A 471,055-nucleotide genomic window follows, 5' to 3' on the forward strand; every position below is an offset into this window, starting at 1 on the left:
TCGAAGTAGGCCGTGCAAATAAAATTACGCACGTTCAGTTTTACAACACAGTAATAAATCATAACTATGTCTCGTCTGCTAATGTTTGCCGTAGGCTTGTAGCTCGGATAGTAAAACAATCAATCCAGTATTATATAACAAGCAATAAAATATTTGAAAGGTTAAAATCAATTAATAAAAGATAATTACTAACACCAGTTGTAGTGTGAACAATTGAGTTTTGTGAATAAATAAACGTACTGTGGACTGCCTAGTTACGGTCAATGTATAGATGGCGCTAACCTACAGTATAAGAAACGTCTCCAAAACGGTTAATGAAATGACAAACCACAGTTTCACTATGTCGGTCGGTCGGTCTGTCGGTCCGGTATCACTATGCGTTTTAGCACGCGACTTATGGCTGTTGGCCTTCTTTGAATTCGAAGTTCGACAGTGGTTCTTGGCGCCCGCTATTCTTATTTCCCAGGTCTAGCCAAACAGATTTATTTACGAAGATTTTTTCCCGTATCATTTATATACAACAAGGATTTGTTAAATAAATTAGGACAAATGAATAACAAAATCATCAATAAATAGGTTAATGTCCCCATGTATATTGTGGGCACAAGATATATGTTTACCAGCAAAATTTCCCCAGGTTCAGATTTACAGAGGCAGACAGTAGGTTAAAGGTCAATTTACACAGAAGCGGTAACGGTAAACGGTAACTGGAAAACAGAAATGTAGAAACATGATATTACTTTACACATTTACACAAAACGCGGAGCGGACGGGTGAGCTCAGGATATATATTCTACGTGGGACACTGCACGCGGTTTTCCGCTTAAGCGTGGTTCCCACTAGCGCCGCAACGCAAGGACGTAACGCAACGCAAGTGAATTGACCAATCACAAGCGATGGCTTATTCGCTTGTGATTGCTAACTGTCTATAACTTCGGTTGTCATTGGTTAAAACGCTTGCAAATAACGCTTGTTTACGTCCTTGCGTTACGTTCTAGTGGGAACCACGCTTTACCGTTACCGCACGTACGTCTGTGTAAATTGGCCTTTGGGCTCCGGTAACACTTTTGCTTTTTTATGAAATATAAATCTGTGCAAGAACATAGTGAAATAACTAGTAAAAAAAGTGGCGATACAGTATTTTTTCCTAATGTTAAAATATAGGAAATTCATGAAAATTTATAAATTGATGTCAATTTAGGACATTTTTAAAAAGTAAATTTTAGTTACCAACGCACTATTTTATACTCCAAATAGTTATCTGGTTATCAATTGCAAGTCATTGGATATCAGTAAAATTCACCTAACTTAATATAAAACATTTTCAAAGGGGAACTTATTTCACGACGCTCGTTCTGCTTCACCGCTGTATAATTGTGGTTATTATCAATGTCCCGGAGCTATCCTTTAACAATAGAGCCCATCCCCAATTTTATACAGCAGACCTAGATAAAAAGATAAGACTGATTCAGCCAACAATTGAGCGACAAAGCCGGGTTAAACTTTCAACCTGTACACACACTTACTATACCATTTTGTCTGCGTTGACAATAACACATTTTGTTATTATTCCACATAACAATAAAAGTGTAATGACATGGATTACAGCCTCATGGGAAATTTAAGTTCAATAACAAGTTTCGATAGAAATTTAGCGTTTCAATGAAATGCTTGTGTGGGAGAGAGAGTGCTGACGTGTTTGCAAAACCGCCATAATAATCTTTGTTGTTGTTGATTAGTATTACCTTTATCTATATGCTTGTCTATTTAAAAATACTAACATGTTATTATCCATTCAACACTAGAACAGATATAACAATAATCATATTATTCATAACTGGAAGAACGGAAGGGATCACAATCCATGATTAGTTTTATAATATATTAAGATCTGCTAACACAGCCTACGCAAATATTGAGGATTTTAATTGTAGTGGGCCTACGAAAGTTGATAAAACTATCTGCGCGCCCCTGGATTTATACTCCCATCATTTAAAAAAATTATATTTCGGCATGTAAACAATTAGAGTTGAATTACAACAACAAATTTAATAATGTTGAACATAACTATACTGTTATAGCTGTGCTGCAATCTGTGTTTCAAACATGTTTAATGTTATACAACAAGTTCATCATTACAACTGCTGCTGAGCTACGACGACCGAAAAGTCCATTAACCGAAATGTGAAATAAAGTAAACAAAGATCTAACAAAAAATAATGTTCTCTAAATATGTATACAAAAATATGACACACGCAAAAGTACGTGCAACGCGACTCTACAGCTCACCATGTCGGTCGGTTGGTCGGTTGGTAAACACTAACTCAAATTTGAGCACGCGACTGTAGCCATGTATATGGCCTTGTTAGAAAATAGAATCATTCAACCATGTAGGTTGTGAATAGAAAAAAAAATAATTCTCGAAAAATTCAGTTGCAGTTTTAATGATCAAGATGAAAGTCCATATATTGTGTCGTTTACTGCTTGCCGTAGTTGGAGTTATGGGTTTATATGACGAATACCCACAAGTTACAACTACGAATGGTGATATTTTTGGTGAAAGAATATATTATTCTGAAGATAAATATTTAAACTACAGCGGCTATTTCAACCACTTTAAAGGTATTCCTTATGCTAAGCCTCCAGTTGGTGACCTTCGTTTTCGTCCTCCTGAACCAGCAGAACCATGGTCAGAATCAACCTACAATGCAACTTACTACAGAAATGCATGTACTCAACGAATAGGGGTGGGTAATGAAGAATCACTAGCTGAAGATTGTTTGTACCTCAATGTACTGGTACCAGAGAATGTAAGTTTATCAATTGTTCTGAGAATCCAATATAATTTAACTGTAAATTACACTGTTAAGTTAATACTTAGTCTTAGTAAATCATGTATTTCTCTATGGTAAATATAGTACGGTATGCACGCTTTCCCCTTATCTCAAGAAAAATAGAAATAAAAAGAGAACAAGGCCATATAAATGGCTGCAGTCGCGTGCTCAAGTTAGTGTTTACCGACCGACCGACCAACCGACCGACATAGTGAGTTGTAGAGTCGCGTTGCACGTACGCGACCAAAAAAGAGAATGTTTGATAGTGCTAATGCTTGGTTCCCACTTCTTGAACGCAACGTAATTACGTAAGCGCGCATAATCACGACGCAATGAATCATTCGAACTGTCGCTTGTGATTTGTAAAGTCACTTGCGTTATAACCTACGTAGTTGTTGCGTCTAAGAGAACCAAAGCTTAAGAATCTTCGGAAATCTCAATGGTCGTAGAAAAAAAATGATTATACTGCTAGGCCTATTCTGTATATAATTGAGATGTTCAAAAAGGGTAGACCAAAGACATACAAACAATGTCTGATTCATGTTTTGTGTGTGTTTAAAGCTAACTGATGCCGCAACAGTCTTGGTTTGGATTCATGGTGGGCAATATAGGTTTGGAACCGGCTCTGATCTTAGGTACTATGGCGTTCCATTAGTAGCAGCGGCTGGAGGTGACGTCGTCTACGTCACAATGAACTACAGATTAGGTGTTATGGGATTCCAAACTACGGGTATGTATACCATCATAATATGATTCATATCAGGTAAATTACTCAGACACAACCCAAATCCACTTGTCTATTAGACAAGACCTATATCAATGAGTCGTTGCGAATAGTAATTGTTGATCCTGTTTAAATTATTAACATTTTCCAAATAAATAATGTGGAGCTTTAGAGTGTAGGATTTATATTCAAATATACTTCATATTTCTATGCTATAAAGGGGATGATGTGTCTCCAGGTAACTACGGCCTAATGGACCAACGCATGGCACTGGAATGGATTCAAGAAAATATCAAAGGTATAATATTTATTCGGCAAGTTTAAAATGTACATAACAATTTTTTCCAACAAAATCGCATTGTAACGGTAAATATTATTATGATTTTAACAACTTTGGAAAAATAAATCCCTGATTTGAAGGCAGCTTAATAGACAATGTATACCATAAACAACAACGTCAAAATTATATCGCAATACTTGAGAGTATATTGTTGTGAACACAATGATACAAAAAGTAAAACGCGAAAGAGCGTAACAAGGTCAAGGACGTCTATGCAAAACTTTAGAAAACCATTATACAGTATGAATTGTCGCATTGAGTAAGATAGAATGGGATGACATTAGTAGACATAATACATAATCCGTATTTATTTTCTAAATTCAACACCCACGAGACAACTGTCTTGTTATGAAATACATGCAAACAATCGCCTGGATCTAGAATCCACGAAAAAGGGGTGCCAAGGAATAAGTGAAGTGAGAATGCACCATGTCCCCGCATGTACAAAATGAATTAAAATGACATAGGCTGTAGGTCCTAGGTTGAGGTAGAGCATCCTAATATTTTATCTTACAGCTTTTGGTGGTGACCCTGAGAAAGTAACAATCTTTGGTCTAAGCTCAGGATCAAGCAGTATAACCGCGCAGATATTGAACTCTCCAGAATCAGATCTCTTTCAAAGAGTAATACTACAGGTAGGCACATGTGGATGATTTTCGTATAAAGTAACTCGCGTAGTAGAATTGTAAAAAACAGTTGACCATACTGTAATACATATGCCACACTACCCGAATCGTACTCACATTTAGAGTTTAAAAGATCCATATATCTAGTTGTGCTTCAAACATAAAAAAACATTCTCCCTGATGACACCTGACATCACATAACATGCACAGCTTTTTTTTGTAAAATCGAAAATGTACATTAGTAGGCATAATGAAGGATTTAAATAACACACACGAAATGTTTTGAACGTTTGATCAACATTTTTCATAGAGTGGTTCAGTTTTTGACTCGTCCACACTGATAGAACTCAACATATCACGTGCTATTGACGTTAATAAACAAGTAGCTTCCATATTAGGATGTGAGACCGAGTCGTCAACATTGATGGTTGCTTGTATGCGCAGTGCCAGTGTAAACGATATACTAGAAGCAGAATATGAGGTGAGCTTTTAGTACAAGGGTAACTACTAGAATATTTCACTGGTGACGTAATTAGATTATGTAAAAACGCACTGACAGTGACATCTAGACGCACTTCAACTACATGGTAAAACCCGTTTTCGTATATTCTGCTCTCTTCTGATAGAATCATCTTTTAATTGAGATTTGAAGGGAGTTTTAAGCTCTATCTACACTATTAAACTAGAACAAAAATTGTGATGTGCCCAAATATGGTAGTGATAATATGTCATAAATGGGCATATCAATTGTTTTCTGTCACATAAATGTTGATAGTGTAGAGCATTATACAGTATGTAATATTTTATTTATTTTTAAAGGTTGAGGAACGTTATGCATCCCCTCGGTCAAGCACTATTCTATTTTATCCAGTAATTGACGGGAAGTTTATTCCTGACACACCGGATAATCTCATAAAAAGAGGAGATTTTAAGAAAGTTGACGTGATTCTTGGCGTCAATGAGGATGAAGCTGGTACATGGTTGTCTCGAGTCTTTGAAGCAGAAACACTATCTATGGAAGAACCGCCACTTTTGAATAAAACTTATTTCACTGATCTATTGAAATATGTCTATGGAAATGGAAACATGCTTTATATAGATTCAATTAAACAGGAATACACAGATTGGGAGTATGCGGATGACCCATACTATAATTACATTGACTCTTGGGTAAGAGTCAATTCCGATGCGTTGTATCATTGTCCAATTGATGTTACAGCTCGGGTGTTTGCTGAAGCTGGACAAAGTGTCTTCCGATATGTAAATACCCATATCCCGTCAATATATGTAGGACACAGAATGCCTGCTCCAGAATGGCACGGTGTAACACATTTCCAAGAGGCAGCTTTTGTTTTTGGATTTCATTTTAATTCACTAATTGATTTCAACAATACAGAGGAAGAAAGAATAATGTCGGTGAAGGTAATGCGCTACTGGACAAACTTTGCAAAAACAGGGTAATAATTTAATTTCATCAGTTTAACCGAAACATCCATAATATTTAGGAGAAAATAAATTAAACATTAATTGATTTATTTTTGTAGTAATCCAAATACGGCAGAACCAAACGTGACAAACGTAGCAGAACCATGGCCTCTGTTTACCGTTCCAGGCTTGGAATACAAAGAGTTGTCACCAGAAATGGAGAACAATCGAGCCTATGATGCAAGGGAATGCTCCTTCTGGGCCAATTACGTGCCAAAGCTGTTATTTTATACAGGTAATTAATCAAAAGGCACATAGGGCCTACTTGTTTCGCCATTTTCCGCCATGTAGCAAACGATAGCTATAGGTACAAACACATCTGCCAACTCGGTATGTACACTTAAAGTTCGCAGAATTACATCTAACATCTTGATCTAATAATGATTTTATCATTTCACATATCCATATAAAGCAATTACGTGAGTGATAAGGCCTCATATTTTATTTGCAGAGGATCTTTCAGAATTGGAAGAGGACTGGCGAAACAGTTATTATGACTGGAAGGACGAGTTGGACGAATGGCAGACAGTCTTTGATGAATACAAAGCCGCGACCGAACCATGTAATTAGGTGTTAATACGAAAGAGCGAAACTCTAAAAAATTTTTTATCGTGGCATTCTATAATGGTAATGGTTAGAGAGTATCTAAAAAATAAATAATATATAACAATTTATTTAGCAACTTCGAATGACGTAAAAATGTAGTGGTACGGTCTGACATCATACCGTAATTAATCTAGTCGTGTTTAACTATTCTAAACACAAACATGTTGTCTTATTAACGGCCGTATATAAAGGGTAAAACAACCTAAACTAAACAACTAATTTAAAATAACACAATTAATTTGAGACTGGTGGTAGAAATGACGAGATTTTAAAATAAAAACTATTAAAAAGTCAACTTTTGTGAAATTTCCTTTTTTTCCATTTGTTTGTCACATCTGCAGAATAAATGAGCTGTACATTTTTTTTCTAGCATTGATGTTACATGCGTATTCATTCTTAATTAAATTAAAAAGTTCTATTCTGTATAGGTTCCATATCGTTTTTTGTACATTTTCGTTTTTCAACGTTATTTTATATACATGATTTATATATTGAAAAACAAAAAAACAGAAATTAATTCATAGATGAGTTTGCTATTTTTTCTGGCTGAATTGTATTAAATGTATAAAGCATATGATTTTCGTTTTCTACTTCTATTATACATTTTTGGCAATTATCACTATCAGCTAATTTCCATAGTTTTAATTTTTCCTACATGCTATAATTCTGTGTAACAATTTAAAGTTGAATTGGGCAACTTTTACAACATGTTTGGTGTTTATAACTTTGTATTAAACATGATTTTTTGGTATTTGTTTAGTGAGCATTTCTACTTGTTTCAAGTTCAAACATAGAAACAATTGTTGTAACAATTGAAAGTTTTTACGTGCTTATTAGTAAATTTCAGAATGAAGAGATTAATACATGTTTGTGGAAAACATTTAAAATACGAACACTCACTATAATTGCAAATTTTTTCGTAATATTTTCGAAGAAACCATTCCCGTCAGTCAGCCAACACCCGCTGAAGACGGAGAATGGTTTCTCCGAAAATATTACCTTTATTTTAAATAGTAAATTCCACTTTCGTTCTGTTGTTGAAATAATAAATTTCATTTCTGCCCACTTGAATAAAAAAAGTCTGGGGGTCACTTCATCAAGCCTAGATATCAACGTGATAAATGGTATAAAGGAACATTCAAGTGTGAACAAATTTTATCCTACAAACAAAAACTTATTACTTACTCACTATGGACTGTTTTGATCATAATTCAATGATTATCTGACGGCGAATTACAGTATTAAAACATCGGCCGAGATTGACAGTCAAATGGAAGTCATTGTAAATACCAGCCTATATTGCCAAAATAAAGTTTTGATTATTTGACAGTGATTTATTATAATACCGACCGAGGTTGACAGTAAGAACAACATCATTATTCATTAAACAAGATTTTACAGATTACCGTCTATACATGCATCTCAATAATACTGTATTTATCAGGCAATGTTTTCGACTCTCTTCTCCCAGACGTGCTTTGGGGTTTGTAATTTACAAAATACCAAAAATGTCAGCCTCTAGAACTATCTGGGGATATAGCTGGCTAAAAATATAGATTTACTATTCTAGGTATTCAAGTATAACCACGCCACCTAGCTTTTATGGGATTGGTGGTTGTTAAATTTCTTTATTTTAAGCCTATAACAACGCATAACACTGTAATTGACCTCAAATCCCGTAAGAAAAAATCTATAGAATTTCTATAAAAAAATTCTATAGAAATTATATACAAATTCTATATATTTTACTATTAGATTTTGTATAGAAACAACTTTAGAAATAACTTTAGAAATAGCTTAAGAAATAGCTTTAGAAATTCTTTAGAATATCTTTAGAGTTTCTTTAGAATTTCTTTAGAGTTTCTTTAGAGTTTTGTATAGAATTTCTAAAGGTTTATCTATACAGTACAGTTATCTTCTATTCTATTCTAAATGATTCCGATAGTATATAGAGGTTTATATCAATTTTATAGATATATCTTTATATCTTTAGAATTTTTAAAGAGCTTACAGACTTTTTATATAATTTCTTATATAGAGTTTCTAAAAGTCTATAAAAACTCTTTAGAGATTCTATAAAAATCTATAAAACCCTTATCGATATTTTTTATAAGATATCTCTATACAATCACACATAATTTCGAAATATTACGTAATTTTACAAAATAGACTCTTTTATACAACTTTTATTTAACAAGTATACTTATAATATAACTAACACATTGTAGGCCTAAAAATCCCTCCGATAGAATCTTCAGTTAACCATGTCCTTTCTAATTATTATTTTCGTTAACATTTATTTTCCCACCGAACCACGGGCAGGTTTGGTATTGCAAGTGTACTATCCAACGAACGACGTATGTCAGCACTGCATAATGTTGCATGTTATTCGGAAACTTTCTATGCCTATACCTGAGACAACAATACAAAGGTTCTGAAAAGAAAGAAAAACACACATAGCCTAGTACTAGTAGTTAGTAGGCCTAAAGGCTGGTTTGATGTATAAGTAACAATTCATAATCATATTCATATTGAGTTAAAATATTACTGTTGTGTAGACTACCCTAGTACTGCCCAGTAGTAGCCTATCCCTAAACTACTAGCTAGCCTATATAAATAGGCCTAGGCTAAGCTAGGCCTAGCCCTACCTAGCTAGGCTAGGTAGGCCTAGGTCCTAGGCGATTATTATTCAAAGTGATGTTTTATTGAGGAGGCGTTTATTCAAATAAATACCATCATAATACATTATTTAAATTAAACATCTCTTGAAACTAACTTCCGCGACAGTGTAGGCCGTTTAGGCCCAAGAAGGAAGATGTTTTAGACGGCTTGCAATATGGGCCCTAATGGGACACAGATAGCCTACAGTTATTCCTGCCAGCTTACTCAATAAAACTCGGCTATCGGGATTTTATTTTTTAACTACTGTACCTTCACACGCGCGGTCCGATCCGAAAATAAACAAAAAACGAAAATAGCTATAGCCACTAACGACCAACTTAACTGAAACCAGGTAGTTGCAAGGTGAACCTGTGAACTCATCGTGAATTACTTTGACCGCGTACAATTGAAATTAAGTTGAAGATCTACCGATGAATCAGAAATTTTGTTTTAAAACTCTTTATAATATATTCCTAGGATAGAAATATGGAACAATATCGTAATAGTGAAAACTGTTTTACATTTTGCGGTACACCTGAGATATTTCAGGTAGGTATCCAAGGCAGAAATTTGTTCCAAAGTTTTTCCATTGTGCTCGCCTATGTCAGAATTAACCATAATTTATATATAGTTCTAAATTACAGATCTCATTTCTTTTTATCAAACTGAAACTTGACAGGAGACAGGACCACAATATAAAACAAGTGCATTTATACCTTATTGTGAAATCCTGTATAAATATGGTAAATAATAAATGCGTTATTGCTATGTAATTCAATGTCTGAACCTTCAGGGCCATAGTCACCAGTATGGTTGGTAAGTTTTCAACCTGTCAACTTTTGACAGAAGCTTGAAGGAAATACAGATACAGCTCTGCCACGCCTATAAATAACCTTGTAAATGAATGAACCTCTACTTCTCATCTTCTACAATCTCAACCAGTTTCATTAGATATGTACCCCCTACAGACAGACCAGCAGCATTATACACTGGTTTGATGAGTGCACATGGTTGTGGTATAAAAACTCATGTACTAGGAAAAGACAAGAATGCCTGGTGATGACTCTTGCCCGAGATGAGTGGAGGTGGACAGAGATGACATCGAAAAGCAATTATTATGTCGGCCCGGTGAACTATATGGCTTTTGGACATGTAGCACTGTGAAAATAGTTTTGAGGCAAGTGCTTTTGTTGAAACTGAACTTGTATTACCTATACAACCAGTGACACAAATATCTTAAATGGAAAACATCTCTAAAGGACAAAAGCACACTAATTCTGCTTTCTCTCTACAACTTGCTTCTACAAAGGCAGACAGAGAAAGAGATTCTAAGTTAAGTATCATTTTGTTTGAAAGAGGCTGATCATAAATATATTAACTTGAATACAGAGAGTCGACGAAATCTAAATGATGTGGTTAAACTATATCCCTATATATGTATATGAGAGGACATGTATGTGTGGGACTTGCTGGATTTACATCAATTGATCAGGATCATTGAGCGTGGTATCATTGGAATAACACAAATGAATGATTTCATCAGAGCTGGCAAATCTAGTTAACATTTAAAGAGAGATGATATCCCGATTAATGAAGAATGCTGCAATTCGCACAAAGGTGTTTGTTGGCCATAGCATGATGAAATTGGACAGAAAATGTTTGAGGCATTGGTAAAAGTCTTGTAGGAGGAAAACTGTCTATATGGGATCCTAAGAAAAAGACGAATATTGGCAAAACATATATATGACGGTGAATACAGGTGACAAACTTATCAAAGTAAAAGAAGAGAGATTATTTGCCGGTGAAATGAGGTATTTCAGTTATTTTGCCAATTTGTTTCTGAACAAGGTTGTTGGGAACGCATATCAGTCTGTGGAAGTTCGATGGATACAGTAGTAGAGAACGAAGGAAGGTCAACTTACTGTATCGCATTCAAGATTAGAAATATTTCATTGAAGGACTTTTGGCAGAGTTAGTTGTCTTTTAACTGAAGAAGTTTATGAGATGTTTTAATATGAAGAAGTGTACTGTCAGTACTGTAGACCTCCTGATGGTCAACATTTTGTGTTAATCACCATGTTGTTGTCATAAGCATATCATTTTGTATATTTTAATCTAATTCTATTTAACTTATACAAGTTTTAATAAGAAATTTAACCCATTTTTTAAAAATGGCGGCCATTTTAAAATTCAAAATGGCGGCCATTTTGTGTTAATCACCAATGTTGTTGTCATAGGCCTATCATTTTATGTGATTTCAATCAACGTCATAACTTGCACATGTTTTAATAAGATATTTAATCCATTTTTTTAAAATGGCGGCCATTTTGAAATTCAAAATGTCAGAATACTAATGAATATAGGTTTATAATAATTCTTATATAGCAGAGAACCCATATGAACTTAAAATATTATTCATAATGGGTGTTACTTTGTCCAATATGGTACATTTATTGGATATTTTACGTATTGGCGGCCATCTTGGATTTGACATCTTTAAGATTTTTTTTAAAAATGGCAACATATTTTTTTCATTACTTTACATCCTAAAGACACTAAATCAGCTGGAATTTTGCTTTTAACAAAAAAATGACACGAAATTACAAAGTGGCCTACACTATAGGGTCTGACCACCTCGGTCGGTATGACTACCTGTAGGCTAGGCCTAGTAAAAAAAATATATATCACAAGAATGAGTATTCCGCGATTTTTGCATGAGAAATTTGTAACAGAGAGCTCCAGTGAGTGATGCCCGCCCTCATAAGGGCGGATGCATACATACTAAATAAGACTTGATTTAATAGATATTATACATGTCACATCTATATATAAATTATGGTTATTTCTGACATAGGCGAGCACAATGCAAAAACTTCGGTACAAATCTCCGCCTTGGATACCTACCTTATCTATCCGAGATGTACCGCGAAACGTAGATTTGATAACATTAGTGTTCACGCCGACGCTATTGTTCCATATTTATATTTTAGGAAGATATTATAAAGAGTTTTTTAACAACATTTATGATTTCAACATTAGATTTTCCTCTCAATTTCAATTCTTCCCGGTCAAAGTAATTTCCGGGTTTAAGATAAGTTCACCTTGCAACAACTTTAGTTTCAAATATTTTCTCTCTTTTAAACACAAGGGAGCAGTTAAAATAATAGATTTGACCCTAAAGGTGACTGGAAACAGGCACTTTCCATCAATCAATACAGTGTCCCTTTGGAAGACGAAAAAAAAAATCAGATAGTAGGAGTGGTTGGCCATTAGTCATAGCCATTTCAGTTTTTTGTTTATTTTAAAACATACCACGCGTGTGTGAAGGTACAGTAGTTAAATTATACTGCAAATTAATAAAGATAAATTAAATATACGTCATAAAGAATCAGAATATATTGTGGGGAATAGTATTATAAAATTACATAGGGAGATTTGATGATAAGACATTTTTCGAGTGAAATCCCGATAGCTGAGTTTTATTGAGTAAGCTTGCAGGAATTACTGTAGGCTATCTTCCTGTGTCCCGTTAGGACCGAGATGTCTGCCCATGTTGCAAGCCATAATGTCTTCTTTCTTGGGCCCACTCTGTTACGGCAGTTTCAAAAGATGATTAAATTAAATAATGTATTAATAATTATTAGGATGGTATTCATTTGAATAAACGCCTCTCCAATAAAACATCACTTTGAATAATAACCCCCCCCCCCCCCCCAACCCAACTATCTAATAAACGTCCATCCATATTATTTATAATAACAAAATTATACTATTTGTAGTAGAATTCACCGCACTGTTATCTACAATTTACCAAGCATTTGTTATTCTTTTTTAGCACTTTTCATATCTATTAGAGGATTTCATTTGATTATAAATGTTACCATATTATTAAAACTAAAAAATTTAACATATATCCCTCGAATAAGCACCTCCCTCAAATGACCTCCGCCTCCCCAAAGGGCCCTACCAAACAATAAAAACTATACTTTAAAATGTTATTAATCATCTAAAACACTGTGAAACAAAGTAGTTTAGTTTTACGAATGTCAAGCATTTTCAATAATGGTAACCGACAGAAAACGTATAAGGAGAACGTTATCATTCCGAGAACCATCGTCTACACATCCTAGAGGGGGAGCGAGCGAAGCGAGCTCACCGTACCCTCTAGTTATATAGAATTATGATAATAGTTTTTGCAATTGTAAACTATTTTATAATACATATGTATTAACAAACTAGTGTACATTCACTTTTACAGACAATTATTTACTAACATGCTAAGTTAGTTCACAAAAAAGGCCTAACACAGCAACACCAAAAATCAATGAATCGTTACTCAGCACGGCCTATTCTTTACCATTGCCGTGTACTACTAGTCTACGCCCGGTAAATTAAGTATTGCTTTTATGATATAAATTAGTATAAAATACATGTTATTAATAGGACAAAATGTTAAATGTCATTAACATTTATTTGTTTTCAAGAAACAAGTTAAATATAGGAATATTATTAATGATCCTTCGTGAAAACGCGTAAACACTAACACGCCCGGTCGTGATTTTTTTTTTCGTACATAAGTTGGGGACCCCCTCATGAAACGTCACAAAATAAACATGAATAATTCATCAGTTAAATTTTCTTGTTCCGTGTGCACCCAAGCGTATAGCAACAAGAAGTGATTGCAGTAGTTTACACAAGTGCGGTACGATTCTAGGCCTATCTCCGCTGTGGTTGCCGCGTGCGATTTCATAATAGAATAGCGGCGTTTTGTGTGGATTGTCGAAATAATCAGCCTTTAGTTTATGGTGTGTTTAATATAATTTATTACTAAAGAATTACGTGTTAAAATTATAGTTTCTATTGATACTATTAGGCCTAATTACTATTCTCTAAACCCATGTCTATTCTAGTAGTAGCTGTGTTGGTGTGTGTGACGTGTGTGTTAGAGTCAGCAAAATTAAACAATAAACATTACACAAAAATACATTTTTTATTCTCGTGGGTCTAACCTTCCCATCTCATGTGTTCATATACGCGCAGTTCCTTTGATTACATGCATATTGTTTGATAATAAAATAGCAGAATTAAAAAAATACAGTACACAAATTATACACATTCTTTATTCTTGTGGGTCTAAGCTTTCTTTGGGCTATGTCCAATGAATTACTACTTTGTAATGTCTTGCCTAGCTGTCGATTAGCCTCGACTCGACACATTTTGCATAGTGGTGTGTGTGTGTGTGAAGAAGAGTGCGCGAAGGCAATCACGTGAATTGACTTAGAATCCTAGGCCTACTGTAAAAGTATCGTATCGCAGTTGTGTAATCACTTCTTGTTGCCACGGAACAAGAAAATTTAACTGATGAATTATTCATGTTTATTTTGTGACGTTTCATGAGGGGGTCCCCAACTTATGTACGAAAAAAAAAAATCGCCGCCCGGTCACGCTATCGTAGCGCCCGGTTGATAAAGCAAACTGTTTATACGGCAGTTTTTACTAAATAAATTGCATAAAACAAACAATTAAATATCCAAATAGTATTTAACATGATGTTGGCATGTAGTTGATAACATTTTTTATCATGAAAATACTACCGGTGGTCTAGCCTTTGATTATTGGAACCGTCACAAAAAGTTGTATACATCCCAGATACATCCACACTTATGGCGGCGCCCTACCACATGGACAATATTACTGTTACAGGGAAAATCGCGGATTACTCATTCTTGTGATATATATTCTTTGGCCTACTAGCCTAGGCCTCCTAAGAGCTAGCTACACACTATTTACAATGAAAATGGCGTGCCAATACTCGAACGTCACGAGAAGGGTGCGCGTGTGTGTGTTACAAAAAGCGCGCGGCCCCTTGATTGGCTAAAAAAGTTGTCTGCAAACACATATCATACATATTCATTAACTCGTTTAATAGATTTATATTCTATAGAATATAAATTAATTGTGTTTTAAGTTGTGTTTTTGATTTTTTTAAAGATTAAAACTTTAACCGTGTAATCATTTTCCCACGTGGCCATGCATTTAAAAAACTGGCCACTTTCTAATACAGTTTCTATAGAAGTCTATATACAATGAGTACTTTTTAAGGCTCTATCAGTATCAATTTAATCTATAGAAATATAGAAAATCATTTAGAACTGTATATAAAATAAAGAAAATATATATAAAATCTCTATACAAAATCTACAACAACTCTATCAAAAAGTCTATCAGATGTCATAGAATAAATATAGAATCTGTAATGGCTATCATTATAATTTAATTATGTAATTTTAAAATTTAATTTATAGATAGTTCTATAGACTAAATTTATATAATTTATATTGCCGTCAGAATTTCTTAGATTAAACATTTTATAGAAATTCTAGAAATTCTTATAGAGAATTTCTAGATTAAAAAGTTTATAGAAATTTTATATATTATTCTTTATATAGAATGTATATAGGTTAAAAAGTTTATAAAATTCTATATATTCTCTATATAAAATTTCTATAGATTAAAAAGTTTATAGAAATTCTATACATTCTCTATATAGATTCATTTCTTTAGAATTTATTTATATATAAATATCTATATAAAAACATGGTTCTATAAACATTTCTATGAACTCTATAAACACTCTATAGAATTTCTATAGAATTCTATCAAGTATTTTCCTACGGGATGGTTTTATATTACAATTTATTCAAGCAGAGACACAATGTTATTCACACATATAGACACAATTATTGTAATCTGATTTGCATTGGCCTTACATAACAATAAACTCGACAACACCGTAGCCATTGCTGCAGCACACAGGAGAAGTATTTACACCAAGCACATTCTGCAAAATGTTTTGTTGGAGAACAAGTAGCTGTATTTTATTTCTTCTTCTGTCAATTATCGTATGTTCCTGTTATGGAGAAGCTCCTATAGTTTCTACTACATATGGCGACGTGTTGGGTGAAAGAATCTATTTTTCTGAAAATCAATATTTAAACTACAGCGGTAACTTTAGCCATTTCAAAGGGATTCCTTATGCTAAGCCTCCAGTAGGTGACCTTCGTTTTCGTCCTCCCGAAGCAGTAGAACCATGGTCAGATGTCTACAATGCAACTTATTACAGGAGTTACTGTCCGCAGAGTGCTGGAGGTTCTGAAGATTGCCTTTATATAAACGTGCTAGTTCCAGACAATAACGTAAGTTGAGATTTAGGTTTGCAATACTGTATATGCTATTATAGTAATTTATTGCTGGTATAGGCCCCGATTATAGGGTCGGAGGTTAAGCAAGCAGTAGGATTCATACAAGGCTCCGATCTACAAAGCCTACAACTAAACTCTATTTTCGTAAGCCGGATACCAAATGTCATTCTCAACACCAATCCCTATTCGAGGGGGAGCTATAGTAGGCCAACTGCCAAATTCTAATGTATATATGTTATTTTCTGACTTAACACGTTCGGTAAATCAATCGCATTGCATGTTACGTAATATTATTATTATTATTTACTTTTATATATCATTACATATTTACTTATATATCATATATTTAAATTATATTATTAAATATTTACTTATATATATTTTATTGTTCCAGCTGTACACGTATGAAAAAACTTTACTATTAAGTGAATGTAAGCATTTATAACAATATTTATCGAGATCGATCACCATTGGTAGGATGAATCTTTGTCTAAGAATAATAAAAAAAACATTAGAAATGCCTTGCTTATAATTTTTTCAATAATTAAAACATTTTCTACCCCTACAGTTAACCGATGTCGCAGTTTTAGTTTATTTCTATGGCGGACAGTATATCGCAGGTTCTGGAGCTGAAGCTTATTACTGGGGCGTACCACTGCTAGCAGCTTCTGGCGGTGACGTCATTTACGTCACATTCAACTACAGATTGGGAGTTCTTGGATTTCTATCAACAGGTTGGTAATTGCAAGAAATTAGGGAAAACGATCCTTTAAAAGTTTGGTTAGTTTTTACAGCCACGTGTAATAAACTTTTTTGCACAGTCATCGGGATAAAATTCTTTTACTAATAAAGATATTTTCTTTTTTTGTATTTAGGTGATGACATAGCTCCTGGTAATTATGGGTTGCTAGACCAAAGCATGGCGATACAATGGGTATATAACAATATCAAAGGTAAAACCATTGTAAAACATAGAAAAATAGAACAAAAATGATGGATGGTTTAAAATAGGAAACCATTTGAAAACATTTCTGGTTATAAATAATTAATTAAAAACAGATTTGGTTTTAGCGCCGTTTTTACCTTCATTTCATGTGCTGCGGTGGGATATAAGTAAGGCAGGGCTTAAATAAAATATTGTTTGATAGCCCTGGGCTAGGTCAGTTTCGTTTTCTATATGACAGACAAATTCTTCTCACAACCTTTTCTATGCTGAATGCATTTTGTGCTTAATTTTAAAGCTTTTGGCGGAGATCCATATAAAATAACAATAGGCGGTATAAGTGCTGGCTCTGGTAGCGTCAGTGCTCAACTGTTGGCGCATTCTGAAGACAATCTTTTCCAGAGAGCAATTATGCAGGTACTGTATAGTAAAAAAAATATATATACAAGCAAAATAAAAATAAATTTTGTAACAAACACATAAACGGAAATTCCACAGAAAGTCTCAAATGATAAATCATAATAATCATCCTAATCAAAATGATATAATTGTCGAAACATTCAAATATATAACTGTTAACAATGATCTCAGTATATCGTCATTTTATAATTGTGTTGGTGAACCTTCGGAAACTGAGGTTTCTATTCCTATAATGTTAAAGATCATAAAACGTGATTGAACAAAAGACTTCCATCTCATTCACTTTGATCCTAATAAAAATGCATTCTCTATCATAGTTTTCAAACACTCTTATAAACCCATCTTTTTTCTTTTTTTCTCTCAGCGCTTTGGGACAATTTTTTGACTGATAAATCGAACAACATTACATTGAACTATAATATCTCAATACTTTGATACATGTTGGATTTAATATGTATAACAATTGTATTGCTATTATTACAGAGTGGTTCAATGTTTGAACGTTCTGCCATGATTGAACTCAACATATCACGTGCAGTTGACGCCAATAGGCAAGTGGCTTCTATATTAGGGTGTGAGACGACGTCATCATCATACATGATCACGTGCATGCGCAACGCTAGTGTAAATGATATTCTAGCAGCCACGGGTGAGGTAAGTTTGACTAATGACAAACGACTTGTGTTCTACGTAATAAAGTGGTGGTGTAGAAATTTGATATGATTTCATTTCATGCGCGCTTTTTTCGTCTTGCTGACAAAAATTAACATAGGTATCGATTCTAATGTACAAAACAGAAAACACAATATTAAAACAAATCGTTTAATTTCAAAGAAAAGTCTATAAAAAATTCATTTTGCTGTAGTAGGAATTAACAGTTAGATTAAGATTAACTTATTACATTTTTTATCAACATGATTGGGTTTAAAATAGTTAGGCCTACATTTGATAGTGTAGAAAGAACAATTCATTTTACCAATATACTATTTAACGTAGCCTAAATAAATAATAAATGTAAATTACTAATTTAGAAACATTTAGGTCACTAGCATAGGCCTACTGTTTGTTTTTAGATGATTAACCAATGTTGTTCTCATGAAGGTGACACAGAGATATAATCTTCCGAGAAGGTCTCCTGTGTTTTATCCAGTTGTAGATGGAAAGTTTATTCCAGATCATCCGCAAAATCTCATTAAACGAGGAGAATTTAGCAAAGTTGATGTTATTCTCGGCACAAATCTAGATGAAGGAACATACTGGTTAAACCGAATTTACGATTCAAACCAACTTCTAAATGACGAACCTCCATTCATGAATCGTACCTACTTTCAAGATAATCTTCAGAAAGTTTACCAAAATGAAAACATCCTGTTTGTTGAGTCCATTATGCAAGAATATACTGATTGGGAGTTTGCAGATGACTTGGAGTACAACCATATTTACCCCTGGGTTCTAATATCTACAGACGACATATTTCAGTGTCCAACTGACGCTACGGCTAGGACTTACGCAGACGCCGGTAGAGCTGTCTACCGATATGTAAATACGCACATACCGTCCCGACGCACTTTATCGGACGCATATAGACCCGAATGGATTGGAACATCCCATATTGATGAATTACCGTATGTTTTTGGGTGGTACTTTAATTCAGAATTCGAAACCAAGTTTAACCAAACCGAAGAAGAAATTATGATGTCGATTAAAGTTATGCGTTACTGGACAAACTTTGTGAAAACCGGGTAAAAACCTTAACTTCAATTCCAATACTCCTTAAGGCCTGTCTACACTATCAAACTAGTTTGATAATGTACACCTTTAACTATCATTAATATTAATGTTATACTGTATACATATTTCCTTTCTATGCAATCTGGCATTTGCACACGTAGGCCTACTACCACCAATATATATTTTACACGTTTATCACCGTACCTATTTGCCACTCTATTATCGTCACTTACATTTTTATGAGAATAGGTCTAATCCAACTTTCCAGGTTTTTGTTCTTCAATTTCACGTTCTGTGTAGGCACTGTATACCTTGGAATGTGATTAGGTTCTTCTTTATTACAGCGATCCGAATATGGCTGACACAGCTGATACGATTGTGGCCGAGAAATGGCCTTTATTCACAATTCCCGGATTAGAATATAAGAAATTATCACCTGAAATGGAAAATTCCCGAGCAGTCAACGCGAGAGAGTGTTCTTTCTGGGCGAACTATATTCCAAAAGTTTCTCTTTATACAGGTAATAATAAATAAATAAAACATATAGCCTATATTCGATCATCCAACACTGAAGACTTGCCCTCGCTCATTGCGCGATATTTGGCCAAATCCAAATTGACCTGACCTTGACGGATTTCACTAAAAGTGTGTCAATGCTGTCTCATTTAGGCTAATTCCACTACAATCATGTGTATGCGTGTTTGGTGTAAAGGTTATGTAACCAGCCTATTAACTAACAATAGCTTCAGTCGACAACAATAGAACAGCAACGCAAAAAACACGGGTGAATTTGAAAAAAAAACTTGTATATTAAATCTAATTAAGTTTTAAAATTAAAAATCACAAATTATAACTCTTGTACAAAAATGAAGTTGTTTGGAGTAGTAGTTTTCGAGAAAATGCAATTTAAATTTACTTGTTTACTTTAAGACTGCTCACCGGCTTGTAAAAATTCTGTCTTATCTTTTAACACTAGCAGGTCTGAAAATAATTCTAAAAAGTGGTCCAGAATTGGGACCTTGGTCCGGATTTTCACCAAAATTGGGCAGTGTCGTCCTTGCAACAGGCGACATGTATGGTAGTAATTTGGAGTCATTCGAATCAAAGCGATAGAGTGATGACATTCAAACACACAAACCGAACAGATCAACATACTTGGCCAATTTTCAATTTGGCCAAGTAAAAATTAATAAAAAAATAAAATAGTTCAGACTAAAATGAATTTTCTTGAGGTATATTATCTATACGAAATTCCATTTTTTTTTTTTTTTTGCAGATGACCTTTCAGAACTGGAAATAGACTGGCGAAACAGTTATTACGACTGGAAATATTTTGCATTAAACGATTGGCAAAAGGCATTTGATGAATATAAAAACCAGAAGAAAGAATGCCCTAATCCATAGATATCCATTTTTTTAAAAAGTTGTTGGAATATGATTAATCAATACACAGATGTTTTGTTAATAACTCGATTATTTATTAAGTTATTTAAGAGGTTTAGGTTTAGACATTTTACATCTGGATCTGGGCAGGAACGCACTGTGTAGTGCATTTATTGTGTAATTGTAATAATGCCCTTACGTAAATTTATATATAGATATCCGTAATTTCAAATAGTAGGCCTACATTGTTGTTGTTATGAGCAGTTAAAGTGTGAAAAAGAATTTTAAAAGCACCAACATAAAAAGTAAGTTATATTTTGTATTTTGGTTTTATGTTTTCAATTTCGTATTTATTGTGTTGTGTTTTGTGTTTTGAACTAATAAATAAATAATTTTAAAGATTTTCATGTTTCTGGGGGACAATACATCTTTATACATTCAGAAAAAAATAAACTAGCTAACAGTTGACATACTTTTGAGTGATGGTGGTGGTGAATAAACCATTTAAAATGATTTTCTTGTTAAAGCGCAGGTGGCGCCTCATAGTGGACACAGTTATAGGACACTGATGGGGATGACTGGCATCTGGCATTTATGCTAGGCATAATTTTAGGAAATCTGGCATAATCTGGCATAATTTGAAAAACGCAAACATACAACATATTCACCACGATTTAGCATATTATCTGGCATAATTGCGAAAAAATCTGGCATAATTTGTACACAATCTAGCATAATTTGGCTGAAAACCCGAAGAGCTTTTTTTTTTTTTTTTTTTTTTTTTTTTTTGGCTTCCCACCTTTGTGGTACATAAAACATACACATAAACCGCCCTCTTATTCACTGAATGCGCTCATTCATTTGTTTGCAGAGGGAGGGAATACTTCCCTGGTTTGCAATGCCACGATATCATTGAATTCTGTTACGACGACGAAGAATCCTACGATTTAGATTATAAGTTGGTTTTTTATAATCAAATCATTATAATAGACAATTTTACGTAAGTGGTAATATTATTTAAGTATTATAGTATATAGTATATATATTTAAGTTATTGAAGTATAGGCACAATAAGGGCGCGTTTATACAACACGCTATTACACGCATATTCAACACGCCTACGAGAAGTGTGTTGTATAAGAAGAGATTCCGTGTAATGAGATTTTAATTGCAAAAAAGCCTACTTGGCTGAATCCTTAGGATTATGAACTACGGTATAACACGGTATTACGATTTCATGTATAACTGCAAGGTTTTTGTGGGGTTGACCTCGGCCCGTGCAACACGCTAAAAATTAAAGACGTGTTTATTTATTTTAGGGTGTTAATAATAAGCCTAGTAGGCCTATTAGTAGAGGCCACAACTTACTTGGCCTAATATAATAATTATTAACATGTAGTTAGTAGTTATAAAACCGACGTTTCAGCTTGTTTCCAAGAGTGTGTACAGAGGAATATTACTAAGTCTACACCCTAGAATATAATTATTATGTAATCTCTGCCTACTTATACCAACTATATTTGCCTTGAGCATGAATAAAATATATAGGACAGGCATCACTGTCTATGAAAACCTAATCCTGCCACATGAATATAAATAAACCTATGTCGAAATTTCGACCTAAATGAATAGTGGCACTGTAATTTTGTTTTTTTTTTCAAAAAGACGGAAAACTTAGGAAACTGTTTCAGGAGAAAGATATTTTAGTACTACGGCTTCGGGAATGGGAAGTTGTAAAATGGGACTGGTAATGCTCATGAGTAGGCCTATGTAGGCCTACTAGTTGTTGTTGTGCACTGATTTAGTACGTCTGAGGGAACAGAGAGAAATTGAAATGTTCCATTCATCGCTAAGCAATACATTTGTAGAAGCGTATATTAAATCTATTAAAATAGTACTTTTGATAAAGTTGCTGGTTTGTCTTCAACATTATGATGTTGTACTCGAGATGTTTAACCGGTTTACAACAATTAAAAATAATTTATGTAGATTACTCACTTTTTATTTAAATAATTTTAGAATACTTTTTACAGTTCTTTTATTTTTATTTAAACTTAATTGAACCGAGATAAATAATTCAGTTTTGATTTTGGTTTGATTGATAACAAATAATTTATTTGACTTTAGTTATCACTTACTATAAAATGAGATAAACCAAGTTACAGTAGTAATGAGCTAGCAGTAGGCATATAACTCAATTGCCTGCGTTGCTTCATCGACACAAACAGTAAGTACTTTGTACTACATTCTATATAGTCACTAGAATATTAAAATTAATAATACTGTACTATTATTTGTCTATAGAAAGAATGGCTGATCAAGTTCGTGTAATCCTTTGGTGTATACCTCGTACAGTTTCTACTGCCTTTTCAAAATGTATGAGCTACCTTGACAACGCGCAAGTCATAAATGAGCCGTATTTGTCCGCGTACTCCGTTGGACCTGAACGATTTCCTCCATCAAAAGGTTTGGAAAAAGATGCAGACATGTTCATAAACAAATCAAATGCCGTAGCTTCAGAATACGGTGGTGGTTTTGAAGCAGACGTGGCAACATACAAGTATGTTAAAGAGAATATTTTGGAGGCTGAATATCCAGGCAAGAATGTGGTATTTGTCAAAGATATGTCGCATAGCATCACATGGAAACTCCATATGCTACCTAAAGGCTATCGACATGCATTCTTGATTCGAAATCCTGTCAAAGTGTTTCCTTCTTGGAAGAAAATGCTAAACAATTTTCAGAAGGCACTTTCTTCAGAGTTCCGCTTGGAGAACAACAATAATAATGTTCCAAAAAGGTATGGCTTTGGAGAAAGTCTCGAATTGTATGAGCATCTTATAAAGACCGGAATCGAACCAGACCCGATAATCATAGATTCTGATGATCTCTTGGAAAATCCAGAAATGATTTTAAGGGAGTTTTGCAAGCGCACAGGAATTCAGTATGACGACAAATTATTGAATTGGGATACAGGAGAAGGTGTTCTACAGAAATGGAAGGCTAATAATGTATATTTAAAAGGTCATAAAGTATTTGGTTATTATGACAAAGTGCTTGCAAGTGAACGTTTTCACAAACCTGAACCGTCCGCTGATCGTGCGGAACTATCAGAAGATGTGAATACATGTATTGACGCCGCATTGCCATACTATGAAAAATTGTATGCTCTACGTCTGTGTGGAGAAACTTGAATACTTTTTAGAAAAATAGATAGTGTCGTCCAATAAAGTATAAATAAAGTGTAATGATTTTTAAAAAGTGAACATCAACAACCTCTCAAATACGATTGACTTGACTTCCGAACCTTGATCCTTCATAATATTCTCTATTCTAATATAAATAAGCCCAATAATATATAAGGAAAAGTTAACAAATAATTAAATATTTTATCTAGATAAAGGCTATTTAATATTAATATGCAATTTCGTTTATTGTTTATAAACAAAACTGAGGTTGAACTACAGTATATTGTATTCAGATTTTAGTTTTAGATTATTAAATAAACATAATAGACTCTTGGTAATGGTGTTCATTTTTCATATTCCGCAAAAGCGCACGCGTACAAAAGCGCACGCGTACAAAATTAAGAGCGATATGAGATTTAACCACCTTACGATGTTTTTATAACCTCAATCATGGAAAAATAATTTTCCTGTTAATACTGGAAAGATTTAGATACAACTAAAACGATTGGTTTTATTATACAATTTTAAATAATCATTTGTGCTCAGATTCACTTCATAGCAGCATCAATCGAATTTAATTCATCATTTTTACAAATTATTTGTGTTTAATTGTGTTTATCTGTAGTTGTTTATGCTTAGTATTTTAATTTTTCACGCATGTACAAAACAAATCGTGTTGCAATAACTAATTAGGCCTAATACCCGTTTCAATGGATCTATAGTTTCGGACTTTGTTACTTAGCAAACAGTATTATCCCCTAATATGACACTAAATACAGTTACAGTCACCAGGTGCTCCAATAAATCTACTTTACACTACTGCAGGTAAACATTTTATTTGTTAAATTTCAGCAGATAATATAAGTTTTAAGTAAGATTACGGCCTTACAGCATGTAGAATTACAGTTAATTGTTTGTAACTACTGTAGAGTAGCTTTACGTCAAGGTGTTGAAGAAATTTGTCAGATGTTTGCCCTACTCTGACGTAATTTATACTAAGTACATTGAGGATATAGTACTTGCAAAAAAAATTCGCAAGTAATTCTAGGATGGGACTCGAACCCACGGCCTCCATCGAGCTTGCGCTGATGGCTAGCGGTTAGATTCGAGCTCAGGTAAGCAGCGGGTACTGCACCAATCGCAAATTTGTTCTCAAGTATTCTCAATAAACTTAGTAGGCCTATAATGTACAAATTACGTAAGAGTTTAGAGAAAATAGTTGACCAATTAATTTTACCTTCATAGTTATTATTACAGATTTGTTAGAAACAATGACTGAACAAGTTCGTGTAATTCTTTGGTGTATTCCGCGGACAGTTTCTACTGCCTTTGAGAAATGTATGAGCCAGCTTGACGACGTGCAGATCATAAATGAGCCGTACGAGTCTGCATTCACCATTGGACCAGAAAAGTTTCCTCCAGAAGAAGGTTTTGAAAGAGAAGCAGATATATTTATAGAGAAATCAAATGCCATAGAGTCTGGGTATGATGGCGGCTGGGAGCCAGATGTGGCAACATACAAGTTTATTAAAGAGAATATTTTGGAGGCGGAATATCCAGACAAGAATGTAGTGTTTGTCAAAGACATGTCATATGCCATTACATGGAAACTCCATATGCTGCCTAAAGGCTACCGACATGCATTCTTGATTCGTAATCCCGTCAAAGTTTTTTCTTCTTGGAAGAAAATGGTGACCAAATTTGAGAAAGGGCGTTCTACAAAACTACCTTTAATAAACAATAACTATGTTGTTCCAAAAAAATATGGTTTTGGAGAAAGTCTCCAACTATACGAGCATCTTGTAAAGACCGGAATCGAACCAGATCCGGTAATTGTAGATTCTGATGACCTTTTGGAAAATCCGGAATTAATTTTACGAAAATTGTGTAAGCGCACAGGAATTCAATATAATGACGACTTATTGAACTGGGATGCAGGAGAAAGTGTTACACACAAATGGAAGGCTTCTAATGTATATATGAAAGGCCACAAAGTATTTGGTTATTATGACAAAGCATTTGCAAGTGAGGGTTTCCAAAAACCCGAAGAACCACCCATTGACCGCACGAAATTATCAGAAGATGTGAATGTCTGTATTGACGCCGCATTGCCATACTATGAACAATTATATGCTCTACGTATATGTGCATAAACTTGCTTAAGAAAATAAACAGAATGATTTAAGTTTTAAGCTGAGAACAGTAGGTAAAAGTGTCTTCCTAAGTCTGTGTGTCATACAATTTTTAGGAAAATAAACAGAATGATTTAAGTTTGAGTGTGCCAAAAAGTTGATTCAAATTGTTTTCCATCACAAAATAATTCTAATTTTAATTTGATTCATCTGATTTAATTAAAAGGTACTCGTACCAAGCAAGATCGGTGCGAGACTAGGTAACAGAAATACAGATTTTATGCTTAAATGTTTTTATGGAATTATTCCAACTTCAACTTTTCAAACAACCATGTTCACGCTCTTTATGGGATTGCTAAATGTCAAGAATAGAAAAATATTAATTTTCTGCCTTAACACGTTCGGTAAACTTCAATCGATGTTACTTTAAAATAAATAGTATTATATATTTACTTATATATTGTATTGATGTTCAGGCTGCACACGTGTGTTAAATATATTACTGAAAATTATAAACTCACCATATTAAGTGAATGTAATTGATTACTTTATTGGTCAAGAACATTGTAATTATGAATCTCTGGGCCTAATAATAAACAAAACGCCAAAAAAAAAAAATTTTTTTTTTTTTGCATTTTCACCCCTACAGTAAACTGCAGTTTATTAGCGGACTGGATCTGAAGCTTTTTACTGCGGCCACATTATTTTTTCTTATAAGGTCAAGGCAGAAAACATGAATAATTCATGAGCTTGATTAGGCTCGTACATTTTACATGATTTCTGCCTTAATCTCATAGGAGAAAACAAAATTGTATTGTTTTATTACTTGATGTCTCAAACCATGTATAATGAACGATTAATTGCTAAAACACGTTTAATATCACCGTTACTTACATTGTTATGAGAATAATCCAGGCTTTCCATGTTCTGTGTAGCATGCACATGTATACCGTGGAATGTGATTAGGTCCTTCTTTATTACAGTGATCCGAATATTTACGAAATATAAAAATATATTTTTTGTAAAGTGTTTTATTCCATGCACCTTCCTTTGTATATTTACCAAATTTAAGTTCATTCTGACTTAAAATAGAGCTATACGAGCACGTTAAATATGGCAAAATACGTAATTTAATTGGTAAAATGGTAAAAATGGTTTAAAAAATAAGGCATTTTCAAAATCAAAATAACTCTTTAGAAGTTTTGTCGACCCCCAATTTTTTTTTCACGCTGCTGCTCTAGCCAGCTACGTCCCATGAGGACTACTCATTCATAAGCTAAAGCAAGCAGCAGTTATAGTAGGCTAGTATCTAAGGCCGACAGTTTTGTGACTTTGTAAACTCGACTATAATTTATAGATCCCAGCTGCTGGACCCAAAAAAACGTCTGGGAAAAGAGAGAGAGGGCCCACGGTTGAACGATTTTGGATTCTCGATTGGTTGACGCGAATCAACAGACTGGAAAGAATTTTCGTGAAGTCACGTTGTCTCTAGAGGGTATTCAGTTGCATGCCAACAGGTTGAGGTCACACACACACACACACATTAAAGTTAAATCATAATTAAAGAACTATCTTTGATTTGTATGTATTTTTCCAATTAAAGGACATCTTTTTAATAATTAATCATAAATATATCTGAAGAAAGAACAATGATTAATTTTAAAATGTCAAGCAGCGTTTTTTGTAAGAAATATAAATTTTCTTGTTTTATTTTCAAGTAGAGTATAAAGTATAGCTATGATTTCATACATCATTAAGAGCTACAAACCATTGTGACTTCATGATATTGTTATTTATAAATAAAAAACACGATTTTCATATATATTTTAAAATCCCATTATACGATTTCAATCATAAATACACAACCCATATCAACTAAACTCACTCCCATCAATCTCATATCATGGGCTAACATTATAACATATTTATGTTCGCGTGCGCGCCATCGTGTTAGCGTTCGAGCACGTACATTTTACACAGAGAGCTAGAAATGCGATTATAGTAACTCTATGGTGACACTACTTGTCTCACACACGGATGGAGAATGAAAGCTGATCACGCCCTCATCGCGATAACAGTTATTGAATTGCATGCTGCTCAGATCTTACCTTAGATCTCTTCTCAGTCAGCAATTCGTATTTTATTGTCATCCCGAACAAACAAGATTTGTTTATTTTATTGTATACGTTCTGTTTGTCATTTAGTATTTGGACAACGACAAGTTCAGTAATGAGTAAGTCATTTTGTGGTAAATTTGTGGAATAGATTATTTATATAATATTATATTATTTTCATTGAATGTGCCGACGAGTCACTAGCCAGGAGTGCCACTTTCGGCGACCTTTTAATGTGGCGCAATGGCATTCAGCAGCGACTTTGTCATTGAGCGGCAGCTACACCATCCGGTGACTTGTGCATACGGCGATTGTATAATTTGGCGACTTTATATTTTTTGAAAACCGGTCAAACGTTCCAAAGTCTAGCAATTTGTCATGTTCTTTGAAGTGTTTATGGGTAATTTTCAGTAAACGTCTAAAATCGTGTCCCCATACATTAGTTTATAAACTGAAAATTCATCATTGAACAAATACAAATTCTTTATTTGTATCATAATCAACATTATTGTTAAAATAATTACATATTAAACTAAAGATAATAACATTGATATTGTTTAATTAGCATAAACATTTTTTAGGCAACCTTCTAAATCCTCATGTCCCGATCGTACATTTTCAATTTTATATAATCGCACGTCATGTGTATTGATAACTGGACTTTAGTTGAAATGAAAATATTTTTAAGAGTTATGGCTATTTATGTATTTTTTAAATTCAAAATATATGGACGTGCACAGTGCATGTTCACCTTGTATACCCTGTCTCTGCGTCAGTGCATCGATAATATTTTTGGAGCATTTAATGACATAAATCATACAATTAATGGGAAAACAAACATATTTTGGTTAGGCCTAGAATTAATAATGAAAATAATTTTATAATTCCGAACTATTTGTTATATCTTTGTTTAGGCCTATTCCCTAACTGTGACGGATATGACAGAAACATTGAACCATGTATTTATAATTAAATACGAATAAGATACGAAATGTAATACAGATTGCGCCTACTCTTGCCATGCAATGCATATTCATTTATCTGAAACAGGTTTTAAAATCGATTTTTATCAACCTGAAGAGACTCATAGCGTACATTTAAATGTATTACGTCACAAACATTAACCGTGTTAATACTTTTTGGTGTTCTTTAATAATTTGTTATTGTACGTTAAATAGTTTACTATATTAACAGATCAGATTTAATTCAACAAAACAATACAGTACTTAAAATACATTACAAATATTCACCTAATTCGTCAAAGTGACGAATTAAATTCTATTTTCATATAGTTATTTAAATAACTTGCTATGAATTGTCAATTTGTTCTAGTATAGGCAGAATGACTGAACAAGTTCGTGTAATTCTTTGGTGTATTCCTCGTACAGTTTCTACTGCCTTTGAGAAATGTATGAGTAACCTTGACGATGTACAGATCATTAATGAGCCGTACGTGTCCGCGTTCACCATTGGGCCAGAAAAGTTTCCTCCACCAGAAGGTTTGGAAAAAGAAATAGATATATTTATAGAGAAATCAAATGCCATAGTTTCGGGGTATGATGGTGGCTGGGAGCCAGACGTGGCAACCTACAAGTTTATTAAAGAGAATATTTTGGAGGCTGAATATCCAGGCAAGAATGTGGTGTTTGCCAAAGATACGTCATATGCCATCACATGGAAACTCCATATGCTACCTAAAGGCTACCGACATGCATTCTTGATTCGCAATCCTGTCAAAGTGTTTCCCTCTTGGAAGAAAATGTTAAACAATTTTCAGAAGACACTTTCTTCAGAGTGTTTGGAAAACAACAATAATTTTGTGCCAAAAAAATATGGTTTTGGAGAAAGTGTTCAATTGTATGAGCATCTTGTAAAGACCGGGATTGAACCAGACCCGGTAATCATAGATGCTGATGATCTTTTGGAAAATCCAGAAATGATTTTAAGAGAGTTTTGTAAACGCACAGGAATTCTGTATAGTCACGAATTATTGAATTGGGATGCAGGAGAAAGTGTTACACACAAATGGAAGGCTTCTAATGTATACATGAAAGGCAACAAAGTATTTGGTTATTATGACAAAGCATTTACAAGTGAACGTTTTCACAAACCTGAACCGCCCGCTGATCGTGCAGAACTACCAGAAGATGTGAACGTCTGTATTGACGCCGCATTGCCATACTATGAACAATTGTATGCTCTACGTCTGTGTACATAAACTTCCTTAAGAAAATAAACAGAATGATTTAAGTTTTAAGTTGAGAACAGTAGATAAAAGTGTCTTCCTATGTGTCATGTCAAATGGTTGATTCAAATTGTTTTCCATCACAAAATTAATTATAACTTTAATTTGATTCATCTGAATTAATTATAGGGTACTCGTACCAAGCAAGATCGGTGCGAGACTATAGGTAACAAAAATACAGATTTTATGCCAACATTTTTCTAACTTCAACTTTACAAACAAACATGTTCACGCCTGTTGCTAAATGTTAAGCATAGACAATTCTCTGTCTTAACACGTTCGGTAAACTTCAATCGATGTAACTTTTAAAAAATAGTATTATATATTTACTTATATATTTTATTGATGTTCAGGCTGCGTTAAATATATTACTGAACCAAGTGAATGTAATGGATTACTTTATTGGTCAAGAACATTGTAATTATGAATCTCTAAGCCTAAGAATAAACAAAACACAATAAAAAATGTCTTGTTTGGTTTTTTTTAAATAAAAACTAGTATAGTGTATTTTCCACCCCTACAGTAAACTGATGCCGCAGTTTATTGGCGGACTGGATCTGAAGGTTATTACTGCGGCCGCATTAATTTTTCTTATAAGGTCAAGGCAGAAAACATGAATAATTCATGAGCTTAATTAGGATCGTACATTTTACATGATTCCTGCCCTAACCTCATAGGAGAAAACAATTATAATATTGTTGTTTTATTACTTGATGTCTCGTATGTCTTGAAATCATGTATAATGAACGATTAACTATTGTCTATGTTAAAGATAGCCGATCTACTCCCTCCTATATATAACCTAACCCTCAACTATAAAAAAAAATCGAAGATAGACTATTGCGCCATACATTACAAGCTCAAAAACTTATACAAATTATCATTATAACTATGACCATGCTTAGGCTTACACTACAAACAACTTCGAACAAAGGTCGAACAATTATTTTAAAATAATAATGTATAAGTTCTAACTAAACAATGCTAAAAACACGTTTAATATCACCGTTACTTTTTTTATGAGAATAATCCAGGCTTTCCATGTTCTGTGTAGCACTGTATACCTTGGAATGTGATTAAGTCTTTCGTTGTGATCCGAATATGGCTAACACAGCTGGTACGATCGTGGCCGAGAAATGGCCTTTATTCACAATTCCCGGATTAGAATATAAGAAATTATCACATGAAATGGAGAATTTCCGAGCAGTTAATGGGAGACAGTGTTCTTTCTGGGCGAACTATATACCGAAAGTTTCACAGGTAATAATTAAAATAAATAAATTGTGTATATATTCATCCAACACTGAAGATATTCCAGACTAAAATGAATTTTCTTAACTTTAACATTATATCGATATAAAATTTCGTTTTTTGTTTGACAGATGACCTTTCAGAACTGGATGGAGATTGGCGAACAGTTATTACGACTGGAAATATTTTGCATTGTCGGTCATTGTTTTAAGGGTCTTTCACACACTTGTTCCAGTGCCGGACCGGAACCGTGCCACAACAGGTGTGAAAGACACTTTAGCATGGACCTTATAGATCCATGTTTGAGTAGGGTACCAAATTGATACGTCCCCAGAAGTGGACATGGTGAGAGTTCTTGCTTTAACCACCAACAGATACCATGATTCGTTCGTGATTGTTTTCTTAAATGAAGATCATAAAAGGTAAAGGTGGTCTTATCTTTTATTTTGTATGTTTATATTTTACCTTGTTGTTTTGCAAGCTACTGTAATTTCTGTTTATGGAGATAATAAAGTATGTCGTATGTATGGTTATATTAATCATTATTTTGAGAAACTCATTTAATGGTTCATTTATTTATTTTATTTTATTTTATTCAATCGAAACCAACAGCGATAATTACCGCCACTAACAGGTTTGATACAAACAAAGCCAGGACTGTTTAAAGTACCTTGATTGGTCCTGACATTGATCAAGGGCTTCTCTCGTCCAGTGCCCACTACTATTTGTTGTCTCTTGTTTTTAATTTATTTATTTTTTAATAACTATCTTTAACATTCATTATTAGAAGTGATTGTGCTTGCAATGAGGACCAATTAACAAGTAATACCTAATAGGTTCATGGACTAAGTACTGTTTGGACTTTGTTACTTATATTAACAAACAAAATGTGATTTATATTTGACTGATAAAACACATTTAATGTCCTCTTGCTGCGTCGAAAAAGCTCGTGTTAAACCTACACAACAGAAGTAAATATTTCTTATTTGTTATTTCAATATATTGAAAGTAAGTTTCAAGTTTCATTATATAAAGGCTAAATAATGTACTGTATTTTAATTTCATATAGTTATTTAAATAACTTGTATGAATTGTCAATTTTTTATAGGCAGAATGACTGAACAAGTTCGTGTAATTCTTTGGTGTATTCCGCGGACAGTTTCTACTGCCTTTGAGAAATGTATGAGCCAGCTTGACGATGTACAGATCATTAATGAGCCATACCAGTCTGCATTCACCATTGGACCAGAAAGATTCCCTCCACCAGACGGTTTTGAAAAAGAAACGGATATATTTATAGAAAAATCAAATGCCATAGTGTCGGGGTATGATGGTGGCTGGGAGCCAGACGTGGCAACCTACAAGTTTATTAAAGAGAATATTTTGGAGGCTGAATATCCAGACAAGAATGTAGTGTTTGTCAAAGATATGTCATATGCCATCACATGGAAACTCCATATGCTGCCTAAAGGCTACCGACATGCATTCTTGATTCGTAATACTATCAAAGCTTTTTCATCTTGGAAGAAAGTAACAATCAAAATAGAAAAGAGTCTTTCTACAAAACTACTTTTGACAAACGACAACTTTATTGTTCCCAAAAAGTATGGTTTTGGAGAAAGTCTCGAATTATACGAGCATCTTGTAAAGACCGGAATCGAACCAGACCCGGTAATGATAGATTCTGATGATCTTTTGGAAAATCCGGAATTGATTTTAAGGGAGTTTTGTAAGCGGACAGGAATTCTGTATAACGACAAATTATTAAACTGGGATGCAGGAGAAGGTGTTACACACAAATGGAAGGCTGCCAATACATTTATCAAAGGCAACGAATTAATGGGGTATTATGATGACGCATTTGCAAGTGAACGTTTTCAGAAACCTGAACCGCCCGCTGATCGTGCAGAACTCCCAGAAGATGTGAATACTTGTATTGACGCTACATTGCCATACTATGAACAATTATATGCTTTACGTCTGTGTCCAAAATAACCAATAATTTGCATGGGGGTTTTAGTTGTTTTTTTAGAACAGTACAATATTAACTCGTTAAAGAAGGTTATCTAACTGATAAACTAACAAAGAGACTTACCACAACTATATCCAGCGTGGAATCGTGTTAGGCTGTTTTAACTCAAACTAATAACATTTGAATAAAGCGGATTTCCAAATAATTATTTCATACCTGACAAAGAAAAGCAATCATAAATTAATTTTGAAATAAATGTTAAATGATATTTAAAATGTTTACATTTTTTAACAATTAAGTTTTTTAAGATAGAGGACAATTAATATCAATTTCAGAATTTGCTTGTGAAAATGGTATGAAAAAAATTAATAAATATACTAGTAAAATATGTAGGCCTCTTTAAATATCATTCCATCTGAATATCTTACATTACAAAGAACCACCGTCAGCCAAAAAAAATCCGCAGCATACTACTGTATACCGTAGTTTTTCGAATAGACGTTCAAGAGACGAGGGGTGGTTATTCAAGAAAGATGTTCGAGGAGGAGGAAAAGCGTTAATTTTTGTTTTTTATCAAAGGCTATATCAAATAAACGCCCCTTTGATATAAACAAATAATACAACACAATTAATCAAAAAGTGATCAAAATGCTTTGTACAATATTCAATAAATTGTACCTTTACTACAATAAGGACATGTTTGATAATACAACAGGGCCTATTGTGGGGAGTTTATTCAAATCGTTTATTCGCATAAATACGGTGAACATTGTTGTTGTTGCGGCACATCATTGTATCAACTTCATTCAATAAACTGCACATATAACGTATTCTCCATTTGTTGTGATTTTATTTTCTCAATTAATTCTGAAACTTGTTTGTTTACTTGAACATTATTGATTTAAATACAATTTATTTATTAGTTAATTAATAATAATAATAATATTAATTATTTTTTATATTTCAGTTTTCAATTGACAAATACATTTTTTTTAATTATAAGAGATTTAAAAAAAAAACCTTATTGAAAAGTTCATATAAATTCTAAAAAGTCTACAGCTTCTTGATTCTATCACCAACAAGTAGTGACTTCATAATCCTGTAATATTTCACATGAATAAAAAAATTAAAATATAATAATATCAAAGAATACTGTTACTATGTTAAGACTTTTTCAAAAACCAGTCATTAAATTTGAATAAAGTATTATTACACCCTCTCATAATAAATTATTAATATAGATACTAAGCTGCTGATATACATTTAATGTGTAAAAATTACACTCTAACTTTTATAATAAACGATCCTATTTTGTTTTTTATTCCAACCGGATACAAACTTTAATTGTCTTTATTTTGTGGTTATACTGTCTGTAGTTTTAAAGATATATTGTCAAATAATAGTACTTCATTTTGACCAAAAATTGGATCGAAAAAAAAAAAAAAATACCTGAAAAACTTGACTGGAAGTCAATAAGTTTTTGGTTGAATTTACCCATTTATTTTATCTTGTGTAAAAACGTTATTTTCTTTTAGATATTTTTCTACGGAAGTGATTAACTTTGTCAATGGTGTAAATTTTTTTTAATTAATTCTTCATTTTTCATGTTTGTTGGGGACAATACATCTTTAGGAATTTCACTAACAACGTTGCTATTCTACACATTAGACGGTATCAGGAATGAATACTGAATTTGTTTTTTAAACACACACAAAGAAGGTCACATTAGATTAAGTAATAATTTTCATTTTAAAGATGGCATAACATTTAATACTAACAAAAAATGATATTTACATCTTTTTATCAAAGTAGTATATTGTAAGAATTCGCATTTTTTGTTTACTTTTCTAGTATTTAGTTTTTTAGGTAAAAGACATTTTATAGATGGAAGGATATTCCTAGATTAAAGGAGGTTATTGTTGCCAAAGATATTTTGTGGATCGATGTATTCCTTCATCGACTTCAGAAGTCCAATGCCAGTATCAGACACTGTTTGCCGCAACCATTTCTTCCTTATTTTCCCAACTGAAAAGTATAAATAGATTTTATCAAAGATACGCAATAAGAGTTTAGTATGGTAATTTTTATTTTATATGAAGTTGAACATATATACTTACTACCATGGTGATGAGAGAGACTGCCTCCATTAGCCATCACTTCATCACGAGCTGCACTCTGTGTTAACAGAAAGTAGTACTAATATTATACATTTACAAAAATTTAGAAATTATTATTATACAAGGTCTAGTATTGTTGTTTGCGGTACACCCTGTATATTTAGTTCAGTGGCTCACTCCTGATTTACAAAAATTAGGAAATTATTATTATACAAGGTCTAATATTGTTGTTTGCGGTACACCCTGTATATTTAGTTCAGTGGCTCATTCGCCTTATGCCGTTATTTGTACCATGACACTCATAAACATTAATTATTTATATAATAGGTGTGTTTTCACTTTACATAGTAAGATTTAAGTACAGCAAATTAAAATATTAAATTGTCATATTTATTATACCTCTATCTCTTCATAAACTTTGACTGGATTGCTCAGGCCACGATAGCTGAAAGCAAAATAAAAGTAGACGCAAGCACCAGCATCGTAGGCTTGTGTGACACGACATGTAGCTAGCGGGGCATACTGTACCCCTCGCTCTTGACATTCTCTGGCAAGTCGTTCTTTCACATTTCTACACATATCAATCACCCTATAAAATACACAAGTGGTTAATGTTAGAGGCTATAACGTTTTTTATTTTTCATTTATTTACTGTTGACAAATAAAAGAGAAAATATGCCGTACTCGAGTCCTATTGAAGTAGCATCGTCTCTCTTACCCTTAATATAAGAGAACCAGATGTATAGGCAGAAATTACACGATTGTAAATCTAATTCATATGTAAAAAGCATTATTAACTAATCATTATAAATAATTGATATTTTTAGTTGAATGGTGAGAAAGATTGACTGTTCTGTTTAACGATCTAAGTTATATTAACTTTACTATATCAACCAATCAAATAGCAAATATAGTCTCATTTGAAAGCTTTTCCTTACCTATCCCATGGAATTGATGTTTCGAAGGATTCAGCAATGACAAAATAATCAAGGCCAATATCCTGTAAATGTAATGTATGTATAAATTTCATTAAACACAGCAATCCATTTTCTCTTAAATGACATCTATAATACACAGGCTACTAGCAATGGCTAATGTCTACCATAAACATTAGATAAAGTAAGTCATCAAGTACTTAATGTAGGTTCACTTACTCGGATATAAGCAACCGCATATAAAGTAATTAAGTACATACGGTTTACTTACTCGGATATAAGCAACCGCATATAAAGTCATCAAGTACATACGGTTCACTTACTCAGATATAAGCAACCGCATATAAAGTCCTCAAGTACATACGGTTTACTTACTCGGATATAAGCAACCGCATATAAAGTCATCAAGTACATACGGTTTACTTACTCAGATATAAGCAACCGCATATAAAGTCATTAAGTGCATACGGTTTACTTACTCGAATATAAGCAACCGCATATAAAGTCATCAGGTACATACAGTTTACTTACTCGGATATAAGCAATCGTATAAGTCATCAAGTTATATAAGGTTTACTTACTCGGATATAAGCAATTGCATAAGTCATCAAGTACCCACGTTGACCATTGTCTTCCCCTGATGCTAGCCCACTGAAATTATAAAAGATACATTAATGAAATGTCTCATTTTTGTAGCCATAATTTTAACTACTAGATGGTACGCTCGCTTCGCTCGCGTACCATCTAGGTCGTGCCCACAGATGGTTCTCGAATACTAATAATGTCAGCGTTAAAAAACTGGCGATTTCAAATGTACGTATCGCAGGACAATAATACATGTCGTTTACAGGAACGAATAAAATAGACACTGTGATTTATGTACTCAACTAAAATTAGCACCCTGGGAATTACTTCCGAAAAAGAAACTTGTCACAAAATGAGACCAATTGTTTAAGTCAAATTTAAACAAACTTAATTTGTGTTTTATATGTAACATTAGGGTTGAGGGATGGGGAAGAGGATGGTGCAAAGAGGAACAGTTTTTAAATATATTCTTTATCTATTTATTCTTTATTTATTTAGTAACGAAATATTAATTGTTTTCATGTTTTACAAATAATATACCACTAAACACAGTAAAACATTGCGATGTAATACTTTTTTGAAACTATCAAACCGTCCTAGTCGATTGAAAAGTACAGTACATGTAACGATACATCACTACGACGTGCATATGTTTATATAATGTATAACACTTTGTGAAAACCACCTCTATTCAGGACAAATCATAAATTCGATTTAATCTTCAATAAATATTAAATTATCTAACTCAACTTAATTAGTAGGCCTAATGGTTTTCAATTGTTTCTTAGAGCTAATTCATACTTAAGTTGGTTCCTACCCTACCCACCAAAGTTGTTCTGCGTTTAGGGCATGTGATGCACTGTAGGAACGACGCCTGAGGGAATAGAAACTTGTGGAACGACACAGAGATTGGAATGTTCCATTCTTCGCAAATCAATACATTTGTATAAACGTATATTAAATCTATCAAAATAGTATTTTTTAAAGAAAATCGGCCTGTCTTCAACATTATGATACTGTACTCGAGCTGTTCAACCGGTTTTCAGCTATTAAAAACAATTATCGTAGGAGGAGATAGGAAAATGCGAAGCCTCCTCGCATTTTTGTGGTGGGTATTTTTTAAGATGGACATCTATTAAACACCCCTATTTGGGGCAAATCGTTGAACCTAAATTCGTTTTAATCGTCAATAACTAATTATCTAACTTAATTTAATTAGTAAACAGGGTTACATCAGGTGGTTAAAATCAGTACCGAAAGTACGAACCAACTTTATATACCATCGAGTAAAAATTCTAAAAGTAAGGCGCGATTTACCGAATTTTGCCCTTACGTAAATTTATATATAGACTCGTCCGTTTCCGATATAAAAGTAAAATGAAAACACATACCCAAATTGAGATGCAATGGCATAAACACGCTTTTCTTGAGCTGCAACTTCCTTTAAAATACAAACAAAAATTATCATTTCAAAGTTCTTTTAAATTCAATTTATTCTGTATTTTATTTAAAGAACAGATAATACCTCTTTTGTACCCTCAAATAGAAGTGTAGCAAATGCAAGCTTATCTTGGTCAAAACCTTTCATCTGCAAATAGAACCAATTTAATTTTTTAAATAACTCAATACAAACAATGATATTTATTATCAACTAAAATAATGTAGAGAAGATTATTGTATAAATCATGCTAAAAGTATTGTACACAGGCACAAACTTTCACAAACAAAGTCATCAATGACAGTTGATATCTGGGCAATGGGTATGATACAAAACAAAATATATATGCATGTAATAAATATCCGTCAAAACTTTTTTTATCAAATAAAAAAAAAATCTCTGTATAAATAAAAAAAAAACTCCTTTAAAATGGACCTGAAATGGATTTTCGATTTTTTTCATTTTAGAATGATGTTTTGGGGGCTATTAGGTGTTGCTAGAATGTACAGTATATTGTTACAAAATATAAATTGGCCCTTTTGGGGAAAGCCCCATTTGAAAATCAAAAAAATTCGCGGGTGACGTCACTTTGCGAATATATTCCTATCCCTCCAATGGACAATTTGCAGTTTTTTGGCTATAACTCTTGAAATCTATGGAGTATTTTCTAAAAAATGCTTGTGCATTTGCAGAAACGTATTTAGAATTTTTTTAGATAAAATTATTACCGTATAAACGGTTTTTCATCGAGTAAATGACGATTTAAAATCTTAAAATCAACGGTTTTTTTCTGGCAATACCGAAGTTGGCCTGGCAACGTTGTCCGGGATACAGCTCCGTGCGCAATGATGCGTATCCATATTTTCCGTTCGTGTATTTTGTATCGTTCGTAATTTATACTGCTAAAATGTGTTAGTTTCTTTAGTTTTTAGTTTAGCAGAATTAAATTAGTAATATTAGATGATAATTTATTTGTCACAAATCAGGCAGTTCGAAAACGAATTTTATTCATATTTTACTTTGGCTTGACAATGAGCGCAGCAAGTTGTTGATATCGCTTTGGTCCTTGGATGCACATGAAACGGAGCCTCACCGCATGATGTGGGTGGTGGATCGACTCCGCGCACTGGATTGGGGCCTAGGCCTAGTAAAGGTTTAGGAGGTAGGCCTTCTAAATTCGGGTTTTAGAACAAACGAAGTACATTTTAGGGACCTATATTTCAACAACATTAGATATTGAATAAATTAGTATTAGTGTCAACGCTTCGCGTATCTTTCCAGGCCGTCGATCATTCACTGACTATCGGGCGGCATACACGCTCTCGATATCATCGTGTGTATATGTGACGTCGTGAATATAGAGGCTTCCGACGGCCGTTGAAATAGAATATTGCAATGGCGTGAGTAATTTTCGCTAATTTACCATGGTATCTTAAAATTTCGTTTTTACTCAAAATACTATACATTTTGTTTTTATTTGTATGGATTTGTGTTAATTTGATACATTTAAATAACATGTGTGAATTTCTTGAAAATCGAAATTCCATTTCAGGTCCATTTTAAACAGCAATACATACCCTTGTAACATAGAACTTCTTAATACTGTCCATCAATGAAGACCAAATGGATGAACTAGGTGCCTTCAGTGCATGACCTACAGACAGAAATAAAAAGGTTATATGTTTTAATGTTAAATCTACTATCTACAGTTACTGACTGTAGAATAACAAATAATTTATTCCAAATTTGTACTAGTAATATCAAAATGCATTCAGAAAACTGTCTAAAATATCTAGCTTTAGAATTGTACTATATAAAGTCAAGGTTTGCTATTATTTCAATTCATCATACATAATCATAAATATACATAAATAATCATAGTACAAAGACAAAAAAATGGAAAGGGAGAATCTGTGAAGCATAGCTTATGCAAGTAGAAACCCCTGTTACAAAACAATATATATATATAAATAGAAATATGAAAAAAGGCTCAAGGGCATAGGCAAATAATTTAACTTTTAAGAAAATGCAAACAATCTTTGTTTTTAGCTTAACAAAAAAAGAAAATTTTTACAGAGAGTAAAATTTTTTTGAATTTCCTTCGTTACAAAACACTAAAATGACAAAATTATACAAGCAGCAATACATACCAAATTTAAACTGTTCATTATCCATTAGACGTATAGATGCTGGAGCACACCTCTGAAACAGCACAAATTTATCAGAAAATCATTGACTTTATTAGTGAAAACATGATTATGAAACTTTACTTTATAATAGTAGTGATATCCTACCTGTTTAGCTACTTCTCTGACAAAGTGGACGCCTGGTTCAAAACTTGGGAATACAACTGAGCCATATTTCTGACATGGTGGGAGGGGACGAACTTTTAACGTTACTTCTGTAATTACTCCTAGAGTTCCTACAAAAAAAGTTGTAATAGCTAAGTTGTCTGTGATGGAAAATAAACTGTTTAATTTCTGTATATATTTTACCTACTGTACTCCTTTTAGAACTATTTAAAACTGCAATTACTACAGTTTTATGCGTTACCTTCAGACCCCATAATAATATGATGAATATCAGGACCAGTAGACATCCTCGGCACTTGGCAGTCCTTCTCCATAACACCCTTTGGTGTTACAAATCGCACATGAACCAACTGTAATAAAAATGTTTGAAATACATATTATATTCCAAGTTTTACTGTATTCTCCCTCCCCATTTCATTATTACCACTACGCAGTTCTATTTGAATACTTTTATATATGTAAATTATGGAATTCAATTCATGTAGATATTAAAAATGCATCTACAACTATTAATTTCAAGATATGATGAACGTTATATAAGTTCAGTTAAGATTGGATAATAATGGTTTAAATAGAAATTGTAGCTTTGTTTTCTTTTATTTTTTATTAGTTTATGTATTTTTTTTCCCTTTTTTCTATATAATGTTATATCTTGGGGTGGGTCAAACTTAAAGTATTTATGACTCTCCCCCCACATAATCACTTCATTGCATTTATGTATGTATTTTATTATATCATGGAAATTTTTAAAATATATAATACAGTTTTATAGTCCATTCAAGTTTGAATGTCTTCCCACTATTATGGCCCTAATGGCCGCACATACTTCCCACTCCTTCCCATTTCATTGTTCCCACTTCACAGTTTAAATAGAATTGCATAACTTGCCAAATCTTCAATGTTGCCATACAAGTTCTTCTTCATTCCTGATGCTCTTGTTGCTACCCATCCTCCTAAAGAACTGAACTCATTTGAATCTGGTTCATGGCCAGTGCACACTCCAAAAGCTGCTAACTATATACACAGAAAATAAACAAAATTACTTTATAATTACAAATACAGATTGAACATTATTACAATAAAGAGGGCCCTATATCATTTTTTTTAATCGATTTTTTACAACTTGACTACCAGCCATAAAGCTTGGTTCACACTAGGACGCAATTGCACATTTAAGTAATTTTATCAATCATGACATGTTGGAGTTAAAAGGTAGATCTGAAAGTCAGGTTAAACAAGGCATATTCTACTAGACCATCTGCAGCATAGTGATGAATGCAGTCAAATTTATTTAAACTAAAGCCATGTCTACAATATCAGACTAGTTTCACAAAAAAGTGTATGTATATGGTAGTGTTATGATGTCATCATGTCCATATATGAAAACATCACATTTTTGTTTGATAGTGTGGACAGAGATCTAGAGAATTTTACAACTTACCTCTTCGTCAAGATCAACACCAGTTATGCCAGCTTCTATATGGGCAGTCAAATTCTTTTCATCAACCCATAAAATACGACGCTAAAATAAATTCAACAACAACAATTATTACATAGTGCAACTGATTCTCGTTGCTGTATTAAAATTTTTCCAGTGTCATAGCAAAGTCTGTGATACAGCATATCACATGTTTCACATGTTATGGGTCTCCTTCAGGAAAAGAACATTGAATTTTGTATACATATATTCTTACAGTCTTACCATTTGTGACATATCTAGAGACACAATCATTCTGGTCTCATCAGCAGGACATTCAAGAGCACCAGTCACAGTAGTACCACCTACAATACAAGATTTTTTAAAAAAAAACAGATTTCTTTATAAATCAACACACTACCCGAAATTAAAATCACTAAGTTTTCCTTTTTTTAAAAATGCCTAAACATAATGGGATTGTCTGTTATTCAGAAAGTTTTGATTTTTAATGTCCTGGACTACCTATAGTCTGAAATAATTTAGACATTTTAGTAGTACAGGTAATGCAATAATTTGTAGGCGATGTTTCATAGAAAATGAAATATACACAACACCACACAATTTTGAGCTTGTCCATATTTAGTTCACACCTTAATATTATGCAAAACATTACTTAATTGGACATATGTTTTCCCTACTCTTAAATAATTGTGTTAAAACATATTTATGTAACAGGTATGCTTATACCCAAATACAGATTTATCTGCTGAAATTTGAGAAACCATAAGGTAAAACAGGTGACAATGCTATAAATAGATGAATCACAGCAGGGGAAAATGGTCATGAATATTTAGTGTATAATGTTTCAGTATGGGTTAGTTCATAAATGGACAAGGGATTTTGTCAATTGATTTGCATTTTTAATCATTTCTATTTTGTATATAACCTAACTTTAAATTGATAATTATATGTGTATGACTCGAGTTACAGTAATCGCTCTGTAAACTATGAAATAATGTTATGGTAAATGTATATACCATCGGTTAAAAATTGTCATAGTACCCAACTGGGAATGGATGACACTTACTAGTGCCTAGCCCAAAGTGAAGTCTCCTTCCGACTGGTTACTAGGTAAGCATCTATATTTTTATCTCTCTTAATTTTAGAATTGTTTTACTATAGTTAATATAATTGATTATTTATTTGATTGTTATACTAGACACAATGCAATAGTAGCCTATACTATCGTTAATAATACGATCGATCGATCGATTACTGATTTGTTATTTTAAATAGTAACACTGTTTTTGTTATATCTCCTTCCGACTGGTTACTAGCTTCAATAAAAGAGGTTTAACTTTTCCAAATCAAGAACTGTCTTTGTGGATGATTTTATTGTGTTTGTGCTAGTGCTGCCGCTCCGGAAATACTACGCGATACAGCTACGACGCTAGTATTACAAACCTGTTACATTTATACTGGATAAAAACATATCAGATATCAGGTATAGATATTGCACCTGTTTTACATATGGTCCTGTTTTTTTGTCAATAGATTAAAAACATTCATAAAATGCATGAAAAAAAAAACTTACAATGAAACTTCACAATACAAAGACAGACAATATTTACAATGTTAACTTTAAATGTTGACTTTGGCTCGATGGCCAAGTGGCAAGGCGTCTGTCTCGTAAACAGAAGATCGGGGGTTCAAATCCCTCTCGGGCCTTTCGTTGTCAATTTTTTTATGGAGTAAGTGCAGAATCTGTTTGGGCTTTAGCCTATTCTCATTCCTGGTTATTTTTACATTGATGACCGAATAAATATTATTATTATTAAAAGGGAGTGAAAATAAAAGGGAAATATAACGTGAACTGAGAGTATTCTAGACTTGACCCAATTATCTCAGTCTTTTTATGTTCTTAGTCCACCAATCAGAGTTATTTTAATCTTTGTCTGATTCCAGCTAAAGTATTATACCTATGTAACGCTATGTGTGCCAAAATGTACATTTGAGATTAATACTTGTATATTTTCAAATATTCTGATTTATTTGATTCGTGTGGAAACTCATGACAAGCACAATCATCAATACTAAATACACACAAAGACACAAAAGAGAATAAGTATATTTGGTTTTAAATATTTTATCACAATTCAAATATCTTTGTTGATTAAGAATAAGATGGGTTTTGGGCACACGTGATCAATCAAGATCAAACGTCACTGTTATGATAACACAGGACTTTATTCAAACACAGCAGAAGCAAACACAGATTTCACATTGCCCAATCTAACTCTAAGTTTACACACACATACCATAGGAAAATGCTGGTGGTGGTTTAAACTCCAGAGTTCTCTTGGGCAATGTGAAAGGTGTATTATCTAACCTTCACAACTGGCCTAAATATCAGTTATTACACAGAAACTAAACCAGTCACCCTCAATAAAAATGGTAATAAAATATATATCCTCAAATGTATAAACAACAGGCTGGTCTGAGGGATATGATCTTTTTAACCAATTGGTCATTGTACAGTTTTCCCTTAAAATCAAATTGAGGCGGTTACTGTTGCAAACTAGTTGTTTAAAGAAATCTTCTATACACAACTAGAGGTAAGGGCCTTGTATTAGTTATTTTAACACATAGTGAAATTTACAGTTTCTTTGTAATCTTATAAGCTTATACATTTACTACTTTAATAGAACTATTTTTTTTTTTTATAGGAAAAATGACAGATCAAGTTCGTGTAATTCTTTGGTGTATTCCTCGTACAGTTTCTACTGCCTTTGAAAAATGTATGAGCAACCTTGATGACGTGCAGGTCATTAATGAGCCGTATATGTCCGCGTTCAGGTTTGGACCCGAAAGGTTTCCGCCGGAAGAAGGTTTAGAAAAAGTTGCAGATACATTTTTAGATAAATCAAATACAGTAACTTTAGAGTATGATGGTTGTTGGGATGCAAAGATGGCAACCTACAATTTTATTAAAGAGAATATTTTGGAGGCTGAATATCCAGGCAAGAATGTGGTGTTTGCCAAAGATATGTCATATGGCATTACATGGAAACTCCATATGCTACCTAAAGGCTATCGCCATGCATTCTTGATTCGAAATCCTGTCAAAGTGTTTTCTTCTTGGAAGAAAATGGTGACCAAATTTGAAAAAGGACTATCTAAAAATTTTCCTTTGGTAAACAACAACACTGTTATTCCAAAAAAGTATGGTTTTGGGGAAAGTCTCCAACTATACGAGCATCTTGTAAAGACCGGAATCGAACCAAACCCGGTAATTATAGATTCTGATGACCTTTTGGAAAATCCGGAATTGATTTTAAGGGAGTTTTGTAAGCATACAGAAATTCAGTATGACGACAAATTATTGAACTGGGATGCAGGCGAAAGTGTTACGCACAAATGGAAGGCTGCCAGTGCCTTGCTCAAAGGAAACAACTTATTTAGTTATTATGAAAAATCACTTGCGAGTGAACGTTTTCACAAACCTGAACCGCCCGCTGATCGTGCGGAACTATCAGAAGATGTGAATATCTGTATTGACGCCGCATTGCCATACTATGAACAATTGTATGCTCTATGTCTATGTCCAGAAAGCTAATCCTGATATTTAGAACTTATAATTATTTTGAGAAGTGATCTTTAAGAATGAAAAAAACAACAATAGATATTGATTTCTGTCTCCTACTGTACAGCAAGCTGTGTAGATAGATTTTTATATTATAGTACTCCTTTATTGGTATATCATAGACCTGTAGACCAGTAGTATTGTAGTAGCAAAGATACCTGACCAAGGGCAAGTTTCAAATGTAGTTTAAACCTTCCCAGAACAATTTTGGTCTTTTACCCGAACTAGGCAGTAACAATTTCCAGCACCCCAAATCCACACGTATAATGTTTAATATATTAATAATAAATTCAGTTGACAAATAAATTGAGTAAGTCAAAAATATATTGTAGCAATACAGTATTATGTAAAGATGCGAGAATAAAATAATGTTCAAATAAGGTTTGTCTCTCATTTAGTTTGTATTAAACAACACAAAAAATAAACTTACCACCAAATGGAATAATGCATACATTATGACGAACAGCCATATCAACTAACTTCACAACATGATCATGACAAGCTGTAAGGAAACATTTACAAAATTTAAAGTTTATTCATTATTATTATTAGTGAATAATAATAATACTCAGATGGGGTAGTGTAATTACTTTGTATAACTAAATTTATCATAGTAGTAAGAGCAGTATTTTCTACCAATGGCATGCAATTTTTACTATTATGTATCAACACTAATGACTGTGCATTTACTTACTTGGCCATATAACAATATCTGGAATTCTTTCAAATTTTCCTTCTCTCAAAACAAATACCTCATGTAAAGTATGACCTGAAACAAATCACTATTGATGCATTGTATATAATATACAAACAATAAAAGTTTATTACAATTAGTTGAATGGGAGAATATTTTCATGAGTTGAAATGATACTCCACTATTCAACACACACAAACATTCATAATGAATTATTTTAGAATAACACACCTACTGGTCTAGAGAAACTGTTATCTAAATAATCAGCATTTCTATCTTGAGTTGATTGCTTGATTGATTTTATTCGATATTCATACATAAAAGTTAAAATATACAATGTATAAAAGAGAATACCTGGATAACCCATTAAGTCGACAAAAAAGTAAACTTATTTCCAATGGGGTCCAATCCGTAATGACTGAAAAGTGAGTGGTTGGGCCTAGTACAATTATCATTAAGTATGACTCAGTAAAAATGAAAAAACAAGAAAATACATACAAGACAAAATAACATCAAAAAAACAATATTAAAAATAACTTTGAATGTCAAAAGGCTAAGCTATGCACAAAATTTGGCGTTTGGATTTTGGCCATTTCCATTCGCATAATATTTAGGCAATTTAATATATTTTATGCAAAGCTGAACGTGCAATAGTACCTTCAATCATTCAAATGGGGAAAAAAAATGCCCAGCATGTGATACGAAATTGACCAATCAAATGACAAGATTAGGTGTCTTTAATACTAATAGTTAACTTTACTGTAAAGTAGTATTTCAGGAACTTGAAGTATCAACTAAAATTAATATTTAATGTTTGAAAGTGTATTCTTGTGTAATACTGTATATCTGTATATATATATTTTATTCAATTCAATTTAAATAAATTTTCACTATTTACTTATTTGGACAGTTTGGTTTAAAATAGGAGCGGTCAATGTAAAATTTAACTTCAATTTTACTAACCATGAGCTCTGAAGAGCCTGTCTTGACCATCAAGTGAGAAAGAGATGCCAATCTTATGAAGCTCTGACATAAAGTTCTCATTCCGAATAATTCTTGGTAGATCTTCATTCCGAATATTTGGCTAGATTAAATAAAAACGAGTGCTTGTATCGATGGGTTAGGTATTTTTCAGTTTTTTCGGTACTACTGTAAGTATATATGGTGTATCGCAAATTTTATACAGTATTAACATGTATTGATAAGTTCAAGAGCCTGCGGCCATGATAAATTGCTGAAATGAGGCCTAACAAGGTCTAGGACTAGCTAGGTTGCCACATACTGTACTTATAACCTCTAGTCTCAACCTAAAATCATCCATCACATTTGACAATGATAACAATCTGACTACGGAAGTTTACTGAATTCCAACACCAACATTTTGCCAATGAGAATCCATGTGTTTTCCCTGGCCTAATCATAAATTGACTACATACTGTAGATGCAGCTGTGTTGGGTGGCAATGGGGGTAGATCATGCACCTATTTGTCACTGATAATTATATTGATGATTTATATACAAACCTGAGGTTGAAGATTGTGGTCTAAGCTGACACCTGGAACAGTTAACATCCAAGATTTAAAATGTGGAAGGTTCCCACATATTTTGTACCTTGTAAAAAAAACGAAAATAAAATAATGAGCCTGTGCACTGCCTCAGAGAAGAACCACATGTTGATCTAGGCCTCCATATTTAAATAAAGTTGAATTGAAAAGGAAATCTGTGATCGCCAAAATTCAAACTACTGCAATAATGCAGTACATTTAATTGCATAAATATCTTAATATATATTTAGAACTTAACATTTGATTAGAGTTAATTTTGTTATCTTTAAATTTCTTTTTGAAAGTTTATAATATAAGGAGCTTTAAATATGTTCTGTTGTCTGCGCCTACAATAGCAAATCAATCAACCAACTGGGACAACTTACCTGCTACCAACAAAACGAACTTGTTCATTTTCGTCCAATTCAAACTTTGAATCATTATAGCCCCAACCATTCCACTTTAATAATTCTTGCCTGAAAATCAATGATAGTACATTTGTATAAAATCTAAAAAAATATTCAGATTCATCAATTTTGCTGTAACTTCTTTTCACAGCTGTACCATACAGTCACCCCTGGACAAGCACAATTTATTTAAATATTAATAGAAAAACAAATCAAGCTAGGCATAGCAGGCCTTTTATGGCAGTACAAAAAAATTTACTATGGCCTATATACAGTATCTACGATTTGAGTACTCCATACAATAAAGCTAGGGTAAGTTGCATACAGTATACAAGCCTAAAACAGTGGGCTCTGTCTTCCTATGTACATACATTATATGTATTAATTCATTTATTCTTGTCAACCTATATCCTCTAAAATATTATAAAACTCAAATATATTACATGGCACCCATTATTATTTTTAATAAAGATTTAATTCATACATGATGACATGGTGCACATTTGCCTCAATATGGGCCATGGCCTACTGTAGCCTACAGTACATGTAATAAAAGGGGTTATCAGACGATCGGGACCACGGACGATCGGGCCCACTTATTCAAGACGATCGGGCCCAAATCGTGAGACTATCGGGCCCATCAAGGGTGAAAGACGATCAGGCCCAGACGATCGGGCCCAACAAACAAGACGATCGGGCCCAAAACATTCTCGGGAAAATAAAAAATAAAATATGCGATACAAACAACACAATAATAACAATCAAAATCAATCACATTTATTCATAAATTGAGAGTATTGGTAAAAAATTCTTAAAACCAGTTGTGGGAAAATAGGGAAAAATTATGATAAAATCAGAAAAAATATAATTTATAACTTTTAAATTAAAATCTTAAGTATGCAAGAAAAGCACGTTGACACTGAGCACTAGGAATGAAAAATGATGATTTTATATAACACAAAAGACTATCGGGCCCAACACTAAGACGATCGGGACCAACTGGTAAGACGATCGGACCCAACGTGGTTCTGAAAACACTGGACGATCGGGCCCAACTGGTATGACGATCGGGCCCAACGCTGAAGACGATCGGGACCACGTTTTCTGGGCCCGATCGTCTTGGGCCCGATCGTCCGTGGTCCCGATCGTCTGTTCCCCATAAAAGGCAAGCAGCTAGGTTTCTAGGCCTAGAGAGGGTAGGCGACATATGGGTAACTCTTGGCTAAAAATAGGGGCGCTAATGCAGTTTCGTACCCACCCCTTAAAATTACTCAAAATCTTCATCCAACCTACTCACGAGTTGTCTACAACATTCTGCAATCATAAAATTGTAAAAAATCGATATTTTTTTATTTAAAACTATTTTTAATCAATTAATACTGAGCACCCTTCGGAAATACATCGCCAGCTTATCAGGCCACACACAACACACAGTCAGTTTATAAATTACAGTGCAAAAAAAACCTCTTCTGTTGTTTACTAACTAGCCTAGGCCTACCTTCCTAGGCCTTATAAGCCTAAATACCATCGAACTAGGCCTAGCTAGTCTGTGTACCACCCACTACTAACAAAACACAATTCTCAGATTTGGTACACTAACAGTAGGTCTACTAAATCATACCAAGCAAGGACCTGGGAATCCAGGACCTGTTTGGCCCCGACAGTATTCTAGAGGCCTAGCTCGGCATCTGCTATCGCTGGGCCTAGCCTAACCTCAATCAAATCCATACTTACTTTCTTTTTGGTATCCTGGATTTATCTACTGAGCCACTGCATGTGTTCATTTCAATATCATGGCCATTTTCGATACACGTAGCATCTTTTTCAGCCTTTATATGTCGTAAAATTGTGTCTACCCTTCTCTTGGAAGAAGCCATGCTGAATGCTGATCTACTTATAATTTTGACAAGTGCGCCCTCTAGGTTTTAGTACACACTTTTCATCGTAGCATCGTTTCGTTTAGTAAGTCCGTCTATTTTTGTATGTTTACGTATGTAAAACATAATAATTATAGAGAATCATATTTTCATAATTCGTTGAACAGTATCATACAAATATTTTACTCTAAATATTGCCCAAAAAATAGAGATAAGATAACACCAAAATATATTGGCAGCGGTGGGATTCGAACCCACGCCATCGAAATGACTGGTGCCTTAAACCAGCGCCTTAGACCGCTCGGCCACGCTACCACACATAAGCACATGAACTCATTGGCTAATACGTAATCAAAAACCTTCTGATAGCAATATTTGATGATGATACTAATCAACAGTATTCTTCTCCCATATCAATAATATATATATATATAAAGGTCGCGTTTGCATTGTGTGTTTTTAAATTTGTATAGGCCTATCTCTATGATTAACCCAATAAATGTTAAATGAGGACAATATTAATTATAGCAGGCCCTACTTACATTCCACTTTTTAAGGAAAGAATATATGTAAATAAGTTGACTACATAATTCACAATAACAACATTTAGGAACCCAGAACATGATTGTTGTCATTTTATTGTAATATCCAGTAGCAATACCATACGTTTGTATGTTTATGTTCAAAATTAATGTGGCGTGAGTGTGAAAACATTCAAAACCAGAGAGTTGTTATTGATTGTTAATTAATCTAATTAACAACTCCTATTTCAAAACCATTAATATCAACAAATATGAATGATGTTTACAAAAACTATGTGATGGCATGAAAATTGTCATTGATATCATGATAGGTTTTTGTACATATCATTTAATTATCAATAGATGCACTGATTATATTTAAATATCATAGTATAAAAATGACTCAAATAACGGTTAAATTAAAGCAATAGGGCCTAATTTATTCAAACATAATTGAAAGCTCCAATAATTGGTGTTACTTGTGTGCAGTGCCGCTTTTTGTTTTGATTTTCCTACACCATGTTTTTTGGCCGGATCAGAATTGTTTTATCTCATTCACATACTTATTAGACTGTAGTTATAATTGTGTGCCTTTGGAATTATTGTTCGTTCCTGATGATGATCAAATAAAGATCGCAACGTTGAATCATGGCTTGCCTCTTGTTATTTTGCCTCTCGTCGAGTCAGTTTTATACTATGTCATTTAATTATCAAATTATAAAATAAAATTACAGACTAATTCATTAAAATCAAACATAATAAACAAGCATTCTTAAGATACTCTGGTACAGGTCACTTTGGGTAAAAAATTCTTTTCAATTCTGAAAACTCGTATTGCATACAACTATTGTTCGTCTGGTGTAATTCTGCATTCACCAAGATAACCCTAAAGATCAAATCAAAGTGCATCATTAATTTATATATGCAATATAATAATATAACGCGGTTAATATATGGAAATTATATTCTAAGCAGGCATGGTTAACCGAGTAGGCATATGACCCAAATAAGGGGAAAAGTGAAAATATAAGGAAAAGGTGAAGATATAAGAACGAAAGTTCGTATACAAGTGATTTTATCCACATTATTATATAAAAAAAATCATATAAAAACATAACTTACCTTAAGTCCCACACATTTGCAATTAGAGGGGCGGACACATCGTTTTGAGTGAAAGCGTGTGAGTACCTTGCCTTTTGGACATGTACATCCGGGTCGACACAACGCTTTGCAGACGATGTCGGGGTTTTTACACGTCGGTGGACAAGCACTAGCACAATCGGAAAACACTAGGTCCCCATGACAGTCTGAGATATAAAACAATTTTAGTAGAATCATTTCTCGTTCTCACAGTATGACGTAGTTATGATGAATAGCTTTCACATTTTTAATTGATACTCAGAACATTCATAAACAATACATACAATACTACTACTATTAAGTTTCTTTACGTACTTGTTTCCAGACATTCTTCGTCAATGTTTAAATTTCGATCATAAAAATCAACGAAACATCCGCCACAGTAATTTGGTCTGTTAAAACAAAAGAAAGTTCGACAAAGATTCAACAATGGAAACATTCTGTTAATTTCAGTTAGAACACGTAGGCCTACATCTGAAATTATGACTGGTTGCTTAATTATCTAAATTATGATTCTTCACGCATTATATATGCTATAAAACAATTCATATTATACATATTTTAATTCATTAAAAGACAACATCTTGCGCATGAGTTTTTGGGGTGCGGATATGTTTTATGTGAACAAAAAGTTACTTACACGCATGACGTCATTGGGTTAACAGAGCACGTGGTGCCATCACAAGGATTTCTTTTACATGCAAATGGGGGTCTCCCATTAGGACATGGTGCTAAAAAAATATTAAATAGTTTAGGTATTTCATTGCAAAACGAAAACCGATCAGTAGTTAATGAGACAGAGACAACAATATATTTCTTTCGTTTTGATGCTAATTAATATTTAAATTAAAATGTGGTTTTCTCTATCTATAATCTGTCTACACTCTGTCAACTAGTTTGACAAAAAATGTCAATGTCAATGCTCCCGTATATGGTAGTGATATGAAGTCATCGTCTCCATATATTTGTCACATAAAGTTTGATAGTTTAGACAGAGATTTATGTAAACAACTTCTATTACTAAACTAACATTCTCGTTGAGTATGTGTATTATGCCTATATTATTTATGTTTGGACCGATTACGTTATGTCGAAACAGTAAGTTTTTCGTAGAATTCACTGAATTACCTGGGTTTGGGAGACATGTACAAGTTGGGCAACCTTCTGAAGTCACTTCAGTTCCAAATGGACAAGGATTTGCACATCTTATTTGTGGACAATCTAAAATGAAATGATTATTTAGGTAGATGACTTAATATATAAATATATATTATTAAGTAATAGAATGACATTGGTCTTTAGTTCAGCATTGTAGAAAAATCGGTTTTCATTCGTCGACTCGAGACGTGTTTAAGTTTCTTCGTTGAAGATGAAGATTTTTTTAATTTATTTCGTCCAGAAAAGAAATATAGGCCTATAACAAAAAACAAGAGTTCGAAATCCAATTAAAAGACTGGTTAACCAAAAATGAAATAAATCACTGTCAAGTGGCTCACCAAAATGAAAATTGAAAAGAGTTATACAATTATAATTATTCTTCATAAAAAAATTTAAATCAATAAAGAAGTTAAAATCTATATTATATGTCTTAAGCTATAATATAAATAAATAAATCATTAAAAATCTAGGAATAAAAAGGCAAATTTATATTTGCACTTGCATAAGATAAGATACTGATTATCAGATAATGGTGATGATACTGCATAGTATGACCAAGGAGGAGAAGTAATTTTATTTTACATTTCCCTGGTATGACGATGATAACACAGCAATATAATTGCTACCTAAGCATGGCAACAGCGTTATGATAATGGTGATGACGACTCGATGTTGTGATAAAGATTATAATAAGACAATGATGTGATTATGACGAGGATTAAAGATTTTGTGAATTTGATTACAAACAGAACGATGTCATATAATAATTTAGGTATTTGTAGCGCCAGAATCAACTAAACCGAAGTAAAAATCAAAGGCGCTTATATTGGATGTTAAAAAGATGCGTTTTAAGTTCTTTTTTAAAAATAGCAATAGAAGTTGATTTAGTAAAATGACGAGGGAGAGAATTCCAAAGAGAAGCAGCAGAGAACATAAAAGACTTTTGTCCAGATTTGGTGTTAATTCTAGGAACAAGTAGTAGGATTTGATCAACCGAACGAAGACAAGCAAGAGGGGTGTAGGTGGGAAGAAGATCAAGGAGATAAGTAGGTTGTTTAAGAAGTAGCGCTTTAAATGTTAGTAAAAGGATCTTATATTTTATACGGGAGTCAATAGGTAGCCAATGGAGGTTATATAAAATAGGAGATATGTGTGAGGATCTTCTAGTAAGAGTAAGAGTTATGTTTGTGATATGTATTACAATGTAAAAATGAGTAGGCCTACTTACTTGCTTGTAAACATTCTTGGTCAATGTTTAGGTTGTGATCATAGAAATCGGCAGAACATCCTCCACAGTAGTTTGGTCTTTTGATTAATATAAAAAAATACCATACTCTTCATTAACTTAATTACAGTATAATAAAATCTTGGAGTTTAGTCATTTTTATTCGCGTCCAACCCGACTCTACAGCTTACTATGTCGGTCAGTTGGTCGATTGGTTGGTCGGTACACACTAACTTGAGCACATGAATGCAGCCAGGTATATGGCCTTGTTCGATTAGTACTTTCCTCAAGCATTTGTTGGAAAATGTATTCATTATCTGGTACGTATTATTTCTTATTTATTTTATTTCAAATAACATATTAAATTATGAGGGAACTCTGAAATAAAGACGATAACTTATAGTCTTCCTTTCTTGAGTCAAAAACATTATTTATCAACCTCAGACGACTGCATTCCTATTTTTAATGCAGTCCCTTTCCTCATCTATAAAGGCCCATTTAAAACTAGGGCGATAACGATCGACGATATATAGATAAATCATGCATGCTGTATTTGATAAAAATAATATTTTAAAAATCCAATCAATTGCCATCATGATCTATAAAAACAATAAAATCGTTGTATTGCAACGATATTATTGCTCTTACTAATCATGGCGTCATTAAATTAGACGTGTGGAAATATTATTTTCATCAAAGGCAGCATAGATGATAATCCTATAGTTCTAGGATGAAAACTTATCGTCGATCGGTATCGCCCTAGTGTAAATGGGCCTTAAAGGAGTTAAATTCTCTCAGAGGCATGGATGATTCAATACTTACACACATGCCGTCATTGGATTAACTTCACAAGTTGTCCCATCACACGGATTTTTCTTACATTTACTTGGTTTCTTGCCCTTTGGACATGGGGCTAAATTATAAATAAATACATGCAGTTCTATTAATATCACTGCTACTACTAGTCTTAATAGGTACGACAAAATAACTATATGCTATCGTATTCATATCATATTTACTGTTCATGTTTATACATCTTATTAAAATACAATAACTAAAACACAGTAGTAAGGTATACTTTCAACGATACTTATAAAAGTGATTGCTAAATGTTTTTTTTTCATCAAATGTTTCCGTAAGCGTGGTTCCCATTAGAACGTAACGCAAGGACGTAAACGCAACGCAAGCGTTTTAACCAATGACAAGCAAAGTTATAGACAGTTAGCAATCACAAGCGAATAAGCCATCACTTGTGATTGGTCAATTCACTTGCGTTGCGTTTACGTCCTTGCGTTACGTTCTAGTGGGAACCAAGCTTAATGCAGATTAACGTGACAATGATAATTGTTTTTTCTTTTGTTTACTTTTCAATTTTAATTACCTGGATTTGGAAGACACCTGCAGGTTGGACAGCCATTTGCATCAGTTTCGCTTCCAAAAGGACAAGGGTTTGCACAACCGATCTTTTTACAAACTGAAGAGGAAAAGTTGTGGAAGTGTGTATTTATGTCGTTATGGTTTACAGTGATACACAACACCACGAACATCATTTTTACTTTTTTCTTTATCACTTATTATTTTTATTGTACACTATTTTAACACCATTGTCTACCACTACAATATACACATCATTGCTTTTCTTTGATGTCTATAAATACAAATTTCAGAACTGATCACCTCTGCCGCTTTAAAAAAAAATATAAAATACATACCTACAGCACAGTTAACTTCGACTCCACTTGTATCATAGAAAACAGCATTGCAGCCGCCACAATAATTAGCTCTGAAAATATGAGGGTTTTACATTTGTCATAAAGACTGGCTTAAGGTGATTCATATTCGTGTACACTGTCAAACTATAATAACCGTCATATTTTGTAACTAATTTGGTTTTTGGGAGGTTGTGAATGAACCTACACTTTGTGTGTAAGAATATTAAACACTCTTCGTAACTATTTTTGATTTAAGTGAATAAAGTTCATATACTATATATACTATATAGGCCTATTCTATATACATTATACTATTGTTTAGAAAATTGAAAATAATCTTCTTTGGTATTTCAACTTTATACTTACATGCAAATAGCATCTGAATTTGCTGGACACACGGCAGTGTCGCATGGGTTAACAAAACAATTGTACACTTGAACATCTTGTGGACATGGCTCTGAAATATTCATATATAAATCATAATATTACACAACAATACAATTAATATGAATTATTATATAAATCAATAGTAATCGTTTTCGGATTTCTTCTCAGGAATTAATTTCGTCAGGTTATATCAACTGTGGTACGGCCAATTTACATCAAAATCTACTAAACTCTCACTTAATATGGCTCGTATAACCATATTATAGCTCGTGACATTAGCAGCTAATTGTAAACAAACCAGAGATATGTTAAAACAAATTTGGAATTGTTTTCTAGATGGTTTAATTCGTATATTTGTAGTTAAGAATGGAAAAAGTAGAAACTGTTCTTGTAGGTTAAGTTAATTAAAATTATTGTAAGTTAATAGAATATTACAATTAAGAATAATAAAATTGTAACGACCTAAGCTAAATGACATTCCTGTTAATAATTATATAATAGCCTACTTACTTGGACCAGGAAGACAATTACACGTCTGACAGCCATTTGTATCAACTATAAACCCGTGTGCACACTTTGCTGTGAGGCAAGGCGTTGAAGTTGGGCATTCAACTATTAAAAGACAGATGTCTAAATATTAACGAATAATTCTGATACTAATGTTTATATTTTTTTATTAATTTAATATTTAAAAAAAAATCAATGTTAAAGGATGAGGAAAATATTATGTTTACAGTAAATAGTTAGTAAGTTAATAAGAGAGAATATGCATTGTTAAATAAAAATATTTTTGCAGAGATAAATCCAAAGAAAAATAAATGTTAAATTAGATAGATTTATTAACATAAAATGTATTATAATTGTATGAAATAAATATGCATGTAGATAAAAAAAAAATTCCTATGTAAGAAAAATAAGCTTGTTCATGAAAATGTGTTATAGATAATATGTATAAAAAGAGGAAACTATGAAGAGAAAAGATATAAATCAATGTGATTATGTAAACAAATGAACAAAACGCTTTAAAAACAAGGCCAACAGCCATCAAGTCGCGTGCTACAATGCATAGTGATACCGGACCGACAGACAAACAGACCGACAGACAGACAGACCGACAGACAGACGGAGCGACCGGCATAGTGAACTATACTGACCGAAATTACTGAACATGTTTAAAAATGTTGAAATGTTTAAAAACATTTATATTTTTTTAATTTACACGTGCGTAGCCTGTCACTTTTGACGTGCTCGTATAACGTAATTTCGAGTTGAAAAGTAAGTCAAGAAAACAGAAATCGGGCAAAAAGAGTGCGTAATAACATTTAACGCGCAGTGCGCGCGCAAAAATCTGCGCACTCATGGCAATTTTGTAAACGCTTAAAATTGCCTGAAACGTACTCTTATTTCATCGAAAATAAATTTTGAAAATTTTAGGCGCGCGTACGCATGCGTTACATGCGCTACGCACGTAATTGTATTGCCATATGATGATTTATGCCCTGAAATTTATGAGTACCAAATTTTATTTAATTGTGATTCATGGTTGTTAAGATATGATTACAAACGTGATTTCGTTAAATCGTGCGTAGACCGCGTAATTTTTTATTGCGCACCGTGAAAACATAACCACATCGATTCCTGGCCATAAGGAATATTCTGAGAAAAATTGATTTAGCTAGATTAAACTGATATCAAGATAAGGTCATAAAGCGATAAAACGCATAGTGATACCGGACCGACAGACAGACAGACAGACCGACAGACAGACCGACAGACCGACAGACAGACAGACAGACAGACCGACCGACCGACATAGTGAACTATAGAGTCACTTCCACGCGACTAAAAATGTGTAAGTAAACAGATGATGAAAACAAACATTGTTATTATAATAATATATATATAAGTGTATTGGAATGAAAATGTTTAGAGAAAAATATATGTAAAGAGAACATAAGTATGGAAATAAAATTGGGATGAACCCACATCAGATAAAAAAAAAAAAATAATTCTGATATTATTATACCGCCTACATCATCTTCGTATATTTAACAAAACATAAATCGTAAAAGAACCAACGTAAATTACCATATTGACACAAGTCACCAGTGAATCCTGGTGGACATCTACACCGTAATGTGCAATCGGGAAAATCACAGGTGCCTCCATTGTAACACGGGTTATCGTTACGTAAGCACGGGTTAGCAACTGGCTTAGCTGCAGAACACAATTGAAAAGAACAATGTATAGTTCGCATTTGAAAATATATAAGCATATATCTGTGTAGAAAAACAACAGGAAGGAAACAACAATATGTTTAATAAGGCTATATATGTAGACTTTCACAAGCATGCTCTAATCAGTAGGCCTACTTCTGAAATACATCATTTAAAATCTTTTTAAATGATGCTTTTAAACATCTAATAAATTAATATTTTTGAATTAGGTACAACATTTTTAAAGTATAAAAACCACTACAAACCAAATTGACAGAATTCTCCTCCAAAACAGTTTGTACATTCACAAGAGTAACCGAGGCCAACTGTATCCGGAATGCAGGTTGCACCATTCTGACATTGGTGTTCTCCAGAATTGCAGGGATGCACTGGTGTAACATTATAAAAATACATGTGTTTTTTTTTTAATTTGTCATTTTTTACGATAGTACTGATACAACCACATAGTCAATTAGTTTAGTTATTAATTAAAAATTCATCGTTTAAACGCTGTTTAATTGGTTGATAATGGCCGCTCTATTTATAAATTGATATTACGTCCATTGCCACTATTAATGTTATCGATACAAACATGAATAAATTAAACAATCGATAGACAAATATATAGCACTTCACATGATCGTATATAAATCTGTAAGTAATAACAACTACTAAATATTAACATAATGATAATAACGAATGGTGCTAGAATGGTCCAAAATCTGTAGTTATTTTTATGTTATTCCACCATCGGCATTTTGATTTTTTGTCTGGAAACCCTTCCCCCCCCCCCCCCCCACTACGTATGAAACGCCATGTATGCCAAAATATTTATCTTTTACCAATATTAGGTAAAAATACAGTGTAGAACATAGATTATATCCGGAACCATATAGATACGGTACTTTGATTTACGACTTATTATTTGAATATTAATATTTATTTACCACAATCTACTTCTACTCCATTGGAATCGTAGAAAACTGCATTGCAACCGCCGCAATAATTGGCCCTATGAAAGAAAATGTATGTTACCTTTGTTTTAATGCGATGAGAAGATTTTAGAATGACAACGTATATTACATTATTCCTCTTAAGAAACATTTATTTGTTTCAATATTGTGTAAATATACGAAAAAGCTGCATAACAAGTTATATTAATAGTCTCATTTATTTCATTTCTTTATTCTGACATAAAATCATAGGATAAAAACACAATAAAGTACCGATACGGCAAACTTATTTCCATTGTGGTGCTAAATCCATGCAATGTAATAAGAACAAGCGAATGGAATCGAGGGGAACACTGCTGTGCTGTCTCAAAAAAATAGGAAATACGCCTTACAAACAAAAGTATTTGTCGTAGGACACCGCATTAATTTGCACTACTTGATTAAAAACGTACATTAATTGTGTTGTTGTAATGTCAATGGAGAAACAATGGAAAGGTATAAAATGTTTAATAGCAAAAAAGAATTTGTTTCAAAAAGTGGAAAAGGTAAATATGAAAGTCGATTTTAAAATTCTAAGTCACATCTTTAACTTACCGACATTGTGCGTTCTGATTAGCAGGACACGTAGCAAACACACATGGATTAATTAGGCATGATACCACCTCAACACCCTTTGGACATTGTGCTAATAAATAGTAAAACTATAGTTATTACATATAAAAGTCAATTTGCATAGCATGTTATTATCCAGGGGCCAGAGAAGATGTATGTCATTGATCCAGGCAATGCCTATTTTTTCATAAATTTCAGTGTTACAAGGTATAGCATGTTCACACGTGGATATATTTCTAGAATTATGTTGACATAAATTCTTCCTACATATAGCAAAATAAACAAAAATCTTGAAAGAACCAACGTAACTTACGATATTGACACAATTCACCAATGAAGTTTGGCGGACATCTACATGAGAATGTGCAGCCAGAAAAATCACAGACACCTCCATTGTAACAAGGACTGTTGTCACTTGAGCACGGATTAGCAACTGGCTTAGCTGAAGAACACAATTAATACCAAAATGTAAATACTTATTTGTAAGAATTAGGGAATATTTGTTGTAATTTCTCAGTACTCTACTTCTGAAATACTAATTTATGCGTACAGTGTTTCTTGAAGAGTAATATCTAATCGGATGATTGAAAAGTGCGTTAAAACACAATAATCTTTAAAACAATGCATAAGTTTTAATGTAAAAAAAGTATTAAAACGACCACGAACCAGATTTACACTGACAAAAGTAGCCAGGGCCAAGTTTATCTGGAACACACGTAGCACCTTTTGGACAGTTGTGTTCTCCAGACGTACATGCATCCACTGGTGGTTCTGAAAAAAAAATAATTGAATAAATATTCATTTTTTTTAATATCTTGATATTTTTTTTTTAATTCCTCCGCGTGTTCGTAAATCTGATCGGAAAGTAATATGTTTGTATCACTTCAATGCATCTTTTGACCATTACATCTATGTTATCTAAACAAGTTTTAGAAGAAGTTTTTAAATTATTACACATCTTATCTCTCTTATGTAGTAGACCTAACTCACCATTTTCGCATACAATTCCAGAATAACCTGGTTTACAGATACACCTGAATGTACAGTCTGTGAAATCACAGACACCGCCAAACAAACAAGGACTGTTATTAATATCAGCACATGGATTATAAACTTCTTCAGCTACAAAAAACAAACAAAAAAATATTTTCAATTATAATATTTACATTTCATGTACCGTAAACTAACTTTTTCTAAAGTGTTTTATTATCCAATATTGTTTTCGATCTTCTGCTAAGATGATAAATAATGAATATCGACGAATTCAAGTTTAGGTAACAAACATTTCTATAAAATATGGTCAAAAACATTCTTTATCAATGGCTTTTTATCAATTTATTATGTAAAGAACACAATAAAGGCTACGAACCAGATGATTCGCAGAATTTTCCTTCATAACAATTTGTACACTGACAAAAGTAGCCGAGGCCAACTTTATCCGGAATACACGTTGCACCATTCTGACATTGGTGTTCTCCAGAAACACAGGGATTCACTGGTGGTTCTAAACATAGTATTATAAATAAATATGATTTGTTTATAATATTTTGAAAGAATATTACATAAGCAAATAGTTAATTCGAGTTAATAGTTAATTCGATCTGTTCAATAAATCGTTAGAAAAATTTTCATTTCTTTGTACTTTGTAAATTACCATTTTGACACTTGTCTCCTGTGAATCCTGATGGACAAACACATGATAATGTACAGTCAGTGAAGTCACAGTAACCTCCATTTAAACAATGGTTGCCGTCAATCCAGCACAGGTTAGAAACTAGCTTAGCTGTTGAACATAATTGAAAAAAAAGACTTTACAGTACAAACAATATCACATGCGCCACTATGCATGCATCGACAGTAATGAATTAACACATGGATTAAAAACTTTAGCTGAAAAACAATTTTTTTACAATGAAATTAATTTCTATGAGAGTAAACTATGGTTCTATTATTGCATTTGTTTGTTTGCAATTGTTTGTCTTCTCTTAAAATTGAATATTGCAGTTTTAAGTTGTATTCTTTCCGCATTATTTTCGATTACTTTTATCAGTTTAAATAGCAATAATGTATACAGTAAATATAAATAAAAGAATGTATTAAAAAAAATGTCGGAAATAGAGCTTTATGAACATCTTGTTACAAATAAATACTACAAACCTTTGTCGCAAAATTCTCCTCCATAACAGTTTGTACACTCACAAAAATATCCCTTCGGATCGCTATTGTCAGGAATGCAAGTAGATCTTGCCATACACAAATTATACAAACATGGATGTTGTGGAGGCCGCACTGAATAAAAGATCAGAGAGGGATAAGGATGAATACGATATTACCGTTGTCTAACATGGAATTCATATTCAGTGTAGTAGTTACATCATGTTGGAAAGGAACTTTAAATTCTTCAAACTTCGAAAATGTCCAATACAGCATTTCAAACAAACAAACATTTTCAAGCATAAATATATGTGTAATAAATAAAACAGTAACAACAAATTAAGCATCTTAGAAAAGTTATAATCTAGGCCTAAACTTACCGGCTTCCAGTACGGCACCAACAGTACCAACAGTCAGGAGAGAGAAGACAATCTTAAGGTACATGATCGAGAACTTGTACAATACGAAATATGGCATCAGGCTCAACCAATTGTTTATAACAGTTGATATAGGATGTAGGATCGGTCGTTTTAATCCTCGGGATTATCTTAAGTACTATTATTGATAATAATCAGTTGCATATGTAAGTATCTGATCCGGATATTTAATATTATTTTGAACTTGACTTGATGTATTAATAATCTTTACTTTGGATCACACGACCAAAGTCTGTCTTATGCTTATAGAGAAATGTGGTTTTTTTTTCTTTCCACATTATGATTTTTTTTCTTTTAAATATCGGAAGCTGAGTTGATGAGAAACATTTGCTTTATAATAACTACAGTGAACTCTAGTTATTTATTGATAAGAGAAAGGGTGTAATTCACGAAAACTTTCAAAATAAAATTTGTGATCAGACGGTTAGATAAGATAGGAAGTAGGATCGTCTGTTGGATTGTCTTCGGAATATCTCTCTAGTAGTTCTGGTTTAATATTGATCATGAAGATAACACGAATAAAAAAAGTGATGACCAAAAAATAAATAAATATATACAAATAAAACTTGACAAAACTATAGCCTTGTAAATTAAATACTCACACACGATCAAATTGTATTAGAATTATTTTCACTTTAATTTTAATTTGCACAAATAATGATTATAATATGAGTAAATAAACGTGGTTCGATACATAAAAGAAATATATGTCTCACATTTTTTGAAAGTTTGTAAAGTAAAGTGTTAAAGTATTGTCATATTAAACGTCTTACCCCTCTGGTTAATTAAGATGAATTAAGTGTGATTTCCAACGCAGCAACGTATTGACGGAAAGCACTGTATTGCAAAAACACAAGTGGGAACCGAAAGACGCAACAGTGCTGCAAACATCGCAGTGTTGACTAACATAACATAAATGTATTAATATCCTTGTAAAAAATATAAATGTATTAGTATTTAATTAGAAGTAAAATTAATATGTACTTATTAAAGATTCCTTTAATTGTATTTACTTTTAAAATCGTAATTGATCGCCTCTTCCACAATAGAAGTAATTACCGTCCATATGCAAATTCTCAATTAAACTAGAGCCCACACACTCCATAAAGTTATAATGTGCTTTGTGCTGGTTTGTAAGAGCAGTCGATTATCAACAATTTGAAGTAGGCCCTAATGCTGTGTTGTAGCATGCAGATAATTATTGCTTTTAAGTTATAATGTTTAATTGTTATCAAAATTTAAAAATAATAACACTTATTCAAACTAGACATGAAACTCGTCACTTGGGACGAGTTTGGTTATCCGCCCGCAACAAAACGTATCTTGCGCATTCAAGTACTTTTCAGTTATGACTTTTCCAAAAAGTAGCCTATTCGAAATTAAAACTGCCCTTTCAGTGTAATAATGTTTAATTTTTATCTAAATTAAAAAATAATAACACTTATTCAAATAAAGACAAATTATTGTAGACATTCTTAAGCTATAATTGATCTGATCCACAAAATACTAAAGGCATTTGAAAACAAAGAGTTCGTAATTGCCACATTTATGGATTTGTCAAAGGCATTTGATATTATTGACCACAGTATATTACTGAACAAGCTATTCCACTATGGTATAAGAGGTGTTACACTAAAATGGTTCAGTAACTACTTAAAGTCACGAAAGCAATATGTTTTTATAAATGGTACTTCGTCTAATATTAAGGAGACTAGTATTGGTGTTCCACAAGGGTCCGTTTTGGGACCTTTGTTGTTTCTTGTATATGTAAACGATATATGTAACTCAAGTACACAAATTGAATTAATTAGCTTTGCCGATGATACAACAGGATTCATGTGTGGAAATAACCTGAACGCATTGGCAAACACTATGAATGTGGAACTAGATAGAATTAATATGTGGTTCAAAGCTAATAAACTTTTATTAAACACCAGCAAAACAAATTACGTAATCTTTAAAACTGCCCAAAGGCGTATTATTACAACCAACATTGAATTAAAAATGAATAACATTACTTTAGAACAACAAAAAAATGTAACATTTCTTGGGGTTGTAATAAATGAGAACCTTTGCTGGAAAAATCATATAAGGCTTATTAGCAAAAAAACCGCTAGGTCTATTGGAATATTGATAAAAACTAGACATTTTTTTCCTAATTATATTTTAACAAATTTGTATAATACATTAATTCTACCGCACCTTCAGTATGGAAACATTATTTGGAGCAGTACATATGATAGTACACTAGAATCCCTTCTTAAACTCCAGAAAAAGACTGCTAGAATAATTTTATTTAAAAAGCCATGGCAACATTCTGAGCCACTGTTTAAGCAATTAAATATACTTAACATACAAGATATCAACAGAGTTACCGTCCTAGGTTTCATGGCCCAGATTAAAAGCAATGTTTTACCCAGACGAATCCAAATGATATTCAAAAGAAACGAAAATACTACCCATAATCTTCGAAATATTTGTAGCGTAAAACAACCATACTCTAGGTTAACGTCTGGTCAACATTTTATCAGTATTCACGGACCGAAACTATGGAACGAGCTCTGTAGAAATCACTTAGATATTGTTAACAACAATTATAAAATACTAAAAAAATATGTAAAAAGAGACATTTTATCGAATTACAGAACTTAAAATGCTTCACTCATAAAATATAGATGCATATATTATGCATTTGTGTTGGTGTGTGCGAGTATACACACATAGCCTGTTTTATATTATATGTATTCATACTTTTGCTATAATATATATAGAAAGAATCCACATGTACTGGAAGTAATAAACTGAATATCTTCTTTTTTAAGACAAAATGTATAAATAATCATGTTAGAAAAACAGTATCACTTTTTGATGATGAACAACTCTAAAATGTATATAGGAAATGTTTTTTTTTTTTTTTTTGTATCTATTATGTTGTGTTTATTGTTTTATGTTTTTTATGTAAAAGGGTCCTGCGAAAACAGAAGTGTAAACTTCTCTATGCAGGATCATTTATGCTATGAAACTGTATTTATAAACGATGAGTAAATAAATGTGAATTGAATTGAATTGAAAGCTTCTCTTGTATCTCATTGTTTAGGTAAACATTTATTTTCTGAGAACTCGTATCGATGGTAAAAACTATTGTTCGTCTGCAGTTTCAAGTCTGCATTCACTAAGAGAACCCTAAAATGAAATCAAAGCATCAAATTATTACTGTAAAATAATCGAAAGTGATTAGTGTATTTACAATACTGTATAACAAACTTAAGTGAATAAGTAACAGTTGTAACGTAAGTAAAAAAATAGTAATTACTGACGCTACTGTATAATAATCGGTAACTTAAGTAAAAATAGTTCTTATTGGCAAAATGAACAGTGGTAACTTAAAAAAACACATTCTCATAGACTTAACTTACCTTAAGTCCAAGACATTTGCATCTGGAGGGGCGGACACATTGTTTTGAGTGGAGACGTGTGAGTATCGTACCTTTTGGGCATGTACATCCGGGTCGACACAACGCTTTGCAGACGATGTCTGGGTTTTTACACGTCGGTGGACAAGCACTAGCACACTCGGAAAATACTAGGTCCCCATGACAGTCTGAAGTGTAAAACAATTATTAATAGTATGTTTAATCATTTAGTATTAAAAACTGCTCATTTTAAGAGCGTTTCGTTGATAGTTCTTTACTTACTTGTTTCCAAACATTCCTCGTCAATGTTTGAATTGCGATCATAAAAATCAACGAAACATCCACCACAGTAATTTGGTCTGTTAAAACAAATAAGAAAAGCATTTTGTTCTGTATAGTCTGTTACAATGCATATATTGATATCTGAAAAAATGGCCTTTAGTTCACAGTTACAATAATGCCTTCATAGAGCAATATAATATTTGCATTACATACTTTTAAGAAAGGAAGAACGCAATGTGTAATTTGTAGAGTGAGGGTGGAAAAAGTTTACTTACACGCATGAGGTCAGTGGATTAGCAGAGCATGTGGTGCCATCACAAGGATTTCTTTTACATGCAAATGGTGGTCTGCCATCAAGACATGGAGCTACAATATATTACATATTATTATTTAGCAGGTTATTATAGCACAATGAAAACAGAATTAGGATATAGTTAAAATAGGCGTGGTGGAAGGGCATTTTTTTCCTTTCAGTACGGCTTGTTTTTCGGCAGCCTGGAGTAAAGTTATTTTTTTGTGTTTTTTTTATTCAATATTTTACACAGAGGCGCCTCACAGGGTGGAACCACCTTAGCGAGTAAAGTTAATACAAATAATTAAAAGTTTTCACCAGTTCCACTAATCAACACCCTCGTTAAGTAGGGATACATGCTTCATTGTCGTTATCTTTTCTCCACGCTTTCGGCGCTTAATCTATGGATGTAGCACTTAACGGTGCCTATAATTCGCTGTTCATACCTGGGTTTGGGAGACATGTACAAGTTGGGCAACCTTCTGAAGTCACTTCGGTTCCAAATGGACAAGGAGCTGCACATCTTATTTGTGGACATACTAAAAACGAAACAGACTACATAAATATAAGTAGTATGTAATTGAATAGAATTGCGAAAATCTTTAGCCCTAAAAATAGTTAATAGCAGGTTGTAACGGCCTCCTCGGCCCGATTATTAAAATCATACTCAAAGAATAAAAATTTGTAGGCGGATTTACTAGAGGCCAAAATGTTAATAATAACTACAAATATGTATAGTAGACTGCGGTAGACCTTCTTCAATTTTACGATTAATATTTATTTTTATATTAATATTTACTTACCAGCACAATTTACTTCTACTCCATTGGAATCGTAGAAAACTGCATTACAACCACCGCAATAATTGGACCTAAGTAAAGAAAAGGTGTTTTTACTTTCGAAGGAAGAACCAGAATTTCAACATATGTTTCATCTAAGAAGTACAATGGTTGCAAATTCAATTTGTTTCAAAAAGCGTAAAATCGAAATACTAAAGCAGTTTCAACGTGCACTGTCAAAATTAAGAATTAACAAATTAATTAAGGCAAATTTCGAATCTTCATCATATGAATACAATGCTTGTATAATATTGTAAGACGAACGAAATAGTCAAACAATTCAAATGCTTTTAGGCCTACAAGTGTATAGGCCTACAAAACTTGAATCATAATTACAAAACTGGAATCAGATATGGAGTAATATAAATATTTGCTCAATGTTTATCCACAGAACTATAATATCTCTATGGTTTATCGTACATAGTACCTGACTTTAAGAAGTTATTTTTCAGTTTAAATTTTAATTACCGACATTGTGCATTCGCCGAATCTGCAGGACACGTGGCAAACATACATGGGTCAATTAGGCAGGCTACCACATCAACACCCTTTGGACATAGTGCTATAAAAAAGAGTAATTTATTAACAGTCGAAGCAAATATTAAAATGAATTGATATCAATATTAGAGAGAAAATACATCATTAAAATCTACTTACATTTTGCGGCACCAACTGTACCAGTGGCCAGGAGAATGAAGACAATCCTAAGATACATAATCATGTTAGGTGGTTGGTTAAACTTGAAGTATAATTGTTGCATCGGACAAAAACAAATGTTTATAAAAGCTGATATAGGATGTAGGATCGCCTGCTTTAATCCCTTAGATTAAATCTTACAGTTGATAATGATCATTTGCATATTAAGTAGCTAATCCGGGTATTCCATCTACTTTGAACTTGTAGTATAATTTCATCTGGCACCCACAAAATCTGGCCAGACGAGTGATTCAGGTAGGGGCGCCGCACCATGATAGCCAAACAGTCGCCACGGGTTTAAGTAGCTCTTCGATCATACCATGGTTCTAGTGGTAAAACAAGTTCTCTTGGATAAGACACGTGGAAAGAAGCTAGTGAATCTTTCGAAAGAGTAGGGTTATGAATAAATGTTGTCCACACCTGTGCCCAATTAAGCCCATTTAGGCTGCGAATACTTCCCACACAGTGTTTTTACATTTTTACACTGCGATGCTGTTTATTCTTTTACTTTTACCGTTTTCCACAATATGTTGGTATTTAAACAATTATTACAGGAATCAAAGTTAATTTTAAATATTTGGCTTAAGAAATATATTGATCACACAGTTAGATAAGATAGGAAGTAGGATCGCCTGGTTAATACTTGGATTATCTGATTAATATTGTATCATGTGACAGATATCATGAAGATACTTTAAAACGACTACTAAAATAAAACGATGGCCTTGTAGATTAAATCAAGTTCAACGTAATAATCTATTTTTATTAAAACAGTGAATGTTGGTGTCATCAATCTTATATTATATATCTCTTTGAACATCACCTGCCTTTCAGTTGACTAACATAATCAATAGACAAAAGGATACTGTAGCATGAGTGGAAGTGGAAGTATAAGTAATATGTGGTTAGGTTTAACTGTTCTTAAGCTTTGTCTACACTATCAAACTTTATGTGTCAAAAAAATGTGATGTGCCCATATATGGACATGATGATGTTATATCACTACCATATTTAAGCATAGCACTACCATATATAGGCACATCAAACTTTTTTGACACATAAAGTTTGATACAATGATAGTGTAGACAAGGCTTTAGATCAAACAACATGAAGTATTTATTGAAAAAACTCAACAACAATGGGCAGATCGGCTATTACTTGCCACGGAACTTACACAATTAAATAAAACTATTACTTCACCAGTACTCTTTTTGCCACGAAACTTCCACAATAGAACTATTTATTATCCATCGCGTCGTGATTGGTTAAATTACTTCTTGTGTTGTGATCCTTGTGTGGGAATTAAACGCTTGGTTTCTACAAGTCGCTGTGATTGGTCAACACGATGTGCCTATACGACGTGCGTGTTTTGTCCAAAGATGATAAAACCTTAGAGCCTCCATCTTTGTGTAAATTCTTAATTGAACAGCCCAAAGCCCTATCTACACTATCAAAGTGTGATGAGCCCAAATATAGTAGTGATATCCCCAAATATGGTGGTGTTATGACATTATCATTTTCATATATCAGTATATGGGCACATCACATTTTTTGTCCCATAAAGTTTGATAGTATAGACAAGGCTTTTAAAGATATCTTTTTTTGTAAAAAAAAAAAGTTCATAACGAGTATATATTTTGAAGAAAAAAAAAACGGTTTCAGCCAAAACAATATGATTTCAACAGAAAGGGTTTTCTTAAAATAAATAAAATGTTCTATTGAAAATAGCGGCGCAATACAATCTTTGCTTAAATGCGCGCCGTTGGGCGTAGGAAGTTTAATCGCGCCCGTATCAACGGATTCCCGTTGTCAAACAGAACACTACGCGCACAGTACATGCGCTCGCGGTTGTTAATCGCGGTTTTGTTTTGGCAACGGCACCACATAAGAGAAGCGCTGTCACAACAACAGATACAAAATAATGAGCACCTTCTTCGACCTTTTTATTAACTATTTTCTAGTTTGTATCCATCAAAGTGAAGAAAGCAATAGAATATTATTGGTAAGTTTTGAATAACTGACTCGGGCAGGGCATTCCAATGTTTTAATTATTCTGATTGAAAAAAGGTTTTTTCTGCACAAGATATTTGCTTTGAGTTGAGGCTTAATTAAAAACTTCTGACTCGTTACCTCCTAAGCTAACATATTAACACGTACTCTGTGATGTGTCACGTATTAAGAATGTTTGTCTTGAGCTTTAAGTTTCAGAGGCCTGCATTTTGTACATTTTATATAACAAAAACATCTTTAAAGAGTATTAAAGTTAATGCAATATGTATTTAGAATAAAATCCTACTTTATTGAAACTAATATGATCGGATTTATACATCCTGGAAACAGTTTTATAGTTGACTTTAAGTCTATAAATTTAATATTGTCTCATAAAATAAGACGCGCTATAGAATGACGCAGTTCGTAAATATTTTGCTCTTGCTTGCTGGCATTATTACCAACATTTCGGGTCGTGAGTATTATTTATTTTCAACTATACATTGTATTTGTAGTTGTTATGCGCTGATGTAGTTAATATCTTGTTTTCTTCAATGTACTAGGATGATGTCCGTTTTTCTAAGGTCTATAGATAATGAAATAGAAATCGAAATGTTTAACCATTATGGTATAAAGCTCTGTCTACACTACCAAACTTTATGTGACAAAAACATGTGATATATATGGACACAATGACGTTATATCACTACCATATTTGGGCACATCAACCTAGTTTTGTCAAACTAGTTTGATAGGGTAGACAGTTTTTATATGCGAATTTTTAGGTTACCCCTTTTCCGGTAAAATCTGCAGTATTTCACAACTAGCTTTCCAATTTAATGGAAGCAGGATAGAAATTCCTTACAGAACTTAGCGTAAATTAAAATCATTTTTTACAACACAGACCCTCAACCACCAAATCCTTGCGCAGGTAACCAGTGTACTTCTGGCGCTACGTGTGTTCCCGATAATAACGATCAGCGTGGCTACAGATGTCAGTGTACAGGATGTTTTGGAGGAGATTTCTGTGGGATAGGTACCGTACAGTTTCCGCTTAATTATTGATTATTATTTTCAACATCATTAAAAACGCTATATAATTATCTATAAACAATTTATATTGTAAACCAATTTTTAAATTATTTGTAAGTAATCTGGGATTTCTATATTTGTATTGTATATGCATGTTTGTATTGTAAATTATTGTACACCATAACAGCCGTCGAAGTGCTTTATTTAATGATTTTTAAATTAGGTATTTTATTTACACTGCCTTTCTTTCTTAAAATGTCATAACGGTTGAAATTGCGTCTTATTTCTTATAGTTAAACCAGTTGCCAATCCTTGCTCATTACTTGGCGGTATTCCTTGTCAGCACGGTGGAACGTGTGCTTTTACCGACTGTATACTGTCGTGTTTATGCGTTCCGGGATACACTGGTAAATTTTGCGAAGGTAGGTATCTTTAAAAATCTTATATTACGGAGCAAAGATAGTACTACTCATCACCGAAGAAAGCAAACAAGATAGGATTTGGGTTTGGAAAGTACAGTTATTGACAACTGGCATTTTATAATACACATTGATATATCACACCTGTTTCTTTCAGTGCGACCATCATGTACACCAGGATTCCATGTCTGTAATAATAGAAACTGCGTTGCACCGCAAGACGTCTGCAACGGCATTGATGACTGTGGTGACAATAGTGATGAAGCCAATTGCGGTAAGACCAAGTTAAATTAGAAATCTCCAAAAAAAAAATGGTCATTTAAAATCTGGTATTTAAGTTCATGTTTGACCAATCCTTCCTTGTGAACTAAGAGTATGGAACGATTTCCAGAATGTTGGTAACATCTTCATGTTAACGTTGACCTCTGTATTCTCTCAAATAGGGTTGAATCCTTGCCAATCTGGAGAGAACTTATGCCAAAATGGAGCAACCTGCATTCCTACAAAGACCGTTCTTGGCTACGTCTGTCAATGCACCACATGCTACGAAGGGATCTACTGTCAAAATAGTATGTAGTTTTGTATTATAATAAAACTCGTGCTCGTACATAATATAGATTGAAAGTTCTACCATATTGTGAAAGTGTTTTATATTGGTAATTTTTTATAGGGTGTTTTTCCAAATTATTGTGTATTAATTTCACTGTAATTATTTTGAGTACTTCTTGTTTTATAATTTTATGTAATTGTATATGGCTTTCGTCTCTTCTCTTTTATTTTTTTCTTCTGTTTGTTTGAACTCTCATTTTAAGCATCTATTTTATTTAAAATACCAAACATACGCACATAAACCAAACGTTTTGTTTAAAGCTGATTCCAATAATTATTATATTTAATTTACTGTATTTTTTTCAGAAAGAGTAGTTTTGAATCCTTGCTTAATAATCGGAGACATTATTTGTAGAAATGGTGGTACATGTGATTTTACAAATTGCTTGTTCAATTGTATATGCACATCGCAATACACAGGACGGTTTTGTGAAGGTAACTTATTGATTCAGCAGATTTAAACCAAGCAGTTTTAAAATGAAATTGGCCTAAATAATATATATACTTTTGTTTTATTGTTCATTTAAATTAATCAAATGAAGACAAAAGAAAGAATAATAAATGTCTTTTGCGAGATATAAAAAAAAAATCATAACAGCTTGCCTCACTTTTGTGTAATAAAAACGCCTTTAAATTTTGTTCTTTTTTAATTCCTTTTCGTTCTTCAATGATTTTTAAAAATTATAAATAAATTTTTAGTTATAAAATAAGGTTGGTGGTTAATGAATTAATAACATTGGTGGTTTAAGCCACAAAAGAGAAAGAAAAGGTTGATAAAGTACCGATACACAATCTTATATATATCACATACATTTAAAGAAAACAGTTTTAATTTATTCTAGATTATGTATGTATGGAACTGCCTTGTCCTGTGCCTTGTCCGTTTGGGTATACGAAAGACAGTTTCAGCTGTGACACTTGTGACTGTCTTCCTAGTAACGGTAGGTACTTATTAACAGATACAGAGTCAATATAACCACACGTTAATGTAGGTCTACAGTATATCATCCATCATTAGTCGAATATTCAACGTGACGTATTTTGTTTCGCAGATCCCTGTCCAAATGAAGCTCCCGTAGTAAACTGTTTGGTAGATCCATGTTCAGTTGCCCAGTGCCCAACTAACCCGGATGCTCGTGCGTGTGTGTAAGTGATTCTTATATTTCTGATTCGATATAGATAGAGCAAAACTTAATGCGAGGTTGTAATTCTTTCAATTTTTTTTCAAATCTTAGACCAAACTACTGTGGCAGTTGCAATGCTGTGTTCTATGACATAAACGGAAATATAGTGAATTGTTTTGGTACGTATCTTTAGAAAACTAAGATTTTAACAAAAAGAAAATTAATTATACTACTTATAATAAAATGCACACTCCTCCAAAAATAGTCTCTTAACTTTAATGTACTCTATTTCCTTGATGAAACACGTGCAAGTCTTATGAAAATTGCAAGCAACCGAAAGAAAAGGACGATGTCCATTTCAAGCTAGAATGTACGATCACAAATATAATATTCAAAATTAACTTACACAAGTGTAGGCCTATAGTTCCATTTGCCTTTTTCATTTTGCCTAATATGTTTTATAAATAAATTGGAAATTTACAATCTGTTTTAACTTTACCCGTTTCAGCCCCCTGTCCTGATGGAGTTCCGGTTGTTAGTTGTTTGGTTGATCCGTGTCAATTCGCTGAGTGCCCGGCTTATCCAAATGCAGTGTGTATGTAAGTAAGGTGCTTAGTGTGCATAGTTTATCTATAAATGCATATCTGTTACTGCTGTTCTTCGAAACGATTGGTCTTAAAGTTAGTCTCATAAAAATATTCTAACTTTCTAAGTTAAAAATGAAAAGCTAGACAACACAACAAAACAATATTATAATTGCTACAAAGGTAATTATTTAATTTATTTGATTAAAATAACATCATATCAGTAAATTGAATGAATTTTGCCTCACCCTAGATCCAACTACTGTGGTGGCTGCAATGCTGTATTTTATGACGATAGTGGAAATCAAGTGAATTGCAGTATGTCAGTTTTCTTTTCTTTTTTTTTTTCAAATTTTAATATGTTCTTGCTCAGGCAATTAGCTTCCAAATTACTTATCTTCATGTTTCATTTGATGACGTCATCACCTACGTCCCGTAAATTTACCTATGCTGCTCTGTATAAAGTATAACAACTGTAAAATGACAAAATAGACTACGCTCGTACAGTATACATGCATGTTGCGTTTGCGCGTATTACCTAATTATAAATTTTACATCTTTTTCCTAAATCTTAGATTTTCTACAAAAAATTGAATGTCAGCCCAAAACTGCATGATTTTGTTTCCAAAATATAAGTTTGCTGGTGCGCTGTAATTAAAAAGAAAACATTTTTGTTTTTTGGCAACAAAAATAAAAAAGATCTTAAGATCTAAGAATATGAAATAACATTATTTCAGATATTTGTGATAAAGAAGTTGCGATTGTCCAGTGTCTTGTTGATCCATGTCAAGTCGCTGAATGTCCAGCTTATCCAACTGCTGAATGCGTGTAAGTATCTTAGTATATTTAGTTTCAAGCGTTAACAAAATGTCTTTAGTTTAGTCTTTATAAATCTTGTTTTAACTATTAATTCATAAGGCCGAGAAAGTTACGATATATTCTAGATTAAAATGTTATTGTTTCTTGTAGGTCTAACTTTTGCGATGGATGCAACGCTGTCTTCTACGATACTTACGGGAACAAAATAAATTGTGAAGGTAATAATGTTAACAATAATATAAACAATATAGTACATAGAATATGAAAATATTAAAAGAATGTAAACAAATATGCCTGTTCGTATGATAAAATATACTGACGGTTGTAAAGTTTTTTATCCTTGTCTAATAGCGACCTTTTCATGTCACAATCAATAGCGCCCTTTCCTTTTTAAGACGCGCCACTCGACTATGTTTAAATTCATTCTGCGCACCCCCATACATTTCTGAGCGTGCGCAGGTCTCCTATTCGCGTGACGCGTCGTGAAAAGGAATGCCCGCTATTATATTGGGTTCAATTCAGTCAAGCTGGATAAGAACAACCAAAAATCTTTAGAACACCAGACAGTAACAACTTAATGAATGCTACTCATTTTTCAGGTCCTTGTCCAGAAGAAATTCCGGATTTTAATTGTTTTGTTGATCCCTGTCAATTTGCCGAATGTACCTCCCATCCAAATGCTGTTTGTTTGTAAGTATCTTAAGTTACGTGATTATAAATGAATAACTATTTCTTTAAAGATAAATAATTCACGAAATAAAAGAAATTTTTATTGTTGTAATATATGTAACTTTCGCGTAGCCTACAGTATAATAAAGTGTTTGTAGCCTACCTGCTTATATAAAAAAACGGTTTCTCGTTTATTCATGGACCTATTATAGGTCCATGGTTTATTCGATTATTCAATCATTTATTCAATCATTTATTTCAATGCTATTTTAGATCAAACTACTGTGGAGGCTGCAATGCCGTTTTCTTTGATAACGGAAACAGGGTGAATTGCGGTAAGTATAATTCAGTTTAACGGACGACGATAGTAAATCCCGCAAACAGCAGAAACAGTCATTGTGAAATTACTTAACATTAAATCCAAGATTTTTGCACATATCTGTTCATTTGCACTCAAAGAATGGAATTTCTAAATTGAATAACTTCCTTAAAAAATGGTACAGTGTGTCTTATTCAGATCGTTGTCCTCCTAGATTTCCAATTGATTCGCTGATCCTTGTCCCCGCCGATATCACAGCGGACTCAATTATTTTTTTTGTCAACGAAGACTTTATTGCGCATGTTATGTAACAATCTCACAATTCAATTAAAGATATTAATTATTTTTGAATACAAAATAACATTTCAGATATTTGTGATAAAGACGTTCCGGTTGTTCAGTGTCTTATTGATCCATGTGAAGTCGCTGAGTGTCCAGCTTATCCAAGTCTCAAATGCGTGTAAGTATTATTTTCCAAGTGCGAGTATTCTATTCCAAGTGCGAGTATTCTATTCCAAGTGCGAGTATTCTATTCCAAGTGCTAAAAATTCTTATTGTTTGTGAATAAAGGATGAGGTACATCATAGTAGTAATCACTGCTTGTTTCCAGTTCCTACTCATCGACGTAGACACTTTATTGGCAATTTAAACATTAATACAATTATTGGTTCTGATTTTTCTTATCAGATCTAATTTTTGTGGCGGTTGCAATGCCGTGTTCTATGACACATATGGAAACGAAATAAATTGTGAAGGTAATTAGCTCTGTCTACACTATCAAAGTTTATTTGACAAAACAATGTAATGTGCCCATTATTATATGGACACGATGAACTCATATCACTACCGTAATTGGGCACATCACACCTTTTTTGTCAAACTAGTTTGATATAGTAGACAGAGCTTAAGACAGTTTTACAATCTAGCTTAACTGTAGGCCTATTATTAGAAAATATTTCATGTTAACATTTGAAAAAGGCTGTACGACTTTTTTCAGGTTCCTGTCCTGACGGAATTCCTGTTGTGAATTGTTTAGTTGATCCCTGCCAATTTGCCGAATGTCCCGCTTCACCAAGTGCTTTATGTGTGTAAGTAGGCCTACATTGTTAGCGGGGAGGGGACCGGTATTCAGCGGAGATAAATGAAATTAATAATAGTCGAGGAATAATGTTCAGGTGAATACCTGTATGAAACACCTTAGCTTCTGGTTCCGGGATGCTGTCGAGTTTTGACGGGTGCGCAGATCTCTGGAATCTTCAGAGTCCATTCTATGATGTTCTAACCTACCAATGTCCGGTTACTGAAATGGAATAATGTAACTTTAATTAAAACACAATTAAATTACTTAAATAAATTAAATGTATTTGCTGTTTTTTCAAATCACAGATCCAACTTCTGTGGAAATTGCAATGCTGTATTCTATGACAACAATGGAAATCAAGTGAATTGTGATGGTTTGTATTTTAGAAAAATCACATAGGCCTACAACAGGTCTCAGATATTCAATGTTTAAACAACAAGAATAAAGTGAGATAACGTAATCGTTTTATTTCCAGACTGTAGAAAACAAGAGTGTGCATTTGTTTGTCCCTTTGGTAACGTCCTAGATGAAAATGGCTGCCAGACATGTGCTTGCTTGCAAGGTAAGACTGAATAAGCAGAAGAATCACGTGATTTATGGTATTAAACTTACACACAAGTAATTAATATTTTAACAAATTCAAATTAGAACTGAGTGAACAATGTGTGAAGCTGCTCTCATTACTTACAGTATTTAATTTACGGAAATTGTTATTATGTATATATTCCTTCTAATTGTAACAATCAGGTGTTTATTCTTTTTTCCTATTATAACAATAGATTATAATAATTATAAATTGTAGCTCCGTGTAACTTAGATGAAGAACCTGCCAACTGCTTGACCGATCCATGCAAAGTTAACTTTTGTTTCATTCAACCCTCGCTGTGTATGTAAGTTAATTATAACCTTCCAGGTTTTTCTAATCAATGCTTAGCTTTCTATATTCTCAAAACACAAATACAAAACAAAACTAGTACAGTAATTTTAAAAGTACTAAAAGTGGCCAAATGATATTAACAGAAAATGTGTTTGGCTCCCTCTCTGTGTCTGTAATTCGATTTAGATTTATTTGCACAGACATTTCAATATTCATGCATTAAATAAACTATATTCCCCACGACTAACATTTCAGAAGAGTTTGGGGGTGAATAAAGTTTCATTGAGTAAAAAGAAAAACAATATAGACCGACCCAAACATTTTAATAAAAATTAAAAAAAAAGTTTACTTTTGTTTTAAAGAAAATCTATGTTGGTCGAAGTAACTAATTTATATGAATTGATATAAATTAACCAGAGTACAAGCCATGTCGATCCGGCGTATATCGTTTCTATTTTACTTATAGCTTCATGTCCAATTCATTTTAGTCTAGTCTAAAAATGGTCAAGTTTAATTAGAATAAATAAAAATAAATAGTATTTTGCGCCAATATACAATTTATTTTATATCTTTAGTTTAGGCAGCTTGACATATTGAAATATTTTATTTACGATTTACCCAGGCCTATTTTATGTGCTTGTGAATCTTACCTCTGAAACTATTTCCAAACCAATTTCCAAATATTATATACTTTTAGTTTAAGCATTTAATGAATAATTTATTCTACATTATTTCATTTCGTGCTTGATAATGTTAAACGTTATATTTGCTAGACCCAACTTTTGCAATGGATGTGATGCGTTTTTCTACGACACAAATGGGAATGCCATCGAAGTATGTCGTTTTTCAGGTACTGATTTTTTTTTTTTTGGTGGGGTTGGGGGCGCGGGGTGTTGTGTCTCTCATCCAGTATCTATATTATAAGTGAGGTCTATATTATAAGTGAGAGAGTTTGTCTGTCTGTCTGTTTGTCTGTCTGTTTGTTTGTTTGTTCGTTATACAAATTTTTGTTACTGCACATAATCTTACATATGGGGTATGAAAATGACCGCTATTGTACCGGGAATGTTCTAAGCTATATTTCAACATCATCCGCCACCTAGGATCCAAGTTAGGGACCAAAATGTGGTCAAAACCCCCACTTTCGATGTTTGTTCGTTATACAAATTTCTGTTTCTGCACGTAACCATACGTATGGGGTATCAAAATGATGGCAATTGTACCCGGAAGGTTTTAAACTACATTAAAAAAAATTCCCCCGACTCCTGGGGTTTTTGTGGGAGGGGTGGGGGCGGTGGTGGTGTGGTGGTTTGTGATGTCATTTTTTGCTAGGGCTCGGGGTTGTAGGCTATCGAATTGTAAAATTATACTACAAAAGTTTGACAGTATTTGAATTATCCTCAGCAAGGCGTTTGGGGAAATATAGATATAGATATACATATTTTATTCATTAACCAATATGACACCTATTCAATTATACATTTAGCAAAGTACTTTAACCATATCCAGCTATGTATCGGTCTCTTGGATTGTCTCATTACAGACATCCATACACTGTGTGAACATACACATGATGTTTACTGTTACTGTGTTCAACTACATCACCAATCCTCCAAGACAAAAACGTCAATTGTGGGAGAGTGGGGTTGGGAGATAGGGTTTGGGTTCAGGGGATTTTGCTTACACCAGAGTTGTGGTTGGAAAATGTTAAAGTATTTAATCATCCCTGGGAAGCAGATGGGAGTTTGGGGTGGGGATGTAGGCCTATCACCATGACCGAAACTGTATTTGGAATGTTTTAAACTACATTTCAAAACTGCCACTGAGAGATTATGGGTTGGGAGTGATAATAACATAATTTGTACTGGGGTGTAGTGTAGTAGGGGGAGGAGGAGCGAAAATACTAGCGTAATGAAGTAGCCTATATGATTGGATTGTACTAGGAAAAGTTACTCAATTTCCCTATTGTACCGGGAATGTTCTAAGCTATATTTCAACATCATCCGCCACCTAGGATCCAAGTTAGGGACCAAAATGTGGTCAAAACCCCCACTTTCGATGTTTGTTCGTTATACAAATTTCTGTTTCTGCACGTAACCATACGTATGGGGTATCAAAATGATGGCAATTGTACCCGGAAGGTTTTAAACTACATTAAAAAAAATTCCCCCGACTCCTGGGGTTTTTGTGGGAGGGGTGGGGGCGGGGGTGGTGTGGTGGTTTGTGACGTCATTTTTTGCTAGGGCTCGGGGTTGTAGGCTATCGAATTGTAAAATTATACTACAAAAGTTTGACAGTATTTGAATTATCCTCAGCAAGGCGTTTGGGAAAATATAGATATAGATATACATATTTTATTCATTAACCAATATGACACCTATTCAATTACACATTTAGCAAAGTACTTTAACCATATCCAGCTATGTATCGGTCTCTTGGATTGTCTCATTACAGACATCCATACACTGTGTGAACATACACATGATGTTTACTGTTACTGTGTTCAACTACATCACCAATCCTCCAAGAAAAAAACGTCAATTGTGGGAGAGTGGGGTTAGGAGATAGGGTTTGGGTTCAGGGGATTTGGCTTACACCAGAATTGTGGTTGTTAATCATCCCTGGGAAGCAGATGGGAGTTTGGGGTGGGGATGTAGGCCTATCACCATGACCGAAACTGTATTTGGAATGTTTTAAACTACATTTGAAAACTGCCACTGAGGGATTATGGGTTGGGAGTGATAATAACATAATTTGTACTGGGGTGTAGTGTAGTAGGGGGAGGAGGAGCGAAAATACTAGCGTAATGAAGTAGCCTATATGATTGGATTGTACTAGGAAAAGTTAACGCAGTATCTAAATAACATATTTTAATTATCAGCCAATATGACACCTATTCATTTACACAATTTACAACGTACCATTTAACCATTATTAGACCCATCGTAGCTATGCATACTCCTCTCAATTCGAAGCTTAAGTTGAATTGAATTTGTCCATCACTGGGAAGAATTTGTTTTTAAGAAAGAGTATGGGGTGTTATTGAAGAGGGGTGGAGGTTGGCGAGTATAGACAGATACTGGCGTCGGGTGTTATGTACTGAGAAGGCTGTAAACTAATTTTGAAACCCGCCCTGGGGCGGGTATAATTGCTAGTCAGCTATATACGTAGATTACAAACGAAACATCCGGGTAATTACTGGATATAAAGTAGGCCATGCTAAAACGTCACGAATGATCCGCAAATTACGCATTGAATCGGACCGATGCTCACACTCGTCAAAAATGATATGATTTATTGTTTACAGAGAAATACAACGCTCAAAGACACTTTATAGCCTCTCTAAAATTTATGAATATTTTATAAATGAGAAGACGTATTCAAAATAATAAATTATTCTTGTCTTTTAGATTCAGAATACATCATGCAGTTACAATGTCAACACTCATTCAGTTTCGGTTTTTTTCTCTGCATTCCATAAAAATTAGGAATAATATGTTTTACTTCGTCAAACATAACACAAAAGAATTTTAAAAAAAAAAGATTTTAAAAAACTCGTTGACGGTCATAATTGTAATTTCTTACAAAAACAAAAAAATAAATTTAATTACAGACTGTCGGGGTGACCTGGTTTTCAATGAATGTGCAAGTGCCTGCCCAACCACATGCGACAACTTAGATGAAATCCAAATATGCATCTTACTGTGCGTACCAAAATGTGCCTGTCCATCAGGAACGATACTAAAAGACCTCAACTCAACAACATGCGTCCCTCCTGAACAATGCCACTGTCCACAAATAAAATGTGCCAATCCGTGTCCATTTGGAACAGAAGTGACCGCTGGTGGCTGTCCAACTTGTACATGTCTTTCTAATCCAGGTATGCGTGTTGGTGACTCTAAATGAATTTGAAAAACCCCACTTCTTGACAAAACTGTTAATGTTCAAATTCTGCTGCTTTCGAACATCTCCCGCAGCGCAAACCAGGCTTCAGCTCCTCAGCTCTCTGTACGTGTCCTCTCTGTGTCTTGATGTTTTAAAAGGCCTAAGAAAATTATATTATGTCATAGGTCATCTGAACCTTCCAGCGGAGCGTCCCATAGACAAATTCTAAAATAGTATATTAATTTTGATTAAAGCTACGTGTCTTGATGGAAGTTTACCAGTCAGTTGTGTAGTAAACCCATGTGAAGGAACAATTTGTGAGGTCAACCCTATGACATCGTGTGTGTATGTACACTTTCTTTTCCATTTGTGTGCCGTAAACATTCTTACATCCATTCACAATGTATAAAAAGTAAAATCGCAATAGTTATTTCCAGTTTAAGAGAAGTGTATACTTACTATATTTTATTTCATATAATAGACCAAATTACTGCGGTGGTTGTTTTGCCGATTTTTACGATCGTAATTTAAATCTCGACTTTGAATGTTTAGAAGCAAGTATGTATACTTTTGAATATACATCGTATATAGTTACATAATGTAGTTTCCAATTACACGTATCATAATTATATAGCATAGAAACAGTAATTGTAGGTTTTTGTATCTTTTAACATAAATTGTCACGTGTATACATTATATTGCAACAGGCTGTCGTGGTGATCTTGTTTTGAATACATGCGGCAGTGCGTGTCCAGTGACATGCGAAAATCTGAACAACATCCCAGCCTGTATTGAACTGTGTGTACCAAAATGTGACTGTCCGCATGGAATGGTGCCCAGAGAGCTTGACTCGATCGAGTGTGTTCTCCCTGAACAGTGCAATGCAGACTGTGTAGGTGACTTGGTTTTCAACCCGTGTGGCAGTGCGTGTCCAGTGACATGCGACAATCTAAGCAACATCCCAGCCTGTATTGAACTGTGTGTACCAAAATGTGACTGTCCGCATGGAATGGTGCCCAGAGAGCTTGACTCGATCGAGTGTGTTCTCCCTGAACAGTGCAATGCACACTGTGCAAGTGACTTGGTATTCAACCCGTGTGGCAGTGCGTGTCCAGTGACATGCGACAATCTAAGCAACATCCCAGCCTGTATTGAACTGTGTGTACCAAAATGTGACTGTCCGCCTGGAATGGTGCCCAGAGAGCTTGACTCTATCGAGTGTGTTCTCCCTGAACAGTGCAATGCAGACTGTGCAGGTGACTTGGTATTCAACCCGTGTGGCAGTGCGTGTCCAGTTACCTGTGGCAATATTGATGAAACACTCATCTGTAGTACAGTCTGTGTGCCAAAATGTACTTGTCCAACAGGAATGGTACTTAAACATGTTCACTCAACAACGTGCGTTCTTCCAGGACAATGCAACTGTACTTTTCTGCAGGTGAGGAGGTTACACTTTGTAAATTGGTAATTAGTCAGCATTCATTATAATCGATCACGTGTACTAGAATTTTTAACAAGGCCATATACATGGCTGCAGTCGCGTGCTCGTGTTTACCGACTAACCGACCGACCGACATAGTGAGCTGTACAGAAAAGTTGCATGCCATCATCATAAACAAGATCAGCCACAGAGTCGTTTGTTTTTGTCTTATAATAAAGTACTTTGTATCTATTTTTACAGAAATGGTTTGGACTATGTTAATTACAGAAGTGGCTTGTGGACTACTGTATGCTAATTATCTTCTCTGGAGACATCTATTCAACGTCTATGCGTCATTGTGTTCGAGGGGCTTTTAAAAACCACCGCGCAAACATAAGTAACACTTTGCAAACGCACGATACTATAAGTAGGCCGCACGCACAAAGGGATATATATATATTAGTACTTACTGTACTTTACATTGTATACAAAATAATGTTTATGAGTGAAATAATTTCAAGAGTAGAAAGATGAATTCACGAGGCGACTATATAGGCCTAATATTAAGATTTATATACTGATTTTTTAAGATAAATTAGTATAGATCGATAGGCCTATTGCATATAAAAGACGAGAAAAACAGTAAAAAAGTTTCCCGATCGAGACTTAAATTGATAATCTGTATACAGATATAACTTTATATAAAACAATTCGTTATTTATTGATTGATGTAGTGTCTTAGTACATACTGAAATATATAATATAAATATAATTATTATTAACACAATGCGTTTAAAATATACGGGTAATTGTGAATGTTACAAAACACAAAAATGTATTCGTTCTTTCACTCATTCATATGTTAAAAGGCCAGGTGCGGGCAAAAAATTTCTATTGATCATAGATGCTAATAATTATCGATCTATAGTTTCCCCTATGTTTCATATTTTTAGGGATTTTATTTGTGTTACACGAGCTTGTTGAAAATAAGCACTTTCTTATCAGTGGGGGGATAGTTCAAATTACACAGTAATTCTCTATTCTTTTGTACACGAATTTTGTAAATAGAGAGGCATTTTAAAAAGCTATAAAAAATAAACGGTGTGGTAAAAAATGTTATCAGATGACTAAATATAGGTAATATAACTTTTACATTTCTGGTATTTTTATTCAACTTCAGATTTTTATTTTCATGCTATAGAAAAAATTATCCACCGTGTATCCACCATCTTTTTTCACCTTCTAGGGAGTCACCAGACATGTTATTACATTAGGTTAAACTACCTAACTACTGAAAAAAAGTCTTCCTGGTTTTTATGGCAGAATTTTGCCAAATTTTGTATTTGACCATATTAAAAGAAATTCATATTTTTTCGTCTTGATTTGTGTTTCAAATATTTAATTTATGTACAATTAACCAGATATTATATTTAAAATTCATGCCTGTACCTGAGCTTTAAGGCCGTATCTAACACTGAAGGATCATATAACCTGTGTATTAAACTATGGTATTAAACTTCACCAGTAATAAAGTAGTTCATTAAACTAAAAGATTTTTTCAACAAAAGAAGCTACCTAGTTTGTATAGTTTTTCATCACGATTTCATATTGAGCAATATAAAAGAGTTTAGGAGAAAAAGTTTTGTTAATATCAAACTATTGAGGGCGTTATTCGATTTTGACGAGCGAGGCGGCGCAATGTGATCATCTAGCTGGAAAAAGCATGTTTTTTGGTAAAAAGTCTCATTTATTTACAAGCGCTTACGGAAGATACAAACACAACTTTTAGTTCACAGCAAATGCAATTTTCTCAGCCAAGTTTATTTTTGATAGATGTAATGGAAACTCAACAAGAAGGTAACCTTTAATTGAATAAACCACGCATACATTTTGCAACCTACAGTAGTGCTGATCGTAGGCTTACGCCGGTAGACGATGTCCTTAGTTTGTATGGGATGGAATCGATAGTCTCCCGTCTCTTAAACAGTAAACTTTAAGTAAGGAAGTGATCAGGCCTACGTCTGGGCTATGTTTACGCGTCTAATTTTGCATGTTTCTGATGGAAAATTCTAATGAAGATGGAATGTTTTTGTTGTTTCAGATAACCAAACTGTTCCAGAAAGTGTGGATATATTTCAGCCTATCGAAGGTATTTTAATGTTTGATTTAGGCCCTATACTATATATTATTAATATTATTCTAAATATATTATTTGTAATATTTTAAAATATTATAAGCCTACTAGGAATATTTACCATTCAGAATTGTGTGTGAATTTGACCAAACCAGTACAGTATTGTAAATATAAATCTGAATCAGGCCACAAAAGTATTATGTAAATTAATTGATTCAAATAGTTAAAGGAGGGAAAACTAATTTTTTTTCCCAGAGAGTCAAATTTTATTGCCTGAGCAAGCACAATGTTTGGCTGTGCAAGCCTTACTCCGAATGTGTGACGTACAGTTCACAATACAACAGAAAAAAAATGCAGAACAGATGTTCCCTTCAGGTACTCCTTTTGTTTTTCATATTAATATCATCTAGTATTTAAATCGCCTCAAAGATTTTGTTAAGATGTTTTTTTTAATGAATTGTGCTTTTTTAATTAAAAAAAAAGATTGAAGTTATTGCACGTTTTTTTATATTTTTATTTGTAACTTTAACTATATTGAGAACTTTTAAAATGGGTTTATTTAAATGTACACTATCTTGTTTATTTTCGTTCAGGTGAACTTCCCTTTATAAAAACAGACAAAGCGATTGTATCCGAGTTTGAACCGATTGTTGACTTCTTAGCATCAAGAGTAAGTCATACATTTTGTTAAAATGTTTAATTTGAAGAAAAAATATGCATAATTACTGGTTTATATCAATCTTTATAAATTGTGATTACTGTGTGGAATTTTCTCATTCAAAGTTTGAGAATTTGTTTTTTTAAGAACAAAATGTTTCATAAAAAAGAACTATATTTGTATGTTATTTTTTAGGGTAAATCTCTCTCAGCAGATCTCAGCTCAGCACAAAAAGCAGAATTACAGGCATACATGACCCTGACAACCAACAGGCTATACATGGCCAAGGTAATCTCAAACATACTAGTACAGTACTACATAGTAGAACCTGTATTAAAGGGGACATTAACAAATTGTTCCCTTAGTAGAGGTTTCCCAAAATATATTATAAATTAACTCATGCTAGTGATCGAATATATTAAACATTAACAGTTAGGTTTCCCGGATTAATACTTATTAACAGAAACATTGCCCTTAAAAAAAAGCTTAACTTTAAAACAACTAATTGTGCACCTGGCATACATAAGGTAAAACAACTATTGAAAAATGTCCTATTCTGAATTACTTTAACAATTAATAGTTACCCTTCCCAAAACTGTTTCTTTTGGCAGCTATATATCAGCTGGGTTGTAAAGGACAATGCAAGTGCAATATCCAGACCCAGGTATGGGTCGCCTCACAAGTGGCCATTGAACCACATTCTGGCCTGGTCAAAACAAGCTAAGATTTACAAAAAGCTGAGAGTATCTGGCTGGACTAGCAAGACAAAGGAACAGGTAAAGTAAAATCGGTTATTAACAGTGGCATGTACACAAGTGAAATAATGCAGTCATTCCCCCCGTTACTAGTAGTAGTAATTTATGGTTATTTTTTATGCCATAACATATTTACAATAAACTTTACAAATATTGAGGTCTTAATTAATTAACTGAACCTAATTTATTACAGGTTTATGATGACATACACAATTGCTGTCGTTCTCTGTCAGATCGTATTGGAGACCAGTATTACTTTTTCTTGGATCAGTAAGTTTAATACTTTATCAATTTCGTAATTTGGAATGTCAACTTCGGAGACCTAGCTGCTAAATTTGCCTTTAAATGTTAACTTTTTGCCCTAATTTGGCCATGCTACCACATACAGAATTTTCGGAAAGTTCATTGCCATCTGCAAGCCATCAATTTAAAAATCATACATTTGTTTAAAAAAAACTGTTTTCACTATTTTTACTTTTTAATTACTAAATTGAGATATATGCATGGATACTACTAGAATACTCAATAATTTGGCTCCTTTATGAAAATTAATTATTAAGTTGTCAAATGAATTTTACTCTTAAATTATTAATGTTTTGAATTCAGTAATTAAATTGTGTCAGCGTCATTTTACACAAGATTGATTTAAAGTTTATTTTTAGTCTGTATATTATCTTTTAAAAACATTTAAAGATATTTACAGAAATGGTTTAGATAGAAAAGCAGAAAACCCCTCCCAAACCCCTCCCTCAGTCACCCCACTCTATTGTCCATTTAACGAACATGGGGAAAGACTCTGTTCAGGGGATACTTGCTGGCTCCCAAAGGTTAATAGATCTAGGTTACTGTAGTACAGAGTACATGTAAGTTGTAATTGCAAGTACTGTTTACAACTCTTAATTTCCAAATTTATATTGTAATTATTTATATGACTTTCCAAGTATTTCAAATCATGTTGGCATGTTAGATTTTTTAAATAGAAATTTAAAGAAAAAATATCACATTAATTCAAGTTAAATTAATGTGATGCTATTTGGAGCAGCTAAACTAATATTGATTATAACGTACTAGCATAAATATTCTAAATTTTGACAAACTGAAATTGCAAAATTTCATTTTGGTATTTTAGTGTATTCAACAATCTGCAAATCCTATCAACTTCATCAAACCAATCAAGCGAGTTATTACAAATTATTGTAAAAAGCGAACTAAGAAAAAATTACCTTTGACATAATTTTTTTGATTTGCCTTCCTGTACGAATTGAAAGCGATATACAGTACAGTAGTTTTAGATTTCCAGAAAATTAATAGTATTAATTTATTCAATGTTTTTCTAGGGTAACAGAACTGGACGCATTGGTTTACGGTCACCTGAAATCCATGCTTACCACGGAAGTTGACGGAGGAGAATTAGCAACCGTTGTCAAGGGCTACCCGAGACTTACACGCTTCTGCAAAAGAATCGAAGATCGATATTTCTCTTAAATGCAATATTATAAATATATTAACTTTTAAAATAATATAAGGGAATAACCAACACCATAATGAAACAAATTGTTTTACCAACAAAATTGTTAAATTTTTTGTTTGTCAATTTGATTGAAAGAGTGTGGAACCTTTTCTTAAAAGACATGGTGCTATTTAAAAAATGTCAAATAATGTCACAAATTACATTAACATTTCTTAGCGTCATCCATATTAAAGGAGAGGTCTAGGTGGCGCGGTTTTTTAATCACTTTAACATGCATTTTGTAGTATATTACTTACTGTAGTTCTGTATTTATATGCAAAAGTATTCAATTGGAAACATTATAACCATGTAATCTGTTTAAATAGAAATGATGATTGTACTGTAGGTTATAATTGTTGTTGTAAAGGGTCGGCAGAATTATACGATACTCGGTATGAATATGTTCAAATAAACTGTATAAACATAAACTTTTGCTTTCTGTTTTCCACTCTAATAATGTGATATTGTTGCACGATATAAAGCATTATTGCTGTTACGACTTTTGACCTAAGAATTAAGCCTGTTTTTCATCCTTTAAATTTCCCGCAAAATGCCATGCGACTCACCTGATTCTTCTCCTTCCTGGCTTGCCTGGGTGTTTCACTTTCAGGGCAGGGGAGCGTGTGGGCTCAGCTATATCTAACCAGAGTTTATAACCTCATATTGTAGGCATAATTCCGAGTTTATATAGAAATCAATATTCAGTGGCAATTAATTTGAATAATCCTCACGTAATATCTGTTAATTGGTGTGAAACAACTGCCTAAGTAGGCCTACATTTCTGGACAACTTTTTCAGATCAATAATAAAGACGTTGTTACATGGTTATTGCGCCCTCTCTATACTATCAACTTTAAGCATAAAAACATGGATTTTTTAATCCATGGTAGGCCTATAAACTTTCTTTATTTATACGCCACCTGTAAAACCTTTGTGTACAGTTGTGTACATGGTTAAAAGCCCAAATAACTACCTTTTTCCAATTTCTAAAAAACCTTAACTGTTCATGTATTCATGTTCAATTATTCATACATAATGTCGATTCTTAAGGGACGATTTGTTCAACAATATATGCAGGCATTTGTATAATATATAATATGAAAATGTAAAGTAAAAATGGATTTGAATTTGTAAAATACTAGTAATGTATACCATCGAAATGTAATGCTTATCCACAAAAGCTGCGCTATCGTTATTATAACATTTCATACAAATATGCCATTAAAATATCGTTACATTAGGAGTCTGTTTGGAAGCGTCGATTTGTTCCGTTTATTACCTAATTTATCTAACCGTCAAAATTATTTGAATACGGCTTGTGAATTTGTATTTTAATAAATCATTATATATCTAATGTGAAATGAATACGTATACATAATGCGTGACAATTTTACTATTAATGAAGTAATATTATGTGCGCCGAGTGAGATACTGTCTAATCACAACTCTCTGGTCTAATTACGACAAGTTTCAAGTTCATTGCATGTGAACATTAAAATTGTCATGCTCTGAGGCGCTAAGTGAGAGGCCTTACAGATAGGAGATATTGCTTTTGGATAATTTGGATTGAATCTGTCCTAGTTTTAGGCCTACAGAGAGAAAAAGTTTTGTTTTTTAGATCTCACATTGTCAAACCCTCAGCAATGACATGTTGAAGATATAGCCTAGAATAGATAGATTTTAACGTCAAATAAATTCTTGGAATTTGATCAATTAAAATATTGATTATCTACTCTATCTTGTCTATCAATCTTATAATAACTACGAGCTAAAACCTGTTTGTGGAATTGCGACTTAACGCCGCGCATTGAGTATCAATCTAGGCTTGAGATCTACCAAAATGTTGTAGTTATAATATAGAATAAACTTTTGATATCATATAATGAACTGATAAGGTACCGTATTTCTTTAAAATTTCTTAAACCATTTAGAATAATAAATAATAATAATATATTTAAAATGCTTATCTGTATACGGAAACAAATTATGAACGTCTCAACTCGGGTGGATCGTCAGCGACTGTGTCAAAATGTGGATATATATATTGGTTGTCAAAACAAAACATTTAACGGGTTGCATCTCTATGGGAATCGCGTATTTTCTTAGTAACGCAATATGCGCGTGCGTATTTTACTGTTACAAACTCTGTCACGCGTTTCCGATACGCACTTCCGGTACGTTGTTCTGCTGCTCATGTTCATAAATTATAAAGATGGCTGTATTTTTTTATATGCATAATTTATATTTTTTTAATAAATGCGGGTAAATAGAATGATTTGCTTATCTGCGGAAACGTACGGTAAAAATTAGGAAATTCAACATAAACCAGTGACACCGTGTTTGAGGGCGCTATTAAACTTCCTTCCCATCATGCATCTATTAGAAAACATGTCTGCGCCCATCAAAACGATAAATAAATAAAACAATATTGTTGATGTTTTTGTAAAATAGCATGGATGAGAAATTTGAAAGTGGGCTAGTGTCGGCATTAAAGGTTGTTGTTGAACAAACAAATTGGCAGTTAGTAGGAAGTGTTGACGTTTTAAAACAAAAGAAATGTAACCGGTAAGGAATAAAATGATGATGAATAATATTAATAAGCCTAGAAAAGTAGCCTAGTCTAGAGTGTAGCTGAACGGGGGAGGACCACCACAATGCACTGCTGACTGAGTGTACAAAAGTACCTAGATAGGCCTAATCCATAGCCTAGCCTAGAAAGAGGAAATCTGTCATCAATGTTTATTGATGATTATATGGATGATGGTATGCTTGGCAATAAATATCACTTTGTCATTTCTTCCAATACAGTTTTAAAACCGTGGCAATTCTAATTTTTATTTTTTTTTTAATATAAAAAATCATTATTGTGTGCAAAATTTACTGAATTTTGTAAATGTTTGTTTTTTTGTCTTGATAGATTTTCGACAGAAGATGATGAAGATATTATGGTTGTGTATTATAAACAAGAAAATAGGTTTTATGCAATGGATGCTACATGTCCCCATGAAGGTACTATACTGTACTAATAATGTAGGCCTAATAATACTACTTGAGTCTTATTTAAATACAGTTTTGTACACATCAAGTCTCTGTACAAAAACAATGTTTGATTCAACTATGCTTTAGCTACTTTTCTTTAATAATCATATTTATATAAAATAAATAAATTAAAAATTAAATTAACTTGAATAGAACAGAAGGATAATGTTTACTCATTTCACTGTCTGTGTCCAATAATAATATGTTACTTCATTTCTCAGTAATGATTAAAATTTTTAATTTTATTTAATTATATAATCATTTTTGTTTAAGGTGGGCCTCTTGACCTTGGCGATATTGAAGACATTGATGAGCATCCTAGCATTGTATGTCCATGGCATGATTTTGATTTTAGACTAGACAATGGAAAATCTACTTCAGGTTTAGAGGTAAAACGATATATCACATCATTAAATTTTTGTTTTTTATTTGTTATAATGTTTATTGTAATTATACTAGGCAAGTTACTACACTTATCATTTTCAGTTGTATGAGAGGTAAATAAAGTTTTCACACATGATTTACTTGTACTATGTTTAATTTTCCAAATATTTTGTTTTAATTATATATTGTTTTTTAGGACCAATTAAAAATAATTACTATGTAAAGACTTTAAAAACATAAAACCTTTAATTGAAAATAATTAGAGTGATAATAAAGAACAAGTTTTCACAGTTCCAACAGGTCTCATAAATTAAAACAATAGACTGACTTCACAAACTGGAAACTTTCTTTTTAAAAACAAATTCAAACTACAACATTTTCTTTTAAGTCAGCCCAAGGGTGTCAGTATTATAGGGAAAGATAATTTATATAACCTAGGACCTCAGTAAAGAGTAGTAGTTTGGAGACACCTCTGCCTATAATTTTAACCAGAAACTCTCATGCCAAAGACTACTTACATATATTACACTCTTCTTCTTGCATTTACCGGTTATAAAATCCAAAGTATATCCAATACAAATGACATTCAGAAATAACAAAAAAGTAGTGTAGTGGGAAATAATATGGCTCCCATGATACATGCCTTGCTTTAACAACATTTTATTACAAATGACCATAGAATTGAAATCAGAGTGTGCACACTGTGCCTAAACACCTATATGCAAATGAGTATGCAAATAAGTATAGACAATGAGAATAAATTTCCTTTAGAATGTAAAAAAAAAATCTATAAATAAATATTATCTAATACCAACAATAGGTGTCAAAATGAAGTACAGTATTATATTTTACTTCTGGGTTTTGATATAGTTTTTACAATGGTTATGGCTAAATAAAAATAAAATAAAGAGGAAGGGATATTATTGAGTGAAATGTACTGTATTTGTTGTTTATTTCCATAGCAACCAACATATGATTTACAAGTTATTGATGGCAATGTCTATGTTTATTTATCATCAACAATTATTGGGTTAAAACATCAAGATGAAACAATAGGTATTTATAATTGCTTATTTAATAATTATGTATAATGTATACAATATAATTATTTATATTCATAATCTAAACAAATATTTCATTATGTTGTATTAGAACTTAGTACATCCAAGTTTTTAGACAGTACTGACAATGCAACATATGAAGATTGTTTATGTTATTGGGCAAATCAGATATTAAGAACAGCTGATCCAGAGGAAAAGGTAACATTTTATACTCAACTCTCTTCAATAATAGCTCTGATTTCAGAATGCAACTTTGAATCCATCAGTCCTTTTTTTGGCAAAGTATACTCGATCTCTATCATAAAAATCATAAGTGAAGACTCCCTTTAATCAGCCCACTTTTTTGTGGTAATTGTAAGTAATTCTATTAATTTAAAGTTCTCTGTTGAGATTGTTGTTATATACATTAGTTGTTGTTGTACTATAATGTTTAAATACGAAGATGACACATAGCAATAATAAATCATTTTTTATACTATTGTTTTCAGGTAAGGCTCACGCATGAAGTTGAAAGGAGATGGAATGAGGGCGTAATTGGTAGCGTTGGATCATGCACGCCCCCTGATCAACCTCATAGAGTTGCTGATTTGGACGTTGTTGCTCCTGGAAAAATCAAGAGGGGAAAAGCAGGAACATTGGTTAGTTGTTACCATAGTTACACAAACTAGCTAGGTTCCTACCATATGACTGGCTATACCATAGACATATTATAGTCCACCCTTGAGTCCACTATAATATGTATGGTTATATTATATACAAGCTGTTGTATGTTATTATAAAGTATGGGTTCCAGGCAGAGTTTTGGCTTAATATTAGAAAAAGATAAATATTTTGGCACATATAGCGTTTCATACATATACTACTTGAGCTCTGTATTTTCAGAGAAAAAATAATTAATAAATACAGACTTGGAGCTAGTTTAAAATAATTTGAGAATGAGTGTAGTCTATTACATTAAAATAAACTTATTTGACAGTTAACATGATGTAAATAGATTGACTTAAGTTAGGATGAAATTGATTCACCATTTATTATGTTTTTCTGTCAGTAGGCCTCTAGAATACAGATCCTACACTCATTAGCAAACATAGAACAGTGGGCGATTGACCTCTCCTGGGATATCATTGCCAGATTTTCATCGTTTACTGCTGAACATGGTGTCAAGCTACCGCGGGACTTCTTCACAGACTTTGTACGTGTTGCTGGTGAAGAAGCAAAGGTAAAAAATCTTCTTGCTATTATTTACATTGGTACAAGCCTGGTAGTACTAGAAATTTGTGTACAACAAGCTGTGAGGTTTTCTGAATTCCCCTGAATAAAAATACACTTATATCAGTACATTAATAATAGACACAATTGTACATGAAAAGTATTGGTTGATAGAACGGCATGTACTCTATGTAATCTCATCCAATTATGATAATTATTTACAACTTTTACAGTATATTAGTAATGATAATGCGGTGTTACTATGTCTTATCATTACAGCATTACAAAATGTTAGCTACACGAATTAAGGAGTTGGGTAGTCATTTTGGTGCATTGCAAGTGCACAATGGTAAATATAACCCTTTAACTTTCTGGAAAATATCTTGTTGTTACTATTAATTAAATATTGAACCCTAACAAATAGAGTAGTGTGTATTTCATTGTTTCTATACACTTTCATGATTACGGTTATAAAATCCTTATGCATTGTTGACATGAATGTTTTTAGGTTTGTGGCAATCAGCCAGTGAGACTAAGGATAGCCTGTTGGCAAGGCTTGCTGTTGTACACATGGTCCATGAAGCAAGGTGAAATAGCTATTATTTATTCAATGATTCATGAATGCTAAAATATTATCTCTAATTGAATTTGTTTTAAATGAGTGGGTAAATGGCACTATACAAAGGAATTTCAAAAGAGAGTGAGGTAATATTAATTTAAAAATTAAATTATATAAACATTCTAAAAATTATATAGACCTAATATGTATTAAAGTATTACACTTAAAAACATTATCAATATGGTAGTTAATTTTAACTTATATTTTATATATACCGGTGTTATGTTTTATATTTCAGGGGTTTGGATGTACATCCCAAGACGCAGGAGAGGTTTGATCGTCAAGGGGACAAAGAAAGCGTTAAATTACTAGATGTTATCTATAAAGATGAAATCACGCATGTAGCAGCTGGTATGAAGTGGTTCACGTACATCTGCAATAACAGTCAACCAGTGTTGGATTGTATACCAACGTTCCATGATATTGTGCGCAAACATTTTAGGTATCAATTTTTCCATAAAAGATCTATCTCATCTAATAAGAAACATGAAACATTATCTTTACAAAAGGTATCCAAAAACTAAGATTATTTTTTTTAATACTGTATATGCTGTGTTTTTAAGATATTGTACACACTATACTAAATCAAGACACTTTTCTTCATTCAAACAGAGGTTACCTGAAACCACCATTTAACACAGAGGGTAGACAAATAGCAGGCATGACAAAAGAAGTGAGTAGTAGAGAATTTTACATTCCGATTTTGCTTTATAGCTATGGCTTCATTGATGTCAAATCAAAGAGTTCATTTCAAACCTACCAAATTAATGTACATTTTGATTTATTTTCCCAGTGGTATATTCCTCTGATGAAACCAGACTCAGAAGCACCAAAGAATTCTAAAACCAAAACCTCAGATGACCAAAAATCAGATTGTACAAAATAAGGCATAGGCATCATTGTGGACTTTTAAAATTGTTATTTAAATATAATTTACAAATGAAGAGAATTAAACACTACTAAACGTGCCCATTAAATAAATTAATGAATTCAATACTTCAATCTTGTAGATCTTGCAGACAACATTTTGTTGTTTGAATACCATTTTCTGTTTCTGATTTGTACTATTTTTAATAGAATGCGCAAGATTGTAGACTTGCCACAAATTGTTCTTATGTAGCCCCAAAAACAAGCCAGTGTATTGATTATTTCCTTATCAAGCTATATTTATTATACAGTATCATAAAACAAATGAAAGTATTTTTTTAAATAAAAATAATAATACAGTACCTAGCTATATTTTATTTTGTAAATCTCTGTGAGAAATTACATGAGACCCCGCTTGGAGCATGCGCAGGCAATTCGTTGACAGTTGGCTCAGATCACTGTCTTCGACCCGACGACCATCAAATTAGGTGAAAATATATATATTTTAACAGAACATGGTAGTATATTCAAGTATATATATCATTTATCTTCAAACTGGTGTTTACGTTTCTTCTTTTTCTTCCTTTTTTTTGGAACAGCATCAATGTCTTCCGACACTAATGTCTCATCTTCATTCTTTGATGTTGATTCAGATTCTTTTGATTTCATTTTCCTTGATTTCTTTTCTACATGTTCAACATTATCCAATTCCTCATCTATAAATTCCTCAATCTTCTTGTTTTTCTTTCTTTTTCGATCCTTTTTCTCAACATTCTCATCAGCAATACTTTCCTCTTCATTTAATGAAATGTTTTTTTCTTCCATTTGTTCAGTACCAATTTTAGTCCTTTTCTTTTTCTTTCTCTCATTATTCTCAACATCTATTATATCATTTGTTACTTCAAAATTCTTTGATTTTTTCTTTTTCTTCTTTTTTCTTTCATTAGCATTATTGTCTTTTATCTTATATAATTCTTCCTTTTTCTCTTCTTCAATCTTTAATAATCTCTCTTGTTCTTCGAGTCTTTGTAGCTTTCCGTTTGCTTTCAATCCGTGACGTGCACCTCTGATAAATATTCAACAAAAAATGATTGTATAATATAAAATAAGTCAGTTAAATAGATTCTTTTATTTATATAAATAAAAAATCCACAGGCAAATTACAGAAAAAAAACTAGAGGACACTTCAAAGTGCATATCTCCACCAACTGTAAAATTATCCTACATCAAATTCCCCCCCCCCCCCCACAATTTTTTTTTTTAAACTTTTAATGCTGTGTGTGATTACAATACTTTCACTACAGCCTTGTGAATGCGAGTTTGGTGTAATGGTTATATATATGTATGTGTGTAAATCAATTGTGTTGTGTAGCACTGTGTAAATTATATATAAATAATACTATATAGTTCTTTTTAATTTAATGTTCACTTACTTATGAGCAGTCCTTCCACCGCATGCTTTAAACAGTTCATCATCGGCCAAACCAGATGTGAAATCAATTTTCTCTTCTACCTCATCTTCTGATGAGGATGATGCCTCAACTGGTTTTTCACCCTCAGTTGTTAACGTTGCACTCTTTGTGATGGAAGAAAGAATGTATTAGATTTCTATCTACAAACAAACAAATAGTGTGATGTGCCCACAAAAATGGTAGTGATATACCCTAAAATGGTAGTGATATACCCTAAAATGGTAGTGATATACCCTAAAATGGTAGTGATATACCCAAAAATGGTAGTGATATGACATCATTATGTCCATATAAGGGCAAATCACATTTTTTGTTAAACACAGTGTAGATTGAGCTTTAGTAAAATGCTTGCATTAATTCAATAGCCTCATTTGACTGAAATCTACACAATAAACCTACTAATACATAAGTTTATCAGCAACTAATTTATCATTCTCAATTCAATTTTTTCAATTCAATTTTATTATTATCCGCATAAACAGACAATACAATATAAATACAATCATTTACAATTGAGTGCAATTTTAATATAATCCAGGACAGAAAAGGGGTTAATATTGACCTTATAGGCGAGAGACCAAACGTTATATAAAGAATAATTATTAAACAAATTCAATATCACACACTTTATATTTTCCCCTTGTATTATAATAGTACTGTTGCTTTAATAAGGTCATTCATTTCGTACTTTATTTTAAATAAAACGACCAATAATATTATTACATTCTAATATAATATAATAACTAATAGTTATTTCCATAAAGCAATAAGTTACCTTCACAAACATACTATAAAGAGCATCTTTCTTGCCTTTAGCCTTCACAGGTTTTTCATTGCTTATGATGCCACTTTCTTTGTCCTTTTTAAGCACCTCCACACCATTCTTTAAGGAAAATTAAAATCAGTTTTTGAAGTAAAGTAAATACATGAACTTGTTAATTAAATCCATTTTTGTAATTTTCTTTCAATAAAATTAAACTCCTGTATGATTATTAGGGAGCTTTAATCTATTTCCGATCACCAACGATCACCAAACTGTTAATCATGTTAATTGTTTGCATGCAGGGATTGAGACATATTTCTTTATTTCCCACTGAGACACAGGTTTTATGATTCCTAGGTCCGGATGATGACTGACAACACCTGACCTGACCTAAGTTAGGTCGTCAGTCGTCACAAATCCGAAGTTTCTTATTAATAACTATACTCATCACATCCCGGTATGCCATTTAAGAGACAAAGGGAAAACACTTTAGAATTACCTCATTGTGTTTAACTGTGATGTTACTTGCTGCTTTGTTGAATACGTGATCCCACCAGTGAAAAGTAAACTGCTCAGCAGCATCATGACCAACCTGGTTAGAAATGATTAATTTACTATGTTAAGATTAAAAAAGTACAATAATACACATTACCGTTATATATTTTTTTGCGTTTAGAAGATTAAAAAAAAAACAGATGATAAAATGTCTGTATTCCCTACCCCAGCATTGCCTCGTTTAATCTTGACTTTAATAGCCTCTGAAATACCATCCTCATTTCTTCCTAGGCCGTTACCTGAGAAATAAATCATTCTAAATAAACATACAAATGCTGTTGTCAGTGAACGAAAGTTTAATTCAAAAATGTAACAAAGTTTCATTCTGACTTGAATAAAAGGCCTCTGCAGACAAATATAGGTCAACAAGATCAGAGCCATATATATAAAGAGTTACGACATTGAAAATTAGAAGCCATTTTTGTGTCAAAGAATTCGCACGCTGAGGGCGCGCGAGTCTCTTTTGTATAGCGTTTTCCTATAGTTCATGCATTATTTTTAGATTCCGTTTTTATTTAGTAATTAATTTTTTTAATGGTATTAATTTGGAAACATATATATATTTTTTTTATAACAACAAAAAAATAAATGCTAGGGCCTACATGGAAGTTACAAAGCATGAACCAATACAAAAAAACACACAAATTCACACCTCTTTTTATACAGTATATGGCTCTCTATGTGTTTTTGACACAAATAGCGCCGCCAACGTTATTACAATTCAGAGACTCGTTCATCATTTTATTTGTAATAATTTGCCTTTATTATTTTAAATATTGTTCATACCCTTTTCAGTATATTAACAAATATATCCACGACACTTTATTATTTTATTTAGTCATCAAAGCATGCATTATGAATTGAAAATGTTCCAAAATCAATCAATCAAACATTATAATGTACTAGCGCACACGCGCGCAATATTTTTTGCCGCAAGTACTTCTGTACGCTGTGCACGTCGATATTTCACCATAAAATGTGCAATTATATTTTTTTAAATATAAGAGAAAGTTAAAAGTATTTTGTTGCTCCTATATTTTACATGCATTAACGGAGACAAGTTTGACACAATTTGATCTGCATATCACGTGACTTTAATCCAATGTCGTAACTCTTTATATATATGGCTCTGAACAAGATGTTTTAATAGCGCCCTCTATAATTTGATATATTTTTCAAAATGTTATTGCACCCTCTATAGTTTGGCTATGCTTTCATGAATAAAACCTTCCTATATAAATTATTTCATTCATTATTAACTCACTTCATACCTTACTTTAGGCCTAGGATAGAACTAATTAATAAGAAATTAGGCCTAGCTAGGCTCTAGTTTAGTAGGCGTAGGCTTAGGCTACACTGTAACACTACTCATTTAGTGTTTGTAGGCCTACCTACCTGCCTGGTCCTGTACTAGGCCTAGCTATGCCTACTACTAGATTAGCCTAACTAAAAACTAGCTAGAGAGAGTAGGCTATCTAGGCCTAGCTTACTAGCGTCTAGTAGAGTCCTAGCTTAGTAGCCTAACCTTATCGAAATATGATAAATAAATATCCATTTTTTTAATCGACAATTTAAATTTACTCAATACAATTTTATGTACTTGGAAATTAGTATTTTACCCGACTTCCAGCCATGTCGCTTCATGTGATTTTTAGCGAAGTCTCCCATGTGCGCCGCCATGTTTGTGGATTCACGTGGCCCACTAGATCACAATAGAGGGCAGCAGATTCATTATTTTTGTTGTCAGGAGGAGTACTCATGGTACCACTGTTTCAGTATTCTTTCGCATTTTCAAATAAAATAAGAATGTTGAGTTTACGGTTAGTAATTAATTATTTAGAAAACACACCAATAAAATGCATCATATCCCTCCCCGCTTCCCTTTATCTCATTTCTCTATTTCCTTTTTTAAATTAAGAAACAGAGACCCATCTGGGTTAACAGAAAATCATACAAAAGTAATTAAAAACATAAACATTTATTATACCACTCATCTCAAAATTAGATACTAACACGAATGACATTGTACTTTTGCATATGCTATTAATTTAAATATTCCAATCTCTATTCAAGCAGACTAATTTGGTTGATTATTGACGTCGTACTTGAGATATGTGTTAGCATAGAAATATTATCTCTATGGTGTTAGTAAATGCCAGCAACTTATTACGACAAACTGATTATAAGTTTAACACAGGAAGGCATTAGTTTTTTACACAAATTCCAATATACAAAGGTATATTAGTATTAATATTATCAATAGCCTATCAATACAAGTTATTACTGGCAGGGTACCACCATAAAGAGACAACTGCACAACACAAACAAAATAATGCATCACCCAGTGTACAGGGCCACCATAGCAAGAGGTTAAAAATGTTCAGTTGAGGCGCGCAATCGTCTTATCATCCTCATGCTAGCTACGGCCCTGGTGTATGTGCAGTACTGAGTATGTGATTCTAAATTCCACAAATTAGTTATAAATAATCAATAAAGCTAATAAATTCTATTAAAATGTGGGTAAGTTTGTCAAAATACTGTGATATAATTTCTTCATGGTGGTGATAAACTGTTTACGTTATAACTATTATATAATAATTTCAATTTTAAAATAAATCTTTATAATTTAATTTGCACTCATTTACTTACACAATAAAACCACAACACAGAACATTAATGATTAATAATACATACACATAGTAATGATGACATCACAACTATTATTATATGTTAATGGGCTGATAAATGCATATTATGATACTGTGTAAATCATAAGAATTCAACCAGAAACAGACACTCCCTTAAAAATTCATGTTATCCATTAAATTATGTTATGGATATATTAAATCATAAATAAACATTGCATTATCAAAAAATTATCAAAATTTGAAAAAAATTAATTGCACAAATACTGTAAAGTGTAAAAACTGGTGATTTTCTTATCATTTCGTTACTTCTTCGAAAATCCTGGATCCATCATGACATGAGTCTTATTATTTTATCTTATTATAAGTGAGGAGGAAGAAAGACCAATGGGCAGTCCTGTCGTTTCTTAAAACTATGATTACATATTTTATGATGGGCTTTTTTCATTTACACTCTTTTCCGATTAAAAAATATATAAATTGAATTGCATTAATTGGCCTACAACCTCATTATTGAATGATGTACTATTGAATGATGTACTATTGAATGATGTACTATTGAATGATGTACAGTAGCATTGTACTATAGTACATATGGTACAGTCGCATATTAACCCTGTGTTAATTAGAATTAGGCAATCTATATTTGCCATTATATAAGAGGCAGTGAAAGAAGAACTGTTAAAATAAAACTCTGCTTGTTTTACCAAAGAATACCTACAGTGATGCTGAGAATATACATTTTAAAAACAAATAAAATACCTTGTACACTTTGAAATTAATTCTGATATCTAAAACCCCTTTTTTTTTTACAATATAAACTACAGTCAAGTTCACATTCACAGTGCGGCTTAAGGCAGCTCTAAACTATTTGTACTTTACTCAAGATGTTACGACTGTATACATACCCTAACGTCATATGTTGTCAGCTTTCCTTTTCAAACCTACAAGGTGGATTTTATACTAAAATTACAGTTTAAAACAAATAAAATCGCTGCTTTTTCCAAATCATGGACTAAATATTTGGTATTCTAGTAACAACAGTCTATTGCTGTTTGTATTCTTTTTTGCTCACTTACAGTATATTTAGCTTCTTAATGTAAATCAGAATAATGTTTCAACATATTGTCTAATAATATAATCATGTATAAACTAAACAATAAACAACAACATTCTAATTATCTAATCAACACGACTGATACTGTATTGTATTCAGACATCTACTAATTATTGCTATGGGCTTATATTTACACGAGCACCATCTATTCAATGTACCACAAATCTATCTTTGTAAATGTAATAAGTAGGCATGACAATATTACATCTAAGTAGTTACACTATATTATGTTGCTTATCATTACTGTATGAACATTTAAAAACATTTGCTTTTTATCTCAAAATTACTCAATTAGTATGTTGACTGATCTCGGAAATCTGCGACTGTTAAGGTCAATTTACACAGACGAGCGGTAACGGTAAGCAGAAACCCGTGTAGCTTGTTGTGTGTAAATGATCATAAGGACTAACATAGATTCTATATTTTTATTACCGTTATCACTCGTCTGTGTAAATTGGCCTTTAGTTCTCCGGCAGAATTGTACCATAAAACTAAGTAAGACTGAAAAATGTAATCATATGAATTTTACATACATTTACGTAAAAACGTAAACATTTGCAGGAACATCAACTTACTGTTTCAATTGTTCATTGTCATGTGTTGACACTTTAAACACAAACAAATGAGTGACCATTAGTGTACATTGATCTATGTCGTACTAATCTACTGTGTAAATACAACATTAACATCAAATTTTATTTCATAAAAATGGTATTTTAGTAACAAACAAAAATCTAAAAACACAAATGTCTAATATAATCACTAATTAACTACAAATTGTCTTCATATTATAGTTTGACAATAATGTTAAAATCAGACATTTCCAATTTGAAAGAGCCAATATGTCCTTATACTCTTTATTACATTTATATTAATTTCATATATTAATAATAATTGCACAATTTAAATGGTGGATTTAAAAAAATGGGATTTCAGAAGCGGTGGATTGATAAATAGTTATTTAATCATTCAAAGGTGGACTTTCTTGTTTTAAATTAAAGAAAGAATTTTATTTGTAGAGGACTGTACTATGGACTGTGGCACTTAATATGGTCATAGTAAGATAACAGACATTCTAGCACTTTGAGCATTTTAGCAAGGTATGTTAAAATGTAAACTTTGTGTTTCTTAAAATATAGAAAGCCATAAACAGTCATGCTCAGTCACTTTGATAAAAATAACATACTAATGTACTGCTGTAACAATTCAAAGGTGTGTATAATCAATCTATTTAAAATTATATAAAAAACTCAAATATGTTTTGTTTTTGTTTGTTTACTTCTATTACAATGTATTTCTTTAAATTTAAATTCGCCCTCCCCCCCCCCCTCCCTATGTTTACAAGTATTTTTATTTGCTTGATCTCACGACACCATATTCACATTTACCTAATTTGAGTTATTATGTCATACCAGACTTGTGTTATTTGCATCATAAGCTGGATTAGATTCTTCTGCATGAACTTTGACCCCAGAAAGCTGGTAGCTATCATTTAGTCCTGGCACTGCTGAGATTTTTGCAGAGACTTGAGGTGACGTGCGACTGATTGATATCGTAACATCAGGAAGATCTCGTATTTGTCCAACACTGAAAAATATTAATTTTATTTGATATTAAATTATCTTTATGAAAGAGATCAGTAAAAACTTTATTACTTCGATTAACTGATAGGATATTTAAAATCACACAGCTGCTGTAAATGTAAAGTCAAGTTTCAACAACACAAACAATTTTCATTTGAATATTTGATATGCTTATGTACAATACTGCCTACCAGCTTACTAACAATAATTTCATAATTAGATTAATATAGGGAAAAGGGTATGATAATAGAAAATAAACCATAAATCTAACTGTAATCTCCTACATGGGAGGTCCCAAAATCAGATTTATGGTAGTACTGTATAGAACTTTTATTTTCAATGTTTTTATAAATTTTCAAGATGGCAAAAAAGACGCAGTACTACTGTAACTTCTAAGAAATGCAAGGGAAATTTTCAATAAAAAAAAACATAATTGATTCCAAAAACTGAGATCCACTTTAAATTGGGGGACATTTTTTTCTTTGAATTCTATTCTATGAACATTAAACTTAAAAATGTTAATCTTCATTTAAATATTTGATTACAGTAAGTAAGCCTGATATTTCTTAACCCATTTTCCTCCCTACCTGGATGTTTCTTCAATTTTCTTGAAACTGCTAGTATGTTGTTTTAACTGCTGATCAATTCGGTTTAAAAAATCCATTGGGTTTTCTTTGACAACATCCTCTTTTGTGGTGGTTGCATCTACCGCTTCTGGTTCATTCTCCTCACCGCTTCCATCACATGATTGGCTGCTGGAATGCGTACCATTTGTGTCTGCTGTGGCAGTTTGTAAAACATGAGCTGGGAGTGGTACATCACCCACAGGTACATTTAATGTTGGTCTAAGGAAAATGCTATCATTGGTATATAATTTATTGACTCTTTTAATATGCTGAACCTGAGAGGAAAAATAAAAATAAACAATTTGATCTGTTTTGTTACCAATACCAGCAACGTTATGTTTAAGAGAAAAATTGTGAATCACTGAGTGTTAATAATATGAAAACAGAAAACATGTTGAAACATAGGCCAACCAATCAGGTTTTGAGCAGGAAATGTTTTTAGTAAGTACAATAATTGCGATTTTTATTGTAAAAAAATTGTAACTTATATTTCATCATACATTAAACAGTCCATAGTAGTTCATTTAAATATATCATAAGTTACAAAAGGCAGCTACTATAATACAGCTCATTCCATTAGAAAGATTAGTTCAGATTCTGAATCTCTATTGAAGTTCTTAAATCTCAGTCTCATCAAGGTCCCTTGATGATAGAAAACAATACAATCATACATGAATGACCGCGCCAATAACCCAATTCTATCTTATTGATTTAAAAAAGTAAATATTTATAGCTACTATATTATTTATTCTATGACAGTTTGTTATTCAACCAGTTGATAATTGGATAATGTTATACTGTAAAGGTTATTGAACCGGCCAAAGGTTGTTGGACATTATTTGAATAACGTAACGGTTTCTATATAAAAATTATAGTCTACTACTAACTCTAGCCAGGGAGCAGGGAGTTGTAAAATAATTATTTTACAACTCCCTGCTCTAGCTATCTAGGCCTAGGCCTAGCCTATTCTAATTTTATTTGTCAGGGGAAAATTTAATTAAAAAATGTGGTTTAGCAATATTGCTAATCAAACTGATTTTTAAGTCGAGAAACATAGTTTTGTATTGTATTTTTTGCTACACAATTTTAGAAATGTATAGCAATAAATAAGATTGTTTTGTATAGCCTATATAGCTTTTTGCTATGCTACACTGGCGAAAATGCAGTTCCCTGTTTGTATGTATTCACAATTTTTAATAAAAAAGGGTCTTTCTTTAAAAAACAAAAATAGGAACATTTTTTAATTAATGCACTATGGGCCTAGGCCTAGTGTAGTTTTAGCCTAGCTAGGCTTAGATTCATAGCTAGCAAGGATCAGTAATCAATACCGGCTAGAAGAGCCTTGGTTGCCTGGTCACTCGATATAGAGAGAATGAGATCGAGAATGATATTCAGGCTTACCGTAGTCCCGTATTTCAATGCTATTCCTTGCAATGTATCATTAGGCGATACGGTATGCTTAATGTACGTTTCTTGTGTAGCAATAGAAGTTCTTGTACTTCCATATGACCGTCCATAAGATTTGTTAGTATTTGAACCAAAAATCGAGGTTTTCCCAGCACTACCACCAGACTTTACCTTCTTACTGGGACTTGACGCCATTTTGTGTGCGCTGATTCTGAATGAACTGTTGCCAGGTAGTAATACAATTTGCTCAAAATGTTAAATTTATTTTTAAGAATTGGCTCATGCATATGTTGGTATATGCAAAAATGGGATCCGTGAACAATTTCGTAGTTTGAATACGTAAAAAAAATATTTTATTTATTTCCGTATTGCGGTTTGGGGAAATTCCAACTAGCTACACACCACACGCGCGACGCGGCGACACACTCACTTTTAAAATAGCGACCTCAATCGTCGATCGATGACTAAAAAGAATTCAGCCGTCGCCTTTTTGCTTTGTGTTTTTCTCCTGGACATTTTATACATCAAAGTTTGACGATTCCTATTCAAATAAAAGGTTTAAAATGAATTACCAACTTTATAGGACGACCACACTTGGTAACTGTCTTAATGAGAGCTTAGATGAATTAATACAGGTTAGTAAAATATTAAGCCTAGGCCTACCTAGGTCCTAGCCTAGGCCTAGGCGTTAATTAAGTACTACCTCACTCTTAGAGTGAAGTAGTTAGAAGTAGTGATAGACAATTGTTGCAGGACACTTTAAATCAACTTGATGATTGGTGTTTGATAAATAGAGTCCTCCCCAAGCCATCCAAGTGCAATGTGATGCGTATTTCCTTCCTAAAGTCCGACTGTCCTCCTCCCAGTTTCAATCTAAATGGCCATGATCTTAAATGTGTAAATCACATTAAACTGCTTGGTGTCACCTTGCAGGATAACCTTAAATGGGAGATGCATATTCATGATATCGTTGCTAAAGCATGTCGACGTTTGTACACTTTGATTATACTTAAGAAAGCCAAGGCGCCTTGTAAAGATTTACTACAAGTATATACTTGCTATATACGTCCTTTAGTTGAATATGCATGCCCTGTGTGGCACAGTTCAATTACGAAAGACCAAACTAAGTCAATAGAAAGAGTTCAAAAAAGAGCTCTACGAATCATTTATGGCATGAACTATGTATCCTACGAGTCTGCTCTTAAATTGTCAGACCTTCCATCGCTAGTTAACAGAAGAGTCCAACTCTTACTGAAATTTGGTAAAGGAATAATAAAGTCCGATACATTTAGAAGCATTCTTCCACCTGTTCGTGACATTAGCAGAACCCTGAGGTCTGCGAGTAAGCCTCTACTCAAAATCCCGTTTGGTCGTACAGAAAGATTTAGATCTTCACCAGTCCCTTTTTTAGTCCGACTCATTAATGATGAATATTGAATAGGCTGGCACTATTTTAACTTACAGGTGGACCAATTTTAATGTTACCAAATTATTATTATTACTAGTTTTACCTTTTATACATAATGTATTTATATATTTTTATCAAATTTTGTAAAATACTACTTTTCAGCCTTTTGGCTGCCGTTGTATTTTGATGTCTTTTTATGAATAAATATACCTAAATGAGTACTGTGTAGTAGTATAGTATAGTGGGCTAGACATACAGCTAATTAATAGTAAATACGACTATTCGGTCGCGCTTCATTGTGATCCAACCCGTATCTTCGGTGGCGAAGAATGTTTTATAGAGATGTGGCCTCGAGGCTCACAAATATAAAAGACATTAATATCAACAAAATTGCTAGCTTAATTATATTATATATTTTTCATCTTTATTTCAGTCGCAGCATATTACACCACAGCTTGCTTTAACGGTACTTCAAAAATTTGATCGAGCAATTAACATTTCACTTGGCAATAAAACAAAGAGTAAAGTCAGTTTTAAGGTAAGTCTCAATATATATAAAACTGCTAAAAAATTCATATTTAATATTGGTAAAAATCTTTCTTTTTTCATTAACTTTTGTTTTCGTATTGTAGGGGCATTTGAATACATACCGCTTCTGTGATAATGTTTGGACATTCGTTCTTGATGACGTTGAGTTCAGAGAAGGCTCTGACTCTGTAAAAGTTGACAAAGTAAAAATAGTTGCTGTTGATGGGAAGAATGCACAAACAGAATAATGACTCACTGTAACTCAAAAACTGAACAGGCATTAACAATGTTTTAAAGTAAAACTCGGTAGCACAATTAGAAACAGAACCTTTGTGCAATGGTTTGAGTTTTATACAGTCTGTTAACTCGCAACTGAACCCTGAGAAAGAATTCTCAGTCCTGTGGTGGATGGAACAGTTACAAACAGGTTTTGTATAAGTGGTGCTGTACATTCTTTATCACAGAAAATGGAGATTGGTTTCAATTCACACCGACTGTTTATTAGAATTTAACTAATTAATGTACTGTACTAGGTTTATGCAATTCTGTAAAGTGATTTATATTCTTTTGGCCATTTAAAAACAACTGGAAACCGATATAAATCGACCAACTTAATGGGACTAATTTGGCTGGCAGCCTATTGTCGCACTAATTCCTCTTTGCTGTAAATGCTACAGTATCATGTATTCGATAAATAGTATACTAAATGAATTAGCAAGACATCTCATCATGAAAAAATTGTGGTTTATTGATAAATAAATACTATTTTACTATTATTACTGCACTGTATAATTCAAAAGTTGTTATTCCTAAATAAAAAGTGGCGTGGGAAGCCATCTGTATTGTAATATTTGATTGATATCTAAGGTCATCAACTCTGACCCATGCTCTTCCAAAGTTCCATGAGGTTTTGAGAGCTTTCATCTTCTTCATCTTCCTCATCCTCCTCTTCTGAGAAGGCATCATCTTGCATCAATGATGATCCCAACTGAGACAATGGTAATCTATTTACAGCTAACTCCTTCTCAGCCAGTCGCTCACTTGAAGTCTAAAATAATACCTTGAATGTCAATATGTATATGAAAAATATTCATTTATCTAGCCCTCTGTAAAGTTTTGTATATGAAAAATATTCATTTATCTAGCCTTCTGTAAAGTTTTGTATACATAAGTGGATAGGATAAAGGAGAAAGATACAATTTTCTTTAATATTTCAAAATGTGTTTCAGATGGTCAGTGATAACTACAATATTGTAACTATTGTATTGTACAGTCTGCCCAAAACCTTTGTTTGTAAATGAGTTACTTTACTTACTAAATCTGTCCGCTGTGGTAACTTGGTGTCATGGTAGTTTATGGAGGTGAAGCTTTCCTTCATAAACGAAAAAGAAAATAATTAAATCGCAACTAGTAGTTATATAAGTATTTTGTTTTTCTACTCTCTACTACTGTAATTTTGTGCAGTATTACTCATAATTACCTGGGCTGTATTATCCTCTTCTGCAATTTCTAAACTTAAGGATTGTGAATCAGCGTTTTCTTCACGAATCAACCTTTTTAAGTACACCTCTTCTTCCTGCACCACATACATAGGTAAAAAAAAGAGATTGGTATAATGCTGTACAAACCTGAATTGCACAAATTGAGTTACAAAAATAAAGTAGTATTTTTTTAAAGCATAGTACAGTATCTACAGGGGGTTGGAAGGGGTATAGGCCTAGCTCTTGTACTTCCAAAATTGCAAATGATTTACTCCCTTCCTGGCTGGGTACGGTGGGCCCTAACTAATAATAGTAATAACTAATATACATTATTATGTGTAAATACAGTCAAATTAATTAATTGCCCACATAGAAACTGAATTAATTAACTCCTTCCTTTCCTAGCTGCGCACCACCTGGTGTGTAGCTTGCCGCCATCCATATAGGCGCGCGTGCGCCATGGCCTACCTACTGACTGAGTGTAGGCCTAGCCTAGTTACTACTCTAGCTAGCTAGGCCCTACCTAACCTAGCCTAGCCTCTACAAGCTAGGCCTAGGCTCTAATTAATCTTACCCGAAGCCGGATTAATTGGACGTTTAGTTTTTTTTCAATTGCTTCCATCATTTTTTCTTCTTCCTTCAATTCAGGTAGTTCTGTGAGCATTTTTACGTTTAAATTTAGAAACAGATTTCTATCAATACAATCTACACACACACTATATACGCTCTAGCAGCAGTAGTCAATCATGCATGCAATTCAAAGCAACAATGTCACACACGCCCTCAATTAATGAAGAAGTTGAGTGACACCAGCCTGTCATTATTTACCTCCGCCGGGTATATGTAATAATCGATCGCGTGTGTTTGTCTGTTTGTTTGTTAGCAGGATTACTAAAAAAGTAATTACAAGGTCTTTACCAAAATGAATGTACAGATAGATATGTGGTCAAGGACCATTGATGTAAATTTTGGGACCATTTTGGATCACGTTCCCAATTCTGGACCACTTTTTATTATACTTTTCAGACCTGCTAGTGTTAAAAAGATAGGACAGAATTTTTCAAAAGCCGGCGAGCAGTCTTAAAGTAACAAGTAAACTCAAATTGAATTTTCTCGAGAACTACTTGTCCAAAAAACTTCATTTTGTACAAGAGGCAAGAGTTATAATTTGTGATTTGTAATTTTAAAACATAATTTGATTTAATGTGCACGTTTTTTGATGCGAGTAGTTTACAAAACCTATTTCTTTTCAAATTCACTCGTTTGATTTTTGCGTTGCTGTTCTATTGTTAGTCAACTGAAGCTATTGTTAATTGAAAAGCTTGTTACATAACCATTACACCAAACTCGCATAAACATGCTTGTAGTGAATTAAAACAATGAAGTAACCAAGTTTTCTGCTGTTATTTTATTTATATATATATATATATATATATATATTACACAAATATATATATTTTTTTTTTACCGGAGAAATCTTATGTAGGAGAATTTTACAGTAGGCGGAGGTATGCACTCTCGGAGTGGCTTTCTAGTTACATCTATTACCAAAAAAGAGAAAGTTTTGTCAAAATAAAGGTTTGTTTGTTTCAATTCATTTTATTGTTTGATATACATTAAAAAAGCATTTTACAAGAAGGAATTCAATATCTTATTTGACAGATAAGTGTGTGCGGGTAATAAGATAAATAAAATATTGTCTGATAGGGACATGAATAACATACATGATAGACAAGATGCAGGATTGACAATATTTGTATAAATTTGAATGAAGCGTTATTGATGAATGAGGGTTAACACATGTCTATACTACCGTATACTACAAGTTGTAATCAAAATTAACTCTAAAATATGCGTTCTCAAATTGAAAGATGAATTAAACATTTTCAGATAATCGCAGTAACAACTTCCGAAAGTGTGTCTTTAGGTCAGGTAGCTTCATTATCTATAGCTACGCAGTATTTACAGTAGTACTCTTCTCGAGACAGGCTTTAACTTTATACCAGTATCCTAAAGTATTTGGGTTTTTATAACCGTTAGGCCCTCCGTTGTGGATACGTGCAAAATCCTCGCATGTGGGATCGTGCTGAATACGGCTTTTTATTGCATACCGAGCCATGTACCCCTGAACACATCTTTCACTACAAGGAAACGTCTTTGTACAGTTTTTCCAATCTGAAAAAAAAACATCGATACCGGTTCAAATGGGGGATGGGGTTGCGAAGGACCAAACAAGTGTAAGCCCTGTCTACACTAACAAACTAGTTTAACAAAAAAAGTTCCAAAAGTGCCCAAATATGGTAGTAATAATGTTTAAATATGGTGAGTGATATATCATCATGTCCATATATGAACACATTACATTTTTTTGCCACATCAAGTTTGATAGTGTAGACCGTAGCTTTACGATGGGCCCTTTACGGTCTTTTTTTTTTTGTGGTACGTTTTCGCACTGCTGTTGCTATTTTCCTTGCATGTTTTTGTCTTCGAGATTTGGGTCCTACGATTTGGACCCACTCTTTGTCAATTGTTCACCTTTTACGGACAAAATTGGTTACCTTTATGCAAAACTTTACAGTAGAATAATCAAATAGTCCAAACAACAATCACACGTAGAAAAAAAGTTTTTAAAATCTCCTTGATGAAAATAATTAGGCCTATTTTATATATATTAAAATACGTTTTTACGCATAACGGATTACTTTTTATATCCTACCTCAAACAACATTTAGTACCGTTAAAATTACACTGAAATATTGGAGACAACTTATAATAATTACCATAGGTTAAAACAATCCGGGATCCAGGTCTAAACTTGAAACAATTTCATTTGGATCCTAATTATTGTTGATCCAATTAAGCCTGATCCAATTAGGTGGCTATACCATATGTCGTACTCCGAACGGCCTAGGCCTATTGAATCAAAGAAAAAACCTCTTCCGCATACTGTTATGAAAATGCAGACTTACCTCCGTCTAGGTCCTTTCCCTTCAGTTTAGCATCGGTATAATAAGGTTCCTTAATTTGGTAAGGGCCACAAGACAACGAACCGACATCCATACTGCAAACTGGATTGGGCATTTGACAGTTTGATTCCACTAGGCAAATACACTTCATACAGTTATTCGGAACGGTTCCTACATACAAGATATAATTATAATGATATTAAATAATTTAACAATAGGCTATACCTAAACACTTTTGCTGCTACAAATTTAGAAGATGTTACAACAGAACTTGCGTAATTCTTTTAAGAACTTACTTAAAAGTAAGTTCATCTATAGCTCAGTTCTGTGTGCGTTGATAATCGATGGATTTGAACAATTGGAATTAGACGTTTCGTCGGCCGTACAGTATAGGCTTTCCAGAACGCCCATATCAAAGTACCCTGAGGCCTTGCATATCATACGATGTGGCAAGAGCAATATTCATCATACACTTATAAGTAATAAAACGTTCTTTCAGAATGGAAAACGGTCCATCGGATAGCACATTTCATATAAGTATGTAGCCGTACAGTGACACGTCTGAACCATTTCTTACTTAGCCGATCTTACAAAAGTAATTTCAATTAATTAAGTAAGTCACTTTCCAATAAGATCAAAACAATTAACGTTCGAAAATAATATCTATATATATATATATATATATATATATATATATATATATATATATATATATATACATATATATATATATATGTCATATATAAATAGCTCTATTTCTATTAATTGTTCAATAATACAGCAGCTAGGTATGCTTGAATAGTAAAATCCAATCTTTGCTCGGGTCGCACCCTATAAGCAATAAAGAATAATCCTACAATTGAAATAAGGAAATCAATCAAAAGACACCGTTGATAAAAGATCTTACCGATTTTGTCTGGTTTGCTAGCAATTGTGTCTAACAGAACTATGGTACATATGGTAAGGTAAACAGGCTTCCACAGTCCAATCATCTTAACGCTGTGCAAATAAATTGTTGACGACGAACATACAATAATAATACGGTATTCTAGCAGAACAGAAAATACGCTACTCCGCCTGTGCGCACTGTAAAGCAACTAAAGCAAAATTAAGACGAGTACCGTATAATATCCCTCGGTTTAATCTGGGAAATTTTGGGGTTTCCCGTTTCTATTATGATGCACTGAGTAATATCTATTGTAAGTTCCGCATAACATTGTTTGATCAATAGCTTCATTTGAAATCAAAATTAACCATTTAACCTTTATTCGGCCTAATAATGAAATTATGTATGTCAGGTTCAACAAAAACAAATATGCTATTGTAAGAACAATAGGATTCATAAGCTAGCTAACAAAGAACGGGTTTAAGGTGTTTATTTTTAGACGGGATATCAAGAGAACCACTAGGCTACAAGTAATATGAGCATTCCTTTCATTTCCTTAATTGTTTCTGGTTAATTGGCCTATGCTTCGCAATACCGAAAGCTGACTTGAATAAAGCCATATTAACCAATCAAGGAACTTAGATACTGTATTTCGTAATACCGAAAGCTGACTTTCGGGACTATTTCACTTAAGTCAACGGCGTTATGAAAAGAGCATGGAGCTATAACATTTTATAGCTCCACGAAAAGAGGTAACGGTGGTTTGTGTTCCCACTCTACTGAGTAGAGGGTGAAGTTCACTGTATCGTTCCAGGACGACACCATTATCCGATAGGTGTGCAGGGGCCGGGTGTATTCTTTTCGTAAATGTGTTCCTCTCTTCGGAGAGAAAGCCTATTATCGTTTATCCAGATAACCAGGCACGAAATAGACTTAAGAATTTCTTTAAGTTGTTTTGTTCATTTAGATATGAAGAATGCTTAGAAGAGTGTTTTTCCTGAAGCTTGGTTCCCATTAGGACGCAACGCAAGGACTAAGCGCAATGTAAGAAATCTGACCAATCACGACGCAATGTATCCAAACTGTTGTTTGTGATTGATCAACTCACCAAGCTTTAGGCCATGTATGAATAGGGAATACGAATAGCAGGGCTCCTTGCTTGCTTAAAATATAGTACTGTACAGATAAGTTATGTCAGAAGACATTTTATTTCTACTTCTCATTCTCTTTATACAACTACACTATCAGTTATTTGTAAAAAAATTAAAACATCATTTTTTTTTTTAATATAGAAATGCTGATGCTTCTAATAAAAACGCAAAATCATGTTAAAAGAAATTAAGATTTTTGTAACTTAAAGTGAAAATAAAATGAACATTACATTATAATATTTTGTATAAGATAAAAATGTAAAAAACCTCTTGTATAGTTGCAGTAATTTCATACATTTACATATACATTTTAGATGTAATAACGCAAGCTGATCCATTATTAATACTTTTGTTTGTAATTTTGTTTTTTATGATTAACTAGGTTAAAATTACAGTATAATCAAATTCTTTCTATTGGAATATTAACATGTTTTCTTTAGGAACTGCACATTGTCTGCCTCCAATCTGAATATCAAATAATTGTGATATTCTTAAGTTCTGTCTACACTATCAAACACAAACAATATATATTGACATGATGATGTCATCACTACCAAATTTAAGCATATCACTACCATATTTGGGTATATCCTTACCATATTTGGGCACATCACACTTTTTTGTCAAACTAGTTTGATAGTGTAGTCAGAGTTTAGATATCTTGGAATCATAATGTGGAGCTGTAATCCAGCATTGGCACAAATCTCAACCATAATCCAGCGTCTAAAATAAACAAATCTCTGCTGTTACAATGATGCCATCATTACCTTACATTGTGTAATGGCATAGTTTCTCATATCTAAACAAAAATGTTTTTTTACACATAAGCCTTTTAGCTCAAACATGGAACTTAATATTTACAAAGGTGTTAGTTTAAAAGTTCAAAGGTCATCCTTCTTGTTGTACAAATGGATTTGCTATAGGTTCCATTCCCTCTGCAGGGCATATGAGAACAACAGACGTGCCACGACACACCACCAGGCCAAGTATTCTAGTGTCTTCTGTTAATTTGTATGGATCATCAGGGTCTGTGGATTAAACAATTGGATTTTTATACATAAAACAGTAAATAAATGACAATCTATTGAACCTATGAACCATTTAAAATGTGTGTACAAAATCTATGTGAATAATTTGTAGGGTTCCAGATTCTGGTGGAGCTATGATTACATAGATGATTTTAATTAAAATTTAATTAAATGTATCCTACCTCTCAAAAATTCAGTAGCATCATCAAGTACCAAGTTTAAAAGTGGGTCATAACCTTTTAACAAACCACTTACTATAAGAAAAATAGAACGAAATTGACAATTTTAACTATGAACGGTATGAAGTAATACATTAAAATTATCAATAAATAATACAGTTGCTTGCATTTAAAATTTCCGAAAAAGAAAAAAAGTATTTGAATGACATTTTGACAGAAAATGGTGGCGCCTCATGTGTAATACATATGCATGGTTCTCAAATACATTAAAGCAAGTACCAAAGTATACTGAACCCTTCCAGTTTGTTTTAAATCAATGTTTTGTATGTAAATCATTTGAATTGTAATAACATTCAAAAGGTGATTTTTTTTTTAATTTATTTATTTATTCATTTAGCATCCATTCAACAATACATTTAAAATGCATAACAAAGAAAAAATACAAACAATTGGAGTATTAAAATTGAATGAAACCAAAGTGAATGGATGCAAGGACGACCCATAAAATCAACAAGTCAATTTATTTCCAATGGGGCCCATTGCAAAAGAAATCGGAGATGTGAAAATGAATCATAAGAAGGACATATGGAAATGTGAAAGACATAATAAAAAATTACATATAAAAAATGTTAAAAAGGTAAAAAGTACAATTAAAAAGAATAAAAAGTGAAGAACAAAAATATCAAAAAACTGGAATCATATATCAAATGTGATCTTCAAACAAACTATTCATTATGACAATGTCATGGATGCAGTTAGTTTATTGTATCTATTTTAACTTAGTTAGAGTGTAAACAAGTAGATTTTCAAGAACTAATAAACATGAACAAGAAAAAACAATGAAGATACCTTCTCTTCCTCCTTGAAACTTGACACGAATTGTTTTATCAATGAATTTGGATAGTTCTAAAATACTTTCCTTTTTTCTTCTTTCTTGTTGCTACACAGAACATAATTAAATGGTTAAAAATGCGATAAATTCTTTTGGAATTTATATTATAGAACAACAAAATAGTACTAGTAGTCTAACTTTCTTTTTTTTTTCTATAAATAAATTAATTATTTAAACTCATCAATCAATATACTAGTATTATTACTATTATTATCAATGATGTGGTCAAAAACTGTACATGTATATAGGCCTAGTTATTTCAATTTTGTATAATAGTGCTGCCTGGTAAAAATACGTTTTTATCAAATTCTGGGCAATTTGAATAGTAGCAGTCCCTTTGTCTAGACTCAGCTAGGCCGCCTCCGTGCGTAGTTCGTACAACAACGAACACCGGGCAAGGTGCGTATAGCTAGGCCAAACTGAACGGGCACATGTGTTGGATGGATATGCATGGCCTAACATTAAAATGAGCAAAGTATAACATTTAGTTGCTTTAGCATTAAAGAAGGAGAACTAATACAATATTCTATTATTTAAAATGTTAACTTAATTAATGTTGTACAGTAAAACGGTCTATGGATAAGTATTTCAGTTTAAAATACAATTTTTAAATTTTTGTATACTCACCGCCATCATGAAATATTGACCACTTAAGTTACTCATTTAAATTAAACAGATGTTGAGCTCTAAAACAAAACTAACGGTATATGAAACTTCATACTAAAATATTATTTTTAATTAATTAATAATTTATTTATTCAATTTTATAGAAATAAAAACAGATTAAATAAAATATAAATTAAATAAATAATATTTATGCCCTCTAAGCTACAGTTAAAAGTCAAGCAGACCAAAAGAGGGCGACATTTATTTACTCTAAAAACTAAATTAACAAAAAATAAACAAAATGCGCAAACTTTATGTATTACTTTTTATTATTTGGACACTTAAACGGGTTAGTTTGAGTGATAGTAACTAATATTACATCTACTTGATTCCACATCTCATAAATTGAATAATTAGCTAGGCCTAGGTTATAAGTTATCATTAGATAGGCTAATTTAGGGTAGGGCCTATAGCTAGTAGGCTAGGCTCTCTAGCTTACTTAGCTAGTACTAGTAGCTATCCTCTCAGATAGGCAGTGGCATGATGCAGGTCTGGTCAGCTCAGGTCTGACTGTAGGCCTACTCAACTGTCATGTAGGCCTAGGTCTGACTGGGATGTCCCAAGATTTTAATTAACTAGGCCTAGCTTGGCTTTTTTATATTTTTGTTGAGGTATATTATTAAAGATCAGCTTTTTAAAGTAAACAATTTCCTCATTTCAGGTATCGTTGGCAAAGGAACATGGAATTTTTACAGTTAAAGAGCATACTGTTTTAGATGAAAATAAAGGAAAAGGTGAAAACTTCTGCATTGCATATAATCCTGACAACACAACATTACCTACAGAAGTCTCTGTAAGTCAATTCAATTTATTTACTGTATGTAATACCATTTATGAATATAATTAAAGTTCTGTATCCCGCATGATTGAACTCTATTTGACTGTCATTTTTTATATTATAACCAGAAAAGAACCTCCAAACAGCTGTGGAGAAACAGCACATCTTTAAAATCCATTTTTAGTTTAAAGACTGACATAATTTTAATAATATGTTTTTACATTATTTTGAATAGTTAAAGCCATTGTTGGACCTAAGTTCTTCGATTCTGTGTGTAGATCCTGTCCATCCAGAGAGCTTCCATGGAAAGGTGGTCATTGTACAAGGTGGTAACTGCAGCTTACTTGAGAATGCTTTAATTGCTCAGAAACATGGAGCACAATCAATTGTCATCTCTGTCACTAAACCACATTCCATGAAGGTTAGCAAACCCAATGTGTTGATTTTTAAAAGATCCATACCAATGCATTAAAGATATACAATACAAAATCCAATTTAACTATGCTATAACATTTTGGCCATTCTTTGTGTAGTATAATACATTGTTATTGTATTTTCAGTTCAATGGATCAGAAGAACTAACTATTCAAGTTGCAATTATTTTCAGGGATGACATCAAGTTAATCAAGGTAAACACAATTGGATTTTAATCATTTAATTATCAAACTATTTTTTTTATATTAAAGTTCAATATTTGATTGAAAAAAAAATTTAAAAGATGCTGAAAAGTGTAGTCAGGGTTTTAAAAATGACAACCTTTTCAGAGAGTTTTACAATTAGTTTCATTTTCTGCTTCATGTATTCCATAATTATATTTTTATATAGAATATTGGTAATAATTTGGTAGCTGGGTTGTCAGTACCTGATCAACCTAACATTGATTACAACATGGCTGTCATATGGATAATGGCAACAGGAACGGCAGTTGTTGGTGCATTGTGGGGTGGTTCATCAGCTCATAAAGCGTAAGTGGGCTTCAGAACAAAAGTTAGATAATTTCTTAAGCTCTGTCTACACTATAAAAGGTGGTTCAACAGCTCCTAAAGCGTAAGTGGGCTTCAGAAAAGAGTTAGATAATTACTTAAGCCCTGTCTACACTATCAAACTAGTTTGACAAAAACGTGTGATGTGCTCAAATATGGAAGTGACATCATCATTTCCATATATGGGCACATCACATTTTTTTGTCACATAAAGTTTGATATTGAAGATAGAGCAGCCAATATGCTCATCAGCAAACATCTATCTTAAAACAATGCACTAGTCTGCTTCTTAATTTCAGTCATTGACATACATTTTTTTTCTTGTAATTGTCTATCTTATAAGTAAACAAGTTAATAATCGTGATTTTATGGTCTTTAACTTTGATCTTGTAATTATGAAAAAAAAGTATGAAAATTATTTCTCAAAATCTCAGTATCATGAATGTACAGTATCACAGTAAATAATTCTATAGAAAGTCTCTAAAAATTGGTCGCTGTTGAAGAAAGTTCAAAATTTTTGTTTCCAATTATTGTGTTTTTGATATTTAAATACAACTGTGTAGTAGGTATATATGTACTCTTAGGTTTTGATTACAGTTCTGATGATGATGTCAAGTAATTTTAAGAAGGGCTGCATTTTCATTAAATGCCTTATGATATTGATTCTCACTCGTTATTGTGTTTTTGATATTTAACAGTGCAACAAGGAAGAAAAAGAAGGAGATTAGACGAGGCACTGCAGACAATGAAGAAACAGACAAGGATGAGGAGGAAGAAGATTCTAATGATAGTGTACCAATCACACCTGTGGTCGTGGTAGTCTGGGTGTGCATGATAGTAATTGTACTGTTACTTATGTTCTTCTTGTATGACTATTTTGGTAAGTGCATATTGCTAACTTTCAATCAGCCTTTACAAAACTGGGTATTTCTTCCAACCAGGTAGCTATATTTTCACTAAGCACCCACCTTGATAAGCCTCTATTTGGTGGCATAATGCAGGGTGCAAAGGCCCTGGTTTATTTCTCATAATTGGCCTTCCGATGATGCATTGGGGCTGCTGATGCTCTGCGGCCCCAAGTTTACCCAGTGAATATACATACGATTACCCTTCCGATCTTACCATCCATTCTTCTATGCTCTCCTTAAGTTATTTATAGTTACTGTATAAAGGTAGTGTAGAGATTTTATTATTTTTAAGATACTGTATTATATTTTTGTCTTTCTTTTCAGTGTACATTATTATTGGTCTGTATAGTTTAGGAGCAGTACATGGGATGTATATCTGTCTGTCACCACTTGTTTTAGTCATCTTTCCATTTAAAGCAAGGTATCTTATCACAATATAACCGAAAGCACTAAAGCTCTTTGACAAAAAAAAAGTGTGTGCCCAAATATGGTAGTGATATGCCCAAATATGACATCATCATTTCCATATATGGGCACATCACATTTTGTTGTCACATAAAGTTTGGTATTGTAGACAGAGCTTCAGATAATTGGCTCTTATGCAGTAGAAACCCTATTCAAGGGACACCTTTAAGACTGTCCCTTTAATAGCGGTGTCCCCTGAATGGGGGGATGGCTGTAGTGTATTGCTCCTCATTTTTTTTTCACAGGAAAGGGTCCTCTTTATAGTGGTGTCCCAGCAGAGGGAGTTCCACTATGATGCTAGTTATTTTTTTTTTTTTTCAGAATAAAAATATTACCGTGTAAAAAAGATACAAAGAACCGACCACTTGTAGTGAGCGTAGTTTTGGTAATTTTCTGTATTGTGTTTGTAGCAGTGTGGTTTTATTATCGTCATGCAGATTTTGCTTGGATACTCTTAGACATAATGGGAATAGCATTCTGTATAAGTATCTTGAAGACAATACGCATAAATAGTTTTAAGGTAAGATACAGTATAAGAGTGGGAGTATGTCTTTAAATATATAAAAAATTATATTCGATATTCATACTGCTGGTGGACACTGTAGACGGCTATGTCCTTTTGAAATTAAAGATTAAATTAATAATAATTTTAATAAGTTTAATATTACATTTTTTTTATAGACTTGTTTTCTTCTGTTGTCCTTGCTGTTCTTCTATGACATTTTTATGGTTTTCATCACTCCATATCTTACAAAGGTATGGGTTTTTATTGATAAGAATTAATAATAATGTGGTGTCATAAACCAGTACCAAACTGAGCAATCTATAATGATATACTGTAGTTAGCGGATGAGTGTTCTGTTTTGATGTTCAGTAAATGATAAAGAAATTTGCTGTACTGTACATTAACAACAGGTAAAGATTACAAACTTTAGAATAAAGTGCATTTACATTGATTTCAAAGCAGCATTTTGATGTATGCTTTTATAATTGGTATTTAGACGGGCGAAAGTATAATGGTTGAAGTGGCAACAGGTTCTGGTGGAACTAAGGAACAGGTAATTTCAAAGCTCTGTCTGCACTATCAAAATGTGATATGAACATTACATGATGATGTCATATCACTACCATATTTAAGCATATCACTATCATATTTGGGCACTTTTTTTGTCAAACTATATTGATAGTGTAGGCATAATGCAATCAATTCTTAAATTAATGATTTACTGATTTAGATCATATTTTATAAATTTTTATTCAAGAATATTGCAAATTTAAAGGGACAACTTTGGAACCCAACAAAGTGCCCATTAATTCTAGTGTCCGCTGAATAGCCATGCAGTAACCGTTAACACATATTTCCCCTTACTTCCACAGTAAATTGTCATAAAGAGGGGTGTCCCAAACTAGATGTGGAAATTTGTTTATTAATAACAAAATTATTTTAAAATGTTTTGAGGTTTTTTTCATTAATATGTGTTTTGTAGATTCCAGTGCTATTACAAGTGCCTCGCCTTAGTACATCTGTTTACTCAGTGTGCTATGCTACTGCCTATTCAATGCTTGGCTTTGGAGACATACTTATCCCTGGTGAGTTGATAGAGGAATTATAGATCATGGGATGACGGTAAATCCTTCGTAATGATGAAGGAACATGTTTTTTATCTGTATTTGTATCTTTTGTATATTTCCTTGTATTTTAATTGTTTCTTAATTTCAACAAATTTTATTGTGTTTTCATTTACTTAATATGTTAAAACATTATTTTATGTTTGATTTTCAGGTTTGCTTATAAGTCATTGTTATGCATTTGATCTTAAAGTTAACAGCAAAAGAATTTACTTAATAACTACTAGTATTGGTAAGTTAATTACAGTGTATGTTTTAGTTTAGTACTATTCAATAGATCCAGTGGCCATATTCACCATTCACTCATTGGCTAAGGGAAATACTTAAATTTAAAAAAATTTAGCTACCAAAGTGAATACAATTTAAGGGAAATAAATGATATACTTAATATTTAAGGGAAATATCTCACTTAAGTGTGATTGGTGAATACGACCAGAGGATCATAAAGATACATTGAGATCACTGCAGATATGAGAGCATATTCTGTGGGGTTTAAGTAAGGTGGGAGGAATTTTTCTCTATTACTATAAATAATACAAAGTGTGTTTTGGCATTTTTGACAATTGAATTTTCTTTGGTTATTCTTCTATGTAGCTTATGGAATTGGGTTGCTGTTGACATTCCTAGCATTAGCCATCATGCAGATTGGTCAACCAGCTTTGTTGTATCTTGTACCAACAACGGTTGGAACAGCTTTGCTGGTGGCAAAATATAGAGGAGAGGTTCGACATTTATGGAATGGTTGTCTGGTAAGTTATGTGAATAAAGTAATCGCAGTAACCAGAATATCATACAATACTTGTCTTTTACTAACACTATACAGCCCAACAAATACAGCAGAAAGTGCAGAATCATGGCTGACAAACCATTACAATGAACTCTTAAATGTTCGAGGCTCACTCACTCCATGGTTCTGGTGGTAGAACGAGTCTTCTCGGATAAGGACTATAAACCGTAGGTCCAGTGTACACATCTAGCTTGTGTGCACTTTAAAGAACCTAGTACATCTTTCGAGACGAGTAGGGGGTTACCCCGGTGTATTAGTACATCACAGCCACTGATCACCAACTGGGCCCTCTGGGAGACCAGTCTTTGACTGAAGAGGTTACCCAGTATAAATATAAATTTCAATCAATCAAAAAAAAAAATTGAAATCTATATCTATTGTTGTTTAGTTTATTTTATTTATAAATGACTCACTATTTACCATAATGAAGGGTTTTGTCAAAATGACTGTAAATATAATTTCTACTAATTCTTAGCATCACTTATCATGGAAATTTTGCATTTTGTGTCACACAAAAATGTCCCACAATTCTACTGTTAGAAGTTACTGCAGTAATTGTTTTTTTACAGGATAAGAAAGATGAAGATGATGGTGATTCCAATGCAGTGTCCAGTTGTCCATCATCTCGAATGGCCGAAGAAGGCCAAAATACATGTCATAAACGAGCAAGCTCTAATAGTGACAGTGATATCTTGGAGCCACTGATTGAGTCAGAGATTCTAAATGTACATATAAATTAAATATTGTAATTAAAGTACTTATAAATGTACAGAAATATTGTTTATTATAAAGGTTATTTTTAGGGCCTGTTCAAACCTACAGAGTTATGCTTTCGTATCGTACGCAGTGTACAGTACAACTCCATAGGTCTGAAATAGGAAAAGACCTCTTACAACACTGATCTTTCGTTCGTTACGATAGCTCAAGGTAAAGATTAGTGAACAATATGAAAGTCATGCATCAACGATTTTGACTTAACCAATCAAATTACTCCTGCATACCAGATGTTCGCCCAAATTGGTGACACTTAAGTTTCAAACAAAGGCGTTAATTAAGCAAATCTGAACACTTTGCTGTTATAATGCTAATTATAATATGACATTGCTTGCGATATGAATGCATAACTCCATGGATTTGAACATATGTACCCTTAGGCTTTCTGTAAGGCCAGGGAAATACATTTAGCACATCTTAATATTTTGGTGCTACATTTTTGTAAACTTTCATCTTCCATCACTGCATTTTTATTGTGCTTGCAAATATTCAGCGCATTGCATCAAATCAATGTTGGCATAGTTCGTATTGTGCTTGCTAGCCAAACTAAAACCCATTACAGAAAGTAAGCAAAGACTTAACTAGAATAGTATAAATAGATAACTTTATTGTTGATTTAAAATCTTTTAATTCTATTTTCTACAGTCTTTCAGTGTTGGTTTTTTTTGTTTTCAACATTTTATCTATGAATAGTTTTAGTTCATATTATTCTGCCACAATAAATAAATATATAAAATATTTGTATATATTTTTTCAGTTAATCTGCCATTTTAAACTTTCTTAAAGAATCATAATGTCATAAATACAATTTATTGTACTGTAATTGCTAATATTAAGAAATTAGAATTAAAATGTCAGTAATTAAATTTATCCATGGAATCATGATTTATCTACCTGATTAACTTACATTAATTATGGATGAATTTGTTGTGACGTGTATGTTCAGAAATAATATAAAATTTATAAATAATGGAAATTTATGAGTTGAATAGGGAGAGTAAAAGATTAAATAAGTAATTGAATAGAACTCACTGTCAGGCTTTCAACAAATGGAACATTGTTCTTCTCAAATGCTTACTGAGCGTGCAATAGTAGACCTACCATCAATTGTAGGTATGGGAGAACATAATGCACGGCAATAAGTCAACCAATCAAATTGCAAGAAAACATTTAATATTTAGTTAGTTGTTCTATGGTGGTTTAAGAATTTTAGATGTATTCTGTATATATTTTGTCTATTCATAATTTTGTGTTCACAATACTGTGCAGATTCAAAAGAATTAGAAACTCATAAATATATGCCCATATATTGACACATCACACTTTTTTTGTCAAACTAGTTTCATAGTGTAGACAGAGCTTAAAGCTCTATCTACACTATCAACATTTGTGACAAACAAATGCAATGTGCCCATATATGTACACGATGATGTCATATCACTACCATATTTGGGCAAATCACACTTTTTTTTTGTCAAACTAGTTTGATAGTGTATAATAGGTAGGTTTAAGTGTGCATGGTTTAAGTGTGATTTCTGTAAACCTTTGTGAGAAACCTATGTGCATGAGAACTGTAGTTAAAATTCTATATGCGAGATATTTATGTGAGATTTAAACATGAGGAAGTATTATGTTTATTAACCATATGTTAAAATATGTCTGTACACCTTTCCTGTTTAATTACAGCCACGGTAACTAATGGGCCTTGATTAATTATTATCAAGGAACGAAATTCTTATCGTTTCTGTCATGACTTCCTGCGTTCATGCTGATGATGTGTTCAAATTTTAAACAAGTTTAAGTGTTATACATTTTCAAATTTCTTTTCATTTACAACTGCAGGGCGGGAAATATTAAAGATGTATTGTCCCCCTGAAAAACAATTCTGAAACATTTTTTGTTGAAAATAAATGTATTTACCTCAAAAAACTGTAATTTAAAGCAAAAAAAATAGTCAAATGATTCTTTTAGACTTCAACCGCATATAAGATTAGGTGAGCAGAAGGGAAGCACTAATATTTTGCACGTCTTTAATAATAAAAAAAAACATAAGAAGCTTCCATTAACTAGCATAGTACTTTATTCACATATAACAAAAATCTGTAAATAAATTTAGTATCCTATTTTCAACTTAAAAAAAGAAATCTTCCAAGCTAAATGTTGATAAAAACTGGCACAGCCTTGTAAAGAATTGATCATGTTTTATTGGCCTACTAACAGCACAACTTGAATATTATTATTATTTTACAATGTGCAGAAAATATACCATCCTGAATAACTATTAATAAATAAATTACATGAGAAAGACATTGGTATAACCACACTATCAGACTCAATTCTAGATGCTTTACTACCAGATTATTCTATGGCTGCGGCTTTATTCAATTTAACAATAAAATATATTCTTTGTTAAACCAAAAAAAAATTGTGTGTGATAAAACATTTCATTAAAATTCAACAATGAATATTCCATTTAAAATGTTTTTATCAAAGATTGATTATACATGATTTTAAACTGTAAATGCTTACTCATTTAAAAGACTTTACATTTAAAATCTATTTAGTTTGACGAATCAGAAAATAATATTTGTAAGTACTGTGCTACATACAGTACATGTAATAATTAAGGCACAGTAGTAGAATGACACAAATACAAAAAGCTATTTTCATCAAATTGATCATTCTGATCGGCCAAAATTCACTTTAGACATGTGATAACTGTTTAGTTGGTTGGCCAGGGCTAAGATACCCCTCCCGTTCACACTGACCAACCACTTAGTTTGAGTTGATCTACAGAAGGAACTTACAAAAGTACAGTGTATGAGAATTTGTTTACAATTTTGCAATAAAAGTATCCACTACTTTGTAAGCTTTCAGCCATGTTCATCAAAACACTCATACCAGTAATATAACTTGTTCATTATAATACCAATTTGAAAATAAAAACAATTATATAACAATGAAAAAATTACAGACCATTTCTGCTACATAGAAATGAAAATAACTCTAGATATATTCAGACACAAATTTTTTACATTCTTAAAACAAAATAAAAACATGCATTGTATTCAGGCTCGTTTTCCACTGGGAAAATTGTTTTGTACGAGTAAAAAATATTGGTTTATGGACATTAATATCTACTTTTTTGTGATGCGAAAATATGCACAACCAATCAGAGCTCAAGAATGTTATACTCGCACAAATAAATTTGCATAGTGAAAAACAGGCTTTAGGGAGTGGTCATAAGATTCTTAATATATTTATCTTCATTTATTATTTCTTATGTAATGTTTTATTTTTAAAAATGAAATAAACGAAACAGGACTACTTTTCCATCTTTCAACATTTTACACTCGCATTCATACCTGTCACGCCTTTTTCTAATATCTAGATAACACTCTTACAGGCATAGATAAAAACAACCACGCAATTTAAGTCAACTATAATACCTGAACAATGACACGATGTGAAACTTGAACAGCTCAGTAGTCACTTCCTGAATGAACTATCAGGCATGAATAATGAGGCTTTGTTAATACAAAAACAGTTTCTGACTTTTAGAGAATTTGCAATAAATAAAATGATAAATTGAGAGCATAATGTAAAAAATCTCATTTGAGAACTTAAAAAATATGTTCAAAAGTCATGTTTTATGCTTTATACTGGTGGGAAAAAGTCTATTAGAAAAAGGAAATTACATAAAAACCACTAATGGTAATTTAAACAACCATGATGAATAATATCACATGTTTAGAAAAACCACAATATAAATGATTTCTTTTTTTATGGGCTATTGCATGCAAATGTCTTTCAGATATGATTTGATATTTGAGTTTCCGAGAGAAAACTTAATTCATAGTATCTGAACTCTGACCTGGCGGAAAAATGTTTTATGCTGGATATCCGAGGCAGAAATGAATAATTTACGAGATTAAATATGGATTAAATTAGGGTGCTATATGGACAGTAGATCAAATAGGTTGTATCAATGGAAGCTGTTTAGCTAAATGGTATAGACATCAGTTTGTAAAGCTGAAGTCCTGTGTTTCGAATCCCATCAAAATCTTTTATGATATTTTTAATGAGAGATTGTGTTTTAGGTTCAGTTTATATTTAGGTCGGCTATCTTGTTATTATGTAACATAGAAAATAAAGCATTATTCATGATTTCTGCCTTAAAAAATTTGACCCAGGAATTTGTGTTTATAGTTTAAATAAATATATTCATAATATAGCCTTATGATTTGCTTCGATGTCACATGACTTCACACCATCCTTTACTCACGTTTCTGAACTTGACAAACTCACCTCTGGTTAATTCTAAAGATATTGCAATTTCAAAAGCATTAAGCAATAATAAAATATATATATATATATATAACTATTATAAAGTCATTTAGAGCATAGGATATTTTTTTTAGATAAAAGAGCACAAAATAGGTGTATAATATACATAACAAAAATAATTTTTTAACATAGCATTTAACATAGAAACAACTACAATGTAGAAACAACAGTGTGTTAATACACATCTCAGGCATTTGGACGGGTTCACATAAATTTGAGATTTTTTTAAAGTGATTTGCATCTTATGTGACATTCAAATGTTTTATAAGAAAAAAAAACATTTAAAATAGATTTAATTAAGAACAATAGTTAAAAGTATATCATTTAGGATGGTCTTCTCCGGCGGTGCAAAGTGTTGTGTTTTTGTAGCAGTAAGCAAGCATGCTTGTACTGTACTGGCTAAAATCTGTGTGCTGTTAGCCCAATTAACTATAACATCATCTTATTCTCAAAACGTCTTGAATTCTTACTGATTGTCATTAATTCCAATTTAAAATCAACTTCAGAAAACTGCTAGTAAATAATCCGTTCATAATCGTTCAAGCAAGAAATCCAATGATGCATTGATATCGCCATTTTTGTCCAAAACTTTGGTCACAATGCAGACAAGCAGTTTTCATTGCAAACTCTTTGATTTTCTGCCAAACTTTTTTTTAACTTGGAAGACATTTTGTTTTCTCTAAAATTATCATAAAAGTCTTCTTTTATTTACAATGAATTGTCTGTACAATGTCTTTAATACTACAATTCTCACTGCAAGAAATAAAAAGTAGATAGTATTATTTATATTGTAGAAATTAACAACAAATATTAAAATGTAGTGAAATCTCTTTTGAGACATCTCTAAAGCTCTGTCTACACTACCACACTTTATATGACAAAAAAACGTGATGTGCCCATATATGGAGATGATGATGTCATATCACTACCATATTTGGGCACGTCACACTTTTTTTGTCAAACTAGTTTGATAGTGTAGGCAGAGCTTAAAGCTCTATCTACACTATCAAACTAGTTTGATGTGATGTGCCCAAATATGGAAGTGATATGTTTAACTATGGTAGTCATATGACATCACCATGTCAATATATGGGCACACCACAGTTTTTTGTCACATAAATTTTGATAGTTATAGATGGAAGTAACTTTACCACTACAACCTTTATTAATTAAGGGGACACCTCTCTTAAGGGGGCACATTGATTGGTCAGAAGGTGTCCCCTTAATAGAGGTTCTGCTGTATTACATCCTAGTCTTTAGTTTAATTGTGGTTTATATTATTACAGCTTAATTGGGTCAAAATTGACCTGAAATGCGTTGGTTTATTTAATTCTTTTGCCAATATTACCACTGGATGCAATGAATTTGGAATATAGTACTGTATTTGATGCCATGGCTCTATGGCAGTCAATGTCAAAGGTTAATTCTATTCTTTGATTTGACTTCAAATAAATCACAACTATGTTGCTGTCACCAAAACAATGCTATCATTATGTTGTCAGGGATGGTTGTGAATGCTAAGCTTTTAAATTTTAGCAAATATTACCTAGTTCTGGTCTCCTCCGCCTACTGCAATTTCAACACCTCGAATCTCTACAGCAACTGGCATATTATATTCATAACCACCTTTTGAACTCATCTGAGTTTGTAATGCATTTAACTGAAAGACAATAAATAATATTTCATGGATCAAACATTAATTTTAATTCCTTTTATTTGGCAATACAATTTAACAGTCAGAAGAGATTAGTATACTAAAGATACAGGAACTTCTAAAATTGGGTTTTTGTGGAAGCCAAGCCTGTAGCCTCCATTTGAAGTACCCTTTTCAGACAAGAGACTTTGCCTGAATACAACAAACATACAGTGAATCTGTTTGTTTTACCTTTAAGACACGTTATCGATAAAATTCTCATATGAATATTTCTTTAAATATTTATATTATTATTAACTGTAGGTGTTCTAACTTTTATTAAGAAAAGTTAAAAGAATCATGAAAATGATGTTAAATATAGCTGATATTGCAACTTTTGAATTAGTTGAATTATACAATAAATATATTATTATACTTAAATGAAAATATCATATCAAATCCATAAAAAATATAGAATTAAACAAAATGGAAAACTTAAGTCAGGGGAAAATACGGCTATGCGAGGATACTTGCCTACCACTTATGAAGAAGACCAAAGTTTACAAGCTAATCTGAACAAGTGTACCTTGCCTATTTAGGTTAAATAACTAGTAGGAGTGTTAAAATGTATTTACTTCTTGGTCATGTACTCCCAGGATGTTATTAAGTCAAGTACCTGACGATGTTAAAACCTTTGCAAGGCCCCACCCAATTTTATGTCAGTACCATTAATCCAGTTGAATCATTCATATGTTGAGTATATTACAGTACAGTAGTATTGTTCTAAATAATATCTATATTGTTTGTGCATGGTCACTGGCATAAAAAAAAATAAAATATGATTACTGAATCTAATATCATAACTTACACACAGGGAGTTTCCCCCCAACCAACAAGCAAAATTGTTTACGATTTTAAAAATAATGTTTAATGACTAGTAACTTATACTTAGGAAGTTAATTAACATAGATAATTGGTTCTAATACAAATAATGAATGATTTTATACTTAATTAATTTATTTTCATGTATGATTTTAAATTATGAAATTCACAGACTCGAATGCTGATAGGAAGTGAGTCAAGTCACATGGTCTTGTTTTGCAAGTATTAAGATTGATATCATACCTGCATTAAAACATAAAGCTGTGTCATGATATACAGGTCACTAGTATTAATAGCAGTTACGAAATTTACTATACCCCTATTTCACTTAATTATTTTCAATTCTGCTAATATATTTTATACGTATAAGTTTTGTTTGAATGTTGTTAACTGTTTTTGCCTACATTTTTACATATATGCATGTATTTTAACTTTTGCATTGTAAAATGTTACGGTTTCAGCATTCTGGCTATTTGTGTCGTAAGGTGATTTCCCGATTAATCGTACGAACAAACGGTACTGGGTATGATCAACTAGCGTTCGTGTTCCCACCTAATCATCCATTCATAGAAGTACTGATGAAGATATCAATCTGTGGCGACAATAGAATGGACCCGAGACCTGGCTATCTTCGACTTTTAAATAATAGAAAGTTTAGAAAACATTTTTTGTTAAACTAGAAATGTACGTTGTATGTATATAGAAAAATGGTTGTAGTTTTCAAAATTACGTTGTATAAGTTGCGATGTGAAAAACTGAATTAGTATTATATCAAATTTGTTTATTAATTTTTTTTAACAAAAAAACATTTTTTTATTTTGTATTAGATGGTAATATAATACTCGTCAGAAAGCATTAACTTTATATTTTTCTTTCTTTTATTAGGGTATGATGTGAAATTTATCCTTCTTCTCAAAAAGAAAGTACATAAACCCTATAATACATTCCTTTAAGCTTTATCTACACTAACAAACTTTATGTGGCAAATAAAATGTGATGTGCCCATATATGGACATGATGATGTCATATCACTACATATTTGAGCACATCATACTTTTTTTGTCAAACTAGTTTGATAGTGTAGACAGAGCTTAAGACTTACTCCTTGATTACCAGAGGTGGACATTTCTCCTGATCCTATATGACCTGTGTGCCTAAAATCTGTTGGAAGTCCTATCATACTTCTGTCGATGTGTCGCCTCCTCTTCTGTAAAGAAAATGCAAAATTAAACAGGCTGTTAATTACTATTATTGTGAATCCGACAGTGACAATGGTATCAACATGGAAACTACGATTTGGCACTAATTAATATCTCTGGATGACACTCTAAGACGCTTAAAATAAAATAATGTCTGGATGACACTTTAAGATGCTCAAATAAAATAATGTCTGGATGACACTCTAAGATGCTTAAAATAAAATAATGTCTGGATGACACTTTAAGACGCTAAAAATAAAGTTGAAACTAAGAGATAGTAGTACACTACTGTAATACTGTATGTTTATTTGGAAAATTGGAAATTCTAGTTTTGGGCAAATATCAAATACCATTGGAGACTAATTTTGGAAAAGTTGATTGTAGTACTACAATAGGCTATCAACCAATAAAAAGGCATTGTTCAGGTGAAATCCAGATACTTGGATACATACAGTACTAAACAATTTATAAATTGAAAGGAGAAAAAGAGTTAAATAGTTTTCACATGCCTTTGTAAAGTATGACTCCAGACACATTGTGACCTTATACTACACCTAACATTAACAATGATATTAATAACAACACATAAATTATGAGGCCTGTATTTGGCTGTACTGTACCTGCGTCAAGTCAATCCCCTTGAGAGATTTAGGCAGACAACTGCGGCATATTACAGTACTGTTATAATGTGCATGTAGATCATGCGACTACATTGGCACAGAACTGAGTCACACTGTAGTGCCAGTAATGTTTAAAATAAGAGGCAAAGATTTGATAACTGATTTAGATTTATTAGTCTAATTAATTTCAGACAAATTTTATTGTAGCATTGATAATCTCAAAATAATACTGATACTATATGTTTCTCCAATCTTGAAATCTGAACCTAAAATAACATTATTTTCTAACTTTAACTATACTTTTAAGTTTTAGTATCTAAATGGAGACGTTTTTAACTGAAAACAAATAATACTGTACTATATAATATGTTTCTCCGATCTTGAAATCTGAGCCTAAAATAACATTATTTTCTAACTTTAACTATACTTTTAGTCTGCAAATGGAGAAGTTGTATTAACTACATCTGCCAGGTGCGTTGACTTGGATTGTTGTTTTAACCAGAGCTTGTACTTTAGGTTTGAAACAACTACAGGCTAAATGTAGCAAATACTGCTGGTACTTAGTGACTGGTGGTAATGCATTATAGGAAAGACAAGAGCAGTTAATACAGCCATTCATTTTTCCTTTTGTCTAGTCAAGGTAAAAGACAAGGTCTGAGAAATTGTCATATTTGATATTCCATATAAGTTGATAATATTAGTTACACCCTGCTTGTTCACGGAATACGGGAAATATCTACGTTCTGGTTCCATATTCCATGAGGCCGAATGGAATATGGAACCAGAACGTAAATATTTCCCGTATTTCGTAAGAACAAGCAGGGTGCAACGATTTTATCTCATAGATAAATATTCGATGGTTGAAATCATTTTTTGTATTTTTTTATTGGTCTAAGGTACATGCATGTAAAAGTTACCCACAATCTGGCCTTTGGCCACTAGTGGTAACTTGTGGCATGGTGGTTTTTATTGTTTATATGAAATAAAGAATAAATAAAATAAATAAATAATAAATAAATCACAACTACGCATGCGCTCAACGATAAAAATACAATACATAAACAACGCGCGTAGAAACATCAAACCGGTAATACGGGATATATTACCCTTCTGATCCGCTTGACTGAGTAAATGGGCGTAATACGGAATTATATCTCATACACATTGACCAATCGTATTACAGAATTCACGTACAACAAGAGATAACATGTAATATCTCTAATTCAAATGTTTCCAAAATTTATATTTCACAAGAAATATTATTTCCAATCAAATGATGCCATAATCAACAAGAACAATACAATCATATAAATTGTTTGTTCTTATTGATCATGAGATAATTTGACTTTACTTGTGATTTTTAAATAGTTTCATCAAAAACAGTATATACAGTAAATGTTTTTTGTTGCACTGTATATTCAGGGCAAAGTTATATTTCACATACAAAACTAAAAATGAAACTAAAATGATACTATTATAATCAATATTACAATGTACAGTAGACTAGAAACTAGAAACGTCATTTAAAGATAATAATTATAATAAAGGCTAATATTAATAAAACAATTTTACCTTACTAACCTGAGGCCTAGGGGTGTGATGCCTGGACCACAGTCTACTTAACCAGTCCATTATCACAAAATAAATCCAAGTAAAAAATATCCGTAACAGTAATATTTAATTGTGCTTATTTACACTGTACTGTTTTAGTAGTCCTAATGAAAACCTCAAAACAATCACTGTCTTCTGTCTTTAGTTCTGTCAGCAAACTGATTACGCAGTCTTTATCGTGACTACCTTCGTTTGAAATGAATCATAGGCCAGAAGGAAACATATGTAAATCAGTTCAACTGGAAACCACTATTTTTTAAACAGGGATATCAGCGATTCCAAGGTCTATTGTGAATTGAGATAGCAATTTTGAATTGATATTTCTATAAAAGGTGATATAGAAAAAGTATTAAAGGCTTATATAATTTAAAACAGATAATCGGAAATGCACACTAAAAGAATTTCTTTTCAAACAGCGAATTAGCTTTTCTACCAAGTTGAAAAATGTTATGGTACACGAAACATGACGTATGTAGAGAGTTTCTGCAGAAATATTGCAAATTACAATACTGTCTAGATTGTAAAAAGTTTATGATCTTTATGAATTCGTTTGTTACTACATTCTGTACAAACTTTGTTTAATATGGTAATTACTGTACAAGGAGGTAATTTGACCATCACTCTCTTAAAAATAAATACAATAAAAAACCAAAATAAATAATATTAAGTATAATTTCCAAATTCTGCCAAGCGTTGTGTACTAAAATTCTATTTAAAAAGTTGTTTATGATCATGTAAAATGTTTTTAAAAGAAGGCAACAATGGCAGACATCCACAGGTTTAACATAAATAATCTTTAAATTTCATAACATTTTCAGTTTTTATGCAATTTCCTGATAAATTGTATAATAAAAGTTTGCAATGTGAACTCTTGAACTATACAGACAGCTATGTTGAAAACTGTATTGTGGCTGTCAGAGTGTCATTATGTGGAATTTGTTAATAAAAACATCATTGTATAAAGCTAAATATTTGTCAACTTCATCCTTAATACTACTAATCTGTCAACCAGAGAAGCACTTTACAGATAAAAATCTCTTTACAATCATCAGTAAATCAACCAAATATTTTCTCTGCATACTTACCACAACAATAGTATACAAATAATAAATGATGAATAGAGAAGAGAATATTTATATGAATTGAGTAAATTATTTAACAAGGATGGAGGTGGAGTCAGGTTTATGACAGTCAGTCAAGCTCTCAACACATGGAAATACACTTCAATGAATACAAACATTATTTATGTTGTTCTAACTAGTGTAAGTAAACTTTTACTAAACAAATTGGCTGCTTCCATCTTGAATCAATGTCAAAGGAAGTCTAGGTCATACAAAAAGGCAGTGCTTCGAAATTGGCCGCAGAGTAGAACATTATGTTGAAAGTGCACATTACAGGTTGGCTTTCAAACACGCACAGCCACCAGCCTAAGAAAATCTTTAAATGATTACAAAAGGTGAAAGTGCAATAGTAGCATTATATATAAATTTTAATGTGCAATAGACCTATACTGTTACTAACCATTAAATTGAACCATTACACTATTGAGAGTCATGTGATATGAAATCAACCAATCAAATGAAGATGTGCGTTAGTAATTGTCTAGTAGTTACTGTACTGTACAGAATGTACAGTACAGTATAAACACCTCAGACATACACTCATTCAAAATACAGTAATGAACAAATTGAGATTGTAATCATTTTAATAACATGAATGAGATGTATGTGACTAAACTTCAGTTCCACTTTAGTTTGGATTAAGGATAGAAGCTGACACTAGTAGTCAATCCATCCTCAAAAAGTACACTTTAAGTTTATCACCAAATTACTGTGAAGTACTACAAAAACAATTCAATATTTTCACTTTATTCAAGTTCAAATATCATAGATGTATAAACAAAGATATTTCAAATGTCATATTTTCCAGGGGAGGATTTTAAGCTGGATGAATAAAATATTTCTGAAGGAAGCAAGATTTTATTTGTTGAATCATTTATTTTATTTTTGCAACATGTGGATTTACACAAGTACTTTAATGACTTCCTTTAGATTGACTCACATGTGTCTCATGTCCGAGAAAACATGTCCAAGTAATAACAACAAATCCCGTTTTTGGTATGGTTTTAATCATTTTTACAGTATGATGTCGACAAAATGAAAATAATAATAAACAAAGTTTTTTTATGATACATACAGCACTATACAAGAATAGAGAGAGAGAAGGAAAAATGTCTTATGAGTCATAAACCATAATGTAATATTAATTACAATATCCACAAAACAGTTAACACCCATCTTCTTTATTCTCTGCTCATTTAAAATAATATCGAAACTACACTGTTCTCTATAAAAAAAATTTAATTGCTAATAAATAAACAAAAAATACATTGTGTACATTTATTATTGTTCAACAATCTTTTCTAATGGCGAAGGATTTTAAATCATTTTAAATACTAACATAAGTATTACCGTATGCTTGTATGTTTGTGACAAGATCATAATATGGCAAAATATTTGCAATAATGTGTACTGTATTACTTTGTAAAATTAAAAATCAAAGGCCACATTTATTTTCAAAAGGAAAATATCACTTGAAAGTTATTAACCTTCTACAGTATTTGATTTTCACTTTCACTCCATGGATGATTCTTAAACACATGTTGATATTTTTACAATGACTTTTCACTATTTGTAAGTTTACAGTACATAATATACTGTAACTCGTGCAATGTTCTCTCGAAAGCTGGTTTTGCCAGATATAAATTGGCTCCCAATCGGTTATAAAAATGGTGTCAACTAATATTTCCTAAAATAAATACTTGTCTAGTAGTTGTAGGCTACAGAGGGTATTACTTTTTTAATTGGATTTATAAGATAAGTACAATATATTATTATTACAGTACAGTACTGGTCTCACTTCATTCTGTAGGGCAAATCAGGTCTTTTCCTTTGGGGTAAGTGAGTGGGATCACATTCCTAAACTGCCCTTGAGGAGTGCGATTTATAACACACTTAAATTTGGTAAACTTCTACACACCAAAATACAAATGGCACATCTACATACAGCACCCCTGAATGTATTGAGGAGTGCAATTTGTAGCACACCTAAAATTTTAAAAAGAAAAGGCCTGGCAAATGCTCTGTCTGATGTTTCACCTGCAATCCCAGTATAGGTTGAGATAAGACACAAAAGAATCAACACACCAAGTACTGTACTGGGTGCAGGTCAAGTCGGCCCCAAACCGTCTCGGCCAAAGTCAAGTCGGCCCCACGTCAAGTCGGCCGCAAGTCAACTCGGCCTCAAGTCAACTCGGCCTCAAGTCAACTCGGCCTCACGTCAACTCGGCCAAAAACTAATCGGTCAACTCGGCCCCAATAAAGTATGGAACGCAAAAAGTGCTTAATATTATTACGATTCTTACTATCCACGTTTTAAAAAAAATGAAGAAATAAAAAATATAATATATAAAAAAATGAACTCATTGCCGATATGAATAGAAGTACCCGCGTGTTACAAAAAACACGTGTAGGTACCGTTTAGGAAATCGAAGACGGAGGCCTACCGTACTTTCCACCATTTGGCCATAGAAAAAGTGATCGTACATCGTTTTTGTGCATGATTTGCGTTTTTAAAAAAGGGGAATCCCCCGGTCAGCGAAAATACGTAGCAGTTGTAGATATCGAAAAAGCTGGCAAACGCGCAGGGAGGCTCAGCTACGAAATTTTATTAAACGTAAATAAAGGAAAGTTGGTGAAATAATTCCTATTTTTTTTTGCTAAATATATTAGGCCTATTGTCTAAATAATAATATTCATTAAAAGTCAGAATTATTCATAGTTAAAAAATTGTGAAGAAATATTATTTTATCAATCCCTTCATTTGCACTTTTTGCGTTCCATACTTTAACGGGGTTGAGTTGACCGATTATTTTTTGGCCGAGTTGACGTGAGGCCGAGTTGACTTGAGGCCGAGTTGACTTGAGGCCGAGTTGACTTGAGGCCGACTTGACTTGGGGCCGACTTGACTTTGGCCGAGACGGTTTAGGGCCGACTTGGATCGAAACCATTGGTAATGTATGGTATATTGGACCATATACAAACATTTCTTTGTACTGTTGCAGATGTATAAATCGAAAACTAAAGTATTGAATATCAAACACAATACCACATAGATTAATTAAATAACAAATAAAAATTGAATTACTTACGGATGAAGGTGGTTGCTGGGCAACGCAGCATCCAAAACATATCCATAAATCACCCATGACGTATACTACTAGTAAAAGTTCAAGTTAAAATTAATAATATTGCTTATCCCTTCCTTATACTGTTTGTACTCCCCTTGTTTGTAGTATTGTCGTTCACATTCAAAACATTTTGGTCAAGATAATTTTTCTTTTCAATCTAGTCTATCAGCAACGTTCCTGCAAAGAACAAAAAAATGGATTTTATTTAATACCAACATTTGTATTGTTTTTCAAAGTTCAATTGGTGCATTTATTAAAATTGAATTTCCTGGGTTATCCTCGAATAATGATTATTGCCGTCTATCTGAATTTGTAGGTTACTTAGACCCCATTTACACTTACGTTTGGGTCCAGGGCCGGTTGCAAATATTTACCTTTTAGGCCGGCCCCAGAGCGTTTACACTAGCGACACAGATTACTGGTCGTAAATAATTTTATCGGAAGTACCATTGCATGCTGGGATACGAAGTACAGTTTGTTTACATTTTTCTCTCTCAATCGTCAATTCAACTCTCTCCGCGCGAACCAACCGTTTTATATTTATACTGTATTGTTGTTTTTTTGTCCCATTAAAAACAAAATGAACTCCACTGTTTTATATATAATATGGCTGTATTTTATGTATATGCGAAACAAGCGGAGGAATACTTTATTGAAAGAAGATGTCTGAAAATAAATTTAACTATATAAATGATGAAGAAAACAATTGTCGCCCGAAAAGGAGGAAGGCATGTACTGAAAATGTCGGATCGTCATAACAACAACCTCATAAAAAGGTCAAACGTTGTTCACAGTTCACTGCGTAAGCCGGCCCAAACGTAAAAGCCGCTCCTGAACCTACCTGGAGAGGTGGCCCAGATCTGCGTCCGGCCCAGGGCCAGCCTAACTTTTTGGAGTATTTACACTTATCTATTGCCGACCCAGGGCCGGCCTAAATCGTAAGTGTAAATGGGGTCTTACAGTATACACAGCAGTCCTTTGGGACTCTGTAGTGGATGCCTGATTCTGGGATGGTTCCCATTAGAGTACACAGGTTGCAGAAAACTGTACTGTTTCATTCTATTTGTAAATGTATTCCTTTTTTCGGGAATAGGCTATTGGTGGTTTATCTAGGTAAGCTAGGCATGAAATAGACCACATGATTTTGAGAATTTATGTAAAATTTTTATTTATCCAGTGGTTTTTGTGAATAGCTTAATAGATTTGTACTCTGCTGCTAATAACAGCCGAATAGTGTTAAAAAATGTTGCAAAAAACACAGGATGGATCCGGGGTGAATAGTATTTGCAAGCTCCAGGGTTGTAATATATCTAAGGTATTTTCCTCTTCAAGGAAATATCAACCATTAAAAAGTGGACCCTTAAAAAGACAATTTCTGAAATTGTTCAATCAATGGTTTTATCATTTAAGCTCACGATTTTTCTGGTAAAGAGAGGAAAACATCAAAGGAGTGAGACTTGGTAGAGAAGTACAGTACAGAGAGGCAGCATACTATCCTTTAATGCTTGCATTTTTTTACGACATATATTAACTCATTGACCAGTTGGTATTTAAAAGAATTTCTATTTTAGAGTTTAGCCTACCCTGGGACTTCTGTTCAATTAATTAAACTCCAATGCTAAATCAATATTACATCAGTTTGACAATATTCTACATTCCCTTGAGGAATATGATTGGTATGCAATATAATATTATAAATAAACAAGCTGGCACTGAAATAATTTTGTGCGTAAGCAATATACTTTATCATGGTGGTCTATTTTGATACTGGATATTACTACAGTATAATGTAAAGCTCTGTCTACACTATCAAACTGGTTTGACAAAAAAAACAGAAGGGGAGCAATTTAGTGCTCTTCTGCCTTTTCCTTACGTGATGGACTGGAGACTACTATGAATTAAAAATTACTGTAGGTTAGCATTTCTCAAATGTCATTTAATACCACATGATGTAAATATTTCAAGTATTGGTACTCGATGTTATTCAATCAATTACCATTGCCTATTAAGATTCCAAAAGTTTATTGACCTTTATTATTATTATTATCACATATAGGAAAAATTGAAAGTTGTTTTCTCTTTTTAAATAGCTGACCAATTACATACATGTGAATTTCAAACTGTTGATAAAGGTTGTGTGGTCCCATGTGGTATAGAACAATTCCATGTCTAATTAATAATGGGCTACTGTACATGGAGATGAATCACTACAAACAATGAAATAGGATAATCAAATAATGTAATATTTTTGTTTATATACGCCCCCTTCTTTTGGTACTATTGAACATTGTTCTAATAAATTAGCAAGAGTGACCTAATTTACTATAAAGTTATGTTTGACATGATACACATATGAATTAAATATATTCAAAATGTAAAAATCTATGTCTGTATGAGCGCCGGGCAATACGTCGGGCAATACCACTGTCTTGGAAGGAGTTCAAGAAAATATTTTACTTTTCGGGTTATGTTCTCTCCTTGAAGGGCATAAGGCATTGTCGGTTTATCCAGGTAGGCTAAGACATATAATAGACACTGTATTATTGATTTTTAATTCAAAAATTATTATTAATTATAAATCAGATTTAATATGTCCAATGGCACAGTAATTTGGATAGTAACACTCGTACTGTCAGCATTTAAAACAGCACTAATACACTTTTTATTACACATTTTTATATTTAAATGGGCTGTACAGGCTGAAACCATTTGTAGTAAATGTTGAAATAACAAAAACGGTTTTGAGTTTGAAAAATTAAAGATAAACAGAGGGAGACAGAAATGACCAACTTCCTTGTATAGGCCTCTCATTTCTAATTAATACCGTGGGCATAGCAAATAATTGCAGTACCGCCATGTATCATCAACTACAGAATGCTGTACTGTTTATAGTTAATCCCTGATGACTTGTTGTAAAACTAAAAGCAATCATTAAAGGTTAGGAGAAAAAATAAGTTGTGGTTTACAATCATACAAAACAAATAGGAGTCTATTTGTTACTGTTTGCTGAAGTAACTACCTACAGTAGGCCTGTACAGTAGAATGTTAAAAATACTCTACAAGCCATCAAAGTGAACACATTTCTGAGAAAGATAGGTGAGGGATGTTGGGGGGTAAACAAGTAATAAATGTTGCATTGGTTGTGGGAATATCAACATTTACTGTACACTACAGAGTCTTAGCAAACAGTACAGTTATTAGTATTACTGTCGTAGCAATACTACTAGTTAATATAAGTTAACATTATGAAATTCTTGGTAAGATAAAAATAGGGATTTCCTATAAATCACAAGTTAACTGCTTTGTCATTTCATAAAGTACATTATTACAGGACAAACATCTGTCTGCTGATCAGTAAAGAAAAACAAACATTGATATCATTCAGAAACCTGATATAGCTATAGGCATTGTAACCTGGAACCATACTACCCATGTACAGTACTGTGTAAGGGTGTTGCAACACAAATAAAAGTCAGCAAAGATACGGTTTTTAAAAGCATTCTGCAGCCGTGACTACACGCCCCTGACTAGACAACTTGCGTAAACACTAAAAACGTACTTTATACTTACTAAAAATTACAATTCAATAAAAATAACATGTGATTTCAAAAGCAACACAACAAGTTAATGAGGCCAGACAGGTATAATAAACTTCCTTTATTCTACTAACTATTGTTTGACCACCAAAGCAGGACTAACCTTGCACAGGTACCAAGGCTAACAAACAATGGATTTTAAATGTTTACAAGATTTCCTACTATACAACAATATAAATGTACATAGTAACATGTGTATTTAGAACATGCAAACATATTGGAAAAGGATAAACAAAGTGTTAAGTTTGAATTGCATGACAATATGTTTGTTTTGATATCCTTTTATAAAGCACCATGCTTGCTGTACTGTGGAAACAATGTGTTGGTAGTGTACAATTCAAGTGCTATAAGCTATAAAGTTTATTGCTAGAAAAAAGATCACTAAAAACTAAGTACAGTACATTGTACTTGGGAAACTAAGGGATTAAATAAGTTTCTAAATACCTATCATACTCTACTATAAACCTAAAAAATGGTAGGGATAAATATCATTATTTATAGTATTATTAAATATCAAATATGGAATAATATTTACATGTATTTAGTTATCATAAAAACCTTGTATTTAGAATATGATAAATAATGATGGTACTACAGTATTACTAAACTTAAAATATAATCATTAAACAAAAATTACGACAAGATTTCTTACCTTTAAATAAAAATAATAAATTTAACAACAATTTAAATAACCGCAGATCAATTATGATACAACAGCCACAAACTATAAACAAATTATCCTGTGTGTTGAAAGTAGCAATTCTGGGCATCAGTTTGAAGACTTACCGCAGCAGATAAGCAAGTACTGAAAGCACTATAAAATATCTACCAAACTCTGTCAAGGTGATTCATAAAGGGCGAACAACTTCCCTTTTGTTTCCTGCCTCAATTTAATTTGCAGGAAAACAAAATTGCATTGTTTTACAGACTCATTTACAACAATTATCTTTATTGTATTAATGACCTCTCCCCAATAAAAGAATGAAATCAACTTTAAACTTTGGTAGAGTTTCGATATGATTTACAGATTCTATTATCTGACCTTTGTAGATGGTTGGTGACCTTTGGAGATAGCAGACAGTATTAAAAGTAGAACAAATTATTGGATAATGTAATGTGTCAGTTCTCAATCTTCAGTGCAGTTAAAATTTATAGTTGGGCTGCATATACAAAAAAAGCGTCTCATCTTTAAAAAATAATCAGGCAGAGGGGGGCGAAAATTCAGTAGGGGGAGTGACGCTAAACAAGTTTCTTTTATATATTCAGTACAGTTTCAAATCACACATTACACATACAGTAAATTAAAAAGGCCACCTTCATATTTAGTGAAGTATTTTCCCATAAAAAGTGCTTAAGACTCATAATCAAAGAATAATAAAAACTCTTCAAACTTTTTCATTTCATTTCACAGACATCTACTGTAGGAAGATCCAGGAAGTATATAATACAGTACAATCTATCTACAGTCTATCATGTGGTTTCCTGAACTCATCAATAAAAAAAAATGAAATTTAAGAACTTTCCTCATCAAAATTTATTTAACACCAAAAAATGATATAAGAATAAGACATCCTTAATAAAGTACTAACAACACAATGCAGACTTTACACTTCGTACAGATAAATATCAGTTTAGTCTACAGACAAGATAATATTACCAGGATACACACTATTCAACATTATCAGGCAGACAGACACTTCTTATGTTTGTCTTCACTAATTACCTATCAAGAGTAAGGTCAATGGCATGCCATGAAAGACACAAATTACAAATTTATTACTTTTTAAAAGTTCAATAAGGACATGTGAATGTGATATGGTATAATAAATTACATGGTATTACATGTAAATTACATGGTATTACATGTAAATTACATGGTATTACATGTAAATTACATGGTATTACATGTAAATTACATGGTATTACATGTAAATTACATGGTATTACATGTAAATTACATGGTATTACATGTAAATTACATGGTATTACATGTAAATTACATGGTATTACATGTAAATTACATGGTATTACATGTAAATTACATGGTATTACATGTAAATTACATGGTATTACATGTAAATTACATGGTATTACATGTAAATTACATGGTATTACATGTAAATTAAGATTAGATGTGGTTAGCCAATAATGTTCTTTGCTAGGCCTACCATCTGATGTCAAATGAGCACATGATAACTGTATTGTTGTATGTTGGTTAATTGATCATCTGCTCTGTACAGGGTAAGAAGAAAGTAAATAAAACTATTTAAAATACACTAGTACCTAGGCTCGCGCTAACCGCTCGCCAATTCGCCAATGGCGACTGGAGTCTCCATTTGGCGAAAATAATTATTGCCTCGTTCGCCAAATTGGCGAAAATACATTTCCAAGCCTAGGCCTAGCCTGGTCGGCGTGACTTCTTAATGGGAGCGAGAATTCGCCACACTTCGGTACTTTCTGACTCGGGTACACTTTTTACCACAACAGCATTTTATGTGACGACGTCACGATCGCCGTGTTCATTTTTTTAGTTCTGTTTAAACATGCGCAGAGCGTGCCTCGATGACGTTTTAATGACACGCAGTTAATGTGATTGGTTCGTGGCCGGTCGTCGTCGACGTGATGATGAGCGAATAAAAGGGGAAGTCCCTATTCTTCGACGTAGAAAATGAACTTCGAGAAGAAAATGTAAACAGAAACATGTGGACGAATACTTCCGTAAACGAGGCTGTTCTGTTATTTAAAAAGGGGAATTTTAAATTTAACAAAGTAATTACCTCAATAGTATAATGTTAACATGTTTAATTTTATTTCCCTTTCGATTATTCTAACCGAAAGTTGCGCTTTAAATTGAATAGCTAAGAAACAACGTATACTACAACGGCAACCCTGGCCAAAGCGCGTTTCGGCCGCCTACATAGAATGGGTTACGGCCGCTGCATAGCAAATTCAAAGCTTCTTAAATTTCTGTGGTACATTTCTTCCTAACGTACTTGTTTTATATAATAGATTGATAAATATTCCACTTATTAAATAATTTAATAAATCGGTAAAATTGACGTTTCCAAGCAAGTATTCCATGATGAGAGGCGACATTTTTCGACATGCCTCGTGTGCGGCGAATACTAGTTCAGAAAATGGAACAGTCCATTGTGCGGGGGTTATCCAATCATTAATTAACGCGCTAATACCTAGGCGACGGTAATTTAGTAATAAGCGGAGAACTGAATCCCCCGTAAGGAAAATGGTAAACACTGATATTTATGGTAGGGATTATTTTTTTCAGTGGTTGGTCTTGTTGGCTTCTTCGCACCAGGTCCACGCAAAGTCAAATAAAACGATGTGGTTTATCAAACAGAAATATAAATTACCGTAGCTTTAATTCATTACTAAATTAGCCAGATTTTGATAATGAGAAAGGCTAAAAAATTGTTATCGTTAAAATTGACATATGAGGCGGATGTACATAATAATAATAACCGATTTACATATCAAAATAAAGAGTATTTAAAGCCTGATAACATGCAACAAAAATTACTCCACCACCTATTATGGACCTCGTGCGATCGGGTGCGAAAATGGGTAGGTGTTTTCCAAAGTTATTTTTAGCGCGCAGATTTCGGCTCGCCGGCTTTTGTACCTCATTTTTAACTCGTGTTTTCTATTAAAATATTTAATAAACATAGATTAAAAATATATAAAAATAATCCCTTAAACAAGATCTTTCCAGGCATATAATTTTTATTCTCATGGGTACATAAGAAATAGTATATTTTTAACTTCAAAGACACGTCACTTTTTGAAATTTCACGAACGTGTTAAAATCGCGGTAACGAAAATCAGCTTCATTGGGATAAATAATAATAATATAAATGTAAAAGAAGTAAAATAACAAACAAATACATGCATTATTTATTTAATAAACATTTTTGCGAATTTTTATGGTTTTTTAAATTTGGCTAAAGGATTTTCAATTTGGCTAATGTTTTTCAAAACCTTTCGCCATTTTGGCGAACGAAAATTTGACCTTAGCGCGAGCGTAGAGTACCAATATTAACGATCAATTATTCATTGCACAATTACCTTTAATCCATATTTTAATTATGTAACTTATAAATTTTGTGTTAATTTCTATGAAAAATTCACTAAAAATATACAAGGTGTACGAGAATCAATTTATACCAGTTAAGATATTATATTTGCATCAACAACATTGGAATCCTTCAAAGATAAATTTGTGAGTGCCCTTCCTCAACTTCAAGGACTGTACTAGACTACTACAAGTCATCCATTCCATACAACTCTATCTATTAATATTATATTAATTATTATAAATATAAAGTATAATAGAATAAATATTAAGTAAAAAAATAGAATGGTCACATAAGTGTGCAAAAGTATATGTCGTATCATAAAAATGTACACAACAAATACAATCTACTAAAGGAAAGTTACTGATTGAATTGTTTTACTTTTAAGTATTGTTCGTTCAATGCATGGCTGGTTACCTTTGTAAATGGTACACCCATGACTGACTGGCCATTCATGCATTGACCGAAGATAGAGCACAGTACAGAGGAACTTCACTAGGCAACAATAGACGGCCTAGCTAGCTAGGGTGGTAGGAGGCTAGCTCAAGTCATCCATTCAAAATGGACGTGACTAAAAATGAATAACCGAACACAACAAAAAATATCATAGGTTACAACCGTGCATGACTAGTAAAATAAAGCCTCAATATCCTAAGAAATTAATTGCTAGTACTGCAGGAAACTGTCATTACCTACCGAACATTTAAAATCATGAAGGACATTACTTGCCAATCCGAATGTGTCAATGGATAATTCGTGTTTCATCATCAAAACTTTAATTGAATTTGCCGTGTCACTCGTGTACCACCATGGTGTTGTGAGAGAGTTGCACTTCCGCATTGGGGGGAAAAAGAAGAAGCTCCTCCTCTCCGATATGCATCATTGCACACCACAACTTAAACCATGGGCGTGGCAAAATGTTATTTAAATTTAATATTTATTTATTTTATTCAGTTTTCAGGTACAAACAACAGCATAAAATACAAGACAACGGTGCAGCACCCTGAGGATTGCCGTGAGTGATAAAGCACTTGAATCGGCAAAAGTAAAACAATAAAAATACATAAGATATAAATTAAAAAATTGTGTTGTGTCAAAATATTAATATTGCTTTATTTAATAATAATTTAAATTGTATACAATATATCTATTCGCATAGCAACCCCAAACAATGGTGATTGTGGTTTTTTTTTTTTTTGTGAGATACGTTCAAAATAATATAAATAATAGTTTTTAAATGCAAATGGAGAGTCAACTTAGAAATTGTCATTGCTATTGCTAATTATTTAATACCGTTAATATTTACATTAAAAAATTGTAGTGGTTTATTAATATTCATTTACTTATTTAAATATATAGTATACTAGTGTATATAACGTAACTACTTCATTGAATCATTGAGAATAAAATTAAGTTTTATTCAATTAAATCTTTCAAGAGAGTAAATACAATAATTATTATGTTAACATTTCGTAATTGTATGCCCCTTTATCCCTACACGATTTTGAATACCACAGTCACCTAAAAAAATTCTCCGTAAAGTTAAATTTGAAAGTGTTTTAAGTTGTTGAATTTTTGTTAGTATAAAGTATAGAGGGCGATGTGCATTATTTTTGTAAACGCAACTAAATTAAAGAAACTTACTGTTGTTGTTGTTTTGTGCTGGTCCCAAGATACTTTAATAATGTTATATCATAACATTTTACTTTTTATATGTACATTGCATCAATTCTTTTTCAATTTGCATCGATTTCCATTCCCAGTTACACGGGGAGTAAAAAACATCACTTATAACAACACTCAAAGGAGAATATTGTTTTATTTATCCATGTCATGATGATGGGAATTAAATAAATACAGTACTTTAAAATTACAGAGTATAGGGCGATTAGAATTTTCCAATACTGAATAACAATAAAACTCAACTTTTATCTCTTCTTTGTTCTCAGCACAAAGAACAAATAATAACAGATCTGTATCCAATAGATTCAAATTAAAAGGTATAAAATTTCTAACAAAAATACCAATTTTATAGTATAAATCTACATTCCGATGTGGTTCGTTGAACATTTATTTCTCATGATGTCATTATTTTCTTTTTGGGACAAGGTCATCGATCAAATTTGCGTCTCGACGACACGAGTAAAATCCGAAACCATTGGAAGGTTTTAATTGACTCAAATAACACTGTATTGTACGAAATTTGAAGCCTGAATGCCCATGGGTTTTTTAGTTGATTCGTATAGGAACACCACCAAAAGCCAGTTTGGCAGGCGATGGATTATGTTGATGCAGCTTCTTCTCTAGCTGTTGCTTCTAGAGGATACGAATATCTGTTTAAACTCTTATTTATTGGTGATTCTGGAGTCGGTAAGACGTCGATGATATATCGTTTCTCAGACGATAAGTTTAGTTCGGCATTTATTCATACGATAGGTAAGTTTGTGGTTACAAGTTTTTATAAGGTCATCCAAACTCATACAGATCGATGTTTTCCAGATGCGTTGGATGAAGAAAGGAGAAAGGTTAATCGTACGTTAGGCCTACTACTGTTGCTCAAGAAATGGAAACAAAATCATTTATGACAATTGTTGTTATTAAAGTACACAACAAATTAAATGATTGATGTCAGCTTTCTTTGTGATTGCTCACTCACTTCACTCACATTGTCAAACTTTGCATTGTTCGCTCCCTACATAAAATATATTGATAAATATATAATATTTCTGTCCTGTTTTAATCAGTACTGAACATAAATTAAATTTAATTAGTCTTCGCCAACACTATTTCTTTTGATTTTCCCTGGTCCATGTTGTTTTTTTTTTTACATAACGTCTTAGATATTAATTTAATTTATTTTTTTTGTCATTAATTATATTATATTTATATTATATTTAATTTCTGTTAAAGGAAAGTCTTTAAACAGTGTTTGGTTTCGCTTTTGACAATCCTGGGGAATGTATTTGTATGTATTCTATGAGCCGATATTGAATAAATCAAATCAAAATAATGGTTTTGTCAAACAGTTATGGTCGGAAAATGGCAAAATCAACACTGTGATCATGTTACAAAGTAATTGTCTAAACAATATAGACTCGACTCCTAACTTAAAAGTAGGAAACCTTTCGCCATTCTTCCCCTAACTTGCAAAGTGAACATTAGGCCTATATGACATTAAAATGGCTTATGCAACAAGAAATTATTTCCAGGGGAAAATAAGCCTATTTAAGAATAATATAACTTGTAAACGCAAAATTGAGATCAGAAAAGAAAAAGAAAGGGTCAGTCATGTTGACGGTTTAGAAGAAATAAAGGCTGAAAACAGACAGAGAAGTTTCGCAGAAGAGGACTTTCCCGGGAACTTTCCCTCTCAAACTTCATTCACCGATAATGAAATAATGCGTAGGAAGAATAAGCCAACATATATTGTGAAACCAGCAAAGTAGATATTGACCCAATAAAAATAAATAAAGATAACCTGAACTTTATTTCGTTTAAAATAACGAAAAAAATACAGTTATACTATCCCGTCACAATTGTGCGAACTTTTATAGGCCTAAACTAAAATTACTTCAGTCCTGGTTGGAACAAGTAAATTAGTTATAGGTAAATAATTAATTTTTTTCCCTTTATGAAATTGTTTTTTGTTATCCTTAAAAAAAATATAGAATTTGTCAACATTCTGTTATGCGCCGGACATTTTTCAAGTTGATAAGTGGTCTTTATATCTGATTTTTTTAAACGGTCGGTTGGTCGATAATTTTGTGATATACACAAAACGTAGTTTTTAAAAACATTGAAAATGAACTATCCCTGACACTTTTAAGCGAGCGTGAGAACAAATCGAAATGAAAAAGAGGAGAAATTATAATTAATATGTACAGGCCTTAATCAGTGACAGTACGATAGAAATTTGAATTTTTATATTCGGTTCCTGATTTTGATTACCTTTCTTTTGAGTGGCTGGCTACTCACTGAAACTTCGGAAACAATCCTAATTTTAGCCATACAAATATTATCACTGCTGTTGTGAAAAATTGAATTATTTTATTATATTGAATTTGAAAAGTTTTTTTTTTATCGAATTCCCAAAATCAATGCGGAAATGCATCAGACCTCACACACATGCTCAGAGTATACGTCATAGCCAACTAACACTATGCAAATGAGTTCGTGGCCGACAATGGTTGCAGTGGAATCGTCATGGCCAAAACCTACGATTTTCTGTTTAAATTGCTACTTATAGGTGATTCTGGTGTCGGGAAGACTTGTGTATTATTCAGATTTTCAGAAGATGCATTTAATTCAACTTTTATATCAACAATAGGTGAGAAATCGACCCCAATAACTTGCAAATTACTGTTCATTAATGGTTATTTCTAGGCCTCGCTTGGAGGCTCTGTTCCAATGTGTTATCCACTACTTCCGCCCTTTTTGCGACTGACTTCGAACATTCCCTTTGAACTGGTGGTATACCTTGCTTACAATTACATGTACTTAATTTTAAATGGGCGCTAGAAAGATAATTGAATAATGAATATAATAATGATATATTGCCGATTCATTGTTATTTGGCTCTCTATTCTTATCATGTAAAAACTACACACACGGCATACAAAACAGATAGATAAATAATAATATTAATAATATTATTAATAAATTATAAACATCAAGAAAAATTAAGTAGGCCTATGCTGCAGCAGCTAGGTAGACCTACTAATACTAGCTGGGCTTGGTAATAATTATTATGAACTTTTTGATTGACTAGAATAAGCTTAGTTAAGTGGGGGTGGGGGGGGGGGTGAGAGTGCCTAACAGGTAATACAGTCTGATTTAGTAGTACAATCTTTCTGTTGAAGCATCTATCCATGCCATGGATGGAATTATTCGTTGGTTTTTAATTTTACTAAAATGATATGTACGCTGTAAGAGAATTATATAATAATAGTAATACAGAGATGAAAAATTGAACATTTGTTGACAGTACTACAGTAATTAAAACTCATGTCATTTTGTCTAGTCTGAACTACAGTACTGTACTAACATAACAAAGCTGCACACATAAAATACTATTTGTACAGTACTTGCTGCTGTCGGAATTTAGGAAAGACAAAATTCATGAATTTCAATCAGCAATAATACACAAACTTTAAAAGCCCATTAAGAATATTAATTGTCACTTTATATTCTGTGAAATGACTTACACATAGCAACAGTTTAATTTCAGCTGCCTATTAATAGCTCAGGTAAGTTGAGTAGTTGATATTCTTGTGCGACTTTTTATCAACTAGTACAAAACAAAACAGTACCTGTTTTATAACACCCCCATCCCCCCCCCCCCCCAACTCCTACTGCTGAAAAATAATACCACCCACTACTAATATAACCCTTTTGAATATTGCCTCCAAGATTTACCCACCATCCACCATATAAATCTTAAGTTGCAAAACCTTACTCAACTTAAGGTAAATCTGTATAATAAAACCAAAATTTTCTCATAATTTATTCAGTAATTTAGTTTCCATTAGTTTGTATAGCAATTAGTAGATTGAAATGACACTTGCTGGCCTGCCCTGTTTCTCTTTTAACATCAATCGTTTTTGTGATAATAATATGATGTACTGTACTCCTATACACTTTGTCTGTGTTTCACTTTATTATTATTCATTATGATAACATATTAGTTAATTTGAATCTCCAGTGGGATTGCCTTTGGGCATTAATACGTTCCCATGAGCATTTAAAATTACAGTAACTTTAGACCTAATTCTGTACTATATCTGTAATATAGTGGAAATTTGAATTACATTTTAAATGTTAGTAATTCTTGTACAAACCTTGAGTGTACCAGCCTACAAACCAACAAATGAATTAGCAATGACTAGCTGGACAAAATTACAGGCAGCCTTGACACTTATAATAAAATAAAAAAATACTGAGACTTTGTATAAAATAAATGAACCTGTATTTAAAATATGTTTTATTGTCCGTTTTGTCGTAAAGAAAGTGTTTGAGTGATGGAATTACAATTTACTACAGTATTATGTATTTAATGATTGTAAGATATAATAATATATTATATTGTACAACAATTATTTTTAACTTAAATATGTAAATAAATAATATATTATTTAAACAATTGTAGTGACAATGGCAATTTAACTTAATATGCTGATTCTCTTTTACAGTAATAATCTGTAGTATTCAATATTTATACAGTTTGGTGTATATAACCTACACTTACTGATATTATCAAGGTCACCTGATAGAATAAATAACTTTATTATCCAATTTTTGTTGGCTCTTTGTAACTACAGACACTAGTTGTGTGGGTAGGTAAACTATATAGTTGCTATTGCAGTGAGTCAGTTGAAGTACTTCCCACTCAAATTAGTACAATTCACAATCATATTCAGAAGTTTAAACAAAACTTTATAAATGTAATATTCTTATCTGATTTGTATGTTTATTTGCAGGAATTGATTTCAAGATTAGAACAATAGAATTAGATGGAAAGAAAATCAAATTACAAATATGGTAGGTTATTTTTTTTAAACCAAAAATGTTTTTTTATGAAAAACAATGCCGTATTTTATCTTGACGATATGACCCTGGTAAAAATATTAGTTTGATACAGTAAATATGTGAGCAAGATGAAATTTTAAAGTACTGTATAAAGTTCTTTCTACACTATCAACCTTTATGTGACCAAAAAAATGTGATATGGACATGATGTCAGATCACTACCATATTTGGGCATATCTCTTATCATATTTGGGCACTAGTTTGATAGTGTGGACAGAGTTTAAGATTAATTTAATTTATTTAAATTAATATATAGAGCTATCCTTGAATTCCTTAAAACATAGAGGAAAAAATAAATGTTTTGAATTGTTTTTCCTCCATGCTTGTAACTGGAAGCTACTATATCGATAATATTTTTTAATTCAATTATAAAATTCAGAAATCATAAATAATATTGTACATGTTAGTAGATTAATATAAATGTGGTTATTAAACTGCATGCATTACACTATATTTTAGAGAATTAATAATATTGTTATTGAACTGTACCTGTATGAATTACACTGTATGTTGTTGTTTATTAGGGATACAGCAGGCCAGGAACGATTCAGGACTATCACCACAGCTTACTACAGAGGTGCAATGGTACGTAATAATTGCATACTAACTTATGATTGACAGAGGCAGATTCCAGGAGAAATAGAAAGCATTGCCATAACTTATCCATGACAAAATAAACCACTTTTACGAAAACCATAAACTAGATAAATATAGGACAGGGGTGCCGCAAACCAAAGTCATAATATTGGCACAGGCTAAGGCCCTTCTCGACCATAATTCTGGTGGTAGAAGAATTCTTCTCGGATAACAACTCAAAATGGTGGTCCTGGTTACACATATGTCTTGTATGTGATGGATTACCCCTTTTGGTTCAAAATTAAGCCCCTGTTGATGTTACAGCAGTTGTTTATTCAGCTGCTAATTTAGGTTCACCTTCACCCAATCCCCATATAACTTTCTTTGAGCTGCAATAGAGATTTTCACACCACAAACCAAGAATGATTAAATTTCTTTTGTTTCACAGGGTATCATGCTTGTTTACGACATCACAAACATCAAATCCTTTGACAACATCAGAAATTGGATTAGGAACATTGAGGATGTAAGATCAGTTTTTTTTTTATTACAACATAGACCTGAACATTGTTATGAGCTCTGTTGAAGTGAGATCACTTCCAAAAATAATAAATTATAATATGATTGTTATTTATATTAATTGTTAAAAATGTGTATACCGTGCTACATCATCTTTAATTCATCATTAATATTTGGAGGTGTAAAGTCCAGCTTAAATGTTAGCAGTCATTGTATTGAAAATTTCGTGTTTGTCTACGGATTGAGAATTTCTTTCTTTGTCGGCAGATATTTTAATTATGTAGTATTTCATACACCAATTTTATTTTAACCAGTGGGTTGTGGAAAAGTAAATAGAGTGCATTTTATTAATTATACACACAGTAGATGCAGTGAATGATAACTCAATTGTATTTTGTTGTTTCTTACAGCATGCATCAGCAGATGTGGAAAAGATGATCTTAGGTAACAAATGTGACATGGATGATAGGAGACAAGTATCAAAAGATAGAGGCGAACAGGTAAATGGCTTTTCTATAGGAATCATTTACAGACAAATTCCCAATAAAGCTCTGTCTACACTATCAAACTTTATGAGACAAAAAAATGTGATGTGCCCATTTATGGACATAATGATGTCATATCACTACCATATTTGGGCACATCACACTTTTTTTGTCAAACTAGTTTGATAGTGTAGACAGCTTTAGTAAAAGCTCTCCTTTGAGAAAAGGTGGATTCCAGCTAAATGTTGATGAAAAAGATAGGACATTAAGTTCAGCATTTCCCACCCACCCCAAATGATATTCGTATTGCTAGCCACATCATATATGTAACAATTAATACAATTTGTTTTTCAAAAGTAAATTCATTTCGTTCGGTTTGATTTATTATTGTAGATAATGATGATATAAAACAATCTCCGAACAAAAGGTGAAGAAGGCTATTTGTGATTCCACATTTTTGATTAAAGATTTCTTGAATATAGACAAATAAAGTTTGAAAATATTGAATCACAATTGCTTCCCTCAATTTTTTTCCGGAGTTTGTTTTATACTATCATAGTTATATCAAACCTTTTAGTGAACTCTCTTACCTTAGTGATAGTAATATAAGGAGGCTTTAGCATATTTTTTTTTTTACTTTTGGAGACTCTAGTTTATTGTAGATAAGAATGTGTTACTCTTTTATTTCAGTTGGCCATAGAGTATGGAATTAAATTCATGGAAACAAGTGCAAAAGCCAGTATCAATGTAGAAGATGTAAGTACTGAAAGATTCACACACTACATTAGCCATGAAAAGCATGATTGGTGTAGATTTCAAGATCATATTGTATTATTATAACAAAGTTGGTAGCAAAATCCAATCAGATGCCTCCCATTTAGTCTCTTGTTTGGAGCTCCATACTGTCTTTTGGATTAAGGCCGATATTTATTGTTACTTAATTATCATATTCATTTTGTGTGGAAAATCAATAAAAACAAACTGACAGGCGGTAACGGTAACGAAAAACTGCATAGCTTGTCCCATGTAGAATCTGTATCTATCCGCCCGACCGCCCCGCACTTCGTGACTAACGGTCATAAGGACTAACATAGATTTCATATTTTTATTACCGTTACCGCTCTTCTGTGTAAATCGTCGTCCTTCGTGTGTCAATTCATTTTTAGACAAAATAATGAATTTAGTTTATTTTCTTAACAGGCTTTCTTCACACTAGCAAGGGATATTAAGGCTAAGATGGACAGGAAGTTGGTAAGTTGCCACCTTACATCCTCTCTTAACACACGGTGTCATATTTACACTTGTTTCAGTTTCTGTTTTCGAAGAACATACTTATTTCTTGTGTTGGATTACTAGATTGAAATAAAATATTATAAGAATAATGAATGATTATAAGTTGAATGGTGAGAGTATGTTGTTGATAGATTGACTGCTCTATTTATTCACCAGAAAAAAAAATAAAGTCAAACAGAAGCCCATTGTCTCTCTGACAAATCAGGGTTTTAAATTGAACTGTTTTTGTCTTTTTATAAGTGAAATATTATTAATATTTTATTGGTTTTTATTTTTTTTTTCTGTGGAAGTGAATAATTTTATTGAAACTACAAAATGGTCCATTAAAAGTTTGATTTGATTCAAGTTTTTCATGTTTCCTGGAACAGTATGTCTTTAAAGATTGTAAGCTTTCTTGATGTGGCGTCCCTTTTCCACTTATTATATATTTTCTTGCATTATATTAATTATGTTCATTATCGGTTGTATATTTATTATGTTACTCTGTATTTTGCTATATTATTTGTGCATTAGGTGTACATCCCCATTAGAACTTTTTGGTCAAAATCCTTATCAGATAAATCAACTAAGCAGGTGATTAATTACCTGAATCCTATTATACCCCTGTGATTTTATTAGCTCTCGTGTAATTGATTGATTAGGAAAAGGTACATTCTTCAGTATGCAAGGACAATGGTCAGGCAAAAACTAGCAGAAGTCGGCAATGATCAAATAGTTTAACGACCTGCCTATCAAAGTTGGACTTAAATAAACACATGTCACAGTAGGAGGTTAAGTGACATTTACCTGAAGTTTTTCAAAACTTCGGGTAAAAATGAACACATTCTCTAATGGGGCTGTACACGTAATGTGGAAATAAATGTTATTATTTTTAATTTGTTATAGGATGCAACACAGCCACAAAAGAGCTTTCCCGATCGACCTAGCGAATCAGGACACAAAACTGGTTGGAGGTGTAGTATTCTGTGATCACCTACAGCCACAGACACGCCTTTCCGCCCAACTCAGCTTGCAAAGAATCCTCTGTCTTCTATCATCCATGCGGCCAATAGTATTCACGGCAAGGTGTCCGAGGGCTTCAGCCTAGGAGTATGTTCAGCAGTATTATTTTGTGCTTTGTGGCTTGAGATACTATTATCTTGATGCGTACAAAACATGTATAACTGAATGTTCATACATTTTATTGGTTGGTTATATAACTATTATATATATTGTATTTTGAATTATTATTTTAACAAGAGTTAATCACACAAGCTCTAACCATAGAAGTATACCTCCATGTTCCACAATCATTAGTTACACATAAATGTATGACCCAAGTGCTTTGGAGAAAAATAGTGTCTGAAATGAGTATAGTTCAAAGATAATAAGATATCAAATTATTTTATGTAATTCAAAGTATTTTAAGGACACTATTTTGTTCCAAAATCACAGTTATAATTATGTCACCAGAATTATGGAAGGGATCGGGTCAAATCGGGTTGGCTACTATGGTACAATATCAACAAATTAGCCAGATATTTGAAATGATGGGTAAAAATAAGTTCAATGCAATTATTGTTCAAAGATAATATAAGATATAAAATTATTTTATATAATTCAAAAATCAGTTATAATTTTTTCACAAGAATTAGGGAAGGGGTCGGGTCAAACCGGGTTGGTTACTATGGTACCATATCAACAACTTAACCAGATATTTAAAATGATAGGTAAAAATAATTTCAATGCAATTATTGTTTGTGTACTATATGTACTTTAGTATGTTAGAATAACATCAGTAACTGTCAATGAGGAGAACCAATTTCTTTAATTGCCAAAATATGTTTACAAATTGAATATATTTGGTAGGTATTCATATCAGTTATATTTAATCATGTTGGTTTAATTTTGATGTTCTTCCAATTGTAAATGTAAAATCAAATCATGGATAATACAAATACAAATACAAAGTATTGTACAACAAAAAAGATGTTCAGTTGTTATAATTATCCCTACAACCTCATGACATTTATTCCCTCCATTTAATTTTATTTTATCACTACATATTTCTCAAAAATCTGAAACAATATACTTGGATGACTCATTTCAAAGAATAAGCATAATTTATCAATGTTATTAATGAACAACAGAATGGAAACTTCAGTTTTGGTTGATGTATTTTGGTTTTTCCTACTAACTGTTTCAGGTACGTCACATTTTAATGTATGATATTGCATCTTTTGACCATACAATCCTTCATGTTGGTTTTATCAATATACAGTAACCAAACTTTCTTACCAAATCATTTCCATTTGATAAAATAAGTTTATTATATAGATTATTTAGAAAGAAACTTTGTATATTCAGATTTGAGCTGGGTTGTGAATCAGTGGCATAACGGCTATGAGCGCTCACTGGCTAAAGCCATGGACCCCAGAGCTCAAGGGGCCCCAGAGCATGACGAGTCCAATGCAACTACCCAGCTTAGGAGGACCCCTTAGAAGTGCTAAACCAGGACCTTTGCCCTGTGCGTTACTCCACTGTTGTGAATGCTATTAGAGATAATTTAAAAGATTTGCATGTTTACAGAATAATTACATTATTGTAACGAATTAATTTTTTTAAATGGTGTATAATTTTTGTGCAGACTTTATAGTTATTAGCATATGATAAAATTATCAACCGACAATGTGATATATTTGGGGTTTAAATGATGAAATGAACATTTTTTTATGTAAAATATTTATTTTATTTCCCCCATTAAAAGTTTTGAATCGTGCAAACTTACCGTACCACCAACCACAAAATATTTTTTTAGTATAAAAATTACATTTTATGTCATACTGCGTAATTACGATACCATCTTTATTTTCAAATCATAAATAAATATTAGTATTGTATCTAATATTGTCTATCTGCAAGAAAAAAAAGGTGCAAAATATTTTTAATTGTTATCAAACAAAATACTATATTATTTATGTATTATAAACATAAATTTGAATAAATTAAAGTTGGTGTACTAAGATTGTTTGTTTGGACTAAAATGGTTGGATCCTTTTGCACAAAATCATGCCAAAATGTGCAGTACATGTTTTAAGATTCTATGCATATAAACTATGAACTCAAATTGTCTTGTACATCCGGCTTAAACATATTTGTTTGTTTGCCATCAAAAATAATTTTTTCACCTAAAAAAAATTGTAATAGTTCCTACTAAAGGAAATGACTACATTAGCTTTTATTGAGCGTTTTTCCCATGTGCCGCATTCAAAACCATATTTTATTTTGTTAAAACCTTTTCTGCTAAATTGATGGCAAACAAATGTTGCATTTTAGGCCTATACAAAATATATATATAATTGTTCTATCAACCTAGCTAACAAATATTCTGTGATGATGCTAATTATGTATTCAAATTGATGCATCTAATCTAAATATTGTTTTTTCAAAATGTGTATTTCATGTTCTTAGTCATACAAGGTGATAGGAAATTGCCTACATTCTTTGGTTGCTATGACAACCAATGTGGTTGGGTGACTGATTGCCTGGTGATAAAGAAATTGTGAATACCGTACATCCTATGGTATAATCACACCTTTGGTCTAATCCCACCCCCTACTTTATGTATGATTTCTCAAACAGGCATATCCCCGGGCATGGAGGTATAAAAACAGATACCTCCATGTCCCCGGGTATAGTCTCAGTATTGACTTTTGGTCTGGATGTAGCTCTTAGCCAGTTCAGTTCAGTTCAGCCAGTTTTTACAAGATATGCATACATTTTTTTGGGTTTCCCCGGGTATAGTCCCATCCTCTAGTCGGTCGGCCGGCCCAATTTCGTGTTCTAGGGGGGGTGGGATTATACCATAGGATATACGGTAGTTTGTAATGTTTATACTAAAAGGGCTTGTATAGCATGTACTGTACATGATTGAGTGTGACTTTTTAAAACCATGAGGAAAGAAAGACATTACAGATTGAATTCTTGGGAAATCAGTCCATCGCATATTCCCTCATATTAGTTTACTCTTTGGAGAGACGCATTTTAACACGCACGTTCAAAAGCTGATGATAATTGTTACGGCGTTTGTATGTGCGCGTTTAAATGCGATTAATAATTCGTCCACTTTTCATCTCATAATGTCACTGATGCTCTAGTTGTAAGTGCGATTAATTTTATTCAATTTATTATGTATAAGTGAGAGTCTATAATAGGTTCACCTCTGCCTTTCTGACTACACCAATAAAATTTAGAGTAACCAAGTATAAAATACTGCCAATGTGTCTCATTTGTTTTTATAGTACATTTTATGTATTCTGCGATTATCAATATTATGAATATCTATAGTAGTTCAGTGGAATGCCCAGGTAAATAATTTCGCTAAATGGATAATGGAGACTGGAGAGAAAAAGAAACAAATTAAAAAATCTTGATGGTGGACGTGTGGCTCAAATTCAACTGTGGATTTATTTAAAAATTGAGGGTGACTTACAGATGTGGTAAGGGGAAATTGGTTTCATAATCGGAGTTTAAGGACGGAAAACTGCCACCAGTCCACTGCCTGGTTTTCATAAGTAACCTAATATTAAGACGAGTTTTTCAATTACCTGTATAAATAGTGTACAGTATAAAGTATCCATGAATTTTTATTTTATTCTAATGTAACCTAGTGAATTTCATTCATTTGTATATTTGTAATTATGTTGTAATTATGGTTATAAGCTCTTGCTCATAAAATAAATATTTCTACAATGGTGATCAAAATAAAAAAATATTAAGTAATTTGATTGGTTGTGTGGTTATGCATATAATTAATAAATACTGCGTAGACATGACTCGCATTCTTTCTCGGCGGGATCATCCGTATCCGGATATTCACCCCCTGGACATTTACCCCCCGGACAACTACCCCCCGGACAACCACCACCTGGACCACTACCCCCTTAGGACAACTACCCCTTTAGGACAACTACCCCCCGGACAAATACCCCCCGGACAACTACCCCCTTAGGACAACAACCCCCTTAGGACAACTACCCCCTGGACAACTACCCCCCGGACAATTACCCCCTAGGAACAATTACCCCCCGGACAATTACCACCCGGACAATTACCCCCCGGACAATTACCACCCAGAAAACTATCCCTTTAGAACACCCTAACCACCCAGACCATTCAACAACCTGACTCTGCAACAGTGTATAATAGGAATTAATAACTATATTTTAATTCGTTACTTTGACGAATTACTATTCATTATTGTAAACAAAAGTAAAAGATTGAACATAAATATAGCCTGGTATAAACTGAAGATTGTCACACATGATCATAGGATAGTCGAACGTATTATAGTACTCCCTGTATTTACTGTAAATACTGGGTTCGCTAATAATAATAATAATAATTTTTGCGTCAGGACAATGCTTCGATAACCACTGGTCTTAAAAGAATTAATTTTTGTCTCAAATTTGTCATATATGTATTTTTGTACACTTGAAGAATAATATCACTTTTGATATTTGACCTCAATTTTCACTCACCGAATAAACGTCGATCTTTAAATAAATTCCCCTCAAATAAACGGTGACCATGTCACTCCCATGAAACATCATATGAAATAATCGGCGTCTATTTCCATTAGATTCTCCCATTGAATAAACAACTTTCTTCCAATAAATGTCCACCTAAAAACCACCTAAACAATAAACAGCCCAGGCCGTTTTTTCAATAAATACGGTACTTTAAATCTAGCACATCTAGGGTCTAGCGTGCTGTTAAACAGAATAATCGGTTAAAAACGGGTGTTTCGAAACTAGAGACCCGAGACCAGAGACCAGAGACCCGAGACCCAATACGAAAAGGGAGACCTAAATATACGAAAAGGGAGACCCACGTACGAAAAGGGAGACCCCACTATACGAAAAGGGAGACCCCACTATACGAAAAGGGAGACCCTAATATACGAAAAGGGAGACCTAAATATACGAAAAGGGAGACCCAAATATACAAAATGGGAGACCCAAATATACGAAAAGGGAGACCCACTATAAGAAAAGGGAGACCCACTATAAGAAAAGGGAGACCCCACTATACGAAAAGAGAGACCACACTATACGAAAAGGGAGACCCTAATATACGAAAAGGGAGACCCAATAGGTCTCCCTTTTCGTATTGGGTCTCGTTTCAGGTCTCTGGTCTCGGGTCTCTAGTTTCGAAACACCCGTTAAAAACAGATGATTTCATTTTTACAGAAACCGGTCCTATATATTTGTCTACTTTTGGATGGGGGGGGGGGGTAGTTGACCGGGGGGGTAGTTGACCGGGGGGTAGTTACCCGGGGGGTAGTTATCCTAAGGGGGTAGTTGTCCTAAGGGGGTGGTTGTCCGGGGGGTAGTTGTCCGGGGGGTTGTTATCCTAAGGGGGTAGTTGTCCTAAGGGGGTAGTTGTCCGGGGGGTAGTTGTCCGGGGGGTAGTTGTCCTAAGGGGGTAGTTGTCCGGGTGGTAAACATCCGGGGGGTAACTGTCTAGGGGGTAGGTGTCCTAGAACCGGATCATCACCTAAAAATAGTCATGACTTTATCTGCGCATGTGCATTAAAAAGCCAACAATAACAACAGCACATGGTGTGTGTGGCGTTTAGTTTCTTTCCACAAACATTAAAATGGCCAAGAATCCCGTCCCAAAATCTTATGATTTTCTTTTTAAATGTGTGGTTATTGGAGACTATGGTGTTGGGAAGACTTCAATAGTAATGAGGTTTACAGATGATACTTTTGATACGTTTCCAGCTACTATAGGTAAGAGAGTAGACTAGCCTCTAGTAGGGCCTAGCTAGTTTTAGGCCTAGAACTAGGTTTAAAAAGTAGTTTAGGCCTAATAAATGAAGAAAACACACCCACCACCCTTTTCCACAGAAGTCTACTCTGGATAGAGTGGGCCTATCCTCTCGTTTAGAGGTGTAGGGCCAGGTTGAGAAGACCAGAAGGAACCTCAAACTTTCAAATATGACTATACTACTAGCATGAGGCCTCTCAACACCCCACATAATAATTAATACTTACTGTTCTGTGTTAGTGTTAAATAACGTTGCGCATTAACATTTTTACTTTATGCAGGAGTTGATTTCAAGCTTAGGACAATAGAACTAGATGGAAAGAAAATCAAATTACAAATTTGGTAAGTTAGTAGGCTTTTTGGTATGGGACTACAATCAGTGATTTGATATAAAAGGGTTTATTTTTTATCAAAAGACGTCTTCCTCCTCCCATAATAAAATTGTAGTCTAATTTGGATTCAAGATCGATTCAATTTTTCTGCTTTTTAGGGATTTACGAATGTCTGGAACCCGCTGCAAGAGTGTTTCAAATGTTTATTACAGAGGTACAGGGGTAATTTAAATTCATTTATTTGCTAAATGCTCTGTTTATTTTAGGGATACACCTGCAGGAGAAAGAAGAAGAGTTTATGTTCTTCCCTCACATTACAGAGGAACAACGGTAATTGAATAAAATGCTATTTTAAAATATCCATATTCGTGACTGAGCTGTTTTGAGCAAATAATCACCAGCTAGCTCCTCAAACTCCTAATAATAAATTCAATTCAGTTTTCAATGTAGTATGTTTTATGTTTGAAAAAAATTTTATCTGGTTACGATTTAGTAATAGGAGTGTTTTTGCACTAAACATGCTATTATTTCAGGGTATTATGGTTGTATATGATATCACAAATAAAGAATCTTTTGAGAACTGTCAAGTATGGCTGAATGACATCAAAGAGGTAATTTTATCTAGGTATTACTATAATTTATTTAAATAAAATGTTGATATGATATTGACATGCCACTAGGGTGGAACACGTTCTAATATTAAGATATATTATGCTTACTTACTTAGAAAGCATCACCAGATGTGGAAATAATTCTTTTAGGATCTAAATGTGATGAAGATGATGAAAAAAGACAAGTTTCCCAAGAACAGGGACAACAGGTAGGCTGTGTATTAAAAACTGTTGTAAACAAATAAATATACTATGCATTCAAGATAAATGTTTTGCACAGCGTGTCATGATTCTAGCCCCCAAAAACACTTAAATTATAAAGCTCCGTCTACACTATCAAACTAGTTTGACAAAAAAGTGTGATGTGCCCAAATATGGTAGTGATATTACATCATCATGTCCATATATGGGCACATCACATTTTTTTGTTACATAAAGTTTTATAGTGTAGACAGAGCTTTTGATTGGGCGGTGGTTTTAAAGGCCATTGCAATATACAATCTAAAACCTTTCTAAAATTTCATATTCCTAGCTCTTTCTTTTGAAGTGATGATGAGAAGAAGTTTTTAATATGATACAGTAACACGTTTATATTTTCTTTTTCAGTTGGCCACAGAGTATGGAATTAAATTCATGGAAACAAGTGCAAAAGAGGCTATCAATATAGAAATGGTAAGGATTGATATCAATAAATGTTGAATGATGATGTTACATTAAAAACATTTACAGCATTGTGAGCAACATATCTAGAATTATTTTAGTAAAACAATTTTTTGTCTGCATTTTATTTAGTTTGAATGTGGAATTCTATACAAACTTTTATGATTTTTATGTTGATGGAAGTCTGTGTTCTCATAAAGCAGAAAATAAGCCTAGTTCTGTATCAATAATAATAAAATAATGTTATAATCCAGGAAAACATTAACAGTTTCTTTATATAATCATCTCTGTTTTTGTTTATTCAAAAGGCTTTTTTTACACTGACAGAAGATGTACTAGCAAAGAAAAGTATTGAATTGGTAAAGTTGCTTTACAGTTCATTAAGTAAAACAATATATCAATTATCATAATTATTCAAACCTTTGTATGATGACTCGTTTTAATTGATAGATATTTTTACTTATATTGTAGACAGAAGAACCATTGGAGAAAAAGAAAGAAAAATCAAGAAAATCAGGCTGTTGTGTCCTTTGAAGATCAGTATCACATATTAAACAGAAGGGAGCATTTTCTTGTCAAACCAATGAGGAGCAATATTTGTTAACACTACAGCTAACCCCTATTCATGATATGGGGTATTAGGGGGACAATTCCTGTGAAACAAACAAGCATTAGTATATGTTGTCACACTACTGCCTACACTACCCCCTATTAAAGTGATAATTTGTTGAGTTCTGGAGGTGATCTCTTAATATACTGTATGTTCTACTGTATATTCCATTCAGGATTGTGTGATTTCCTAAACTCTTAATTTTGTTTTTGACAGCAGGAGTTTTTTTTTTCGTCCTTTCTTTGTAAATTTATATTGTTTTAAGAAAATATCTGTTTTCATTTAATAGTAACATTTTATATTGTAAAGTATACAGTGTGTAAAACTATAGTATATAATATCTATTTTTAATACATAGCCAATATTGTGCACAAATAAATATTAGTGTAGTTTTTTAGAGGGTAAAATCTTTGTATGGTACAGTATATTGTAACCAGTTGAAGGTGCTTTGCAAGTCTTACTTAAGTAATGGTGAGTCTTAATACTGTGACTGAAGAAGGATACGAACCAAGAACAAATGGCTCTGAGATTGGTAACCAATTAGTACAGGGAAAAAAATACAATTCTGTTACTGATATTTTTATTTGAATTTGAAAATCTGAAAAGATATGCATCATCAAGAACAATAAATTCAAGTATGTTATGAAAAAATAAATGTAAATATTAAAAGAATAATTTTAAACCTATTTATCTTTTACCAATAACACCAAGAAAGAGTGAATTCATTCTTCCCTGATTGAAACTATACCAAATAAATTATTTGTATATAATAATGTAAATAATGAGAAAATGGAGATAGTGCGCATAGTGTCCGTCTAGATTGTTGAACAAATACAAGAGTATGATCACGTTTTAAGTCGCCCCATAAATCTAGATTTGTTTGTCATTTTGTTTTTTTAATTTTGCGCTTGGGACTATTCCATTTTGTACTGTAGGGATTGTCTTCCTTAAATGTAGTAAATGATTCACGACACTTTATTACTATTTTTTATTCTGATCCTACAATAATTTATGAAAGATGATAATGTTTTAAAATTGCATAATGGGAAGTATCACTGCGTTCTTGAAGAAAAAAATAAAAACAATATTTCCGTAATAATTTCCTAAAATATCGATGACTTTTATTTGCGCATGGGCGATGAGATGTTTTTTGTTCGCGTGTGTAATTGTTTTTAGTTTCTCTGTCTCGCTGTATCAAATGGCCACCAAAAAGTACAATTTTCTTTTAAAGTTCGTTATAATAGGAGATAGTCGTGTTGGGAAGAGTTCATTACTGTTGAGATTTGTAGATGATACTTTCGACCCGTCGTTTATATGCACAATAGGTAAGAAAAACATGGTTAAAGTAGCTAGGCCTAGCTGAGTGAATCCTCTTCCTTGGGCAGACGATGCACGTTTCGTATACTGTACAGTAATATAATTAGGTTGACTCAAATCCATGGCGCGCCACCAAGGACAAATCTTAATCGAGTTATTTTATAGTTTATTTTATAAATGTTGAAATATGTTCTAAACAATGTACTGGTATTCCAGTTTACAATTGGAAGGAAAAGGATGTCTTTTGTTTAAAGAAACGATTTACAAATTAATGATAAAAGTAAGTACGAGTATTACGATTCTTAATCTTATACAGGTGTAGGTGTTTTTTTACAATAATATATATTGTAATTTTAAGAGGAAATGGTAATTACAAATACATACCTTGTTTAAAGATGAAATACACACGAAAAATGAATAATATATATATATTTAAATTAAATAAATTATTGTTTTTCTAGGAATTGATTTCAAGGTTAGGACAATTGAAATAGATGGAAAAAAAGTTAAATTACAAATTTGGTAAGTATGTCAAGTTTTATTGTAAGAATGTAATTTTGCAACAATTTTATTTTAAGTAGTTTTTTTACAACAAATTTTTACTATTTTTTTTATATTATTATCTCATGTAAGTTGCAGGTTTCCTGTTAAGTGGGATTTTGTAAAAGTGAACAAAAATGTTTTAAAAGTTACTATTACAATATGTATAAATGAGAATGAAATAAAACGTTTGATCACAACACTAAAGGAGAAAATGTTACCTCCGAAGATGCTAAATTAAGTTCTTATGTTTATATTTAGGGATATACCTGGTTCTGAAAGAATAATGTGTCTTATGCCGTCATATTACAGAGGATCAAAGGTAATTTCACAGAGTATCAATTTATTGTTTGTCTTTATTATTATTTACGTGTTGACATAATAATTCTTACTATAAACTGTTATTCTTTCAGGGTATTATAGTTGTATATGACATTACCAACATCAAATCTTTTGAAAACAGTCGAGTATGGCTAGATAATGTTAAAGAGGTGTGTAGATGTAAACGTGTAATATTTAAACTTTAATTTGTAAAGATATAATGTATCCAACGATGTAGGTCCTGGTTGAGGTGAGGGAATTAATTAGGTGTCAATTGTTCTTCTTCGCTTTTAGACGGCAAACAGCTAACATTTGATAATTATTTTTTTTACATTTTCGATTCTCGATTGCAACGTCACCTCTATTTTCTTACGATTCGTTTTTTAATTTGTATTTTGTAGAAAGCATCAGAAGATGTTGAGTTAATGCTCTTAGGAAACAAATGTGATGAGGAAGATAAACAAGTTTCAGAAGAAGATGGGCAACAAGTAATTAATAACTTACTAAAACCATTCAGAAAAACAATTGTCGTATTCTAATGGAAACTTTTGTTGAATACTTTTTATATTCGAATTGTAAATTTGTGCTCAACAGAACGTCATTCGAATAGAAAACGTTGACAACGCAAGCTTTTTCGTTAAGAAGAATCTCAAAGCTCAAAATACTCTCTGAGTACTGTACTCAACGGAAAAAACTGTACTCAATGGTAAAAGTCCCACTCGAATACAAAAAATACAATGATGATGGTCCTTAGTTTGGTTCCTTGATTATGGACCACTGTCTAATCAAAGTGAATAACAAAAAATGATTTGGATTTAACTTCTTTTTTTAAAGAAAAACATCAATATCTTATAATCACAATAATATACAGTTGAGTAATGATTTTTAAAAAAAATGAATTGTAAAGCTCCTTCTACACTATCAAAATAGTGACAAAAAAAATGTAATTTGTGACATCACCGTGTCTATTATATTATATTGCTGCATCTCATTTTTTGTCACATAAAGCCTTTGAAAATATTTGTTTCTTCATTTTCAGTTGGCTGCAGAATATGGAATGAAGTTCATGGAAACAAGTGCAAAGGAAGCTATTAATGTAGAAAAGGTAAGCCAAGATAAAAGTGATATCTAAGAGAAAATAATGAATAGTCTCTTTCTTTATACAGTAATACTGTATATTCTGTTATTTTCTTTAAGGCATTTATCACACTTGCAGAAGATGTATTTGCCAAAATGAGCATGGAATTGGTAAGGATTTTTACAAATAAAAATTATCTTCAAATCAAAATAAGATTTAATTAAGTCATAATATTAAGAAAAAAACCTGTTTTTTTAATATACATTCTAAATTGAAATTGTTTATGATCTTGGGTTTTTAAATATTTATATATATATTTATATTTGTATTTTATTGTTAACTGTATTTGATGTTGTATTGTTTTATGTTTCAAACCTGTTAGTAGCGGTAATTATCACTGTTGGTTTTGATTGAATAAAATAAAAATAAAATAAGATTTTCAATTAGACGTTTTTATTTACAGCAGGAGGCATCACCAGAAAAGAGCACAGAAAAAACAAGAAAATCAGGCTGTTTTGTTCTTTGATTTCATATCAGTGGTTCATGGATTTGTGCGTTGCAGATCTATAAAATAATCTTCCATGATGTCAGATTGATTTAAGTATGCATTAGAATAATATATAAATTCACTGCTTTTTTAAAACTAAATATCTCTTTGCTTTTAAATTATACATTCGGCGCCATTTATCTCCAGTCGCGGTTCATCTTTTACATCTATATCGATTATTGATGACTACACCCAAAAGGTTATACATGCCTACTACAGAATCATCCAGTTTCATAGCATGTTTCGCCAGTCTCAGCCAGTCTCAGCCGTCAAAATGTCATACTAGGCCCACTACTAACTGCCCCACTATTAATAACGTACCATTAAATAAAAAATAAATATTCACGAAAAGTTGTCAAGCTGGGTTTAAGTTATTTGTTTAATATGTTGTTTTGCACGTTAGTCTGAATGCTTGGTGGTTATGATGCTTGGCTACCAATGGGTTCAAGTCCTCTAATATGTCAGGATTTATTCTAATGACAAATTTCACTCTCAAAGACTTTGTTTATGTAGAGCATCTTGTGTATGTTTGTGTTGTTTGATAGTGAATGATATTATGGTTATCCTTGGTAATTTGCCTAAATATATAATAAAACAAAATCAACTTAAATCCTGGGGCAGAAAAATAGGTGCTGGCGACAGTACAGTATATGAATTCCTGATAATACACAAACTCAAAGTAAAGTTTTCATCCATCCAGTCTATACCAAAGTATCGGGTCGGATCGAAAAAGTACAGTGTTTAAATGAATGTTTGAAATAGAGACATTTCTTACTTTGTTTATTTAGCCTTGTTTTAGTGTTAAACGATAAATGAAACTACAGTTTATTTGTTATTTTGATAACATTCTAGATTAACTTCTGTGTCATGTTTTGACAAAGCCTCACACACGAACGTGATTCATTTCACCCGTTGACGACATAAAAAGCAAAACATTTTTTTTGTGCATTTTTTATGTATTATTTATATAATATTCAGGGTCAAATATTATTTATATTTATTTATTTTGAACATAAACATATGTTTCATTATTATGTATTTCCATTTTATGAAACAAAAAACATTGTGAAAGTTGCAGCGGTACTTGTATAACAATTCTAGCGATTAGTATCAAATACATCTTTTGAAAGCAGGTAGGGCCTACAGTATGTATCTTTGTTTTTTTATATCAATGAAGAGTGTCACTTTAAGCGTATTTTCCATTTTATAAAGATTGTAGTCGTATTATTCTCCTTAATATGGTGACGGCAAGTATAGGTCTACTTCTGCGCTATTTTGCATGAACACATTAGTTTTGTATTATATTTGGTATAGATAATGGAATGTTTTCAGGATAGGTTTTGCTTCAAGAATCAATGTTAATTAATTTCTTAGTACAGATTTGCAAGATGAATCGACTTTTCATTGCATTTGCATATTTCCTGTTTGGAGCAGCAGTCGTAATGTCGGAAGGTTAGAACACTTAAAAATAATAACTGTCCAAAGAGATTGTACTGTACTATATCAAAGTAGATTGACACCGAAAATTAAAAGTCCCAATACCGTACAAATAGCCTACTATTAGATTTATATCCTATAGTCTTTTCAATACCTTTCCGAAACTCAGATGTTTCGTTTGGGTGCTTTGTTTAGCTTCAATGCACCATACGTTAAAAAATTTTTAAATGGTGTTTAATCATTTTAGACCCCTGTAATAGTTGTGGAGATGACCAAATTTGTGACGTATCCGACGACGGTAGCTTCACTTGTATAACACCAGGTAATTACAGTAGAACCTTCGTTTTGTATTATAATAAATACAGTACATCATAGTTTTCTAGAATTCAACAACCACCGCTATAGGGCTAAACATAGAGATCTTATAGTTCACTACAATATCTCTATGGTCCAACCGATACTTAGTATTTCGACTAAACAAAATGCACCGTCCATAAATTGAATTCGCACTATAGCTTCTTTGTGAATATTTCTATTGAGAAGAAAAATATGTTTTTAATTAACTGCTCTTTTTTCTTATTAGAACCTAACCTCGAAGTGTATCAAGGTAAGAATTCATCATGATTTAATTATTGAATTAATAAATCAGTTGGCGTATTTTGAGGTAACCTTCGTGTATATCGAGCACTCTACCCAGTTGATCTGAATTTATTATATATACATTGCATTGTTGACACACTGAAAGTTTTATTTTCTTGCATTGAAACCATTGATGCATAAATTATGATTACATAAACAATGTCAAATAATAGTAAGTATACCGTCTGATGATAACAGTGAAGTACTGTATATTATTGTCTAAATATATTTTATAATACTGGAGATACAGTACCGAGAAAAATCAAATAATCTTCAGCAGCAAATCATCCTGGAAGTCACTTCGGTACGTTTAAAAAATAACCTGTAAGGAAAATATTGTGTATTATTTTTCTGTTATCAAAATTCAGGCCTATCAGTAATAGTACAGTTATGTTTTCCTTTCAGAACATGTTATGCGTAAGTATTACACCTCACTTCAAATAACATACATTCACCGATAACGTCAATAAACTATGATAATTACTGGGAACAGTGTGACGTAACCTCAAACATATATGTTTTTTATGTCATACAGGATTTTACTAAATAATGATACGGTAACTTGTGACAAAATATTACTGACAATATAAATAGTGAAAATGAAAATGGCGTAAACTTGTTTCTAATACCTGCAAATCGCCAAGATAAAACAAATATTGACAGGCCCTATATTAATAGTCTAATTCTAAATTACTTGATGATATTTCGTTCGATATTAATTTTTATAAAGGATATCATTTTCCAGAATTAACTTGTTTATTTATTTTTGTATTTCTTTGATAGCTCCTAATGACGCGTTCTTTCTTACCAACTTGGATATGCCTATGTGGCAGTATGAATGAGAACATACATTTGATACACAGAGACTTAAGAATAAGCATACAACATCATTTTCTGGCATATAAACATTTTATTGGAAAAATGAACATTCTAAACGTGTAAACTGCATGTGATTCAATTCCTGCTTTTCTTTTCAAAGTCTTGAATACGTGGCCTCCTTAAATTGCCTATCTATTTAGGACATTTAAGTAGATAGAAACACATTTAAATAAATAATACTGCAAATTAGTTTGTGTTGGTGTTTGTTAAGTTTGTCACTGAGTTTAAAAGCAAGGTGTGTCAAAATAAAGACTTATCGACCACAGGACATCCATGATTTCGATTCAGAATGTTCTGGAAGTCGTACATTTCGGAAATCTTAGTTTTTTGCAAAGACGCTCAATTACCACCGGTGCAATCACAATAAAATAGAGAAAAGAAGATTATTTTCACTGAATGAATACCAGAGATTTACATTTAATCTGTAGCATTTATCCATATTTTTTATAGAAAAATTAACTTATTTCTCTATGTCTTTAATTATGGAGGTTTCATTATTATAGCTTATTGAATTTCAGTTGCAATTTTACAAAAATAACAAACTAGTAAATCCTAAGATTGTAAATATATCCATTAAAAACTTGATGAATTGACTTTAATTTTGACCATTGTCGTCACACCAAAGGTGTCATCACAGTAAACCCAACATTTTGATGACTGATTAATTTTATTAAATATAACCATAATGTTATGTAATAATTATTTAGGCCTAGTAACTACTACAACGAAAACTTTCATAATAAACGTGGCGTTATAGTTAAAATTAGCAAATAATTAAATTTTATAAAAATTATCTATTCATTTTGAACATAAACATATGTTTCATTGTTTATGTATAATTAAATTTATGCAACGAAAAATTGTATGAACGTGCGAGTTTTACATCTACGGTTCGAGTACCAGTATCGTTATTTGAACTGCAGGTAACTTGAATTTTACTTTATATTAGTCCAATGAAAGGTGGTCTATTTTCCCTGATATCAGCAATATATCGTTAAGTAGTTCACATTTGATAACAAATATTGTACTATTTATACATTTTAGTGCAAGTTTATACTTGTTATTTTATATTATAAACATACGGTACTTTGATTTCCCAAATTTTAATTGCATTAAAAAAATCTCTGCTGCATGCTTTCTTAGACATATTTTGGCTATGTGATGTATATATATTTGGTGTATATATATTTGGTGTAGAGAAAGGGTTTGTGAAAACAAATTAGAAATGTTTATTCATTTCTGTTTTACTTCAACAGAAACTTTTCCAAGATGAATCGATTTTTTATTGTATTAACATCCCTTTTCATATATGGAGCAGTCAAAGTCGTAATGTCAAGAGGTATGAAAACGTATTGGCCTAACCAAACGGTCTACAAGCACTCAGCTAAATCTATTGCATAAATTTCAATATTAAAGTACCATTTTAGACTTTGCAATATATATTTTCTGAAGTTTTTCTGTTCTTTGGGGTGGTTTCCAAAAATGACATATAAGGCTTACACTGGCACCATATTTCACTTATTGCCATATTACTTTAAATAAGATGATGTTGTTGTTTCTGTTTCAGATGACACTTGTCTCGCGTCCAGTGACAGCCACACTTGTGCGGCAGGTAATGATTTTATTTCTAGAATAAAATTTGATTAAGATTGTAGTTTTGATTGAAATTGAAATTATAAGTCTAAGTTATCGTAAATAAACTTTTTTAAATATATAAAATACAGGTTTCTTAGTTTTTATTTGTTGTTTATTAACATCATTGTCATATAGACATTTTTGTTACAACTCATTGACAAGAAAAATGAAAAATACGTTCTTTCTTTCTCAATAGAAACTGGCCTTAACGGGTTTGCGTATATCTGTACAGATGGTAATTCGTGTCCACACTACGAAGGTAAGAATTTCTTATTGGGAAAATTTGAGGTGGGAAACACAAAAATAGCGGTTATGGTCAATGTAAGTTTGTCTGCTTTCTCGAGCCACATGTCTAATAATGAAAAAAAAAAGAAAAGGTTCAGTTAAAACGTAATTAGGGGCCTAAGCGAACTTAAATAAAACAGGAAGCACCACTTTTAGTTAATTCAGTATTTTCCTTGATCAGCACAGCGCGTGTAAGACACTCTATAAGCAAAAGAAATGTGCACATTCTTAATAGGCATACATTCTATTCTTCTTTCAGAACGATACTTCATTCGTAAGTATCAAAGCTCAATTAAAACTGTCACAACAAACAGAAATTATGCATGCAGTCACATTATTAACAATTTATAAGTGAACATTTTTAGGAACTATAAGGCCTAATTTAAAATTATCGAAATTTCTTTCACAGCTCCCGGTGACCGTTACTTCCCTCAATTTATTCTTGGAAAGGAAAATAAATAAGAACACTCTTTTATCTGAGAACATTATATTTAAATATAAAGCTAGAAAAGTATACTGTATGGAGACATTAGGCCTACAACAAGCTTAAAGAGAAATTAAACTGTAGAATATTACTTATTTGTATTATGATCTTTAGATAACAATTCATTCATTTATAAAGGAATACTGAAAACTCTATTATCATAGAAAACTATGAGGTTTCAAACTTCGTGTGAAATTGGCTCTAATAACCACTAAAGCTCTGTTTACACTATCAAGCTTGATGTGACAAAAGAAATGTGATGTACCCATATATGGACATGATGATGTCTTATCACTACCATATTTGGGTATCACTACCATATTTGGGCATATCACACTTTTTTGTCAACTAGTTTGATAATGTAGACAGAGCTATCAGTCTTTATTCTAAAGTTCCAGTAGTTGTCACTGTGACATTTTCTAATGCATTTTTTATTCCATTCGTGTTGTGTTGAACGTGATTAAAATTGAATAATTTACAATATGTAACCTTTAGATAGACAATACTTATTTAAATGTATAATTATAATCCTATAATTGTTGACATTAAACTGTTGGTTCAAACAATTAATTAACCTTTAAATGTCTTTGTTGCTTAATTAGCACTTCGTAAAATAATTGCAAAACATGCCACATCATTGTGCCGTTAACCTTTTAAATGCTAATGTGTCATGATAAACCACACCATAACATTTTATTTAAGGTGTTCAAAAACTATCGGTCCGTATTCCTACGCTTGGAGAATTTATTTTCAAACTGTTTGTATAAATTATGCACGTTACACTATCGAAATTCTTTTAGGTGCTATTAGAAACAGAAACAAACTAGTAAAGCCGTATAGTTTATTCACCAAAGAAGAACCATATTTTTTAATAGCACCAGTGCGGTGATTATATATAAAGGCCTACCATAACATTGGAAAGAATAGATTTACCTAAATTGAAGTTCCATATACAGTATGCCGTGACTCATTCATTCATAAACATTATCGGGTTTGCATATATATGTACAGATGGTAATTCGTGTCAACATAACGAAGGTAAGAATTTCTTATTGGTCTCTAGGTTAGCAGTTTCTTGAGAAATTTGGAAAATTGGAGGTTGGAAACACAAAAATAGCGGTTATGATCAATGTAAGTTTGTCCGCTTTTTCGAGGCACTACTAATTAAGCGTTTCGTCGAAGAAATGTTCTTTCAAAAAAGAGAAAATTCAGTTAAACGTAATTAGGGGCCTAAGCGAACTTAAATAACAGGAACCACCACTTTTAGTTAATTCGGGATTTTCTCTGATCAGCACAGCGCGTGCACAAGACACTCTTGCATTTGTATTCTTGTGTTATTCTTAATAGGCCTACATTTTATTCTTCTTTCAGAACGATACTTCATTCGTAAGTATCAAACCTCAATTAAAACTGTCACAACAAACATAAATTATACATGCAGTCACATTATTAATAATTTATAAGTGAATATTGTTAGGAACTATAGGGCCTAAAATAAAATTATCGAAATTTCTTTCACAGCTCCCGGTGACCGTTTCTTTCCTATTTTTCTAGATGCTCAATTTATTCTTGGAAAGGAAAATAAATGAGACCACTGCACTCTTTTATCTGAGATAACATAATATTTAAATACAAATATAGAAAAGTATACTGTATGGAGACATTAGGCCTACAACAAGCTTAAAGAGATATTAAACTGTTGAATATCACGTGGCCTTATATAGTTTGAATTATGATCTTTAGATAACAATTCATTCATTCATAAAGAAATACTGGAAACTATATTGTCATTGGAAACTTTGAGGTTTCAAACTCCATATGAAATTGGCTCAAATAGCCATTGAAGCGCTGTTTACTATCAAACTTGATGTGACAAAAAGAATGTACCCATATATGGACATGATGATGTCATATCACTACCATATTTGGGTATCACTGCCATATTTGGGCATATCACACTTTTTTTGTCAACTAGTTTGATAGTGTAGACAGCGTTTTAGCCTTTATTCTAATGTTCCATTAGTGGTCACTGTAACATTTTCTAATGCATTTTTGTTTCCATTCGTGTTGTGTTGAACGTGATCAAAATTGAATAATTTACAATTTTTAACCTTTAGCAGACAATACTTATTTAAATGTATTGTAATTATAATCATAAATAATATAATAATAAAAGTATTGGCATCAAACTGTTGGTTCAAAGTAATTAATTAACCTTTAAATGTCTTTGTTTCCTAATTAGCACTTCGTAAAATAATTGTAAAACATGACACATCATTGTCTCGTTAACCTTTTAGATGCTAATGTGACTTAATAAACCACACCTACGCTGGAAGAATTTATTTTCAAACTGTTTGTATAAATTAATTATGCACGTTACACTATCGAAATTCTTTCAGGTGCTTTTTGAAACAGAAACAAACTAGTAAAGCCGCGTAGTTTATTCTTCACCAACTGAGAACCATATCGAACATATTTTGTAATAGCACCAGTGCAGTATTATATAAAAATGAATAGGCCTACCATAACATTGGAAAGAATGGATTTTAAATTGAAATTTCATATACAGTATGCCGTGACTCATTCATTCATAAACATTTATTTTTATTAATGGTGCATAGAAAATAACAATAACAAATTATTAAATAAAGAAGAAATACCATCAATAGAGGATTTTACAAGAAGTAAAACTTGTCACGTAAAACCCTTGGACAAAAAAAAAATGTGACATCATATAATAAACGGCAAAGCATTGAATTTAAATTTGTTTAAATGATTCATTCGCTTTGAATATATTAACATTGGTTATCATAATGTAATAATAATATGCATTTTATAGTGCAACAAAAATGCATATAAAACGTAGCAGCGGTGCTTGCAACTTATTCAAGTGGCGTCTCAGTTGGTATCGACATACTGTTCTTTTTTGGAAGCAGGTATGTATTTTCCTTTCTTTTACTCGGGAATTACAGTATAGGCCTACTAACTTTCTCTGTTCTTAACTTAAACCATGTTCTCCACTGGACGCAAAGCAGGATGTAACGCCATTGACCAATCGTAAGTGACATTTCGATGATCATCGTGTCTGTCTTGGTAAGCTTGGTTCCCATTAGGATGCAACGCAAGGACGTAGACGCAACGTAAGTGAGTTGACCAATCACAAGCGATGAATTATAAACTGTCGCTTGTCTTTGGTCAACACGCTTGCTTTGCGTTTACGTCCTTACGTTGCGTCCTAGTGGGAACCAAGCTTTAGGCAGATGGATTATTCGAACTTACGTCCTTACGATGTCTCCAAATGTGAACCAAGCATTACAGTGTGCGTACGTCCTTGCGTTGCGTCCGAGTGGAAACCCGAGCTTATTAAGTCACGTAAAACGCAAGTAATTTTCCCAATTAGAAATTAGAGTAGGCCTAACAAAAACTGATGCGTCCAGTATTCGATTACCTCCCAACAAGGACACACGATTTTGCCATGCTCTTCCACAAACAACATTTTGACTATATCATCTGCATTAAGATAATTGGTATTTATTATTTCAATCATCAGAAATTTTCAAAGATGAATCGACTTTTCATTATATTGACAATTCTTGTCCTGTGTGAGGGAGTTGTATGGTGTCAAGGTAAGCATGAACGTCATAAAACGTGCAACATTGCGACTCACAGTCACAGCTCTTTACTTTATTAAAAATGTATGCTTCCATAATTGTGCTCGCAAGCAAAACAAATTAAAATCCATATTACGTTACAGTACATAATTATGAAATTTTGATTTCACCATACCATTTTCTTACCAAAGATATTGAACTTTCACTAATTGTCTGCCTCTTAGATCCTCCTTGTGAGCCTGGTGATGCCGCCTGCGATAATACAGGTAAAAATTCCTTTTGTTTATAATATTGAGCGAAATCTGTCGATAATTATGAAATTTAAATTCTCAAAGCCAACATTATGATTTCACCAAAGAATTTGAACTTTCACTAATCGTTTCCTTTGTAGATCCTCGTTGTGAGCCTGGTGATGCCGACTGCGATAATACAAGTACAAATTTCTTTTGTTTATAATATAAATAATAATAATAATAAATCTGTCAAAGCCTACAATCTGAAAATGACATTTACATTTAACAATTTTATGTTCTGTATTTATTAAATGTAGGCCTATTTACATACTGCTTCAATAAAAACAAAATATAGTAAATATTAGAGTTCTCACGTCAAAATCAGTATTCAGTCCAAATCAGAGATGCTTATTGTCATTTAATGCCAACAAATTTAACAGTATAGGCCTATTATAGATTATCGTCCAACTAACGTCGATCATAAGATATTATAATAATATTATAGTACTATCAGTAATAGTACAGTTATGTTTTCCTTTCAGGACATGGTATCTGTAAGTATTACACCTCACTTCAAATTAACATACACACTTTTTCATCGATAATGTCAATAACTATGATAATTACTGGCAACAGTGTGAGTTAACTTCAACATATGTATGTACATTTTTATGTCATACAAGATTTTACTAAATGATGATACGGTAATTTGTGACAAAATAAGTAGCCTAGTACTGACAATATAATTAGTGAAAATGAAAATGGTGTAAACTTTTTCTAATACATGCAAATCGCCAAGATAAAACAAATATTGACAGGCCCTATATTAATTAGTCTAATTCTAAATTACTTAGTGATATTTCGTTCGATATTTATTTTTATAAAGGACTTTTTCATTTATTTTTTTATTTCTTTGATAGATCCTGAATTGCTTGGGCTTGGGCCTATGCCTCATCCTCTGTGGTAGTATAAATGAGCACATTCTTTTCAAAGTCTTGAATACGTGGCCTCCTTAAATTGCCTTATTATCTATGACATTTAAATAGATAGAAACACATTTAAAATAAAGAATACTGCAAATTAATTTGTGTTGGTGTTTGTTAAGTTTGTCACTGGGTTTAAAAAGCAAGGTATGTCAAATTAAAGACTTCTCGAGCACAGGACATCCATGATTTCTATTCAGAATGTTCTAAAGTTGTACATTTCGGAAATCTTTCTTAGTTTTTTTGCAAACAGAAGAAGCTCGAATACCACCGGTGCAATCACAATAAATTAGAGAATAGAAGATTATTTTCACTGAATGAATACCTAGGATTTACATTTAATCTGTAGCATTCATCCATATTTTGTATAGAAAAATTAACTTATTTCTCTATGTCTTTAATTATGGAGGTTTCACTAGTAAATCCTAAGATTGTAAATATATCCATTAAAAACTTGATGAATTGACTTTAATTTTGACCATTGTCGTCACACTATAAAGTGTCATCACAGTAAACACAACATTTTTATGACTGATTAATTTTATTTAACATAACCATAATGGTTGCTACGTAATAATGATTACATAATACACTAATACAACAAAAACAAACTTGGCAACGCGGGGGTTGTACAACTTAAATGTCGCGTTATAATTGGCAAATAATTTAATTTGTTTACAAATTATTTATTCATTTTGAACATAAACATATGTTTCATAAATTGTTTATGTATAATTAAATCTATGCAACGAAAATTGTGTGAACGTGCAAGTTTTACGTCTACGGTTCGAGTACCAGTATCGTTGTTTGAAAGCAGGTAATTTGAATTTTACTTTATTTTAGACCACTGAAAGGTGGTCCATTTATCCTGATCTCAGAAATATCGTTAAGTAGTTCACATTTGATAAAATATATTGTACTATTTATACATTTTAGTGAAAGTTTATACTTGTTATTTTATATTATACAACTACGGTACTTTAATTTCCCAAATTGTAATCGCATTAAAAAAAATCTCTACTGCATTTATTTCTGTCTTACTTCAACAGAAACTTTTCCAAGATGAATCGATTGTTGATTGTATTGACATTCCTTTTCCTATATTATGGAGGAGTTAAAGTCGTAATGTCAAGAGGTATGAAAACGTATTGGCCTAACCAAACGGTCTATAAACACTCAGCTAAATCTAATGCATAAATTCCAATATTAAAGTATCATTTTAGACTTTCTAGTATATTTTCTGAAGCTTTTCTGTTCTTTAGGATGGTTTCAGAAAATGGCATAGGCCTACATAGTCTGGGTTTCAGACGGAGTTTTGTCTTAATATTAGTTAAAAGATAAATATTTTGGCACACATGGCGTTTCATACGTATACTACTTGATTTTGGATACTACTGTATTTTCAGACAAAAATCGCGGTCGAAATAAAAACAAATAAATTTAAAAAAAAGATAATACAGACTTGGGGCAAGTCTAAGGCCTACAGTGGCACCATATTTCACTTATTGCCATATTACCTTAAATAAGATGTTGTTTCTGTTTCAGATGACACTTGTCTCGCGTCCAGTGACAGCCACACTTGTGCAGCAGGTAATGATTTTATTTATAGAATAGCAATTGATTAAGATTGAAATGATAAGCCTTAGTTATCGTAAATAAACTTTTTTAATAGTTGATTTCTTTTTTAAGAAGTCCCGTTATCAATCAATAACACATGTCTTTTTTTATTTGTTGTTTATTAACGTCATTGCCAGGCCTATAGACATTTTTGTTACAACCCATTGACAAGAAAACTGAAAAATATGTTCTTTCTTTCTCAATAGAAACTGGCCTTAACGGGTTTGCATATATCTGTACAGATGATAATTCGTGTCCGCACTACGAAGGTAAGAATTTCTTATTGGTCTCTAGGTTAGCAGTTTCTTGAAAAATTGGGAAAATTTGAGGTGGGAAACACAAAAATAGCGTTTATGATCAATGTAAGTTTGTCCGCTTTTTCGAGCCACTAATAATGAAGCATTTCGTCGAAGAAATGTTCTTTGAAAAAAAGAGAAAATTCAGTTAAACGTAATTAGGGGCCTAAGCAAACTTAAATAAAACAGGAACCACCACTTTTACAGTAGTTAATTCGGAATTTTCGTTGATTAGCACAGCGCGTGGAAGACACCCTGTCTGTGTCTTGAGTTATTCTTAATATGCCCTACATTCTATTCTTCTTTCAGAACGAGACTTCTTGCGTAAGTATCAAACCTCGATTAAAACTGTCACAACAAACAGAAATTATACATGCAGTCACATTATTAATAATTTATAAGGACAGACATTTTTAGGAACTATAGGGCCTAATTTAAAATTATCGAAATTTCTTTCACAGCTCCCGGTGACCGTTTCTTTCCTAGTCTTCTAGATGCTCAATTTATTCTTGGAAAGGAAAATAAATGAGAACATTGCACTCTTTGTGTCTGAGATAACATTATATTTAAATATAAATGTAGAAAAGTATACTGTATGGAGACATTAGGCCTACAACAAGCTTAAAGAGAAATTAAACTGTCGAATATTACGTGGTCTTATATAGTTTGTATTATGATAGATAACAATTTATTCATTTATAAAAGAATACTGGAAACTATATTGTCATAGAAAACTGAGGTTTCAAACTTCGTGTGAAATTGGCTCAAATAGCCAGTAAAGCTCTGTCTACACTATCAAACTTGATGTGACAAAAAGAATGTACCCATATATGGACATGATGATGTCATATCACTACCATATTTGGGTATCACTACCATATTTGGGCATATCACACTTTTTTTGTCAACTAGTTTGATAGTGTAGACAGCGTTTTAGCCTTTATTCCAATGTTCCATTAGTGGTCACTGTAACATTTTCTAATGCATTTTTGTTTCCATTCGTGTTGTGTTGAACGTGATCAAAATTGAATAATTTACAATTTTTAACCTTTAGCAGACAATACTTATTTAAATGTATTGTAATTATAATCATAAATAATATAATGATAAAAGTATTGGCATCAAACTGTTGGTTCAAAGTAATTAATTAACCTTTAAATGTCTTTGTTTCCTAATTAGCACTTCGTAAAATAATTGCAAAACATGACAAATCATTGTCTCGTTAACCTTTTAGATGCTAATGTGTCATGATAAACCACACCATAACATTTGTTTAAGGTGTTCAAAAACTATAGATCCGTATTCCTACGCTGGAAGAATTTATTTTCAAACTGTTTGTATAAATTATGCACATTATTACACTATCGAAATTCTTTCAGGTGCTATTTGAAACTAGTAAAGCCGCGTAGTTTATTCTTCACCAACTGAGAACCATATCGAAGCATTTGTTAATAGCACCAGTGCAATGATTATATATAAAGGCCTACCATAAATTGGAAAGAATAGATTTACCTAATTTGAAGTTTCATATACAGTATGCCGTGACTCATTCATTCATAAACATTTGTTTTTATTAATGGTGTATAGAAAATAACAATAACAAATTAAATAAAGAAGAAATATACCATTAATAGAGGATTTTACAAGAAGTAAAACTTGTCACATAAAACCGACGACAAAAAAACCGTGACATATAATAAACGGCAAAGCATTGAATTTAAATTTGTTTAAATGATTCATTCGCTTTGAATATATTAACATTGGTTATGATAATGTAAAAAAAATGCATATAAAACGTAGCAGCGGTGCTTGCAACTTATTCAAGTGGCGTCTCGGTTGCATCGATATTACTATTCTTTTTTGGAAGCAGGTATGTATTTTTCTTTCTTGGCATTTTCCGGTCATTTTTGACTAAAATGTCCCATTAGACTGAATATAAATGTATACCTTCTAATCAATTTGAGACTAAAATTACCTTGCTGTGACCAGTAGCCAAGCCAAAAATGATTGTTTGACCACTCTACTCTAAATCAATTTCGTACTCGGTAATTATACTGACTTTCCATTTCATTGTAATTAACTTAAACCATGGTCTCCATTGGACGCAAAGCAAGGTGAAACTCCATTGACCAATCAAAAATGACATTTCTATGATCATCAGCAGATGGATTATTCGAACTTACATCCTTACGTTGTCTACAAGTGTAACCAAGCATTACAGTGCGCGTACGTCCTTGCGTTGCGAGTGGAAACCAAGCTTATTTATTCACGTAAAGACAACGCGTAAAACGCAAATAATTTTCCCAATTAGAAATTAGAGTAGGCCTAGGCCTAACTACAACCGATGCGTCCAGTACTCAACATGGACAAACGATTTAGCCATGCTCTTCTACAAACAACATTTTGACTATCATCTGCATTTAAGATAATTGGTATTTAATATTTCAATCAGCAGCAATTTTCAAAGATGAATCGACTTTTCATTATATTGACAATTCTTGTCCTGTGTGGGGGAGTCGTATGGTGTAAAGGTAAGCATTAACGTCACAAAATGTGCAACATTATGATTTCACCATACCACTTTCTTACCAAAGATGTTGAACTTTCACTAACTGTCTGTTTTGTAGATCCTCCTTGTCAGCCTGGTGATGCCGTTTGCGATAAAACAAGTAAAAATTCCTTATGTTTATAATATTTAGCGAAATCTGTAGAAGCCTACAATCTGAATTGTATTGGGAAGGGTTTTAACAAACTTGCTATAGGTCATAAAAACAAATTGTCTGAATGCTTGTAGGCCTACTCTAGCCTTGCTAAACCCAATTGTATTGTAATCAACATTTCTGATTTTTTTTTTCAGAAGAAAAAGAAAGTGGTAAGTCAATTATGTTCTGTATTTATTAAATGTAGGCCTATTTACATACTGCTTCAATAAAAACAAAATATAGTAAACATTAGAGTTCTCACGTCAGAATCAGTATTCAGTTCAAATGAGAGATGCTTAATGTCATTTAATGCCATATATAGGCCTATAGCTTATCGTCCAACTAACGTCGATCATAAGATTTTCCTAAGAATGCACCTAGGAATGGGACTTCGGAAACTGACCATATTTATTATATTTACAGGCCTCGACAAATCTGCTCTTTTTTTAAGCAGAGGAGATGCTCAAAGAAGAAAATAGTGACTTTCTTTCTTTCATTAACAAATAAAAGTGCGAGTTAGAAATTGTTTTTTTATTTATTCAGAAGACTGAAGAAAAATGAAGATTAATTAAATCAGACCTTGAATATGTTATTTTGTAGTTTTAATAAAGTTAATCACTTCCGTAAAAGAAACACACACAAAAAAATGTTTTCACTTATAAAATGACAAAATAAATGGTTAAAATCAAGACTGAAGAACTTATGTTGTTTTAATTTTAAAGAATGTTTTTAAGGGAGGGCGCTGTATTATTTTTTATTACGATTCAACGACGACGAGATCGTCACGAGAGGAACCACCGCCGCCCAGCGCGACACACAAACATGGCATCCGCTACTGAGCCTGAGGGGGGAAACACTATATTTGGAAAGATTATTCGTAAGGAAATTCCTTCTGATATTATCTATGAAGATGAACAGGTACTGTATGCTAGATGAATGTTAAAAAAAACTCGTTCAATCAGGTCTAGGCTAGCTAGCTACACACACACACACCGACTCATTCTAGCCTAGCCCTATAGGCCTAGTAGGCCCTAGGCCTAGAGGCTAGAATGAGTAGTACTACTAGTAGTAGTAGGTAGTACTGTACTAGTGATAGCGTTAGAGTAGAAGATGTGAAGATTTAATTGGCCTCGGCCCTCTACCAACACAACAATTTTTAATAGTCATGTTTTCAACCTTGTTGTGTTGTATAATGCACTTGTCAATTGTATGACCCACTATAGGACACCCCCGGGAGAGGTGCGTCATTTACAAATAATTACTGACGCAGGGGTGCATCAAAAAACCTAGATGGTACGTCACATCAATGAACAAGGTGTGTCAATGTCCATCACTTTACCACCCACCATATCATAAACAACATGGTCACCGACACAGTGCGTCAAAATGGGTGCGTCATGGTCACCTAAAAGTAAGTCACATTTTTGACGCACGGGTGCGTCATGGTATTCAATGGTATGACGCACATCGGACAAATGACGCACCTCTCCCGGACCCGGGGGTCGTATAGTGGGTCATACAAATGACAAGTGCATAAACACACACAGCCTTATTGTGTCGAGTGAGAGTGGGCCGGTACCGGCAGTAAAAGGGAGAAAGAAACATGTATGTATGGATCCTGACAGAGACATTGTGAGAGAGGGAGGCTTTACTAACTGTACAGTTACATTTCATAAGCGTAATAATATTTGTTTTTGCTTTAGTGCCTTGCGTTTAAAGACATCAATCCACAAGCACCTGTTCACTTTCTAGTCATTCCTAAAAAACCAATTCCTGGGCTATCTAAGGCGACAGAGGAAGATATACCGGTAAATAAATAATTGATTCATTGTAACTGATGAATAATACATACCATCTTCTGTGATGTTGATCGTGCCATTTGACTTATAGTAATAATTGTACTGTAAATCATAGCATTATATTTTCTTTAGGTCTCATACAGTGTTTTATAATCAAAAAATATTTAATACTGTCCAATTAAAATACTATTTATAATGTTATAATAATATATTAATATTATATCATTTATTTATGATTTGTTAATTTTTTTAATTACCACCGGTATAAACACTCCTCATCCCTTTTTTGTGTTTATATAAATATAGTTTTCAATTTAACAAATATAATTTTTACCAAAATACTTTTTTAACTGTTATTTTTAAAGCTTCTGGGGCATTTAATGTTTATCGCACAGAAGGTTGCTAAGGAACAGAAATTAGAAAATGGATTCCGTGTTGTGGTGAATGACGGAAGCGATGGCTGTCAAACAGTGTTTCACGTACATTTACATGTCCTTGGAAAGAGACAACTCAGCTGGCCCCCTGGATAAAAGTCAGTTTTCCTGTAGTATCAATTTTTTTTGTGGGTAATAAAATTCAATAATTACTAGCTTCTTTTTGTCCATCACCTCACCCTCTTTCTTGTACATTTTCTTTGACAAATTGAACAGAAAATCCTTATGGTACAATCTAACGGACATGAAGAACTTTATAAAGGGTAGTGCCCAGTTTAAAATGTATATTGTTTGGTTATGAAATACAGTATAAATTATTGCAAAAAATATTGATCCTAACCACCACTTATTTTATGTAAGCAGTAAATCAAAACAAGCTTTTAGAAATTTAGTAAGCCTTTTTAAAAAAAAAAGTTCTGCTAACAGGACTTTTTTTTTATGTTAGAAGATAGGAAATTGCCTGTCATTTATGTTAATTTATTATGAAGGCATTTTTCATATAACAAATGAAAAAGTCTTATAGCACCTATTTTTCATAAAAAGGGGGCTTTTTCACGATGCTCAATCATCTTTACCACCTATAAAAAGATTTTTTGTGTTTATTATCAATGTTTGCCAAGGTTTAATTATATTTTATAATAAACAATAAAATTACTGTATACCCGGAGCCCATAAAATTGGTTTAATTTGAACGTGAAAATCATGCATAACATTTTATTGCGTACACTGGCTGACAGATGTTTGCCTTTTATGCTTCATTTAGAGAAGGACTACATTATATAATATTCACATTTTGTAGGATTTTATACTTCAATCAAAGTACTTGTAACGTTTATTTCTCCTGTAAATTCATATGTTATAAAGTACATACAACCATTGTACACTATTAAATAAAACGGACAACATTAAAAAAGAGCAAAGCTTGTGAAAGGCAGCCCATAAGCTGAAACATAAAACTAAACTTGTAGCATAAAACTTGAATTGATCATGATCAATAATCAAAGTAAAGGTGTTATTGTATAAACTTGATAAACATATAAATACATTTTTAACTATAATCTAAATATTACCCTATGAGATTCAATGATTTTTCCAAAATGTTGTAATAGTTGACATTCGTTATAAACGAAATATATTCGAAATAAATCTGAAGTAATAAGAATTATAATTGTTTTCAGAGTGTTTGTAAACTTAAACATGGTCCCCACATGCACGCAACGCAACTACGTAAGCACAGCGCTAGTGATCAACTTAATCACATTGCTCCTGCGTCGTGGTTGTATTGCGTACAAGAGTGCAGGGAAACAACCCACTTTAGAGCACTAACAGTTGTATGAAATAACTTAAGAGCACTATTGAAATTATTAGAATTTTTATATCGATACTCCAAACTTACGAATTTATTTGAGTAAATCGAAAGTAAAAACGCATGCATATTTTTATTCATATTTTCATTAATGTTCTCTCCCCTAAAAGGCGTTTATATTAATTTGTATTATTTTAATAGAGTTGTTAAATATTCCTGTAACAAAGCAATCAAATGGAACTTAATTTATTTAATAATCATCTATACTTGATTATGACTTATAATAGTCATACATATTTACGTCACCAAATATTGATTTCATTATTGATCCATTTTTCTTAGCCCGCCCTCTATTTCTCATGGTCTTTTCCGTACATTTTTTGCATTTGCAATATGGCACATGGTCAAAATATGAAAACGCAAAAGACCGAGAAATTTGGCTTCCCATAAATGAAGTGTCTGTTTGACGCCTACTGCGGGCAACTGCTAATGCGTTCACATAAGCGTCACGCCACGTATCTTCTGACGCATCCTTTAAAGTGGATCCTTTTACGTCGTTTATTTCCGAGTCCATTTCGCTTTCGTCTGAATCTTCCGTTTCATCTGTGTGGTCACTTTCTGAATTTGATTGCATATCGGTATCATCAAAATGTTCGGTACGCGTTTGTTCCTCCTGATGCGTTCCCTTATCTTCATATTCATTGATTTTCAACGCTTCTTTATCTGTAAACAATTCAGTCGATGATGTTTCATCGTTTGCGGTGCTTTTTTCGACTGGCGTACTAACCAGCAGTTTGGGCCTTGAATTCTGACTAGAATTGTTTCTTGCGTGATTACCTTTGCTACATGATGCCAGGTCTACATTATGTGGAATTTCTGTATCTGTTTTACTTCCAATAATATCTTTTAAATCATCAGTCACCGGTAAATTGTACTCCGATTGTCTATGCGTATACCGAAATGTGGTTGAATTACCTTTTTTGTTTGTTTCTGTTGAGATTTTAGGTAGTTTTACACTATGTTGCGAGCCATTTCCTTCTCCATGAGTAGACTTGTACATGTTCTTATCGGAGTATCTTAAGTTGGTTTTCAATTTTTTTCTTTTTTCGTCAAACTTATTTAACTCATCGTGTATTGCACTTACTTTTAGAGGACCGCTTACATTAGTTTTCCATGAATTGTTTCGATTTTTTAAAGTAGGCCTACTGTGATCATAAACAGTATCTGTTGATGGCTTTCTTTGTAATCCGGTTGACGTTGATTGAGACGACGGTGACATCAAAGTGAAACCTTTAAGTGACCGAATTTTAACGTTCGTTAAGCCTCTTGAGTTATACAGTTGCCACGTTTCTTCGTCTACATTGTGTATTTTTGGCAAGAAATTTCCTAAATTATTTGACAAAAGCCGTCGGGAAACCTTCTGAGAAAGTGATTTTTTATCTACGTCAGCACCTCCTATACAATGTATGACTGGAAATGCGTTTGCATTGTTGCCGTCTCCATTGCGTTGTGTCAATGGTACATACTGTTTACCTGTGTATTTGGCGTATAAGTGTTTTATACCGTTAATATCTGGTAAGGATATATTTTGAGATTCTGTTGCAACATCTTCTGTGTTGTTGCTAGCCAACGAACGCCATGGTCGATTCGTCAAATAATTGTACTTGATGTGATTGTAATATGCACTTTTTGGTTGGATCGAATGATACCTCTGTGTTAAAAGAAACAAAATGATAGAATAAACATCCTATCATATTCAAAGAAACAAACTGATGGATAACAAACAATGCCTCTGCACAAAGACGACAAAGGGCTTTTGTCTTGCAATGAATTTATCAAAATGTAATATAAAACTAATGAACAAAACAAACTACCTGAAAGCGTGCCGAATAATTTAATAAAAATCGTAATGAATAAATGGATCTAATATTCCTCTGCATAATAACTTAATATAAAGGTAATCGATATATATATTTTTATGAATAACTCAATTGTTTTTTTTAACCGTTTTATAATTATATATATATATATATATATATATATATAAATCCAAAGGCAAATTACTGAAAAAAATGACAATGCTGTGGGTATCAGTGGCTGGATCTCAATGGAGATACAAAAATAAAAAGCGAAAAGCTAAATCAAAACGATAAAGTAAACAGCCAGAAAAGTTAGCAGAGCTTTCGGGCAACACTAGCCCTTCATCAGTGCAAGTGAAGGAATTTGGATAATATATAATATATCATCATTCGCGGTACTATACGTACCATTGTATCAACAATATATATATATACAGTATTTCTTTCACAAGAATATTTCTATAAACGTATTTGATACAAAACGGGTATGCAATGAGCCGAAGCTCTTAAACGCATTACCCTATCTATAATACAGTATAATACCTATAGGATGAGGTGTATAGGCTAGATGCTTGATTGGCGCGAACAGATTGGGGAACAAAGTTAGAGACAAATTCTAATAAATAATATCACATCATTTTAGGTAAAACATTGTAATTTAAGGTGTAAACCACAATTCTTTAGAAACGAAATAATTGTATTAGAAAACATAATAATTATTTTATTTAAGTGCATACATACCAGTGCTGTGGCGTTTTGCATCAATGCTGCCACTCTGCGCTGCTCGTGGCGCACCTCCTCCAGTTTCAACGGACTCTGCATTGCTTTTTCAAACACACGACGTGACTATCCAATACTACATCATGTCATTTTGCTAACATCCGTCATTTAATAACTCCTGCAAATTAATGACTATTGATGAACATAATTTATTACAATAAATACGGATCTTATCATTTGTAAAACACTACGCCGAACTGCTATATAGTACTAATGTCAAAGTTCCGTTTTGAACTATGAGCTGAAAATTCAATACCGCAATTGTCTAAAATATCGATGTCTGTTGTAATGGGGGGATTAAGTTCGGTAAGGGGAATGTATAATGTATAGTTGTTGTATCAAATCATATCATATCATATCATTTATTTCGCCAATATACAGAACAGTACAAAAAAAAAAACAATACAAAAGTAAGTCAATGAGGCCGGATAACCTAAAAGTTATAAATAAAAATAACCGTCGAGAGGCTCTCCACATCGAAATACTTACATAAAATGAATAATACATGGATTCTATTAAAATTGAGATAAAACTATAAAATTCAGCAATGGGTTTTTATAAAAAATTGTTAATTTAAAAAGATAGAATTATGTTTAATAATTCTAACATTTAATGATTCTAACATAAATCAAGGATTACAGGAAGAACCAAATGTCTATCTGAACGAAGTTTCTCTCGCCTACAAGTGTCCACAGCGTCCCCTTCTTCCTAGTGGTCCATCCGCATAATACTCGAAGAGAAGGGTGACTTGGATTAGATTCTATTCTTCTTAGAGTCATTCACACACTTCTTGGATTCCTTGTCTGAAGATATTCTACTTGCAACATTCAGTGGCGGATGTACAGGGTCTGAAAATGGTGAAATGAAGGGCTTAATTATCCTATCTTTGCATTACAATTTGCGAAATTTAGGTGGGGGACGGGAATGGCATGGCATGGCACAAAATAGTATAACGCGCTATGTCTACGACGGCGAAGCGTATTGAATATAAAGACAGATCCGTCACTCTTTAACAAGTACTACAATTAGGACTGAATAAAGACCTGATATCGTTAATGTGAAGTTCTATTTTTGAAACCTAGAATATTTAGAGCAGCTGAATTTAGAAAGCATATCGCCTCAAACATTTTCACTCATATAATTGCACCTGAAATGTTATAATCACGGATATGTTACTTTACTTCCTCTATACAACACTAATGAACCTAGAACTTCTATAAACATGAACTATTTGTCAGTTGAAAGTTGACACGTATAAACAAAGTACCATAACATTTTCATCTTTCCAATGTTCAGTAGGCTAATATTACACAAAGAGATGCCTATACATAGGATAAATAGATCTGTTTACTATTACATAGTCTTCGAATTCTTCTCAATTTGTCGAAACACAACGTCGTCTGCTGCTATAAGAATCTTAAGCGTCAACGAAATAGGCCTAATACACATGATCATGTATTCTACGTATGATCGGCGATTTACCTTCAATTGAATTAAATTAATGATTTAATGTTATTGGTGACTATACTTACATGATGTTTATCGCGTCTAGGCCTAATCACGGATGATAGACAACAAAACCCATGACCAGCAGACGGACGCACGCATTTACCAGGAAACACCCAATGACCGAGTTAACATTATCCAGCTACGTTTGATCTTTGGACGCTATTGATTACTCTTGACTTACACAATAACTCATTAACTTTCATAGATAACTTACTAGTCCGTTGCACCAATGCTAAACAAACAATTAAATTTCTTTTTATTGCTCATTCGTGAGATATCGAAGGCGTTGAGAACGAGTCCAATTTTATTGTTGTGTTATGGAACTGGAAAAGTCACGGTTACAGATAATATATATATATATATATATATATCTTTTAGTGATATTGAAATAAAAGTTTGTTGGCCCCACGGATGAAAGAGGAAAAGAAAAGAAAAATATTTTAGTGACATTGTTCAAAATGAAACCATAACTGTAAGGCCCATTTACACTAGGACGATAACGATCAAAAGAAATCTAACAAGTTTTTATTCTAGAACTATTTAGGAATCATCTATGCTTCCTTTGATGAAAATGATATTTTCACGCGTCCAATCAAATGACGTCATGATTTGTAAGAGAAATAATATCGTGACAATACAACGATTTTTGTTTTGTTTTATTGATCATGACGTCATTTGATTAGATTTTTTTAAATATTATTATCAAAGACAGCATAAATGAGTATTCTATCATTCTATAACGAAAACCTTACTAAATTCCTTAGTTTTACAGTATGTAAGAAAAATGCGTGATCTATTATCGTCGTCGTCATTGGTTTACTTGTTTCCGGAGCTCAGCATTTGTTGGGTCCAGAGTCGATGCTAGGCTATGCTTATAAGCCCTCTTAAAAATAACATCAAATCTCGAATACGGCGCAAATTTTAGAGGGGGGTTGGACCATGCCTGTTTGAGACCTGACTTAAATTGATGTTGATCTACTTGAATTCCACAGTATAATAGCTTTTCGACCAAACGAGTCTCTCATCTAATTTGTGCGTGAAGTTTCTTACCTTCCGATATCGAAACGACGCTCCTCTCTCCTCCTACCATTTTGAAAATAGTTAACCAACGCAAATTACCAATATTTGTGCCTATTATTTAAACATTATAATTTATACGCGGTTTCCTACCTTTTTTATTTGTGAAAATCTCTCGCTGCTTCGTAAAACTAAATAAAACAGTTACATAACAACGGAGAATTGCTACAAACACTGTTGTCGCAATTTCTTTTACACCAATAAATGACCCAACCAGCTATTTATTTATTATATGGACTTGTAATCGAATGACATAATAACCGTCTCAGCTAACATCGATTTAAACACAAAAGAAGTAGGAGTCTAAATGAGATTTCAACAAGATCCTAGTATTAAATTTCCCAATTGCTTCTTTCATTATTTTCTTTCGATTATTGTTATGGCGATAACTGTATACTTGTAATAACACAGTCATCATCTTAGTGCTAATGATATTTTATTATGAAGATGGTAGGCCTAATTAAACCTAGCAATATAGATGAAGAAAGTTATGTATGAACATCGTACCTTGTACAGTGAAGAATAATTACATTTTGAAGATGGTGATGATAATGACGATAGTTATAATTCCTTATTTAAATTTTAACCGAAGATGATCAATTGATTTTTATTTTCAAAAATAATGATAAGAAATATGCCAGGCCTACATGAAGGCTTGAAAAAGGAAAAATTATATAGCATATCATATTCCTTGTGTGTTATAGCATATTCACCGTGTGTTAATTTCAACATGCGTACGCCGATATTGGAACACTTAGGTTTTCCAGAATTAAGCTAATAGACAAGCCTTAGTGTTTCAGTATTTTCTTAATCTTATTTCTGGTATTATTTTCAATTGTACAGTATTAGGCATTAAACCAAATCTTAACCTGGCGTACGAGACAATTACAGGCGACTAACTATATTTCTAACAATACTTTGTTTGTTTTTTCATTCAAATCTCTTTAAATGAGAATAAATAAACAGGCAAATTGATATTATAAATTGACTCACTATAATTAAATGGGAATTAATTTAATGGAAAAAGTTTGATGTTGTTGTATATAAGATCTTTGATGTTGTTGAAATTTAGCTTGAGGGCGCCATTATCACGGCGGTTAAAGGTTATTTTTATATTTTTACAATAACAACATCACGCGTGGGGTGGTGGTGGTGAAATCGTCGTCCTGAAATCCCGTTTTTATTAACATTTTTTAGCAAAATCGAAATGCTAAAACGTTTTATCAATGCACAATCTGAATCCTCTAACGTACCTCGTAATAGAAAATCTGAGGAAATTCGTAAACAAATGACTAGACATCGGCGGAACTTGCTGTCTATTTGCAGGTTCGTGGTAGTTTTGGCTAGCTAGGTAGGCTAGTCTCCGTCTAACTAGGCCTAGCCTAGTCTATAGTAAAGATAAGAGTGGGCCGAGCATCATCATAACTGGTCTGATCTCATCGTGACATCATAATATTGGGCCTAGCCATGTAGGACAGCAGGCAATATCTTAGTAGGGTGCTATCTAGGCCTCTAGTAGTAACAGTACGTAAACGGTACAGTACAATGTGAAATTCGTTCCTTCGACTTCAATTCAACATAAAGCTAAAAAATGTTAGTAGCTTTTATTTAGAGTAGTAGGCTAGGCCTAGGCTATGATGAATATGAATGCATATTTATTGATTATATAATATTATTATATATTTTGCAAAGAAAGTTGCGCTAATAAATTAATTGAAATGATTTCATTTCGTACGTATTCCTTTCCAGGTTGACAATACAAAGTCTAAAAGAAAAATCTTTGTACAATTGTATTGATGATTCCAGTGAAGAGTTCCAAAATTTTGCCACAATTCTAGAACATTTACTTAGCCATAGACTTAAAGGTAATCTATCCCAGTATAGTAATTAACTATATAACAATTAAGCACTTTACTGTTGTCTAAATAAAGTACAGTATTACTAAATTCGTAATTCCGCTGTTTTCTTGTCTAATTCTTTTAATGCAAATTCTGTGTTTGATATGAGTAATAGCTAGCTGCAATAATAAAATATTTTTAATATTTTCAAATCTTTATAACAAAACTAAGCTGTATTGATTTTCTATACCATCTACTACAATTTACAAATATTTCTATACATAATTATTACAACATTGAGAAGCAGCTGGTCAAATCAAATGCATGAAAAGCAATGTTGACATTCAATTAAATTAGAGGCTATATGGATGATGAAACGTGTGGGTTTTTAATGGGTTACATTAAACATTAATATAGTGACTCTTTAGTTGTTCTGTTTGACACAGGTGAACCAACGTGGTTTCGCTTTGAAGAGTCGCGTGAATTTTGGGATTTTGTTTACGTAGCATGTCGCAATGTTCCAAATAATTGCATAACAAGTATACACGTGATGGAAGATGCCAATAATTCAAGGTCAAAGGTAATCAATAGCACACCTTTCAAATGTTAACAAAAAATTAGAAACTTTTAAATGTACATGAAAAAAAAAAATCTTCCATTCAACAAAAAATTCCATATTTATTTTCCAAAGGGTCGTGCATGGATAAGAACTGTACTTATGGAGAAAAGACTTGGCGAGTATTTCAACGAATGTTTACGAGATGAAAAATTGCTCAAGTAAGTTTAATTTAGGTGTACTTTTATTCTTTGCACAATTAGCAGTAAAATAATGAATCGAAACAGCTAATCTGTGGCAAGAGAACCCAAGTAAAAATACTTTTTAGATACACTAGAACCCTTCCTTTGGGACACCCCTATTCTCATGGATTAAAAGAGAGGAAATATATGTTTTAACACAATTGCCAACCCCTATTCAGATGACACTCCTATTACAAAAGGACAAAACACTATCTACACTATCAACAAGTTTTAAAAAAAAATGTGTGATGTGCCTAAATATTGTAGTGATATGCCTAAATATGTGTGATGTGCCTAAATATGGTAGTGATATGCCTAAATATGGTAGTGATATGACATCATCATGTCCATATATGAACACATCACATTTGATAGTGTAGACAGAGCTTTAAACACTGTAAAGTATATGTTATGTTTACAGGATATTCTATGGAGAGGGATCATTTATGAGAAGTGAGGAAGCAAATTTATTACGGGAGTATTTACAAGATCTGAACCTTGTTGACTTCAGGTATGCTTCTACTAGTTTTTATTCAAAACTGATTATAAGATCAGTATGTATATACACTATGTTCTTGTCATAAAAGGCTATAACACTGCACAAATTAACATTTAAGTACTGTAATAAATTACCATTCCCTAACATATAGAGTTACATTTTTATTTACATGAACATTCTAGAATAAGATGTTTTGATTTAAGAAACCATGTATAATTAATAAGAACAATCAGGAACATTCCAGAAGTGCTATTAATAGAAACTGTAATCCAATAGAATAAGAAGTATAAAGAACGATCTAGAAGGATAGGAAAATCTTGTATATAAAGGGATGTAAAACTATTGTAAGTGGTTGGATATTCGATTGTAAAAGTTATTGTGAAGCTGTTGTTTAAAGTGCTTACTGGATTGTTGAAGTTGATTGAAATTAAAGCTTTGTTTTTGAGTTATTTTACAACTTTGTGAATTTTTCGTGTATAATTTTATGTCACAAGGGAGTTCCTAAAGTATTTTCAACCGCTCGGAAACATACGTAAGAGGAGTTTGTGACAGTACACATCTATAATTAAACAATCAACAAACAAACATTCGTACATACATTACCTCTCACTCATAATGTACAACCAACACATACTGTATGCAGTTATTTTTTCAAGTAGTACATTTCTAATGACAACCAGTTTATGGAGTGAGTGCAGAATCTGTTTGGGCTTTAGTCTATTCTCATTCCTGGTTAATTTTACATTGATGACCGAATAAATATTATTATTATTAATTATTATTACATTTATTATAGTTTTTGCTTGAAGGAAAACGGTAACTTACAGACTGGGGTCGCCAGGGTCATTGACTATACCCCATACCTCAGTTGCAGCGAGAGACTATCCGGTACCATGCAACAAAGAGCAATGGATGTTGACACAAATCTGTTAGCTGTACAAGAGGAAGAGGAACATGGCGGTGAGCAGACAATAGAACAACAGTTGCAACAACTGAAATTTAAATACAATTCCGTATGTGAACAAAAGGTTTGTATTTTGTCAATAAAATAATTTTTATTTAAAGCTCTGCTGTCTATATACACCATCAATCTTAATGTGAAAAAAAAATGTGATGTATCCATATGGATACAATGATCACTACCATATTTGGGCACATAAACATTTTTTGTCAAACTAGTTTGATAGTGTAGACAATCTTTCGATTACCTGTATAAAAAAAAATTATCGACAAGCACACTTGTGTATTAATGAGATTTTAACAGGAATAGAGAAAATAATAAATGAGTTTATTAAACTTTTAATGAAAATAACATTCAATTTAATGATAAATCATAACAATATTTTGTATCAAGAACAGCTTGCCCATTGGATGTGACTTTAAGCTGTTGGATCTCATGAACATCATGCCACCATAACATTAGTCTTCATATGTCTACTGAAAAACATACATTTATCAAGAAACAAATATAATATATATATATAAATATATAAAATAAGTAGAGGGCACATATCCACTGAAGTGCTCAAGGCGCTGTGGACTAGATGTTACACTTTCAATAACATGCTTCTCCCCTAAGGGTCTAGTCATGTCCTGCAGACACTTGCGGCGCTCTCTTTTCTGTCCACGACAGTGGCTGTATGAACTAGTACTAGTATCTTTTTATTAATATAATAATAATATATCAAACATTTATTAAATAATATTTATCGCATAATATGCAATCTACGATAATTGAATTAATTGATATAACAAATTTATTAAATACATAACATCATTTGAATAAAAAGAACAAATCACATATCTACACATAATCATAACATCGTATACTCTATCTCTAACAATTTATTCAATCTTCTATCGACTAAAGCCGAAGTATAGTCGTTATCTCGGAACCGTTCTATGGTTACCACCAGGTAGGCTTGCTTCATCAAAGCTTCTATGAATGGATGTACTGGTTGGGAGCAGAAAAACTAGTAGACCATACCCAGTACCGTTTTGATTACGATCAATTGGGAAATTACCTCACAACGTAATGATGAATCAAACTATAACATTCTTTATAGAGATATCTTGAAGAACAGTTACAACTGTGTAATGATCAAGTCAACCACGCCTTCACACAAGTTAAAGTGAGTCAAGAAGCCCAGACAAAAATGGAAGAAAAGTTTCATGTGGAGAGGTTGCAATTAGAGAATGTTATTTTGGAACTACAAGATCAAATGTAAGGCTCTGAATACACTATCAAACTAGTTTGACAAAAAAAAAGTGTGATGTGCCCAAATATGGTAGTGATATGCCCAAATATGTTAGTGATATTGGATATCATGTCCATATATGGGCACATCACATTTTGTTGTCACATAAAGTTTGATAGTGTAGGCTTAAGGGAATCAGTGTAGGATTTTGCATGTGAATTTTTCTACCATGTTAACTAGTACTTAATATGTACCATGTGATAATCCACGCTTGTTGATTAATATCAAGTTTGCTACAGTTTTATAGAGTTCAGTGAATAGAACATCTAAAGTTATTACTAAACTTTTAAAGTGACTAGAACCCAACAGAATATTGCAATATATTTTTGATTTTTTAAATATAATTGCAGCCCTCGTACACTGTCATTTCAACAGCTTATGGAGCAATTTGCTGTCAGGGGTTCATTTTCTTTGTTTGAATGTCACAAACTTGAAAAACATATTTTGGTTTTATTCAGAGGTTATTGGAAGGACGCCCACCTGGCTTCAAGAAAAGAACTTGAAGAGCACTTGACCACTGGACATTGGCGTTTACGTAGGGATAATTCTGGCGGTCCATCCATTGCTATGGATTTTGTTACAATGAATGCTGCTGGGTCTACGATAGACATTGAAACTTATGGGTAGGGGAAGCATTTTGGTTGTTGGTTTCATTTTGTTCTAGTGCTTAATAATTTACTTCATTTTAATGTATAATGTTATTTTGGAACTACAAGATCAAATGTAAGTAGTTTGACAAAAAAAAGTGTGATGTAGTTCACAATAGAGAAATAGCAGAAAATCTCTACAGTGTGGTTATTTCAAACATGCTTGCATAGCGCCCTCTATAAGATATTTATTTGTGCCATAATTGATGCATTCATTATTCCTTTCCTTTACCACCTTGGAAGAAAACAGTGTCTCCAGAACGTAAATTCACCTTATGAAAAAAATTAAATGCCTTCATAATTGTCCATCTAAATCATCAATTAAATCCATAAACTGTTTTATTTTTAATCATAATGATTATTGAATTCATTACTTGTTATTATCAACAGAGAGAGTGTACACAGTCTAGAACCACCAACGAGCCCTAGTGAAACGAGTCCAATGTCATCAAATTCACTTACATTACTGATTGACAAGAGTATAGATAGTACTTGTGGCATTAAAACAAAGAAAGAGGAAACGCCTTCTTTAGTACCTCTTGCAGGATCCTTCACATCTCAGGTAAAACTGTTGCATTTTTTCTGTGTTATTATATATTTATATATCTTATTATCTCATTAGCCCTTGCTGTTATACCATTGGTCAATAAAGAATAACAAATTGAGCAATATTATTTTGTTTTTTAGTTCAGTGTAAAAAGTGATAATGTATTTACAAGTAGTACTTCATCTGCCAACCTCATAGATGGGCATGTATCTCAGGTAAACTAATCTCATTTCATAAGTATGACATCTTCTTAGGGACCATGTCAAAATTATTCAACTGCAGTTATTGCATTAACTGCGTTTTGCTGACTCTTTAACCTGATTATTATTAAGTATTTAGTAAGCTTTTTCTGTATAATTGCAGTGTTTGCCTCATAAAGTCATACTTTATTGCAGTAAAGAGTATGCATGATTTTGACATGGTCCGAGCGTAAGGGTCGAGTGCTGCCACCAAACGGCTCCCGTTCGTCTGTCCACAACGACTAGGGGCTGAATGGATCAGTACATTGGGGTAACCCCCTACTCTTCCGAAAGATGTACTGGGTTCTTTAAAGTGCACAAAATATGTGTACACTGGACCTCCAGTTTAAGTCCTTAACCAAGAAGACTTGTTGAAGGAGTGCCTTGAACTTGAACTATGGTTTGTGCAGCCCCTGCCTTATCCACTCGACTCGACAAAGGAAGAACAAAGTATAGTTTATTTTTAAAAACTGTTGAAAGTACTGTAGAGGTTTCGTAATAAGGCAAACTACACCCAACCCAACCCCGCCCTGCTTACAAGCATGTATAGCCAACTAATGATTTATCTTTTCAGACTTTACCAAAGTTATCAGAGACTGGAAGTATAAGCTCAGCCGTGTCACTTGCTGATAGTCTATTGAGCACAGTGTCGGCACCGCCTTGAACAATTCAAAATTGCATAAAAACAAAAATATTAAATTTATATATTTAATTTGTAAAGATAATATTATAATTTATGAACTAGTTGATTGTGGGTGGGTGGGTTTTATGATTCTGAAATATTTGTAGCTTAGTTCGCTAAAATCGATAAATTGGTGACATAAAATATTGCGTTATCTGTATCTCTAATACGAAATATTAAATAGTACGCCCTCTGAATTTTTGAAAAAGAATTATTTAATGTATTTCACTTTATTGCTTCTTACAACATTGTGCAATAAAATGTGACAAAAACACCAACAAAATAAATGAGCACATAAGTTCCGCTCCACTGAAACATGCACTTCTATTAAACATATTATTTTCATCATTTCTGTACCTCGATATATTTTATACGGTAACGGGACGATTCGTCCCGGGCCGAATCGTCCTAGAACCATTTTATACTTATCATGTTATTGTTTATTAAGAAATTGCAGTATTAATGAAGTTAGATTCACTAGATGATAATAAATATAAACAAATATGTATTGAAGTTGTCCTTATTTGATTAATTTAGTAGAAAAGTGAGGTGTAATACTCTTTTTGAAATTAATTATGTTAAAATTGTTACCTATCTCAAAATAATGAAATACATTTAAATATTTTCAATGGTATATTTGATATTTTAAAATGTGCCATATTTATACAAAGAGTTTATTGTTAGTGGGCGTTTATTTGAGGGCGCTTTTATACTTTTTTATTGGGTGTAAAATTATAACATACTCAAATAACCCCGGCCCCCACCCCCTTGAAAATCGACAACAATTGGTTAAGTAGAGCAGTCACACCGTACCCTGATGTTAAACACGTAAACAATGAGAACATGAACCATGGAACTATAATTTATAGGTCCACGCACTTTTCGCTTTGTTAAAGCTTGGTTCCCACTAGAACGTAACGCAAGGACGTAAACGCAACGCAAGCGTTTTAACCAATGACAAGCGAAGTTATAGACAGTTAGCAATCACAAGCGAATAAGCCATCGCTTGTGATTGGTTAATTCACTTGCGTTGCGTTACGTTCTTGTGTTGCGTTGCGTTACGTTCTTGTGTTGCGTCGCTAGTGGGAACATTGTTTGTTCTCACCCAAAATGAACCATTATTGTTTCTTTATTTTTTGTCAACAATCTTTCTTTGCGGAATGACGATTATATTCACATTATTGGCAGAGTTTTAAATATATAATTGAATTAGAAACCATCCATATCTACTGTAGAACCTATTGAATAGAGATTTGCCATTGTTGTTTTTATAAAGTTCATAGCTCGATCAGTTATATCATGGACCTATACATTTATAGGTTCATGGTTATATACATTGTTCTCCCTCGCTGTAGCTGTAAGCACAGGATCTCATGCATTCATAACGATACAAAAGATACGCATGAAGTTTATATTTTCACAAAAATCAAGGACAAGTTATTTGAAAAGTAAAGAGTATTATTTTGTGTAATCATGTACAGTTAGATACGAAGACGTATATAAACGTGAAATAAATAATTCCAATATACTACCACCAGATCTCCCTTCACTCTCGTGTATGAAATTAAATTTAGGCTAGAGAACTTTTAAAATCCTTCACTCGTTTGGTATGTACGTTTTTTAGTTAATTGTATTATACTAAAATGTAAATAAGAGAATGTCATTTCACAATACTCGCGCGTGTGTACATTTGTTTAACAATATTTGTGTGTGATGCATATTGTCAATACATAGAATATAGATATAGTTATTCTTGACTTCTGCTCGTCTTTTGAATAATCTTCCAAATAGCCATTTTATTCTTATGATGATTTACCCCTGATTTTTAAATTGCAAATTACAGATTTAGAATTCTATAAACGCGGCTATCCAATGTCTGCATTATGAACTCAATTGTTTCACAATGTTGTGAAACCAAGATGCGAATTGTATCTGCTCTATTTTAATGATATTGTCATCGAGATGTTTGCATACAACCAAGTTGTAATGTTTATCAATCGATAACCCAGTACCTGGGCAGTCGACCGGTGCAAGCATCCCAGGCTGTGATAGGATCGAGTGTACATCACTCACTAGGCGATAGACCATGGCAGAAAAGATGCTTAAAAAATCGGAATTTTGTGGTAAAAAAATCATAGAAATCCTCTCCCGCACGGGCGAGTCATAATCAAGTTTAGTCTTTGACCATTTGTCAAAGATGAAGAAGTTTAGGTCCTTTTCATTTAATTTAGAAGCTACAGATGCTAGAAATTCTTTTCGAGAATGATCACTGATTTGTCCTAACTGTATTTTATGACCCAAACGGCCGAGGCGTTGAGAAGCAGCAATAATTAAATGTATTTCTGAACGACTATCGTTTGAGGTAACATTATGTGGCAGTATACTAAACACCAATTCCGTAATGTAAATACAATGACCGTTTATTCCATGTTGTAGAAACCACTCGCAGTAATGGAGTTGCTGTTTCTTAATGTCTGTGGTGGTTGAACCACCGCAGCTCTCGTGTGAATTCTTTGCACTCAACACCATTTTACCATGTTTTGTTAAGCATGTCATTTCAATATAACCACCGTGTTCGTTTGTTAATGTCAAGAAACGCTGCAGATTTTTATATAATCGTTTATCTTGCTTTACGTCATTAGATGTATTGTGATTTTCAATTTTCAGTCTGTGTCTTCGAACAATGCTGCCGGCTGTTGATCTTTTTATTCCATATTTATCAGCAACGGTCGTATAATTTCTGGGGTTATCCTCAAATGCTGCAATTAGTTTCTTTCGAATGTGAAGTGGTATTCGAAATCCATTAACATTCCAGGTTCTGTTATTATCAAGCATAACGGGAATCATTGATATAGTACCGTCACCACAGGATTTATTTTCGTTGACATCAGAAAGTGATCTAGTACCAGTAGCGTCAGAAAATGAGTTCGCACCAATGGCATTAGAAACTGATCCAGCACCGTTGATATCAGAAACCGATTCAGCATCGTTGACATCAGAAACTGATCTAGCACTTTTGGTTTCAGAAACTGATCCAGCACCGTTGGTATCAGAAATTGATCCAGCACCGTTGGTATCAGAAACCGATCCAGCACCGTTTGTATCAGAAACCGATCCAGCACCGTTGGTTTCAGGTTGAGTCACAGATACAGTTGCATTAATTGAATCATCGTCAGATGTTATTTCAATGGAAGATACCAGAACTTTGCACTTTTCAGTATACGATTTCTCACTCTGTCTGTTGCTTAAATCAATTGGTGACATGGTTTTATCTTGTTCCAAATCTTGTTGATTATCAGAATACTCTTGCGAAGTTAAATCAATCATTGACTGGTTAAGTTCCGTACTTAGGTTCTTCGCACTAAGGTCTATAGGAGACGTGTGTTGCCTTTCAACGATTGTTGGGTCTTGTAACTTTGCCGTATCTGTGACAACTTGACTGTTTCCAACTTCATCGTAATAGTTTACGTAATTTGTATATTCTTCGTTACGTAACTCATGACATGTACATCGCGGAAGATCTCTTTTGCTGACATTGATTATTCGTCTGTATCTACTGAAATCAAGAGGTTCCATATTCAACCAAAACTCTTCACTCTTTCCTGCTCAGACTAACATGAACGAATAATACTCTAGTGAAAGGGAACCGGGTACTGCATATTTTGGCTTTGTGAATAGAGGGGAAACTTGATTGAATACTATTTCTGCAATTGAAAATCATCGAACCATATCATCTATTGTTATCCGGCTTTTGATGCACATTTTTGGTATAATAAAAAAAATGTGTTATTGTGCTAATTGAATTGCTTAAACCGTAGAGCTAGTACTAAAATTAACGTAACTATTTAAAAGAAACACTATAAAGTATAAACTACTCTTTTTCACGATATATTAAAAAAAGCATGTACAAGCCAGTGACGTCAAGTCAAAAGGGTGGATTCGATGTATCACAATTTACAGACTGCATGTAAACGTAAACTCCTACGACTATCCCTTAAACTTAAAATGACTTGATTCTATCGGTTGTTCTCAAGATTCACTCAGTTGGAACAATAAAACTGATTTGTCCTAACTGTATATGACCGAGGCGTTGAAAAGTAGCAATTATTATTAAAATAATGTATATCTGAACGGTAGTTTACTTGATTCTATCGGTTGTTCTCAAGATTCACTCAGTCACACTAACTTATATACCTCCATGATTGGAACAAAGAAGTTTATAAAAATATATTGTCTAAGCTAAAAATGAATACGATTTTTATCAAATAGTATCGACATTTTTTTAAACCATGAAGCCATTTTTTAAATAGATTGAATGCATACAGATAGAAAGTGATTACAACAAAGCGTTCGATTTGATTTGAACCTTTCCTTCGTGAAAAAACAACCATTCATCAATCTCGGCGAACCGCGAAGTATACACTCAGCCAACCGTGAAGTGAACTTTAAAAAATAAATTCGAACCTTGACCTTGAGCATTGTTGTATTGTAACTGCGTTAATCTAAAATAATTGCCATTGTTTTCTTTAGCTTTTGTAAAGGCAGGTATAGCTAGTTATTTAAAAAAAAGTTCTTCACGTGCTATGAGAGCAAGGCCCATCTGTATTATACTGTAGTACAGGGACATTTTCGGAAATTGCCTAATTAGAGATATATTGTCCCCTAAATTTTTTGTTGAATATGCCATTTTAATGTCACGTAAATAATAGTTAATAACTTTGACCAGGTCAAATTTCGACCCTTTTATGTGTTTTTGTTATCATTACTACCATACTGTAATTAGACAGTCGCAGATGCATTTAGTGTGTTCTGCGCATGTTACTTTATTTATATTTTAAAAAGTCAATATTTTGGCAATTTTCGAAAAATCCCTGTACTATAGTACAGGACTTTTACGGAAAACTTTTTTATTTTTTACATAACTGGTTACCGTAAATCTAATACTAACCCCCTTCTAATAGTAACACCCACCTTATAAGTCAATCTATAATAATAGGTTGACCCACTTAACTAAATAGTAATTCCCATAATATTAGAGTCACAAAAGCTATTGACAAAATGACATTATGAAGACTGGTCGTTTATGATGTAGCCGTATTTTGAAAATAAGGAGATAATGCATGTTGATCTCGGGGGAGGATTAAGTGTTTTTGAGTTTATAAAATAAGTTCAATCTATTTATTCATACTGTTTTATTATTTTGCTATGAGTCGCTCACCTGAAAAGTTGGGGTGCCTAATTTAAGATTAGCAATAGTAACCCACTACTCTAATAGTAACCCACCCTAAAAAACAATCAAGAATATTAACCCAGGGTTACAATTAGAAGATTTACGGTACTTAATACTATCATAATTTGACATGCGCAAACACACATTGTTCTGTGCATGTTACCTCAATAAACATTTTGAAAAATTGATATTTTGGCTATTTTTCGTAAAAATCCTTATACCATAGCACAGCCTGGGATTTTTACGGAAAATGGCCAAAATCGACCCTTTTATTTATTGACATAACTGGTTACTAGATAATAATTAATATGCGCAGACTCACATAATGTGTTCTGTGCTTGTTATCTCAATACAGTATATATTTTGATGAGTTGATATTTTGGCAATTTTTGGAGATTTTTAGGGCCTAAATTGCCAAATTTTGACTAATTAATATATCATAATTTGTGTTCTGCGCATGTTACCTCAATACATATTTTTGGCCATTTTTTTTATAATCCCTGTACTATAGTACAGGGATTTTTACGGAAAATAGCTGGAAAATTCTACCCTATTATTTGTTTACTACATAACTGGTTACTATATATCATTGCACAGACGCACATCATTATTTTCTGTGCGTGTTACCTCAATGTATATATTGAAAAGTTGATAACGCAATATATGGGTATGCCTATATATGGCAATATTATTGAATAAATTTGAAAATCCTGTTTTGGGTTGTCCAAAATATCTTTGCAAACTAACAAATGCAATGCTTAGCTACTAAAATCACCAAACATTTTCTTTACTCCAAGAACGCATTAATTTTCAGAATGTTTTTTTTTAATACAGTACATCAGTGATACTAAACTTTTTAAATTAGGAGGCAAATTCTACATAGGAACCTGTGTACAAACACTTTAAGTAGCAACAGGTTCTTCATCATCAGCTATTGCCTTTGTAGTTGAAATTTCCTCCCCTTTAGAACCTTTCGCTTGTTCCTCCTCGTCTTCTGAATCACAGTCGGTGCAGAACCATTCATATCCTCGTTGTTTAGGACTCTTTTTCAGAGCTGGATTCAGACAGCCAAAGTGGTAACAATTTTTACACTTGTCACAACTGCATTAAACACAAATAAAATAATCTGGCAAGCTCAGATATTTACAAAATCTACTCGTACTGTGTTATGCTCTTTTTTTTTATAATACATGTTTAGACCATGGGAAATAAATGTAATGGTTCTTGTCAGCACTACTTAAAACTGCTTTTAATCACATGCACAGTGACGTTACGCAGAGGCCTGAGGCCTCTGGTTTAGGAACCCTAAGTGACCCTGGCCTGGAGGCCTTGGGCGTTTTTAGCCTTTTTCAATATATTTTAATGCATTCATAGCCGTTACGCCACTGCACATGTATGTTGTATCAACTGTAAACGTTGACATTACGGAAAGTCATATCCCCAGAATTTTATTTTTCACTGTCAATCTCAATATTTAAAGAAACATAGGTCATAGTAATTTACCCGGATAATTACATATAATTGGTCTATGAAGTCAAATTATTGATTAGGTTAACTAAATATGAACACACCAATATATGATGTTTTGCTTATAAGAACCATACCATCAATTTCCCATGGCTCTAACCAAACAGACATGCATTTAGGATTCAATATTTTAGCTTTTTCTAATGTTTTACCATATATTCTATTTTCACCTTTTAAACTTTTTTCAAATTGTTATCCAATTCAAGTATTTTCTTCATTATGTGTATCTAGAAAATCCTATATGATAATTGTTATAAATGGTGTTGCTGTTGCTAGAAATTGTTAACATTATTATGTAACCGCTATTTTACCTGACAAGATTTGTAACAGTCCCTTCTTCACTACAGTTGGAACATTTGTTTCTTGCTTCACTCAATTTAGGTTTCTTTTTATTTTCCTAAAACAAAAATATTACAATATTTAGACTTTAATTTATAAAAAAAAAATAACAATTAAAATTGAAAATTCAATATCTATATTGGGAACAGAAAAAATGGATTACGCATTAAGCAAAAATGGTAGCCAGTGGATGAGGCCATCTTTGAATTACTGTGGAAACTTGAAGGGGAGCCTGTATTTTAGCATGAGTTTTCAATTAATATGAGGCCATGGATTGAAAGTTATGATATAATGTTTAACTCATACCCCGTCTTCTTTTATTTCATCTGCCTTTAATGCTGTTGGCTTCCTTACTCTTTTCCTTTTTCTTATTCTTGATCTGCTTACCTAAAGAAAATTAATAATTATTCTAATTTGTTGTTATTGTTAAAGCTTCCTTTAACTATGCCTGAAACGATCCTAATAAGATAAAAAGGCATGCAGCAGTAAAAAGAGCAACAAAACATGGATAGCAACATTGTATATACCTTTTTAGAAGGCATAACCTCTTGCGAGATAAATTTGATTGGTTCCTTGATAACTCTTCGTTTCCTTCGTTTAATATCATCTCCTTCTTCTTCATTTTCATGTGGAGATGTTTCACTTTCACTTGTGACACACTCTGAGCATTGCCTAAGACATCAAAATAGATGCACAATCTCATATAGGACTATAAAGCCTCGTCTACACTGTCAAACTTTATGTGACAAATAAATATGATGTGCCCATTATATGGATATAATGTCAAATAACTACCATATTTGGGCATATCACTACAATATTTGGACACATCACACTAGTTTGATAGTGTAGACAGCACTTAAGATGATGTTGCAGTCAAAGAGGGGATTATTAGGCACTGAATTCAGCAGTCAATGAGGTACTTACCAGGCACTGAACGCAGTCTTTTTTGGCATCCTAGTAAGTGGCGGGTCTAAGCAAGACAAGTGGTAATGATTCTTACAGGTGTCACACTGGGCTAGTAGATGTTGGGAGTGATTCTTCTTACATATTCCACAGCTTTAAAAAGAAAAATTAAAACACATGATTTTAGTCAAACAAACACTGAAACAGTGAATTAGCACAGGTGCACAAAATACAGTTTATTATATTGAGTTAAGCTTAACTTAATGGATAAATTGACCTACTTTGCAGTTTGTTATTATACACTTCTTGGCTACCTAAACAGAGTGATATGGTGTAATAATAAGGGATATCGGACTAACAATCATGTAAGAGGCAGTGGTTTGAAATGTGCAATATTATATTGATTGTGGAAGGACAAGATATTTTACTCTCATTGCTTCGTCTTTCAGATGGGATGTAAAGCTGTTGGTTCACTGTATATACATTTTACATGTGCACGATAAAATACATATATTAATAAATAGGAATTGAATTTACTTACAAATTAATAATTGTTGAAGGCGATTTAGCAGGGTCTTTTTTGGTGGGTGATTTTCGTGGTTTATATGGTAACAGTACCGAAGGAAGAGGTATTGGCTCTCCGCCAAATTCCGACAGTAATTTAAAAATGGCCTCTCCACTTGCTATCATCTTGCTGTTATCAACACGTAATTTCTCGACTTCAACTGTTAACTGGAGCAAAATGAAAATTAAATTATTTTACGTAACATAGATTATAGGTATATCACTATTGTTAATGACATTTGTCAAAAATTCTTCATGACAAAATCAGTGGTCTCACCTTGTCGTACTTTAATCTTATTATTTGGTTTTCACCCCGCATTTCATCATTTGCATTAATAAGATCGTCAAGGTGACTCTTCATTTGGGTCATACGTGAATCACGATCTGTTAAAACAAGTTTACTAAATATTATTTTAATGAAGATTGAATTGTTTTATACTAAATCTCAGTAATAATACGATAAAAATCTAAATTTGTAATAAAAAAAAATATTGTTATAATAATAATAATAATAAACAGTATTTATATAGCGCCTAATGGATCACTGACCCCTCTAGGTGCTTTACATTAGACCTTAACTAATGGTAATAAACTATCCCCCGCCAGACACCATTCCGGTATTTTTTAGTTATGCGTATAGAGTATAAAGTAACAATGTACACAGACGAGCAGTAACAGCAATTAAATATAGAATCTACTGTACGTTATTCGTTATGACCATTTTTCACTTACTGTTACCGCTCGTATGTGTAAATTGGCCTTAAGGCAAACTGTGAGATTTTAATTATTAACGCTTATTATTACCGTTTCCATGAAAATAGACAATTTTGATTACCTAAATAATAATTGATAAAATCTGAACTAAAAGCGGGCGGTACATTCCATTTTCTCGAGCCATCCGACCTTTCTTTACTCTTCTGAGGTCGATCCGTACAGAATCCCAGTAGTTCCGCTTTCCTCATCAGTCTCCGACATGCCGAAGCACTGGTCACCAACATTCTAGGAGTTTTTTGTGGAGGTGTCCATGGGGCAGGCCAGTTCTTCTTTCGGTCCATGTATTTCTTGCGTGATTTCTGTAGTTTTTCGGTAATTCTCTGCACAGTTATTAGGTCACTGGGTTTGTTCTGACTGTGAATCTTAAGGTGGGATTGTACTGCTAACCAGTTTTGACGTTTTCGCTTCATGCTTTGTTTATCTGCATGCAGTTTACAGTATGTATAAAATGGGTCTGCAATGTCCTTTTAAAAGAAATCAATATTATTTTCTATATATACAAGAAACTGTATTTATATGTTTTATTTGTGATATAATATATATAGTAATAGTATAATGTAATTTAGAATTAAATGTAGGGAAATAATGTTTGTGTACCAACGACAAGTACACTGGGGTAACCCCTACTTCACTCAAAACACACATACTATACTATATTTATATAACTTCGAAATCAACAATCAAACTAAAATATAGAAACCTTTTTTTAATATGTGTGATATGCATGGTATTATATTTATTCTTATATACTGTAACAACTAAAATGCATCCATAAAAACACCATGGAATGTAAACAAACTTTTGTTATATCTATCAGTTCACATATTTTTCAATATAATCCTAAATTGTGGCCACAATTATTTACATACCTCTTCAGGTGATGCTTCAGACAGCAAGCCTGCCCTCTGTGCACTGTGAAGCAAACAATGTGTAAAACTAAATAAAATAATATAATGTAAAATATACAATTAAAATTACTTAACGTAAGCTTAACTTGAATTAATAATATGTATTTGTAGTGCTTGTTGTCACTGAAAGTACCTGTGTTTTCATTAATCCAAATGCTGAATATGGCCATTGAAACAACATATAAAAGAATAAACTTGTTTTAAATAGCAAACTAATTTATTATTTATAAATAATAATAAATAATGCTATATTTGTTTTCCAAAACAAATAGAATAGACTCACCAAGTAGCGTGCGAATAGTTACGACACATTCCAGCATCACATGGTATACAGACGCCAGTGTAACTAAACCTCTCATCTTCACAGTAACAACATTGCTAAGTAAATTCAATGTATGTTATTTAATAATCCGTTTTATAGAAGTATTTTATAGTTGTTAATAGGGAGGTTTCGCAACCTTACGAATATGATAACGAAAACGGATACGTCACACATTTGTGAAACTTTTGAGCTGATCCCCATTTCATATTCGTAAAGCGTATTCGTGTTGACGAATATCACCAGTCATATTCGTAACGACAAAACGAGTATAGTTTTTGATCTATTTTGCACATTTTGCATTTGAATTAGGAATGTTCATGATTATAATATAATTATAGATTTATTGAAAGTATTTACTAAAGTAATTTACTAAAATGCCAGGTCAATTTTGATAAATAGCAGTTTTTAAAGTCCTCACTCGCTTTGATGTTACGCTAGGCCTAGGCAGCCAAGCACCAAGCAACACGTACCTGCGCTTCGCTCAAATTTACCGCAGTCATATTTTGGACGCGCCTCAATATTTCGTTGCCATGCGAAACAGATTTTTTTATGGCTTACGAAAACGAATACGTGTGCGTGACGTATCCGTTTTCGTTATCGTATTTGTAAGGTTGCGAAACCTTCCTAATAACTAGTTTCGTAAACTACTGTAATATATGGACACTTGTTTCTATGTTTTCATTTATTTCAAGGACAATATCTACACTATCAAACTTTATGTGACAAAAAAATGTGATGTGCCCATATATGGACATGATGTCATAACTACCATATTTGTGTATATCACTACCATATTTGGGCACATCACAGTATTTTTATAGTGTAGACAGAGCTTTACAAGGACATCCTCGTCCCCCGCTCGCATTTAAAGCATTTAAACACAATTAAAGTCAAACATTTTTCTCTTTAAATAAATTTATAAAACCAGACATCATGAACATTGGAAACTCCCCCAATAACAAAGTTTAGTGCAAAAAGTCTCCATTTCTTTCCTTTTACAATGCAATCTGATTTTCAGATTCAGTCTTACCCTAGCACCCCATTTTGAAGGCTGAAGTTCGGATAAAGTAACAGGACTTAGTTTTTCAACATCTCCAAATGCAACACCACCAATGTATAATGCACATACTAGATGTACCCACCTAAACAGTACAAGAAATATAAACAAATAGTCATCCACATATTTATATAGTACACATACTACTGTAACACTAATAGTTAGGCCGTGTTGAAGAATTTGCTCAGAGCTGATGATAGATATTTGTTGTCTATTTACAGTGTCTGAAAACACTTTTTAAACTACATACTTTCCTGCATCTGTTTCCTTGAATATTCCACCAGTGTTTGGACACAATTCACAGCTCTAAAAAAAAAATGTTATTTAATTGTCAAATAAATAAGGCCTAAGGTTTGTTTGCTATCCGAATCTATGAGAAAGTCAAGAGACCAAGCTATCCAAACCAACAGGGATAAAAATTATACAAAATGATATAAAAAGAAAAATAATTAAGTCTATGCACACTTTGGCCAATAATCGCTCTGATTGGGAGTCGAGTCTTGTTAAGTGTGCTATGTTGCATGATGTTCAGCATTCATGATGATGATGTAGCCAATGTGGGATGAGAATGCAAAATTTGAATGGCAGGGTATAGAGAAATAAAAACATTTGTATGGATTTATAGGCTATATTGTAACTGGGAAAAGACGTTTGTAATATTAGTTTTATAAACAGTAGTGAAATTTGAATTACAGTACTGTTTAGTATATACAATATTGAAATGACTTCACCCAGTCGTTTATAGGTACAGTACAATGTAAATCCTTGTTATAGGTACAGTACAATGTAAATCCTTGTTATAGGTACAGTACAATGTAAATCCTTGTTATTTTTGTGAAAACTTGTGCACACTACAAAACTTCATATTTATAACTAATGATCACAGTTTATACAAAAAATGAGAATCAAAATAGTATGAATATAATAATCTAATCAATAAATTTATTATAATTTGCAATAAAAACAATATTTTCATAATAATTTGGAATCAAATAATCAAATAAACATGTTCTTACCGGTTTGTCTATGCCCGCCTTACAGAGATCACAGAACCAGGGTTCAGTTGAACTATCCGTCTCAACGCTACTCGTGTCTTCGCTGTCATCACCATAGCAACTCTCATGCACTGGTATCCCACAATTATCACATTCAATGATTTCATCATTGTCTTTGCTAAGTAAGAGTAGACAATATTATGTAGTGAGAAGGTCTATTTATCAGTATAATGTAATACAGTAATTAAATATGAATAATTAAAATAAATAAATAATTTACCTAACTTCTCCAAGACACACATCACAGATCAGCACCTTAATAGCATCATGTTTTGAGGAGAAATTAGAAAGGCTCTATACAAAGAAAATATAACAGAAAATTAATACCAAATTCCTATATACCTCTATTAACTAAAAAAATTAATAAAATTAATTAAATAACCTGTATAAAGGACTACAGCTTTTATTAACAAATATTTAACACTTGAGAAGGTCCCTGAATATCAATGAATATCAATTAAACCACCCCACAGGACTAGACTGGAAGGGTTACCCTCTATGAAAATGGTTGGGGGAAATTACCATTTCTTTAATTTTTCTTGACTCTGCCTTGAGGATCATATCAGAGACACTGAGATCTTTATCAGACTCTGAGTTATCTGTTCCTTCATCGCTATCATTATCGTCGGCTGATGTGCTATCACCTCCCTCTTCATCAGTTTCCTCATCAGTCGCCTCGTCTGATTGGTCAGATTTATCTAATAATAATATGGAAATATTACATATTTACAATAATGGTTAATAAAATAATACCAACACAATAAGCTATATATATTTAATATTTCTTACCTTTCTCTTGCACTTCAAAGTCACTATCATCCTCGCTGTCATCCAATCCAAAGTCAAGCTGAAGTAGGTGGCGCTCTACTGGTTTTACCCTTCTTTTTCTTGGGTCTCTTTCCACTTTCAAAAGAAAAAAACATATTGTTGTTTAGAACAAAACCAGGCCTAGCCTATCACTTATCCTATTACTAAAAATTGTTGACTGTGCCTGTGTTGAAGGTTATTTTTCTAATAAGATAACGATAGTTAACCTAACCTCGAAACTTTAATATCAGCAGCAAATACAATACACCACCATTGACGCTTACTTAATTCAAAGATGGGCCTTTGTATCTAATAATTCAATGATCCCTAGTACAATTCCTTTGTATTGTTAAGAGACAACTACAAGTTAACAAGTCAGTAAATAAGTAAAACAGTACAACCTTGAATAGGGATACCTTCAGGAGCCAACAAACAAACTGTCTGTCTCCTAATACTGTGTCACCTGCTAACCAGTTCATTAATCGTAGTATAATAATTATATATATATATATATTGTAGATAGGGGTTAGAAAAGGTTTTTTGCTTTGCTTTAATCCAATCTTGTGCATTTTTTAAATCAGAATCTATTTCAATATGTTTGTTTATTGAATTTGTATCAGGTGTATTCTCATTACAACTTACTCATGGTTCTAAATAAAAATCCAACTCCTTCTTCTTCAGCATTTCCATCAATTGTTGGTGAAATTTCACTCTGCTCCATAATTTTTTGAAATCAAAAGAACCTATTTTATCTGAGGAAAGATTTAAATACATACAATATATATAAATCTGATTGTAGCTCTTTTGTTATGCACAGAATTTCACATTGCACATGGATTTTCTTGGCTAATTGCAGGAGGATTTAAAATTGCCAATTATTCTTGTGCATGAAAATCCTTGCACATCTATCTAGGCCTAGGCCTACATTTAAAAACTATTATTATTAACTAAAAATAAAATTGCACGCACTATTTATTAAAATTTTAGGCCTAGCGCCAGGAGCAATGGCATCTCAAAATATTTTATAAGGTTTAATTGATTAAAATTGAAAATTGTAAACATTATGTTTAGGCTAGGCCTACAACGTTGCTTGTTGATTCCCTAGATTCCAGCCATATATAAAGTGAAGAGAGAGCGAGAGCGAAGAAGCATCTTAAGTTTAACAAATCAGGGGGCCTAGAATAGATTAGACTGAGTTTGAAATGTCCTAGACCCTATCACACATTGTTTTAAGTTAAATTCTAATAATATATGTTATAAACTTCAGAATAAATATCTTTCCTGCATTTTATTTACCTTTGGAATGATGAAAATGGGACAAAAGAAAAAAAAAACAATTTTCACGAGCGAGTTTTTTCTAGCGTATCAAATGACCTTCATAATATAAAATTTATATTATTTCATTACATTTTATTTTGTATAGATCTAATACATTTTTTTAATTAAATTTCAAATAATTCATATTATTATCTAATTTTATTTGTTTGAATTGATTATATAAAGTAAAATCAAGTGAATTTAATTAAAATATTTTAAAATATTCTTGTTGACTAAACGTGACCTGAGCTCCGACGCCATTAAAAATTGTTAAGCGAACGGCGAACGTTGTCGGAAGAAGTTGCAATTATTAATCCACAATTATGCCGTTTATGCAAGGACTGTCACTAAAAAGTCTAAGGCACCATTATTCGGTAACTATATACTGGTTATTTAATTATCTTATAATAAATTAATTGTTGACAAAATGGTACTAATCACCAAATGAACAGAGCCCCTCGGGCCTCTCTAGTTAGCCTAGGCCTGCGGACGACAGGTGCGAAACGGAACTAGCGCCGGCCTGCGGCCCTAGGTAGGATCCGGTAGGCTATCCGGCTAGCTAGTAGGCCTAAACGGGACATACTGTATTAATAGGGCCTCGCCTAGTGGAGTGTCCCTAGCTACTCGCTACTCTAGTAGGCGCCCTCTACTTTCTAGGCCTAATAACTATTAGACTGGACTGGCTACATCACATTGTAATACGATAAATTCTTACTAATACTACATTATATTAATAATGAGTAGGCCTATAAACAAAGCAATTATTTATTGTACAGAACAGCAGCAGGCTAGAATAGAGTACTCTACTCCAAAGTAGACCTAGCCTACTTAGTAGTACTAGTACTTCTAGTAGCAGCTAAGCATTTTTTTTTTACAGAATTTTACATTTTTTGAGTTATAATATAAAATAACATTTAATTTTAATCTTTTCTAGTTGGTTCCTCTCTTTATATCTGTTGGTGCAGGAGCTGTATTGGCAGCATTTTATGTAGCTAGACTCGCAATCAAAAGTCCCGATGCCAGGCAAGTTTTTTCTTCCTTTTTACAAATATTTGACAATATTTGTCCTTTGAAATTTCCCTTAAAGTTTATTAATTCTTTTACAGTTGGGACAGGAAGAACAATCCACATCCATGGACTAAGATCAAAGCAGATCAGAATATAAAGGTATCCACATATGAATACAAACAAATGAAAAATTATTATATTCAGTTTACCTTATATTTAAGTACCTTTACATATAGTGGTAGTGACCCCAATACTGTATACAAGATACCACAACACTGCCTTCTTTTCAAAGTATGTAGCCAATACAATTTGTGCTAACTAAAACACCTTTTAAACAAAATACCATGTAATGTATTAAAAACATTGTTTTTTGTTGCAGTTTTTAGGAGCTGGCACAATACAATTTGACGGCAGAAAACAAGCATACCCAGACTACAAAGAATAGATTACAGCACAATTTTAGAGAATAACTAATTAAATTTATTAGAGTAAATGCACAATGGATTGTTTATCAGATTTTTCATCTACATTCTACGCTACATGGTAAAAACCTCAGGAACACATAATAAATACACTGTATGTTATCAGAAATAAACGCTTATTACTGTACAATGATTGAATTTGTTTGCATGATAATCCTAGCAAAAATTGATAATCCTAGCAAAAATTGAAGTGGCAGAGTATTCAAATCATTATTTGGTTTTATTGTTGAATTGAGTTGAAATAAAAATGATACAATTAACTATAGATTATATAAATTTCTTCTTTTTTTTTTTCTAAATGAAAGAAACATTGTGTACTATTGTGTATCTTTCCAAGAATACATCATCATCATCATAAGTCTCGGATACCACCTTGATAGTTGAGGTGAACTGTTTTGTGCTAGCTTTCATATGCCACCAATTTCTTTTTAAGTTTAAACAAAAATTGTTTTAACTTTAGCTTATTGCAATGTTGTCTGGGAATTTTTCTAGACCGTTACTGTATTACATTACAACACAGAAATCTGCAGTGGATACTGTATTTATGAAAACCCAAATACTGTATTTCCAGGTTGTTATGCTGATTCAGTAACTCAGTCTTAATTCTTTCATTTGGTATTATTTCGTTTTCATATACATTTAAATTAAATTACATTAAAATGTTGTTTCAGTCCATGGAATAATAGTAGTTAAACAGAGTATAATATAAATATTTTAAAGATACAAAACTAAAATCATTTACATGTTATACACTACCATAATCCAAAAGCTTGTATTTATATACCTGGGACAAGATAGGCTTTTTAAATACATTAATCCTATTACAGCAGAATAACTCATTTATATAAAAACACTACATGAGTAGGATTGAGATGGGTGTGTTATAAAAATTCACCTAAAAATAAAATAAAAATTGAACTAAACGGCTTTTTTTATAGTAAAAAGTATATTGAAAAAAGGTCACCAGAAGAGTGTCGTGCTGGGCTACCAGAAAGGACAGTCCATTCAACTTTTATTAACATTTTATCTGTGATAAGTCAGAAATTATAAAGATGACAACAGCAAGGATTAAGATAATGTATATAAGAAGCATGCAGATAACAGTAGTTAGGTTTTCAAATTTAATACACTGCAAACTAAATTTCTATCGAGTGATACAAACATCATACTATTAACCATGTCAGGGCTAGCCCAAAATCTATAGTTTTATGGAAATTCTGGTTTTCAGTGTAGTGTGAGCAAAGTTTGGATCATTGTGATCGAAGTCTTAACTTCCTAGTTTTCAGTGTAATGTGAGCAAATCTTTCTGATCGAAGTCTTAACTTTAGGAGTATTAGACTGTCAAATTTAATAGAAATGTATCATAAGCCTAGTGTATCTAACCATAGTATATGTATGCACTAATGTTAATATCACTATTAATTTAATCAAGTGGACAGAAGTTTAGAGAGATCTTTCCAGAGCTTTCCTTTCCATCCATGGCAATCAAATCTCCATTAATGGTGATGTCTCTCAAACAACCAACAAAAGCCTTAGCACTGTTTATATGATCACCAGGCTCGGTATCTAAAACAAATATAAAAGTTTAATTATATATATAACATATATATCCAATCTGCAGACAGTACTGTTTCGATCTTATTAGATCTAGTCATTGCAACTCAGGTTTTCGAAATGAAATGTACCGCAGAACTGGCACAATATATAGGCTGAGCCAGGTATGCGGGACATGGTACACCGATTATGAACACAAACAGTGCACAAGCTCAACGAGCGTGCTTTGCAAAATGCTAATAGTATTCACAACAAAAATGCACCGTTTCGAACTGAAGAGTGCTCTACAAAACAACATACTATATATGTATATAGCAGAAAGTATATATATATATACACTGTATATATAAAAAAGGTTGAAATTCAAATTTTTAGTAAAAAGTGCACATGTGTACAGAAATTTCACAAAATAGAAATAAAACATAACAATACCTGGAATACCACCAATATAAAGTGGATCATCAGTCCTAATACTTTTTGCGTTCTTAAGTTTCACACTAGTTACAACACCATCTACAGTCAAATCAATCACATGTCTGATCTTCTCCACTAAAAATATAGGAAATTCACATGTTAGGCCAGTTAAGAAATACAAACATCCATTAAAATAAGATAGATGCCTAGGGTGGCCTTCAAACTTTGTCATGAGATCCTAAAATTAAATAATATACCACCTCAGCCATTATGAAAATGAGTTCAATTTTTTAATCATGTTTACTAATCATGAATATTCATCATTCATTAACAACAGGCCTGGTCTTTTAGGGCGAGCGAGTGCAATCACTCACCTAACACACTCCTAAACTGCCCTTAAAGAGTACGATATACAACGCGCTTAAATTAACTTTTACACACCAAAATACAAACAGCACACCTACACCATCCATGAATGTATTGAGGAGTGCAATTTGTAGCACACCTATAATTTTCAAAAGACAAGGCCTGTAACAATTTAATTCTTGCCTACCTCTAACACTATGCCACTGGCCGTCGCATAGTATTGTTCCCAGTGAATTAGTTGATGTCTCAAATGGTTCTTGGCTATTGCTAGCCCGTACATAAACATCACCTTCAGTCATCTCCACCACCAAGAATTTATCACCTGTACGTACTGACAGTAACACACCCTCTGTAACTCTGGGTTTCATTTGAAATGCAGCTACAAAATTTTTACCTACATTCACATTTTGATCTAAGAATGCAAAACACGGTTAATATGAATGTAGTGCCATCTTCTTTGAAGGGTAAAACTTTGCACCAAAAAAATGCAATTTTCTTATAATTATATAGTTTGATATTCTATTATATTATTCTAGATTATTATATCACTTTAGCTACTACAGATTAGACATTATATCAGTTATGCTCAAGACTAATAATAATGTATGTATTTTGATTTTATTGAATATTAGTTAACCCACTGAGCTAAACTGGAAGGGTTACCCTCTTTGAAAGATGTTTAAAATAAAAGAAATAAATAAAAACATATAGCAATATGTACAATATATATAATAATAATAATAGTCTGTTCTTATATAGCGCATATAAGCAGGCTCTCAATGCGCTTTACATCAAAAATAAAAGCAGGAAATGTTAAATTAAATTATATGTAAATGAATTAAGCACAATTTATCCATCAAATATATTGGGCATTACAATGATGAAAAACTTTAGAATGATATAATTTGTTTACCAAGAATCACATATCCATCGTGTATGAAAACACCCTGTTCAGAGGGTCCTCTGCAAGCACTAACACCCACTCTTTGGGGACTTTGGTCAGCAAGTGTGACAGGGGTTTTCTTATTGGGTGTTATTGAGAAGTCTTTGATACATCCAACAAATGACACCTGAGATGAAAGCTATAAAATATGATAGAATAATATGAATTTCAATACAGAAAAAAAAACATTAAACAAGAAAATGTATTAACAGTATATCTAATGTCAGTACAGAAACAAAATTATTGTCCAAACATTCAACACAAAAATATATGTTCAATGTACATGTATGTATAATATGTATATGTACAAAATCGTAACAAGCTTTAGCAGTAGGCTACTTGATGTACCACACAATCCCATGAGGTCATGCACAGAACAACATTCCTAATTTAATTCATAAAGCACTTTCATAAATATAATACAAACAAATTTACATATAGATTTAAATGGTACAAGAAACATCCTCAAAGGTCATAATATCAAACAAAATATTTGACCTACAAAAAGTGAATTTGGAATAACTAAAGGTGTGTAAAGCGTAGTGTGTTTAACCCAAAGTGTATCTTCTTATCACTGTATAATGTTCAGTAAAATTTGAAATTTACAACTTACTGGTACATATTTAATACTTTGCTGTAAAATTCCTCCGACATACTGTGGTGCTAAAATCCTGTTGATGTCTTTTGCGGTACCATTTCTACCAGAAGACGAACTATCATCAACTGTCAGGGTTCCAACCATAGACTTTCTATAAGCGCCAATCTAGAATAGAATAAAGCATAATTGGTAAACTTTGCCTTGTCAACACTAGCAAACTTTTTTTTGCAAACTCTGAGTTTCCCTCTGTTTGCAGAAATTTGTGATTCCTGTCTATAGACTAGTTACTGAAGGCTGCCATTTTGTCTGCAAAGCACCCAAAGTTATATGATTCACTGAGTCAACAAATCTTTGAAAACTACTGCAGTTTGGAAAATTTACAGTAGCAAATTTTGGAAAACCTTTTTTATACCAAACTGCTCAAGTAGACTAGACTTCAATTTTACCTACTGCATTGTTTTGTTAAGAAAACTGGAATTAAACTACAATTGAGCAATGATTGCACTTCTTTTTCTTTGCATGTTTAACTGCATGTGGGACCATTGCTAGTGCAAACAGCTATTGTTAAGTTCCTTTATCAAACAATTATAAAAAATCATGTCAAATAAGTAAAGCTCTGTCAAATTTGGTGTGACAAAAAAATGTGATGTGCCCATATATGGATATGATGATGTCATATCACTACCATAGTTGGGCATATTACTACCATATTTGGGCACACCACACATTGTTTGTGTCAAGAGACTAAGATGATATTTAGAAATCCTGCCTACATTTATATATTTTGTATTGTACATGAAATATATATCAAATAAAATGTAACAAACCTTGTGCCAGCTTCCATCGCTCACATATATGGGGTTAATAATGACTATTGGTCCTTCCCCACAGTCAAAGCTGAATACAACCTTTCCATTAGCTAGATATACACTTAGGAAGTCCCTCTTTGTACTGTTTGCATAGTATAGAATACCTGCCTCCTGTGTTGTCTTTATAGCCATCTTTATAGAACCACTGAATCAGGAAATAACATGTAAAATTTAGATTCATTGCATTCGTACATACAGTATTAACATAGACCTAATGTAGATCATGTATGTACTGTTTTGATAGTATGTATTTAACTTTCATACTATAAAATGTGCTTCACCACCCACCTTGACACAAGGTCAAATTCTTTATTCATCCCACGTGGGGCAATTAAAAAAAATATGACTGAATAATATAATCATAATACCATAATAATAATAATCATTAAAACACAAAAATCGATATACAAAGACCAGAGCAAAACCAGATGCAAAACGCATGTAACACCTTATATGCTTTGCATTGTGGAAGTGGTAGTGTAGTGAAAAAATTTTGAAAATTGCAAAACATGTTAGTTGAAAGGCAAAACTGTATTTAATTTTGTTTTAAATAAGCCACAAAAATATTTAAACCTTCTACTTAGTCCATTTTTAAAAACCGAAATATCATTGAGCTGAATGCGGCTGTTTTCCTCATCACCAAACTGAATCCCTTCATCTGTTGTGCCCTCACCACTAGGTGGAAGTAGGGCACATGTCTCCGGTGCTGCAGTTGAAGTAGTATCAACCACTTCCTCTAGCTTCTCTGGTGGAATGGCGTTTGCTGCTCCATAAGTAAATGGACAGATTCTATGTTCTACATTTTTCTCCTCGACTTCATTAACAAAGTCCTGTACTCTGAAACAAATAATATTAATAATTTTTAACCGTGGTAAAGTTGTTTTATTTTATTCAACTAAGAACCACACTTACTACAGTCCACATAAAACACTATCAAGTGAATGGGATGCGAACCTAACTTGGTAACTATACAGTTAATCTGAATGTTGTGTGTGCCAAGTTCAACGTAGTTGCAACAACTTTCAACTTTTATCAAAGTGTTGCTACACAGATAGTATGAAACAAGCTGAACACTGTATTCAATTTATTGATTAAAATCAACACTATAATACAATTAAACATACTGGTTGTTGATTACAAAATCTGATATGCAGCCAATGAATGGTTCACTGTTACCAGGCCCACCACCAATATAAGAATATTCAGCAACATCAATTATCCAATTGTTTGCTTTATCTACTCTGCCAAAGTTATCATCGTCTAAGAAAAGATCCAATCTTGAAAAAAAAAAAAAAACAAGTTGTTTACCAAGTAACATCATACTATAGGCTCAGTTCCCAAAACAATAATAATAATAATAATGGCAATTTGTAAAGCGCAAGCATCTGTCTAAAAAAGACGCTCACTGCGCTACTGAACAAAGAACATGAAAAAAGTTACAAATCTTAAACTACTAGACTACAAACATTACAAATATGCTACAAGTTTTCTGGATAAGACATGTTGAATAAATGAGTCTTTAAGCTAGACTTGAATGTATATAATGTACTAGAGTTTTGAATATGAGATGGCAGGCGATTCCATAGCATTGGAGCACAGTTGGTAAAAGAACAATATGGTAGCTTTAAAAATTGCAGGAAGGAATGGGGGATGTGGGAGCTATCTATTATTTCAAATGACAACACACCTAAATGGATTCTTGTCATTTGATTGTAAGTTTGGTGGTCACATGATGTTCAATAGACATACTATTAAACTCAGATATCAGGGTGCATATTATTGTTGTGTAACACAGTGAGCAACCGGAACACATAAGGCGAGGCTAGGCCAAGACTCTCGTTAAAAGTAGGTGCGTTATAAAATAATGAATGTTTTATATTCGTACAAGGGGAAAATAATTTTTGTAAAATTATTTACATACTTTCTAGCAGTTTTCTCAAGTCGAATAAAATGCCAATTTCCATCGCTAACATTTTGTTGAGCTGATCTCCAATCTGCTTCAATAGAAGTTTCAACCACAATATTGCTATCTACTATCCTAACTGCCAGAGATGTAATCTGTATAAATATTTTCAAAACGTTTTACCATCAAGAAATTAATATTTCAGTTAATATATCTACATTTTTTTCATTTATAGTCAGTTGATAATAAAACTCCTATCAATGAAAATCCACAATGTCAATCTTTGGTACATCCTCTGAACATACTGAAGCCTACCTACAAAATAGCATATTATTTTATTTTGTGTTAGTAGAAGGCAAAACATTTCAGATACTGTACTTACTTCATTGGGAACCATAGTAAAGAGTGTTCCACTAGTTTTTACCGTTCTGAATGACAGCAATAGTGTAAATTCTACATCTATAGTTATGGGCATTTTCACATAGCCTGCTTTAGGAAAACCTATCAGACCAATAGGCTGAAAATGAATATTGAAAACAAAATTGATTTAATTTTCTATTTTTTAAATAATATTTATAGATACACACATGTATCGTCAGTTGTTAAATCACTACAAATCTGTTTCATTTAATTGCCTTTTAATTTATATATATCAGAGTTATATATTACTTTTCTTCTTACCTGCTCAGGTATGCAGCCAAGAGCAAGACTAGAATACTTGACTACACCTTCTGAAAATACCCTTGTTGAACCATCGACATAAACATTTTGTATACACCCAATAAAACCTTGCGTAGTCACATTCCTATAGATATATAATACAAATTTAAATACATATCCCCTTATTCAGAGCAGGTATAACAAATTGAAAGTTACAAATACTAATATGCATAAAAATCAATTTAACATTAATTTTTACAATAATATAGAGTACAGCTTCTTATACAAATCGTCATTCATTTCCATTCTAACTAAAACCAAAAAAGAAATTTACGATTGTGACACATCTTCTTGGGAATGCACTCCTCCTATATAAAATGGCAGTTCTGCTTCTTCTGAAGATGAGGTATATGACTGTCTGTTTTGTATCCCACTACAAAAACCACAACAAAAAGTTGTAAATAAATTAAAGATAAATAAACAAAACTACAGTATGTAAATTCCGGAAGATCCAGTGTATAAGTTCAGATGAAATAATATACAAATAATGAATGTTTATATGATTGAAATGTTACAAATAATTCCATAAGCTGAAAATGTTATCTTTCACCAAATCATGTATATAAAACATAATGTAGATGCCACAATTGTAAACGCCGCACAAGTAAAAGGTTGATCGAATGTGATCTACAACAGCCTAGTGAACGAAAATGAATGCGCAAAACGAAATGACTGTATTCGATTTACATAATGACAAGGCACGCTCAAGTGGGCTACATCACATTCATTATTAAATCATGACCTACAATTGTCCCATCAAATGACAGTATGTTATAATATGTATTATATAACACCTAAATGGATACCTATAGATTTCTGTCATTTGATTGGATGATTGTGGGTCACATGATAAAAAATAAGTGTCCTATTTTTTTGTTCACATAGCGCGGTGCATTCCTATTTTTGTCGTCGGAAGACCGGACAACGCGACCCCTTAACAGCTTTGCACATGCTCACAGGAGAGCATGGTGTATTACTATTTGTCGGTGGAAGAAAGGAATTACACGGCCTCTGATGAGTGATGACAACACGTCACTTGAGTAAACCAGGCTACCGATACTAGTAGCCAAAATGTAGCAAAATAGCAAATCTATTTTTTATGATCATCAAAAGGGACAATAATACAAACATATCAATTTCTACTTACCCAATTGTAAGTGTTGCAACATTATTATATACTACAGTTTCTATAAATGTAGAAATTCCTGTGTTGTGCTTGGATGTGCTGACTACTTCTACATAACCGCTTGTTCCACTGTTCAACTGCAGAATAATATAGCCTTCTCTAAGGCTAACAGCATAAAACATGTTTTGATCACCAATGTAAAATAAGAGTCCATTGAGAGAATTGCTTTTAAAAGTTAGTTCCACTCTATATGAATTTTTGAAGCTTAGTTTTATTTTCTCAAACTGTGCAAACGACTTTCCAGTAAATGTTGCTTTACCTTTAGATGCTTTATATTTTTCGTCTTCTGCCATTTCAGACCTAGTGTAAAAAGTATTACATTTACAATGTATTTGAGACAATTGTTGTACTTTATTACTTTATATTATAACACCTCAATAAATTCTTGTCATTTGATTGAACGATTGTGGGTCACATGGCGTGCAATAGTATGCACTATTGAAAGGTCGTTTTTTTCATATATTTTTTGCATACGCGTACGAAAACAAAAATCATTACTGTGATTCTCTGAACAGTAAAATCCAAAAGCGCCGCCTATTTTGTTAACAATAACAAACATTGACATATTGCACTCTCGTTTTTCGCAATGAAGTTTTTTGGGAGATATACATTCTAGTTTAGGCCAAAAATCATTTTAATATAGCTTTAGATCGTTTGTATGATGTGAATATTTAATGGGAACAAATCAGAACTAGATCAGTTTCAATGGCCTGGCAAAGTTTCGTAGTCATGGTATCACTGCCTTTCTAGCCTAGCTAAAACGCCTAGATTGTTTGGGATTTCGTTGACATAATTAACACTACAGTAGGTGTAAAATTTAAATAAATATCATTTACTATATTATAAAAAACCAAATATATATAATTGTTTTGCAATGTAAATATGTTGGAAAAATTTCAATGTGAATCATTGACCAAAAAGTATAAATACCCAATGTTTGTTCTTTATACAAATTTTCGTGAAAAAATTACCAGAATATTACCGAGAATCTCAAACTATTTGAACCACCAACGGAAAGGTAAGGGTTAAGAGAAATAATGGGATGTCAATCTGGGAGGGTACCCGCTCTGGGGCAGGTGTTTCTCCTATTTGTATAACATTATGTAAATATAATCCATTTTATGCAGTATTGAAAATGGTTTTTTTGTACATATTATATATATTGACAATTTATAAAATAATAGCAACTCTTACACTTCTTTGGTATATGTGGGCTGGATATTACTGGCCTCCTCATAATTCCAAAATGGAATATACTCGTTATTATAATAAATATTTTCCAGAGATCCTTGAAAAGACTTTCGAGTCAATATATCGGGAATCTGTAAACAAATTAATTTAAGTAAAAATTAAAATCAACAAAATTTTTATTTTAACAATATTTTATGAGAATGGTCAATCCAGTTTAAGATGATCGTTAGGGGCATTAGGGATATATATAACATGTCACAAAGTGTGATTTGCAAATACTTTCTTCCATTTTTCTGTATAATATTTACCCCTGCATAGGTGGTGGGAGCACCGCCAATGTAGACTACTCCGTCCTTGGCTAAAGTTAAAACAGTAGTTCTGTCCTGGAATGTACCATTGAAAGAGCCAACACCTTCCACAGAACCAGTAACACCATTGCCAACTCTGTTTAAAATTAAATTTATTTACCAAGATTGTATATTTAAGATAAGGTAAAATAATTCTGTATTGTCATCACAAACATAACTGAACATTTACTATAATTATAACTCTGTTTATAAACACATCACATACCTTTTTATAGAAACTTCGGACCACTTATCATTACGCACATCAAATGTAGAAAGTACAACTGAAGGGCTATCACTGCTAGCCAAGCGGTAAGTTATCTTTAGTTTTCTATTTTCCAGTTCTGCTGCCAGGAAATTATCCTACATAAAGGAACAATATAATATCAGTATTGAGAAAAACTGATATACTATGTTTAAGGGTCTTTCACATCTGTTCCGGCATAGTTCCGGTCTGGCACCAGCAAATCAAATCAATGTTTTGTTTTCACATGGGTACGCGCATATCAATTGGCACATAACCACAACAACATTGACGTCCGATTTTGATTTGCCGGTGCCAAGTGTAATTATTTGTAAATCTTGTAAATAATCGTAATACAGGCATATATGGTTAGTTTATATAAGGGCCTTACACTTTATTTACTTATAACCTTATAAGGTAAACATTTTCTGCAAATCAATCAATCAACATGTATATGCCTTGTGTTGAATTTGGTCTATTAAACATGTATGTGAAATAGGATATACACAGTATAGCATTACCAACTACATGACCCAACTATGTATAGATGTAATATGCATATCATGTAAAATTTACATTCTTTCTTTAATAACCAACCTGCTTAGTTGGACCACCAATGAAAAACAGCAATCCTTCAGCAATGTTAATTGTAGTATTAAGATTCAAATAAAAAGACAATTTAGACACAGTTGAAGGCTTTGCCATGTCACTAGAGGGACGAATCTTGGTGTATGAAGTGGCGTCACTGAATTGCATGGCAAGACGAATCTGAAAAAATACAAAATAGCATCTGTATATTAAGCTCTGTCTACACTACAAGTGTGATGTGCCCATATATTGCAACGATATGCCCAAATATGGTAGTGACGACATCATCATGTCATCATCTATATATTCTGTCATATAAAGTTTGATAGTGTAGACAAGGCTTTATATTTATAACGCAACTCTTCATTACATAATGAATATTTACAATTTCTTTTTTTGTGATTTTACCTACCCGATAAGCTGCACTGCGGGCTGCTTGAACTTTCTCCTTAATAGCGTTAATATCCAACGAGATATTCTTTTTTGATTGGTCGATTGTATCAGCTATGTTTGTTACCTGGGGTGTAAGTGTTTTGATAGTAGACTTGTAACCTCCAACATCGGTCACTATATGCGGAAAAAAAAAAAACACCAACATAAGCATTTAGAATCCAGGAAAAAATGAGGATTTAGGCGGGGGTGCTAAACAGGATGTAGCCCCACCTATTTTGTTTTTCTGCAACCTGATCATTTTTATCATTTATGAAATATTTAGCCCCCCACCCTAATCAATAATGTTAGATCCGCCCCTGGTTTAGGAAGTCTGTTGTGGCATATCACCCTGACTAATAGGGTTTAAGGTTGCAGATAGCCTTGTGTGTGTGAAATGTTGAACAATTTTCTCATAGAAGACAATTTAATTGATAAAAGCAAATTTACAGTTAATGGAAAAATAAATAATCTTGAATCTTATAGCAAGGAAACAAAGGTTTTCTTATCCCATTGCATCCTATCCAATCACATAAATCGTCAAGTCAACAGATTTTCAGCTTAGTCAGTTTGGTAAATCTGACTTTCACAACAAGTAAGACAAAAAAGTGAGATGTGCCCAAATATGGTACGGTAGTGATATGCCCAAATATGGTAGTGATATGACATCATCATGTCCATATATTGGTCTTTATATTTACATACATTTTTTTTCAACAGCATCCAGTACATCAGTGCTTGAGTTAATGTTCGCCTGAATGTGTTTAAGGAGTAATTGATTGGCAATGATATCACTTTTAATATCATCAACGGTTAGTTTAACATCTTCCGCGGTCTTCTCTGCTTCAGTGGAAAGATTTAATGCTTTCTTTGCAACTTCTGAATCAACTAAAATGTAAGAGAAAATTAAAGATAATTTTTAACAAATATTTTTCACTTATTAGATTACTTGGATTTAATGTAAAAAAGTAAATGTAGGGAAATAACTTGCGACTAGCGGCCTAATGGGCTGAATTGCGCACAGATGTAGTCGCCATATACCACAACTTTTTTCTTCCTTTACCTTTCCTGTGTGTCCATATTGACAGGGGCTAAGAAGGACACGATTGTTTTTTAGTACATAAGTTGGGGACCCCTTCTGTTAAAGATAGCCAAACTACTTCCGAAATATAACCTAACGCTCTAAATAATTTCTCTCTCCCTATAAAGTAAAAAGAAGTTGCTCATGGGATTCGAACCCTATACATTAACATGTCCATAGTCTAATCCACTCAACTACACAGACGGCTCAATGGAAAGAGTTTGTATTAGCGAATTGTAGTTAGCTCAATTCTTAAGTCACACCTTTTTGGATATGAATAATGAATATTCATGTTTATTTTGTGACGTTTCATGAGAGGTCCCCAACTTATGTACGAAAATATATATCACAAGAAAGACAAGTGCACCACCAGGGTAACCCTTCTCTTTGGAGGTATGCACTGAGTTCTGCACACAAGCAAGATATATACCTCCATTTTTAAATCATTATCCATAAGACTATGGTTTTACGGCGCTACTGCCCTCGGCCACGTGACTAAACTCGACATGGGTTAGTAATGAACTTGAAAGTGATACAATTAACATATTGATGTCTGTCTTCAATTTTGGAAAAGTAAAACAAAATGTTAGTCATATTTGTATATATACCTTTAGGAAGGTTCTTTATTTCATCTCTAATCATGTTAAGCAGATATTCTACCATTGAAATGTTATCTTTTAACTCTTGTATACTATCTGAGAGACCAGCAAATTGTGGTACAAGATCTGAAATAAATGCAAAATGTTATAACTATTTTTTATATTTATTAATAAATTGAGTAACTTTTGAGGTGTACATTTCAGGTAGAAAATGAGGTTTTAAACTACATTTTAATCGCCCCCAATACTGGGGGATCCACTCTAGGTATATTCTCTAGTTCATTTATAGTCTCAATTCACGGGTTTCTAGTCATGTTTACCTTCAGTTATCTCTGCTTTTGCATCCTGGGCATTCTTCAAATGCCTTCTACTTTTCTTTAGTGCTTTTTCTGCATTCAGATCATTACTCTATAAGATACATTTTGTTCTTGTTATTTTTATTACAGAGCATTTGTGAAAGTTCTATTCACTAGATAAGTTATGTCTATGTCTTTACTCATTAATTAATTACTTAATTACAAAATTCAATATACATTCCACCAAAGGCATTGTTACCTGTTGCAGAGCAATTTCTGCAGCTGTTTTAGAATCATTAGCAGACTTCTTTGCATTGTTAATGGCATCAATAATATCAGAGTAAGCCCTGGCAGCTTTATCTGCTAGCTCTGCATACTCTATGCCAGTCTTGGCTAGATCCACCAGAATGGCAGCATCCATGGTCAAGTTCTTAGCATGTTCTTCTGCTTCAAAAACAAGTTCTTCCTTTCCTTCAAGCGCTGCTTCTAAACGTTCCACAGATGGTTCTAACCGCCTGATACCACCAATTAGTCTGGTATAATCTCTGGCTAGTTCTGCATTAGAGGCGTTGGCATCATTAAGGTATAATCTGGCTTGAGCTAGTAAATCCCAAGATTTTTCTATCTTTTCAGTTCCATTAGCAAACAGCCTATTAGACTTTCTAACCACAAGCTTTAAAAAAAGAAAAACAAGCATAATCAATTATAAACCGCAATGCACCCATTGATTTAATAATTTTCTAAACATAGCCAAAAATGAAGAGACCATCAAGACAATATTTATCGATATATTTACACTCCCACAAGATGTTTATTGATAAAATTATCATCCAATATCATCCCTTTCCTAGATCCATACAGGCTAGACGAGCGGATTGGAATCAATATCTTGTTCAAATAATAACACTTAAGCTCTGTCTACACAAACTTTATGCGAAAAAAAAAATGTGATGTGCCCATATATGTTTCGTAATATTTATTCAACCAAAACATATTATTTAACATAAATATTAAACATTTTAACATAACATTTCTACTTGTTTTTTTTTTTTTGGCTGGGATCTGGTTTAGAAGTATTAAACTTGTCTCAATCAGACCCTAACAAAACAAATATTAGAAATAGTTTAATAAGGAAAAAGGTATACGCCTTATTTAGACTTCAAATTATATAAGTAATTATGAAAATAAATATATGTAAATGACAGTTATATTTTTACTCATGGTAATTAGATAAATAAAAATACTTTATACATTTCTTAAAAATTATTAAAGTTTTACAGTCAGTAAGTTCATCATCTAAATCATTCTACAGAGTTGGTCCTGAGAAGGTTATACAATATTTAGATTTGGTTAATCTAACATGGACATGATGATGTCATATCACTACCATATTTGGGCACATCACACTTTTTTTGTCAAACTATAGTTTGATAGTGTAGACTAAGCTTTAAGCAGTACACAATCTGTTTTCACTTTACCTGCCCATTTTCTCTCAACACTTCGTTCTCATTATTCAGCTTTCTGGCGTCAACCACAAGCTGACTTGCATTCTTACTCTGATTAATTAAATCTTCCAATTTATCCGCTGAATTTTCCAACTGTGATGAAACGTTCATTAAATGCATTAGGAAAGCATCGGCATCTTGGTTCAAATTGTTGACAATGTCCAACACTGTCAAAAGAATTTTTACAAACATTTATATCATTTTCAACACTGACATTTTAATATTTTGCAGAATCTTAAATTAATAAATTGTTTATGTTTGGTATGGATAGAGAAGTATCTTTGACCCAAGCATTTCTTAAAGGGGTTAGGTGTGTTAAAACACTGTCTACACTATCAAACTAGTTTGACAAAAAAAGTGTGATGTGCCCAAATATGGTAGTGATATTCCAAAATATGGTAGTGATATATCATCATGTCCATATATGGACACATGTTTGATAGTGTAGACAGAGCTTAACAGGCCACTTCTTCAAAAGGAGGGTTTGGTTCAAACAGAAGAAGATCACAAAGCTCACTTACACAGATCAGCAGCAACCTGCTCTTTACTGGCTGCTTGGTCTAGTTCTGTAAAGTTTCTGCCTTCAAGTTCATTTACTATTCGTCTTGCTTCTTGTAAATCATGTAGTCCATCTTGCACATCTGTGTTGTTTCTATTTTCACTTTTTTCAATCATACCTACATAGTACAATATCAGAAACATTATTGATTGGTATAGATAAAACGAAAGCAAGCAGTGCTGTAGCCACAAGAAATAAAGTGGCAATGTGGTCGCAAGAAAAGAGAACAATTTGTGTGCTGGCCACAGGGTCGTCAAAGGCCTCTGTGGAAAAGTGGTCAGGTTGAAACCTTACCAACCGTACTGGTAGCTATGGCCCTGGTAAGGGGTTCTGTCAGAAACATAACAAGTTAGTCGTACCATGTAAGTTAGTGTATGAATCGTTGATAAACTTTTCCAGATTGATTGCCCGCTGTTTTACATCCTCTGCAAGAGGCAGAAAAATGTCAGCTTCGTTTTTGTTCTTTTTAGCCTGTAAATAAAAAAGATACAACTTTTAAAAATGGATGGTTAGAGATTACAGAAATGATAGAAGAGTTGGTTAAAATATTATGTAAATAAAAATAGCAAATCAGCAAAATACCTGTTTATCTACTTTGTCAGCTTTTTCAATAGTTTCTTCCAATAACTTTTCTACTTCTGCCATTTCAACTTCCAATAATGTGTTGTTCACTCTCACCTGTGCTACCCCAGGCTGCAATCGTTAAAAATGCATAATATTTATATATACTAATATGTATGTGTAAAGCATGGAATTACCATACAGCATAAATCCATTCTGCTTTGCAACCAGAAACCAAAATGACAGGCTCCTGTAGTCTGACAGGAATCACTAACTTCTCCAAACATTGCTAAACAAAAGTTTGTAATAAATTGCTACTGCGGGCTTAAAAGTAAAATATGTATGTATTATGTAGTGTTATATGTTGAGTTTAGTGTTAAATTCTGCTTTAAAATTGAACATTTTAAAATAAATAAATTGAATCAGCAGGACACAGGAGCCACTATCCTGGCATGCCAGTTGTATTCTTCTTGGCCCTACCTTAAGTTCATTCCACAAGGTATCATTTAGTCTGTCCAAGCGGTCAAGATCAGCTGGACCAAGAGGGATCTCTCCTGGTATTGTCATATTGATATCTAGAAGCATTTTATCTATATCATCCAGTAGTATGTGCACACAGGTATCACACGCCACACATCCGCGTTTGGTCAGGGTGTAACGCTCCTCACAAGTGTCACAGTCCTCTCCTATAGCACCTTCTGGACAGATACATTCACCTGTGGTTTTATCACACTCAAGGAGGTCTGGGCAAAAACATTCTAAAATGAAGAAAAGGATCATATGATAATATACAGTAGTCTCATCTGTGAACAACAACAACAACATCTCTTTGAACAAACAATGAATTATTGAATATGTTATTTCAATCAATTAAATTATAATGGAGAGAAATAGAAAATACAAAAACGGTCTTTTCACAATGCTTTTGTTTAATTATTTAATTTTTTAAACAGAAACATAGAAAGAAGTTAATTAAAAATAATGCTTAGCAGTGTGATGAGCAGAGTGTGGAGAAAAGAGAGATGATACAGTACAGTAGGTGCAGCATCTGCAGCTCTCCACCACCATGTATTATTTGGACATTATTAGAAGGGTTGGGGCCTAAAGTTTGTTAATATTGATTTGTTTGTTTATTTGATTAAATAAATTAAGATACAAGTTTTACATATTAAGTAAAATATAACTTGACTAAAAGTGTGTTGATGCAGACTAAAAGGTTCAAGAAAAAAACTTTACAGCACAGCCACCGGTTAAAATAAGAGTCGAAGCAAGAATACAGTTAAATCAAAATATTTAAACCTTATAATTACCTGTACACCCTGCCGGTCCATAATCCCAGAAACCCCTCAAACATTGGTCACATTTTTCACCCCCAACACCAGGTAAGCAAGTACATACACCAGTTTCCATGTTACACTCGGAAGTGACAGATGCTACCCCACAATCACACATTTGACATCCTTCACAAGATGAAAAACCCCATGTATCTGGCTACAATACACAACAACATTCAAAATGATTATTATAAGATGCATTGTCCTCTAAAACAATGAAAATTAATAAAAGTAAACTTTGAATAATAGACCATTTTGCAGTTATAGTTATATTATTATCCTTAATTTAGTATGTAAATCATCATCGTTTTATTTGTAAACATACAAACAACATATAAAAACGAAAAATGATTTGCATATAGCTATAAACTTACCCGGCATCCACTGCATTTATCTCCAATAACATTGGGTTTACACACACATCCACCAGTACTGTTATCACATCTGGAAACTCCACACGTGTTACACTCGCATTCTAAAAAAACAGAATACTAATTTTAAAACCCCAATAGAAATAATTCAATTGTCTGTCATTGGTATGGATGGTGGACTTTTGGTGAGATTGGCTTGCCATACCTTGAATAAACTTTTGTACTTTTGTATCATCTAGTTATAAAAGCATAAATTAGTCAGTAAATTGTTCAATCTATTGCTTTGTATGCTGAAACTGAACTTTTTTAAACTTTTTACTCACTTTATTCAGAATATTTTGAAAATTGTGTGGCTCACTCAGTTTTTGTGATATCTTAGTTAGCGTCTATTGCCTTCATAGACTGAAACTAACTGATCTTAAGCCAATTTTCCACTAGCCAAATTTATTTGCGCGAATCGAAACCATCAGCTTATATGCATTCGTAGAGAAGGATTTGAAAGATGAAAACATAAATATACGTGCGCTAATTCACTTAGTGGAAAATAGGCTTTATTCCATGTTCAATTTCTCTATATTTTATAAGCCTGCCATGTTCCCTAATAGAGGTAATTTTTAAGAATCTGTATGTCATTTAAGTGCATATGTTTTCATTTTCTTATTTTTTAAATAAATAGTAAGTTTTGATCAATATTTTTGCTCTGAAACCTTCTTTCCAGATCACCTTTTCGTGTTCTTTTAAAAAATAAAAATTGCATATACATGATAAAGTTACCTTGACAGTTATGTAAATTAACAGGATCACCATAGTAATCATCAGCACACTTTTCACAATGGAAACCGTCAAATCCTGTATCGCAATAGCATTCTCCCGTGAGTGTGTGACAATAGCGTTGCACACGATTTGTATCAGTATTGCCATTACAAAAACATGGCTGACATGAACCACCTAGTTCAGCAGGGGAACCAAAGTAGTTGTATTCGCATCTGGTAAAGAAAATAAATAATTAAATATACTTATTAAAGATATACTGTATTGTATGCTGTATATTATTGTTCTCTTACTTTCAATGATGAAGGACTAGTGTTGTTCAAAAGCTTTGCATTACTTTTTTATCGTATTGATTTACCTTTTTGCTTATTTACCTCCGCCAAGGAGGCATATGTAATCGGTAGCGTGTGTTTGTTTGTTTGTTTGTTTGTTTGTTTGTTAGCAGGATTACTCAAAAAGTAATTACAAGATCTTTACGAAAATGAATAGACAGATAGATATGTGGTCAAGGACCATTCCATTCAATTTTGGGACCATTTGGGACCACAGTCCCAATTCTGGACCACTTTTTAGTTTACTTTTTTAGACCTGCTAGTGTTAAAAGATAGGACAGAATTTTTCAAAAGCTGGCGAGCAGTCTTAAAGTAACAAGTAAACTGAAATTGCATTTTCTCGAGAACTACTTGTCCAAAAAACTTAATTTTTGAACAAGGGGCAAGAGTTATATTTTGTGATTTGTAATTTTAAAACATAATTTGATTTAATGTGCACATTTTTTGATGCGAGTAGTTTAAAAAACCTATTTCTTTTCAAATTCACTCGTTTGATTTTTGCGTTGCTGTTCTATTGTTAGTCAACTGAAGCTATTGTTAACTGAAAGGCTTGTTACATAACCATTACACCAAACTCGCATACACATGCTTGTAATGAAATTAGCCTAAATCACAAACAGCATTAAGACACACACAAATATATATATATATATATTTTTTTTTACCGGAGAAATCTTATGTAGGAGAATTTTACAGTAGGCGGAGGTATGCCCTCTCGGAGTAGCTTTCTAGTTTTATTTTGTATTGCATTGAGATCCAGCCACTGATACCCACAGTATTGTCATTTTTCCAGAATTTTTCCTTTGGATTTATATTATACAGTATTATATATTATAGAAATAATAAGAAACAGCAAATAAAGGGGAATACAGTATGGTAATATTCGTTTTTCATTAAAATAGAACAAACAAGGCAATACATTATGCATTCCTTTATTAGAATCACAACCCAAGTGCAAAATACAATAAAAAAAGGAACATTTTATAACCATAGGAGCAAAAAATATAAGTAACAGAAGGAATAGATGGTTTCACTTTTATTATGGACCTACATGTTCTGATAGATTGATCTCTTCCTCAATGTTTCATTTTGAATGTAGTGTGAACAAAGGCTTAAGGTATAGAACACTTACTGACTACAGCGGACACCAGTGTAACCAGGCAAACAGTTGCATGTAGTTACTGTTCCAGACACGGAGCAGGATTGAGCAAAACTAAAAAAAAATTTACATAATCAGGTGATTATTTGCATAATTAAGCGAGTCCTTTTAAAAATATTGTGAAAATAGTGCTATCTTATTCAATCTTTTCATATTTGTTGTTGTTACACTGAGATCATTGAAATTATGTTATAACAATGCCTTAAGTTTGCTGCTTAAGCAGCCTAGAAATTGTAGTGCAAGCATGATGTTTGTCTTAAATGACATTCCATCCTTTGATGAGTTCATTAGAAAATCGATTTTTTTTTAGTTTTAAAAATCGTGTGAACGCAAGTAGTAATTCTTTGATCATGGCCATTAATCGCCACGTTCTTAATGTGTCAAGAATGCACATACAGTGGAATGCCTTGTTGCATTGACTTTATATATATATACATTTTTGTTTTTGTTCTATGAGCTCTTGGATTAAGATTTATTTTTTCTCTTTTGCTATGGATATATTATGTCATCATGGTATTCAGAAATAAAAAGATGAATGAATGAATAATATCATTAATAAACCTTCTTATTACATCATTTACACATCACTGGCTAGCCTTACCATATAGGTAAAAAATATGATATCGATGTTAAAGGCCTACACATTAATAAGTTTATGATTACCTGTTACCCTCGATAGCTTGTGGGCAAGCACATAGCTGGCAAGGTGATGTACTATTTTCTTTAGAATCTGTATAGTAGCCCAACCTGCAGCCATCGCAGGTTCGACCTTCAGTATTATGTTGACAACCCTAAACAAACAAATAATGAAACAGAGTGAAGTATATATCGGGGAAAACTATATTCGGAGAGACAAGGTCCATGTTAAATCAGTCCATGTCTAAAGAATACAGAAGGCATTCTATTTAACATTGCATCTCATATGGAAGATACAGAAGTCAGAGCATTTATGAAGTGACCAATATCAATTTTCCTGAAAATCAATAGGCATGTTTTGTAAGTATATACCTATTAACACCCAAACAGAAAGATAATCTAAAAATTGTGAATAAATATATTCACAACATATAATTTGTAAATTATGAAAATTATTCTTTAATTATTATATCATCTATTCATTTTTCTTTTTAAATTTGCTATAATAAATATATATACATGTAGTTAGTACTTACAATGCATTCACCAGTTTCTTTGTCGCACTGGTCACTGTGTCCATTACACTCACATGGTATACATCTACCACGAAAAGCACCGGCTTCAACACGGTAATAACCATCCCCACAATCCTATTTTTACAAAATAATTTTTATATTTTTAAGTAAAATTAACAAAAATGCATACCATCCATTTCCAGAGTTACATTAATGAGTTAATAATAATAATGTTTACATAATTTTGTTTACTATAGTTTTATTTTTATTTTTATTTTATTTTATTTTTAAAACCAGAAACAACAGCAGAAACAAATCCGCCACTTACAGCTTGGTTTAACAGATACAATACAATTACAACAACTCAGAAACACTTAAGTTACGACGAAATAGATAAAGATTGGAATTTTTTTTTTTTACCTCACAAGATAGCCCTGTGTAACCAACTGGACAATTACACTGCTCTACTGAGTAAACCATCTCTGTACCTTGATTAGTCGCTATATCTAATGACACATTTTTTAAGCTGAAAAGTGATAATAACAAATTGTGTTTAGTTTCAACATACAAACATAAATTACAATATAAGAATTTTTTCAAAAATTCACATCATCTTTACACAACTCAATCATATCATTAAAAAGCCTGCATCGTTCAGTTATTCATAATTTTCCGCAACCGTTTTGAAGAAATCAATTTTGTTAATTAAAACTCTGAGTAAACAAATTCTTAATTGTGCATTGTTCTATGTTTTGCTGCCAGATTTTGTGTTTTAAATTCTCTTAAAACACATTTGATATAATTCAACAAACCTTGAATATTGCATTGAAGTGTAGTATTTTGCTCTGATTTGTAGCATCCTCAGGTCGGCTAACACCATCATAAGGTCCTCACGAGTTACCTGGCCACCACCCAATGAATAATGGAAATTATCCTAAAAAACAAACAAGTTAAAACTTTTATAGTAATGGTGCATGAATACTGGTAGCCGTTTAAACAATGAAAACCATCAACTAGGAGCTCACGGGGAAAGACACTTCAGGTTTTTCAATGCAGGAGCTTATAAATGAATTTCCTTTGTTATATTTTAAAAGAAGGACAATAAAAGTTATATCTATAACAACAAGGCACTCTTTGATGTATAGTTGAGTATTATACTCTCTCAATACCGGACACCCCTGGGATTGACTCATTTCTGGTTTTGTGGAAAGTCTGGTATTATATTCTGAATGTGTTCTTAAAGTTTTCGGTTTTCTGTAAGTTTGGTATTGGAAGAGTTGACTGTATACCATGATTATTACTATTAAATACATCTACCTCTGCCAAAACAACAAATCTCTCTACAGTAGAGTGATATATCTTCTTGTTAAACTTCAATCTCTTGGATTATTATAAAGTTGTATTCGTATTATAATGCTTACCTCTAGAATGTCTAATGCAACTACTTGTCCTTGTTGATTCGGTTCATATATGTTACTATAGGTAATCTGAAGATTGCTTCCCTGAAAATGAGTAATTCGACATTGGAAATACAAAATGTCCATACATTATACATCTATAGCATTTGTTCCACTTCATGGCTGCTTACATTGCATTGCTTTGTTAAAATTTACATATCTATCTTTGGATATTCTACACAAACTTTTTTCTTAATGATTGAATAAAATTATGTAACTTTTGTTAATTTAATGTTTGCGAAATGGGATCTTTGTCACATTGTGGCAGATGGTGAGATTTTTAACTCAATTAATATTTCTTCATAATTTAGAAAGAAAAAGAAAACTGCACTCACTGACAAAATGACATCGGGACGTCTAATTGAGATGGGTGGATTTGATGCGTCCGTACGATAATACACAGTGTATCGTAGTTGTCCACCATATGATGTTATCTGAAGATGTAAAATAAAATGTATCAATTATTTTATTGTGTAATGAAACATTCATTTATATCTATAGGAATAAATAGGGGAGGAGGAATTCTGTACTGTCTCTCATTCATTTCATAGGAAAGTATCCTCTTGGATACTGAAAAGCTTTATTTGTCCATTACCATAATAAAAGATTGGCAAATATATATTAGTACAATTAAAAACAGATATATATTATAAAATATAAACAAACAATTAAAATAGAATACACACACATTATTTCACAAAAATTTAAATTTAAAAATTGGATACAATTTTAACGTTAAAAGTTAAAATATGATAAAATGCATAAAACTAAAATTAGGAGTATCCCCTGTATGGTACATCCCCTCAATAGAGGTTTCCAATTAGGAGTATCCCCTGTATGGTACATCCCCTGAATAGAGGTTTCCAATTAGGAGTATCCCCTGTATGGTATGTCCCCTGAATAGAGGTTTCCAATTAGGAGTATCCCCTGTATGGTATGTCCCCTGAATAGAGGTTTCCAATTAGGAGTATCCCCTGTATGGTACGTCCCCTGAATAGAGGTTTCCAATTAGGAGTATCCCCTGTATGGTATGTCCCCTGAATAGAGGTTTCCAATCAGGAGTATCCCCTGTATGGTATGTCCCCTGAATAGAGGTTTCCAATCAGGAGTATCCCCTGTATGGTACGTCCCCTGAATAGAGGTTTACAATTAGGAGTATCCCCTGTATGGTACGTCCCCTGAATAGAGGTTTCCAATTAGGAGTATCCCCTGTATGGTATGTCCCCTGAATAGAGGTTCCCAATCAGGAGTATCCCCTGTATGGTATGTCCCCTGAATAGAGGTTTCCAATCAGGAGTATCCCCTGTATGGTATGTCCCCTGAATAGAGGTTTCCAATTAGGAGTATCCCCTGTATGGTATGTCCCCTGAATAGAGGTTTCCAATTAGGAGTATCCCCTGTATGGTATGTCCCCTGAATAGAGGTTTCCAATTAGGAGTATCCCTGTATGGTATGTCCCCTGAATAGAGGTTTCCAATTAGGAGTATCCCCTCTATGGTATGTCCCCTGAATAGAGGTTTCAAATTAGGAGTATCCCCTGTATGGTATGTCCCCTGAATAGAGGTTTCCAATTAGGAGTATCCCCTGTATGGTATGTCCCCTGAATAGAGGTTTCCAATTAGGAGTATCCCCTGTATGGTATGTCCCCTGAATAGAGGTTTCCAATTAGGAGTATCCCCTGTATGGTATGTCCCCTGAATAGAGGTTTCCAATTAGGAGTATCCCCTGTATGGTATGTCCCCTGAATAGAGGTTTCCAATTAGGAGTATCCCCTGTATGGTATGTCCCCTGAATAGAGGTTTCCAATTAGGAGTATCCCCTGTATGGTATGTCCCCTGAATAGAGGTTTCCAATTAAGAGTATCCCCTGTATGGTATGTCCCCTGAATAGAGGTTTCCAATTAGGAGTATCCCCTGTATGGTATGTCCCCTGAATAGAGGTTTCAAATTAGGAGTATCCCCTGTATGGTATGTCCCCTGAATAGAGGTTTCAAATTAGGAGTATCCCCTGTATGGTATGTCCCCTGAATAGAGGTTTCCAAAAGGAATGGTTCTACTCTATACACTAAAATACTCAATCTGTGTAAAGGGCGTGTGGCGCAGTGTGTTGGACGTTCGACTACTGATCCTGAGATCGAGGTTCGAATCCAACTCTCGCCGCATTGCTTGTATCCTTAGGCAAGATACTTTACTTACGTTTGCCTCTCTCCACCCAGGTGTATAAATGGGAACCCGGTTAGATCAAGACACAACTTCGCGCCGATTACTAGCTGCATTATGGGAGTATGTTTCCATACATGTTTTATCAGGAAAAAATGACTGGGGTAATAATGTTCAGCGCTTAGAGGTTTCACAACATTAGGCGCTATATAAATTTAGGATATTATTATTATAATACCTTATTTCCAAGGTATTCTGTTGGAGCTATCCAATATACAGTGATAGGATCATCATTATTGGCTGTGTTTCTTGCATACCATGTCAGTGTATCGTCATTTTTTACTATTTCACTGTCGCTTGGTTTAGTCACGTTCCATCCACTCATAGAATTCACCTGTAACAAAGATAATACAAAGATATAACTAACTGATATAATAATACAAAGATATAACTAACTGATATAATAATACAAAGATATAACTAACTGATATAATAATACAAAGATATAACTAACTGATATAATAATACAAAGATATAACTAACTGAATGACACTTGCAACATTGATTACTACTATGGATTTCTCAGAATTGAACCTACTTTTAGATAATTGGCAAATGGAGGTAGATATTACAAACATTCTTTTGGATATATTATGGTGATTGGATTAGTGGAGTTATTTCTTCAACATGTTATTAGCATTAAGAGTCTATTTCGTGAGATACCTACCTGCATAGACTCTACATATGTGGAGTCTATGCAGGTAGGTACCTCACGAAATAGCCTACCAACACAACCATTAAGATTTTACCTGTTGTCTGTATAAGTTGGTACTTGCAGCACAGTCACTGGTGATGCCAAAACAGAAACATGAAGTACAACCTTTCGAGTTACGTTCTACTAAGTGGAATGTGTTTCGGGAACATTCATCACAAAATTCACCTACAACATTTTCCTACAGATAGAAACAAAAACAAAGATATCAAACACTAAACAAAAGATAAAAAAGTTTAAAAAAAGAAAAGAATAGACTTAAAGGGTTCAACTCTGTAAAGTTCTGTCTGTCAAACTTTATGTGCAAAAAATATGTGATGTGCCCATATATGGACATGATGATGTCATATCACAACGATATCTGGGCACATCATCAAACTAGTTTGATTGTGTTGACAGAGCTTAAACAATATTATTTGATATACAATACATAATATAATTTTATTTTTTATTTATTTTATTTTATTCAAACTCATTCAACAGCGGGAAACCCGCCCCTTACAGAATGGAATAAACTATACCATATAAAAATATATATAAATCTTAAAATCTAGCAATACAAATTTATACAATTTTACTAATTTTATTACAAAAACAATTATAACGGTCAAAAAAGAGATCAATAGAATTATCTTTAACAACACAATTATTAAAAAGAAGACAAATACGTGAAATAAATCCATTCTTGGTAACATTAACACGACAAAACGGCACATAAAGAAGATTACATTTGGAATTACGAGTACGACAACCAACAGCTTTAACATGAAAGGAAAACAAGGAGATAAAATTACAATTGAAACGGGAATTCATACATTTATACAAAAACTGAAGATCGAACATAGAACGACGAGAGACAAGCGAAGGAAGAGAGACAGACAAAGGAGGACAGTGACAAGTAGAATACACAAAACGAACAAAACGATCTTGGACTCTTTGAAGACGGGTACTATGAACAGACGAAAACGAATTAGACACAACACTACAGTATTCAAGATGGGGACGGACAAGAGAAACATATAAATTAATTAAAGTATTAGAATTTTTAAAACACCAGCAATTACGACGTATCATGCCTAACATTCTATTTGCTTGACTAACAGCGGCATCAACTTGAGGAATAAAATTTAAGTTACAGTCGATAATAATACCAAGATCTTTATGACGATCAATTCTTTCCAAAACATGATTATTAATGCTGTAATCATATTGGATATATTGTCTTTTCTTAGTAATCGTCATAATTTTGCATTTTGGTACGTTTAAACTCAGCTTCCAGGTGGTGGTCCATCTGAAGAGTGTACCAAGGTCATTTTGAAGGGAAACAGTATCATTAGGGCCATTGATAGTATTAAAGAGTTTAAGATCATCCGCAAAAAGTAAGCAAAAAGAAGAAAGATTAGAAGGGAAATCATTGATAAAGATATTAAATAAAAGGGGACCAAGGATCGAGCCCTGGGGGACCCCAGACAAGACAATGAGCCAATCAGAAGCTTGACCTTGAAACATAACGCGTTGCTGCCTGAAATCAAGGTAACTAACAAATAATTTAAGGATAGGGCCAGAAATACCAAATTTGGAAAGTTTATGGACAATTTAAATAAATAATTTAATATGAAAAATGTTTGACCTTGCAAATGCAATCAGCAGAGACATCATCACAGACTCTTTCAACAGTGCCTGGTAACTGGCAGTTACATACACTACAGAAGGGGTATGAATGGAAACCAGGCAAACACTGGTCACAGCGTCGTCCACCCACATTCGGCTTACAACTGAAACAAAAAAACATGTGTATATATTAAGGCCATTGTTTATCTTCTCTACTCCAGAGATTCAATAAAGTCATTTATGATTTATTTTAAATCTAATTTTATTTATTTCATTCATTTGTTTATGTGTTATGTTTGAACCTTGTATCTATGTCACCTTTATTTCAATGTGTTCTTATTTCAATCTTGTACCTATGTGACCTTTGCTCTTACAAACTTACTTGCACTGTCCAGACACTCGATCACATTTATTGATGTCACCTTCAGTTCCTCGATCATCACATTCACACTCCTACAAAAACAAATATTTTTTGTCAAACAACCCAATATTAGAATATTCTACAAAACTCTATTAAGGGGACACCTTCGGTACCCAAAATAATGGTGTCCCTTGAATAGGGGTTAAAACATATACTTCTTCTCGTTTCACTGGAAATCTGTGTTTAATAGGGATGTCCTCTGAATAAGGGTGTCCAGGGGTTCTACTATATCTCTTTAAATTGTTTGTACACTATAGTTGATGGTTAGAGTAAAAGAAGAAAACATTATGTTAACAATGTAATGTATAAGTAGAGTATGTTACTCAATCATTCTGTCCTCTCTGATATCTTATTTTTACCATCAAGCCTAATTGTAGGATACTCTATCTGTCAATTACCAGATCAAATTCATCCTCAATTTTTACATGTTTTGTCTTTCATAGATTTGCTGTATATCATTTACACAGTGCAATGAATAATTTCATTTACTTAGTAAAAGCACATTATGTTATTTACAAATTGGAAAACTATCTTACAATACAGCCAGCAATTGGATCGTAACCAAAGTAATTCTCCTGACAGCCATCGCAGGAATCACCGATGACATTTGGTGGACAAATACAAACACCAGACACATCATTACATACCCCAGATAAACATTCACAATCTTTTATGAAAATAAACAAAACATATAATAAATACTTTTCTCAAAATAAAATGTTCAAAACCAAAACATCTGTTTGGTCTAAAAGCCTTTTTTCTCACTTTGTAAAATGTGTTGAAACAACCATTTTTGGGTGAGCCTAAGGGTACTCAGCTTTTTGAAAGTTACTGTATAGACATAAGGTCAAGCCCTCAAGGCAAGCTCTTATTCTCTAAAGAACCCCAGTTCAACAAAGATGTAACTGAATAAATATTAGATTATAAAAAATTTAGGTATTAGGTATAAAAAATTAGATTGTCATCTAGCATAGTAACATGCAAAACTGTGTCATTTAGCAGAATGAGCTAACAATTGGAAACAAAATAAAAAAAGATTAATTTTATGTTACAGAAAAAATAATTTAAAAAAATACATAATGCCAACCTCGACAATGTGGAAAGTCAAAGTATCCAATTTTACAGCGGTCACATTGTCTGCCAGTGAACTGTTTCCTGCATGGACATTGTCCACCAAGTTCATTACAGAAGTAATCCAAAGAGCCATGCAGGTTACACTGGCATTGCTCAGCTCCATTGTTGTAGTATGAGCTGAGTGAAAATACACTGTTGCGGCAAAATCCTGTTGCTGAAGGGCTATATGCAAATGAACAAATAAACTTAATTGATACAGAATTATGCAAAATCAAGTAATTTTAATATTATAAGTACAACAACTTTTTTTATAACAGTGTGTCAGACTATTAAACAACGTCTGTGACTCCATTAAAGATAAGTATGGTATCTATTATAATTAGGTGCTAGTTTTGTGTAATTCAGGAGTGGAGTTGTGGCTTGGTGGTTATGATGCTTGGCTACCACTCCAAGGGTCCTGGGTTCAAGTCCCGTCACATGTCAGGATTTTTTCTAAGGACCAAATTACTCCACTCCCAAAGACTTGTAATAAGACTTTGTATGTAGAGCATCTTGTGTATATGTTTGTCTTGTGAACCTCTGAGGGTCCCTAATGATCAGCAATAGCTGGATGGATCACCCTCATTAAATATGGTTTAAAAAAAAAAAAAATTAGAAGGGGACACCCATTGGAAACCAACAAAGTGAATTTCACAGTGTCTCCTGAATAGTGTTGTCCTAAAAAAGGTTTTCTACCGTAGTTTTCAGTAGAATACAGTTTAAAATGAAGCACACTAACATTAAATAACTATGATGCTAAATTTACCTTATGTAAAACTCTTGACGGCCGCACTCTGTTATGAAGTCTTCAGCTCTATCTTGGTTTGAAAGCGCGAGCAGTTCATAGTTAAAGACTTCCTTTGGAACTACCAATACATAGTCCTGAAAAAAATCATTAAATAATACATATTTCATTCTAGCTTTCGACTTCATAGTTTATGTGATATAATTTTCAGAAAAAGCAACTAGATTATCTTAATTGTATAATTTAAATATTTAAATTAATACCATAGCAATAAGTTTCAATTTTTTATAATAAAAATAAAATAAAGTGTATAGCATGATATAAACTTGGATCTTGAGTAAACACCAGCAATGAAGTCTGATGCTTTGTAACAAGAACAGTAACATCTAACACAAATGAACCAATATACTTACAATCCATATATCCCTAGTATCAACGGTTTCCAAACTAACTTTAAACATGAATACTCCTTCTAACAAGTTGAATATTTCACTGCTATCTGTGGTTGTAACCAATGCACGACAACCAACCACATGAGGGCAGTATTTTGCTTTAAATGTACCTAAAAGAATGTATTCAGTAGTATATACCATAAGTTTTATATCATAGAAACAATAATTGTCTTTAGACAATCTCACTCACAAGCTCTGTGTTCACTATCAAACTAGTTTGACAAAAAAAGTGTGATGTCCAAATAAGGTAGTGATATCCCTAAATGTGGCAGTGATATTGATTGAAATATATATTTATACTGGGTAACCTCTTCAGTCAAAGACTGGTCTCCCAGAGGGCCCAGTTGGTGATCAGTGGCTGCGATGTACTAATACACCGGGGTAACCCCCTACTCGTCTCGAAAGATGTACTAGGTTCTTTAAAGTGCACACAAGCTACTGTAGATGTGTACACTGGACCTACGGTTTATAGTCCTTATCCGACAAGACTCGTTCTACCACCAGAACCATAGAGTGAGTGAGCCTCGAACCCCTGCCGATGTTATGGCTACGTAATTACGGTTCCACTGTCTTAACCGCTCGGCCACTCACTCACTCAATATATGACATCATTGCGTCCATATAATATAGGCACATCACATTTTTTGTCACATAAAGTGTGATAGTGTAGACAGAGCTTAAAAGAATTTGAAATATGAGTGCATGTTTTACCTGACTGCTTAGTATCACCAATGATATCAAAATTAACATTATATGCTGAATAGTATGGTTGGTAATAGTGTACTATGAACATATATTGCCCATCAGTAAGTCTGACATCCTTTAACAACAATTCAGTCTGTAACAATAAACAAAGCATTTTTATTTGTAGACTGTTAATTTTTTTAATTAAGATGTTTATCATCTTTTGACTATTTTTATTGCATGTGAAAATATATAGGTTTAGAGGGAAAAAAGGCTCTATACCTTTCCTGAATTTGAATTCATGTAGTACAACTTTGCATTGGTATCAAGTATGTTAGGCGGCAGCGGTGAGTCAACCACCTCATCAACGACCACCTTGACAGAGGTCACATCTGGATATGTTGATGACAAGCATCTAAAGTTAAGTAAAAACATGAATTAATGTTAATGCAATGTATTTTTAACATTTGCAAACAACTTTCTCATGTATGTATTTATTTTATATATTTAAATTTTTTCATTAATCATTATTATCTTGAGGTTTTAGATTTGTTTTTCTTTATGACTTTAATTAATTTGACATTAAAAATCCATTAAGATAACTAGGAATTTTCGAAATAATATCTGGTTTACTTCTTGTTTGAACTTCGGACACATTGTAGAGTTGGAGTCACGAGGTCGAAGTTCCACATCTCAACAGGAATTGCAACAATTGAACTCTGTAACAAATTGAAGTACATTCTGTATTACACTTTGCACCGAAGATCTACTTATTTAATCAATTATTTTATGAAAAGTATCATAATTTCAGTAGAACCTCTATTAAGGGGACACTTTTAAGACTCTTAATAGAGTTGTAGTGTTAAAACAAATATTTCCCCTCGGTCATTTCACAGGACAGTGTCCCCTGGATAAGAGTTTCCCATTGTAGCATTTCCAAATTTTAAATATTTTGTCTCTGTATTGTACTTTCAAAATATCAAATATTCTAAATTCAATATATAACTTTTGATATATTTAAACCACTTGGTTTGCAGTTTCTACTGCCAAAACAATGTTTTATGAATACAGTAGACTCCTATTAAAGGGAAACCAATAGGAGCCAATAAAGTGTACTCTGAATATAATGTTTGGTCATAGTGTTAAAACATACCTGCCTCTCATTTAATTCATATAAAAGTGTAAAATGTCTCCTTAATAGAAGTGTTAAAACGGTTCTACTGTATATGATTTTTTTTAAATAAATAAACAAATTACCACAGCAACAAAACCTAACAATTGATGTTGAGTAAACTTAATCTCGAAAACTTCTTCTGGCAACACAAACACGTTGACACGATTGGCCATGTCCATAACAACGCTACGACACCTAATAGCAAACAAATATTGATAAAAAGCATTGTTAAGACTGTTACATATACTTAATAGTTGGAACGATATAAACATATTACACTTTAATGAGATATTTTCTGTAAAGTTAAAATGATTTCTCTTAAGGGAAACACTTTTTAAAAATTTAAAAATGAAAACATGTTTCCATTTAGTTAACTTGAATATAAATATGGCCATGAAGTCAATTAGAATAATTTCTTCAATTTGAAGAAATTTAGAGATTATACTTATACCAGTGAAGATTCACTCTGCTTATACAGTCTTTTTATTGTTTTTCCAAAATTATAGTTACAGTGTGGCCATAACAATTATTATATTAGAATTTTTTTTCTCCCTATAAATGAAATTTATGCTTTCATGTATCACTCATTATATTTAAAACTTACAAATATTCACACTCGTATGTTGCTACAAATCCATTGACTTGGTCTTGTTCAGTAATCACATCAATTGTATTTATACTCATCCCTGTACCACCTCCATAATACTCCATGATCAAGACGTACTCTCCAGCGACAGAGATTGGAAAAGATAAACTTAACATCGTCTAAAAAAAAAAAAAAAAATTTTTAATATGAAATTAATCTAATACCAAAATAGATAATAGATAACTATCTTGACTATGTCTGATATTTAAATTTTCATTTTTTTCCAGTAACAAATAGTTAAACACAAACATTTGAATTTGAAGACTGAACAGTGATGTAGCCACGAGAAATAAAGTGGTCAGGTTTTCGCAAGAAAAGGAAACAATCTCTGTTCAAGCCACTGGGTTGTCAAAGATCTCTGTAAAAAAGTGTTCAGGTTGAAACTTGACCAACAGTACAGGTGGCTACAGCCCTGCTGACACAAACATTATATTATCCTGTACCCATACCTGTTCTCTGTCCACTAAGGCCATCTGAGGGACACCGAGTTCAAGTAATATCGTATTGTTTGTAAACAAACGTGTTGGTTCTCTTGCGCCATCCGAAGTGTAATAGTACCCAGCCTGACCTAAAACAACTTCATATTGGTCGACTTGTGGGTAAACAAACCGGTTACATCTGAAATATAAGGCATACCGAAAACAAAAATGATTTCTCATATCCCACAAATCATCAGCTGAAGAAATTTGAGGAGTTTTCATCCTTTTGTACTTTTGAAATGAAATAAAAATGAAATAAAAATGAAATAAAAATGAAATAAGATAAATACTGACTGTACATTAGAATGTCTTACAGAATTTGATGTTGACCAGCTTGACACGGATCAGTGACCTGTTGCTTTAATGTACTCGCTTCATAATAAGCAGACGGTAACAAGACTAAATAATCCTATAAATATATATCATAATTAAGCATAAATCCAAAGGCAAATTACTGACAAAATTACAATGCTGTGGGTATCAGTGGCTGGATCTCAATGGAGATACAAAATGACAATGCTGTGGGTATCAGTGGCTGGATCTCAATGGAGATACAAAATGACAATGCTGTGGGTATCAGTGGCTGGATCTCAATGGAGATACAAAATGACAATGCTGTGGGTATCAGTGGCTGGATCTCAATGGAGATACAAAATAAAAATTAAGCAAAAAGCTAAATCAGAACTGATAAAGTAAAACAGCCATAATTAAGCATAAGTTACAATTGAACATCCAGACTGGAGATGAAATATATTAATCAATTGTAAATGTATTTAAAAAAGTATTTATTTTTATTATTCTATCTATTTGTTTATTTACTTATTTATCTATTTATTTATTTATTCCAAATTTATTATTTGCATCTAAGCTCTTGCTTACAGTGTAGCCCCATTCACAACTTAACTAAATTTGTATGTATATTTTATTTAATATTCAAAATATAATTATTTTATGTATACTTTTAACTTGATCCGAGATTGTGTAAAAGCTTATTATTATTTATTTAAGTTAGCCGTGATATCATACCAAAAGAACACCTCCTGTAGCTTCAATGGTGGCATGCCATCGTCCAGGATTTAAAACAAAAGGTGATATGTTGTTACCACCTTCAACAGTGACTAACTGTGGACCAGCACCGGGAAGAAATATCACCGAGACTATTTGTTCTGAACCTGTTAAAGAACAATAACAAAATCTGTTTCAACCGGCCTGTATACTTTGTATTGAGAAAGTAAAAAAAGTCTTCTTACAACATTTAATTACAAAAAAGAAATTCATTGAACAACAAAAAGATACAGTAATGAAAAACTTGAGCATAAACGAATAATAAGTTCTCAGCTGGTTTTCCCCTAGGCGAATTTGCTTGCGTAAATCCAATGTTCGCAGAAAAAAAACGTGTTACAAGAGTGAATATCCAAGATTTTCATTTCCATTCCGTGTCCGCTTAGCTTTTCGATTAAATTGGACTAAATTTAATGTATCATTATTAGCTTTAGAAGTACCTATAGTTGGATCAATTGGCGTCAGTTTTATTCTTCCACGAATAATTTCACTTCCAGTGTGAACGTAACGTAGAATGATGCGATACAGTTCATGATTAATGACATCTACTGAAACCACAACAGAGGGCTGTGAAGTAATATAAAAATATTAGTTCATTATTAGTTACTTAGAGTCAGTTTCAGTACATTACAATAGATTTTTTATCTTCTTGAAAGTATCTGTGTCAATATTTCACATCAAGAAGGCAGTACTGATAAACAACTCCATGAGCAATATCATTGGAATGGTGCTATACATATGGACATTTCATTTTTTGAGTTGCTGCATAGATACCTACCTGAGTACTTTCAGACATAATAGCATATCCTAAGTAAGAAAAGTTATCAAACACTGACTCATCATAGCCAATGCGCACATGACCTCCAACTGTGGACCGACCTTCCTCAATCTCAAAACGAAACTGGTACAGGTCATAGAAAAAGTGAGCTCTCTCAGGTCTGTAATAATAATAATACTACACTTTTAATTCTTCAATTCAATTCAATTCAATTCAATAAACATTTATTTACAAAATCTGAATACATAGGAAAACAAGAAAACAGGATTGTACAGAATTATAAAAACATGTTTCAGAAAATGGAGGCAAAAGCCCTGAAAGATGTTGGGAAACATCTTGAGTTGGGCGAGCCTTGACACAAAAAAAAGAAAGAAAAGAAATGCACCAAAGAAAATAATAATAAATTTCATAATCTAAAATATGAATAACATAAAAAAAAAAAAAAAATCTATTGGTACTGCAGATTGAGACATGACCGATTAATAAATATTTAATAAGTAGAAACGGTGTATTTTTTTAATTTTGAGAGAAGTATCTTAGAGGAAGCAGATTTTGTGATGGAGGGTGGTAGGTTGTTCCATAGGGTGGGTCCAGGGTATTGAATGTTATGTTCTACCTTTACACACTGAACTTTCCGTTCTAATACAGCTTAATGGACAAAGGTGCCCCAGCTCGAACGGTGCTAGTATCGGACTTGCGGTTTAGGAGGATATAGAAGAACACATTTTGGCTTAGTGCTATTATATTTACACACTAAATAATATATTGTAACAAAAAAGATGATAATAATATAAATAATCTTTGTAAAATAAAGATATACTCACTCGTTACAATTTTTGCCTTTGATTCTTGGACGACACGTACACTGACCAGATGATTTATCACACATGTTGTTAATAGCCCCACCAACATCACACTCACAAGCTATATAGAAAAATATAACATATGACAAATATTGATAAGCAAGTCAAAATTCAATTTAATTCAATTCAATAAACTTTATTGTCAAACTCATGAATGGCTTAAAACTTTGGCTGAAAGTACACATATTAAAATTGTCTAAAAACAATGTCGCACAAACAGAAAAAAAGAATAAAATCACTTAAACCAGAGAACAAGATGTTATATAAAAAAGTTAAAAGAGGACACAAAAAGTACAAACCGAGTTAAAATACAGCTAAGATACTTATTGCGGATATCGTTTCCACATTAAATTAAAATGCCTCATAGCAGATGGGAGAAAGGATCTACGTAGGCGCTCAGTGTTCCAGCGAGGATATGTAATGCACCCAGACCAACAATAATAGATACACGACTATATGTACTGTATCTCCATATATCGCTGCATATTCAGTATCATATGCAACTTCTGTAAAGCTCTGTCTACACTATCAAAATTATGTGCCCATATTTGGACACAATGATGTCATATCACTACCATATTTGGGAATTTTTTTTGTCAAACTAGTTTGATAGTGTAGATAGAGCTTAATACAGTGTGGAAGGTTAGGTTAAGGGCTAGGTTAAAGCCCATCACATCACATGTGAAAGACATCAAATGCTGCCTCATACAATTTGTCTATGTCACTGGAAAAATGATAGATACTTGCCAAAATTCAGGGGAATCAAACATTTCTTTACATTAAGTTGTTAATCATTACAATGCCATGTTGGCAGAGTTATTACCAGAAAACATCAATAAACCTACCTGTGCATCCAAATATATTTCTACCAGCGAGTTCATAGGATCCATCTTGGCATTCTGTACATTGTCTACCAGTAACTAACAACTTGCATCTACATTGACCAGTATTCTATAAGTAACAACACAGTGAAGTATTTACATTTCTAAAAGTTGTACACAAAGAAAACTCTAAATTCTTCACCAAGTTACTATAAATAGAAACAATTTCTTATCAAATTAAAACTTCTTTGTATTTATTAAAAAAATTGTCCCAGTCACCAAAAACTCATGACAAAGCTTGGAGTGCTAAATTGTAAACGAAAAAGTGAAGTTTTAACTTGGTGGTTTCGATGCTTGTCTACTGATCCAGGATCTTGGATTCAAATCCTGTAAGACATTATGATTTTCTGTCCTGTGAAGAGGGTTGGAGGACAGTGAATAAAATCTCTTATGGTTATCCTTGGCAATACAATATGCCTAAATTGAGAACTTTAAAAGAGATAGGCAGTTTCAATCCCGAATACAACACAAGAAATTGAAGGCAATTACCATCTGGCAGGCTTGGCTCGTTGAGGTTGTTCCAGGTGTAAAGCACATACAGTCTTCACATCCGCTGGGATTGGTTAACTGCAAATTCCAATAAAGTTCCTTACATTCATCACATGACCTGCCAACCACATTGTCCTTGCAGAGACAAGCTCCCTACAATATGAAACAGTTTATGGACACTGTTGAGGATGAATATTGACACAACAGTTCTTTTCAGAAATATATATATACACCGAAAACTTTATATCAAATTTATGAACATATTTATGAAAATTTTGGACATGTACGGTATAAATATATTCATGATTGAACATATGTATGAACACATTTATGAACACATTTATGAACTATAACAATATTTATGCACATATCTACCAACATATCTATGAACACATTTATGAAATTTTTTTTTTAAATAGAATGACCAGTGCAATTATAATATATATATACAATTTAACAAAAAGAGTGATATTTGAAAACAGGCCAGCGATGATGCTGAAATAAATATAGTATAAGATGAGAGAAAAAAGTTGGCCCTAGACACAATGACAGACAAAATGAAAGATCTCTATTCTGGAACCACAATTATAGGTTAAAAAATGTGAAGTTTTAAAAAAGAAGAAGAAATTCAATTATGAACTAAGGCCTACTAATGAAGAAAATCTATTAGCAGATTTGAGATACTTAGTATTTATAACTATAGAAACAGAATATAAAACATGCTATGGTAGTCAATATATATTATTCAGCACATATATTATTTTACACACATAAAATATGAGGAATGATAATGATGATATGAAAGAATGAAACATGATCAGTTAAACGGCATGATTCAGTTAAACGGCATGATTCAGTTAAACGGCATGATTCAGTTGAATGGCATGATTCAGTTAAACGGCATGATTCAGTTAAACGGCATGATTCAGTTAAACGGCATGATTCAGTTAAACGGCATGATTCAGTTGAATGGCATGATTCAGTTGAATGGCATGATTCAGTTAAATGGCATGATTCAGTTTAATGGCATGATTCTGTTTAATGGCATGATTCAGTTAAATGGCATGATTCAGTTTAATGGCATGATTCAGTTAAATGGCATGATTCAGTTTAATGGCATGATTCAGTTAAATGGCATGATTCAGTTAAATAGCAAGATTCAGTTAAATGTCATGATTCAATTGAATGGCATGATTCAGTTAAACGCATGATTCAGTTAAACAGCATGATTCAGTTAAACATCATGATTAAATTGAATGGCATGATTCTGTTTAATGGCATGATTCAGTTAAATGGCATGATTCAGTTTAATGGCATGATTCAGTTAAATTGCAAGATTCAGTTAAATGTCATGATTCAATTGAATGGCAGGATTCAGTTAAATGCATGATTCAGTTAAACAGCATGATTCAGTTAAACATCATGATTAAATTGAATGGCATGATTCTGTTTAATGGCATGATTCAGTTAAATGGCATGATTCAGTTTAATGGCATGATTCAGTTAAACGTCATGATTCAATTGAATGGCATGATTCAGTTAAACGGCATGATACAATTAAACGGCATGATTCAGTTAAACGTCATGATTCAGTTAAACGGCATGATACAATTAAACGGCATGATTCAGTTAAACGGCATGATTCAGCTGATATTGGAGACGATGATGATTCAGCAATACAGAAATACTACCCTCAACTTACATTAGTCTGTGCACCACAGCCACCGAGTGGCTGATCCAGAAGATGTTCCTGAACCCCAGATGGGGCACAGTTACACTCTAATGAAATAAATATATCCATATTATAATTTTAAATTATTCCTGCAGGTAGTACAAAATGTATTTACTGATTATCTACCCACATTGTAAATCTTTGAGTTTTGTGTGGGTTGGATTGAAATAATATTCAACAAATATGAACTTCTATCTATTTTTAATTCTGCAGGAACGAGGGAATAACCATAACGAGGGAATAACAATTTAATTTAAATAATTATTACAAATAGCCAAAATGCTTCCCAAATCTATAGTAAGCCTACTATTTAATACAACAAATGTATTGCCTACCTTCACAAAATGGGAAATTGTAGAATCCAAGAGCACATCGCCTGCAATCTCGACCAATATAGTTACTGGAACAAGGACACTGACCTGTGACACGGTCACAATTTTGACGTAATTTTGACCCATCAGGATCACAATCACAAGCTGTCAAAAGTCATAATAGTAAAGATATCAAAGATCAATAAATCATTAATCTGAATGATTGAACCAAATTGGCTACTTTTCAAGCATTCCAAAAGGACTTAAATAATTTCTCCAGTTGCAAATGTTTTTTTAATTATAAATTTACAGGCAAAGAAGAAATTCTAAACCACCCAATGATATACTAACAATTAATTAATTAATTAAATTTCAAACAGTAAAGATGAGGAAATCTGTGTTATAAATTATATTGATTCTTACCAATGCAATCTGGATAGCCGTAATATCCCCGTGAACATGATTTACATTTGTCACCATTGTAGTTTGGTAAACACTGACATTGGCCATTACTGTAACACTGTGACACACCTCCAGTACCAACACTATTACAGTCACAGGCTATCAAGAACAACAATTAAACAATGAATGAGTAACATTTATTCCATCCTCTGTGTTCAATTAAAAAATTGTAAAAAAGTAAATTCTTGTTTTTTAAGCTACTTACGTTTACAGTTTGGAAAATCGTAGAAGTCATTTGTGCATGAATCACAAATGGTGCCTGCAAAGTTACGTTTGCATTTACACTTGCCTTCCACAGATTCACAAACAGCGCCCTCAGTGCCTTCAGGATGACATTTGCATGCTTTAATAAGGAGACACAAACAAGAAATTTGTAATTAAAAACAAGATAGTAACAATAACAATAGCTTTCATTTACTGATTTAAAAATTATTTTTTATGGCAACTTACGAAGGCAATTGGGGAAACCGTAAAAACCTTCAGCACATTGGTCGCAAGCTCTCCCGGCAAAGTCTCTACGGCAACGACACTCACCGGTGCCTTCATCGCAAACCATATCAAGTCGACCGTACACATTGCACTCGCAAACTACAGAAAGAAATACAATAACTTGTATTTAATATTCTAGTAATAATGTATTATGTATTCTTGCTACCCGAAAGCTCTGTAATTTCTTTCTGGCTGTTTAACTTTATCATTTTGATTTCGCTTTTTGCTTAGTTATTTGTAAATCCAACCACTGATTGTCATTTCTTCAGTAATTTGCCTTTTGATTTATGTTTTCATATTAAAATTAATTTGGTAAGAGCATGGTCAATTCTGGATTCATAATTACTTCTGCTGCTTAGTTTTTATTCCTAAAGAAGGAGATGTCTATACAAAGTTACAAATTGAATTTGAATATTACAAGATTTATAAGTTATGTTTCTGTATCAGGTATAAAAAAATTAAGCTAGTTTAGAAATATTATAAAAATTATATTCAATACTAGTATAAGAAAAAATTAGAAGCAATAAAATTGATTTCTTACGAATACAGGATGGAAACTTGTAGTAACCGAGAGAACACTTATCACACTGTAGGCCACGGAAGTTCTGTTTACACTGACACTGACCAGCCTGTGCTTGGCATTCAGCATTTACAGTCCCATTCACATTGCATCTGCATTCTTTACAAATATAAAACATTTATTAATTAATTTTTAATATAATGGAAATAAGGTTATCTACTTGTTAATCTGTATTTTTAAACATATGAAAAATACCTTTGCATTCTGGGTAGTCATAGTGACCTAGACTACATTCATTACACATTTCACCAGCGTATTGCGGTTTACATTCACATTTCCCTGTTAACGGGGCACAGCTACCAGTATACAAATACGACGCACAATTACAGCCTATTAAAAAAAACAAATTGATATAGAAAAGAACAAACATAATATAGTCAGCAGTATTTCATCTAAGTCAATAAATGGAATTCAATAGATAAGCAGGCTTTGTCTTGTTGTGCTACAAATTGCACTCCTCAACACATTCAGGGGTGCTGATGTAGATTGTTTGCTCTTCGTATCTTGGTGAGTAGAGGTTTACCAAAGGTAAGTGTGTTGTAAATGCCACACCACAAGGAACATTAGGAGTGTGTTAGGTGAGCGATCGCACTTCCACGCCTCAAAAGACAAGGCATAGATAAGAGATTTGTATGTTATATGTTTACTTACGTTGACAGATTGAGGAAGATGTAAGGTGGGTGTTGGAAGCTCTAAAGTAACCAGGTTTACACTCATTGCAATTGACACCTGTCGTGTTATCCTATAGTTAAAAAACACAACATACTAATATATTCAGAATTAAACAAAAATAACTTATCACAAGAGAAAACAGTGTTTTCAACTAGTTCAAAAAATCAAATTGTTATCTGTAACATTTCATAACTAAATCTGAACAAATGAGATCTGAGCCAATTGCATATAACAGTGTGGATAGCAGAGTTCTGAATGCCCTTTCTGCCACCTATGAATCAACCAAAGTGTAGACGAGGCTTACAACAAAATACTTCAATAAAACAACAGCCAAACCTGACAATCGATGCAAACACCTCCTCCGGAGTAGTTGCCGTAGATATCTAGTGATTCTCGCCGATGGTCAACATCTTCATCATAGTAACAGCTAGTAGCATGACCAAAGCAATTACAGGCTATACAAGTTTATAATAATTATTACATAATTATACGGTAAAGTAAATATCATGGATATCAGGATAGTGAGAGTAGTAGATAGTGAAATAAAACACTAAAGCTCTGTCTACACTATCAAATTTTATGTGACAAAAATATGTGATGTGCCCATATATGGACATCATGATGTTATATCACAACCATATTTGGGCATATCACTACCATATTTGGGCACATCACACTTTGTCAAACTATTTTGATAGTGTAGACAGAGCTTTATAGTTTAAGCATGTAATCATTTTATGATACTGTAGACAAATAAAAATGCCAATTATTTAGTTTAAAACCTCTTTCTTACGTTCGCATTCATTTGCAGTTTGCAATGTGGCAGGTAACCATTTCTTTTGAACAAATCCTGGACAACATTCCTGGCACTCAGGACCACATGTATTATGGGAGCATGTACACATAATTCGACCTGGTTGACCCGGTACTGGTGTATCACAACGATCCGCATGACCGTTACACAAACAACGTCCTCCAATTGAGATGTCTTTGATACTGTAGTAATAACGTCTGGTGACAGTCGGGTCTTGTTGCTGTTTGGCCATTAAGTGTCCTAATAGTGTCTTGGTCTGCAACAACCTCAGACGAACGTTAGTGGCTCTTGTAAAACCTTTGAGGGCATCTGATGCGTAGAAGTCATTCGCACCTGGTCGACCATTTATCAATGAAACGACAATCTGAAAATAAAATGTTTTCAAAAATAATAAAAATAAATTCTTTCATTCTACAATCTTTTTGCAACCAGTGGTCTAACAGAGAGGCATATTATTATGTTTGTCAATATAATGGCTTATGCCTACTGAGTGTAAAGCTTCCATGATTTTCTTGTGTTGGTCAAGAACACTAAAATAACAAATGATGTACTCAATTTATAGACAGGAACAAATATGCTTTAAAAAAAACAAAAATATCCTGCTATGAACCATGGAATCAAACTATAAATGGGACACTTTCCAGTGATACTAGCAAAGGACAATGTTTTAACTATGTCAACACATCCAGGAGACACACTAAAGAGGACAAGGTGTCCCTATTCTACTGTAGTTATTAAAAATGGTCTTACCTCACCATCTTCTAAAGGAACAATTTCTGAGTAAGCAGTTGTGCAAATGACTTGATCATCAGCGGTTAGTTGTACAGTGGAATTCATGCCAAATGATTGTACACAATCACTCTCTGAATCTGCAAAGTACTGCCATGGTTCATATGTGTTGCCAAAGTCGCTGGACTTTTCTAAGATCCACACGCCAGGTCTTGGAGAGTTTGCAAACTTCACAATGACATATGCTACATGATAAGACTGTAAAATAAAAGGTTTTACATTTATCAACTTGATATAGAATATGTATTTACAACAGACTGATGTATTCCAGTCTTAACATGTTTTATAAATGTTTTCTTTGCCTAATTTAATTATTTGGCCTACATGATTACAATTTTGGAAAATATCAATCTAATCTATTTGCAGCATACTTGGGCAGAGAGGCCTGATTCTATGCTACCCAGGTGATCTGAAATCATAGGTTCAACTCTCACAACTTGAAATTTTTTTGCCAAGTTTTATCAACTTTTTTTGCCATTACCTTTGCCTTTACTATAGATGTTATCAGATTTTCTATATTAAAAAAAAATTGTTTACTTGACAAAAACTGTAATTTAAATACAAAAAATAGTTAAATTGACTTAACTTGACTGTGTTTTGGTTGAATTTAACCGTTTATTTTGTCTTTATATAAGTAAAAACATTATTTAAAAATGTGTTTTTTCTACGGAAGTGATTAACTTGATTGAAACTACGAAATGGCCTATTTTTTCTATTAATCTTAATTTGTCATGTTTTTGGGAACAATAGATCTTTTACACTTTCATTCACTGCATGCAACTCAAATAGTAAATTTTCTTTTGGATGATCCAAAGTCGAATAACATTCGTAAACTTACGTTTTTTACTCTAGCTTTCGCTGGTCAACGACGCAGCTTAATCATGAGTGAGTCTCTGTGACTTGGACTTGTTACTATTAGATCTCGTATATGGTATAGCGCCATCTATAGAATTTTATTCGACTTTGGATCATCCAAAACTATTTAATATACTATACAGTGATCCAGATGAACCTTTTTACTAACACTGCAACTCACTTCACTAAATGTTCCTTTATACATTTGTATAGCCATATTCAACTTTATATTCCTTTCAGAAGTTTATTTGCACAGGTTTAGAGTTCACTTAGGCTGTTATTTACATAAAGTTTGTTTGTTCAATAGTTTTGGAATGGGAGTCAATATTGTATATAAAATGAAGTTGAGGTCATCTCTATACAGTCAGTCACTCATAAGTTAAACATCTCTTGACTGGGGCAGATGCTAACGTTTGCTTGAGGGAAGACTTACTAAGTTAATCATCTCTTGACTGGGGCAGATGCTAACGTTTGCTTGAGGGAAGACTTACTAAGTTAAACATCTCTTGACTGGGGCAGATGCTAACTTTTGCTTGAGGGAAGACTTACCAAATTGCTACAATGTGTAAATTAGAATAGAGACAATATTATTTATAGGGTAGCCTATATACGATGTCTTGTAACTAAGACACTGGAGTATACAGATTATATGTAAGGTTAAATTCATGCTCAATGCTAATGGGGGTCTCGTCCTGAACCCAAACTTAAAGCATTTTGGGATCACTGAATGTGTCTCTCATACATAGACCATTTCAATTCCTACTACACTTGTTCTTGTGTTTAGTACAACCCATTTTTTTTTCAACATCAGGTATGATTTAAGTGTTAAGTAGGTATAATTAGTGATGTAGACACGAGAAATAAAGTGGTTCGCACAAAAGGGGAACAATCTCTGTTCAAGCCACAGTGAAATAGTGGTCAGGTCAGTGAAACTTTACCTGTACTGGTGGCTATGGCTCTAAATACTGTTTTTTATTTAAATTCTCAGTGATTTTTTTTTGTAAAGCACTATTTAATTGTGGGCCAATTGTAACTACAAGAAAACCGTATGACAAACTCTGTACATAGAAAAGAAAAGAGAAATAAATGTTCTGAAATGAAATTTTAGAAATGTTTCCAATTTAGAGTTTAACAGTTTGAACAAATTGTACCATGTACCATATACTAGACAATATATTGAAATACAACTCTTTCATAATGCATGGAAGCTAATCTAGCAGAAAGAAACATAAATAAATCAACGATTAACAATTTAGATAAACTGTATTGTTAATAATATTACTTCAGTACTAGCCTTATATGCCTACGGTATCATACTTTAATGATTTTCTGAAAAATATGTAACATGGAAAAGGAAAATACAGAAACAGAAAAACTTTTGTATGCTACAGTTTAGTATTCATGTTTGAAGAAAATATGCGACTATTATAGTAAGCTCTGTCAAACTGTGACAAACAAGTAAGCTCTGTCAAACTGTGACAAACAAATGTGATGTGCTGTGCCCATATATGGACATGATGATGTCATATCACTAAAATATTTAAGCATATCACTACCATATTTGGGAATTTGTCAAACTAATTTGATAGTGTAGACAGAGCTTTAAGAATAGCAATAAAATAAAACTGAAAGTGTGAGACAGTAAAAAAAACATTGACCCTGGAGAGGAAAAGATTTGAACAGAAGTTAAGTAGACTAACTAACCTACTGATTCTTTAAAAAAAGCAGACACTTTTTTGTATTCGTTTTTTTCCCTACCATTTGATATGCATAGCAATACGTTATTGTGTAGCATTGGTGAAAATGTTCCTTGTATTTTGACCATAAATGAGCATGTTACCTAATAGTATAACCTCTATAACCACAATTGACAAAACAGTCCAACAGGCGCAACCATTAATCAACATAGTTACATCCTAAAAAGCCCATAAAATGTCCATATAGGCTTGTTGAGAGTTTGTAACTGATATGGCCCAATGCAAGATTGAGTGTCCAATTAATAGCCCTTTGATCTGTATACCATGGGTTAAGTGGCAAGGTTATGTGGCTAACAAACATGGCTAATAAATTATATACATTACTAAAATGCAGGCTATTTATATACTTTTTTATTAATAATATGATTTATAGAAAAGGAAGTTTCTAAGAAAATATTAAAAATCTGTAAATAAAGTTCATATGATTTGAAAAGTCTGTAACAATTTGCACCAGCTATTAACTAAAACGAAATTAAATCGATGTGCATACAGACAGTAGTTATTGCTGTAGAGGAAAAGACAAATTTTTATAAAGGTGATGCAATTATTATGTTTTGTCAACAGACAAACGCAGTTCAATGTTTATGTGTTCAGAAACAATAACCAACATTATTTTTGTATTATTTATTTTCAGAGCCAAGACCTTAGTAAGCAATGTCTATGCTATGCCTCCTCTAATGCGTGGGACAAACAATTTATCTTTGCCGACAATTGTAATAAAAAGAATTTCTTTCAACTTAACCGAAAGTTAACTTTTACTTTACGGTCCATGTCTACCACCAAGACCCACATTGGAAATAAAATCAATACTCTTGCTGCCTTGTTGCTATAGCTACTGATGCTACAAAGTCAAAAGTCATTGCATCCTGATCTTTTGGTATAATTCACTGCTTTTTGTCAGGTTACAGTTTTTAACTGCTATTCCATATATTGGATTTACAACATATTCGGCAATACCATTACATGAATCATTCTAAACAATATTTAATAATATGCATCCGAGGCCTATTATTAATCTTTTTCCTATAAGTTATTGCAACTCTACTTTTTGGCCATATATACCAATCACACTTAAGTGAGATATTTCACTTAACTCAATAAATATGTAAGTTATTCACTTAGATACGATATTTATTATAATTTTAAGGGTATTTCCCTTAGTCTAAGTGTGATAGGTAAATACGGCCAAAAGTTACCAAAAAATTTTGTTCTATAGGCATTCACACAGTCAAAAACAAAAAGACCACAAAAAAAGTCTGTGAAATAATATACAAGTTATGTTGATGATGCAAAATGATCCAAAACAACTATGGAACTCACAGGCCAGCTTCATTAGCAGATAGGTGTTACTACAATACAAAAGCAATTAAGCAAGTGCTAACAAATGTGATATGATACAATCATGAACGCAACACCTGGTATGGAAATATATAATGTAAAGACCTTCTATTAAGAAGATGAATCTGTCCACGAGTTTTGTATGGCCTTACACCTCTGTAAATTGAATGATCCTTTATGGATATGAATGAAAGAAAGATGTAGACACGGAATTATAGTAGATTTAATCATCCATGGGTTCTGCTGTATATCCTCAATATGTACATAATATGTTTGATTTTGGTTGAAAAAAATGTTGAATTGAATACAGTTAATAAAATACCAATTATTATACAGTGCATCATTTCTGCCAAACTTTCTGCTAAGAGTGGCCATAATAAAATGCCTTCTAGATTACCAAATGTTAATAGGGTGCACTTTGAAAACACATCCACATCATACAGCTTTAAAAAATAACTTCATCCCATTAATTAGGGTTTTTAATTAGAAGTTGATGAAATAAATTTCATTTTCATACTCATACTATCAGCAACAGTCTTGGAACAATTTAGTATGTGAATTTATGAGATTTAGGTACAGAAGAAAATGCGCTATATTTTCAGGTTGGCAAAAACATTGACCTACAAAATATGGTATCTATTGCCAAATATCATATTAAATCCACAAATAATTTAGATTGAAATACCATATTTAAAAATATATTCAATTCAATGGATTATTTGAATTTGATTAAAACAATCTTATCCTTTAGTTTTGTATCATGTATTAACTATTATGAAGATGTCAACTTGAAATCTGATGTTATAAGTTTTTGAGAATTCTTGATTATATCTTATAATCAATATTATGAAAACTAAAATAGATGACACTATAATCCAACCATCATCAAACTCTAATCACTATCTGATCTAAAAATCAAATATTAATATTAAGGTTTAAAGGTCACTATCCCAGAACACATTCCCACTATATCTTTCAAGTAACCTATAAACAAAACGGTGAGGATAAGGAAATTCAATGAATAACCTGGATGTGAAATATACATAAAAACAATCAGATGAAACACAAGATGAGTAGGTTGTAGTTAATGGATGAGCAAGGTACTTCCTTGTGAGTTTATTTATCTTGCTATTTCTCATGCCAGCTTTCTTTCATCAAGATCCAATGGAAAACCATGATTATGTACAATAAATCTAAGATGGAATAGTGTAATATGGTAAACCAACAAAGGGATAGGAAAAACAGCTAATCATACAAAATATCAATAAAAATACACATACAAAACTATTGAAATTTCCTATTTCCTATCTAAGTTTTTTTTTTATTTTTAACTTAACTTTTTGATGTTAGTTGTATATTATATTATATTTTTAATGTTGTTAATTTATTGTAATGTAGCAATTCAGATACTATACTATACTATAAATACAGTATTTACTATACAAATTTGTTAAGATCACAGACATTTATTATAACAGCTCACTGTACACCAACAACTTATCAACATACATTATAATGTAATCTATGTATATATAATTATAATAAAAGTCGGAAAACCCACAAGACAAACAAAATTATGTAACAAATTGTTTCTTTTCAGAAAAACAATTTTCAAGATTAAACTTTGGTAACCATAGCTTAACGCATGTACAGTACCACTGTTAAGAGCTATTGGTAAATTCTATACCAGGTATACCGTATCTATAAACCTCTTGATCCATTTAACCAAGGTTCATTAACATAAGCTAGGGATTTGAACATGGTGGAAAAGAGGCAACGTTAGGTAACCTTTGATAACAAAGTGCTGGCTTATTTTAGGAAATCGTTTAGGGATCAATGCATACTTTACTAAACTGGAAGGTTTAAAATGACGTTATATTACATGCCTGACTTCTCAAGGAATGTATCAACCCAACAAGGACCATATTATAGAATAAAATTATAAAATTTTTCATTGACCATGATATTAGTAATAGTAGGCCTAAGGTAAAGTAAAAACATGAATGCAATTCGGTATGTTCAATTTCATCCAATACCAAATTTAAACATTTGATGTACAATTTATTGGTTTTACCTTTATCATAGATATTTAGTAATTGTCGGCGCAACGGTAAAATAAAACAACTACTAAATGTATAAAGTAAGTATGCCATTTATTCCAAGTGAATCAAGTGAGGATTCTCAATAAACATATAAAATATACAATATACAATGTTTGATAAGACAGAGCAATAAAACGGTGTAGCTACATGACTAGTTGAGAAAAGAGTGTGTTAATAATGTGGTCAGTACATGGTAGGTCTGCTACAGATATATCTTGTGTTTATTTTGTACGTTTTATCAAACGTTCAGTTTGTATACAAAAATTGGATAGGCCACCCTCAATAAATAGAAATTCAAATCATATTTAATACACAGCGTTTTATTTAACTTTAGAATTTATTATCTATAGTTTTAATTTTGTTTTATTTTTTTACAGCATATATACTGCAACTTCAATGAAAACACTTTAATGCCATAGTTGAAGAATTGAAAGTTATTACAAACTTACTAAACAATTGGATTAAAATTAATAAAATATTTTACTACGGCATTGTACCATTGATTAGAAAGTTACTATATTCTTCTACTTCTACATATAAATCAAAAAACTCATGAAGAACTTAGGCCAGTTGCAAAACAGCATATTTCTCATTTCCGCAATACCAGGCACTCAATCATCATAAAAAGTCAAAAAATTCTTTATAGTCCTGTTGATGGTAAAATAACTGATATTTATCTAAGCTACTTGGGTAAGAACAACAAAGTTACAATAAAACTTGTATCATATGACCGCCCACTTTATGTCAAAAAACAGTTGAGCATTCAAGTATTATTTTAAAGTTATTGATGGAAATAAATATACTTTTCATAATAAGGGCTATTGTATCAATGAAACATATCTATTTCAGCCAGAACTAAAAACATTTGATCCTGTAAATATATATAAAGTAGTAACTTCTAGAAGTTTATCATTTTATACAACTTGGAATGTTAAACATTGTAAGATATATGTCATATTTATAGTAATCGGATTGGAACAAAAAACTGTGTAAAACAGTTGAACTGTGGATATTTATTAACCACTTGATATAAATTATGTGATTCTTTATTCTGTTTCTAATCTATGCTGTTAGTGTTACAATAGTGGCAGGGAACAACCTGGCTAAATCATTAGCAGACAAATAGTTTCTGGCTAATTATTAATAATAACATTTTTTTATAGAATAATCTGTGAGAAATTTACAGTTTCTCAAGAAAATTAGATCCACACGGTTTGGGAGGTCTGTCTTTTGAAGTATACAGGACAATGTAATACCTGTACCTCTGTAATTCACCTTATAAACTAATGTGGGTGGATGCATGTCTGTTTGCTGTTTTAAATTTAACAATGTTTGTGAAAACAAACAATGTATACCTACTACCAAGTAATCTGATAAACCAAGTATTCAAATATAGATTTTAGAGATATTATTTTTGTTTTGTGATGGTTATAAACGCTTTCCTTGAGTTTAAAAAACAAATGTTAATTAAGAATACTTTATAGAAGTAGTTAATAACTTTGGAGAAGAAGAACTGAATTGATTCCTAAACTAAAGTTGTTTTTTTTATACAATTATTATGCATATATTTAGTAGAATTGGATGCCAATGACATAATAAATTCAATTTAGGGTTAATGGCAATAACCTCGGTTAAAAATGCTGGCTTTAATTTGTTAATGGGAGTAAATTAGAAAAGACCTGTATTCTCACCTGTCCAAGGTCGATGGTGACATTGACGGCATTATAGGTTGATCCTCTGGACAAAGGAGGGCTTTGCCACCATCTTTCAGTACCATCTATTGCGTATTCAACTGGATGTCTTGATAGAAGATCGGTCATTTCGCAAGAATCACAATACTGTCCATTGACAATGATATCTTTTTCACTCGGACGAAAGCCGTCGCCAGTGTTGCCGGTAATTTTACAGTACAGCTCATCGCCTTGGTCCCCACACGTTGAAGTTGCCGAGATCTTCTTACCCTGGGCGATGTTGAATGAGGGTGGACTGAGGGCTTGGTTTTGGCATTGGATCATCCCAACGCCTAAAAAGCACACACATATGGCAAATGTAATTTTAGAAGACATTATCGCAATATATTTACCTATTACGAAAAAAGGTTTAGGCACACAGTGCAGCACATTTAACCCAACCACTTTCTTCGGTCGCTCTCAATCAGTGATTAGATTTGTTTACTAAGCACGATGACGATTAGGTGATAGTGGAGGGCTTTGCATGATTTCAACCAATCAGAACGCTCGAGGTAAACTTATTACAGCATGGGCCTATAAACACACACCAGGGAATTTTAATAGCAAATAGTTTGCGTGTGGCTGAATAAATCAATGAATAAATCACAAGAAAATCGGCACCTTGTCGGAACATAATACCTTGGAATTGTTTTAAATGTTTTGCTTTTCTTTAATCTTGATGTGTGTGTGAATTAACAACCAAAGATAAAGACAACACACTTAACATTTTCAGTACTTTATTCACAAATTCCTACAAGACACTATTAAAGTTACAAAGAATACGAAAAGCACACAACACTATTCAAGATGATAACCTCTTGAATTCTAATCGTTTTTAATAATTTAATTCTTAATTTAATCAAATAGAAGCACACTGATAAGTACTAAATCTGACGAATATCTGCCTCAGTCATGTGACATCACATGACACCGAAAGCAGCCTATATAAAACACTATAAATGAACCATCCATAATATATGGATGTGACTATTATAAAGGATAATCAACAATTCGGATATCACTGTTACAGGACAATCCAGAATACAGGGATGTCATTATTAAGGGACAATCCAAAATACAGGGATGTCACTATGATGGGACAATCTGCAATTATAAGAATGTCACTCTATTATGAAGGAACAATCCAATATACATGGATGTCACTCTATGAAAGGACAATCCACTATACATGGATGTCACTCTATTATGAAGGAACAATCCACTATACATGGATGTCACTCTATGAAAGGACAATCCACTATACATGGATGTCACTCTATGAAGGGACAATCCACTATACATGGATGTCACTCTATGAAGGGACAATCCACTATACATGGATGTCACTCTATGAAGGGACAATCCACTATACATGGATGTCACTCTATGAAGGGACAATCCAAAATACAAGGATGTCACTATGATGGACAATCCACAATATAGGTATGTCGTTATGATGGGACAATCCACAATATACAGCCTATGAAAGGACAATCCACAATTCATGGATGTCTACTAAAAAGGACGATCCACCATACAGAGATCAGGATAACTACAAAGGTAAAAAGACAAATTAAACACTTAACAGCTTTTTAAAGTCGTAAGGATAGTAACGTAACCAAAGACAACAGAATTCATAGTAATTCTGCATTACGTAACATACTAAAAATTGTTTGGAGATATACAACATTGGATACATCAGACAGAAAAACAAAATCTAAGTTCTTTATCCTACAAATTTACACAAATTTCTCGCACACAATAAACAGTGTTCATAAATAGCATAGCATTTGTTTATATCGTGTATGGTAAAGCTATTTTTTGTTATCGTAAAAAAATGTAATGTAGCCTATACAAAGCTTATCGAAAACAGCTCCTTTGTACATAATCTGCTATAATTACAAGTTCATTCAACAAATTGAGATCTACAAATTAACATTGTTTTTGTTAATTTAAATTAGTATTTAGACAGACTTATTGGTTCATTGATTACATTAATTCGGGAATGATCCGTGATATAATACTACAGAATGAATTAATACACTATTTATTTGAATACTGTACATAACAATATACGATGTAACAAACAAAAAAATGTATTCTTAAATATCCTAAAAACACTATTCACATTTGTCAAAGCATTTTTTTAACTCAAAAAGAAACTACTACGGTAATATCTTAGTAATAAATACAATAACACAAATACATTATCACCATGGTAACTGTTTGTATATAGTATCCATAGCTACTGTAAACGAATAGTATCTATGGTTACTGGACACTGTAAATAGGTTAAATAAACATATAACATATAATAACAAACAGTACTAATTACACCAGGGATAATAGTAGTTATCTTTATTATAGGCCTACGATAATCAACTAATACTAATTTAACCGGATTTTCTTTAAATTAAATATTTTAATTATTTAAATTTTAGAGAAATATTAATATTTTGCAAGTAATTTTTTAAATAGATATTGCAGCATTTAATGATGACTGTCATACATTTTTTTTTTTAATATAAAGAAATTTAAAAAGTATTAAATCTGAGTTTACCCTAGGAATAATTAATAATATTATTGATACTGGATTCAAAACAACTTTGAAACAAACTTGAAAATAAATATTTACCTAGGACAAGAGAATACATAAAAGCATTATGTTCTTATAGACGTTAAAACACCAATGAAACAGCTTGACAAAATTGGACAGTCTTCATATAAATATTTTTCTTAGAAAAAATACACTTAGAAATGTTCATTCATTTTTGTCTAAATAATATGATTACCATTTCAATATCAACTAGATTTTAACTATAATAGTTACAATTACAAATTTCATTAAGACTTTATCGTTTATTTTGGTTTTTGCTTCGTCACTATGCTACCTTTCCATTGGTCATTATGGCAAAATTTTTACATATTTTATCAACAAAACATAAATGATCAAATTTATACTAACATCATATCCATTTTAAAAACAAATATGGAACTTTAACAAAACAAAAATCTAAACAATAAGGAAAAATGCTACATAATATGCAATAAATTTAGGCATAGTTGGCCTTCCATAAACAATGCCTCCCATACCTTCTAGGAACCGCTCTATCTATATCTAACATTCTTTTCCTTAAACTTGCAATCTAAAACTATAACATGCACATATTCTAGTTCTCTTCATGTTCTTATCTACATCCTTTACAATTAGCATCTTAAAACTCGTTTCATCAAAACTAAATGATAATTTGACCTTCAAAAATGATGTGAGCATATCTTTCAATTAAAATACCCTCTACCTCTTAGACATTTCTTCAATACACTCACTCTAATCATATTTCATTACTTATTCAAGGTAATATAAACAATATACAGATAGTTTAAAATATTCAACTAAGAATGGAGTCAAAGATGAATGGTTATATGGATTGTACAACTAGATATGTTATTACAATGATGATAATGACCCAATGATAAATCAGTCCAACATTATGATAATAATAATGATGACAATAAGGAAGGTACTGCAGATGATATTTATAAATAATGGCGATGATAACAGTGAATGAAACTCAAAATGGATGGGTTTCTAAAAGGCAAAGTTGTTAAAAGGTGATTGAGACATAATAAATCGCAATGTTAAAACGCAAAATGCAAAAGCCCGCATATTCAGAATTTATCATTCAGTAATAACACAAAAATGTGTTTCAATAGAAGACTCTAAAATAACCATAACACATGTGCAACTGTGTTCACAATATAACATGACTGGAATATACATTTCCTATTCGCTGACCATATATGGTCTGTACACTACAATCTGTTTTAGCTATTAAGAAAATAAAATAAAGATTATAACAGGAAGAGAATCATTAAACAATGTTTAAACAAATTTGGTTTTATGATTTGACCGTTCAGTCATTTTTGGAAAGATTTCACATGGAGAGTTTAGTGACCCTTTTTACTATAAATCTCTTTCGATATCTGACCACCGTTCCTCAAAGTACGATCTCAATTGGTGTCCAGCGAAGCCAACATCGGAGTCATCCTCATTAAATGTTTCACAATTATCAAAGATTGTTCGGACATCTATGGCAAAATCTTCTGGACATGAGTACCTGAAAATCAGAAAAACAAACACAAATATTTTAATCGTCGTACAAATAATGAAAATGGTCACAGACTTATGTTATAGTGACTTGATTGGCTTTATTGTTCCTGCCTATTGTCTCAGTCTTATGTAGATTTGGCAATAAAAGAATAAGAATAACCTCAAACAAATTTAAATATTCATTTATAATTAGTTTATAATAAAAAAAAAATCATTTACTCACTGATTATCCTTAAGTTTGCTGCGAATCGTGTGTAAATCCATTGGTGTTTTTATAACCTTTTTGTATATTGGGAATCTCTTTAAGTCTACTGGATACAGGAATGGTTCGGCCTTTTCATGCTTCTCTAACTCTGTTAATAATTGTCTATAGGAAGTAAAAAAAAAACATTTAAAAATTGTAATTAAAATAAGCCCCTACACACCTCTTTCACAGTCACTTTGTTAAGCCCGTTGTCCACTAGGCAAATTTATTTGCGCAAATCAAACACGCATGCTTATTCATGTTTAATCTTCCTTCTCTGCGATGTTCAAGAAAATGAGTTCATGAGCATGCTAATTTAAAAGCAGACACGCGATCATGGAAATGAAATTTGCAGCTGTTTTCTCTTATAGTGGAAAGTGTAGCGCGATGTTCTCTATGCAAAATGTTGGATTGGCTAAAAAAAATCCCCTTGTAGAAAGCAGGCTTCTCAAAACTCTTTCTGTTGATATTTGTATAGTGATGGTTGATGATAGAAAGAAGATGAAAGAAAGTCTATTCCAACTAACCAAACAAGACTTACTTGCATGGCGCCATGGCAGGGTTCAGCTTCTTACTGCTCTTCCGCCTGTCAGACTTATCTTCAGACTTTGGTTTGGAATCAGCTTTTGTTTTTTCAGGAGTGTCAGGTGTGGGAGTGCTACACCCATCTTCTTTTTTGCCTTTGTTTTTCTTCTTTTGGCTCTTAGCTTTGTCTTTGGCTTTAATACATGGAGGACATAACCATTTGCCTCTTGGAAATCTGCCAATCATAAATATGGTACTATTTAAACTTTTGAATTATTTATATTTTTAGCTGAAATACAATTCAGTGATCCATCCAGCAATTGCTGACCATTAGGGACCTTCAGCAGTTCACAAGACAAACATATACACAAGGTGTTCTACATAAACAAAGTCTTATTACAAGTCTTTGGGAGTGGAGTTGTAATTTTGTCCTTAGAAAAAATCCTGACATGTGACGGGAATTGAACAAATTATTGTAAGTCTTGTCTTATAGAATTTCAGGGTGACAAAAATGTTTCCTCTTTTAATCAAAAACTAATATAATTACACTCCAAACAACACAAAAGAATAGTTTGTAATTAAATTGGTTCTCAAAAAGAGTGTGATATGCTCCAATATGGTAGTGATATGCCCAAATATGATAGTGATATGACATCATCATGTCCATATATGGGCAAATTACATTTTTTTTTTCACATAAAGTTTGATAGTGTAGACAGAGCTTTTAATAGACAATCCATGGGAAACTGGTCTCTCATTTACTTACTTGCTGAGAGGTGGGTCAAGGCAGTCAATGTGGTATGAACGTGGGCATTTATCGCACTTCACTAACTTGCCTGTCTTCTCGCATTCATTGCAAATACCTGGTTTACCAGTAGCCTGAAAACAATATTATGAATATGGATATTAATACAATGCTTTAAAAAATACGATGAAATAACTTGCAATATATTCTCATTATACTTAGTATAAAATGAAATATATGTCAGATTAGGAAGAATGACAAATTAGAAGCAATAAAATTCCTGAATGTAATACTCAAAATGTTTTCTGAACTGGATTTCATGAAATCAGACTTCATGAGATACAAAAAAAAAGGAAAAAAATTGCAAAGCCTAATAATGAGATGGGCGTTTTGGTCATGTGAAGTATCCTAGGATGACATATCTTAAGCTCCACCAAAATAGAAGCAGTGTACCTTGGAAACACACTCCATACAGAACCAGTTTCCTTCGGGAATACTCTCCATCTTTGGAACAACACAATAAGTGTGGAAGCCTTTGTCGCATCCATCGCAAATAAGTAGCAATGCCTCATTTTCGCCATCTCTACATAACTGACAAAACTAAACCAAAAGCAAAGCAAATAAACTTTATTAAATTAAAATTTGCAACTTTTTATAAAATAAATTTAATCAAAAGAAATAATTTTAGCAAAAAAATAATAATGTGCACTTACCATTGTATGATATATAAAAAATAAAATGCAAAATATTTACGATTTAGAAAAAATTTAAATTGATAGGAGTGGGCACGTTAACACTTCCATCTCGTAAACTTATTCCCTCTAAAAGGAAACTTACCACTTTCATTATAGACTTTTCCCAAGCAACACATTTTTCTAAGGTTCGGATACAGACATGGACTTGCGAGGCTGCTGTACATTTACCTACAGCTGTACGCCATTTTTGGAGGGCTGGACAAACGTCATCTTCATCGTCATATCTGAAGAAACAAAAGACAAGATGATAAACATACTCTTCTACAAACATCAATGTGAGTAGGTTTATGTGTAAATAAAGTTTCGAGGTCTGAAAACTGAAATTATTATTATATTAACTTCTATCAGGCAAAAAAATACATTTATGTAAGATGATTTATGACGGATGATTTTGTCATCAATTTCTTTTCTGTTAATTAAATATATAATAAAATAATTTTATTAAAGTGATATAAAGTGCAAATAATACTGAATAAGCAAGTATAAAATCCACCATAATTAATAAAATGTTTATATTTCAACAATAACAATGAATACGATGAAGCTGCCGATGAAATCAATGATGGTGACAAACAATAAACTATAATTGTAGTGAAGTTAGTGAGTTGTGCAACCAGTCATTAAGTGAGTTTGGAATCTCTAAATCTCTGTCTGCACTATGAAACTAGTTTGACAAAAAAAAGTGTGATGTGCTCAAATATGTTAGTGATATGACATTATCATGTCCATGTATGGGCACATCTCATCTGTTTTCAAAAAAGTTTGATAGTGTAGACAAGTCTTTAGAGAGAAAAAGACATCTTTGATGCATTTATAACTCCGATAATTTAATCAAATAAACACATAAAAGGTTTGCATGTAAAAGAAGAGAAAATCTTCAGGACTCATACTTCTGCTTAGGAATAAAGATTCAAAATACATTCTTTATTGAGAGATCACTTGCAATTATATAGGCTGTGATTTTGTACAGTAACATTTCGTTTCAGTCAACATATGTTACATAATATAATATGTACATTTCCTAGATATTTTTAGTACATGTTTTAGATATTTCAAACTCACCAACCAGGTACCAAAAATAAAAAATACTGCCACCAAACACACACACCAAATATATAACATATAATAATGTTTGGAAAACCTTACAACAATGGAATTATTATTATTATTAAAAGCAATATTATACCCGGGTAAAATTTTGTTCTGATATAAAATCTTCCAAAAACCTAATTATATGTCCAATAGGAGTGGGATTACACCTGCATAAGTATGGTAATGACTGTGCTACAAATATTTTAATTTAAAGCAAAAATTGAAGGGAAAAAAAGTATATACGTGAATGTTAGAAAAATGTATTATTAAAATCATTTTAACCTTTAATCATTCATAAAGCAAACTCACGTTCTTTGAGACGCAGACGTTTTCACACATAGCAGACTCACAGGATGACTGCAACCACAATATATTAGTTATTTGTATTAATTAATTAAATATACTTATTTACTTAAAATCTAAAAATCCTGGGATTGGCATCTAATCATCTGAGTCTCCTAGATGGTTAATGGATATGGATAATAGATTGAAAATAAGGGAATCATGCACCGAAATTGTAGGCACTGAAATTGTACGCACTGAAAACGAATGCACTGAAATCAAATTCACTGAAATCGAATGCACTGAAAGGATATGCACTGAAATCGAATGCACTGAAATCGAATGCACTGAAATCGAATGCACTGAAATCAAATGCACTGAAGTCGAATACACTGACAGGATATGCACTGAAATCGAATACACTGAAATCGAATGCACTGAAGTCGAATGCACTGACAGCATATGCACTAAAATTGACTACACTGAAATTAAATACACTGAAATCAAAAGGGCTGGGTGACTAACTACCTCAACTCATCAAAAATACACTGACCTAACAAACAAATATACTCACTTTCTACTGAGTGGAGGTTTAATATAACGTCTTTCGATTGATTTTTCAACATCTAACAGTCTTTGTGACGCTATCTCCATAAGGTTGGACCCGTTCTCATCTGCTTGTTCTAGGCTTGAAATGTGCTTTTTGTTAGAGATTTTCTCAGGCAGAGTCCAGCCCTAGAGAATAACAGAAATAAGTGTTAAGTATTTTTATTTGGCCTAAACTTATTGAGTACTAAAACTAAACAGTTTACAGTTAAAACATACTGAAATAACTTGATTTTTTATGTCATTAGGGAGGTTTTCGCAACCTTACGAATACGATAACGAAAACGGATACGTCACACATTTGTGAAACTTTTGAGCTGATCCCTATTTCATATTCGTAAAGCGTATTCGTGTTGACGAATATCACCAGTCATATTCGTAACTACAAAACGAGTATAGTTTTTGAGCTATTTTGCACATTTTGCATTTGAATCAGGAATGATTCATGATTATATAATAATCATACTTTTATTGAAAGTAATTTAATAAAGTAATTTACTAAAATGTCTGGTCAATTTTGATAAATAGCAGTTTTTAAAGTCCTCACTCGCTTTGATGTTACGCTAGGTCTAGGCAGCCAAGCACCAAGCAACACGTACCCGCGCTTCGCTCAAATTTACCGCAGTCATATTTTGGATGGGCCCTCAATATTTCGTTGCCATGCGAAACAGATTTTTACTGGCTTATGAAAAACGAATACGTGTGCGTGACGTATTTGTTTTCGTTATCGTATTCGTAAGATTGCGAAACCTCCCTAATAATTCTTTTTTAATTTAGGCTATTTAACATTGAAAGAAGCTCTGACAGAATTTTTCCAGAATGACAAATAAACTAGTTGTTTTAAGAGAAAGCTAAGTTAAATAATATCAGAACTATGAATGTAAATAAAATAAATTCTAACCTTAACCTGCATACTAGCGGAGTATATTTTTTCCTCCAGTGTCTCAATGGATTGTAGAAGACTACGTTTGACATTGAAAAGGATCTTCTTTGACCAGTTGTCCTTGGAATCATGGGCTGGTGCTCCACCCACCATTTCAACTGAATTGTCTTCTTTGTTTTGCAGACTCTCAACTAAAGTAGAAGTAACGTAGTAATTACATTTTTCATTCGCCACAAGTTAAAAAAAAGTATTGTTATATTATGTACGAATATTAAAAATGTATTTATGCAAATGCAGTTATTTTTTCTCTTTATAAAATAAAAAATAGTCAATTTACTATGTTTATCAGTTTTTGTGGTGGCTTTGTAGGCATATTCAGACATCTTTTGGAAGTTCTTCTGCATATTGCGTTCACGTATTCCACGCTGGTTGAGGTTTTTGATTACAGATTGGATCATTTCAGGTTCCGATATGTGGAACCAACCATTTCGCAGCTCTGAAAATAAAGAAAGAGAAGTTGTAACATACTTGTAACATATACAAGAGGAAAGGAATAGCTGTTTAATAAAATTAATTTATTGTTTTAATCAGATTGTTTTATTCTGTTAAACAATAGTATTAACAATCCATATGTATGTGTTTCAATCTTATACGACATATAGTTATCATTTACCTGTATTTTAAGGTCTAACAGGACAAGAAAAATTGTTTTTCTTCTGGTTTCGACCTTATTACTGTTTTATTTTCAAATAATTATTTTGAATTTATCTTGATCATATACATTTTAAAATAAATTGTGCTGTCGCACAAATTAATCATTAAACAAAACATAAATCAAAGAAATATAAAAACAAAAATGTATGATGCAACTACATACCATCTGGAACTTGAATTAATGGTGAATTTTCTCTCTCATCCAACAACTTCTGCATATTGGCAATAGCTATATCCTCAGAAGCAAAGTCATCACTAGCATTATCATCAAAAGGAGTAGACCTGTGACTAGATCCAGCGGCCATGGCTTGTGCATCCATAACAGTTGGTGACATGCCCTGTAGGCCCATAAACGGATGCATCTGCATAGGCGACAGCCCAGGAAATCCGTACGGATTTAGGAACGAGTTCATTGGCTGCATAGGCATGATGGGGAACGGAAGTTGATAAATACTGTAAGGGGGTAAATTAAACATCGGTAACGAGGAGTGTTTCAAGGTGTTTGAGGTAGACGAATCGGAAACATGCATGCTAGCAAGAGTTGCTTCATCGCATGGGATGCGTGGTAATATACTAAACCACGGACTAGTGGCACCATTTAACTTCGCATCTAGTCCAGTCGGAAACACTGGACTTCCTGATACTACGGGGTAAGGAAAAAGTAATGGGTTGTCCTGTTGGCTTAAATCGCCATACAATAAACTGCCATTCATTTCTGCATTGGCAGACTTGGTTGGTGTTTTTTTACCACTTTCTACAGATTTTTCCTTACTTTCTTTTGACTTAGTAGGTTCAATTGTTTTTCCATCTTTGTCTGTACTCTCAACATTTTCACACAATTCTTTCCGTAACGTATCCTCAATCATCTTTGGCACATTTATTATGTTTAGTTTTGATTGTTCGGCCGATTTTGGTAACAACTTGTCGGGTTCATCTACCAGTTTTGCTTCACAATTGTCCGCAAAACCATTCTGTACAATATTTGATTCTCCATTTGGTTTTAATTCCGATTCTTCCTCCATTTTTTCATCATTTGCTTCAATTTTGCTAACATCGTTTATATCACCATTTTCTAAATTCATTGTTTTATCGTCATCTTTTACATTTTTTGATTCGCTATGTACAGTTTCATCAATTATTTTATCTTTTATTTCTTCTTTCGATTCTTCCTTTATGTTTACTTTCATTTCAATATGGGTTTCCTCTTTCACTTCTCCATTTATTGATTTATGAGCTTCTTCTTCAATTCCTTCCATATTCACATCATCATTTCCTTCTTGCTTAATGTCTAATTTTTCTGGTTCATTTTTCACTTCAGTTTCTGGCAGCGCTTCAGGGAGTTCAGAACTTTCCATTCCTTCTACAAACACTCCCCCAGCATGTGGCAAGACAAAGTAACGACGTCTGTAGCGATCCTGGCCAAAACAAATGCCTCGTAAGGAATGTGACTTGTTAAATACTTTACATTTGAACTGTCCATGTTGCTAAGGAGAGAAAAAAAAAGTTTAGCCATACAAATTAAATAATATATATAATCTTCTTAAACATTTAAACATCTTAACAATTTGAGTAATAATCCATGCATATATTTCTTTCTTCATTACACACTGACTGATTATATCGGCTCCATGGTTCTGGTGGTAGAATAAGTCTTCTCGGATAAGGACTATAAACCGTAGGTCCAGTGTACACAAAATGCTCATGTGCACTTTAAAGACCCTAGTAAATCATTCAAAACGAGTAGGGGGTTACTCTGGTGTACTAGTTCACACAAAGCCACTGTCTTAAGTTCTAGTTCCGTAATAATCAATTTGTTGAACTTACGACAATGAAAACAAATTGAAAATATTATACTGTGAAAATGAATTTTAGCTCTACCTTTTCTAATCTATCAATCTTCTTCTGAAGTTCTTCAGATGTCATACCATCATCCTCCTCCTCCACAGTTGCCTCGTCAACCCCTTCTGGTGGTGCATCGTCATCTTCTTCATCCTTATCATCATCGTCCTCCTCATCCTCATCTCGCTTGGTCTTTGATGTGTCTAGCGAGTTATGTCCAGATTGATTTGCAAAGCTGTCCATAACTGCTTTAGCAGCCGACTTACTGTTCTTCTTGGCCTGTTGTGATCGTAATCTGTAAAAAACCAAACCATGTTTTCATGATGTTGCCGATATTAAGATTTATAAATTTATTATTTAGGCTCGACTGCTTTCAATTTTCTTCTATAGTTTGATGAATGTTTATAGTGCTCTCAATTGTTTATCTTTGCTTTCTTAAATTTAACCGATATTTTATTTCAGACTTCTGCAAATAATGACATATTTGCAGAATATTATATAATATAATATTATCATAACTTACTGGCGCAATTTTCCTTCGACTACCCATTTGTCCTTCCTCAGACTTGACATGTCATCTATACTTTCATCAATCTGTTGAACCACTAGCTTGCTGCACACGAGCTGGTTGACAAGGAAAGCCAAGATGGCGGCCTTCTGGCTAGCAACCAAGGCTTTAAATGGCAGAAAACTAAGTGCTTGTGACAACTGAAAATGGAAATAGTTTTTTAAAAATTTGTGCTGTAATTTCAAAATTATTCTCTGTGCTTTTACACAATTTCAGAGTAAGGCAAGCAAAACATTGTTGGGACACAATAAACAGAATAACAAATTTAACATCAATTATACATACCTCATTTTCTTGTCCATTGACGTTAATTAATAACAACCTCAGCATTTCTGACATTGTCTTTTTGTTGATATCAACTTTCAGTATATTTTCACCCCATGCTGTTTTAGGCTAAAGGTTGGAAATTAAAATCATTATAGTACCGATAGAATATTATTCGTTGATTTCAATATGCAATGAATATTTTTATTTTTAATTAAATACTCACCATTATTGGGTCATCAGGAAGCCCAGGGTCATCATAAGCTAAGCGTAGAAGGCGCACTGTAAATCGTAGTAGGTCTGTGTTGTAGTCCTCGTTATTTAGCAGCCCTTCCTGTAGGGCGTTTAATGATGGTACATCATCATCCAAATCTATACAAAATAGAGAATCACCTAATGAATATGCAATATATCTATTAATGGCCATAATAACACCTATTCACTATGAACAGGCTATTTATTACTATACTTAATTTATAGCCTACTCGCTGCTCATTATTAAGCCTGGTTTCCATTAAAATCGCTACAGCGTTTCCATTAAAATCGCTACACGCGCAGATGTCGCCGACGTAATCAGGAAGGCTCCCCGATTCATCGCAGTCAAATCGGCAAAGTCCAACCATGTTCAACTTTGCCGATGTTGTCGGCGATGAATCGTATACGCGTACCAAAGAATATTTAGCGCTCGCGTACTAGATCCGCGATAAATTCTAGCGTTTCCATAGAATCGCTACGCTCTGTCGTGTAGCGATTTTATGGAAACCAGGCTTTAGGTATAATTGTAAATATGTGCTCGCCTTAGTGCAATAAAAATAAAATGTAAGTGGTAATGCCAGTAATCAAGACACTCACCCAAACCAAGTGATTCGCCAAAATTATGCATAAACTCTATGATCATGATACAATCAGCAAAGGCTTGTCCAGGTAACTTTACACCTGGAATACGTGGTAGCTCAGGTAAAGGAAGCTGTTAAAAAAAACAATATAAAGAATTTAGATGTGTAGAATATAAATGCACAAGTATAGTTGGATTTCAGCACTCTTTAGATCCAGAGACATCAAGCGCCTTGTGGATATGTGTGCTTTATAAATCTTATTATCTCATCAGAGTGTGTATTTATGTAAATAGGACAGTTTAACGTACCATAAAAAGCACAAAGCAAAACTTTTTATTGCTTTAATCATTGTACCACTTCGCTATCCAAGGAAAATTTACAAGGAACTGATGTTTCTAAAGCTTTATCTACACTATCAAACTTTATGTGACAAAGAAATTTGTGATGTGCCCATATACGAACATGATGATGTCATATCACTACCATATTTAAACATATCACTAACATATTTGGGCACATCACACTTTTTTTGTCAAACAAGTTTGATAGTGTAGCTTTATAAAGTGTTTGCAGCATATTTCATACCTTAGGGTCAATGACCTTTAAGTCATCAACAGGCTTCTTTAATTCTTTCATCATATGAAGCTCCATTCTTTTCAATTGAACCTTTCGTTCTCTCGATACTTTCTTTTCATTCTTCTTTTCTTCCTTAACCCGTTCTTTTTCCTGGTAAATTAAAAAATATATGATCTAATAAGAAGCTGAAACTTTTAAGTCTACAAATACTTTCTGAACAACCCAACTATAATTTCAGTTTATATTATAACTGAATCTTCCTAAATATTTATTCAATTCAAAGGTACAATTCAATTCAATTCAACTTTATTTCAGACAAACAGTATAGTACAGAAGATAAGGTATATATGTATACATTCATTCAATATTATTTACTTGTTACTATATAGCTTACCTCGGCTTTCTTTCTGGCCTCTAGCGCCCTCACTAAAAGCATATGTTGCTTTCGTCTTTCACGTTCCTAAAATAAATTGTTTTTGAAAAAAATAAACATCGCCACATTGTTAAGTTCAACGTTATACGTTACAATAAATTTGTAACCAAAGACAATATAAACATGGATACATTGACATTAAACTGGTTTATAGATTAACAGATTCACACCGAAATACAATATAAACAGTGAACTATCTATCCAAATATTGTTTAAATTTTATACAAATCTACAGGAAAGTTTTAATAAATACATTTTAACAAATATAAAAACAAATACTTTTTCTCTATTTATTATTGATGAAAAATGGAACTTCTGGTGACAATCTATTTATTTTTAACATTATAAGTTTAATGTCAAGAAAACAGTGATAGCGCAAGTTAAAAGAAAGGTCACACAATTTTATATAGCGTGCTATAAACAAGAAAGTAATCAAGGATTCTGTAATAATGATATAAGAGTGTTGTTGCTAATATATAAATTGATGCACATAGTGAAATTTAGACTGCCCAGTACAATGCTTCCCAGTCATGGTATTTGCCAGGAGGGCCCACAACATAAATTTAGACTGCCCAGTACAATGCTTCCCAGTCACTTGATGGTATTTGCCAGGAGGGCCCACAACATAAATTTAGACTGCCCAGTACAATGCTTCCCAGTCACTTGATGGTATTTGCTAGGAGGGCCCACAACATAAATTTAGACTGCCCAGTACAATGCTTCCCAGTCACTTGATGGTATTTACCAGGAGGGCCCACAACATAAATTTAGACTGCCCAGTACAATGCTTCCCAGTCACTTGATGGTATTTGCCAGGAGGGCCTACAACATAAATTTAGACTGCCCAGTACAATGCTTCCCAGTAACTTGATGGTATTTGCCAGGAGGGCCCACAACATAAATCCATAGATTTTTGGAAGTCCTAGACCCCAGAATAAACAAGTCTTTCTTGCTTTACCGAAAAAAGGGGTAACAATCACCATGAAGGAAAATTTATTTCCTCAATGCAATCATAAATATGAAACAAAAACACAATGTGATAGACAGTACAGTAAACAAGACAGAACAGACAATTTTCATACAAAAAAGGAAAAAACTAAACTAGGAAAATAATAAAATAATACAGCTATTTCAAGTGCATATAAGGTGTTTGTCTCATTAATAATTATCTAAATTAAAATAAACAAAATCCCTAGAGAAATATGCTTTATCATAACAAATTTAATCATTATTCATTACAGTTTTATTTCTATTTGTACAATGTATTCTTCACATAATCTAAATAGTTTTAAAACAACCAATTTAAATTGTTATTAAATATAATTTATAAATAGAAAACTATATAATTATGCATAAATAAACAAGAAATTTACAGAAACAGTGCTAATTTTGGAACATGATATCATAATATTATCAAGCATAGTTCATAAAGAAAGGGTTGAATTTGTTGTATTTATATTATTCATTCCTTATAATATCACAACAAAATATTAATTTTAACAATAAAAATAAAAACAAAAAGAATATTATACAGTTCTTTCCATACAAGCTTTCATGCAAAATACATTGTTTTTCAAACTGGGAAGAAATTGTGAAAGATTGCAACAAAAAAAAACAACGCCTGCTGAGAATAAATACAACACAATACCAAGACCAACAAAACCGGTGCTCTACCGAAAGACCGGTATAACTACACCGAGAAAACCGGTGTTTGCCAACACCTTCAAAACCGTTGGTTTACCTGCGTCTGTTGAGTGAGGTGATTCAGGTGTGTGAGTTTCTGTGAAAGGAGTTTGGATTTCTTAATAGACTCTGATTTAATTTCCTTTCTAGCAAGTGAAACATAATCTGATATCTACTCCTGTCATTAATTTTGATTCACCGGGTCACGTAATATTCTTATCATCTAATTTGCATTTACCACCAGTGATATCTAATGTTAAGGCATGAACTGATAATTTGCATACGGTATAGTACAAACGGATATATCTAATTTGCATAACTTTTAGAGTAATATGCACAGTGTTCATGAGGTAATTTCTGTACTAGCCAGAAAAACAGATATGTTAATTTGTTGCTTTTTCTTGATTACATTATAATTTGCATTTAAAGCATTAAGAAATCTGCTAACAAGAATGGCAATACCGTTTTTTTTTCCAAATAAAATTTTAACTGAGTATTGCTAGTAGATACACACATCAAATTGAGGAACATTATGCAATGAACTATTGCATTTACTTTATATTATAATTACATTAAAACATTCTGATACAAAAAGACAGAATTTAATACAGTAATAATAAACAACATGATCAAATGTCAAGTTATTAATGTTATTTAGTTAAATCTGGTAGATTCTTACCTGATGTTTGAGAAGTACAGTTTGCTGACGTCTCAACTCTCGTTCCTAGGACCAAAAACATTTTTAAGTGTAATTAAAGTGACTTCATCATTATATGACCAATGGCATGATTTTAGTTTCAAATAATTACTTCTCAAATGGCTGTCAAAAATGATATTTTTCCATTCATTTTATAAAAATTGGTATAGATAGACTTAGGCATTACAATTTATTTCTCGGTTATCAACCCAAGCTGTTATTACAGTCATTTCAAGGGGGTAGGTATATTTTAAAGTTGCGTATAGAACTACAAGTAGAAAATTAATAATGAAAAAATTCTAGATATATATATGTGTATACATTTCTCAGAGGAACCGAAAAACTATACTTACTATAACTATAAATATGTATGGATATAATACAAATTTGCAGGCATAGAAGAAATAATTCTAAACCAGCCTGTGATATACTAAAAATTAATTTACTGATAAAGAAATGGAAATCTGTGAGGATGAGAAAAAGCCAACCCCAAAATTGTATGTATTTAAAGGCTTTTACAATTTCTATGAAGCTGCATAAAGGATAGATAACATACACAATCTATACAAATAATAATAAAATAATAATAGTATAATATAGAAACAATGAAAGGTATGGTATGTGTGATAGCAGTAGCGAAATATTTTAATAACAAAAATGTAAACAAAATGTTAGAAATATTGAATAATTCTTTCCATATATAATTCATGATAATCAATATTATATGAATTTATATTCATATATAAAACTATATTTTATAACTCAATATTGTGCCTAGATTTATTTGCAAATTAAATACCCATTTTAAATTTGTCCAGACATGACCCTCACACACTGATCCATACCATTGATTCAAACTATAGCAGTAAATGTTTTCTTGATTATAATGGTATAGTTAATTTTTTTGTATGTATCTTAAGTCTGGCCAAGGATTACCAATAATTATTCACTGACGTCCTATGAGGTGCCCCTGCCTTAAACGCTTGGCCATTTGACCCACTTTACACTTTGAAAAATAGAAAAAAAACAATACATCCTACAGATTAATTGAAAAGTAATCACTGATAATTAATATGTATCTGGCTGCTATTGATTAATTGATCTCAAGGGTAATTGTCAATTTTCCCTAAGTGATTCAATGCTAATTCATTAATAATTAAATAATTAAAAAACTGTTAATATACTTGAATTAAGGTATATCTAGAAGGAAAGTAACCACAATAATTAGAACATTTTGGACAGCAAGACAGCAAAATTCTCCTTAATTGGGATGTCCCCTTAATTTGGCGTCCCATTAATTTGGCATCCCCTTAACAGGTGTGTCCTCTCAATAGGTATTTACAGCCATAAGTGTTAAAACATAGTGCTGTCTGTTTTATGAAAGTGTCCATTTAATAGGGGAGTCACAAAAAAGGGGTAGTACTAGTTGAGTCTAACATTTAATTTATAAAGTAAACAATACATTAATGTGTATACAGCTTGAGTTATACTCAAATATTTTCCTCTATGAACGTCAATACACATATTGTATCTTTCAACATTACTAATTAACATATCTAACATCAGTAATGTTTTCAACATTTCCTGGTCGATTAGTTGTTCAGGAAGACTATTACAGTGTTTTAAATCATATTTAATAATGATCATTCAGAACATGAATCACCATTACATCATCATTTACAAAATAGTTAACATGTGTCAGAAATTCACTTTCTAGTTAGGTCCTGAATTAATATGCAATTTGATTACAAATTTGGTATATCAATATAAGCTAGTTCAAAAGTTTAATGTACACTGCTAATAATAATAATTATGAATAATAAACATAACTTAGAAAGTGAAAGAATATAAACATTCTTAGATCAACTTGGTTTTGACAAATTAATATTTATTATCTGGATTTAAAACAAACATGATGAATCTATTCTCCGATTCTTAGATCAACTTACAATAAAAAGTATAGGCATAGTATAAACTCTTTTTTTATACCAAATATAGGTATAAAGGTATACTAAAATATAGGCATGGTATACCAAATATAGGCATGGTATACCAAATATAGGCATGGTATACCAAATAAGGCATGGTATACCAAATATAGGCATGGTATACCAAATATAGGCATGGTATACCAAATAAAGGCATGGTATACCAAATATAAGCAAGGTATACCAAATATAGGCATGGTATACCAAATATAGGCATGGTATACCAAATAAAGGCATGGTATACCAAATATAAGCAAGGTATACCAAATATAGGCATGGTATACCAAATAAAGGCATGGTATACCAAATATAAGCAAGGTATACCAAAATATAGGCAAGGTATACCAAAATATAGGCATGGTATACCAAATATAGGCAAGGTATACCAAAATATAGGCAAGGTATGCTAATGAGCAAAGATAAAATGCCATTCTAAAAGCAGAACTTGTAAAGCTCTGTCTACACTATCAAACAAAAAAGTATGGTAGTGACTATGACATCATCATTTCCATATATGAGCAATATCACATTTCTTTGTCACATAAAGTTTGATAGTGTAGACAGAGTTTAAGACTAATTGAACGGCGACATCTTCCGTTACATGAAACGAGTGAACGTAGCTTTAGGCTTAATAATTACTTTAATGTATTATCTATAGGCCATTTATTATAGAGATCTAACTAAAAGAAGAATGTAATAGTTAAACTATGGTAATAGGATCCACCCTTTAACATTAAATCGTTATTGATATAACAAATTGTAAATATTATAAAGCAAATGGATGTATGAATGATGATTTTAATAATATAATGGTGTTGAATGAAGTATTAATTATGTACATTATGGTTAATAAATCATTTATGTAAACTGTGCAAATGTATTATTTCTAAATACAATAATAAATAGAAATAGTTCAGTATGTAAATAATGTTTAATTAGTGATATAAATAGGTATATAGTATATCACTGAAAACATGCCTAAATTCCTTTGGTACATTACTTGTAAATTATGTAAGCAATATCATGATAATGAGTATCATCTTGGTTAGTAATGGCTGACTAAAAACAAGATATAAATCTACAGTTTTTAACTCGTTCCACTCTCTGTTAAAAAATTGATGGATTCATATAATGACATTATATATGTAATCTATTAGCACGCTAAAATCACCATCAACCTCAACATGACATGTGTACAAAAAGCTGCACTATGGTTCACTAAGAAACATGTATAATAATTTACATTTTTGTTTCTTTTTGTGAAAATGAAATATGAAAGAGATTCAACAAAAACATAAACTTTCCAAATAAAATGATTAAGAAATAATTGGTCTGTGTGAATACGATAATAATTCAATTTTGTTCAATTCAATCTTTTTTTTTGGAATCTCTGGTCCATATAAAGATACACCCTTTTGTACACACATTTTGTGCCTTATATCAATGATAAAGTCTGTGCTGTTAGTTAAATACCAACTCCAAACATGCACACATAAATATTCACCAAATTCATTTTCCTAATATACCCAAACGATGAAGAAAATCTAACTTTTATAATATAAAAAAAAAAGTGTAAAAAGCAAGTGAACTGTGCTAATAATAGTGATATGACATATTGGTTCTTATGGTTGGTGAATGTTAAATAATTATGTCAAATTGTTATGTAATGCCCAACCACCTGTATGTAAAGTAAGGAAACAAACCTTGGCCTTTTTTAAAGCATCCCGGTTTTTTTTAGCCTCGATCTGTTGACGCCGTTTGCGACGATCCTGTGACGCAAACAGTGAAATAATAATAAACAACATTTTTAAAAATGTAAAAAACTGAATAATTATCTGTATAAATAAAAAAAAATATATGAATTTACTGAATTTCACTTTCAAATATACTGTAACAGAGCTAATGATTATTATTTCAAACAGAAAATAAGACTAAAATATAATGTAATATTAAAAAATGTATTATAACCTTACAAAACAACAAATATTGTTAAAATGAGTAGATTATTTAAATATTGTGAATATCTGAACACAAGAAAACTTGACATGATGAATCTAAATGAACATTATTCAGACAAATGAGTATGATATAAACACCATGCATAATACATGCATGCACTAATGGTGCAAACACATAGTACTTTACAAACAAAAAAACACCATTTTGATTTAAACCAAAACCCTTCAAGTTAGATGGAATCTAAACTATTATGTTACTAACTTTAGGATGGACATTTTTAAGCTTTAGCAGTGACATATTGTTTCTTCCATGAGAAAAACCTTGGCATTCAGTCTGAGCTAGGATTTGAACCCAGTATTCTGGGTAAGCATGTTAAGTACACAGCTACAGTACCACTATGATATAGTGCTATACCCACAAACTCAACAGAAGCCATCAAAATAAATATGAAAAATCCTTTTTATTATGATCTTTGAACTGTACAATATTACAACCAGGAATTAAACGCCAAAATAGAAAATTCCTAATAATCTTAGTGCTAAAGAGAAAAGAATGTGCTTTCTCATCTCGTTTAAACTTTATATAAATCCTTCACCGTATTCAGGAGGTGATTTAAAACTAATTTAATTTATACAACTCCTTTGAGATATATAAAGGAGAAAGTGTGACATAGGAAAGCTGCATGTTTGTTAGCAAGGAGAAGGGCTTTAATACTTTATATAGTACAATTAAATTAGGTAAAAAAGTAAAAAGGTTAGTCTTATGGGATAGTTACAGGACAATTATAATATAAAGTAAATCCATTACAATTGTATACATATTCTAATGTGAAAGTATTATAATATCAATGCAGATACAAACCTTTCATTAACACAAAGAACAAGCAAATTGGATTATTTTACTTGGAAATTGATTGAATAGGTATTGGTAATAGCAGGGAAGAATTTCACTCTTCTAATAGCTGATAAACCCATGTATTATTCCTTGGATATAATTTCACCTTCCAAACTTTGTTTTATCGAGATAGGGTCAAGCTTCTAAAGCTGTCCCAAACCAAAGCTTAAAATTTCTTTAGGAAAAGGCTGTTTTTTGTTTTGCAACAGCATAATATTCTAGGATTATTCAGCTGTTATTTTACACCAATGTGAACCTTGTTTTATCTATATCATTACATCACATGTTGCATATTTTATGAAGGATATATGTGATATCATGTAATTGATTTTAATTTCCTGTTCTAGATGAAAGTATGAAGGGCCAACAGGATCAAATTAACTTGACATGTTGTCTCCTTTTACATTATACAAAGAAGGGTATCAAATAATATATCTTCAGTTTTCAAGTCACAGCCCGCGGTTTCTAATAAGAAATCATTTAATTTTAAAGACCACATTCAATTTAAAAAATGTTATCACCATACCTCAAAAATTTGCTGTGCACGCATTTCACGTTCCATTCGTAATTGTTCCATTCGCATTATTTTTTGCTGTTCTCGGTGTAAACGTATCATTTCTTTGTGACGTCGCTTTTCTTCGGCCATGTGCAAAGCTACAAAAATATTTTTTTAAACACATGATTTTTAATTATTAAAACAAGTGGTAAAAGTATAAGATATCGACTAATCACTAAAAAGTGCAGTACAGTATTAGCAAACACTCATTTGAACATACAAGCGATCACATTAAATACCCACACATATAAAAACTACATTTGGACATTTTGTCTATGACTTTCTGTAGGATCTATGAGCATCCATTAAATAGGTATTCTGATACTGTTACCTGCGATGCAATGGGCAACCTATGGCCAGCAGGTACATTGGTATTTGTATGGGTAGCCAGTTGGCTAGCTACTTGCAATGGGTGGGCTATATATGGTTATCCAGTACAGTTGGTTGGATATTTCCAATGGGCTATCTATGTGCAGACAGTACTGTATTTGGCTAGATCTTTCCAATGGACAATCTATGTGCGGACAGTACTGTATTTGGCAAGATCTTTCCAATGGGCAATCTATGCCTAGTCAGTACTGTTGGCTGGCTATTTCCAATGGGCTATCTATGGATATCCAGTACAGTTGGATAGCTATTTGCAATGAGCCATCTATGTACAGACAGTACTGTGTTTGGCTAGATCTTTCCAATGGGCAATTTATGTGCGGACAGTACAGTTGGCTGGCTATTTGCAATGGGCTATCTATGCGTATCCAGTACCGTTGGCTAGCTATTTGCAATGGGCTATCTATGGATATCCAGTACAGTTGGCTAGCTATTTGCAATGGGCTATCTATGGATATCCAGTACAGTTGGCTAGCTATTTGACATGGGCTATCTATGGATATCCAGTACAGTTGGCTAGCTATTTGACATAGGCTATCTATGGATATCCAGTACAGTTGGCTATCTATTTTCAATGGGCAATCGGTTTTCAACCAGTAGCATTTGCATATCCCTTATATGTACTTGGCAGATTATAATTATGACTTCATTTTGTTCAGCATATGGATAACTTCCTGCCAACCCTCTCGAGGGAGCTATTCAACGCAACAAGAGACATTCATCAGTTGGGCTCGCTAGAAGATTGACACTTCGGAAATGAAATATTAATAAAAGCAGCGCAAGCAGAATTTTTATATCTGAGAACAACTAAGACAGGAGGGAATAAAGAGGAAGCAGATTTCTTCACTAAATGTGTGAAGCTTTGAATTTGATCAGTTACAAGTGGAAAGAGTACGTTTAGGATTGCCGGTGCGTATATTGTGCCGAGTAAATTATGCTTAAATTAAGATGCGAGTTTCAAAAAGCATGTGACATGCTGCTCTACAGAGGGAAAAAAAGTAGTGATTAGATTCTATTAATACTTCAAAGTCTAAAAAAAGCAACTAACTCCACATAAGAGAATTATACATTTGTGCAAATATGTGTCAAAATGATTTGAAATGTGATATGAATGGAAAGTGTCAAATGTTTAAATTTATAATTTTTTGAATGAATATAATATGTTTGCATATATAAACAACACATCATGTAATGGTTAATATATTTTCAAAGCACTTACTAATGATAATTCTTATACATATTTTTCAATAAACATTTATAATGAAAAAATTAAATTCCACTGCAGAATTTATAGAAAATTGATTATTGAATATTTAAATGTTTTTTATCAATTTTAATGTTAAGTAAAAACAATGTACTTACTTTTTCTTTCGACTTTTTTAAAGTTAAAAACAAAAAATTTTCAGTCGAAACTCAAATTATCTGGATCAATATATTGAGATAATATTTGTGTAAATTGAGAGACCAAAAACTACAAGCGATGCTAACACCAAGATAACTAATAAAATAAACTAAAATTTGTAGTAGATAATGGTAAACCTTTGAATAGAACCCCATGTCTTCTCAAGAAATTCATCTTGGGAAATAATTCCACATTTTTACTTTAAAATATTTTGTTAAAACCAATATGAGAAGAATCCCATAAACTCAGGTAGAATTCAGAATTACTTGTAACAAGCAAAAGGTAAATAGTAAAAAAAATGTTTAACCTTGGCTTTATATTATTAATGAAATATAATAATTTACATATAAAAATAAAATGTTAAATCACTGACAAGTGGTGTATTATTTGAGAATGATAGTGGAATGGAACCTATATAATTACCAACAAAAAGTAATGTTATATGAGCAAAGCAAACAACATAAACATATTTTTGTTGCATATTTTGAAATAAAAATTGACGAAGAATTAAAGCAAACAAACGATACAATTCAAAATGGAAATTTTCACAGCAAATGTCAGAAACAAACAGAGAAAATTTAAAAAAAAACAAAACAGGCACAGTGCAGAAAAAATGGGGAAAACGATGAACCAGGTTTTAGTACCTTGCAATCGTCGTTGTTCGCGAACAACAGAGGCACGCTGATGCCGATCTAATTTACGTTTCATCTTGTTCTCTTGCACACGTCGTGCCATCTCTGAATTAGGTGCAAATAAAAAGGGAATCATGCAGAAAAGTTTTACGAAAAGAAAATAATTACAAAAATAAAACATAAGTGCATAAAATAAAAAATAAACTAAAAATAAATAAAATATTTTAATAAGATATTATATGCGTTGTTTTGAACAAGAAGCTATACTGAAGGTATATGTTGATTTAATATACTGAACATTCAACATTTATGTGTTATGTATAATGTTCATATAATTTGTCATTTTTTATCCTTTCAGATTGGACATATAGCAGTCTTTATTAAATGTATTTTTCTAAATATATTAATAATTTTTTAATCCACATACCCTCCTGTTCAAGTTTTTTCTTTAGTTTTGCTTCCGCAGACCTTCTTGTTAACTCTCGAGCAATACGTCTTTTTTCGTGAGCTTTTTGACTAGTCCTTCCAACACGACCTCTTGGAGGGGGTGGGGAATATAACCGTTGTGTCAATTCTTCGGCAGTCAGTTTTTCAAACACAATACCCTAAGGTTCAGAATGAAAAATATTTTTGCTATTCAGTTATAGTATATAATATAACAATTTATATTATTAAATAATAATTATTCATTCAATGATATATTAGGTTAGAATATTTTGTAGGTACAATCAATTTCAGAAGGCATACTCCTGCATTCAGAGTGAGAAGGAATTAAGTTTTCAGCTAATTGTAATTCTTATTGTTAATGTAAGAGTTTACTTTACTTTGCCAATAGCCCTATTTATATTCTACAAAGAATAAAGTTTAACTACTGTCTATGTCTATTATAATGTAAACAGCACTTTACCATTCCGCCATCAGGTCTTGGGTTCAGGTACTCTCCAACCTTCACCTTAGCACTGAAACTGAAGTGTTCACGGCCAACAGTTGTGATCTGACGCCGTTTCAAGTAGCGTAGCACCTCCGGATAGTTTCGTAATTTCTTACCACACGGTCCGTAGTAAATTACCTCACCTTTGACCTGATCTTCGGGACCCAGTTGGCGGATTATAGTCTGACGACGAAATCCGTACTGTAATGGTTGATTTACAGCTTCCACATCTGTTACACGTAGACGTTTTTGTGGAATGGCTGTCGATAAAATAAACAAAAATATAGCAACCATACTATAATGTCCAAAAGGCTTGGCATAGTGATGATTGCAGATTAAAGTTACACTATACATACTATATATTTGTTTGTGTGTGTTCACAAAGACATATAGTTTGCTTGTTATAAAATATTTACTGCTTGATATGCACTTATATTATGCTTTGCATCATTGCAGTGTGTCTATTGATAGTTCTATTATACAATAGAGGTTTAAACATGAGTAAATCATTAACTATAGACATTTCTGTTTCCATCACCAATCTCTAAAAAAGTTTTTTATAGCTCTCTACATCATGGCATTTGGAAAGGACTCGAAAGAGGTAACTTACGTCCAGGGTCATAGTACATCGAAGTGGAGGGCATGTTACGCTTGTAATACTTTAACGGTGAAGAATCATCAGCCGAATCGATGGTTAAAGCATCAGTGTCAAGGTGATCGTTATCGCTGTCACCCTCAGTATCAAGATCTGAGCCAGAATCGCCTATAATTAATTTTTAAAAAGAAAAATATCAAGCTAAAAGTTTCAAAAAGTGTAATCATATTCTCAAAAATAGATGCCAATATAACTTTATGCTTAGCATTGTACTACAAGACAGTATAGTTCTTCCTTAGAGTAGAGTATACTAGACTCTCACTATTTCTGGTATACTAAACTCAAAAGTCTTAATTAATTACTTCATCATATTATAGACATACTACCCTTCCAATTATCACATCTCATTATAAATTTAGATAAATACAAATATTTGTTATGCAAATATTTTTTTTATTTTTTCAGTACATACTGTACTACATTGATCAAGTATATAAATATTAAAAAAAATCACCATCCTCCTAAATAGGATTGTTTTTCTGAAATTTGATTATATTTTATTATAAATTTAGATAAATACAAATATTTGTTATGCAAATATTTTTTTTTTTTTTAGTACATACTGTACTGCATAGATAAGTATAATAACAAAACAAAATCATCATCTTCCTAAATAGGCTTGTTTCTGAAATTTGATTTCAGAATAAAAGTTTACAAATCTGTTGTAATGTGCATTATACTGTACAAAAAGTTTTTTAAACAATTACCGCTGTTATCGCCTAAACTATCATCATCATCATCACTACTATCACTGTCTCTCTTGGATGAATTCTGGGCTTTGGCAGCCTTTTTGATTGATGCATGCTCACGAAGTCGCGCTGTTGCCTTGATCATCATCTCATCTGCTATCTGCCGTGCTCCAGGTTTTACCATCTAAGTCAGAAAAGTTAGCGTTTGAAAAAACTTGAAATAATAATTTACAAACGTGACTTAAATTACCACCTTCGTTCATCCAAAATGTTGGCAAACCATTTCATCAATAATAGATCTTATCAGATAATTTATAGAAAGCGTAAAACATTATAAATTATCTCAGGTTGGGTTTGATCATGGAGGTTTTACCTCCATGGTTTGATATGTACGTAATTCCATTCAATAAACTTATATAAAAACAATTAGATTCTATCAGTATTATGATAAAGGCAGTACATGTCAATACCATGATTGATAACAATAAATTAATATTGATTATGAAATTAGGTCATATAAGGCTAATCATAATTTAATGTCATTTAATTGTAACAGCCAGGTAAGGAGGAAACCTTGCAGTAAACGTAGCACCTGTGAGCGGATGCGTGCAAGAAAATATAAATGAAACATTCACAAATATAGATTTTTTAAAAGCACTGCAGGGGGAAAAGGCTTGTTTAACTTTCTTGCATTACTAAGAAGTAGTAACTTGAAACTTAAATGTTTCTTATTAAGTAGGAATAGACAACGCAGTTCACGTATACCCAAGAAAGTATGGTACTGAAATTAGGCTAATCAGCTCTACTGTAATAATTATGTTTGCGACAAATATAAATATTAATTACATTTTAAATACATATATTTAATAACTGTATTGTATACATAAATCACTTAAAAACATGAATACAAAGGAAAAAACGTCTATGAAGACAGAGGCAGATCAAGGATTTTTAAATCCAGGTGCGTAAAAATGATGAAAAGTAAAGTACTGAGCTGAACCAAATGTCCTGTCTTTTGCATTGTAAATAAAAAAATTGGGGAGGGGGGAGGGGGAATCTAACTATGTAAAACAGGAATTCATTTGTTTTTGGAGATTAAAAAAAGTATACCTTAGCTTTTAAAGCCACTTTTATTCTTTCTGCAGCCTGTTTGGTTGTGCGTGCAATTAGTTTCTCGTGCGTAGATACAAATTTTGCAAGATCTTCATTATCCTTGTTAAAAGTAAAAGAAGACGGTGAACTTGTTGATGACCTTTTGGACAAATTTAATGGCGTATCATCCGTTGAATGTTTATTCGCCATTGATTTTTCTCTTTTGGAATTTTCAGCTTTAGATTGTTTGGCATCTCGGTTCTTTCTTTTCTCGGCTTCCATTTTCTTTTGGATTTTTAATTGTTGTTGTTGAGCTTTTATTTGCTGTTCAAATTGAAGCGTTAACTGTTCAGCCTTTTTCTTTTGCTCTTCTTCCCTTTCTCGTTCATCATTTACATTGTGTGATTTTGAATGTTGATCTTTCAGTAATTTTTCCTAAAGTAACAAATGTTAAAAATAAAAATCCCAATAAAGTATGGTAAAAATGAAGTTATGTTATTTATTAGTTATGTAAGAAAACTGACAGATATTTTTATTTTGAAGTTATAGGCATACAGTATGTCTCCTCCTTTTACAAGATTTGGTTCAATTTTTACTCTGCCTTGGAGTTAGGAGTGCAATTGACGAGAACTCATAACAGCAACTGTAAAGTGGTAGTGCCACATGTTAAGCACTACTTGCTATTTAGTTAAAGATTTATTGTCCCCCTGAAAAAAAATGTTTTTGTTGATTATGCCATTTTAATAGTTGTCCACTTTCCACGAAAAAAAAATGTGTTTACCTAAAAACTGTAATTTAAATCAAAAAATAGTCAAATTGACCGCCAGCCAATGGGTTTTTGGTTGAATTTAACCATTTTTTAAATGAGTAAATGAATCCTAGCTTTAGGATTATGACAACATGAAATAGGTTTAGATATTAAATGGAGTCATTATTATTATTTTTCGAAAATTAGACTTATGTAACGTATACTGAACCATTATGATCTAACCTTCTTTCGTTGCCTAGCTTCCTGTTGTTGTTGCTTTATCTTCTTCTCTTGTTCCAATAATTCTTTCTGTTTGAGTTCAAGCTCTTTCTTTGTCTAAAACCATATTACAATGAATAATGATTCACTATTGTGTATTTTCACATAAAACATGATAAAATTATATAATACATTTATATAATATTATTATGCATAATCAGATAAGTAAAAAATCAGGCAACTAATTATTCAATATTACAAGCATTGTCTTTGATAAGTACTAAATTTAAATGGTTTTTTTTATTAGAAATCCACACATTTGTGGAATTGTGAAAATGTGAAAATAACAAAAAATGATTATTATATAAACAGAAAGTTGTTTTTAATTATTATAACCACTTTTAACAATGTTTATGTTAATTGTTATGCACATACTAACAACTTAAAACACCTTTTTATAAAGTTTCAACAGTAGTGATAATATATTGCTCCAATTATGCTATTGATGAATAAAGAATAAATCAAAAAGTCAATTTTGGGCTGTATTCTTGTTGTTCATAATAATAGCAAATAAAATCGGTAGTGTTAAATACGTCCAAGAATTCTTATTCATAATCTTAATGGGACGCTGAAACCCGCTTGACTTAAAGGAAAAAACAAATTTTTATCGGAAAGTAATCCCCTGGCTGCAATTACAAAAAGCTGTAAAGACAAAATGTAGTAATTTTACAACCATTAAAATGATAACCGGCCGTTTCTTCTGACTCATCCTCTTTGTTTCAGACCAAGAGAAAGACCCTGAAATCTGAAGGCTAGGTTGCTGATTTTAATCTCTATAAAACGATATACCAGGTAGATTTAAGATGCATTATGAACAAACTGAATGCAATTTCTATCTTTTTTATATTTTTAATCACGGTTTGGTAGTCTTTTGATGAATTTTTACAAGATATAAGCAAGTTTGAAAAATAAACTGCCAATTTTACAACTGTTTTATTTTAGTATAAAAAGAGTGATTAGTAGATGTGAGTAGATGGTAATTTAATTTAACAAGCCTAAGATGGGATTTATTTGCATGAAACTGATTTCAAGTCAATTGTCAAATTAAACATATACTGGCAGTGGCAGTACTGTACGTACTACTAAATGTTACAATCATGTATGTATACACAGCTTTTGAGTCACTTTATGGATTTTCCAGATTCAATACCTTGTATAGTAAACATCCTCTTCTGCCGTTATCAATACAATTACCTTATAAGGTCAAACTAATGCTATTTACCTTCATAATGGTTTCCATCTCATGCTCTTCTTCACTATCATCCTCTTCACTATTGCTACTAATTTCAGAGTTCTCCGACTCATTAGTGCCATCCAGATCATCTGATGTGGTGTCGTCATCATCGTCTTCTTCCATATCAACATCACTGCTGCTTGTCATTGTCTCTTTCTTGTTTTCTAAGCTATGCTCAGAACCGCTGGCTTCGAAGGCAGAATGAGCTTCTTTATAGGCTGTTGACTGGTCAGACTCGGTTACTTCCATAGGAGATGGAACATTCTTAGCCTTTAGAAGTAAAAATTAAAAATATTTTATATAAATGTAATCGCACGTTTTATCTTAATATTATAGGAATTAACGTATTTTTTATGTGTGTAATCAATTTTATGTAAGTATTTCTATGTGGAGAACCCCGCGACGATTATTTTTATTTATAACTTTTAGGGATCCTACCTCATTGATTTACTTTTGTACTGTTTTTATGTCTTACTTTGTACTGTATTTGAAATTTGGCGAAATATATATGATGTTTGTTTATTTGGTTTTTCACACTTCTCAAATATGTATAAATTGTAAGCTAAAAAAGGTAAATTATTAAATGATATTGTTATAGATTATTTTAAGATTTTACTTTTTCCCAAAATGTATATTTGACTAAATACTAATTTTTTAGTATTTAAAATGGTTAATGGTTTTAAATTTATATAGTGCAAAATGCAAATAGCCTCTATGCGCTGTTTAACACAAGTGTAAAAAGAAAGAAAGTGTTATTTAGTAGTATTTAGATATTACCTACAGCAACTAAATTTTAAATTCACATTTTATGCTTATTTTTTCATACTTGGGGGACTGCTTTAAATAAAGCAAACTATTTACTAGATGCAGTTAAAATAAAATTGATGCATAAAATATTTAGCCCTAAGTAACAAGACCACAATGTTATAATGTAATAGAATATATAATATGAATAATAATATGATAGGCTACAATTGCAATCTACGGAACTGAATATTGTAAACGCAACCCTGGGTTGCATAACTTCATATTTGGGGAAAAATTTTAGAAAAAAAGAGAGGAAAAAGCATTAAGAATGTTTTTACAAGGACTATTATCCTAAATTAAATATATCTTTTGCCATTTATATAAAGATCATAATGATGTCAGAAAAAGTTGGACCTGTCCGTCAGTGTCGGATATCATACTCAATGTACTATATTGCCTCTTTCAGACGAACCCTGTCAATCATTATACTTTAGATGTAACTTCAATTTGAAAACAAATCTTTTATTTGATATGTCCTTGGAACATTTGATAGAATTTTTAAGAATCTATATTTGCTTGAAATCAACCTCGGGCAAATAAAATATAAAATATTAAGTTTCGTTGAGCCTGGTGTATCCTTTTATTTAAAAAATCCTATTTTGGATTTGGATTTTGTAAAATTAAAGTGTCGTTTTAGAATATAATTATGAATTATGAAACTGAATTAGTTCCTACACCCAGGCAAACTATTTTAAATGCAAGTAGGCCCTAATTCATACACTAGACTACAGAATTTATATTGTTTCTTTGATATTTTCTTACTTTCTTTTCTGCTAGAAACTTGGCTCTATCTGCAGATTTTGCAACAATATCTGTGTGAGTGTTTCCGATTGAAATGTCTGCATGCCTTGGCGAGTCCGACTTGCGCGGGCGTCCTCTACCTCTTTTTTCTCCAGTTGGCGTACTTGATTGGGAAGGTTTGACGGCAGTTGGTGGTGATGCTGGTGTCTTAGATTCATATCCTAAGTATTCATTGACATCTGTTGAATAAAAGATATACAAACATTTAAACGACACAAAAGAAGAGCTACACCTAAAATCTAAGAAATATAAAGTAAAAGTAAATCCAAATACAGGTAAGGAAAGAAATGATGACGGTAGTACGTTGGTATGCTCCCAATAGGGGCACCAAGGTGGGCTGTCTCATTATATGGTAGAGGTGTTCCACTAAAAATTCTTCATTTTGAAATTGTACCCGACGGTGTAGGGAAAGGGCTAATGTCAGTTTATCCAGGTAAGAAGGCATGAAACAGACTATAAAATCTACACGTAAATGGATACTCCTCACACAGACTTACTTTTCTGATTTTTCCCCGTAAACAAAAATGATTCAAAGTCTTTAACAGTTGAATCTTTGCTGAGATTACTAAACGATGGAGTCAGTCCTAAGTTGTTACCACCACCAGTAAGGCCTAACCTGCTCCCAGAAAGCCCCAAGCCAGGCACAGTACCGTGGGGTTGAGTCCACCACGTTGCACCTCCTGCCAAGCAAGCCGAAAGAGAGAAAGCGTTAAAAGACAATTGTTATTATAAAGCGACAGAAAAGCGAGCAAAGAATGTGCAAGCAAAAATACATTTGTGCAAATATATGATATATAATAGAAACCCTTAAACAACACTATACAAACACAACAATTATATTAAAAACACATTTGAATAGGCAGCATTATTTTTAGTTTACTAATCAACTCAGAACATTGTTGTACGAATAATATTCACACTGGATAGGGAAAGGATTGGTGGGGAATCGATCGGCAGTACGAGTTAGGAGGTCCATTTAAACACATACAGTAGTAGTAACATACGCGTTCAAATTGGGTGTACAGTATGCTATCCTATGATTGAAAAATGCTGAAATTGGTCTATTCAATTATTATCAAAACAATACAGGACAGTATATATGTCATGTCATCTATAAGAATTCTAAATCATTTTTAACTATAGTTAGGTATAGTTTTATAATTTGTTTACATTATACAGTAGTATGGGTGAAAATGTAAACAAAAATGTGAAGTTTTGAAATAAAATATAATAAACATTTTTTTATAAATTATTTTTTAAATAAAAAAAGGAGAGAGAAAGAAATTTAATTCTTTGAAAAGTAGAAATTTATCAGCATTTATATTTATGACTCCCAATTGACGTTGAAAGTTGTTCAAACGAAAATATGAATCATAAATTAATGATAGCGGACAGGCATAAATTGCATTACCATAAATATAATAAGAGTTATGAAATTACAAAATATAAGATATAATATTTATATTATAAAACTTTGTTAATGATTTTTTTGTTTAAAGTTAAAAAAAGATTTCATATTTACAATATATCCTACATAATATCATCTTAAAACCTGCATTTAAATTCTATACGCATTATGTACACTGATACACACAATTTCTATTTGTTTTTTTTTAATACATTTAAGAACAATTTTAATTCAACATTATTTTATTGATTAATTTTAAATAAATGATTATGAATTCATAAAAAAAGTGTTTTAAGCAATTTTTACTTTACACTACACAGCTCATTTTTCTTGCAGTGTATAGGATATTCACCCTGGATAATAATCCTGAAGTGAGATTGCGATTTTTTTTGCTTGTACGCAGAAAGATTTTTTTTTTTACATACAAAAAAAGCTAAACAATCGTTCAAAGTACTGTTTACCAAAACACCATGTGATCCACATATCATACAATCAAAGAATATATTTAGGTGTGATGACATGATAATTAATATTTATGTGGTAAAGATGAATATTCATGTAGTAATGATTAATATTCATGATATTGATATGATTATATTCAAGGTTTTTATCATAATCAGAAAATATAAATACAAAAGAATTACCGTAACAATTATTATTAATTATTAAGTAATTAATTAATAATCAATCATAATTAAAAATCACTATTAATATCGGGAAAGAAATATTTCAATTCTAAATCAAATTTAGTTTTAAATCTTTAAAAAAATCAAAATTAAACACAACAAATTATGGTTGAGAAATATCAGGAAAACTGTTTTATAAAAAGCCATCACAAGTGAATTCTAAAAAGTGAATTCGAAAAATGTATCTGAATAAAATCCTTCATGAAAATGAACGTACAATCAATAAAATTCATTAATTCAGAATAACTATAAAAATAATGTATTTCTTTACGGAGATGAATTCTTAGACATTTGAGGCACAGGTCGACTAAAAAGGAATTTCTATTTTAATAGAAATATAACTGGATACATAATTTGTATAATCAGAATAGTTATTTAATTTATTCTGGAAAATGACAATGACAAGAAATCGAATCAAATAGTAGATTTAGGCCTATAAATAATTTATTTCAATTTTTTAATTTTGTTATGGCATCATACCGTATGAATATTGTTGATTTTTCTTTCTTTGTCAAACTTTACAGTACCAAAGCATTATCATGTGACCCATCTTGGTGATCCAAACTCAGAAATAAACAAAATTGGCTTTTATGATGAATGGTAGTTTATAATGAATAATAAAACTTGGTGGAATTTCAAATTCATAAAAGGAGAAAAGTTATCAATGATATATGTACTGTAGTGTAACAAACTAATAATATTAAAAACATTTACAATAAAATAAATTAGTGTGAAGTTGAGCAAAATTTATGAAGGATTTCATCCTCTGCTTTGACAATTGACAACGAAATTTTGGCTGAGTGGTCTGACAATTCTTATCTTCCCAAAACAGACAATGAGACATGTAAAATGTAATAAATATTCTCTGTTAAATCTAAACGATGATCATCGTGTGCCCATACTTCATGTTTTGTTATTGTAACATGGATCATGAATTAATGTTTCTGAATATGACAAAATACAGATAAAATGTCAAACGCATGACTAGTTCTCAACATAAATTACTATTTTAGATAAAATTATGTATACGAATATATCTCTCTGAATAATTAACCTGAATAGTAACAAATACATGCCCAGTAACCCATAACATTACTTGTACCTTACTTACTGTACATTACTTATCAATATGACATCACACAAACCATAAATGGTGTTGTAGTCTATAAGTGCCAGCTTACCCGGATAAACCGACAAATGCCATATTCTCCTTAAAAAGCGAGATACAGTATATTTGAAAAGTAGAAAATTCATTGAACATCCCTCTCCATAAATGGTACAGTCCTCACTCATTTCTTTATATCTCGCTTTTTGAGAATATGCCATTTGTCTGTTCATCCAGGTAAGCTGGCACAAAACAGACAAAACTACAATAAAAAGTATGAATTCAATACCATATTGGTCATTACCACTAGAAATTTTATTAAATCATCTCTATGATTAAATGTATGTTTTCTTATTAGCCCTGACAAAGATAGTGTTATTCAAAAGCTAGACACTTCTTTCTGGTTGTTTTACTTTACTGTTTTGATTTAGCATTTTGCTTATTTTATTTGTAGATCTCCATTGAGATCTAGCAACACCATTGTCATTTTTTTAATAATTTAACTTTGGGTTTAGTGAAACTAAATATATTGAAAAATTAATCATGGATACAATAACATAAATCCATAGTTTAAAGATGTATTAAAATAATATCAAACTACTCATTTGCATACGCCATTGTCTTCGATACTAATTAGCATTTTGTTGACTGTAAAAATAGAACATTTTAAGTCTTGACGTTCAATCAAATGTTAATATTAAATTCTATTCATCTGTGCATAATGCATAAACAGCTCTGTCATTGTCCCAACAAAATGGATTCTACATATTCTTTGTTAATTGCATTTAAGCACATCGTATCCTAAAGCGAATATGCAAAAGTGCATTAGACTCTGTCGTAATGTGGCTTACGATGGTAACATCACTCCATTTGTTCATCTAATAAAATAAACAGTTCTATCAAAAACAGTAGAAATCAGTTTTTTTAACTTTATCATAAAGCTCTGTCTACACTATCAAACTTTATGTGACAAAAAAATTGACATGCCCATAATGGTCATCATGATGTCATATCACTACCATATTTGGGCTCTTTCTTTGTAAAACTACAGTATTACAAATGTTTGCCATTTGTTTGATAAGCAAGTGGTTGTTAATTATTAAATACTGTATCCACTCTTTTATTGCCCTTCCCCAGCATACAGACCTGACCCTTGGAAATGATAACTTATATACAATGTTTACTTGCATAATTCCATTAATTTTGTTCAAATGAAATCAAAGCTGGTGCTATAAGCTGGTGCTAGCCTTACAATCTACGGATAATATGGGGAATCACTATAAAGCTGAACTTATTCCCAATTTCCCTCCCTTAGCATTAGTAGAGACATATACAAAGAACTATGGAACATTATTATATTAGGCTTCTAAATCTCACTTTATCCACTTTATATGTTGTTTTGTATGTTAAATATTTGAAACAGATTAAGCATATTATTAATAATACCGTAAATTAATTGTGTTTATCTATTTTTCATTTGACAGAAATTGTTTTTTCTCTCAAACTTTTTTGAAAACTTCTCTAACGAAATTTATTCTTACATAAAATCAATCAAAATTACCAGCGAGTAGGACCTAACACAGAAGACACAAATGATATTAATTAAAATTTTGCATGTATGCACAAAATGCGAAAATCATTGAAGTAGATAATTAGCTAGGATAATAGCAAACCATTGTTAAATAAAAAATGATAATTATTAAATATTTATGATATTTTGAATATTTACAAGTTTTTTTATTTGAATTAGTTGGCATGATTTTCATTTTAAATGATCTAAAAAAAAACATGACAGAATATTGATACTACAAATTATGTAATAATTTTTTTTTATAAAAAAGATCAGTCAATATCAATCCATCTTTAATAATACAAGATATATATCAACTGATGTAGATATAACATCCGGCATTTATAGGTTATATTCCGTTGGGACTATCCAATGACTAAGAATTAGACTAGAAGATAGTATCATATGATGTGTAATTTAATGGCAATCTATCTTGTTAGAGTAACTAATTAATCAAAACCTTCAATGCCTGTTATTGTTCATCTACAACTTATACCACACAAGCTTTTAAGCTTTTAAAACATTTGATATTATTACGAAAAAGAAATAATACACAAAATATAATTTGTACGAGTTATGAGAATTTATTATTGACATATTGAAACAATTTTCAATGGAGTGGAAGATTAATGACTCAAGCCCACCTTTTGGGAGTCACTCCAAATTGAGAGTGTTCCAATACGCATGTGTATATAGTCCATTTCACAAGATCATCATACTGTGATAAAATCATGCCAGCTTATAATGTGAATGGGTCTAAACACCAAATTCTGTTATTTACACAGACGTAAGAAAATCGCTCTATATTTCTTTTGTCATCTTTAGCCAAAACGATTTAAAAGGATCTGCTTGATAACACACAGCGAACCATACCAAACAAATACATTATAATTATGTTATTATTTTCTTAATCAAATCACATCCAGAGGCAGAAACACAGCCGAATGGAATTTATATCTTTTTCTATTCTATTGATTTATCTATTTTCTATTGATACTCAACTATAAGACTTTATTTATGTTTATGTGTAGGCTCTAGAGCATCTTTTGTATATGTTTGTCTTGTGAAGGATTGCCACCTATAAGAAGGATAGTGCACGAATTTATTTATGGTTATCCTTGGCAATTTGCCTAAATATATAAAAACAAAACAAACAAAACAAAAAGCTTTTTCTTTTCAGTTTTTTTTTAAAACTTATCATGTACAATGTAATGTGTTTTGGAAACTCAGCCCCAAAGCCCTTTTTGGCTTACTTGAGTATCCACACATAAATGAACAAGATTGCAACAAGGTTATCTTATGATTTATTATCTTATGTGAAATAATAAAATAAATGAATAAATTAATATTGGCCAGAAGTAGAAGTATCTCTTGGCCTGCCCTGCCAATTCCCAGCTCTCAGGCTATGATGGCAGTGTGAAGGATAAAAAGCAGCATCTAAAAGTTGCCCAGAAATAACCGGTTAAATGGCGTTCTAACACGAAATTGAATGGGTGTTTTTAACCGGTTATTTTGCACTGTCTTTTAACCGAAACCACAAAATTTTCCTGTTTCTGCTTCCAAGAAATTTACACCATTTTCAACCGGTTATTTTTATGCATTAACCGGACCCATGTCTCCTAGTTTCTAAAACCTTCATCATGCGCTTTATTGCCAATTCTTTGCTCAAATTACAGAGTAAAAAACCACAATAATAACAACGTAATGCTTAAAAATAAGATAATAATCCAGTTTATCATATTTCACATAAAACAAACATCCAATATATTAAATCTTCGCTATAATGAGAAACGGTATACAGTATTAAGAAAAAGTATGAAAGATTAAATTGAAATTGAATTTATATATTTACGTTAACAATTCTTATAACATTTTCATTTCATAGCATAAGGTATAAATTCTGAGAGTAAAATCACTTTTGGATATTCAATGTGATTTGTAATTTTATTTTCTAGATCAAGCGTGAATTTGTATTTTACAAAATGTGCCAAAATTGTGTTTAATATTTTGCCGTGTCATTGATTCTCAGTTTGATATTCTTGGTTTTATTGTAACACTCCTTGTCTGTTGTAAGTTTCTTTTTGTTTTTTGATTTGAAACATTCTTTTAAATTAATAAAGTACAGTAATAGAAAGTGAATTAATGTTTTAACAAAGAAAATAATGTTAAACATTGGAACGTTCTTTTAAAATTAATAAAGTAAAGTAATAGAAAGTAATGTAATATTGTAACAAAGAAAATAACGTTTACATATCACAAACCAGCATTAAAAAAACCCCATTATTATCATTTTTAAATCTCATTAATGGATAATACTTTCGTACCTCATCTATTCTATCCTTTCTAATTTCCCAACCATTTTTAACATCATTAATAATAATTCAGTATTCAGAGCGTTTATTGACATTTTACTTTCAGAAGAAAAAAAATCAACACCGGATTACAATATATTTGGATGTTATGATAGATTACACTGGATACTCAAAAGAGAAGATTTATATAGCCTAGGTGTTAAAGTTATCCATCGATTTTATCGTTAGGTATGATAAGGAAAAAATGAAATTCATCTTTGTTTTTTAATATTTATCCCTTATACTGATATCTATAAATATACATTTCTCTCTCAAAGACTGTTACAAGCCACTCTTGATGGAAATATAGCGATTCTATTGAAGGTCCAATTATAATCCTAGTACCCTAGATTCAAAATAGGTGTGGACTTCTTTACAATTGAGGCTTGCCCCAATACAATAAAAACGCACACAACTCCACCAAAGGTACTCAAGGAAATTATTAAAATCAAAGGTACTTTTTTAATCAAACCTAAATACAGACCAGTACAAATGTTATCTTTGGTAATCCACAAAATTAGACTTGCTTTAATATATTTAGGTTTTAGTTGTCATTTATAATTAATTTATAAGCTAGTCCAATCTACATTTATAACGTCTTTTAGAATACTATATTACAATGTCATGGTCACACAGATAGAGTGATTTTATGATAAAATTAAGCATTGTTATTCTAAACTATTTACAAGATAATAAATTAATCCAGTTTTCTCACTAAAAACCTTTTTATATCCTGAATATATGAAACACTAATAACAACAGCTTGCTTGATATTAACATGACCTATGTAGTATATGAGAAATGTATGGTGAAATGCATTTATATTTCTGCATATCATCACAATCGGTCTAATGAAGTTATTGATATATGGTCTTGTTAATTTTACATATGACTAAATGATATCCTTAGAGATATGAATGCAGAAATTTGTCTCTATATTAATGATATGAAATCTTCTGGACGGCTTTTTTTTTCTTTATTGTTGCTCTTGGTTCTTAATTGCATTATAGAACAGAATGATGGCATTTGTTAGTGGCACTGTAGAATAATACCAGATTTCTTTCTAAGTATTGGTTTCAACTTTGGTCTCGTCTATGTTTGTTCTAAAATGCAATCTAAACATCATTGAGACAGAACAGTATGAAACTGCAATATTTTTACACAGGTCAAAGGAAGGTTCGCCACAAATATACCAACTTAAGTACCTGTAACTACAGTTCGGGTTTTGTTTGCCTGCTCTGCCAGAAAAATAACTATTTTGTTACTAGCTATATAGGCCTATCTAACATAACAACCCAAAATGGTTGTACAAATTAAATCCCAAATGAACGTCTGTAAACTACTCTACAACAGTGAAACAAAGGAGAAATCAAAGACCATTTTTATAAACTAAATAAATGTTAATTTCTTTTTAATTCCTGCTATTGAGAAAGAAATGAAATGTGTCTAACATTAATTATTTAAAACTTATTTGTGTTTGTTAAATTCAAACAAAACATTGTATAGGAAGATGCTACAGCATATTAAATTATAATGGTTATTTTTGTACACTGGAATACAATATATAAACTGGTATAGCAACAACATTTATTTACCCAACTTAAATATTAACTACTAATTATCATAACCTCATTCACAGTGATATTAATAATTTACAACCATGAAACACAATGTATGGTATATTAATAAATTTCAAGACAACATTGAATTCAAGGACTTAAAGCAATTAAAATGAACAGCCATATTGAAATGTGTTTATGCTTCATTTATTATATACCCATGTAGAGTACAATGTAGAATGGATGATAATAGTCATATTTAATAGTTAAAACAAATATAATTTCTATAATTTGAAATATTATAATTATTAATATTCTTTTTGACAATATTTTATAGTTTTTATTTTCTTGTCATGGCGACAACTGCCTTCAGGTGTTGATCAATGCTTAAAGTAATTAGTAGGCTACTTATTTTGATATCCTTTCACATATTATCCTCTTGTATCTTTTTTTCTTTTCTAAAGTATAAATATCTGTTCTTTTTTGTGTGGAAAATAAATGAATGAATAATTCTAAAATACTGTATTTGTATGTTGTGTGTTGCTATAAAATTATGTTCTACAGTAATTTTTTTTTTTTCTAAAGAAAATAAAGTGCAAAGGATGTAATTAGGTTCTGATGTGTGAAAATGAAACAGTCACTACACACACTTCCAAAACAAAGCAACTACTAAAATAGCCAATTGTCTTGAAAGACTTACAACAAAATAAGACGTTTTAATTTTAGCTACATTTCGCATCTCTTTTGCGCATGAATCATTTTGTTTACAACGTGTTATAGCAGATGTGGGTGAAAAACAAAACTATAAATGCATTTAAATTGATATCATTTTAAAGTAGTTTAACAAAATAAAGTTGACATTTCATTTATTTTATATACTGTATTTCTGTAACTTAATATTTAAAATGACGATGTGTTTCTGAACAAAATCATCTATAAACTAGCTAACGTATATTATGAACATCAATTTATCTAATTCAAACACTTGACAGATTTATTAAAAACCAGGAAAGTAAAAATAAAAGCACCGTATTTTGATCAAAATTGTAAAACGAAGCTGATGCAAATATAATCTCATAATCTACCTTGCCGGAAAAACATGGTATTCATATTTTTACATCACTACAAATCCGAAAGCAATTTCTCAATTACAAGTTAGAAATTTCTTGCATTAGATACTAATAGCTTAGAATACACAAGGTATCATCTTCCCAGATAAACAAACAAATTAAAAAATAAAATTACTTTATTCCATTTTATATTTCGTATGCTTTCCTAATGAAATTGTTGAGATGATCAAAATCGTTGCCTTGTACTTTATAGTATAAAAATAAATTTCAAAAATTAAAATTTATTTAAAAAGAAAAAAAAAATGCAATGCAATTAATCAAAATAATTATAATCAAATTATATGACATTTGTGATAATTTAAAAAAATAGGCCGGACTAAGTTAATAAACAAAATATTCAACTAATTTCAAATGCATATATATCCATGGCAAATATTTGAAATGAAAATGCAATTAGAAGCATAGAACATGTATATTAAAGTCAAATATAAGAAGCATTATGCGTTTAGTAAAATCTGAAGAGAACGTTAATTAGATCTGTTCCAAGGGAAGGTCACAACACAAGATCATGATCGCCATTCACTGCTATTATTTTCTTCTACGTCACACATTCTGGCATAAATATTAAAAACAGATTATAAGAACAAAGAATATTTTCTTTTAAGATTTTGGTACAAATATTGTATAAATGAATTTAGGAATCTCACTCATTCACGGTGCTGTACTGTATCTCAACAAATGAGAATATTTGTCCAGCATCATATATTAATAGGTAAGGGTTATGTTGGGGTCTCTGATATAGGCATCACATGTGAAACACATATGGTGCTGTATTGCAGAATTTGCCTTGATACAGGGGAAACTTTAGATATGGTACTGGGGATCAGCTGTGAATCTGAAGATTTTAATGTTATATACTATATAATTGAATGAATATTTAGATGCATTGTAGATTAAGCGTGGTTCCCACTAGCGACGCGAACGCAAGGACGTAACGCAACGCAAGTGAATTGACCAATCACAAGCGATGGCTTATTCGCTTGTGATTGCTAACTGCCTATAACTTGCGTTGCGTTTACGTCCTTGCGTTACGTTCTAGTGAGAACCAAGCTTTAGATAGACCTGGTTAATCATGATTTTGGAATACCAAACATTAACAATTTTGCTTTTAATATCCTATAAAAATAATTTATTATCAATTACAGCGCACAAAATTGACAAATTGTATAATTTTGTATTTTGCTCAGTATTATTTTGGACAATACAGTACAATATTAACAAGATTATATTGACTTATTACTATTAGAGCAAAGTTTAAACATCGAGCTACTGTATAATAGCTCCATGGTTTAAATAGTAAATATATCAATATTTCGTATTAGATATTATTATCTTTGTTTGTTATACATTTATCTACACTACTTAACCTGTCCAGGACGATATATGATAATACATAACATCAACAGTACATCCTTGTTAGTGTTAACATAGAGCAATAAACATATTGTTATGTTGCTTTATAACCCATACAGTCTTGTAACTGTATATGGTATTTATTCAAATTCTGATATTGATTCAATTATTCGAGGTCACATAATTTTTGTTAGGCTTCCTTTGTTCTGTGATATTCGAGTGCACATAGTCTGATCAAAAAAACTTCCTTTCAAAAATAAACTGAACAATAAATGCTCCTTTTAGATTGGATTTTATGAAGTCAGAATGCATTTTGATCATACCTAACAGAGTACACAGTTAAATTTGCCATGCTTGCTGTACTAATGTACTAACAAGCAAAGTACAGGTCAACCTTTAGTTTTTAATTACGTAAATGTTTTATTAATGGCAAAATACTTTTAATTTAATTTGCAGATGCAAAATCTTTAAAAATACAATCCGACAACGGAAAACATAAATTTGGATGCATATTTTATAAGTATCAGCAGCTATAATTCCAGCGACTCATTATGCAAGGATATGCACACAATTTTTGTTTTGCCGTGTATTCTGTTGATGTCAATATCTACAAAAATGGGGTTAATATTTGCTATACATTGGAAATATGTATTTTATACAGGGAGGTTCATTTGTACACAATGGGGACAAATCCTCGTCAGATAGGCCTATTTATCATCACTATCGCTGGTGGTCCCCAATTTCAATAGGGCACTTGAAGAAAAAAAGGGGTTCAAGTTGTTTATACACATTAGAACTAAAAGATACATTACTAGATATTTTGAGAACCTAAAAGAGAGATTTTTAATCCAAAACAAAAATTAATTTTTAAATATTGAAATATTCATGTTTTAATAATTTATACAAATTAAAAAAAGATAATAATATGATGACCCTGTGAACCTTCATTTAAAATTAAATACTTTATAATATGATCTAAACCACTCTAAATTGACATTGTACATTCATTATTAATTGCAAATATCAAATTATTGCTACAAGGCATTAATGAAAAGGAAATAGATGTTAGATTTAAAGTCATTTCTAGTGGCAATAACAAGTATTTGCCAAAAAATGTCTACCCAAAATGCATCTGGTAAACCTAGGTTCTTTAAAATTAGTAGTTTTGAAATGTTAATTGTTTAAGAAAAATCTAAAAAATATAGATTGAATTGTACCAGCACAACAGACATGAAAGTGAACAGTATACATTTGAGAATATGAATACCTTTATTCTTTGTTGTACTGTATCATATCATATCATATCATATTAGTGAAAATCAGTGTTTAAATAAAGAGAAATGATGAAATGGGGTTTTAAGAACAATAATTATGATTTTAATCAGAAATTTTGAAGTGAAAAACATAAATTAAAGGGGTAACTGCTGTTTAAAAATAAATTGATGAAATTCTAATCAAAGATAGTATGTAAATAAATCATTAAATTAACAGTTAAGTTCATAATTATATTCTTTTATACGAGTGATTTAATTTGATTTATCAGTATCAGCTGAATTAGGAGCAAATTTTATTTACATAGGTCATGTTTAAAAACATAAAAATGGAAATACCAACAATATGGAACTAAAATTATTATTGTTTTCTCGTTTTACTGTTGTCATTCGCATGTTATAATTGGAGATTGGCGGTCTCTAGTCACTACTAACAATGTAATAATAAATAACAAATAGTATTAGATTAACTTTGTATGTTGTAAGCAAGTACCTCGTAGATAACAGTGAATTACGTACTATTAATCCCAATAGAACTCCGTCAATGCGGCATGCTTAAGACTGTCACTTTTACGATGGACGACACTTAAGATGAATAAAATTTATATTTTATTTTATATATAAATTTATGTGATTCAGTTTAAAGACATTTGTTTTAAGTGCCTTGATAAAAAGATGTATCAGGATTTACCGCTAAAAATTGACAATAAAAGAATAAAATGCATTAAAAACAATTCAGTATTAAACCTAAACATACAATCAAACAATTATTATTAGTTTTACTATATATTAGTACAAAACAATAATAATTATAAACAATATTTATTTTGTAACTGAAACTCACTGAAAAAGTGTGTTCCAACTTCTACTACAGCTGTACCAAAGAAAATAATGTATTATTAAAACGATAACAACGAACACTATATTAAAACTTTTTATCAAAAGTCAATTACATAAATAAAAGTAAATTAAATTGAATTGAGATAAGAAAACTTTTTTTTAAAGACAACACAGTATTAGAATCTATCATTAGACAAATAATTATGAAAAAGATGTTTATTTTTGCCTAACCTACAAAACGGCATAAATACATGACATTATACTATAATTGTCTTATTGTTTTTTCAATGAAGACAATAAAAGACAGTGAGTCATTCAATGGAGTCAAAAGTATCATAGAAGTACTATAAATCACATTTCTATCAAGAAAATTAAGATTAGGTTTATTTTAGTTTGTTACTCATCACAAATGTATTGTAGTAGGCCTTATATAGGAAATCAGAAAAATAATAAATAATAAAGATAATTCTAAATTGTTTGAAATGGTTCAAGAGTACAGTCATTCAACTGATCAATTATTAGTTTTGTATGTACCAGTTTTATTACAGTACAGTGCCTGTTATGTAAAAACTCAAAGGAGAAGTCTGTGAAAACGTCTGTGAAGAAGTCTTTGAAGTCATCTCTACAGAAGGGCTGGTTCCTTGTATTTTGAATTGATTTAAAATCAGAATACTTGGAAAGGAAGACCCAAAAAAAGATGAAAAAAATACTGAAGCCATGATAAATATAAGCATTTTTCAATTATAATTATTTTCTTTAATTATTAATTAGGAAAATAAATAACTATACAAGTAAGACTAAATTCAAATTCAAAACAAATATTGCAGTTTTTTTGGAAGTTCTATGGAATTATTTTGCATAATGAATCTAAAACCAACTTGTGAAATGTTATCTTTTATAATGTTGCAGAGTGACGACAGAATTCCTTGGGGAAATCACATTCATACATCATTCCACTTTTTCCATTTTCACATCATAAATGCAAACTGTTTCCGCTGCCATAATGAATGTATACCATTTCTTGACAACCATGTTCTAATTACATTTGGTAATTCGGATTCATTTCAGATGTTCTTTTGCTAAATTACATCGACTAGATAAAGGTTATCAAAAAGTACAGGAAACATATTTGATATGGAATTGTTCATCTCAAATGAGAAATATCTATGATTTTCTACATCCCAAGGTTAACAACATCTGACTGAATATTGCTGCCAAAATGAGATATTATGTATAAGAGAATTTAAATAAAAGAAAAATAAAATTTGGCAAAATGAAAGCACTTTAAAATAACTTAACATTAAACTCTAAAGTATGTATTTGGCTAATGTTGAACAAGGTTGTTTTTTTTATATTACAAGCCATGCCAGTAGTTTTTTCAGAAAATCCTCCTTTCGTTTATCCTAAGTGTAATATGATATTGTATTAATTTTTAATTTTTTTTTTTGGAAGAATGGAAATTAATGATGGATTTGAAATATATTATATTTTCCATTTCTAAATTTTTAAATTTAAATATTCTCTATGATTTTATCAGACAACATGACTGGAAACAAACTGAATAAAAAAGAAAGTGGGATTATGATGATGTTGTGAATGAGATCTTCAAATGTAATTCCAACAACAACGACCAAATATTTGTCTGCTCAAGAATACAGAACCCTCTCCATCCGATATTCATATACAGATTAACAAATTTGTGTTAACGCTTTGCTTTCCAATTGGATTTATTGATAAATACACTTCTCTTCCATGCTCAATTAAATAATTGAATTTATTCTAAAAACTAAAAACTCATTACTATGATCATGTACTTTAAATTGAATCTACTTTTAAAAAAACAATTCAAATTCTCAGTACATATCAGCACATGGACAGATTGCAATGCGAAATATAAAGACGTGGTTGACGAGAAGCAATCACATCTAATGCCTTTGGGGTTGTTAAAGAAACTCTACATTTATAGTTCTTTGAACTTAAAACACTGAATGTTCAATTCAAGCGTTTCCGTAATTTCATCTCATCAATAACGTCGCAACTCGGGGGCTCGGTATAACTTATAACCAGATCAAATATAAAGGATAATGATGATTATCATTATATTGCTGTACTATAACCTGCAAAATTAAAATTTGCGTTGTAGGCAACGATTAGCGCCATCACCAAGGGAGTCATCACATGCACGATTTTTTTTTTTAATTTAAAAACAATTTACATAATACGAAAAATTAATATTCTAAACTATACTAATTTTAATTATAATGTAAAGCTTTGTCTTATGAATACAACTATTCAAAAGATCAAAGGTCAATAATATGTTAACAGTTAATTTCATACAAAATAATTCATGCAAAATTATCTTAGTTTTCATTTTAAATATTTTAATTTGTATGATGTTATCATGAAAAATATAAGGACAACTTAAAAAAAGATAAAGACATTAGAAAAGTAAAAACATTATTTAAATCCTACTCCACTTGTTCCGAAACGAACATTAAACATTTGCATCTATAATCCCTTTGAACATTATTAATCTCTCATCATAAACTCCTCAAATAATTGGATAGAAAACGCTCGCATATCACTCTTGTTGTCAATTCTCACGAGACAAATGTTCGCTTTGCTAATGTAATTTTGTTGATGAATTCGTGATTCGTAGTCGTTTCTTCTACAGATAAAGACATTTTTTTCCTTTAACTACTGCCTTTCAATATAGCAAAGAATTATGAAATATAAAAAGGTAGTTTTGTGATTCACAACCTAAATGCGTCAATAACAATCGTTGAATGTTTATGCTAGGAATTAATGTAAAGATCCATATGGAAAAGGTCTTGTGGCATAAAAGAGCCGTGATGGAATGAAGAAGTATGTAAACATAACATGAACAGTTCAAAGACAAAATATATTAAACATTGCATTTTACTAATAAAGAATTTTAAATAGTAGTTTTAATGTTAAAATAGTACTGATATATAATTACAGTAGCAATTAATATCAAAATGTAAAATATTTAACCATAGTTCTGTTGTGCAATGTTCTGTATGTCTGTATCCTCTCTTATGGCTATTTTAGTTTTGTCCAGGTAACCTGGGCACGAAACAGATTTTATTTTACTATTACGAGACAATACTTATGGTAAAAAATCTAAAAATTAGGGCTTTTCTTTTAACGCTTGTGCTGTTGTGTTTCATTTTCCTTAAATCATATTTGACAAAAATAGAACACTGTGGTATAAAAGTCAAACTTTTTTTATGTATTTTATGTTTCTTGTTCTCTGGTGGCACTCATTTAATAAGACCTAGGCCTACTGTAGATAAATTGGTTTGTGACAAATATAGAACTCTGCAAGTGCAACATAAAGGATGTATGTATTACTGTGTCTAATCCCTGGCACTGATTTAAGAATATTACAGTATGTGTATTAATGTATTGTGTGTCAAAAATAGGACACGGACAGGTTTACTTGTACTTTTTTTCACCTAGTCACTCACTCATATGACTTCCCTTAAAAGAAAGTTTCAAAATCAATTAAACTGGTTTCTTTTCTTAATTTTATGATTCATGTTTTCAAATGTTTTACCTGTCAGGAAGTGTTGATGGGGTTTTTCTTTAACAGAGCTGTTTAGTAGTATGGCTTCCATCACTCTATATTATTGACTATCCCTTACATATTAAATCATCATCATCATCACCACAATTATCATAAATTCTGAGAATCCTAGTCATAATGAAAATGTTTTTTTAAATATGAATATTGTTGGAAATAAGTACATTTTCTTTAAATACAATAGACAACTGTTCTTAATAATAGCATTATGATTTTAATTTGATTAAGAAAAAGGGGATAATGATACTGATTACTTTATTAAAACTATACAGTAAAAGATTTCCAATAATGAATGGATATTTAAACTCTAAAAAATTTGAATTTTATACTGTAATAGATTTTTTTAATAGCAATACTAACTGCAGGTGATCAGGAATTTATTTGTTGAATTCCCATTATTTTCATTTCCTATTTTTGTCTGAAAAACATTCAAACAATATATGGTACACATGAGTATTCAATATACCACAGAAAAAAAGAGATATCGACTGAATTCTTCAGCAAACACTAATAGAATACAGATTTGCCAAAATGGCGTCAGACACAGAAATCACCTTACATTCATGTTTAATACAGTACATATGATCCTTTTTCGCATTTATCTAGCAGTCTTGTAACCATATACACTTCCTTTGCTAGTGACTCTGCATGTGGCAGTTATTATGAATAAACCTTTTCAGATCCTGAGGCCGTGGTTTCTAGTCAACAACTTGTTTTCCTATAAAACATCTATTTTCTAAGAATAATCATTATAACATTTATATGCTAATTCATATTTTTAAATCAGTTATTACAAGCTTTTACAGTATAAGAGTTTTAAAATCAACGAAAATGCGTGTTGATATATTTTAAAGATTTCTTTTATAGCATCGGAGAGTAAATAAGTGAAAACTGATTTGTTTGACCTTTGTCGCATGGGAAGTTGATAACTTGTGCGATAGTATATATTTAAATGAGTAATTTGATCTTTTAATTGACTTTTATACTAAATTTCTATCTTGTATTTCTTTTCATAGCAAATAGTTTTAGTTTATATTGGTTTTTTTTATTTAAAACAGTTCATGTGAATCTAATAGGTGAAAGACGATCGAATTCTCTATTATTACCTCTGCCAAAGAGGTTATATTTTATATTTTACTAGTCTAACAAATTTCCAAAACAAAAATACTTTGGAGAATAAAATTAATTTAAAAAGCAGTATTAAATATTCATTTAGAATTATCACTGTTACGCTGCATAAATACTGAAAATGCATAAGATTCCATTAAAAAAGGAAAAATGCTACAAAACAAGCAATTACATTTTTTTTTTCATATTCTCAAAGGACGTTATAATCTATTTAAATTTAGTATCATTGGTGAAAACAGAAAATATTTGCAGCCAATTTTCAAGCACATACTTATGCCAACAATGTTATGATCACAGCAATATGAATCAATAAGACATAACACAATGTCAAGGTCACCAAAATGAAAAATACAGTTTATAGGCATGTCTGCATATAAAGCAAATACTGTATGTGTGTTTGGATATATCCAAATTATTTTCCAGGAAGAAGGAATCATTTTCCCTTTTTATTATAAATAAACAAGTATACGACCGAGTATCCCATGTTCGAATATAATCCCTTATCCTAATTTAGAAGAGAAAAAAACCTCCATAAATACTGAACATTGTTATGCATGTAACCAAATTTTCGTATCCAGGCCAACTCATATATCATTAAAAAAAATCACATTTTTTTGGCAAGTATTTCTGGTGGTATTAAATTCCTGGAAAGTGAAGGGATTTCCAGGAAAAAGACATATTACAATTCTGGCTACACGCTCAATTGTAAACGATGACATATTTCGAGATGTTACACTACTTCTACTATACCTTTAGTATGTTTGACAGGGTTGAAATGTATGACTTATATATTGATAGGTTTATTGATAGGTTTATTGTTAAATTCATTAACCAATAAATGCACTATATGCTAAGCCATAAAACTGACCATCTTATCTCAGCATCAAAGTCTTTTAACGAGATACAGTACAATTTGAGGTTTAGAAATGATTAAGAAACAACAAGCAATATAACATTCGACGACGATACGTAACCTTCAACTCTTCTGTCAATCTAGAGAACGGCTTAATGGCGGATCACATCATATAAAAATCTTGTATTTGAATTCAAGTACTGCAAATACATATCATTAACGGTCAAAAACGGTATTCTTCTATACTACAATCATCATCAATTAGGGATTAGCTTCAATTATTGTTAAATAATTTCAATATCATTTACAAGTATTGATGTTCAATTTCTAAAGTGGTCCCTAAAATCTGTCATTAAACAAAAGAGTCTGAATCTGCTGTACACTAATGCATTGTTTGATATTTTGTGTTTCACTTTTTATATTATTTTCTAATTTTATAGCAAGAAATTTTTTTATTATTTTCCAATTCATAATAGGTTATAAAACCTCTTATGTCACCCAACTGTAGCTCATCTTCAATATTAAATAAAAATATTTAATAAATTTGTTTTTTTCATGTTTTTGTACACATATAGTATTATAGTTGATACACCACAGTACAAAAAAACAACATACAGTACTTTAACCCTGGACTAACTAAATTGTACTGGTATTAAAAAAAAAATAATAATAATTATACTGTATTATTAGTATATAAGTTCTGCGGTACCAACTGTAGTCTTAATACAAAATTTGGGAGTAGAGTTTCTTGTCATGTAAATGGTGCAAAAATTATCAAGAAACGTATTATATAATCCGACATCCATTAAAAATAACAAAATTGTAAAAACAAACAATACACAAAGTAATATTATGTATCTCATTATAATGAAAGTTCATTTAATAAGATCATCAGCGACAGAAAGTGAAAATATTTTAATTTACTTCCTTGGGTTAGTAACTAACGTATCAGAAGAGAATAACATTAAACATTATTTTAGATGGCAATTTATGTGGATTCATCCATGACTAGTTTCAATTTACTTTAACATGTTGTAGTAGATCTAATAATTAAATATTCCACAGCAGAACACAAATTATGAAGAGGAAATCATACAAATAACCAAGTGTAACAATAATTTCCTTAATAACCAAAGTTATATAAAAACGTATAATATTACAGGCGAATTAATTGCTAATTTTAAAAGATGTAGTAGAAAATAAACTAGGAGATAAAATGGAAATGTTTGTATTTCGAGCATTTTGAATTATAATAGAAATTAATGGAAGGCTATAAAAGCCAAATAATTCCATATTTAGAAATTTTATAGAATTGATTATGTTGCCTTTGCACAACCTAAAGGAAAAATGAACAATACTAGCAAAATAATTGGATAATATTTATAAGTTAAAATCGAGTGAAATGAAGACTTGAATCCTTGATTTCGTGGAATCATTCAAAGTCCAACGATCCAAATCTTAACATTAATCTGATGTAAGCTAAGAAGATGACCAAAAAAACACTTTCATGATAATTTTTCAAAATAAAATATCAATTTCAGCTATTTATTTTATAAAAAAGGAATTAATCATCTTTAGTTCATCTTGAGGTAGAACTTTGTCCATGTCTCAGGTAGACATATTTTCTACATTTCTTCAGTACAGTAAAACATACATTCTAGCGAAAGTGTCGTTGGATTTCTTCATATCAATACTTCTTCATATCATTGTGTGTTTTTGTGTATAAAAGTGCAAACTTTATTATTTATTATTACATTTTAGTAGAGTATCCAAATAAATACTTTATAAAAAAGCACAATCACAAGGAAAGAGAAACAATATGTATAAAGACCAAGCAATAAAATAACAATGTAAACACAAAGACAAACACAGTGCATAATTCTATTAGTGTTTTAGCAGAGTTTAGTTTGCGAAATACAGTATCTCCAAGCACCAAATGAATATATATGTGACAAAATGTTAAGTCCAGCTCATTCTAAACATGTTAATCTAACCCAACAACATAATAAAGCAATTTAAGCAACCAGGCACCACTCCAACAGTGACCATTTCATTTTTTGATGCAAGTTGTCTTGTCATTGTCTAAACATCAGGTGTCTTACTATCCACTTCTTAGTTCAGACAGTCAAATGTGTATGTATATTTATAGTACTCTGCCATCAGCCTCAGCAATGCCTTTCTACTGAGTATATACTTGTGATCATACGGCTCCAAATTTCATGTTTAAACATACAACACATCTTTAAGATTCCCAATAAACGTTTTTCTAAATCAATGTTTGTATAAAACTGCACTAAAATATGTACAATAAGAAAAAACCTAAAAAAATGTTGATCTCACCTGACGGACTCATGGTATTATGTGATGTAGTGGATGTACTGCTGGGAGACGGCATAGAGTCATTGCGGAGGGAACCTAGGCCACCAAACTCAGATCCTGGAGTTCTATTGCCAGTGGGAAAGCCATGACCTATCACAGAAAAAGCACTTGGAACACTTGACATGGAGAATGGTTCTTGAGACGTACCAGTACTTGGAAAACCAGAATGACCTAGAAAAGAAGACAAAATAATTTAAAATTATTATCATTTATTGTACTATAAAGTATAATGTATATACTGTATACTTCAGTATTTATCAGCAATTAATGCATGACACAATTCCCCAATAATTTGCAGTCTATAGTTTTACCTTTTAATTTCTGGTTGTAATTTTGTATTTAGCATTAGCAGTTCTAACACACAGTAAACTAATAATATAAATCGTTATAAACCCAAATTTTGTGATTTTGTTTCCTTTAAATTGCAGAGCTTCATTATTCATAAATTGTTAACGATGCAACGTTTACAGCCATAGTAAATACACATAATATTAGATAAACCTTTACTGCATTAATCTGTATAATACCAAATTCACTCTCTTAAATGAAGATACAGTACTTTACTTTAGTTGACCTCACTAATACAGAAACCAAGCCAATCACAAGTGAGAACAAAAATAAGCAATGTTTGATTTACCAAAAATACAATTATGAATAAATTAACTTTATGAAACGCAGTATTCATTAAACATATATATTTCATACAACAAACAATATAACTCCACTAAGAATTTTTTTAAGTATATTATCATAGATACAGTATAAAATAAGGATATATAATTCATTCATGCCAACACCCAATTTTTAATATTTCTCTTTGCCGACGACGCTTGTTCTAAATGCAAAATGCTAAACATGTATTTTTAAAATTCATAATTAGCAAAGCAGATGGTTTAGCACTCGTGATACGCTGTCAATAAGGTTTTATAGATGTTGATGTCTCCAAGAAAAAAAATAACAATCTCTAATATGATTTATTATGAATATCAGTGTGTGTAGTGTAAAGAAAAGTTCATATTTGAAAAGGTTGATAACATGTATAGAAAATGGATAGATGTTTTAGTGAATTTTGAAGACATCATAACTCATTATTAACAATGACATTCCAATATATTGGATTTCTGATCTGTTATTTAAAAGAATTGTGTTCAACTTTGAAAGTGGTTGTGCAGATGCGTAAACACCAAAACCGGCATATGTATGTACTGGTTCAAGTGATGGTTGGATCTACCAAATTTGTGTAAATGTTCTTTAAACCTATCAGATAAAAAAACTGTCTTTAAACATTTAACCGTTTTTTATTATTAATTAATTTAAGTCTTGTCTTTTATTATTTTCTCTGTTTTTACTTTGAGTTCAAGCTGTTTACAGTGTATTATTCTAATCCAAATTCACCACATTATTAAGAGAATTTTATTTGCTCTACATTTATCAATTTTGATTAAATTTTTAAATGGATAAATGTCATTTTGATATTCTATTAAACTTTTAACATATAATCTTTTATCCTAACCTAAAGGTTTTATACTGTAGGCCTTAATGATTTTGATTGGCGACACTAACCACGATTTAGAAACTCATTCAAAAAAAATTCTACATATTTTTAAAAGCAATATTTCTGTTATTCCTTCGTTCTTAACGTCAGTTTACCTGATGGAGTTCCAGGTGACGCATAATATCCAGGTAACAAAATCCAATTATCAAATATAATCCAATTCTAATTTTGGAATAGAATTCATCATGCAGATCTTAGCACCTTTAAATTAGTCGCAATTATTATTTGAAAATTCAAACTATTTGTCCTTTTCAAAGTAATAAATCTGTACAATTTTAGGATTAACATTTTATTTTCATATTTCTTTGTTCCAAGCTCATAAATTCACCCAACATCCATTGCTGTTCAACCTTTATTTGAACTTTCATTCAACCATCTGTATATATTTTAATCCACCTATTACTACCACATAATTTCAACAGAACAAATATAACACTTTCGACCATTCACATGCACACACTCATTATATCCTCTTTATTGCCTTAGTGGCTGCGGCGATGCATGCATTTGTTTTATTCATCGGAGGCCGACGTTTCCTTCCTGAGATCGAAATGGTCGCATGTTATGCATCAGTGATTTCTAATGTGACTAACTAAATTTTGTCACTAATCAAACCAATTTGAAATTAAATGACATTTAAATTTCCCATAATCCCACCTGTCATACAGTGGTAATCGTAATAGTGCGACAATGATTGGAAAAGTTAGGTGTATTTATTAAGCATCAAGAACATTAGGCATTTTAACAAAATATGTTGTTAAGTCCAGTAAGTCCATAGGATTTGGAATTTAGTATGTTACATGCAAATAAATGGATAAGGTACAGTAGATTCACTGTTTAGAATTATACAAGTTTAAACTCTTCTCCTAAATATGTCATATAGCCTCAATAACAAAAATATAATTATTTTATACAGACAGAATAATTACAGATTTAACAGGAGAAAAAGCGGATGGGGTACTGCAGTAATGTTTTATCTGATGTCAATACAATTTTTGTTTACCGTAGATGGTTTGGAGAACCTATCATTTCTCAAACGAAAGAAGGAAAGAGGAGCAGGGGTAGGAGACGAGTAATGTGGATGACAAGTGTAATTGAGTGGTTACCAGAAAATGGTAAAAAACACCAAGGAGTGGACCTGTTAACGAAAACGAAAAGCAGAAAATTGTGGAAGAACATCCATAGATATGGCACCTAGATAGAGAGATTTGTTTAAACTGCTGGTAAATTCTAAACAATTTCAACTGGAATACTTTTATTAAAATATTAAACTATGAATTTATAGATCCTGACAATCTTGAGGTTCACAGTGCCTATGAATCGACTTGTATTATACTCAGTATTGTCATATCTTCTTCAACAGTTCTTAAAAACATTTCACAAAAATATTTATTTGGTTTATAACCACTTATGCTCTCTGTAAACATAATTCCTTTGTAAATATAATATAAATACAATATTTAACTTATGCACTGTAACTGTCCTCAGTTGTTGTGTTGTCTGGTGAAGTTGTGAAGAAAAATCTGGTCACAACAGATCAGTCAAAGACACCTATTTAAACTGCTAAAATATCAGAATTTAGACAAAATAATAATCTGGTATATTTGTTCTGAGAATTTTACAGCATCTGGCATTTGTTGGAAATGGATTAGTGTCCAATGGTCAATCCTTGATAGCCATTAATGACCACAGGCAGTTTTACAATTAGTTTAGTTTATCATACCATATAGGGTCAAATTCTGAATCTTGGTTGTATTACATCCAAAAGCAAGCAATTCTACAGTAGATAATGTAAATCCAAATAATTTCAGATTTATTAAATATATTTGAAAGGTGTAGAAAATTGACCAGTGAAATACTGGGAATTGATCAATTTATTTAGTTACTTTACCAGTTACAGTAAAAACAAAATATGCAATTTAAACCATAAATAATCAATAATTAATGAATTATGACATCATACTGTATATCTAAATAACATTAGACATATCTTATAAACAGTAATAATAAATTAAAAGTTTAAAGGTTACAATGTGCATATATTATATTGTACACATAGTTTATCTGCTGGTCATTGCACCTTTCCTAACAAAAATTCAAAATTATCTTATAGCTTTTTTAAAATTTTAATTTCTCTTCAATAGTAGCGTGCATTAACAAACTGGTGATCATGTTTTAGTCTTTGTTAGAACACAAAGAAAGAAAAGCAAGTATAACCTTACACAAAACATGAATGGAAACACTTATGTCTCAAGATTGGACCCATGGACTCTACCATACAGATCTGGGGTTAAACTATTAACTTTACAAACATTTCAATTTTGCATAAATATCTAATGGAGCATAACACAATGTTATTGTACTTACCGTACTTTATCATATGTTCATAATAATCGACTGATCATAGTTAATAAAAAGAACAAACATACACAATGAACGATACGATGATGATTATGAGTTATCATTCCCTATCAGTATAATGGTATAGTCCAAAGCAATCCACACGTTCAAAACAAGTGTAAATATAAAAAGAAATGGCAGAACATATGTCTATATAACTCCCAATTACAGTATTATCCTGAGTAAGAAACAATGGCATCCACAGACAGATAGAAAAATAAGAGTGGGCCTAACGATATCCAATCACATACTAAGCAACTAAAACAGACATCCTAGCGAACAAGCTTAATTCACGAACTCACCGTGACCTTACCAGGTGCAATCATGGGCCACAATAGTACTACAGTAATACAAAGCTTTTAATTTTAAACTCTTTTATTAATCATCATAATATTTCAACTGTTTCTTTGTTGTCTAACAAAAGGTAAATTAGTGCGTAGAGGAAAACAAGCAATAGTCTGCTTTATTAAGATCTAATATTCAAATGTGTGTACCTGTAGGTATAGGAAACCACAACAAAAAAAGTTAAATACCACATTATCCACATTTTCCTTTTTAAATTCTAAAAGGAAAAGTCCAACTGAACTTTATCATAAAAACGAACAATGATACATTATAAGGTTCAGTACAATAACTATAATAACTAAATCATTATAGCTTTAATTAATAATACTAAAAAATATATGTTCAATTTGTATCAACAACAACTTTAATTTCATTCCAAAAGCTGGAAAACTAAAAACTAAAAATCTGAATCTACACAGTATGGTTCCAATACAATTTCTGTCGAATGTTGAAATTACAGTACAGAATGTATAACTGTATTATATAACATCAGCTGTTTCATAAACTTATACATAAATTCCTGATTTAATTTGGTGGATAGACCAATTAAATTGATGAGTCAATTCTACAGTATAGTTCCAAATTCCAATGAAAAGTAGAAGAGTAGGTTATTTGCCAACAGCATTGTTAATAACTTCAGTTATTATTTTAAATCTAGTATAGATTTGACATAGTACAACCCTATAGGTCTTCGCTATTCAGTGGCGGATCCAGGATAGAGGGGGGGGGGGGGGTTGGCTTGGCCTAAAAGTAGTGAAATGAAGTCCTGAACTTAATTTGATGTCCTATCTTTTTGCATTACAATTTGTGTAATTTAGAGGAGGCCTGGGCTGACTGGGCCCGCTCTTTGAATCCGCCCCTGCTATTCGAGTACATGGGATGGGATTATACTTGGCATTTATTTACCAACAGTCTAGTGGTACCTGAAACATCGACTCAACTAGGCAGTTTGAGTATGAGATGCTAGGTCAAATACACTACTGTATTCAAACTCATTTTAAGGCTGCTGTTTGTGTGTTAGTTTGTGGATTTACTCACTAACTCTTACTCTTGCCACAAGTTTCAAAGTTACTTTGTAGTGCCACCAGTATCATCATGCGTGCCAAAATTATTTTCTTTCTCTGATTTATGAATTGCCATCTAAAACATAGACTAAACAGACACAAGATTCTACAACCATTTTATACTACTGTAGTTATCACTGCGAGTCATAAATTATTACAAAGTCTCTGATAAAACTTATTTACTTCTTTTAAATGAAAGAAACAACATTTTTTTATAACATTAGCCCTGAAGTTTTAAAACCAAACCTCTTTGTTCATGTGACTAATTTTATATTTAGCCACTCAAAAATAAATAATAAAATAACCATGTGATTACTGATTATTTTATTAGGTTATTATTTATTAACTAGTTAGTAAACCAACCAGTCCGCCCTGAGCAGGTATTCTAATACATCACCTGAATCATTATTGTGATTCATTTTCCAGAGAAGTTATAAAATTTGCTAACGGCAAACAGGAAATGAGAGATTAATATTAAAGGATACAATAGTTTAATTTAAACCCTTAATTTTTAAGCAACAAAAAAGGCGTAGTAATATTGCAAGGTAACACCTTACAAAAATTTGGGTAAACTTTCATTCAGTAAATACACTCTTTCCCACATGGATAGATTTACATTTATATGAAATTTTAAATTTTCATGTGATTACCAAATTATGACAAAGGTTGAATTTAAAAGTTATATGACTGGGTATAATCACATTCTCAAGTATTATGACCACATGATTTAGGATAATGCCACCCCTACAGTAATTTACATACTCAAGCCCCCCTGATTTTTCAGCTTGTAAAAGTTAGATTAATTGTACCTAGCCAACTAGTTTTCATTGAGCAAGCATGACTTTTAGGTTAAGTTGAGAATTTTAAAAACACTAAACTTACTGTATGCTCCAGTAAGTAAAAACGTCGTTCATTTAAATACCATTTAACAGGTTACAGTATTTGGTTGTCTATCTGCTACCAAGTAATCAATTCACACACTATTTGAAAATGTTTGTCTTCCCAGCAGATGCGCTTTCAACTTTCAAACAGTATGTTATAAACAGTCAAAACAAAATAAAGGTAAAACTAAAAAAAACTAAATAAGTGGTTCCATTAATAGCATTCTATTTGCATGAGTTAAGCCCCTGTAGGCATTTACACAGCATCTGGAAGACATGTTCTAAATATTGTACCAATTATCATTTTACTTTACTCACCACTCAAATATTTTCAGTACATATTTATAACCGTAATAATTTATCTCAACAAGAAATTACTTGTGATAAATAGTGACGTTGTTTGGTAGTGATAGTAGATGTTTGTCACTGATATTGTAAATATAAATAGTATTTTTTCCGGCTAAAACCCTCTTCTGGAGACTGAATGGTCCATCATGTATCCTTGGAATACAGCATAACTCTATTAAATCCATTTTTCATAAACGATTAAATAAGTCAACGCATTCCATTTTCCAATGACTCAACCCTCATTCTTCTCCATGATATTTTTTAGGTTCTCTCAAGAAAGTAGTGATAGTATGATACTGGTTTGGATTGTCTTGCAGGTACTGTATAAATAGGTTTTTACAACAGCTTTTCAGAGCTGTTATAAAGTCATGAATGTACAAGACATATTTGATTCTTACCCTTTATTTGTATCAAACTTTATTTGTCTCAGAACGTGTGTACACTGTATAATGGAAATGATGTTTCCACTAATGACTATGTGAATGTTCAAACTCTTTATTTCAATACAATCATGTTGTTATAACAAATCGGATTATAAAACGTATATTTATTTAAACAATATAATAAAGCGTAACTTCTGTGAAGCGCCAACACAATGTAGGTGGAAATACACAATAGGTGGCACTGTTGTATTTCAAAAGCAAAAGTATAAAAAAAATATTTTCAAAAAAAAGAAAACAATTTTTTTTCGTACACGAAAAAAGTACTATTGAATGACCGTTCAATAGTGCATACTATTGCATGCCATGTGACCCACAATCTTTCTATCAAATTACAGTAATTTATTTAGGTGTTATATAAAATGAAATACAGTAGTGTAATAGGAAAAGTAATGAAATCGGTATGGCAATTATAAGGACAACCAGTAAATATTTAAAATAAATAATAAAGACTAACCAAGTAAATGTGGTGATTCATAAACACTTCTGGTCCCAAGAGGGCTCTCAGAGGAGGAGTTCTCTACTGGTTCCATCCTGAAAAATAAAAAGCAAGGATCATTCTAGTATGTCTACACTACAGTACAAGTGATATTTATGAACAACTATCCCATGCATCAGAGGATTACTTCACGTAAGATGCTGTGTAAAATAGAAATAATAATAATCATCAATTTAAATACATATTTTTATCGCCTTACACAACAAGTATTAAATATAAATTTAAATCATCATACATCCTTTTCAACCCCATCAAAGAAGTCTATTACCCAACATCATCTCTTCCTTGCATCAATCTCGTTTTGATTATTTCAAAAGTATAAATTCCACAGCCAAAGGCCTATAAAACCAGCCTGATTGAATATAAAGATCTATCTTGTCAGTAGAACATTCCTAACTAATCATTACCACATATAATTTGACAGTACAGTATATGGATAAGACATTATAAGAAAATCTGAATGCTACAGACCTTACCAGTAAAATAAAGGATTTAACGAATAGTCCATTGCACACATTAAACCCTGTTTAAATGACAGCAACAAAAGAATGCTTCGCTAGCCTTCAATTAATGACTACAGATCTTGCTTTGCAGTTTTTCCTTTCTCTCTTCGAACTACTAATTATAATTTCTTCAACACAGCTGATATTATTAACCATAGTAGCATATTATATCCATCACTGCACACTCTACAAACAATATCTCAACGAAGAGCAATCCATATTGTAATTCATCAAACTGGTTATATTATTCACTGAATCCTAAATATGTACATATCAAATATTGTGTTTATTTTCATTCAAATGGTTATTAGTATGTTTTTTAACAGGATCCTATCTCATGGTGAAACAACATGAATAGCCTATTCATCAAAACAAATCACTGTTATTTAAAGGTATTCATCTATGCTGACATATTTATTGTACTGTGTATTTTATACCAAATAAAAGGAAGGTACACAAATTATTTTCTATTATTGGAAAAGATAAAATAATAAAAGGAGTTAATATGAATATTATTAACAATAAAATACTTATAATATTTGATTATTCCTTTTACAATTTGTTATTGTGTACAGTAATTTCTCAAAATTTGTTGAAATTATGGTCAAATAGCTAGTAAATTAGTAATCTATTTATATATAAATTATGGTTAATTCTGACATAGGCGAGCACAATGCAAAAACTTCGGTACAAATCTCCGCCTTGGATACCTACTGTACCTTATCTATCTCAGAGGTACCGCGAAACGTAGATTTGATAACATTAGTTTTCACATCGACGCTATTGTTCGATATTTCTATCTTAGGAAGATATTATAAAGGGTTTTATAAGAAATTTTCTGATTTCAATCAGTAAATTTTAACTCTACGCGCGGTAGAAGTAATTTCTGGGTTCACGGTAAGGTGTTGGTTTCAACCAGGGAGTTGTAAAACAACTACCTGTTTCAACTAAGTTGGCCGTTGGTGCTCGGTGGCGATAGCCATTTTGTTTTTTTGTTTATTTTCGGACCGCGCGTGTGAAGTTATATAATAGTAGTACATAAACTCCGATAGCAGAGTTGTTGAGTAAACTGCCAAGACTTTATGTATACTGTGCGCTATCTGTGTCCCGTCAGGACCCTGGGATACTTCTGCCCATGTTGCAAGCCGTCTAAACTGTGTCGCGGAATAATGTATTAATTATACCAATTAGGATGGTATTTTTAGTAGATTTCTTCGGACTGTTATCTACAATTTACCTAGCATTGGTTATTCTTTTTTACCACTTTTCATATCTACAATAAACACTATACGCCTTAAACGCTATTAATCATCTAAGACACTTAGGTTAGTGAGTACGTTTAGTTTTACGAATATCAAAAGCATTTACATAATGGTGACCGACCGAAATTGTCCAGGCCAGAATGTCCTTCTAAAACTGTTTACGTCCCGAGTCATTATCATTCCGAGAACCATCGTCTACACTTCCTAGAGGGGGAGCGAGCAGGGGGAGCGAGCGAAGCGAGCTCACCCTCTAGTATGAAGAAATTACTTTTAATGCTATTTTTATAAGTACTTTTGTACATACACTTGTAAATAAATGTCCCTGAAATTTGGCTTATTATGATTTCTTTGTACACACATACAAATATTACTAGTATTTAAATATAGATTTGCTAAATGTCATTGTTATCATATCAGTTTTCTTCTTCAAAATATTATGTGCAAAATCAATAATGAAATGAAAATGCAGTGGTGTTAGTATTGTATGTACAGTACTGTGTATATGGAAAAAAGGCTTATATAAAAACAAAAAAAAATATGAATTTGAATCTAAACTAATGTAACCACAGTAGTTTGTGGTGCAACGACCAATCAAATTGATTGATTCAACTGATCTAGAATTTCCTGCAGGAACGTTAGGTCTGAACATACCCTAAAATTAAGCAGTACTGTAGGTCAACGAATGTGCATTGAGATTTAAAGCAGAGCAATATTCAATCAACACAATAATTGCTAGGTGTTGCGATTGCTACAGAACTTATTTTCAAGTCATGTCCATGAATTTTTACTTTAAAATTATCTAATATTCTTATTATCAGATATCAAGCTATGGACACGTATTACTTCCCAATCAAATTATGAATTATTGGGAATATCTTCCTGTGTTATTAAGCTTAAAATGCGAACTGATAACTATTAATATCACAATTAATATGTCATGATATCGTTCTACAAACTGTAATATTATTTAGTAGAAGTTGTAAATAATATGAACGTTATTCTTAACGATATTAACAAAGCAGCATACAGTAAAATGACCACATGTAATATTACAACTTGTTTGTTAAATGCTTACTTTCCTAATTTAGTTTAGGTGTCAAAAGGGAGAGGGAGTGGGGATAGCCTAAAGTGCAACCCTACTGGATCCACCCTTGGCCTATCTAGTATCTAACAAGTCATATCAATCTTGGGACATACTGTACACTGTACAATTTCAATTTTTGTCAATCGTAACAACACAGAAACAAACATAGAGGGCATTCTCGCTATGTTTATTATATCACAGCAACATTGAACATATATTTATATATAATATATATAAAGACATTTTTTCCCATTTTGCACATTAAATGATATTGATATGGCGTATCACATATTCATATATTATAATTTTGTTGCTGAAAATGTATTCATTATTAGAAAATGTTTCAATTGTGATGATGAGTATTTTAATTAGCTATCATACATCTAAATAATGAGTTTTTAATTAAAATACCACCATATGGTTTTATATAAAGAATTCAGAGTTTTAACATTATTTTTTTTTATTTAATGTCTATTCTTTATAACAACATTCACTATACTATTGATATTGTATTGTACTTCCTGATGCTATAGACAAAAGGTCATTGAAAACACAATAAAATAAATGTATTATTCAAAGCTTACTACTACTACTACTACTGTATATATAGCAACCTTTGTTTTCTCATCTACTACAGTATATCTAGAAGGCAATCACACTGTATATTTAATGCTTTATGATATAATAATAATATGTAGATATGTAAAATTGACACAAACTCAATTGACTGAGTTGCACATCATAAACAGTGGAGTATAAGTGGAATAACTTTGACCTACTGTAAGATAATAGTATACATACAGTAATCTAGTTTACACAAATATGGTATATCCGCTGGTATAATCCCAACCCTCTTAAAAAACGAGATTGGGCCAACTTTGGGGAATGGGACAATTTCGCCAGTGTAGCATAGCAAAAAGCTATACAAAACAACCTTTTTGCTACACTTTTCTAAAATTGTGTAGCAAAAAATACAATTATTAAAAAACTATGTTTCTCGACTCAAAAATCAGTTTGATTAGCAATATTGCTAAACAAAATTTATAAATTAAATTTTCCCCTGCGGACTAACCCGGGGAAACCTTGGTTCAGGAAAAAAAAGATTGGTAAGCATTTATTCTGGTTAGAGAGAGGCCTACATCCAGATCAAAAGTCTGTCTATACCCGGGGATACTGTATGCCTGTTCAGACATAAAGTTGGGGTGGGAATATACCCGAGGATATACGGTTTTAAATAGAAAAATATTCTTCAACACTTTATGAAGATTGAGAATTTTTAAGTTTTGCGAGTTTAATCAAATACTTTTTAAGAATACATTCACTCTAACCTAAGTTGGGATAATTTAAATATAATTTGCCTTGAACAAAATAGAGGGTGTCATAGCACATCAACAGGCACAAATAATTATTACTGTACCGATTCTGATGTTATTGGGCTTACTGTATACCAGAGGACCGAAATGTATACAGTAGGGTCAGCCTCCTGCACGGTTTGTGTGCAGTATCAGGTGGATTTTTTCGTTAAATACTTAATTTCTCAATGTAAATTTAGATTTCAGACAAAAAATTTATAAACTAGCTGAAACAAATTAGCAATACCTAAATTTGCAATCACATGGACCAACCAAGTCAAACACCAGGAAGAGATCTACTCTACAAACTTGAAAAGTTGCGCAAACTTTTTGACCAATCAGCTCACAGGCAATATAGTGGTCTTCTCTTCTTGTTAGTTACAATAGAGTAGGTCTTCAGGACAACAATGTTGGACATTCTAGTTTTCTTACAGTATTTATTCAGTGTAGCATACATTTTGAACACAGAAAAGTTATCTGTTGTTGAGGCAAAAATATTTATCTATATGATTTTTAATGTATTTCTAAATTAAATACATGAATTATTTGCTCAATGCGTAACTTATCAACAATCAACCTACTAGATACTACAACTTCTAAATTACTCAAATTAATTGAACTTTTTCAGAAATTATCCAATTTAATTTTTTTGCTCAAAATTATGATAATCATCCATCTGCGAAAGGAGTATAAAAGCGGTATATTATAAAAGAGATGTACGTCACAGGTTTGTTTTTTTTTTTCTGAATTGATACTAAATAAAAGATCTATCGCAATTTGTCACTAGGTAACAAGTAATATATAAAACTATATATTTTAATGAAATTATTATTAACTTGATAAACAATATCTAGTCAAAACCAACAAAATGTCAAGAAAATTCACATCAAAACCCTGAGATGAGTGGTATAAATTCAATTGTATACCTCCATGGTCTAGGCCTAGCTTTATGAAGGCTTTCTGATGAATTTCTGTTGCTCACATTTAATTGATAAATTAATAAAATTCAACACAATGACAAGTCCATCAAATATACAAAATATAATGTAATCCTAACACACAAACCTTAGCCTATATTGTACAGGTCATGTTGACACCAAAACAAAGTGACAAGTCTATTTAAAAACGCTTGAAAGTTTCTATACTTTTAGACAAATAAAATATAGAGAAACGCTATTTCAATAATGGACTCCGCTTGTTGTTTTTTCAATAAAGGAATGAGATTTGAAACACCACGACACGTTTGGAGGTCAAAAGAAACAACGCTAAGAAAATCGCTAGATTTATGCCAAGACGTTAAGCACGCCGGTGTTTTAACAACCAAAACACACTTAGGGGAATCACCTACCTTATACACTAGTTTAAGTACGAAAACCGAGGGATCTTCTATCAGAATTCTTTACGAAAAGCGGGAGACGAAATGCCGAGAAACATCCACCATTTTTGTTTGCCCTACTTGTTTCGTATAAATAGGTAGAAGGATAAATTAGGAGAGTCAATTTATGCATGAATACGAAACCGCGGCGAGTTACATGCAGCGCAACAAAAAACAACAGTAGTCAAAATTTAGCCCAATTCATTCTTCCATATCTCGGTCGATGTACTATGGATTTAGGGCAGCCTAGCTCTAAAGGCTTGCTTAATGTCTTATCTTGAGATTTCCATACGTTTTTGTACAATAAATTACGATTATTATAGGTTTTTGACGAATTTAATATCACCGGTTTTATAGAGGAAAATCATTTACAATAGAAAAGATAATACGATCGCTCGGAACATGACACGGAAATTATTGGACTCGGTAAATAACAGACTTGATTTGCAATCTCGCGGTGTTTCACTCTCTCTGTGTGATTGATGATGGCCACTGTATTTATGTTTTCTTTGGGATATCTACCTCTTTTTTTCTCAATAATTTTCCATCATTTTGGGAATGAACGCCCGTTTCTTTCGATTAACAAAACAGGCAAAGCGTAGTACACATTGGAGCTAAATCTTTTGTTCGAACAATGTAATCGTGTGACATTTGAAACAAACGAGTCACATTTACAAATTAACGATATGACAATTAATTATCCCTTATTCAGCTTATTTTTGGGGATAACATCGTACATTAATCATATATGTGATTATTTGTGCTATTGCAGTTCAATAATGTTCACAATTTAACCATAAAAATAGCGATATTTTAAGTGTACTTTTTTTAATGGTTTAGCTTTTAAGCACATCATTTTCACCAAGTGTAAAGTGTTAAAGCGGTGGTGACGTCACGCTGTATAAACACTGTGTAATCGATTGTAAAGCAAGCAAAGCTTTGGAAACAAAGAGGGCGGAAATGAACTATGTATTCCCTTTTATCTTATACAATTATTGTTGTTTTTGTGTGTTATTAATTGTATTACTAGGTCTGCGGTTGATTATATTAGCCCACATTTTCAATAAACCACTGAACTTTGCAATTTTAAAACCGAGTAACAATTATTTTGCAAATTCAAATAATTTACTAATCGGTACGTATCGGTATACTTTATGAGTTATTACAAATATTACATTTAAAAATTTCTATTTAAATGATGAAATAAACAATTTTGGTGATCACTAGGTTTAATAACAAAAACTTGATTTCTAAGGTGGTAATAGCGTTTATAATGTAATATGGCTTTAACCAACATTCTTTAGGCATAATTAGTTTATTTCATTTTAGTCAATCCAATACTTATATAAAAAAAAATAAATAAAAAAGAATCTTAATAATTTCTAAAAGAACGGAATGATGATAAATATTATATAAAACATTTTACTATATAAAACAAATAAACTCCCTGTACATTTTTAAAATTAAACTTGAACTACCACGAAAAAAAATGTAACAACTAACAAACTAAATTTTCAAACAGACCGACCGAAAATATATTATAGAGGGCGCTATCTAAATAAGAAGAGTTCTTTGTTCATCCTTCATCTTAAAACACTCTGAATTTTAAAACAAATAAAAGCTGATCGGAATATTTTAACGAAACAAATGACAATTTAACAATATTTTAAAAAAAACTAAATCTTTATCATAATCCTTTTAAAGTTGTAACAAAGTTGGTCCTGTTGTAGGCTACATGTAGACAAAGCTCATTTCTTGTTTCGTGAGCTTGTTAGATATAAATGGAAAATCATAGAATTCAACGGCGCTAACTCAAAGTGGACATTATACCACTGATATTTTGTTAAAATATCAATAAATATCAACCATATCATTTGTTGTATTATATGTATCTCTAGTGCAGTACCGGTTTTGTGCAGATATGAATGTTATTGTTTTTGAGGCCTTACTTTATGAGTCATATGTAAACCACATATCAACATTAGGTATGAACTATACCAAACAATAAGACCACATAGCCACATTTGTAAATCCAAACAGGTTCTCCCCAGACTTACTTCAAATGTTTGCGACTATCAAAACACTGTATAAACAAAAAGCGACTAAAGGTCGATGTTTAGGCTACAAAAGCAACAAAAACGCATGGAGTACTAATTTTCAAAACAATCTCTATAATATTTATTTACAACAGTATATATATAACATAACATAATTCTAGGTTATTTTTATTTTTTTAGTAATGTGTTTTGTTGTGGGTCCCTACGAGACAAGTTTTTAACTTCTAGAAGGGATCCATGATAATAATGACTACCAATTACTGCTTTATCTATGTTCACTTTAATATCTTTTTTCTATTTTGTATATATTCATTCATTATTATCTAAATAAATATTATCTGAATCTGAAAAACATAATAAATATGTACATAATAAAGTACATATTTTCTTGTCAACAAAGTGCAGGAAAGGGATGAAACAAGAAGTTTAAAACTTATAGATCATCCCCCTTTTGTTTTAAATCATTGTGTAAAATTAAGTTATGACGTAGGGCAATAGATATAATAAAGTTCAGAAAAGAAAAAAAACTTCACTTAGCCTAAGGCCTAGGCCTACATCAAAAACAATATTTCTGTTTATACGTTCGTTTGAATAATAATGTCAATAATTATAATAGGCCTAAATTATGTCGTTTTCCAATTGTTTGTGAAAAAGTCTTTTTTAAAATTTTCTATAATAAAATTAATCGATCTGCGATATGTTAGTACCACATGAATGTAAAGAATGGTTCACTACTATAATATGCACAAGACTCTAAGTAGGCCTAGTACCTGGATCTGGTAGACCTAGGCTATACATCTAAAATGTTGAAAAGACTTCGTAGTCCTCATTAATAGTATTTTAACCTCCTGTTCCCCTTCACCAAATTCTCCAAGATTAGCCGTTCCATCCTCAATTGATAAGACCATTGGCAACTGGGAAACATCAGTAGAGTTTAAAAATCAGACCACCCCTATCATTATGTTCACGTGTTCCAATCCTTTCATTTTTTAACAATTTATTGACATCATAAAGCCCACCTTTTACCTACACTTATGCCTAACATCGAGTCCACCTGTTACCGCAATTGAACTCCAACTCTTATCAATTTTTTATCTTTGTAACAAATTTAAGGTTTACCGCATTCACACATCTTCCCTCATAGAACAAGGAACACATCATTTACCACATTCACATAAAAATCTTCAGCGATCGAACAACGCATAATGAGTTTCCACCTGATCACCTGTTTGTTCTGGACTTTCTGTTCAGTTTACTTCATGTTTAACTCTGTAGTTGGGGGTAAGTTAGTTTATACATGGATTAATGGATTCATCAATCCATGGTTTATCTATTTATTTTATTTCAACATTATCAAGAGTGAGGTAAAATACTGAAAAAGCATGTTATTACAATGTGCGATACGTGGTTTTATAGTGCGACAATTTAATTTATGCGAATAATTTAAAGTGCGAAGGACAGTAAAGTTTCAAAGTTCGTGAAAGTGAAACAGCAGGTACTAGGTCTACAAATTGCCACAACTTTAATATCTAAAGCTTGGTTCCCACTAGAACGTAACGCAAGGACGTAAACGCAACGCAAGCGTTTTAACCAATGACAAGCGAAGTTATAGACAGTTAGCAATCAAAAGCGAATAAGCCATCGCTTGTGATTGGTCAATTCACTTGCGTTGCGTTACGTCCTTGCGTTGTGTCGCTAGTGGGAACCACGCTTTAGTGCGACAGATTATTACAAGTGCGACAGTGAAACATTCTTGCCAACGAAGAAAGACCAGCGACTTTATTCCAATTAGGACTAAAAGATAGACAATTTAATTGTTAAACTAATATCATTGTTTGTAAATCAATTAGGCTATACTTAACACGTATAGTAATGTTTATCAGAATTGTTACTAGAGACGCAACGCAGGGACGTAGACGCATTAACGAATTACAAGCGATGGATTATTCGCTTGTCATTGGTCAACTCGCTTGCGTTGCGTCGATGCCATTGCGTCTCTACAGTAGTGGGAACCAAGTTATTAGACGCCTACCTTAAAAAATTAGTATTTTGTTTTTGTTTCGGACAATTCTAAACTACGGTGACTTTTATTAATGATAATTTAACTTTCAGATCACGCGTGTCCTTTTAACCAAATCAACAAAAGATGCGCACGGGCCTGCCAACAAAACTGTAAAGACTACGTACAGGGTATACATACAGCGAGTATACTGTGCAACAGGAAGTGCGCGCGCTGCAAGTGTGAGGATGGACTGTATTTAGACGATGACGAATACTGTGTTGCTCCTGAGTTCTGTGGCTGTTATAACGCACATCTTGATGAATACTTTAAAGTAGGATATGTTAAATATTATTTTATTATGCTAAAACTGACATAATTTTCAGAATTTATGCTTAAAAGGTGCCAGGAAAACACGATCAATAAATAATTTATGATATCCAATCAGAGAGAATAATAGTTAGAATAGAAAGAATTGATAAGAGTTGGGGTTCAGATTGGGGTAACAGGTGGACTCGAGGTTAGGCATACGTGTAGGTAAAAGATGTGCTTTATGATGTCAATACAATTTTTATGTTTAAAAGATGCTAGGTAGACACGATAAATATAAATTATTATTATCCAATCAGAGAGAATAATAGACTTATAAGTTATTAATTTTCAATGAAAATGCGATCGAACAACTATAATTTTAATGCTATAAATTTTATATACAAAATACCTGCAATATCGCAAAGGCGAATGTTCCGCACAACCTCAGCCTCCACTCCTTTAATCTGAATGTGTAAACAATTTTCAATCATAAAATAATAAATTGTTAAAAATAATTGTTGCTAGTATTAGTGTTGTTGCATACTGTTTCCTTCTTCTTCCATCCATTCTTCCGATCGCGATATTCTTTATTTCCCAACCCAACAGCCCCCTCCCCCCACCCCTAACTAACTACTGAATGTCGAATTACTGGATCTGCTGATTTTTCCTCATAACATTTGTTGTAAGAACTGATATTGTTTGGAAAATATTTCAAAACATTTATTTTTCTCTACAAATCATATCGCAATTGGTTCGAATTACAAAAAAAAATGTAATGCCCTTCAATAAATCATTGTTTTTTTTTTCTTCTTTTATCAGATCGGAGACAAATTCTTAATAGATGCCGAAATCTGTGAATGTGTGGAATTTCAGACTATCACTTGCACTGGGATAGAAGGGGTCGAAGGGTCTGGTTCATTTGAGATTGTAGAAGATCCCGTTATCAAGGGTATACCTTGAGTATTGTTTACCTGAAATGAAACTTATTGCTGTTACATTTCGTGCGATAAAAAACAATGCGTTATATTGTGAACTTGTTTAAATTTGAGATAAAAGCCAATATTGTTCATAACTGTAAAATTCGATAACAACACATGTCATATTGTAAACATGATTGTTACCATACAGAGATTATTTTCATAAGAATTATTGTTAAGCTGAATTTTGATGAAGAAAAGAAAACCAAAAATGTGCTTTTCATAACATTGTTTTCACACAATTCTCATTGTTGTATAACATAATATTATGTTCGGTATCATATGAAATTCTGTAACAGGCCTACAACATCTCATGTTGATCACATGTGGTGCCTGTATTATGGAAGGTTAAGAGTGTTACATAGGTAGGGTCTATGATATAGGCATCATATGTGAAATACATGAGATGTTGTATGATGGAATTTGCTTATTAACTGGAAAAATTTAAATACAGTATCGAGAATCGGCCAACATTTTTATCTGCTAAACAACGCTTATATCTAAAAGTTTTTGTTGTGTTTGTTTCGAATGTAAAAATAAACGTTTTAAGTAATAAATGCTTTTTATATTGAATCAACATTTATGTCAAATTATTTTAAAACAATTTAAGGCATAGAAACACACATTTCATGTGAATAATAATATTTATTTTATCAAAACAAAAGTACAAAAATATTAATAACTTTTTTTGTGGTGGTAATATTACAAAAATTGAAATTACATAAATGTTTCAATTTATTTATACATATTAATTCCAACATATTTCAGTAATTATTATCATTTTCTTCAAAATTATGTGCGACGGTAATGGTGGATGCTCTTGAATGTTTATGTAGGAGTCAGACATACAGAAAAAAAGTGAACTATTACATAAAGTTTGATAGTGTAGACAGGGATTAAATTTAGTGTGTGTGGATCCATCTTCTGTTTTAGTCATCAGCAATGACATTCATGTCTAGACACAAGATACATTCAATTTTCTTCGGATTCCTTTTTTCTAAATTAATCTTTGAACTTTAAATGATAACTTCTTTCAGATGTATACCTTTACTCTGACCTCTTATCATTTCATTTGGAATCTTCTCTAATCGGAGTGATCACTCATAGATGGTGGTTTATTTATTCCTGCTGTTGTTGGTCTATGAATTCCACAAGAGTAGAATTTTCGATTGGAACAGAAAGAAACTCGATGCCATCGATACCCTTCAAATAAGATAAAAAAATGTTAAATTTTGACTTTTCGGTTCTAAAAATATAGTAATCTATAAGGTTTATCACAAATAGCATGCACGGCGCATGATGGGAAGGGTTTCGGAGCAGACGTCAAAACACGTACATACGTGATATGTTGTTTGTACGTATAGGTCATGATGTTTGCTCCCAAACCCTTCCCATCATGCATTGTTCCTCGCAGGATCAAACTATTTGTGAGAAACGTTATTATTGTAGGTTATTTTCTTGGTTTAATTCTATTTGTGGTGACATTTTGTAACAAATCCCTTGATTTAAATAATTTGTGATCTCTTAATTCAATAATCAGTTGGATATAATGTTTTTCTTCATTTAATTCTATTTGTGGTGAAATTTTGTAACTAACCTTTCTCGATTTCAATAATTTGTGATCTCTAAACTCCGTCAGCTGTGCTCTTAATGTGAGGTCACTGTTCACTAAGAATGCTTCACGACATTTCTGATACAAATCTTGAAATGATAAACCTGCAAAAAAAAAGCAATTTTCACTTAAATTCAAAATAACATTTACTTCCCTTTTAGATTGAAACAATAACGGAATAAATAAGAAATAACATAGACAAATAACATTAAACCAGGGGGTGGGGGAGGGGGAAGGAAGAAGGCAGGATGACAGAAAGATACAGGATCTTGAGTCTTCAATTGTCTAGTATATGCAATTATTCTTTACTTTACTTTATTAAAATAAAATGAAAAAGAAGTTGATATAGGTCTAATCTTACCATTATACAATGAGCTGTCTTTGTTTTCCAGCTGATAATTGACAATAATATCAAATATCCCTCTAATAAAAACAAACCAATTTTAGATTAGATTATATTCCACCCTTTCCTTTACTGGAGTCTTGTAGGGTAGATAAGATAAGATAATATTTATTGGTTCATCAAAATATATGTTGGAAATTCATTTTTTCCAAACGGTGTACATACAAAACTACATCTGTTACCAATTTTCGTATTAAATTAGAGTCTTCAACGATGAATATTGTTTTTTATAATGGAGTATTTAAAACATTAAGTTAGTACTGAAGAAACAACCTTGCGTTATTAACAAAATCTTAAGAGATTTGCACTTTAAAAAACCTAGTACATCTTTAGAGATGAATAGGGGGTTATCCAGGTGTACTAGTACATCACAGCCACTGGTCATAACTGGGAGACCAGTCTTTGACTGAAGAGGCCACCCAGTATAAATAAATAATAATAAAAAAAAAATTTTAATATACCAATAATTGTAAATTGACAAACATTTATTCAAATCTATTACCTTGCATTTGGTGTCAGACTTCTAAGAACATTTTTGAGTGAGCTGAGAGCAAGAGCACCAGAATGCTGCACTAGAAGAGAATTCTCATAGGATGTTTCTTCTGTGTATGGTTCAAAGTTTGTGACATCATACCACAACCAATTAAAACAACTTGCTTTCGTTTGATCCCAAACTGAAAATAAAACAGGAAAAAAAGTTTAATAAAGTAATATTCTATTGTATTCTGACCCAGTGTGTGGTTTATCTGTGTCTGATAAAATGTTCTTTTATTGGGCTGATGTTCCAGCACTACATAACCTTACATTCAGCTTAATATTATAAAATAACATTGGCACATATGTCGTGTTGTAAGTAAGACAGTAAGTAAGTAAATTTATTGTCATTTGTAACTATATAAAAAACAGTTACATTGAAATGAATTGAACAGTTGCGGCTGACAACAAATAAATAGAACTTAAACTAAAAGGTTAAAGGTCAGACACCATCCTGGTACTTCAAGAACTGGTTTCGGGATTGTACCTATACTTGAGCTAGAATCATCTGGTTACAAAAAAAATACATACACCCACTGGAGGTGCTTGTAAAACGTAAAAAGATTGTGGTGCGGTTTGCGTCAAGTGAAAACCTTACAGAGTATCTATACTAATAACCAGATCCAATTACACCATGAATACCCACAAATTAATTAAATGACATAGATAACACTAAGCAACTCCCAACCCTAAGTAATGACTTATATTAATAGGGGTATATAACAGTGCCAAGACAGCTGGGAAGGTGGATAGGTAAGCATACAGTAGATTTGATACTAGTATTATCCTTACTTAATGGTGCATTGATGTGATCAATAGACGCGACTAGATGAAACTGAGGTATTTGCGCTAATGAACTGAGAGCACTCTGCACCTTCCTCCCTCGTAACATCTGTCCATCAATGTTGTTTACCAGCAAAAAAACATCCTCTAAAAAAAACCAACTTATTTATATCTATATTTTACTGTTTATTTATTGGTTCTCTCATAAAAAAAAAGAGAGGAACTTATGCAAAAGGTTTACAAAATTAAATAGTTAAATTATATAGATATAAAAAAGTGTAAATGTGTAGAAATTAATACATGAATTGGGACATATTCTGAAGACTTGAAAAATTAAAATATTAAAGAAAATTATTATCAATTTGTTGTCTTGAGTATAATCATATGTTTTCTAGTAAGTGATGATTTAAATGTTGTTGAAACCCTTAATAAAAAATGTCTTTATACAGTAGTATTCAAATATTGTGTAAAAATCCCTTACTGTTACATTTTGAAATACTTTACACTGGCTGGTTTATTCCCATTTATACAATTGATTTATAAAAGGCAGTAACACTTACCCCCACTTTCTTTAAGTGTCTCCTGGACAAAATTAATCTGGTCTATTGGACTTTTAAAACTACCGGTGTGACTTAGGATGTCTTCTGTAATTGAGTTCAAAATCTGATAAAAAATAAAATATTTTAACATTAGTAACTGTGGTAATAAAAGTTTTATTTAGTCTATTATATGGACTTGGATTCAAAGACTATCTATATTTGCAGTTAAAGATTTTCTTACTTTTTAAAAATAATAAATGGACTGAATAAAATAGAAATTGCTTTACTTAAGATAACTTACATTTTTCAAGGTGATACTAGGGAAAAATCCATTAACAACGATGTGGGAGCAGTCTTGTAACATCATGTTGCGGAATTGGTCCAACAACACTCGTTTTGATCCCAGACCATACAACAGAAGATTAAAGCCATCTCTGTAGAACACAATTTTAATGATTTAAATATTAAATGATATTAAATTAACTATAAATTAAAAGCATTAGTAGTTATAAACTGTTGTGTATAATAAAAATAATAGTGTTTATGTAACAGGACCATATAAGGAGAACTGCGTAACGATGATTAGTAATGCACGATTAGACTTGATTTACACAACCGTCACACCTCAGCAAACAGTAAGCAGTTGCCGTCCTCTTACCCTCCAGTTTCAGAAATTCAAAAAGTGACTTATTAATATTATTATATATTTACAATAATTGGTACATCCATCGATTGAAGAGTCCGCGATGCTCTCGGTACAACAGTTCTGTGTCCTCAGAATGACTAGAGGGGGTGCTGTGTAACATATTTTTCAGTTGTTGTTGACTCATTTTTGGATTCTTAAGACGGGCAAGTGTGCGATCAGACGTGACAGTTCTATCGCTATGAGCAACAAAGTAATCTTCAGCCATGTTCTCCTAAACCAAATATAATATTTTTAAATGAAAAATAAAGAAACCATAATAAAAATTGTTAAAATCATACATATTAAAATATCTATGTAATGAAATAACAATAATGGTTTTCTTTAATAGCACTTAATACAATGTTTTTACACAAAAACGATCCATAAAAATATCTAAAGCTCTGTCTACACTATAAAAAATTATGTGACAAAAAATGTGATGTTCCCATATATGGACATGATGATGTCATATCCATATTTGAGCATATCACTACCATATTTGGGCACATCACACTTTTTTTGTTCTGAAAGTGTAAACAGAGCATTAAATTAACCAAAAAAAGGATGATGCAGAGAAACAATTTTTCACTTCTCCATTCTCCAACACTCACATGAGTTAATTCCTATCCAATAACATTTTTTTTAAACCACTCTAGGCTAAAAAATATATAATTGATAATGTGCTGCCCTCGATAACGGTCACGTCTTCTAGACAGCCAGATAACCAAATAAGACACTAGATAGATGTACATATAGTTAGAGCATGGAGCTATAGCTCCATGGTTAGAGTTTTGTTACTAACATTTATTATGCGTCGTATCGTAGTATATTATATTGGTAAAACTGTGGAGGATTACAAAGAAAAACATTATCTAGACTACATTAAAAATAGCAATACAGCGTATAAACATTCAATTTAGCTGTTTAAGCAAAAAAGGTAACGTAATTATTCTAATAAAAATCTAAATTAATATCTTTGATAGCGATACTGTACTCTTTAATTAATATAACATTTCAACAAAGGTATAGGCATCAATGGTACAATTATGCCTATGCATTAATACTAGGAATGAATTAACAATAAAACATTGTCTTGGACTATAGACTGTAATTACTAAGATAGATACTGTACATATAGCCAGTACTATAAAGTAGTAACTTGATTAAATAGTATATATGGACCTATATATGGCCTAATTAAAAGTTAAAATAACAATTATAAATTAACATGTACTCACACACTGTGATTCTTAAATAGAGACACGTCAAAGATATAAAAAGAAATGGACTTCTCTCAGTGAATGCTACTGTATTACTAATACTTTATATAGTACAATGTACAAATTAAGTCTATGCATTGGAATGTCCAAATCTAAACAAGTGCCTTAATTAATGATAATACAGTGTGGTACCCAGAGGTCAAAACTAGGAGTAACCATGGTAACACTTAAAGTTGCAATAAATTCAATAGTGGACTGACTACATTTTATATTAAGGATAACCAGGGAAGAGTTAATCTTCCCTGGGATAACTATACTAAGTAAATTTTTAAGGAAATTTATTTGAAGACAAAATAGATAATAAGCCTACTGTTTGTATGTCAGCCCTGGTTCTCCTCTTCATTGTGGTAGTGTTATTCTTAGACTGCTGAGGTTTATTTGCTGAGGCCTTCACTGATTCTGAATCTCGACTGCTTGTACTACTAGCACTATCACTCATATCTTCCTCGTCATCGGACACATCTTCACTTTCAGATGAGTAATCACTGTCAAGATCAACATCACGCACAGCACCTAACAAAAAAATAAAGCCCTGTCTACACTATCAAACCCAAATTGTGCCCATAAATAGACACGATGATGTCATATCACTACCATATTCAGGTATATCACTAACATATTTTGGCACATCACATTTTTTTGTCAAACTAGTTTGATAGTGTAGACAGAGCTTAAGATTATAATACAGTAAATTATGGATATTAAACCTTTCTAATGGGATGTAAAAACAAAAAACTTTCAGGTACAGACTGAAAGAAAGCAGTCTTTTCATAGGGAGATCTAAACTTCTGTCTACACTCTCAAAGTTTATGTGACAACAAAATGTGATTTCATATCACTATCATATTTGGGTACATCACACGTATTTGTTGTCAAACTACAGTAGAACCTGTGTTTTACGTACCCTGATTTTACGTTCCCTTGATTTTACGTACGCTTAAAATAACCGATGACGTCATCATTTTCTTACATTGAGGGCGCAATTTAACAACAACAAAGCACACAAAGCCACAATCATGGCTGTGTGTGGAATTCTGCTGTGTGTTTGAGTCAAGCTACGCACGTGCAGCGACTGTTTTTATTGATAGAAAATACAAGAACATTGATATTTTACACTTTATTTAAACATCTCACAGCCTGTATATACTGTACAGTACTGTATTTTTCTAGTTAGGCCTCGCATCTTGCTAGGCCTGCTAGCCTGGCCTGAAAGTCTAGGCAAGGCCTAGCTAGTGACAACCTACATGCTGTTCAATAAAGTAGACAAACAAGGTAGCCTTTATAGCTACGATCTCTACGTATTTGGGGTAAATTTAAGGTCAACCTTGATTTTACGAATCCTTTGTTTTACGTACGCCTTTCGATCCCGTACCGTACGTAAAATGGAGGTTCTACTGTAGTCTGATAGCGTAGACAGAGCTAAATGGGGAAGGGGACAGCTGGCCTATCCATAAGTCCTAACCTCTTCTAGCAGAACGTCTTGTTGGTAATTTTCTGGTTGCTGGTGTCTGTGGTTGTTGCTTAGTTGACTTCTTCGTTGAGACGGGTTTCAGAGGTGTGGTTTTACTTGTGATTGGTGTGCAAGTCTCGGCAGCTAATTTAGCCATTTGGCCTGCCCTCTTTGGTGTTTTGAACTGATACACTGCGCTGCTAACTACTCCTCGTTTACTGTCTTCTTCATAACCCTCTACAAGCACTGTATATACAAAACAAAACATTTATTAATGTGGTTTAGTGGTTAGTATCAGGCGTGGATTTAGGCAGGGGCTTAACAGGCTTTAGACCCTCTAATATTTAACAGCTATGTCTTTTTAAAATAAAATTAATACTATTTTCTGCAACCCGACAGATCGTTTTTTTCATTTATGAAATATTTAGCTCTCCTCCACCCCACCCCTGATCTATAATGCTGGATCCGCTCATGAGTATTCAACATCGTAAACATGAGTAGGTCCAAAGGACAAACAAATATTATACATGTTTATTTTGTCAGGATATTTTTTTTTTTTAAATGGGAGAAATAATTTTAGCAGGACAGTGGGAGATGACAGAAAATATCGGGATATTCCAGCAATTATCCTAATAATATTAGGGAGGTCTGAATTAGTATTCAACATTTGCAAATATGGAACAGAATAAATTAATTTTGGTTAGTCTGATTTTTGTTTAAAGCATGTCCACACTATAAAGGGTGCTATAACAGTTTGAACAATATATCAATCGTAAACATGGGTAGGTCTAAACAGATTCTATTAAGAGTCTAGTTGTAGAAGTTACACATTTTATTTTGTCGGATTTTTGTGTGTTTTTTTTTTTAAATTGGAAGAGATCATATTTTAGCAGGATAGCAGGAGATGACACAACATATCTGGATACTCAATTATCTCAAGATTTGGGAGGTATGAAAAATGATATTAATATATTTCTAATACAAACCAGAGAAAATCATATTATAAGTTTAACTGCCAGTAGATAAATTATTTATAATTCACCTGATGGAGTGTTTTTATGTTTAAGCTTGTTAACATCAGTTTCTTCATCACTGTCACTGGATTCAGAGTTTGAGGGAAATTTGTTTTCTCCATCTTCTTTATATGAAACTTTTTTTCTGGTACTTCGTTGAGGATAACTTGGTTTAGCTAGTTTTTGAACTTGTGAACGAAGCTTTCTTGTCTTCTTTTCTGTCGTTTCTGTTTGAAAATGTTAAATAAATAATATTAATAATAATATAATATAAATTATAAATAATTTACAAACTTTGAGACTCAACATAATAGACAAGACGTCAGCAGTGTGTGTTCTAAATGCGAAAGATGGTGTTTTTAAAACAAAATCGTGCTTCAAAATAGAAATAGGTGATCACTAGAATCATGTAATTTACATTGGAGCCTACTGTAGAAAATACTTAGGTAGGCCCAGGTTTGGCCTGCTCGCTCTTCTCTGGCTTGCAAGGATTGGGACCTAATAAAGGACCTAGCTAGGCCTAGCTACCTGGTCCTACTAGTACTAGTAAGTAGGCCTTAGTTAGTAGGCCTTTAGCCTAGCGGGAGGCCTAGGGCTAGGCCCGGCGGGTTACATTATTTATGAAATATCGACTAAAATGTATTCATTTGTTCTATTATCGCCTTGTAATACTCACTAGCAACTGCGTCGGTCAGGTTAATATGGTTTACTATGTCACAATCAGAAACAAACGTCAAACGGTTCAAAGAAACTACCGGCGTTTCTTTTTCACTGGGGGCTGCCATGTTTAAAAAAAAAATAAACATAAGATAGAGGGCGGGCCAGAGTTCCCGTTTTATTTTTATGTTGCAGTTGTGTAATAATAGTAAACAAGTTGTTTAGACCATGATGGCATCTAAAAAGGTGGATATTCGGCAACTTATGAAAAGGCAAAAAGTGCAAAACAGCTTATCATCTACAAAAAAAATAGATTCTCCGTTAGCAAGATATCCTTTTAAAGTGTTTAATTTAGTTAATTCATAGAATACATTAGATCTAATCTAGGCCTCCTAGTGTAGACTCTCTGCCAATATGGTGGTAGCGGGACGTTTTCGGCCCAACAGTGGGCCGAATCGACCACACCAAACCTGGGCAAATTATATTTCCTTAATATAGCCTTACATATAACAGTCTTGGACAGTTATCATGTAAAGTATGTAACATACAAATCAAGAGTGAAATTCTATGGAAAAGTCATCTACAAAGTAGAAAGCATAAAGAGGTAATTTAAATAAAAAGTGTCAGTCTTTTTTGTCTCTTTCATCTTTTTCTTTACTCATTTTAGACGGTTCCAGGACGATTGGTTAAGGAAAATTTTCTATATGTTTAGTCAAAATAAACCACAACAACACCACTCAGGAGAGACTCCTTTTTTTGACACAAGAAAGACAAGCTGTGTGACCCAAACACTGCAGACAATACATAGACTAAAGCTATAATTTAAGAAAGTGACTACATACATGGTCTGACTTACTGACCAATGGCATGGGGTCAAACATTTGTGTATTAATTTTTTAATTTTTTATTGGCATAGTTAACCATGCATCTAATGTTGCATATTCTATCAGCATGGTGGAGGAAACAACATTTATTGAATTGATGAATTTGATCCACAGTTGAACATGCAGATAGGCTCCACACCAAATATTAACCATGCTGATAGATATAAAATACACTTAATAGCCTCATCTCAAACTTAGGCCTTCAGAAAGGAGGATTTATAGAATTGTTAGGTGAATCTATTCTTTTTTGCAGAGTCTTGAATTATTAAAATCAGGTAAACCTCAAGTAGCAACCACTCCAGCAGCAGCAACCAAAAACAAAGCAAAGCAAGTATACCAAGAGGAACCTGTAACAAAGAAAGCTAAAGGTGAACACTAACAAATGAATTTTTATAATACAGTATAAGAATGACAGGACCTTAGCATTATGAAGAGGCATAAATTAGAAGTAGACTGGGTGCACAGTAGTGTACACATACAATTTGACTGATAACATATAAAACAACCAGTCTTTGTATAATTTTTAGTCAATACATGTATATAATTTCCAGATTTCATAGAAACATTTTATTAATCTTTTAATCTTTTTTTTTTTTTAAACATTAGTTGAAGAAACATCAAAGGGGTAAGTTGTATAATGTGCTTTCTAGTATTCAAGCTAATTACTAATTATTTAAAAGATACTGATTTTATTTGTATATCAATACATAATATTAATATAGTGTTTATTTTCCTATAGTTTACCTGCAGACTTTTTTGATACTGAAATAAGTTCATCGGACACAACACAAGCATCAAATAACAAAAAATTACCTGATGGTAAAGACATTATCATTATCTTAATTAACATTAGGGAGGTTTCACAATCTTACGAATACGATAACGAAAACGGATACGTCACGCACACGTATTTGTTTTTCGTAAGCCAGTAAAAATCTGTTTCGCATGGCAACGAAATATTGAGGGCGCCGTCCAAAATATGACTGCGGTAAATTTGAGCGAAGGTGCTTGGCTGCCTAGGCCTAGCGTAACATCAAAGCGAGTAAGGACTTTAAAAACTGCTATTTATCAAAATTGAACTGGCATTTTAATAAATTACTTTAGTAAATTACTTTCAATAAATCTATAATTATGTTATAATCATTAATCATTCCTGCAAAATGTGCAAAATAGATAAAAAACTATACTTGTTTTGTAGTTACGAATATGACTGGTGATATTCTTCAACACGAATACGCTTTACGAATATGAAATGGGGATCAGCTCAAAAGTTTCACAAATGTGTGACGTATTCGTTTTCGTTATCGTATTCGTAAGGTTGCGAAACCTCCCTAGTATCACTGATTTTATCCACTTATTGTTAGAACAGAGTTATGTTCTCAATCAATAACAAATTACCTGATGGTAAAGACATTATCATTATCTTAATTAACATTATCACTGATTTTATCCACTTATTGTTAGAACAGAGTTATGTTCTCAATAAAAGAAGCAAATTTGCCAATTACAATAGAAACCCTATTTAGAGAAAACCCAACAAATTTTGTTGAGCTTGAATCTAACCTAAGCTATTTTAGAGTTACTAGTGAGGTTGTTATACCTGATAAAAACTGTTTAAAAGACAGTTCTCTAATACATCAGAGTTTCATAAATTACCCAACACTGTAATTAATCTGGTGCAAAATGTGTATTATAGTTCATAGTTCATATACATTTATTCAGTTATTATTAAAATGACTACAATTAATTAATTAGCATCATAATACCTATCACTACCATCACCAATACATACTCCACCTTTTAAAATGCATTTTAAATATCTGTTTAGACTTTTTTGACTCAAATATCAAACCTAGTAGCCAACCTGAAACGACAACCGAAAAAGATGTACAGCCAGAAAGGTATGTTCCATTTTAAAGAAGGGATTTCTATTATGATGATTGTTAACAATCTAACTTAACTATCTTAAAACAATAATTTTGTACATTTCTTTGCATATTTTTGTTTAAATTTTTGTTAACATGTTTTTTTTCCAAGTTCAAAAACCATGGCTGAAGCATTACCAGAGGGTTTCTTTGATGATCCTGACATGGACGCCAAAGTACGTAAAGTAGAACCAAAGAAAAACATAGACGATGAGTGGGCAGAGTTTCAAAAGGTCATGCAACAAGAACAACAGGTATGTATGTTATCCTGAACGTCTTTTTAGCTTTACTGATACTACCATAAGCCTACTCTAAGTGGTGTGGTTGAATGGTTAAGTTTGGACAAACCTGATTTTCTCACAGCACAACTTAACTCCTATGCCAACTACTGTATATTATAACATTACAAAATACATATTAAGCCGGATTCTTGCATCTAAAATTTGCAAATAATAGTGTATGGTATTTACAAATACTGTTTGAATTAAAGAGAAATAATTCATCGTATTTTATATTTCCAAGGTTTCAGAGGCCATTCTTGAGGAAGATGTTGATGAGGCCCAGAAAGAAAGACAGATAGACGAGATTGATGAACAAATGTAAGATTTCATATTATTTACATATTGGCTTGCAGTATGGACAGAATTTTCAAACCACCAGACTCGAACCCTCAGTTTTCATAGTAACTCCACCATTCCTCTGTGTGCTCACTAACCATAAAGTGATTGAAATTGACCCAATTATCTTTATAAAATGTAATCAGCTATACCTGCCAACTCTCACACATAGTGCACGAGTCTCACACACGAGGGCCATTCTTTTATGCCTCGTGCATACATGGCTATTTCTCACACATCCATAAATATATTCAGAAAAGGCATTATTTTGGAATTAACTTGCCTATTTTAAAGGAATAGCCTAGGACTACACATTATTTAATTAATTTGAGCATAATTAGCCTAGGCCTACAGTATGTGTTTTGTATTTTATGGTTAGTACAGGAAAGCCAATTCAATTTGCAACAAACTAAACATAGAGAGGATATTTTGTGAGGGCGCTACATACAATTTTACTTTAATGTATCATGCATTGGCCACTGAAAAAGTTAGCAGGTACAAGCATACACAAGGTTTTTTTTCTCATGAATAAGGTAGACATGGTAAACCTATTCTATAACATAACATAATTGCATCACAATAACAACTTCTGAATGATTCTCATTCTGTTTAAAGTACAAGATGGAAGAAAACAGACATCCTACGTGACAAACAAGAAGAACTAAGGGCAAAAGCAAATGAAAGGGATTCCTCATCAAAAGACAATGAAAATGTGGAAGATGATGATGATGACGACGAAGCAGATTTTGAAGAATTTTTAGATTGGCGGTCAAAAGAAGCATGGAATTGAAAGTGTCATTCATCCATGTTAAAGTGGTATAAATGTAAACATGCTGAAAAGATTGTACTATAATGCCCAGTTCTTGGAAGCTTTGCTCATCTATGGCTTTAGATTTCACATGTCTGATACTAATACAACTTACAGAGATCACCAGAATATCTTCGATATGGTTTTTCAATGATGATTAATAACAATCATTGCAATCTAATTTGAACAGCTGCAGTGAATCTATTGCACAGCTGCAGTGAATCTATTGCAGAGCTGCAGTGAATCTATTGCACAGCTGCAGTGAATCTATTGCACAGCTGCAGTGAATCTATTGCACAGCTGCAGTGGATCTATTGCACAGAGGTTGATATATAATAGTATAACTATTACACAGTATATTATTTGTTAAATTTCAAATTAGGTCCATTTTCAAATAACGTGTTTGATCAGACTACATGCAACCCACTGGAATTGTCTAAGCCCAGGCCAGGAAAGTCAATATCCAAACATTGCCCTGAAAAGCAGTTCTGTTATCTGCCTGTTATATGAAATGTAATATTATATATCAATATAGGCAGACCTAGCCAATTACTATTCTTTTTAAATAAATTCAAACAACTTATGTTTTTCTTTGTATTTGTTTTATTGCAATCTACAGCTTTATGCAATATATATATAAATACCCATTATACTGATATATATATTTTTTTTATACCCTGATTTTTTTCTAGTTCTATTAACATAAATATATAAAACCACTATAATATAAAGATATATAATATTTTATACATTGTATTTAAATTGTATTATTACAAAAATTATCTTGGCCATTTTACTAATGTAAAAATATACATAAACCCTTAATATTAGTACTGATGCTTTTCATACTGTATATACAGATTAAAAAATGTACATACAATTATTAGGCTAAAAGTAATGATACACTGTAAGAATATCCATATTTATACATTCTGTTTATGTAAGATTCATATATATATATATATAAAATGTTATTTCTCCATGATATAATACAAAATTGCTTAATTTATAATTTGTTATACTGGAAGATTTGTTTAAATATCCTTGGAAAATAATTTATGTACAGTATTGATTTTATAAGTTCAACATTAGCTTAAATTATTACATAATAAAATTACCCTTGCAGCACCAGTACCAACATTTACCTTATATACACGTTGGTACAAGAAACATAGAACAAATTGCAACATCGTTTTGGATTAGCACTCTTTTGTCCTTGATTAACTATCGTTGAGGTTGAGATCCAAATAATAGGGCTGGAATAACTGGGGCCCATCAGGCACAAATGAAGACAGATGAGAACTGCCAAGTACATATAATTGGCCTCATGTTGATAAATGAATAATATAAATTGTACTCTCTAGTACAAATGAAGCCATGCCATGTTTTCAGCCTGTAAAAAGTTCTTAACTCGATTCATCTATCTCATTGTGTACAACTCTAACTGAATCAGATGTACTTAGTTTACCATTCAACTCTTGGCTTGCTAGATGAAGATACACTCCAAAAGACATCTATATTGTAAAAAATAATCAAACAAGAATTTCTGAGTACATTGTCAAGTGGAAATATACTGTATACATTTACATAAAAATTTAGAGGGCGTCTGGCGCAGTGTGTTGGACGTTGGACCACTGATCGTGAGATTGTGGTTCGAATCCAACTCTCGCTGCGTTGCTTGTATCCTTAGGCAAGATACTTTACTTATGTTTTCCTCTCTCCACCCAGGTGTATAAATGGGTACCCAGTTAGATCCAGACACAACTTTGCGCTAATTACTAGCTGCGTTATGGGAGTATGTTACCATACGTGTTTGATCAACAAAAATTACTGGGGCAATAATGTGAAGCGCTAAGATGCATTGTGCAATAAGCGCTATATAAAAACGAATATTATATTATTTTTTTATAAAGCATATTAAAAGTTAATACTACAATATACACCGTTATTTATTTAGTACTACAAACAGAAACCGAGAATTAAATTCAACCCCACATGCTCACAATACAATACGTTAATTTTGTATACAAATTTGGATTGGAGTATATGTGGTATAACTTACCCTTTTGCCTCTGAGCTTTGATAGTATTTGCAGTGGTTCTTTACCTCTAGCACCTGTCTCCTGATCAACACAAACCATTTGGCATCTTGTGCATGGACCAACAACCTACATACCATCAAATGAAAATATATTATATTTATTATCCAATTTATTACTTGCAAATGTAAAAAAAAAAAGAGAATGCATGAATTCAAGCTCAATAAATAAATAAAAAGTTTGATTCAATATTTTACACAGAGGCATCTTTATGTTGTGCAATCTTGGTTGTGTCACTAGACAAGATTCCTCATCCTTCAAATGGGATGTTAAAGTCATTTGTCCCATTTAGATAAATGCACAAAAGAATTGAAATAAAGAATTTGATACATTATTTGAAAAGTAAATTGTCTCCTAGTATGTTGATTGTGGTAGATGGTGCACAGTGGCTGCCATGTGTCAGATCTACTGATTTTTCCTGTTAAACTACCATATGTTAAATTTTATATATATTCAGTGTTTAATGAAATATTTTATAATAAGTATGCCATATAAATAACCCTTCAAATTGTGTAATGTGTTAGATATATTTTAATATTCATTTATATTATGTACCCCCCCCCCCCACCCAATATTTTAATTTTTTACTCGCGTTAAATTTTAAGTCATTAATGTAAACTTCCTTCCAATTATCTTCTTGAAACGCTTCTTGACTTGCGAAAACGAAGTTGGCACGAAATCGACCAATCAGATTGTTCAAATCCATCTGACAATCAATATCATCTTTCTTAACTCCAATAATGTGGTCTCTTAAAATATAAAACAAATTTTAAAGTGTAAAAGATAAAATTATGTCCAACAAATATAAAATAAAAACTATTAAATATATGAATACATCATTAATTTTTTATTTATTTAAATTGTGGATTGAAAGAAATGATAGAATTTTTATCATCATTTTATCAACAATATGTCATCAATGTCATGAATACAAAATATTAGCATTTCTTATACATTAGGGTAAGTGTTATATTTCAGTATTTAAAATCAGTGGAATACTGTCTGCATTTTATGTTTGAATACTTACTACATTTGTCCCAAGGAAATAGAAAATAATTACCCTTAAGAACCAAATATGAGCAAATAAAACAATTAAAACGATGGATGGGTGGATAATGCAATGTCGGCCAACTAACATGAAGGAATTAGAAGGTGAGTGTTCCCCTGTCATCGGATAATGATTGAGGATAGGGTGATAGGTAAATGTAAGCTAGTTTGCACGCTCTTATTAATTTGGTGTTTAAATAATTTCTCAAAAGGTTTGTTGGGGTGGGGGGGGGGGGAAATTGCTCCCTTTTTCTTCTGCTGCGCCCCTGCATTAAATACATCATTATTGTTTAGAATTTCTTCATTGGACTTGATAATGACTCGATGATGTAGTAGAAACATCGTTCTTTAAAAGCTTTATTTTTCTATTAGTTATTGTTATAATCATAATAATACCTTTGTTGTATGCATTCAAGAAGATGATCCAAACTTGCTTTATTGAGTAATAAAAATTGGGATTCATTCGCAAAAGACACTTCTACAGCTTCACCTAGATGGAATAATAATGTATAGAAAACCATAACTGTACAATTGTGGTAACATGATACAGCCAAGCAATAAGATAATGAAATACAAAACCTAATTAACACCAGACAGATATTATCATTTTTATTGCTGAATATATATTCTTCCACCTGTTCATTTGTTTGAGAAAACCATGGAAACATTAAGACTGTAATGTTCTAGATGACAAATTTCGTTTTTGTAAAAGCACAAGTTAACGGAGTACTTACTCGAACGTTTCGATCTCTATCAGAGATCCTTCTCAACTGACTGCGGAGTGTTAATGCAGCTTGGTCATTCTTGACGTCATCTGTTGATGACGTTGTACGCCTCCGGTTGTAGGTTGGAGGTTGTGCGGGGCTCGGCCAGGTGATGTGTCTATCAAATCATTGTACAAATGCGAGAGGCGTACAACGTCATCAACAGATGACGTCAAGAATGACCAAGCTGCATTAACAGTCAGTTGAGAAGGATCTCTGATAGAGATCGAAACGTTCGAGTAAGTACTCCGTTAACTTGTGCTTTTACAAAAACGAAATTTGTCATCTATACAAAATCGAAGCTAAATGAAATTCTTTCAAGATGTAATGTTCTAATTGTATTGTATTTGATATGAAACAGAGGCTGTATAACTTCCAAACACCTGGGACACCTTTTATGATCACAGACTGTGAAACAGACACCACTCAATATCATTAATGAGACAGGTGTGCATGCTAAAATACCTAGAATTATACTTACGTGGGCAAATAGCTCATCAAATATATGTAGATTTAAGCTATACCTACAAAAACGGAGTAATTTTGATGCTAAATGTTCTATTTCGATAAATGCTAAACCCACTACATTACGCAGCTCATAAAACTCACCAGTAAAACTAGAATTTCTTTTGTGTTAAGGAGTCTTACTTTATACCCATACCAGTACAGTAAAATTGTGAAAATTGTGATAATGATTGAGGTCTAATCAAATAATTGAGGTCAAATCAAACTATAATTCATAGGGTTATAGTTAAAAACTGTAAATACTGTACCGTTCAATTTTGTAAGGCGTTTGTACTGGTTGTTCTTCTTGATTAGTCGACAGCGTTGGCCTAGTACATCGGTCAGCCAGTCAGAAACTTCTTGACCACAATCAATTCCTTGAACCCTATTACAAAAAAGGTAGTTTTGAAATCAAATCAAATCATCACTTTTACTTTCATCTTTAGTTCTGTCCCCCAAGCAGATAATTTCTTGAATTAATCAAAATGGTATTGGGTTAATGATCTACTAGTGTTCCTGTCATCCATTCATAGAAGCACTGGTGAAGAAGGTCTATCTGGTGGCGACGAAAAAATGGACCCGAGACATTACTATACTTCGGCTTTAGATGTAGTTAGAAGATTGATTATGGTGAATGCAGACCTTGGTTTTACGGACCCATCTCATATTTTTACATTTTTAACTCAAAGCTTAGTACAACATCTGGATGGCTCCAATGGCACTACAAATTTAAAATTAATGATTATGGAAGAGAGATATTGTCCCTCTCATTATGTGTAATACAAACAAAAGTCTTTTTCTCATTTGGCACAACGATGCTACCAGCTCTATTTGTCATTGGTAGACCACTCTCGTACCTGTGCATGCAAACTCGTGATTGACAAAGACTCTGTGATGATGATGGTACATCACACTCAAGTGGAACAGTCATTGGTGTTTTTCCTATTGTAAACAAAACAACAAAATAAGCATATGAAGATTAATAGCTAGTTAATCAGTGGCGTAACGCAAAGGCCTCAGGCCCGTGGTTTAGGAACCCTAAGTGGCCCTCTAACGCTGGAGGCCTCGGACGTTTTCGGTATATTTTAATGCCTGTTTTCACCCTGGTCACTGCTCAGGGGCCCCCTAGGTTTAGCTATTAAGGGCTCATAGCAATTACGCCACTGTAGTTATGTAAATTATTAAAGGAAAAAGTATAAATTGGGCATACTGTATATACACTATGAAATCTATAGAGAACCACAAAAAGACAAAGAGAAAAAGAGATGAAAACAAAAGACTAGTATGCTTAAATATTTAGTCAGTGGCATCTTAAATAGATGACAGTATTTATCAAAGTCTCTTATATAGATATATATTTTAATTGTTCGCTGTAATAACTTGAATTTCTCTTTTATTATTAGATAGGCATTCATATTTACTTGAACTTTCATTTCGTTATTGCTTTTTGAAAGATTTGTCTTTCTTTTCTGTTAATTTTGTTTTTAATTTATAGATAAGACAATCTTTTTAAATAAATGAAATCTTAATCTGAAGTAAAGTTTAATCAAAACAAATAAAGTTGAACCTTTTAAACTTTTGACATTTAAATTTCTTATTTTTATGTGACAATAATTTGTATATAATGGACTTACAGTGCAGAGATAAATCATTGTCAAGTAGATGTCAGAAAATGTATAGTCAAGCTGTCTATACATTTTCATTATCACCTGCCTCTTCTTTATATTAAAAAAAACCTAAAACCTTACCCTATTTTATTTCATGAATAATAACCAAAAATTGGATAAATTTGACAAATTATAAATACTGTAAATCTATGTGTACTTGATTTGTTTCTGTAAATAGTACAATTACAATTATATGGTTGTATTTATTTTATTTAAGTCTTTAGACACATGGCCAAGGATTAACAATAGTAAATTAATCACTCTCCTTATAAGATAGGTAGTTTGTGAACCAGTTCACCAATGTAACCCCCTACTTATCATCTCGAATGATGAACTAAGTTCTTTAAAGTGCACATGGGCAAACTGTGTACACTGATGGATCTATGGTTTATAGTCCTTATCCGAGAAGACTTGTTCCACCTCCAGTAGTGAGCAAGTCGTCCTCAAACCTGATATTGTTGGCTCTATAGGTGCATGTTAAACGGCGTTCCTACCTTAACCGCTCAGCCATTTGACTCGATCAAAGTGCTCGGCCATTTGATTATTTATATTTTCTTCTACAAGCTTTGATTTCTTGGTTTTGGAATTTTTATTTATAATATACTGTTATATTTTATTACTATTATTATGCAAATGAATAAAGTTATCATCCAAATGGAGCATCAAAAGTGGGATGTCTTTTGAGATTGGTAGTGTTGTTGTTTTTACTTTTTTTTAGTTATATTAAAATCTTGTAATGTGGTTGTAGAGGCAGGTACATAAATCAAGAACAAAGGAATCATTTGTCTTATCAGTCTTAAATCACTGATAAAGACACTCCATATTGTTTTGCAAGTGATTTTAAGACAGTAATGCAAGTCTTGTTTTTTTGCTACCCTGGTTGAGCATGGAAAACACAATAAACAAATAATATTGTAAAAAACAATTAAGCTTCTAACCTTTGGCATTTAAAATAAGAGTATTTTCCTTAAGGTTAATGTTTGGTTTAATACAGCACAGGTTTGTTGTTCTTTTCTGTGTCAATGCAACTCCGTTTTCATTGACTATCATCCATTCTCTATCAAATAAAAACCCTCTACTACCAATATTCCATTCTTTAACCTAATAAAAAAAATAAAAAATAAAGGAATCATATATAGAATATCCATTTTATATTGTAAAATCAAATCAATATAAATCTAAACTGCTCTATCTACATTATCAAACTTCATGTGACAAAAAAATGTGATGTGCACATATATGGACATGATGGTGTCATATCACTAACATATTTGGGCACATCCACATTTTTTTGTCATAGTGTAGACAGAGCTTTAAATTAGTAGATTAAAAAAAAATTACCTCCATTGCACCACATGATTTTACTGGGTATAGAAACATTTTGTACAGGAACAGGTTGGTTCTAGTTTCAACTGGTTCAGCATACTGCCGCAATCTAGTTTCACATGGTTCAGGGTTTGTAGACATGAAACATTCTCTAATGAACTGGAGAAATCGTTTTGCATCTTTCCAACTGGACATGTAGCCAAATGATATCCGTACGGATCCAGTAGGTTGACCATCGATCAGGTCTTTGTCATCTCCACATTTATGTCCAGCCTAAAAAAGTTTAAATTATTGGAAATAATGTCAAATTGGAAAGAATCTGAAGACATAGAAAAGTTGTAGTAGTTAAAATCATGTCTTTAATAAGACATGAAATAAATAGTTTATGGAATACAAAACACCAGAATCTCCAGCTGAGCTTAAATTGAAAACTATGATTATAAAATCAATCTATGAATCCTGTCTATGCATTACCTCAAAATTCTTCTTTACTTTATCAGAAGTCAGGCCTAGAAATTTCTGACAAGCTCCTGTGTTACAGAAACACCCTGTTCTTAGTTGAATACTGTATAAGTTGGCAAGTTTATCGACCTATAAAAAGAATGAAGCCAATCTATGATAAGACATTTCAGTAGAGTGCGTCCTTTGGGACACCTCTATTAAGGGGTATTTATATTTTTCTTATTCCTCAATAATCCCTATTAAGGGTCCTGAAAATTTCCATATAGTAGAATCCCTTATTTGGTAAAACTATTCAGGGGACACTTTAATATGAAACATTAATATAATAATATATGTTTTAACACTGATGCCAACCCCTATTAAGGGGACGATTTGGTCCCAAGGTGTTTCCTTAATAGATGTTCTACTGTAATGGTCTAACTAATGTTCTTACTTCTGAATAACCAACATAATCTCCATTATCTTTAATTATGTTAAAGTTCACAATAGCACCTTGAATATTGATGTCCTCAAAGTTATTTTCATGATAAAGCTTAGCTACAGGCTTGCTGTTGCTATGACAATACGATGCTAGTTCATGATGGACATATTTGGCAAGAGCAAATGTATGGTGCGAAATCTGATGCATTCCCCCTGGCAAACGAAATTAAAAGAAATTTATGAGCCATCAATCATTAATTCACAATTTTAAAACATAGTTTTCTCACAAAAAGAAATTACACGTCATTTCCTATGGTGCTACAAAAGAAATCAATATTGAAACCAAGCATCAAAATCTAATTAATATTTTAATAAATAATCATTGGATGTTTGACATTAAAATCTTACATGAAATGCATCTGTCATTACAGCATCTGAATTTAGATTCATTTTAAAGATTATTCATTCCTTTATTATTATAATCAAATCCTAGTATTGTTGATCTGCTTGATACTTAAATCTTTTTGATGTCACCACAAGTGCCATGCCATAAATTGTTGAGTTGCTTTTGGGAAGATTAAATTGGCATGTTGGTGTCTTTATTATTAATCCTTGAAAAAAGTTTATAATACTACAGAACATCTGCAGCGGATATTGAAGACTCCAAATATTACAGTTCAATATTATAGTACACATTTGATGACATACAGGGATATAGCCTTATGGATGGTCATAATAAATGTGTTGAAACAATTTTGAGGCTGCTGGTGGTGAAAAGACAAAGCTTAGAGGAGATTTAAATTGTAGAATATTACAGAACTATCATTCATTTTCTACACGTATGCAGGTGACACAAAACAAGTTTATACTTGTAAATAATATAAATGTATGATTTGACTTAAGCTATAATGTCAACACTATCAAACTAGTTTGATGAAAAAAAGTGTTGTGCTCAAATATGGTAGTGATATTCCCAAAAACGGCAGTGATGATATTGTCATGTCCATATATGAACACATAAAGTTTGATAGTGTAGGCAATGACTCATGGTCACGTTTCTGCTTAGTAAGAACAATTAAGATAATTTTGAAATATCTAAACATTATTCTCTGCAGTTACTGCAGTAATTAAATTATTTTTTAAAGAGGCAGTCACTGCAATAAACAGTTGTGTATGATAACTCCCCCTCCTCCTCCACCTCAAGAGCTTGCTAAATATTTATTTTATATTTAATTTAATAATCAGGATAAAGGAACAAATTTTAGCTACTCATGCTGCAGTAACTGCAGTAGATTAATATTGACCATTTAGATTCATGTATTATATCATACCATTGTAAGTAAATATTTCACTACATGAACTTCGCCTCTTTGAAAATAAAATAGCACAATATTTCATCTCTATGATTTATCATTCAGACAGATGAGATAGCGCTCTCTGCAACTGGTCCAAGATTAAAATGTAGACATTTGTCTCCATTCCTAAACTCAGTTTTCTGAATAAATATTGTGTGGATTTAATTATCAATTAAATGAAGAGTACATAGTCGATGTTCTTATAGGTGCAATCATAGTAATAATGATGAGGTTTATAAGATTTTAGGAGGTGAATAGACTGGCGGCAATACATTTAAAATGTACAAATCCAGAGACGACAGTTCATGAAATCGATGAAATATCCATTAATTAGTACATACCTGCCAAACCCTGTAAAGTATCAAAGCCGTGACGCAAAGCGATGATGTCTAAAAATGGAAGAGTTCCGTCTTCAAACCTACAGTATATGTATAAATAATAATTTATCCATTAAATATTATTAGCACAAGCACAATATACTCTGTGGGCTTACAAAAGTGATAGCATGGCACATACATACAGTAATAATTGTATTAATATCACGTATTAAATCTTTCATAGCATAATGAAATAGGTACCATGAGACTGTGATGACCTACAATTGAATGAAGGAATAAGATACAAAATGACTAATAATAAATTTGCTCTATCTATTTTAAAGCTTGTATTGCTATATCCACTTATGTATTCCTGAATAAAACAAGTTTCTCATGAGGTATAATTATGTATCTACAAAAAATGTAATTTTTTTTGAGTGGAAACCCAAACTTTTTGGTCCTGGATTTGTCCCTTCAGACCACCCATTAGCATATATTATATCCACTCATGCAATTGTAATTAATGAATAATTCATTTATATACATAATGAAAATTATCAGACTAGAAAAATTAAAATAAATAATTTTCTAACCATTCATGGATGTTAACCTTTGGCACATGAAAATGTTCAGTGCTTGAATACGCTTGAACGGTTCCTCCTCCGAAGAATGTTTTACGCAGGAAAGAAGCAGACTCATTACTAATAATCAAAGCCCCAATACCCGTTGGAAAACCAAACATCTTGTAAAATGACATGGGAACAAAATCAGCATTGCACAAACTGAGGTCAAGTTTAGATGTCATAACGTAAGATGCTGCATCTAACAGAACACACCACCTTCCGCACCGACCAACAAAACACGAAATTTCGTTCCTTTTCAAATTGTTCGCCCAGTTTAATGGAAACTTTCTTCCTGAAAAATTAGATTGTGCGGGATAGGCAAACAAACAGTTTGGTAACTCGGTTTCGTCATGTTCAGAAACCTGTGGAAGATTTTCTATCGAGTTTAAAACAGCGCGTTCTGAGATACAATTAAAGTCTGCACCGTGTTTCAATGCGTATTCACGCATTCCGACAACAGATGTATGGGAGTCTTCAAGATAGTATAAAATGCCTTTATTCGAATTGAGTCCATCGTTTTCATATCTTCTATTTTCATTGATAAGTCTGTTCCACTGAAATGTTTCTGCAACTAATTTAATAGCACCTGTACTGTTAGCAGTAAAGATGACACTGTGGTACTCCGAAGATGTTCCAAAATGATTTAAGATTCTGTATTAAAAAAAAATTATTAATACTAAAACATTGGGTTCAAATTCTGTCTGATGCAATATTTTTTTTTCTCATAACAAAAACACCACTTTAAAAACTTGCTGATTACCATGTGATTAGAGACAGTGATTAAATTTATTATTCTTTTTTTTTGCAAATTAAAACTTAATTGATAGAAATAATTTGATTTACCTCTCACGCACATTTTCAACAACTTCTGAGGTCAGTTGACTTGATTGGCTTCTACTATGTGGGTTACCATAGATGTGATTGCTGATATCTTGCATGTAACTATCAAGCTGTCTTCTTGCATATAACGTGGCAGCAGCATGGTCCAAATATACAACATCTAATAGTGGACACAAATTTGAGAAAAATAAACTGTAGCTTGGGTAATTAACAAGGTACTAAAACTTTGGTAGATGCACTTATTTAGCTCACATAATGGAACTGTAGCTTGGGTAGTGGCACTGTACAATAAGTGGGTGGCGGCACTGTACAATAAGTGGGTGGCGGTACTGTACAATAAGTGGGTGGCGGCACTGTACAATAAGTGGGTGGCGGCACTGTACAATAAGTGGGTGGCGGCACTGCACAATAAGTGGGTGGCGGCACTGCACAATAAGTGGGTGGCGGCACTGTACAATAAGTGGGTGGCGGCACTGTACAATAAGTGGGTGGCGGCACTGTACAATAAGTGGGTGGCGGCACTGTACAGAAGCTGGGCGGTGACACTATATTTTGTTTAGTATACTACTATGGCATAACGAATATGAGCAATTAATCGCTAAACCGAATGTAGGGGTGCAAGAGCATGTGCTTTGATGAAACTAACCAGTGTTAGAGGGTCTCTTGGGTGTTATAAACCAAGGTCCCCAGTGTTACGCCACTGCTTCAGTGGCATGTAACTGTATCTTGGAGAGAGAGATTGTACTAGATCTTGGGAAATGGCACTGTGTTTTGTTCAGTGTGCAATGTGACTGAAGCTTAGATAGAGATTGCACTAAATTTTGGGGACTGGCACTGTACAGTAGCTGGATAGTGGCACTGTATTTTGTTCAGTGCAGTAGATAGAGATTGCACTAAATCTTGGGGAGTGGCACTGTACCTGGCCTTGGGTGGCATGTATATTTAAGACTTTTATTTTTTTAATTCACTTACTTAACTACACAGTGCAACAACCTATGCAAATAATATTACTGATACCCTCTTAAATGTTATCATCTCTTTCAGCAATATGGTAGCACAATATGTTTGGTACTTACATTTTATAACTACCCTTATATCATAAACATCAAAGGTTATATTCACTGAAAAGTAGGAGATTTGTGGATTATCTCCTTTGATTTTTTTTTTTTTGTAGGCTAGATCATACAGTAGTTCTAATGGATGAATTTTACATTATTATCGTACTTTTGCAATCAGCAACAGTTAACATTCAAACATGGTAACCTATTTTGATACTTACAACATTCTACCAAGAGGCCACACTATTCATTTCACTAATAATCAGGGAGCATAAAATAATTTATTCTTTTTATACCTCCCTGACTTAATACTGTTTGTGTTAAACTGTTGGTCATCATTATTATGATAATATTATGAATACATATTATTATAATTTTTCCAAATGCTTCGATTAAGGGTTTGTTTTTGTATGAAACATGGTGGTTTACTGCAAATGACTATTCATAAAAATAGCACCAGATATAAAAATTGCACTAGTTGTATTGAGTATATGTTGGATACATGTCACATAGGAACTGATAATGTAAGTATAATAAATAATTTGAATCTACAGTGAAGAGAGTTCTATTTTTTACAGGAGATACATTTGAATCAGTAACTTCATAAAGAATACTTTTAAATCATGAAAGTGAATCTCTGAATATACTTTGTATAACTAGTTTCTCACAAATCATAAATGCGACCTTTTACAAAATAATACATCTTACATTAATGTTGGCAAATTGCGAATATTTGCTGGAATGACATATCCATTAATGAGTAGATGTACCGTCAAAGTAATGCGAGCACTGCTATTTAAACTTGTACCATCATGATTGGTGTGCAAACATAATCACGCTATTTGATAGTTGATGGAGCAATAATGAGCAAATGCATGTGTCTGGCCATGAGATTTATGTCGTAAAATGAGATAGATTGATGTTTTACGACAGGCATATGTTTTAATTGATAAAGAGTAGTACAAAAATGTATTTGTTAAAAATGATTGACAATCAGTGCAGATTTCAAGAGTTACAGAAAGCGTACAGGATAACATACCGTCTCAAAAACATGCAGGAATCCCGATCAATAGACTAAACTAAACTATTATATTAATGTGCGATTTGCAAAAATTCAAATTGTGCAAGGATTTTCTTGCGATTTTCTTGTAAACCGTTAAAATCGCTCACAACATAAGAACAGTAAATCAGTCTTTTTTAAACAGGCAATCATTTCATAGTCATACAATTTGATGCAACAATCAGAAAGTAATGTCCAGTGAGTTCCGGCCACATTGAAACTAATTTTCTACTGCTAGTCTTGACCAACGCTTAAAGTAGGCCTGAATATTAGGGGAATCTGTATGTGAAAGATAGCCAACCTCCTTCCTAAATATAACTTAAACACCATTTGTGACGTTTTGCAAAAAAAATACATACATATTACTTTAAAAACATTAAACCAGGTCATTCCTTGTCTTAAATGTACATTTTATGGTAAATTATGATAAAAATTGAGAAACAATGCTCTACCTAAGTCGGTGAATGACCTCTCGTATAGTTTGTTATTTTAAATTAGATCTAAAAAACGTAAGGAAGGGGTCTTTAACCTAACCCTCTAAAGACTCTCAGAATATAAAATAAAAAGAAGTTGTCGGAACCCATATATCGACATGCAAAGTCCATAGTCTAATTCATTCGACTAAACAGACAGCTCGACAGAAAGCGTTTTCATTTGTGAATTGTAGTTAGGTAAATTCTTACGTCACACCTTATGGATATGACTATAGTGAATTAATATTCATTCATGTTTATGTGATGTTTCATGAGGGGTTTCAGGTACGAAAAGCTGACTGGCTGGGCCTTGTCACATGGCCCCTACCAACCTACACATTTTAGCATATACAAAATAGGCCCATCTATCTAGCCCAGCTAGGGTAGGCCCTTTTCTAACTAGAGTAGCCTACTACTACTAGTAGTAAGCCTACTTACTACTACTATACTCTACTCTAGGTATTTACTAGCGTCCTATACACCCTACACAGCCTGAGCCTAGAGAGGGAGCCTAGCTAGAAAACCCTATTAAACTTGTATTTAACGCTTTATAAAATTTCACTAAACTAATTCTTATTAGATCCCATTACCTTGCAAAAGTGGAAATTCAATTTCAATGTTGTCGTTCATTTGTCTATGGAAATCAACCGAAATTTAGCCTAACTTTTCTTCGTTTCGTACTGTGACTTTTACTTCTTGTTTTTATTTACATTAAACAGCGCCCTCTTAAATATCAAAATATCAAAACTTTTGTAAAAGAGCACTCTCCGATCCCCCTCTCTCTTCCCGCGGCGCATGCTCGAGTAGGTGTGAGCGATGTAGGGTGGTATGCCTAGGGAGGCCTAAGCCTAGCTAGGCAGAGTAACTAGGTCTAAGCTAGGCCTTTTTTAAAGCTATCTATAGCTACTACTACTAGGCCTAGGCTAGACCTAAGCTAGTAGTAGGCCTAGAGGAGGCCTAGGCTACTCTACACCTACTAGCCTAGCTAGCCAGCTAGTGCTAGTAGGCCCTAACCTAACTAGGCCTAGGGCTACTCTTATATAGAAGAGCTCGCTAGCACTAGCCTACTAGGGGTAGGCCTATTAAAAAACTAGGGCTAGGCCTACTAAGGGGTGCTGGTGAGTGTGTCATGGTGAGTGACCATAAAGGCTTACTTACATACTGGTAAGTTAGTGTCACTTTTGGTTACTTTAGCTATATTTTTTTTATGAATTTCAGTTTAAAAAAAATGTTTTTTTGTTATTCATTTTATTTATAAATTTTATGTTACATTCTACACAAGGAAAGAAATTTTAAAGCAGTTTCAAATCATAATGAATGTGCAGTCTGAATTGGGTTATTTTGCGAGAGAGGGCAAATTGCATATATTATCATTTTCAATTACAGTCTACGCATTTTTCAATGACATTGATATGGGTCAAACGTGTGTTTAATGTTTTCTATCAGCACGGTAGTTTCACGGTAGCATTTCATGTAAACTCAAATATAAACTTTGCTGACTAAAGAAAAATATTAACACTATAATATTAATTTAATAACTATATATACTATAGCTGAAAATAAGTACTACGACTTGGTTGGAAACTGTACCATTTGGCGAATACCATAGCAAATCCATATACCACAGCTATTATACCCATTGCCAACGAGACCACAGCAATGCTTTCTAACACTTTTACCTAATGCTAAAATAGAATTTGTTTGAATATATATTGCATTATTTTTCAACACATTTTGCTTTTAATTTGATATTAAACTTACTTTATATAAATAAAATATGAAATATTAATATTATTTCTACTATTAATGGTGGTAACAAAATGAATATTGATAAATGATTACACATATAAGGATCCTAGATTTATGACTCTTAAATCAGCCTTTGGATTCATATTTTATTTCTTTTTTTTTTTCAGTTTATTTTTGACAGCTTGTAAATTAGAAAAAATATGCTTTTTACCTTGATCTTAATCTAGCACTTTAAAAATTTAACATGTTTTTTCCCCTTCCAAATTTACCTGTCATAATATTCTCTCTAGGGTATCTATTCATATATCAAGGTCACACCAATTTGGATATATTTACAAATCCAAATTATTGAAACTAAAGAAAAATTGGTTTCTGTTTCCGATATATTTGAAAGTCTATAATAACACTTGTATTTTATTTTATTGAACCATAGAGGTATTAAAGTGATTATATCTTTAGGATTGAATTTAATATTGTAAGTATGTATATAATTTGATTTATATTGAATGGCCTGTAAATTTTACTTTCTAAAATGTTATTTTGCTAGCAATAATTACAAATTTTTATTAAAAAATAATATTGAAAATATACTTTTAGTTTATATTACAATAAAAATATTGTCAAATTGTTTTGACCCTCATATGAATGATTACCTTTAAGGACATTAAACAGTGCCCTCTATTTGCAACTGATAAGGAAACTTTTTAAAATTTGTTTCTTTATGTCTGCTTTAGTTTGTAAAACCTTCAATTAAAACACATTTAATTTATCATGCTGTCAAGCTAAATGTGTACATTCGTAAGTGTTAACAATTACTAATTACAATACTTTATGGGCTTTCAAATGCTTTTATTAAAATTCATTTCTGCACCAACCTTACTGCCTCTTAGATTAGGATTTGCGGCCCCAGGTGTCAAAATATCACTTAAAGTTATAGCTAGTAATTCTAGTGGAGCCACCAATCAGGAGACTATATAATTCTTTCGTATGTCGCAATTGCTCGTTAATCAAGTACATGGTCCGTAGTTTGCTATTAATGTCTTTAATATGAGTAGAATCTTTATTAAATCACTAGTTAATTAAAACTCGTAATACTGATTTAACATGGATAGAGTAAAGCTAAAGATTACAAATTTCTCCTTCAGGTTTTTTTCCTTAAGACATTCTGACTACTGCTGTTATCATATTTGTCTTTAATTTAAATTTTTTTTTTATTATGAAAATAGTTTTCAAGTATGAGGACAAAATCAACATGATAAACATGCTCTTTGGCTTAGCTAGTGATGTTGTTCCTGTGACAGAATTGACCATAGGATGTGATCACGTGACCATAGGATGTGATCACGTGACCATATGATTAGAAGACTACATGATGATTACAAGCTCCAATTTCACTACACAAAGAAAACTCAACATTTAAATGGTAATTCATTATTATTAATTTATAAACCTTATGTATACAATATCAATTATAATGAATGTATATAAGTGAATGGGGAGAATATTTTTATGAAAGATTAACTCTTCTATTCAATGCTCAGGCAAAGCCAAGTTGAATATCATAGGCTAGAATAGTCAGGCTTTCAACAAATAATTTTCATCTTCAACAATTCATTATTGTTTTATACTGTTCTGGAATTATGAATATTTAATTAATCTTTGGTGTTCGATTTTCTTGGCCTCAGGAGTAGAGCAGTTATCGACGGCACGGCACAATCTCCAAGTTTGCTTCCCGCGCAATATTCATGCCTACGCATTGCATTTTACACATAGCTCAGTCAAACATGTTTTCAATTGTCTATGAAAGAAATTAACGCACAAAATCAACCAATCAAATGGCTAGGACACACTTATATGTGTGTTGTAAAATGGTATCATTAATACCCCATTACATGAATTTAAGCAAACATGTTTATGGGTCATATAAGCATTAAGATTAACCATCTGACCCTAAGATTCATTCACATGATGATTATTAACAATTAGTTTGACAGCAAATCTTTTATCTTGCAATTAGGTTTTATTTTATCATTTAAACTTAATCCTAAGCAATGTTTCAAATGAGAATCGTTTGCTTGTTGAAAAGGAAATAACAATTTAATGGTTTTTAAATTATAACATTTTTATTTTCCTTTCTTAAAATATACACTAATAATTATTTACAACCGTCATTAAAAAGCAAAATTTAATAGTCTGGTTGCTGCTTATAATTAGTAGATGAATCATATTTACGTGATACATTTCATTTGCAAGTAAAGGGTTATGACTTTTTAAAATAGAGTTTAAGGCCCTAGAAAGTAGGTATGAGGATTCTAAAATTAAGCCTGCTTAAGGTTTTAAGCTAGGGGTGGGTGGGAGAAATTTACATGACTTTTTCCAGCTTTTACTTTAGGTTCATAATCATTAACCCATGAAAAATTTATAATAATAATAACTTATTTCTCCATTAACTTCTCAGAGTTGGTTTTAACCAAATAAAATCTGCCTTTCAAACAGCATACAATTAAAAATATAGTTAAATTTACCGAGTCACTGAACTGAATACAAACTGATGCCATTGACTTGTACATTCTACCATTGCTACCTAACCTGTACAGTGGCGTATAAATGGCTATGATCACTCACTGGCTAAACCAAGTGGGCCGGAGCTGCTTATGGGGCCCATGGCTTGAAAAAAAAAGATAAAAAAAATGTTGAAAAAGGCTAAAAATATTTTTTATGATGGGATACCTCTATTCAGGATTAAGAGGACACTTTCCTTTGAAACGAACAAGGGGAAATATACGTTTTAACACTACAGCGAACCCCTACTCATGGGATATCCCTAGTGTGTAGTTAAGCAACGGGAATTGTGATATAAACGTCCTGCTTTTTATTAATTACGAGGTTTATTTCTATACTACTAGATTATCCATACTAAGTTCACTAAAATATCGGATGTCTCCATTTTCTCTGCTTTCATATAATTCATTGCTTTACTAAACACCAGTGCAAGATATACTGTCTCAGTCATGAGAATCGTTTCTGCATGATATCTAAATTATATTTCTATGTATGTATGCTGATTGTTGATCAGGTTCATGTTTGATTCATTAACAACTTAGTTTGGACAGTCGGAAATACTAAAATATAAATGGAATTGAAAACCTCAGGGCAAACATAAAAAACGAATGTTAAAAAGCTCAAATATATACAGAGAACAAACATGCAATCTATATAGGCTAATATTACCTTTTGCTATATATGTTTTATTTATTTATTTTCATGTAAAGATGTACACAGTATGCTGACTTCTATGGAAGGTTGTGAACAAAAGTTATTATTAATATAAATCTGAATGTGTCAAGAGGTGTCATGAGATACAGAAGCTTGATTAAAATAAATTTTTCTCAAAAGCTTTTAAATTAAGTCTTGTCAGAAAAGATTTTAAATGGAAAGTGTAGTTACATCTGTTTCATAAATATAAATGAATTTGATAATGTTGAAGTGAAAGCAAAACAGAATAGTTTCAGTGATGTTTTGAGGCCTCTCATTCTTATTAATATACCAGACATTTTTTTACATAACTAAACAGATTAATGTACATAAAGTTTTTAATATGAATACCAGGCTCATTGCTCCTAAGAATTAAAGTAGTTTTGTTTAAATCTGGTTTTATATCGGAGAAAAAAAATTAAAATCTCTTTCAATGACTTCCAAGTAAAAAAATTTGCTCAAAGTATGTCTTGAAGGCATAAAGAAAAAACTAGCTTTTACAGAACATAGTCTTGAACAAAAAGTATGTGGGACAATGTATATAAAATAATGCGAAAATAAAAGTCATTAATATGTTTTAATGTGCGTTTTTCCAACCAAAAGTGGTCAAAATATGTGGAGGCCTTAAGGTAAAAATCATAAACCTAGAATCCGTCTACCAATTAGATCAATAAACATGTAGAAGACATTAAGGTAGTGTTTTAATGGCCTGAATTCCTTCTAAATTATTGATATAGCAAACCAAAGACATAGAAACTTGTACAAGGCAATAGAATATTACATATGTGTGTCTTGTGGCTTTTATTTTATGTGTTTTTCTTAAAGAAGTATTTTCCCCATAAGCATGAAAAATGAAGATTAATAAAAAAAGGCATTGAATATGCCATTTTACAGTTTCAATAGAGATAATCACTTTCGTAGAAAAAAAAATGTTTTCACTTATCAAAAGACAAAATAAATGGTTAAATTCAACCAAAAACCTATTTTGCTTTCAATTACAGATTTTTCAGGTAAAATATTTTTTTTCGATCTAATTTTTGGTCAAATTGAATAACTATTATGTGACATTAAAATGGCATATTCAACACAAATATTGAAGAAAAAAAAATCTGATTCAAAGGGAAGAAAAATCAAGTCATTTCAAGTATAAAATGTGTGTCATGCAAAAGAAAAATAAAAAAAAATTGAAACTGTGTTAAAACAGAAAACAGAATTTGTTAAAAAAATGTCTAGGTTTATTACTAACTTTTCATATTACACGCATTTATTTGTATCGTCACCAAGTGACAGAACATGCCATACAATACTCATTTGTCTGACCAAAATTATTAACTATAGATATTAAACAACTTTTCATGGACATACATTTGTCCGACGTTATACTGGTCATTCGTGTAATTATCTCGTAGTCAGACTAGTGTCTCGACGTGTGGACATAAAGGTAAACAGATTGCTTGGCTTCTGATTTATCAATAGTGTCATTGTTTGTTAATAGCCCCAAAATAATTCATATTGTATTAGTGTCTGATAGTATACAAAATGAATGTTTATGAATATGAGTTGAATAGTAAAATATTTTACAGTAAAATAATGACCTATTCAACTCTGCTTTCCCCGTTGAAGAGAGTCCGAATGAAAATATTCACCACATTCAACAAAATAAATTATTTGTTTTATACCTACAGTTCTAGAGAAAAATAATATTCAATTTAATCCCTGCTTTTGAATTTTATCGTCGAAGACTAGACGGGAGGCTAGGCCAATTGAAAAGCAGCAATCCTATTTTGGCAGCGGGGTGGCGTAGACCTTGCACACTACTGTTTCAAACATGTAACGGTCACCAGCCTCACTTTTTGCAAAAACTGAAACACTTTTTACAAAAACTTTTAATGTAAACCAGCCACTTCCAATATCGAAGGTTAGGCCATGCATACATTTGACACTATGATATTTGCCATTGGAGAAATTACAGATTGTGGACTCTTCTTAGTCTTACTGTCATGTATATTCCAGCCTCCCTAACAATTTAAAATTACTGACCATGCAATAGAACTTTGAAATGGAAAAAGATAATGCATGTCATGTCTTATGAAGTCAACCAATCACTTTGACCTGTTATAATACCTAGAATATGTAATTATGTATTACAAAGTTTATCAATTACAGTATGTTTCTTTAAAAACCTTCAGTAATAATAACATACAGAATAATGTATGTTTTGATTAAATATCTTAAAGCCCCCTTCCCTACGTTATTTAGATCTAATTTAAGATCACAAACTATATTTAATGTAAAAATAATACTATATGGTCCTATTGCGATAACTTTTTCGTCTTTAAACGGTTAAAAATGTGAAAAATAAGTCGATTCTAATAATTATAGCGGCCCGCTACAAATCCCAAAATGCATTGCGTACGGATCGGATTGATATTTTTGTTTTTCACCTGTAATTCGCCCACTTTTCGATCGATCGTGAGGCCAAAACAAATGGAAGACTCCAAACTTTTAAGCAAAAATATCGGGTTTTCCCCAAATTGTATCAACGGAGTCTGGCAAAAATAGAAAGACAATTAATGCAGCAACTATACAACGTCAGGCTAGGTATATAGCTAGCGTATGATGTTCGTACGTTACCGATGTTTACCAGCTAGGCCTACAAAACTAAGCCTAGCTAGGCTAGGCCTAAGACCGTCCACGAGAAGTCGATTGCCGCTAGCTACTTAGGTAGTGCATTGTTTCTCACTTTTTATCATAATTTACTATAAAACGTACATTTAAGACAAGGAATGACATGATTTAATGTTTTTAAAGTGATATATATGTATTATTTTCCAAAAAACGTCCAAAATTGCAGGGAAGGGGTCTTTAATGTAGGCCATGCGATTGTAAACGTTTATTATACTTTGCCTATACTTTATTTTGTACTACAAAACCAACACCTGTTATGGAGGTATTTGCTTAGATGAATGTAAGTTGCTTTTATTGAACATAATGATTGGCATTCATACTGATCATAAATCACCTATTATGACAATTCACTCTCCTGTCAATAATCAACAAAGACCTAATTGAAACAACTTTCACAGAACATAAAAAACACACATTTGATAAGCATTCTTAATGATTAAGTAAGTTTTTACTCAGACAGCCGATCTAGTTCTAACATTTATTTTTCAATTGCTTTATACCTACAGTATGACTTTTCCATGATTTGTATTTTGTATTGATAAATGACAAATACACACATCTTGTTGTATTTTTGTACACAGAACCAAGATTTGAACACATTAACATAGAATTAGTCGTGGTTGCATTTCTCATGGTTTTCACAAGCGCCTTGAGCACTTTGTGGATATGTGCGCTCTATAAACCTTATTATTATTATTAATTAGTAAGGTGGTACGAAAGTTTCAGGCAACTGAAGTACTAAAACAGAATGTAAAGCTCTGTCTACACTACCAAACTCTTTTGACTAAAAAAAAGTTTGATATGCCCAAATGTAATATAATATACTGTAAATTGTATAAAGCTCTGTCTACACTATCAAACAAAGTGACAAAAAAAAGTGTGATGTGCCCAAATTATATGATATCATGTCTATATATGGGCACATCAAGTTTGATAGTGTAGACAGAGCTTAAGTGACTTTCAAAATTGTTGGCAGCTACCACACCTGTCCCATTTCACACAACAGAAGATGGCTCTGCTGCCTTGTAATTTAATATATATTGTATAAAGCTCAAATCAGTTTGACAAAAAAAATGTGATGTGATACAGATACAGATACAGATAACTTTTATTGTCCAACCTAAACTGGAAATTGCATTTGCTCACTTATCACATAAAAATATCGTATAAAAATATCGTATAAAAATAAAGTATAAAATGTAGAATAACAAGATAAAAATACACAATGATTAAAATAGTACATCAAAAATATTTAAGTTAAAAATACAGATCATTACAAAACGGTTTAAAAAGTGTCTTATATTTCATTATTAAATATATTATATTATTATTATTGTTATTATCAAAATTATTGTAGTTACCTCTTAAAGTCATCGTTAAATTTTTTAATCCCAGCTGGGAGAAACGAATTTGAGTATCGACCCGTCCGCGCCAACACCGGCCTCAGTCTACCACTTCTACCAATGTGGTAGCGAAGAAGATCCGAATGAAGGGGGGGTGGCTTTCCTCCTCCATGATCGCCTGTAAACCATTTTTCAATCGTTCTCCGTAGTGACAATCGTAGACTGAGTCCGCTGTCAGCGCCGACGAGCCAACCACTCTTAATGCCCTTTCTAACACTTTACATATGCGGCCCTTATCTCCCTTGTTTATGTTCCCACCCCAGCCTAATAGGCAATAATCCCAGATAAAAAAAATAACAGATGAATAGAACATAGTAAGTATCTCTTCCCTAACCCTAAAAACGTTCATTTTCCTCAAACAGTACAGTCTAGTATTTAATTTTTTAATTAGTTGATTAGTTGATCAACATGCTCTCCTCATGATAAATTATTGTCATACGTTACCCCAAGATACTTATGTTTTAACGATTTCTACCTCATGTCCTTTAATCTGGACAGGCTCAATTTTCCTTCTTTTTTTACGACGGAAATCTATTCGCATTTCTTTGGTTTTTGCTACAAGTTCCAGGAAATTGTCATTACAGTATTTCGTAAACCTAACTATTTCAGATTTGAAATTTGTATCGTCATCCTCTTTTATTAAACCTATCATTGCAGAATCGTCTGCAAATTTAATTACTGGACAGTCCGGGAACCTAGGTTGGAAATCCGACATATACAATGTGAACAAAAGGTGCAAGTACAGTACCTTGTGGTGCTCCCGTATTTGTCCGAATAATGTGCCCAAATATGGTAGTGATATTCTTAAATATGGCAGTGATATCATCATGTCCACATTTGGGCACATCACATTTTATTGTCACATAAAGTTTGATAGTGTAGACAGAGCTTAAGACTAATTGAACGACGCCTTTTTGTGTGAATGTAGCTGTAGACTATAACTTCTTAAATTGAATCATTCCGCTAGAATCATAAAATTGCACTTTGTTTTGTAAACGTAGCACACTTATATTTCAATTTCGTGTCGTGTACTGCAAAATTACAGATAGACAATTAACAATAACAAACACAAATCTGTAACAATAATATGTGAATGTATTAATGGTTCTGTGGGATATTTAAAAGCTAGGCCATAAATGCGTCAGGTATGTCGCTTAAGGGAAATTACTCTTTTTTTAACTCGCAGAATGGATGCTGGAGCCAGAATATTAACTTGATAGCCCAATTATTTAAACTTTAATGACACACAAATATATCAAACACAGACTATTGCGTCACTTTTTTCTTAGATATTATCAAATGTGTTTTCTAGTGAATCTCTTTTTTTCTATCATCATATTGCAGACTATTACAGTAACTATACTTAATTTTATGCAAATGATGGCTCACCATGCACGTACCACAGAATTCTCTCAGTCTTCAAAACATGATGTGTCGTGACATTTGAAGAAAATATCAAAATCTTCTACCTATTTTAGAATTATGGTTTAGACAATTAACAAGGTTAGTATTATTTTTATTTCTAGAAAAACTTCTAGAAAAATATCTGCTTTGTACAAGGGTTCATTGTTTTTTCCACTCCTATATAAAGCTTTGTTTACACTATCAAACTATTTTGATAAACAAAAAATTGTGATGTGCCCAAATATGGTAGTGATATGGCTAAATATGGTAGTTATATGACATCATCATATCCATAATTATGGGCTCATCACATTTTTGTTTGATAGTGTAGACAGAGCTTAAGAAACTCCTTAAGATACCTCCTAGTTCACCTGAAAGATAAAATCAAGAAGGATGACTAATCTGGAATAGTATACCAAGTCAACTGCAACAACTGTAAATATTATAAAAAACTTGTTTAAAAACACAAATTTCAGCGCCTTTTATGCAGAAACTTTTGGTGTTAACTATATACATAAATAAATTTACTTTACATAAACCTACCATTTTAATGATACTATATTCATGTTTACAGGATAATCTCCATTTTCTCTAGTATTGAAATGCAAGCTACTGGAACACAACATGGAACTGTTCTTGCTTTGGTCGGGAAAATGGACTTTTTCTTACCTACTTACTTACCTACCTAGAATACAATCAACTTTGTCGAAAAAGGGTTTTGTTTAACCGCCTTGAGTACTTTAGTGGATATGTGCGCTGTATAAATCTTATTATTATTATTATTATTATTTTGTTTCAGCTTAGCTTAACTATTGGTAATTGGCCAGAAGTTAACAATGAAAAGAAATGATACCTATGAGATACATTATGGTACAGTATAACATTTCTGTATTTTAAATATTCATGAACATTTATGCATATTTAAATAGAATTATCATTCCAGTGCATCTCATTTAATATTGCATGGTAGAGGATTTAATAATGAATTTGTGAAATCTTGACATTTCTAGAACTGTCTTCTAAGTGAAAAAAAAAAGAAGTTTGTTGTGAATAGTAATTTATGGAAGTCATCATAAAAAGGGTCAATCTCTATATTTCTTCTGTTTTTTGTTACCAGCTAAAGACAATTTTTTAAATGTGGACATCCTTAATTCATCTGTTTTTTCTACAATTGATTGCGCATGTATGGAAAATACCAAACCTACTGAATTATTTGTGTCAAATAATCAACATCATTGAGTCAACATCAGCCATCCATTCAAGTCTATCTTTTCAATAGAATTCATAAAACATGAAATATATTTCCTTTTCATTTTCCAAAAGCATGTTAGAAATGGTTAATTATCTTGCATTTACATGGATATTTATGCAAAATTTAGATTTTAATTAAACTTTATGTATCCATGGAGGCCCGGATTTCATTGTTCTGGGCTGTGCACATACAAAAATGAAAATCAGTTTATGTTTAAATATTTTTTGTTTGTTTGGTACTTTAAAATACTAAAAATAAATGTTGCTTTTATTTATTTTTTAGAAGACATTGTATAACAAACAAAGTTTCCAGTAAATGAAAATTGGCCAATACTTCCAGTGTAAGTCTTTTTGATTAAATACTTATACCCTGTTTGTAATTTGAGGGAGGGCAATCTTTTAGTGCACCTTTGTAGTACAACTTTGTCTCTAGAAATACAAAAATGTCTCTAGAAATATTGATTCTATTGAAAGGGATAGGCTATATAAAAAATCAACTTTCACAAAAACATAAGGTCATTCTTTAGGAGACATATTTTTACATCAAGAGCAGTTTAGAATTGGAACTTGCTTTCTCAAAATGTTGTTTGTGCTTCTTCCATAAAAATTCAAATATGGGTTAGAGAAAATCTTGTCTGATCACCACTTTAAAAAAAATATAAAAACAAAAATGATAATTATTTGTGACAATATAAATTTCTTATTACATTTCTCAGTGGCCTGTGATAGTGTGCAGGTCATGCTGTTTGAATGCAACACATGTTTTGCGGCCTTAGGGTTATGCTATAAAGGAGGAGTAGTAATAAGATGGTAATATATACATACAGAAAAAAGGCATCTACGCCAGGTTTTGAAGTTTGAACGAGTGTATGACCTTGTTCTGCCAATGTAAAGATGGAAATTATAATATTAATTGATGAAATTAGTTAAATAAACTATTAAATGAATTTGAAAGATGATGATGTATTTGGTAGAGATGGTACTATGTTTGAAATGGAACGTCAAATAAGTATTCATTATTCTTCAGAAACATAACCAAGGCAGTTCAATACTTAAAGACCCCTTCCCTGCAATTTTGGACGTTTTTTGGAAAATAATACATATATATCACTTTAAAAACATTAAACCATGTCATTCCTTGTCTTAAATGTACGTTTTATGGTAAATTATGATAAAAAGTGAGAAACAATGCACTACCTAAGTAGCTCGCGGCGATCGACCTCTCGTGGACGGTCTTAGGCCTAGCCTAGCTAGGCTTAGTTTTGTAGGCCTAGCTGGTAAACATCGGTAACGTACGAACATCGTACGCTACCTATATACCTAGCCTGACGTTGTATAGTTGCTGCATTAATTGTCTTTCTATTTTTGCCAGACTCCGTTGATACAAATTGGGGAAAACCCGGTATTTTCGCTGAAAAGTTAGGAGTCTTCCATTTGTATTGGCCTCACGATCGATCGAAAAGTGGGCAAATTACAGGTGAAAAACAAAAATATCCATCCGCGCGCAATGCATTTTGGGATTTATAGCGGGCCGCTATAATTATTAGAATCGACTTATTTTTCACATTTTTAACCGTTTAAAGACGAAAAAAGTTATCGCAATAGGACCATATAGTATTATTTTTACATTAAATATAGTTTGTGATCTTAAATTAGATCTAAAAAACGTAGGGAATGGGGCTTTAAATACCAGTAACCTCTAGCTTACCCCTAGCTTAACATCAAATTGCACTTTTTCAATAATACACAAATTTCTGTAGGACAATGCCCATAATCGTGGGGTCATTATATATCATCAAGCCAAAGGCATGTTCACACTAAATTGGATTTCAGTTCATTAAACTTAACGTACATTGACTCATTGTTAATAAATACAGCCACAATGCATACATCAACAATCATTTTGAATCTTGTGTGAAACGTAACTTAAAGTCATAGACTTATTTTCGCCATCAGATTACTTTATAAGCTTTTCAAAAATGCACTTGGTATATCATTACCCTTTTTGCCCATACCTACAGCAACTTAATGTATAATTTGTTTTAATATGCAATGGATATTGGCAGAACATGTCAGATGGAAATATAGTTTTGAAAGTATAATTATGTAACATCCGAACAGGCGTGTACATTAAATCAAGTCCCTGGATAAGGCTGATGTGTCTTGGCTGTATAATCAGAAAAAAACGGAAATTCAAACGATAAGGCTTAAACTTAAAGGTATAGTGTCTCTAGAAAAACACAATGTAAATGAATTTTATGAAGTGTAAATTGTTTCCCAGTACAAACTAATGTTTACTTCATTCAGCATAAAATAAATATATTTAGTTTTTGAAAATAAAATTATTTGGGTTTAATATCATTCATACTATAATGTACATATTTAAAAATGTGTGCCCTCATGGTTTTAAAATATATAATTGATTTTACAATATGAATACAACTAAGAAATAACGGCCTTGTTTCATTTCGTTTCGTTTATTTATTTATTTCCACTCACTTATATATATATATATATATATCATTTACATTTACATATAACATATATTAAAGGTTAAATGTTGTTAAAAGCACAAAATGATTTCTGTTTTGAAATATAGTTATTATTGTGTGTGTAGTTTGTGATAAACCACGTATATTAGTTCGACGTTTCGATCAATACGCTTTGATCGTCCTCAGGAGAGTTATTATTATATAACTATAGGCCTTGCCGCCATTCAGTTTGTATTTTAAACAAATAATCTTTTTTTTTCTTAGTGATCTCTTTGAAGTTTAATAACCAAATAACTAGATTTCCCCAAAATAATAAAAATGTATGTGCAGGTATTTTTTAGACAATTTTCTACATTATAGTATAAACATAAGCTGACAGATTAGCTAATTACTAGCGACTAATTAGCCTAAATGGTCTCTGTTATTAAGTATGATAACAGAAGCAAAATAAGTAGTAGACCATAACATGTATGTGCAGGTGTTTTGTAGAACATTTTCAAGATTATATTATAAACATAAGTTGACATGTTAGCTAATTACTAGTGACTAATTAATAACCTAAATTTGACATAAAGGTAAATGGATTGCGGTAAGTATATTGTTAGTTTATAATAAGGCTTTGGTCAATTCATTGGACACCCTCTACCATTAAACATAATGTCACAACATATATATATTAAGTTCCATAATACAGAAATACAGATTATTCAAAACTGCGTAGGTAGTTTTCATTTACTGAATAAAACATACCTCTATCTATAAATGACATTTTTGATTCGCTATAAATATGCAAATTACCAATTTAGTTGATTTATTTATGTTGATATAAAAAATGTAATTCAATCGTTCAAAAGGATATCTTTTATTTATATTATTCAAAGGGTATGTTGGATTTAATACATAGATTTCCTTTTTTTCAGTGTACACCAACTTGTGGGCCTCATAATGCAAAAAAAGAAAAAAATGAACAGTTTTATTAATTCATATCAATTTCTTTTCTAAACATTTAAAAAATTAATAATCTACATTATATTTTATTTAAAATAATAAACATTATTTTTATTCTTTATTGCCAAACACATCATAAACAACAACAAACAATTATTAACTACGAAATATGTGACAGGAAACACATAGGGGAGGAACAACCATATGTTTACTGTCGGTCTTTGTGATTAAATAAAGTTGAATTGAATTGAATTATGATTATTCTTGGTCAAATACAGTATACTGTACATGCATGCATACTTTTATTCTTTATTATAAATGTTGCAATTTAATCTTTATTTTTTGACAGTACACATTTCATATGTTGTTGTAAAAGTTTATTGTTAAAGTTCTAAGACATTAATTAGCCTAAAAACATGATGAAATAAAGTTCAATTGATTCTGCAAATATGTGCGGAAAGAACTTTCCAAAAGTTAAATGTGAGGGCATTTAAAGTACTTTAAATTAGAACAACGGCTCAGTAATAAGACTAAACACATAAAGAATAATTTCTGATTTGTCTTGTCCTTATTGTTAACAGAAGCTGAAGGCTATGGCGCTACTCGCGGCTCCTTTGGGAAGCATTTTCTGTTGGTAACAGTGCATAAATTTAAACACCTTGAGCCTGCAAAGAGGCAGAATAAAATGACAATAACATAAATACCAGTGATAAGAATTCTCGCCGCTTTAACTGTACTGATTAATTAAGTTGATTAATTGATTGATTGGTTTATTGATCTTTTTACAATATTCAGTTAAAAAAGAAATCTTATACACCAAAACAAGAGTTCTTTAAAAAAAAATCAATTCAGGTAATTGCACAGGAAGCTATATAATGAAAAAATAGGAAGGCAGCTGAAAGTTAAAAAGAAGAAACATTTATTACTTACAACATTTACTTTCATTTTGATATTATAACATATTGTATTGTAACATTATAATACTGGATCAAGTTTAATCCCAGGGATATAAGAAAAAAAAAACAATATATAAGAATAATTGAATTATTACTATTTTGATAAATACACAGTATAATATACAATACACAAATTAAATATCTATACACATTTGGTTTTACTAAATAAAATATGTATTTTATTTACTTTTTGGCCTAAATGTACTGAACTAATAATAACTATACGGTAACATCTTTTTATTATAAAACTCCACATAATGAGTGGCAGACCATGATTCAATGTTGGATCATGGCTTGGCTCTCGTTATTTGGAGTCAAGTTTTTTACTATGTTATTTAAACGGTATCAGTGCATATAATATATGAGTAGAAAACCAATATTATTGGTTTTTTTATTGGTATTTTATCTTTTTTAGACAATGACTAAGACTAAGTACTGTACAACGAGAAAGTGAAACAATTCAGTGCCAAACAGAACAAAGTTGGCTACTACCATATATGGTGAGTATGTTCTTCCTTTCTCATATTGTTTAATATATAAAAAAAAAATGTATATTTAAAAAAAAAAATATTCTTGATTTTTTATTTTTATGCTAATCCATTGACATAGATCTAGTTTTCACATTTTATTATTACTATCCCATTACCAAAACTCTCCAAAACCAGATTTTTCTTGAGGTCCAAATTCCTAAGAAAAATCTTGTTTTGGGAGAATTTTCAGAGATTAGGAGAGTTGACAGTATTTTAGATATCTATATATAATGTACACCATTTACCAAGTTTCACATGCTTAAAGGTTGGAGTTAAATATAAATAATATAGCCGGTAATTTAATTATTCAATTTTCAACTATATGAATTTGGTTTGTATGTTTAATTTGATGTATTATATTAAACATGGAACTTTAGTATAGGTTTCAAATAAAAAACAACAATCCATTCAAATAATTATATTGATGATATTGACAATAACAACAACTACTTAATAAACAATGACAACAATAGATATAATGGAATCTAATAAGATGAAGACAGTTGAGTAGTGACATTATCCAAGGCCTTGTAAAGAGCTGCATCTATACTGTCCAATGTAATCAAAGTCGTGGAGGTTTTCACATTTATTAACGCTAATTACCCATCATAAATTAAAACCACTTGGGACAAATACAGCTGCATTCATTGGTCGCAAAATCTTTATTGATTTTTCCAAGGCAAAATAAAGTGTAGAATTGTGAATTCGGTGACGTTGGTGATTCATTTCGGTCCTAATTGTATTTATTCTTTCCCGTGGCAAGGAATTGATTCTTCCATGGTATCCATGTTATTTTTAAAACCATTATTATCTTGTCAAAAACCCTCATATCACTTACGATAGCGGACGACAAACCTCTCTGTACATTATCCAGGTAAGATAATATGATTGATGTAATCTTTAGGTTTTTAGAAACAATTTTACTCACATTAATGGAGTTGTAAGGTAATCTAAGCTGAGAGATGATTTATTGAGACGGCTAATTTTCATTTGATCTCAAATTTAACTATGTTTAGAAACGATGTGTTTGTAACGTGTACACAACTGCATTAAAATGCGTACCAAAGCGCATATATCATACGTAGGATTCTGTTGCATATGTTTTCAGTCGTCTCTGCTTCTATGTTAATCACATGACCTAATCCTTAATCTTAACTATTGGTAAAGCTTAGTTGTATACACGTATCTATTTAACTAGCTTCGCAATTGTAGGCATGTATTTTGATCTTACGGTTTAACAGATGTTGAAATTTCGAGTCGCGTTAGTCATTGAGAAATGCTTTGAACCAGAAAATTATGAACTTCTAAGTCAAAAATTTATATTGATTGAGATAGTAGTAGGTTTGGTGTATTCCTAGATGTTTTTGTTCACAATAATCACATTTTATAACATCGGTTTTAATTATGATTGCAAAATACAGACCTATATTTTTGAAATATTTTTATTTTGGTTGAGTGGCGGACTTGAAGTTTGAGTCATGGTTCTGGATCTACAACTCAGTCTCCAAATAGGGCAAGATTAGGGCCTATATTCAGGTTCCATGTTTGTGTTAGATTTGAAAATGTTTATAGAATGGAATATTTCTTGATTCAACTCTTACAATCCCTAGAGGAATTCAGTTGAAAAATAAAATTACATTTGTAGTTTTGAAATCCGACATATTTTGCATTAAATAAATAGTAAGTATACATTTGTATGCTTACTACGCAAGCGGTAAGTGAAGATGAACAGGTGGGCTTTTAGAAATTTAAATAAGACATGTGTTTGTATAATGGTGATCTACATATTAGCCAGGTGTTGCAAAATAGAATCATAGGCTAATTATACATTTATGGTCTACTTTTGTTTGATTGTACCTTAGTGTCTATCTAAATGTTTTAAGGGTAAATATTAATCTGTTTGGTAATTATTTAAACTCTGAATTCAAATAAATTATCAACTCAAATTGTTTAATATTATTGACAAATAATTGTAGTTTTTGCACCAAAAATGTAGAATAAAATATATTTATTTTTTTTTTATTGTATAAATTGATATAGAGTTTATTTGTTAATTACAATTATATCTAAAATGTAGTGAAGATCTAATAACCTAGACCAGAATCTTTGGCTCAAATGTGATTTTAAGTGGAAGGATTTTTAGTTATTATAGGAGGGAGTGAGACAGTTTGTGTTTGTCCATTTTCCACATTTTTCTACTGCACATATTTAAAATAAATTTGAAATAAAAAGCAATGATTCTCAAAGTTTAGTGTTGATGAAAAGATTTTATCATAATTATAATTTACACAATTTTTTCAATTGAAATTTATATTAAAAACTCATATTCCTTAAACTGTATGTTTAATAGAACAGCGTGAAATTCAAAATGAATGTGTAGTTTTATATTATAAAATAGAAATGTCATTTGTAGGCCACGAGAGGTCTTTAAACCTAGAGGTCATCTAGAATGTATTATACAGGATTACTGTATGTTCGCAATGAATTTTCGTTCTTGCATAATGAACTACTTTATGTACAGAAATATAAAAAAGTTTCATCAATTAAAATATAAAAATAATTTGTTTTGAAATCAATCCTTGGGCTCAACAATAATTATTTTTACAATACATTACTAAAAGCAAAGACGGATATCTTTCCTTTAAAAGCATAACAAACATAGCCCTACATTTTGCTATAGTTATATACTATGTTGGAATTATGTTTTGTTTTTTTTTTAAATCCGGTTTTGAAAAAAATGTTCTAAATGTAACATAATACATTTTATGTTATGGCTGAAGATATTCTTATATTTAGGTTCAATAAAATCTACAGGAATGAGGAATACAATCTATATAAGTGCAATAAGTTCTTTATAATAATACTGATCGAATGTGTAAAATCCTTTATTTTTGTGCGGCCTTATATTTCGTCACAAAATTTAAGAGTGCTTGAAAATAAATTTGTCCACAGGAGTAATTATCGTTGAGCCAATATACATGCATTTTCTTTTTATTCTAAGGGTATAACTCATAGTGAAAATAAAAAAGTGGAAAAGTGTCTGATGTGCAAAATCATGAACATATAGTATTGCAAAAATAAAGGTTTTCAGCAAAGCCCAAAGTATGTCGTAAATTCTTCATATTTTGTAAAATAATCCTAAATCTATTCAAGTCGTTCTCTTGTGACTGTGTATAGTTTTCTTTTGATGAACTCAAAGAAAGAAAATAAAAGTTGATGTTATCAATCATAATATTGGTAGTTTCAAACATAATGCTCATGGCAACATTGTTTAGTTTATTAAAAAAAAGGGCATTTTGATAAAAAAAAAATCTTTTGTATTCTTCTACATTCAAACATAATCTTGAATATGGTCTTCTAATTATATAACAATTTATTATTTATATGATTGATTGATATTTGTTTTTTTTTAAACTGTTTAGGCTTTTACTTAATTCTTTCCTTCCCCATTCTCATTTTAAGATATTTTGATAATTTATTTTCTTGCTAAAAGCATTCAAGTGGGATGTAATATAAATGTCTTTTATTCTCGGAGTATAGAAGCTTTTGTGGTGATAAATACTCACTACTAGTTATTGCCATGCCCACTAACGGTTTTCTAATTTAACCAATTAAGTTCTAATTTATATATGTGCTTATTTTTTTCAATCACTTTCCCAAATTACATGGCAGATTCTGAGTCCGGAAACTGTGACGTGAGCTTGTGGAACTGACACCAACCTGGTTGCGAGCTAATTTACGCTAACTTTAACTGAAAATGTGACTTTTCACAAAGGGGCCTCGTGGGATTTTATAGCGAGAAGAGATTTAAAGGATTTTCACTTTTAATTCCTTTGGCTATTATTTTGAACACGATGTGATTCTCCAGTTCTATGTGTAAATAATTGCAATAAAAATGTCTGAATTCCACTACTTTATCAGAAATAAATGTTTTAAATTGGGCAAGTTGATATTTTAAAACTTTTTAACTCTAAATTAAATAATTAATTTCCAGTATATTACAGGTTGGTTTAGAATTTCTCTGTATAATAGGCCTGATGAAGGCCTGAAAATAGTGTTTTCTGAAAGCTTACCACTTTGGTGACTGTTTTACTATACTTTATCGTTTGATTTGCCTTAAAAATTATTATTATTGACTGTAGAAAGATAATTAGTGTAAATTAGCTGATAACCTATTCCTCTTACATCACAGTTCCTAGAATCGTGATGAAGAGAATAACCATAACAAATAAATTAAGCCTAATTGTCTAAGAGATCATTTAAATTCTTGAATAAAGATGGATTTTTGAAGCTGTATAAGTCTATTGTCAGGCCAACACTTGAATATTGTAATACTGTTTATAATCCTATTAGAAAACGAGATCAGGATGAAATAGAGAAGGTCAAGAGCAACAACAAGATTGATTCCTAGGTACCGTAATATCCCGTATGGACAACGTTTGAGAATTCTTGGTCTTCCTACCATGAGATATCAAAGGCAGAGAGCAGATGTTATCCAAGTTTTTAGGATTGTAAAAGGTTTCGATCGTATTTCGATCAACACATTTTTTTAATTTGATCTAGAATCTCGGACCCGTGGACACCCATATAAACTCAAGTTTAAAAGCTCTTGTCTTAATATTAGGAGGGACACGTTCTCCAGGAGAGTTATTCTCTTATGGAGCTCTGCCTACGGATGTAGTTTCATGTGCTACGGTGAACTTGTTCAAAGCAAAACTTAACGTCGCATGGTCCAACCACCCGCTGAAGTTTTCACCCTATATAGAATAGGATTTTATTGCTAAGAGGGGCTTTTAAGCACTGAGTGCTTCGCCTCGATCCCGTAGACGAAAGTGTACGGGAAACAAGTAAACAAGTAAGATGTACCAAATTATTTTCACCTGATAAACTAAACAATTTAATTGTTATTTATCTATTCTGTATACAATGAGTTTTACCACGCCATACAATGGTAGAAGATTCCGCAAATGACCACCACGAAATCACTCTTCACTCCACCCCTCTGGTTTCGGTAATAAATAAACTGTTTTTTGATATAGAGTTTTTGAATTCCAGAGCTCAAAAAAAGATGTTAGCATGTATGCCTGTGTATTTATTCATGGTTGACTTCTCAATGTAGTAATACTGCCCCCATTGTCAGTCATAGTGTTAAGTACCCTGGAAAACAATTAGCTTTACAATTATTCCAACTTACCCAGTAGTAAAAACCAATTCAATATGTGACAAATGTGTAGGCCTATGTAGATATAAAGTTCAGAATTTGTGAGTTAAATACAACCAAAAATAATACAATAATCTATATACTCATGTGTAAGACGATGTATAATTGCTATCCAATTTTGAATTCAGAATATTATGAAAAACTCTGATGTGTATATTATGTCTGTGTCGAGCAAAAAGCGGTTTCCATGTGTTTTTTTTCCAGTTTTGCCGATTTTTCTTCTTGATATTATTTCATATAATTTCATATGTAAATAATTTAGTTTTGTATAAAGAATTAGTATCAAGCACATTTTTATTAAAGAATAATTAATAGTCTAAAGTTATTAATTATTATCATATGTCTAATGATTTGAAATGTTTTTCACCAGCCTTAAAAACAATCCCTATCTATTTTCATCAGCAGTAAAACTGTACTTAAAAAGAAACATCCATTTTAAATGCAAGAGATTTCAGCCAACGTGACTGTTGATACATTTATTTTAAAAAGGTTTTTAACTGCTTGATTCAAGTAGTAAGTTCTCCTGCAATCTAAGGAGTTTATGTTTGTCTGCATTTTTTGGAGAGCTTTAATCTCTTGGACATGACTTTAGAACAGAAATTACACACATACACACACGCACATACATCAACACAATGGTACTGGATTAGGCAGAGGATAAAACTGAAATTTTCAAATAGACTACCGTGAAGGTATTTAGGAACAGATAATTGATAGAATTTAGATTTAAACTTTATAATGTTGCTCTCTATGTTGCTACAATTTTCTGGTGTCCTCCTTTTTTATTTGTCAGTATTCTGAAACTTTCTTCTTTAGGCCGGTAAAACCTTGTTGTACTTTCTACCAATTCAACACATGGATTAAATATACTTCCTTCATTTGAGTCTAAAACTCTGTCTACACTATCAAACTTTATGTGACAACAAAATGTGATGTGTCCATATATGAAATCACTACCATATTTAAGCATATCACTACCATATTTAAGCATATCACTACCATATTTGGCACATCACACTTTTTTTTGGTAAAACTAGTTTGATGGTGTAGACAGAGTTTCAGAGAGTGGAGTAGAAATAGTTATGAGTTACCTAGTAATATAAAGTATTAAAAACAATATACAAAATATTAACATGATATGAGCTAACTTTTCGCTTTATTCCAAAAGTTGATGATGTGCAGGCCTGTTACATAGAAAATTGTAATTGTGAAAATACTACTTGTCCGGTAAAATAATATAGCTGCAATTTACATTATTATCACTGCCATAACAATAATAAATTATTACTATTTTTTCATCGTGGTTTAGTGTTTTTTTTAGTTTTTAAAATATTTTCTATGGAATTTCATAACTGTAAAAAAGATTTCTCAGGTTTCTATTGTTTTTGGATATTGATAAATAGCAATATTACTATAAATAGCTGTGCAAAAATCATATTTTGCCAAGTGTTTCCTATTGTAGCCCTTGTTGTCTTTGTAAACAGTGACATTTAATGTACTAGATTTGCTTCATACACACACAAATCAATAATGCTATATACACATAACCATCCTTGTGAAACAATACAGAATATACAGGGCTGTATTTCCTGACGTACAGCACAAAAGAAAATTAACATCTGTTTGCGACACGTTTTGGCCTGTTTAACGTACAAATCTTTCCTACAAATCAATAAGCATATTCCAACTCCTTTAGTACAATAGCCACTCTACGCTTAATGGACTCGATATCCAATATGCAAAATTAGCGACAAACAATACTAAGTATAGCTATGCACATGAATTTTAGTTATATCTGCCATTTACTCAACGTTTAACAATTATTTTAGAGTGCTGAATGCGTGATTATGTTTTTAATAGGATATGACCATAAAAAATTCCCAGTTCCTTTAACATGAATACTTTTATAAAAAGTACAGATGCAGTGTACATGTATATACTCTATGTTATTTGTTAAATAGAAATTTATGGTTATTGCAAACTATTTGTAAAAAAACATTTTATGCATATTGCTTTGATACTAAATTTTATTGAAGGTTTACTATAAATTATTTTATTTAAGTCAAAAATATAAATGAATAGTTTTATAAAACAATATTAAAATGCAATACAAAATTATAAAATTAACAAGCCATGTACTTTTCCATCTGAAAATTAGTTCATTAATTTAATGAAAGAAATATTAGAAAATATTTTATAATTTATTTATTGTGTGTAACAAAAGAAATAATTATATTGAGGACTATATTTGAGGACCGCTGGACTATATTTGAGGACCGCTGGACTATATTTGAGGACCGCTGGACTATATTTGAGGACCGCTGGACTATATTTGAGGACCGCTGGACTATATTTGAGGACCGCTGGACCATATTTGAGGACCGCTGGACTATATTTGAGGACCGCTGGACTATATTTGAGGATATAAATATTACCTAACTGTAGACACAGAGTCTAGGAAAAAAGCTATGTTTTGTTACCTCTATAATTTATTGGTTTTCTTTTTTTCTTCTTTCATCTTTCCAAGAATCTCATTTATTTGTCCTTACAAGAAATTACATTAAAGTACGTCTGCTCCTAAACATTCAACAATAATATAACAAGACTAACAGGACTAACATGATATACAATGCTTGGCATGGGCATAAGTTGACAAAATTAAATCAAATTCAAATTTTATTTGACAAATTTTCCATAACAAGAATTCAACCACATGTGCATTACTTATTGACAAGCAATGGCATGTAATGTCATATCCATCCATACGTACATATTTGATCCAATTTAAAAAAATAAAAGATCATGGAACTTGCATTATACTCTTATATATATATTATGCAGAAAAAAATGCATTATATTTAATAGGTTTCTATTACATGCATCTTGTTTAAAATCTTTCTTCACATAAATATATGTATTTTACGTTGTTAGTCGTGATTTATTATACGTTGCCTATTGAAATGGCATATAAGTAGCCGTAAATTAGTCAGCGTTGCTTTTTTCCATTAGTATTATTTTTACTCTAATTTTTACCGTTTCTCTTGATGTAGTGAAATATATAAGTAATGTATATTTCATTGAATGTTAAGCTTCCTGTCTTGTAAGAATTTTGTTCGACAGTTGTAAGTAATATTTCATAATTATTACATAATAGTTGATATTAAAAGGAGTCAATAGCACAGGAAGGCTGTGTGAAGATTTATGCATGGTTTTTTTTTTCCAAAAAAAAAAAATAAATAAAATACATGTTAAGTTTGTTAATTATTAGATGTTGATCAAATTTAATGTAGCATTAATATATTGTATAGTATTTAATATTTTATATATATGGCCGACGTTTGCATCAAAATGTTAACAAAAATTTTAATATATAATTTGTTCTATCTTTCATTTATAATTTCCATATTTTACTATGATTTAGATTAAATTTCAGATCAAATCAAATAAATAAAGTATCAATTTTGGCAATAACTTTTACAATTTTTAAGACAGACTTCTATGCACATAAATAGTGTATATTATTTAACACGGCATATTCTTTCTGGCCGTTTTACTTTTTTGTTTTATTAGCTTTTTGCTTATTATTTGTCTCCATAAGATCCAGCCAGTGATTGTCATTTTTTCAGTGATTTGCCTTTGGATTTAGTTATACTTTCATATACTGTGCTTGGTTGTCGTTTGCATCAAAATGTTTGTTAAATCGTAATTTAAGACTCCTAAACTTCAAAGAGTATTTGAACAGATATTTTCTAAATTCTAATTTGTACACTAATTCTTCAAATTTACGTATAGATAGTTTTCTCTTCCAAAACTTCAATTATTGTGAAAAACAACTTTTTTTTGGCATTTAAATTTAAAATTCATGTCCTGTATATTAATTTAAAGTTAAATATAGACTAGAATTTTTCTTATAAAGCTAGTAATTTAGTTCTGTGCAATACAGCACATCGTTTAATGTTTTTTTGGTGTATGAAGTCAATTTGTTATATGTTCTTTCTATACTATTTATGCTTACTAATATTTCATGACTTACTTATAGATTGAGTCGTAAGTTGCTGTAGAGCATGAAACAAATCCAGTTTATCTAAGGCAGTGAATTTAACGAGGAATGTAGCACAGTACATCAGATACCTGCGTGTCTAAACTCATTTAATTCAAATTGCAATACATTCGCTTTACACAAATGCTTCAGGAGATTAATGTAGAGAAAAAATTGAACAACTATTCATAAAATCTTCTTTGAACTAATTACCAAGATCCAGGTCCACTTGTTTTCTGGGTCAATCGGAGGTCATTCTTCAGATTAGCAATCCAAACCTCTAGGTTCATTAGTTTTCTATCAGTTGTATCGATCACGTTAGGAAGCTTGTTTATCTCCCTTTCTAAATTCAAAAGATCTTTTATTTACTTAAGAATTACTGAGGCATGTATGACGAGTGGCACGCCACATGTTCACGCTCATCCTTGAAATTAGAACAATTGACTTCACACTTGCGTCACTGGGCAGTATAGATTATTGATACAATCACTGCGATATTGATACACTAGGCCACACTGGTAGAACTACAATTTCTCCAGAGATAAACTTGTAGCATGAAGTCTAAAGGCTCCTGTTGTACAGGTATCTCTCGGCTGTGACCAATCATGCAGGTTTTTATTGAAACAAAATGTACAAAGCGAATAAGTTCCTAAGTAATTTTTTTTTTTCCAATCTCGAGCCAGAAGATTTCATTGCTTTTTCTACACTATTACTAGATTAAAAAGTAGCGTAGCATGGTTTGTATTGAATTAGCACCATTATCATGTGTGCTTTTTAAAGTGTTTTTAAATTACTCTCAAATTATATACAGGGAAACAAGGAGAAATCATTGGAAAAAAATCACCATTGCTCCTGTCTAGACCTGAAAATGCTAACTATAGCATTAAAGCATGCACATAGTACAGCACATTACAGACCTGACTCACAGCATGGGTATCAGAGGCAATACTCTTAATAAACCTTTCGCATAGCTACAATAGAAAGACCTTTGAACTTAACCGGCATGTCATTTTAGTAGAACCTGAAGGTACAATTTGAAGGGTAATGAATCCTGATGCGGTGAACAAGAAAGAAACATTTGACTTCATCGTAATGAATTGACGCACTCGGGTCGGTGTTAATTATAAGCTTTCATTCTCTTTGTAAACAACTGTGAAATAGAGATCACTTTTGTTAAACTCTCATAATGACGGTTTAAGTAATCATTTTTCTATACTAATTAAACTAGAATGAGGGGTTTCTGAAAGAAAAATAACGTAGGAATTTACTAATTACATTATCTTTGAAGAGTATTAACAGCTGATATGTTTATCAATTTCAAAGAACATATTGTGGGTGGAATTAAATTATGCCATTTTAAATAATGTATAGCAAAGTATTTTATTAGTACAAATCTTTGTAGGAGACAAGTTCAAGAATATTTTTACAAGTTAAAACGTTGCTATACTTTTTAATAAGACATATATCTGAAAAAGGCTTAAACCTCACTTTTTTTTCTAATGCTCTGTCTACACTATCAAACTTTATGTGACAAAAAAATGTGATGTGCCCATGAACATGGTGGTGTCATCACTACCATATTTTGGCATATCACTACCATATTTGGGCACATCACACTAGTTTGATAGTGTAGACAGAGCTTAAGTTTGTTTCATATTATCATAAATCTGAATGGTTTTGAACTATTTACCAAGCAGACCTAGTTTAACTAAATGTGATAAGATTAAAAATTGAAAGGATTAGTAGCTGATAGAACTTTCAATCTTTAAAGTATTACTGTAGCTTATTTTATCAGATCTAATATTTGGGAGAAAAAAATAGATTTGTGAAGATTTGTTGTAGTATAAGGAAATGACATTGCTGCATCTCATAGCGCTTCCAGTTGATATTGTATGTGAGATGTAAAGCCTGTCTACACTATCAAACCAGTTTGACAAAAAAAGTGTGATGTGCTCAAAGATGGTAGTGATACGCCCAAATATGGTAGTGATATGACATCAGCATGTCCATAATTATGAGCACATCATGTATTTTGGTCTCATAAAGTTTGATAGTGTAGACAGGTAATGTTGAGATCCATGTTGCACCAACAAACTAATATTGTATTGTTTACCTGGAACTGAGGCAACTGAACAGAGATTTGACAATTTGGTGCAACTGAAAGAACTATAGTAGTGTGTGAGAGGTTCTTGTTTTGGTCGTGGTCACCATATTAGCTCAGTTTTACATTCACTAGTTCCATTTCGTTGAGTTCTTCCAGGTTGGCATACTGTACTTACCTTTCATATCTTAACTAAACTACAGTAGATCAAAATCCAACAGTATGGTCAGTGTGGCATTCAACACAACAGTGCCACAAAAAAACTTTATTTCAATTTGTTTTTCATATTTCAATTAACAGATGGACCAACGCAAGCAGTCTGATGGTTGTAGACATTGCTAGTAGCAAAAACTCTTTGCTCTATTTATACATTAAGGTTTCATTAATTGTTTTGCGTTTGTTTGAATTATAACTTAAAATCAATGTTAACTCGATAAGTGATTTCAAACCGTGGTGGTAGGCCTACTTCTTCAGAATACACAGATACTAATGTTCAATTCTGTGTTGTTTTTTTTTCCTTCTGAAACATACATTGTAAACTATTATTAATAGCAACTTTCAGCACAGTGTGTGTAGTTGCGTCAGAGAGGTCTGTTTAATGAGCCATTAGAGGATTGGTCAATACTAGGGATAGAAAAGACATTAACGTGGCAGACTTATTGTTTAATATCATTGATTTACCTAATGTCTTTGAAGTTTGTTTTCTGATAATAACTGATATGATTTTGTTCATTTAAATAGTAATTTGATGAGGTATGGGAAATGGAAGCTCTATTATTAATTTCTACTTAATAATCAACAACAAACAAATTGTCTTTTTCTTTTTATCATGTTTCGGTGTTATTAGAGAAGTGTGTGATTGATAATTTGATAACTACTTGGAAGTAGCTTTAGGTCAGAGAGTTAATTGGTCAGATGTTTGCCCTACTCTGATGTATTAAGTACAATTAAATTGTACTAAATAATAAGTATGGTGATTCATTATAAACATCATGTTTTTAATGACATAGAAGTTGTAAGGCTAGTTTGAGGCAATAAGTTTAATATGCTAAATCATGTTTGCTTTGTTATTGAAAAATTACCTTTTCTTTTGTAAACAATTATTTTGAAGTGTTTGCTCGAGTGTATAATTTTGAAAAAGAATTACTTTTTTAGTGTAAAACAGTTCCAGTAGGCTTGCCATCAAAAACTGGTTAACATCTGGGTTTTGCATTTGAGCATTATTTTATTTATAATAATAAAAAGTCTAACTGTATGCTATTTTGTCCTAATATTCGTAGAATCTATGGGGCTCCTTAAACAGTATTCGGTGATAAGGCGCTGGAGTATGTTGATCATTTTACGTACTTAGGCCATATTTTAACTTCAAATCTAAGAGATGAGGCAGATATAAACGCCAATATAGGTCTCTATTTATTAAAGGTAATGTTTTATGTAGGAAATTTTCATACTGCTCCAAATCAATCAAATGTTTTTTGTTCAGATCATATTGTATTAACATGTACTGTTCTCCTTTATGGTCTAATCATTTAAAAAAAGATATCAACCGACTTAAAGTTTGTTATAATGATGCCTTCCGGAGGTTATTGAGACAACCCAGATTTTTTAGTGCTAGGAATGTGTATGTGGAAAACAATATTCCATCATTTTATGAAAATTTGAGGATTTCGACTTACCGATTTCTTACAAGAATAATGAAAAGCGAAAACAGAATGTTAATTTGTATATATAAATATTTGTTGATGGATTCAAACATGTACTACAAATGGAGAGAGGCACTATATATCAATAGATAATGGTTTTGGTCCTCTCTCCTTCATTTTTTTTTGTAATGTATTATACCATATGGACAATTGTCTGAAATAAAAATTGAATTGAAATTATCCGTCAACATAGAATCAACTAATTCAAGGCTGTAAAAACACCCGTCTACTTCTTTCTGCAAGTTTGCCCCCTATAGTAGACAAGACAATATATAGAAACATGTTGAGGGACACACAAGCTACGGCTTTATAAGTTTCAACATCAAGTAAATCTTTAATTCAATTTTGTGTAGAATTAATAAATTTACCATAAACATTTATTTATTGCTTGCTTGCTAGTAATTGCTTTGTTTCTAGGTTTCACTGAGATAAAAAAGTAAATTTCTAGCCCTGCTTTACTTTCTTTGAAATGTAAATCTTGTTAATGGTGATGAATTCGCTGTTGGTCTGATATTTGAAAAATTATATAAATAAAGAAATAATAAACTAAGCTATTATTAGATATTAGACACACTTCTATATTTTTCCTCTAATTGTTATATAGAAATCACTTTGCTCCAATTCTTTCAAAGTTGTAAATTGCTTTTAGTTGATTATCAATATCAAATGTAGTTAGCTGTTTTACAATTCTGTACATGTAGCTATGGCAAATATAAACACATTTCTTTATTGCAGACCTACAAAATTAATTTACATGTAAAATATATTATTATTACAATTTCCGTTGAATTCCAGATCCTTAATTTACTTTTTTGATCAAAGCATTTATTGTGATCAATTAGAAGAAATAGTTGGCAGGAAATCGTTAAATTTGTACTAATATGACAGGTGAAATTTCTTTTTTCTAATCACATTGGATAATACCACTTAGAATAAGCCGCTTGTGTTTACAGTATGTATATCGACACTTCATCCATTTATACAAATAACTAAAATTACTTTTGATTTGTATTGTAAAATAATTATCACTGATTTGAAAATATATTAAGAAATTGCAAGGAAAATGTATAAAATGAATTCAAATATACATTCATTAGTAAATAGTACAAGTCATTAAGTCAATGTAATGATATATAATCTTTCTGTCAAACAACAATATCAACATTTTGAACAAACCACCTTTTTTCTATGTCCTTTTCATACTAATCACCAGCAGCTAAAGTTCTTTGTAAATATATAGTACATGAAAATTTTTTTGCAAATCTTATATCAGGCCAGAACAAAAACAATCTTTTCTTCAGTATCCCCCTCCCTTTTCCATAATAATTGCCGCTTACAGTTGCACATTCCCTCATTTTTGTCGCAATAATTTCGGTGTAAAGTTTGGGCTTAATTTCAATACACTTTATTTTAATTTATCATTGATACAACTTTATGTGTAAGTCTTCTATGGATATGTGCAAGTTTCCAGAATTATCTAATGCTTTAATCTGTCAGTATATCTCAAGTAGCCCCTATTGTATGAGATGTCTTCATGCTTTGTCAAATTGAAGAACATTAGAACCTTAACATTGCAACTAATATTACAATATTTGATTTTTATTTGCCTTTTGTTTTATAGTTGTGTACAAAATCGTTTTTGAAATCATATGTTGAAAATATATTTTGATCTAGTGAATTTCACTATTTAATCATTCATACAGTATTGACAAGTAACTTAAGAATCTATTACCATTCCTGATATCCAATTACAGATTGAGGAAACAAAATTGAAAAATCTTGTTATCCATAATAATTTGGATTACATAAGATGTAGTACTTCAAATCTTGAATCTTTTTAATCTCATCAGTCCAGCGATCTTCACATCTATAATCCTCTTACTCATAAAAATTTGAATTATGACATTATTTGTGAAAGAACACGACTTACTATTGCACCGCAGCTTAGGAATAAACAAGTTATTTAAGCTCTTTACGAGTTTGGTTTTCTCTCTCTGCACTATTCATAGCATTGAATGTCAAACTGTAGATTTCCAATTAAGCAATTGTGATTTCTGGTGGCTTATTTGTTCAATTGAATTATCCTGGGTAAAATAATTATTGTGTTCTCTAAGGGGTTATAGAGTCATTAATTTTGCTTCTGGGGTTAGCCTTTACTACAATCAGTAGACTCTTAATGAGCTCATTTGCATACGCAGTAATGACTTTAAACTATACGATATCAGCGAGATGTGATAAGTTTTAAATAGATGGTTAAGTCAAATATGCTTGTCCTAATGCTCATAATTCCTTTTGAAACGTAGATTCCATGTATACTGTAAATAAATCTATCAAGTCCTTTATTATTCATACTTATTTTTCACAAAAATACAATTAAATTGTGTTATAGTACTGTCATACCTAGAAAAATTAATTTCTACATACATTCCTACCTATACTTTCACAAAAGCAAAAACACTTTAATTTGTGAAGAAAAAAATAGTTCTTCCATGAACCATAATGTGACATTTAAAATGTTATTTACGGTAAGTAGAAATTTAAGGATAGTGTATTACAAAAAATAGAGTTAACGTAATTTATTTATATTATAAAAACAATGTCTTTCCCAGTAAATTGTTTATATAAGGTTGTAATAATTAAGGTTGTAATAATTAAGTTTCTGTAAATATTAGTATTAATTAGTAAAATTCCACTTTGATGATATATTTTTAATAGGCCTATGGCACAGATTTTCCACTATGTGCTCCATCAAAATAATTTCTTAAAGATGTATTGTCCCCCAAAAACATGAAAAATTTAGAATAATTAAATCAGACTTTGAATATGTTATTTTGTAGTTTTGATAAAATTAATCACTTCCATAGAAAAAAAAAACCCCAAAAATAATGTTTTCACTTGTAAAATGACCAAATAAATGGTTAAATTCAACCAAAAATCCATTGGCTGGCAGCCAATTTGACAATTTTTTGCTTTGAATTACATTTTTTAGGTAAATACAATTTTAGGTCAAACTGAATAACTATTATGATACATTAAAATGGAATATTGAACAAACAATTTGTTAAGAATAATTTTTTCAGGGGGACAATACATCTTTAACTGACCAGCCAACGTCAGATTTGTATGAATTTGTCATCTGTGAAGTCAACCTAATATAATATATTATGCAGAGCTCATAGTTTTCCTAATCGTGCAAACTCATCCACGGCCAAAAATTGATCTGATATGAATTTGAATTCAATATTTATAAATTATGATGACGACATAATTGTCCAATATTGAATACCAACAAAATACATTATCAAAACTAGTCAATGTATTTAACTTTTTGAAATATTATTAAGAGAAAGTATATAACAGGTGATTGTTCTGTGATTGGAGGATTTGAATCACATGATTAAAGGATTGTATTATGAGAAAGACAGCTGTTAATTGGTGTTATGTAATAATGAGTCCTTCTAATGATCATTATTTTGATGTGTGACTATTGTTTGAGAATCTATGATCTGTCGCACTTCTGCACAAGACAACATTGTCAAGACATTTGATTGTTTAATTCAAGATTGCTGGATAGATTTTTTATATTTAGGAAGAAGTTTGTAAGTACTATAGGTATATTATACTGTTTAATGATATATGTTACCAATACTAGGTGTATTAATATCATGTTTAATGATATATGTTATTTATCAATTATAATGAACTTTGACCAAACTATAATTGAAAGAAAATTAGCTCATTTGTCTGAAAATCAATGGGTTTCTTGTTTAATGTATTTATTTATTTTTTTGGCTTATTCAAAGTTTGATTTTATTTGTATTTTCATCTTTAATTGACTGTCCAAGAAGAACTATGTTCTATTTTTAAAAACATGTCATTGTTTTCAAACTTTTTGATTGAAATTTATTATTTTCATCTTTTATTTTATCCATACATTTTTTTTATCAAAGAAAATGTGTAAAGTTTTTAAAATGTTACTTATTTACTTCCGGACAGGAAGTTTTGCACATTTCAAAGTTAATCAAAACTAGGCTCTGATGTTAGCCTGAAGCTTACATTCTTGGCACCTTTCTAACGCGCGTACTGTGGTAAGTCACTATGCTAACATGTCGAGGAAGTGATCAATCGTTTAATATAAACTGACATCAGAACTTAAACTTAGATCGATCACAATTTGCTGATTTGTATCAAACTTCAATATTTCAATTCATTTTTTTTTATCTACATGTATTTTTTGTAATATTGACCTAATTGTATTTCCTTTTCTGAACTATGTTCATTTCCTAAAGTAAAAATAGCCAACTTGCCCTATTTACCGATAGAGACTAAATATTAATGAAAATAGCGATAAATTTGTTTAAACGATGGAAGAGTTCTTCTTGATGATTGGCCCAGCTAATTGCATCCTATCAAGAAGGAAACAAAATATATTTTACCTCCTTAAGCGCCTTTTACACCTGCAATGTTCAGCTTCCCACATGTAGCTGTGTGGCACTTTGTGAAAACGAAAATTCGCTATTGCTGTACACACAAACCTGCAGCCAGACCAGAACAGGTGTTACCTCAACTTTCATTGCTAAGAAAACCTGTAATTTTTTCCCATGTATGCTATAACTTAGGCCTACTACTATAAAATAATATCAGAAAACAATGCATATATGTTACCCGTTTCCTCAAGTGTAATGTTTCTGTGCGGAATAATGATACATACACATTTGTCAGAAACATAGAAATCAAATGTCTTGACCTCTGAACTTTTTTTGTCCTAAATAAATCTCATAATAGGCCCTGAAGGCAGAAGAATGGTTATCAGTACACTAGTTCTAAATAGTGATGATGCAAATTGGAAAAATGGCACAGGCTAAGAACATCACATACTTTTAGAATATCCGAACATTTTCTGCTTTCAGTTGTGTATCAAAAAAGACAATTTTGATGGAGTAGATCGAAATTGTCATTTTAACATGATGTTGTCACATTGAAGCTGTAGAAGTTAGTTATCGTAAGAACACAGGTCAAGAACATGTTCTATAATTTTTACCTGACAGATGTTTTTAGTCTTAATTTACAAACATTAGAGGAAACATCATCACAGAAAAGATAAATTCTTTGATTGACCGGATAACTAAAACGATTTAAATGCAAGGAAATTATTTTATCTATTAAGTAAAAATCTTTATGAAAATGCTAGGCTTAAGTTTCATTTTCTTGTACATTTTAGCTCCCTAACGTTTTAACTGTTTATTATTATTTCTTTTCCGCAAGTTATTCAATTCTGTATTGAAGAAATAAGTGGTTGAATATTGCATTACAATCATATTCTTAGCATCAGAAATTGAAACAAAAATAAATATATTATGTGCCTAAAATGGTTGAAAACACTGTTATAATGTTGTATCCAATATTCAGAATGTGTAAGGAAGCATTTGAGAGAGTTTCACTATCGCATTGAGACCAATGTTAATATGCGCTACATAAATCAAAATAACCTTTAACCTTTCAAGCATTCGCACGTAGAACATTATCGTTAGAGTAGAGATCTATATAATTTTTTAAAAGATGTGATTGCTTCCACCAACGCTATAATACGTGCAACACAAAAGGATATCAGTTTGAAATGAAAATCAGGTCAAAGGTGAACTATTCGTTGCGATCAACATTTTAAAAGTTGTAATTTTTCATACTATTTTATGTTTGTATTTGTTTATTTGTTTCTATTGAGTGAATTTTTGATATTTATACGTTGTTTCTAATATACATGATTTTTATTTTCATAAAATGAGCAAAGGTTTTTGCGTTGAGTTATTCAACCAACATTGTAAATTAAATAAATTGCAAAAAATATACCGTATATATATATACATCTCTTTTCTGGCTGTTTACTATATCATTTTGATTTAGCTTTTCGCTTTTTTTTGTGTATCTCCATTGAGATCCAGCCACTGATACCCACAGCATTGTCATTTTTTTTCAGTAATTTGCCTTTGGGTTTTAAATATATATAAATTAATAAAAGATGTTTTAGATTTGTTGTTGAATTAAAGGTTGAAAATCAATTACATAAATAGCTATATATATAATTTTATAGATATAAATGATAAATTTATGTCAAGTAATAACATTCAAATAATGTATTTAAAGTTTCTTCTCTCAAAATTGTGGCGATCAATGTGTCGCCATATGTACATCTCTTTGATAGAACCTGTTAATTTATCTATTTATGATGTTGTATACCGTACAATAAAGAGGAAATGTTCATTCCACAGACGTTTTAACCACTTAGCCAGCCCTCAAATATATTGACTTCATCTGATACTAGAGTTTATATATGAATTTGATAAATTAAAGCCGTATTTAAAACCTTTTCGCAGTTCACAAGTCTGTAGGCTGACAGAGAGAGCGCCACATGCCTATCGACTTTAGCTGACATCCATTCAATAGGGGATCATTCAAAAACTGTGATTTAATTTATCAAGCTCTAGTAGTCATTAACGATTACAGACACACTCAATAATCAATAATCAGTGTGGAGTGACTGATTTACTGGCATACAGCTTTGTCACTGCATATAAACCCACTTTTTTGTTTCATTTACTAGTTCACTCGTTCCAAGAAGCACATCAGGGAAAAAAAATAAAACTAGCTGAAAGGAATTGCGCTTAAACCCTACAAGGTAATTTTATTTCTTTTGTTTATAATTTTGTACTTGCTTTGCTTTGTTTTTATGTTGTGTTCAATTTGTAACTTTTAATTTTAATTAGTATAAAAATAAATTTGATACTACTGTAATTTCGGTATTAAAATGAGTTTGGCTACTACTAATAATAATTTAGCGTTAAAATTACTTAAATGTTTATACTGTCTACAATTGACAAATAAATTTAACTTATTTACAGTTACCAATTACAGGGTTAAATTAGTTTAATAATTTTTAGGTATAACTTTTTTTACACTTTTTTTTTTATTGTATTCTTAAATTCTAACTTTCTGCATTTGAAACAGATTTGCAAAACATGTTTTTAAATAAGTAGATAGGACAAATAATCTTTGATAAAACAAATGAATTTGCAGTATTATTTCAAATTCATAAAGTTAATATTTGTTGTAACTGCAAGAGAATTTCTTTCTCTGGTATATTAAACTTTTAATCATTAAAACTGTTTATAGAGTTTAAAAATATTACCATTCAATATATTTCTGATAATGGCAAATTATGTTTCTAACTGCATTGCATAAAAGCAAGTACATTATTTATAACCAAGGTTGGCCTATTTTATATCTTCCTTGCTTAATGATTATAACTTAAAATAGATAATTCATATCTTATTTTGTGTTTCCTTTTGATAAACCATCAATTTGATCAAACACTTTTCAAATTGTCAAATTGTAATGAATGTTGATTCCTAAGAAAAAGTAATCTTATGTTTGAATATTTTTTTAATGTTTTTTTTCTCTCAGAATTGATGTGAATTATGTAGCGAATTGTGGGTTGTACTGTGAAAAAATTAGTACAGAGTTTTATAACATTATTTCTATTTTAAGCTTATTTTTTGTTTTGATATTAAAATATGTTTAGCAGTTTAGGTTAGTGTAGATAAATAGAGGGGTTTTAGCGAAATAATTAATTTTTTCTATATTTTATTTCTATCCCCTTTGATCTATTTCCATAGTCAAAAATATGTAATTGCATGGTTAACAATTGATCACAAAAATAACCAAAAACTGAAAAACTATGCTAATCATATATTGACATCAATGGTTTCAATGTCTTGTCCATCATAAACTGATCAATATTAAGTGCATGGGTCATTTTAGTTTAATGAGTGAATGACCAGTGACAATAATATCCACTGGTCATTATTTTCGTCCACTCTTCTAATCAGACTTGATATGTGTCTTCTTCTCAGTGTCTCCTCTGTATTAATGTTTTCTGTCAGCTTTGTGCCTCAAGACATGATTTTCAAGTTGATTTAATAATTGACTGTTTAATGGAGGAAGCTTTTCAATGATAAAAAATGCATTTGATGATGATAAGTGATTCGTATAGATACACATCTTACTCTTGGTTTCTGTACAATTTATCAATATAGTTTGGAAATATGCATCAGTTGTATTTCTTTAAATACTTGAATAAGTTTAATTGTGACATTTTTTTAAACAGAAAGTAGGTGTGTTATAAATTTTAAATTTTTTTTTCGGTGAACGGAATGACACTCCAATCTGCAGACAGTACTATATCTTTCAACTCATACAAATTTATTTGTAAATTAATTAACAGCTACAGTATACTTTTATTAAAATTATATTATTTCAGTCTTTAGTTTCTGATATTTCTATAAATTTTATCTAGAACAATTTTAATATAATACATATCAACTTCACTATTCAAATTTGAAATATTTCTTTCTTCAAATAACTTCATCTTCATATAAACAAACATCAACAAACTAAAGTAAAATTTAAATCAAAAGTTATATAGGACTGTGTATTGTATATAAAGCAATTGTAAAGTTAGAAATGTATTGCTAAATTCAATATCGTAAATAATTCTTTCAGTTAGATTAAACTGTGAGTAAACACGTACACACAATTTCTCCTTATGGAACGCCAAACCCAAGATGACTCCATTACCAGAAGATGTTCAGACAATTCATTACAGCATCTGCTAATTGCCGGCCCTTGCGGCAAATGACCGATCTATCACGCGCCCTTTATTTAGAGCTGCTTATTTTAACAAAAACATTCCATAACATGGCAATAGTAGAAACAGTAAAATTAGAACAAAATCTGTCAACGTGGTAATATTGAGAAATAAACATAAGAGCACATTATCCATCTTCCGGATATGTACAAAATTAGACGGAAATTAGTTATTGGCAACATAGGTGTAAAATACATTGCCAGGTGGAAATAAAAGAGAAAAAAAGTTTATTGATAAAACAAATTACAGGTCTCTAATACCCCTTTTACACTATCACTGTAACAGCGGTGTAACCCCGCAGTTGTTGGTACACCGGGTAGTTAAACGCCGGTGTTGTGGTTTTTATTGACTGGTGTAAATGGGAAAATCCAACCACCCCGGTGTGGTCTCCCCGGGGTGAAACGAAGCTGAATGTTTTCCGGTGTACCTTCTCCGGTGTAGTCGAATCTACACCGGGGACAAGAAGTGTAAACGGTTTTTGTGGTTCAACACCGAGCTGTTAAAGGTCATTGACGTGAAAATGTAACATTTTGTCACAGAAATACAATATATTATGCGAACAAAATAGGTTTTTTGCTTAAAATACACCCTTTTTGCTTAAAATAATAATTGTACGATATATTGTGCTGTTCGTTATTTTATTATTTATTTATTTATATTTAAAGGCAAAAACACATTTGTGATTTTTTTTTCTGCTGAAAATATTGAAATTTTTCATGTGCATTCTACCTTACCAGAAAGCCTAAAATAATGTAATATTGGTGTAACTCTACCCTGGCCGATTCTATATGTAGGCCTAATTATTGAAAAGGGGAAAAATATATATAATACTGACGTCTTTAGGAACTGAAAAAGTAGGCCTACCATATAATAATTTTCCTTCATTGATACATTGTTATGCTAATTAACAAATACATTTTTTATTTTAAATACTTACCATACCTACCCTATTTTTATGCCAACCTAACAATTTAAGGCCTATTTGTACGTACAGTCTACCAGGCGGAAATGCAGTCATTTTAAAAATAAAAATAATTGTTAGGCCCTAATTTTTAAATAATAAATGATAATCTTAATAGCCACAAAGAAAATATAACACTGGACTACATTCAAAATTAAATAAATTGTGTGTAAATTCGGATTATTATGTTTTTATATGAGATTTGTCGATATGTTCCAGTATTTTAACATTTAAACCATTAGTCAGTTAAGTTCCAGTGTGCGCTTGCAATAGTGATTTGATTGACAGCACCGGGGTGATCGATGCAGTGTAAATGGGCGCAACTCGAGTTCATCTCGCAGTTTTTTTGGCTAGTGTAAATGGAAATTGCCTCCGAGTTCAACTCGTGTTCCTCTCTCAGTCGATAGTGTAAAAAGGGTATAATTGAGATTATTTCTGCTGCTTATCGCTGAGTAACCCTTTATTTGGAAATAGATTTAATTTTAATAATTAAGATCATTCCGAAGTTTGTGCTCCTAGAAAATCATTTTAAATCAATTGGTAGTCGTCAACGAAAAATATTAAATTCAATGAACTCACGGTAAAATAATCTACAATAGTGGTCAATCAAGTATCTGTTATTTTACGTTGAAACTAAAAGTTTCACAGTGATAACTAGTTAAATTGTTCCACACAAACAGAGTGTTTTTAACTTTTATTTAAATGAGAACGCTCTTTAACCAGTTATATAAAGTAATTTTCCTGTTTCTACTGCCAGAGAAATTAGAGGTAATTTATTCACACAGGTATGAATCAGTTTTTGTTCGCAGCAGAAACTCGTTCTGTTATATTATATTGTTTGAAAGTTTGTAGAGTGCACAAGGCACATAATCTGGGATTTAAATCTGACTTTCTACAGTACCTTCTACTGTACAAAATTAATTTATAGAAACAAATTGATTCATTGAATAGATTGTTAATTATAGTAATAATAACTAGAGGACTAACGAAGTAGGTTAATTAACTTATGCTATTTCACCAAATCGACAGTTTATAGCAAAGACTTTGTATCATAACATGAACTTCTTGCCAAGAACATAATTCTGCTCTCATAAAAATACCTCTGTATTTATTGTTTGATAGGAGTGTCTCAATTTGCTCAATTCTAGATTCATGCAATAACCTAACTAACATTTGTGTTTGCATTGTCTTGGAAAACTGTGTGTAGATCAATCATGGAGGTATAAAAATAGAATTCTTTTATGGCAATTTCCTGTTACTCTGGTGAAAAAATATAAATTTTTTTTATGATCATTTTATATCACTTATTAATATATTCAGACATTTATGGTTTTGTATCGTAAAGTGAGGTCATATTATATTATTGTAATTTATTTAGCTAACGCTTTTGAATACAAAGTGTCATTGATCGTGACTTGTATGTACCTCACTAATTTTGTATTAAACTTGAGCAAAGTTGTTGTAGGAGATGGCTTCCTAGTTCAGATTTACAGTATGGAGTTGTACGACCGTGTACAGTCCGAAATCATAACTCTGAGTGTAGGTTTGAACAGGCCCTAAGTCTTAAGCTCTGATTATACTATCAAACTTTATGTGACAAAAAAATGTGATGTGCCCATATATGGACTAAAGCCTCGTCTACACTATCAAACTTTATGTGACAAAAAAATGTGATGTGCCCATATGGACTAAAGCCTCATCTACACTATCAAACTTTATGTGACAAAAAAATGTGATGTGCCCATATATGGACTAAAGCCTTGTCTACACTATCAAACTTTATGTGACAAAAAAATGTGATGTGCCCATATATGGACTAAAACCTCGTCTACACTATCAAACTTTATGTGACAAAAAAATGTGATGTGCCCATATATGGACTAAAGCCTTGTCTACACTATCAAACTTTATGTGACAAAAAAATGTGATGTGCCCATATATGGACTAAAGCCTCGTCTACACTATCAAACTTTATGTGACAAACAAATGTGATGTGCCCAAATATGGACTAAAGCTTCGTCTACACTATCAAACTTTATGTGACAAAAAAAATGTGATGTGATCATATATGATGATGTCATATCACTACCACCATATTTAGGCACATCAAACTAGTTTGATAGTGTAGACTAAGTCATAGGCCACAGATACAACTTATAGCATAAAGGAATTAATTATACCAAGAATACTACTTAAATACTGTACAATGTGTGTCGGAACTAAAGGTAAATTCCCAAAATTGAAAGAAAACATTGATTTATAAACAGCTGTGCGTTGTAAATCACATGATTTGTGTTTAGTTTTCGCCACACTTTCAAACACTATTGATAACCATGTAATGCATCTTTCAAATTAATGATAGTTTAATTAATTAAAACTACCGTGATTGAATATATTTCACGAGTATTAATCCATGTTATTGTCAAGTATACTGAATTTACACATTAAATTTCACTTTAATCTCAGTTCTAAAATATCCCACTTTAGTAAACGTGAGCTTTTACTAAACTAAGTAGGGCACTGCAAATTGTTAGTTCTCGCGATTGTCAACATCGATATAGCTAGGATGTATTGACAATTTAACATTATGAAGTAGAATGTAAAATATGCAATCACGGTTCAGAACGGTGAAAAGAGATCATATTATTTGGTGAAGACATTAACCCTAAAGGATTTACATTACTGATTGCATGCGGTTTTATACACATATTTCAAAGCGTCTACTAGAATATATATCAGGCATAAAAACTTGAACTGTGCCTCATTTTATTTCCAAATTGAATTATATATATACATATACAGTTATTTCTTTAAAAAAAGAAGTTACATGTGTTTCTTCGAAATATTAGTTTTAACACCATTTGTCCATGTCCTAAAATTGAAAATAATGCTCCAAACTGGTGGACACAAATTGTATGTAAACTATCAAGCCTAAGTGGCACTAATTAATATTTTTTTGCAATACAAGTAAATCAGCTGCCTTGATTTCATTTAAATTATTTCAAGAAAGCAAGGACACGCTCCATTGATTAACCCGCAATATTTAATTATTATTATTATTGTTGTGCAAGGTTTTGTCTATTAACCAACCAATTATGATGATAAGCAGGATAAAAGAATGAAAAACCACTGAGTTTAAAATCAATAATTTTTTGGACGGATGTTTATGCTCTTGTCTATGTTATGCTCTGTACACTATAAAGCCGTTTATTTAATGCAAAAAAGCTTTTTTCGTGATTTCTTTACTGCAAGTGCAACCATATCATTTTTCCCACCTGTGTGCAATTGGCTCAATAAGAATATATGCTGCATATTTTTTAATAATGATAATAATTTGTTGTGGCAATACACGCAGTAAACAAATAGTAATTTTCACAGCATTTTACGAAATGCTGTTAATATCCATAGAGACAACATTCATTTTAAAAGAGCTTTATTTAAATAAATGGGTTTTTAGACAGGATTTAAAAATGTTTAATGAGCTACACTGGAAGCTTGTTCTTTTAAAAAGTTATTGTTTGTGAACACCTCATACTGGCTTTACTTGGAAAGTAACAAAATACTGAATATGACTGTTATTATTGCAACCCAAATAAATATGTTACAAATTTATTTTTTAATATTCCAACATTCTCCATATAAAGATGCGGCATGTGTTTAATTACAGAATTAATTCCAAATATTTAACAAATCCTAATATGGTCATTTTTATCTGTCACTATTAACTAGGTCTGACCGAACTTAGGGCCATTTTTGTCATTAGTTTAATTTACAATTCCAGCCAGTTGACCCCTCCACTCATTGTGTCAATATTTATCAGATGTGTGGCTGAAGACTTGCCAGATGAGAGAGGCTTACAAAGTATTTGAAAGAAGTACAAATTTGAGATTGATAGTTCTGATAAGATACCATTCTCATCTAATGTACATTATTAATCTTCATCATCATCATATTTTCTAATGCTGTATTTTGCCCAAAAGCAGATGTATTTTCTGGCATCAGGGAAGTTGGAATATGTCATTTATCATTAAAAAGATCATCTAAAAAAGACATTACGGTTCTATTTTTATTAGCCTAGACATTTTCATTATTACCAAATGCCAGATCGCATAATTGGCCCACAAAAATGTAAAAGGTAATTCTAATGTTATACTTGATTAACATTTTTGAAATTGTATTTGATATAGAAATGTTTTCACATGGGCTATATCCCACAATCTAGGGTTTTATAACTTTGATTAAAAAGGAGACATGATTATTATCAAAGATACAATCAGTGGGAACAACTTTTGAAAGTGTAATGATGTTTTTTAACCTTTTGGCCGGTAAAATGACAATGATTTTCTTTTCTCATTAAACAGCATTAGATTTTGGACAAGATATAATCTAATGAGAATTAAGAGAGGTTTTAAAAAAATGCAAAAACTAAACAAATCTCCTTTATTATTGGATTGTCACTGAAATATCCTCTTAAATGACATCATCAATGTCATCATCACTGATATGATTTATTAGAATTCTGTATGTATTTAAAACAAAAATTATTCCATTATAGTTTATTGAAGTTTAGATTATGAAATCAATTATATAAATGTAAAATGTATTATTATTAATCCAAAAGGTAAGAGAAATTCTTTTTTTTCAAAAAGCTTATATAATCTACTGCCCTCTGTTGGGAAGATGGAAATAATAATTGGCAGGTAATAATATATGATAATTAAATATTCATCATTAACAGAATAAGAAGATTTTGAAAAAAGGTGTAAGACTTCAGAAAGGATTTCCTGAAGCAAATGTGTGTGTATGAATATGTTACATGTGAGTTAATGTGAGAAGATAACTATAAACCAAAATCTGTTCTTGGTTGGAGAAATGAATACCTTGCTTGGAGAATGTTGATTTAGCCTTCACTTATCTAAATTGGAATCTCTCATTTAGTAATTGAGGTCAGCTAATATTGTATTAATTGCTTGAGACAATTATTATCTTCATTAAACAAACTCATTACATGAATAATTGCAATTTATAATGGAACATGCATGCTTTGATTGTATACAAAGCACTGCGTTTCATTTAATAAATTTAATCATCAGATTCAGCAGTGATTTCTCCCCTCTCCTGAAAATGGAATATTCTGCAATTAAATCTCCTCCTTGCCTGTAGTTGCTGTGGAACTCCAATGACCAGTTTTGACATGTGCAGATAATAACGAACTACTATAAGACTACAACTATTCTCATCTTCTTCCCAGCCGCTTGTGCTTGAACACTTCCCCGAGCTTGTTTGTTATTCGTTTCATACGCACCTGCTGTAATAAGTTTCTTTCGATTTTCACGTATACAAACTGAAATGGATTTCTTCCTAGAGGTCTGACATTGAACCAGAGATTCAACTGTATGTAGTAGTATAATCATTTCCCAAACCTTGTAAGTTTAATCTTCTTCTATTTTGTTTGTATTGGATGATGCTATTGGATTTCAATGTACATATTACAGATAGGCTGTACATATAGGAATCTGTTATCATTGTTTTGTATATTTCAAGTAGGTATCCATTAGTCGTGGGAGGCGAGTTAAATAATCGATAAAATCTGCTTCTAGGTGATTGTACATTGAATTTTAAACTGATAACTTGCATAAAATTGTCCTAAATTTAACTTTTAAATTATCATTCTATTTTAAGAAGATTTCTTTCTTTTCTAAATTGTGCACTCTAGTGCAGTCTTGATAATCACAGAAATATGAATCTCATAATTTATTAAAATAATATTTGTGAAAATCATTAAGATTTGTTGCTATTTTGCACCATAGTAATTATTTATATCTTAGGTCTCAGCTTATAATGTGTTTGCAAGTTAATAAGTTAGATAGATAATAGGCCTATACAGTATTAAATTAAAGGAAATTGTTAATTATATATTTTACAACTCTGTAGCTAAATATTGCTATCATGAGGAACGCCATCTGAAATGTTCCATTTAGGATTTAGATACTTATTGTAGACGATAATTGTATTTTTTTGCCTTTTACTTGTTCCTATCCCCTAACTGTCTGTGTCTGTCACCAAACAAGAATTGTCATCATTGAAATAACTGATATAATAACTGATATATCAAAACTATTATACTTTTTAACTACATTATTGCACGCAGCAAAAATAATAGAAAGTACATTAAGGAAATACAACAACATTTAATGTTAGGTTTTTAATTCACCTGCTTTCAATGTTTTGTAAATGACAGTGAAAATCCAATTAGCAAAACATACACAATTTCATTAAACCAAAAGAAAATCAGGATGAAAGAATGAATACCAAGGAATGTTTATTATAAATTTATAATATTGATACAGTCTCTGTCATTATTAAATTTATGGAATATTTATAACTAGCTCAGTACTCACTCATTCTGTTTGAGAAACCTGATTGATTTCTTTGGTCTATTAGAATCCCAAGAGTGTAACAACGCATTATAATTGTAGGAATGATAATAAGTATGACGTTAGTACGGTATAAAATAAAACAATTAAAACCAGGCTAGGCCTATGTGACATTTGGATGTATGGAAAAAGCTGAATAGCGTGCTTAAAGACCCGAAGGTTGTCACTTAATGACTTGCCTGAAGCCACGCTGTATCTGATTTTCTTGGTTGGGGCTAGCATTTCATCACCATTATACCGTTGTCTTGCTACTTATATTGATTCTTAGTATAAACTAAATCACTGCAGGTGTCAGAATGGACAGTGCTAAAAACAACGATTTAAAGCAATGGTGCATGCTGGGACAATTGACCATTCATGTGTATTTTAACGCAATAAATGATACTATCATTTGTAATTCTTGCATACATTTATCTGTCTGGGTTTATGCCTTGTTGTAAATCCTATTGGCTGACTAATCAACAGGAAATTAATAATTATTGTATATTTCACCTGATATGTAATTTATACGAAGATTTAATTGAAAAGCTTAAATTACAATTTGTATAAAAATTATTGGAATCAAGGCAATCAATCTATTTATTGATTTTTTTATAAAGATTCATAATATTACGTACTTAGCCTATTAGTTCATTGTGTTTCCTAATTATTGATGGTTGGTTAAAGTCTTAAAAACCTATGAATAATTCCATCCTTAGACATTTTTCCCACCAGTAACTTGTTTTTTTCTCTGGTAAAATTGTATATTCCAATTTCATTTTTCTTTTATATAGAGAAGAATAGTATTTAATGTCATTTGCCATTTTCCTTAATATGGATTATTATTGATGATTTGAAATTTAACAAAGATGGGAGATGGTATACCAATTATAAAAAACTGTTTTAACGTTCCTTTCTAAATTTATCACACATTAGATATTTTTAATCTATTTCTTACCAGAAAACCAGACAAAGTCTATGTTATTGTTACTAAAATAGTTTATGTTTCTTTTCCTATTACTATACTCCACTTGAAGGTTACAAAAAAGAAACTGTGAAAGAAGTTATAGATTGGCTGTGAATAGTAAGCAGATGCCCTGTTTCTTCGTAAACCTAGGTACAGGTTGATTTAGGGATATAACCTGCCTGGTCTTGCCACATCACCTTTTTATTGTTTTGACACCCTGAATAAACAAACTTGAACATTGTTAGTATTAGCTTACCTACATCAAGTCTAAACATCTGTTGTAATTTGCATTTTAATTTACCACACTGGTTTGCCTTCCCTATTGTCTGTATTATTTAGAAAATCTAAATTATTGATGATTTACTATTCAAATTCAATGTTGATTTGCAGAAGCTGAATAAAACTGAATAAATACATTTTAGAAGATGTAAATACCTTAGTTGCAGCTAGTTTATAATAATTAACCAAAAATGTTTAAATCATACAAGAGACATACATTTCAAAATGTACGACTTCCTGTAAACTCTCTCTATATATATAATATCTCAAATATTATTGAAGTTGGCAAAAATTTATACTTTTAAAAATGTTGATTGGCCTCATAACATCTTCTCCTTTACAAACTATAGACAACAAAATTCTCCACTTTGAACAGGACAGTATCCCAAGTTGTTTAGTTACCTTTAATACAAGCTAATAATATGTACAATGGAAAAGACAAACTATCCCCATGTTATATATACCGTATATACAACGTTTAGTACACACCGGTAGTTTAATTTTCTCTTTCCATTTTCCTTTAGGGCATTTAAGAAAATCATGTTATTAGCTTCCATAATGTAAACAATATATGAATGTTAAATTATTAAAGACAAAACATGCTTTTATATTCAAACAGATTATATTTTTCAAATAATAATATAATGGAAATGAATTGTACTTCCATTTATTTTTTGTTAATATAATGATTATATGACCTCAAGGAAAGTGGTATTTCCATCATAAAAATATCTAGTTATACTGATCGTTGAATAATATATATCGGATAAGACAAGTTTTATTGGAAAGTACCTGTTTTTGGTGATTTTTACCTAACCTATCAAAAGCTATTTGTTCTCAGAATCTTCAGTGACATTTTAAATGTCAATACTCTAGCAACAATCATTTTATTTAACTTATTGTTCAGAAAATTATTTGATACTACTATAAAGTATTAATAATTATAATGTCACGTGTAGTAGGCCTATGTATCCACAAACAGCTTTGAGTGGGTCAGGGTGTAAAACCTTTGTAGTAGGGTATTGGAATGTATCTCGTTTGGTGTGCGTGATGATGGTTGAAAAGGTGTTTTGCTGGAGGAATCCGTAGCTTTGCCAAAACCCATCATAAATCACCTTCCTACCTCTGTCCAAGACAAACTGTATCTATGTTAATTTTCTACATAGCACACTCGTTCACATGTTTGATGACGAATAACTCTTTTCACGGACAAGTAAAGGAGTTATACCATTTTAAATACAAAATACATTTTTAGAGTTCTATTTTACATAACACACTCTTACTACAGAGTATTTATTACATCAATTCTTTGCCACCCAATCAAAGGACTAGCAGATATACGCTACCAACCTTTAACTAACAGTTAGGCAAAGATCAGGAGCGAAGAACTCATGAAACTTGATACGCTTAAATTATCATTCTCAATGGGGAAGCTATCAGAAAATAGGCCAGAATCTGTAGGCCTAGCACATCTAATAATATATCATAGTTAATGGAAGGTGGGAATTGGTGCCCAAATTAGGCATACGAGCACTAATGACTCTCTTGTCGCTCTGGTTAGTCCCCTATCGTGCTTAGTCTATTTTATTGACAGTGATGAAAGCCGCCAGATCATTTAATCCTCTCCGCAGGATTTGAATCATCACATAACATCATCCTAACATTGATCCAAATTGTGCACATACACAAATAATGCAATTGACCAGGGAGAAAAATTAATTTCTGAAGATTATGTAATTATCTATTATTCTATAATTATACGTATAGCATTGGATATTATGAAGTTTGAATGATTTAGCTTCTCAGATCGCCAGAGCATGACATCTCTTGCATAATGAACAGCATGCACCTGCCTTGTAATACTTAATAACTGTTAATATTCCATCTTCTTTTCATGAAATTGTTGCTGTAAGTAACTAGAAATAGTTTGTCATCCACATAATGAAAATATCAAATTAATTGGAGGATTATCCCATCCAAGAACAAGAAAGGTCTACTGATAATATAATTAAAAATATTCATTTTTTTAAATTATGAGAAATATTAGTGTATTTATAGCTAATAAAGTAATTACTTTTAATAATTTTGTAAAGTGTAATCTCTATAGCTAATTTACAGTTCCCAATTTGACGTTAAATTTATATGTTTAAAAAACTTTGAAAAACTAAAATGTAGCAAATAATGATGCCATCATCTAAAGTTGAAAAAACGAGAGGTGGACTCCAGTATTTTTTACTTGTCCCCGGCCTATCATCGTGCTAGAGGTCGGCATGAGGGAGTGTTGACATGTAAAAAAAAATAAATATAAAAGAGTGCATAAACTTTTAGATGGTGATAATTAGGCACAGAGTTTTGATATTCATTTTATACAAATGGTAAAATATATATGGACAGTGTGAGACTTTTTTGTACATTAAAATGAGATTCTTTATCTTAATTCATCTGTTGTCAAGATTACAATCTGTATCCTTAATATACTGTAATAAGGTCTATTTATAGACATAGGCCAGCTAAGATTTCAAACAGTGAGTATGATTTATGTTTCAAATTGGTTAGAATTGTGTATCTATAATTCAACACCCATTTACTTGTAATGCACTGGTGTAAGTACAAGTACAGTGTGTCAGAATGAATTAGACCAACCTATAGATTTACCTTGAACTTGTTGATTGATAGGTCTGAGAAACAAAGCCAATGTATAGGAGGTCAAATCCATGCTTACTGTAGAAAAACTCATAAATTAATAATTCATACAATTTTACCCAGTTTCATAATACATCTATTAGTGTCAATAAAAAAGAATGTTTAACAAAAGTTGTTTATTAAAAGCTTCCGGAATCGCCTATTACATCCCAAAGGTCGTGTATAGGTGTTTTGTTGAAAGGTGTATAAATTGAATAAATCATTGATGCTGGCATTTTATAGGCCAGCTATTAGTGTTAATAAAAAGTATTTTACATGTTGCTAAATACTTTGTGATAATAAATGTCAGAATAGCTAACACTAACAGCAACACAATGTGGAATAATGCATACTTCATTTCTTGCATGTACTGTAGGCCTACTATAATATGTGTACATTTATATATAATAAAGATCAAAAGAATAAAAGGGCTGTCTCCTTCTAATTCAAAACAATTTGTGCACCGTTGGTCCTCCCACCTCTCCCTGCCTCCATTGTGTGTTGGCATTCTCCCAGTGGTTGTTTTTGTTCTGTCTACACTATCAAACTCGTTGTGATGTGATGTGCCAAAATTTGGTAGTGAACCAAATATGGTAGTGATATGACATCATCATGTCCATATATGGGCACATCACATTTTTTTTGTGACAACAAGTTTGATACTGCATTTAGTTAACTGTTTATGTTTTAATCTGGGTGGCTGTCAGTGTATTTTGCGTTTAATTTTTTGGTTGTATAATTTTTCATGTACTTTTATTAATCGTAATCTTGTGATTGTATCAGGAAATATTAAGTGGCAGGTACTTTAGTTAATAAGAGCAGTCGAAGGCTACGATGAAATTAACAATATATCCATTATAATCAACTACATGAAATATTAATGTATTAGTTGTTGTTTAATTCACGAAATAATATCTTATATATTATATTTTATTTATACAAGAAAATAGAAACATATTTTTGTTTGTAATTTGTAATGACAAATGTTTAATACCGTACTGAAAATAATATCAATGATTTATCAAAATGTTTTTAATTAAAGAAATTACCTATAAAATGAATAATAAAACAGCAGCAAAAATAGTAGCTGTGTGAATGACTCTTGATGTTTAGATAATTGTTTTTGTAGGCAGTTGGCAACATTTTCGTGAGGTAAAGCAAGCCTATTTACTGGCACAGTTTTTTCTGTTGATTTCTAGTTTGAAAAGGAGGCTATTCGAACCCTATGAATCTCTCTGGTTTGGTAGGTGGGTGCTGATAGAGATGATAGCTAGGATATAAGGGTTTTTTAATATAATAATAATAAGTCTATTATTTTTAATAATATTTGCAGAATAAATGATTTATAGTCTGAAGACCTAGTTATTATCTTTGATGCCCATTTTTGGCTTTGTAAAAATTACCTGACCTATTTAATTTAGAAAAAGTCAATCAATCAATCAATCAATCTTTATTTTTCCATCATTATTCATAACAAACATAACAAAAATACAATTTAAGATGGAGGACGTACAACTAAGGCAGAGCCTGAAAAAACGTTGTACAACCTTTACAATAAAAACACTAACAAAAACATACACATACAAATATTGAAGGACATAAATAAATATATATAAGAATACATATAAATTCACAATATACATATATAAAGACGCAACCCACCCACCCTTGTGGTCAATCTTCAATACATTTTGATGCATCCTTCTGTCTATACTTTTGAACTGCAAATTTACTTCAAAATATGTAAAAGGCTATAATTCATTCTTTACACGTATCTGTCCATTGACACCGGTTTCATGTATGATAAATTATTTAATGTATGTATTTAGAACGATAAGATTAATCACTATTGTATATTGTGATAGAAAATCTAGCACTCGTTTCTTGAAAACGACAATAATTGTTGTTCTAAAAATCACAATGAATTTAATGCATGTGGTCACTTCCAACAAAAATCCACAAAAGGTAGGATTTTTCCTAAAGTAGCCTTACATTTTCATTTACACACACTCTTCAAAGTATAATATCACATTTCTCCTTGGTATGTTACAAAATACATGGAAGTGTAAATAAAGTGTCTTCCACCTTAAAATTTAGTTTAAAACCAGCTCAGCTTGATTTTCAGCAAGCATCTTTAATATAAAGCCACTCTTTACCACCTAGTTCCACCTATACTATACATCATTTTTCATATTTGAACACAGTCCAAATTAGCCAAGCAAAATAAAATAAATATACCGGTCTCACGGATGAGTATCTTTGATCTTTCTGCAACAGGAATGTGTGATATAAAGATAGTCTAGGAATTGGTTTAAAAATTGCTGACATTTATATAGTGTCTACTACACTTATTGGATGTTTCCCCAGCAGGAACAGCCTGATATTGGCCTCATGGTTTAGGAGTACCCCAGCAGGAACAGCCTGAAATTGGCCTCATGGTTTAGGAGTACTGTATTTTTTTATTATTATTCTAGAATAAAATATGAACAAAGAAAAATAAATGAAATACTGTAGATATAATTACCCTGCAAAACATTAATAATGTTTGAGAATGAAAACTAGTTAATCTTTAAATTTCATTAGGTTTGATTAAAGTAATGTTTTCTGAAACCTAATAAATACAGTTTGCCAGTGACATTAATTTAAATTTATACCTACATTGTATGAAATATATTAAGATAAACAAATTAATGACGTAATAAAATTAAGTTAACTTACGTTTATAACTGAGATAATTTGATTTATAATGAACAAAGTAGTATGTTAATTTTTTAGTTTTGGTGCCTGATTTGATTTTGTGTTTCTGGCTAAATCTGTTAGGCTAGTTGGTACACATACAATTTTGCAAATTCACTACAAAACTAAGGTACCAGTAAAAAAAACCATTTATCTGTACTATAATGTTCAGAGTCACAATTTGTTAACTATAACTGGTTTCGGGTAAGGTAATGTTATGAACTAGGCCGCAATTTAGCCTTAGACAACTGTTGTTACGTTAAAAAGTCTGTAAACATCTGTAGGCGATGTCAATTTTCATGTGTGTGTCATGAATGTATACATACATACTTATTGTATCCCATCATCCGCATGGACCGGAACAACAGAGTTTTTTACGCAAAGGGGTTGATTGCTGTGTCTGAACATGTTAACTTTTATCGCCACAGATTACTGTATGCCTTGCATTATATCATAAACCTTAATGCTATGTGTGCCTGAACATACCTTTAATTAATAGAACAGACAGCAAGATTAATATCCATCTCTGGCTTGGTTTTTTAGTAGGCCATGTAAATACCTCTTAACATACCAAAACACCATTTAGTTTACAAATTGAGCGCTGTTATATCTGTAGCATCCATTAAAATCTGTAATCAAATTATGCTTTGAAAACACAAAGTGGCTAAATAAAAGACAGATTCACTCTAATAATGTAGGTTGTATATCAATTCTCCTTTTAAATAACAGTGTAACCTTTCTTGTTTTCTTTGTCCAGCTTTAATGTCTGTTTCATTTAATACAACATTGCATTATGTGTGTCTATGCATTTGCATTAGTATGTACATTGGTATTTTTTTCTAATGTTTTATAACTATTGTGTTTGTGTAGTATGTGCACATATACAATAATTGAACACGCTTTAACAAAAATTAAATAAAAAATGATGATAAAAAAAAACTGTTTTATTGATAGTTATATAGGCCTAGTACAGTACTAATAGAGTACTATTTAGGGGACAACCATATTAATAAGGGTAACTTTCCTGTGAAATGAAGAGGGCCAATGTTTTATTACTACAGCCAATCCCAATTCAGGGAATGGGGAAACTGTTTTGCACCCTGAAGGTGTCCTCTTAATAGAGGTTTAACAGTATTATAAAAACATCTTTTAAATGACTATAGATGTTAGATTATACATTACATGGATGAATAATATAAAGGAATTTAATTTACAACTTAAATAGTTTTTTTTTATTCTCTAATATTTATAAATATGATCTAAAAGCAATTTGAATTGTTTTGTTACCTTATACTATGCATTCTTTTGCATTATTCAGGAACATTCATTTCCTTTAAAATTCCCCACCTTAGGCAAGTCCACGTAGACTGTATTCCTCATGTTTCTACTCCAATTTTTCTTTACTATCATCTTTTAATAAGAGTTTAACCAGTTTGTGCTGACAGAAGAAGCCATTAAGGACATTCTCGTAAACAGTCGTAAACAGCTAAGATATCCTCCTGTTACAACCGCCTTAGGTGTTATACCTGCATGTATCATGTTCCTTATAGTTATTGGCATGAATAATTGCTAAATTCTAAGATCCATCTTTCGTATCGGTTTCACTTCAGGTAAAAAGTTTGGGTTTTTCCGTTATAGGAGAGTTGATGTGTTGTTAATTCATGTAACTGGTAAACCTGTTTGACATGACCTTTAACCTTTCATGTAACACATGATTCCTAAAGCTGTCATCTTCGGTTTAAGATGCCAAAATAAGAAAACCTAATCCTTTTCAAGACAATAATTCATTAATTTTCTATCGTAAGTGGGAAGAGAAAATTCTCTATATGACACTTGAATATTAACATTTTATTAATGTAAAAAATGTCATAGAAACGTAGGAGTTAGATTTGCATACAGTTTGTCTTGCAATAAATAAAATGACACAAATTGATAATTTTTCTATGTCAGATGTATGGTGATAAGATAACAACCACAGAGCTGAAGTTGGATTCAGTTAAAAGACCTGATGTAATCAGCCATTAAAAGTGGCCATCAAATATGTTTTACTATCTTATATGAAGGAATAAAAAACAAAACTATATAATCAATCCAATTGATGGTCAAAAGTGGCTATCAAATATTTTTCACTATCTATAATTACTGTATATGAAAGAATAAAAAAACAAAATCTATATAACCCTTATATTAATCCATGTGGTGGTTTAAAAGCCATTGGAGCACAATTATAAAGCAAGCCTTATAGTATGAGAAAATAAAAAGATAGTGTGTGTGTTCATTTATTGGCTAGCTTTCCTAATCAAAACACTCTCCTTCACTATTCAAAACGAGACATGACATGTATGATTAATACGAAATCTGTTTAGGATAAAGTGGTACTCGATTGTAAAAGAACATCTTCAGTATCTCTCTACGATACAAAGGTTTTCTAATTATATGTATTCGTTGTTGTTAAACCCCTCACAAATTTCCTACGTAATTATGGAAATGATAGATTTTGTGCAGCAGCAGTTGTAGCAGTTTGAGATATATTGTACCATTTGAAATCTTGTTTACTTCCTTTGTTCATTTATAAGATTTACCTTTATTTTTTCTTTTATGATTATCAATACATTGTCTATTCTATCAATACATCTATTTCATCTAAAGCAGCAGGTGTTTAGAAAGGTTACATTGTTATTACCTTTGTTTGATTCACAACGCCCCCTTTTCTCTTGACTCTAAACATCTACTCTTACCTTTAATTTAATTAAATTGAATTTAAATGTCAAAATATATTTGAAAAACTGTTGTACTTTACGTACCAATCAAATTAATTGTTACACCAGTGGTCATAATTTTAATTTTCGTTATTCCTCCTAGAATAATAATAAAACAAATATTTATTCTTTTGTTCAGTTTTTTTAGCTTAAAGTATTTTTACAAACTTTAGAAAGGTTATACGAAGAACGTGCCATGATGCTAGAATACATGGCTTGTAAAACTGATGAAATTACTGATAATTGAGCTTTGCTCACACCAGATAACTTACTGAGGAATGCATTGCATCGTAGTAAGCATAGTTGCCTAGCAATACACAATTTAGACCACCAGTTGATGAAAATTGTAGTGAAATTTGACCCATTTTACTTAGAATGACTTTATTAGTTTTAAAGTGAGATGGGAACGATTGTGTTGATCGATCCTTCTCACTTCCATAAAAAAGTGATTTAGGTAAGTTTGAATACTCAGTGTGTAAAAGGGAAAGTAAACTTTGCCCGATTTTCTTTATTAATGTTATAAATAGATAGCTTACTCTATTTATTTTGATGTTTAGTCTTGAATAGTGTTTGGCCTCCCTTGAATTATTTTAAACATGATTACATTGTATATTTCAGATAAACTGTGTCACTTTATTTCTTTATTTATCAACTGGTATTTTAAGGAGTTGTGACCTTTTTGTGACTAGTATTACTTAGTAATTACCCTTCAGTATTATACTGTGATTCAGAACAGATTTAAAGATGCAATTGCATAATTGTGACACCTCACCAATAGCAGTTCATCTCACAATTGTTGTCCGTTGTATCTATTTATTATTACGTTTTAAGTTTAGGCCTATTACATCAGAATTGCTAAACAACCCATAAGTGCTAAAGTGAATGTATTTCCGAGAGGTTGGCAAATCCGCGTATAAACTCATCTGGAGATTTTGTATGTAGACGTTATTGGGAAATTACCAATTTCCAATTACCACAAAGATTTATATACTGTAACATACAGTAACTGGAAATATACTTTTGAATGATTATATGTTAAACTATCCAAGCAGTAACGTATTATCCCTGGTTAACATGTTGGACTTGGAGGAGAATGCTAATTACCTTGTGGCCCACACAGTCCATCCTACTGTAGTAATCTATAAACATATTACGCTCTTATCTCTATGGTGTGCTTTAAAATATATCAAGAAACATAATTTAATGAACGAATGGTTTATGTCATTGATAATTGTTCTCGTGGGTGTTTTGATCAGAAAATGTCCCGAAAGTTAAATTTCATGTAGATTGGTAATAATATTTTAGGCATATATACACGTTTAGATGGCTTTATCTATAGGAATCTCATCAAATAAATAGATTAATGTGTTTTCTATTAGCATTACAGTTTTTTTAACATATCTGTAAATTCATAAAATGTTCATATTGTTATATTATTTGTTTGGTCTGTCAGGCCTGCGGGCTATACTTTTGTCATCCTTAGCTAACGATGAAATTCATATTTGTATTGTTTTTTGTATTGTTTTATTGGATGATATGAATAAATGTACATCCAACATTTGATAATGATACTCATGGTAATAATACAAATACAGGTTACAATATTCAGTCGTAACATAACATAACAGATATGTTTGTCGTTGCGCACATACACAGAGCATTTAGCAGCATGTGTACAACACTATTCTAGTGCTCCAACCATATCACATGTTGTGATTTTTTATGATGATATTATTTAAATACATATATTTTGTTTCTTTTGTAGCTTTCTTCCTGGTTCCTGTTCTTAACCTAAATTCATATCCATTGTTGATTGGTCCTTTATCTTACCATATATCATTATGACATCAGAAGACAAGATGACTGGTGAAAGTCCCGCAGTAACTCTCACTATTCGCCTCGTAATGCTTGGAAAGGTAGGTTAAAGTTATTACATTTGAAAATCGTCCCCTAGTAGCAAATCATCTAGTAGGCATTGTATTATGAAATTCGATGTTCAATCACCAAAATCGTGCAAATAAAGGAAACACGAAAATTTTGGTTTTACAGTATATTGAATAACAAAGTATGACTCTTTAAGCACAAAAAGTTATTTCAAAAGGGGTCATTCTCTGGCTGGGCCTAAATAGATTTTTAGTTCAGTTTCTTCAAAACATAAAAACAGAAATAATTCAGTATTTAAAGTCAATTAATACAATAATGTAAGAACATGAAATCTGAGGTTCTTTACCTAATTTGAAAATGGAAGAGTGACTAAAGTCAAGAACCTCTTGTTTTAATTGTTAATTTAATAATGGAATAGCAGTGGATGACCAATTCAAAAGCGGTCCTTCTCTGGCTGTTGGTCTTTAGATTTTTAGAAACGTCTGCATAACGTCTCTCATATTAATCCATAATAATAACTGAATGGATTGTGGTTATATTTTTTCTTACAAATATCATGTTTGTATTCAGAATATTCTTCTTCCTTCCCAAGTGTATTTTTGAAACTCTTTAGTTGGTAATTAAATATTTAGTAGTTTGTCTGGTCTTGATTAGATTTCACAGTTCTTATGACTGAAATTCATAGATATCTTTCTAGATGATAATAAAGCAAATTACAATTTGTTATGACCTTTACCACCATACATATGTTTATAAGTCAATTAAAGATTAACTGTCTTTCATGAAATTAGACAAAATATAAGTATGTTTGTTTCCCAAAAGAGAAGAAAATTCTGCTACAACCATCTTCTCCAGAAGCATATCAACCGAAACTTGTATACAAAATTAAATTTAAATATTATTTATTTCTATAATACATCTTGTTATTGTTGGGTCTATCCCTTGTGCCTGTTTTTTTTATACAGGTAAATTATTAAAAACACATATACTATAGAAATGTTTAATCATTGATAATGTTTTGTACATCAAACGTTTTTGCCGATTTTCTTTTACTGGAAGTACAATACAATGATATCATAGACAAATTAAAATATCTACTTTTAAACAAAGAAGCGTATTAAATGCATTTATGCTAAAGTTACATAATTATAATATATCAGCCTTGAGTTAATGGAATAATGTACGAAAAGAAATCTTGTATTTCACTTAATTGCTCATCTTAATGTATTGTTTTAAGATATCTGTACATGTAACCATATACACCTAAATATATTGCACAAAAATATAAAGCATAAATTGTTCTAAATATATAAAATTGTCTGATTAAATGATTTATTGGTTTCTGTTGCACAAAAATCAAGAAAAACATTGCCTTTAGTGGATTTGAAATTGGTTTTCTCCTTTAAAAAATAGATTTTAGTGCATGTTAGCAACTATCTTTTGGACTTCTTTCAAATTGTAAGTGTAAAAAAATGGTATTGTGGTATAGCTTCTCTGATTTTAGAATTTGGAACAGTCAAGGAAGTTATCACAATGCTCTTGTGATGTGAGATGTTTGTTGCGCTCTGTTGAATTCATTTTTTTTTAATCATAAAGTGAAAAGTCCACTGATCCCATGTTTTGTTGTCATACTTAACCTTTAACAAATTAAAATTACATAGGTTAGTGAATCCTTTCTAGAAAAAATTAGTGAAAGTATGTGTTACACGCATTATGGATGAAATTTGATATTTCGTTTTTGATAATAATATGTCATTTTTTATTATGCGCTTATTTAAAAACATCTTGTTACAATTTCAATCTGTAACATATACTCTATTAAATATTCCCTTCTCAAGGACAATGCCAGGGTATGATTGTAAAGCTCCGTCTACACTATCAAACTTTATGTTACAAAAAAATGTGATGTGCCCATATATGGACATCATGATGTCATATCACTACCATATTTGAGCACATCACACTATTTTTGTCAAATTAGTTTGATAGTGTAGAAAGTGCTTAAAAGGATCACAATATTTTTATTATATTTATAATTTAATATACCTCCTTTTTTTCATTTCAGGAAGTTGGCAGTATTATCGGAAAGGTGCGTATACTTTATTTTAATTAGAACAAAATAACGAGTTGATGATATTGATAATGATATCGATGCTGTTGATGATGAGGTGGCTGGCCTTGCAGTATCAGTTGCCCTCTGTTCCAGAACAACCAAAGATTTACTTTGGGCAACCAAGATTAACGATGTTTCGTACCAGTTTCGGCCACCAAGAATGAGGCCAACTGAATATCAGACAAAAAACACAAAATCTCGGTTCTGCAAGGCCTTATGTTCTGGTGATGATGGTTGTTGTTGTTATGATGCCTAGATGATGGAATAACTTGCCAATGATGGCGGAGATGATAAGGGCCTGTTCTATATCATTTCATACCATTAGGGGGTTCTAACCTATTTTATTTCATTGAGCAGATATTAAATTAGGTTAAATTTCAATTAATAGACATTAGTAGCATTACAGTAAGTATTTACAAGCATTATATTACAAATAGCGTTACATCAACTATGGATTTTGTGAGTGCATTCTGCACAATATTAAGTAGACTCATATACTAGGTTGGTCCGCGGTCACACAATTCTCAAGTAAATCCAATTAAGTTCCAATAAATGAGCTCTAATCAGGTTACAGCTTGGATTCTTGTTGATGATGTGAAGGCATATACTGTTTCCTTTACGTTGTTTTGTGTGTTAGTCGATTATGGAAATTTTTGTCGCTGGATATTCTGTTGATCACTATAATGAGGAATGATATCACTATCTTCTTCTTACTGTAGATGCAAACTACAAACATGCTTTTAATCCTCGTGATTTAATTATTACTTATTATCATCTTTATCAATCCCACAAAAGATCGTCATTATTATTATCATTAGATATGATCATCTATACACCACTAAAATTCATTCATTCATTCATTCATCAGGACAATAGTGTAATGTCAGTGTCAATATCACAAATGTGAAAAATTTAATAAAAAGAATCTCCTATGATTTTTTTAAAGACCAATTCAGCACTTTTTACTTGAATATAGGGTAAAATACACCCAATCAGCATTACTATTAATAGTACTATAGTAATGAACTATATTTACATGCACATCTTATGAGATATTAAATAAAAATAATATACTGATATTTGTCATCACTTATTTTTATAACCACGCCAGATATATTTAGTAGATTTCCACATAAAATAAATGATTTATTTCATAGATACAAGAACATTTTCACCACCACCCAACAAACACATTTAATCCACCTTTGAAATATATATTTCAGTAATGCGATTCCTAATATCCAACACTGTTAGTTAAAACATTATGCAGTGCTATATTAAAGGCAATATATCAAATCAATTCACAGAGTGTTAAAACGCTAAGAATTCTATTCATAACAGCGAGTTGAATCCATTACTAAGAATTTTTTATTCCATACCAATTTACAATCACGCTGCCTAGTACAAGCATTAGTTATTTATCATTGGTTTGAGAGAGAAATTGTTTTGAAAATGGTGGAAGCGTTCTTTACTACTGTATGTGCAATTGATTATTGAGATTCTAACTGTAGTACAGTATATGCAATTCTTATTTGAAAGTTGAAATATTTTCAGAATAAATATTTATCCAAATCATTATATCATCTACATTTGTGTTTCATTCCCAGTCTCACACACACACATAGAGTAAGCCTGACTGCAAAATATGATTTTGATGTAGATTTTAATAATGTTTTATTAGCATTCCTTCTTAGATTATAAATTACTAGATTATAGTAACATCTTGCATGTATTTTAAACATTAGTAACAGAAATTCAGCTTAATCGTAAAATATTTTTTGAACACATGGCATGTCATAACTATACTTGGGATAGAATCACCTAAAATATCTGGGGGGAAAATACAGTACCTAGAGACTGGTGGCAAGTTTAGTTTAAACAAAAGTATACAGTACTTAACTTTTAAAATAAAATGTTAATATTGTTTTTCAAAATTACAAAGCCATGTTAAAATATCTTTAGTTCAGTTTACATTTGAGAAGATTTTAAAAACTGTAAATCCCCTATTTAGAAACAAACACTTAAAATTTCCATCTGTTTCCCCCACAACGCATTAGCATCATCAATAAAAACATGCAGTTTTGTACTTGCGAGTCTTTGTGTTGCTGGCTTTTTTATACACGCATGATGAATGAGATTTGCCGCGAGCATTTCTTCATCGTAACCGATTCTACTGTATTTCCTGCCACTCTGAATATTCATTTACAGATCTTTATTTCGTGGTGTTCGATGTTAAAATCAATACAGCAGGTAACACATTATGTCTATCACATGCTTGATACGCAAACACCAACAACATTAAAGATATAGCTTATTACAATACAAGTCAGACTTTCTTTCCATTTCATTACATTTTATTACAATTTGTAACATATTATTTCAATAAGAAACATTTTTGTGTAGGATGTGCAGATTTCTTTTTTTCTTTTTCTACTTAATCTTTGTGTAGGATATTGATAGATTGCATATTATTTCATAAAATTGTTTAAATAAGTAATGGAATGTTGACTGTATGATAACCCCAACATATTATTAACATTTCATAAAGCGAGATTTTTTTTTTCGACCTATAGTTACTTTTTAACAAATGAAATGAAAAAAAAAGATTTATTTACAAATGGTTGAAAATTTATTAAAAATCATTAAATGAAATATATTTGCTGCTGTTTATTATGTTAGCCCAACCATGCTTGAGGCAGTTGCCATAACAACAGTAATCAATAGCGCCACCTGCCTTGGTCTATTCATATCCTGTTTTCAAGATTTTGTTTTATTGTGTATTTATTAGTGTCATCTTTTTTTACCTGGTCATCTCTTACTAAGTTTGTTTATGATTGCATGTTCTCATAGATTTCTGGCATTACATTTGTAATGGAACAAAGGAACCAAAAAAGATTTACAAGGACATGTAGACACTAACAATAACAAACCATCCTGTCCTAAACAGACAAAAATGGAAACAAACTCTGGAAAGTGTAACATTGGAAAACAGAGAGAAACGGAAATACTGAAATCTAGAAAATTGCTTTAAAACCCCAGTCGTTTGTGGAGTTTTTGTTTTCTTTGTAGAGAAATATACAATTTTAGAATTTAAACATTCAGCGAGTCAAATGGCCGAGCGGTTAAGGCAGGGGCGCCGTTTACCTACCTAAAGAGCCAACAACATCGGCAGGAGTTCGAGGCCGACTAGCTCCTAGTTCCTAGGACTATAAACCTTATGCAAGTCCAGTGTACACAGGTATAACCTGTGTACACTTTAAGAACCCAGTTCAGTACCCAGAATAGTAGTGGAATACCCCAGTGAACTGGTTCACAAAATAGCCCCTGTATCAGGGGGGATTACCACCTGATAGCACAGTGATACATTTACTATTGGCCACATTGCCTAAAGACATAAAATAAATAATCAGTATGTGTATATAACACCTTTCACATGAACTAAAAAGCTGTTGTGTTTACACACTCTGTGGCACACATTCAAAACTCCGGTGTTGACAGCCTTGTGTGTGTAACTCATTAAACTCTTGGAGTTGCTCATGACCAGAAGTCTACATTTTTTTACACAAACTGTACAAAAAAGTCACATGTTGAGTTAAAATAGTGAGAGTTCTATAAATTATGTAGGCCTGTGTTTGTAGAAAATCATGTAAGTTACACCAATGGATGTCATGAGCGTTGAACTTAGGCCCACAATATGATATTACTCTTCTCTTTTGAAATTTATCCTTATTAGTCAAATTAAGAAACTAATCATAAATTTTATTAGAAAAACCATTGAGTAGTGAGAATTAAACATGTTTCAATTTATTCCGAAAGAAAAAGACATTCTAATTTCGAGAAGTATTGTAGAATAATAACGTAACCTACATCTAAGCATGCTAGCACGTTCATTTTGCAGCATACAAATATATTTTTATGATAAAAAATATTATTATTATAAAAAATCTGTTTGTGCATCTAACAATGATATCTGTATTGGTAGGTTTATTGATTTGAAAAGGCAGTAAAAATATTCTTAATAACAATAATGTATTGTTGTAGAAAGACAAATCACATACGTAATACACCAGCTGCTCTGTACATCCCTTGATAAAGAATAGTTTTAATAACAACTTGCATGTTTTACTTGGACGTTAAATCTAAGTAAATGCCAAGTAGTTTCTATTTTGATTCTAGACAATAGTAGCGTGCATGCACCTTCAACACAGAAAAATGATGAATGTGTTGGGAGGTTATCTACACATCCTTTTTACTTTATTTTTTTAGTATGATTAATAATTTTGGCGTCATTGCTTCTTTTAAGTAGTGTAACACATGGTACAGAAGAAGTGATGTTCTTCAACACAGCCACCTGATAATTTATATTATTCCCTCGGTCTTCATTTCTAGATACATTAAACAATTTATAAATTTTAAATATTGATATCAGTATATTAAGATATTTTAAATTGTTCATATAGTAGTAGTTTAATCCAAGTTTCCAGGATTTCATCAATTCTACGATTATCTAAGAAAATAAAGATGATGCTGATGCTGTACATGAAAATATTTTTTATTCTAAGGAATTAATTGATACCTGCTATATTATAAGTTGTTCATATAGTAGTATTTTAACAAGAATTTCAGCAATTTTACAATAAGATAAAAAAAGATGATGCTAATGCTACCACCATACATTCACACATAACAATGTTAGAGGCCGGTCGTTGACCTGTGATTTGTCTACCCCCTATTGGTCGGTATTTCGTAGATTAATCCGTTCTTAGCATCAAACCTTGGTGTGATAGTAAAAAGTTCACCGAGATATCAGTTTGAGGTCTGATATTAAATATCTCCCGCCCTTGAAAGGCTCAATGTTGTTTATTATCATTAGATTTTAAATAAATTTATAAAATTTGTGTGGGATTTTGAATTTATTATATTATTTTGGAAATTATACTCATTTTTATAAATAATTGATAAGCTAGCATGAATATTTCAAATTAAGTTAATAATTGTGAAGATAATAGATATATTAAACCAGTTGTATCTTTTTTGGGGAATATTGTCAATATATATTTAATTGAAGAGTCATAAAGAATTGAACAATTATATGTGATTAGGATTGTAACAATGACTATTTTTATAATAGCAATACTGATAATAGAAATGCTAGATGAATTATAATATCTAGAAATAGTAAAAATAAAAACTGTCACTTCAACGTGATACAATCATCATAATCAAATATGAACACAGAATGATTGAATTGCTCCAAGGAGCTTACAGAAAACACTCTAGGCCTAGATAAGTCCCTGAGACGCACAGAGGTAGGCCGAGAATCTGACATTGGCAATGCATAGAGCTAGGCTTGAGATAATATATCGGTTAGGTTACTGCAGTGGTAATGAGATGCCAGGGAAGTAGGGCAATGTGTCTTCTACAGCAAATACTAACACAGCATCAACAAGCCTGTAGCTAAGTTGCGAGAAATGACCAGGAATGTGAAGAGAATTTTCATTAACAATTATAGTTTCTGTGGATTTTGTTCACAAAAGTTGTTGTCGCACATAATAAACTGGTATTCAACACACCTGCATGTACACACATGTATGTGCACATGTATGCTAATAACACCTCTATGTTTAGATCTTAAATCTGTATGTAAATTTTCAAAAGCCTGTGAGTTGTTTGTCAATTTCACAAATTTAATAGTATATACTGTAGCTGTAATCAAATATTTGTGATACAATTATTAAATTGTCAACTATTACGTAAAAAGTAACAGTTATAAAAACAACATAAACTGTACTACATTGGGTTGTTATTGCTCCAAAAATCATAGTACTTTTTGATTTGGGCATTCATGTCAAAAATCAAAAAGTACTATTGGAGTTGATTTATTCATGTGCACGTCAATTAGTTATTATTAGTTATTATTAGTTATTAGTACGTTACGCCCCTGTAATTTTTATAAATACACCCTTGTAAAATTAGGAAATGAGAATTGGCAATGCCGGTGCTATTGCTGACCATTTAAAGTATTTGTTGGACATTTGTGACAACGATTGATGATGAAAATTATGTTAGATTGACCCATGACAATTGTTGATAAAATTGTTAAAGATTGTTATGAAATTGAATATTGAGTGATTGACAGAAAGATATTGATGGTTGCAATGATTTATTATACAACTAATTTAATTAAAGGTTAAACATACAAACACACAATAAAACACAAACTAAATTAATTTTATGCATAATATCACGTAAAGAGAAACCCAGTAACACTTTAAAATATATATTAGTTAAAATTATTTTCAGCACACGAGCTAATATGTGTATTGAACATTTCTAATACAGTTAATTATTAATAGATGTTATTATTCATTGATAATTAGAAACTAATTTGGATTATTAATTATTTATATAATTGATGTGTCCTCATGTGCACTGTAATTTCAGTTTAGAATTATAATGTAAATCATTCATTGCGTGTTATATGCACTTGAGTCATTGTAATATTATTATTGATAACATTAATATAACGATTTCCTTAATGGATTTCAATTATATTTTTTAAATCATATCTAATTGATTGTCATAGTATTTAATTGTATTTATGTTGTTCAATTATTACTATTTGGTAAAATACTCCTTGGGAGAAAAATAATGTTGGCCAAACAATTGAAGAAGAAGAAATTTGCATTTAGTTTTTTATAATCAAATCTTAAGAAAACATAATTTAATGTATGAACTGCCTTTATATCACATTCCCAAGACAGCCATTGCTGTTTCACAATTACTTACAAAAACTCTACTAGTGCTATTTTGGTTTAAAGATATTGTCATTAAACAGGTATACAAAGATGCCGAAAGTAGACAAAACATTAATTAAACAAACAAAATGTTCATATAAACTGGGTAAGACATTCCCGAGATGGTAATTGTCTTCTTAGTTGCTAAAAGATCATGTAGTAATACTCCATGCTAAGATGTAAGTTTCCGACTTACAGCCCGTAACCTTGACTTAAACATAACATGCGATTGATTCAAATTAGGCATAAAATGAATTAATGTATTATACATATTTGTCAATTCAGTACCATCTGTTGTGTGCACATCATTAGAGGTAGATATTAATGTATAATAATGTCGTTTATTTCTTTCTTCTGCAGAAAGGTGACACTGTAAAGAAGTTCCGAGAGGAGGTGAGTATTAATGAGAGATACACTAAGTTCCTTTCTGTATAATTTCTGTTGAACATTTGTTTGGCCAGGTTCATTCATAGAGTAATAGAATCAGTTTTCTTCTTTCATTTGATTGGTTGATTACATATCACATGCCGTGCATTATTGTTATCAATCCTCAAGATTATGTGGTACATTTTTAATAAAAATTAATTTTATTTAATTGGTGACTTTTGCATATTCAACAATTGGTAGAGTGCGCGTTTATAAGAGCTGTAAGCCTACTATGCGGCCAAATTGTGAGCATATTATTTTGATAGGCCTATAGCCCGGCCTAAATAGACCATTCTATCTTTCAACTTATGAAAATATTCTATCCATTCCAATCATAAACATTCATTGTACAATATACAGTATCAGCATTTTGATTAAAATATAATAAGATGTTTGAACGTAATATTTGACAATTGTGCATACTGAAGTGGCGCTCGTTGTACTGTTATTGGCAGTTCTTTTTGAACAATAGTTTTCTCAAATTTCATTTTCATATTAAAATGTTTCTATTAATCCTGCCATCTTTACTGCAATGTTCAAAACTTTTATTATCATAATGCTGAATGTGATTCTTTTCAATTCTCATGGGTCTGTCAACTAGGTGTTATCTCATTCACCCTATGGGTTTCTAGATGATCCTCAAGCTGTAGATTGTGTCTTTAATTACCACTTTTAAGAGCAGTAAGAGTTTTTTTGTGACACTACATGTTTAAAAATCTGTGATTTTGAATTTTTACGACGTAGAATTGGAATAAATTTGTGCAAATGTGTTTTGATTAATTGCCAATTTTTTGAAGTGATAATAGTTTAGCATATTATGAATGTATGCTTACGTAAGCTGGGTGCCAACATGTTAAGTATGATTAAGCCAGAAGGTAAATAAAGTAGGTATTAGGAATATGGAAATTCTGGTAGGCTAACTGTATGTAGGTAGAGAAGGATTAGGTGTCAACAAATTGATGGTGGATGGGTGGTTAAAATCAGAAAAGTAGAAGACCTTAAAATAGCTTTAGGGTGGGTAGAAGAATTTGATAGAAGGTATGTGCTCCTGCCCACTTCTCACCTAGAACATCCATTAAAATTAAGGATGGAAATCCTTCAAATAATTTATTGGTTACACACAATTCATTTGATCATAGCACAAGAGTGGGTAGAATTAGGATTGTCAATATGTGATATTTTACCAGATGGATGACTGAAAATAGTTAATGTCAAAACCATGTTAAAATTAAACTTTATGGATGACCCACACAGCAAAAACAATTGGATTCTGTTGATTGGCCTACAACTTACTCATTCAATTGTTGCATACAAAAAATATTGGAAATTATAATATAAAATAAGTTTGTATTGGGAGCACTGCGTTCAACCAACCAGTTGAAATATGAAATAATAATAGATTTTATAAATCATAAACATTAATATATATTCTCTGAAATAATGGCAAAACATAATAACGAGTAGATAGTTATAGTATAACTATAGCATAATGGCACAGTACAGTACAGTATAATGAAATACTTTATCAAAGTCAAATTTGATACACTATTAAATACTGCCCTCTATAACAGACCTAGTTTCATAACTAATGTTCTAGATTGAATTGTATTGAAATTATGATGTTGGATAGTATCATTGTTTCTTAATATTGCGTCATTCGGTGTGTATTATTGGAAACTATGTTTTCTTTTCAAAATTTGTATGACAAAGATAATAAACAGTAACGTGGTCTATTGTTATTTTAAGTCATTATAGTATTAACTGTACTTTTTGGCTAGGTTTGATTGCATTGAACTTGTCAAATTTGTGTCCCAATTACTGCCCTAAATTTGTTTAAACTTTAATGTTATCGGGGAAGACAACAGTTTGATATGACTGTAACATGAGTAAAAGAGTACAATATGCATTTAGTTAATAGTAGTGGATGACGTTTTTAAAAGATTAAATTTAGTAATGAGTAAATTAATAACAAAAAATAATGATTTGCCATTAATAATCATATAGGTTCACCCAGATTCTCAATCTCCTTACCCTAGAATATGACATTTAAATAAAACCTTATTTTCAAAACCTTAAATGTTTGAGATTTTTCATGATAAAAGGAATTGATTTACTGTATTTTATTGTGTATCTTTATTTTCGTGTCATTTTAAATTTAACAATCATCTATTTTGTAATTATTATTAGGAAAAAGAATAATGGGATTTTGTTATAGTATAATATATTGATTAACTGTTTAGAATCTTTATTCACTATTTCGGTTCTTAAAATCCCATTAGCGTTACGAACAAAACATAAATGAATGCAATAAAAATTGAAAGATTATCAGGTTCATCTAAAATGATCGCCATTATGATGCAAGCCGGTTTATTATGACCAATTGTTTTCTCAACAATTTTGTTATTTCTTATTAATGGCGATGGTATTGCCACACAGGGGATACGAAATGAAATCCAACATCAAAAGAAATCAGCAATGATGGATAACATGTGATAAAGTTGTAAGATTAGAATATGAGCATTGTGAAAGGAAATGAGATTTTGGTGATAAACCTCTATTTGTTTGGTTATAATAATGGCCTGGTTTGAGGAAGTCATTGTTACTCTAGATATTTCTAACTAATTACAAGTAAATATAACAGTTTTACTGAGCACTTCTTGAAATGAAGCACTGTGAAATGTGTAGAAAATGTATTCAAATTTTGCTCTTGCTCTAATGACCATGCTTGTCCTACAGCCACTTCAACACCACATTTTAAAGATGTTCGATTCCACAACATTCGTTTAATTCAATTCAATTCAAGTGACATTTATTTACTTCAAAAAAAGACAAGTTAACAAGATGTAGGTAAAAAATAAAAGATAATAACAGTTGAAGAAGGCATGTTTAAAAAAAAGCAGAATGCTTGTGGAAGACATGCCTATAGACAAAGATGATTTTTAAACAGACATAAAAATAAAAGAAAACATATCATATACATATTAAACATAGTTGAACAGTCGTCTTCTGGTAAAGAACTGATCCTGAGAAGATCATATCATCTATTCAAATGACATGCCACTGATTTTAATATTTTGTTTACTTGACAAAACATTAACACATGTTATCCATGAACTCTTTTGAGAGCAATTTTTATTAGTATAATATTATAGAAGAGGCTTAAGATAACATATTTATATATTTTATTTTAAATCCCTGTCCTTTGAGAGCAGTGCAATAATCAAAACATCTCGACAACAAACACAATCTTTAAAATTCAAGTTAAGAACTACTCAATTAAACATTTAATATTAAAATGCATCTTTTGATGAAAGATATTAAGATAAGTTTCATCATTTTGCTAGAGTATTTACTTTCTTTTTGTTCATAAAGTGAAAAGTTCAATATTGTTTTTCCTTGTATTATTTAAAAAAAAAAAATTTTAACATTGGACAAATGAAACTAATTTCAATATAATGAAAAACACAGAGGTTATTCTCCTACTAATCTATTACCTTTGTATTGTTCTTGTAGAGTGGTGCAAGAATTAATATTTCTGATGGCACAACTTACCCAGAAAGAATCGTCACGATAACAGGATCAACAGATTCAATCATCAAAGCTTTCAAGATGATTACGAATAAATTTGAAGAGGTAAAACATTTTGAATTATTACTTAGCATATTTTCATGAAATAATTTTAATATTAATATTATTTATGTATTTAATATGCTTGATGTATACTTTCTTTGCATTCATGTGTTTGTATTCTGTCTGTTATAATTGCTATTTCTTTGCTGTATACCTGAATACTTGAATCGGCTTGGTGGCTAATATGCCGGCCATGTTACGGTATTTAGTAGCACCACAATTTATACCTCATAGGCATGTTTAAGTCTTAACAACCTAGAACATGCTGCTGTTACCAGAGAACCGGAACAATCTATTCAGCCCAACGCTACCAATGTTTTGCTTGACTTGCATATAAGCTCTTGATATAAGTAATGCTTTGTGACTATCGGACTACAAAGAACCAAAGGATCCATGTGTACGCTGCAAATTTGCTGGATCAGCTCTGAGAAGCCCCACTAAGTTAAGAGAGACGGCCACTACAAATTTGTAAAGAAATGAATAATGGCCGAGTTGCCCGTGGGTTGGGTTGTCCATGGAACTTCATAATCGACTCACTACTGTATTTAAATAATTTGATATGATCTGTGTCCTTAAAAATGAATTTTTAAAAAAAAGACCAGATGAAAATTTGTTTTCATGTATGTTTATTGTGGATTAGCTACTCTTGTTTTTCGCTCTTAAGCTCTGTCTACATTATCAAACTAGTTTGACAAAAAAAGTGTCATGTGTTCCAATATGGTATTGATATGCCCACAAATATGATGGTGATATGACATCATCATGTCCATATATGGGCAAATCACACTTTTTTTTCACAGAGCTATATGCTCTACAACCTTTTAAACAGTATTTTAGTTTAAGTCTATTAATTCTATGGAAACTTAAACCTATTTTGAAGGCATTTTATTTTAAGTTTATTAATTCTATGGAAACTAACATTATTTCGAAGGCATGTTAGAAAGAAGGTGAAAGATATTAAAATGATAAACCTAAAAAGCCTATATAAAACAAAAGGACTTTTGTATTGTATGCTCACATACTTTCCGCTGACAATACAAGCTGTGTTTAAAGGTTTTTGGAATTGAATCTCTGACAAATGCATTATTAATATTGATTTAGCAGTGTGTGCATCAAAATGCATTCCCATAGTAGTTAATAGACATTAACGTTATAATGGCGCAAGGTAAACGCATAATGCTTTTAATCTTGATCTGACTTTTTCATATACCTGTATTAGAAAAACAATAGAGTATTCTCTATTTTTTTAAATATATATCGGTATATTATTGTTGTATTTTACAAAATTATGGTATTAACTATTTATACTAGTTTAAAACAAGTTTATCCAAAATGTTATTGTTATATGTTTCTTTGTATCTAAAATTGTTTGCTGTTGAAAATTGAGAGGGAATATCTTTCAAAATTTTACACAAATATGAGATTTTATTATTGTATTAAACAACTCCAAATTTAGAGCATTTTATTTTAAAAGTAGGGTGGTGCCAAAAACAGCAAGATTATCTTTCATCAGTAACTAGGGATTAGGGAGTGTTTCTTTTAAAGCTAGAAATAGAAAAGGTTTGACTAAATGCATTTTGCACATTACACCAATATGCATCAGCATAATGTTTGTTTACTAGACCTACAAACAAACCTGTGCTTGATGTCTGTAATTAGTAAGAATTGTTAAAATGCTTTAAATTCCCACACTGATGTAATTTCTTTTCTAATTAGGGCTTTCCTAATTAGCAGCCTATTGTGCTAAAAATAAGATGCGTTTTGGCATTTTCTTATTTTTGTATTATTTCAGAAAAAAGCTATAACTTATTCGTAGTTGCAAAATTTATTTTATTGTATATAAATATGGACATCATACTGTATTTAATTAATTAACTTTATAATTACTAAATCAATATTAATCATAATTTGCTCGTTTATACCTAAAATCTATTATTATTTTCAAGAAATGTATTGTTTGTTGTTAAATAAAGTCAACATATTAGTTATTATTTATTATTAAATGATAATAAAATTAGTAATTCTATTACAAAAATTCAGTTATAATTTCTGAAGACAATTCAGATCATTGAGAGGTGAATGTGCATTTTGTTAATTGTTAACTGCCTACTCAAAAGAATAGCTCTGTAACACACACAACATTTCATGTTCCTTTTCTATGTCATAATATGTTGTCACAAAGCAGACAGTGAGACATAATTGAAAGCAGAGCATTAAGTCATTAACATCTATCGGTAGTCGTAGTGGATAAGCGTGCGATTACCTCTTATTTACCTAGGCGACTGATGACGTAAGATAGCACAGTGCTCACTTAAATCTTCACAATGCTAGTAAAGATAATACGGTTGTTCCCTGTTATGGTAATGCCGCCTGGTCCCAGATTAATTCAGGTACTTAAGTGAAATTCCTTACGGATATCTATGGAAACAAATGGAAAATTTACGAGACTTTTTCTGAACAAAATTCAGCAATAAAATCTGTATGCTGCTAAATTATAATATCTGTTTTAAAATTCAAATACAGAAACATTTTCATAATAATATTTTCATATTATATTCTAATAAAACTTATTTTATTACAATAACAGACCCATGGAGGTACTGCTTTTCAAAATATACAGAATATATATATATAGAATGACCAAAATCGTCAATTAAAATAAAGTAGGTCATCCACTTTTTCTAGAGAAAGAATAACGTGTAAATGTAATTCTAAAAAGTATTGTTAAAATAGGCTAAAAATCTGTTATTTGTAATAGAATATTGGTATATTGTTTAAAGTTCTATTTTGTAATTATTTAAAAAAATATTATTAAATAATGACCAAATAATGGATGAATGATTTTCATATTTGATAAATTAAGGGTATAGATTTATTAAATATGAACAATAATGATTATGAAATTAATAATAAAAAGCCAGAATCTAACACATTTTATAGTAAAAAAGAGAATGTCCATTTGCAACATCTAATTTCATATTCCGTACATGACTTGCTACCTGCCACGAAATGCCATTTATTCCCTGTGGAATATTCATAATTTTATCAACATTTTTTCCTTTAAATTAGAATAGTAATTTGTTACTTTCATAGGATTATCTATGACTGGAATTATGATAAATGCAATTCTCACTGCTCTCTTCTTAGTCTGCCTGCATCGAGAAATAAAATTGTGTTTTTCAGTTTTTATGTGGTACAAATATACAAAAAATCCATTCGATCTCTCAATCTTAAAATGTTTTCTGTGAAAATGTAGTTCACAATTTCAGGAAATAATTCAGTCTTTTTGAAAATTGAGGTCTAGAAAAGTTAACTGTAGTCTGTCTGTATAATAGTTTGTAATTCAAATGCAGGCTACCACAGCTCAGAAACTCTAGGTTCATTTTAAATGCCCAAAGACTGAGATTTAACCTCATACAAGAGTCATACTATCATGAATCTAGAGACATATTCTTGGATCCATAGTAGCCTTTTTGTTCATACAAGGCCTATTGGTCAACATAGAATCAGATCTGTAGTCGTTGACTGCTGAGGATTAGGTCTACTTGTTGTGGGGTCACTGTAAATCTTCCAAGTTGCAATAGATTTTTAAAATAATTCAGTAAAAACAGCGATGATGATTATGTTTAAAGCAGTCCCTGATTCTAATCTTTATAGCCTTGTTCAGTTCATAGAAAAACATATATTTCCTTTATGTTCAGATGATGAATTATACCGCATTTTGGATTGCTGGCATTTTTGCTTTGAATCTAGTCTACCACAAAATTTCAGTTTTCGCCGTTTTTGTCTGAAAGTGGTATTACAATTACTTTAATACTTCAGTAATAATTATTTGCAAATGTTATCTTGATGGTTTTTCAAGTGCTATACTATGCCAATGAGTTGATTGCATTAATCTTCATGATTTTGCTGGCAAGATGATTTTCATGGTAAAAATATATCAATTTATTAAAATTCAAAACGAATTATAATGATAATGACAATAATCGGTATATCAATATAAATGGACAAGTTGATGAGTTAAAACGTGATGTGGCTATATTTGTTTTATGTCTGCGACATCTTAATCAATCAGGCGACATACCTCATTGCTTTGTTATATTCTATGGCTCCACGCCATCTTCAAAATATCCACTTATAATTTTGTTAATCTGTCTTTATACGCATTATATTTACTAGCAAAAATATATTTATTTGATATATAATATTTAGACTTCATTCTCTAATTTATTCATTACTGTATTTGTTAATTTAAACACGATAGCTTGTTTTGCCATTATTTATCACAATACTGTTGTGTTCGTCTACACGGCCGTGTACAATTATAAGAAATAGACGAGTAAACCTTGATTGAAAGATCAGTTTTGTTTTTATCCATATCCATGCATCATTGCCGCTATTATGTCACGGTCCATTTGGGTATTACATTAACATTAAATATTCTTATTGCTTAGAAATGAATTATCATTTTAAGACCGAATCTCAGCACAGTAGCAGGCTGTCAACAAAAACAACCTTTTGATCAGGTTTAATTGATATAGTCAGTGGATAGTGGCACTGCAACTTGGAGGGTAGTTTTGCTGCAGCTTGGTTGATATAATAGCACTGCATCTTGGTTGATAGTAGCACTACATCTTGGTTGATAGTAGCACTGTAGCTTAGTGGGCAGTGGCACTGCAGCTTGGTGGGTAGTGGCATTGCAGCTTGGTGGGTAGTGGTACTGCAGCTTGAGCGTGGTTGGTAATCTGCAGCTTGGTTGGTAGTGTTGGTGTAGCTTGGTTGATATAATAGCACTGCATCTTGGTTGATAGTAGCACTACATCTTGGTTGATAGTAGCACTGTAGCTTGGTGGGCAGTGGCACTGCAGCTTGGTAGGTAGTGGCACTCCAGCTTGGTCATAGTGTTGCTGTAGCTTGGTTGATGGTGGCATTGTAGCTTGGTTGGTAGTGGCACTGCAGCTTGGGAGTAGTCTTGCTGCAGCTTGGTGGGTAGGGCACTGCATTTTGTGTGTGGGTACTAACACTGCAGCTTTGTGGTCTGTTGCACTGCAGCTTCGTACATAGTGGCATTGCAGCTTGGCTGGCAGTGGCAGGACTACATCATTTGTTCACATGTGAATGGCCTTAAGAAATTAAGTCTTATAGTTGTTTATTTATAATGAAATGTACATTCACGACCTTTTGATGGCAGCTGAGATTCAATTTAGTTATGATAAAAATAAATCATTAAGTGAAACTTGATATTATTGCAATACCATTGCTAATGCAACAGGTTTATTGAACCTTTTAATGTCCATGATTGAAGTTAATGAATTTAGTTTTTATGGTTTATATACTTAAAATATTTGTAGTGAATTCCTTAGAAATATCAATTACGTAAATGTGTATTATATGTAAAGCTCTGTCTACACTATCAAACTTTATGTGACAAAAAAAAATGTGATGTGCCCATATATGGACATGATGATGTCATATCACTACCATATTTGGGCACATCACACTTTTTTGTCAAACTAGTTTGATAGTGTAAACAGAGTTTAACAGATAATAATTTAACAGATAACCTCAATTTCTTTATTTGGTTTTTTTTTGTCAGGACTTATCAAGTACAATGCAGTCACCTACAGCTCCCAAGCCTCCAGTGACTCTGAAACTTGTGGTTCCTGCAAGCCAATGTGGGTCTTTAATTGGCAAACAAGGCTGCAAAATAAAAGAGATTAGAGAGGTATAGTATTTGTATCAGTCTTCATGTTGTACAGTATGTCGGAGGTCACAGTTCGGTTCACTGAAAATTAATTTCACTCTTCCCTGGTCATGCTATCATGTTTTAGCTTTGATGCTGCAACTCTACTCTAGTATGACCAAGGCAACAAGACACTGAACATGCCTTGCCAAAATACAGTAGGAACTCGTAACAATCCTTTCATCTTATGTCTGGCTGCAACAAATACCAAATGTATGTAAGCTCTGCAGCGTGCTGATCATGTTGCAGCCACAGATAAACCCTTAGGAACTCATCATCCTGTTGACAATGATTCTAGTTTGTGTGGTTTTGTAATTATAGTATGAATTTCTATGGTTGGTATATTTATTTCAAAATAATGCCAGAGTTCAATAGAGGGTTTCAGACACATAGAAAAAATTATTTTTTGAAAATGGTCAAATTTACTGAAACAGAAAATATAGAAGAAGACTACACTAATAATTCAGTATTAATTAATAATCAAAGGGAATACTGCTATTGTTTTTATTATTTCATTCAATTAATAATGATTATTATTAGGATTAAGATTGGAAAAGAAGTTAAGATCCATCATTGTATTGTTGAAATTCAACCGAAAAGAATTAGAATTTCAATATTACCAATCTACTTTACGTTTTCTTCTCTGTATAGCATTCAATTTGTTTTTATGTTATTGCATGATGAATTCAGTTACTTAATAGTTGCATCGACATTGATGAAAAAAAAAATCTGTTCAAAATTTAAATGACTTGTTTATCAGAAGGCTAGGTAAGTATAGCTAAAAGCGGTATGAAAAAAAGGTCATGAACTCCAGGTATGCAAACTTGTAACAGTGGCGTTAGTCTGACATTTTCATATTTTTGAGGATGTAAACACTAACGTTGGCAGCTGTGTTATCCGCATATAGGTGTTGTATTTTTCTACAAATTGCCTAGGGAATACGTTCTTTATGTTGGAAAATCTATGGACTCAAGCTATTTTATACTAACTTTGAAATATGTTAGTAAGAAATATAGTTTTGCTTGGTCCTACTGAATAGCTTGGCTTATGGATTTATAAGATTAGATGCATATTATGCCGCAAGAAAAAAGCAAATACTTCTAGTCTGATAATTATGCACTTGGTGCAGTTTCCATGGCAACATTGATGTTAACTAAAATCTACAGTGTTCACGGTAATATATCTAGATGCCATACCTTTAGATGATCTTTTTTATATTAAAACTTGCATTCAATATTACACATTTTAAACATTTTCAATTCAGCTTTATAATCAAATATCAATATATTTGCATTAATTTATAGGCATATAATCATTTTTTTATTCTTCTTGGTCTGCTGTTTGTTTGTCCATTTATCGGTGTCGCCACTAGTTTCATCAAATTTTAGGAAAGAATCAATTTTTATGTCTTTAATTCTAGGTTATAAATAAACATTTTAATTAAACTAATCTCCTAATTTTAAACAATGTATAGTAATAAAATAATTCTGTTGCCTGCTCAATATTAAGTCTATCTTTCCGTGAGACTTCAAAAATCTATTTAATTATTAAAGGTGTGGTATTTTTGGTATACTGTACTCTATATTTATTTTTGATAACATGCCATTCTTCAATGTTTTAATTAAGCCTATTCTAGCACTATAGGAAGAACTGATTATTTGTTAGTATCGTGTTCCGTCTTATATTCCCCCAGGAATTTAAGCTCCACAATATTATGCCATCATCTATTAGCATCTGTTCATTAATTTTGACGTTCTTACAATCAATTTCTTGACCTTTCGGAAATCACTGTTCTCTGAGATTTTAATGTTGATTAAGATTGATCCATATTATTTCGTGCCGATACATCAACACCTAATAAATTCTCAATGTAAACGACTTTGTCAAAATCACCCTTATTTCAATTTAATCTAATTAAAGAATCCAAAGGGTATATAAACAGTAAATCGACGATAGTATTCGCCAAAAATCTCAATGATATTTTTGTTTCTTTAGATTGACGGTAGGTGTAGTTTTATATTAAGAGTGATTTCTCATCTGTGGCATGTTTGCCCAAATGAAAATAATCTATCACACCTCTGGTTTGTTGCTTAATGGGCCATTATGATAGATCTTTCCCATTCAACAGATTTGTTGATAGGAGCCGAAAAGACAACTCAATTAGAAATTTGAATTAACTCGGCAGTGATTTCTTTTAGCCTGGCAACGTACATTCTGATCCTGCCTAGAGATAAAGTAGCGCTACACATCTGCCTACTAACACGACAAAACCTTTAATCCCTTGATCTATAAAGCTTTTCTATGTCTGGTAATTACTTACATATTTGGAATAGTTTACTTGAAATGGTGTTATGATTAATAATTACAAATTACAAAATAATATTTTGACTTTGGCCTATTAGTAAATTTGATTTGTGATTTACACTAACAGTACTATATATTTTAATGTACCATACATGGTAACACACATTTTAAATAAAAATGCTTAATAAAAATATTTGGCAAAGATTTACATGATGTCATTTTTGTAATGCTTTTGAAATTTTTGTTTCAGTTGCCAAAGAATAATTGAAAATCAAAACCTATCTGAGATATACTTTATGCAAGGTTTTATAGTTATAGATAGTCATTAACTTTTCATTAAAAAAAAGACAAAACAAATTCTCAGTTATCATTTTCTAGGAAGTGTTTTTAAAAAACATATTTTCTTTGAGATGCTTATGCATCAATGGCCTTTTGAACATTTATGAAACAAACATCAAATAATGTTTTTTTACAAAACTCCCAATGGCTATCAGGTAATATGAAGTAAGATGCAATTGTCTGTAAAACCACTATGAAAATGTATATAAAGTGTATTAGTAGGCCCTACCTGAGAATAATAAAATAGTATTATTATTACTATTGTTAATTTATATAAATATTTGTAAATTATTATTATTATTTCTCACTGTACCATTGTCTCAAGTGAAGTATGTATTAATAGTTTCTAATTTTCTTTATCATATCCATTAATTAATTTTAAAATAGTTGAAACAGATGTTTTGGTTTGAAATAATTGGTACTTTTTTATCCAATGAAAAGCATATAAAGGAGTCTGGTATTATCTCCATTCATGTTTCTTTCATAGGTATAATTTTTCTTTGTGGAAGATTTCAAGGCAGCCAATCCCATATCTATACAGTATATGTTGCTAATTTAATAGATCTCCATCAATAGTACAAGTTACTTTTAGTACTTCTTCTGACATTTGCCTTGAGTAAGACACTTTACTCTATTCACTTGAATGAGACATTTTGCAGCTAAAAGCACCAACTGTCATGCATGTGTCTACCATGGGAATAGCATCGTTTTTGGTGGAAATCTGTAGTGTAAAGGAATTGCACTTTTTAAAATGTCTACAATGTAAAGGCTTTTAGAATTATCTGTAGAATATTACCTGTAGATTTTCAAGGTTTGGATCGTTGCCCTGTCATTTTACCATGATTTAAAATCCATCTTTATCTTATATTTCTTATAATTACAGTATAACATAACAGTAATAATATTTATTGGTTTTTTCAAAAATGTCGGAACTCTCTCTCAACAGAAGGGTTTGACCCTTTACAAACAAAATTAAAAACTGTACATTATGTATTATATACAAAAAAGTCACACATGATAGAGATCCATAATTATACAATACAGCCCGCGAAATTTACCTCGGCATTCGGCAATGCCGAGGTAAATGCCGAGGTCCTGCTAGCTTACCACGGCATTGATTTGCCGAGGCTCTTTTTATTGATTTAGGCCTTGGAGTAAAATCAAGGCTACCACATACACAGCAAATAGATAGTTTTATGCCTACTGTATTACAGTTTTTTTCAAATTTACCTTCGTTACAAGTGAATTAAATATATCTTTAAATATTTGTACTGTACGTTGGAGCTATTATTAGGCCTAGGCCTAGACCGCTCCGGCGTTTACAACAACAACGAACCACGCTCAGCAGCTCTATCGTCGTATGATGTGAGTTTAGTGAGGCATGACAAATCACATGACTTATTGTTACTTGGCTGCTGATCTGAGAGAATGGAAGAGTCCAACTTGTATTGGGGATTGAAAACCACGTGGTTTGTTTGTGTGGTTATTATTTAGAGAGCAAGCCGCGCCGCAAATGCGCTTTACATTATAACACAGCTATTTTTAGGTACAGTACAGTTAATGTGTGTGTGATTGAATACTAAAAATAGCTTTGGGGGCTGAACAAAAAAAATGCCGACGTGTTGCCGAGGTGGGCTTCGTTTACGTCGGCATTTTTTTGCCGAGGTCATTTCGTCCCAATTTCGAGGGCTGTACAATAACACATCAAATGATACAAATTCCACAGACATTTTCTAGTAAACCATACTATATTTTTCACTAGATTGTTTGTTTTCAAATGAATCTGAATCACTGCAGGTTTCTTTTTTCTTTGGCAGTTAAGGTCTTGTTACAAAAACATCGTCTAACTTTATACTCTTCTAATTTCTACCTGCGTATGTTGATCACCATAAAACCGATTGGATTCTGACTTGTAATGGCTTTCTTTTCATTTGTTCAGCATTATTACAGTATATACGATATCAAGCCCCAGATGACTCTTTCTGATCCGATAGAACTAGATTTTCTAATTTGGTGTTCAACAGCTGCTTTGTAACCTAGTAAAAATCACCAGGTACATATCAACTGTTTAGACAGAAATTCACTACCTCTCTCCTATGTTGAGAATATTTATTTTGTTTTTGCTTGATGGTGTTGAAAACCTACTCTCATCCGGTGCTGCTGTGGAAATATGGGAAAAATCCCTTCATGATGTTGTTTCTGTACTAGGATCTTCAGTAACATAAATATAACTGAAACTTGTTAAGATAAAATTAACTCGTAAATAAAACAATTTCAGATTATTTCAATTCACTTTCATGTAGTTCAAGCTACTTGGTTCAATGTGGGAATGAAAACATAATTATATGCATACTTTATTGACAAATTCTGTAAAAATAGCATTTTCTCTCTTTCAATAGTGATAATATATTAAATTTTCTATATTTTAATGTAGTAAAAAAAAATGACGACCAATATTGTATAATTAGATGACATTCCAACACTTGCAAACGGATTATATTGTTTACTATTTGTCCTAATTCTTTATTTAAGATATTAGTACCAAATGAAAGAGTTCCAAGCTTCATATGTGATGTAATTTATCTGTAATATTTACATAGTAACTGAGCAATATCGTGACCGTATAATGTCCAGATTAAGATACAATAACAAATATTTACTTTTTTTGTTCAGTCTAGACTGTTAATATATCTTAGATATTAGCTGCTTCAGTCCAGTAAATAGCAATATTAAAGAGTTGTTCAAGTAGGCATGAAGTCCACAAAAATAATTTTTCTGTTACGTCTTGTAGATTATCACTTAATTTATTGAGGATATGGCTCAATTAGTATTGTAAAAATAATAAAGTAAAAAAGCTTGTTCATGTATTGTACACCCCTGCCCCCCCCCCACCCACCCTTACTAGGCAGAAATAGATAAATACTATTAATAGTAAATACAGCATTTAATGCTTATTTGTTGAGAATCATGTATAGTATTATTTTATGAGTAATATAAACCTTAATCCCCGCCAGAGTCTGGTTTTTCTTTTTTTTAGTTTTACCAGCAATTTTAGTGGTATTAATTGTCTGATAGTTATAGTAGCATGATCTATGTTTTGCTTTTTATTATTATAGGATAGAGTTTGAGTTTATATTTCTAACATCAATTTTTTTAAATTTTATTCAAAAATCCAGCAAGTTTTTGTAATTTATTTCAAACATTATCTACGAAAATGTCATTTGTAATGTTATCAATTTAGCACAATCAAACATCACTGCACTCGGCAAAACAAACAACTACGCCGTGCATGATTTCCATAATTATGTATGTTTCAAGTTTTCGCTACGCTCGTTTGTATTTAAACTCAAGAGAATAGGATGGAAGTCTGGTACGACAGATACTTAGGTCGTTGGTAAAGAAGAGTGATAAATTACAATGTTTCTTTATCCATGCAATCTTGCACACGTAGCAAGTTAATTCTTCAAAATGGCGGCTAAGAAAACTATACGATAAAGATAATTCAGACGACATATAATGAAAACAAACCATCTTTGAATTCAACTGATGTATTTATGACTGTATTTATTTTGGAATGACAAAATCTGATATAAATCAATGCTTCTTTTATATTTGATTCAAATTTAAAAAGTTTACAGTTTTTTTAATGAATGTTTACAAATTTATTCTATACAGTTATGTGCTAAAATTAGATATCAACAAATTTTAAATAATAAATAAACTAATTTATTTCACACTTATTTTCTCAATCATTTCAATTTAAAAATTAGTCAATTTCTTGTAGATTTTGTAATTATAAATCGTAATTAAGTTGTTTAGGGTTGAACGATTACTAGCATAGGTATTTATAGGCAAAGCAAACAGCTAAACGATAATTTCATAATAAATCTATTAAAAATTTCTTTGAAAAACTCTAATTATGACAATAATGAAGTTTCACACCTATTTGGTATTTCCTTTTACAATAATTATAGTTCATTTTGTATTTGGTAGAAATTTGAATTATAATAATAGAAAAATAATAAGTTAATTAAAAGTAATTATGAATATTATAACACTACAATACCTAAATAGTAATACATACACAAATATTTCTTTGCAAAATAATTAAATTGCAATTGGCATATTGTTTAATGAGTTGCGTGTGCTTGTATGTGATAATAAAACGCATTCAATTATCAATTTACTGCAAAATGCATAGTTAGTGGTTAAACATATTTGTTTTGTCATCAGTAATGAGGTATTAAAGATTTTGAGAATGAATTCGATAATATGGTTGCTCATGAGCGGTTTTACTGAATTTGTGGTATAAAATGACTCCTAACATGAATTTAATTGTCTCAAAAATATTTAACTATTCACATAAATTTGTATGTTTTGCATATGGATGTACTACTATCCGAAATACAGGAAATAAACACCAAACTATAGTTAGTTTCCAACAACATGCCTAGAATAATTTTAGCTGATTCTTGGAACTGTATCTATATTATTAAATTATTAAATTATTATAGCATTATTTATAGGCAAATTCTATGATACAGTATCACATGTATCACAACAGTAATAAAGTACAGATAATAAATGGTACAGAATGAGTTGACTGTGTTTCAAACACCTTGCTACTTTCATCTTGTCCATCATCACAATAACAGGGACCAATCACAGCATTTCTTAATTAGCTTAGGAATGTGCTCATCTTGCTATTGATCGGCCAATCAGTTGGAGTCTTTGTCTTGTCTGACAACTAAAGATGGTTTGGCTTAGATCAAGACCAGCTGCGGCCAGTGGAAGGATGCTCTTAAGTTAATGTGTGAAACTAATAAGTTTACTTTAACTCCGATGGAGATTCCACACAAGATTGTGAGGGTGTAGGACGTATTTTATCATGTCGATCAATTGCTTAGTGAATAATTATCGTGATCCTAATCTTAAAAGTTTTTAGGTGCATCTAAAGTGGGACAGATATCTTAGTGACATTTAGTACCTGATTCTGCTATAAGAAAAACCCAATAGTGTGTTAATGAATTATTCCATTATTACAGCAGAGAGAGTGGAGCAATAATAACCATTTAAAAAATGGTGTTCCCAAAATCACAGTTATAACGTATTTGTCTTCCAATCCCAAGGATCTAGTGCCAGGATTGAAACTCACGACTCTTTAAATGCGACTTGGTTTTAAGCGCAATAAATTATGAAATAGTTTTTGGCGAGTTGCTCACTGTTGGATGCGTATGAACATAGAGATATTATAGTGTCTCTATGGTATGAAATATAAACAAAATTAATTTTTAAAAAATCTTTCTATTTTATAGATTTAGTTGTTCATACTGCAGCTTCTTTGTTATGATTACTAAGCCATTTCAATTCCGTTGGATTGCTGCAGTTGAAAGTATCAAATCAAAGTATTTCATGGGAAAATTTATGTTTAAATAATAATAAAGCTACTGCTTACTGAGCTATGTTGGCAATTGTTTCAGATTGATATTAGATATTATCCGTAATTAAGCTTCATTACTTCATCAATTAATTATAAATAAATTTCAAAATCCACAGCAAGATAATCCATAGCTTTACTATACTAATTAGAACAAGCATCGTGTTACCAGGCAACTATGGAATGTCAGTCTTTCTTAATTAAATTCTTGAGTCATATTTCATTAAGCTTACATGGTTCCCTGAGATTAAACTTTAAATAAACCCTTTATTTTCATGCTCTCTTAATTTTGTTAAAAGTTTATTAAAAAGAAAGGAGGGCTTTAATGTATTGGGAAATTATTGAGGTGTAGAGGAAAGATTATTGCTTGGTTGAGGTGGTTTAATAAACACAATTCCAAACAATCAATTAATAAATCAATCAATAAACTTTATTACAACTTTGAAGTTGAAATACAATAAAACTTTCAATACAAACTTCATTAAAAAGTAAAACATTGCAAACACACATCAAAAAGGCAAGGAATCAAAGAAAGCGATAAAAAATGTCATGAAGGGCAGACTTGAATTAACAACCTTTCGCCAGGGGACAATACAACTGTACATAATAATAATATGTACATAATCATGAATGATAATGAATTTAGTAGTGTAGTTTTCTTGTCCTTTTGTTTGTAAGTTTTATAGTGGCACAGAAACACTGCTTGATACAAGATAATGAGGCATTACTCCATAATATTATCAGAAAGTGCAATCTTTATCTGTACATTACATTCGATTCTGTTAAAAGTATATTCAACGCTTTTATCTTATTGTTAATTTTAGAAATTGTTCTTCTTTGAAATTGAAACATAAAGAGACAAGGTTATTTACAGTTTGTTGATAAACATGGATAAACTATACTGTTACTTTGCTAATAAACCGTGACATATGTAAATGGATTGAATGTATTAACTATTATTTTGACCAAATTGTGTGTGAAGACACAATTTTGTCAAAATAATAATGAATGTTCAAAACGATACAGAGATTTGCTTGTTGTACCTCTATAATTTAATAACTTCAACTTTTTAAAAATTAAAAAATATTTCAGACAAACTGTCCATATGATACAAACAAAAGAAAAGAAACACATCCTAACAATCTAACTTCATTTTTTTTTCTTAAAATTTATATAAAAGTGAATTTGAAACAGATATTTGTAAAAAATAATCACCAAAATATTGAGCATGAGAACATGCCAATTCCATAATCAACATTAAGAAAAAGACAGTTGTATGTTTTGTGTGAAACAGCATTGGGTTATTGTTCAATCAATGCATTAGTGCTAAAATACGGAGAATTAATTAACTCATTAGCGCCCTCTTGTTGTACGGTAAAGAATGTGGCTGGCCACGAACGTGTTATCAGCCGACTTATATTATCCATCTTTACGATCCAAGCTTGCCGCCTCATTAGGTTCAGTAATTTGCAGCTTTCACTTAGTACAACGGCAACTGGAAAGAAATAGAAAGCAATTAGAAAGATGATGAGTTGTTGTTTAAAACTATAAACTGTTTATCAACAAAAGCATCATATAAGCCGGCTGTGGAGGATTTCAAAGAATGACAGAATAACAGTTCTAAATGTCGCAAACAATTTTTAAATAGCCTATGCTAAAATTATAAATGCTTATTTTTGGTATATTGTAGGTGGTGGTATAAACAGCCAGATAAAATAACTGTTTTCTCTTTATATATTTAAAGCCCCATTCCCTACGTTTTTTAGATTTAATTTAAGATCACAAACTATATTTAATGTAAAAATAATACTATATGGTCCTATTGCGATAACTTTTTTCGTCTTTAAACGGTTAAAAATGTGAAAAATAAGTCGATTCTAATAATTATAGCGGCCCGCTATAAATCCCAAAATGCATTGCGCGCGGATTGATATTTTTGTTTTTCACCTGTAATTCGCCCACTTTTCGATCGATCGTGAGGCCAAAACAAATGGAAGACTCCTAACTTGGGGTTTTCCCCAATTTGTATCAACGGAGTCTGGCAAAAATAGAAAGACAATTAATGCAGCAACTATACAACGTCAGGCTAGGTATATAGCTAGCGTACGATGTTCGTACGTTACCGATGTTTACCAGCTAGGCCTACAAAACTAAGCCTAGCTAGGCTAGGCCTAAGACCGTCCACGAGAGGTCGATCGCCGCGAGCTACTTAGGTAGTGCATTGTTTTTCACTTTTTATCATAGTTTCCCATAAAACGTACATTTAAGACAAGGAATGACATGGTTTAATATTTTTAAAGTGATATATATGTATTATTTTCCAAAAAACGTCCAAAATTGCAGGGAAGGGGTCTTTAATTACTGTATATGTATAACCATGGAGCAGATAACATTCATACTATAATGCTCAGTTTTTAAAAAATATGTTCAGAAATAAAGTGCGAAAACAATATTTTGTACACTAAAACAGATACGCATTAACTTTTATCACAAGCAGTAGTCAATAACATGAACCGTACATATTCTGTAGTTACTCATTTTTCATTTTCTAATGTGCACCAATTTCTAATGAACTCAAAGGAGGTGTTTGCGATAATGCAATTTACTCATAATGCTAAATGATTGTTATTGATTTCTTTCAGACAACTGGAGCTTCAATCCAAGTTGCAACAGACATGCTACCAAACTCGACAGAGAGGGCAGTAACAATATCAGGAACGCCGGATGCAATTACGCAATCTGTCTACCACATTTGTTGTGTGATGCTTGAGGTATGGTATTACTCTGTCCTAACACACCTTTATTAAGCAAGTGACTATGTTGATTTTCAGAAATGTATAGTGAAAGAGAGTAGAACAGTTCTTTGATGAAAAAAATTTAGGCTGGCTCTTCGTGGTAGATTCAGGAGCGGCGTTTATGTTTGGGCCAACTCTTGCAGTAAACCGTGACCACCAAATCTGGACTCGAATCTGGACTTGATTCAGGAGCAGTACAGAACCCAATCTAAAGTGTAAATGGAATCTATATTCCACTATAAATAGGTCTGCTCTATGCCACATGACATGTCTGAATACGATATAGGCCTACAACCTACCTGTTCCACTTAATAGATAACTATTCACAAATTATCTTGTATGTCCTAATTACCTATGTACAACAATCAGTTAAAACTATACACATATATATATTTATCTGTGTTAATTAAAATGATGATTTAGCGAAGTCAGCATACTTTATATAATTAATATGCTAGGATCCATGCTAGTGCATTAATAGTACATAACCCCTTGAAACTATTTTCTTAGGTAAACTACAGCCTGCAGTTATTTTACATATTAATATAATTCTTAGTGGTAGAAAAAGTACTTTTCTTAATGAATTATGCCATTTCAACATTTAATAATGTTGTATAGTAAGGTTTTAATTCTGATTGGGCAAACATACAGATCTTCCTTCAATATAACAGACACTTTGATAAATAAGTATTTTTGGTCAGTAGGCCTATGTTAAAAGAGTTATAGTATTGATATCAATAAAGGGAAGACTCAGTTGTATAATGGTTATGATGCTTGACTTGTCAGCGAGAGGTCGCAGGTTTGAATCCAAACGATCAATTTATGGTACTAAATCTATTGTGAGAACAGTATGCCATGCAAAACCATTGTAACTATGCTGCTACACAGTGTCCCAACACCATATTGTTTAAATCTATCTTATCAATAGAGGGAGCTATATTAATGTTCATTATGTATATCAAATTTGCATACACCTGTTCTTGTTTTTCATATAGCTCATTATTGGTGCTAGTCTTTCTGTTATTGCATAACATTAATTCTAACGAGTACATACACACAGCAGAACATTTTAATTGTGTTTGCATAAAAATGATATATATGAAAACGTCTGAAATTTAGAAGAATTTAAAGATAGTCTATTGCATATTAATTTAATATTTGACAAAATTATCACTTTTCTGTTATATTATAAAAATATAAAAAATAATGGCTGTCTTTATATGAACCAATTTCACTGCACCATCGCCAGCATTTTGATCATCCCAAAGTCATAGTCACAACAGAAATAATTAGTACATAATTGAAAAATGATTTAGTTTAGTAGTACAGTACTTAAAAGTATTTGAATCGTGAACAAGTGGCGTGTTTCTTATCTCTCTTCACAATCCTCCGAATCAAAGTAAACACTAATGTTTGTTTAATTATATACTATGAGTAATCCAGCAATTTTAAGTACTACCTACTAGAGAAAAAAATGTAGTAAGATAAATAAACAGATAACATTAGATTAATTGATCGTAGAAATGCTCTTCCCTCTACCAAATTTGCTTACTTTCCATTTTCAATTTCACTGGAGTTGCATATTATTTTTCATAAACATGAAGATATTCACTTTATTAATTTATGTCAGGTCAAAATAGATTTATGATATTGCTACTGTTTGTAGATGATAATGAGTATGACATTACAATCATAAAAACCAAGGTTGTACAATATTGTATTCATTTCAGCTATTACACGTTCTTCAAAATAATCTTTCGTGCATAAGAATATCTTTAAACAGATTCAACTGTTTCAATTTCTTTATTCCTCGGCAAGGTTAACTGGTGGTCAACTACATGACTAGTTTATAAACCTGTAAAACAAGAGAACATAAATCATGATAGATGGTTGTATACTTAATCGAAGGTCTAGCCTGGGAGAACAATATACAGTACAATAGTACAAGATAAAACAACACCAATGGCTTCCCAATATCACATGCATTATAAATCATTCCAAATCATAGAACTTCATAGTGATCAAAACCTTAAAATATTAAAAGATATGTTTAGGTCCTTGTAAATACATATGTTAATTAAGGGGAGTGCTGGCTGTGTATAATACTCATTAGTAAATACCTTTTCTGTCAAGTTCACGTAGCAATGACTTATTTTTACCTTCAAGCATTTTGACATTTGCGTGGTAAGATATACATTAATAGATAGATGTGTTAACCCCATGTTATTACCAGCATGTATGAGGTGTTGGTTGACTGGCTTATAGTATCACGGTAGGTCATGTCTAGTGCATATGGCCATTGACTCTTCAGAATTACATAATTATTTTTTTATAATTAATTTAGTGTAGTTAAATTGTTGTCATGCCAGATTCAGCACGCCAACTGTAAAATTGAAAATAAGATTATTTCTAATCATAATTAATAATACAAGTGGCATGTTTTTTGCCATTTTGTTGTATTGTTTTATAAAAGTATTTAAAATTTTATCTTATTTTAAAAACCAATCATTTCCATTTTTTCTGAATTTAACACTTACAGTACTTTAACAGCTGTCAAATTTGCTTGTTCAGATACTCGTTACGAATAAACAGGAAAGAAAATCTTTCATGTATCAGGGAGCAATTCCAAATTATTGTAAATATCCATATATTACTTTTAGCGATGGATCAAGGATTTTGAAATGTGGGGAAGGGGGCGGGACCTTCTTAAAAATTGTGAAATTAAGTGCTAAACGTAACAATGTCTATATTTATACTTCTTTTTTCCCTTCCTCCATCTATGACTTGGAGGGGAAACATTAACATTTATAATGCAAATATACAACTCGTTCTGAAGCTATTTCAAACATACCTGTAGATATGTACAAACAGTATATGTGAATATAACTTAACCAGAAATGTAGACCGTACAAAGCATTAGTGCAGATATTCATGTACAATATATAGTGCGTTGACCTGAATTGAATGCTCCGTTTTAGCTTGCTGTAGGCCCACGTCATGCTGGCAATCAAAACATGTTGATAAAATGGTCTTCAATAACACAGGCAGGTGAAAACATTCAACCAGACCTGAAAACAGCTCTGCGCCCAACAATTGCCTGACCTATAAACTCAATATAACTCAGGTTAGGGTGTCTAAAGACTCATGTTAATGAAAGTCGTTAATGAATGAAGATGAACGTGTAAGATAGTGTAATGTCAGCTGTTTATAGCAATAAGGCCAACTTAATTTGGGTCAGTAAGAAAACTATGTGCTGTGTTCATGTAATAGGAAAATTGGGTGCAAACTTTCAGTATAGAAATTTTCTTAAATTTTCTTAATTAAATACTTATTCCAAGATTTTTTTGCAGTGTCCTCCAAAAGGAGCAACTATTCCATATAGGCCCAAAGCAACGGGTCCGATTGTTTTCTCGGGAGGCCAGGTAAGTGATGAAATTTAAAAGAGGTGCTTAAAAAAGGAAATTAAATCGATAATAATATTGTTGTCACCTATGAATTTTATTGCTGTTATTGATTGTTATTATTGATAATATTATTCTCATCGAAGATAGTATAAATGATTATCCTATAGTTATAGGATGAACAATTTGTTAATTTCTTTAGTTTTCTTAATGGAAAATATTTAGCTCTGTCATCATCTATAGTATAAACAGGCACTTAGAAAACCATTAATTAATGGATAGGTATAAGTTTAAATCACTGTTTAGTGTTATATTTTATTGATTATATAACTAATGCAATGTATTTATATATAAAATAATTATTTATTCTCATTATAGGCCTATGCGGTACATGGTAACTATGCCATTCCACAACATGACGTAAGTTTAATCCCTTTCCTTTTCTTCCAATTTAGATTCATCTCTTGCAATCCACCTTTATAGTAAACATGGATTATAAGAAGATTATTTGCTATCAAAAGGAATAACTTATAATCATTTTATAATAAGATTATTGCAAAGATGATTAGATCTATTTTTAAATATTCTAATATTCTATTGAATTCTAGATAGACTAGTCTGCGATTGATATATTTTAAACATATTTTGTTTTAAACATACGACCTAAACTATATGACATACTTTTATGAATTTAAAAATAAAATGATCTTCAAGCCGTATTTTATTTTTAATTACTGTTAATTTAGTAACTGAAACATCGTTAATGAGTTTTAAATTATTAGGAGAATAAGTATTTGTCCTATTGTTGTAATGATAACATCCAGTACATGATTTTTGTGTTGGTCCATTGTTGAAATCAACATTATCATATGCTTATACTTTTCTCCTACTAGGGTTTAGATATGGACCAATAGAATCTTTACAATACTTAAACCCTTTCATTATGTACATTATGACATTAAAGAATATCTCCCTCAGAGTTCAGTTGTGCCAGAGATATTTCCAAAACATATCATCTAAACAAATCAAAATTTATCCATTTTAAATTATTTGTATGTTTGGAATATCTGTAAAGGTGAATAGAATATAATTTACAATTCATAAGTTTGAAATAATAATAATATTTATTTAATAATATAATAGTATTTATTGGTTACTCTCCTAAAACGGAGGAACACTTTGTAACTCCTAAAACGGAGGAACACTTTGTAACAAAAGGTTCGACCTTCAAAATGATATTTGTAAAACTAATTTGTATGGCACCCTAAGCTCTGAGACCAGCTATCATTTGCATGTCAACCAGCTGGCTATAAAGTGCCTCCGTCGGCCACCAGGCTGACGGACTTTCCACATCGTAACCTTTATCCCCAGTTTGTGTGTTCATTTCAGTTGAGCAAGGTTCAACAACTCGCTCTCCAGCCGTCCCCGGTACCCTTTGCCCTTTCTGGACAGCCTCCTTACCCTCAAGGTACGTGTCTATCCCACCATCTAACCCTTGCTTGTAACATATGACCAAGGCGTTTTTTTTTAACCTGTGCATCCTCTAAGCCTGCTTGTTTCTGTACCATTTTATACCGTAAAACCTTTGATAACAACTATTGAATCTGTTAAACAGACCTTCATCCCAAGAAACACATAAACAAAATCATTTGCAAAATTTAAAAAAAATACAGTCATTTTTATTTTTTGATTTCTAACAACTTTTGGATATTAAGTAATTTACTTCAATCAAGTTTCACTTTCTTGGTCATAGAAAAATGTTCTTGTTTCATCTTCTCCAATTAACTTTTAAGAAGTGTTAAATCTTGTTGTTAGAAGTTTAAATTATTGTTCCCATTGTAAAATACATTTCCAATGTTTTTCAAATAATTGAATAGAATAAATCAAAGGTTTTACAGTATATATATATATATACTTTTGCTTTCAATGTTATAACACAGTACATCTGCTAAATGCCTGGATAATTAAATACATTTTTGCAATTGCGTAACAAATATATGAAGAATTTGGAGCTTCCATGTTAGATACATCATTGTTGTGCTGAGCATTAATCTTAAAGAATGCTCTATAAAAAATGTAATATAAGAATGAAGAAAAACATAATGATGTTTTTGTTAGAAAAATAATATTTTCTTCCAAATGCATTTGGAACATGAATGTTAAATTAGTGTACACTTGCATGATCATTATCATAAATTAATATTTTACCATTTTATAATTATCATTTGTTTATGATTTAATTTTACAAAGACATTTTAAGTTTCATTTACTTGCATTTTGGCATGTGGTTAAAACACATTTTGTATTATAATTGAATGTGCACTTAAGTATGGAAGTACATAACAACAATTATGCTAATTATTTTGTAAATAATCATATATTTTATTTGTTATTTATTATGTAAAGAGAATGTATAAAATGTAATTGTGTACTTATTCTGGTTTATCATCCTTAGGTGTCATGTCGCACATAGGTGGACTAACACAGCCAAATAACAACCAAGCTACCCAAACAACACATGAGATACACATTCCAAACAATGTAAGTATTCAACTCTCTTAAGCTCTGTCTACACTATCAAACTTCATGTGACAAAAAAATGTGATGTGCCCATATATGGTAATGATGACATCATATCACTACCATATTTATGCACATCAATACCATATTTGGGCACATCACCATTTTTTTTTGTAAAACTAGTTTGATAGTGTAGACAGAGCTTTTCTCCCAGCTATCTCTTGTTTCGAGGATGATGGTCTCAGCTGGATGGTCTATGTTCCTCTGGTTACATGACGTGGCACCAGAATTTCCAAACAATAGACAGTGTCATCTTAGTCATTAGACCTACAGTTCTTAAGACCCGCATTACATTTTGGGCGGTGGTTGTGCACCACCAGAGCACCTACAACTTTGATTGGCTTTGAGGTGCATTTAATATTGGTTACATATCTCTATATTATAAAATCATGTGATTTATATACATTTTGATAAGATATCCCATCTCATTAATTAATACAGAAATCATATAGAACTTGACATATGGATGTTCAAAATCCTCACATAAATGAATGTTTTTTGTGCATAAATGTAAAAAAGGTAAATGCGCATGCAAAAATATGTCCGATATGAATACAGTTATTAGAAATGTTCTTTTACTACAAACCAGATGAACATTTTCAATCAAGATTTGAATACACTTGCAAAATATTGTGTAATTAACTTTACTTTTTTCCTTCATTCTTCCAGCTGATTGGCTGTGTTATTGGGCGCAAAGGAGCAAAAATAAATGAAATCAGGTATAAAATGAACACCTTAATTCTTACCTGCCTGTATATCACACAGTGCTTTATATTAACTTATAGCTTTAGGCTACTACAATAGTTATACTTTCATGTTAGATATTATTATTTCTTTTGACATGAGACACTTTCATTCAAATAAGAATTTCACAACAAACCTCATTAAGCTATGTCTACACTATGGTTGCACCATGTGACAACAATAACAAGATAGTGTAAAACTATCAAACTTTATGTGAAAAAAAAACGTGATGTGCCATATATGGACATGATGATGTCATATCACTACCATATCTGACCATATAAATTCCATATTTGGGAACATCACACTAGTTTGATAGTGTAGACAGAGCTTAAGAAAGGTACATAATAATAATCTTACTGGCTTGTTCCAAGATGTAACATGACAGTCTTACGTTATGTAAGACTAGTAATGGGTTCAAGACCCGTCTGTGCCATATCCGTAAAAATACCTCATTGCCGTCCCATGTACATACATTGCACATGTGCATGATGAAGTACACTATTGGAAAAGAGTAAGTGATTGATTTGAGTTTTATAGCTCTTGAAGTTTCCCTTCAAGTCAAAGTTTATATCTCTTTAAATTTGATAGAGCACATAACAACATATAACAATTTGTTTATCATGTAAAAGAAGATGTTTTCATAGCCAATATTAAGATTCTTTTCTTGTAGTAAATTGTAGTAATATTAAAGATACATTCCATATATTGGAATTATTTCAATCTGCAACAAAAGTTTCCATAAACAAATTATACATGAACATCCTCTGTTTGAATTTAAACCACTCACATGCAAGCTCTTAAACTCTAGACCAAAAGTCTGGATGATATAACCAACAAAATACGTTATCATGCCTCAAACTAATCAACAATATCATCTTTTTTTCCTAGGCACATCTCTGGTGCTAATATCAAGATAGCAGACTCCGTAGAAGGAAACCCTGAGAGATCAGTGACTATTACAGGAACGCCGGAAGCTATCCATCTAGCTCACTACCTGATAAATACGAGGTTAGTGTCCACAATGGCCTTGCCGCTCCAACCGGGAATGGAATATTCCATTTTCTTATAGTCTCCAAGAATATGTAAATTCTATATTAAAGCTTCCTTTAAAAACGCAAATAGCGGGACTAATATATAGCACTACTGAAGATTTAAAACAATTATGGGAGAATTAAAGACCTTTTAACATGTGCAATAAAATATTTTAATGTTTAGATGATTTCATCTTGTTTGCTTTCCATATGATGCTATGGCCAAGGATATATTCAATATGATTTTATTGTTAATAGATGCTAACTGTACTTTTAGATTTGTTATTTATGAAATGAATTCTAATATTTTCATTGTCATTAATGCTTAATTGTAGAGACCTTTGGCCTATATTTCTGTGTGTGAATTACACCTTTGAATCTTTCTAATTCCATGTTGTGTTAAAATGCATTTTAAAAATGTTCATTGCAAAGCTTTATATAATTGTCAGATATAGTATCATTCAATCGTATGTGTGTGTGATGTGTGTCTGTCAATTTTACTGCCATTCAGCCCAGCCAAGCTCCATCCCTATCCCTCTAACCTATGACCTTTCCCTTTTTTTCCTTACAGCCTTGACTCAGCCAAGGCAGCCTCGATCTCAGAAACCTTGCCTTCTTCCTCAACCCCAACTACCCAAATAACGTCCTCGCCTCCTACTGCCAACTCCCCGACACCCCTGGTCATTCCTTTGTCAGAGCTCATGAAGCCGGTACCCCTGTTGGGTTTGGACACTGGAGCCCTTAAGCACCACAGCTTCAAAGATCGATCAGGTTTTAGCCAACTTGGACGGCTCAAATTCATGCCGTATTAAACGACAAAGTTCAGCAATTTATTGAACATTTTCCGAGAGGAATACACCACGTTCATGAATTTTCGAGTCGTCTTGGAAAGCGCTTTGTAGATTATCCAGAGTGTAAGATATTAAATGTACAACTAAAATGATTTTAATTTGATTATTGTGAATTTTTACGTTAATGCTTACTGTATACTTGTGGCGGTAAATAGATGTAACATTTGGATTAAATAAATATACTATGTTGAAATAATGTCAAATTAACTATTTATGAAATAGTTTTAAGAGAAACCTGTCTTTATATCAGATCCATTTGCATAAAGTTTAAATGATGATATTTTGATCCGTAAAAGACATGCAAATGATAAATAAGTCCAGTAAGTTATTAGAAAAAAAGCAGTACACTAAAATGAGGATTATAGTAGTAAAAACTTGATGTCAAATAAATCTGCCATTACTGATAAATGGTATTTTATAAATTTTAACATTTAAAAAAAAATCTATGTATAGTTCATTGCCTTCTATTGAACTTAATGTACTTAAGAATTCTTGTCAATGTAAATATAGTAATTTAATGTAACCAAAAACAGACTTATTTTAAGTTCTAGCTCAGTGTCTGGTTAAAACCATTCCAGACTAGCCAACATATTTTTTTTTGTAGGCTAAGTAAACAACACCAGTTCCTAGCATCATTGTCATTTATCGCACAATTTAGATATTTTTGTGATGTTAGACTACAACCAAGTGAATACAAAAATTATTATTTTATTTTGAATATGCTTTAAAAGACATAAATAATAATTAAATAGAGTTTTGGGTTTTATTGAAAATGAAAAACCACATATACACAATTTACTTTGAAAAGAAAATGGCTACTATAATTAATAACTTGCATTATATCTAATTGGGCAGGGACTTAATGTTCTTTTGTGAAATTGGCTGCAAAAAGAAGAAACTGATTTTTAAATACCAATCTGTAACTAATTATAAGTTATTAGCATTTTGGGAATATAGACTAGTATATAGAGATAATATTAAACTATACAAAATATCTCTTATATAATTATTTTTAGGATTTAGTACTTATGTTAAATGTATTAAAATTATATATGTATGTGTGTATGTTAACATAGTATATTTGCAACGCATACTGCGACTGCTTGTTTGCCAGTATATGCTTGCTATTTGTATGTATAAGCAATAAGAAAAGAAAATAATGTTGTAAGCTATCTGTTTGTCGGATTGGCTTCTTCCTGTCATTTTTCTGCTGAAAATTAATACTGTATGTTACAGTAAATTTAATCACCTTTGATTTTAGTAATAATATTTAATAATTTTTCGCTGACTTATAGTAAATTTGTATATTTTAGCATAGCTTTTCAGAATTGTTTAATTTTTAGTTAATATTATGTGTTTGAAGCAATAGAGTTCAATATTGTTTAATAATTGTTTTCCATGTTTACTTTTAGTTTAAAATGCTTGTATTTTAAGAATTTAAACTGTACTTAAAAAGTGTTTGATGTTAAACAGGGTCTTTTAAAATATTACATTACAAAAGTGTTTAAGATCCCTACTTGAATTGTTAATTACCTCACTGAAGCAACTACTGTACAGTATGCTTCCAAATATATGTATTCACTCATTCAAATATAAAATGTAACATCTATATGTATTTTAAATCTGCAAATATTAAATAAAAACAACTCTTGTATATAATAATATTTCTAGACACACAATTTATTTCAACCTGTTTGCTTTTGTATATTGCTTACGTCATGGAAATGTAAAACTCAAATCTTTTTCTATGCGTATTATATTTGAAAGAACGGTAGTATCCTTTCTGATTATGTCAATTTTACCGAGGGGGTCGTACGAGACTGAATGTATGTCAATTTTTATGGAGGATATAAAGAAATTGCAATAAAATTAAGACATGCATCAGTTTTTTTTCTTCCGCATTACAAATGGCATCTTCAAATAACATATTTTATGATAACAGGTGATTTTAGAAGAGGCTTTTATATATAAAGAAACAAAATTGTCTGTTGAAATTGGACCAATATGTAGAACTGAAAGTACTATAGCAAAACTGTGTTGTTTAGTTTACAGTTCTCATCACAATCTACTATGTGTTATATAAAAATTTTCAGTTTTCTTAATTAGCTACTTAAATAATCAAGCAAGATAAACTACAATTTATTAAGTACGTCACACCGTAGATGTATGATTTTGTTTCTTATTAGTAGCAACAAGTCCTAATTTCATTCATTTTTAGGATGTTGAAATTTTGTGTATAGATGATACTGTATAACAAGGTGCTTTATTAAAGATGTTGTAGGAATATGCCAAATGCATACTTATATATATAATATAAATATATATCTTTCCGATTACTTGAAAAACTGTCCACTTATTAGCATTATTGTGTTGTGTTCGTTCGTAAATGCAAATGTTGTACGCAGATGCCGTGCGTATGTAAGTTATTAGAACTGATCTGATTTCTGGAGATTTTTAAATCATCTGTCTGCTTCATAAATTACAGTTGCGAAGTTTTAGTAACGTAGGTTATGAGTTCACGTACCGAGAATCCGGATCACGTTTGAAATCTTTGTAAGATTGCTAAAAGCTGATCATGGTTTCCAAGTCTTAGTTTGGTAATTGGGTGAAATTATTTAAATCTTTAAAGATACTGAGAAATTTGGTTTTGAAGATTTGCAAACTCTTTTAGTAAGAGATTTTAAAAGACATATACTATATAGGGTAGTGGTTTTTTTTAAATATTTCTTTCTAGAGATCTTAAAGAAAGTAAAGTATACATTCATTGCTAATTAAGTGCATGTGGCGCACTGTGTTGGACGTTGGACTACTGATTGTGAGATCGTGAGTTCGAATCCAAAGCTTGTCACTTTGCTTGTATCCTTAGACAGTTTACTTGTGTTTGCCTCTCTCTACCCAGGTGTACATATTGGTACCTTTTTAGGTAAAAAAAGACAGCTGCGCTGATTATGACTGCAACACTAATATGGGATGTTCCCAGATGTGTTTGATCCAAAAACATTACTGGGATAACAATGTGAAGCTCTTAAAGGCTTTGTGCATTAAAGCACTATATAAGATCGACATATTAGTATTGATATTAATTCAGCACATGCTATCCAATACAGATTATTTAGTAACATTTTTTTTTAATAAGTAAAAACAACAATTTGCACTCTTCTTTTGTGCTTCCTTTTTCAGTAGGGTTAAATTCATATAAATTGCCATATATTAGTATAATTGCTGAATTATCACAATTTTTGTCTACACTTTTAATTTTTCGTGTTCTTAGTGTGAATGGAGAACTGAAGCAAGAAATGTGAAATAAAACTATATTGTCTCCAAACGTTTTTCTTGAGTAGTTAATTGTTGTTGCGACCTGCAAATACTATCCCAAGTTGAAATAATTTGTCTACAGAATTATAATAAAAGCAAGGCTCCCAGAAATTGTGTGAAAAGTGTATGATACTCTTGTTTGAAAACAACAACCAAAATTGTTCAATCAAGTCCAATTTAAGACAGAATGGATGCATAACCTCACAAAGGAAATAAATTGTTATAGTTTCTAAATATTAATGGCACATAGTTGCTGGTTTCCTATGAAACTGTAGATTCATTTAGTGCCACCTTAAATTGTACTGATTACGGTACAGAAGACCTCCAAGTCAACTCATATGTGAAGAAAGTGAATCAAGGTATTACAAACTCGGCTTTTTGTTTTTAAAAATCATTCACAAAAATGTATGGAGTACGAATGATAAGGCAGCACGATAAATCAAGAACAGAGTAAACCAATCCTTAAGTCTTACCCCTGCAACCCTAATATTTGTCCATTGCATGCTAGTTGCTTGTTGTTCATGTCTGCTTCATTACTTGTGGTACTTGTGCATGACATCTGTAGCATCATTCTATAGCTCATAAGGCCTACAGTGGGCACATGTTTACAGTTTTTTTTCAGTATATATCTTATTTATGGCTGGTCGTAACTTCTTTAAGATTGGTTCAGATTAGAGAATTGTTTGGTTTAACTATAATTTGCATGGTACACCAACTAATGTTTCAGCTTTGCTAGTCTGAACCAACGTTTATTTTGCCCTAGAAATTGATGTGAACTTGCATAAAAAAGCAACAATATTTTATTATAATCTAAAACTGGACAGCAATTCACAAGACGTTTATTTTTGGAAACAATTACATTTATAAGACAGAATAATAAATTATAGCATGAAATTAAATTACAAAACAATTAAATTTTGTTAGAATGAGTGGTAAATCTTGGCATGAAATTACCTATGGATAGAATGATATGCACTTATGAACCACTGAACATTCTGCATCTAATCACTCTGTAATTATCAAACTATATAGCTGCCTTCATTAATCTCTTTAAATTGCATGGCTTTTATATAATCATGCACTTTTTTCAATTGTATTGATTTCTAAATCCACATGGAATAAAAACATATCTGTGAATACAGATTTTGAAATTCAATAATTTTAAGTATGTTAAAGGTACATATTCGGATAAAAACATCTCTGAGCTTACAATACACCTTTTTGCAGCCTCATTTGAGAAGCTGTCACTAACGCGAGTCGAGTACAGTAGAATCCTTCCTTTTGCATATTCAAGGGACATACTCCTGTAAAAATAAAGAAAATGAACAAATTACCAAAGTTTTTTGGAGGAAACTCTATATAGACACTTTGGAGTGTACCGAAGGTGTCCCATAGCGTTTTACTGTAGGCCTACATATTCTACACTACTTCTTCACCATACACAATTAAATTCTCTAGGTTTTTACACAGTATCTATAAAACCATGTTCTATCTTTCAGAGTCGCAACAGAAGCACTGGCTATAGCAACACCTGCCACTATAAGCTTGTACTAAGAAGAATGTATGTATTTGGCTATAGGTACTTTATTATAGATACTTGGCTCAAAGTTTGGAACAGAGTATTCAGAAGACTTTTTCACTGGTTATCACTATATTTATAATTTGCTTTTAAAATACTTAATACACAGGTAAAACAAATTGAAATGTACTGGTATGGATTTACAATTTGCAAACTATAAATCAAAGGGCAGAAATAAAATTATAAACTTCTGACCAATCAGATGACAGCATATTAGGTATTTGGCTATCAGTGACTCTGATACTTCAAGACAATTTTACCATGCATATAGTTCTATTGTTTTTAATAATATCTGTCAATTAATTATTTCTATGGATGGCTTTTGTGATTATCATGACTTCATCAGTTTGTGTAGTTCTGTCGTCATAACATGAAGTATGTAATGGACCATTCAATAATTACTATAAGTTCAACTTATATTCAAATAATGCTATGAATAAAGATCTTAATATATAATCAAACATATATTTATAATTTCAATTATATGTTATTAAATATAGTTCTATGCATAATGTGGTAATATGTTTGGTTATCATATATATTTACTAAAGTATTTCTTTTTTGTTGCAAGTTTGTGGTCAATGCTTTGTTTAAAATATATAATTTTTGGTTAAAGTTATTTCTGCTGTTTTTGTGTTTTAAGACAAATATGTTTTATAAATATTTGTGTTTTAAGACAAATATGTTTTATAAATATTTGGCCATTTTTATGTAATAAGTAGATATATACTGGGTAATTGATTTTAATGAAATGTCATTAAACCAAATGTATATTTAATAGTATAAACACTTATGTCTATTTTTACTGTTAAAAATAAACATTTTTGTCCTAAAATAAAATAAAATAGTCTTCTATGGAAAGTCACAATATAACTTCCAATACTAACATTTTATGTAATTATTAATTAACATTATACATAGGTTTTTGAACTCTAAAATAACTCCAAATAAATAACATTCAATGTATTTTATGTTGAAGGATTATGATACAGTATACATTACATGTTGCTATACAAAAGGTTAGGTCCAGGACAAATAAAAAATAAAACAATATTATTAAAATTTAGAAACAATACATTTATGAATGAAAATAATTTTTGAAGTTAATGTTAAAATTGCAATACATCCCATTATATTAGACATTAAAAGATATATTATATAGCTACTTTCCATATTTAAGGACTTATTATTTTGATGTTATTTATTTTATTTTTAACTTTGAATAATTGCTGCAAGTAACAAGGCAACTAACAATAGGATGCTGAGCTCCAGAGCGACATTACAGTTCCACGCCCCTCGCGCGCGCCACAGAGATTATGTACATAGTCAAAGATAACACTATCCTTGGCATAGTACAGACTGCTGCCATTTGTCGCAGCCAGACATAAGATCAAAGGGCTGTTACGAGTTTCAATCTTGACAAGGCGAGTTCAGTGTCATGTTTTTCTGTTGTGCCTTGAGTTTAGTAACAATGAGCAGATTATCCATTCAGAGCATACTAACAACCAATATATTTCAATTTATTTACTGTATTTTAATACATTATATAATTATTTATTTATTTATACTTTTGGTATATTATTTAAGATAATTATTTATTTTTTGTGGTGATCATTTTCAGGTTCATTTTTCTGTTGGAAATTTTGTTTGGCGTTAAATAGTAAAGAGTAAAATAGACAATTGCAAGCTAATCACGAAATGCCAAATACTGGAGTTAATTTGCATGTGTTGTTATATCTGTATATATACAATTTACTGTATTACACACTATGATTCGTCATTTCATTACTAGATTCAGTGTTGGATAACAAATGTAGGAAAGCATTTGGTTACCAGGATGATCTTGTATTTCCAAATTAAAAATTATAATTGAGATTTTTTTTTTTAAAGATCATAATCGAAATGGAATGAAGATGTTCTATGTTTAATTTTGTAACTCCGTTATTTTACTTCTTGTTGATGAAAAATAGATATTGCAGAAGTTTTTAGGCCATACAAACCAAACCAATACTGCATCATTTGCAATTGGACACAATTATATAATACTACTGCGCAGTTACTTTATAAAGATGTATTTTTTGTCTTAATCATGAGATATGTTGGTGCCATAAACCCTCGAGGCCTACTCTCAGCTAACTATTCTCCATAAATTGCAATTTTCCAAAATTCTTTTACAGAAAAATCAAAGAATTGTAAGGTTGTTACTGTAAATGGTTGTCGATATATTAGCTATTTATCAACTCAGGTTACAGATGTATATATAATAATATAGGTCGTATAATTGTGCAGAAATAAAGTCAATTAAACCATGGAGGCATTAGTTTTAAACTAATTCTTTCTTGTTTAAACTGAGATTGTGTTCATCTAATTGTTTAATTATTTTATAATGTTGTGTATCAGAAGTGGAGATGATGCTGGACGACGACATGATTATTATATAATTATAGAATTATTAGACTGACCTACTTAGAATCTCCAGAAGCAAGTAGAATATATTTTACAAAAGAGTATAAAATACTTAACATGACATCGTTATGACGTTCTGTGAACTGGCTGATACATCGTAACACGTAAGAATGATGGATATAACCATTGTAATATTCATAATATACGGTAACGTTTCCACTAGACAAAATCAATCGTCCCCGTCCCGATCATGAACTACTGACCAATCAGCAGAAACAACATCCATCCATCGTGAAGATTAAACCCTAGCCTTGTCCCAAGTCTGTATCTATTGTCTTTTTATAATAATTATGTTTAGTCCACCAGTCGGCGTTTCGATTTTTGTCTGAAATACGAGCTTACGTATTATACGTGTGAAACGCCATATGTGGCAAAATATTGATCTTTTTAACCATGCTTATGCCTACTAAGTTAGGACCAAGAAGAGCCAATCATACGGTATGCCTAATTTTCTAGATATAACAACGTATTTTGTCAACATGTCGTCCTCCTCTTCATGAAATACGCAAGTTTTAGTTATAAAGTTAGTTAGTTTAGTTATATTAGTTGACCTGATACTTTCGTCTCGTAGATCTAACGAAATAAGATACATTTACCACGAAATGTAGTGTCATACAACAAATTGTTCATTATGATGATTAATTGGAATCACCCAATATCATAAGGTCTATAAAATATTAGGCATATTTACCACTTTATTTAAATGTAATGAACATGCGATGCGACTGGGTAGTGTTATAAACTCCTAGATTTGTACGAAAGAACATCACTTTTCGTGGGAGGTGGGGTGAAATATATGAGCTTGCAAATAAACTCAAATAGTACGGTATACCTGTTTAGTTTTTAGTTTATTTCGACGATGAGCCGACTGATCATAGACAATTTCTCTAGATAACACTGCACGAATGTGCGATACTCGGAGTACAGCAAAAGAAGCTGTAATGACGTCATAAGACGGGATGTAACGTCACATACATATATCAATAACCTCGCTACCAAATACGGCTATATTCCGAAAAGTTACGTCACATAACCGGAAATGGCATAATTACGGTAAATTATGAAATCTCAAAGTGATTTTTTGCTATTTCCAGGAGCAGAAGTGACACAAGAAGTCACAATATCATAAATAAAATTTACTGTATATATTCTCCAAGTCAAGACCTTTGAAATGACACCAAACACGGCTATATTACGACAAAAATCGTTTGGCACCAAGGTACCATAATATTGGAGACGTCATGGCTGCATCCGGTTTAAAATTAAAAAATCCGGCTCTATAGCTTTGAGGACATGTCCTTTTAGTATACCCATGCCAAATCCCAGCTCAATACTAAAACAACGAATAAGGGAGAGTAGTACTTTATAAATCGCAGTTTTTGCGATTGGTACCATGTTTATGACGTCAGGCTGCATCCGGTTGAAGTACGAAAATGTTCTCTCTATAGCTTTGTTCACCTATTACCCTAGTATATGCATGCCATGTTTCAGAGCCGTCAGACGACGCGTAAAGAACCAGTAGGACTGTATTGTGATATTTTGTATATTTTGTAAGATCTTTTTAATCCAAACCTTTTATTTGAATTACCCCAGTGTGGGATGATAAAAGAATTTTGAATTGAATTGAATTGAAGAAAAAGAGGAGAAGATGAGCGAGTCCTAGACTCGGGTATCCCGAGTAAAAATGTATATATAGAATAGAAATCGACCGGTCTATATAGTTAGACTATTCATGCACACAAATAATAAAACGTTTAAAAAACATTACTAAGTTAAAATGATTGAAATAACTATACTCTTGAACTGTCATCACTTTTAACGTTGGTGGCGGTAAACTCAAAACCAATTTCAAAACGCTGATCTAACGGTTTACGCCACCAACGCGTTGTAACGGTATGGTCAACTCACATACCACGACCGTGCTTTGTTGCCTATGGTTTTGTCTGGGCTCCAGACAGAGTTTTGTCTTAATATTAGTAAAAATATACATATTTTTGCACATATGGCGTTTCATACGTGTATTACTTGAGTTTGGATATTTTCAGACAAAAATCAAAACGACGAAGTGTAGAATGACATAAAAAAGACAATAAATACAGACTTGGAGCAAGTCTACTTATGGTTGTGCGTAGCTAGTATCTACTGTAAAAACTCATATTATCTTATCTAATGGTCTTGCAAACTGAGCAGTCTAATAATTATATAAATACAAATTGATTCAATTTTTTACAATAATTTTTGTGTTTCCGTAAAAAATAAAAAAAAAGTAATGTAATGATTTTGTGAAATTCCTCTTCTTTCTTTTTAAAATATTAAGACGGGAGGGTGAATTTATGGGCATTTAAGAATTGTTTTTCTTGAGAGGTCCCAAGAGGCAGGGAACGTGCATGCAGCATTCTACACGACCGTCGTGTTTTGGCGCAAAAATAGATAATATAATATGCACTCTAATGCCGCAGCCGTGGAACATTACTCATCGAACTCAGTGATTGGTCAGTTTTACAAAAACAGTGATCATGCACGAAAAGCGTGATAACCGTATTACTCCTTTTATAAAATCGTTTTGCGAGAAATAGTTCATACATAATGTCAATTATAATCATAAAACTGTTATGCCTATAATTATATATATTTGTTTTAAACTTTAATAAATAATATAATTAAAGGTTCTCAAAAACCCAAATGTTTTTCATAATGTTTTGGAAATGGCGTATGAATCTTCCTTTATCATTTTCTACGCTTGAATGGATAGAGAGAAAATTAAGTCAGAGGGTTGGTATTTTGTTGAGTTTCGTGTTGTTTTTGTTTTCTTGCTATCAGTCCGATTTCCTTGGTCATTTAGGCCTACTCCACTTTTATTTTAAGGGATAGAAGTAAAAAGTGATTATTATTTCACTAAATGAAATGTTGTGCAAGCAATGACGTGCAAATGACATGCAAATGATGAGAGTAGCAACCTTAAACAGAGTATAATAGGCTAGGTCATTTGATAATAAATATGGGATCGGAAGCCATATTGATTGTTCTAAAATATAATAAATCTAAATTATAATAATATAGTAGTCATCATGATTAGATGTCACATTTTTTACGAATATATAAGTAGGTCACCTGGTGGTTGTTTTGATTTTGTATTGATATCATAATTAATTATTTATAATTTTAAATCATTGATTTGCATAACTCATTTGCATATGAAGTTCGGGCACGGTTTGACATCTCTCTCTATCCAGGAGGTCAAGGACGAACTGCAAAACCACCACCACGACGCACGCTCTCACACCACCGCCGCGCCAACAAAGAAGATAAGGTTTGTGTGTTATGTGTGGCGCGAGAGGCTAGGCTCTGCGGTGCGACACGACACGATTTTCTTAAATCTGTGTTGTTGTGCGATGTTTTTTTATTCCCGCGTTTCTGTTTTGAAAAATCACTAATTTTTTACGTGGCGTGTAAAAGGTAAAGGGTTTGTTTTGGTACAGTATATAGCCTAGCTAGTAGTTTTAACTTCTGTTGTGTTGTGTGATTCTACAAGTTTTTATGCACATCGCCTGTCCTCGGTAGGTTAGCCTGGGCTATTTAGACCTAACTATAGGCCTA

General features: G+C 31.9%; 38 protein-coding genes, 1 long non-coding RNA gene and 2 other non-coding genes across 68 annotated transcripts; 24 read left to right on the plus strand and 17 right to left on the minus strand.

Moving 5' to 3' along the window:
* The first annotated feature begins 2,421 nt into the window (after positions 1-2,421).
* LOC140039559 (cholinesterase-like) lies at positions 2,422-7,138 on the plus strand. The gene is made up of 8 exons (XM_072085168.1): positions 2,422-2,810; positions 3,396-3,564; positions 3,779-3,856; positions 4,415-4,533; positions 4,835-5,005; positions 5,344-5,981; positions 6,069-6,244; positions 6,461-7,138. The coding sequence occupies exons 1-8, from the start codon at positions 2,445-2,447 to the stop codon at positions 6,577-6,579; spliced, it is 1,836 nt and encodes a 611-aa protein (XP_071941269.1). The 5' UTR covers positions 2,422-2,444; the 3' UTR covers positions 6,580-7,138.
* Positions 7,139-15,997: 8,859 nt separating this feature from the next.
* LOC140039560 (cholinesterase-like) lies at positions 15,998-20,981 on the plus strand. Its single transcript, XM_072085169.1, has 8 exons — positions 15,998-16,472; positions 17,047-17,212; positions 17,354-17,431; positions 17,720-17,838; positions 18,325-18,495; positions 18,943-19,583; positions 19,917-20,092; positions 20,849-20,981. Exons 1-8 carry the CDS (start codon positions 16,125-16,127, stop codon positions 20,974-20,976), a joined length of 1,827 nt encoding a protein of 608 aa, XP_071941270.1. The 5' UTR covers positions 15,998-16,124; the 3' UTR covers positions 20,977-20,981.
* Positions 20,982-21,242: 261 nt separating this feature from the next.
* On the plus strand, positions 21,243-24,353 carry LOC140039561 (uncharacterized). Of its 2 annotated transcripts, none has more exons than XM_072085171.1 (2): positions 21,243-21,260; positions 23,260-24,353. In XM_072085171.1, the coding sequence occupies exon 2, from the start codon at positions 23,265-23,267 to the stop codon at positions 24,147-24,149; it is 885 nt and encodes a 294-aa protein (XP_071941272.1). In that variant the 5' UTR covers positions 21,243-21,260; positions 23,260-23,264; the 3' UTR covers positions 24,150-24,353. The 2 variants fall into 2 exon arrangements, with proteins under 2 accessions (XP_071941272.1, XP_071941271.1); XM_072085170.1 differs by lacking the exon at positions 21,243-21,260 and adding an exon at positions 21,826-21,955.
* A 1,061-nt stretch (positions 24,354-25,414) lies between these two features.
* LOC140039232 (uncharacterized) lies at positions 25,415-26,296 on the plus strand. Its single transcript, XM_072084832.1, has one exon. It carries the CDS (start codon positions 25,415-25,417, stop codon positions 26,294-26,296), a length of 882 nt encoding a protein of 293 aa, XP_071940933.1.
* A 3,435-nt stretch (positions 26,297-29,731) lies between these two features.
* LOC140039233 (uncharacterized) lies at positions 29,732-30,607 on the plus strand. Its single transcript, XM_072084833.1, has one exon. It carries the CDS (start codon positions 29,732-29,734, stop codon positions 30,605-30,607), a length of 876 nt encoding a protein of 291 aa, XP_071940934.1.
* Positions 30,608-32,998: 2,391 nt separating this feature from the next.
* On the plus strand, positions 32,999-33,880 carry LOC140039234 (uncharacterized). The gene has a single exon (XM_072084834.1). The coding sequence runs from the start codon at positions 32,999-33,001 to the stop codon at positions 33,878-33,880; it is 882 nt and encodes a 293-aa protein (XP_071940935.1).
* Positions 33,881-34,278: 398 nt separating this feature from the next.
* Positions 34,279-50,829, minus strand: LOC140040226 (alkyldihydroxyacetonephosphate synthase, peroxisomal-like). Its single transcript, XM_072085990.1, has 20 exons — positions 50,684-50,829; positions 48,929-49,018; positions 48,522-48,609; positions 47,962-48,082; positions 46,999-47,073; positions 46,735-46,806; positions 42,947-43,026; positions 42,686-42,766; positions 42,133-42,258; positions 41,486-41,594; positions 41,227-41,354; positions 41,083-41,134; positions 40,510-40,586; positions 39,020-39,082; positions 38,886-38,935; positions 37,491-37,560; positions 36,913-36,974; positions 36,374-36,563; positions 35,975-36,032; positions 34,279-35,882 (listed from the first exon to the last, which is right to left on the minus strand). The coding sequence occupies exons 1-20, from the start codon at positions 50,824-50,826 to the stop codon at positions 35,761-35,763; spliced, it is 1,857 nt and encodes a 618-aa protein (XP_071942091.1). The 5' UTR covers positions 50,827-50,829; the 3' UTR covers positions 34,279-35,760.
* Positions 43,997-46,722, plus strand: LOC140040227 (uncharacterized). The gene is made up of 2 exons (XM_072085992.1): positions 43,997-44,165; positions 45,388-46,722. Exon 2 carries the CDS (start codon positions 45,393-45,395, stop codon positions 46,275-46,277), a length of 885 nt encoding a protein of 294 aa, XP_071942093.1. The 5' UTR covers positions 43,997-44,165; positions 45,388-45,392; the 3' UTR covers positions 46,278-46,722.
* On the plus strand, positions 44,318-44,389 carry Trnat-cgu (transfer RNA threonine (anticodon CGU)). Its single transcript has one exon. It is a non-coding gene; the product is annotated as a tRNA-Thr (tRNA).
* Positions 50,830-51,059: 230 nt separating the features above from the next.
* Positions 51,060-51,141, minus strand: Trnal-aag (transfer RNA leucine (anticodon AAG)). The gene has a single exon. It is a non-coding gene; the product is annotated as a tRNA-Leu (tRNA).
* A 303-nt stretch (positions 51,142-51,444) lies between these two features.
* Positions 51,445-63,350, minus strand: LOC140039562 (neurogenic locus notch homolog protein-like). The gene is made up of 22 exons (XM_072085173.1): positions 63,285-63,350; positions 62,908-63,039; positions 62,405-62,533; positions 62,120-62,254; positions 61,741-61,872; positions 61,417-61,521; positions 61,064-61,192; positions 60,733-60,823; positions 60,133-60,197; positions 59,452-59,574; positions 59,058-59,186; positions 57,480-57,581; positions 56,949-57,039; positions 56,583-56,653; positions 56,252-56,344; positions 55,693-55,783; positions 54,874-54,950; positions 53,616-53,708; positions 53,128-53,218; positions 52,803-52,879; positions 52,470-52,654; positions 51,445-52,233 (listed from the first exon to the last, which is right to left on the minus strand). Exons 1-22 carry the CDS (start codon positions 63,346-63,348, stop codon positions 52,192-52,194), a joined length of 2,247 nt encoding a protein of 748 aa, XP_071941274.1. The 5' UTR covers positions 63,349-63,350; the 3' UTR covers positions 51,445-52,191.
* A 2,927-nt stretch (positions 63,351-66,277) lies between these two features.
* On the minus strand, positions 66,278-69,176 carry LOC140039563 (uncharacterized). Its single transcript, XM_072085174.1, has 8 exons — positions 68,825-69,176; positions 68,636-68,729; positions 68,132-68,199; positions 67,775-67,867; positions 67,312-67,402; positions 67,037-67,113; positions 66,758-66,942; positions 66,278-66,524 (listed from the first exon to the last, which is right to left on the minus strand). The coding sequence occupies exons 1-8, from the start codon at positions 68,925-68,927 to the stop codon at positions 66,480-66,482; spliced, it is 756 nt and encodes a 251-aa protein (XP_071941275.1). The 5' UTR covers positions 68,928-69,176; the 3' UTR covers positions 66,278-66,479.
* Positions 69,177-74,918: 5,742 nt separating this feature from the next.
* On the plus strand, positions 74,919-77,131 carry LOC140040229 (uncharacterized). Its single transcript, XR_011842697.1, has 7 exons — positions 74,919-74,938; positions 75,358-75,448; positions 75,590-75,657; positions 76,039-76,129; positions 76,382-76,443; positions 76,797-76,887; positions 77,115-77,131. It is a non-coding gene; the product is annotated as an uncharacterized lncRNA (long non-coding RNA).
* Positions 77,132-77,133: 2 nt separating this feature from the next.
* On the plus strand, positions 77,134-84,350 carry LOC140039235 (SCO-spondin-like; the record flags this gene model as incomplete). The annotated part of the gene is made up of 11 exons (XM_072084835.1): positions 77,134-77,182; positions 77,425-77,515; positions 77,814-77,881; positions 77,984-78,070; positions 78,311-78,398; positions 79,159-79,235; positions 81,999-82,265; positions 82,525-82,615; positions 82,752-82,828; positions 82,978-83,708; positions 83,952-84,350. Coding segments are annotated over 11 exons (1,647 nt in total), but the record flags the coding sequence as incomplete, so codon positions are not given.
* Positions 84,351-85,378: 1,028 nt separating this feature from the next.
* LOC140040228 (metaxin-2-like) lies at positions 85,379-90,019 on the plus strand. The gene is made up of 8 exons (XM_072085993.1): positions 85,379-85,547; positions 85,792-85,839; positions 86,080-86,199; positions 86,418-86,494; positions 86,678-86,770; positions 87,094-87,258; positions 87,431-87,507; positions 88,575-90,019. The coding sequence occupies exons 1-8, from the start codon at positions 85,490-85,492 to the stop codon at positions 88,720-88,722; spliced, it is 786 nt and encodes a 261-aa protein (XP_071942094.1). The 5' UTR covers positions 85,379-85,489; the 3' UTR covers positions 88,723-90,019.
* Positions 90,020-91,155: 1,136 nt separating this feature from the next.
* On the plus strand, positions 91,156-95,974 carry LOC140040230 (uncharacterized protein HI_0077-like). The gene is made up of 12 exons (XM_072085994.1): positions 91,156-91,312; positions 91,665-91,756; positions 92,060-92,175; positions 93,133-93,226; positions 93,323-93,429; positions 93,720-93,869; positions 94,283-94,450; positions 94,720-94,789; positions 94,949-95,027; positions 95,298-95,501; positions 95,672-95,732; positions 95,853-95,974. Exons 1-12 carry the CDS (start codon positions 91,200-91,202, stop codon positions 95,943-95,945), a joined length of 1,347 nt encoding a protein of 448 aa, XP_071942095.1. The 5' UTR covers positions 91,156-91,199; the 3' UTR covers positions 95,946-95,974.
* A 191-nt stretch (positions 95,975-96,165) lies between these two features.
* LOC140040231 (G patch domain-containing protein 4-like) lies at positions 96,166-100,405 on the minus strand. Its single transcript, XM_072085995.1, has 6 exons — positions 100,336-100,405; positions 98,882-98,955; positions 98,661-98,753; positions 98,174-98,281; positions 97,360-97,502; positions 96,166-96,992 (listed from the first exon to the last, which is right to left on the minus strand). The coding sequence occupies exons 1-6, from the start codon at positions 100,394-100,396 to the stop codon at positions 96,467-96,469; spliced, it is 1,005 nt and encodes a 334-aa protein (XP_071942096.1). The 5' UTR covers positions 100,397-100,405; the 3' UTR covers positions 96,166-96,466.
* A 3,418-nt stretch (positions 100,406-103,823) lies between these two features.
* On the minus strand, positions 103,824-106,490 carry LOC140039564 (lysM and putative peptidoglycan-binding domain-containing protein 2-like). Of its 2 annotated transcripts, none has more exons than XM_072085175.1 (3): positions 106,089-106,490; positions 104,649-104,962; positions 103,824-104,065 (listed from the first exon to the last, which is right to left on the minus strand). In XM_072085175.1, the coding sequence occupies exons 1-3, from the start codon at positions 106,287-106,289 to the stop codon at positions 103,885-103,887; spliced, it is 696 nt and encodes a 231-aa protein (XP_071941276.1). In that variant the 5' UTR covers positions 106,290-106,490; the 3' UTR covers positions 103,824-103,884. The 2 variants fall into 2 exon arrangements, with proteins under 2 accessions (XP_071941276.1, XP_071941277.1); XM_072085176.1 differs by having other exon boundaries at positions 106,266-106,489.
* Positions 106,491-106,561: 71 nt separating this feature from the next.
* On the plus strand, positions 106,562-108,809 carry LOC140040235 (transcription initiation factor IIA subunit 2-like). The gene is made up of 3 exons (XM_072085998.1): positions 106,562-106,729; positions 107,936-108,040; positions 108,135-108,809. The coding sequence occupies exons 1-3, from the start codon at positions 106,658-106,660 to the stop codon at positions 108,276-108,278; spliced, it is 321 nt and encodes a 106-aa protein (XP_071942099.1). The 5' UTR covers positions 106,562-106,657; the 3' UTR covers positions 108,279-108,809.
* A 92-nt stretch (positions 108,810-108,901) lies between these two features.
* Positions 108,902-110,961, minus strand: LOC140040233 (uncharacterized). The gene is made up of 4 exons (XM_072085997.1): positions 110,086-110,961; positions 109,511-109,606; positions 109,346-109,402; positions 108,902-109,078 (listed from the first exon to the last, which is right to left on the minus strand). Exons 1-4 carry the CDS (start codon positions 110,173-110,175, stop codon positions 108,902-108,904), a joined length of 420 nt encoding a protein of 139 aa, XP_071942098.1. The 5' UTR covers positions 110,176-110,961.
* Positions 110,962-111,090: 129 nt separating this feature from the next.
* LOC140040232 (lysozyme-like) lies at positions 111,091-113,601 on the minus strand. Its single transcript, XM_072085996.1, has 3 exons — positions 113,385-113,601; positions 112,481-112,648; positions 111,091-111,686 (listed from the first exon to the last, which is right to left on the minus strand). Exons 1-3 carry the CDS (start codon positions 113,467-113,469, stop codon positions 111,463-111,465), a joined length of 477 nt encoding a protein of 158 aa, XP_071942097.1. The 5' UTR covers positions 113,470-113,601; the 3' UTR covers positions 111,091-111,462.
* A 986-nt stretch (positions 113,602-114,587) lies between these two features.
* On the minus strand, positions 114,588-117,253 carry LOC140039565 (U6 snRNA-associated Sm-like protein LSm7). Its single transcript, XM_072085177.1, has 4 exons — positions 117,241-117,253; positions 116,571-116,661; positions 115,725-115,796; positions 114,588-115,542 (listed from the first exon to the last, which is right to left on the minus strand). The coding sequence occupies exons 1-4, from the start codon at positions 117,247-117,249 to the stop codon at positions 115,403-115,405; spliced, it is 312 nt and encodes a 103-aa protein (XP_071941278.1). The 5' UTR covers positions 117,250-117,253; the 3' UTR covers positions 114,588-115,402.
* A 238-nt stretch (positions 117,254-117,491) lies between these two features.
* On the plus strand, positions 117,492-125,651 carry LOC140040236 (signal peptide peptidase-like 2B). The gene is made up of 14 exons (XM_072085999.1): positions 117,492-117,568; positions 117,941-118,072; positions 118,293-118,478; positions 118,618-118,686; positions 118,883-119,022; positions 119,739-119,920; positions 120,273-120,369; positions 120,735-120,933; positions 121,095-121,169; positions 121,415-121,471; positions 121,901-122,003; positions 122,197-122,274; positions 122,637-122,791; positions 123,399-125,651. Exons 1-14 carry the CDS (start codon positions 117,521-117,523, stop codon positions 123,567-123,569), a joined length of 1,692 nt encoding a protein of 563 aa, XP_071942100.1. The 5' UTR covers positions 117,492-117,520; the 3' UTR covers positions 123,570-125,651.
* A 14-nt stretch (positions 125,652-125,665) lies between these two features.
* On the minus strand, positions 125,666-146,633 carry LOC140040237 (CDC42 small effector protein 2-like). Of its 3 annotated transcripts, XM_072086001.1 has the most exons (5): positions 146,528-146,633; positions 138,106-138,321; positions 131,568-131,672; positions 129,497-129,610; positions 125,666-128,703 (listed from the first exon to the last, which is right to left on the minus strand). In XM_072086001.1, the coding sequence occupies exons 2-4, from the start codon at positions 138,160-138,162 to the stop codon at positions 129,497-129,499; spliced, it is 276 nt and encodes a 91-aa protein (XP_071942102.1). In that variant the 5' UTR covers positions 138,163-138,321; positions 146,528-146,633; the 3' UTR covers positions 125,666-128,703. The 3 variants fall into 3 exon arrangements, with proteins under 3 accessions (XP_071942102.1, XP_071942101.1, XP_071942104.1); XM_072086000.1 differs by lacking the exons at positions 138,106-138,321; positions 146,528-146,633 and adding an exon at positions 133,857-134,106; XM_072086003.1 differs by lacking the exons at positions 138,106-138,321; positions 146,528-146,633 and adding an exon at positions 133,866-134,101.
* Positions 146,634-149,982: 3,349 nt separating this feature from the next.
* LOC140040238 (ras-related protein Rab-8A-like) lies at positions 149,983-159,540 on the plus strand. Its single transcript, XM_072086004.1, has 8 exons — positions 149,983-150,158; positions 152,308-152,368; positions 152,941-153,001; positions 153,441-153,518; positions 153,922-154,011; positions 154,687-154,752; positions 155,197-155,247; positions 156,175-159,540. Exons 1-8 carry the CDS (start codon positions 150,035-150,037, stop codon positions 156,256-156,258), a joined length of 615 nt encoding a protein of 204 aa, XP_071942105.1. The 5' UTR covers positions 149,983-150,034; the 3' UTR covers positions 156,259-159,540.
* A 2,339-nt stretch (positions 159,541-161,879) lies between these two features.
* Positions 161,880-168,936, plus strand: LOC140040239 (ras-related protein Rab-8A-like). Of its 4 annotated transcripts, none has more exons than XM_072086006.1 (11): positions 161,880-162,065; positions 162,384-162,444; positions 162,593-162,656; positions 162,968-163,045; positions 163,162-163,254; positions 163,652-163,717; positions 164,014-164,064; positions 164,177-165,640; positions 165,849-165,912; positions 166,094-166,154; positions 166,434-166,451. In XM_072086006.1, exons 1-8 carry the CDS (start codon positions 161,930-161,932, stop codon positions 164,237-164,239), a joined length of 612 nt encoding a protein of 203 aa, XP_071942107.1. In that variant the 5' UTR covers positions 161,880-161,929; the 3' UTR covers positions 164,240-165,640; positions 165,849-165,912; positions 166,094-166,154; positions 166,434-166,451. The 4 variants fall into 4 exon arrangements, with proteins under 4 accessions (XP_071942107.1, XP_071942108.1, XP_071942109.1 ...); XM_072086007.1 differs by lacking the exon at positions 162,593-162,656 and adding an exon at positions 162,701-162,764; XM_072086008.1 differs by having other exon boundaries at positions 161,934-162,065; positions 162,593-162,648.
* A 2,642-nt stretch (positions 168,937-171,578) lies between these two features.
* LOC140040240 (uncharacterized) lies at positions 171,579-173,972 on the plus strand. 3 transcript variants are annotated; one of them, XM_072086010.1, is made up of 6 exons: positions 171,595-171,996; positions 172,330-172,412; positions 172,641-172,685; positions 172,905-172,967; positions 173,253-173,267; positions 173,403-173,972. In XM_072086010.1, the coding sequence occupies exons 1-6, from the start codon at positions 171,938-171,940 to the stop codon at positions 173,453-173,455; spliced, it is 318 nt and encodes a 105-aa protein (XP_071942111.1). In that variant the 5' UTR covers positions 171,595-171,937; the 3' UTR covers positions 173,456-173,972. The 3 variants fall into 3 exon arrangements, with proteins under 3 accessions (XP_071942110.1, XP_071942113.1, XP_071942111.1); XM_072086012.1 differs by lacking the exon at positions 173,253-173,267 and having other exon boundaries at positions 171,593-171,996; XM_072086009.1 differs by lacking the exons at positions 173,253-173,267; positions 173,403-173,972 and having other exon boundaries at positions 171,579-171,996; positions 172,905-173,120.
* A 573-nt stretch (positions 173,973-174,545) lies between these two features.
* Positions 174,546-181,295, plus strand: LOC140039566 (uncharacterized). Of its 3 annotated transcripts, none has more exons than XM_072085180.1 (7): positions 174,546-174,608; positions 176,317-176,413; positions 177,028-177,103; positions 177,313-177,354; positions 177,480-177,521; positions 177,864-177,875; positions 178,242-178,405. In XM_072085180.1, the coding sequence occupies exons 2-7, from the start codon at positions 176,327-176,329 to the stop codon at positions 178,286-178,288; spliced, it is 306 nt and encodes a 101-aa protein (XP_071941281.1). In that variant the 5' UTR covers positions 174,546-174,608; positions 176,317-176,326; the 3' UTR covers positions 178,289-178,405. The 3 variants fall into 3 exon arrangements, with proteins under 3 accessions (XP_071941281.1, XP_071941279.1, XP_071941280.1); XM_072085178.1 differs by lacking the exons at positions 174,546-174,608; positions 176,317-176,413; positions 177,028-177,103; positions 177,313-177,354; positions 177,480-177,521 and adding exons at positions 179,354-179,439; positions 179,850-179,894; positions 180,128-180,190; positions 180,527-180,541; positions 180,679-181,295 and having other exon boundaries at positions 177,861-177,875; positions 178,242-179,121; XM_072085179.1 differs by lacking the exons at positions 174,546-174,608; positions 176,317-176,413; positions 177,028-177,103; positions 177,313-177,354; positions 177,480-177,521 and adding exons at positions 179,354-179,439; positions 179,850-179,894; positions 180,128-180,190; positions 180,679-181,295 and having other exon boundaries at positions 177,861-177,875; positions 178,242-179,121.
* Positions 181,296-183,675: 2,380 nt separating this feature from the next.
* LOC140040242 (adenosine 5'-monophosphoramidase HINT1-like) lies at positions 183,676-186,320 on the plus strand. The gene is made up of 3 exons (XM_072086015.1): positions 183,676-183,837; positions 184,623-184,727; positions 185,084-186,320. Exons 1-3 carry the CDS (start codon positions 183,742-183,744, stop codon positions 185,246-185,248), a joined length of 366 nt encoding a protein of 121 aa, XP_071942116.1. The 5' UTR covers positions 183,676-183,741; the 3' UTR covers positions 185,249-186,320.
* On the minus strand, positions 186,294-191,900 carry LOC140040241 (uncharacterized). 2 transcript variants are annotated; one of them, XM_072086013.1, is made up of 4 exons: positions 191,777-191,900; positions 189,781-189,945; positions 189,059-189,215; positions 186,294-188,169 (listed from the first exon to the last, which is right to left on the minus strand). In XM_072086013.1, the coding sequence occupies exons 3-4, from the start codon at positions 189,137-189,139 to the stop codon at positions 186,730-186,732; spliced, it is 1,521 nt and encodes a 506-aa protein (XP_071942114.1). In that variant the 5' UTR covers positions 189,140-189,215; positions 189,781-189,945; positions 191,777-191,900; the 3' UTR covers positions 186,294-186,729. The 2 variants fall into 2 exon arrangements, with proteins under 2 accessions (XP_071942114.1, XP_071942115.1); XM_072086014.1 differs by having other exon boundaries at positions 189,737-189,945.
* A 918-nt stretch (positions 191,901-192,818) lies between these two features.
* Positions 192,819-199,654, plus strand: LOC140039567 (RUN domain-containing protein 3B-like). The gene is made up of 11 exons (XM_072085182.1): positions 192,819-193,009; positions 193,433-193,548; positions 193,968-194,101; positions 194,213-194,298; positions 194,741-194,830; positions 195,615-195,846; positions 196,885-197,042; positions 197,535-197,699; positions 198,114-198,285; positions 198,411-198,485; positions 199,084-199,654. The coding sequence occupies exons 1-11, from the start codon at positions 192,891-192,893 to the stop codon at positions 199,171-199,173; spliced, it is 1,437 nt and encodes a 478-aa protein (XP_071941283.1). The 5' UTR covers positions 192,819-192,890; the 3' UTR covers positions 199,174-199,654.
* A 615-nt stretch (positions 199,655-200,269) lies between these two features.
* On the minus strand, positions 200,270-202,974 carry LOC140039568 (uncharacterized). The gene has a single exon (XM_072085183.1). It carries the CDS (start codon positions 202,765-202,767, stop codon positions 201,073-201,075), a length of 1,695 nt encoding a protein of 564 aa, XP_071941284.1. The 5' UTR covers positions 202,768-202,974; the 3' UTR covers positions 200,270-201,072.
* A 1,309-nt stretch (positions 202,975-204,283) lies between these two features.
* Positions 204,284-214,055, minus strand: LOC140040244 (PHD finger protein 14-like). Its single transcript, XM_072086016.1, has 18 exons — positions 213,977-214,055; positions 213,323-213,432; positions 212,663-212,776; positions 212,396-212,571; positions 212,094-212,167; positions 211,835-211,991; positions 211,069-211,124; positions 210,792-210,903; positions 209,723-209,817; positions 209,401-209,443; positions 208,593-208,995; positions 208,035-208,141; positions 207,735-207,925; positions 207,215-207,346; positions 206,815-206,959; positions 206,594-206,674; positions 206,260-206,345; positions 204,284-205,522 (listed from the first exon to the last, which is right to left on the minus strand). The coding sequence occupies exons 2-18, from the start codon at positions 213,399-213,401 to the stop codon at positions 205,324-205,326; spliced, it is 2,250 nt and encodes a 749-aa protein (XP_071942117.1). The 5' UTR covers positions 213,402-213,432; positions 213,977-214,055; the 3' UTR covers positions 204,284-205,323.
* Positions 214,056-214,255: 200 nt separating this feature from the next.
* LOC140040246 (cytochrome c oxidase subunit NDUFA4-like) lies at positions 214,256-215,747 on the plus strand. The gene is made up of 4 exons (XM_072086029.1): positions 214,256-214,371; positions 214,932-215,020; positions 215,104-215,164; positions 215,385-215,747. The coding sequence occupies exons 1-4, from the start codon at positions 214,321-214,323 to the stop codon at positions 215,448-215,450; spliced, it is 267 nt and encodes an 88-aa protein (XP_071942130.1). The 5' UTR covers positions 214,256-214,320; the 3' UTR covers positions 215,451-215,747.
* Positions 215,737-266,382, minus strand: LOC140039236 (laminin-like protein epi-1). The gene is made up of 70 exons (XM_072084836.1): positions 265,937-266,382; positions 258,155-258,391; positions 257,384-257,768; positions 256,927-257,045; positions 256,570-256,660; positions 256,114-256,248; positions 255,880-256,017; positions 255,300-255,437; positions 255,055-255,192; positions 254,811-254,948; positions 254,412-254,552; positions 254,047-254,123; positions 252,345-252,497; positions 251,820-251,925; positions 250,936-251,035; positions 250,112-250,271; positions 249,774-249,900; positions 249,298-249,443; positions 248,586-248,680; positions 248,242-248,410; positions 247,751-247,911; positions 247,230-247,341; positions 246,606-246,691; positions 246,255-246,387; positions 246,000-246,126; positions 245,250-245,398; positions 244,858-244,973; positions 244,066-244,274; positions 243,515-243,645; positions 242,940-243,010; positions 242,577-242,721; positions 240,984-241,127; positions 240,413-240,568; positions 238,351-238,449; positions 237,980-238,060; positions 237,371-237,492; positions 236,979-237,084; positions 236,580-236,693; positions 236,071-236,198; positions 235,381-235,461; positions 233,920-234,131; positions 233,149-233,249; positions 232,751-232,931; positions 231,921-232,198; positions 231,462-231,572; positions 231,239-231,350; positions 230,842-230,997; positions 230,294-230,487; positions 229,075-229,488; positions 228,840-228,927; positions 228,529-228,645; positions 227,545-227,727; positions 226,823-226,977; positions 226,420-226,590; positions 225,805-225,941; positions 225,540-225,675; positions 225,235-225,362; positions 224,002-224,340; positions 223,129-223,227; positions 222,816-222,939; positions 222,517-222,651; positions 222,153-222,289; positions 221,356-221,508; positions 220,805-221,068; positions 220,190-220,376; positions 219,378-219,527; positions 218,735-218,903; positions 218,009-218,233; positions 217,474-217,590; positions 215,737-217,053 (listed from the first exon to the last, which is right to left on the minus strand). The coding sequence occupies exons 1-70, from the start codon at positions 266,309-266,311 to the stop codon at positions 216,911-216,913; spliced, it is 10,755 nt and encodes a 3,584-aa protein (XP_071940937.1). The 5' UTR covers positions 266,312-266,382; the 3' UTR covers positions 215,737-216,910.
* Positions 266,383-266,695: 313 nt separating this feature from the next.
* On the minus strand, positions 266,696-332,388 carry LOC140040245 (bromodomain adjacent to zinc finger domain protein 2B-like). Of its 11 annotated transcripts, none has more exons than XM_072086019.1 (35): positions 332,204-332,388; positions 326,613-326,689; positions 319,084-319,293; positions 298,380-298,562; positions 297,844-298,061; positions 296,263-296,544; positions 295,005-295,097; positions 294,032-294,448; positions 292,940-293,105; positions 292,188-292,340; positions 291,554-291,837; positions 291,074-291,251; positions 290,659-290,751; positions 288,196-288,323; positions 286,520-286,585; positions 282,811-282,855; positions 282,190-282,228; positions 280,410-280,475; positions 280,025-280,165; positions 279,456-279,570; positions 278,830-278,975; positions 278,625-278,732; positions 278,295-278,479; positions 277,811-278,066; positions 276,096-277,416; positions 275,556-275,714; positions 275,237-275,409; positions 274,304-274,464; positions 273,757-273,804; positions 272,438-272,579; positions 272,054-272,200; positions 271,622-271,734; positions 270,872-271,090; positions 270,310-270,453; positions 266,696-270,093 (listed from the first exon to the last, which is right to left on the minus strand). In XM_072086019.1, exons 2-35 carry the CDS (start codon positions 326,686-326,688, stop codon positions 269,940-269,942), a joined length of 6,429 nt encoding a protein of 2,142 aa, XP_071942120.1. In that variant the 5' UTR covers position 326,689; positions 332,204-332,388; the 3' UTR covers positions 266,696-269,939. The 11 variants fall into 11 exon arrangements, with proteins under 11 accessions (XP_071942120.1, XP_071942122.1, XP_071942118.1 ...); XM_072086021.1 differs by lacking the exon at positions 332,204-332,388 and adding an exon at positions 331,921-332,191; XM_072086017.1 differs by lacking the exon at positions 332,204-332,388 and adding an exon at positions 327,131-327,341.
* Positions 332,389-335,407: 3,019 nt separating this feature from the next.
* Positions 335,408-338,148, plus strand: LOC140040249 (mucin-5B-like). Its single transcript, XM_072086034.1, has 3 exons — positions 335,408-335,568; positions 336,400-336,620; positions 337,418-338,148. The coding sequence occupies exons 1-3, from the start codon at positions 335,493-335,495 to the stop codon at positions 337,556-337,558; spliced, it is 438 nt and encodes a 145-aa protein (XP_071942135.1). The 5' UTR covers positions 335,408-335,492; the 3' UTR covers positions 337,559-338,148.
* A 102-nt stretch (positions 338,149-338,250) lies between these two features.
* On the minus strand, positions 338,251-346,659 carry LOC140039237 (origin recognition complex subunit 2-like). Its single transcript, XM_072084837.1, has 12 exons — positions 346,551-346,659; positions 345,904-346,101; positions 344,874-345,107; positions 343,722-343,924; positions 342,158-342,363; positions 341,748-341,880; positions 341,468-341,570; positions 340,917-341,054; positions 340,093-340,264; positions 339,549-339,610; positions 339,173-339,291; positions 338,251-338,778 (listed from the first exon to the last, which is right to left on the minus strand). Exons 1-12 carry the CDS (start codon positions 346,657-346,659, stop codon positions 338,695-338,697), a joined length of 1,761 nt encoding a protein of 586 aa, XP_071940938.1. The 3' UTR covers positions 338,251-338,694.
* A 66-nt stretch (positions 346,660-346,725) lies between these two features.
* LOC140040248 (zinc finger protein 830-like) lies at positions 346,726-351,348 on the plus strand. Its single transcript, XM_072086033.1, has 9 exons — positions 346,726-346,860; positions 347,036-347,135; positions 347,669-347,783; positions 348,022-348,040; positions 348,155-348,234; positions 349,244-349,316; positions 349,453-349,594; positions 349,863-349,939; positions 350,573-351,348. The coding sequence occupies exons 1-9, from the start codon at positions 346,760-346,762 to the stop codon at positions 350,745-350,747; spliced, it is 882 nt and encodes a 293-aa protein (XP_071942134.1). The 5' UTR covers positions 346,726-346,759; the 3' UTR covers positions 350,748-351,348.
* A 43-nt stretch (positions 351,349-351,391) lies between these two features.
* On the minus strand, positions 351,392-365,478 carry LOC140040247 (molybdenum cofactor sulfurase-like). Of its 2 annotated transcripts, none has more exons than XM_072086032.1 (14): positions 365,370-365,478; positions 362,192-362,348; positions 361,319-361,999; positions 360,750-360,826; positions 359,067-359,266; positions 358,646-358,762; positions 358,187-358,444; positions 357,784-357,946; positions 356,036-356,120; positions 355,448-355,563; positions 354,307-354,400; positions 353,485-353,612; positions 352,828-352,931; positions 351,392-352,279 (listed from the first exon to the last, which is right to left on the minus strand). In XM_072086032.1, exons 1-14 carry the CDS (start codon positions 365,407-365,409, stop codon positions 352,172-352,174), a joined length of 2,328 nt encoding a protein of 775 aa, XP_071942133.1. In that variant the 5' UTR covers positions 365,410-365,478; the 3' UTR covers positions 351,392-352,171. The 2 variants fall into 2 exon arrangements, with proteins under 2 accessions (XP_071942133.1, XP_071942132.1); XM_072086031.1 differs by having other exon boundaries at positions 352,828-352,932; positions 353,456-353,612.
* A 9,817-nt stretch (positions 365,479-375,295) lies between these two features.
* On the plus strand, positions 375,296-467,327 carry LOC140040250 (poly(rC)-binding protein 3-like). 5 transcript variants are annotated; one of them, XM_072086039.1, is made up of 18 exons: positions 375,296-375,377; positions 376,078-376,148; positions 381,341-381,425; positions 401,118-401,192; positions 421,786-421,936; positions 423,970-423,993; positions 431,175-431,207; positions 434,754-434,873; positions 440,467-440,595; positions 451,336-451,464; positions 454,839-454,910; positions 455,268-455,309; positions 456,279-456,357; positions 457,345-457,430; positions 458,139-458,188; positions 459,105-459,224; positions 464,913-464,992; positions 465,102-467,327. In XM_072086039.1, the coding sequence occupies exons 5-17, from the start codon at positions 421,862-421,864 to the stop codon at positions 464,965-464,967; spliced, it is 1,014 nt and encodes a 337-aa protein (XP_071942140.1). In that variant the 5' UTR covers positions 375,296-375,377; positions 376,078-376,148; positions 381,341-381,425; positions 401,118-401,192; positions 421,786-421,861; the 3' UTR covers positions 464,968-464,992; positions 465,102-467,327. The 5 variants fall into 5 exon arrangements, with proteins under 5 accessions (XP_071942140.1, XP_071942139.1, XP_071942136.1 ...); XM_072086038.1 differs by having other exon boundaries at positions 464,913-467,327; XM_072086035.1 differs by lacking the exons at positions 464,913-464,992; positions 465,102-467,327 and adding an exon at positions 459,819-462,431.
* Positions 467,328-471,055: the final 3,728 nt, after the last annotated feature.

The sequence above is a fragment of the Antedon mediterranea genome, chromosome 2 (genome assembly GCF_964355755.1).
Source record: "Antedon mediterranea chromosome 2, ecAntMedi1.1, whole genome shotgun sequence".
Lineage (NCBI taxonomy): Eukaryota > Metazoa > Echinodermata > Crinoidea > Comatulida > Antedonidae > Antedon > Antedon mediterranea.

Coding starts and splice junctions, on each gene's coding strand:
- LOC140039559 (XM_072085168.1), top strand. CDS start 2,445: ATGATCAAGATGAAAGTCCATATATTGTGTCGTTTACTGCTTGCCGTA. Junction 3,565..3,778: donor TATGGGATTCCAAACTACGG/GTATGTATACCA, acceptor TATGCTATAAAG/GGGATGATGTGTCTCCAGGT. Junction 3,857..4,414: donor GATTCAAGAAAATATCAAAG/GTATAATATTTA, acceptor TTTATCTTACAG/CTTTTGGTGGTGACCCTGAG.
- LOC140039560 (XM_072085169.1), top strand. CDS start 16,125: ATGTTTTGTTGGAGAACAAGTAGCTGTATTTTATTTCTTCTTCTGTCA. Junction 17,213..17,353: donor TCTTGGATTTCTATCAACAG/GTTGGTAATTGC, acceptor TTTTGTATTTAG/GTGATGACATAGCTCCTGGT. Junction 19,584..19,916: donor ACAAACTTTGTGAAAACCGG/GTAAAAACCTTA, acceptor TCTTTATTACAG/CGATCCGAATATGGCTGACA.
- LOC140039561 (XM_072085171.1), top strand. CDS start 23,265: ATGGCTGATCAAGTTCGTGTAATCCTTTGGTGTATACCTCGTACAGTT.
- LOC140039232 (XM_072084832.1), top strand. CDS start 25,415: ATGACTGAACAAGTTCGTGTAATTCTTTGGTGTATTCCGCGGACAGTT.
- LOC140039233 (XM_072084833.1), top strand. CDS start 29,732: ATGACTGAACAAGTTCGTGTAATTCTTTGGTGTATTCCTCGTACAGTT.
- LOC140039234 (XM_072084834.1), top strand. CDS start 32,999: ATGACTGAACAAGTTCGTGTAATTCTTTGGTGTATTCCGCGGACAGTT.
- LOC140040227 (XM_072085992.1), top strand. CDS start 45,393: ATGACAGATCAAGTTCGTGTAATTCTTTGGTGTATTCCTCGTACAGTT.
- LOC140040226 (XM_072085990.1), bottom strand. CDS start 50,826: ATGGCTTCTTCCAAGAGAAGGGTAGACACAATTTTACGACATATAAAG. Junction 42,767..42,946: donor CTCTAGATATGTCACAAATG/GTAAGACTGTAA, acceptor AATTTATTTTAG/CGTCGTATTTTATGGGTTGA. Junction 36,975..37,490: donor ATGCAATTGCTTATATCCGA/GTAAGTAAACCT, acceptor TTACATTTACAG/GATATTGGCCTTGATTATTT.
- LOC140039562 (XM_072085173.1), bottom strand. CDS start 63,348: ATGTACCTTAAGATTGTCTTCTCTCTCCTGACTGTTGGTACTGTTGGT. Junction 62,255..62,404: donor AGGAGACAAGTGTCAAAATG/GTAATTTACAAA, acceptor TACTATGTTTAG/AACCACCAGTGAATCCCTGT. Junction 54,951..55,692: donor AATCCAATGACGGCATGTGT/GTAAGTATTGAA, acceptor ATTAATCAAAAG/ACCAAACTACTGTGGAGGAT.
- LOC140039563 (XM_072085174.1), bottom strand. CDS start 68,927: ATGCAACAATTATACTTCAAGTTTAACCAACCACCTAACATGATTATG. Junction 68,730..68,824: donor TACAGTTGGTGCCGCAAAAT/GTAAGTAGATTT, acceptor TCTTTTTTATAG/CACTATGTCCAAAGGGTGTT. Junction 67,868..68,131: donor AGTAGAAGTAAATTGTGCTG/GTAAGTAAATAT, acceptor TTTCGTTTTTAG/TATGTCCACAAATAAGATGT.
- LOC140040228 (XM_072085993.1), top strand. CDS start 85,490: ATGCAATTTTCTCAGCCAAGTTTATTTTTGATAGATGTAATGGAAACT. Junction 85,548..85,791: donor AATGGAAACTCAACAAGAAG/GTAACCTTTAAT, acceptor TTGTTGTTTCAG/ATAACCAAACTGTTCCAGAA. Junction 87,508..88,574: donor TATTACTTTTTCTTGGATCA/GTAAGTTTAATA, acceptor ATGTTTTTCTAG/GGTAACAGAACTGGACGCAT.
- LOC140040230 (XM_072085994.1), top strand. CDS start 91,200: ATGGATGAGAAATTTGAAAGTGGGCTAGTGTCGGCATTAAAGGTTGTT. Junction 94,790..94,948: donor TGCATTGCAAGTGCACAATG/GTAAATATAACC, acceptor GAATGTTTTTAG/GTTTGTGGCAATCAGCCAGT. Junction 95,733..95,852: donor TAGCAGGCATGACAAAAGAA/GTGAGTAGTAGA, acceptor TTATTTTCCCAG/TGGTATATTCCTCTGATGAA.
- LOC140040231 (XM_072085995.1), bottom strand. CDS start 100,396: ATGGCGGCGCACATGGGAGACTTCGCTAAAAATCACATGAAGCGACAT. Junction 98,282..98,660: donor TCACAGTTAAACACAATGAG/GTAATTCTAAAG, acceptor TTTTCCTTAAAG/AATGGTGTGGAGGTGCTTAA. Junction 96,993..97,359: donor GGTGGAAGGACTGCTCATAA/GTAAGTGAACAT, acceptor AATATTTATCAG/AGGTGCACGTCACGGATTGA.
- LOC140039564 (XM_072085175.1), bottom strand. CDS start 106,289: ATGGCGTCAAGTCCCAGTAAGAAGGTAAAGTCTGGTGGTAGTGCTGGG. Junction 104,963..106,088: donor CATTGAAATACGGGACTACG/GTAAGCCTGAAT, acceptor TTTTCCTCTCAG/GTTCAGCATATTAAAAGAGT. Junction 104,066..104,648: donor AAAATTGAAGAAACATCCAG/GTAGGGAGGAAA, acceptor AATATTTTTCAG/TGTTGGACAAATACGAGATC.
- LOC140040235 (XM_072085998.1), top strand. CDS start 106,658: ATGAATTACCAACTTTATAGGACGACCACACTTGGTAACTGTCTTAAT. Junction 106,730..107,935: donor GCTTAGATGAATTAATACAG/GTTAGTAAAATA, acceptor TCTTTATTTCAG/TCGCAGCATATTACACCACA. Junction 108,041..108,134: donor AGAGTAAAGTCAGTTTTAAG/GTAAGTCTCAAT, acceptor TTCGTATTGTAG/GGGCATTTGAATACATACCG.
- LOC140040233 (XM_072085997.1), bottom strand. CDS start 110,175: ATGCTCACAGAACTACCTGAATTGAAGGAAGAAGAAAAAATGATGGAA. Junction 109,607..110,085: donor TCCAATTAATCCGGCTTCGG/GTAAGATTAATT, acceptor TATGTGGTGCAG/GAAGAAGAGGTGTACTTAAA. Junction 109,403..109,510: donor AAGAGGATAATACAGCCCAG/GTAATTATGAGT, acceptor TCGTTTATGAAG/GAAAGCTTCACCTCCATAAA.
- LOC140040232 (XM_072085996.1), bottom strand. CDS start 113,469: ATGATTGGACTGTGGAAGCCTGTTTACCTTACCATATGTACCATAGTT. Junction 112,649..113,384: donor TAGCAAACCAGACAAAATCG/GTAAGATCTTTT, acceptor TCTTGTATGTAG/GAACCGTTCCGAATAACTGT. Junction 111,687..112,480: donor GGGAAAGGACCTAGACGGAG/GTAAGTCTGCAT, acceptor TTTTTTTTTCAG/ATTGGAAAAACTGTACAAAG.
- LOC140039565 (XM_072085177.1), bottom strand. Junction 115,797..116,570: donor GTTTCAAGGAGGAAGAGAAG/GTATCTTCATTG, acceptor TTTTTCTTATAG/TAAGTGGTTTGTTAAAAGGT. Junction 115,543..115,724: donor TGCTACTGAATTTTTGAGAG/GTAGGATACATT, acceptor TTTAATCCACAG/ACCCTGATGATCCATACAAA.
- LOC140040236 (XM_072085999.1), top strand. CDS start 117,521: ATGCGCAAACTTTATGTATTACTTTTTATTATTTGGACACTTAAACGG. Junction 118,479..118,617: donor CTAAACCACATTCCATGAAG/GTTAGCAAACCC, acceptor TTGTATTTTCAG/TTCAATGGATCAGAAGAACT. Junction 118,687..118,882: donor ATGACATCAAGTTAATCAAG/GTAAACACAATT, acceptor ATTTTTATATAG/AATATTGGTAATAATTTGGT.
- LOC140040237 (XM_072086000.1), bottom strand. CDS start 133,916: ATGGACTGGTTAAGTAGACTGTGGTCCAGGCATCACACCCCTAGGCCT. Junction 131,673..133,856: donor CTAGGCCTCAGGTTAGTAAG/GTAAAATTGTTT, acceptor TTTTCTTTACAG/AAGAGGAGGCGACACATCGA. Junction 129,611..131,567: donor CCACCTCTGGTAATCAAGGA/GTAAGTCTTAAG, acceptor ATTGTCTTTCAG/TTAAATGCATTACAAACTCA.
- LOC140040238 (XM_072086004.1), top strand. CDS start 150,035: ATGGCCAAAACCTACGATTTTCTGTTTAAATTGCTACTTATAGGTGAT. Junction 152,369..152,940: donor AAAATCAAATTACAAATATG/GTAGGTTATTTT, acceptor GTTGTTTATTAG/GGATACAGCAGGCCAGGAAC. Junction 155,248..156,174: donor CTAAGATGGACAGGAAGTTG/GTAAGTTGCCAC, acceptor AATTTGTTATAG/GATGCAACACAGCCACAAAA.
- LOC140040239 (XM_072086005.1), top strand. CDS start 165,430: ATGACTTTTATTTGCGCATGGGCGATGAGATGTTTTTTGTTCGCGTGT. Junction 166,495..166,585: donor CATATTACAGAGGATCAAAG/GTAATTTCACAG, acceptor TTATTCTTTCAG/GGTATTATAGTTGTATATGA. Junction 167,599..167,690: donor AAGCTATTAATGTAGAAAAG/GTAAGCCAAGAT, acceptor ATTTTCTTTAAG/GCATTTATCACACTTGCAGA.
- LOC140040240 (XM_072086009.1), top strand. CDS start 171,938: ATGAACGTGCGAGTTTTACATCTACGGTTCGAGTACCAGTATCGTTAT. Junction 171,997..172,329: donor TATCGTTATTTGAACTGCAG/GTAACTTGAATT, acceptor TTACTTCAACAG/AAACTTTTCCAAGATGAATC. Junction 172,413..172,640: donor CAAAGTCGTAATGTCAAGAG/GTATGAAAACGT, acceptor TTTCTGTTTCAG/ATGACACTTGTCTCGCGTCC.
- LOC140039566 (XM_072085178.1), top strand. CDS start 179,048: ATGCAACGAAAATTGTGTGAACGTGCAAGTTTTACGTCTACGGTTCGA. Junction 179,122..179,353: donor GTATCGTTGTTTGAAAGCAG/GTAATTTGAATT, acceptor TTACTTCAACAG/AAACTTTTCCAAGATGAATC. Junction 179,440..179,849: donor TAAAGTCGTAATGTCAAGAG/GTATGAAAACGT, acceptor TTTCTGTTTCAG/ATGACACTTGTCTCGCGTCC.
- LOC140040242 (XM_072086015.1), top strand. CDS start 183,742: ATGGCATCCGCTACTGAGCCTGAGGGGGGAAACACTATATTTGGAAAG. Junction 183,838..184,622: donor TTATCTATGAAGATGAACAG/GTACTGTATGCT, acceptor TTTTTGCTTTAG/TGCCTTGCGTTTAAAGACAT. Junction 184,728..185,083: donor CGACAGAGGAAGATATACCG/GTAAATAAATAA, acceptor TTATTTTTAAAG/CTTCTGGGGCATTTAATGTT.
- LOC140040241 (XM_072086013.1), bottom strand. CDS start 189,139: ATGCAGAGTCCGTTGAAACTGGAGGAGGTGCGCCACGAGCAGCGCAGA. Junction 188,170..189,058: donor TGCAAAACGCCACAGCACTG/GTATGTATGCAC, acceptor CTTTTAACACAG/AGGTATCATTCGATCCAACC.
- LOC140039567 (XM_072085182.1), top strand. CDS start 192,891: ATGCTAAAACGTTTTATCAATGCACAATCTGAATCCTCTAACGTACCT. Junction 195,847..196,884: donor ATTCCGTATGTGAACAAAAG/GTTTGTATTTTG, acceptor CATTCTTTATAG/AGATATCTTGAAGAACAGTT. Junction 197,700..198,113: donor ATAGACATTGAAACTTATGG/GTAGGGGAAGCA, acceptor TATTATCAACAG/AGAGAGTGTACACAGTCTAG.
- LOC140039568 (XM_072085183.1), bottom strand. CDS start 202,767: ATGGAACCTCTTGATTTCAGTAGATACAGACGAATAATCAATGTCAGC.
- LOC140040244 (XM_072086016.1), bottom strand. CDS start 213,401: ATGGAGCAGAGTGAAATTTCACCAACAATTGATGGAAATGCTGAAGAA. Junction 208,142..208,592: donor TTTTATCAATTATTATTTAG/GTAATCAAAATT, acceptor TTGTTTTAACAG/ATCGTGATTCACGTATGACC. Junction 205,523..206,259: donor ACTGTTACAAATCTTGTCAG/GTAAAATAGCGG, acceptor TGTTTAATGCAG/TTGTGACAAGTGTAAAAATT.
- LOC140040246 (XM_072086029.1), top strand. CDS start 214,321: ATGCCGTTTATGCAAGGACTGTCACTAAAAAGTCTAAGGCACCATTAT. Junction 214,372..214,931: donor GTCTAAGGCACCATTATTCG/GTAACTATATAC, acceptor AATCTTTTCTAG/TTGGTTCCTCTCTTTATATC. Junction 215,165..215,384: donor AAGCAGATCAGAATATAAAG/GTATCCACATAT, acceptor TTTTTGTTGCAG/TTTTTAGGAGCTGGCACAAT.
- LOC140039236 (XM_072084836.1), bottom strand. CDS start 266,311: ATGTCTTCTAAAATTACATTTGCCATATGTGTGTGCTTTTTAGGCGTT. Junction 246,127..246,254: donor TGAATTCAAATTCAGGAAAG/GTATAGAGCCTT, acceptor TTATTGTTACAG/ACTGAATTGTTGTTAAAGGA. Junction 238,450..240,412: donor CAGAATACCTTGGAAATAAG/GTATTATAATAA, acceptor TTACATCTTCAG/ATAACATCATATGGTGGACA.
- LOC140040245 (XM_072086017.1), bottom strand. CDS start 327,171: ATGTGTGCAATGGACTATTCGTTAAATCCTTTATTTTACTG. Junction 274,465..275,236: donor CCGCTAGTATGCAGGTTAAG/GTTAGAATTTAT, acceptor GTTATTCTCTAG/GGCTGGACTCTGCCTGAGAA. Junction 271,091..271,621: donor CTTGACCCACCTCTCAGCAA/GTAAGTAAATGA, acceptor TATGATTGGCAG/ATTTCCAAGAGGCAAATGGT.
- LOC140040249 (XM_072086034.1), top strand. CDS start 335,493: ATGAGTTTCCACCTGATCACCTGTTTGTTCTGGACTTTCTGTTCAGTT. Junction 335,569..336,399: donor GTTTAACTCTGTAGTTGGGG/GTAAGTTAGTTT, acceptor TTTAACTTTCAG/ATCACGCGTGTCCTTTTAAC. Junction 336,621..337,417: donor ATCTTGATGAATACTTTAAA/GTAGGATATGTT, acceptor TTCTTTTATCAG/ATCGGAGACAAATTCTTAAT.
- LOC140039237 (XM_072084837.1), bottom strand. CDS start 346,659: ATGGCAGCCCCCAGTGAAAAAGAAACGCCGGTAGTTTCTTTGAACCGT. Junction 341,571..341,747: donor CTAGTATCACCTTGAAAAAT/GTAAGTTATCTT, acceptor ATTTTTTATCAG/ATTTTGAACTCAATTACAGA. Junction 340,265..340,916: donor TCACATCAATGCACCATTAA/GTAAGGATAATA, acceptor TTTTATTTTCAG/TTTGGGATCAAACGAAAGCA.
- LOC140040248 (XM_072086033.1), top strand. CDS start 346,760: ATGATGGCATCTAAAAAGGTGGATATTCGGCAACTTATGAAAAGGCAA. Junction 347,136..347,668: donor AAAGTAGAAAGCATAAAGAG/GTAATTTAAATA, acceptor TCTTTTTTGCAG/AGTCTTGAATTATTAAAATC. Junction 349,940..350,572: donor GACGAGATTGATGAACAAAT/GTAAGATTTCAT, acceptor TTCTGTTTAAAG/TACAAGATGGAAGAAAACAG.
- LOC140040247 (XM_072086031.1), bottom strand. CDS start 365,409: ATGAACGACAACATTGAAATTGAATTTCCACTTTTGCAAG. Junction 355,564..356,035: donor TCACGAGTTTGCATGCACAG/GTACGAGAGTGG, acceptor TTTTTGTAATAG/GGTTCAAGGAATTGATTGTG. Junction 352,280..352,827: donor CAAAGCTCAGAGGCAAAAGG/GTAAGTTATACC, acceptor TTTACAATATAG/ATGTCTTTTGGAGTGTATCT.
- LOC140040250 (XM_072086035.1), top strand. CDS start 421,862: ATGACATCAGAAGACAAGATGACTGGTGAAAGTCCCGCAGTAACTCTC. Junction 434,874..440,466: donor TTACGAATAAATTTGAAGAG/GTAAAACATTTT, acceptor TTTTTTTGTCAG/GACTTATCAAGTACAATGCA. Junction 457,431..458,138: donor AGATACACATTCCAAACAAT/GTAAGTATTCAA, acceptor TCATTCTTCCAG/CTGATTGGCTGTGTTATTGG.